This window comes from Diorhabda carinulata, chromosome X (genome assembly GCF_026250575.1).
Source record: "Diorhabda carinulata isolate Delta chromosome X, icDioCari1.1, whole genome shotgun sequence".
Taxonomy (NCBI): Eukaryota; Metazoa; Arthropoda; class Insecta; order Coleoptera; family Chrysomelidae; genus Diorhabda; species Diorhabda carinulata.
In genome coordinates, this window is record NC_079472.1 from 37271126 (window position 1) to 37758712 (window position 487587).

At 31.9% G+C, this 487587-nt stretch overlaps 7 protein-coding genes across 23 annotated transcripts; 2 read left to right on the forward strand and 5 right to left on the reverse strand.

The window, feature by feature from the left end:
* Positions 1-2553: 2553 nt before the first annotated feature.
* On the reverse strand, positions 2554-154829 carry LOC130902186 (mannosyl-oligosaccharide alpha-1,2-mannosidase IA). Of its 3 annotated transcripts, none has more exons than XM_057814084.1 (7): positions 154070-154829; positions 27283-27501; positions 18474-18653; positions 18169-18382; positions 14153-14377; positions 7982-8382; positions 2554-7873 (listed from the first exon to the last, which is right to left on the reverse strand). In XM_057814084.1, exons 1-7 carry the CDS (start codon positions 154637-154639, stop codon positions 7751-7753), a joined length of 1932 nt encoding a protein of 643 aa, XP_057670067.1. In that variant the 5' UTR covers positions 154640-154829; the 3' UTR covers positions 2554-7750. The 3 variants fall into 3 exon arrangements, with proteins under 3 accessions (XP_057670067.1, XP_057670069.1, XP_057670068.1); XM_057814086.1 differs by lacking the exon at positions 154070-154829 and adding an exon at positions 57379-57550; XM_057814085.1 differs by lacking the exon at positions 154070-154829 and adding an exon at positions 45897-46145.
* LOC130902187 (catalase-like) lies at positions 87157-112016 on the forward strand. The gene is made up of 7 exons (XM_057814088.1): positions 87157-87289; positions 90768-90962; positions 91434-91566; positions 93984-94313; positions 94809-95123; positions 110487-110605; positions 111567-112016. The coding sequence occupies exons 1-7, from the start codon at positions 87206-87208 to the stop codon at positions 111939-111941; spliced, it is 1551 nt and encodes a 516-aa protein (XP_057670071.1). The 5' UTR covers positions 87157-87205; the 3' UTR covers positions 111942-112016.
* A 13891-nt stretch (positions 154830-168720) lies between the features above and the next one.
* LOC130901290 (uncharacterized) lies at positions 168721-332905 on the forward strand. Of its 5 annotated transcripts, XM_057812517.1 has the most exons (9): positions 168742-169058; positions 202845-203069; positions 263570-263662; positions 325944-326243; positions 326863-326991; positions 328005-328357; positions 328439-330072; positions 330232-330481; positions 330572-332905. In XM_057812517.1, the coding sequence occupies exons 2-9, from the start codon at positions 202896-202898 to the stop codon at positions 332682-332684; spliced, it is 5046 nt and encodes a 1681-aa protein (XP_057668500.1). In that variant the 5' UTR covers positions 168742-169058; positions 202845-202895; the 3' UTR covers positions 332685-332905. The 5 variants fall into 5 exon arrangements, with proteins under 5 accessions (XP_057668498.1, XP_057668500.1, XP_057668502.1 ...); XM_057812515.1 differs by having other exon boundaries at positions 168721-169058; positions 330232-332905; XM_057812519.1 differs by lacking the exons at positions 168742-169058; positions 202845-203069 and adding an exon at positions 236205-236233 and having other exon boundaries at positions 330232-332905.
* Positions 332906-337745: 4840 nt separating this feature from the next.
* LOC130900830 (cysteine and histidine-rich domain-containing protein morgana) lies at positions 337746-342103 on the reverse strand. Its single transcript, XM_057811724.1, has 6 exons — positions 341877-342103; positions 341486-341736; positions 341245-341392; positions 340930-341090; positions 338691-338885; positions 337746-338171 (listed from the first exon to the last, which is right to left on the reverse strand). Exons 1-6 carry the CDS (start codon positions 341953-341955, stop codon positions 337983-337985), a joined length of 1023 nt encoding a protein of 340 aa, XP_057667707.1. The 5' UTR covers positions 341956-342103; the 3' UTR covers positions 337746-337982.
* A 7431-nt stretch (positions 342104-349534) lies between these two features.
* On the reverse strand, positions 349535-383652 carry LOC130901365 (molybdenum cofactor sulfurase 3). Of its 4 annotated transcripts, XM_057812691.1 has the most exons (10): positions 383322-383652; positions 375394-375550; positions 371420-372046; positions 368051-368327; positions 363398-363514; positions 363014-363248; positions 362672-362965; positions 358205-358393; positions 352614-352831; positions 349535-349756 (listed from the first exon to the last, which is right to left on the reverse strand). In XM_057812691.1, exons 1-10 carry the CDS (start codon positions 383401-383403, stop codon positions 349556-349558), a joined length of 2397 nt encoding a protein of 798 aa, XP_057668674.1. In that variant the 5' UTR covers positions 383404-383652; the 3' UTR covers positions 349535-349555. The 4 variants fall into 4 exon arrangements, with proteins under 4 accessions (XP_057668674.1, XP_057668678.1, XP_057668677.1 ...); XM_057812695.1 differs by lacking the exon at positions 383322-383652 and having other exon boundaries at positions 371420-371963; positions 375394-375545; XM_057812694.1 differs by lacking the exon at positions 383322-383652 and having other exon boundaries at positions 371420-372036; positions 375394-375529.
* A 13054-nt stretch (positions 383653-396706) lies between these two features.
* On the reverse strand, positions 396707-439378 carry LOC130902468 (ATP-binding cassette sub-family C member 4-like). Of its 4 annotated transcripts, none has more exons than XM_057814641.1 (18): positions 439227-439378; positions 426307-426495; positions 424893-425003; positions 422610-422952; positions 421056-421278; positions 418376-418671; positions 417123-417465; positions 414682-415127; positions 412535-412684; positions 410634-410705; positions 409676-409756; positions 408561-408641; positions 406660-407400; positions 404531-404681; positions 403833-404063; positions 399284-399582; positions 397551-397966; positions 396707-397038 (listed from the first exon to the last, which is right to left on the reverse strand). In XM_057814641.1, exons 2-18 carry the CDS (start codon positions 426378-426380, stop codon positions 396765-396767), a joined length of 4332 nt encoding a protein of 1443 aa, XP_057670624.1. In that variant the 5' UTR covers positions 426381-426495; positions 439227-439378; the 3' UTR covers positions 396707-396764. The 4 variants fall into 4 exon arrangements, with proteins under 4 accessions (XP_057670624.1, XP_057670625.1, XP_057670626.1 ...); XM_057814642.1 differs by lacking the exon at positions 439227-439378 and adding an exon at positions 430085-430355; XM_057814643.1 differs by lacking the exon at positions 439227-439378 and adding an exon at positions 427438-427719.
* Positions 439379-445208: 5830 nt separating this feature from the next.
* LOC130901025 (ATP-binding cassette sub-family C member 4-like) lies at positions 445209-486911 on the reverse strand. Of its 5 annotated transcripts, none has more exons than XM_057812080.1 (16): positions 486770-486911; positions 486407-486590; positions 471402-471591; positions 471230-471340; positions 467521-467866; positions 464735-464957; positions 464243-464538; positions 459992-460334; positions 458000-458445; positions 456475-456624; positions 455081-455770; positions 454875-455025; positions 450626-450856; positions 449142-449440; positions 448590-449005; positions 445209-445572 (listed from the first exon to the last, which is right to left on the reverse strand). In XM_057812080.1, the coding sequence occupies exons 3-16, from the start codon at positions 471473-471475 to the stop codon at positions 445293-445295; spliced, it is 4056 nt and encodes a 1351-aa protein (XP_057668063.1). In that variant the 5' UTR covers positions 471476-471591; positions 486407-486590; positions 486770-486911; the 3' UTR covers positions 445209-445292. The 5 variants fall into 5 exon arrangements, with proteins under 5 accessions (XP_057668063.1, XP_057668062.1, XP_057668061.1 ...); XM_057812079.1 differs by having other exon boundaries at positions 486689-486910; XM_057812078.1 differs by lacking the exon at positions 486407-486590.
* Positions 486912-487587: the final 676 nt, after the last annotated feature.

Consider the following 487587-nt stretch of genomic DNA (forward strand, 5'->3'; position numbering starts at 1 on the left):
GTAAGTTTTCAGTTATGTTTATGGATTTCCTTCAGTTTTAAGCAAATTTTGTGTGATAATTTCCATATAAATTCGTATTTTTATACATTTGAGCAACGAAACTAATAGATTCCTGTTTGGTTATATTTTAAAAAATAAAAGTTCAGTTTTTTTATATATTAGAGCATAAGCTTTTATTTAAATCTGTTCTTTCTACCCGTTCCTTCTTCAGTAATTTCCGTCTGTGTTCCCGTTTCCTTCCTCATTTTATTTTTTTTCCCGCAGTTCTACAGCTGCCAGGTTGGAGTTTCAACAACACCCAAAGGACTCAACCTATACACCCCAAACAAACAAATTCAACTGAACTCCAACAAGTGGGAATTCAGTTGAGGGCAGCAACCATCCCGGATTTCCATTAATAAGTCCCAGACTTATCTTTACTATAAATATAAATCTGGGTTGTTTTTATTTTATAACTGCTTTTATTCTTTGTGTTCTTTTGGATAAGCTGTTAATGCGAATTTATTATTTTTCCAATAAATTTATTTGTTGCTGAACTTTTTTTTATTGTGGTGGCATTCAATTTAATTTTAATTGTTTGCTCTATTTGAGTACCAGTTATTTAAATACTTTAATTGAGACCTTCATGAGAAAGAGTCTCCTGTCGGGGAATTTAAGGTTATAAAGTGTTAATTAATATTACACATTGGAGTTAAAAAATTTTAATAATAAATTCATTCATTCGAATTTCTATAAACCAAAACATTAATAAATTGCCAAAAACAAACAATACTTTAAATATTAATATGAATTAAAAAAAAATTAGTGCACTTTTATAACTCTATTACTCAAAAAATTGAGCGATTCTATAATTTCCACATGTTTTCTACCTACTTTTTTGTTTTGTGAAAATAATTGTTTTAAAAATTAACAGAAGACTTTGAGTCTCCTTGGAATATTATTTATATTCAAAAAATTCTGTAACGACCGAAATATTCACACAAAAACGAATGTTTTGAAATGCAACTACTGTGTAAGGCCTTAGGAATTCATAAGACATGAATTGCTTGGTCCAAAATTATGTACTTAACGAGACGTTACTTTATTTTTTGATATTAATAAAGAGTAAAAAGTAAAAATACTAACAACCCAAACAACAATAATATTTACAAACACAATAAAAATGTTTTGAAAATTATAATTTTAAAAATGGTTGTCACGTAAACACTAATGATGAAAACCTTTATTTTACAGCATTGTATATAAGATAATTTTTTTATTTAAAAATAGCCAACCAAACGCTGTCATCATTTTGAATCTTCTTAAATTCTCTATCTGGTTTTATGTGTCTTTAACCTTCTGAAGCTAACATGTCGTCTTAGAGACTGACAGTTTACAATTTTTTCGAATATTTACGATTGTCCCACGCTATAGCCAGACGGCTTCCAGAACCTTTCTACCCCAAACATCTCTCTTCATTACAAAATTGTGGGTTGCATGTGTCAAACGTGTCAGTGGTTTTGAGGGAAACGTTAGCTTCAGTGTAGTTTTATAACACTGAAAAAAAAATTGGTCAAAAATTTTTAAATATATTTACTAATCCAATTACATATCCCATTATTTATTTAGAATTGTTTGAAGAAAATGGCTTCAGGAAGTTATGAAGACGAACATAAAAGACTCCAGCGTCTTTGGGATGCGGCAGTCTTGAAGAAGATAATGTCTAAATTCGAGATGAGAATTCTGGCACAGATATTTGAATTGAGAAGACATCGTGAGCCTTGCTTCATATCAAAAGATAGCACCAAATGGAAGAAATATTTAGGAAAATGTTCAAACATCAGAACTCGTGCTGACAATATTATAACTCAGCTGCCGAGAGTAAAAGGAGAAGCTAAACAGAAGACAGTAGCAGCTGAAATATGGTCGTTATTTATCACAGAGGGCATGATAGAAAATATGGAGATTGAAAGGAACAAAACGGCAAGACCAACAGACAAAGATGAAATGAAAGCTCTGCTTGGATTACTGGTAAAATGTAAAGCAATCATCACAACATTCTCGATCTCTATAGTAGTCTGCATTTTTTATTTACTATTTTAAGCAACTTTGTAATGTTCTTATAAAAGGACAGTAGTAGTAAGAAACCTTCCACATTTTTTTTAGTAGACCCTTGAAGTTACACGAGTTAATTGAAGAATTTGAGAGAGATGACATTCCAATAGCTCCTGTTGGCATTATTTTGTTTCCTCAGTAACTGACTGCAACTCAGGAGGCGAGGATAATACTACAATAAATCACTTACCAGGAAGTCAGCTCAGAAACTATGTTGAGTAATATTTGACAGGTAAGTAGAACAAGAAAACGACCCTTATTTCAACGAAGAGGAAGATTTACCCCTTACAGTCTTACAACAACAGTAGCAGCAGCCGTTTCAAGAACAAATATCGTCAGAGCCCGCTATGGAAATACTAACATCTGCAAATTGGCTAAAAGCTGATCTCGATCAGCACTCGAAAAAACTATATTGGAAACTGTAAATCGGACCTGGGCAAAAAAGTACTCCAATACAGCTTTTTCTTTTTTGATGGCGATGTCATTGATATGATCACGAAATTTACAAACAGATATGTGGCACAGAAAAATATAATAACCGATTAACTGCAAATGAAATAAGGTATTTTATAGGTGTGCTTATCCTAAGTGGACAAGAAGATATATGTAATGGGAAAATCATGAGGATACCCATAATGACAAAGAATGACAAAGTTGCAAATGCAATTTCCAAGAGACAGGTTTTTGCATATAATGAAAATGATTCACTCAAGTCATTAATGACTTAGACAAATTAGATCAGTTTTCTAAAGTACGGCTCTATAACGATTTAAACTCAAGGTTTTTAAAAATTTCTCCTTTGAACACGAACATTGCATAGATGCGATGGTACCTTATTTTGGCAGGCATCTCACCAAATAAACCGATTACTTGGGGTTGCAAATTGAGCGTGGGAACTCTATTTTACTTTACACCCTATCAAGGAACTTCATAAGTGATAACGAAACCGTACAAAGATCCTGGACTAGGTGCAACCGTTGTTTTATAGTACGTGGATGTGGTGCAGACAAATTAGCTGAACACCTGATTACATTTCTTTTTTGATATTTTTTTACTTCGATGCATTTACTTCACGAATCGAAAAATAGAGTCATTGTTACTACTAATACCATAAGAGACAACAATATTTAAATATGTCCTCTACTTAGTGCTCCAACTATGAAAAAAACTGAAAGAGGCAAAATTATGAATACCAGTTGGATAAGACACAGGAATAGTGATTTGTCGCTGGCATGACAATAGTATTGTGACAATTGCGGCCAATTTTTGTTCAATCGAACCCTACCATTTAGTAAAACGTTTTTCTCAGAAAAAAAAAATATAAAGGTTTATAATTCTTTCATGGGCGGAGTTGATCACAACGATTAGAATATAAGTTATAAGAGTACTTTCCTTTGTTGGCTCACAGTATTGACATGGCTATTCAGAACGCATGGCAATCTGCCAGAACAGAAGATAAGCAAGTGGATCAACTTGAATTTAGGAAAAATTCCAACGTTTTGGAATCGTTCCAGGAGACAAAACGGGGTCCAAAAATTCAAAATCCCAGTGAAGTTCTACATTCAAGATATAATTGTATAAATAATCAGTTTTTGTGTGAAAGTGCAATATTTCATTATAACCAAAAATATGCTTTAAATTATCATACAATGTTATAATTGAAATTTTTTCTTACAATACTTTTGTCACTTATCTATAGTATTGCATTTTACTACTGTCCATTTAAAAGAACATATATATATACAGACAGCTAATCAGAAAAAATATTTTTTTATGTTAAAATAAAGTGAAACTACCAATTTTCTTAAAAAAAGATAGGTAAAATAAAAAGTTTCCGTAATATGTGGGTTAATCAAGAACAATAATTGGTTGAAATATATTCAAATTTGAGACAGAAAAAATTGAAGAAAGAGGACTTTCAGTTAAATAACTAAATACTGTTATAAGTTATTCTTATGATCGTTAAATTTAATGATTGAAACAAATACTTTGAAACCTCCTCAAAGTTTTATATACATTGTCTGAATAAAGATTATATTTAAAACTATTTTCAAAGCAGCAAAATTGTATCTTATTATATTTTAAGGGTTTTCACCATCAAATAAGTTATTTTTTTTTACGTAGCATCGAACCACATTGTATTTAGGAACCGTTTGAACAATTACTACTTACTGTTAAAAATATATATACCTTACAAGATTGTACAATTCATAAGACTTATTCTATTAATATAGCTAAGGTACAATCTAACATCAGTTGCTTGAATATTAAGTTGAACCATTTGGCAAACAAGATTATTGTAATTTAAAATTAACACTAACTACTTTAATTTGAAAATATTTTATCTTTTAAATTTTTAGATAAGTAAAATTAGTATCATTGTGCAGCTAGGATGAGAATTTTAGTGTCAGAATAGTAAGTATTCATTTATGAATAAGTTTATTCGAGTTTTCAGTTGCTGTCAATATCTTTCAAAATTTTTATGAAGAAATCATTAAAAATTTTCAATATCTCAGAAAAGGATAAAGTAAAAAATATGATTGGATGACTGTTCCCTACAAAACTAATCAATTTTCTTAATACTGTTTAACATACAAATTGTATAGGAAATAAAAAAAGATATAGTGGAATGTTATTTAGATATATATTTTCTTTGACCTAGTGAGCTTCATAATTAATACTGACCACAGCATTTGTTGACACTGTATCAGTACTCAGTTCAGTTCTTGTTCTTCTATAGCTCGCTGACAAATCTGATTCGAAAACCAGAGGGGTTTGTGAGTGTTGTGTAGTGGTAGTAAACAATGTGTTTAGTATGAATATCACCAGAACTTCTTTGTTTAAAATTGTATAGAATGGAAAGTGGAAAATACGAAGGTTGAAAAAATGTTAATGGGATAGTAAAAAATTTATGGGGCTAAGCAATTTTTCCTTGTGGACGGTTTATAGTATATATGTATATGTTTGAATTCATTTAATTTATTATTTCTTAGACCTTTCATATATGATTATGTTTCTAAAACGTCTTCATTTTAGGTCTCTTCTGTTTCGACTACTTTCAGTCTATCAAAATATTTTGATAAATATTGAAGTAGTCGAGGAGACAAATTTTTATGTCTTTCAAAAATTAAAAAAAAACTACTTTTTTAACAGAAGAGACCTGAAATCAAGAGGATTTAGAAGCATAATTGTATAAATTTATTGAAACTATTAAAAAAATGAGGGAGATGCCTTGTAAGCAATGACCAATTACAAATTAATACCAAAGCAACAAAACTAATCTAATTATTGGTCTAATAGCACAAAAAACTGTTTCTTCTATAAAAATATATATATACGATGTAATTGCAGTTTGTATAAAATATTCATAGAAAAAGGAAACATGGAAAGTGTTATTGAAAACATTATTCATATTTCATATGAAACAAATATATAACAAAAACAAGGCAATATTAATTAATATTTGTAGGTTTACAACGAAGAAAAAAATTTTAAATTTACTTTTCTCCCATGTCCCCACCAAGAATTCCTTTAATCTTTTATTACTGGATTTCTAGGGCTCAGTTATTAAATAATCAGAAACCCTAGGCATTTGTGCTGAAATTAAGATAGATATTCAATGAGAATGGTTGAGAACCTGCAAAATGAATAATACTACTGATATTTATTCCTTTAACCCTAGATCACTAACCATTCGTCTCTCAGGCTACGCATACCCCCCGTTTCGTAGATCGGTTAGGTTCCCCTCATCCATGTCCACTGCTCGATACCTTCCTGATTGGCCTTTTTGTGATTGCACGCTTCGGTCTGATTAGAACTTCTAATTGTTAACGAAGCTATGTAGAAGAGAAGCTTTCTGCAGTATTGGTGAACTGAAGAATATCAAAGGTAAGTAAATCTCTATTTGATACCGGCTTTGTTTTATATTCAAAGTTGATTTGGCATCTTATTAACTGAAACCCGAAACATATTTAACGGTAAATTGTTTAATTCCAAAAACACAATCAAAACTCAGAAAGAAAGTCGATCGTTGACTTTTAACGGACCAACTAAAGAGCAATTGACCTTTTCATAAAAATAAAAATATAGCAACATAAACAAAGTTCTAAAGAAAATTCAGGAAGATGAAGATTGACCGCAAGTAGGTAAAATGGAAATTTCAATCTAAGATGTTTATTCTAAAAATATCTATAGATAAAGATGAAATTGACTGTTGGAAAATAAATTAATATCAATTCAAAAGAGGAACCATTTATTATCTGGTTTTAGAAAGAATATTACCATGCTAGGAATACCAGCTTTTCTAATTGTTTCTTTTTCTTCCTTTAATCGGCGTTACAAGTCCTTTGAGAACTAGGGCCTTGCTTCAACTGTTCACTCGAATTCCTCAACTGCTCCTGAAAGAGCCGAAGTGGTTTGTGCCATGATGTTCACATCATCCGCATAGGCAAGGCGAGGTGCTGTGTGAGCTTATTGTAAATAGTTCCTTCGGGATTCGTTCTGATTGAATGATGTAAATTGGCTTTTCTCAACATCGAATGACAAGCGACAATTAGGAAAAAAATATATTAATGTATTAATAGAAAATGCGTAGCTTGTAAATTAATTAGATATATTTATTTTTATCACTATTTGTAAATGAATCTTTGTAAGTTAAATTCCAAAATACAAAGCATAGGAAGCAGACATCAATAATCAAAGAATTCTAATTTTTTATTTAAAATTTAACATTTTTATAAAGAAACTTTTATAAATAAAATAATTTACCTAACCTGAAAGTGTTTTCACCATTGATGCTTTGTAATAGTTTTATAACAAAACTCCCAAACATACAGGGAAATTTGAAATAACATTTTGGAGACTTAACCCTACAACAGGACCTCTAGTGGTTATTGCAATGATTTATGGATATATAAAAAAATATAACCTAGAAATAATTTAAACTAGTGAAGATTGTGGAAAATGCATATTTCTCTATGTAAAGTATAGTAAAGCAGATCGGTCTTGTTTTCGACTTTTTATACTAATAATAATTACATAAATTGTTTCTAATTTGTGCTATCAGACAGAGCTGTTCTAAAAACGTTGGTACATCTCTAATATTATTTACAAAGTGTCCAACTTGTGTTTCTTTTTTATTTATTAAATCAAGATAATAGAAATACTCACAGGCAACAATCACACACACCAACAATCAAACACACGACAAATTCATTTTAATATACAAATATTTTTACCTTTTTTACAATATCCCAATCATTTCCCATTAATTAGCTAATACATTGTGTCCCAAATTTAACGTACTGGCAGTGAAAGTACCTACTCATTATTTGGCAACATTGTATACCGACAAAAACATCAGTATACATTACATATTTCAATAATTTCCTATAAAACGCAATTCATTGAGTAAAAGTATAAAAATAAATCGCGTAAAAAGTTTTGATCAGATATAAGAGGAAAAACAGTATCCGCAGTCAAATTCTCAGTTTCAATTGGGAAATTGAAAATTTGAGTCTTATCACTAGCGAAAAATTTTAGACACATTGTATATACACATTTATAAATCTAAATATATTATTTCTCTCATCTGTTCAAATAAATTAGTTAATTGTTTCTATATATCAGTCGTTTAATTGAATTGAAATTTCAGGTGTTAATGTGTGGACTCCCTGTAAAATGGGTTGACGCCTTTTATTGGCAACGGATGGGCTTCTGTGTTGAATACCCATTCGTCAAGCGATAGTAGACTGTCGTCTGAATAAATTAAGTAAAGATACTGAAACAAAAATTAAAATCAAATTATTCCGTAAAGATATTTTTTACAAATTGAATGACAATCAAGAATTATACAGCCAGTTTAATAAAAAAGATACGGATAACTTACCTTCAAAGTTTCGGCCAAAAAGAAACTTTGTTGTACATCATCTTGTTGTGGCTCTTCCGAATAAACGTTTTTAAGTCCTGTGTACCCACCGGGTGTCCTACAATGTTTCTCTAATGCTTGTACTGCTTCCCAAGCCCATTCTCTATATTTGTTATCTTTAGTTAACCTATACATATAGAAATAACTTTCTATAACTTCTGGTCTGAGTATGTAATATTTTTCTGATGTTTTCAAAGCACGGGCTTCAGATCCTTCGGTGAATCTAAACGATTCTGGACCAAGTTTGGTTGGCGTACGATCATAAGATTCGTGACAAGTGCGTGTGATTTCTTCTGCTACTTTCATATATTTATTCGACTGTTCATTGCTTAACGTTTTGGAAGCAAGTCCTAGTAATCCACCTGTATCAAAAAATTGTTAAGTAATATAGGAATGAAAACATTAGCATAATTCGAAAAATTTCAACAAATTATTATAGTTCTGGTTTGTAAGGATTGTATTACATGCAACTTAGTGAATACGAACTAGATTTGGTATCTACGAGGATGGTCCCAAAAGTACCTAGCCTGACCTAGAGATGGCGGTAGTAGCTTGAAAATTACCGTATTAGAAACTATACAATCTCTACGGCCATCAATAGTGAACGTTTTCAGTGAGATGTTATGTAGGTCCATCACTTCACACCCGAAACAAAAGAACAATCCAAATAATGGACTAAAAAGGAAGAACCGGCTCCACAGAAGGTAAAGACCGTTCCATCTGTAAGCAAGGTCATGGCGTCTGTTTTTTGGAATGCGGGTGGAATTATTTTCATTGACTATCGTGAAAAAAGAAAAACTATCAATGGCCAATATTATGCGAACTTATTGCCACATTTTAACAAAGACATCAATGAATTGCTACCTCATGCAGCCTATTTACCAGATTTAGCCCTCTCGGATCATTTTCTGTTCCCAGACATGAACAAATAGCTCAGTAGTCATATAACTTATATAAATAATTACCATTCAATTATTGATGACACAATTACGCAGATATGTTAGTAGTTATGGAAAGTCAATAATAATATGCCAGAAAATATAAATTTATAATTTTGGTGTTTGTTTTTCATATCAGGTATGTTTTTGGTTGCCTTGAGCACCACACTTGAATTATCTAATTTTTGTCTGATATTAATGTGACTGTAGAGAACCATACATTTATCTACACTGACCGCTCCAAATGGGAACCAACGTCATAGTTAAATGATTCCAAGTGTCCCTTAGACACATGAAGTTCCATTAACGTATGAAATCACCTACTTTTACTTTATATTGATGTGACTCGCTGACCAAAAAAATAATTAATTATAGCTTTTGTATACTATAAGATTAGTATTTAAGTCAACATATACACGGTCACAGGGTTCTTAGAAGTTTGACATTCGTCGAGTACAGTAGTGATATTATTGAAACAACTTTATTTATAGAAATATATATAAATATATATATATATATATATATATATATATATATATATATATATATATATATATATATATATATATATATATATATATATATTGCTTAATAAATGTTTTTGTTGATAAATTGTCTTGATTGACAGTCTCTTGATATGATTTTGAATTTTTTATAATTATTTTGATATTTCATGGTTTGTTGATGTAGCTTAACATGGTGCAAGAAATATTTCAAATTAATATTGCACGAGCTTGACATGTAAATCTCTTGCCATTGCATTATGGCTACCGATAGCAAAAATCGTCAACGTCAAATTTGATTTAATATTTTGAGACTGGTTTAAAAATGAGGTAATAAAACTAAGTAAGTAACGAAGTGAAAAAGTGGTCAGTGGATCACTGTCAATCAATATCTGCTGCTGCCTTGGTTTTGGAGCCTCATGGACAGGTTCGTTGTCATGCCAAAAGTAACTAGATTTCGTTAATGTTGCAAATGTGACATCTTGGATGAAACAATCAGCTTAACTTCATCTGCGCATGCTTTTAATCAAGAAATATTGCGTCTTGCATTGCACTGGACGTTGTTTTAAACCATGTCAAGCGACCTTTAATGCGGTTTCAGTTTTTATCTTATTGATGACCTCTCAATCTATTTTCCAAATACTGAGATGTCTGCCTTATGTAATTTCAAATAGAACAGACATCTAAGTATTTCTAATCTATTTTATAAATTTCAAAGCAACTATAGATAATTTAATTCATGGCTACTACTAATTTTTGAGGTATGAGAACTAAAAATTAAGAAAAATTATTAATTGTAGTTACAACAATTTTTTGTTTTGGTAATCAAGTTCTAGAGCAGGGGTTCTCAAACTGGGGGGCGTGGAGAAAGTCCAGGGGGGGCGTGACACCCAAATAAATAAATAAAAAAGTTACAAAAATAATTTCCTCAAATCTTTGAAATAAAGTCTTTCTAAGTTTTCGTAATTGTTTTTGTAAAGTTTTAATAAAGTTGTAAACTTTATCAAAGAAGGCTACAGTTTTTAAAACTACAAAACACACAAGAGTTCAAGGTTCAAGGTTACTGTCAGACGCAATGGCCGTGTGTACCGATACCTCCGTATGGCCTTGGTGTGACTGCGAGTGCACAGAGCGTTTTTTGCTATCCAGCTTGACGAGAGTACAGACGTAGCACAATGTTCTAATTTGAATGTATATATTCGTTACATTGAAAATGAAAGAATGAAGGATGAATTAGTCAACTACGTAAAGAACAGTGCATTAAATACTCGATTGTTTAAAAGTCTTTGTGAAGATTTAGGAAGTGACCACAAAACGCTGCTATTTCATACAGAAGTACGATGGCTATCAAAAGGCAATATGTTGGGAAGACTATTTGAGCTCCGTGATGAAGTGATTACGTTTTTGGCACTGCTGAAACAAAACGAGCTTAGTGCAGAGTTCAAAAAACCCAGTAACCAAGTGATTTTGGCCTATGTATCGGACTTTTTGACACGTTAAACAATCTAAACTTGAGACTGCAAGGTGCAGACTCAAATATAGTAACACATCGGGATGCCATCAAAATGTACGTTGAGAAACTACAACTAGAACTACAACAAGAACCCCAAGGAGGAGCTCAGTAGATACTTTCCTAACTTGTGAGAGGAGTTTTACAAACTATCAACCGACCCGTTCAACATGGACATACAGTTGCTGCCAGAAGAGTTGCAAGACAAGGGAATAGAAATAAAAAATGACTCTGCTGTAAGATACGATTTTGAAAAAATGGACAAGCCCTCATTTTGGTTAAAGTACTTAAAAGTTTACCCCAGTGTTTCAGAGAAAGCTGTTAGGATGGACTTGCCTTTTTCAACAACATACATGTGCGAAAAAGCGTTTTCAACTCTTGTGGCGATCAAAACCAAGTACCGCAACAAACTTGATGTCGAAAGTGACCTGCGCTGTGCTTTGTCTGAAACTCAACCCAGGATCTGTCAACTTATCCAGAACATGCGAGGGCACCCATCTCATTAAATTACATTTTATGTTTTGTTTTGGTAAGTAGGTAGGCCTACCTTCATTAAATTGAAAATGTATCTGTCGTACAATGTTAAATTTTGTATCAGTAATTATATTCGTTTTTCATGTAATACTTGTTTTAATTTTCATCATATGAACAATTTTCATTTCCATTCTGCGTTACCACATTAAACAGTGAACAAAAAAATCTACCTACTCACCGTATCAAGTAAGCATATACTGGGCAGTTGGTATGTATGGCACCGTGGAAATAGGGTATTGCAAAATGGAAAGCTGATATGTGTAGGGGGCCTGGGGGGTCTTCAAATAACCAGAAAGGGGCGTGGTACAAATCATATATTGATAAAGATCTAATAAATCGAAACGTCAATATTTTTACTTGTTTCAAAAAGTTTACAACAAAAAAAATTTTATATTATGTGTTAGTAGAGAATGATTAATTTAAAGGAAAATGCAATTTATAAATATATAACTTCTCCAATTGATTTTTTATATAAAATATTTTTTAGAATTGTTCTAGTATGAACTTTAAACTATCGAAAAATTTTTACTCCATTGACTCAACGTTAAAAATGTTGTGTTGATAACATTCTTTTTTAATAGATTTCGTTGAAGGAAGAATGAATGAGAATTATAGATTAACATACTTTAGGAAAAAAATGTTTACAAACTGAGAAAATTATTGTTAATATTATTTAAAAATTCTAGTAATGGAATGTCTGCATACTTTAAATATTTTACACCATAACAATATGTGAACTAATTTATTTAATGCCACAATATAATTAACCTTGGCAGCATTTATCGCAGTCAACTAACTTCCGATTTTCATTAAAAAAGATACTACAGCCTAGAGTTAAATGCAATGAAAACTACTCACATCACCAAAAATCTTGCCCCCTCCTTGGTTATTTAATAAAATAATATTTTTAAATTTATAAAATTTGCTCAATCTTATACTTTAGTGTGATAACAATATATGTGAAGCAAATAAATTTGAATTTAGGTAACCAAGAATATACAGTAAACCAAGTAATTTTTATTTTGAGAAAAAAGATATAATATAATGAAAAAATTCATAGTTCGTATGACCGCTTCTTCTCACAATCAATTGGCCAACGCGTCTCGGCAATCGCGAATCAAGTTATCGATAATATGGTCAGCCATATTGTCCCACTCTTCTTGAACCGCAGCAGTCAGATCTTGAAGGATTTTTTTCGATTGGATATTGCTCTGCCAGTATAATCCCACATATTTTCAATGGGATTCATGTCTGGTGAATTTGCTGGCAAATTTATTCTTTGGATATCTCCTTCCTCTAGGATATTTTGTACCATTTCCATACGAGGTGGTCTGGTATCATTATCTTGAAGAATTAAATTTGCTCCAAATTCATTGCGCAAGGGCCGAACTATCGGTCTTATAATGTTTTTAACGTTTATGGTACCTGTCATTTGTTCGCTCAATGACAATAAGAGGTGTACAGCGACCATACATTATACCCCCCAAAACATAACGGATCCGCCATGATAGATAACAACATCTCTGGAAAAAGTGAGTCGTTCCTGGGAATCTCCAGACCCCTTCCCGCCAAATATCGCTGTGGAAACCAAATCGGGAATCGTCGGAAAAAATAACGTTTCGCCATTGTTGTAAAACGGGCAGCTATGTGTCGTCGTGAAAGTCTAGACACCCTTAAAGGTCTTTTTACCCTCTTTTTAATGATACTTCTCTAAACTGCCCTTCGGTATGGTAGCAAAAAGTGACTTCGAACGATCGTTACCGTTTTAAATCGGTTTCTTAGGTTGAAATTAACTATGTAACGGTCTTTCCTATCTGAAAAAGGCACCTATCCGCCTACCCGAAGTCCGTGACGTATTCAGACGAAGTGCAATGTGGTGATTAGATAAATCTTCTTGATGTAAGGCCACTATTCTTGCTCGATTAAACTCAGATACCATATTATCCGGCATTTTCAACAAAATTTAAATTGACTCGCTATCAAGTTAAATCGTTAGATCTGATTTCTTCTACAAAAATTCATATATTTACGGACGAAAATAAGTTTTTGTTTTTATTTTTATAAGATGCCACAAAATTTAAAAACAAAAAATATACTCTATACATAGACAAAATTAAAAGTTTACAAAGGGGGCGAAATTAGAGCAAACAATTTCTTGTTTTTTCTACTGATTTTTGAAATTAATCCTTTCCCTGCGGCTATCTGTATAAACAGCTCCATACCTGCTTGAGTATATATGTTATTTTAATTTTTATTTATTTATTTTTTGCTTGAAACTTTCAGGAACGTAACAGTCGTGATTAAAAACTATTTTATCAAGTGCATCTTAGGAAAAAAATTTTTAAATAATGAATAAAAAAACAACAAATATATACGTTCCTCAAATGAAATGAAATAAATTCCATTTCTACCAATAAATAGATGAAATAAAAAATAAAACTGGGAAAAAGTGAAAAATAATTTTTAGATTTTTATCGTTCGTGTCACTGTCGTTGTCAGAAACCATATTATATTCAACAAACTCATTTTCGCTATCACTTCTGGTAAGAATTTCATATTATTCCTGATCTGTATAATAAGACCCATTTTTAGTCACTGGCAGAGCCCTAGAGAAACCTGGCTTGAGGTTTAATCTGGATAATTTTACCTGAAAAACATGCTAGATGGTCCATTTTATGTTCGGGTCGATCGAATTTCAATTCAGCAAAATACATAAGTCCATTCGTTGAAGTCTTCAACATGTGTTGGAAAATAGCTGCCATCGAATCATCAAACATTTGTCTGGCTTCGTTATCTTCTTTGTTAGATTGCAGCCATGCTTTTAATAAATATTCGTAAAAACTATCACCCAATGCTCCTATTGACATATGATCTGAGAACAAAAATTATAAATTTCATTATACATATACATTACGCTGGAGGCTCAGGTGACAAAAATCGTGGGCAAGAATGCCCAACTTTTCTGGTGGTGGTGTGTATATTAATTTTTCTCTCGCATGGATGAAAAATTCCTCTTTAACGTATTCTAATTCACTATCACTAGAATTTTCTAAATTCTTTTTTTTTTTTAATTTTCACACGATAATAGATATTAAATGTTGTGTAAAGCAATCTGTCATCCAGAGTAAACACTTCGGTAAACAAGTCATTGCTATGATACCGGGGGTAAACCCAAAATTTCTTCCCGGCAGAGAACAGGCCATATGTGTTCCGCAGGGACGAAAAGCGAACTTTTCATCTCGGCAACTTTTTGCTACGCCCCCTAAAAAGCTTGTTTTTTATGGAAAAACACTGGTAAAATTTTTTATCTTATTCAAAACAATACGTGCCTCTACACGATCTAAGTTAAATCATTTTTTCTCTGAAAGTATCTTATTAAATTTGAAATAATTTTTTTTGAGATTTGAAAATAGTTAACAATGAAACACCCCGGTGTTATCATTTTATGTTATGAATTTTATCTTCATAACAAGCTTAGTATACTTTGTCATGCTTCAACTTTTCTTCTATTTTTGGGCTTTTTATACGTCTATGAAAAGTTAATGACCGAATTTCTAGGAAGACTGTATTATCTCGTGCAGATATACCAAGAATATTTGATAAAAGGTTATGACAGTGTGTTGTCGTATATATAGGTTTATATGCAGAACATTTAGGTCCATAGCCACTTCTTTCGGTCCCTTGCTTTTTCTCTTCAGCTTTGGATGTTTCTATTTCTAAGGTCTTCTTTTACCGCTTTCTTCCGCCGTTTTTTTTGGTTCACCTCTTTTCATCTTGTCCTAAGATATCTTTCATGAAATTTGTTTCAAGAATCTGTCTTCGTCCATTCGTTCTTAGTGACTTAGCCATTGTAATATTTTTATCCTTTTAAACGCGCTGATTGGTGCCTCATTGAAAAGTTGATATTCTCTCCCATCCTAGCTCTGTCTGCTTTCCTCCAAGAATTCTTCTTAATATTTTTTTCTCCCAGATATCCAATTTCTGTTTCACAGGCGTATGTCAGGGTGGGTCTCAAAATTGTCTTGTAAATTCGAACTTTCGTAGATCTCGATATCTTTTTCAATGTTAATATTCTTCTAAGACTGCACAGCTGTTAGTTGATGTAACTCCCATTAATTCTTTCCATAAACTTGGACTAAATGCAAGCTGATTATATGAAAATTGTGACAACTGGCTAATTATCAAGACTGTTTTGCTGAAAATTTGTCAATAGTGGACGATGTTGCAGAGCGAGGCGTTAAACTAATGCAAGAGTACAACGATTTGTTTAAAAAATATGAAGATCAGAAACAATTCCTTATTCAAATCTTAGATGATTAGAGAAGAAAAGGCATTGAAAATACGAAAGAAAGCTTATTTGATGCTTTAACTGAAGGAATCTAAATATTAAACTAATGTTTGTACCAATGTAATTTCGAAATCTTCAATTTTTTTATTCAATAGATTAAATCAACTGGAAAAATTTGTGAATTTAGATTTTTGTTTAATGTTATTGAGATCAAATATTGTTATTTTTATTGATTTGAGTTCTATAATATAATAAAAAAGTTAACTTAGATCGCGTAGAGGCACGAGTTTTGAATTTTAAAAAATCCAAATATTTTTTCATTCAAAAGAAGCTTTTTAAGGGGTGTCGCTAAATATTTAATTCTTAACGACAACATATTAAGAACAAAAACGAATTTTAGAGCAGAATAAATTTTTACCCTTTCTCACATTTAAAAATAGATAAATATTTGAAGGCGTAATATAAACATTGTTCATAATAGAAAAAGGATGAATTAGTAGGTGATGAAGAAATAAGATATTTTTCTGAAGTCATAGCTCACAGAGCATTCAATTGCAATCTTAAGTCCCCAGTGGGAAACTCTTCCTCGGGAAGTATTGGGACCTTTAAAGTATATATAATGTTAAATTTGACACCAACAGATTTTTACCGGAACGAGATTTATGAAGAAAAAGTAACAGGGGAAAAGCTGGAAACACTTTAAACAAAGGTATAATATTCTGAAGACATAGTTTATGGAGCTTTCAATTGCATTCTTAAGTCAACGGCTGGAAACTTTTCCCCATAAAATGCCATTCGGCTCGTTCAAGTATATAAGACTGATACGTGGATGGGGTGAATAAATAATATTAAATTTTAGCGAAACGACATTTAAAAAAAAGATAGAAGAAAAAATTGGAAATACCTTTACAGAATTAACGATGAATCTAATTATAATAGTTGTTAGAAATACAAATTGCTGGATATAATGAAGTTTCGGGAATAGCATACGATGTTTATCCATAAAATAAGGTTCCCAATGTAAAACATGTTTATTGGATTTGGATATTACATGTTTAGAAAGCCCTTTATTTTTAGACATAATCGCCTTTTAGATCAATGCTTTTTTGCATGCGGTGTACAATCTTCTTTGGTAATCACTGGGGCTTAAGTCTGAGATGTAAGGTGTGTAACAGTATTTCATCCAAATCTGTACATTCCTGCACGATTTACGCACATATTGCACACTCATACTTTTTCCCCATACACCCCACACAGTTGGGAAGGAAAAACGAACAGAGCGTAATTCACACCTGGCGTGAGAATACAATAGAAGCTCCATCTTTTACCAACATAAGAATGAACGTTGTAGACAGCTCGCCGGGGTGGGAACTGGGAGAAGAGGAGCCAAGCTACACGCCAGTCTAGTCAAATCCCGGCTAAAAGCATTCCTAACGCTCACAGATCCCTGGGAACATTATTTTATGGGCAACTTTCATATTTAGAGAAAAAAATCGAGGCTAAATAGGTTGTTCAAGTCTTTATTCTTTTTTTTTCCTACTGCAAACGAATACTACCAAATTGAAGATTCTCGCAGAATAAAACTGCTAAAATGACAGGATTCAATGAATATACCTTCTTTACCAGTATTTCAAGGTCTAGCTTCACAGCATGATCACCAAATCATGATTTTGAAATGCTACAAGGTATAGCTGCGCGGGATTCCTGGACCTAAAAGACTCGGGACCTTGAAATTGCCAACGAGCTGGTTGGGCTTAGATCTACTCGACTACTATAAAGGCACGAATCTTCAGAGGAAATTCCTCATTTGCAGATTAAGGTAAGGGAAACGGGGAAAACAAAGGGGAATGGTTATAGTCATAAGGTTGCAGACAAGTAAAAACCTTTTTAGGTAAGACAAACAGCTCAGACTGGGCGATGGATATAATCGGCTATCACAGATACAACATTGACGGGGCCAGTGACCAAAACTATCGCTTCCGTGGAATTAAGGAAAATCTAAGATATATTAACATAGTGGAAGAGCCTTACATTGAAGCTAGTAACGCACATAGAAGATTCCAATCTTTTGGGAGTCTCCATAGGCTAGGGCGTATACGACAAAGAAGCACGCGAATCAATTTTCCAGACAATTAGAACCAACATGACGTTCCAATTTTGATTTTAGTACTATTTTCCTGGAACCTAGATTTTTATAATTTTTGATTTGTACCAATAAACAAGATTAAATATTAAAATGTGGAAATTACATTGCAAATTAATTTTTTTTCAACTTGTTGATTAAAATATAAATTTTCGGAGTTCGGTAGGTCTTTGGTTATAGGAAATAAGACAGATTTAATCACATAAACTGATTTATAAACAAAAAAACTTACGTTGTCCCCATTTTCCTGTTTTAGGATTTAAATAGTTGGGATAGAGGCCATTGGGTTTGTCCAAATCTTGTAATACTTTCCTGATGTGATCTACTTTATTCCTATAAATCTGCTTGCCAGTGACGTCGCTGAGGTAGGTCATTTCTAGATGGAGAGTACCAAATTCAGATAGTATGCTTGAACCACCGTTAACCCAGCCGTAGTTTTTGCTTGTCTATGGATATAATTTAGGTATTAATTAAGTTTAATAGCAACTGTGTAGATTTTATGTTAAAAAGTAATTCTATAGTTGTATAATAACATACCCCAGACTTGAAATTGACCAAAGCGCTAGGTATGCCTGTGGGGGTGTTGAAAGCTGGCAATAATTTGTCGGCGATTTGCTGGGCTTTGTCACGGAAAACGGTATCACCGGTAAGTGCAAAGCACGCCAACATTCCACCCACAAATCTGATGTTTACTTCGAAAACAGACACGTCTGAAACCTACAAAAACAATAGATTGAAATGTGAAGTTAGTTTGGATTATTACATGGAGAAAACAGTATGTTACGTATAACGAAGACGACATGACTAGAAAATTAAACAAAGTATGTACACAAAACGAGGGCTGGATATAAATGTGGTAAATACCCAATAAATATACGGGCTGAATGATTTGATTAATATAATGTAATCTGAAAGGTTACATTTTGGGCTCATCATTAATGTGTGTTGTCAGGGAGAAAGTATAGAAAGAGGTTGAGGTATCTTTAGGAATAAAGCTACTCGTTAAAAAAAACCCAGGTAAAAACAAAAATTACCCGCAAAACTCATGAGTTTGTCGGTTTACAGGAAATAATGGAGTAAAGTTTACGACAAAAAACTAATATGAGTTGATCTGACCTTTAAAACATAAGGCTCCCCCTATAAGGACCATATCCGTGGAATGCGGTTACGAATTAAAGAAGTTCATTCAGTAAGTTGTCCTGGACTAGGTAGTTCCACGAGTCGAAGTTTGACGTTAAATCCAAATTAAAGCCGTCTAAGTTTTAAGCCCCAATAGAGGTCCTATGTCCAAAACTAGGTCCTTTCTTTTCTAATGAAGGGAACCTATTTCTACTTCTTATTAGAAGTCAATTAACAATTTTATATTCCAGAATTTTTGAAATCGGCGAAAGGCTTCTTTAGGCCGGTAAAATTCCGCTTTTAAAAAATCTCTGGAGAAATTAATCTTCACGCTATTACGGTCGCTGACCCAAAAGAACAAGGTTACTAACTCTCCAATTGTCAAATTCTCAGTCGGAAATATCACGACTTCCGCCAATATAAAATTGGAGCCAAATTTAAAAATTTATAATCAAATCCATAATGAAAAATTTCACATCAGCTGACAGTCAAAAAGAAAATATGAATGAACTTAGCAGCAGACTTCTTGAGCAAAATCGGGTCACACGCCAATAGAACAATCTAGCCAGGTGCAACAATAGCTCAATTCCAAAAACACCAGCTAACAAATCACTCATCAAAACAACCTTTAACAGACAAGTTAAACTGTGCTAAATAACTTAAATTCCAGGAACCCAGTATGCCACCAACAAGTATATATAAAACTACAAAAGAGATATAATATGTAAATATTTGTACTCAAAGATAATATGACAAAATATCTTATAAAGAAAATTATTTACAAAAGGAAGTTGGTATGTTTATATCGTATAATGTTTATAACAACAAAAGTAACGCAAGCTGTGAGCAGTGAAAACGTTACAATAAAATTTGATTAACATTGCACGTTTTTCTGGAAGGCTCTACTCTATTGCTATTTACAATATCAGGAATAGTGTTGAAACCCATTTAGCAGATTTCTTATTTTCGGGGTTAGTTAAGTAGACAGACGAAAAGACTTTTAGTGACAGGAAAACTCGTGACATCTAGTACGGCGCGCTACGCAAGATCATGATACAAAAAACACTGTTGGCCCATATTCGAATATATTTCTCCATCTCACGGACCCGTACAAGATCGTAAGTTCTTTATTAAGCTCTCGAATAGTCAATCGCCTCTTGAACGAAAGTTTTGCACATAATCTGTATTTGAGGTCAATACACTGATCCTTGTCGTTAATTGACTCATTTCTACTTTTAGTTCGATTAAAATATTTGTAACCAAAATGAAGAGTTACAACGCCGTAAACAGATTTTAATGTTACGTGCGCTTCTTTGGAACTTTATTTTGACTTGAAAGAAAACTTAATGTATTGTAAAATCCAGGTTTTGAGACAGATCCTCAAAAGTATAACTAAAGCGGTTCTAGTGGCACTGTATGTATGAGATAGACAAAACGTAAGTAATTGCTGCTATAAAAATGCACTTACTATATTTGACTATCAAACAGATATGTTTTTAATTTATTTCTTATAATTGCATCCTATTATTACAATATTTGCTTTGTATTATTTCAATTCTCAGTAGTGTTGCTGACTTTAGATGGTACGGTAAACGATGTGTAACAATTAAGTGATGACACTGATGCTGTAAAAGTTATTTATTATAAAATTATACGATAACAAATTCCATTTCGAACTAAAACCACGACTACAGCGATTTCTCCATTCGTATTTTTTAGACCTAGACCCGGCTAATGGGGTGAATGTAATCACACTGCCTGGATGAAACGAACTCCTTATGGACCACCTCGCGACTGTCAAAGAAGCATATGAGCATAGCTTTCACTTTTTACTTGCTCATACAAGCTTTTTTTGGTCTTGGATCATTTGATGATAAGGACTGTTGACTATGGCGCTCGGTACCGAAGTCATATTGGAAAAACCAAATTTCATCACCTGTAATAATGCAATCAAGAATCGTGGGATCAATTTTCACTAGTTCCAACCAGTATTCAGTGATTGATATTCAATGGTTTTCTTCTGTGTTAGGTTTTACCGAACCATTTCCGCACAGAGCTTTCTCATCGCGAAATCTTGCAATAAAACCTCTCTGATGACTCGCAATTGATATTTATTTCGTTTGCTATCATTCGAACCGTTAAGCAATGATCTTAGTGGAATATGGCAGGTACACGCTATTATTGCCACCGGTTTCCGTCTTCTTCGTTTTCACGGCTCTCCTTGAATTCCTTATGTTAACGGAACACATACTCACAGCTCATAAAATCATTACATAACACTTTTAATACTTTATCGTAAATTTTAGTAGCCGAATCGCCAAAAATTTTATCGTGACGCGTTGTTTGAAATAGATTCGTGAAAGAAAGTCGGCTGATATGGATCCCATTCATGTTACCTCAAGCGTATTACTTAATTATCAAACCTCGTACATTTACTTCATCTTTTTTGTTAACAAAACTTATATTCAAAAATATCCTTAAATAATTCTAAAATTGCAAGTTTTGCTAATCTAAATATAATGAATTGTATTTTAAACTATCTTACAAAGATTTTTTTGAGCAGCGATGAAGAACTATTTTTGAGGTTGTAATTGTCATAACGAAAAATATTTGTTATTACAAACCGTTGTTTCTCGAAAGAGAATGGTCGAAAAACTAATTTCTATGGTTCGAACAGTTATTTTTTAAGAATATACAATAGTTAAAAATATTTAGTATGTCTTTGTGATCTGTAATTTACATTCACGTACTATAAAAGATATATCTTCTTTGGAACACGCTTTCATATTAGTGGATTTAGTTTTCTTAGTGTAAATAGAAGTATGTAAATAAGGATGGTAACGATTTGCAAACGAAAATTTATGCTCCGGCTCGTTTTATTTTCTGCATCCATGCGAATGTTTGTTGGTACGAAATGCGAATTCTTGAACATACCGGTTTTTTGACGTAGAATGAAAATTTAGATTTGAATACCGTTAATATATAAAAAGATGTACAGTGAGGTGTACAACTACTACCGTCTACATTTAGGATTAACTGTTAAATACCAAGCAAATTCTGGTCTACTCAGTTTAATTCAAACCAGCGATAATTCTAGCCTGTCGAAGAGTTCCCTAAAACTCTTTAAATTTCGAAAAACAATGCATACATTTCTAAGCCTTTGGTTATTCGACAATTCAAAGCATTAGATATAAGAGGTGCATTTTGAGAAACATTCAAACTTTGCACGATCAAGTGTTACTGTAATGAATACTTTGAAACACCCTTCCATTTGTTTGGTTAGCTTAGATTCAGTTACTCAATACTCAATAATTCCTTGTTTCTTATTTTTTCTCCCGCAGATTTCTAACCATTTCAAGCACTCTATAATATTCAAGGTTTTTTATTTTTCTATCGAAAATTTTTAACCATATGATATTTCATTTTTTGGAGAATTCTTAATATTTTTAATCCTTTTTAGTCCTTTAAATTTATATTTAACAAGAATCGTGTATATATAATCAGAAATATATTTATTTCCGTCTTCAACTAAGGAATTCCGAAATACAATTATAAAATATTCTAATTTCAAAATTCTAATATTATCTAGCCCAATGATATTATACTTTTACTGGAAATAACTTGTTTCCTACCCTATTAATAAGTTTTTCACGGTAATCCAGGTGGAATTAGGTATCACTCTTTTTGTGCACGTTCACATAGAATGTGAAGTTCGATAATTTATATTTATTTTATTTTTACTACTGACGATGTTAAGTGCTTCTAATAATTATCCTATACAGACTCAAGTGAAAAATTAGAGAGCTAACTTTGTTTTTTTTCTTGGTAGACGGTTCTTCTGTTGGGGATAGAGTTGATTAAATTTTCAAATATATAAATCTCTAAATGTACACCCCAACGAAAACTATGAAAGGAATAAAGTAATGAGGACCTGAAAGCACTGAGTGTAATTGGTAGGCTTCTGAGAGAAGAGAGAGAAAATTATCAAAACAACAATTTTGAATTATGTAGCTAGTAAAGATTTTACCAGGCAAGTCGATGAAACTGGTACAAATTGCAAAGCTTCCTAGCTGCCCGCCGTGAGCTTCAGGGTTTCAGGTTACAAAGAAGGGTGTTATAGGCATAGTCTGTACAAATACCAAATACTCTACTCTATTGATTATCGGTGGAAGAACTATTTCAAAAAGATTTTTCAGCTTCGAGTCACGTACATAGTACAGTTTTTAACTAAACTGATAGCAACATTTTTTTATACCAAACCATACGTGGAGAAGTTTCACAAAGAAAGAATCTGCAGATGTTGATAATGGAAAATCTGATTTATAAGAGATTTGAGGTGATGTTTCTTCAATTCAATGTTATTAATAGAGTCAATGAACCAGGATGTCATTGAATGAGTCAATAATAGGAAACAATTGCTACGCAGGTTTTTTTTAGTAGAAGACAATGAAGAAAGTATTCTTCATTTTTCTAAAACACATGTTAGCCGATAACTGGTATATCCTGACTAAAGAAAATTTAGAGCTTGGAATAGAAGAAAAACCTCCATAAAATCACATGTGAAAATGAAACTAAAAATGTTGGAGTTGAAATCATGTAATGGTTTGAAAATGGATAAAAACGATATGGACTCTGGAATTATTGACGGTAACGACATTACAACCTCTTTACAAGATCCAGAAAATCAAGGTAGCAGTGACAATGAAGAATAACTTGCAGACAAAACCACATTTTCCCATTCTGGAACTTTTACAACTATAGATACTTCAATGTCTTTATATGGAATATGACATACAGCCAGAAACAATTGAGCTCCTGCTTTTAAGCTGGTGATTGATTTGGTCGGTAGAATTTAGAAGCTGAAGTAATCGTACATTGGCCATAAGATGTCAGTGGTTAGATTCTTAGTGAATGGATGTAAATCGTAATTTTTATAATGCAATTCTATGCATATTTCTTGACATATAATGATATACAAATAAGAAAGTACAAAGAAATTGATTATTTTAATTTAAACTTTTCACAAAACGTATAGGCCTGTTAATTTATATGGTACAAAATTTCAAAGGTAATTTCGAAACTCTGAACTACATCCGGTCCTAATTGGTTCGGATTTTTGACTCCACTGTATAAATATGTAATAATTATTTCCGCAGGAATAACAAACAGTGCGAATAACCCTATTAAATTTTATTATTTAGTTTAAACTTACGATTAAGTTTTATTTTTCTCACATGCATTACGAAGATGGTCCCTGAAGCAACTGGCCTGACCTAGAGATGGCGTTAGTTGCTTGGATAATACCACTGTATTAGAAAGTACACAATGTATACAGCATATATTTCAAGTTTGAAGACGCCACGTTATTTAGTATATGTTTGGCAGCCATCAATAGTGAACTTTTAGTTGAAAGGTCTTAGCCCGACCAATATAAAAGCCGAACCAGATTCTACTCTGGGTGAGATTACTTCTTCCTTATCAACAGTAAAATATTGGATAGAAGAACGAGGCCTTACGACCTGCGAAGACCAGCATCGCAGTGGTCGACCAAATGAGGTGATGACTCCAGAAATGTTGAACAAAATCCACAAAGTGGTACTACCGCAAGCTAGCAGACATAGTAGACATTTCAAAAAGTGCGGTACATTGCATATTAACTGAAAATTTGGACATGAGGAAGCTGTGCGCAAGACAGGTGCCGCGTTTGCTCACAATAGAACAAAAACATCGTGAAAATGTTTCCATCGAGTGTTTGCAATGTATAACAAAAATAGATCCGTTTCATAACCATGGATGAAACGTAGGTCCATCACTTTACACCCGAAACAAAAAAACAATGGACTGAAAAGGGAAAACCGGCTCCAAAGAAGGCCGTTTCATCTGCAGGCAAGGTTATGGAGTCGGTTTTGTGGGATGCGCATGGGATAATTTTCGCTATCAACGGTGAGTATTATAGGAACTTATTGTAATGTTTGAGCGAAGAAATCAAGCAAAAACGGCCGCATGTGACTAAGATGTATTGTTTCATCAAGACAATGCACCAGCTCACACATTTGCCAGATTCAGCCCCCTCGGATTATTTTTTGTTCCCAGACTTGAAAAAATGGCTCGGTGGTCAAAGATTTTCCAACAATAAAGTGATGTCGGCAGTTAATAGCTATTTTGAGGAACTTGACTATTCTTATTATAAAAAGGGTATCCAAATTTTTGTGTTTTCTTTGTCGGGCCAGGTACTTCTGCGATCATCCTCGTAATATAAATACTTACTACTGCTCAAAACTATTAAATCTTTTTTTCTTTATATACCAAATAAAACAAATTTAATTAGTTTCCATCGTTTGTATCTCACCGTAAAATAGATGTTTGCAGTACAAAGGTAAACAAACATCTTATTCTTAGTTTACCAGCACCTGGTCATAAAATAAAATAGTGTTATAGTCGGCATTTTATAATAGACAAGCGAAGTTATTCTGGAAAAAATATAAATGGAATCTTGAAATATTTCACCAATAGTTATCTAAAGTGATTTTTTATATTCAAAATATGAGAAAATCCCGTTTTACACACAAATGAAAAAAATATTTAATTATGTGTAATACGGACGTTTAATTGTACTAAGAGATAAATATCGTTGGATATTTTTTATAGAATTTAGTTTTATAGTCCTGATATAGGAATATTCTCCTCTGCAGAGCATGAATTGTGACGCTTTTTCAGTTATATTCGCATGCAGGTATATATAGCGCGTGAAAAAATAGAAATTCATTTAAAAACAGCTCGCTGAAGCAAAGCACTATTGAGTGGGATAGAGTAAGCAGAAGAGCACATACAGCTTTGCCTGAATATTTCCTATCGGCCCAAAATACACCCCATCAGGGTATACTAGTCATATTTTAGACCAAAGCAAGCCTTACTGAGGTCCAACTCTCCAAAACTAAGACAATCCAAACGATTCATAACCATATCAGCTAAAAAGTCTTCTTGAGATGTGCAGAAACGACATTAAACTGGTCTTCAGACTGGTCACTCCCCGTCAACAACCACTTTAAGACGGCGGAGGACGACAACTGCAGATTCTACGAACAAGCCATAGAGACATCAGAGCATCTACTCTGCGAGTGGTATGACCATTCTAGCAAAAGACCTGGAAGGATAATTGCTAGCACCTTGGGAAGTGAGACAAAAAAACCTAGATAGGCATTTTTGAATTTGAACAATGAGATGTACAGGTTGCGCATAAAATATCTTATCAAATATAGATGAAGAGCGGCTGGAAACAATCTACAATCTATGATAGTATTTTTTTAAAAAAATCGTGTTTGAGTTTATACAAGTGCACAGTAATGATGATATTATATTTTTCTCATTGTTTTATGTGCATTTCGGATGGACGAATTAGTGAAAAGGAAAATTTTCGATGTTGCCGAAAAAAATTCGGTTGAAATTCCAGATTCCAAAACACATACAAGTAGATCATTTTGCATTATTGATCCAGTATGGGTGAAGATCATTCGACACTACATGAATTTGAGAAAGAAACATAGAAAACAAAAAATTGCTATTGAATTTAGAGGACTCGAAAGCCTTTACAGGCCACGCTCTAAAAAGAACCGCCGCTACGTTACTTGTTAACAGCGGTGCAAATGTACTTCAATTGAAAAGGCTTGGAGGATGGAAATCTAGAACTGTAGCAGAAGGTTATGTGGATAGCTTATTGGAGAATAAAACCAAAACATGCTGTCCCAATGTGCCATGTTTTCTGAAGCAGTTGCAAGTAGTTCACAAACCTTAGTCATTCGACAGCAAAGATATAAGAGATAACTGTTGGAGACGCCAACGCTGGTACTGGCCTAAATATTTCTATGAACGCTTATAATAGTAGAGTAGGTGTAATATGACACTTTCTAACCTCCAAAGACATTGGTTATGATAGCATTGCATATATGGTTGTAAATAAAATGTATTAGATACTGCCGTAACTGGAATACAAAATTATAAACAACGAAGATTATAAATAAAATGAATTACCGTATTATTAGTAATATTTCAATATCACTAAACCTATTTCATTTTCAAACATCATATAATTATACACTACACTTAGTTAACATAGTATCAAAATGAAGACTTCCAAGACGACTGTAAATTAATTCTGTTCAATTTAGAATATAAAATCTTACTTGGGAAGGAATTAATAATATATTTTTATGGACGACAAATAACTTACCACTTGTTCAACATCCAGTTCATTTGCGATCCAATCTCTGGCTTGTTTGAATTCCTCTTCCATACCCATAATGTAAAGAGTATCTAAGCCATCGAGAATTGTAGCTCCCAAAGGCATTGCACCGAAGATACTAGCACTATGACCACTCTTACTGATAGGTTTAAGTTCATTTTTGCCCCAAGCGTATCTGACGTAATTGTCCCATGCGTGTTTCATCATCTGAAAAAAAAAAATAATAAATTAATACATTAATCAACTAGTTACCGTACGAGAGGAAGTTATGAAATACGAAGACAATAAGATGAAACATTATCACTTTGATGAAAAAAGTTATCTGGTGTAAGGATGTAAACATCCTCTTATCCTTTTGATGCCAAACAGTGTTTAATGGGATTCATTTGTGGCAGATAAATTAGGGCCCGCGGTAATAGTCATTCTAATAAGGTATCTCAACAGTCTTCATTAAAGGAGATAAAGAAGGCCCTTGAAGTTAGAATTATTAGTAAGAAATGTGTTTCTATTAACCGGTGAGCCAGTGTACTAAAAATGTTTCTTAGACACTGTACAGATTTGCCGCCTGTAGGCTATTCATATTTAACCGCCTCTATTAACGTCTGAAACTAGATAACTAGATTTAAATTACATTTTTTATCAAAAAATTTCAACTTAATACCAAGTGCTATATCAAAGTTTGGATAAAAAATCCCCGCATCCTATAATTATACACTGCACAATCCTAATGGTAATTGGGTTTATGTCAAATTTTTATGATATTGACACAATGATAATTCAAATCTAGTTGATTAAAAGTCTCGATGGACAAGAAACCCCACAAATTCGTCAAAAATATCCCTAAAGAGTCCAAGGGTACAATAAGAGGAGAGGTTTCGGCCAGTGAATCTGAAACTCCCCTCCAATTCTCCTCCTTTCATAGTGCTCTCGGACGGTTCAGGACTAGTTTTGAGAGGCTGGAGGTTTGTGGGATTCGAGGCAATGGAGACTTTCAATCAGCTTGCTTGGTTCAACAACTGACCGAAACTCCTCTTCTTATTGTACCCTTGGACTCTTCAGGGATAGTTTTGATGACAGGGTTGGGGAGGTTAGGGGTTTTGGGACATAGAGACTTTTAATCAGCTTGCTTCAAACTATCATTGTGCCAAGATAGTTAGTTACACGACTTATTGAGTGATGAGTTACCAAGCAATTTGTAGTACAATGTGGCTATTAATTTATATAAATTTTATAAATTTAAGTTATCGTCTTCAGAGACTGAAATTAAACGCGCGTCAGACAGTGTAATCGTGAGTGTTGGTGTAGTGGTAGTGTAAAATTAGCTTGATCGTAATAAATGTTGAAACTGAGTACATGGATTCTGAAATATTTTTGTAAACTATATATTGAAAAAATATAAATGTAATAAACAACTTACCCCATAACAACATTTAAATAATTAAATATATTACATTTACATTTAATTTATTTTTTATTCTTATCAATATCGGAAATTACATAAGAATCATTGTTTCAACTTTTGATACATTCTGTGAATAAGTTAATCACGTGGAAACGACGCGTAATTAATAATAATCAACAATTAACACCATTCAATAAGTGCTGTCTAATATACGTCAATATAATTGCTACTTGTTCATCGAAAGTTAATATTCATTGTTTCATGCGATACGAATCGTGGAATAATTTAAAAATAATAGCTGTCTGATTCCGAAACAGTTTAGGGAGCAATCGCACTTTCGCGGTTAGCTCAGTTCTGAATGTTTAGTAACAGTTCCGTATTCGCGGTTCAAATCGATTCCGTAAATTATTGATCACGAATCAGTTATAGCAGTGCTCGAATTCCTATCTTCTTCTTCTTCTTGTTGTTGTTGTGTAATTTCCAATTGTCATTCTTGAGATGTTGAGATGTCTCTGGTCATCCTGTCCACGTGTTCGTTCCAAACTCTTCTACGTTTACCCCATCTGACTATGTCTTCCACCTCACATTCGTGTCTTATGTCTATCGAATTCCTATCGTTCGCGGTAAGTCAACATTCTTAATAAGTTCGTAATCAAGCATATGCATTACAGCGATCCTAAATTGATCCTGAATTGAATCATTATGTAACGGATGTCCGGTGGCAGAATTAGGATTTGAATTTAGAATTTCTCCGAAACCATTGAGGGGTGGGGCGGGGAGGGTTCAGCGTTGTCATTCATGCGAGTTTTTTAGACGCGATGTCACAGTGTACGGGTGAACCAGGCGCGTTTGCAAACGAAGCGTATTTCAAAACCAATGATTAGTATGCAATTGCTCGTCGAAGATTTTGTTCACGTTACAATATTCGACGGTTACGTGACGCCTTAAGTGAAGATTTGATTCGATTATGGGTGCGAAGTTCCAAGCAATAAGCTCAGCAAAAAATAACCCACGACTGGGACCCAGCAGGAAGTCGAGAACGAGAGAAAACATTGAACTCATCGCGACAAGTTTGCGCGATAATCCGCGTCAGTCCGTTTGCAAAAGAGAGGCTGCCTTGGGGCTTCCAAAAGCTATAGTTGCCGAAATTTTGAGGAGGGATCTTAAATTTTATCCATTTAAAATTCGAATTGTGCAAGCGCTTAAGCCTAATGATCACAATATGCGTAAAAATTTCTGTGAGACGATGTTGGAGCGATTTCGCAAAGTGAACACTATCTTTTGGAGTGATGAAGCCCATTTTCATTTGGATGGAAGTATAAATGAGCAAAATTTTCGTTATTGGTCCCCTAAAAGACAAAAAATCCGCCTAAAACATTAACAGTCACTTCATAATCCTAAAGTGATAGTTTGGTGTGCGTTGTCAAGCAGAGGAATAATTGGACCCTATTTCTTCGAAAATCATTAAAAGCAAGCAATTTCTATAAACAGTGTTACTTATAGGCGAATACTTAACGATTATTTATTTCCAATATTGAGAGAGCATCCTGTCTTCACTTCACAGGCATGGTTTCAGCAAGATGGCGCCACGCCACACATTGCTAGGGAGACCAAGGCGATGCTTCGTGATTTCTTCTCTAGCAAATTGATAAGACATTTCGTTGACATACCTTGGCCACCACCTGGGTGGTGACCTTCCCGGATATTACCCCAATGGAGTTTTATCTGTGCTGTTATCTCAAAAATTAAGTATACGAAATAAGCCCGGTGACAATCTCTGAACTGAAAGAAAATATCGTTCGCGATGTCAATGGCATCTCGGCGGCACTTCTCCAGCGAGTGGCAAAAAATACTGAGGCCAGTTTCCAAGAATGCGTCCGATGTAACGGACAACATTTGGTCGATGTAATTTTGAAAAAATAAAATCCACATTTGTCTACCTTATATTGATTAAAACTAGAAATGTTCTATGGTTTTTTTTATATATAGATTTTAAATCCTAATTTTGTCACCGGACACCCTTTATTTGCGATTAAGTAAAAGAATCCTTTGTTAGTTTAAAGTTTTTGAATAACATTGAGTTCTTTTAGTCAAATGCCTGATGTATCGGCAAAACCCGGTAAATCTTTAAAATGGATTGTGCTGGCGATATCAGACTCGTCGTCGGCCGCGGCGCTTGAATCTGAAAGGGCCTTTGAGTAATGATAATTTTGAAAGCAAACAAGTCACATCAGTTTGAAGAACTAATTATACCATACTTTGTTCGACCGGTTGTTTGTGTGGAATTAATATTACAGTAACTTCCCTTCAATATTTTGGTTTGGAATTTTACATGTTTACTTACTTTAAACTAGGGGATCCAATACCGACAGTGGCATTCATCTATTGTTTTAAAGAATTGTACGAGATAGCAGCGGAGTTTGAATTTAATATTTTATTACACAGCTAATATACCACAATTTTCGGTTAATTCTCCGATGATGGATACATATTTATTCGAAATCTCGGAATAAAAAACATAAATCAATTTAACTAAGTTAAAAGTGGAAAAATTTGATTAATATATAGATAAAGCAGTTCACCGAGATATAGATGCATTATTTGGATTTATTGATAAGGAACAAACTTTTGCATAATGCAATCATGAGCCTATATAAATGAAATGTCAACCTCGTTATTAGTAAAAACTTAATTTCAGAGGTTTTTCTAGCCACAGAAGGACTAAGACAAGGAGGTGGCTAGAATCTATTGCTTTCAACATATTTTTAAATAAATATGTGCTCATCCAACTTAAAAGAAGTTTACGTTGGATATAAAAACCTGCAAATAGCTGATAAGCTGGCTGAAGCGGGAACAGACAAGCCCTTCATGGGATCTGAACCCTTTTGTGACATCAGCTACAGAACAATAGAAAAAGTATTGGAAAAGAAGTTTGATAGGAGCAAAATCAAATAATGCGATGTGCAGATTTTGTTGCACAGAGGACGAAACTTCTAACCACATTCTCTTGAAGTGTGAATTACTACAGAACTCCAGAGCACTAAAACTAAAACCGTATGCAATAGAAGACGAAAATTTCTGGCAGCTACAGATCTTCCACATTCTTGAATTTCTAGTGGGATGAACAGATCAGCTGTAAGCACTGGGTTCCCCAGTATCGCAGCAAGAAAGAGGCACACAATAGCAGTCTATATGACATCCCAATATCTACTTACATACATACATAGTCTTTGCAGAAAAAATCCAAGATCTACAGAAAAACTTTGGAATACACTGAAGCAGCTCGGTATGAGAATAAATGTAGAAAAGATGGCAGTTATGGCACTGGAACAATAAACATAGAAATAGAAGGACCTAGGATTCAAACGGTAACTACATTTAAATACCTTGGAATAGAGATAGAACATAGACAATGAAGAGGCAGAGGCAATTTATAGACCAATATTGACTGTGAAACATGGACAAAAAAGCGGATTGCATTAATGACCAAATACGACAAAATCTGGAAATTATGTCACTCATGGATTTAATTGAGCAAAGATAGTTGAGTTGGTAGGTTCACTTACAAAGAATGGAAAACTCAAGTGAGTATGGGAAGTAAATTTAGGCAAAAACAAAAAAAAACAAGAAAACCTAAAGCGACATGGAACAAAGTAATTGGTACTATACTTGAGAAAAGGTTCACTGCATGGAGAGTGAATTAAAATGACTGGACAAATTTGTATATAATACATAAATGTAAGCAAGCTTAGACCACACACACCTATGTGATATGTGAGGATTTGATGATGAGAAAAAACACATTCTTTATATTTACAGGTATCAAATCATAAACAACTTGTATTCAATTAAGAATTAAATAATCTAATCTTCCAGGTTTCTTAAATTGATTTCAGTATCAGCGTACTAAAACTAACTATGAAAGTTTAAATAGTTTCAGGCAACCTTAACTAACCGTTAACAGTTTTACGGCGTGTTTACTTCGTTTCTGCATTAATCACGGAAAAGTTTTCGAATTCTGGGTTGATTACCGTTACGGGGAGGATAAAGCAAAGTGTATTCCAATGAGATTAAAATGATTTAGTTGGAATACAGACAGGCTTATACGTTTCGAAATTATTAAAGCGCTGTTTAATTGGAAATTAATATATAAGTTCCTTCTCCTTCTCCATCTCCATATTAGCTATGCGGTGGAAAATCATATTTTCATTATAATATTCGCAACGATTGCTATCGTATAAATAAGCATCTACACTTTAGAGCAAAAACATTACGCATAAATGAGTGCAAGTAGAGCCTATAGTTTATATTAATCATTTAATAAATAAATTAATGGCCGAAGATAGAAAATAAAAAAAAACCTCAAACCGAGAAGAATCCCCACAACCCCAGCCCTGCAGAGGAGGAATTCCTATATCATTGCCCACTACAAGAAACTCTCCTCTTATAAAAATTTTCCTTATACCAGCAAATTCTATACAAAGAATCTCTCCCTATCTCTCTACAAATACCATACAAAACCCTAAACATCTAAAATCAAATTAAGAAACTGTATTTCTAAAGAGACAATGTTCGGCAATCTTAGGTTCCAGCCAGCTTGTAGTAACAAGGGTTCATTATAAATTGTATTAAAGTTTTTACTCAAGGGAGCCATCTACTTTTTGCTCAAGCCTAATTTTGTCTTTATTTTTTCATGTAAATCGTAAAATAAGGAAAAAATCTATATTTAATGATCAAAAAAATAAAATTTTACAAAGAAAATATAATAATGATCTAAAAATGTCGATAAAGTATTAAAAACAAAAAAAATAACTGTCTTACAGAGATAATATATATTTAAGATACAAATGTAACTCGCTACGCTTATGGAAAAAATGGTAATCGGCAAGAAAAAAACCATCCAATACTAAACTCCTCATGATTTTGTGAGTCTCGCCTCACCTGTATGACATTTCTTTCTTAGCTGTTTTCGTATAGAATATTCCATAGACACTCTCTTAGGTCTATATGCAGAATGAAAATTTTTTTGTTAATCCGTAACAACCAAATTCGGGTAGTGACTATCGATAGATGCTAACATGATCGCCGTTCGAAAGAAAGTTCATTCTTTAAATAAATGAAGAGATACTAAGATAGACAAAGCTCTACAGTCAATTTAGCGAGAAGACGATTTATCACAAGTAGGCAGAACAAAATTATGGAAACTTTTACGCGAGATAAGAGAAAAGCTTGATAGACAATTTCTCTATATAATTAATTAAAGACGATCAAGATGTATTGATCTGAAGGAAAAACAATTTATTATTTGGAGATAAAAAATGATATACGTTACTAAAAAATTCACTAGTAGTAAATTGGATGATATAAGTTTCTTCTAACATGTTTTTCAATCCAAGTTACAAACGACAGTTAGAAAAATACTGTATATAGTGTAAATTATGTACATGTGCGCACGCTTTGAGAGATTATCACAAACATTTTCTGACGCTTAGATTCTAACGAAACTGAGTATTAACTGTCATTAAACATCGGTTTTTTAATGTTACTTTCACAATCGTAACATTTTGGGCATCTGAATTCAAACGTTGCCGTATCAGTTTAACTGTCCGGACGGCCGAAACTGCGACAACTAGCGATACTATCTAAAAAGTTTATCAATGGTACATGACGGCCATTGGATAAGGTTAGAAAGATAGAAAACGCTGAGTGAAGAATTATGAATACGAAAGCTATCGCGGTTTAAGCTGCTAAATGAAAAAACAGTCAAGACAGTGGATCGTCATTGTCGTATCTGAGAGGCAAACGGCGATGACAGTTTCAAAGTGATGGCGTCCGTTTTGTGGCATAATCATGACATTGTGTATAACAAGAGAGAAAGTGCTTTTCCATCTAGGCAAGGCACCTTCGCACACTTCGGTGATCGCCATGGTTAAAATATACGAATGGAAATTCGAATTCGCCCTCAAGCTATTTTCTCCTATTTCCAACAAAGTTTCACTTGCAGGAGAATGCGATGTCTACCGTATCTGTAAACAAACCAGTGTAGCCGTGGCCTCCGTTTGAATGGAGGTTGTTTTTTAGTGGTTTGAACGTTTTCAAGATGGCCGACGTGTTAAAGATGATTCACGTCCTTCCACGTCAAAAACGGAGGAAAATATCGAAAAAGTAGGTAATTCTATTCGATTGCTAAATTTTAAATGGAAATTTTAACATGCGAAAATTGTGTACAAAACTGTTGTCTAATGCCGCACTGTCCGTTAAGAGGTTCCTAGCCAAGTACAACATCCCAGTGTTAGACTACCCATCTTATTCGCCAGATTTTATACCGTACCAGTCCCATAATTTTCCTAAGGTCAATCTGCATTAAAAGGAACAAGATTGGAGTCTGTTGAAACTGTGAAGGAAAAAACTTCGCGCAACCTTAAGAAACTGAAGAAAAAAACTTCCTGCACTATTTCGAACAATGAAATATTCACATAATTAAATATACATAATATAAAAATATTTTGTCAGTCTCGTTATTTAATAGCCATACCTCGTATTCAGTTTTCGACGTAGGTATTTATGAATGGAATGTTTTGGCTATATATCACACCTTCGCTCATTAGTATCCTAAGTCAAAACAACAAACTACCTAATAATGAACGTATGAAATTAATTCTAACTTTTTTTTTCATTTTTCGGACGATAACTCAAAAACTGACAAAGTTAACGCAAAAGTAACTATTTGTATGATATTATTTAAGATAAGAATTTGGAGTTTTCTCAAGTTTAAGTGAATAATATAAATGTATAGGAAAAAACGGTATTATATACAAAGTACCCAAGAATGTAATGAGAAATATAGAAGATTAGACAGCCGCAGTCCATCTACTAGCGCCGGGCATAACTTGATGTAGTAAGTATGATGGGCACATACACAGAACATACCCAATATAAGGACGACTAATTTAGTTCTTCCACACATCGTGGCGCTTGTGTAATAAAAATGTGTCATTACTGTCAATGTAAATTGTTAATTCAATTGTAATTGATAACATAGACTTCAGTGAATATTGTAAATTTGAATGGACCGCGAACATAAATTAGTTCTGGAACGTACCATCGAGGGCACTGGCGTGGAAAATCTGCCATGTTGTTTCCACTGAATTACAACTAAGTTTGTATTTCTTCTTAGGGTATGTTCTGTGTGTACATATCTGCACGCTCTCTAACGGCGCCTGTCTTTATTTAATATAATTTAATTATTATTAATAATTAAAAGATGGCAGACGGATATTTTAGAAATTCCTAGAATATTGAAAGAGTATGAGTTGAATATTGAAGATTCGCGACAAACAAAAAATAAAATTTTAGTGTAGTGTAGTATGTATCAAAGTTTCAAGTATAAAATTAAATTTTATCCATGAATCTTTACGCTAGAAACATCATTTTTCAATCAAACCTTGTTTATAAACCTCCAAAATTTCGAAATAAATACTTAAATATTTAGTCGTAACTATACAACAACAAAACTTTAATGGTTAACTTCATACATCCATGTGGTGTGTTTGATGGTATAAATGAATACATACACAGAAGTTCAGAGACGGCTTGTATCCAGTAATTAACAATCTATAATAATCTGAAAATGTACTCGTATTTTAAGTCGTTAAAATGAACGGTTTAGGAAAAATGTATGCGTAGAGCAACTTTTATAACTTAACAGCTTGAAACCATCCAGTCAACTCTAGAAATGTTGGTAATACGAGTGGCCCTCGTACATAAATACAGATATTGTTAAAAAATCATCAAACAATCATATTGCAGATCTTGACTCTTCTTAAAATAAATGCTCAAAACCTAATAGATTAAGAAACTGTAATGGGTTTATCAAAAAGGTTACTACTAAATAATAATTAATTCATCCGAAAATACGTATGTATTCTTTATTTCTGTATAACCTGTATAGAACAAAAATAAATAAACAAACAATGATTCATCACTAGTTCAATACTCATTTTCAGAAAAACGTATAGCTTTATGCGAAAATATAAATTTGCGAGAAAAAAAAACATACGAACAATAGCCACTTTGATTAGGAGAAAAAAATTTTTTGTTTGTTCTAGGCTCTCTTTAATCAAGTTTGAACTTTTAATTTCTACACAAACACAAACAAGAAACCTTTGTCAACACAATTCAGACATTTCTACAAGGCAATGAACTTAATCTACAGCATCGAGAGAATTTGGAATACATCAAAATAAAAAAATAAAAGAAAGTTAGTATAAAAATTATTTTGAAACTGTTAACAATTAATTTCAATAAAACGTCCAATAAAAGTAACACTAGGATCAGTGTACCTACCTTACCAATTTAAAATATAATGATATACAAAGTATGATCTTTTGACAATGCTCTTGGTAATGAGGGCAATGTCAAAAAGATAAAAAAAAAAATAAAAAAATTCAAATTAAAAATATATCAATATAAGACCTCAAGAAATTCTATAGAAAAATATATCCAAAAGGTTGATGAAAACAAAGTATTTCTTTAATTACAGTTCAATTTGTATTAGGGGATGTAAGCTCAATACTGTACATTAAAATTTATAACAAACTTTGACTAAGCTATTGAACTAAACATATATTCGGATGGTATTTTACCATTAACTCTTTCTGCCCGAGCTAACATTTTACGTACGTTTTCATACTTATATACCAACGAACGTACGCTGTACGTCATAATAATAAAACTACACTTTAATAACTTATACAAAAAAAAATGATATTTTATTAAAACTCGTTATAAGTAATTTATTTTACATAAAATTTAAACAAAATGATTATAACGTTTGAAGCAGTTTGGCATACTCAATGCAGGTCTTGTAGGGCACGAATTACAAAAGTATCGCGTCTGATGTTATTTGACGGACACATAACACGTGTGTGGACGCCGAAGACAACGAGTAGGTGGAAATGTTGAAAAAGTATGAAAAACAGGTTCAACTCGAACCTCAATTGTTATAATGTTATAATATAATATAATGTTTGTTATAATGTCATATTTTGGTAACTCAATTATTTGTAAACATGTGCATTCAATATTGCAAATTGAACAAAATGTATTTATAATTGCCAGGTGTATGATTTACGGCAACAATTATAGGCATGCCATAATTGATCGATTTTTTCGACGCCTCGCATACACTGAGTGCAATGTTGAATTACTGCGGGATTCATAAAAAATTCTCGCTGACCACCTACAACATATCTCTCTTTCAGCAATAGAATCTGTCGAAAGAACTTACACGTCTCTTTTGTCAAAATATCTAAGTATCTATTAAGTTGAGAATTTTTTAATACATTTGAAACCCCTCTATCTGATCGTATCGTACCAATAGGTAGCGTTTCACTTTGTAATAAATATTCAGCAAGTGGAGTGCTACTGTACCAATTATCTGTATAGAAAGAATAATCCAAGTTCAGTATTCTTTCTGATAGCTCATTCATTCATTCATCTGGCAAAAAGGCATCTACAAACCTTGTAAAAAATACGTATTCATCAAGAAACATCAGGATTTGGACCTGCAATTCCAAGGAATTCTGGCACATTATCAGGTCGAGTATCTCCAAATGGATCAAATTCCATGCAAGGGGATCGTCATCAACAGATGAAGTGTTACTAAAGTCTGATAAAATTTCATCGTCACTACTAGTAAAATTTTCACTTTCACTGTCGGATGTAATATTGTTGAACAAAACATCAGAGTTTGAATCACTGTCACCCAAGATTAGAGGAGAATTTATTGCAGATATTTGCATAAATAATTTAATGAAGGCTGTACTTCAAATCAAAATTTTAAACTAGAATACTTGCAAATCCGAACTTTAATTATAAATAAAATTAAAAACTATTGCCTTTGCCAGCTAGGCTGAAACCGGCCACTTATCGGACCAACAAGACAGAGGAGGAGGAGAACTATTATACTGGAAATTATACAAAAAATCCAAGTTAAAATCATAACTACGTATATTTGACGTAGGGCCTACGTTCTGAAGTAAAGCAAGTAGACGTACGTCGTATGTCAACTGGTGCTAAAAGGGTTAAGTTCGGCACAGATATTTTCAAGGCCGTGGCCCATGAGAGAATGCACATAGTCTACACACATTCAACCTCTCTTCATTGGAGACAATTATCATTTTTTTAGCTCATACCTCCTTTAACCTTTTCGATCTGTAGGAACATATTCTCAGAAAATTTTTAATAATCACTAAAATAATTTAAATGCTTAAAAATATATTGGGATCTTGGATTTTAGTACTGTAGTCATAGGCTCTTATACAAGTCCAAACCTGTATGCATTGTTGCGGTTTGCATTTATTCTTCTAGTCTTGATGTTGCTAGCAAATAGTAGACACGTGTCACGCTTATTACTAACTGTGTTTGTACATGTGCTGTGCTCGGAGTTTCCCAGTAAATTATTTATAATTTTATTGAACTTATTTATTGTGCAGCAATATTTTTTATGGGTTTTTTATTTCCGAAAATAAAAATGGAATGTCCCAATAAAGTTAACTATTCGGATATTATGTCCAATCAGTATTGAATAACCTATATATTCAAAATATTCGTTTTAGAATGGATAAACCTTTGTTAGACAAAAAGCTCCAAGATATTGTGGATAACATTGATTTTGAAGAAGAATTAGACCTATTTCAAGTCAGTGATGAAAGTGATATAGATAAAAACTATATACAACCATCGATGATTCTTCAAGTAAAGTTGAAGATACTGCATTGACATAAATTTTGGCCGATACTTCTTAAGATGAAGAAATTAACGGCGAACATAAAGACGAAAACGAAGTTCCGAATAGTAATTTAGGAGTTGCGTTTGATTGTATTAGGAAAACTGTAAATTTTATACCGAAACATAATATTCTACAAAAAAAAAAGGTTTGTACTGTGTAATATAACAAACAAGATGCTGCGTTCAAATTATTGCCTAAAAGCTTATTTGTATGGATAGTAAATCTTAAGGTAATGATAAAATTAAAAGTGCCATAGGAATAGATGTCACTTACTTCTATCAGATTGTACTTCAATAACCCCGAAAACCCAAAAGACGCTTCCAATGAGTATTACATAGAAGAAGTATTAACCTGTCTAGAAAACCTTTTTGTCTGCCCAAAGTGATAACATGCATCAATCAATTAACGAGATGATGACAAAATTCAAGGCAGATCATAAATGAAACAATAAAACCAATCGAACGAGGTATAAAGCTATGGACAAGAAGTGATTACAAAACTGGGTACAATACAAATATTTACTTCGAAAAAGAAAGTTTCACACAAAGGGAGAACCTAACCCTATTAATTCGAGATATGAACATAGAATATTGCGAAGTTGTGATATAAAATTAAACGTACGTTTTATTATCACAAAGGTTTTTACTTAATTTGAAAAACGTGGCTACAACCTGACAGTTCAAAACGTAAAACGCCATACACGCGCACTTAGGACACTAATTTGGTTGCGTTACATTTCACTAACAGTTTTGACCGATTTTTCACTCCAATCTATCTTTTACATACCATATACTGCCGATGGAACGTGCATAAATACTAGAAAAAATGTTCCAAAATTTGAAGGTAAACTTCAGAGAGAAGACAATGAAATGATGGCATGTGAGGAAAGTATAATTTGCACTCGAGATTTTTTGGTAGTAAGCAACTGTCACAGTGGCAGTATCGGGACTGTAGAAAGAAAAGCAAAAAATGATAGTAAAAAGAATGAATGTATGGACGGCGTCGATCATGCCGATAAAATGATATCAAAGTATAATTCGGGTAAAAAAATCTTTAATGGTGGCTAAAAGTTTTCTATCAGCTATTTACGACTACAATATAATGTATAGATAATATACAATACAAGATGTTCATAACTGCCTTTTTTATAAACTTCATTACACCAATAACAGAAAATATAATAGTCATTAGTTGGACAAGAAGAAAATAATGAAGATTGGACGTCCCTCAGATAGAACCAAATTCATGGATAATATTGGGCATAATCTGCCTATTCCGGGACATTCAAGAAAACGATGTGTTTTAAAAAAGAAAAGAGGACAAAGATCACTTGGTAAATGTGCACAGTAGCGCTCTACAATGATTATTCTGCTAAGAACAATTTTTGATTACCTTGATATATTCAATAAAAAAGAAATATTGAATCACTATGATGTTTTTCTTTTGTTTGTTTTACTTTTTTGTGCAACATTCATCATTTTACCATAATAAAATACTGTTGGAACCCATACGACCCACTCATAAATACAATGTGTCAATTATCATCATCAAACTAAATTTGCAACAAACAATAAATATTTTGTGCTATGAATATTATATGAATTATTAAAATAAAATAAAATGGTATTGAAATGGTTAAAAGATCTATATATGATGTATCTCGTATAACTAAACCTGCATAATCAAATAAATCGATAATTTCACCGTACATTAGCAACTCGAGGATGTATGTCAAAGGATATCATTGTATATTGATGCTATAGTTCAACAATCGGTCAATATTGAATAAGTATGTAAACTCTACTTATTACGAGAGACTGATTTTAGAAAATGACAAATTAATGATATAGTTTATTTAGCAAGTAATATTAAATGAAATATATTATCATTATCAAAAAACGACAAAACATAATTCCCGTGGTCTTGATGGTAACCTTTGTCATAGTTTATCGACATATATTCACATGTTATCAAATTCTAGAGCACAAATTTTTTAATATGCGTTAAGACTCGCGTACATTAGAGCGGTACCGTCGACGGTGGCGATCAGTTACAACAAGATGTGCTCACACAACGCGGCGCATCGGGATGGCCGTCCGCTATAAGTATTCAAATAAACATTACCCAAAACTTTCTGTTTACATTATTTTTTTTTTCTTCGAGAATGACTGCGATGTTTATCCAACAGCATTAGACGTTCGTAAATGCCAAAGATGGTTCTTTAAATTCAGATCGATAATTTTGATATATTTGATTCCTATCAATCACAAAGACTAACGACATGCTGAGGGTAGAAGTGGAAAGAAATGAGCCGTTCAGTGCACCATAAAACGTATATTGTTTTTAAAAAATCCTCTGATAATATGATTTCAAATATATAATGTAGAATGCATAATCGCAGATATAGCTTTCATCTAACGGTATATAAAATTAATAAGAAAGAATAGCCAACAAACAATCATCAGTAATGTTACAGTTTTTATGTGACTTGTGGAGTTAATCGATTTGGCAACTGAAAAAAGTAATAAAGTTAAATTTAATCTTCACATTTTTAAGTTTTTTATTACAGAAAAAGTTTGTTGTTACACATTTTTATCATAGCTTTTCCATAGAAATGAATGTTGGCAGTTCGGTTATAATATAATTTTTATAATTAATTCATAGCAGCTTTATGTTAGCTGCATTATTCTTTGGGATGATTCAGCAATATTTTAAATAATGTCTTCTTCATCAGCTGTATGTCATTTCGATTTGTTGACAAGTTCTTATAGTCATCGTGTTTAACAGGAGGAATGAATTTTACCAGGTCCATCATATCTCTCCATTTTTCCTTTGTCATAGTTCTACCTTCTACCTACTATAATAAAAGCTGATCTATATTTTTCAAACTTTGCGGTCTACCCACTAAAGATTTTCTTATATTAATGGTTTGAAATTCTGTATCTTCATTATAGTCACATTTGAATTGTATGAGATAGGGTTTGAACCTTTCTAACTTTATCCAGCGTATTTTAAGCCAATTTACTGGATGACCTGTGACGGTTAACTTTGATACAACCTCTTAAGAAAATATTTGGTCAAGTTGACTATGTAAACTATAAAATTCTTTCATAGCAGCCTCTCTCTCATAGGTATTAATTTTCCTCCCCTATTCCAAACCTTTTATCCTGTTATGCTTTTGTGAATTTCGTATCCATTTAACAGGATTACGACTTCTTTTCCTCCCAATCAATGTGTTTGTTAGGTTTGTACTGTTGCAATTCGATGAATCCGAGGAAAGCGACAAACGTCTTCTTGGACCAGACTTTCTGTTGATGAATCGTATTGAAGAATCATCACTGCTTTCCTCACTCATCTTGATTATAACGGTATAATATTGATTTCTTTAAAAACAATCTGGAATTAATGTTGAAAAGACTAAGAAGTACACAGTAACATTCAACGTGTGAGATTACTGCTATACTAACTACCGTTTGCATTGTGCTTCTTTTTATCTGTTTACCTATGCGATTTTGTTACGAATATTATTGAGAGGGAGAGAGCAACTTCGGCTGTTTAAAAACAAATAAGCGTCGATACACGGCCAGAATAGATACAGTGTTACTGAAACGATTTACATTAGAGTATGGAGTTAATCGAAATGGCTTCTGAAATAAATTACTTATTATTCAATGGCCAAAAAAATTTGCCATTTAACGGTGCTAATCTTTATTATCCAGGAAAGTTATTATAAATATAAAAAGTTATGACTATACCAAAGGTTTTGACACTTAAATTTAAGATTTTTCAAAAAGTGGAGTTAATCGATGTGTGCATTGAAAGGCTCAAATATATGTCGGAAAATCCCAGAGTATTTGCGGTAGATTAGAAAAATAAGAAGAGCAGTTGTTTGAATATCTCATAATCTATCGGATTAAAATAAACCTAACCGATTCATCACATGCAACGTATTGCTTGAACGGCTCCATACAAAACCGTTTTTTGATCGCTTGATCTTATTTGATAATCCAAAATGCAAACGGCAGTGGATTTCTCCAAATGAACCACGATAAAGTCTTGGCGACAATTTTAGAACTCTACAATGGATGTTTTTTTGTTTTCTTTTTTGCTTACATCAGAATTGGAACATTCAAAATGTTCTATTAGATAGGGGACGCTTAGTGATTCACAAGTGTGATTTCGAAATGGTTCATTGTCATTATTACCAACTGTCCAAATAAAAGACATGTATGGTTTTTGAGTAAATTTTGTTAATATACTATTAAATGCTGTAAATAACTCTCTCACTCTCCTATTTAACTTTTCTCAATAGGTTTATCATATCCTTATCGAGTATTACCCTTTTCTTTTGTGAAAACGTCTAAAAAGCTTACTATATACAGATTGAGTTAACTGTATTTACACATCTTTAGTGTGGAACCACGGCTATCTTCTAAATTATTTCCAGCCATTAAGAATGTTCCAAAATTAGTTGAATAAATTAAACACACGACTTTTTAAATGAATCGACTTATATTCTGAACTATTAATTGTAATATTTGTTGTTCCATTATTTTATAATATGGAATTCGAATATTAAAGACCACACTGGCCAAATTCAAACATCACTTATTTTATTACTTTAATTGGAACACCCTGTATAGTTCAATACATTGAATAGTACTTTCAGTTTTTTATTATAGTACATAAGTGTTTCCAAGACCTAGATTTAAGTCGCCTGGTGTCTATTTTGGACAGATTTGCTAAAGCCCGTTTTCCTATTTTCTCTGTTCTTATTTTACCAACAATACTTTATAGTGACATTTTAAAACATCAGATAATATTCTCTTTGAATGAAGAATTGACCTGATTTTAACAAAGACGAAAGGCAGGAACGCATCACTCTTGCGTAAACGCTTTATACATAAACATATCCTAAAGTAGACTATCCGCTAAAGGTAAGAGGCGCTGGCTAGATTTGGTACTACAGATAGCTCGCTTACATGAAGCAAAGGAAGACGCGTACAGTTACCACCGACGAAGAAAATGGATTATTGGTGTTAGTAGAAATAGTTAATCAAAAGCACTAGAAAAATCGCTAGACATACAGATATAAGGCAATCCAGAGTTTCTAGGATTCTTAGAAACTATAAAAAAATTCCTTTAAATATGAAAGCAAAGATGTGGCTCAAGTTAGATGGTGCATTTTCAGTTGGATATAAGAAATCATCTAAATAGGAAATTTCCAAATAGATGTTCCATTTGAAGTGATAAAGTAACTCATATTTGATTTGACCAAATCGAACTCCAATAATTAAACACCTTATCATGAAATAATAGAATAACAAATATCACGATTGATAGTTGTAAACTTGTCTAAATTGAATGGATGCGTCGGAATTACAATTCTTCCCAATTCTTCCTTCGCACAAAAAATATCTGGAGAATGGCATAACATAACAAAAGTTGACCTAATTTTCAATGCTGCAATTTAGCAACATAACTTCTGGACCAAAGGGACCACATTTATAGTGATTACTCATGGCCTCAAGTGTTTTTGTGTATAAAATAGCGAATTTAATATCTTATTCCAGGCACCTTCGGAGCAAAACCCATCTAACTAATTTTGATAAATTGTTAATCTAACTTAACCCTAGATTGATAAAAAGGGGATATCGCTACTTTCATTGTAGTCCTTCCATCGTGTCCTTTTACACTGTCTCTATGTCCTGCCATAGCTGTTCGAATGAGTTGACTCCTCTTGATGTTACGTCTTAATGCCACAGATACGCACACATTTGCATACTCAAGTTATCCTATTTGTAGCCCCAATCAGTCATTTCATGTTTCAGATGCTTCCAGTTGCCTTCAGTGGCTTGGGTATGAGCACCTGTCCCAGTCTTCTGTACATAGTTCATTCCCAGAGACTTGTCTAGTTCAAACTATGCAGCCCACTTATCGGTGTAGATTTCAGTACCTGAAGCCACGTGTTTGGTGATCAGAGTCACTATAACGCTTATTGTCTGGGCTAACTTCAGGTCGATAGCGTTCAATTACCTCATACCCCACGACCTCAGCCTCAAGCCTAACCTAGTCGACCACTATAATTACTTACACACAACTGAGTCCATCAATAACTAACTGGGTACAACTTATATTTTTTTAGTGGTGGATTAAATTTGGTGTGTATTCGAATTATGCTTGGGGTCCAAGAGAGCCTATATAGTTCCATATCATGACCATAATATGGACTCCTTAGAGGTCAAGGGTCATCAATAAATAGGTGGCACCTCTGGGTGTAGAGGTTACGTTGCTAAAGTAAGTTCTAAATAATCGAATTAAAAAATTTGATCTACTATTTGAGATTGTGGTGAATCGCTCTGTATATCTCAATCTAAGCTCGAAATTAGAATATTATACAAAATATACCTCTCTGATTTTACTCCGTCTAAGTTCGTCATTTCCAGTACCATTCACGTTAATATTTACCGAATTATTAGTATACACTTGATAACTTTCATTGAACGTATACACGTTCCGATGAGTCATCCAAGTTTCTTCTGGTAACGCTCTTGGTTGTCTCGAAAAATAAATCCCACTCCAAGCCATCACTATTATAGATCCGCCGAAAACGGAAGCGGATACTTTGGTGTTCACGACCATTGTTCTTTATAACTTTCTAAAATATTAACAATTAGGAACGGAATAAGAGAGACGAATATAATTGAAAAGCCATTATAACGGTTTTATGTATTCATCAATTTTTGTGTTAGTTTGGTGAACAAAAAATATCTGAACTGACTTATGCACACAATAAAATATTTTATTACATATATGTATTTAAAAATATTGTTGTGCTTCGTGCATTTATTACCGAAAAAATGCTTATCAAGAACGATTTTATTATTTATAGTACCGAAATACGAATTAAAAATAATTGCTATAAGCGATATGCATTTTTTTTATTTTGACATGAACTACAGCATAATCGGAAACATTAAGTAAACGGAACACGCAAATATGAAATATTCATTATACGCAACTTTAAGTCACAACGTTTGAAAAATATTTTTACACGAATATACAACATGTCCTTGCCTTTGTTCTTAGCACCACACACGAATATTAACCCGGCCTATGGAAATCCAGAGACCCCTTCTCTGAATTTAAATAGGCAATTCTCCTCGAAGTAGGTGGCTAAGTTCTGCTAGGGACCCAGTATTGCGGGGTATAACGCAACCCCCTTGCTCAGGGATACGAGCAAAGACCACACCAGCAGGGAAGGCAGAGAAGAATGACTTCGGTACGGCAGACCTGGCGCATGTGGCAACTACACTTTACGCTAATGTAAAGCAAGGGCACCCTTTTGTCCTCAAGGCGGATAAATCAAACATTGGAGAACGGCATAGGATCAGGCAGGCAACGTGAAACCACCTAATTATTTTCCCATGAGTACAACATTAATATGAATATAAGTACAAGCAAAAAAGACTTGTTAGTATCACCACTCGACCCGACTTGTGGTCGGCGCTTGGATGGGTCCGGGCTATCTAGTGTGAAATGAGCATGCTACTGTGGATGTCCAGGCAGCACTGGCTAAATCAGATACTGGAATAATTCCTAAAATCCAACTAAGTTAATCTATTGACTGGACCACATGAAACGTACAAGGTTTGCTGCAGACTGGAAAGACATTTGTTTTGGAAAGATAATTAAACAGAACAAAATACAAATATGCGGAATATCTGATACTGACTGGAATAGCATGGGTCACTTCTCGACAGAGGACCACACGTTTTACGTCGCTGAGCGGAACAAACTGGTCGAAGAGGTGTAGCATTGGTTGTATATAGAAGCATCTCCAAATCTGTGATAGAGTATAATCATGTCAGAGACCGAATAATCAGAATTACACTCAACGCAATTCCAACTAGACTTCACATAAGTCAAGTACACATGCCCATAACCGACACACCAGATCAAGAAGTAGAAGAGATCTACAGTGTTCTGGAACGCGAAATCTCAAAAGTTTCAAGTACAGATCAACTGGTTGTCATGGGCGATTTGAATGCAAAAATTGGCTTCCCAACCCTTATCCCACACTTTTCTTCTCAATATCTCCAAACCTCTTCAATAGAGCGAGCCTGGGGAACATTTGGGGGATTATCTTCTTCCGGTACAAATGATATGTCGTGACCTTCTAACCATATATCTGGTTATTGTGATGTAGTGACAAAAGGTAGATTCGGTATTATTTCGTCAATGAGATGATGCGTATAAATAAAACCAACAAATTTTGGAAGACATCTCCCTGTAGAAATATGTGCGTCCAACGAATTTATATTTCACGTAAATCTTTCATTATTGTTGTTGATTCAGTTGATTGAGTACTTTTATCTTTATCAAATTGGCAACACCTTGCTATTCTGTGTATGTTGTCAACTGTCGTTTTGGGTGTAACCAAGTACACGTGTTCTTGTTTTATAAATAAAATATATGCAAAAAGAAAACGTGTTTCTGTAATGCTTCAAGAAACCTAATATATCAACAGAGTTTTTATTACAATTGTCTTTAATTTCTGAATACAGTGAAATATTTTTCGACATTAATGACCAAAACTCTATTCTCTCTGCGTATCGGAATTCTGCGCAACTGATCTTCAGTATATTTTGGATATTTCTTCCTTTTCCGATGTTTAACACCCTTTCTTTTTAGTTCGCCACTGAGGTCCATGTGGGAAACCTGAAGTCAACAAGTCTTCTAGTTAATGTTCCTAATTTTGTCTTCTGCACATTCCACCAATCTATTTGACTGGGCATTAGTCAAAGCTTTAGGCCACTCACTTTTTGGAAGGTTCAAACATGGTATTCCTTGATTAGTTCGAATAGACTAGAGCATTGTAATGAATTGAGGAATTGTAATGGATTGAGGATAGCGAAGGTGCAGTACAATAATATAGTTACAATGGGGCGAAGGACGTCGTAAAGATAAAGATAAAGATACAGTGAAAATTAAACTCCCGCGCGTGTCAAACTTTGATTTAGGAGGCGTTCGCGATGTGTCCACCACAATGTCGAATGGACGATTGATTGGATCAAAGCTCTGATCGAAAAGTCCCCGTTGGGTTCTAGTAAGTATTTAGGAGAGGGTTTCACGAAGTGCGGTAGGCAAAAGGACGTGATCACGTCGTTTTTTCCTGAAATGATCCATAAGGTATATTGGAGAGGATTAGGTTAATTGTATGCAGTTAAAAAATTGAGCTTATGAAAACAAGATGATTTGGAATTCCCAAAAAAAGGCACTTTATATAAATAGTGAAGCTATATTAATTCGAAATTCATAGTAATTTGATATTATTATAATTATAGTTTCACAAGTAACCGTATTTTTTAGTGTTTACTAAATGTTTAGTATGCAACTATCCCTCTTTAAGATGAGATAAAAACTGGTTCTATTATATTAGTTCACAACGTATTTATATTAGACATAATATAATAAACGCTTTTTTAAATTCTAATTTGGTTTACAATTCAAATTAACTAGAATTTCATGCTTGGCAGAAGATAACCATTGACGGTTTTGAATACGAAGCGTATTTAACAGTATTTATAATCTGTGAATCATCTGAATAACGATTAGGTATATGTATAATTAGGGATACATATCGACTGCCGAAACGACCAATAAATTGGATTTTTGTGATGAGCATTTAATTCCACTTCCCGTGAAATGAGGTCATGGGAAATAAAGTTTTTACAAAAAAACCAAATAACAGGAATATCATTGGAAGTATAGCTATAAAAGTTAATTATTGAATAGAATATAGGGATAGTGATTTAGTAAAAATTCTTAGAGATATTATTTATTAGAATATTTTCGTGATATTACAGACAACATAAATGCTGTGCGTAAACTGATATTGCAAGATTCGTTATATGACATACGGTGAGTTTGTGGCGTACTTGGGCATTAGTTCCACTCGTATACATTCTATATTGCATGAATATTTGGCTGTCGTTGGATACCGCATAATTTGACAATCGCTCAAAGACAGCTAGTGTCGAATGGTGCAAAGATATCCTGAAAAAATTCAAAAGACGTCTATGAGATCGTGAAAGGCCACGAATAATAAATCTATGGTTAAGAATTCGAAACTAAACGACAATAAGTGTATGGATCTTTCAAGACGAATCAAATCCAAAAATAAAAATCAGGGAAACCAATCGCAGAAGACGATTCATTCTCCAACACGACAATGGAAGATCTCACACATCTCTTTACACAAAAACGTTTCTGAAAAGTCAAAACATCGAATGTTTTGACGTACAGTCCTCCTTATTTGGCGCCCAATGATTTCTTTTTATTCCCCCTGATCAAAGAGAAATTGCCATATCCAATTATGAATATTGTCACGAAGAACGTGATTTGAATTGGCTAAAGTTGGCAGATTGTCCACAAAAGCGATTTGCCAAAACTTTCAAAAGGAAAGCACCTGGTAAGAGACATGTTTCTTGGTTTCTACAAGGTCTCGGTTTTAGAGGAAATATTTTTAAAATTATTATTATTGCATGACATAAAGCTGAAAAGTATACAGTAAGTTCAAAAGAAATCCTTACTAAAGTTTTTACTAAAATTTTCGTCTGGAAAGTTGGTATTCGGAGAGCTGGTCGCCACTTTTTTCAGCCTTGTGAAATTACCTTAGTCGAAGTGGCGACCAGCTTTTAGACTATTGATATCTTCTTCTTATGGCTTTTCAGGCGTCGACATCTCTCATTTCCTATTCCAACTATTTCCCATGTTTTTTGTTCCTGATGAGAAATTTCAATTTCTGAAAGTTTTCCATTTATTGCGTCCTATTTTCTCTATCTAGTCAATCCAATTGGTTACTCGTAGCTTTCTTCTTGGTATATCTACATCCGTTTTTTATTCAGACTTTCTTTTGTTGAATCATTCCCATTGTATGGGCGTAACAACTTAACTTTTATTTAATTTAATTGATAATTGATGTTTGCCTCGTCATTTCTCTAATGTGATCGTTTCTGAACTTGCCCTATTTCCTTTTTCTCACTATTGCTCTGAAATTTTATATTTCTCTTTTGCTTTTGATACTTATAAACAATATTCTTATTTATGTTTCACTATTGATTTTTTATTATTTTTCATATAGTGTTGTTCTATTTAAAATGTTTCTTTAGTTTTTGATTTCTTTACTTTTTACTATTTTATTATCAAATATTTAGTTTATTTCCATTTTCTTGAATGAAATCTAATAGTTAAAGTCATTATAACAAGTTTTATAGGTGTTGAAGAGATAGATGAATAAATTGTGGATGAGATAGTTTCCATTCAAATGCTGTGTATAATTAAAATTATTTAAATACAAATTGAATCTTGAATCATCTGCTTATCTTAATTCGAAAGGAATTCTAAAAATATGAAATTCAAACAATAAAACTACTTCGTCATTGAGAGATTGATAAGTTATTAACCACAAAACATAATATCGTTGTTACCAAGGAAAAGAGAAGCTGTTTTATCATAATTAGACATTCCTGCAAATTTTATTGGTTGAACGTAAAAAAAACTTCCACAAAAACGTCAATCTTAATTTATTTATAGTTCTGAGAATTCCTGCAAACTTTTTAATTGAAAGCTATATAAGTATTTGAACAAAACACGAAGGAAAGTTATTGATTTTAGGATATTTGAATGAAATGAATGAGTTATATATTATACGTGGGTTACAGCATACATTTGTACGAAAACGTAAACGTTGTTTCTATAAATAATTTCCACTGCTCTTAATAATTAAAACGATGTTCCTTTATAATGAAATCACACGTTTCCCATGTTGTGATTAACTCCTCCGTCAAAGCAAATTTGCCTCCTTTTAGTTGTGATTTAACAACCATGATTATAGGGTGGATATTTCAATATTCAGATTCCAGATTCAAGAATCTGGAATCTATTGCGTTAGCTGGAAAGCGTTAGATGAATCTTGGTTTTAGATTTTTCAACGCTCTGAATAACTATGGCAAACAATATATCAGCGAGTTGTAACCGTTTTTTTGGTTAATCTAGCACAAAATTTACCACTATACCTATTTTTATAAAAAAAGATACTTTAAAAAATCTGAAAATCTTTCAATATATTTTCTACCAATTTCTGTTCTGGTCCTGTTCTGTGTCGGTTAACTCGTAGGGGATCCACAAGTTTTCTTACATATAAATAAAAAAACTATAGAAGAATAAGGAGAGATGTACCTTTGTTTCATAGATCTCGATTTCAAAAAGATAGACAGGAATATATGGAGATTCCTAAATAAGAGAGATCGAATAAAAGAATTCAACTAATGCGATAAGTGCAAGACACTAAATGTCAAAAACATTCAGGACAACTCGAGGAGTGAGACAAGGATGTATACTAGGTCCACTATTCTTCTCGGTTGGTTTTGTTAAAAGTAGAAGAAAGAAGCGAATGTAACATACTATAAGGTAGGACATTGTAATATGTAAGCTAAAGTCGAAATAAATATACACAAAAACTTATGCCTATATAATGTAAGCTTTGAATACATCAACATGAAGATAAATGAGAAGAAAAAATAATACCTAAATGAAACAAAACTTGAACACGTGGAAAGCATTGAATATCTAGAATTAAAAATAACAAAAAAAGAAGAAGAACGAAGTATAAAATGAAGTAGTCACTCCAATATTCAGTTCGAGATTTGACCAAATCATAAGAATAACAGAAGACAAAATGGTTACAATAGTATACGAAGCAAGATCAGCAAGGAACAAAAAGGAAAACAAAGAAAAACATGAAATGAAGGAGATAACGACAAAAAAAGGAATATGAGTGGAATGGCATAAGATGGGAAGTGATGGATAGAAAGAAAGAAGAACTTATAAGTTCGTGGTTTGTAGTGACTGCGCAACCGACACCGGATTCAGTTTTGGAGGCATCCGTATAGAGAATTAGGTCCAATGATTTTTTATGCAGGATTTCTAGAAATGCTTTCTCTAGTACAAGGACGCTGGGAGATTTATGATTATTATAACTGTAAGTGAGGTGTCTACTATGGGAATATTTTTGGTCCAAATGGGAGAAGAAGGCAAAAGAAGTGGGCAGGTCAAAAAAAGGTTGGTATTTTGGAGTAGAGGTGCGAGCAATTGAAGGATAGAATTTGCAAATGTTCGTGAGTTAGTAGGTGGGGACGTGGTGGTAAGTAGCGAATGAACAGGATTAGAAGGAGTGGAAGATATTTTAGCAGTTTATGACAGAGGCGAAGGGCAGTATTGTGTACAGAGGTCTATAAGTCAGTTTTAGATTTGGGACGATATTTAAAACCATTATTTACAACTATTCTACTTTTTATTCTAAAAACATTTTTCAAAACACTCGGTCTCTTGCACTATACTGAAAACAAGCTTTCAAATAATTTAATTAAAAAAGTTTTATATCGAGAATATTTCGATATCTTCTCACATTTACCAATCACAAGTATCGGTCTACATTTTAGTGGAAATGCTAATGGAAATGCACGTTTTTACTTTGAAAAAATATTTTCGTTTGAAAAGCACGAAAGTAATGGATATGACGCTATACGTGCAGCTTGTGCTAATGAAAACATTGAAATAACAAATCGAACCCTTTTCAAACTAATACAAACACAGTAAAGCAAAGTTAGATGGGGAAGAAGTAGCCAGAAAAGAGCAAATATTGGAATAAACAGAAGGATATAATTAAGAATTCAATTTGAAATTTTGTTTGTTGAACATATACTGGACAAAAGGAAAAAGTTCAAACTTTATTTCGAAAATTAGGAAAAGAAATATATAATGCTTCAATAATTCATATAACAATATATTTAAATGAAACATTATTTGGAAATGTTGATTCTTCATTCATTGCAGTATGTAGCAAACACCGCAATTTTAAATGTTTCACAATATGATGCCTCACGTAACTCTTCTTATGTGGCCAAATACGTTTCCTTTTCCTTGTAACTATGAAAGAAATGTCTTAGTTGATGCCTTTGCTCACTTCCCAGAGGTATGTAAATAGAAATAATTTCGTATTTGACATATCGTTTTTTAAATAACTAATTCAGTGTAAACGTATATTCAAAAAATAATTATTTCTTTCACAGTTTTTGAAAAGTAGTTGTGAAATGATTCGGTTAACGAAGGATTTCCATAAAAATGGCTCTACGCAAAAATTAAGAAATTTTTTTGATTTTTCATCGCAAAATGAATTTTGTCATTCGAAAATGATGAAAAAAATGCCATTCCATAACTACTAACTATTAGCTGTTCATAAAGCAGATAAGGGCGTTTTGGAAATATGCTTGAATGCATTTCTTTTTTCACTTGGTTTCACACAAACAGGAAAAATAAATTTCAAATACCGAGTCTCAAGAAACATAAAGACAAATATTTATAACACGCCACTTGAGATTGTGGCTGAAGTACGTAAATTATAGCTAAGACGTTTTTAGAGGATTTTACTTATGGAATTATGGAGGAGATTTCCGGTGATCTAATACACTGAGTGATTCATAAATAAAATATCTATCTCAGAAAAACATATGAAATGTTTATTATATACATTTGTCACATGTTTTTATTTTGTACAGTTTTAACTTCAGTCTCTGAAGGCGATAACTTGGTTATCGAAATAGTGTGTTCAGTATGAATATCACCAACGGTTCTATAAATTTCAACTTATCAGTTCTTTAGGGTTAATTTTTGCATATGTCTGTCATAATATTGAACAAATATCATTTTTGTCCCAGTTATGTGAATTTTTTGTGTGGTGATTAGTCCCCAGAAAGAGAAATCTGCATTTATTGGAACTGAACATTTGGATGGTCAATGTATCTAAGAGCTGCATCATATTCTTCGATGTGGATAATATTTGTTCAGCCATTACCGCATACATTTGGCTTTATGCAATGATTACTTATGTAAATGGGGAGTAAATTTAATCTCAGTTTCTTCATTTGCCACAAAATTCTAATTATATATGTTTACCGTGTCTCCTCCTTACTTGGTTTGAATCCTGAATGATAAATGCATATTTGTAATTTTGTACTTAACAAATGTTCTACTTGTGATACAAAGAAAAGATGCTACTTATCATGTTACTCAAATTAAGCAGGAAGCATTTGTGACTGGAGATGACGTGCTCTTAAGAGTAAATTTTACAGAAAGTCCTTAAAGGTTTCAGGAAGAGTTTGATGAAGGTATGGTATAGAACTTTCAATAAATAAAAGTGTATTTTTCATCAATAAACTGATCTTAATAAATGTTAACATTTCCATGAAATGTGCTTTAGTTTGATTGTATTCAACCTGTGAATGTATTCAACCTGTAAATGGATATGAAATATATTTTATTTGATACATATGAAATACATTGCAAACGGAGGAGAATATGGTGAAAACAAAAGAAAAATAATTTACGAGTGATCTTAGGTCGGGAAGGGAAAGGGGGTGAGTTTTTAACGGTAAAAAACAGTTGTAGATAATAAGAAGAACTCCAACTTTTGTAGTCACAATTTTTTCACATAACTTCAATATGAAAAATTAGAAAAATCAAGTTTTTCGTTTTTAATCTTTATCTTTTTCAAAAAACTTTTTTTCTTACTAAATACTGTGAAAAGTTACCTTTTTATGTCCCATATACACTGTAATTTATTTGATTATAAATATTTATTTTTTCACGTTACTTTGATATAATATCGAAAAAGCACCCTAATTTTCGAACGAAAATTCTCACATCAAAATATCCGCTTTTTTTGAAAGTCGATGAGATTTTTGTTCGTTGAAATCTCTATTTACCGATGGTGTAAAAAATATTACCACTACCGTGATAAATTTTTTCAGAAAAGACAAAAAATAAGACGATTAAAAACTAGCATCCAAACTTTTTTTTCATTACTTACAATTTTTAGTTGTTTATTGAATTTTTCCGCTCTAATTACATAGAAAAAAGCCGTGAGCAGCAGAGCTCCATCACGAAAGTCGAATTTTTCGTCGAATGAAGAATTTAACTAATACACAAACAAATCTTTCCATAAAATGAATTTCTTGGAAATGATATCAATTCTCAATCTTATTTCTTTATATGGAAAATTTGCTATTCCTCATTTTTCATTTCACAAGTTAACTCTCTCTCTCTCTCTCTCGAATGAAAATTCATAATTTCAATAGATCCAGTGATCTCGCGAACCCTCTTGTTCAATTCCAATTGACAACAAAGAAAAAATTGTCATAATGACAAGAAATTTCGAAAATGGGAAGTAAAAGAAATCACCCTAGCAACGATCATACTCGTATTATTCATTAAATAGGAGGCGGTCCAGTTCAACAATTACAACGATCAAAATGATTTCGGGCGTTTTGTGCTAGAAGAACTGAAGAAGAAAACTTTGAACTTGAGAAATACAATTCTTCAACATCACCCCTACTTGCATGCGAAGTTCGAATCCTCTAGTTAAACTTTTTCTGGCCAAAAAATAAGAAAATATAACAAAAATTACTATAAAATGGAGAGGGGTGGAGATGGAAAGTTTCGACCTTAGACAGGAAATCATCTCGCTTTCAGTCGCTTTTCGTTTGACCTGCAGAGGTGAGCAAAGGTCAAAAACCACTTTTTTTGCACTGCGACCCCTCGAAATATTCATTTGTTTTCAACCAAACTCTAATAACATCAATCCGCCGCCAAAAAAGCCATGTATGTTAATTTTGAACCAAATCGGACCCATAGCAATTGCTCGAGAGACGAAAATAAGAATTGTAGCTTAAACAGATATATATATATATATATATATATATATATATATATATATATATAACATGGGAAAAATTATGTGCCCCCCATTTTTCTTCTAGTCATGCCTACTGTAATAGTCTAATTTTTCCTTGAAAAATTCGACTAAAAATTTGAGATTCATGTTACATTGATGGACAAAAGCAATAAGAATCTAGAATTTTGATAAATATCTATGAATTGTACATAATAATTTAAAAAAAAAAATTCGGATGAGAATTTTTTCGTCTTACTTTTTGTCTTTTCTGAGAAAGTTTACCATGGTAATGGTAATATTTTTTTACATCATGAAGAAGTAGAGATTTGAACGAATAAAAATCTCACCAACTTTTTAAAAAAAGCCGATATTTTGACGGGAGAATTTTCGTTCAAAATTTAGGTCGCTTTTTCGATATTATGTCAAAATAACGTGAAAAAATAAATATTTAAAATCAAATAAATTACAGTGTATATGGGATGTAAAAAGGTAACTTTTCACAAAATTTCGTGAAACAAAAATATTTTTTGTACAACATAACAGTTTAAAACGAAAAACTTGATTTTGTTTTTCAAATAAATTTTGAGGTTATGTGAAAAAAGTTTGAATATAAAAGTTGGAGATCTTCTTATTACCTATTACTTTGCTTTTGACTTTTTTCCATAGTTTTGCCAGAGTTTTTTACCCTTAAAAAATCACGCCCTTTCCCTTCCCGACCTCAGATCGCCCGTAAATTATTTTTCCTTTCATTTTTATAATATCCTTCTCCTTTTCCAATTGTTTTTATCCTACTATAATTTTTTTACTTTTTATTATTTTTAAAGGTTTCTACTCTGGTCTACTTAGTATTTTTTATAGGTTACCAATAGCGACATTCACATGTGTTTTTCAAAAATAATTTTCAAACAATTTTCTAAAAAATCGTTGAAAATAAGCTCAACATTACCTTTGAAGTAAAAAGATGAATTATTAAGAGCGACAGGATCATTAATATGAAAAAAAATTCTAATCTTTATTTATATGTATTAAATTTTTTTTAACAGAAATTTCAACCGTAAATAGCTTTTCAATTAAATTATTTCAAACAATAAATACCTGTGTGCGTTTACTCGAATAAAATCCCGTTCCTTCACAAATCAGCATGCAACACGGTTAAAAATTCATTAGCGGACAATAGCACCGACAAGAACTATTGAATCAAGTAAGACTGATCAGAGAGATGATCCGCGAATACCACAATCTCGGTGTTAACGGACTGTTCAGAGTGAAACAGTATGAATTTTTACTGAAACAGAGAAAGAACGATCACCACGACATAGCTCCTTATCAAAAAGAACTCGTGTTTTTGTTTTCAAAATAAAACTGGTAATCGGCATTTGCTGAATAATTATCGCGTGGGTTATGGTGGCCAATCAATGGCCGAGTAGAAGACCAAAGGGAGATAAACGGTTTCTTTGTATTTGTATGAATATTAAGAAATGGCACGCGATACATTTATAAATTGTAAAGATACAAACATCTAGAAAATAAAAATAATGATGTTTAACTAATTTGATACGATCTGTTGAAATTTATATAATCACGTCGGTTACTCATGATTCATGATGAACTTGTTGTTTTATAAGAAAGTTTATTGATGGTAGGAGAGCCATAGGGGGCGTTTTGGGATTCACACGAGCGCGGCAGATTAACATTAGGGGACATCCTTGTACCCTGTTAAGTACGTCCAGCAAGTCTTAGCACTATATCCTGGAACGTGCGTTCAAAATATTGGATCAGATAAAAAAAAAAATCGATCGGTTGAAATAGTCGAGCGTGTCATATTAAGGTAAAGTAGGTTTATTATAATACAAAAAATCTATATTTCCTTAATCTGACGATTTGAGGTTAGGGGGTTACAATGTTGTTAAAAAAATTCACGACATTGATTTACTCGAGCGCGTTCGTATTTTTTGTTCAATTTAAAGGAAATAACGCCGATTATTTAAAAATTTTTATTTAAGCTGTGCACGTGTTACTGCAGTTAAATATACATATACTCCGCACTTCGTGTCTCTCTTTTCAAAGTCTTTTAGTACGATAAAATTTTGCCATTTATATGGATTGAAAAAAACTGGTGATGTCAGCAGAACAAGAAATGATTTTTTCAATAAAATATATGAGGTTACAGATAGTTCACAACTTTTCTTGTTAATTGTATCGTTCTTCCAATATCAATTGCAAAACCCTTGCCAACAATTTTATTTGATCTACCATAGGCGTAGATTCCTCATTTCATTATTTATAAAAATAATTTAAAAAATATGTATATTCTATGTTTTCGAATACTTGATTTGCAAGATAACAATAACTCCATGGATCAAGAATAAAATAAAAATTATTTTTACCATGTAATTTATATAAATAAAATAAAAATAGAAATTCTATCGGTTTTTTGTTAATTGCATATATCTTTAATAAGAAACTATTGTTAACTGATTGATTTATTCAGAACATTTTTCAAATCGTCTGATCAAAGAAATCCTTCCATGAAATCATTAGATTAGTAGTCAGCACTTCTTACGTATCAAGCTGAACCTACTGTATCAAAATCTAATGCGTTCGAGTTTTCAAAATTTCGTTTTTCTAACATTTTTAGACGTGCCAAAAGCTGTCATCAAGTCCAAATGGTCAATATACTTAATTTGAGGTTCCTTTGGTTTTACTTAACATCCCCTCCCAAAATCTGATGCTCTCGAATACCCCATTACCTACCCCACCACGAAAACCGGCAGATTAATATGATTTTTCATTCATGGACACAAGGAAATTATATAGTATCAATATAGAATGATTACTTCAATGTTATTAATTTTTTTTACACTTTTAAAAACCTGTAGACGCTTGCCCCACCGCGAAAATTATCATTTCACCTAATATTAACAATCTACTAGGTCCCCACGACGCTCGAGTAAATACCTATTTAGCTGGAAGTCTAAACGTCGAGAATTTTCAAAATTTCAACGCGGTTCAACCCTTGAATATGGTTCTTTTCTTCATAACGCGGAGGCGTCTACTTATTCAAAAAAAAAGAGAAAAAACATAAACGTTAGGCGCCAATCGAGTCGTACACGGAATAAAATAACACATTTCATAAAAGTGATTATAATGTCTGTATTGTTAAAAATTTGATTTTTCCTGTACTCTAACATATTTATTTAGTATCTATCAACAAGGTAGCGATACTTGAAATATTAAATGAAGAGCAGTTTTTCTCTCCATGGGTTTTTATAATAATTCATAAAACTTTATAATGAGATTTTGATTAATTATCCTAAATGGTTATATTGATTCTAAATAATGATCCAGATCAAATATCAAAGAAATTATTATAAATTGTCGTTATTCGTGATCTTTCTTCAAAGACAGATGTTAAAAAATAGCATTAAATTTTGACATATATATGAATATTTTTTAATTGGTAATAGAAAATGGTTTACAATAAATAACGACAATTTGTGAAACTAAATTGAAGAAAAAATTATATCATATCTATGTCTAATTACACTATTCTAACTATCCTTCATCATCAAAAATAACGTTTTTGATGATGTTTTATTTACGATTCAGTAATTTTCTGTTATTATTATTTCTTTTATTAAATTAACCGTTTAGAATCCTCCAAGCAATTTATACATTTCGGGTTTTCTTTATTCGTTTTCTGTAACCCCCCGTTTAGGTTTTCCGGTCACTTTGTACTACAGAATCTGTTTGACTTTGATGACTCGTACTGTAACTTTAACTTTGAGTCCTGTGCACACTTCAAGAATTATCTGTTATTATTTTTTTTCTATTTAATTAACCGTTTTGAATTCTTCAAGCATAATATACACTTTGGGTTTTCTTTATTTATTTTTGGTAACTTACTCCTCAACTCAAATAATTTAAGTAAAACCCTTACAAAATTGGGAAAAAATACAATGGCGTTTCAAGAAATGTTATAAGATGTCTATTGCTTTTTCATTCTCTCACCTCGCTCTAAAAAAAGCCCATCGAAGTCGAAAATCTCCATAGTTACTGCTTTCTTCGATTATGAAGCATATTTGGAATGGAGTTGGTTTAAAGGAAAACAATTTTAAGTTAAATTCTAAAAGGGGTACTGATATATAAGACGCCTGATAAATGAGAGAACATTTTTTTTAATCACAACTTTTTTTCGCGATTTTCTGTTGGTTCAAAAGTCTGTTTGTTAATACCCCCGGCTTTAGCACCTTGTGACTTTCAGAAATGCTTCATGGATGCTTTACTAGGTAAGAAAAGTACTCTAAAGGTCTAAATAACTGAAATTATAAGTTACCTTTTTACTTTGTTTTTAATAGATTAATTCACAGTCTTTTTCATCATATCTCGTATATTTTTTCTAATTTATAGGTAGATATTAGCTAAAAGAATGAAGCGAAATTGTACACCATTAATAATTTTAGCAAAATAAATATTAGTTTACCAATTACATACTTAGTTAATGATAATTGCTATAATTGACCTAATCATATCATTTAATCAATATCCATAAATTTCTAGCTAGGAATTAACTTCAAGGAGAATGCCGGGTGTTCGTTCGATAAAATATTTCATAAATGTCGCGATTAATACGCAGATGAAATATAGTCTTCAAACATTATATTTTCATATCAATAAATGTCTAAAAATATAAACTGTCGGTCTATTTTAGACCATATTTTTTCATGCCGCATTTGATTGTTTAAGTACTTGGTTTGGTATCCTTGTTTCTTTGATTACCTTCGTGGCAAACACTTCCTTCCCACCTTTTTTTTAAATGTGAGTAATTGTTCTCGAAGAACAGAATCATATGCACAAAAAGAATGTCTTTTTGATACCATGTTCCTCAGGTCTAAGTTAGGGATCGATAATCGGTCATTGGGAATATTTACTTCAAACGTCTGATGTTATGATGATTGTTGTATTATTTATCTACTAATTTAATCATTTGTTCATTTATTGAAATTTAATTTTGGTGCAAATTCCTCAATTATGTTAATTGTAATTTTCATTTCACATGTTTTGATTAAGGTCACTGTAATACAGAGCCGACACAGAGTAGGGGAGTATAGGAGAGCCCAAAATATGACGACAAAATTGTCAAATTTGATGTATAAATTCATAGCTAACTCTTGATTTTTTGGTAACTTTTTAATTAACATTGTTGAAAATGAAAGTGTACATGAATGGAAAGTTTTAGAAAAAAATTATCCATAGTATAATTTTTTTTTTAATTCAACTGACAACTAAAAAACCTTTATGGAATTGTGGAATTTCAAGGTTATGTCACCCCTGATTAATCCTTTAGAATGGTTTCTACTTACCATTACTTAATGCACTTAACAATCTCATAGTGTACCAAATTTGGTATTTTTGAATTAAAGATTTGCAAAGAAATTAATTATTGTTTGAAATTTTGGGCTCTACTTTTATGCCCTATAATTCATCTGGGATGCTTCTCTATACTGTGAGTCGGTTCTTGTGTGATACCCTTATTAAAAAGTCACTTTCTACTATCTTATTCCTTAGCCAGTTCATTTTTTTCGTTTATAAAAGTTTAACTAATCGGTTCCAGGAAACTGAAACGCAGAATTGATAGATCCAGAGTAACAGCTGCATTTGATGATCGTTACCTAGGATTCACGGCTCATAGAAACCCTTATAATACCTGCAGAAGTAAACTTGTGGAGAATAAAAGTTAATGAAATAAAATCGGTACATATAAAATTAACAAATAGGAGAGGGAATTGTCCACCCGTGAGTCTAAACTTCAAGGAAATACCACAACGGGAAGACGTAAAATATATCGGAATTCACTTGGACCGAAGACTAACGTGGAAAACACACATCTTCACTAAAAGGAAACAACTTGGCCTCAAGCAGCATAAACTCTACAGGATTATCCGAGGAAAATCCAAGCTACCTCTTGTGAGCAAGGGCTTGATATACAAAGTTATTCTCAAACCAATCTGGTTATACGGAGTGCAGCTTTGAGGCTCGGCATCAAACTCGAATATAGAAATCATCCAAAGGTTTCAAGTAAAAACTTTTACAGTAATCACCGATGCTCCTTGGTTTGTGCCTAATAGTGTTATCGCTCGTGATTTGAACGTTAACTCTATTATGAGATATAGACTAACGATTTACTCCAAACGACTTAATTAATGGGTTTTAAAATAGTGATTTTAACTTTTAGAATTTTAGACCTCATGCCTTTCTCTTATAGAGATTTTATCAATACTTATATTCTTTTAGCCGATCAAAACTTGTCTTGTCCCTAGTTCTTAAGTAGTTGCGTTGTAACTATAGCTCAATAGGAAATAACCACTGGGTTATTATTCCTACACGTCTATTGAACAAGTATTCAAAATATTTACTTATTGCTATTGTGAAGAGATTGTAAATTAAACTGGAATATTTAATGAAAAAGTCAATATTGTTCAATAATTATTATCAAGCCAAATTGTTATTTATTATCATCTTTTATAAAATTGTCTATTTCTCTATCAGGATCCAGTAGTGAGCAACATACTATCACAATTTTATGTCGCTATAAACCTCCAGTACATTTTTTTGACACTGAATTTATATGGCGTATTGTAAGTTAATGAAGCCGTATTTTGAAACGCTAACAATTTGTTGCTTATAATGGCTTCTTCTTAGATTAACAGTGCCCCAGGGATTGGAACCAGTACCATTACTCTTCCAATGTTCGTTAATGATCTGTTTAATAACATATCTTGTGAGAAATTGGGTTATATTCTACGATAAGTAGATCAATACAAATACAAATTATATATAAAAAATAATTGGATTAAAATAAAACGTAAATAATGAAAAATGTGAATCGATCAGTAATAATAGGATTACTTTTCTGATGTGAAGATTACATTTATCGGTAGTATGATAGTATTTTTAGTTTCCTAAAAAAATGTGTTGTCTGGGTTATTTGTAATATTATAAATGACTCGGATTCATAATTGAATTCAAATCTAATTGAAAATATGTAAACTACCTCCGATAATGTGATCTGTGTACTGTAGTTTAAAATTTAAAAAACACAAACACAAATTTAAACAACAAAATCAAATCAAAGATACCAGAATACAAGCTTATATACTTATATATTTCAATTAATCAATATTTCTATCAACGTCAATTTGAATATTTAATTTTGAATTCTATGAGTTTTAAAATTTATACAAGCATTGATACTATCAAAAATCACCGGAAATCTTAATTAATTATTTCCCAGACGAGGAATAGATAAGTATTCGAAACCTCGGACAATATATTAAAATTAGTCCACTTGGGTGTTTCCTTGTCACATTCCCAATAAGAAACCGCTCATAATATAGCTGGCAAAGATTTCTTTCGGTCTCTTGCTATTAGTGCTATATCAGCATATGCCATTAATTGTATTGATTTATTAATAATACTTCCATCGACATTACATTCTCTTATTATGCCTTCAACTGCAATGTTAAACAATACCGCTAAGAGTCTGTCACTCTGCATTCACCAACATTTATTTCAAATTCTTCAGCTGGTCAGTTTTTTGTTATTACCCTTGCATTAGAATTAAGCATAGTCATTTTCCCCAATCGTATTAACTTTTGTACTTTTACTTTTAGTTTTTCCATATCCTTTATAATCGTCCTCCTTTTCAGACTGTCAAATGCTTGTTTGAGGTCGATGAATAGCATTTGCATATTAATGTTATGCTCTTAGCTTTTTTCGATCACTTGTTTTATAGTATGTATGGCATCTATTGTTGATTTTCCTTTTCTAAAACCTTTTAAACCTTTTTGATATTCCCTTATTTCTGATTCCACTACCTTTTTCAGTCTATCATTTATTAATATTGTTAGTATTTTGTATACGGTATTAAGCAAACTAATACCTCTATAATTACTACATATGTTGGGATTTTCACTCTTAAGTATTAATATAATCATTCCAGTAGACCACTCTCTTAGCATCGCTTCTGTTTCGCATAATCTTTCTATGATCTTGAATATTTTGTACCTTAGGTTATCCCCCCGTATTATATTAGTTTATTCACTATTTCGTCTGATCCTCTTGTTTTATTGTGTTTCAGTTTGTTTATTTGTCATTACATTCAGCTTCCGTCGTTTTTTCTTTATTTTCTAGTATGGTACCATTGTCACTTATATCTACGTATCACTATATCACTGTCTTCTTCCGTTAACAATTTTTTGAAATAATTTCTCCATTCTCTTTCATTAATATTTGTTGTATTTTATTTTCTATTTTGTTTTTTGATATGTTGGTATGATTTCACATTATTTTTATTGTCATTTTCAAAGTTGTCCATACTATCGTTAATAAAACCGTAATAATAACAGATAAAGAGAAATAAAAAACTATGTTAAGAAAAAACAGACGAAAATTATTGATGTAGCTAAATGTGGATTAGAGGTTATGCACAGAATTTATTAGGCACTCTATGAGAGTTGTTTTAAACATTTACAGCTCGCCTTCCAGTTCCACGATACCCCAGTATCTGTTCTGGCTTCAAGGAAGTTAAATATTTACTTTCACTGGTTTCTTGTTCGAAACATCAATTACGTATGCTTACAATTATGATGCATTCAAGATCTGGAGTTTCTTTCTCTTCCCCACAGAATGTAAACTCGTTAGTTTCTGCTAGATTTACTACCTTTTTCTTCCTTCTTCCAAAACTCTTTTCAAAATTATGTTAATAAAACTCAAACGAAAATAATTGAACATGAAAATAGTGATGAAGATGTGAATTAAGGGTTATGCACGGAATTTTCAGCTCGCCTTTTAGTTCATTGTACCCCAGCATCTGTTCTGACTGAGTTATTCAAGATCTGGAGTTTCTTTCTCCTCCACAATGACATCTCCAGGTTGCTTTTTCTTCGGTTGTGAATGTGAAAATTTCTACACCTCGAATTAAATACGATGTAACTTATTAAGAATAGTGTCTAATTTTGTGAAGAGTACAATTGCATCACTTTCTTTCAATCATTCTCTTTTTTTATTGACGACGCAGTTTTTATAATAATACACAGTATAGAATGCGATATATTTGAAATATGTGAATTGTTAAGACATTATAGGAAACAAAAGTTCAAAGCAGTCGTGGCAGGAAAAAAATATATGAAATTGAAAGGGGAAGACACGGCGAAGGACATGGTGCGGCGTAGGTTTAACCATTTTAATACTGGAAAAGTCGTTCATCTGCGTGGGATATTGAGGTTACAAAGGAAACAATAGAAAACCAACCTAGTACTAGCACTAGTCGATTATCGGACTCCTTTGGACCTTCTAAAGATACCATACATCGTCATTTAAAATCATTAGGTAAGATCTTTAAATAGAGTCACACTAATTAATCGAGATTCAAGCGATACGTCGAGTAGAAATGTGTAAACTGCTACTTGCCATGCCAAAATAATATAACCTTTTTATTAGACATATTGTGATGAAAAATGGATTCAACTAAGCAACCCGAACATATAAGATGAATGGTTAGACAAAGGACAATTACCAGAAACCGTTGCAAAGACAGATCGCTTCGAGCAGAAAGTCTTGTTGTATATGATGGAATTGTTGTACTTCGAAATCATTTTAGATAGTTGAGCTATGAAGGTATATAGTGAACAACTGATGCGAATATATGAGGTTCTACCACTTACAACAGGAGACTGTTAAACTGGAAACTAGGAAAGTTGTGCGGAATAAAAACTAAGAACTTAATTGTATTCAACTCCTACCATTTAGTCCGGACCTCGCATCGTCTAATTTATATTTATTCTAATGCATGGTGTGGGAAAAATTTTGAATTTTTTGTTGCTCAACGTTGGGTTAAAACCATGGAATATGATGGGTTCAACTTTGAATATTAAGACTTTCTTTTTTTATTTAATACACAAAGTGAACATTATTATAAGACCCTATCTATAAATTGAGATTTTTGAATTATGCCTCAATATTGTGATATTACATGACTATTTAATCATCATCAACGCATGAAATATTATTGTTTGTTAATCTTTCTCAAAATCAGTTTGTCTATTTTTGTTAATGATGAATAAAATATTGAGAAAATTAATAAGCGACATTTAATTTAATTTTTCGTTAACTTTTACGTGTTTATCACAAGTTACTTTGTTACTTTATAGAGGCGCACTCGAAAAATATTTTTTTATTTTATCTATATTTTAATCTAGCTGCAAGAAAACACTAACTAGTTCCGTTCAACTGTATAATCATGATAATATATAAACTTTACAACCAATTATATCCTGTAGCTATCCGTAACGGCATATTTAGCGATGAGAAAATTTCAGACATGTTCTTGTATAAATAAAATTCAAGAATTATAATGGTATTTCCAACAATAATTTCAATGAAACCAACCTTGACTTTACGAATTTTAGTAACAGCGGTTTTTAGAACGTCGGTGTTTATAAAATAGACATCAATTCTTAAAAATTCACAATAGCTAGACGATTATTACAATGTACTATTAATATTAATGTTTTTCCTCTTTGTTTTTATTTGACATAAAATCATAATATTCGATTCTCCGAAAGCGGAATGTGACATAATAATAAACACACAGTTTACGTATATTTGAAAAAAAGCAATTAAAAAACTGTTATTATAGTAAAACCGATTCCACACGATGCGTCCAATGCTTCCCACGTTGAACGCATCGTGTGGTCTTGTTTTGTATCTACGTTGGCAATGAAACAATGTCTTATTTTAAAGAATTTATATCCGTTCACATTTTTCGCCACGTTTTAAGTTCTCTAGGTAAGTTTAGGTAAAGTTCTAGTCTTCTTCCAATGTTCTGCCAACATTGGAAGGTGAATGCTAACAAAAGCTTTGGACGCATCGTATAGTTGCAGCACTGCATCCAGCCTTCCTTCTAATGTTCAGCTGTAAATTTTCCAGTCCTGCTTGCTTGGAGACTAATTTCCAATTTTTTTTCTTGACCCTTAAGGGCGACAAAAAGTTAATGAGATATCAAATATTTTCAACAAAGACTGATATGTAAAAAGTTATATTCATAATATTGGTCTATTAAAATGAACTTTCAAACACTACTTTGTTGGAGGAAAAAATGGAAAATGGAAATGAAACCGACGAAAACGATAATACAACCATTATAATAAGAGAGATCCAAAAGTTTATAACGAAAGTGATACAGGTATTTTAATTGCTTTAAACACGATATAAGCAAATCCCCAAATGAATAACAAACATAAATAAAATACATTTACTGAGTAGTGATGGGGTAAATAGAATTTATCCTTACAAAATCTAAATTTAAAGCGACGAAACAACGCGATTGCAATTCTGATTGTCTAGGTAATTTTAGACAAGAGAAATTTTCATAAATTAATAATTTTCAAAAAAGTACTTTTACCACAAATGGTTTCCTATCTTTCCAAAACGTAGTTAAAGCAAGGTATTTCAAAAACGTTTGATGTGCTAAACAAGCTAGGAATCATTGAACCACTCTTTATTGAGAGAGCATTGAACCAGCATCCTAACTTACAAATTTCGCAAAAACTTATTGATTAACTTTCTTTAAATATTGAACAAACTTTTGGTGAAGCAGGGCTAAACTTCAAAAAATAAAAATGAGAATTGAGAATTTTTTATCACACATTGTACAGTTCAAGTTATTTTGTGGCTTTTTTTCATTTCCATGGTTCCAGTCAGAGTTGAATCGATTAACAGAATCCAGAATCCACTTTCCATTGTAGCGTTTTTCAATGTTTAATATATCCTAGTCAAACCTCCACTATATATGTATGAGGTTCAGGGTTTCAAATACTCTACGACCCAAATAATCTATTCTTTCCTTTTCTTACTTACTGGTACTGGTACTTCGTACTTACTGGTATAACTTTAGCTACCAGGGATTGTCATCTTCTATTCCGTATACCTCCAAATATAATGCTGTAGAATTCCGTAATCTTTGAGAAAATGAGTATGCATCTTCTACTAAACCTTGCATCTTCAGGTTTGCAATGTTTCGACAAGACTGCTGTTAGTAGTCCTAGATTGTTTTTACTTAGGTTGACACCTTCAATTGATCTTATTTGGTTAATGTTACCCAGGAGTACGTTTGCCTGTCGATTATTCCATTTCTTTCTATCTACCTCTGAGTCTATCTGCGTTTTCATTATCCTCCAATCCACTGTGTCCCGGAACCCATTTCCCTCCAAATTATTATTTTTACATATCTCATTTAATTCTAATCAGACATGCCCAAACTAGCTTGGATCTTATGCCATTTTAGGTTAGATCTTAAATGGCTGCTCAGTTATCGGATTAGATGATAACTGGTTCGTTACCAAGCTTCAGAGTGTTTACTTCTGGGTCTACAGGTCTACATACGCCCTAGGTCTATTTGTTGTTTTTCTACAATCTGATTGCATTTTTATTTATTTCTAATATGGTGTTTAGATCCCATATACTTTTATAACTTAGTTTTGAGGTACATTATTTTTGCAGGCTAATCTCTATTGTTATTTATATATTGAGACATCTCCTAAACTTTTCTCATGCTCAACTAATATCACCATTTTCGGGGAAGAAGTCAAAATTAATTTAAAAAAACATATTGTATTGAAGAATTTTGTAAACAGAAAGCATTCTCTTATATACAATGCCTAACCTAACCACCTAAGCAGTATTCAGGAGTAATGAGAGGATCTATACGAGGGTTGACGCTTAAATTGTGGCAACTATTCTTTTCTTGAAGATTTGTGAACGGATCTCTAACGTATATGTGTCGAGTGATATGCAGAATAACAGATAGCTTTGTGATAGCTAGCAGTTGTCCGAAGCAAAAATATCAATCAATAATGGCTTCGCATACCGTACAGTATCAAGTGTTTAGGAAAGTTTGTTAATCCGTGATAAGCAACGGTTAATGTGCGAACCGACGTGGCACTTGTCATCATCAGGCAACTCGACAGAGAAAGGACGCTTCTGGAGTTAGAGATTCAGGTGGCATCGAGAAACGCATCCCGATCACACATTATTGAGTAACGAACTAAGAATTAGTAAGACATTTACCTCGGGGGCTTCCTTTAAAGTACTGTGACTATTTTCTGTGCACTACCAGTTATCACAAAGCTATATGTTGTTCTGCATATACACTATGCCTGCAGAAATTTCACACGATACAAATACGTTTGTTATCCATTTACATATTTACAAGAAAAAAAGGTGCCATGACTTAGGAACCAACCCTCGTAGTCTGCAGAGAAGCCTGGTAGGTAATTCAAATCAAAACAATTATTATTGTCTTTCTAATATTTATTAGTATTTTACTAATGAATTTGACGGTTGAAACAATAATAATGGTTAGGTTGTAAATAGAACTAAATAATACGCCCTATTTAACGAGATACCCTACAATTTATTGACGAAAACTGTCTGCCGAATTAAAACTAATCCAATTTCGTAATAAATAAATGGATTGCTGTGCCCGACGCGTTCAAATGGGACAATTGGGAAATCCATTTCGAGTCCTTGTTAGCGTTTATGGGTGTCGACGTAATTTTGACAAAATAAACAAAGCAAATTACTTAGGAACATTATAAATTCTTTTTGATAAATAGATGGTGTGAATAAATTATTTTATTAATCGTTTGAAAGTTATTTTTAAATTTCAATATTGGACTCTCAATTTAATAGAACTAACAAGAAACAAATGCTTCAAATTCCCTATATTTTTATTCCACGCGTTTCAGTGCCAGTGCGGAACATAACTATCAATGTTAAGCCTCTCTTTTTCTACTGCAACAATAAGCTCTGGGATAGAGTTTGGGAAAGGAAGTCTAGCTCGAGTTCTTCTTTTTAGTTCATTCCAAAAATGTTCTATCGGATTTAGGTCAGGACTGTATGCGGCCTTGCATACAGCTCAGCGAATTGCAAGAATCTCCCCGATATATGTATCAGCCGTCAAGCCTCTTCTTCCGTGAACACAGTCGCCCCTACGAATGAACACAGGATCGATTCGTGCTCCTATAGAAATTGCACCCCAGATCATACAGAAACCACCTCCGTAAGCAATCCGCTCTTCAAAGCAGCAATCTCCAAATCGCTCTCTTGGTCTTTCGCACTCTTTTCTTCTTCGGTCGCTACCATGGAGGCATATTCAGAGCACATTCCAAGTTTCAATTCAGGTGATACTGTACAAAACGCAGATGTTTTTGTCGAGGAGGTGGAGTAAGTTTTGCAGCAATCGTAGTCACTCCTCGCACTTCACGGAGCTGTCGTTGCACTTAAACGACATTAAAGTGACGAGCGGTTGTAAATTATCTTCTGCTTGTTCCAGGTCGTCTATGAACGGACCCACTGCGCGGGTCATTACCAATTATTTAGCAACGGCTCGTTGATCAAGTCCATTTTCGATGAAAGCTGCACTAACACACTTGAACAAAATTGAGATTAAAAATAACGAATAATATGAAAATTTCTGGTGTAAACGCAATAATTTTAATATTTGGCAAAGTTGTTATTTTTGTTACAATTACCACATAAACACATTTCATTTCTTTACCGATTGCTACGCATATAAACGATAAGCCTTGCTGATAAATTTATGCTCACATTAAATTGCCTTTCAAACAGCATATTTCTTTTCTTGATCTGATGAAACATTAAAAAAATATATATAGTTAAGTTATACTTGAGTTAAAAGTTTACAGTTGTATATGTACTAAGCTGTATAAACAGATGGGATCCCAATACCTTACTAGAAACGACCAGAAATGCAATCAAATTGTGCAATAATGGCTCCAAAACAACAGGCAGAATTAGAGAAGGGCCGTACGGCTCAGTATTAAATCTCAAGTAGAAATATAATTTACGCAGTTGGAAAAGTGGATTTGGAAAGGAATTATCGTAAACGAGATTATCATCTTGTTCAATGGCCAAGTAGCCATTACAGCTCTAAGTCCATGAGATCCAAGATAGTTTGTGAATGTCTGGACAGGTTAAATGAGCTAGGTGAAAAAGATAATTTGCGGGCCACTCCAATGGGACCTGAAATATATTAAAGTGGAAGAAAATTAAACAGCAGGCAGACTTGCTAAAGTACGACCTGAAACCTTTAGCGAATCGGCTACAGGACAATGGAGAAGATACTAGAAAAGGAAACAGACAGGACGAAAATCAGTTACTGGAGTAATTTACTGGGTCTGAGACAGGCAAAGATGTCCTTTCTGTTTAAATAAACTTTATTTGTACACCCATAAAGGACTGGAGGACAAGGATTAAGTATGATTATTTCCTTATATACTCACGTCTAAGCGTTTTCCACTGGATATTTACCTGTAACAAAAAAATACTATTAGATATAATTTTTATATTATAATTACAGAAACTATATTTATAAAAACCAATCAAAAATCACGCTTATTATGTAAAGTAGTAATATATATATATACGCAGATTTGTGAAAAATCTTGTCTGGGGTGATTGCTGTCATTTCCTGGCGGATATTTTCCTTTAGATGACTGATGTCCCTCGGTTTGTTCATGTACACTTTATGTTTAAGGTGTCCCCACAAAAAAATTTAGAGGTATCAAGTTAGGACTACGTCTTGCAGGATCTCATCTGTCTTACAGCCGCCATAGAGTCATTTCATGTGTGACAGGGCGCTTCGTCTTGTTAGAACCAAGTTCTCGTATTCGCTATTCTTGATCTCGCAAGTTCTGGTGTCAAATATACCTTCGCCTTGTCAAGACGTATGAACGACCGTTGATACAATATGCACGTTCTATTGCGCTACCCTGTAGTTTGATAAAAAAATTGAAAGACTGTCGTTCATATTGTCGCGTATTATAACTTAAAGAAACAAAGTTTAAAAATAAAAAGAATAATCAAACTAGGATTTGTTCTTGAGTACTTCACAGCAAAAGGATGCATTGACGCGACAGAAATATTTCTGTGAAAGTTCAAGTACTTGAGAAAGAAACAAACTGGAGACGAAAGAAATAAAATAAATTGTTATTCCGATCAAAAATAAGAAAAACAAAGATGAAGGAACAAACTTTCTAAATAATATTTTGTATAAATAATTTCTGATAGACTGATAACTATAATTATTATAAAATTTATCCGACACGAACCTGCCGGCAGTACGAGAAATTAAGCTGCGTCTCCATTATTACAAGCTATAAACATCCAAGACGCTTTGGCTCTTTAATACGGGACGTTTCGTCTAAATTTAAAACTTCATACCCCCGAGACGACCATAAAGCGTAACAAGTAATGATAAGAAATGGGTATTCACATTTACATCTACCATCTGGTAGGTTTTTTATTTTACCTGAATTCGATTCGGCTATAAAGAATGAACCATGTAATTTAAATGTAATAACTTCCATCGGTTTTCTCAAATTTATAAATTAATGATCTTTTACAACCTAACCAATTAAAAATTCCTATCAATAATGGAATACCGGTTAATACTACTACATCAACTCTCTACTGACGCCCGTTTCGATATCCAAGTTGTCGTCTTCAGTGACCGATGGTAAACTAAAGTTCGCTTAATTTGTCCTATATATCTCGCGCAGGAAAGATTTCCAGAGGGAAAACTTACTCCAGCGGGAAATTTTCTCATTTAATTTCTATCTAATTTAAATATATAAAAGAACATGTCCGAAATTGAGTTAGAGATTCATCATCGTAAAGCACTAACAATTATTAAATTTGAACAGTACAGTTTTCGAACGTAATCTACTACTAAAAAATAAATTGGGATTATAATCCCTATTTAGGATTAACAATAAGTTATTTTAGTGTTTTTGAAAATTTTATCTTTGAATTTGTATGAAAATTCGTTATTTTAAAAGTTAATCTTTCAATCTTCTTCTTCCATCTTTCAATTTATGGATTTTGGCTGAAAATTGAAGAATAATGAATGAATGAAAAAACTTTATTGCCATCGTACACAATAACATAATAATACATACATATTACCAAAAAGGACAGGATTTATTCTTGTTGCAAATTCAAAAGATGACATTTGTTTTAAATATACAATAAATATACCAAAGCACCAAGCGAGGAAGGCATTATGTAGAGGGGTAGGTAATGCAAATGAAAATAAAATAGAAACAGAACTGTAACGCAAGCAAATCTAGCAGGATAAAATTTCCCATTTCATCCTCATTTGGCAAAAGATTCAAATAAGAGGTTTTTCTAGTTTTCTGATAACCTATTCCACATTTGTGGTACTCTATAAAGGTATTTCTAGTATTGTGAGGAGGGTTAAGGATATAAAATGAATTAAATAAGTATTTTTATTATTTTATAGATAAAACTTATCGTGTGTCGCTCCTTATGATTCTTCATAGAATAGAATAGAATTTCGTTTAATTGGGAAGGTATGTGATCTTGATAAGGTAAATTTAACGGAAAATGCATGCAGGTGTTTTGCACTTTTTTAATGGAGTTGGAAACTGCAACAGTTATCCAATTAGAATAAACTATATCTCCGTAATCAAGTAGTGGAGAGTGTTACGAATAAAATACTTTTTTTTAGAAAGCAAGATATTGAACGCGTATAGTAGGAGTTTTGATAATTTTACCATCTAAAGGGTTAAAGGGAGATGAAGATGTTATTGAAAAGTATTTCAATTTGAAAATCACACACGAGAGATTAAGCTATCCAAAATGCTTCTTTCAGAATATCGTTGGGATGCAACATGCACCGTTGTACCGACCCTTTGAAGCCACACATTTTCCAGTTCCAATTTTTTTAATTGAGGATGAAAAAATTCATAATAATGGCTCCGTAGCACGTGCCATCTACAGTCCTAGATTGACCTTCGGCGATTTAAACAGCATAACCGGCATACCACGCAGTAACTTTCAAGTTCGTGACAATTTTCGATGGAAATCTCCACCTCTTCGTCGAGGTTTAGGATGGTGGTTACAGCCAACAACTAATGCACTGTCTGTACTTTGTAGGGAATTAGTACAATATTTTCAGCAGAACAGCTGCTTCAATGCCGTCCAGTGTTGCCTCAGTCTCTTTAAGACGAGGAACATCAAACGCCACATAAATTGTCCAATTGATTTCAGATGGTCTGGAAATCTGCGACGAAATTGACGATACGCCAACAGAATTTACGAATTAGTGCGCTAAAAATTAGAAACAATTATTCCGCGTTCTCGCAAAGTAAACCGATTTTGAATAAATGGGAATTTGGTGGCACTTAACTCCTTTCACAAGCAATTATTAACCAACGCACAGTGAAAAATAATATTAAGTAAGGCGACAATATTGAAAAGGGTTAAGTTGCATCATTCCATATGAAATACAGAAACTGTGAAACATCGAAGAAGTAGATATTGAGGATAATGTCTTGCGAAGAATTATCCAATAGTGATATGTGCAAAAATAATAGAACCTACTCGAAGATACTTAAACCAAAATATTGGCAAAACGAAGCCTCTGCCAACTCATATCCTTCTTATTTTTTGAAACGATTTCAGTATAATAAATTGATATGATAATACAATGACTTTGACATATATAAAATCAGTAACTTTCCAAGTTTCCAGAATTTTTAAACAACATGGAAGATATCTAAATTATAACTCATGCCATCCCACATCACAAAAAAACAGAGTCGTTATAGGAATAATAGATAAAAAAACAAAATAATCGATATCCATAAAATCAGATTAATAAAATTATTCGACAACATACGTACATATAAATTACATAATAAAATAAATATAAATCCAACTACACAAATAAATCCAAGCCAAGAAAAAGATACGTATATAGCACTCCATTATACAAACCAACTATCAGAAAAGCTAAAATATATTTTATCGAAACATAACATAAATGTAAGTCATAAATCACACAACACATTATTATCTCTATTCACTAAACTTGAAAAAAAACTAAAGACACTAAAAAATCAAATATTATATACTCCATACCAATTATATAGGAATGACTACACAATACTAGGGAACAGAACAAAATAAATGGCCACAAATGCACCAAGAATTAAAATAACAAAAATTTTAGCAAACAGACAGAAACTATCAAAAATTATTAATCAGAGAATTGATACGCATAAAACAAGATAAGTTTTTTGTGAATGATGGACAAGATATAAAAAAGCCAAAGTTACCATAAACTAATCAATTAATTAATTTCAATTTACCTGCTATAATATCGTTTTGTTGAAATTCTAAGGTAAATAGGTCATGGATTTTGATACTATGTCTTTGATAATGTTTTCGAAAAATCTGTTATATGTTTTTATCTACCTACAAATATTTTAATCATTCTATATGAATTACTCATTCGAAAATGCTTCCAAAGAAGGAGCGAAACGTTAAGTTACATATAAATTTAGTAAAAGTGTGAAATTTAATCGATGTTTGATCATTTCATCCAAACAACCTAGGATCTCTAGAAATTAAGAAAAAAATTAATATTATACTCAAGTGGTTGAAAAATTTTGTGAATGGCCTCTCACAAAAGTGAGAGCAAAGTATACCCTGACAGATATATATATATATCTATACCACAGAGTGGTCGATGTATTAATAAAAGACTGATTTCGTAAACCTCATCTATGCATATCTTTTGAAAAAACAAATTCAACGACCTATACTAACATGGATGGAATTCCATTTTTAGGAAAAATGTGTTATACCGCGATTCTCATTTAATTAATATAAGTAATTTTCAATTTTTCATTATACATACATACACTGTTTATAGTTCTACATTATATTTCAAGCATAATTTCAGTCCCTGATGATGAATTCGGAACTTAAACTATGTATTGAAAATAGTACACTATGGTGTTGATTACTATAGTCCAACAACAAAAGAATTTATATACAGAGTAAGTTTATGTATGGAAACGACTTGAATGATTTTTTTAAATTTGTGCGCACAAGTGTCGTGTACTTTGTTATTTCGAATGGACCTGTATAATTCTCGTATTTCGAAATCCTTATTATTTTTCATCTAATGTTTCCTATAATTTTCATAATTTCTGAGTTATAGCTACATTTGCGTTATCTCCGCCGAAGTTAAAATATAATACATTTAGGTGGCTATGACTGCTACAATAACAAATTTGATGTTTCAATTAATTCTGTATTGTTGAATTTTATTGAAAGTCGCCATGGATCGTTTATATGAAAAAGAACGAATTGATATTTTCTTGATAAGAAAGAATAAAGATAATATCTTTAATAATTTATATCCTAACAGAAATCCCCTAACAAGATTCACTGTCAGTAAATTAGTAACGGTTCGGTAAAAGATTTATCCAAATTACGGCACAGAAAAACTGCATCAACTAAAAACAGATCTTTGTGTCCTGTTAGAAGACTATCCACACTTGAGTACTAGACAAATATCCAGGGAACTTGATATTTTGCAAACATCCGTAATGAAAATTTTACGTGATAATAAATTCCATCCAAAGTTACGTTGGTTCAAGAGTTGTCAAATGACGATTTTGATAGACGAGAAGAGTTTGCAGACCTAATAAAGGAAAAATGTTATATAGAAAAAACAATCAAAACGATCAAAATTTTTTAAGTAATGTTATATTTTGCGATGAGGCCACTTTTTGTATTAATTGTCACGTAACAATTCCCGTTGGATGCATGAATCCCACACCCAATATCCAAAAAACTGGAATAATAGGCGACAAAATAATTGATCCCTTTTCATTGAGGTAACTTAAATGGTCTGGCGCATTTAAATTTATGGAAAATGGGAAATAGTATTATACCTGAGTTGGATTGGATAAGATAAGAAAAACTTCATTATTAGAAATTTTCAGACAATAACAATATCCCAAACGAGAATATTTGGCTACAAGATGGTGCTCCACTTCTTTATGCGTGTGTGGTGAGGCCAAATCTGAATAATGTGTTTCCCAGAAGATGGATTGGAAGGTGTGGTTTTATCGAATGGCTCCCGCGATCACCCGACATTAATCCTTTAGACTATTTTCGGTGGGGTCACTTAAAAAATATTGTTTATAAAACAAAACCTGCCAATCTTCAGGAATTGAACGATAGGATTTTTGCAAAATTTTAAAAATCGACTTGTAACAATGTTAGATTGAAGTAAATGGACAACATTTTGAGCATCTGCAGTAATTGCCTTTACTGTATGTTTCCTAAAATTCGTAATTTTTCTACTTCGCAAATGTGGATCTAGTTCTAACTTGACACAAACATTTAAAGATTTGTCTTCAGTTGTTGTAGGTAGTATTATCAAAAAATATTCAAATTAAACGAGTTTAATGAACCGTAGCCATGTTAATGTACAATATTTATTGTAACTTTGGTGGAGATACTGTAAATGGAGCTATAAATCCTGGCATTTAGTATTTCTTATGGATTTCTAAAAGCACAAAATATATAGCGTGATCTATTTGAAATAACAAGGTTCATCATTTTTGTATGTATGAAATGTATGAAAAAGGAAAGATCTGACAACAATGTAGATGCCATCATAATACCGGCCGTATCACAAGACCCTTGAGCACTAAAATTTATGGAAATCGTACAAGCCGTTTCCGAGATAATTGAGGCGTTACAAACATAAAACTCACTCTGTATATACTTTGAAAGACTTATTCTCAAGATTTTACATTTAAAATCTTTCTCTTCCGAGTGTACATACGAATCTACAATAGCGCCATCACCGTTTTTTGTATGCGCATCTCATCTTTAAAATGAAATAAATAAAATGTATGAAAAGTTATCTGGAATGAATCAACACATAAAGATCGATTAAAAACAAATGTTTCGATTTTATCCATCTGTAACACAAATTAAATCCGATAAGAAAAATTTGTTGTAAACGACCTTGCCAGGAATATTTTTCAATAACAATATAAACTCTAAAACACATGTGGGTTAGATCATTTTTATATGATAAAAATACAGTACGTTTCATCTGAATGTGATTTTTATATTTTCCACCACACTCGAGCTTCTAAATGTAACTGACTTTTATTTATACATTATGAAACAGTTCTCCAATCGAATTTATGTTGTATTTATGTAAAGCCGAAAGATATATATTGCCAGTAGGAATGTCCTTAAACGGACAACATTTACAATGACAATTTGTTCAATATTTAGGTGCGATTCAATCTACAAAGTCAAATATTGCAACGCTCTGTCAGATATTCAATTTGATCTTAAATTTATTTCTTATCCGTCCGAATCGATTAGGTAAATTTGATTTGTTGTACTAACAATTAGCTATAATTGTTTCAAACACCTTTAGGTTTATTCAATACAATCCCATATCTCTAGAACGTAATTATAAGTGGAGAGTATTGAGGGAACATGACTTAGAGGTCAGTATAGATCTCATAAACAATATATGATATATAAACTGGAGCTACATTAGATCCCGCAGATGAAGACATATTAATTCCTCAAGACTCCACATTACGCTAAATCAGTATTTTAGCCACGAAGAACTGAATATATATCAACAGAACAAACCATCGTTGAGGCCAAAGTCGGTTATAGTATTAAAGAATCTCTCAATAATGAAACTTTGTACATGGATTATTCTCAAATCAAAGCAAATGACAGAACTTTTGCTGATTCAAAAGTTCCAATTAAAAAACATGGTAAACCTAAGGTTGTGCCAGTACATATTCTACTTGTTCCAAGTTATTTTTGATTCGGATCCCGCTCCTATTGGTAAAAAAGTACCAGCTTAATTAGAAAGGAATATTAATACTTATACGTTCATTTTCATATAATTGTGGTGAATTATGTTCTGTTATTTATAATTGACCTTTCGAAAAAAAGAATGATCGTAGTTAAGAGACAAATGGAATAAATCATGGCAGACTCTTTTTAAAAAAATCTAAGCAATCGCTACCAATAGCATTTTATTTTAATTTCTATAACATATACATCAACATATAGATCCATTAACTCTAGAAAAAGTGCTTTAATGGTTGTGAAGTTCTCTACTGGTGATGTGTTTGTCAAAGGTTACGTTACCACATTCAAACTGATCAGAATTTGGAATCTAAAGAAATATCGTATTTTGCAACTCTAGTGATACTTTTTCAACAGTGTTAGCAGAAATAGCTCTAGATTCTTCAACAATACGTTGATTTTAATACGTCAATATTACCAGGTTCAGTGTTGTAAATCTTTTATATATGATACCCCCACAGAAAAAAAAACCATACCAGATTTAACGATGTAGTTTACCGAGATGCATATCCAAACGTCCACTTCTCAAGAAACTAAGTATGTGAGGAAAATCACAACATTACCTACCATTCAATGTATTTACTATCCAAAGACGAAGCTTGGATTTCAAATTCTAGTATTATTTGATTCAATTCATCACAGATTCGCTTTTTTAATGCCAGTTGCCAAAACAGTCATAAATACAAACAAAATTAGTATCACACAATACCTTCTGAAAAGAGTCGTTGCTTGCCATAGTTTCATTTAAAATTGGCCGCAGTAGTAGGAAACTTACAACCCTTTAATTTACGTATAATCGTTCAAAAGTTGGAAGGAAGGAAAGTTCTTTTAAATAGTACTGTCTACTAACTCTACTAAACATTATGTTTCCCATACAGACTTAAAGTATGTAGACCGTTATAGCATGGCGCAGTCACAAGGACCAAACAAAGTAAACGTTTACGTACTTACTTATCATACTCGTAGAACGCCTCGTTAGCAAAATAGATTTGACAGAAAAATAATTTTTCAGTTATGAAAAGTATAGAGGGCGATTCAAATATGATCGAGACAAAAAATGTAGTTGGCGCGCCCATATGTTTTGAAGGTTATTTGTTAGCTGGGTTCCTTATTAACAATGGCATAGTTTTCGCCGCGAATGCACGCGCGTACTAAGACCATGAGTGAACGTCAAGTACCAACCACCGTTGTCTAACGTATTGCCATCCGTTTTTTGGTGTGGGATGATAGTAAAAACATGGAAATTTTTACGACGTTTACAAATTCAGTTTGGTAATGAGTGCCTGAGTAGATCTGCTGTATTCACACCATCAACATCAATCGTATAGAAGATCACATTTTGGAGGACCGTAGGATGAATGTTCGAAAAATTTCGGCTAAAATCGGCATTAATATAGCGGAAAATAACGTGATGGGTTCCCAAACTGTTGAACTTCGAGCAAAAATTGAGGCGGTTGAAAGTTTGTCGCCGCTTGTAGACAAAATACGAGTAAGAGGACTGTTTTTAACGCGAACCTTCATTACAGATGAAACATAGGTAAATTATAACATCTCCAAAAGCAAGATATCATCTAGAGAATGGAAGAAGAAGGAGGAAAGGGTGCCAGTGAAAGTGAAGACAGTGTACAGTATTCTGGGATCGATAGGGAGTTCTGTACGTTAACTAACCTTCTGAAAACATACGTGAAACCCGGTTATTGCTCTAAATGGAGGAGCATTCCAGTGCGAAGTGCGATTCTTCTTTAGGATAACGCGCGTTATCAGAACTAGAAAGGGAGATACTATAACATGCGCACATGTCTATCCGAGTTGCCCAAGGAATTCCTCGATACCAGCATCAAAAAGCTTCCGGAGAGATGGCAAAAATGTGTAACTTATGATGGGGATTAGCTAGAAAAACTTTTGTAAATATTATCGATAATAAATAAATGTGCCAGTGCGTTTATCTCGATCATATTTGATCCGCCCTCGTTTAAAAATCTTCATAAAATTTATTATTGACGTTTCTCATCTTCATCATTCAAAATAATAATGAACACATCTTATTTACAACCTGTTCAGTGTTAATCTGAAGCATCAAGTATCTGGAATGTTCTGATTTTGGGAAGATGAACTATAAAAAAACATGTCTTACGCATATTGTTTCTGGAAGAAGGTATTTTTGACCGTGTTATTTTTATGTTAGATATCGACGAACGCGAACTAAACGCTGTGATGTACTCGTAAGTGCGAGTTCTCGTACTAATACTTTATACTAAATTTCTGATTAACAGCGTAGTTAATTTCCTTCTTGTTTATTTTATATAATGTAATAGATACGAGATGTTTTTTTCTGCATTTTATTTCTTGTCTAATCATACTTGATTGTTTTTGCTTCAATTTCCAATTTCCCCTTCACAATCAGATTTCAATCAATTCACCGTATCGTTCACGCTAATTGTTAATTATAGAAAACTGTTAGAGAGTGACTGTATCAATTAATTTCAACTTTAAAGGATCGATACCGAGTTTTAGGAAGTTCATCAGTGAGCCATCGATCGTGATTTACTATTTCTGATATTGATAGGTACTTAATTATCTGCCTGAATACCTGCGATGAGCCATTGAAGTATAGGTAAACAAAAGGGAGAAGAATTTTACATTTAATCAAAATTCGAATTTAAAAAAATAACAGTAATACATCAAGCAATTTGTATAAGAAATATGTAATAACAAAAGTTTGTCATTTAACGTACAAGGTCAATTATATTTTTGCTATAAAAGAATTTCTTATTATGTTACAGAGCTGAAATTTTTAATAGTTTTTCTGGATAGTCTCCGTTATACTCTACATACTGTTGAAATTTCGCGGGAAGTTTTTCGTAAAAATTTCTCGGCTCGTCACGTAACCCTTCGCGCCCGAAGGATCCTTCTTTCGCATTGCTTTAGAATCGCAGTCTTCAAAGTGCCTCTTTCAATGGAACAAATAAATAAAAATCGCATGGCGACAAATTAGGACTATAAGGAGGGTGTTCTAGAGTTTAGCAATCCAATTCGCTGAGACGCGAGCAAACTTCTCAGTGTGTGAATTTCTAATCAAAACTCTTGGCTGAAATTCTACGGTAACCGAGCCATTCCTGAATTATTTTCTTAATACTACGTGCGCTGATAACCAATTATTCAGACATATCGCGTCGATACTGCGCAGGTCTTCCAAAATGAGTTTTTCTATAGCTTACGATAACACTTGTTCTTGGATGCTGAACACCAGGGCCTGTGCATTGGAATAGGAGAAGTTCAGGACGATTTTCAACGCCATCTCTGTTACTGGCTCACATCTAAAAGCTTACTTTTTGGTGTTTTTATTTTTGAATGTTTGTCAATCTGGATTCTGAAACTAAGTTGCAATTATGCATCGAGAAACAACCAAGATTATTGAATGAACAAGTCCATCTTGCAAAGGTGTTTGATATTGTTTGTTTATTAGCTGTTTGCATTTTTGTGCATTTAAAAGTTATTATTTGTTGCGAATTGTGCTGTCGTGTTTACTTAGTCAATATGAGTAAACGAGTAAAGGCCTACCTGTCTACCAGGATGCACGAATAAGCAAGCGAAAAGGTGAGAGTAATATTTACTATTTATCAACATAAAAATATTTAAATTGAAATCAAGTTTATATCTATAAGAGAATAACTCTTTTCTTCCTAACTTAATTAATTTGTATTTAGGAAATCATTTTGTTGAATGGTTAAATATGTTGAATGATTTTATCCTTATTTTACTTTTTTATAGACATTCCATTCCTACGAATGAAGACGTTTGCAGAATTTGGTTGCAAAGAATAAATAACCCCAAGTTAATGCTTGCAGATACAGTATTATCATCACATAGAATATGTGATATTCATTTTGAACCCATAGAAACCCGAATGGCAGGTTAAAAAAACTTTCACTGTCAACTCTACATTTACCTGGTAAGTACTTATATGTACTGTGACAATAAACCTCTTATGAATCCTAGTGAAAAGTTATGCAGAGGAAAAGAATTGCTATTTCCTCCAATAGTCAATGTCCTAATTTATAAACCATTCAATAGAAGCTCAAAATATACAGGATTAGATCTTGTTACTCCTTATGTGGTAGGTTAAGTAGCGAAGAAATTATTTAAAAGTCTCAAATGCCACTTGTGTAAAAATATAATATTGTCAAACGAATTAATTAAGGCAAATTCATTAATAAATTCTAGGGAATATAAAAAAATGTTTTATGTGAGCTTTCAGCAAAATTCTGTGGTATTTTTAAAAGTTTTTCTTTTAATCAATTCGTTAGACATAAAGAAACAAATATTCCGTTCGGAGGATTTGACAGGCATTTCCTCAATATTTTGTTCAGATCATAAGGATTATGTAAATATGTTTGTAAATATTAGTTTTAGCATATGCATCTTTCATTACATAGGTATTATTAATAAAATTTTGAAGGGCAAAGATCAACAATATAAAGACTATGATGTGATGAATATGGCATATGTTAAATATAGGGAAAGCTGCAAGAAAGACAACGAAAATCATTAATTAACCATGGTTATAAAATCAGTTTTTTATATACCATGTACAAACAGAAACATTTTTTAAACACGCCAACATCTCACTGTTGACATTCCTAAGCCTGCTAAAGTGTGAAAGAAAATTTTTTGTTTGTGGATATAGTTATAAAATGTCAAAAACAAAATAAAAATTATAATAATCATCCTGTGTTCCAATATTCCATCTACCTATATCTTATATAAACCATTTAATTGTGAAATTTAAATGGTCGGACCTGGTTATCGCATAAATTGTAAATGAAACCAAAATATTTTACAAAATACTTCATTTAAACAGCATTTTAATTTCAGGTATTTATATTTTCTTGTAAACAACAATATTTGAATTTGAAATGTTAGCAAAATGAAAGTATTTTGCATAATACTTTTTTTTCATTCACAATTTGATGCGACAACTAGATTCAAAATTACTAGTTATTTTAAATTTTCCGTCGAAATTAGCATGGATATGAACCTTAGATCAAAACATCTTTTTTCTTGGTACGGAGCCAGTCCAAGAGATGTCGCTAGGATCGTACGTTGTCGTTAAATTTTTATACAGAGTGACAGATCTATCGAGCATATATAACCTTTGCTGAACACCATTTATACACTTGAGCCTTAAAGAGACACTCATCCCCGAATTGCTGGAGTAATTTTCGATGAATTTCCGTGGATTTTATATTATATTTGATAAAAAACAACAATCCCTACTGTTCGTAACAGACAAGTCTAATATCCAGTGCAGCAACTTTTATGACACTAAATTTTTCGCGCGGTATACAAAAATTCCGGTTCATATTTGAACCACTCATCATTCGATTTACAATCATAGATGTATTGAAGAAAGTGTTTCAAGGATCGAAAGAAACCCTTAGATTTAAGGGTACGTGCACTGCGACTTTATATATGCTACAGCTTCTTCGTATAGCGTTGAGGGGTTAGTTCTTTATTTTCGACCTTCGTCAAAGCGAATATCCGGAGACGGGTGCCTGCTGTCTCGTTGCATGAAGAAATTATGAGTCCCACTTCTCTATAAAATCTACAGTGAGCTTTTTATTTTTATTCTATCAAGGTGTTAATTTCAGAAATATATCAGAAAAATGTGGCAATACAAAAAGTTATTTCTGATTAGATACATGTATTTATTCGATCTTTCACAGGCGTAGTTTCCGAGGAACAGTATGATCATAAAAGACGCACGATCAAGGTAAAGGCATGTACTTCTATATCAAATTGACAATTATCTGTCTTTCGCTCATTACCAAAAACTGTTTTTTCACTCACTTCTTGAGAATAATGATAATGAAAGAGGAATTGTGAGAATAATTAGTCTAGTGTACCAGCCAAGGAAGTAAATCTTCCATAAAACTTCACCTAAGTCAGTTTGATGGATCAACCTCTACGGACAAATCATGCAATGGAAATCTATAGTTTGGAGTGAATTGAATAATTTCCCACTCTGCTATAACAGAAAATCTATAGAGACATTATTACAATTTATTTTCGTCTATGAATATTTGTGGAGTCCTAATGAAAGGAGTTTTTTCACACAATTTGCTTCAAATGAAAGTGAAGCTAGTTGATATTTTGGTTTTGTCTTATCTTCATTATGCAAGATATTATTATGAAAAATAAGTAAATACCGCAAATAAACAAGTGAAATTCGATTTAGACCTCAAGGGTGGCCTTCAATAAAAAAAACAACACAATATGCTTTGGATTCAAGTATTAACCATATTTTGTCTTGTTAACTAAAAACATAGACGGGGAATTGAAGGGTGTCAGCGAAAAAATATGATTTTGTATGAGTTTTTACGATTTTGGTCAAACTTTTCTACATCTCGACCAAGACAGAATTCTAGAAACCAATTGCAGTCTTCTCTGATAGGGCTTCTTTACCAAAAGTAGAACCGAGTCGTTACATTGTTGTTGAGAAGGCCTTCTTAAAATCATAAAAAATCATCCAAGGTAAACCTTCACTGGTGATTTCCATTTTTTGCACATACTTGGTTCTTCTGAACTTTCACTATCAATAACTTACTAAGCCAATTTCTAAATTGCCACTGGCTTCGCAATAACAAACGTCAATGTTCACAAATGCAGTGATGCCACAACTCATTAACGCCAACTACTGTTTAACTGTGCAAACTTGGAAGGCAATCCTCGTATAACATAATCTATAGATGACTCAAAGAATATCGACAAGTAATGACAGTTCTTACCCATGATAATTGAATAATATTAACGATTCGATAGTATAATTTTATTAAGTCAAGTTAAAAGTATGGAAAATAATATGGAGCTACAATCGTAAAACGCTAGGCCGTTAATCAAACTTCTGCACCAAAGAAACTGGATAAATTTCTTAAAAAAGTACCAATCCATCTCTTCTACACCAAAGTAAGATATAAATAACCAAATTTTAGAATATTCCACCAGAATTTTGCACAGGTTGGATCAATCATAGTACATAGAGTTTAGGGTTGGTAACTTTTCCAAGTATTCTGTTTGTCGATCGGAAACTTGGACTGCGTCTTCTCGAATTACTTGTTAGTTGCTGATTTATTTTGTCGAGAATAAATCTTATCTACGTTTTATTAATTTGTTCCTCAAACCAGCCATAACATAATACACTTCAAATCAATCCTCATACCTGTCGCATTCCACTTCATATTAACATCGCAAAAATTTAAAATAAACAGTTCTGCTCTTCATAATCTCACAAGAAAACTAAAATCATGACGTGACAGAGAGATATATAGAGATATATAGACAGCTCATATATTCAATATACCAATTTAGATTGTTTTATATGTGAGATGAATATTTGTAGAAAATATCTTTCTTTGCGATCATCAAACTCTTCAAATTAGCAGCATCGGTTATACAAAAAGTTAGCATAAATAAGTTGGCTGCTCAGAGGGAACAAAGTGGTACAACTGAAAAACCGAGAACTTTATATTCATTCATTTCTTTGATCTTGGACAACAATTTGTGTAAGCGGGGCTGGTGACATAAAAACTGTGAAAAAAACTAGGAGAGTGGAAATCAACCGTAGTCGACGAAGACTACATCGACGACAACATAAATAACTAGAAAGAAAAATTTTGGTTATTAACAAAAATATCCGTATCTTACTAAAACTACTAAAGAAAATAATATGCCAGGTAAATAAAATCTACCTGTAACTTCTAATAACATAATAAAGTTTAACTTAACGCGAAGGAGACAATTTTTGATATTACAATATGATTTTAACACATGTTTTTAATTCGGGTTAATGAACGGTGAATAATATCCAATACGATAAAAGATATTTATTGTATTACTAGATAAAAGAACAAATATTCAATGTTTGTTTAATAATGATGTGATGCCGAAAAAAAATTTTTTTTTCCAAATTAAATTATCATTTTATTATTTACTCAACTACGCCTCTGCATACATTTATAAATGCAGCGTGATATAAAATAAATAAAAACCGCCCAAATTGTGTTCAGTTGATGTTGCCTTCGTCGCTTATTGTGTCAAAATGGCAGATTCATCGAAATCTAAAGAAAATTATCAAAGAGATGAGGCGGCCGAACAACTTTCAAATTGGTCGGAGAAAAATAAGGTACAATAAATATATTCCGTTTTAATAGTCGTCTAGCAAATTTAATTGGATATTTCTGTAGTTAAATATTGATCTTTGAGTGAATAAAATCTGTTGAATGGCAGAAAGCATAAAATCTTGAATTTCAAGTTCTACCTTTTATGTTGTTCGTCTTGAATGTAGATAATGTTTATTAAATGACTTCAATTTATGAAATTTACTGGTTTTGAAAAAAATATTTGCGTTAACTTAGTCGATATGTCGAGTAGAGCTCAACTAAATATTTTTTTATCAACTTAATATATAAATAAATATATAAATTATAAATTATTATTACAAATATATAGAATGTAAACGTGAAGTTTGGAATAGATACAAAGTGAACGGCCAAAATATGGAACACATTCATTTAAAAATGTAATAATATATGTATTGAAACATAAATATAAAATCTTCATTTTTCACCTCAATTAACCTCAAAACACATTTTCTCATTACTTTGTAGCTTACTGCTTACTGCTTGCGTTACTTTTGTTGTTATAAACATTATAGGTCAGATCAACTCTTGTTAGTTCTTTGTAAAATTTATTTCATTTCCCTGTAAACCAAAATTCATGAGTTTTGCGGGTAACTTTTTTTAAACTGTTTTTTTATAATTTCAAATATAAATCATTGTATTTTATTTTCAACAAGTAGCTTTATTCCTATAAATACCTCCTACCTATTTTTATACTTTTTCAGTTTAGGTTAAAAAACTGAGTGGAGCCGCATTTGGAGCTTGAAAGCATATCAAATTTCTGTACATATTAAACACAGCAAAATCTTGCAACGAACCCCGACAACACACATTAACATGAGGAGCTTAGTCGGAGCCCAAAATGTGACCTTTTAGGTTACAACCTATCAGATGACATTGAGCTTCCACTGTCGTCAACATATATAATAAGGGGCTCAACTTCAAAGTCTATATTCCGCATTTTTGTTTCAAACTTTCCTGGACATGCTGAATACACTTTTTCCACTTATCAAGTGTAAGTCTCTGAATAGCTTCGTGAAAAGTATTTTTAACCTCCGAAAATCTAAATGTTTTATTTTCTGCTGTAATATTTTGTTTAACATTTACCCAGATCAATTCAATGGGCTTGAGTTTATAGTGGTAGGGTGGTAATGGTAAAATGGTTTTATTGAATTGAAAATTTCTGAGCCCTGCCTTAATCATTGTTCCATCAACATCGTTATGATTAGAAGTCAGCTATTCTTGAATACCTGCTTTCCTTGTTGCATGACTATTTGTATTTAATTCACAGCTGCTCTAAGCAATTGGTTTGATATGCAGTTAAGCCACTCCCTTAACTTTCGCAGTCATGATATTCTTCGTCGTCTTAAACCTCTCTTTCCCTCTATCTTTCCCTGCATAATCAATGTCTAGAATTCGTATTGTTTGTTACCTTTGTTGGAAGTTTCCTCGTGTAATACGACAACTCAATTCTGTTCAAGCTTCAAACTGACGAAGATCTAGGCAAAAAAGATCTGTGAAAAAAGCAATGTCAAAAAATAGTACTGGAAGATAAATTTGTATTACATTTTGCATTAACGATCAGATAAGCTCTGCAGATAAATGTTTCAAAATATGTCCTCTAATCCAGAAGGTCGGCAAATCCTTTGAACTGAATTTCTTACCGGTGAGATCAACGAATAGTCACTGAGAGGCAGATCTGGACTATACGATGGACGAGAAAGCAATTCGAAGTGCAATTCGTTCAATTTAACCATCTTTGCCATCGATGGTTGATTGTATTGGTGAAACAGTGGTCTTTTCTGCGAAATATGAGGCCGTCGATAAACAATATTCCTTGCGCATCCCAAAATACTTTACATTCACCGGTGAAATTCTATCGATTGTTTTTATAAGGTCACGCTTTTTAAAAAATTAAAAATACGCAGAACTTCTATATATTCTGAAACTTTCATTACTCAGAACCTCTATGATTGAACTTACATTAAATTACCAGTTTTCTAAGAATATCAGATACTACACTATAAGCAACAGGAGAAAAATCACTCTGTATAGATAAATACTACATGTGTAATCCTAATTTCATTCAAAATGTAAACAGACTTCAATGTAAAGGTTAAGAACATGGGACCGTATCGTATTATTGTTTCACATAAAAGGCATTGTAATTTTCCGTCTCACGACAATTTAGGTATTATAAAATGTCAAAAGTTTACAAATTGATCATAATATCCATAGTTATCGATGTAAAATTAAATAATTAGCTCTTACAAAAACTTATTTTAACAATTAATACACGTTCAAATCAAAAATTCGCTAAAAACAACACAGTAAACAAATCTCACGTCAAATTAAACTTTTAGTACGGTCAATTATTCACGTTACATCAATTATTTAAAGGAACTATCACGTATTTCTGTAGTTGGTTTTTTGAAGAAGACAATTTCTATCAATAGAAGATAATATGTAGAAAATATCTATTCGATAAATTGTAGATTGAGTTACGCGATATACTCTACTATAACGTATCTAGTGTTAACAAATTCCACTGTTGGTCCAGCCAGATTCAAAAGCCTGATCCAAAAAGTTCTGCTGTAGATCTTGTTAATTATAAATCTCTAATGAGATAATTTAATTTAGTTTGATTAATTGATTATTTTCTTGACTAGATAAATCGATTAACTAGAAATAGATCTATCAACATCACTTTCATTGTTATCTTCTAATATATTTTGAATTACCGGGACAAATTGGATATGGAAGATGTTTCGATAATAAAATTGGCTTAGTAACAAACGGGACATGGGCATACACAATACTTACCATTTTATAAGGCTAGGTTCCCTCCATAATATTGGCAAACCAAGTAGAAGTTACACGTTATCTCCGGTTCGCCATTTTAGGGAAACTATTCTCTTTTTATTTAATTCTTACCATCGTTCACAATAGGAAATCCAAAACAAGAATGTACGATGAGTGTACATTTTTTTGAAACTATAAAATGTCCACAAATGTAACAAGAACAATCAAAACATTATTTGTATTTTCTACTCGACGTTAAGTGAGAATTGACGGATGCCATGTAGGATAATTTAAAAAAATTGACTGAAGAAAAAATTGTTTCATATTCAAAAAAGATAGGTTCACACATTTGTTAACATTTGATATATTGATGTATTGAAAAAGTTAAAACATGAAAACTAGTATAACTACGTTAAAATTATACGAGGAAGTTATGACGGAATTGGGACTTTTAAGATAATGACATATGGTTAGTTTATGCCATGTTTCTTATGCTTTGTATCAAAATTTCGCAAAAATTGAACAGATAGTTAAGTTTTTTAACATTCATATAAATAAAGCAATTTCAATAGTTGGTTGAATATGGAGAAAAAATAATATCGAATGTAAATGTTACAGTATTTTCTCCGTTATTATAATAATTTGCACAATATTTAAGAATCATTTTCATGTTTTTTATAGAGTAAAATCGGTTTTTCTGACAGCGCCGCTGCAATCGACTTGATTAATAAAGACGTTAGTTTAACTGCAGGACGTTATGGACCGATAGTACTGAGGGATTATGATCTACTACAACAACTTCAAAGTTTTCACAGAGAAAGAATTCCAGAGAGAGTTGTACACGCAAAAGGTTCTGGAGCATTTGGCTATTTCGAGGTAACTATAATTTTATTTTATATCTTTTGAGAAGTTTACTTTCGTTTGATTCATTAAGAATATTCAAGAACTCTACAGGGTTTTTTATTATGAGTAACTCGTTTATAAACATTTCCCAATCCTTCTGTCAACTTTTATCTTTAGCTTTAATCGCTAAGGCGACTTTAGAGAATATTCTCACATATTCTTTAGAAATATCAGTTTGAAGCTACCTTTGTATAATGGTACTATTTCTAATTTATAATTAACAATCCAGTACATTCTATATTCCAAACTTTAGTGAGTAAATACCGACTATAAATACGGCAGGTTTATGTCTGAAGTTTCGTTTTAATTAAATAAAAAATGTGTGTTTTTTTTGGCACGAAGATTACGAATTTGGTTTTTTATTCATTTCTGTTAGAGCGTCAGTTATTATTTCATCAAAAATTATTTTGAACGATTGAAATTTTCATGTTTCATATTTTTCAGTGCACCAAGGCCCTCACAGATCTTACTGTATCCAAAGTTTTTGAATCCGTTGGAAAGAAAACACCGATAGCTGTACGATTTTCACAGGTTGCTGGTAATCTGGGAACTGCTGATACAGTGAGAGATCCTAGAGGTAAGAACATCAACACATTTTGAGATATTACTCCCATAGGTCCATTTGTCTCCATGCTATTATGTATTCCAATCATATCTATTTAGTTTGGGAAAACCATAAAAATAAAATTCGATTATCGAACTAAAAATAATGAAAGTGTTAAAAAAGTTTGAATATATAGATGAATATAACCAAGATCGCTAGATTGATTGTATTAAAAATGTTATTGCTTCATAATTGTATATGATTTCATCAATATTCAATTGACTGCTGTGGGACTATAACCATTACGTTCTAAAATTGCCTGTGATAATTTATTTTCGATTAAAAAGAAATAAAATGTCAACGACACATTACTTCTTTCTAATTACAGTCAAATTGTATGTATGCATGATATCGGTTACTTACTGGAAGATTACACAAAACACGATGCTTGATGCTTATTGTCACCAACAAAGAATTAAAAAGTACAAAGAAAATTTAAAACCACTTCTCTATAATTTGAATTTTAAAACTATTGCAAAAGTTACTAGCAGTTAGTAAACTTTTCTCAGATTTAAATAGATTCCATCATAAAAAGTTTATTTAGAAAATGGCGGAGTTTTTTGGAATTCAAAACAAACAAAAAACATGAAAAAACATTAATTATCTATCTTGTAATGTTTTTTTTATTTATATATATATATATATATATATATATATATATATATATATTTATATATAATTATATATAACTTATAATAATCCACTATCACTATCACATAAACTCATATACCACACATATAATTTTCCAAATTTCTAGAACATAAATAAACAAAACAAATAAATAACTAGACCTTCCTGGGAAATTACCTTAAAGAAACAGTGTAAATAAACCGCTTGCTATAAAAAAGGATATAAAAAACAAACATCAAACGGATTCCGCGGTTTATAAAAAATAAGTCAAAGGCGGCGGTGCCTTCTCCGAATTTTAGAATTTCAATATATCTAGGTAGGATCGGCTCTAAGGCGGAAACACGTTCTTAACAATATCTAAACAAGCGAATAATGTTCTACTTTTCTATATAGTCACATAAAGGTGCACAAAGTTTGATATGGCTTCATCATAGATGTTCGCCGTCTGCTATCGCAACCAATCAAAGCTCTATGCTAAGTAATTTGTCATTCTTGAGAAAAAGTGGAAATCACTAAACGCAAGATCAGGACTATATGAAGGATGAGGGAAAACTTCATATTTGAACGAACTGAGGAGTTCTTGAATGCAGTTTACCCTAAGAGGTCCTGCAAAGTCAAGCCATTATCTATAATCTACTTATTTATGTTTGTTAATTCAAACAATGATGATGATAAACAGCTTGTTTGAAAAGCGACAGACTCGTAGACCTTCTTGCTATAGTCTGCCAGAAGTAAAGACTAAAGCTAAATAGAAAGAATACTAAATATATGGCCATAACTGTACTAAAAGGAATAATAGATCAAATAGAAAAATTAACGTACCTGAGAGCCATAATGAACAATAAATGGGATTATAACGCTGTGATATGATCAAGAATAGCAAAAGAGGGAGAAAGTTTAATGAAACTAAAAAAAATCGTTTGTAACTATGATCTCAACCTTGATTTGGGTATGAAGATGGTACGATGTTATGTCTTGGATGGACGCTCTCAGAAAATCTGCTCAAATATTTGGGAGCGTTTGAAATGTGGGTTGATGTCAAGTGTTGGCAACCCTGTAAAGTACGATGGTCTTAGGGAAATCAACTCAGGTATTCCGCGCAGCAGTAAACAAAGCATTGATAGTTAATATGAACATTGTAGCCAAAGATCGATACGAATTCTATCGAAAAGATAGTGCAGGAGCTTGGGCAAATTATTTTGTGCAGCTTCCAGTTTATCTAGATAAACATATTCTCTATAAATCATCTTATTAGGGCATTTCTATTGTTTCATGAGGTTCAATATTATGAAAAAAAATTATAAGACATGTTTTCTCCAGCAAATTGCAATTAAGTAACAGTAAAGACCGGAAATGTTTACCTATTCATCTGCTAATCTTTTACATAATCTTACAATCAGTCTCTTTCAATCAAAAATGCGTTACAACCTGACCTAATTTGCAAGATATTTTATACACAATCACTCTAAGATCATAATTCAACTGCTTCTTTAATGGTCTATGAAACTTTAATGCTTGAAGTCATAAAACCAGAAATAAAACAATACAAACGGATTTAGATCACTACCAACATTATCACCCAATAATGTAGCAAAGGTAATAGTCGTTGACAGAGTGAAATGTCAAATCATTTTCTGATAACATCAGCTTTAACATCAACTTACGTTCGAAAATTTGTATCCATTTTTATGATACTTTATGATTATAACGAATAAAAATGTTTGGATTAGATATTTGTATCTATTTTTATAATTTTGCAGGCTTCGCAATAAAATTTTATACCGAGGAAGGCAACTGGGATCTGGTAGGAAATAACACGCCCATCTTCTTTATGAGAGATCCTATACTATTCCCGATGTTCATCCACTCCCAAAAGAACAACCCGGTTACTAATCTCCGAGATTGGGATATGTTCTGGGATTATTTGAGTTTAAACCACGAGAGTGTTCACCAAGTACTGTTCCTGTTTGGCGACAGAGGAATACCCGATGGGTACAGGCATCAACATGGTTTTGGATCGCATACATTTTCATTTATCGGTGAAAAACGTAAATTGACGTGGGTTAAGTTTATCTACAAAACTGATCAAGGTAATATATTTTTTACTTAACGTTTTTAAAAGAATTGATAGAATATACTTTCTGATTGAGTTTCATAGATTTTGTATACTTTACTACTCTCTAAGAAATATCTTAAGAAAATATTTTAATACTAAATTTGTGTACGATATATTCAAAAAGTGATAAATTATTATTAGTGAAAAACAAAAAACTATCAATTGTATTTGGGCATCTTCTGGGGAACTTGAGTTTTCATATGGTTTACATTGAATGTTAAAACAATTTGGCTCATATATCAACAAGAAAAGCAAGAAATAAAAGTCTTATAAGAAGCGCCTAAGAATAATAGAAGAAGAAAAAAAATTGAATGGAAAAATTCCAAATAATCACAAGAAACTTGAAATCTACACCAATAAATTAACCAAAGCTGTACAATCTTTTTTTGAGATTTCAATATATTTTCTAAACTATAATAATGTCCTTGAGATACTTGATGACCTTATTCTGTTTTATTTTTTTTTTCAGGAATAAAGAACTTGGATCCTAAAACTGCCGATATAATCGCTGGTAAAGATCCGAATTATGCCCGAAGAGATTTATACAACGCAATAGAAGAGGGCAAAAAGACAGGAAAGTATCCAAGTTGGACTTTCTACATCCAAACCATGACGCAGGATCAAGCTGAGAAATTGAAATTCAATCCATTTGATATCACCAAAGTTTGGCCTCACGGCGACTTTCCATTACAGAAAGTCGGTAGATTCGTATTAAATCGCAACCCTTCAAACTTTTTCGCCGAGATTGAACAACTCTCCTTCAGTCCCAGCAATTTCACGCCAGGTAACTTAAATGTCGACTTAATTTACTCGAGTTGTTGTTGTTTTCCGTTCCTAGAAGTTTATTTTTAAATAATTAGGTATGCAGCGAAAATAATAATTGTTTCTGAAAATAAACTAATTAAAACAATCGTTTTAAAATTCCTACTACGAGGGTTGCTATATAAGTTTTGTGATCGACAAATAAAAACAAATATTTATAATTGGATATGGCTTTATTGTTTTTCAAAATATTCCCAATAACTTTTGCATGCGTTTGAGCCAATTGCCGAAGAATTTCTTCCATTTCGATTGAGGTACCAAAACATGTGATTTGAACGCATCAACCACTTCTTCGGGTGTAAAAAAATGTTGACCCCGCAATTTATCTTTGATCTGCGGGAATTTGAGGAAATCATTGGGTGTGAAGCAAGGACTGTATGGTGGATGACCCATCAATTCGATGTTTCGACTATTCAAAATCGTTTTGGTTTGAAAGATTCGTATTTTCGTGTTAGCGAATGATTCGTCTTCTGCGTTTGGTTTTCCTGTGTATTCGAACACTTCTGGGAAAAAATGCTGGTGTACTATTCAGTTGACAGTTCTATGTTGCTCTAATGGAACAGTGACGACATGTCCACTTATTTTGAAAAAGCAGGCAACCATTTGTTTCGACGTGTTTCATGCGCGAACAACTTTTATTGGTTTTGGCTCGTCTTGAACGACCCATACAGTCGATTGTCTTTTGAAGCACTACATATGCCTCAATCTCACTATATGTCACAAGACGATCTTGCTATTCACGAACAGCATCGATGTTTCCTGGCACAACATCCTATTTTGTTCAACCTTAACGAAAGTCGAAGCGAGTTGATCGGCACACTGCTGTTGGTTTATCCACGTCGAAAGTCATAGAAAATCATCGCACGAGAATGTTCGCGATTTAGTTCCACTTTTTACCAAAATGAATGTTCCAAGTATCTGTAAACAACTCAAATAGAACTCGTATGACAACACGTTCTGTGTACGTTCACCATTGATAATGTCAAACTTCATTATGTAAATGGCAGATTTGACATATTTACATCAGTGTTGCCATATCTCAAAACTAAAATAACAACTCTCGTATTCTCTAATAAAACGATCACTTTAATTTCCGTCAAAATAGTTGTAAATATACAAATTTCGGAAGTTTCATTAATTTCCCTAATTACTGCAATTGCTGCTAAATTTAGTGGTTACTTTTAAATATGTATATTTGAATCTAAAATTATTTTCTCGGGAATGTTCTTAAGTAAATACGAGATATAGAAGTTTAGGTAAAGAGCATCGCAACGTAGCAATCGATACGTCATTATTGGAAGTACACGACTTGGAAGGGCACTAGTAGTAGTAGTGGTGTTAAATCGTATTTCGTAGTGCGTTCAATCAAAATTACGAGTATACGAGTATCAACCATTTTCAATAATTAGATTAAGTACCTAGTATTTTGATCCTTTTTGTGAAAATTTATTGCATAGGCGAGACAGATAATCAGTTCGATTTTGGCTGTACGAGTATAACAGTAGATTATAGAAATCGAATGAAGTGAATTGAAAATTATTAAGTTTTCTTTTGTTCTTGTTGAAAAGTTTCAGTTTCAGCTTTATACTTTCATAGTCATGGAAGCTATTCCAAGTGGTAAGTACACAATATAGTATAAGAGACTTTGTCAAATTATCTAGTACTTTGGCAATTAAAAGTATCCTTAATACATAAATACAAATTTTTTTTTCAACGAAAGTATAAGTTCAGTTGCCACCACTTGCCACTATGTAAACATATCTATAGAGTCTTATTGTACCTCTTTCAATGCTATTTCAGAAAAATGTTTGTCGATTAATATTCAAGGACATATTTTCGACTATTCGTGATGGTTGAATAACATTCCAACAGGGGTTCAGACAAAGCAGATGAACGATCTTCACAATACGTCATTAATAGAAAAATCAATATTGTTGATTTGTATATTTTCTTGTTAACCTCACTTAAGCTTTGGATAAAGTACGATCAAATCATGAGTATGAAAATCTTAAAGATCTGAGCATCAGATGTGAAAAAAATACGGATTTTGACTGGAACACGACAGGCTTATACTAGTCAATATTATCATGAACAAAATCATAGAAAGCGTTAACAAGGTCACCGCGCGCCGGTTACAAAATAAGGGATCGATCTGACACTGATTGTGTATCAGTGACAGAGAATGAAGTTGGACTACAGCTTCTACTATTATACAGAATTAAGACTGTAACTGATAAATATAATATACAATTAGATTTAAACTAGCTGTCGACATTAACATAATTCAACAAATAATAAAATTCAATCACCTTGAATTAGCAAGATCAAGTGAGAAGCAATTGACAGAGAAAATACGAACGGAAACAAAAGCCGAAACAACATCAATAAAAAGAATAATGGAGGAAGACTGAAATAAAAGTATTGAGAACAGTTAAGGGACTCAGATATAGAAAGAGAAATGAAGATTTTAGGTAAGAGTTGGGAGTTCAGGATATGGTGAAAACGTAAACGAGAAGAGATCTTGTCGAAAGAATGCCAGAAAGCAGAAGGGCTAAATCCAGAAACCAAAAAGACTAGTAGGCAGACCATCAAAAAGGTAGTATAAGAGCTGGAGCTCAGGGTCTAAAGATGATTTCAAAAGTAGATAGAAAAGGGTTCTATCGAAAGAAAGACCTTATCAAAAGTACAGTTACATAATTTCATGACTCTTTACATCGTTGTCTTCCATTGCAGTAAATATTTTGATAATAGTCGAACTTACTTGAAATAAAAATTATGTATGCTTCAATATCTTAACCCTATTGTAGTTTTAGTTCTTACAAATGTGTCTCTAGTACGATCTTTTTTTCGACATCATGCAGCTATAAATGAGTTCATGACAATTCGGAACATGAATAATTTCTTACGGTGGCGCTACCGGGTTTTTCAGTATACACACTTTTCCGACACAAATAAATATTATAAATCGTTATCAGTAGATAAGATTGATTAGTTCCGTTCAGTAGAATCAGAATAATTAGGGAATCTTAAAATAAACGCTGTTATTATTGGGAGACCGGTAGATTAACTTCAAGGAATAATGTATACCCATTTCGCTATAGACCGTAGAAAAGGAAATGATGATTCGGTAATAAGTTTGCCGGATGTGAAAAGTAGAATATGAAATTCAACTGCCGGAAAGCTATAATTATTTGATACTCTCAAAACATTGTTTTCAAATTTAAAAATTCTTTACATCATTAGAAATCCTGCTAAGATAGAAACTATTTACATTAATTAAACGATATGGAATGGGTGTGTTACAAACTTTGGAATCATGAAGAATCATCCGTCGTCAAGGTATAGAAATATGAAGATATTTGAATGAGTTATACCTAGGGGACTAAAAGGGACCTTCAGAAGCGCATAAGAGAAAGTATTACACAAAAGAATGAGAGTGCGACAATGAGGACGGTGCTGTTTCTCGTCGATTTCCCGGTGCGGAATCTCCTCGTGTTTTCTTGGTTCGCTGCGAATAAAAAAAAGCGAGGTGAGACAATCAACTCGGTCACTTTGTTGACTTTTGCGTAGTAAGAAGAATTTTTTTTCATAGTAGTGTGGACTAACGAGTTGTGCCTTATTTTTGTGGAATTGTACCAAATCGAATTAATCATTTCACTGAAATCACTGGAGTAAAGGATACAATTAATGCTTGTGGAGTGCAATCTAGCACCTTCTCCACTTTCTTTTTTTAGTTAAGTGATATAAAACAGACCAACGTATCGGGTAACTGTATAAATGACGCAAAAGAAACTATGAATGAGAAAGTAAGGAGTTTATCGAAAGAATGTTAAATATTTGAATAACTTGCTTAGGAATTTATTTTTGACGGCTCGGTAGGTATTCTTCGTGATGGATTCGAGACGAATATTTTTTATCTCTGCTAGTTTGTTAGCGTAAAATGTAGATTTGATATAACCCTACAGGAAAAGTCCGTAATTGTTAAATTAGGTCTGCGTTGAGGCCAATTTATGTCACTTCTCCTGGAGATCAATTTGTCAGGAAAAATTTCCCGAATTCGTGGCAGAGATCCATGACAACATGTATGTAGCTGCTACGTCCTGTCACAACCATGTTTGGTTACAGCCTTTAAAGTTTTCATCTTCAAAAAAGTAATTGATTGCACTCGAGTAGCGGCAATTTTGCTTGTATACGTGTCAATACAAATGAAAATTATCTCATCCGCATAGAAAATGTTGGTAAACGTTGAATAGCGTATCTGGTTTACGAAGTCAAGCCTACGACTTGCACCAAATAAATTTTGTAAGTGTGCAATCCCGAATCTTCTAAATACACAAGTCAGGCTCGTCACGAACAGACGTAGTACCACTGTCTATGTTTTCAACTGTTCTTGAAGACCGTATTTTAGGTTAATCCAGTGTTGATCTGGTCTCTTAAAACTTCTCGATTTATTTTTCAATCAATCTAGCTCCTGACTTATAATTAAAGTGAGAAAATTGGAAATATCGCAGAATTTTATACGCTCTACGGTCGCCGAATTGCCGTTTCTGTAAAAATCACGCACACACAACGCCATGGTCTGCTCTCGAGAAACGCTCCATAGCGATTAAATTCCCAAGAGTCAGGCTATCGATTGACATACCTTTCTTTTAAGGCTGCTTGTGTTATTAGTTTTCGAAAGTTGTGGAACATTAGTTCTTACCAATAATTAGAATTATTGACTTTTGGTTCAGCTTTAGAAATGACATGTTTTATTTTGGGGGGCCTATTTTTAGGAGATGGAAGGTTGGCCGAACAGGGGAAACATGTAAAATTTTTAGTCAAATTTGGAACTGTCTCTTGAAGTTGCTGAGCAGACCGAGTGAAGGATTTAGTTTCTAGTTAGTTTAGGTTTACTTTAGCTTCGGTTAGATTAGATTTAAATTGGTGCATCGACCGTTAACTCGGCGAAAAAATATTTTTCTATGAAACGCAATCCAATTATTGGTACAAATGAAAAAAAAAAACAAATTAGCGTGTTTTTATTATGATTCTAAACTGGACAGATACGGAAGTATTTTCTTGATTCCTATACAAAGAAAACTGTTTTCGTTGTTGGGTAAATATTTAACAGAATTTTTAGTGTTGATTAAAAATAATTTTTTACATGATAAACGTATTAAAGAAACTAGGGTAAAGTTACGTAAATGACATTTTGAAAATATTTTTAATTATCTGCTTTTAAAAGTTACCATGTTGATGCCAAACGACCGGAACGTCACTTATCTTAATTATTTCAAAAATGTTTAATAAAATTCGTGCTCTTGTACCATTGTGAAATAGCCAAGGAAGTAAATATCTCAACCGAATGGATATTTAATATTTTTCATGAAAGGTTTCATTCGAAAACGCTATCTGGAGAGTGACTGCTTTGATTGTTTAATGCTGATCAAAAGCTCGCTCGCATAAAAATCAAACGATGGTATTCAACCTTATAACGTAATCTAAGTGCATTTTCTTCGATATGAGATTAAATGATAATGACATTAAATCATAATGACAAGAAAAGCGATGGGAACAGGAAATGATAAAAGAAAAATTCAATATGAAATGAAGAGAATAGCAAGATACAGGGAGAATGGGTACAAGGAAAATAAGAATCCTCGTCCAATAACTGGGAATGTTGTAGGAGAAGAAAAGAAAAAGAGTTTGTGGGAGTCTGAATTAAACTATTATATTTCTTGTATTGGTTGAGATAGCTTCAATAATCAAGATCACCATTTCATGACGCTGCAGTCTAGTACTAGAACTCATGTTCTACAATTAAAGACAAATATAATTTAAAAATATAAACTGCCTCATGAAATAACTATTATAAGTTTTGGTAGTCTTCTATCTATCATCAGTTTACGTTTTCATTATCCATAAAAGTTATTTTCATTTCAATTTTATGTCTTATTCCAAAATTGTATACATTATTTTCATTCCAATAACAAAATATCGATTACACACATTCAAATTTAGTTGTGCTGATACAATGTTTCGAAACATCTGATTCCGATTTGATTTGAGCAATTGCAATAAAATATAATAACATTCCCGTAATTTCCAAATTTTAAATTTGACCATTTTTGTCAATGTCGAAATGTCTGTTGACCGTAAATGATAATCAAGGACCATCAAAGAATTAGCCGGCATCTTTTTATTACTATTAAAGTGATTCCTTGATTTTGTTTCTTTTTCAATTTAGTTATAGCTATAACAATTAATATTGTTATCTAGATATAGAGGGTGTCTCATAAGTAATATCGGTTTTCATATGTTAAAATTTAATTTAAACATGTCGTAATTTGTCGGAACTAGTCTCTAATTCTATGGAGAGTAAGTATCATTTCCTCTTTGCTTATTGACGACGTATATAATTCGTACGAGGCAAAGTACCGTTTTGCGATTCCTCCGCCGCAACCCTAAGGTCGGCGTTCCGTATATGCGCGCTGGTTACCTACATCTCTTGTCTACGCACTGATGCCATTACAAGCCGATTATTCACAGTTGTTTACTGAGTGTTTAAGATGCCTCCGACAATCGTGAGTCCCGCCGATTGTGAAGTACAGGCTGTTATACGATTTCTTAGTGCTAAAGGCGTAAATCCGATCGATATTCATCGTGAGAACTGTGAAGTTACGGACAAAACATTATGAGTGATCATCACTCAAAAAAGTGAAGTTTAAGCAAACAATTTCTGCCCGGAAAATCATGTGCAGTTTTTTGAGACAGAAAAGAAGTATTGCCAGTGGAGTTTAGGACTCGTAATGAGACAATCAATGCAGCGTCTTATTGTGAGACATTGAACAATCTGAGTCGTGCAATCCAGAACAAAAGGGGTGGCAAGTTGAGTAAGGGTATCGTTTTGCTGCATGACAATGCCCGTCCACATGTGGCTAATCGGACCAAAGATCTCATCAAATCTTTTCAATGGGAAACTCTAGATCATCCTCCTTACAGCGCTGATCTGGCGCCCAGCGACTACCATTTGTTCCTGCACTTGAAGAAAAACCTGGACGGTCAGCGTCTTCAAGACGATAACAAAACAGTTGTGATACAGTGGTTAACAAGTCAGGCGGCAGAATTTTATGAGGAGGGTATTCAAAAACTAGTGCTACGTTATGACAAGTGCCTCAATATTCACGGAAATGATGTAGATAAGTAGATTAAGGTACCGGCTTTCCTGTAAAAATGAAATTATTGCGATATCTTTGGACTTCTTTTTTTAATTCCAACAGTACTTACTTAAAAAATATGCCTCGTATATTGTTAAGACGTCAAAAAAATTAAATCCAAACGAAATTTTTTGCAGTCCAATGAACGGTTTCACCAAGATCTCAATGAGGTTATGAACGTTGGGTTAAAGTCATAGTATACGAATATTAAGGTCGACATTATGATAAAATTAATATAAAAATTCAATTTACATCTTTTCAAAAGACTCATTTCAACTGGAAATAAATGTCGATTCGCTCAGATGAATTAGTTCCCAACTGCATGATTCAAACTGCGTTTTACTGTATGTTCTCTTTATGTATTCACGGATAATTTACATTTTCTGTATCAAGAAGTTTCAAGATGTCGTTCGATTTCTCTCAAAAGAACGGTTGAAACAACATAATATGCTTGATGATTGCAGGTATTATACGGAGTATGATCACAAATGCGGTATCGTAAAATTTGAATTTACCTTCAAAATACTACACGAACTTATCCAAACGTTGAATTTAATACTGGAAAACAGAAGTCGCATGATAAATCTAATGGGAAAAGCAGCGAATTTATTATGTTGAAAATTTGTGCTCCACATCATGATTTGGGGATGCGACGAGGCAGGAAAAGAAACGTTCTACCATTCCAGGATACCAATAGCCTATTTGAACAAACAACTTTGTCCACTTTTAACATATCTTCATTTGTTTTTGTCTCAAGCCTATTTTAGAACGCTTGAAACACTTGTGTACAAAAAGTTACTACATTATCTATTGTATTAGGTACTTCGTTAACTTCTTTGGTACCTTTTAAAGCACCTCCATAAAATCGGTAGTACTAAATGGACATAAATTAGAAAAAGGTTCACAATTTGTTGGTAATTTGTTACCAAATAATCTTTTTAGTTATCCAATTCGATCCAAAAAGAAGAGAACAATGCTAGTTTTACGTTGAACTAGCTATAACAATAGCTAAACATCAATGAACCTATACTAAAAATTTTACGAAATAGACCGATATGCCGATTGTTTGAAAAGTTTTCGACCTAACTAAAGTTCATTTTTTAATGTAGTCTCCTTAATCCAACGGGCTCTTACCTTTTCAAACCATCGAAAAAATAATTGCCGTTTTTCTCCTCAAGATGCGGTAGTTGCGATAACGTCCTCGTCTGCAAGTCAAAAGTTGGCAAACAAGTAATGGCGCTGGGGACAGATTTGGTAATTACAGTGGGTGGTCTAAAAATCAATATAGCAAAGACCAAAATTTATTGTATTCAGCACGCAACCTTACAATGGCACTACCCTAGAACTTATGCGTCAAAATTTATTACAAAGAATCTAAATCCGGGCTATGAAACAAAATGACGAATAAAGATTGCTTGTACACTTTTAATAATACGAGATCCTGTCTTTACAACCATAACTTGTATGCTATGTATGTGGTCGATGATGTACGGAGTAGGGACGTGGACATCAAAGGCCAGGACGATGAAACAACTGAAGGCATTCGAAGTGTGGCTTCACAGAAGAACAAACTTCGAAAGGCAAGTCTGTTAAGACATCATATCAATCATATTTTGAGATGTGATAAATATGGTTTATTGCAGCTCATACTCCAGAGCAAAATCGATATGCGCCGTGGAGTGGGAAGAAAGCAACAGTCATCGCTTAGTTTCATTCGAGATTGGACCGTAATAAGAAGGGCTGGTAAAATTTTTCGTTTGGCAAAGGATCTCCGGTGATCGCTAGTCAGTCAGGACAAGTTACATGAAAGAAAAAGAAGAAGAAAAGGGTTGTCAAGTGTGCATTGTCCTGTCTTCGTAATTTCTACATTTACCAAACAAAGGAATAATGCGTAACATTCTCGTATTATAGTTTTATCTTTTTGAAGATGATTACAATTATATGAAATTCCAAATCAACTAGTTTTTCATTTACTCAAAAGTCATCACGTATACGATTGTCAAATAGAAACCAAGCATCAGAAATGGCTAAAGTTGGAAGCTTTTCAGAAAAACCTCGTACTTAATTAAAGATTGATATACTTACTCGTATATACTTAGAAGAGAAGTGGATATAATTGGTAAAAAATATGTGCAAAAACAGTTTTACTATCATCAAGGATTTCCATGAATTGTAGTTAAAATGAGTTTGGTATAGTATTTAAAAGTTATGACATGAGGTACAATGTTTCTCTTATCACGGAAACCTTTTAAATTACGCAGTTCAATGTCAAATTTAATATATTATCTTGTTATACGGAAGTATCGCGCATACCAGGTTGTTATTTTTATATATTTTTTATCATAACTAATTCACTTCCACCCAAGGTAATTAACACCGACATAATAAAAACAATTTATAATAAAAAATTTTCTCCAGTAAAGTAATGTCCTCTGAAACACTATCTTCAATAGCAGTTTCATTATGTTTAACTTGAATGAATTTTCATTAATTGCATAAAGATATGTTTTCCTTGTTGATCTACAGGATACTTATCACGCAATCCAGTTTAATTTCCATATTAACACCAACAATAGCGTACAAATATTAATCATTCCAATGTTGAATTGATGACTGGAAGCATTTCTGGAAGGCTTCATAATGAATTTTTTTTCATATGCTTTGTCGTGTTTTTTTCAATGCTGTTATGATATTGAAACCCTCTTGTACATTTTTTTATTTTGTAAAGCCAGAAGTCGCATAGTGAAAAAAGAAATCTACGCGTTGTCATGATGAAGAATGTTTTTTTATTTAGGTTTACGGTTTTTCCGCTTTCTTATTGTGTCCGATAACTTGTTGTTCTGCCGTAAAGATGCTGCTTGTGTTAGGAAAAAACTGTCTGTGAATCATGGAAGTACAAGAATCTACACAGACAGCGTTAAGAATATTAGCATCAAAAACGACAAAATCAAGTGGTCATAAGCTGTCGCGAGACACTGGATTTATAACACTGGAGTAAGCCTCTTTTGGGTACCTGGACACTATTAAGTGGAAAGGAGCTCCAAGATAGATAGGCTTTATAAAGTGCTACTGCTATTGACACAGGAATCAGAGTCAAACATCAGGATATAAGATCAAACATAAAAGGTTGCACGATATTCGGAGCGATTTGGTCAAGAATTAATGAAGGTAATAAGATTCACAACACACTTAATCCAAAAGACTATTGGAATGATTACCGTACATTTGTAACGGTAGTTAGAAGGTCGTTAAGAAATACTAAAGTTAATTGTGGGTCACGATAAATCAAAACGTGTAATTCGAATCGATTAACAGACATGGTCAGTTAGAAATGCAACCCAAAATATAACAAACCTTGTAACATTATTATATCTTGTAAAGCATACGTACTACGGTCACTGACATGTTGTCGGAGGCCAGTACCGGTATGTTATATAGTTATTAATTGTGTAAATATGGTTTTATTAAATTAAATATAATGTACCATTGGCACAAGATTCCGGAAATGGAGAGTGACAACGCACCACTATTGCACAAAGTATAATGGAGAAAAAGAGAAGATCGAGCATCATATCTGCCGGTGCCGTGCCTTGATGGAGAAACGACGTCAAATGCTGATGAGCGATACAATAGATTGCTTAAAAAAGTAGAATTGGACATAAAGAGTAACACAATTGGCTTCAGGCCTTTGAGTGTACCACGACCAATTTAGATCGAGATTGTCCGTACTAACCAAACCTAACCTATGGAAATACTACATGCCGTATATTCCTACAAAAACTGGTGAACTTTTTCGATGTCGCTAGTTGTCGCAGTTTTTTTTGACCTCGAAGCTACCTAAAATTGTATAGTCTCTATACACAATGTGTAGCTCCTTTTTTTCGATATCCAATTTTTGACATTTCCAGAAAAATCTTCACAACGACTCCTTATCCGATTTTCAAACACAAACTAAGCGTCCATAATGGCTGAAAGTAGGAATCTATTTTAAACTTATGTTGATAAGTGCTGACATCTTTTGATTCTTACGATATGTTTTTTGGGCTTTTGCCAACTTGTATTTGCATAAAGTACGATTTTCTCCCCATGTTGGTCAATGTAAACTGCTCGCTATCACAAAACTTTTATATTATTTTTTTTTTGGTTTCTCGGCTAAAAGTAGTGATTGTACAAAAACTTTTTTCTCTTGTAGCTTATTCTTTATTCGGAATACTTAAAATTTGTAAATTCGTGTAGGTGCCCGCATAATATTATATTATAAATGATAGTGTCAACCTACTTCAGAAATGTTACACGAGAAAAATCTCTTACATTATATTCATTCATAATGGAAAAAAAAACACTTTCAATAGGTGGTGTGAATTTTCTCAGCATCAATCAACGTTAAGGAGCTGTGCAAAGTTTTCGAAAATGATTGACAAGCTCGCATTTTGTGAAAATCTTACAATCGCCTTTTTCTTGGTAATTGAACGCAAACAAATCGTTTGTTTTTATTTTCATTCCATAGGGTATCATTTAAAAATTACATTATTGACAGATATAAGAGAGATAGAGATAGATTTGAGTTTTTCATTAGAAATTTAAATGTGGAATTTGGTTGGTTTTTGATGGCGCCTATATAAGATCCTTTTCCTCTGCAGCGATCGAGTTGGGATATTTTTCAAATGCTGTTGTTTTGCGTGTGGAGTCCCGTGGGAAACAAGCTTTATCAATTGAAACAACAGATACAGCTGCATTATTCCCAAATGACAGTTTGGTCGACATTCTAATAACACGCCCAGTACACATTTTTTTGTTCATTTAAATTATAATAGTACAGAATGTCTTGTGAAATGCACTTGTAAATACAATAACCTCAACGTAGTACACTAAACAAAAAATATACTTAGTATTATGAAGCTTAATATTTTACATTGCAAAAAAATGCACAATCACTTGCCAATTGAAATCAAATCGATATCATCTTTTCTCGCATTTCACAATCATTTGAGGGTATCTTTACTGGAAAATGTCTTATATTCTGTAAACGACTTCTATTTTAATAATAATATTTAATTACGGACATGCTGCATACTGGTTTAATTTTTGCTATTGACTTATATACGACTTATATACTAATTATTACCTATTACTGCTACCTTTAATTTAGATACTCATTGTGATTTTTTTCTGTATATTGAAATTTTATTTTATTCATATCTTTATTTATTTTCATGTTTTTACAAGCTTTTGTCAATAAATTGTAACAATTTTTGACAATAAAGCATTTCTCTCTCTCCCTCTTAACAATATTGAAATTTTTTAAAAAAACGTTTGGTGAAGTATGCTGAAGTATCATCAGTGTTAATGCCGCTACAACATTTACCAGACATTCTACTACCGAAAAGATTTTTATTTCATCAAGTTATATGAAAGAAGAAGATGAAGTTGGCTCTTCTAATAGCGAAATGAACCCTATGGAACCCCATTTGATGAGTCAATTAGAAGTAAATTAACTTGTGAGTGATTTAGATTTGATCAGAGAAAAATCTGATATTCTTGAGCCGTTTTTTTCAAATAAGATGGATTGCAGTTCTGCAATAATATTGGTGGATTGATGTCAGTAAAGATTCAAGATAGCTTCATTCCATAACGATTAAAATTCCATCTTTACACGCAGCATTTGGTGCTGGCTTGGAATAAGCTTCTGATATTAATTATCGAGAGCATGGGTGGCGGTTTTAGAGGTAACAGCCTTAATTGGTGTCGCAAATTGGCTATGGTTTTGCTGCCATCACACTTGTTTTGTAGAGTTTTGTAAAAGCTATCCTAAAATACGGAACTGTATTTTTGTTTCTTAAGACAATATTTCCATAGGAGAATTAACCAAAGATACTGCTTTCTATCTAGCCTCGATCTCAACGCATGGTTGGTTGTTGACGACGTCTCAAAAAATTTCTCTGACAATTAAAAATCACCAGATATATCGAAGGCTTTTGACAGGGTTTGGCATGACAACCTTCTAAATATATTAGGGTCGTACGGTTTGTGGTCCTCACTTATCGGCTGGCTCAGTAGCTTTCTCAAAGACCGATCCATCCAGGTCGTTATTGATGGACATATTTCAGAAAGGTTTGAGATTAACGTTGGTGTTTGATCCCCAGGGATACATCTTGTCACCTACTCTCTTCCTTCTGAACATCAACGATCTATTCCACAAAACTACAAATCCGATCTATAGCTTCACCGTCCCTGGCAATTACAAAACACCGGATTTCCATCAAGTTAAAGTTCCATTTTTTACACTCTTATAGAAATTTCAATCCGGATACATGGGTACAGCAAGTGATGAATACGGTGAAAGATTTTGTCAAGAAATTGTAGAGCGAGAAGTGTTATCCAAGTAGATGAGATTCAACCATGCTTGAAGCTTCGGCCTTGGAGCCTCCAAATGGTAACTGCCACCAGTAACTATAAGAGAAAAGCTCATCGTTGCAAAAAAATGAAAGAATGAAAATTTCATATGACCCAAAAGCATTTTGAGTAAAATTAATTTATACGTTTCACTGATAAACAATTTTATTTCAATAAATCAAATAGTTTTAAGGTGACGAATCATAGTAGACCCAGCAAAAAAGAGAAAAATATACAAGTTCTTGACCTATTCCAAATGCTGAGATTTATGTATAATATTAGCGTATTACAAGGTTTTAACTAAACTAATGATCGAGACATGTTGGTTATAGCCTTATCTCTACCGTGGCAGTGATTACATTCTGTTAAAAAAGGAGATAAATATAAAACAAAACCAAACGACATATATATATATATATATATATATATATATATATATATATATATATATATATATATATAGACTTAATGATTACAATGATAAGATAAAGAAAATTTGTGGTGCTTAGATGGCGTGAACGGTTTTATATTCAAATTTTTCTGATTATTTTGCTTCGCATACCCTCAATTTAAATATTTTATCATTCCGTAATAATTCAAATGCGCTATGTAGATACTGATTATTAATAATACCTCTATATTTTTCATTATATCACAAAAACCATGCTCATTGATCGAAAGTAACTTACTACTTTTTAGACTATATAATAAATCTGCTATCATCATCATCGACCATCGATACGGCTTCCGTAAACATAGATCCACCGGAGACCTCCTAGCTTATGTTACCAACGTATGGACTGAAGCTGTAGAGATTTATGGGGAATCCAGAGAAATCTCAATGGACATATCGAATGCTTTTGATAGGGTTTGGCTTGACAACCTTCTAAATAAATTAGGATCGAACGATTTGTCGTCCTTACTTATCGGCTGGTTTAGTAGCTTTCTCAAGGAGCGATCCATCCAGGTCGTTATCGATGGACACACTTCAGAAAGGTTTGAGATCAACGCTGGTGTTTCCCAGGGATTCATTTTGTCACCTATTCTCACTCTTCTGTACATCAACGATCTACTCGACGAAACTGCAAATCCGATCTATAACCGCCACAATAAATTCGGCTAACACCCAAATCCGTAGACAGAAATCGATCACAACCATTAATAACGATATTGAAAAAATTTTGGAGTGGAGTGGAAGCAATCTGATTGAGTTTGGTGCAGCAAAGACCCAGGCTGCTATTTTTACAAAAAAGGCTGGCACTACAGATCGTTCTGTAGAGTATACGATTATATAGGGTTTAACAAAGTATAATTTACTACTGATGGTGGGAAAAACGATACGCAGAAGAAGAATGGAAATTTATAATTCGTAACATATGTATTCAATGCGATGTTATAAGCTGTGATAAATATAAACTTTGATTCTTGTATGTGATTGTTCTACAAATAGAAACATTTATTATTTATTAACTTAATGTTATTTTTTATGAATTTAAATATTTGACACAAGTTTTCAGAAAATATTCCTATTTTTTCACAACAAGTGTCTAATTTCAATGGATAATAAATATTAATATAAAAAATCCAATACTTGAAAAAATTCGTCCTTGGAGGGTTCCGAATTATTTATACAGTAGATGATTATAGGTTTTTAGATAGAAAAATTATTTGAGATTCATGCAAAACGAGAAAAAATCTACAATTTCTAATCTTTTTACGAATCTCTTTTGCAGGTATTGGACCTTCACCAGACAGATTACTTCAAGGACGTTTATTCTCTTATCCCGATTCCCATTTGTACCGCCTTGGTACTAACTATCAACAGCTTCCAGTCAATCGTCCAATTAAAAAGGTGGGAATTTCAATAATATTTATGAAAAATAATTAACCAACGAAAGTTTGATAATATACTAATCGCTATTATCCCCTACCATCATATGTACATGTTATTTCCGGAAAATAGTGAGTAAAAATTTTTGCCCAAGCGAATGTATGTCACAGCGAGCGTTTGGGCGTTGGGCTGGGGTCTGGGTAACACAGCAGTAGACTACGAGCTTCTGAAGCTACAGCACACTTGGTTCAATGCACGTCCCATTCGGAGCTCGGTTAAAGTCAGAATGGAAAAAGGGCCGAGCAGCGGTATGCGATTAAGTTTTGCGTTGAGACTCAAGAAAACACCAACAAAAACTTTCGCGAAGGCTTTTGGGGATAATTTTCTTCCGAAATCCCATTCGAACAGTTGGTATAAGATGTTTTGGGATGGGAGGGAAAGGCCAAGACACTTCGAAAGATTAGAACAAAGTATCAACCGCGTCAAGTCGAATAACATTTGCCTGACAAAAAACGACATCAGGTCTACAGACTACAGGTGTCCTACAGACCCGACTTCACTCCACCTGACTTTTTTGTTCCCTTAACTAAAGAGATCGCTAAAAGGACAAAATTTGGACACCCAGAGCAACATTAGAGCCGACACTTTATGACCCTCAGCATTCTAAAAAGCCTCTACAGCATGGAAACTCGAAGGCAAAAGTGTGTTGAAGCAGGAGGGGCGTATGTCGAAGAATATGGATAAATTATACTATTTCGATCAACAAATTTTCAAATTTAGGTGTTGACACATTAATTCCCAGATATACCCTGTATCATGGAAGTCAAATTAGTCGAATAATACAAAAGAAGAAATCAACTATAATGAAAACAATCTAAAAAATAAATTAATTGATAACCAAATATTTTGGAATCAAATTGTTTATGACTTTATTTTGACATGTTCTATTTACTAAGATTCATTTGTTTTTTTAACGTTATAGGTGCAAAACTTTGAGCGTGATGGTGAATCAGTATTGTACAATCAAAATGGAGCACCCAACTATCACCCAAACAGTTTCGGTGGTCCTAATGTCAACCCGATAGCCGAAGAATGGGTTAATCCACCAGAAGCTGTCAACGCCAATGTGGACTATTACAATTTGGGTAAAGATGATAATTTCTCTCAGCCTAGGGTATTCTGGAACAAAGTTTTGGATAGCGCAGCAAAACAGAGAATGGTTGATACATTAGCGGATTCCATACAAAAAGCTAGAGCTGATATCAGAAATAGATCGGTGGAGATGTTTAGAAATGTCGATTCGGATCTTGGAGACAGATTAGCTAAAGCTTTAGGTCAATTACAAGTTCATTTGTAAAGGTTATTGTTATTATAAACTCAGATGTTAATACAATATGATGATGTTCTAAAAATAATAAAGTTGTATCGAATATTATGTTTGTTCAATCATCCTCATCTGAAATTTTGTATTCAAAACTCCAATAAGAATATTGCAGATAACCAAATAATACCATTTGAAACTTGATATGGTACAATATTGCAGAGACTGTGTAAACCGAGTAGACAATTGAATTTATAGGTTAAATTAGGTTAGTACAAAAATCGTTCAAAAATACAAACATTCAAACAAAAATTAAAAAAAACAACAAATGATAAAAATATAGAAAAAAAAACGAAAAAAAAGATCCTAAGACTCGAGTCTATCCATAAGAGAGATACGGTTCGCACTCCATAAGCAAGTGCCAAGTATACATCAGGAGCAACTATAAAATAGATGAGAAGATCTGCCGGGATCTCTCACAAAACTAGAGGGTGGTGAAATGTCCTATTTTGCATCCACCCTTGGATTTTGCTAGGAGGTCGATGCCTAACGGGAGTTGCTCCTGCGCGTTTGTATGTAGACATAATTTTAAATAATAAACAATCTTCCAATAATTGTATTCTCCAATTATTTATTTAATTATACCACTCTACATCCCGAGGGGCCAATTAAAAGGTAGGAAAGGCATATATAAGAGTTAACAATTGAACAATTAAAGTTGTTAAGTACAAATAAACAATGGTATATTTAGATGAATTGTAAATATACACAAAAATACGAAAAAAATAAGCAGTTCTAGAATTCCACTCTGCCAAATACGAATAATGAGAAAGTTAAAGAACTTATGACCGTGATATTGATTCATCGATATAAAGGAGAAAATTTGAGAACATTATTTCTGGGACCTGGAAAATGGAATAAAGAGTGGGACTGGGTGGCAATTCGATGAGTATGTACTCTTAAAATACCTAGCAATTCTGAACAGTCAATTTTATTCGTCCCAATATGAACAAATACTCTTGGACACCCTGTACATATATATATATATATATATATATATATATATATATATATATATATATATATATATATATAATTTATATGTAATTCATGTAATCTATAATACTTAAGTGTTTCAATATTTAAAGAGATAACATTATCGAGATAGATAGAGGTCAAGTATATTCTTAAAGGTAATGTTCAGCTAATTTTTGGCCAGATAAGCATTGTAACTATAATTATTGTTGTTAAATTTATCTGATACTAACCTGCCGGCAGTACTAAGGATTAAGCCTTTCGCAAGTCGTGATATTATAAGCTATAAACATGTTTTGTTCTTTAATACAAGACGCTTCGTCTAATTTTAAAACATTATAGCCGGGAGATCATCATAAAGTGTACTGGAAATGATCTGAAATGACTATACACCTTCACACGTTCCAGATGGAAAATATTTTTATTGCTTTTAATTTCCATTCGTCAATACGGGATGGACTGACTGACTATAGCGTATTATTTTATGTAGGTCATAACGCAAGCAGATGTATTATTAATAAACGAAATTGAAAATGGTAACTTTCAACTTAATACAAAAAATAATATTTCTCTTGTATTGTTCACTCATCCATTGATACATCATCTCTGTTACATTTTGAAACGTTGATAAAATAATTGAATGATTATATTCCTCTTGAAGATACAAGAGGATCTGTGTAGATAGCAAAATTTTTTTCTGAACAATCTGAGCTAAATGCCGGTCTCTACGATCAATATCAAATTAAAATTACTTTTGGCGATGTTTGTCTAGACAATTTTTGATTCAATATAAAGAAGAATTATAGACCAAAGTAGCGTTGAAACTTTTGAAACCTTCTTCTATTTTTACATTTGTGGAAAAGGATTTTCCACAACGATAAATTTTAAAATATTTAAAAAAATTGGCACTGGAAATTGATATTGATATTGTATTTGACAGAAATCAACCCAGTTAATTCCAAGCAAGCTCAAGTTTTTAACTCATAGTTTTCATAGCCGGTCTCAAGCCCGGGTAAAAGAGGAGGGTTCCAAGTGAGGCTGCTTGGGTAAAAAAAAAAACAAAGTTCTCAGAGATCCAACGATTTAGCCTCGGATGTGACTGGATTAAATAATGACAACCTGGCGAGAAAAAGACCAAGAAATTTTACTCGAAATAAAAAGACACAAATTAGATATATGCGCCCTTTCGGAGACTAAAAAGAAGGGCAAAGGCAACAGCAAATATGGAAACTACATTCTAATATACAGCAACAAAAATAAAAATGAAAGAGCAACATCAGGAGTTGGCTTACTGCTACACGAAAGCTACGAGAACCAAATCAGCAATATAATATACGTTAACGACAGAATACTTCAAGCGACGATCAACCTACAAAAATCAAGACCAACGCATATAATAAGTATCTACGCACCCGACAGCAGCAAAACAGACGGATATAGACATATTCTATCAGACATTACCAACAGTCTTAGACGGTATACCCAATCATGTCGAAATAATAATCTTAGGGGATTTCAATGCAAGAATTGGCGATGAAATTAATCCTGGTATCAAAAATCGATTTAACGAAGAAACAATCAATGAGAGTGGTGAAAAAATGATACAGCTATGCATACACAATGAACTAAGAATTAATAACACCTTCTACTCACATAAACCACAACATAAATATACATTCGAAAATACACGAGGACTTAATCAACTATAGATTACGTAATTACAAATAAAAATATCCATCCGACAAGAATACAGGATACTAGATCTCTAACTTCTGTAAATGCAGGAACAAACCACCAACTTGTAATGGCAAAAATGCGAACAACCATTCAACGTTCTTGTAACAAACCTATCGAAGAAGTAAGCAAATTGAATATAGAATCCCTATCAGACGAGTCGACAAAATACCTTTATCAACAAAGCCTCAGAGAGAAAATTGCTGCTAATAATATCCAAGAGACAGATGACATCGAAACAGCATGGACAAAACTAAGAACTAATATACTACAAGCAGCAGAGGAAGCCTGTGGAAGAAGGACTATAAAAAAAGGGGGAAGAACAAATACAAAACCGTGGTTTAGACAAGAAGTCAAGATCCTAGGCGAAGAGAAAAGAAAATCGTACCTGCAATACAGATCCAATGCAACAACGTATAATAAAGCTGTAAGAAATAGAGTCAACGAAAATATTCGAAAAATTAAAAGAGATCACTGGGAGAAGTTTTCGAATGATATGGAACATGACTTATATGGGGGACAGAAAAAAATGTGGAATCTTCTGAGGGATAGGAGAAAACCAATAAACGAATACATACAAAATACAAAAATCACGGCAGACGAATGGGAAAGACATTTTGAAAAACTTTATAGTTCAACACAAGCTAACGTATCAGCACAGGAATTACCGTACGAAGATGAAAACATCAATGGAATACAAAATAGGATTTTCACCCTGCATAAAATACAACAAATGATAGCCAAGATAAAGAACAGAAAAGCCCCAGGCATCGACGAAATAACAAACGAAATGATCAAATATGGAGGCGACAAACTGTATGATGAACTACAATCCCTCTTCAATAAAATACTAGAGGTCAAAAATGTACCATCTGAATGGAAAGAAAGTTTTCTGATACCGATTTTCAAAAAGGGAGAAAAAACCGATCCCCAAAACTATCGAGGCATTAGCCTGATGAGTACGGTTCTGAAACTATTCACTAAAATCTTAGCAGAAGAAGTAATGTCTACCGGGATATGTGAAGAAGAGCAAGATTTCAGAAACAACAGATCTGCTATAGATGCTATATTTATAACGCGCCAAATAACTGAAAAAGCCATAGAGTTTAATAAGACAGCCTTTATGTGCTTCATTGATCTCACCCAAGCGTTTGATAGGATACGCTTAACTGATGTTATAACTCTACTAAAAAAAAAGGAACGTTCACCCCAATATAATAAGAGTTATCGAAAAACTTAACACCGATAATTATACCTTTGTGAGAACGGCAAACAAATTAGTTAATAAAATACCTGTGGCAACTGGTATCAGACAAGAGGACAGCTTAAGCCCAATACTGTTCAATATTATAATGGACGAAATCATCAACGAAGTATAGCAAGCCGGGAGAGGATACCGAATGGGAGACAAAGAGATAAAAATAATATGCTATGCTGATGACGCAGTAATCATCTCGGAAGACGAAGATAACCTACAGAATCTCCTATATAAATTCCAACAAATAGCGAACACGTACAACATGCAAATATCCTCTAAAAAATAAAAACAAAATCTCTGACAATATCTAAAGAACCGAGAAGATGTAAACTAGCGATCTACGATCAGAGTGTAGAACAAGTGATGTCCTTCAAATATCTAAGGACAAACATAACAAGCGATAGAAATCTAAAGAAAGAAGTAAAAACACAAACAACGAAGGCAGCATTAATATCAGGATACCTTAGAGATTTAATTTGGCGAAATAAATACATGAGCACAAAATGTAAAATTAGAATATATAAAACTTGCGTAAGGCCGGTCATGACATATGGAATAGAAACTAGGGCGGAGAACACAGCCACTAAACGGCTCCTAAGAACAACAGAAATGCGGACTCTGAGTTGAATAACAGGACATACGTTACTCGATAGGAAGAAAAATGAAGAAATAAGGGACATGTGCGATATTAAGGATGTAGTAAGATGGGCAAGGAGCCGCAGAAGAGAATGGAGAGACCATGTTGACATAATGCCAAATGAACGGTTAGCAAAAATTGCAAAGGAAAAGAAACCAGACACAGCTCGACCTCCTGGACGACCACCTATAAGGTGGTATGGAAGTTGGCAAATCCTTGATGAAAATACAGGACCTAGTCCTAACGTAAGAAGAAGAAGAAGAAGCTCAAGTTTCTCAATAATTCATTCTGCTGGATTTCATGAAAAATAGTTATTTATGCAAAAAGTGAGTAAAGTAATCCTTTTCTCACGAGTAGGACGGTTTGATCTACTCACGAGTCTTATACAAAAATTTTTCTACGTCCGTCCTACTTGAAAAAATTCGACAAAATTTCTATAAATTTTTATTTTGTAATAGTAATATTAAAAGTATTGCTGTGAGCATTATTCTTTTGAAGTAAAGAAGAAGTTAAATTACTATTGGTACTTGAATTGGTAACATTTATAGAGTTCAAAGAAATAACATCGTCAATAGTTGTATTAGTACTTATTGGATTGTTGGTAGGATCGTAGGAACATTTACAATGTTGCTTGAAGTTGTTCCCGTTAAAATTTTCACTGCGTAATCCATTTAGTTTTTTATAGTCTTCTACGTAACCCTCCGCAGCTATATTGGTTTTCCACCCACCGTAATTCTTTAGTCTCCCTTGCTTATTAAGATGTTATTTGTTGTATTTCAAGTAAAAGGGCGCTTTGCGAGGACGGTTCGAACGCCTGATATTAATAGTGGGAAGCACTGGAACGGCTCCTGCTGGTGGTGGAATCTGACTCAGGCCGGAACTTGAAGGTATCCCCCGTTAAGTACGGTCAGAATCTGGATCGTGAATAGGTTGAAAGTTATGTAGGTCATGTACACATGTCGACGGGCTAATTGTTTCATTTTGGTTGTGCCTAAATGAGTCCGATGAATTTCGTCCAAGATTGCCGGAATCCACTAATAGAGACACCGAGGAGCGTCGAAACGTATGCCCAGTGTAGTTTTTTGGACTAGATAAATTCAAATATGTTGCGATATACGAAAAAATTTTTGAGAAGGTACTGATACCTACAACTTGGGTTTTGCATTTTCCATTTCTATATTGCAAAAAGAAATTATCTGTTTTGACATTTGTGGGTCGTTGATTTTTATATTTTTTATAAATGTTTACCAAGTTTAATCTATTGTCCGATATTTCACCAATAAAAGTAAATCGACGTTGAACATGAGTTTTTGTATCAGTTACTGTGATAATTAAAACATGTCCGGTATTATTAATATCATTACACTTCATTTTATATATTTCCTCCCTACGCAGAGCTCTTGCGATTTCGAATATTAAAGCAACCTGAAAGATGTTACAAATAACATCTAAGTTTACATTAAAAATTTTTGCTGTTATACCTCATGCAAGAGATAATGATCGTCTGGAGCTTACAACAGAAACTTATTATTTTCTCCACGGGCAAATGTTTTAGATTTTTTCGGTCTATAGTCAATTGATTTATTTTTCAAATATGCAATGAGTTTCGAGTATTTACTGACGTCTACGTCGTTATTTACCATTAGGTTGCCTTTCAGTTTTGAATAAGTCGACCAAAGTGTTGAAGACGCTAGTAACACTCTTTCTGTGAAGCTGTTTATGCTTTTATAGTACGCCACTGCATAAAAGAATTATATTCCTTTGAATATTGTTCCCTGGATTTTTCAAGGAGAATATTCATAGTCGCTGAAGTTGCCGATTCAACAACATCTTCTGGTGAACAGTTTAAACTTTCTTCACTATTACTCTCCATCACTAATAATGATACTACACTCCTTTTAATTAGACACAAAACGGGTTTTCTTGAACGAATATCAAGAATTAAAAGTGTGACAGTTTATCGGAGAAACTAATTGACATGAGAAAGAAAGCGTTCACAGTTCACTATTTTGATAAAACAATTTTATAATTGCGGTAAAAAATGACACGTTACGGCACTTTTTTAAACACAAAAGCGAGAAAAATGAACCGCTACGGTACTTTTATTCGCGCTTTTTGACCGATTCAAAAATTACATTTTTTATGAATGCAAATGAATGAAAAAAAACGTGAATATTATAACGGACGTAGAAAATAGTATTTTTGCAATTTCCGAATGTATTTTGTGTAGTGGGTCTTTTCTGAGTGAAGAGCTTTTGTCTTACATCAATAAGGTTTAAGTAACAATAAAAGCGACGTGGCGGGCATCATCATTTTTAGCAGCTTCAGCAGGTTCATGGTCACGGTCGCTCCATTTATGATCCGCCACTCGTGTGGTTTCTGTGGCCTCAATGCTTGTTATTTTTATTTGTCAATTTCCTACGTGACCTTCTCAGGCACATTCCGTGACCTCTCTGCTAAAGAACTTTTGAGTTCATGATTTATTTGTTATTGCCATTGCATCACTCTTTATGTAGTAGTAGACTAGGTAGGTGCCAAGACTTCAGAATTTTGAGCAGAAATTCACACGTTGGGAAGTTTGCATGCGTCTCCGCGAATTGAGTTAAGAAGCAATGCCACCCTCTCCATAGCCCCAATTTGTCGACATGCGACTATTATTTATTTGGTTCATTAAAAGAGGCACTTAGCAGACTGTGATTCGAAAGCAATGCGAAAGAAGAATTCTTCGTGCGCAAATGGTTACGTGACAAGCCGAGACATTTTTACGAAAAAGGTATACGAAAGCTTCCGGAGAGGTGGGAAAAGTATGTAGAGTGTGAAGATGGCTATCTAGAAAAACTGTAAAAAATTTTAGCTCTATAACTTAATCCATTAGCAACTGAATTTGAGTTACCGAATTTTTCTTTTGCAAGTTGTCTACTTGACTACATTGTGGAAAATGAAAGGTCTTTCTAACATAGGTACTATTTTCATTTTCATGAATCCTTTATTTTACTATCATCAAAAAATGGAATTGAGAGAGAGATTCGACGAATAATTTTTGGGCGGGATAAGGGAAATTTATTATGAGAAGATTTGTTGGAGTCGGTCTCATATAAGAGTTGCTCCTCTGAAGGGCTGGGATTGTGGTTGTGTTGTCCTGGCAGAATACGAGGAAAAACGGACGACCAATAGCCAGAAGATGAAAATAGAGCCCGAATCTAAGTAAGAACGGATCCCCTCATTTTAGGGATATTGTTTTTTCTTTTGTTTCGTTTCTCTTTGATTTAAATGGGGGACGAGCGGTTACAGCTATGCCGGTCATTTCGCTGGTGAATAAGTTCACCACGTTTCAAGAAAACCGCAGAAAACCTGTAACACCGATGATAACAATTGAGAGAAAAATTAAGTTTAGATGCAACTGAAGTTGTTTGATATCATTATCCTAATTTAAATCCTGAATTGCTTGGTAGAATTACTATTCAAGTGATCAGAAGTAACTTAAGTTGACTGGGCGTAACTCCATTGATGATTATTTATTTATTCATGACCATTTTGAAACAATTTCAATGAAACAACATTTGAAAAAAGTTTTGGGTACTAATGGGTTAATAATAAAACTTTTTATAATAAAATTCCGGTTTATATTTGAGCCTCGTCTGTCGCAAATTATAATTGGGTTTACAATTCCCTTGCCAGGTAAACATTTTTTTTGTGAAAATCATTTTATATAGGCGACACATCGGAATTACATTTTTAGTATCGGCTGAATAACTAGATGGACTGCATCGAGTAATTGAGGTTAATACCGGATATGCTGGTATATAATTGAAGGTTTTTTACCTCTACTGCGTTAGGATAGAATCAGTAGCTCGTCCGAGTGATGAGAAACCAAGATACCGGAACTTGTTCTGAATGTCTGAAAAGTACATTTGCTACAATGTATATGAGCATAATCGCATATATACGTTTTTTATTATTTTGTAATTTATTGACGGAATTCATTTAAGATATATATAAATATATATGTATAGAGGTGTTAAACTGTTCTGATGAGACGTAATAACATCGAAACTAGTCAGTAGTTACACCCTCTCCTTGCAATTGCGAGCCATTGGGGATGTTAATATCGACAAAAAGGTCGATTTACATCACGCTCTTCAGAGGGGTTGTAATTCAAGATTCGTCGTCGTAGATTTTCGAAATTTAGATCTTTATACGAAGATAGAATTGATAAGTGCATCATGTAATGTTTGGTAATATTTTTGTTTTTTACTTTATGTAATTAATGAGTATATATTCATTAGTTAGGGAAATTATTATTTAAAACTTTGAGATGTGAATCTAACGTTCTAATTAAGGATTGATTTGCGGCACAATATTTTTTAAAAGTTTGTATTCTAAACAGCTAATGTGTATTTACAATGTGAATTCTGGTTGACGATGAGTTTTTCTGCATTTTATTAGAAAGCATCTTCTGTTGTTTCCTTTGCTAGCTTCATCTTAACTGTGTTGTCTCTGTATTTAGATCTTATATTTTCAATAAACCCCATTTCTGTAAACGTAGCAAGACGGATAGTATTTGCTAACTAGTTTGAACAAGAACCAATATATTGGGAGCTTGCAGCAAATTTTGGAAATCATCATCATCAGGGAAAGTTCAATTTGAGGTAATTCCTAGTTTTTATCTTAACGAAGTAAGCCATAGTAGAAGATTAAGTAGTTACGGTTCTCATTGAATATGTATGTAATCAAAATTAGATTAAAAATTCTTGAATGTTTAAAAATATTTAAAAAGATGTAGTAGTAATATAAGTAAAATTGATTTAACTATCCAATAATGCACATATTTTCATAAAATACCATGTGACGTCTATGATTAAAATTTTAATTTGAGTTTTTTTGAGGTATTTGCAATTTAAATTTATTGCATAGAAATCAATGAAATAGTGAACTATTGAAAAATATTATTGAAACCTTTGGCGATATATAACAAATTAGACCAAATCTGCAAAATTATACTTCCACTGAAATATATTTTAAAACTGCAACGTCAGTTGTTTTGATATTCGTTATATAATTCCAATTAAATCAAAAGTAGGTTGATTTAAGTAATGCGACTTAATGCATGTTACAAAATCAGTACTTGAATTATTTAACTTAGCCATCCAATTTCATAGACTCAAAATAGATTTTAAGCTTGAAAATAGTTTATAGTCGCTTGGAACAAAATATAAAGAATAGAATGGCTGAAGAAACAATTCGAAATTCACTTCATTGAATTTTGATATCGTTTTTCTGAATTATCGAAAAGTTTCTTAGTTATATCTCTCGTAAATCGATCTAATAATGTACAGTAGTTGTCAAACATATTTTGACCACCCTTTTTGACACCATCTATGATACAGGAAAGTTTCCTAAAGACTAACTACAGTCAACCTTTATCGCTACCGTCTAATAAGCTTCATAAATCACATAACGAAATTTTCTACCAAAATTTCACAAATTGAATACACTCTAAATGTAAAACAAACATCTCTGAACCGCAATTTGGTTTTCGTAGCGCACCAGATATAAGTGAAGCCATCTTCAGCCTATTGGTTCTCATCTAGAGATATGAACAAAGACATACAAATTTGCTTTATTTATTTATTTCTCCAAGGCTTGCGATAACGTCAAACACGAACAACACATCAACTTTCTGGCACTGGCATTGACAGAAAAGATCCTTATTATCGCTAATATGTACTGGTGTCAAACTGCAAAAATGAAAGTAGGTGATTAATTCAGCGGAAAAATTGCTGTCAAGAGGGGAGTGTGACAGAGTTGCATTCTGTCACCTCTTCTAATAAACATTTACTCCGAAGAAATATTTAGAAAAGCACTGACAGATCTACCAGATGGTATCAAATCAACGGAGAAGCAATCAACAACATTAAATATGCCGACAAAACGTAATTATAGCAAATAACAATGAAGCGCTACAAAATATGCAAAAATATATATAGCAAGTAAAGAAAATGGACTATCTTTGAATATATCAAAAACAAAACACATTATTATTAGCAAAAGTCAACATCCTGCAGTGCGTTTAACGATAAACAATCAAGACCTAGAACGGGTAGAGAAACGTACATATATCTCGGAACCACAGTAAACGTGAAATGGGACCAAGCATCAGAAATACGATTACGAATAAAAAGAGCTCGACAGCTGCGTTTGACTACTATATACAAGCTAAGAAAATTCTTTATAACTAAAATTAAGACTAGTCAGGTGTTACATATTTTCTGTTTTGTTCTATGGTGTAGAGGCTTGAACCACAACCATATCGGCGTATTTTGAAAATATCCTGGAAGGAGCACATCAACAAAATACTAAGACATAACAAATACCGTCTTTTGCAGTTGTCCAAGGCAAAATGGATAGTAAGAAGAGACCAGAGACAAGACGGCATTCATGGTTGGATAACCTACGCCAGTTGTTTGGAGTGTCATCTATTGATCTGTTTATAAACGCACTAAACAAGATAATAATACCTTGTTAATAGTCAATGTTCACAACGGATATGGCCTTTTTCTAAAAGAGCGTCGAATAACCTGTATTTTTGCTCTTCTCTAGATTCTGTCTACTCAGATGACACCCGTTTCGATTTTCACATATCTACTATGCAAAACACTATTTTCATCATCAGCTCTACACATCGCTCAAGGTACTCAATTCGTTGTTGTTTTGGTGGGTAAATGTAGCACACATTTGGTGTAATGGTGTAAACACACATGAATTCGCTATTTATATTTCTTTCGATCAAAGTAATATTACAATATTATTATGACATATTTTTTTGTGTATTTCTATTTAGCTTCACCACGTAGGTATCACGAATTTAGTATTTTTTCTATTGTTGAGCAGATTAAAAAATAAATTTACGTGGCGTGACGTGGGCTGAGAATTTTTAAAAGTTTTCAATAATTCTGAATTGCATAATTTAAATTTCTTCATTGTTTAAACGATGTATTTTCTACGCAACTGCCGTTTTTATTCAATTCAATGGGATTTAGTTTACAGTGGTACGGAGTAAGTCGTAGTTTTGGTATACCACATAAAGCTGCCATGTCACCCACAAGATCACTTATATCTTCATGCATCAACGCAATTGAATAAACTTCAGATTTTAGTGGAAATATTCTAACCTATCTTATGATACCATAAGACATACTTTGTCTTCAGTAATGTTGTTGGTGGAACAAAGCGACCAGAGAGTGATTGGTATCATGTGATTTTAGGTTGTATAGATTGATTGTGGTAATTGCCGAACATTGAATGAATGTCGCAAAAAGCCAGTTGGTCAGAGCAGTAACTGGTGAGTCTTATGTACGCACAACAATTTACCTTTGAGCATCGCAGTGGTCGCCCAAATGATGTGACGAATCCAGAATAGTTGAAAAAAATTCTACAAAGCGGTACTGGATGATAGTCGACTTAATGTGCGCGAGCTAGCAGACAAGGAAGAAACGGCTCCAAAGAAGGCAAAGACCGTTCCATCTGCAAGGAAGGTCATGGAGTCCGTATTTTGGGATGCGCGTGGGATAATTTTCATTGACTATCTTGAAAAAACGCGAGTATTATGCGATCTTATTCAACCGTTTGAGTGAAGAGTTCAAGCAAAAACGGCCGCATTTGGCTAAGAAAACAGTTATTTCATCAAGACAATGCACCAGCTCGCACATCCGTTATTGCAATGGCCAAAATTAATGAAGTAAAGTTTGAATCTCTACCTCTTGCCGGGATTTACCTCATCAGATAATTTTCTTTTTCTAGACTCGAAAAAATTGCTCGTTGGACGAAGACTTCCAGAAAGATGTTGGCAGTTAATGGCTATTTTGAGGAACTTGACGATTCTTATTATAAAAACGGAATCGAACTTATTGAACGTCGCTGGGAAAAGTGTATGGAAGTAAAAGGAGATTACGTTGAAAAAATACAAAATTTTTGTGTTTTATATGTTGAGCCAGGTACTTCTGAGACCATCCCCGTACAGAAACAGTACAAACAACTGTCGAATAAAATTGCTAATTGATCATTGAAATGTCAGAAGCCAAAACAAATGTGAGAACTCTCTATCGATTCGATTCGAAGAAAAAGGATTTTATTCAGAGTGTTCTAAAATTGATGTAGCCGAACGCGAATCGAACAGTGAGATTAAAATAAAGTGGATTATCGAACGATATCGAACAGTAACAGTCATCAGATATACATAGCCAAACGTAGTAAAATAATATCAATGCAAAGGTAATATATTGGGCGCGATGATAACGACATCTGATTGATTCATATAATCATGCTGGACAATAGAATGATATTTCTAACATCCGTATAAAAATAATAGCCTCAAAAGAACAATGTAAATATCGATATGCATTACAAAATACTATAATTATGTTTTCAAGTTGAAAAACCGTTATTTTGGAAACTTATGGAATTTCCATAAACAAAACAGTAATGGTGAATCTGCGGTTTTGTTCAACCATTTTGTCAACTCGTTGAAACAGATCATCTGAAACGACAGATTTGCGTCCTTGGCCCCCTGCATCATGCATCACTACGGTCATCTTTAAACTTTCGACGCAATTCACGCACAACATCATCATTCATGAAGTTTTTCCCATACACACAAGTATCATTCTCCGATGGATTTCTGCAGCACTATGGCCTTCGGCTTGTAGAAAACGAATCACACTTCGCAATTCACACTTGGCGGGAGCATGTACAGCTGTAGCCAAACGCCTACTGACGCCTGAATGTAAACAATGGTGGAGAGTGTAGTGCGAGAGCTTCGCAGTCGCCTACACCACACGCATGCAAAACGGCTCTCGTATTAATTTTAGTGTAAAACATACACAACTAAAGCGGCACGCTACAGATTAAGATTATACACTTCTCACTTTTTTCTCCTCACTGCATGTATCCATGTTTTTCATTAATCCACTTTCCACTTAGCTATTGGAAATATGTTAAATTTACACTTCTTTTTCTGCCTGTATTTTGTACTCAAAAACACACCTATATTGTTCATTTAATTTCCACCTGTTTTTTATCTTAAGAGCATGATTTGACGACAATTTGACCGCATCGAGCGCTATAATCGATTCTGTTGTCCCCTCTATATACTTTGCTCCCTGACATGTCAAAAATTGAATAAACAGTGGGAGAAATGTAATATGCATTATCTCTTTTTATTTGTAGAAAGTCTGGTTTTTATGTTTTTGCTTCGTCGATTCGTTTAATTTCAATTCTCGGTTTCGACCATTTTAATTTCATTTCAAATCTCTTGACGTTCAACCGTGACGGGATCCCACAGAGACATAAAAAAACAGGAAAAATAAAGTCGTATCCAAACAAAACGCCGTCAATACGACTCACAGAACAACACCAGCAAGAAATTATCGAACACAGATAGGCGACGGACCGGTTGATTTGCATTCGCATACATTCGTATCCCTTCCCTGTCCTCTTTTGTAAAGTCATGAATCCTATATTTGTTTTTGTACATTCCAATTGATTCTGCGATATACGTTAAATTTTTTTTGCTTTATTAATTCTACTTTCTTAGATAAATATCTTGGCGCGTCAAGACTTTTCAATAGATTCTTGAAGTTGTAATATCAAACCGGTGCAGCTGTCAGTCCTTGATTTATATAAATGTGTTTGGTTGAGTTCATAAAAATATTTTAATCGATTGCTTTTAGAAGCTACTAAAATGTTTCCGGTAATCTTTATATAGGGTGTTTGATTAATAATTGAAAATATTTTTACTCATGAAATGTGAATACAAAATTTCAAAATTCAACCCGAATACTCTAAGGCAAAAGTTTATGCATATTTATGTGCAATCCAACTAAAATAAATTACATTACATACAAGGTGTCCAAAAAGAATATCGGGTATTTGTTTCCGCGCCACACTCGAAAAGGAGTGACGAAAGGGAGCGGGAAGGGGTTCGTGGCTTCTGCCATTTTGTGGAGTTTTAGTCACGATGGAACAGTACTCGGGGACGCATCGCGCATTTTGCGTGCGAGCGTATTATCCTATAGTCAATAGTGACTGCTCATTGTCTGGATTGTGCGGAATATCGTACACGCCACGCGCCAAGTGACAATAGCATTAGGAAATGGATCAGGATATTCGAGAATACAGGTGTGACAGCAAATTTTCACCTGAATGGTCATGTTAATAAGCAGAATTGTCAGTACTGGGCAGTCAAAAATCCGAGATGAAAGCATGAACGACCCCTGCACAGCCAAAAGGACGTTGTTTGGGCCGCTATGTCTGCTAAAGGAATTATTGATCCTTATTTTCATGAAGATCAACGAGGCCGAGCAATCAATGTGAATAGTGACAGTTTATGCGATATGTTGCGAAATTTTTTGGTCCCAGAGTTGCAGAAATTTGCAGGTTTCAACTCAAGAACGTGGTTCCAGCAAGATGGGGCCACTTGCCATACCTCGAATGACTCGATGGAAGTTGTAAATGAACTATTCCCTAATAAAGTCATTTCGTGAAGGGGTAACATCAACTGGCCTCCCAGAAGCCCCGACCTTAGCCTGCTTGACTATTTTGTATGGGTAGACTTTAAAAGTAAGGTTTATCAAAATAATCCAACGAACCTAACCCAATTGAAGGAAAATATCAGGTCAGAAATGGCAGCAATATCAAGAGCTTTGTGTCGACGTGTTATCGCCAATCTTCGGTCCCGTTTAGAAGAGTGCCAGCAACGTAACGGTCATCATTTGGATAACATCATCTTTTCCAAATAATTTTCCAATTCATATGGTATCAAAAAACAATTAAAGTTTTTATTGCTTATAAATATTTTTTGTTTACTTGAACTTACAAATACCCGATACCCTTTCTGGACACCTTGTATAACCAAAATCGTACGACACGGGCATGTGACTACTAACCAAATTAAGAGCTACAACTTGTCTCTCCCTAAATAAAAAAAGCGAGTTATTCAATAGGAAAGGGACTAATCAATAACTAACTACAGATAACGACGACGAGGACGAAGTAGAAAATGAATTTCACATCGATAAACTGATTCAACACTAATCAATCACGCATCGAGAAGAGGATTCAGTCTTATAAAGTTGAAAAATTTCAAAATATGGTAATAAAACTTCGAGTTTGCCACCATATCACCTCAATCATAATGCCGTTGACCTTGTTTGGTCGTCTATAGAACAATACGCTGCAATTGAAAATACCACGTTTAGATTATTTACCTTTGTACCTAATGATATAATTCGAAGCGAGCATAATAAATAAGTTCCTCAATATTAAATAAAGGTGTCAACTGGTACTCCCATAGCGTAAATGGCTTGACCAGAGCAAGCTTATGCAGAGGACAGCCGAATATAAATGAATTTTTGGGAACGTGGGGATACTTAATCGACGCAATAGAAACACAGTAATTTCAATCTACTCAAACAGCTGCTATGACAATTGTGCTTAGAACCCAATTATAGTTATAACATCTCAAAGTAGTAGTGTAGTAGCACGACATACTTTGCGGAGACGGATGGAACCATCTGCCTGTTTTCCAATCAACTGCTTCATTTAAAGAGATGCGAAGTTCATTTGGTCTTTTAACGGGACACAGTCATCTGAGATGCTATCTCCGAACGATCCAGAATGTCACTTGTGAGTTTAGTAAAAAGAAACTGCAGACCATGTTATTGGTGAGTGTTCAGCACTCCTCTAAGCGAGATTCAAGTATTTGTACAAGCTTTACAGTTTGCCTACTGGCTTTGAAAGGTTAGATCAAAGGATATAGGTCTTTGGCAGACATATGTTCGCAATGATTCCTGGCCACACACCAATAGCCAATTTTGATGTATGTCTTCACATAATCGTTTACAGTATTCGTCACTTCTATTTCGACGTTATATTTTTCTAAATACCTATTCCAATGTTATTCAAAACAACTATTTCTTTTGCGTCCTTTGTTTCATGTACTGGTATATTTCTTTTGGGGTTCTTATAATTCTAGTACATAATGCTTCAATAACAATATTTTGTCTTGTTTCAATTTTCCAACATAATATCATAAAATTCCATCTGTCTGATATTGTCCTCAGGAAATAATTCCGCAGTTGTTTGTACTTTAAAGCTTACTGCGAACATATTTATGCATGAGTGCACGACTGACGTTAGGTCGACAAAACCTATTGACAAAACATTTACTTATTTACCGTATATTTACGGGACATATACCCTAACGGCAGTTTAAAAAATCATGAATCAACCATGATATCAAAAGTACTGTTACTAATATAAAAATACATTTTGATGAACTGTTTTATTCCGTTATTCAAGTGAAAGTTCTGGTTTTAATCGAGATAAACATCGTATTTGACTGCGAGATTGCGTAGCCACATAAAATTCCACTCATCAATTGTTTATAATAACGATAAACTACGTAACAATCAAAGTTGTCGTCTCAAACGTTAAAAGACTCTTGGTACAGGGTATGTACCATTACGATTCATTCAGGATTGTAGTTGAATTCCACAATTGTATAAAGTGACTCATATTGTAGAGCGATTTTGTGGGCCATCAAATTAGACTAATACTTTTAAAAATATATATATCCCATACGAGGAAGTATTCGTTAAAAGGCAATCGATTCATTATAAATTGGACGGTAGTATACGCCGTTATTTAGACAGATGCACTTAATTGTAGTCCTACTTGGAACTTTGAAAGAAATCATTATTATACCTTACGAACTTGCTACAACTGGATATTAAATTATAAAACGTAAATAAACGAGTAAAATGTAAGGGAGTTCGATTTAAACAGGGTACCAGACGTGAGTTGAGCCCTTTTTGTACCCCATTCATTTTTTTTCTGGAAAAAGAAATTTCAAAGCAAAAACCATAAAGCAAAATTAATTCTTTGCAAATAAAACAAAAGAAAAAAAAACATTTCAATTCCGAAGTATCTTTATAAATAAAAATGGTACTCAGAATCGTCTTTAGAGTCATCATTTGATTGAATTATGAAGGGTTGTTTCATCTAGCTAAATTATGTGTCTATTAGAATTTCGGTAGTCTTTTATCTGACGGAAATAATCTTGTCGCCATCGACCTATCCTTGACGTTTCGGTTATTGCCGTTCGTTTATTCAGTTTTTTGTGTTTAAAATCACATGATGACAAAATGCAATGTTTTGAAACTAGTATAATTCTGGATAATTTGCTATTGAATTAATCTTACCAAGGCACGCCAATGCTTATCGCAGACTTTCTGGCAGGAATATTACAAAGAAATTGTTGACCGACAGCTTCGGTTAATAGAAATGCTTTTCGATTCGATGTTTTCATTGGTAAACAGTGAAAATAATGACTTCACGTGGACTGACGGTTTGTTAAATGTTTACCGAATTTTATACGGGGAGTAAACATTATTTTTCATTTCTTAATTTGGTATAAGTGCCGTGCGTACTTATGAAATATTGATTGTTCCTCGCATAACGGTCTTCTGCATTTGATATTGGAAGAACCTTGATAAAAAAGTAAGTACTTGTTTCATACACTGTGAGAATACTGCTGAAAAATGATGCTTTGGATAAAACTTATACTTCAGTTTTACCCAAAGGTTTGCACGGTAAGAAAATCGAATTGAAACATGTCTTGCTTTGGAAGAACAGTTTTTCTGTGAAAGGTTATTATCGATGGTGTTATAGACTACTTTTCATCGTCAAAAATGCAAAATATATAATTACAATTAAATTTTTTGGATCGTTTTTTTTTGACGTAAAAATTACCTCTTGGTAAAAAAATTTATTTTAAAATACAATTGATGATAACTCAATAATTACTACAACACCTAAATTTATTACACAAATGAATAAAAACGAATAAAAACTCAAAAATTAAGACATGAAAATGAATTTAAAAAAAAAAGGTTTTTGTACATTCAGTTTTAAATTCGAAATTTCTTCCTAAAACAGAAAGTGACGTTTAAAATCTTTTGTTTTAAGCTATATTCCACAATAAGCTGCCTCATCATAATTTCCGAAGTTTGATAAAAGTAAAAGTCTCATGAGCTTTTTATGTCTTATTGGTGAAGTACCTAATAATACAGATAATCAGAAAATCTCCTAATTAGCATATATCATTAGTTGCTTTCATTTTTGTTGTAGATTAGATATAATCTACAAAAATATTATTTATGATTACATACTCACGCAATTACACGTATTCATTCAACATTTACCTGTAACAAAAAAATATGAATTACAAACAAATTGGATCTGTTTTTCATTGTGGTTTTGTTGTTAAACAATAATGTAAATTAATAAATACATCACTATTCCTACGTGAAACGTACTGTTTTAAATTCCGATAGTGGTGGTTAGAATGGTTTATTGCAATTACTTCAATATTGAGTTCAGTGGACTTTGATGTTCACCCACTTAAAATAATATGAATGTTTCACAATAACATGTGGTATGAATATCAATTCTTAAAATCATCGTTGATTTCACTTATCGAATCGCGGTCTTGAACTAGAATATGCACATAGTTGCAAAACTTTCCATCACTTGAGTTTTGACTAGAAAGATTATATATAATACTAGATTATTTAATGTTTGAAAGAAATGAGATTTCAACTATTCAAAATTAACCTAATAAATTATAGTCCGGTTAATTTAGACTAAAACTACTGGTCAAATAACAATAATTCCTGGAAAGCCAAATATTTCCACCCAGATGGGGTTTACCATTACAAATAAAGTTTTGAAAATCCCCTCGATCCTATTTATGCTACAAAAGTTATTCGGAGTCAAAATTTGAAGTTTTTTGTATTCTCGTCGAAAACTGTAAGTTTTATAAGAAAAAACATCAAACCAAACTTGGACATCTTAAAATTCTTTACAAAAATGGTCTATATGATTTTTTCCCCGTTACCATTCCTAAGATATCGCGTTTCTAAGAGTCACTTTTTACATAATCTGCACATATAAGCCACGTAAATACATATAAGGCACTTAAAACAAGTATAAATACGTGTCTCGAGTATACCATCAATTTTAAACATGGATAGGCAATCAACTGAACCCAGGAGACTGGGGTTGGAAATTGATGATAATACTCTGGAACCGATTAAAACTTGGTTGTAGTGCCAAATGCAGCCGTAAAAAAGTCGCGTTGGTGTGTTCTCCAGAGTATACCAATTGCCAAGAACAGTCTTGCTCAAATATCCATTTGGGTACAATAGAGGAAGATTCCTCATTGTAATGAAGAAACTAATGACTCAGCTACATATGAATAATTTATGAACATCCAGCAAGAGAAAGAGGAAGAAGAAGAAATCGAAATAGACATGACAGGGTATTGTTCCCTTAAATTATCCTAAAATTGTCATGATAGTTAGTTGAGTAGGCCTCCAGGGTAAAAAAAACGCGCCGACTACACTACCTCACAGGTGGTGTGGAAATGTGTGCATATCATGTATAATGTAAAGGTTTTTTCTGATAACTCTTCGTTTTTGACGAAAATCCAAAAAAGATCAAATTTTGATCTTTGACTCCGAATAACTTTAGTAGCACACATAGAATCGACGGGAATTCGAAAAACGTTATTTGTAATGGTAAACCCCAGCTCTCCACCAATATTTGGCTTTCCGGGAATTTTAAATGTCTATATTGACTGGACTATTAATTGCAAAGTTATGATGGAGCAACGGCGATAAGCTGAAAACATGTAGACTGGTCAACAGTTTCGCCCACCCTATAGCTTGAAACTGAGCTTTTTAGTTTTTTAAACTATATTTTTCACTTTTTAGTTTCATTTCTTATGAAAGTGTATTTTTGATTTTTTTTAACTGTATTTATTTTCCACTTTTTAGTTCGATTTATTATCGATAATGGAATTGTTTTAATCATAAGTATTGTAAATTTCCAACAGAGGTTGCACGGTTGTAAAATTCTTCTCGAACAACATAATAAAATTCAAGGTGTTAAATTGTAAATACGAAATTCGATGTAAAGATAAAATTTGCAGTGATGATTGCTAATAAAAATTTGCAGAAAAACATTTTTTTACACTGTGAATGAGTTTTGAACCCACGACCGATGAATCCGGAGGTACAGACCAATCCTCTAACGAACTCAATTAAAGTGGTGGGATATACTAACAATAATAAGCCACGAAGGAGAGTGGCAAACAAGCTCACAAACAAGTGAAGCTAATGAAAGCACTATTTATATTTTGAAGAATGTATACAGATAAGAATATGGTAATATTAAAAGTACAGTCTGTAATGATCACATATTTAATTTTTTGATTTTTCCATGAAACCTCTTTTTGCTGTTCTTTTTTCAGTGCATAATTTTGGAATCCGAATTTTTTCAATTATTAAATAATTTTTTTATATTCATAAAAATTTTACACTCTAATTACTAATGTTTATTAATGTAGCTCGAAATCTCTTCAAAAATTGTACATAATAATTAAAAAAAAAATTTTTATTGCCTTTTCTGAGAAAATTTACCAGGATGATGATAATTTTTGTTCACACCATCAGAAAGTAGAGATTTTGACGAACAAAAAACTCACCGATTTTTGATAAAAAGCTGATATTTTGACAGCAGAATTTGCGATTGAAAATAAATATTTTAAATCCAATAAATAAAGTATGTTTGGGATATAAAAAGGTAAGTTTTAACTCAATTTCGTGAAAAAAAATGTTTTCTGTGAAAGATAGAAATAAAAGCTAAAAACTTGATTAGTTTTAAATTTCTTTATTACCCACAACTTTGTGATTTAACTTCTTTCCATAGGACTTGTAGTTTTTTTTCCCTAAAAATTGAGTCGCTTTCCCTTTCGGACTTCAGATGCCCTTAAATTATTTTCTGTTTCATTTTTATTATATACTCCTCTTTTTCGAGTCGGTTTCATCTTTCTATAATTTTTTTTTTGGTTTCAAAAATGATTGACCCTGATCTATTTAATGAAGAATGCTGTTCATTTTTAGCACAGAAAAAAATAAGAAAGACTACACATAGTACTAAATTATACGAACATTCCTTCTTTATTTTAAACAAGAACAAAACTAGATGCATTATCTACTATTGATCTGAAAAATTTAGCTAAATAATATACTGGCACTTAATTCGTCCTTCTTTTTTAATCATAAACAAAATTATTCAGAGATTTAATTGATACACCATGTTTTAGTTACGCCCTTCGGGCCAATTTTGTGGATCATTATCTGCGTCAACGGGCGTTCCATTGCGATCCTGCGAAGTTAATTTCATATTAAATCAGATCAGTCCGATATATTTTTATAAAAGAAAATATCTTAGTCATGTACCTCTGCCAAAAATTGAAGTTATGCTCGATTAAGATACCAGTCTGTTGTAGTCGAAAAAAAGATCTTGGGAAAAAAACCAGATCACGATGCAATGATATAAGCCTTATTTACGGCCTTCGGGACTATTTTGTGCATCGTTATCAGTTGCATTTCCTTTATTGGTCGAACATTTACACTCAGATTGGTATCTTAATGGTCGGTTACGATCATCGCGAAAATTTATTTTTTATTGTTGCTCTTGGTATATTTTATCTTGTGTGATCTCATAGTTTCCATTTTTTAATTCACCATAAACGCAATTATGGACCCATATAAGAAGGTTATTCTCACATTTTCATTTCGTTTAGAACGACATCAAAAAATTTATAAATCCGACAACTTTTTCTATCAACAGTGACATTCTTATTCGAGTTACTTCGGGTAATGATTATTTATTTGGGATGGAAATGTTAGGTCGAGTTAAAATCGATTTACGGTGAATTGCCAAATTAACAGGGACGTTTATCAAAAATGTCTTTTTCAGATACACTTGACTACACTTTTGAATGGTGTATTTCTTTTTCAGGTACACTCATCACAAATGATTTATTTCTGGAAAATATTTTACGTCCACAGGATTTCAACAACTCAAAGTTCAAGTACGGAGTTTAATTTTTCGTTAGAAGAAACTATAACTATAATCTTTACAAAATATTAATATTTTGAACGTTTTAATCCAGATTAGAACAAATCAACAAAACAATAGATGAATTTGCGCAGTTATTGAACTGTTCTTTTCGACATGCATAGAAGCCACCTAAAAATAATTAGGTAATTATCTAAAAATCATTTTCCACCCCCTATCGACTTGGGGTTAGAGTGAGGTAATTACAATATATGGAAGGTGGAATTAGCCGTCGGTCATTGTTTTTAAATTAGGTTAGGTTCTGCTCAAGAACACTATTTATACATCTTTCCGTGTTCTTTTAACTCCCCTCTCTCCCACAACAAATCTTGATCCTTTTTTACCCTATTTTACCATAAATACCACTGAAATATTTTACCCCAAGTCGATAGGGGGTGGGTGATGATTTTCTAGATAATTACCAATAATTATTACTACTAAGTAGAAAAATAAAAAATAAAAAATAGAATGAGAGCGACTTGAGCCTGGGACTTCCTGCATGTGAGCTTCGTACTTTAGCCACAACACTACGGACACCTTGTATGTATAGATTTCTGGTCTCGTATACAATGCGACCCAAAGGATCTATTGTGTCCCCCTTTCTTGTTGCGATACTGGAGAACCTAGTGTTTACAGATGATCCATCAATCCTACTCCTTTTAAACAGTCTAGAATATGGGATGGCTTTAATTACCAGAGATCTTGGTCTTCTATTTCATATATACCCAGGTGTTCCTGGATTTCCTTAGTGTTTCACACTTCGAGATAATGTGGATAGATGTTTCGACTTCTATGCAACAAAATCTGCACGCCGCATTATCTGCTAGGTTTAAAGTTTTCAGGTGTTACTTGAGGCGACAGTGCCCTGATAGAACTACTGTCTTTGCCTGTCTCAGCCCCTGTAGGTTATCCAATAATTGCTTTTATCTACCTTCTTTTCTAGTTTTTTTCCATTGTTCTGTAGCTTATTAGCTATTTCATTTCCCTTTTTCATGTTTGTTCCAGAGAAATTCACTATCTAATGTGAGTCCTAGATATTTTCCCTCTGTTTAGGTAGGTAGGTCTTGTTAGGATTGACGTTTAGCTCCAACGATCGACACCACCTTTTTGTATTGTTGAGTCCTTTTTGAACTGTTACAAGAGTGTATTCTCAAAGCATTATTTTGCATAGTTGATTAAGTCTGCATATCCTTAACATGGTATGCCGATCTGTCTGCCCGCATAAGAGTTCGTCTACTTCTAAGCTCCACATAAGTGGGGATGCGACTCTCCTTTGTGGGCATTCCCTGTTTGCAGTGATTGAAATGGTGTCTTGAACTACTTTCATTACTCCTGTTCTAGTAGATAGTAGCTGAGTCATCGATCTCGAGGTTGTCTTATCTACTCCTCTCCCATCTGATGCTCTTTTAACAGCGTTGTGTGGAGTATTGTTAAAGGCGCCTTCTATGCCTAAGAAAGCATCCGGAGACCTTAATAATGACTTTCTTTACGCATTAACGCGTAAAGTGAAGTTTTACGTTCTCGAAAGTGTGTAATTTAAGCAGAAGAAAATAGTATTATAATCTCAAATATAAATAAACAATAATGTGATTGATGGAAATCTATGTGAATATAGAATCAAAGTCTCTTTTTTATAATTTCATTGGATTTACCGTACTTCCGTGACGAAAAAAGCCATCCTGTTTATTCGCCGTCAATGTTTTCCGCTGTCGTTCATCTGTAAAATTTTCAGACACGTTTAGAGTAATTGTATAGTTAACAATGTAAAATTCCCGATTTGACCTTTTAGACTTATCGTTGATCGTGCCATGGCCCCATATAAGGTTCTTCATCGGTTCTCAAGTCGCGGGTCGTGGATGCAAAGGGCAATGTCCATTCTTTGCGGACAAAAGAAACGGATTCTTGCTTATCCTCCAAGAGAATCCAAACAAAAAATAATACCTTTTCTAAGATATAAGTATACGGGACATTTGATATATATTTAGATTATTGGTAAAGAATAAACTAATTGAATGTTTGGAAGAGATAAAAATGATAGAAACTTCATTTTTTCCTGTTTGAATACAAAATTTATACAAAATTTTGAACAAAACTTTTTATCTTATGTTGTTTAATACAATTCTATCCATTAAAAGTTTGATCCTTTTCTCATAGACCTCAAAAATACAAGTATACCAATATCATCTTTAATACGTTCTACGAAGTTGCTGACCTCAACCTAAAGACATCAGCACTTATCAAAGTAGGTTTTGGAGGCTTAGTTTTTGTTTGTCAATTGTATATATGGGTATTTGTGAAGATTTTTCTGAAAATATTTGTTTTTGAAAGGCAATACGCTACGCAAATCAAAAAGAAGTTTGACATTGTGTACAAAGATTCCGCACTATCATTTACGACTACTTTTGTCAGCTGATTTAGAACGTGGTCATATCAGCTCTTTTTTTTTCTTCTCAATTGCAATGTTGAGACTATAGTAAATTTTAACCTCGAGCTACAAGATCTATCCCCATGAGGCAAGACAAAGCAATAAGTGTTCTGGGCAATGCCGCGATAAAAATTAAGTTACATCTTCTTCGATTAACGTAACGAAGATAGACCTTTTTGTGAAAATTAACATCTAATGGTATGCACTGCGTTCGATGTTGTTGCACCTCTAGAAACTCTCTGATGAGATACGATAACATTGAAGCCAGTCAGTAGATTGCGCCTCTTCGGCAGCATTCAATACAGTTTAGTATTGGTATATGGGAAAATGGAAACGTAAAAGAAAAAATAATCAAGTAAATTTCTGAGTGGTGATAATTAACGACACAATTATTTATCCTCATTTTTTGAGGGGATCGTTATCTGCAATTATATCAGTCCTTGCCAGTTTTGACACCAGTGTTCTTCTAGATTTTCCTCTAAGGGGTTATTCAAAATCAAAGATTTATGCAAAATCTACAGTTCCCAAACCGGATTAGATTCGAAGTTAATGAAATTATCCTTTAAGTTATTCATAAAGTGCAAGACGAATGTGTTGGTAGAAAAGTTTATTGTTAAGAGACCTTTCGAGAAATAGGTATTTAAGGCACAAGTCATATACCACCTAGTCTCATAACATCAGTTTTCTTCAGTTTCTTTTTTTTTTGGTGTATGATTTATAACTTTAGGTCATGTTCAAACTCTGATTTTTCATTTTTCACTATTCGACACTATATCGTCGCCAGAAAGTCATAACCATAAGTGAAATCAACTATTTAGTAAAAGGAATTATTTTATTTAATGGCAAATAATGGCACGACTTCTTTGAAATAATCAGTCGGCGACACTTAGATTTCTTACCGGAGTACTAGTAAAATTCTTTACTGTTATCGTGGGAATGGGTATTATAAACGCTCCTTTAAAACTTGCCTCGGTAAATCAGTTTACGGTTGTACTTTTTTTATACTGTTTACAAACTGATAAAATATATCTCCCATTTTCCCTGTGTAAGAGTTAGTTAAGTTTGAGATTACTCAATACTGTTACAAACTCATCTCTGCCCTGGAGCCGATCCTGCTTGGGACGAAGGTGAAATACCTAGAATTTGTTTGAAATTTGTTTTTATGTAACTTTTAGAAAGCGGTTTATTTACATTGTTTCTTCTAAATAATTTTCTAGATCTAAAGATCCATTTATTTACTTGTTTTGTTTCTTTATATTTCTAGATCTTTGGAGAATTATTTTGGATATATAAGGATTTTATGTAGCGCAATCAAGTTCAGTTTATGATAAATAGTCGCAGTGAACAGACCGAAATAGAAAGTAAACGAAGAATTTAAATAAATTATTGAGTGATAGTGATAAGTGAATTACTATAAGTTAGTGTAGTGTATAGTGTTTCTGAAATAAACTATAATTCATTCTACGAATAGAAAGAGTGTGAATAAATACGAAAAACATTACAATACATCGATAACATCATTGTCATTTCCAAATACAATTAAACAACATCGGCATTTAAAATGAAAAATAGTATAATTGTGGAAAAAATATCGAATTTAGCATGGTCTACTTAATGAATTAGTAGTACCCAAACGTATACACTGATAAGTATGACCTTTAGATATTTTTAAAATGAGTTTTGGTTAAATACCTATACGATAAGTGGAAATTAACATGCCGTCAACTATTTTAACCAAATAAAATTTGTTTCGACTGATAATACTAGAAAGGTTAACGGCAACATGTAAAACATGTAGAACAGCATTAATTGAACACGTTTATAAGATAAGCCGGATATTTTTTTCAGATAAACTAATTTTTTCTTATCTCACAACACAAGTGTGGTATGAGAGCACGTTCATACGATACGGAAACTGCATTTGCGGGTATTTATACACGAACAAACGGTAAACAGTACGCGGTAAAATAACCGGTTCCGTTGCTATTGACATTCGGTGTTTTAATCTAAAAGCGATTCGTCAATATAATCAAATCCAATTAGCGTCTAGGCTTTTGATAATTTCTTTTAAATTTTATATTATTCAAAATCGGAAACCCGATATGTTTTGTTACAAACTCGTCAACGACATGGACCGAGCAGCCGGTCCTGTTGGATTGTTATAGAAATTTAGCAAATAAGCCTGTTAGTTTCATGTTTGTTTTTACACATATTTTTTTATAAACAACAGAGAGTTGTTTAATTATTTTTTCATTTGATCTAATTACTAGGAAGGTCTTTTAATAATTTATTTGTATGTTTTCTAGAATGATTGAGAAATTATTTTTTGGTACATATATTAGTTTATTTATGAGCTAAGATGTCCGATTATAATGTGAATCAAAGTGAAAAAACATTACAGTATGTTATTTATAGAAAGAAACAAGTTTTTGCGTAGTTGTTTAAAGTACAGTTGCCAGTAATAAGCCAATACTTATATCATAGAAATTTGCTAATTGTTTTTTATGCTGCTACAACTCGTTTCTCGACAGAACAATGTTTCTCGATATATTTTTCTAGCATAAAATATCGAAAAGGGATTAAAATATAAAACGCTATTACATCGATATTAATCTAGCATTTCAAAACTACGAGGAAATATGTGACAATGAATGAAACTTGGATCCATCACTCTGAAATCTAAACGATCTAAACGAGTGGACTGCAGCCGGTAAACCACATCCGAAGTGTCCAAAGGCACAACAGTGAACTGAGAAGATTATGGCTTCGGTATTTTGGGATATTCATCGACTATCATCAAAAAGGAGAGACAATCAATAGCGAATGCTACATAGAGTTTTGTGCCGTTTGAATACAAAAATCAAGGAAAAACCGCCTCATATCGTCGAAGACTGTTTCACTACATAGACACAGACAATGCACCGATTTACAAGTCGATGGCAACGATAGTTAAATTGAACGAATTATACTTCAAATTCCTTCCTCATCCACCATACAGTCAAGATCTGGCATCCAGTGATTACTACCTATTCGCTGATCTCAGAAAAATGCTCGTCGCTAAGAAATTTAACTTAAATTTAAATTTAATTAAATAAATCCTTCTACAAGCACGGCATCGAGAAGTTAGAGAATCGTTGGAATGTTGTATTGCTCTTGAAGGAGATTAAATTGACGAATAAAATCGATTTTTGGACAAAAAAATGTGTTTTTCTTAGTAAGTTCCACGACTTATTGAGTGATGTGTTATGTAATATTTGATTTACCCTTACTTCCGTAACAATACATTCATCCAAATTATTCGCCGTCAATGTCTTCCACTGTTGTTCATCTGTAAAATTTTCAGATATGTTTAGATTAATTATATGTTTAACAATGTGAAATTCCCTTTCTGACCTTTTAGATTTATCGTTGATAGTGCCATGGCCCCATATAAGGCTCTTCTTTGGATCTCACGTCGCGGGTCAAGTTGATTATTATTATAACTTTGAACGATTTTTTTAGATTTGTTGTTCCAAGACTACTGTGTGTGGAAATTTTTCTTTATGATTGATTCGCAAATAAGGACCAACAAATAAAAATAAATAGCGTTGAAAAAGCGTATTTTCACAAATTAGTACTATAAAAATAAAGATGTTTGAATTATATTTTCACTACCTCATTTAATATGATAGATAATCACTTATAAACTTCGAGCTACTTCTCATTCCCGGTACAGAATCTGCGAGTTACATCCTAGAGCTATTAGCTATTTTATTTCCCTACCAATATTTTAATAATTTCTTGTGTTTATATTACCCATTAATAAAAAGGAGTCAAAACGGAGAAGGTGGTGGATGCTATCAAAATACTAAAGCAAGACGATGTATCTACCCATATTAAAGGTTTATTTATACGATCCCACGCATCGTCCACTTTATTTGAATTCCAAATAATTGGTTTAATTCCATAACAGCACAAATCTTTATTCCACTTTACAATGATAAAAAAATGTTCTTGTCGTTACATTCAATCAACAGAAAAGTGAGCGTTCTCGAGGGTTCGGTTGATTTGCATAAAAAGATGTATATTTATTTTTGCTTGCTTTAGACGCTTTCAGTAATTTTATTGAATCATTTTGTTTTCCTTTACTCCTAGCAATTTTTTTTCTTGAAGCGAGTCTGCTAGTACTTGACAATACTGGGAGAAATTTAATCGCTCGTTCGGGAATATGCAGTGAAGATTTTACTTATAACATATTTTAAAAATGCCGCTTATTCTTTTTCATCTATTTATATTGTTTGGTTCGTCTCCTCCATTCTTTTTTTTTGTTCTTTGGGCTATTCGACTAAATATATTATACCTATTACCAATCCTTTTTCTTTCTGTATCTTTCCATTTTTTATTTTTCCATACTTCTCTTTTGCTCTCACATGTTTCTCAAGTTTTTTCTGTTCTCAGCTTTTCCCTAAGTTTTCCATTTGTATTTTAATCGGTAATTTAAATACACCGAATGACTTTCTGCACAACTAAAAAATATACTATTGGTTCAAAAACTATTTTCGTAGACCGGTATCACTTCCGTAGACACAGAGGCTCTACAGAAATGATGTCCAAAGAATATTTGAGCACCAATATTTATTTATCCATTGGAAATGTTGAGTTACACCTGCAGACGTTTTCATTTAAGTCGATCAACAATAATGCGATGGATGATGGAAGTTCACAAGAAATCAGGCAGCTTCAGAGCTAGATCATCATAGAGAATTCGACTCTTGACTGGTGCTCAATTACAAACAGCGACTTGGCTATGTCCGTGTCGTGATTGTGAGTAGACGAAAACTCGCTAATGGTCCAAAGATAAAGAAGTATTGTACTTCAGATAAATTTAGAACTTATTTGAAATTATGAATGCAGAAAATTGGACTAAAACAGGCAAAAGCGTGGCAAAAATTTGTATTAAACGAAAAATGGAGTAGGTTGATTACTGTTTGGAAGAAAAACCTGGTATTCAGTTCGTATCTTATTCTCGTCTAGGCGATTTGATCTAGGAGATACATGAAGTGTTATATACTGGCTTCGTAAGGGACTGTTCACACTGTTAAAGGACAACGTCCAACCAACCTCATCAATCTTCCAATAAGAAATTCTATCTTCTATTAAATAGTTTTAAGAGTTGAGACTAGCCGCAATACGTGTGAATGCTGAATTTGTGGCTCAAGTCATTCAATTATTCTGTACGCCCACTTCCCTTTTTTAAAAAATATGGTATGTTCTACTATATAATATACTATTCTGAAAGGATTGAAAAATATCTAAGCAACAATATATAACAAACTGCCTTAGTATCAAACTACTAATTTTTTACAAAACTTGTTAGCAAACCCTAGAGGTTGCGTTTTATTTGTAAAAGTGATCCACATAAAATGTTTTCACAAAAACGATGTAAATATCAAAAAAATTAAATGACGATCATTATGTGATAAAGTCTTCATCTAAATAACGTCTCCAATAGATTCTCTATTTCGTAATAAAAGACTCGGGAAGTGGAAGGAAAATTAAAAATATAAATACACTTGTATGTATATAAAATCATTTAGTATAAACCTGTGTAAGGCTAAAGCTATCATACTCAAACGGTTTTGTTCGAGAAAAGAAAAGTTACCCTACAAGTATAGCGTAGCGGCATCTCGTGACATCAGTATAACAAATGTATAACTTCTTAAAAAAAATACATGATGTCTAACATTATTTTTAACTTTTTTTATAGGAGGCACAATCGATAAATTGCCACTTCATCGACCGGGTTCTACAGCTGAAACATTACGTCTCGAAATAAAAGACCAATTTAGCAGCGAGATTTACAATTTTGTACAATAATAAATTTGTAAGTTTCGAATTACTTTGTACGGTTAAAAAAGAAGCACAAGGAAATTCTGGACACATAAATAAATTCGTGCAGAGTTGTAAAGAAGTTGGGATTTGCTATATAAAAACAAGACAACGGGAGAGTGTGTGTAATGAAAATAAAAAATAAAATAAAATAAATTTTAAGTAGGCATTTTGAAAATGCGACTAATATTAAACCTAATATATTTGTATTTATGGAAAAAACGTTGAAAAACCGGCAGTTACTACTAATAACACGAATAAAGTTTAAACATCGTATGACATAGTAGAAAGGTGATTTCTGCAGGTGGTGCACCCGTAAACGCTAATACACATGAAAATGTTTAAAAAAGTCAATGATCACGTGACTTAACGGGGTGCTATCCTTGAAGATAAGACTGGACGGCAGTGGCAGAGCATCCTCAATCTATAAAAAAAACGCACAACTTTTTGTCGGTCGTTAAGGGCTACAAGTTTTTTCGGTAGTCCTTTGGTAGAACATTTCTAAGAGAGTGATACTCTCCTAACATGTCAAAGAAGCAATTAATGTTTTTATTATTTGGTTAAGCTTTATTTTTCAGTATGTTATTTTATGCACTACCTCAAGAGAATATAACCATTGGCGGAATGAAAATCGGAAAACGAAGGAAGGCAATTATAGAAGATATGGAATAACTGACAGTACCACAGAAATTGATACGACTGGTGAAAATAACTATAATATCCGAAGAATTTGAACTAAATATTAGGGTGAAACAAAGTGATGATAATATTTTCCAATCTCTTTTCGGTCACTTTAGTGCACAGCACTACTTTGCATTCTTATCTGACCACCTGGTATATTGAGGTCGGTGTAAGTCAGGCATCGCTTTCGAAAAATCGCATAGGTATCCATGCAGAAGGTTTCTTGAGTCCGTACTTTTTTTAGAGTCACGTGACTGGTCGATCTTATCGATCCAACACTCGCGAACATCCGTCATTACGATTCGCTGCACTACACCTTAATGTTCATTTTGGAGAATGGGTAAGCAGGCGAGGATTCGCTGAGTGCCCCGCATGGTCATGTGACCTGACACCTTATGATTTCTTGCCATGGGGAACTTCTAAAGGACCACGTTTTTGCAAGAGGACCACGCACCCTTCCCGACGTTCGAACTGCAATTGAAGAAGAATTCCCCATTGATCAATTTTAACACTTACAGTAATCCTTTTTCGAATTCCTTTTGTAATTTATTTTAACGCAGCATTTTTTTCTCGTAATGGAAATTTCCGGCTTGACTTATACCGACCTCTGTATACAATGACGTTGAATATAAGCTTGAAATCGATCAAAATTTTCTCAATATCGGTAATGAAAAACTGATTACTGCTAAATTATGATCGGAAAACGATTAATAAAATGAAATATGATATTTTCTCGTTCAAATGTAATAAAGTCAATAAAATGGACATTTATCGCTACCTACTCTTTATTTTATGATTTCCAAATGGCAACAGATCTTTTCATATGATCGGCGAGGCCGTAAGATATAAATAAACCGCAACGGACATGAAGGATGTCTAAATTCCTACCAAGTGATAATGGCACTACTAAATTCAAACAATATTTCCCAGATTTTTCTGTTTAAAAATCAAATATTTCATCCTTAAAACATAATAAAAGAGAAAACTATATAAATTTGCTTAGTTCAAGTCTACACTTGGATAAGTCTAAGTAGCCTGGTACCAAAGTTTGTATTATACATAAGGGTTTTGTTTAGTTGCTGTAGCAGCTAGTACCCAAGAAAGATGGAAAAGCAACCTGAGAAAGCCTCCTAGACATCGAGTCTGTATCTCAAAATGACGCTGTTTCAATTCAGAAAGTGTACAATTGAATACAAATCAAATCAGATCAAACCTAGAACAAAACTTTACAAAGTACAGATTATGACAGGGAGATAACTTTAGCCCTGTGCTATTAATATTATCATAGAAATCGTCACCAATGTAAACGCATTTTATAGAAAGGGAGATTGTAGTTACGTTCATTCGTCAGTTTTTATCGACAAATAGCCAGATGACATCATGTTTTTGGAAGAGGATGTAATTAAATATTAAACACTCTGAACAAGAAGAAATCGTGTGTGATAACGAGACCCAAAATTTAAAACCGCTCAGCAACTCGAAATGCTTGAATAGTGGAATAGAATACTAGATAGAGAGTCTCCTTGATAGGGTACTTTAAAATCTTTCAATATTTTTCTTTCTATTGTTACTTTAGTGGTAAAATAGTAAAAGATTCGTGGCAAAGAATGATGATCTACGCGCCTATTATACAGGCCCATTAATAGGAGTGGACAAAAATTATTGAATTTAGCCCAAAATATGTACATATGGTTTTTGCTAATAGTTTTATATCATTGCTTTCCCTTCTTCTTGTTAGTGGTTGTTTTGTGCCTTTATACAGGGTGTTTCCAAACGTTCGCAGTTATATCGATCGCAATTAAAATAAATAAGAAGCATTTTACCCTCTCAAAACGCCAAAAAATTCAACGATCGATAATAATATGCGCCGGAAACATTCAAGTACGTTGTAGAAACAAAAGTAAATTCAAAAATGCGGCAGCAGCTAAATAATTTTATGGCTCTCTTGATCGCTCGATAGGGAGGAACTTAAACGTTCTACAAGATTTGATTGGCTAAACCTTATTATTAATTTGCGATTAATCTATGCGTTATAGACATGTGATTGTTTGGTGATTTTTAAACGATTTTTTTCGCTTAATGCAATGATATAGCTCGCATGCCAGCGTTTTGAAACACCCTGTATATTTACAATGAAGATAATAAAAGTTAGTCGATGTTTAGGAACCGAAACGTGTGTTTAACTGTTACAATAAGAATAAAGTCTCTTATTGCTAAAGCTAAATTGAGTTTCATCTTGTAATAAATTATTCAATGAGTTTAATAAATGATTATTTTATAGATTTTGTGTAATCCAATTTCTATTTGAACAGTAAATATCTACTATTTCTATAACTACCTCTCATTATCTGCACGAAAATTTACAACACATTTATAAACTGATGCTGCTATTGACTTAACTTTGAACTCAAACAAATAAATACAAATTTGTGTAGAGGCAATTAATTCTATTTTGAATATTATTCATTATTATGTTATAATTATTTTAAATGCAATACTAATTAAAATAACCTAATATATATTTATCAAAATTGCACAAAACATACAAGGTTACGTCAGTATAACTTAATAACAATTTATTGAAATAAGGTAAGAGGACCAGAGGTAGACAGTTTACCTACAGCCTATACTTTCTAGTTTCAAAATTAAGAAAATTATAATTGTCTTCATCTAGTTATTAATAGGTAAATTGGAAAGAAAATCCTCTTCATGTATTTAAACTCGTTTGGGTTTATGTCACATGATAATTCTGTGATTCTAATAAAATTTTGCTATAGTAAGTACTGTTAAATACCGATTCTCAAAATTGAAATTGAGAGTGTATTTTCAGTTTTCTGGGCCTTTGGGGTAATAACTATTTAACTGCAGGATTTGAAATCAAAGTTACCTTATTTTCAAAATGAGGAGTATATCGACATTGGGTACACATATTTTTGATTCATATCAGTAGTTGACATGTTATAGCGACTATAGGTACAATGCAGAATATGTTTTATCAGAAAGTCGACAAAAAATAAATACGGGCATAGAGCAAAAAGCAAAAAAATGGTTTCAACTCTATCTGCCTGTAGAAATGAAATACCTCTGGCAACTGATAAAAAACATGTACCAGGAACCACCCTTTGGGGAAAACTTCATGGAAAATTTCCTGGGACGTTTCCCAATGTTTCCTCCAGAACAAGAAACTAGTAGCAAGATCGGATGTAAATGGTTTCATGTGTCGCTATCCAAATATATCCCAGCGAATTAGCAAAAAATTAAACTAAAAGTTTTTGAAAAATAATTTTTACCCAAGTACCAGTTTACTTAGTACTAACTACCCAATAGCTCCGCATTAAAATGGAAAATATTCTTAATTTTTTCATTTGAAATTGTTTTTTTAACGAAATATCCTCATTAAAGTGTCTACCACTGGTGCTCTTATCTTACACATTTTACCCACGATGTAGATCAGCGATTTTCAAAGTGATTAATATCGATCCATTGGGGTGAAAATCGGGTTCCTTAAACCCGTATAAATTTATTACTTGACAAAATTTAAATAGAATAGAATATTCACTCTTTACGCATGTGTCAAAATTACCAATGCTTCAAGATAATGTTATTCATTTGTCTTTCTCTTGGGTGCATTAGATGGGTATACCAAAAAGTGATTTTAGAATTAATTCCCAAAAAGATACTAAATCCATATATTATCATGGTGAAAGAAGAAGCCAATGGGATAATGCAAAAATAATACAGACAAGGAGCTAACATTTTACTTCAACTAAAGCTATGACAACTTATGGTTATTGCACAACATTGAAACACTGCTGAAAATACCCTATAGCTTTTCCATTATCATACGTGATGTTTCCTTGGAAATTATAGTTTCACCATAAGAGGATGTCTTATTGATCCATTAATCATGGAGGATGAGTCCGTCAGTCTTTTCCTGTTCATCTAAATGTTTAAGTGTTACTTAGTTCTTTCTACTATTTCTCTCCACAATTTTCCTTCTTTTATTTTTGGTCTTCCCCCTTTCATGTCTCTACAATTGGCATCTACCTTGTTATTATCCAGTCTGCATGCTTTCATGAATGCTTAATTTAGTCTTGTTTCCGTTAGGTTTGCTATCTCACCATAGGTCACCACTAGGTTTTTTTGGATCTAAAGAGAGCTGTATTCTTGGGGATCACGGGTTGAATTTTTTGCCCTCTTTAACTCGAGCGCCATCTAGAGGTCAGATACGACAACTGGGCGTCGTCCATATATTGATGCGTTTATATATATCATAGCACCATACCTTTGTCTCTCAATTCTTTTGAAGATGGTGAACTGTATAGGACAGATTAAAAATAACCCGGGGGGCGCGTGATATTTCTATCAACAATCCGACCGCTCATATATGTAAACTGCTATTCAACATTACGCGAAATTTCGTTTTTTAGTCTTTTCAAAAGCCTAGTTTGATGGAAAGAAGTGTGAAGGATAGTACCAATGACTAATTACCCATATTGCATTTTTTACATCTAATCTACACGGATCATCAATCCGTAATCCTGATGAAAACGTTCAACATGAATATAAAAGGGAAACTTTTGGATTTTTCGCACAGGATATAATGAGACTGATCAAGACCCTGTAGAAGAATGGAAATATGAAAATGTCAAAGATGATCTGAGATACTGAATTTATTAGTTTGATATCTAAATATCTGAAAAAAATCTCAATCACTCCTAGGGACGTAAGATAGAAATTTCAGCAGGGAAATTGAAATCAAGTGAAAAGAAACACTATTAAGGTGTATATTGTTTCATCGAATGGAGAGATATAGCGACACACATAAAATAAGAGTTATTCGGGCAAGAAGACAAAATGTGATGTGAGGTAAATCCTGATTCCAGACGAACGCGAGGAAATAAGAATACTATGGTGCCGCTTGCACGACAAGTGGAATATAAACCTTGCCAAGCACGATCACACGTTGCCCTGGCAGCACTTTCATACGAGAAGGAAATACAAGATTATAGGTGAGGAAATTGTCAGCTTCTAAACTCTTGTAATTCTTCATAATTTCTTTGGAAAGTTCGTGCGAAAAACTAGATATTCTAGTCTGTTTAATTACGTCCCGCGTGGACACTGGTACTTATCTTTCTCCTTATCTTCGTACTGAAGCTCAAATGGGTCACAACAACCACACTCAAGAACTTTCTTCACTTAGCGCTCACGATCGTGAGCAGTCAATTCCCTCGAAACTCATCAACAACATAGCCGACGCCTTGTTGTCATGACTACTCAATAAGTAGCGCTCGCGTCGCGTCGCCATGCTGGGGCCTCGTGCACCTCAAGGATATCCTGATTGTATTCTCTGATCAATTTGTAAAACTCTGTTGTTGTGTATTCTTAAGTTGAGACTTGAATACTTGAGTATGTTTTTCGTTTTCTTCCTATTTCTGGATACGAACATTGCTAGTTTTTCCTTACCTTTAGTCGTCTATTTTCAGCCTCAGTATGTTATATAATGTTATGAATTTGTTGTACCTAATTAAAGAAGGCTTTAATGCGGACACACTAAACGAAGAAATCATTTGTAAATCAATGAACTAATATTGAATCACATTTAGCTAGATTAGTAGAAAAGTCACCAGGTTCATTCATCACACAGAATTTTTCATTTTTTTTCTACTTCACTATTTTTTTAAATAATTACCTCCTTATCTATTTTTACATAATTTGTTATAATTACTAATTAAACTTCATATTTACTGAATTTCATGTCTATTTAAATAGTATGTTAAATTTTGATGACAAAATGATGTCACTCGATATTTACTCAATCAACTGCAATATTTTTAAATCGTTTTATGTATCAATAGGAACAAAAACTGAGGGTAGGTTTTTTAAGATATTAGTTCAGTTGAAAGAAGGGTTATCTTGAATAAGAGTTTGTTTAAAAAAAATACAAAAGAACAAATATACATTGTGCTCTAAATAGGAGATATTTCTATTTTCATTTCAAGACAAAATCATTATGCTTGGTGCTTATTTTAATTAAAATAAAATTCCTCCAAGACGTATCACATACCTATAACACATTATTGTTAAGTGTCAAAGCTACTTAGATGATAAAAAAAATTTAAATTTTCGTTCTTTTCCAAAACTTCACCACTTCCAAAACTTCAAAAGATTATCTTTTATAAAGTGCTTGAATATCTATGCAAATGTCCAGAAATATCACTATATTGCAAAAATGTAATGAGAGATATGGAAAATATTAATTTGAATTCGTTTAGTTTCAGAAAAATTATTTCATACCAAACTTGTAAACATTGGATTCATGAAAATATTTATTACAGAACCCTCTATGATACTAAAACATAATTGTGAATAGGATACTTGCATATTTTAAAAATATTTATGTCCTTGATATGAAGTAATGTCAGAAAGTAAAATATTTAATTGAAAATCGCAAAAATTTCAAATTTTCAACTACATAAGAGAACGATTCTCATTGTATCTCTGTTGTAACGTCATAGGTTTAATAAAAACATTGAGCAGTTGTTTACTTGAGGATCACGAGGTTATCGTTCCCGGCAACGTAGCGTGAGCTGTTATAATACAGTTTTTAATTATTAGTTGCGTATAAATAAAACATTTTTCAATATATAAGAATAAAGTGAATAAACCTTTTATAACATAATCGCGTTAAACATTAATAGCATAATAAACTTAATTACTATAAAATATCAAAATAAATTGAATTTTAATCTTACTTACATTAAAATCCTGGCAACAAAAATATTGGGTTGGCGACAAAGTAATTTCGATTTTGTAGTATAAAATAAAACAAAGTATAGTTTTTAATTTAATCTTCCATTTTGCTCAATGACAGTTTGCCATCTTTCATGATTCTGTGCTCATAAAATATCTGATCCTTATCAGCAAAAAACTGAACTAGGTGCGATTGAAGGTCATCGTTATTTGTAAAAGTTTGACCATTCAAAGAATTCTGCAAACCTCGAAATGAATGGTAATCAGATGGTGCCAGATCAGGGCTGTATGGGGGATATGGCATCACTTTCCAGTCAAGCTCCAAAAGTTTTCCACGAGTTGCCAAAGATGTTTGAGGCCTTACATTATTATGGTGAAACAATAAATCTTTCCGACAATTCTGGCCGTTTCTCTTTGATTGCTTCATATCCAGTTTCATTAATTGCTGACAGTAAACATCAGAATTGATCGTTTGGTTCCTTGGAAGCAGCTCAAATAACACAACATCTTTGTAATTCCAACAAACTGACAACATGAGTTTTTTTTGTTGTTTTTAAGCTTTCGATGTGGATGGTCCTGGTTCATGATAGTTTTCGAACTATGTTACTGTACAGGACCCATTTTTCATCACCACTGAATATTCTTTTAAAGAAAGGGTAGGTTTCATTTCGTTTAAGGAGCACATGACAAATGTTGATTCTTTGTGTTAAATGAATTTCTCTCAATTCGTGAGGTATCCAAATATCAAGTTTTCAATTAGCCCAAGCCCATTTTTTTCAATTATTGTATGCGATCATATGTAGCCTCTTCGCAACCTCTCGAACAGTCATATGACGATCATCTTCAATTATGAGTTTGATTTGGTCATTATCAACTTCAATAGGCCGACCAGAACGTTGCTCAACTTTGAAGGATAAATCTCCAGAACAGAATTTTTTATACCAATTCTGACACGTTTGCTGTGTTAAGCAATCAGTACTATAAACTTCATATATTTCTTTGTGAGCAGCTGCAGTTTTCGTTCCTTTACGGAAATAAAAAAGTAAAATATGCCGAAAATGTTCGTCTATCTAAAATTAACACAAAACTAATAGATTTACTAAAAATCACAATTACTACTTGCTTCTAAAGTTTGGCCAATGTGAACAGTATCACGTGACGAACGGTAAAGTACAACACTAACATAAGTTATTCAAAAAGTAAAGCAACGCTCTCTATCAGTGAAAAGCGAAAGAGCTATGTTGCCAACCTAATAATTACATCTTGCAGGATCGTTAAAACGTTTACAACCGTTTTTGTATATTCAAATGTCTTGGCATCATAAACAAACTTTATTAGGTGTTTTTCAGATTAATCAAAGTAAATAAATAACGCTTATTTTAGAATAGCCGAGAGAATAACTGTCGTATTTACTCTGTGTCATATGTTCAGTGTTTTATACCCATGACGACACGCAATAAGGCGGGTCTTACTGAAATGTTTAAACTAGCTACAAAATTTTTTAATTTTCAATAATTCTTTTCTCTATAAATATTGATCAAAGAATTAAAAAAAAATCTTATATATAAACTATCCAAAAGCATTTTACATATTGACCAATTTCCTTGTATTTTCTATGAAATATATCAGATATATGTCTATTTATAAATATAAGATATTTTTTTATACCTTCAATTCTAAAATAGATTTCAGAGGTCCAAAATATTATTACCCGCATTGCACTTTATATAAATTCATCAAGATTTTACATGAAATGAAAAATGTTATGAAAAACTTTAATGTTATATTGATTATTAGATTTTGGGATATAAAACCTTTTATTCCCAAACATGTATTGATATTAGTAAATATAAGTCATTGGTAATAGCATAGCTTTATTCGATGGATTTGTTGGTTAAAAAATAAAAATTTGAAAACTGCAGAACAGCATCAGGTGTATAAATAATTAATTTGTAACAAATTCAAGTAGGTATTTCTTCTATGTCATACATAAGAAATTCATAGTTTTTATAATCCCATAATTTTGCTTCCAACATGTAACTTAGTTCTCCTTATATCAGTGTTCCTAACTCTCAATAATTTATCTACCTAAAGCCCCAATATAAACCCCTAAAATCGCCATAATTACTAGTGATTCTCCCTAAAAAATTTTATTATTTATAAAGCAAATATTTTTAAGTAAATAACATTGAAAATAATAAAATTTCATTAAGCAAATAATAAATTACAAACAATCAATAAATAATTTCTTTCAGCAACATCATTTTTTTTAAATTCTTTATTCATAAATTGTCGAAAACTTCAAGTAGCAAATCATTTTCTTCAGATTCTGATTTTCTAAATTCATACATGTTGAATGATTTCAACATTTTTGTGGATGGTTGAAATGTTGTGCATGATCCACCATTCTGTTGCAGTGTAGATCTAACCATAATCATATTTTGTAACATTTCATTCGATATTCTCTTATTGTTCACAATGTTATATATCGATATTTAAAGTTATAAAAATCCCTAAAAATATAATACCCCTAAAAACATCCCATTCCAAATTTTTTCTCTTAAAATATATGTTGGGAGACTTCCTTACATGATTATGAGCCCATAAAACAATCATGGTCAGCAAAATTTGTAAATGTATTGAGCTGCATTCTCAAACATATTGTGATTGATTCATAAACAGATATAATCTAAAATTAACTATTCTGAGAATAATGGAAACATTGTGTTATACCATTGCGGGCAATAAAATTTTTAGTAATATACTGTGAAAATTTAGAAAGACATTTTTTTTTAGCATTATGTGGTTACATTTGATAAAACTTATTTAACAATTAAGGACAAATTTGTTACCAATTAATAGATAGAATATGATTTTATAAGATACTGTTTTTGGTGTTTTATTTACCCAAATTTGTAATAAACAGATATTTTTTGTCATTTCAAACTGGATCTTACTTGAAATATTGATAGAATCTATAAATATCTATCTAGGATCAAAGGAAACATTTAATATACAAATTAGGTCAGTATTTTTAAAGTTTGCGCCTATTTTCAACTCTATTCAAGTTATCTGTTATATCTATTTTGGCTGGGACAATTCCCTTCACACAATAATGTATATATCAAAGTACATATTTATATATACCTTGGCAGCTAAATGAAATATTTCTATATACAAGATGGTATTCATAATCATTCCCTTTAAAATTGTTCTGTAGTTAAAATATTTTTAAATCAATGTATTTTTTTTTGTATTAAATATGAAGGAGCCAGAATTTGTTTAAATTATTTGAATTAACAGGTTATATGATACACTATAACTATTATGTTGTATACATTGCAAGTAACTAGATATTTGAAAAAAGGTAATTGGCATAAAACAAATATATGAATTATCTATCTTAAAATGCTGATATGTTTACAAACAAAATCATACAAAACTTGAATTTGATATAGGTAACAGAGTAGGCAAATTGATATGTGAAGCATTATGAAAATTACAATGAAGTAAGCATAATAGAAGGTTAATAACATTCAAGGTATTTTTAACAAAAATTAAACTATTATTCAAAATTGTAATTTGTGTAGTTAATAATTCCCAAACATATTAAAAAAAGTTTTTGGTAAACAATTATTTTGCAACATTACTGAACTAGTTAATTTGAATTTGCAATAGCTGGACAAAAGTTGTTTTTGCCTAAATCTTCCAACTTGACAATATTTAATTTATTTCAACAAACTTACCTCTTTAACTTTATCCCTGCGTTCTCTGGCAACAATATCGTCATCGTCACCCCCTGTTATTAGAGGATAATGATTGCTTTGTGCCGCGGGAACAATAATACGATTCACAAAATTTTCAGCAAGGGATTGCTCTAAATTGGAATGTTTAGCTGTAGACGAAGTCTTGATTTTACCTACATCAGGCCTTTCAAGCACTTTTAATTCACCGTCTTGTTCTATTTTGGCTCTAAGCTTAGCTCTATCACCTATTATATGGGGATCTTCCTTAACATCTTCCTCATGTCGAAGAAGCTTAGGTGCTTCTCCTATGTTTTCTAAAGGTGGTGGAGGAATAAGAAGATCTGGTCCAGCTCTTTTTATTTGGTCATACACTTTATAAACACTTTCAGCTGTGCCGCCGGTCCTGAATTCTGGTAAGAAAAAAAAGGTGCCAAAACATACAATACCGAATGTTACGAACACTAAGAAGACAACGTATTTTTCTCTAGGTCGAAAAGATCGTCTAGAAAACGGCACTGGAACACCATTTATGAATCGTTGATATGTTGGTAAAATTCCCGTTACCGTCATGTTTTTTGTTTACACTAATTTTTTAATCGCAAAAAAATTTTAGCTAACATTCGCGACGTTACGCCATTTACTGATTCACTGACAGCAGCTCGCAGATTTCTATTATGTGAGACAGGAGTACAGGTGAAATTAGAAAAACACTTCACCACACTATTTTGACGTCCATTTTGGATTAGGGCCGCTCTCTTTCGGAAAATGTATAAACTTTCTGTCAGGACTTCTGTAAAGAGGAATCTAGAACAGTTACTTTCATCATTACTAACATCTACTAGATGACGCCCAATTTATATAATAATTATTTCAAAGTAAATTTATTTCTATCATTTGAATCAACAATTTTAGGAATAATTATTGAAGATTAAACTTCAAATATCATTTGAACTCTTAAAATATGTGAATAAAATTGTTATTGCTGATTATATAGAAAACTACATGAAATGTAGACCTTTTACGAAAAAATATGTAATGAGCTATTGATGGAGAGGTGGCGCCACAATTGATACATTAATGTTGTTCAGAAAGAATCTTTTATACAGATATTACACTCTTTTATATATGTATAACTTAATTGCAAACTAATCAAGTGTGATTGCAGTTATTCAACACATTCTTTTATCATAGTAGATAAAACAGGAAACTACATAATGTAATAATTCCATATTAAAATCTAGTTTTCTTTCAGTAATTAGATAGCGTTGAATTGATACTATTGAATGATAGATGATGCTACGGTGCAAAGTGAACTTGTGAATCAGTTGTTGAAAAATAGCCGTACATACAATATCAATATATGCATTACATTACTTTACTTATAATAGAAAATTAAGGAAGCTGATACCTATTTAAGCTAACTACACACAATATGCATTTATTATCAGCTCATTTTGTTTTTGTCAGTAATAAATCCTAATTTCTGCTAGGTATTCGTTATTTTGAATAGAATAATATTAATGACGAATTGAAATTTTGTAACTTTCGTAGAAGGTATAGAGAAATTGTCAACTACAAGGAAATTCGAGAATATATTTTTTTTAAGTCTACACTTTGTTTATTTTTTATAATTCATAAATTAATTACTTTTTTCTGTTAATGTTCTAAATTGTTTCGCTCTCTCTCTCTCCCTCTTTCTATCTCTCTCTCTCAAAGTTATAAAATTGGTCACAATTATTTAATGACTGAAAACAACGAGTTACTTTCATTATAATTTTGATAATTATTTAACGATTGGAATTATTGATTGGGAAATATATTCTTACTATAAATGCTAGTTCCTGATAGGATAAAACTGAAGAGGTATATTAAAATTTTACAGAATTTACTGTTATTATCAAAGATTGTTTTATCACGAAAAAAAAACACTATTTCTCCTACATTCTGTATAAAATACGTCATATTTCTTACAAGATAATTTATACATTTGTGGGAGTACCGAAAATATCAGTAAAAAAATACAGCCTCCTATTGACATATTTTTCTTACATATTTGTAGCATTTAAAAATGAATAGTTTAAATTTTTATAATCCATATTTGCATGGTATATAGCAGCATTTTCTATATTGGGAATAAATGTTAAATAAGCTCAACTTGAAATAATTAAAGTTTATCGGATTAAACTACAAAAATTGGGTGATTATATTATGAAAGCGAAAATGTTTGAAGAATACGTTATTATTAATGACGTACATAATGTCATAATGTATACTACAATGTATTTTGAATTTGAATTAAATCTTGCGTATCATGTTTTACTTTCAATTCTCAATGATATATTAATATTTTGAAGGAGGGAAAATGTAAAGCACGGTCCTGTTTCCGGTAATTAGATTTCTGCCGGTCACGGTCTGAACTCCATAATTTTGTGTCGTGTGTCTGGTCACGATTTTTTCAGACATTAAGAGTTTCATTATAGCAATAAAAGCAAAATAAAAGCAAATGTGGTCATAGAGCTGGATTGCCACATCATTTACTTTAATCTTTTCGCTTACTGATACTTTTTGATATAATTTTCCTTTGTCTTAAGCGACAACTACACATTTTACGATTGAAATTGAGCAAACGTGATAACAATATTATTAATTATGTATACGGTTATAGAAAAAAGTTTGTTACATTGACGTCTCGAAGTAATTTTCAACCAGGAATAAAGTGAAAAATAATGCGATTAAGTTTTTTAAAGAAAATGATTTTATTTATATTCAAAATAAACGCCCCACGTTTCAATGCACTTTTGTAGCGAAGCTTCCACGGACTTAGAAGCTAAAAACCAATCAAATTTTCGAATTTTCTCAAAAAATATATGAATTGTTCCATTTATTTCATTCTCCATCGTGAAATGACCATCTAAATGTTTCTATAACTTGAAGAATAACCTGAAATCACACACGGCTAAATCAGGCGAATAGGGTGGATGTTAAATGAGTGTTATATTACTCTCACGTAAAAATTGTTCGCTGTTTAGTATGTGACGATGCATAATCGCGATGCAACATTAACCAGCGAATATCGACTGAATCAAGAAAACTGTGATGAAAATTCTGTGATTTACCAGTTTGCTGTAACTATTCGAAAATTTTCAAGCTTAATCACTTTCATAAATCCTGTACTACGAAAGCTATGCTCATAAAGTTCTTGAAAGATGTTTTTCGCTATAACCCTATATACACTGCAGTCCTTGATCTCCCTAAGTTTTTTTCTCCAGTTGCTCCTGTCTAGATCTGCCCTCTTCCAGCTACGCAGCTTCAGAAGACTGATTGGGATTGTGTAGTTCCTATTATTTTTGACATAGCCCATGAATAATCTGTTATTGTTCGAGTTTACAACTGTGACTTATTATATGTCATATAATGCTCCCTTTTTATTTATTTATACGTTTCTATAGCTAAATATGTGTAAAGTGTGCTTTATTTTCCTGGTTTCATCTTCTGATCTCTGCATTTCCATTTCCATCTTTGGTAAGCTGTACACCCATGTATGTAAAATCTGTTAATCTCTCTAGATCTCTAAGATTATTTGTTATGAAAGCTGTATAAATAATTTGGTTATTGATCTAATTCACATTCACACACAAATTTTTCATTTTATAGCGGCTATTAGCAATCCCTAACTACTTGCGTTCAGCCATCATCTTCACATTCATTCTTAAAATGCAGCAGTATGCATATTATTTGCCAGGTTGATTCTCCTTCTGATTTCTGCGTTATCGTTTCCATTCTTGGTATGCTGTACACCCAGGTATTAAAATCTGTCATCTTCTATTGTAACGTTCTGAAACATTTTGTTTGTATGGGCTTATGTTAACACTTTCGTTTTTTCTGTGTTAAATCCTGGTCCTACCTTCTCAGCTTTATTGTGCAGCTCTATATACATGTCTTTAACTGGTGGTAGTAACCTCCCCATTAAATTGATGTCATTTGCGTATGCTTTATATATGTATGTTTCATCACCCGTTACTAATTTAGAAATAATACGACGTCCACTATTATCTATCAATTCTAATGTTTCGTATTCGTTCCAACAGCAATTTTTTTCAAATGAAGATAAATTTGTAAAATTGAATCTACTGTCGCGAATCCAACACCAAGAGTTGCCTCAATCACTTGGTAGGTGCATCTTAGATCTTCTTCGATCATATACCTCACTCTCTCAATGTTTCCAACGGTAACTGAAGTTCAAGGCGTATCAGCAATTACTTCATCACCAAGCGATATACACACTCTTCCAAATTTGCTATGAAAGCAAATTGCAATTGCTCGTGAAGGATTCTCAATAACAAAGCACATCGCAGCCCTTCAAGACTTTGTTGTTCACTTGATATGACATTATGACATATGACATTAGATCACAGACCGGATAAGTTCTCCGGACCAATTCATATTTCTTTGGCAAATCGTATGTACCACTATTTACTCCGTGACAGCAGCGATTTGACGGCAGTCACAGCTTGTGGTATTCGAAAATACAGTGCTGCCACCTCTAACTCCTTTAGTTTCATGGCATTTCAAAATATACAGGGGCTTTCGTACTATAACATTAAAAATGTATGGAAGCTGCAAGTCTTTTGAGGTAGCAGAAGAATCCATGTGAAAAATCTATACAAACCAGAATGAATACTGAAATTAAATAAGTTTTTATGCGACAAAATTCAGGAGGTTATTGCTTGTATTCTATTTCGGTTTTGAGTCAATTTTGAGACACTAAAAAAGAATAAATTATAAATTTTGGTTACTTAACAGTGTTGCTTCTATGAGTCGTAATGAAGCTGGCCCTCGTATATACAACGAGATGGCGGATTCAATTTTTTCAATTAAAAACAAGGTTAATGATCACATTCAACGGACATAAAAATGTCTCTAAAAATATTTTATAAACCGAAAAAACATTGAACCCATTTAAAAATAGAGGTGAGTATAGCTTTTAACAAGTTTTAAGGATTATTCGCAATCTTATAACATACACTCATTGCCAATAGCACCAAAATTCAACTAAAGAGAAAATATCACATCAATCTAAATTTCATTCCTATTATCAAATTTGATCTGTACCAAATATTGGAGGCTTCCTATTTATAAAGGCATTATTTCTATGGGATGCTCCATACATCCGACAACGTTGCATTTAATACCAATAAAACTATTTACTGCAGATAAACCTAACCTAACCTAAATGTTTTAATGAATAACATCAATTTTGACGATTTCTATTTTGATAATAAAAAACTTGTTTCGTAAAGTGAAAAATACTTTTTAATTGGATGCTTATGAATAGAAACAAGAAAAGGTATACTAATTTTACTCTATACTTAAGGGTAGAATAAGTGTTCACCATCCACGACTTGGTGTAAATTAAATGCAACACTTGAGGTCTTCATACCTGTAAAGGAGCTCTCACTCCATCAAAGCTGTCCATTATGCATCCCTCAAATGAATCAGCGCTCTTCTTTGTTGTTCACTCTTTTTCCTACTTTCAAGGATTGAATGGCTATCCGTGGCTATCCTCTTCTTTTCTTCAGGGTATTACAATACACATTACCTTCTTCATCTGTTCTTTGAACGTTGGGTTTGTGTTTTCCACACCAATTAAGATTAACATGATTGAATGGGGTCCTTTCACTAAAGCTATCCCTAATAGAGATCTCCTTGTTTTTCTTCGTGCACTTACTGCTGTTGGTAATGCAGTTTTCTCGGTCTTGGGTACCTGGCATAGTCCTTCCTGTTGTAATCTGCCACCTGCTTCATTGGGATGTTGAGGAGGGTCCTCAGCTTTTCAAATTTTGTCCTTTTGATGATGTCCATAATGTTTTCAATTTTATTCTAGACCAAATCTCGGTAGATCATCTTGGTCTTTGTGGATTTGGTTTGGATTTGGAGCTCCTTTCAACTATTCTGGGAAGTGTATCCTCACGTTGTAGATACGTGTAACATGATGATGCTGAAGATAGCTTTTATGACGTTGAGTTTAGTCTTCAGTTGCAACGAATAGAAACACACACATTCCAATAAAGTATTGCTCATCTACAATGTAAAAAAGTTGAAATAAAAAGTCAGTTTCAGTCGTTTCCGTTACGAATTTTGATGTCATCTATTGAAGTTTTGATCTTCTAGAAATCCCAAAGCATCTGCGTTCAACGCATTTTCCTCAAGTTTATTCTTAAAATGCAATAGTTAAGTAGTTTATCTCTAAGGACCCGTTTCAAGGCATCAAACGTGAAATAACATAATCAGGAATCTGTTTGTGTGTGTTTGGTGAAATTGCTTTCTTTCTTTCTAAGTAAATAATAGCAACAACAATTATAGCTTCTGCGCTTGAACTAACATGCAATAATGCCCTAGAGCAAGCGGATAATTGCAGCATTTGTCAATGCTTTCTCATAATATCTGGAATGAACTTCATTCTAAGTATAACTTCAGAATATTATATTAAATTTTTCGATTTTCCTCAAATATTTGTTTTTTATTTTAAGTTATCTTCATCTATATGCACGACTATTCAGATAGTGAGTATCTACATCTATATCTATATCTACATCTAGATGGACTAAAATTCTACTTTCTAACATATTTATCCATTAAATTGAAGTATGTATAAAAGCTGTAGATAAGCTTTGATATTTATTTGGTATAGAATTCTACTGTATCTATTTGTGATAATTACAGTGCTGTGCTGCTAAATAGTCTTGAAAACAAGTCTGGGAATCACCAGGTGCAAGATCGGGGCTAAAGGAAGGATGAAGGAAAAACTACTGATTAAGGTATCTTTGACTGTGGTTTGCTGTGCGACGTCGGCCCGAAAAATATCAACTTTCTTCGAACCTTTTTGGTGAACTGCTAATGTTAATCAAAAGTTGTTGTTATCTCTCAGAGTTTACTGAAGGCAACAAATTCGAGACAATCAAGCAGAAGTACACATCGATTATTCCAAAAGATAGTTGTATTGGTGACCAAGTTTGCAAATATTTGTTGGTTTTTTAAAAAAAATTGTGTGCCTTTACTTCATAAACTGTAATCCCTTCTCGAAATTCAAATGTTTCATAAAGACCTTGAAATCCGTTACGATTCGAGCAAGTATGCATCACCATGTCAAATACTCGCAATTTTGGTAAACATTTTCAACTAAAATTGGTGTTAGCTTAGCTTTCATTCTACAATTTCAATCAACCAAATTCGTCAAACTATCCGAATCCACCGATGAATTTCTTTAGATTTTAGGTTTTTTACCATCAAAAACAGTCTAAAATCTAGCGGTTTTTTTAATTGCAGTGCTAATTTTAAATGACCAGTGTGGAAATGTCCTCGTTGAGATTGTGGCTGCCGAGTTGCCGCGCACATTGACACCAAAATAAAATTGATGAAGCTATGCAATGAGATGGCAGGCACGCCAATGGTTATCGTTATAAACTAGATTTGTTATATATATATATATATATATATATATATATATATATATATATATATATATATATATATATATGAGATATGCGACTAGGTAGAAAAAACTAAGACAAAGGGACGCCTATTGATACGTTTCACATATGCGGGTGTACGCACCTCAACAAGAATTCTATCTAAACTACATAGACAATGGACTCAATATCCGCAGCAGCAACGTTGCCAAATGAAAAATTTCACGAACAATAAATTCCGTTTCTTCGAGTGTAGAAAAACGTTTACTTCGCTATTTATTTATGATTTTCGGGTATAAGAAAAAATCAGTAAGTGCTAAATAGGGACTATATGGTAGATGACTCATTGATTCGATGTTTCGACTGTTCAAATACGTTTGAACTGATAAGTGATAGCTCGTATTATCGTCGTAGAGTATGATTCGTCTTCTGCGATTGGTTTCAACATCTTTTATTGAATTTGGCTCATCTTAAAAGACCCATACAGTAAATGGTGTTAAGTTTCTGGTTCTATGCATAAATTTATGATTCGTCGCATATCTTGCAATAACAGTTTACGCACAGTACCGATGTTTTCTAGCACAACAAACGATTTGAGATGACCTTCAAGAAATTCATCCTGTAGTGAAGAGCGACAACGATTGAATTCTGAAAACCAGCGGTTCACGGTGGTCGAGATAGTGCTTCATCACCCAAAGGTGAAGCGAGTTGATCCGCACACTGCTGTTAGTTTAATCCACGTCAAAAGTCATATTCCCATCAGTGTTGCCATTTATCAAAACTTAAGTAGCAACCCTCGTATCTGTGTGAAGAATCCATATCAGGACGATGCTTACATTCATCAATTTTTGACAAATCTCTATAGAAACTTTTCCTCTATATATCGATTAAAAAATAGACACTCGATAGGGTTCACCGAAGGTCGTCTTGAGTAGGAATGTCTGCGCGGGTAGATCAGAACATCTGTGAGAATACACCTGCGTATGCAAATGGCATGAGATCAAAATCAAATCTTTCAAGCGACACCTGAATACACTGGAACGTGTTCATATACGCTCGTTCAGTTAACCTGCTCAGGCAAACCTGTACAGGTAAACTCTCAGGTAGATCGTAGCTTACTTTACACGTCTCGGTCTTAATCTTGTGGACCTAAAGATGGTTTTGATTTGGTCCTGCTGTAGGACAGTAAAGGGTATCAGCGCTACTCGTCAAGTCTGTCCTCTCCAAAACAGACCGGTACATACATTAAGTAAAAATATAAAATTGTCACCAGAGTTATAGATTTTTTGTAAATAAAAATGGCATTTATTATTTAATCCTTTAATTTTATTTTAATTGATACACAAAAACTTATTGTGTATTCGATATATTGAATAAATAAATTTTTAAATTTCAATGTCTCTCAAACAGAATTATTTTATTATTTAACTTTTGCAATAAAATAAAATAAAATTTCTATATAATTAAGCGAAATCAACTATAGGACTGGCTGCATTCTGGTTCTTCATTAGGCGCTGACTCTTAAAATTTTTTATTGATACTGAATTTGAAGAAGCTCTTTGACATAGAAAATTTACACTGAAACCTTATCGACATCAAATACCACAGACATAAAATTAAGAAAGGTAAGGTTAATCTAGCCTAAAAAAACAAGTGTCTTTAAAGTAAATAGAGCAGATGACATCTTTAGGTGGAGCCCAAACAACACTTCTTGTAGCCTCAATCTAATTAAAAACTTAATATCTAAAATCGAGAATTTTATGAATGTTCATAGATATTTTGTTGGGTAGTTTGGATTATTAAAGTTTCTTTGATACTACCTAGGAACTCAAATATTGGTTCTTGGTTCGATTTAAATTTTTGGACAAAAAAATTGAGATTAAATTATAAATAGTTATAATTTTTGATGGTGTATTTTGCTCACCTTAAAATGAAATGAGAAAATTAAAGTCAAATAATACTCTTTTGAGTATAACACTACGATTATTATTATAACTAAATCTTATGCTCTTAACAAAAAAACTTCGAACAAACACGGCTTATACTAATCGGTAATTTTCATAGGTTTTGAATTTAAACGTTTACTGATGGTATGTTATATTAAATGAAGCTATATTCATTTTTGCACTATGACTAAAACTGAAAATCGCCAAAACCTAAATGTGAAATGTCTTTTGCCAAAAACTAAACGTGGAATGTCTTTTTCCAAGATGTTATCTGTACGAACACTTGATCAAGACTAATTCGTTCTGTTATATGGTAAGTTAACCATACTTCAGGCTCCTCTATGGTTTAAAAGCTACTGATTATGGGAGTATATTTTTTGGCCGAGGATGGTAATGAGATAGCACAATATCCTCGATACAAAACGTGTCGCTTGGATTTGTGTGAGTATGTTGGTTTTTCATAAAATGTGTACAAAGTTTATCGGAGAGGATTAAGTAAATTGCATACTATTAGAACATTAAGGAGGTTATCAAAAGAAGTTGCCTTGGAATTCCAAAAAGAAGGAATATTGTTTAATAGAGGAAGTTGTTTGGGGACAAATGTAGACACCTGTATTGTGTATTTTCAAATGCTAAGGCACATGGCGTGGTCGCTACATGAGTAAGACCCTAATAAAGAAATTTATAGTAATTAGGGATTTGATAAAACTTTGGTAATGCTGTTGAACAGAATAACCTTGACCTACAAATTTTGAAAAATTTTAAGGAAACCCTCAAGGTTTTTTCAAAATTTAACCCTATATATTATTTATATTATTAGTTAATGCCTTTCAATTATAGAACAAAAATACCCTTAAATTCACCATATTAATATAGTATCTAAAATAATATGTGTGTTTATCTGATAATAAAAAAGAAATAATTGGATGATTATATTTTTCAGTAGTAAGAATTTAAATGACACTTCAGAGGAATTTCACTACCTCTATGAAAGGTAAGTGAAACAAAGATTGGTTCGCATTCAATCAGCTCAATTATTTAGTTAGTATTAAGTGAAAGGAGAATCAGAATCACGATTTCTATTCTACTACATCAATCAATGAACCTTCTAGTATTATGTTACGTATTTTCATTCATTATACTAAAATTGTGTAACATAAATAAATTAATTGTGGTATTGACATCACGAAGTGTTAATAAAATTGATACTAAAGTTTTGAACAACTCGTTTTCATAAGTGATATGAGGACAGTAGTACATCATTTTTACAAGATACACAGTTTACATCCATTGTATCAACAATCATACTTATAATTAAACAAGATAAATATGTATTACCAAGTACAACTTTACATCTTCACCGAGGTCTTCACTATACTTTACTACTTCACTTTTATTGTCTTTAAAGAAAATTCGCAATGTTCCTAATTTCAAAAATGTACTGAACAACTTAAATGGTTTTGATTTGAAAAATTTTCAAAAAACATGCCTCGATTATTGAAATGCTATTTCGTACAAATATATTTATATGTATATTAATGCACTGATTTTAGGTCTCTTCTGTTTTAAAATTAGTTTTTTTTTGATAGTTTTTAAAAGAAAGATAAATTCTGACGTTTCGACTTTTCTTTAAGTCTTTATCAAAATATGATATTGACACTGACAATTTGCTTATTCATATTGATCTATAGATCACCTTAATCATCAAGATATTTGAACTTCATTTCATGTCATCTTATGTCACAAACAAGTGATGATCAGTTTGACGGATAGACTATCACTTCCTCAATTTAAATGCTTAGCTATTCAAAAAGCAGAAACTACATTGAAAAAAAATAATTATTGGGCAAAAAGATAAACAACATATTCAAGAAAAGGATAAACAGACACTACAATCAATTAAAAAATAGAACAGAAACGAGAACCTTGTACCATGTGTACAAGGACTTTCCCAACAACTATCAAATTATTTCAATAAATATGATATTAGTTATAAAGGACATAATACATTATCCAAATATTTCAGTAAATTAATTTAAAACACCAAAAAAACAAAAGAAGTATTGTTATATATCAAGTGCCTTGTTCTCATTGTGACGCTGTCTGCATAGGGCAGACATCTCATTATTTAGAAAATAGACTAAAAGGTCATCAATTCGATAAAAACAATAAAACTGGGTTAACGAACCATGAAATATCAAATTACATACGGAATCTAATGCACGAAAAAGAGAATTATTAGAAATGGTTCACATTCATAAAAACAAAAAAGCTATAAATGATGAAAAAGATCTAAATACTTTGAGTAAAATTTGTAGCTCTGTATTGTAAATTCTAATAAAACTACAAATGATTTGATTGATTAAGACTGCTACATATTAAAGATGTAAGGACTAAGGAAAAATTAATTTTTCTTATTAGAACATTTCCTATTTTACTTTTAGTTTTAAAACAAAACAGACCTAATATCAAGAACATTTAGATGCATTAATATATCAAAAGGTCTAAGAAGTAAGAAATTAAAGAAATTTATCTGTATATTTAATCAATAAGTAGAATCTAATGGATCCATCCAAACCTAACTGCCCTATATCGGCGACTAAGCTTCAATTTAACCAAATAATAAAAAAGGAAAACAATATAATTAACTTTTTTGGTAACAACCATAAATCCAATCAGTTTTGGCTGAAATATGTTGAGTATATTTTTTTGTTAAGCTTAATATTTGGTAATGGCTTACCTTTCATTTTGAATTCCAACTTTCCTTCGTATGAACATTTACGATTCATTCATTCATCAATCAATCATTAATTATTAATTATTAATAATTAAGAGGCTAATTCTAGAAATTTTCACACATTAAACTTGTTTTAGAATCTTATACCCTTCCTGATAAAACCATCTCATCTATTTTTACTTGAAGGACTATAAAAATAAGCCAAGATTTTCGATCGCCAAACTTATATACCGGGGAAAGGTTTAAAGAAACGATTAAAAATATAAGACAAAATTAGACCAATATAGCGATTTTCACTAGTATACGACGCTAAAAAACGTGCTAGCTTTTATTGTTATTAATTATTTAAATTAATTCAGGGTGTTAGTACGGAAGTCAGTCGAGAGTTTGAACATTAAGTTTTACATGTCCAATGTCAATGTTTGAGTACCTAAGACTAAATAAATTTAACCCAAGTTAGAAAAGTTGACGATGCAACAAAAGATGTACATGATTTACCACGAACCGCGTCCGTATCCTTTTGAATGATTATTATGGAAGCATGTCATATTGTTAAATTTCGATAAGAATATTTACAAACCATAAAGGCAAACGGAGATCCAAAAAGAAATAAAGTGTATTTGGACACAACCTGGTTTGATACACACGACGTACTTCAATATGGATGGGTTGATGATACTATAAATAATGTCTTAAGTACTCGTGGCTCAGGGAAAAAACGAGTAATTATTCTTATTGTTGACAGTAAAGATGGTTTGCTCATCAGCTCCTACTGAACATTACGCTAAATTAATTAACTTTTCTGGATAAATCATCTTATCATTTCCGAACATTAATTAACATTCACAATAGTTTTAGAAGAAGATGATCTATTAATATTTATGGGAATTATAGGCACAAATATTTCTAAAGAGATACCCACTAAAATGAAATTGCTTAAGATTATATAAAGTCATAATTTGAAAAATACACCTCATTCAGACTGCCTCCGTATTATTTTTAGCCTAATTCTATGGAAAGTATTTGGAGTACATTTTAGAAAAAATACAAGAATATAATATTTTACATACTTCCAGTGCAATAATATTTAAAAAATGTAATAAGCAAGCATAAGAATGTAAATCCTATTACATTCGAGTAGTTCAAGTGGTGCCTGCCGTATGGAGATGGCTGTGGATATTAATCTTATACATCTGTAGGTTGTAGTACTCGGGAAAAACATGACTTGGTAACTGATTCCACAGGTTTCCATTTCTCGAGTAGGTTTTACAAGTACTGCTCTAGGTAGGATTATCTTAGACAGCTCGGAAGAGTATCTACTAACTCAGGTCAGCGATCTTTCTTCTATGCTCTAAGCTGTCCAAATTTCTGGTAAACTTTAGGTCACCTATAAGTCGAATTATTCTCTTCTTTATTATGTCGAGCATCCTAAGAGTATGCTTGGGAGCCGAGTCTTGTAGAAGATTAGAAGCTTTTTACACTTAAAGAGGGCTTTGAGTTTTTTAGAAGCTAATTCGGCCACGTGAAAATGTCAGGACATATTGCTCCCAATCTCTATATCCAACAAGCTAATATGCGGTGATGGTGACATGTTATGTCCAGACAGGACCAAGTCCTGAGCTGCAGGGCTTTGCTGTATTAAACAACTCAATCAGATTGCTTCCACCCCACTCCAGAATGTTTTCAAGATCGGTATTGATGGTGGTGATCGGTTGCCGCCTACGGATTTTGGTGTAAGACTAGTTTATTGGGGCGGCTGATTTGAACAACGACACCAGTGTGCTATCGTCGGCGAAGCTATATATTTTTGCAGTTTATCGAGTAAATAGTTGATATAAAAGAGAAAGAAAGGAAGTGATAATATGCATCCCCGGAGAACATTAGCGTTGACCTCAAGCAACCTGGAAGAATCGGCCTTTGAAAAAGCTACTAAGCCAGATAACGAGTGAAGACAACAAACTGTACAATCTTAATTTATTTAGAAGGTTGGCATGCCAAACCCTGTCAAAATCCTTTGATAATTCCAGTGCGGTTACTTTAAATTCCGTATATATTTCCATAGCTTCATTTTATTTTCTTTGCAAAGTAATTTTTGAGAAGCTTTAATAATTTTATTATAATACAGCTTTATTTTTTCAATAATGCGACGCTGGTCCAAGTGGCAGAATCCTTCATTATTTATTATTTTTGCCATATCTTTTACTACTTCTAATAAGAATAGCTTATCAAATTTTGTTCAAATAAAGCTTAAAGTTTGGAATAGATGTCCATTTTTTTTAGAGTGAGAAATGATATTTATACATTTTCACATCAAATCTCAGTAATTTACCTTAACTACACGTCTTCGACATGCATTAAGAAATGTTGAGCGTAACACTTTTTATTATATTCTTTATGATTATTTTAAATAACTACAATAATACATCTCTATAGTACGTTCAAAAATAACGATTATTATACCAACCCAATACCTCTACATTTTCTTGGAAACTGTCGCTCAGATTGGAAAAGAAACCACATATCACGTTGCGTTGTATCGTGGAGTTGTTCTACTCGGTTAGTTTAAACGGACGAACTGACGCCTGTTTATTTATTTACATCCGTTGTTTGCCGGTTTTTAAGGAATATTTGAATAAGGTTGTTAGATTTTCACCTGTGATTGTTCAGTTTTTTTGTGTTATAATTGACGAAGTTTTGTTTTTTTGTAATTAGATTGACCTTCTGTTTCGAACCTGTTGATTCGAATTTATATTATTTAAACTTAATTTAGTGTGCGAGTGTTAAAAGTGATTAGAACTAGGATTATATATATATATTGTCTATGGGAGTAGAATTATGTAGGTATTTGAATATTAATATTTCGAATATTGTACACTTAAATTAGATGTATAATGGAACACTTATATATTTTGATAATATATTAAGACACAATGGTTTTCCTCAAATTGATAAACAGAAGTTCGAAGATCTTCTGAATACCTTTGTTGACCTTAAAAGAATCTAAGGTTAGCAAACAGTTTCTGGTCTTCAATTGCTACTCAATTTGCATAGTAAATCTTCAGATGCATGGTAAAATGTAGAGTAGAACTACAATAAAACGATAGAAGGAAGCAACACTGTCCCTAAAATAATTCACCTATTGAGGCATACTAACTTTTACTGATGGTTTTATCCTTTTCCAGTGGGACAATTCATTAAAATGATTTTGCAGTATTTTTAATTTTATGAGACTATCTCCTTGACTTTTTTTATGGTCAGAAGAAAGCTAATAACCTTTCATTGTGTCCCTGATAAACCTACTTGCTAACAGATTATACAAATACTTTATTCAGATTTATTGCCAATATTCATCCAAATATTTAATTTCATATTAGCGAGTTAAATTTCTAGATATAATTTGGTTTCCTGCATTTATCCCATGTAATTAAAAAAGGGATTTCTTTTTATAAGATTCATCAGTTTCATTGGTCGACTTTAACTACCAAAAATCTCCCGCAGGTTTACTGTCCCTACAGATAAATCTATCTTGTAAAGATGAAAAGCGATTTTTGAATTTAATTTTCATAATATGTATTTTTAATTGATTCATTTTTGAATTAATTCAATTTTTTTTTTATATAAACAACAGCTTATCGATTATTGTTTTCAATGTTTTGGTTAATTCAAAATAATTTTATTTTGAAATTGACTGATTGAAAAATACGTATACATATACTAGAAATTAGTATTGAACGCCTTTTTTATACTGTAATATTAACCTTTTACAAATTTTGAGAATGATACTTTCAACGCGTCGAGCACCAGTGCGGTTCCTAGGCCAGTAACTGAGTTTTCCCACAGCCCAGAGCGGTGCTTTGAACCGCACGACGTATTTTATTTCCAATCTGTATATAAATGTGTTTTACAGTTTGGTTGGACCGTCCTGGGCTCTTGAAACATCACCCTACACTCTCACTGTACCCTATACAATCTCTTTTCACCTTCTTTCTTCCCTAGACAATGGTATTTTTGGTCTTGGCGTTTCTTGATCAGTCACTTCCGTAGTTTATTCTTTCAGTAACTTCTTTGTTACACTGAAAGTACAATCAGTACTTACTTAATTGCTATATTGCTGTGCCAAATAATAGTTCAATAACCATTTTCCTATACCACATCTCGTTCTTCTCAAAGAAGTGTTGTAATTTGCCATTGAATCAGACAGATCTATAGAAAATTTCCCTTTGTTATAGTCTACCTCGGCTTGAAGTTCCACAATCGCTCCTGATCGTCTGTTAACGCTTACTGTCTTAGCAGCATGTTTTAGCGGTAAACTTTCCCTCAGTCCCAGAGTGGGCCAATAGACAGCATTCAAAAACCGTCATTTTTTCGGAATATTCATTTCAAATAAAATTTTTCTTTATTTTTCCTTGAATCCGCGCCCCAATTGAAGTGTAAAAATTTTTTGGACCCAGGGGAAGATTTATCAATTTTGGTTAGTGCTCAAAGTGTTAAATATGAAGACTACAGTCAATTATGTCAATTCTCTGTACCCTGTACAGATCAAAAACCGCATTAAACACACTTATTAAATTGTGGTTAACTTTTCGCAAATGGTGAATACTAGTAGTACAACCTGTAAAAGATTTCCTTTAATGCGCAGACAGTTTAATTTATTTCTCATAGTGAGTACAAGAGTATATATAATAGGTTTGTAGATGTGACTGAAAGGAGACCGGATGTTTCGGAGAAACTCGGCGTGTGAAACAAGAATCTTTAAATTGTTGATATTGTTTTATTCTTATAATGAAATTATAGCTTAAGCAACTATTGAATTTACTAATAATTATCAAGATTAAAATAATAAGTAAGAGGAATATATACTCCGTAAAAACTTCTAATCCTCTATAAGGCTCAGTTTCTATATCTATATCTAGAATTCGACTCCCAAGCATACCCTGAGTATGTATTATCTTTGGACGACTCAAAGCATTAAAGAAAGGTCTCTGAACTGACTCTGTTTTAACGAAAGTTCCACGGTAGATGCTCATCCGAGCTTTCCAACATAATCACAACTAGAGCAGTATATGCAGGTTTATGAACACCAAGTTTGCTTACAGACGCCCAAAACGTCAATTTATCGGGAGTCTTTTTTTTTGGAGAAGTGCAAACTTGTATTATCAGTTACCAAGGCACATCGTTCTCAGAAACTACAACGTACAGAAGGCATCTTCACACTGCAGGCACCATTCGAGCGACTCGAATGTAATAGGGTTTACCCGTTTGTGCTTGCTTTTTACATATTCAGTTCAGTTTAAGCGTGAAGTCACCAATAGGTATCCAGTCTTACGTATATGTTTCAAAATTATTTTATGGTCGACGTTTAGTTCAGTAGCGATGTTTTTAAAATAAATTTCTTCGACATTTATTACGGACGGCCGACCAGGGAAAGGTTTATATTTAAGATCGAAGTTTTCGGAATTAAAGTCTAATACTGATGGTCACTTAAGCTCTTTTTACTATAAATACTACATAATATGAAGGACAAATATAACATGACAGAAGTATTACCTTCTGGAATTTTTTTTATCAAAGTAGAGTAATTTTAGAAATAGTACTCGTACATTGCATGCAATTTCTTGGAAGATCAAAATATTGCATTCTGCTTAACATTACGCGACCTTAAGAATATGAAGTAACAATTAGAGATGTAAATCAATATTCTTGAAAAATCGTTGCTTTCTTCGTTATTCTCAACCTTTAATCTTGAAATATTTTACATAAAAATCATAAAAAGATTAACATAAACGAAGGATTTCTCTTATTACGAACTGAAAATGGGATACTAATAAAAACTAAAATTTTACTAAACTTTACTAAAACTAAATATTTTAGACAGTAAGGCCTCTTAACGTAATGCTAGACAACGTGCATGCAATTTCTTGCAAAATCAAAAAATTGCATAGACGAATATAGCACGTTGCTTGACATCAAGCAAGTCTCTTACTGTTGCCTCATGGTTGCCACTAATCAAAATTCTACAAGAAAAAGTAAACAATTTCCTAACCTCAAATTTTATTTTATATTTTGTGGGAGGTTGAAGAAAGAATAACAAAGGTAGTTAAAGTGAATAAGAAAAAGTGGTCTGTTGCCTTGCTTTTGGAGTTGAGATGGAGATGAGTTGAAAAGAGCACCCAGGCGATAGTGGCCATGCTCTGGCTAGATAGAACAAGGTCAAAAATGAATTTAGCTATAGAATTAGACTAGAAAACCAACAAAATTATATTTGAGAATGGATGAAGAAACATTTGAAAAACTCCTAAGGAAAAACGTAGGATAACTAAGAAATCTTTGGCGAGGGACGTAGTATCAGCAGATTAGAAACTCATTTCTCCCTAGAATTGCATGCAATAAAAATGGCACCTAATCGATAATGCTGCAACTGCGAGAGAGAATTATCAGCATTGCATTACACGTTGTCTTGCATCATGTCAATCGGCCCTAAGATTCTTCTAGTTGCAATATTTTACATTTTATATTATAAATATTTCATTGTTTAATGATTGTGAGATAATTTACAGAAATAATTTGGAAAAATGGTTTCTTTTGCATACAATGTATCACAAATCGTATAGAAATTCTCAGGCGATGGTCCAGACTGAATATTTTAATTTTGTGAAAATTTGATATACTTGAATTTTGTGAATGTTGTTCCCATAACTACGGAAATATTTCCATATCTGCCCGGTTTAGACACTCATTTAGCGTTTCATTTATGAGTAAAAAGACCACGTGTTCAAACAGAATAGCCAGTTTGCTTTTTCTTGCGTTGGAGAATCTCAAAGGTATAGACCATTAATCTATAAAATTTTGATGTTTTAAGACAACTTATTATAATTTAGGAATACTTGCGTAAAAGGAATGAGAGAGATAATTTTTTGATTTAATAAGCTATGTGGTTTAGTTTGGAATTGCTCTGATATAGCAATATTTTCCTCTGCAATGCTGGGAGGCTTTTTGCAGGTTATATTTGCGTCCGCTTCCACTGTTTATTGCGCGTTGATAAAAGTAGAAATTAGATGGCTCGTTGTAACAAAACGTAATTAGGTCAGTTAGAGTGAGTGGAAGGGAATGAAAAAGAACGACAAGTTTTTAAACAGAACTGTATTTTACTATTATAAGTGAGTATTTATTGTTTCTTGCAAGTCATTAGAACAACATTGTTTATATTGGATGAGTTTTTCTATTCCTTTTAAAAGAGGAGTCGCTTGCTGTAGAGTTATAAAATTATTACTATGTGTCACTTTTTGGAGCTCTTTGATTCTTATCTTCCGGTTGATCAAACCGCATGTCTTCTATGTTCTTGTTTACTTATCTATTTATACATTTTTATGGTTTTTATATTCTTATGTTATTCTAGTCGATTCTACTCTGTTGATCTATAGTCTAACTTCCTTTTAACTTGGTCTTCTCGCCTTATTCCTGGTCATCTTCTTAGCCTAAATTCCATAGGCTTCCAATTTTTTTTACGGAATCCGGCTGCCGTTTCTCTACGTGTTTCTATTATTTAATTATTTCTTGTTTTATCATTATCTTTTTAAGTCCTCATTTAAAGTGTTCATTATTCATTTTGTTTTGCTCTAATATTCGTTTGATTATTTTCCTATCGCACATTCTTAGGTTTTCTTCTTCTTCCTTCGTTAGACACAAAGTTCTAATCAATTCTTTATAAATTTTTAACTTGATTTATAGTATGTCCTGTTTTCAGTTTGTGCTCAGTCTTTCTTATCTGTCAGTTCTTTTATTTTATATTTTATATTTATTAACTATATTTCAGTACAATAACAAAACTATATGTTATTGATAAAAAATATTGACTAATGATTTTTTACAAAACGTAAAGGTCATGGTACTTTTGTTGAGTTCATAATAACAAACGGTTTTGAAGAAATATCCATTGTTTGTATTTAATTTGCGAATAACACTTTTTCATGTGACTATATATAACAACGTTCCCAGAAACTACTTAGTCACTTAGTCTGGGATCTAACTAACATGAGAGTATCTTTTACTTTTTATAAGGTATATGTTTCAATTCCATATCAATTATTATAAATATTTATGTGTACTGCGAAGAAGAAATAGGGAACGCGATGTTTCATGGAATTGCTAAATGGACTTCAACCTGTGTGAATCGTAGCTGCATGCTGTTTGTTACAAGACATTCTTGTCAGTTGTGAGTAGCCAAAAATTTTGCAGCACTTTAACGTAAAGTATGAAATTCAAATGATTACGCCTTTCTCTTCAAAAAAGAACGAGTCTATCCCACAAAATTATAATACCCGTCTTTTTCAATCACTTTTGAGGTTATTTTCTGCTTAGAAAAAAATTTATTTTGAATCACGTATCTGCTTAAGTGAAAATTATAGATTTTGACTGTTTGCATAATCTTCTGGATACAATAATTTTTGAGAAATCATTATTTTGGAAAAATGGACCTTTAAATATAACTGCAGACTTATTTTCAAACTGGTATTAAATATTCTATGTATCAGCAATGGATTTTGGTGTTTTTATGAATCTACGCACATTCTACGTGAAATATTTTTTCGCGGAAAATTCATTACGTAGCAATCACAGATTTGTTTTACCTCAATACGCACACTTGGTCTTCAACAGAACAAAAGCAGATAAGAGATGTAAAATTTATCCAAAATTGGTATTTCAAAGGGTATTTATAGTTTTTTGTCAGGTTAATCTGTATATTTACACGTATCACAATTCACAACATATGATTTCAAAACTGATTATATGAAGGATATTGAAATGAAGTTGATAGACATCAAAACTCGGTACTTCAATATGATTAACTCTATAGTTCATTCAGGACTTCTATTTTAATGATGGGATTTACAGCTAGAGGAAATCGTAGAAAGATTAAAAGATTTAAATGGACATTCATAAATGTCGTTTATTTTTTAATGATAGGAAGCAATTGTTTTTTATGGAATCGGCTTTGGTTTTTGATTGTTTTTAATCGACAGATATTTACATACCAAAAAAGGAAAATGATGCGTTTCCTCTAATAGATATCAATTTTCCTCTTGAAGTATATGAATAGTTTTTTACTTACTTTAACAAGAAATTTGTGTAACATATGCAACCGCCAAATAAATAATTAAGTATGTCATATCTAATAATGACTTCTGGTTTTGCTTGGTATCATATTTTTCGTATAACAAAATATCAAGGAATAATTGCATGGATTGTCCGTAATCTTGTAACAAGTTCGTGGTTATTATGAATTTTGACATAGTATAAACAAAATTTTATGTAGTAATAGGCATTTTCAAAATTGCGTACAAAAAACTTTAGAAATTCACTAAAGCCTAGATGAAGATGACGTTTTAAAGGATGCAGAGCCAAACTTTGGGGCGAAGAATCTTATTCTTCTTAAGAAGAAGGATATGATGCTTTTAAGATATGGTTCTATAGTACCAAAAAATAATTTTCCTTGCCGGGAGAAGAATGGTAATTTCCCACCTTGGCTTAAAGGTTGGAAATTTTCTACTAATGTAGTAGAAAAATATTTTACTTTACTCATAAATTTAATATATTAAGAATATATTTCCTATTCTGATCATCCAAATCTAAAACCGATTAAGATTCTTCACAGTCAGAATCATCTTCATAGTCTATTTCGAAATCTACTTTTGTATTTTTCTCCTCGCCTTCCTTCATCATCTGGTTTTTTTCTTCTTCTGATCTGGAAACGTTATAAATATGGTATGTTTTATTGGATTCACATTCATTTCGATTGAGAAAAGTTTTTTGATTTAATAATTTCTAATTCTTTTTTCCACGCTCTGTATCTCAACTTGATATGTGTATCTCAGACGCTTTAATATAATTCCATTTTTAGAGCACCTTGTACAGTAGGATGTTAATTAAGTTGACAATAATAATATACCATGAACTCCAAGTATAAATACAGACGTGGGAAAGATTATCGTTTGGCTAATTTCTGTTCAGAATATTTTATTTAGTTTGGTTACTTGGTATATTTGGTTTTGCTATGTAGGCACACGCCTTCTTTACCTTACAACCGAAAGTATGGGTAGGTAGATGTTAACCAACAAAAAGTAAATAAAAAGTATATCTCAGAATCACTCTTCAACGGTCAATATCTTCTTAAAGCCATTGTGTGGGTGTTAAGTAATAGATCATATCCATTAAAAACTTCGTCACGTTTATTTGAGTCACTATATTCAAATTTAAATTGAGATATATATTGTTGGTATACCCCATTTAGGTTACAGGTATATGTGATCATTTATGTGTCTTAGTATTCCTTCATTATCAAAGTTTAATATGTCAACGTTTGTCGTCTGAATATTTATGAGGATTCATTCAAACCTAAGAAATCAAGAAACGTTTGAGTCAAAACAGTTGTTATTTTATAAAATTAGGGGTCGCTAAAAGAACTTCATTTCATTTAAAAAAAAATAACTTCTGCCTGAGTCTACTGTGTAGACAAATTCCACTCTAATCCTAGGAAAAAGAAGACATAAAGTTACAAATAACGAAGAAAGTGCAAGTTATGAGATAAGAGTCATAAACAATATCAGTATAGAAAAAACTAATGAACAAGACAAAACAGCACCAAAATTTATGAAGTGTAGTAGTACGCAAATAATAGAAAAAATAGTAAGCGGAGCAATATGTTTAGCGCAAACTTAAGATAAAAATTTCGGAAAGAGAAAATATTGAAGAATAGACCTATAAACAAGTTCAACCAACTAAGAGAAATATGAATATAGACGGAGGAAATGGAAATAATTGGATAGTTAATGCAGTAAGAACAAGTAAAAATTACTGCTTTCAATTTTATTTAAATTGATTTGATGTGAGGATGCAAGTCCAACAAGAGCTTGAAAAATATTAACTCTGTAATAAAAGAGAAAGAATATTAACTCTGTACAAAAAGAGAAGTTTATTGGATTTGGTGTTATTTTGGTTAGAAATCCTTCTAATATTGCTTTAGGTTCATTTTAGATGGCCCTGATATAGGATTCGTTTTCTTTGCAGTGTTAGGCCGGGATGTATTTAAATGAAGTTGTTTCACATATATATGCGGGTGTGTTAGCTACGGTGGCATTATCATCTATCATCGAGTGCCAAAGCGTGATGAGGAGGGTTTGGGAAGCTCTGGATTACCTTATAGCAGAAGTAACCCTGGTCGAAGGCAACTTCCACTTGGGCTTTTCGGAAAAGGGGCATTTACGAGACTAGAGGGTGAGGAGATGAACCTGCTGCCCGATTTCTATATTGCCATAAAGCGGGATTGGTATTGACAGAAGAGAATTACTTAATCATCAAGATCCTTTTTAGAAAAAAATATAGATTAGGATAAAGTAGACGTTTGTAGTATACTTCATTGTGGATCGGATGTATGCATTCATTTATGTAATTATTAAGTTGTTCTGGGGTGAAAATTTTTATGTTTTTCTGATTGACGCTTAAGAAAGATATAATTTTAAAAAATCATCTGTATTGATTCTATTCATGTTGAGGCTGCTTTTCACCACGAAGTAGAAAATCAATAGTAACGATGCTTTGTATTTAGTGCTAAGTTTACTATAATATGCCAAAAGTACGTTTTTTTTTAAACGATGATTTTATATTTTTACTGCTACACCAAGTTTACAACATTTTTTCATAAACCTATTTTTCGAGCAATAAATTCTGTATGGTATCTTTAGCTACTTAATATGAAAACGTCAAAAAGAGACTACTTTTTTCACCTTGATGTTCGATTAGTAATTTAATGTAAGTTATTATAAATAATGTTGTTTGTTTGTTGATAATGTTAATTTATGAAAAAGAATTGTATAATTATTATACTTGATAGATGATAATTAAATATGATTACAGAATATATTTATTTTAAACAGTTTAGTCCCGCGTCTTCATTAATCTTCTGTTTTGTATGTGGAATTATCTAAATATTTGGCTAAACTAGAGTTTTGACCGAGATAAATTTAGTAATTGGGCACCGTGACAAATTATATGCAAGAACCCGTCCATCTATGGTATATTTCAACAACATAATATAGAGCTAGTTGTTCAATTATGTAATTTTCTAACAACTAAAACAGAATTGTTGTGGACCGTCAAAAATTTTAATTTAATTCAGTGTAAGGAATGTTTAGTCTATTTCAATATTTTCATAGATTAATTTCCCTGATATGACGTATCGTTAGTCTTTAAGCACGATTTCAGGAGCTAACTTTGTTTTCGATGTTCTAATTTTGCCTTGTTTATCTTATATTTATATTTACATTTTGTTTGGAACTGTCTGCACAATTGCGAATCTCGTTTAGCATAAGGACTCGACTAATTATTTAATATTAGTATATTAGTAGAACTGAAATTACTTAATATATATCAAGTGAAATTTTGTTGGCATACATTCCAACTATTTGGTTGCCAAATGATATTTTGAGTTATCGAAACTTACGACCTTCCAGAGGTTATTTAAAAATAATCTTACATATTTAATGATTATTTTTTTCGTCAAATTTTTAACCAATCATAACATCCAATAAAGGTTAATTACCTTGTATAATACACGAAAACTTTGTGTCAAAAAAACAAAAAATATTATTTTATTAGTATTTGTTTTTCGATTTCGAAACATATAGAATATATTGGACAAAAATATACAATACTGAAGCTCAAAATATAGTGAAATAAACACTCGTAGGAAACACACTGTCGTTTTGTAGTGAAAAAATCTAGAGCGAATCAATTTACAATATAATAATAATCAAAGTTATAAAAAAATTTTTATTGAAGTAATGTGAAATGTTTCCATATTTAAAAAAAATTGAAAAGAAGTAAACGGACAAAAGAAAGATTAGTGCATTAGCATTTAAATATACTAAGAACGTGAAATGAAAATGCACTAAATACACAAACGGGGTGCATGTACTAAAAAGTCTGCAAATTCGGCTGATTCAAATAAGAAAACTAAAATATTTTCAAATCATTCACGCTGAGCTACTGTTGTTTCACTGTTTCTAAAGCTCGTGTGTTGTTAGATGAAGAACATAAATACGATGGGAATTAAATTTAAGAAATCTGCAATTTTGGGTATTCTTTGGTATTTCCTCCAGGTCTGCCTCTTTGTCTTTTACCTCTGTATTATATATTGCTGGTCTGGTTACGTTACGCGGATTTTCGTAATGGATAATCCATCCATCACCATTTTCGCTTTGTCATCGTTATAATTTTGCAGCTAACTCCTACGCACCTGTTGATAAACGTTTGAATTTTTCTATTGTATGTCCAAGCTTTGGCCTATATAAGAAAACAAACTTCGCATTAGTTTGAAACAGTTTTAGTTTTGTTGTTCTAGAGATACTTGTTGAAGATCACATTTTATGCAAGGACTATTCTTCTTTGGATATAATTTCCAATACCTCCTTGTTTAGTTATTATGCTGCCTAAATAGCAAAATTTTCCGACTTGCTCATTTCCTTTCCTCCTAAGTACGGGGATGTATTGATATCTAGTTAGCCTAGACCAGTCCCATGCATAAACAAAATATTGCGTTACCATAGCAAAAAACTATAACTTATTAGAAGCGTCAGTGAAAAGTTTGACGTCAAAAAAAGTAGACCAAAATTGGAGTATCGAGCCATCATCAAGTACCTGTATTTAAAAGGGTTAAAAGGTAAGCAGATTTACAAGATATGCTTAATACCCTTGGTGATCAATGTCCTTCGTATGCGACCGTGAAAAATTGGACTGAAAGCCTCGAAGGAGGTAAATTTTCCATTGAAGATGATGACCGATCGGGAAGGCTAGTTTCTGTGTCAGTCCCCGAAAATATCGATGCAGTTCATGACATGATTTTATCAGACCGTCGAATTGGACTAAAACGGATATCTGAAGCACTGAATATTTCATACGAACGCTTTCATCATATAGTTCACTTCAATTTGGACAATTTTGCTGCAAATTGGATACCCAAATGTTTGAGTGTTGGCCAAAAGCGTGCAAGGGTAGAAGCATCGCGTTCGATCTGTGCTCGATTTGAAAACGGTGTAGACTTCTTAAACCAAATTGTTACTATGGATGAGACTACATGGCGACACTCTGGTTCTCCAAGACCTATGAAGTTTCGTGTCCAAAAATCTGCTGGAAAAGTTCTTGCTTCAGTTTTTTGGGATTGCTATGAAGTAATCATGAGTGATTTTGTGGATAAAGATAGAACAATAACTGGAGATTACTATTCGACATTACTGACCACTCCAAGGGAAAAAATTTAAGAGAAAAGACGCGGAAAGCTATCCAAAGGTGTTTTGTTTTTGCAGGACAACGCTCCTGCACACAAATCTCATGTTGCCATGCAAAAAATTCGTGATTTAGGGTTTGAATCACTAGAAAACCCCCTTATTCACCAGATTTGGCTCCATCCGACAATCATCTCTTTCCTCAACTGAAAAAAAGTTTAAAAGGTAGTAATAAAAGGTAATAAAAGCTGTGGAGGTCTGTTTTGCAGAGCAAAAACAAACGTCGCAGGTTCGCTGTAATAAATGTATCCAATTACGAGGAGAATATGTTGAGTAATAAAATATTTTGACATTGAAATTTTGTTTGATTCTATAGTAGGCTAAGAATATATCCTCGTATATGACGCTTTCGGCTTTTTTGTGTCTTAATATTTTTCACTGTTTGAGAGTCCAGTTTTTCGGATGAGTTCCAGTTGATTCCTCATCTTTCAGCCACTGTTTTCCCCATTATTCAATCAGACCATTGAACAGGGTCAACAAGGTCAATAGAACACATCCCTGTCTTACTCTTTTCTCTATTTTGATTCGCTGGAATAATTATCCTGCATCCTGTATCCTAGCTGTGCAATTATTATAGAAAATTTGTTTATATGTACGCTTTTAAGATTTTCAATTACTTCTCTGTTTATCAAGTCAGTTAAATTCTATTTAATTTCCAGCTCTTAAAATATCCTGTTTCGCGATTGGTATATTTAAATTGTGCACTCTTTATTTGCGTTATAGTTACAAATTATTATTTTAAAGTACATATCGTTTACTAAAAAATATATTGATTGTAACAAAAGTGAACGTAACTACATATTTATGTATTTATTGAATTAAACACAAAGTTACTTGAAAGATTGATAGGACAAGCTGTAGGAATTTAAATTTTCGTGATTTTCATGTCTCGATACTTTTTATGCGCCAATAATAATTAATTATAAAAAGTTGATTTTTTTTGCTAGAAAATGTTCAAATTAATGGGGGAATCATGCATTAAGATGATGTGTAGAGAAGAAAAATATCTTCAAAATGACAGGTTGAATGTTTAAATCGCATAATTGGTCTTGAAAAAATTGGGGAATTGTTGAAATTATCTGGTTTTTCGAAGCTTAAGCCCTAAATATTCTAAGAAAAAGGCAGAATTATAACGTTCTTGAAGAGCAAAAGGCTAGTGCCGTTGGATTGTAAGTTTCCTTAAACTTGCGATTTAAGTTTGCATTGTGTCTTTTTTCCAACAAGCCTATATGCGCTACCATACAATTATAATTTAAAAAAAAAATGGAATATTTGATACTGCAATACTACAAAACGTAAATTCAATTTTTCAACCAGTTGCTATTATAGACGTAGAGAAATGTAGATATAAAAGTAAATCTGTGCAACCCGATTTTTGCTGCATTTACGAGAGTTTTTATCATTTTTTCAGGTATTTTAGCAAAAAATTGTGTTTATCTTGTATTCGAAACAAATAAAATTAAAGAAAGAAATTCATAAAATGCGCCAAATGACACAATTGATGTTTGTTTAAACCAATATCATCACTGCACTTTCTATTTGCGCCAAAATAATGCAATATGATTAAATTTTGAGGTTAATCTTAACATGAAAATATTTCATCGATTTGTTTTTATTCAATTGGCAAAAGTAAGAACTGTTATTACTTGTCAAGTATTTTAGAAATTGTGATGGTGGGAATTACTACCTGGTTTACCTTTGGTTTTTGTCCTTCTCCGAAATATAAAAGTAACCAATCTATCAATAATTGCAAAGCTTAATAACTTGTTGAATAACTAAAACGTGATCTTTGAACAGGTGATATTGCTGTTGTGTGCAGGTACCAAAATAATTTGAAAGTTTTAGCAAAAATACTATTCTTATAATTGTATTTTTTAATAGTAAAACGGTACAAAAACGAACTTTAACGGATTTATTTTGGTTTTTCAATGACTTCACACAATTTATTATGGACACCACCTAACTATTATATCTTTTAATTCCCTTTTCTTCTTAAATCCCTAGTGCAAAATATCTTCTCTTAAAAACCCTAGATGTAATAAATTAGGTCTCTTGTCTTTTCCAAAATTTGTACTCAAAAGTCTATGCATCTGCTCTATTAAGAATTCGTAGTTGCTTCGTCGTACCCTTTCTAAATAGCATGCTCATAAAGTAAGTATCTTCCTAGACTTTTTGACTAATTTTTCGACGTTTTCAAAATTTATTTTCTATTATATAATAAAGAAATTACATTAACTTTTCCAGGAGATCTTTTGTTTTGTTTATAAGAAAAAATCTTAATTTGAATCGATTTCCTTTTAAATCATTGGAGACTTGTTAGTCCATTGAAATGTTACAATGGATCTTGCGTTTTTCTGAGCAAGCAATTTTATTTTATCCATGTATGGGTGGGTCAAAGAAATCTTAACATCAAGTTTGTGGGGTTCCACCCCGGTCGCCATCTTAAATAAAGGGGTGAAAAGCTATTTTTGACGATATCTCGCGAACTATTTTCTCTACAAAAAATTCGTAAAGAGATAAATTGTAGCAAATCGCTTTGCCTACAATTTTTTTATGCTACGTTCACCATTAACCGCGAATTTAAAAAGTTATGGATAAAAAAGTGCAAACATTTTGTCATTTTGTCCACAATTTTATTTTTTGATTTTTCAATAAATTCACCTCAGAACAATCTTTTAGATCGTTCTTTGAGGATTTATTTTATATGTGGATCACCTCTCATTCTTGTTGCTCATAGAGCGCTCTAAAAGTTTCGGGGCGCATCTATTTTCACCACATTGTGCCAAAAACAAAATATTTGTTATCATTTCAGTTTTTTTTTTGATTTTTCCATTCTTTACAGATTTTTCTGAACATTTATATATAATTTCTTATTTTTAATCAACTCTTTTCCCCGCCACCTATGAGGTAGACTCCGTAGGCGCGTTGTATTTACGTGGTATCCTCAGTAGGCCTAATCCTCAGATAAGTTGTAGGTAAGAGAGATTTGATCAATGATTAAATTTACCTAGAACTTTGTACTACCTAGTCTATTTTAGTTCTTTTTAATGATCCAGGCTGTGTTTCAGGGTCAGTATCTACATCTGTGTCAGAAGTAAAGGCTTGGGGAATGACGGGAGCTAAAATTTGAGTCATAGTTGGAAGTTCATCTTCTAATTCTTTTTCTTCTATTAACTCGTGATATTTCCATGATGTTGCTGCAAGTTTCATTAGAAAAATGAAGACATACTGCAGACAACAACAATAGTACTAGCTGACAGATGTTCGTTTGTTCCCAAACGGACCTTTTCTACCTACTTAGAATTCCCATAAATGTATACTCCTCTCAGAAATTATTAGAGGAAGAACAATTATGATTAAAATCACAGTCGATTAAAAATAATAAATTATATATGAATGTTCAGAAAAATCTGTAAAGAAAAGAAAAATTGAAAAAATGGAAATGATAACAAATATTTTGTTTTTGGCACTTTTGGAGCGCTCTATGAGCCACAAGAATGAGTGGAATTCAAAAAATCCAAATATAAATAGAATCCCCACAGAACGATTTGAAAGATTGTTCTGAAGTAATTTCATTGAAAAATCAAAAAATAACAAGTTAGTGAACGAAAAATAAAATTGTTGACAAAATTTTTGCACTTTTTTAGTCATAACTTTTTAAATTGGCGGTTAATGGCAAAAAATGTCAAAAATAAAATTGTAGGCAAAGCGATTTGCCACAATTTATGTCTTTACGAATTTTTTGTCGAGAAAATAGTTTCGAGATATCGTCAAAAATAGCTTTTCACCCCTTTATTTAAGATGGCAGCCGGGGGACAAGACGTGGAACACCACAATCTTGTGGTTAAGCTTTTCTTGACCCCCCACATATCGGTAAAATAAAATTGCGTCCTCAGAAAAACTAAAATTGTAACATTTTAATGGACTATGTATGTTATTTCAATGAACAAAAGTGTAGTTTACTCCTTCATTTGCTTATTACGGCACTTCACTAATATGTTTATTATTTATTTGTACAGAACCAATTTACAGGCATCTCTAGGGTGTTACTTCTCGCCAATCGTGTTTCGTGAGTTTGCCTATAAAAAAAATTTAACAAAAAAACGAATATCTAATCTCCACAGATTCAAGAACCGTAATCGATTTGTGTAATTATTAACCGTTAACATATGTAAAATGCCTCACCTATGAAGCGGAACGAATAACGTATAACATACCTAAAATTTTATTTTTAGCGAAAGTATTTAGCATTTCCCAAACTGATCTCCATTTTTTGATCAACCGTTAATCTTATTGAACTTAATTTGATACGTTTTGTTTATTAATAATAAAATATAAATGTATGTAATTTTTAAGCTTAAGCGATTCAAAACTTCTGTTTGAAATTTTGTGGTGTACTGTACCTTAGCGTCTACTTACAGGTGAGCAGGTGGGTACCATTAGTAAGGTAAGATATTAGGGCTACTTTCATCAGGGGCGCATCAACTTTCAACATTTCGACCTTTATAAAATATAACGTTCAAAAGTTAAATTGGCGTTGTTCGTGTAGAGATTCTTGATAATTATAGGAAATCAAGCGCCTAATAACAGATAAACCCAGTCGCCTATCAGCTAATTTTTGAATAGCGTGAATAGGGACTATGTCTTTTACTGATAGAGTGAGAGAGCTACAGAAAAACATTCACGGTATATTTGACATTATTTATCAAGTGACGTGTATATGTCAAAGTTTTTTTTTAAAAAAGTGTACTCTCTTGTTTGCCAAACAATGTAAATGTTTGACGTGTTTGGTGGAAATTTTGATGGACAGTGTGTTTGACAAATCTGTTTGAACACAACTATGGAGAACGAAAATGGAAAGAGCGCCAACATTTATCTCCGTACATCGTGATATGCCGGTGCTGTGAATAATAAAATCAACATTGATATAAACAAAAGTATCTTCAAAATCGGCACCATTTGCCAAGTACCTCAAAGTTGTAGAGAATCTTTGAGAAGCTGGTATAAATTTACGTTTAAAGGCGCGTTTACACTATTTATATGAGTTGTCATGTCAAATAAAGAGTCACGGGTACGAATTGAACATGTAAACCCATATATTCAGCTCATTTAATCTACTGAATTGAATGTGTTATTAGTTTTAACGAGTGCAACTTTTATATTTAAGAATTGAGGATATGTCCTTTGAATATTCACAAGAAATACGAGTATCTTAAACTTTTCAATGAATCAGCCGATGCTAAATATTTTAATATTATTTCTAGTTATATTCGAAGTAAAAGTGCGTCACGTATTAAAGTATTTTGCTTACCTATTTCAAATTTAACTTGTGCTAGTAAGTAGTGAAACTGTTTTTTAATATGAAGAACATTTTTGTAATTTACTGGATGTTCCATATTAGAGAAAGTTGTTTGAAGTCCCTAGACGAGTAATCTACTCTGTAAATGTTATTCCACTTTATTGTTTTTTATATATAATTTTTGATAATTCTTTAGCTAGAACTAATCTTATTCTAACTATAAATTCAATTACAACTACTGTCGCCATTAAATGTATGTCTATTGAATTAACTCAATTCAAATGGACAGTGTGAACGCCCCTCAACATTAATAAATATTTTGTGGTCCAAGAGGAAAAACATTGTGTAGTCATTTGATTATGTGCCCACTATTTCCTGTAACAAATTTCGGGCATATATTCATCCTTTAATTTCAACCAAGGAGTTGGCATCGTGCGGTTTGCTCGCCACAAGCAACTTCATCAGCCTCAGTTTACAATCTGGATAAACCCCCCAAATTGAGGAGGGGACGATAATAGCTGCCAAAATGGTTGATACCAATGAAAAATATATAAAACTTTAAGCAAAAGACAATGCATTTTACGACTTCCCCGAAGAACTAACTTCAAAAATATGGATTCGGTACGAGCTTAAACAATTTAAAACAAACTACTCTCTTGTTCATAGTTCTAACATAGATGTAATCAACATTGCGTCATTTGAAATTTTAATAACTGCAACTCGTAAATTTTTCAAATTTCAACTTTTCATTCAATTGTGCCAATGCCAAAAACTTCTATATGTATTAATACACACTATTATAGAACGAGTGAAGTTGAGTACAATACACGAACGCGCTAAGGAGGATGTTGACTAGTTTATTTGATTTATTGGCTATCCGCTTTTGTCTGATAAAAAACGTAAGAGTTTCACAAATAAATTTGACTTTGTATCAAGCTCCTTCGACTTTTCTACTTTTCTAAAAAATCTCTTGAGTCTTTCACACCAAAGATAACCGTATCACTCACACATTCATTCTATTTGTGTTTATTAGTTAGCTCAGTAAATAAAATCGTAATTGCTTATGGCGACATCCATATTATGTTGGAAAGCATGCTTCTGCTGTTGCATGTATGAGCTATTCAAGTACAGTTGCAAAGATTTGAGAGTGAGGCAGAGGAGTACATAAAACCAGAACAACAAAGACACACGCCTCGTCAGTGTACAGGTTTTCTGCGATTTTTCTGTAACCTGATGAACTCGTTCATGAGTCATATAAGGAAAACTACATCCATAGCTGTAATCGTCGTTGTACGAAAACACTACTGTCCAAAAATCTGTTTACTTCATCGAGCTCTTCCCCTCATTTCCAGAATTGAATTCAAATTTCTTCCAATATCTCTACAATCACAGCTTTTCAAAAGAAATTCTTTTCCATATGACGAAACTTGAAATACATTTTACCCAAATGAAAATTTCCACATTCCACCCAAAAAAGAATCCAATGACTCTCTTTCTTCCTCTATGTCGCATGCTGGATATCTCGTGTATGAAAAACAACGTAATAACATTTTACGCAGACTACACCGCAATTGCAACAAGATTTTTGAGGGAAAATAACGACACGATAATGCACTTTAATTCCACAATGAAATCGAAATGGTATAACATATGGAAAATCTAAAAAAATTAGTGATAAAATTCTATCCGTCGTATATAAGAAAAGTCATCGATCCCGGAAAAAAATACAAAACACACGGCAAAGAAATCAAGTGGATCATAACAATTATTTTGTTTTCATGTATCATGACATGGACGAATTTGGTGGAAAATTTTTGTATAAAGTTTTCATTGAAACTTATTGTAATTTTCTCTAATTTGATTTTAAACTAAATTTCTAATTCTCGATTTATTGTATTTGGATACGCCTATGACTTTTTGGTCGAAGGTTAAAATCCCCTAGCTTAATGCTTGACAAGTGAGAAAGAACACGTCCTCTTCTTTCACGTCCTTTTCTTGATTACACGCACCTGCGCTACTTGTTTTCTTCTTCATTTTCTGATACAATTCAATCACGTGTTATAGACGGTATTAGTAACTTGGGGGATATTGAATTTTTTGAGGATTTAGAAGCAAAACTGAATCGAAACTTAGGAAGCTTTAATTTTTTCGATTTGGAGTGTTGAACAAAAATAATATGAATATATTGGCAACTATTAGTTGAGTACATTACAAGTTTGTAAATGAATGTAGTAATAAATTCTTGTAGTTGCAATTCAAAGCATTCAACACTTTGTAAATGCATTATACGAGGCCGTTTTATTCTCAACCTCCGATAGGCTATAAATAGGCTATAAATAAGAAACAAGTTCATATATAACAATAATTTTATTACCAAAAGACTGGTACACTTAGGGTTACTTTTCGTCATAATCACCGAAGAGATTGAGACATTTATCATATCTGTGGACAAGCTTTTCAACGCCCTCTTCAAAGACAGTTGCCGCCAATAAATTCAAGTAGTCCTTGAAGTTGGTTTGAAGGTTTTCATTGGTTTGAAAGCGCTTCCTACCAAGCCACGTCTTCAGTTCAGGAAAAAGATGAAAGCAGTAATGGTGAATCTGCGGTTTTCTTTAATTATTATTTCAACCAGGTCGTCTGAAACAACAGATTTGCGTCCTTAGTCCCCTTCATCAGGCACATCATTACAGCCATCTTCAAATTTTCGACACCATTCACGCACAACACCATTACTGATGAAGTTTTCCCCATACACACGACTCATTCTCCGATGGATTTCTGCAGTACTTTGGCCTTCAGTCAGATTTAATTTCACTTCAAAGGAATTAGAAATTGGTAATATGCAATGAAATCTTCTATGTTACCTAAGAATGTTAAAATTTTTGTACCTTTTTTAACTGATTGCTTGAAAATAACTAACTGTTCTTTTTCTAGTCCAAAAGCTGAATCAAAATTTGATTATTTATTTCTTTTTCAATGATTGATCGTAAAACACATTATTACAAAGCCTTGTGAACTTCAGCTGCGACTCCGTTGATTAATTGTATTATTATATTAACAATAAGCTTACTATATTTTTCTGAGAATTGCGTATCTCATTTCTTTCGGCATCACGATGCGATTTGCAGGTTTCTATTGAATGTTCTATTCAATTCAATAATTGAAATATTTGGATTAGTAGATTTACCAATTGATCGTTTATTATTACTTAATTATTCGAGAAAGAACAATGTGATTCATCTATTTAACACATAATTTTAAGTAATGACAATATGAAATACTACGACTAGTACGAGTCCTTTCGATAAAGTCGAAATACATAGCAGTACAACAATCATAGAAACATTATATCGTTTAACATCTCAAGTGAATTTGTAGAAAATATTTTTCATTTTGTCCATCTCATGACCCATCAAACTCTTTGATTTCAAATGATAAGAATGGTTAATGCACCATGCAACAAGTAGGCATAAATAAGTTGGCTGCTATGGGAAAACAAGTTGGTATGTTTTTAAAACTGAAAAATCCTAAATTAAACATGAGTCATTCATTTCGCCTGTAATTGGCGACAACGTAAACAACAACTTAGAATGAGGAAGAAAATTTCTGCGATTAAGAATAACTGTATTATACAAATTGTTAGCTCTATTACAAGAACCACTACCAAAGGAAGTACTACTTATAATGCGTGTAAAGAAAATTCACCCGTTCCTTTTAATAACGGTAGTAATATTGCTTTTAAATACGATTATTACGTTGACAAAAATTAATATATTGTGTACCTACTAAGTGCATCTATTCGCAAAAAAGAAATTAATTTTTTAAATTTTAATAATAATGAAAATATGATGGTTAAAGTTAATTTGATTTTTATGACCGAATTCTTTATTATTCGAAAAGGTTCTCAAAAATTGATATATGAATATGGTCTTAGAAGTACCTGGCTTGACCTAGAGATGGCTTGAAAAATACTACATTACTAGAAAATACACAATCTACACAGCATATGTTTCAAGTTTATTTAGTATTTGTTTGGCAGCCATCAATAAGTTTTCAGAGAATTTGTAAACATTGAAAAAGTTGGTCATCGTTATGTAATACAATAGTTTTATTTGAATTACCCCAACCAATATAAACGCTGAGCTAGATTCTAGTTTGGGTGAAACTGCTCCTTAGTGGTGGTCGACCAAATTAGGAACGACTCCAGAAATGTTGAAGAAAATCCACAAAGCGGTACTGGATGCTTGTCGACTTAAAGAGCGAGAGTTAGCAGACCGAAGGCATTTCAAAAAGTGCGATACATCGCAGATTAACTGAAAATTTGGACATGAGAAAGCTGTGCGCAAGATGGATGCCGCGTTTGCTCACAATGGAACAAAAAGATGTTTCCGAGTGTTTCACAAGAATAAAGAACAATCAACGAATTTTTCATCTCAATCGTTCCACTGAAGCACTCCTCATGTGTTGTTTTGTGGATTCTCTTCATTTTTGATATCAAGAGTTCTGTATTTCTTCCTGTTTTTTTTTGCCTGTCATACTATAATTTAATGTTTTTCTGTCTGTTATGTTGACCTTTAGAAGCTTCATCATACATCTTTCTAATGCATTTCACTAATTATGGCTTTAGAGACACTTAGTCATGTAAATCTTTCATTGGCTCCTAGACTATTAACGATACCGTACGGTATCGAGATATACGCAATTTTACAATATAATAATTATGTTCAGAGAGACAATGAGCATTAAAGTACCAAGTTCTTCAATGCCGCAAAAAGTATTTCCCATTTGTGCCATTAAAACCAATTAGGCGTATCCAATAAAAAAGAAATATATCAGTGACATAGAAATGATAACACCCAGTACAAATTTCAAATCGAAATTATTTAATCACAAAAGATTAGAATTCAAGTACTTCTAATTGCATACAATTATTTTTCGATTCAATTAATTGACTAACCTATACATTCCTTTATCAAAATACAGAATATATTCAATCATAATGTTTTCAATGACCTTACCATAATTTACGATTGTTTATCATGCCTAAAAGAAATGAGAATATTCAAGAGCGATTGAAATGTTCGAATTTGAACAAGAGAGCAGATCCTTTTGTCGTACCAACGAGGTACGGCACCAAAAAGGCCTAATGCGAACATTTTTAAGCACAGGACAAGTGAGTAAGTCAAAGTTTATTAATTCTAAGAAATTGTTTTTCATCAACAAGAGCTGTAGCACCTCAGTGGTTTTTTGAACATGAAAACAATAAGTGCAAGCCTGTAGAATAGCGACCAGGCAAGTCTTTCCCGAACACAACAATCTACAGAAGTTCAAGATCAATATCCCCAAGCATCTCCAGACGCTCAGAATGTTAATTTATCGGGACTCCTTTCTTTGGAGAAGTGCAAGCCTGTAGAATAGCTACCAGGCAAGTCTTTCCCGAACATTACAATCTACAGAAGTTCAAGGTCAATATCCCCAAGCATCTCCAGACGCCCAGAACGTTAATTTATCGGAATTCGTTTCTTTGGAGAAGTGCAAGCCTGTAGAATAGCTACCAGGCAAGTTTTTCCCGAACATCCCCAAGCATCTCCACGCGTGTAGGCACCACTAGAACTATTCGATTGCATTACTTGCTTTTTACATAGAAAAAGTAGAGATTATGAAATATCTTTTGGCAGTATATTGCCAGTTTTAGAAAACCCGCCATTGAAGTGATATAGAAATAGATTAATATTTTTCGCAATATTCTTATTTTAAAAAAGATCTCAAAAGTGCCGATCTTAAACTTACGTGCGTGACTAATTGCGTCGATTATATAATAAAGATCTGCTTTGTGCTTTTTATAAATGACACGTCAAGAATATTCGAAGTTGCTTTTAATAAAATTCTATATTACAGCTGACACCGACTTTTGATACGATTTTTTAAAATTCATTACACGTGTCCAGTTCGCTTAATTATCATACAAAACTTGGAAAATTTATCTTTTAAATAAGTTAAATGTCAAATTCAATGGACCAAAATATTAAACAGTTTTATTTATTGCACTGTTTTTACTTGACTGTTGTCTTACAAATCATTAAGAGGTATATACCAGGTAATTTTATTGTAAAGAGAGCCACATTATGACACTTTATTGTTATTGCTCTCAGTCAGGTATTTGCCTCGCCCCTTAATAAATGGACTAAAGTTGACCATAATTTGATCCGTGAAGTAGATGTCGAGTTTTGATAGTTATCTCTGATTAAAAACGGCGTAGAAATGTAGAATTAAGATTCAGTGACTTTCTCATTATTTAGGAAGAGGTAGCCTGTACCATTTCAAGCTTTTTTTGTAATATTTTTAATAAAGGTTAAAAAATAAATATTCTACCATTTCGATATCTGCCTCGTCATGAAACCGTGAATACCACGTTTCATACATTTGTTCAGAAAAATAGTATCGAGGATCTAGTAAAACTCTTGATATCCAAATGTCAAGAATTTTTGATTCAATGCACTTTCAAACCTAGATATTATTAAATATTTTTTCTTTTTTAAAAATTCTACGTAGAATCTAGCTAATCTCGCAAATGTTTTTCGAGTGATTTATGTATGTAAATAGACTAATAACCAGTTCCAAACTTAATTATTAATTCCATCATGGCGAACAGTAATAATTTTAGAAGATGAAATTAGCATACAAAAGACGACAGGCTTGCCCTGAGACCAAAATCTAAATTGCTAATTTTTGAATCTCGAATAGCGACACCAACAATATTTCAACGCAATTTATTTTCAAAGATGTGAAGTAGAAGAGAGGATGATATAATAGAAAATACAAAAATAATATTTTTAAGTACTTAGTGATATATTATCTTTCTATGTTCGAGTCTGGTGTTTTTCTAAGATATTTCTGCCCACATAATTTGTTATTCTGCTTTTGTGTTAGCGTTTAGGATTCACATCCATTAATTAAACCTGGTCGATAAATGGTGTCACTTTGAAGAGATATTTTCAATCCCGTTGATAATAACTGGCGTAAATAATACTTTTGCATAGCACAGGGTGCAGATTGAAATCGCATAACATAACAAAAACAGTAAGTTGTATGAAAAATTCACGAAGACGTTTGTTTACGAAGACGAAATTGTGCTATTTTTGAGTTACACATCACGTGGTGTGCAAACTTCTGTACTAGGAATTTTCCAATATGTAAAGCATGGACTTTAAAAGACGCTAAAAACTAACTAAAAGACTCCAAAAACCAATTTCAGACTGGTACTCACATTTTGGAAATGCTGGCCTCAAATGTTGTGATAATGAAGTGTTTTTATTGGAACTGTTTATTATTTTTATCATAGTAAGTAGCTAATAGTGTGATGGAATTTAATTTCATTGCAATCAATTTTATACGATCTGTGTAGATTGTAGATCGTGATGTTTTGATACTATAAATGATAAGTTCATTGATTTCACCTTGCCGCACATAAAAATGTAAATGCCTCACATTTTCTAAGTTATAATTATCTTCGTTTATACTATAGATATCAGTTTCATTCTAGGACAAGCAGTATTCATTTAAAAAAAGTCCTTGGCATGCGTTCTATTAGGAATTAATTCCTTATTCCATCTACGTTTGCATTCAATCGCGGTCATTATAAATTTCTTATAAACGGCCTGTAACATAAATTTACAAGTCTTACACATACAAGGTAGACGATTGAAAGTATGCAATGCCAAACAAAAATAATTAAAAAAGCTTTCATGAAATACCATGCTGTGAGGTTAAAACGGACCTCCTAATGTTTTTTTTTCTTAAAAAACTAATTTCGAATCTTTACGGTTGAACATGTAATGAAATTTTCTTCTAAATAAATAATTTTTTTGTTAATTCAATTTGGAAGTTTTGATGATGAATACTTCAAAATAACAAACCATATAACAGAAGAACAAACTATTCTAAATAACTAATTAGCAGCATCAATGGGAATATCTAGAGTAAGGAATTCACATCAACCGGCCTGCTAAATGATTACTATAGTAAATAAGAAGATTAATTATCTTAAGATTGTAAAACAAGAAACCAGCAGAAATTTCATGGTAAAGAGTGAGAGTTTGGTGTAAACAATTCCAGCAAAACCGTGACGTATTCCGAATCAAGCACTTCTCCGTCGTCCTCGCTCTAGTGTACTAGTTTTTTAGCTCATCGAATAGGATCGACGCTTCACAGTGCTTCAAATTTCGAATTAACTTGGTGACAGCTATGGAAGTGACCAACCAATCATCCTAAAACATTTGGGTTCCTCAAGAAAACTGCAAGGTTGTTGAATAATTATCATTAATTCGAACAGGTTCTCATTTCTCTATTAACCTCAAACTCGTTTCGAACAAGCTTTTTTGCATGAAATCAACACGTGCACATATGAATTGCAAAAAGTCGAAGGAAACTCTGTGATAGCCAAATCTCGATTGTCTACGGGGGAAGTGTTGGTCACGGATTTTTAGAATTTGAGAGATGTTCTATCGCTAGATTTCTTATGCGAACGTCGAACCAACGCATTCTACTACTTCCGAGCACCTTAGCTACCCGTCTAAATTCATTCAAAGAGAACAGAATGGAAAAATTACCTAAAAGTTGAAAAAATGCTTAATAGTATAAGCTAATAATATAGAAAAATAATTTGCATAAATGTAAATACATTTTGTTTATACAACAAGTCCCATTATATTTGATTGGAGAGAAGAAACAGAACAGAATTCTGAGACACATTCTTATTAGGCGGAACAACAGTAACGGAACTTTTTTAAAATTTAATGGAAAAGACTAGAATGGAAAATGTGGTATAGTCGATTTGTCTCTGTTCTTTCTTATTATAGAGTTTTATACGATATCTGTGTCTCGCCTAAGACAAACAAAATTAAATCTGTGATACAAATTTTTATTATGACATAAAAGTCAAGAAACAGAAAATGAACTAAACATATACTTCTTGTGTAAACGTTAAGAGTATAAACCTAGCCAGGGGAGACTAAATTACTGTAGAGTTCTCAAAAAAATAAGGAATGAAAAAATTAAAATTCCATAATGTAAATAACAATAATCTGAAATAATATATTATCTACTACTCACTCACTTTTTTAACCGAAGCTATCACAAGTTAGAAAGTTAATTTTTGGAATGCCCACAAAAAATTGCATCCTACCGACTTTTTCCCGTTGTTTCAATATTAAGATTCATGATTTCCATGATCTAGGATGCTGCATTCATTGAATCCAGCGCGATGCGTATGCCAGGCAAATAGCTTTTTCTCGCTTTAACATAATAAAATTTATAAATATTATTAGGAATAATATATAGACATAATTGAAAAAGAATAGGAAACCATTATCAACTTTTATAAAAGAAGAAAACTGTATATATGTTAAAAATGATTGGATATATGGTTATTACCAAAAAAATTAATCAAATTGTTTTCCCTGCATATTTTTTGTGGCAATAAAGTTTGGACGGGAATTAGGGCTAGCGTTCTCGAGCACTTAAAGGGAAGATAAAAAACACGAGAACTCCAGAGGCCATCTATATAATTGGTTAGAATGTGCGTTATTAGGATCAACCAATATAACGGCTCAGTTAGATACTATTTGTTACATAATGAGAATGAGTCGAGCAATAGATACAAATTGTCAAAAATCATTAATTGCATTAAATTTTGTGGGGCATTTGAATTGGCTAGTCGTGGATATGATGAATCCGATAATGGTGGCATATTTCTTGAACAATATTTCTCGGCTGAATTAAATACGAGGAGAGTTCCGATGCGATTTAGTCAACAATTTCGCACCCTGGTCAAGTTACAGGTAATATTGAATCTATTCAGAACAATTTTGAGTATCGCGAATTTGAATGTCTTCAAAGACAATGAAAGTGTTTTTATAAAGTATAGTTAAAATAGAGAGAGAAATGCTTTATTTTCAAAGAATTGTATACAATTTGTAGATAAAAGCTTGTGAAAAACTAAGAACCAAACACACAAATAACTAAATAAAGACACAAATAAAACAAAATTTAAAGTATACACAAAAAAATTTCAATGAATAACCCAAATACCTTTTAAAATTGAAATGTACATGTAAAAATTTTAATATGTGATATACATTACATGTATACATTGTCAAAATAAAAATCTTTTATGGAGTAGAAAACACTTTCCAGTGAGTGGAGAGCTGTGCAATTTTTTTTTTAATTGGAGAAGCGTGCTTACGAATTGGTCAAACAGATTTAAAGATGAATCAGGGATGAAGAGTCAATATTTTGTAGCTTTTGAAGAAGTCTCGATGTTTTGCCACACCACACATACTCCAGCGATTCAATAAGGGAAAATAAACTATTGCGGAGGTGGATAAGTTTAGTTCCTCGGAAACTGATCTTAGCGCAAAATAGGCAGAACTAAATTTTTTATATAAAGTGGCAATATATAACTCTCATTTCAAAAAATTGTCAATAACAGGCCCTAAGAATTTTATAGATTTCAGGACGTCAATGGAGGTATTATTCAGTATAAAAGGCTGCAATGTATTTTTATATAATGATACTTGAGTTTTAGAAACGTTAAGACACAGAAGATTAGAACTGCACCATGATTTAAGGGTGATTACTTTAATAAATATGCTCTTATGAAGTGCCGTGAGATCAGGGTTCTCCAAGAGAAACTAGTGTTGTCTATATATTTTATCACTGATGTTTAGATAGGCAATGCAACAGAAGAAACAAAAATATTGTCTAGTACCGAGCATTGAGGCATTGAGCATTGAAGAAGACATCGTTATATCAACTCTTACAAGTTAAAGAAGTAAATTATGGCTTTTTTGTATTTTTTATTGTAGGGCAACCGCTTCAAGTATCTATTATTTAACAATGGAAGCTGATAAAATCAATAAAAATTTGGCAAAGACGACAAAACAAAAGTTAATATTTCCACTGACTTCACTTTTTTTGTTAAGATAAATATTTTACTTTTTGTTGTTATTATTGTTCTTTCAACGATATCATCATAACCCCTTAATTCAAAGTCTCTAGAATTTAACATTGAAATCTATTTTGACTATAAACTATAAAACAAAATAAATTGAAGGAACTCAAAAGCCGTTACTAGTAGTATATAAACTCCAGCAAATTGTTGTTTTTAGAAAATTAACTCGCTAATGTTTATACAAATTTCCATTAGCATTTTATTACAGTAAAGGTCGTAAAAATAAATTAGTTTCATTTAAAATAGGTAGAAATGAAAATTAATAAATACCATGGTAATTGTACTTAATAATTATCAATATTGATTATGGAACAAGATTTCTCAAATATGATCTATAATATTATATAGCATTTTTTCCTCTATTTCTGGTCACCATTTGCAAGTTTATAAAGTTTATGAATAAAAACATTACTTTTATTCAAATATGGTCGCTCGACGTTGTTAACTAACTATCGCTATGAGTAATGGTTTACTATAAACATTTTTGGACCGCATTGTACCAAAAAAAAAAAAATAAATCACAGAAACGTTCTTATCAACTGATGAGGAATTCGTTTAAGGTGTCAACGAAGAAATATGACCTGCTGAAAATCTTGTTGGCATTCCTCGTGTCAAGAGATAAATAGTTTACCAATAAAGCTTTGTCTACAATGTATAAAAAATGAAGTAGGTGTAAATTCGATAATATATAGTCTGTTTTAATTTTATTTATAATCCAGTATAGTTTTTTCCTGGAATGCAAATTTCTATAATACAAATGGCATGGACATTTTACATTATAACATTGAACATTATAATTAACCATTCATTTTTGGTCACTACACGCAAGTTCTTTGCACTAGGTACCTAAAAATGTGAATACTGGAATGATTTGAATTTAAAAATCTTAAATTAGAAGTCGACTATGAAGTAATTGGAACCAGTCAATAAAATAAAGAATAACATGTTTGTCTCATCGATAAAGTTAGGAAGGATGGAAAGGCGGTCGCTTTAAAATCTATTTCAAATGTAAATAAAACAACATAAGGCCCAGATTTTATTAAACATTTCTGGAATACTAACATCAATAATATTCATGTGGTCACTTCTACAAGAAAATATTATTCTATGGTACGAAGCACTTTCAGGAAGATATTTATTTTTGCTTGATTTTTCCACGTAAAAAATAATCTTTAATATGTGCAACGCTTGTTTGGTGGTTGAAAACTGAACAAACAACTGCTCAGAAAAACTAGCCAAAGCTGGCTAATATGTCTAAGTATTACAGGGGCAATGTCAACCTGCCCTACTATAGCCTAAGAAATGCTACTGAACCTACATCATTTTCACCTCATGGTGAAGAAAGAGGCATTTAGCGACGCCCTCGGGCTAATCAAGACAGTAAAACTGAAGTAAAACTTAACGATTGTAGAGCTAATAAAGCTAGAAAGCCGTGTCAAACCAATGGACCAAATGCTAGCATATTGGCCAAGCATGTTGAACAAAGATACCTCACTCGATCATCATAGGTCATCCACAAGCTTGAAATGTATCTCTCTGGTATAAAGACAGTTCGAGGCTAGGCAAGAAGCTTGACTGGGCATTTTTGGACCAAAATGCAAGCTCTCCATACCTCTAGGAAAATCACACCAATTTTCAGGTGGTGTTGTATGTAATAAACAAATGTGCTTAGGAGTGTTTGTATAGAAACCTGTCTAAAAAAGCACATAAACATTCTCTCAGATAACCAAGCGACCTTAAAGGTCCTGAAAGCTATTGAGTGCACATCCAAACTACTGTAGGAGTATAAACTCTGGAAGTACTAGCTAACAAAAACGAAGTAACTCTAATATGGCTTACAGACCACTAGGATATACCAGGAAATAAGAAAATAGGCAGCCTTGCCTCACGGATGCCACAATAACGAACTGAACGAATAACTAAAGAATCCAAAAGATTCACAACCATATCAGCTAAGAAGTATGAGGAACTTCTCGTGATGACTAGAAACTGTGTCGTCAAATACCACCTTAAAACGATGGGTATGGCAGACGACTGTAGATTCTGCGAACAATCTATGAAAACAGCTTAGTATCTACTCTGCGAATGTTTTTCTCATTTCACTAAAAGACTTAAGTACCTTGAAGGTAAGTACCTTGAAGGAGTAGCACTAGCACCTAGGGAAATGAAACACAAGACCTCCAAAAATAGCCTCCTTTGTGAGGAGTCTTAAGTATTTTGGAAGCAAAACAATAAGATGTAGAGTCTTGTATAAAATATCTTTAGGTATGGGTATAATAACATGCAAATTGCCTACAAATTGTAATACCATTAATTTTGCTTTCTGTTGGTCCAGACAACAACCTTTCGCCTAATTTCGGTTACAGTAAACAAGAATTGAAATTGTTTTTGAATAAACAGTGATTCCAAGTTATATTTTAATTTAAGAAAATTTAATCTCGAACGTAAGATTTGTCATTAAATGCAATAATAGATATTAAATTCAATTCATTAGAATGTACGAGGGTTGTAAAGAAAAGACGGGTGAATATACAAAAAAGATTTCATTTGTCATATCAGTGAACAAGCTCAGCAATACCCTCTTCATAAAATTTTTGTATTTAGAAATACGACCAATTTACATGTCGGATTGATGGAGTAAGTAATCTTAGGGTAGAGTTTACTACTGCCTAAAATAACTAGAAATTTCATAAGTTATGAAAATATTACCACATAAATTTTATACTTAATATTTCCAAAAGCACTCCTCGTTTCGATCCAGAACACATACATTGTAAATAACTGTTATTTGAAGCATTGATGAAATATAAAATATCTTTATTTTTAGAAATATGATGCCTTTATATACCATCATGTATGCACATGTATGTATTTTTAGAAGGGTTATATAAATACACAAATTTAGATTGATTTATTAAAGGAAGTTATGATTCGATTGGAAAAAATGTAAGTGCATATTCTAATAAAATATTTTATGAATATTGAAAAGTTGTAAATGTACACATATGTTGTGATCGACATACCTAACCATTAAACACTTCAAATTGGAACAATTGATTAAGCAAATTGCACATGAGAAAACATTTCAAATATTCTAGTTGGTATTTGTTAGAGAGCAGCAACATCTTATTATCTTACATTGAAAAGATTGAAATGAAATAAAAAAAAGAAAACATGAATCGAATTAAATGTTAATAATTACTCATAATATAATAATAAAATACCTTTGTTGAGAGTTTAGAGACACATCCGTAAAGTCGGCTGAACTAATCGACTACTAGGTATTTTATACTGTTTTGTAAGTATTCTTAACTTAATAAAACATGAAAATTGATGTTTTCTTTTATACTATTGAAGGCAGCTTTTGAGTTCAATTTTACGGTATTCATACAGTGTTCGTACTGTTTTTTCGGAAAGTGTAACGAAAATAATGAAAGCCGAAAACATAATTTCTGAGAAAGTACAAATAATAATATAAGCCCACAACATAACTGCGATATCAATTTTCCTCATATTTTTTTCTGATTATTATTATTTTGTTGAAGGACCTTAGTGGGTTCTACCACTTGTTGGCGTTGTCGAAATTTCAATAATTCATTTATTATCTAGTTCGGATTCTATTTTATAATCAATCTTTTTGTCTGTTGTATAGATATTTCTTCAGTTAATTTCAGAAGTTCTTTAGTATATTCGTTTTCTTCTTCATTCTTGTTTTCCTCGCACTTTTGAGTTATATTTGCTTATAATTCGATATAGATAATGTTTGTTTTCTCCTAGTTTTTTCTATTTGTGTATTCCCTTTATTCTTTTTGTGTTCCGTATAATGGAGGTAAACCTTAGTGGTGTTTTTTCTCTTTATAGTGTGATTTGTCATTGAATGTTTGAATAGGAATATTTACGAAACGTTATTCGTGATACTGAAGTCTTAACGGCTTGATGTGACTATAAAGTAGATAGTCATTGAAAAAACTGTAATTAGAATAGAAATAACAAAGTTGATAGCAAAAGATTAAACTTTATAGTTCAAAATCCATGAATCAGTGCCAAGGTATTTATAATGGGGATTTACAACATAATTAGAAACTAATTTTAATCTTTGTTCACATTGGAATTTTTCTAATTAGTAAGAGCGTTAATTTTGTGGACTAAAATATTACCCAGTAGAGTAAGGAATATATTAATTTTCAACTTAAAGAATCATTTTGAGTATTTTACTCAAGAATCTAACACTCAAATAATCATTTGTAATATAATTAAAATACGTCTCTTGTAAAGGAATGAAAAAAAAACTATAAATTAATGAGAAAGTTTAGGTGAAAGTGGAAAAAATATTAATTAAATAGTTCAAGATTTAAATCACCGATTTCTTATGTCTTGAATTTCAGGAGAAATATTACTTTCTAGTAATTCTAAACTTATAATTCTTACGATTTGAGGAATTAATTTCAAAATGCTTATTTAAAAGATGATTAGGTATCACGTATGACTTATTAATTTCCTATACTTTTGAATACGTCAAATTTCATTTGGTAGTTTCGTTTTTTATATCAGAGTACACTTTCAAAAGTCTTGTAACACCCTGATATTTTTAATTTTCAAGAAAATTTTATCAAACCCCTCATCTAATGAAATTAGTAGCATTTATTAAGTAAACCCCAAAAACATTAACATCGGTACATGAAATTCGGATTGAAATTTGATAGAGGTAAGAAGAGCTCTCACGTTTCTAAATCACTACTCGGTTAGATAAGATACGGAGTGGAGTCAGTAGAACAATTAATAGCTTAGTAGTGGCCAGCAGGCATTAAAGTGGCCGCCGACCAGTAACTGCAGACAATATCGATAAATCAACTCACATAATGAACAAATATCCTTTTTGCATATAGGACAAGAAATTAGTGAGCGATGGCTACCGCCAGGATATGAACATGATATTCAAATCGCAGTCTTTTGAGATGGGACAGATATATTCCAATTCAATTAATTCTATTCTTTAATATATCAGATACAAGAAAACCTCAACAATATCTTCAAAAATGTCGAAGACATTATAATTATTTCTTAGCGAAATAAAATAAATGAAAAATTTGTATTTATATGTGACGCATGTTCGTATCGAACGAAGTATTGAACGCATGGAAATGTCACAAGATCGACAATATCACCCGATATGAATCCCATTCAACATCCGTAGAATTATATGACTAGAGCAATTTTTAGGCAAAATAATCCAGTCATTGCCCAATTGGCTCGAGAATATAGCTATTTAAAATATAAAAATAAATATAGCATCAAAAGTATCCAACAATCTTGAGAATAGCAGTCCAAAAATGAGTCAAAAACCAAAAATCCTTATTGAGTCGTTCGAAGCTCAAAGTCGTCGGTTTCTGTGATTATTAAGGTGTGGTTCACTATAAATTAATTCCAGAAGGTCAAACAGTCAATAAGAAGTACTACTTGGCCGGTTAAAGGCATTTACGTGGAGTAATTCGTCGTCGAAAAAATTTTTGAGCCGACAATTCATCACCAAAAAACTATTTCGACGTATGCGCCACGAGTCCATTGAAGCTATAAAAAGTAATTCGCTTACCATATCAACCGAGGCTTACAACAAGTATGTGGAGAAATGGATTAAGCATTGGCACACTCTTATTAGCTTGAGATAAACTTATTTTGAAAGCGATTATAAAGATTTGATTCAAATTGTGTTAAACTCAATTTGATAACAGGGTATTATTATTTTAAATATAGCTACTTCTAATGAAACGAATAGAAGCCATTATGATGAAATAACTATTATTTATGAGCTTCGATATCTTATAAGTTAAATTCAAAAGACTAATTAGCTTGTTTATATCGAAAACTTATTATTTCAGGCTAGGTATAATGGCCTAAATTGGTCTAAAGATTATATTTACTTCGCATTATTTGTTTTTCATAAAAAATATTGGAGATTTGATCCTCATTTTTTTTCCAGGTGAAAATGTGGCATTATATAAATTTATATAATATTTGATAACGATCGACAATGGCGTCATCATCGGTAACACTTCATCATTCGATGCATCCGCATCATCAGCTTACGACAACTTTGCCAATTTCGATAGCGACACCCTCCCGTGATTCGATGACTTTTACGAGCACAAAAGGTCTGCTTAATGGACCTGGACAAAATAATTGCTTTCTGAATAGCGCCGTACAGGTGAGTGTTTTTAATTGTTGATATTTAGGCGTCGAGATCCATTCAAAGGTTAATATTATGTTAATGCCACTGAAAAGGTATTGTTAGTGGAAATTAAAATCAATATACATTATTTTTGTCTTCTACTCAATTTAGTAATCTTCTTTTAGTTTCTTACATTTTTCCCAGCGACGTTCAATAAGTTCGATACCCTTTTTATAATAAAAATCGTCAAGCTCCCCAAAATAGCCATCACCTCGTCATTGTTGGAAAATTGCTGACTACCGAGCCATTTTTTCAAGTCTAGGAACAGAAAATAATCCGAGGGGGCTAAATCTGGCGAATAGAGTGCATGAGGTTGCAATAACGGATGTGTGAGCTGGTGCATTGTCATGATGAAACAACACTTTATTCTTGGCCAAATGCAGCCGTTTTTGCTTGATTTCTAAGCTCAAACGTTGCAACAACGTCGCATAATACTCGCTGATACTGATAGTTTTTCTTCTTTCAAGATAGCCAATAAAAATTATCTCACCTAAAAAACCGACGCCATGACCTTGCTAGCATATGGAAAGGTCTTTGTCTTCTTTGGAGCCGGTTCTACCTTTTCAGTCCATTCTTTTGATTGTTCTTTTGTTTCGGGTGTGTAGTGTTGGACCCAAGATTCATCTATGGTTATGAAACGGCGCCAAAATTCGGCTTTATTTCTGTGAAATATTGCCAACCAACCAACCTTGCGATGTATCGCACTTTTTGAAATGCCTAAGGTCTACTAACAAACACGCTTTCAGTCGACGATCATCCAGTACCGCTTTGTAGCTTTTCTTCAACGTTTCTGGAGTCGTCAGCTCATTTGGTCGACCACTGCGATGCTGGTCTTAGTAGGTCGTACGGCCCAATATTTTATTGTTCATAATGAAGGAGAAATCTCATCCAGAGTAGAATCTAGTGCATATTTTATATTGGTTGGCTAAGGCCTTTCAAATACTAAACAACGTAGTGTCTTCAAACTTGAAACAATGTTGTATATATTGTGTACTTTCTAATATAGTGGTATTTTTCAAGCAACTGCCACTTTCTCTAGGTCAGGTCAGGTACTTCTGGGACCATCCTCGTACTTATACCAAAATTTGATTGTTAGAGTTAATAAAAATTAATTATATCTACATGAGTCTACTTGTTAAGAGAAAATGTTTCAGTCTTTCAATTTTTTTGTTTCTTCCGAAGAGATAAAAACTTTTTTTATACTTTAATGGTTACTCTATGTACCGGGTGTCCCAATAAAAATGGCTCTCGGCCATATTTTGGGAACTGTTTATAGTACAGCTTCGGAAAAAAAAAGAATTATAACAAAAGTGACCTCGAGAAAAACCTGGAAATTATAGTTGTAGGTCCACCGCTAAAGGGCGTAATTAAATACCAAAAATTATAAAATGAATAATTTACAAATTTTGCCTAATTAATTTGCATTTAAACTATGATTTTAGTCTATATCTATCTCTTCAAAAAAGAGGTGGGGGGAAGCGAGAACTTTATTATGAAAAATCGCCTGTAAGTCCAGTTCTACTTAACCTATCTATTCAAACTTAGTCTTTTTGAAGAGAGCTCCTTTTTACCAATGTAAGAGTTATAATTTCGAAACAACCTAATGAGTAACGTATACGTTAGAGGGCGCAATCTATTTATTTTTTTAAATCTAGTTATCCTTGAAAAATGTTAAATGGAAACATGTAGCTTTAATTAAGGAATATAAAAGTAGATCAAATTAGCAACAGAATAGCGAAAACCGCATGTCGATATGTTTTTCGTATTACGAGATATTCTAAGAAATTTGTAAATTTTAACCATTTTCCTTTTAACATAAATTACTCTGGGTTGACTGAAAGGATTTTAACATTTTTTGACTCAAAATTTTCTTTCCTTTTATTAATAATAGTTCTAATAAGTATGTCAATATTACTTATGCTGTCACCGGGAAACTGCGTGATGGTTCCCGAGGTAAGGCCGATAGACATTTTTATTCGAATACCCGGTATTATAATCCTTTCTGAACCCAACTTTTATATTCAGAAAGGTACGTAAACCAAACAAACTAACGGTATGACAACTATGGTGAGCTTTATTGGTATGCTTGGTGAAGTTGTAGAACTAAAGTAATATTGTTTATATAAGCCAAACTCATAAAATCTTTTTATAAGAAATAATGTACATAAAAGTGTAATTTATCTAAGGCTGGGTGTAAGGGCATAAAGATGCGGCTTCTTTAATCCTATTAATGTTATATGCTGCTTAATGGGGTGCATAAAACTCGGTTTGTTTCACGGTTTTAACAGATTTCATTTCACAATGCTGTTACATTAAAACGGAACCCATTGTCGTTTTATTAGGACCGAAATTTAAAAAAGGCATTCAGATTGAAGTTCCAGGCTAGCGTTTTTATGATGAAAGAAACGATTTTACTACATAAACTGTAAGTTTGAACTCAAATGTGCTTCCAGTCTGGTCAGTGTTTCTCTATATCTTATCATATATTATCTTATCTTATATTTATTTCTAGTGAATTAACAGCGTAATAATTTCTTGTCCTTTTCTATTATATTACGTAATAAATATAAAACGTAATAAAAACTACATTCCATACCAATAGTTCGGATAAAACTCATTTTTATCTCTAAATGTTAGATATTAAGCGAGGAAAGACAAGCTTATAAGAAATAAAAGTTCTGTAATGTGGTCATTATTTTAAGACATCTTGTAATTATTGTTTCATAAATTTTTTAGAACTCTCTAAGTCTAATAACAAACTTATGAAATTACATTAGGACTTTTCGCGCTCAGATACGTTTACTGGGGGCTCTTGAAAATTAAATATTCTCTTAAATTGTCTTACGATGCTGCTACTACCATCCATCATTTTGATGGGCATTCGATTCTTATTGAACATGGACGTTTTTTGTTGAACAGTTTACGGAAAATATCGCTTTAGACTCACAGAAGAAATAAAGAATTGCCTGCATCATCCATGATATTATCGACATTTTAATAGCATTTGTTTGTAGACTCAACCTTATTTCTCTTTAGGAGAAAGGAATCAAAATTCGCCACTTCAACAAATAACTAATTTTTTTTTTGTTAAAATATAAAAATCACAATGTACAAAACACTAAAACGTCACTGGACAACCACGTGGTACACGACAAGTGCTTCTTCAAACTTCCCTTAATTTTATATTAGACTAATGTAATGCGCCAACTGTTCCTAAATTCTTTCTTTCATTACTCCTTATACTTTACGAATTAATTACATTCAAATGAGAAAATTAATTAAATCACTTTTGTATACATCTTTTAAATCACGGCTAAATGGAAAACTATGCTAATGCTAACTACCTTAAGATATTGCAAAAACTATGGACTGTAATTTTTGTTATTACTGACATTTACAAATACGGTTCATAATTTCGAACAGAAAAATGTAGTACTTAACGCAGGAATGTCTTCATTATGATAAATTGAACGAATAGTCTCTTTCTTTACAAGAACATTTTTCCGATTTTTTTTCAACATTTAAATATATATTTGATGGCAATTCAAGTCGCCGGCAACATGTTTTTTCTTTGAAAGTTATTCCAGATATTAATTTATTTTATTGTATTTTTCAGTGCAACTATTTTAAAATAACAACTGACTATTTCAAGGTGTAGGAATAAAAAATATTGCGGGCAATAACAAAGAAGATATTCTAATATTTCCCCATTAAATATTAAATTACTTTTAGTTTATCGTTTTGGTATATAAAATTTTAAATAAATTTTTTGTGCAAAATTCGTTCTCATCTTCACTTGGAAATTTCTCGTAACCAAAACCGCATAAAATAATGTGTGTAATGATAATCCTAGATTGTTTTAAAGAGATAACTTCTGTAATAAATCTATAGGTTTTTTGTATAACTGTCATAAAAGTAACTGGTAAAAGTGCAAACGATGACGTGAGAATCTAGAGGATGTCTCGTAAATAATGTTCGTTTTCAATTTTCATTTTTTTTATTAAATAATGATACAAAAAGAAAGTCTTGATATTCAAAGTATAGGCCATCGTATTCTATGGTTCCAACCAAACTCTTTTAGATGTTGATAAAATCATTGGAATAAATTCTGGATGTGGTAGAAGTTCAATACCACCAAGTTTTTTGATCTTGTTCCGCGTAACTTTCGCAATATGTGTCTTGTTGTAAGAGAATCCACTTTTCGTTAGCTAAACCTGGATATTTCCCCGATAAAACCTAATTAATTCACATCAGCTGCCAACTAACCAATCTTCATAATTATATCAAACACACAACAAGACTTTCCATTCGACTCGACCTTTATTTGCGACGGGTTATGGTAATTATCCTTTGTTTAGCCACTGATTTTCCTTGTTCCAGTTGCTTGAATAAATCCATTTAACACCGCAACTAACAATAAGACTGATAAAATGATCATTTCACTTGAAGTGATTTTAAATGCAGCTCCGCGATCTTAGTACTCCGTTTGAGGAGTTCCATTAAAAAATTATACCATCTAAAAAGTCAGAAATTGGTCATATAAGGTCAGTGGGTGCTATTAATTGGTCAACGCTAGAATATTTTTTATTAAGGGTTGAAGTTTATCAAGGTCATTGAAAAATTTAAGCACCTCATTCGCGAAAAAAATTAAAAATGCGTGATCGAGAAGCATTAAGTGAACCAGAGGGACTGGTATAATTTTTTTCTGAGAAAACAACCTTAGAAATGTACTACAATCGAATATATAACAGTAGAGGAAGAACTAGGAACGGAAAGTCGAAGTACATACATAGGATTTGGGAGATGATGATTAACTAGATTATTTTATAAAAACGTCCATTTTTTAAATTGGAAATATGTTATATAATTCAAGTATCACATCTCTAATATTATATTTATTCTTCAATACAATTTGAAAACATAAACATGTACAAAAAGTCTAAGAAATTAAAGAAATTTATTCTTCAATATAGAACTTAATCATGTATTGGCAAATATCCAAGCAACCACTACAACATCAGTGTAAAAGAACGGTATTTAAATGTAAACCGTGTATATAATCATGATGTTTATGTTGTAAAGTAATCAAGAAAAAAATTTAAAAGTCATTTAATAACCTACCTATTGTTAAAATTCGAAAAAAGTATCAAAGTTTCAAATAATAATACATTCAGTTGATTGTGTAACCTTTTAATGCTATATATAACTTATTTTTCACAAAATTATGAATTGAAATTGAATATTTACAGATGTTTTTATCTGTAAAAGAAATTATCTATGAAAAATATTTCCTGTAATCCTTTAACGTCAAAGACGCTATATACACAACTGCTGATTCATGGGAGGAACTGAAACCTTACACTTTGCGAAAATCTTGGCGGAAGTTAGGACTGAAAGTGACCAGATCGTAGATGAGCAAAACAACGACACACAAGAAATCATTAAGGACCTACAAACCGTACAACCGAATGTCCTTGCCAGTGAAGTTGAGGAATGGATTTCCCAATGTGACAAAGACTGTGAAACTAGTAAAGAGCTCAATGGTGACCAGATTATTACCGCTGTTTTAGATAATAATGGTGAAGAAACTGTGAACGGGGATTCAGTGGGTGATAGTGACGAATCCTCTACTCGGATTTCACATACTGACGCGTTTGATATTGCCCCTTAGGACCTGGGGCAACATTCATCTTCAATACCTATGAACATTTTGTGGATCAATAAATAGAGGAATATTGCAGCTCAGTTTAGAATGTCATTTGCTAAACAAAAATCTGTAACTGATTTTTTCCTAAGTAATTTAAAATATAATATATTTCTAATATAATGTTAGTATTTAATATGTGTGTAAAAAAAATGTTCCGACCACATCTCCAGCCCTGAAGGTGACGGATTGGAAAGTTTCTACTGTATTTCATTATTGTTAATATTAAATTTAGCTGACCAAATATTTATATAAGCTGACCAATAATCAGCTATGGCTTTTCGATCGCGCACAGATGGAATTTTTTATTTTTTTCTCGGATGAGGTGCTTAAAGTTTTCAATGACCTTGAAATACTTCAACCCTCAATAAAAATTTTTTATCGCTGACTAATTAATAAGACCAACTGACCTTTTATGACCAATTTTTGACCTTTCAGAAGGTCAATCGAAATTGCGCTCGTGAGGTGCTAAGATCGAGGAGCTTCAAATGGAGACGTGTGATATCTTTAGAATGTCCAAGGACGTGCTGGTACTAAATTGGTTTACTACTGCTTCCCTTGTTACCTCAATCTTTGAGCGTCAAATCTCTACTATTGGAAAGTCATTTCTTGTCAATAATCCATAGATTATATGATAGTTGTAAATAACTATTTAGATTCCAAAGGAAAATGTGATCCTTCAGTAAATACGTTGATATCCGGAGAAGGAAGAAACGCACTTTCCTGTTGAAGTATGTACATATATAATTTCCTCTCCTATACCTTAACAAGAAATTTTTCAAACTTTGTAGCCATATATTTAAAACTAATTTCAAAAACATTCATTATTCAAATAAAATATCAGTGGGCTGACACAATCATTCTATTTTTAATGGAACTTTTGAGTTTCAATAAAAACAGTATCAAAATCCTATATTAAGTATTATAATTTATGTACATTAATATTATTAGTACAATTAGAACAATTGCTAATTTGAATACCTTGCGATTTAGTGGTTATTCTATGAAATAAGGTGGATATTTCGGTGAAGCTTGTAGTAGGTATAATTCTCTGATCAATTGTCTATAAATAATAGATTGATGAATGTAACACTCGCCTATTCTTGTAGGCGCTTTCTTTTGTTGTGTGCTATGAGTTTGCCAACCAAGAACAAGAAGATTTCTCAAAATATTGTATATTCCTTTGGTTCACCAATCACCAACTAAGAAGTACGTTTTCTCGAACGTATTTATACCAACTGGGTTCGCATTGCATTTATAATTTCAATATTTTAGATAAGAATATGGATGAATAATACAGAATGGAGAAATATAGCGTATGTATTACGATAGTTAACATTTTTTCCAGTAATGCAAAATTACAATTCATGGCACACGCCTTGGGCACGTACCAAATTCTGCTGTCTGAAGAAATATGTAATTTTTCGTACTTGGTGTATAGTTTAAACTATTGTCATAGTAACAGCAATATATTTCACACATTCTTCTCGGAATTTACATTTTGGATTTGTCTGCTAACTTTTCTATTTATAAAATATCAGTTTCCTTTAATTAAAAAACAAATCGCGTAGGGCAATATTTACCTTCTTTTTCCTTCTTCTTTTCACTAAAGCAAATGGATGGAACAAGACGGTTCAAGGTCTATTAGGTCAGATGTGAAGTTGGACCCATTGTTCGGTACCTTTCATGGGTCAGCGCATGTACCGGAAAGTCTAATTGTAGATAAAAGAGTTAGTTCTGCACAATCGAACTCCTTCCGGTAGTAGGTAACGTCTTGATGATATTAATGAATTGAAAAACAGGTTGGTTATACACTTTTAAGGTACAAAAAGTCAAATGTTTAGATTTGAGATAGATAAGTGTTAAACGTTGAAGGATGTAGAAGATTGACCGAAAAATATATTTAGCATTACATTTTGATTTTTTTAAATCTCAAAACCTAACGGTTTATGTGGCATACATCTTTCTCAATGAGATTTCTTATTTTTGATTTGAAATCGAGTGCTAGTTGGATGGTTGGATGTGTTTAAATTTTTAATAATGAAAAGGAAAGTGGTAAAAGGCAATTTATAAGTCAAAAATAGATATATGAGATAATTTCCAATGATTTTTTCTGTAAGAAAAGAAGAAAAGTTTTATGGTTTATTCTAAATGTGCTTACACTACAATTCATATAAAATGAATGTGTGTATTTACAAAATTTACATGCCTGTAACAAGGGAAACGACAATTAAAACTATTATTATCAAGGTCAGTTCCTAAATCATAATAAGTATTCTCACCAGTTATAATTTCTTGTAACTATGAGAAAAATGTACAGAAGTTGTTTAGTTACTTGCAGCCGTATAGCTTATTTTGGTTCCATATGATGGATCAATTAAATTACAAGGACCAGTCGTAAATTAAGTGTGGTTGTTCTCACAAGTTAGTTAATACTTCCGTGATTATAAATTTATGCTTGAAATATTGGAGCAAATCCGTTGATTAACTGAAAGCAACGAGATATCCGCGTGATAAAAACACCTTATCAATTTTTTTGTTATTATTAGATATCGAACGCAACAAGATGCATATCTTATGATCAAGCGGTAATCCATGCATAATAGACACGCACGGGTTGCACTGTGAAAAAAGTCAATAGTTGAAAGAAAACATCAGTTCTCAAGAAAACAGTGCCGTCCGAGTCAGAAGAACTAATTTACTTTTATAGATATCCGATTAACGTGAATTATAAATAAATAATGTTTTGTTTGAAGAAATATATATTTTTATATCCTCTTGTGCAGAAATATCTGAAACCGTTCAATCTACTGCCTACACTCAAAATTACACCGTATGTTTCTGAAGCCGATTTGGTTATCGAAACGCACGTCAGTCGTTGGTTTTTTCCTTGTTAATGGAACTAAAAACTGACGAGAACATTAATTTCACTTTTCTATTTTTCAAAAGCTAATTCTGCATTTCGGAATAAAACTAGTAAGAAATTATAACGATTGATATTGAGCACCCAACGTTTCAAGAACAATGTTAGTAATCCATCAGTCCGTTAGGCGAGCCGTTAGTTTTTCATTGGTATACCGTCTAAGACTAAGTGCCACAATATAACTTATCCTGCAGCAAATTGCTGAAGCCTTGTAGACTTCATTTATGCACATTCTCAAATCGCGTCTCCGAAACAAAATAGTTGAACCTGATAGGGGCAATGGAACAAAATTATTAAATTAGTATTGTCATCGTTCCTTAATAGGTATGCAACATTATGAATCAATCTCATGATGAGTGAAAAAATTGAGTCCAAAGATTACATGCTATCCTAGCAATCCTTGCATAGACAATGTTACTAATTTATGACATTATTGTATTGTCATCGGTCTCTAATAAGTGTACAAAATTTTAAATAAAATCCAACGTTTCTAAGTGCACGAAAATTGAGTTCAAAGTTTGCGTTACGTAGATACCAAGCTATTAACAATCAAATTACTTTGATTTATGACATGCTAAGGGTTGCTTTTTCAATGTTTACAATTTCTCAGCGATTAGTTGACCTATTTTCCTGTTGTTCGTTGATGGCGTTTTACGTATATGTACCTTATCTTCAACAACTTCGATATTCTGTAGTCACATCACTTATTTATGCGTTATTTCTTCTACCATAGGTGAAGATGTGATATTTCTTCTTCATTTAGTTCTATGCTTTGCTTCCTGATTATCCCGTCTCAATTGAGTCCTTTTTTTCCAGTTTGTTCGCTATTTCCATGTTACATTTTCTTCTAGGACTTCTTTTTCTTTGTTTCACCTTAACTATTCTAGTTTCCTCATTCTCGCTATGTGTTCAAGCTATCTCAACTGTAGCTTAATTCGTGTCTCATTGTGTCGTTCCTTATTTTATCTAGTTTCTTCATCTCCACTATTTTTCTCAGTATCTTGGAGCTCTGAGTAGCTGGAGAACTAAAATTACGAGAATGGGAATTGGGACAGAGGATAAATGCCTAACAAATATATTTTTCGCAGACGACCAAGTTGTTATAGGTGGTGAAGATTGGACGACGAATATGCAAAATGGGGTTTGAATATGTTAAAAATAGACGATGTAGGGAATCCAAATACCTAGAAAGCATAATTTCGGAATGTAAATGAATACAGAACGAACAGGATATTGCAGGATATCCAGAACTGAGCATATACGATGAAGAACAGGTCGAGTATACACGACTTCAGAGAGAATACAGACGAAACTGCTCTGGTAGGGACAAGTTATGAGGATGGAACATAACAGATGGCCGAAGAGAGCGGTTGATGTATCAACCGCAGAATAGAAGAAGACGAGAAGACCTTCGAGGACTTGGAAGGAAAGGATTGAACAGACCAGTATACACAGAGCAATCGATATCTCTTGAATTAATGGATATTTAAAATTTGTTATACATCACGTCAGGAATTTTTTCAAAAACTCGAATATAGGCGCAAATTATGAAGGTATGACAAAAATAATTAGATATCATGTATTTTTCGCTGATATTCCGAAAATCATATCAGTTTTTAAATCGCAAGCATGGTTTTCCTGAAAATCCAACTCTAATGAGTTTTCTCGGAATTTCCTTTTTTTTTGAAAACTGACTTTTTGGAATCCTCATATCAAAAAACACCTTTTTGTGAAATTTGATCGAAATCAGAAATTTGTTTTTTCCCAGGTTTACCCTTTGAAATGTGGAATTTTGTTTCAAAAGTTCAAATTTGAAGCTTCATAACTTGCCTTGTATAATTACGAAAAAACCTATATATATATATATATATATATATATATATATATATATATATATATATATATATATATATATATAATTATATCGTTACCATTTTAAAACTGTAGATTCGGAACCAAAAATCAGCATTGGAAGCAGTGCTTGTAGATTTTTGTTTTTCTAGTTTCAAATTTCAAACTTCTAACAAATTGTTTGTTAGACATCAATTTGTTTCGTAAATTTGGTAACATTACTTTCATTTAGTACCCTTCTATTATTTATTAATATCTTCTTTGTTAATATTGTGTAGTTCCGCTTTTGTTTAATAACTAAAAACGATCATCGGGAGTTCTCAAGGAATTTACACAAGCTTGAAGGTATTAGTGGGGTAGATACGCTTTAGTAAACATTCCCACACGTCTATCTTCATTTGTCTTTTACGCTCACTTTGATCCTAAGTAATGACAAAAAGGGCAAATCGGTTGATGTTAATTGTTGTTAATGATAATCTATGAGTATTGAGCAATATTTTGATATAATTTATAGCTTTTCGAGGGTATATAGACACTAATATACTCAAAAGGTTAGATAAGTATGAGTCATGAATCTAAACATCTTATTCTGTTATTTTCCAAGTAAATATTTTGAAAACAAGGATGTATACTCAATTTAATTTAGTTAAGTGTTATCTAGGTTATATGATTTAAAAACGTCTTGCTTTTAAGTGTTGGCTATATTAAACTAGAAAAAAACAAGCGTTTTTTTGCAACAAGCAAGTAGAATTTGTTCACGTAAAAAACATACCGTTTTCTTCTAATGTTTAAAATTTAGAAAAATTCACAATTATTAACATTCTTGACCACTTTCCAAATATGATAAGTACCATATTCCGCTAATGACTTTATTTTTTCAACTGGTTTATAATAACTAGAACGAATACTTTATTTATGGTAACGAAAAAATAATTAAAATGTATATTGAAGGCGTATGTAATCTCTTTTTCGTTTTTTGTAAGATATGTTAGTATACAAGGTGTGAATTGGAAAACGTACGTGTCTTAGTAAGCATGTTAACCTTCTATCAACCGCAATGAACGAACTCTCAAGATCGGGCGCAATGTGCCTATCCGGCAAGGCTCAAAAATGATTATAACCAGTAATTCGCACGACAGTAATGGGTTATTAAAAAACAAGATTGTTGTACTTTGGAGATGAAGATAGACCCATTAATAACTACTAGTTTTAGTTTGATTCGCCATGTGCCATGGAATTTAAAAATCCTAAACACAGGTACACATTTCTCTAAATAAACTTCTTTAATGCAAAGATAATCCTTCCATCCCTGACTGATCGATATCTGACCTAGGAAATTAATGTTCTAATAGAATACAATTAAACTAACCCTCTCCCCAGTGGAGGCGTTTGGAATTAAGGAGAAATTGTTTATGTCTCGATACAGCGAACGCTGACATCTCGGCGAAGCTGCGCCGTTCCAAAGACTTACGTTGCGTTACGTGGTTTCAACTCATTCGTTTATATAGTTTTGTTGATATTTCATAGTAAGTTTAAGTTATCGAACCTTGTTTAATGTGCTACCTCTCCACTACCCTCCACACTAAGACTGAATGCGTGCATCGAGCGGACGTGTGTCGAGCGCACAGATTACATAGGAGGGTGCATCGAGTGCACATTTGCAGCGATATCTTCAATCCCTGTACTTAGCTTGGAATGTTTATTACCGTAAATAAAAGAAGAAAAATTATAAAAGAGTTAACAACAGAGTAACAGAGAGTTGATACTTACTCATCAATAATCATATTCTCCTAACCTAACCTAACCTAAACATTCTTAAATTAAAAAGCTTTTCTGTGGAAAATTCAAAATTCGCAATTTTTAATTATTTTGAACCTAATACCAAAAATGCACTCATTCTTAGAAAAAATAGTTAGTTTGTTTGTCCATCTATAGGACTCACTTCGGCAGATCAAATTTTCTTGTGCGCTCGTCGAACAAACTTTCGGATTCGACATAGGTAGTGTGTGCTAGATGCAAGAAATGTTTTCTAAATGTGCCAGTGCGCTCAATGCACGTGCGCTCCTCGCACCCCACCCCAAGAATAGCACCTATAGGCTGAAAACATGATTTTGCAAGATCTTATTTATTTTCAACAAGATGGAGCTACTTTACTTTACTTCACTTCAGATAGATAGTGGATATATAATTGATTTGCTAGAACATGGACTGGTTCAATAAGAACGGTACAAAATCATCATTATTGCTCGATTTTATTTTTTGAGTAGACTTCAGACTATAGAAAATTATGGATAACATAGATACTAAAACAAGCAATCATTTGCTTTATAAAACTGTCTTTATTAATAACAAACTTTATACCTTTACAACTTTCCACCTTGTATATTATAAGAGAATTATTTAAAAAATGTTTTCAACCTTGTAGAGCTATTTAAGTTTCTTAAATTTATTAATGGATATTTATACCTTATATAGTTACTTTTTATTTGACTATTTTAAAATTTATTTATATAAGTTTCCTATATACTTGTATGAAGAAATTAATGATCTTTTAACTTTAAAATATTCCAGCAAGTTTTGATTCGAAATATACAAAAATATTGGTCGTAAAAGATGTTGCAACATGCATATACAATTTGTTATCCAAAGGTAACCGTAAACTTAAGAAGATTAACATAATGATATTTATTGTAATAGACTTATTCTAATCCTAAAAATTTTTATTTATGATATACAGAAATATTCAGGGATTATAAAATCAACATTTCAAAGAATCATCTGTTTTAAAGGCGTATATACACATTACTCAAGTAAGCACCAAATGAGTTCAAAATTATTTTGCATATCAAAGTTGGCGTATCAGCTGAATCCAAACTCATACAATACCCAGCCAAGAAATATTCATTGGAACAAACAATTTGCTCAATATCGTCATTTATTAATTTCTGTTATTGTTATAACAATTATTTTATTATCAAATTCACAAAAAAATCCTACTAATTAGTGAAGCATTCAATGGGAAAACTAATTAAATTTTTTTTATGATTTGCTAAACCCAGATTTCGATTCACTGATAAATTTGGGATTTGAAAATGAAAAAACGATCTCGATAGTTATTCTGACATCGATAAGTGACATCATGATCGAAAGTCGAAAAGGACATAATGAATTAATAAAGGATTTGATACCTAAAGCGAATGTAATTTAATAATCGTTACGACAAATGGTCAAGAAACGCGTTCATTTTCCTTTTGGAATTTAGTCAATATTTGGGATGAATGTTTTGCTGAATGTTTTGATACTTGGAATGGAAGAGTGGAATTTTTAAAATTAGAAACAAATATTGAAAAATACAAAGAATTTTTTTTCATTTCATTCACATGTTTTTAATAAGCTGGAATCTCTGGAATCGTTGGTAATAATCATACTGAACACACTGTTTAAACCAATTCTCACAATTACACTGTCTGACGCGCGTTTCGATAACCAAGTTATCGTCTTCAGAGACTAATATTAAAAAAATGTATCTAATAATGAATTGTTGGATGTATTTGAGAGCATTGAAATTGCTAAATGTAAGAGTAACTTAAATAGGAGCAAAGGGCCAATTCCTTCCAACCCACTCTATAGCTTAGTAGTCAAGAAATAAATATTAGGATTTCCGCCAAAGAGATTTTCCCGCTGGAATCAATTTTCGCGGAATAAATAGTATAAATAGGTAAGTAAGGTTAATAGGTTTTAGTTTACCTGCGTCAGACAGTGTAATTGTGAGTGTTGGAGTAGTGGTGGTGTAAACAGTGGGTTCAGCACATGTGTTTAGTGAAATATTGCAAAGTCTTATTCAGTTATTTTACAGTTATTTATAAACAAAAATCAAATTGAAAATCTTGGAAATTCACTTTAAGATAGTTTATTTTTCTCAATTACTGAATTTTTATATGTTTCTATAACATTTCTACAATAACTTGCCTTGGTACTTAGTTTTATTTAATAATAAAGGTATTTCTCGTGAAAAAATATTTTCACCATTTCAGCACAACCTTGTGCTTTTTAATTTGACGCCATTTTTTATAAGGATAACAGACAACCGAGGGGTATGGTTCATCACTCTCAATATTTCAATACACCTTGTATAATACATAGTTTTGCTCGAATGCTCAATTTTTTTTCTAATTATATGTATATGAACATACTTTTTAAAATTTGGATGTTTGAAAGGATTTTCAAATGGTCGATTTCTTAACATCCAGATGTATGTCCAAAGTAAACACTATCACAATTAATACAAATAACCTCATATATGACAATGAAACTTCATTTTCTCTGTTTTAGATTTTAGAGTACTGAAATATTTGGATAAAATATATATAGTGTTTGACATTTTGTTGTTTAAGATTTGTTTTGTTTGTTTAATGATTGTAATATTTCGTCGTCTTTCTTTTGAATTTGTTATATATCACTTTTCTAGAATAATTTGTTTATTTTTATGCAGTTGTTGCTTTTCCAATAGCTGTGCATTAAAATAAAGGATCCGGTAAGTCCGTAGCTCTAAATGTCAAACTAATATGGACTGACCTTTTCTAAGATATAGGATGACATTAGTTCAAACATCTTTAAAAAGTTAGTCATATATATCATTCTGTTTCTATGTATTATAGTACGAATTGAACTGTTTTGTCGTAAGAATCGTATTCTTAAGCTCTCCCATTATTGATTTAAATAATATTTCATATGGATGCTCTCACCACACAACCATAAATTTTTGCAAACGTTTTATCATCGAAAAAGTATGTTGAATTGATATCATAATATAATTTTAATAGATGTGTCTCCCTAAAATCTTTTAAATAGATAAAGTCAATCAACCAGTCAAAGAAATACCGTTCAATTAAAATATTATTTTAAACTTATTCATCTCCAGTTGAGATTATAATTACTGCCTTCCTCGAAAATACCATCAAGGTTGTCTTGATGTAAGAAGACACGCTCTGGTCTACATGATACCTCCTAGTGATTATTCCGAGTAAGATTTGGTTTTATTTTAGTTATTTATAGCTTTAATGAGGATAAGCGCCTTTCAATAGATATGGTATGCAATAAATTACTCAAGACGAGCTCTAAATAGACAACTTAAAGAAAAATTTTTAATATTCAGTACTTGTTTTCATAAATTTATTTGCAAGTTGTGATCATGAATCCAATGATTAATCGATTTTGTTATTTAGCTTTATTGTGTAGAAAATCTTTGAATACATCGAATTGCTTCCTTTGCGAACATCGGTTGGTGGTTTATACACAGTGATGCTCATCATCATTGGTAACCATGAGGGTTAAGATATATTCTGATCGATTTAATGAATATTCAAGCTCAACAAATCATGGATTTCTGGTACGGTGGTTTGTCTGACATCCCTATCCCTAACATACTCAACTTGTTCTAAGAATTAAAAAATGTTTCTAAATTAGTTTTAATGATCCAGTAACTAACTTAGAAAGACGAAAATGAAAAATGAATATCAACCTTATATCAGCTAGAGTAAAATCATCTTAATTCTTTAAATATAATCACGTTCCAATTCACTATACCTCACCTTTGTTCTAAAAAACCGTCTCCTTCTAATCTCGTTTCTTCCTCGTATATTAAGTCATCGTTCGTTAAGACTTTATCCAAGAGCTGATGAGTCGACGCTGCTTACCGTGCAGTCTATGCTGATGTACCCTCTGAGAATTTTTGGTAGTTGCTTTTTAACTGTTTTTGAGTTCTCTTCGCCGTATTTGAAGGAAGACATCTTATTACAAAAATCAGTTATAGCAAGTTGTACTGGATAAAAAATAGAATAGTCACAATACATTCTATGAAAGAATAAATTTTGTTTCTTTAATCAAGCGGATGAGTATGGGAACTCACACATTCAGAATAGGTGTGATTGATAAGTTTTTTTCTACATCACCTTAATTAATTCTATAAAGAGATTGAATATTGATTTTTAAGCGATAACCTCATCTTGGCGACTGTCGTAAAAGTTATAATTCAGTTCAGGATTTGGTGGAAGATCTCTCATTGAAAAATGTCACAAAATTGGGTAATTGAACATCTTTCTTCATTTTACCGAATGGCGTAAATGTCATAACCTTGAAGATGAGCATTTCGAGAGAATAATGCTTCTTGAGCAAATGCCTCTAAAACAAGAATTTCTAATTCTTTCTTCTAGAACAGATTGAACTGTTGATTGCTTTCTTTGAAAATGTTAGTTTTATACGGAATTTGAATTTTTATCTCCGATGCATTTTTATTACATGGAAGAAGAATTTTCCACAAAAACTCCATCGTAATTCCCTTCTTTGTTTGTTTTCTCATTGGTCCTACATTTTTCATTACTTTTCAGGTATGCAATTTTTTCCGTCAAAATCTATTATACGAACGTCCCACTTAAATTTATTACCAAAAAAAAAATAAAAACTCACTACTTGAGAACATAAACTTGGTATCAACTACAGTACTATTGTAGATTGGAACAATTATTTGCACTATTCGCCAAACATTGTTGGTAGGGTACCAAAACAACGGGAGGTGTTTTGTGACACTTTCAGAAAATCATATAAATGTTTCTTGTACGCTGTGAAGGACAGATCAGCAGCTTCACCTATTTTAATAGATGTTTCTGAGACACTTATCACGTCCGAAAATAAAACGGAATTAGACATTATTAGCACAAAAGCTGTCAACTACAGCCAAAACCTCATAGATTCATTCTCAATTGATGGACAGTTACTTGTGTGAATATATGTCATTTTAATTTATGTTTTCTTGTGATCAAATTTTGTCTTCATGCAGCACCATTATGTATCAATTGATATATATGTATATATAAGTTTATTGGAAGAAAATAGAGACATATTTTGTTTTTTTTATTTCTACTTTTAATATTTATTCTCCAACAATATCCAAGTGCGATAATCTAGTGCCGGACATGGTGTAGCAGGCCCAGGGGCTGTACTCCGTTATGATCATACGATTTAACTTTATAATAATGTTTAAGCACAAACATGGTGTGGCAATTATGCATCTGCAGGATTGACAAACCACAAAATAGCAGAAACAACCCAATAAGATTTTTTTAGAATAATAACATGGATATAAATTTGAGCGATATTTATAATTCTAATGATACATTTCAATGTAGTGGTTTGGCAACTAATCCGGATACTAATAAAACAAAATAAAAGTAAAATAAAATGAGATCTTAAAACTGAATAAGAAGAAGAAATGGTAGTCTTTGAAAAAATAAAAAAAATAATAGAAGATAAGACCGTATTAGGAACGGGGCAGCACGTGACATCAAGATAAATCCCTCCATAACTGGCGCTGGATAGGCTATGAACATAGAATTCACGAAAATATTATGTCAAAGAAAGTCTATGAGGTTATAATAAACGGAAAGAGCTGAACAGAAGAAATTTATTAAAACTGGAGTGTTGAAGATATTGCTTAAAGGCCGCTTGGCATAATGCAATACAACGTGCAAGAAAGTTCATGCAAGTCTCTATAAACAGTATAAGTAAACAAATTCCTAACCTCAAATTTTATCCAATATTTTGTACTACCTAGTTTAATAATGAAAATACCAAAAGTAACTAGATTGCAACTTGCACGCAATAAAAATGGCACAAAACCGATAATGTCAAGATCTTGCATGAAACAATTAGATGAACTTCATCTGCGCATGCTTTTGATCAATAAATATTGCGTCTTGCATTACATTGCACGTTGTATTGCATCAAGTCAAGCGGCTTAAAGGAAATAAACCGAGTTCGATACTATATTAGCTGTACATTGCTAAACGCACAAAAACATGATACATTAAAAAAATATTCATTGCAAAAAACCGAACGTTCAGACTGCAGGTGCGCTTCATAACAATTGATCTAATAAAGACGTTATTCGAAAATTATCAGTAGTGTAAATGTATGTTATGTAGAACAAATGAGTGGACAGTTTTTTACTGAGTTTTCACTAACCTCAAAAAAATAAAACCAAACTTTTTATTTTGTCCTGACAGTTTTACTACTGTGCATATGCAAAACCATTGTAATATCTATTTAATCTCTCGTGGTAGTTTTCTGATGATATGGAAAACTGGATGGGTTTTTCCGTTTTTCGAAAGACTATCGCCTCATCATAATTATATCAAGCTTCTCTAAAACATTTGGAACTTTAGTTTACGACGTTGTTTTCCATGACATGAATCCATCCATATATAATGATCAGTATGATTTAATCCTGGTTAAACTTCTAATTTAATATAAGTTACCACAGTCATGTTGATGTCATCTATACATGATCGCTTAGGTCATGGCATTCTCCTCACACGCTGTCCAGCATTGGTTTAACTGATTCATTGACCAATTTTTTCATGGATAGAAAGCTTACAATTACTTACCTTGGTTTTAAATCCATAGAAATTAACACATCTATGCGCCTCGAGGATGAGTTCTTGGGCTGTTATTATTTCTAATATTTATAAATGACATTGGTTGAGGCTACATTCAAATATTCTCGTTTATGTAGAAAATTTAAAACTTTCGCTATTAAACATTGGTGATTGTCACTTACATCAATCTGACATAGATACAATTTGTGTGGGGTGCGTAAAAATGAACATTTCAAAATTTAATTCCTTTTCTTTCACGAAAAAACTTAAATTCATTTTGATTATCGCATTTCTAATAATGAGCTTAATAGATCTGCAGCATTTAAAGATCTTGGTATTACTGAAGTCTGTCGAGCATATTAATATTTATTTTGTTTTCCAATTGCAACAAGGAATGTACTTAGTTTGCACTTTTATATAGAATGAATAAATATCATTGTCATATTGAAAACTTTTCGCAATACTATTTCCAACATAAGAAATTTCTTACTGTTTTATAATTTTAATAAAGTTGTACATAGAAAATAAACAAAAATCCAGAACATTTAATCGAATAAATTAGTTATTATTATTTTATTGAATTATTTTAGCATAAATCAAAACATTGAAAAATTGTGTGCTGTATATATAAATCTTTGTTTTGGAAACTATTTTGGTAAATTTCTATTTTTATTTACTGATACTATTATTCTCTATACATTCGACGGTTTTCGTACAATATTACATCTAGGATCTTTTTGAAGCCGCTATTTATAATCTAAAAATAATATCGATCGAGGTCAATACAAAATTTCAATCAGATTGCGATTTTAAAATTATTCCCAGAAAGCTTTAGTTTATTTTCACAACGTACCGGATATGAAATATGAACACAAATCATACAAGATGTCATTATTAAAATAAAAATTTATTTATAACACACCAAGTGAAATAAACATATTCACGTTCGAGCTATAAAAGCTATAGTTATAACAAAAATATAAGTATAATTGTTATTTCTAATATTATTTCAGATTGATTTATTTCTTAAATTATAAATAAATTTGAAAACCAAATTAGATCCTGTAGGTTTTTTGTTTTAATTTTCACAACTTTTTCATACAAATGACTAAACTACTAAATTTAGATAGAAATAAACGTCCAAGAAAAAGAATCTGTTATCTTTCTACCTAAGAAAATATCTATCTATCTTTCGACATAGTCATCAAAGAAATTGAAATACCTCCATCATATAATTCTGCCGCATGTGATCTCAGCTATGGAGTGACACGTATCTGCAGATCCCCATCATCGTCCTTAAATCGAATATTGCCTGGTTCTTGCAAATAAGTAAAAATACCTACGTGCAAGATTGAGACTATAGGAAATTGAAAGCTGAGGTAAAGACAAATAATGTGGTACATGAATAAAATTTTGAACGAATGTTTAGCGCTATTCTTAAATGGTTGCGCAATGTTTCAACGTACTACTCATAATTTATTACTACGGCATGTTCATGAAATCAATCAGAAGCATACCTTAACCATTCCAGTAGGCAAGTGTTACTCTATACAACGAATTTTTTTAGTTAAAATTTTTAGTTAGTACCTCTACATATGAATTTTTGTCGATCCTAGTAACAAAATCATCTTGATGTAACGATTTTCTTATTCAAAACCTGAATATAGTGAAATTAACTGCTAATTTATTAAACAGTCCGCGTCTTTCCTTTCATATAATGAAAGCAAAAAACATAAAATGATCTCAACACGTGTCCAGATATCGTATTATGGAAAATAGAATGTGAATTTTATTCTATTTTTATATATTTCATAATGCAGTATCAGCAGATTAAACATTGACCAACGTTGTCTTTGTACCTTGATATAACGAACTCACTATAACGTACGAGGTGTGGCTATTAAATAACAAGACTGCGCGCCTAGAGGGTGCTCTAGACGGGTAGGGTAAAAAACGAGTAGTAAGCGCTTTTGTGAAACCCCAACAGTGACCAAAATCAACCAAATTGTACGTGCAGATCGTCGAAGGAGCATTCGGATGATTGCCGAAGCTGTAAACGCCGATAAAGAAACGGTTAGAAAAATTTTACACGAGGAATCACACATGACAAAAGTCTGTGCGAAGTTGGTGCCAAAAAATCAGACTCCTGAGCACAAGATCTTGTGTCAACGGGTCTGCCCAGATTTCCTTGAAAGGTTAGAAAAATATCTGCTTTGAAAAGGACCCGATTTGAGTCGTTGGAATCGGTAAAGCAAAAAACGGCAGAGCTTCTAAAGGTACTCATTAAAGAAGACTTCCAGCATTCATTCAATCAATGGAAAAAACGTACGGAAATGTGTATAGCGAGGGGAGGGGAGTATATTGAAGGGGAGCATTCGAATGTGGAATAATTTTTATAATAAAACCCTTTTTCGTTACGAGTCTAGTTATTTAATAGCCAGACCTCGTAATCCTTGATGTAATAAATTTTTTGTTCAATCCCTCGTTATATTAAAGTTTTTTTCTTTCCCTTTTTTTCCTTTTAAGGGAAAGTATACATAGCTGAGCCTAAGAAGATATCACTCTACAAGTTATTGAGTTTGTAGTTTTAATAAAGCACAAAGTTTAATTTTGAGATTCTAAACAAATATTCATGCTACTAATTATAAGATTTATCCAAAAAAATTCCAACAATTCCACAGATCGATTTTAACATTTTACAAAAAATCAAATATCTAGTTAAAAAATTATATTGTTGTAGGATATTATCTCGTAGAATGACCTCAATTTGCAGTATAATTTCAAAGTCGTCAAATAGCCCATTTGAATTTTGAAGAAATCGTCTTCTCCTTATAAATATAATTAATGTACGCCTGAAGCCATTTACACAGGTGTTTAAATGTGATACAGGTGTATTTAATTATACATCAAACAATGTCATTAACGTTTCCAATTTTTCCGAATAATGATAAAAAATTTCATATCTTCATTCTTGAGTTATAAAGCATCATCAAGGAAATATTTTTTATATATAACAGAAGCAAGATTACCAAAGAAACTAATGAGATGAATAACACCAATAAACCGAAAAAAAGGAAGACCAATAGCATTAATTTTTCAATGTAAATTTGATTCAGAATATATGATCAAAGAGAACGTCTGATGAAGAAAAGACTAAACCAGAAGACACCCAATATTTTTAAGAACAAAAAACAGTCTTAAAGGTCTAAAGAAACTTTACATGGACTATTAATTTAATATATTACCAATGCAAGTTTCAATTAAACTTTGAGATTTGAGACAACGCGCATTTTTAGTACCATTATCTTGTACGAAACATATTTCGATCTAAATGGATGTATTATTATCAATATTGTCTGTAAGTGCAGTATATTTCTTACGTTCATTTTCAGCCCCCATTTTCGGTATTCTTTCGTTAGCGCGTGTGCGATGTATTCTAAGTCACCTCTATCGTTTGCACATATTATCTGATCATCTGCAAACTGGAGGGTGTATAACAAGGTGCCATCCTCGATTCATATCCCCATTTCTTTGCATTTCTTCATCCAAGCTGTTAAAGCTTGTGAAACATGTATTTTGAGAAGTGTTTAGTAGATGCAGCACCTTTACTTAGTGTAGACTTCCTATTTTTAATACTTTCGGATTGCCTTTGTGAGGGTATGAATGATGTTGGTATTCTCAAGAGCTTCCCACGAGTTAAATAGTATGGCACAAATAATTGCATATGCTTGATTGAAATACAAAGTCTTATAAACGGTTAACAATTTTGTAGCTATGTTGGATGGATCTTTAAAAATGTTCACAAACTATTACCAAAGCATAACCTCGATGTAGTAGCTCCTACTAAAAAAATATATTAGTAAATGTTCTGGAAAATCTTCCGGCGTTGCAAGTTGTGTCTTCCAATATGATCAAGAATTCTAGCGACAGAGTAAGCAGTGGGTTGAATAGGTCAGTCAAAAGTCAGAATTCCGCGATAGCAAATAAAGACTATTCTTCTTTGATATCCAGGGTTTAATCCACAAAGAGTGGGTACCTCAATGCCAAATAGTGACTGAGGCCTTCTCAAGCGTATGCGTATGTGTTTGGCTAGAGCTGAGACACGGGTGAATTCTTCACCATGACCATGCCCCAGCGATATGAATTAAGCAGTTTCTAGCCAATAGATACGTTGCAACGCTACCATACCTCCGTATAGCCCCGGATGTATGTATGTGTATATCCCACTCTTTTTGGAAAGTTAAGATTGTGGGTTGGTTGCAGCTGCCAGAGATCTTTGTCTTCTATTTAATACGCTCCCAGGTGTAGTACCATGGAGTTCCGTAGTGCCTCACACCTTGTGAGAGAATGTGGATAGAGGTTTCGTGCTTTGCGTAACAGAATCTTCACGCTACAGTATCTGCTAAGTCTAACATGTCTAAGAAGATTCCTTTTAGTATACGTAGGCTTCTCTTACTTAGATTAATACATTCAGGAGATATTCTATGGTTATAGTTTCCCAGGAGAGTCTTTATTTGCCTAAGCCCCTGTAGATTATTCCAGTAACTGGTTTCGCCCATATCTACCTTTTTTCCAATGCTTTCTGATTTGTAGCTGATATCAAAAAATGTGTTCAGGTCCTATGTCTTGCTTCCATTGCTCCCGTACTTGTGGCTATTTCCTAAAATAAAATGCCGATTAAAGGGAATAGTATGAGTTGAAATGACTGTTTAATAAGTACTACTTTATCTAGATAGAACTTTATAATCAAATTCTATTTACTTAATTACAACGCGACGTTTCTTTGAATGGTATTAAATTTGTATACGATAACTAAAAAATAAACTATCATCGTGATGAATTTCAGCTTCCAACTGGTTACGAACTTCCATTAAAAACTTACACGATGTAATAATAAAAGCCGAAACGTACATTATTTTTAAAAAGAGACTAGAGCACGAGCTTCAATATATGCCGCGGGCCTCATACTTGGGGCCACTGCGGTCTGAGTTCATTCAACTCCTGAAGATCCTTATTTAAGACATACATGGAAAATCATCATTGCCTAACGTTATCCTATTAAACTTGTTTGTTGATGGTAAATTAATATTCATGAAATTAACATTCTAATCTTAGTGAAAGAGTAGTGAAAAAAATTTTTATCAAAATGTTTATAGAATTACCTTCATTAATTGCGTTTCTTAGTTGGAAATTTATATTTTTCAATAAAACTCTGTATACAGATAGATCATTATAATTGGGGGATTGTTAATTCATAAAAGATCTTTTTTTTCTAATGACCACTTATTCCATTAATTTTTGAATTTTGTTTAATAAACCAACATTTACGAAACCGGTTTCACAAAGTGGTTTTTTGTCGTCTTAAACATATTGTGTTTAGCCAAGTATTATTTAAATAAAAAAGTACTGAATATTATTACAATACCTATATTCTTACTAGTCGCTACTCTACAATCCATAGAGGACTTTTTCCTCCTTTATCACACAACTTTATTTAGCCCGATTCCCGGCCTTGTTTTTTCCAATTTTCAACTGTCATTTATTCTCTTTAATTCTGCTCTAACTCTTTTCTGAGGGAGGTGTCCCATCCATTTTTTTACTTCTAATATTTTTCTATATATCTTTGTTGCTGTTTCTTCATTTAATTGCTACATATGTCCGAGCCTCTGTATTTGCTTAGTTTCTATAACGTATTATTTTTTCGTTTGTAAATATTACTCAACTTCAACTTTCTTTTAACTATCCAAATGAATTCATACTTCATTGGTCCATTTATTTTTCTCAAAATTCGTCCAAATTTCAGCTGCATAAATGAAAATAGATCTAGTTATTTTTTATTTATTAAATCTTGGTGATTTTAGATCTCTTTTAATAGAAACTTAGTTTGTAAAAACAAATAAAAATTTATCAATTTATATTTCGGTTTTTATCAAAATAGGACTTTGACAATTTACATAATTATATTATGTTAATTAACAGATATATTTTATAACTTTCTTAACTGTAGTGAGGATTAAACAACCTAATCATTGAAAAATAATATCGACTGCTAGCTGCCACCCTAACTTTTATTTCCAGATTTAATTCAATTCTTTTAGTAACTACCACATATCAGCAATCATCAAGGGACTATTAAAGAAACACTCAACGTTTCAGAGTTTTGGCGTTAATCAAAGCTACCAACTGTTTCACAAAACGTAATCCAATATAATTTATGTATTGTTAAACGAGGTATATCCACGAAGTAATTTCTTTTGAGTTATATGTATAAAAAACAGATATAAAGAAATGTTAATTTATTTGTCTATGCAGCGTTTTTGTATGTCTTCATAGAAGGTTGCCGCTCTTCTTTTCAACCATGTGTAACATGCTCTTTCTGCCTGTTATCTTCGTGGAAACCTTGATCACCAAGGAAATATTTCCCAAGTGTTTTAGAAGCGATAAAATTCGCTGGAAGCGAGGTCTGCGCTGTACACAGGATAACAGCACGGAGGTTAATCAAACACGTTCCACTCAAATTCCTGTATAAGTATTGTTGTGACGTTCGAAGTGTGAGGAAGACAACACCTTTAGACAGTAATTCTGGACGCTTGTTCTGTATTACTCCTCGCAATTTCTTAATGGTCTCGCACTGAACATGTGAATTGATTGTTTGACTCCGTGGAAAGAAATCAAGCAGTAAAATGCTTTTCTATCCCAAAAAGCCTGCGTTTTGTGGGGTTAAGATTTGCTTAGGCTTAAGTTTCGTTGGTGCCTCCATTCCATTGATTGCCGTAAAGTTTCTGGGGTGTCGTAAGATAAGTTTCAACCCCTGTGACTACTAAGTTTTTTTGTCGATTTCTGTTGATTCCTTATATAAATATATGTGTGTGTGAGAAATGATATTCTCACAGTTTGAACAATATGAAGTTTTTAAACCCTATGAGAAATACGTTAAAAGTTTTCCTTTTCAAATTTTTCCAATTACTGTTTAATAATATTCTGTTTTGAAATATTGAGATTTTTAAAATTTTTAACAACAAATTTTCAAGCAACAAAAAATGCAATTTATGATATATTCTGAGTAAAATCACAAGTATGATTTTATTAGATTCGTGTTTAAAATAAGGTAAAAAATATTAACAGTAAATTTCTAAGCATATTGTGAAAACTAGCTTCTTAGCATTCACTTTACTTAGCATAAACTGAAAATGATTTTTAATTCTATTTAGTCTATTACCTATAAATAAAAAATTTTATAATTGTATCAAAGCACAAGTGTCCAAATAAAAAAAAATATTATACGTCTCTCGACGTAATATGTATTGCATGTTCTCTGTGTTTTGAAATTTGCTTGTATTGATACGCATAATACTATTCTCCAGTCATGTTGTGTAAATAACCATTTATATTTAATTTGTATTATACTGATAATTGAATAATTACTTTCATTCTTAGGCATTAGGTAATTTAATTTAATTATTGCGTTTTCGAAAATCTTATCATAGGAGATTCGTGAATCTCCTTAGGAAACATGAAAACATTGCATAATTATTAATTATTTCTATTTAGTTTTTGGAAAAAATACGTTGACATCGATGAAGTTGCAAAATGTTTACGTTTTGCAATATAAAATATAGCGTATACGTGCATAAAAAGAAAAACATATTTCGAAAAGAATTCGCTTACCATAATGATCTTATTGTTTTATATAATAAAGAAACACAACCAAGGAAATGAAAATTATTCCAATTATTTATATGTACATAAAAAAATGTGCTAATAAATAAAAATAAGGGTAAAACCCCCAACCTTTGGCACTTTAAGGTGATACAGCCAAATAAAACCATTTATTTATTAATATACCGTTTTAAACAATAATTGTAAGAGTTTATCACAATCAGAAATGTTAGTTCTTCATGGTTCTACTGAATTTTTTCCTTAATTAAATTTTTGTTTCAACTTTTACTCTACTTCTTCCAGTTATTGGCACACATTTACCAATACTGTATCATTTTAAACGAGCGGAAAATCCCCAAAAAGACTATTTTGTAAAGTATCAAAAGCAAAGCATTATCTGGGAAATTTTGGGAGAAAATTTTCATGGTATTATGACTTCGCACATTGAAATGAAAAAGTTGAGTGACCAAGTTTTTAATTATCCATCACTACATATACAGTCTAAAAGTACATAGTTTAAGGAAGTTTTTCACAAAAATCCAGCCCCTAATATCTATTAGAAAAAAATATATTTTTATAAAAAATGTAACGCTTGCCTCTTATTATTATCATTTGGCAAAAATTTTACAAAATTTCCCGATTCGAACAGCTTTTGATACTTTACGAAATAGTTGAGGAATATTTTATTAAATTTTCATAAGAAATATGGATTTTTCGCTGACTTGTCGCGAGTTGGACCCAAAAAATGATGACTCTATGTTTATCGAAAATACTTAAATAATACTTAAAATTCTATTTTGACAAGGTTCCCCCAAATTTAATTAAAAGCAAATTTCATATTCGGCGTAACATGCTATTCGATTTGTTACGTTTTTCTTCAAACATTTTGAATATTCCTTTGTTCACGTGACACACTTCGGATTTATTAATTTTCTAACTTTATACTTTTTGAAGAAATTAATTTATCGACCTCCCACTCTATTCGAAAAATTTAATAAAACCTCGAAATTGATTCGAATTCTTCCTCTACCCATCTAAACTTCAAGCAAAAGGAAATTTTTTATAAATTTGTGGTAATTTTATTCTTTATATTCGTTGTTCTACAGCTGCCAGGTTGGGAGTTTCCACAAAAATCACCAGGCTACAAACTCAACCTCAGCTCTAATATCTGGGAACCCAGTTGAGAGCTGCAACCATCCCGGATTTCCATAGATAACTCCCAGGTTTATCTTTAATATTAAGACGACGAGTTGTTTCCAATTTATAACTGCTTCTATTCGTTGTGCTCTTTTGGATACGCAGTTAATGCGAATTTATTATTTTTTCAATAAATTTATTTATTGCTGAAACTTTTTTTATTATTCTTAGCAATAAATATTAATTTGTATAATCGTGTCTGGGAATAGTTTTAGATTGTTTAATTTTTTTTTTAATTTAATTCATAAGACGTTTCCAGCTTTTCCGCCTTTTTTATTAATTTTTGACGTTGTTTGTTAAGAAGCTGGTGGCGTCCAATTTAATATTAATTATTCACCTCATGTGAGTACCAGTTTTACATACTTTAACTGAGGCCGAATACCACTTCCTGAGGAAGAGTCTCCTGTCGGGGATTTAAGGTTTCAAAATTGCCGTCCAACGATTCAGACACCTTCAGAAAACATGTAGTTCGATCATTATTAGCTATTAGTACGAATCTGGACACTAGTATGCATTCTTGGGGGTGGTTGCCGCTCGCCTATTTTGAGGCGATTAGCAAGTGAGTAGGCACCTATCTAAGATTTTTCTATCAAAATAGAAACTAATCTTATTTAAAAACATGTTAAGATATAAAAAGAGTTTATTGAATTTAAATACTATCGAAATTACGGTACTTGAGTTAAATTATGTAAAATACACTTATAAAAAGTAGAAACTATAAAAATTATGTAATTTTGTATTATGTATCTTGCATGTTCGACTTGAAATGAAATTTTCTTTGTTTGTCTTATTTTCCTTAAGGTATATCACGTGGTGAGTTCTTTGGTATTTTTTGCATCCCATCCCTATTTTTGATAAGTAGATTTTTTTGTACATGTACAACAAAGTCCTCTGCGTTTAATGATGTTATATTTGGGTAAATATTAATCATTCTCGTCATCACAAACTTCTAACATGCTGCTCAACAGTCCAGTTGGGGCAGTCTTCAATACATTGTTCCTCCATTTCTTCAACCTCTCGATTTCTAATTAAATGACGGAATGTTTCACGATTAAGATTTAATATCATTACTAATTCTTTTGCATCTACATACTTCATACCAAGGCATTTTGTATAATCAATCGCACTCAACATCTAACGGATATACTCCATACATCCAAGAACAATAGTTTCAATCTTTAGTTGAGCACTAGCCTCCCTGTATTTCAGTCAATACACAAAATGAATTTTTAAGGCGCCATCAAGTACTCCTCTCCAAATATTCTTTAGTGGATGAAAACTCTAGACATGTGCTGGTTGAAGAATTCTAGTGGAATTTGGTATATATAATATCCAAATCAGTGCAAAGTTGCTTTGTTAGTAGGTCAAATGTATCTTACGTTCGTTTACTTTTTAAACCTACTCAATAAAAATTTCAGATTTCATCCATCCATTATCGCTCATTTCTATACTTCAGTCATCAGTAACACTTTCTAACATTGTCTTGGGTAACCTTTTGTTTGGGAATATTACTAAAAGCGGAATAATAATTCCTGAAACCGAAAAAGTAAATATGACTGTTAAATTCTGTTTAACTTCACACATTTCAACCTCGTACGCATTTTTTTCCTTTGGCTGCAACACCTTTGCCCAACTTGGGATAAAAATTAACACAGGTTTCGCCCTCGTTAAAATGGGATCTTCAAGATTTGAACTGTAACCCTTTGTATCGAAACTGTACCAATGGTCCCAAGGGCAGTTATCCTTGAAAGGGTTATGTCTTTAGTTCATATACATGGAAGTTTTAACAAACATATAGATATCTATTTTTCTTGTAGGAAAACCTTTCCTGTGGCATTCTAGTATCCATTCTACAAATTAGTTTTATTCGTATTTTGTTAAGTAGGTACGCCTTCCAAGCTCAGTTTTTGAAAATTTTGATTCCATTCTAAAATGAAGAGTGGATTGCAGAATCTCAAACTTGTTTGCTACAGTTTTCTTAGGAATTCCAGAATTTATTTCAAGTAAAGCTCTTTGAAGCGTAACTTCGGAATAGGTCTTAACAAAGTTTTTGTTTGATTTGTCTTTGGCATCTGGAAATAAATACGCATAATATATCTTACATCCCAAGGTTGGTATAGAAAATTGCCAAAAAATTATATATTTTTTGGCAATATATTTTTCTTAATTTTTGGTTAGTGCCGATATTTGGAAGAATTTAGCAAGTTTGTACCCTGAAATGGAAATGTTTTGAATATGAAATATGAATATGAAGTAGCCCCAAACTACTATATACTAAATACGTACTATGTACTAAATAAATATTAATGGTCTTTGAAAAAAGATCTTACTTTCCGCTCCAGTCCTTCATAATGAGAAACACAACAAATTTACATTTACTGACAAATCAACATTCACTAATTAATTCTATTCGGCCATTTGTCAAGGAAGGTCATGGTATTAAGTTTAAGATTAAAGATCATTCGAGTAGCGGAATGACGATAGAAACTCGTAATTCTAGAAAAATATTGAAGAAGTGCCAATCATTGGCAGATTGAGAGATTTTGGGGGTTTTACCCTATGTATTAATGATAACAATATAAGAATAGTAAATTATTAGATATAATTTTCCAGCTGTTTTTTGTGAATATAATTGTGTCTTGACGGCGCTTATTTATATAAAAAATCTTCCATTAGCAATAAACTCCAAGAGATAGATTAATAGCTTACCTTCTTTTTAATATCAATGACCCACTTAAATAACAATTGAGGACTCCGCAGCAAGAATGACGCAGCTCCATAAAAGTCGATTTTGAGAAAATAAAAAAAAACTTTTATACGCCATAGTTTATTAGATACCACTTTTACGTTTTAAACTGCCAAAAGCACATACCTTAACAATTACAAATACCGAAAATCTTCTAACAATATAATATTTTAAAGCAAATAAAAAGTTGTTTTTTAATGGATCTACGTCATTCTTGCACCAAAACTTCAAAAAGTGTGCGTGTCTGCAATAATGAAAGAGCTAAAATTACATTTGAACGCAAAATTTGTATATATTTATTACATAAACTTTATTCAATGTTACTCATTAAACAAAAACAATAATAATAAGTCATAGAATCTAATACTATTCAATAGTTTCTTCGTCGTTGGTCATTTCGACGTCACTACGTATGTTCCCCTGAGCAAAAGTTAATTTTTCATAGTAAGATAGGTCGTTTTTTGGCACGTATTGATTTGCTAGCACCATCACGTTGTCATATTTTACTTTTTTCAATGGCAATTTTTCTTTATACAGTTGATTTGGTGCCGTATTGGTATCTAACGGAGAACGTTGAATATTGAATGTACTATAGATAGGTACATTACAAGACTCGCTGCACTGGATTCCACTGTTTGCTTCATATAAAATCAGTTTGTATTTGCTTATCGCAAATTTCTGTCTATGCTGGTTGATGACTGTTTTCTTAAAATGTGGCTTTAAATAATTTACGAAAATAATAACGAAATATTAAAATTAGCCTTGAAATATCTAAAGTAGAAGTCGTAAGTCACTTTCGGACGGAAAAGATGTTTTTTATCTTTTAGGCCATATATATCAAACATATCTTTTTCATATTTTTCTAGATATAATTCATACAGCTTCTTGACATTTAATTCCGGTGAAAGATACATTTTATTATTATTTTTTTGACGACTGTAATGAGACGATCTCTTGGGAAAACTGCGAATATGGCTATCTACTCGCTCAACGATTTCTGGGAGGATCATGTTGGGTCTAGTATGATGCTTTCCTCGACCATCCTTAGGAGATGTGATAGCGTCGTTAGATTTTAAGAAAGCTGACAAGCGATCAATTCTTTTAGATGATATACCATGAACCGCACCAAATGCTTTTTTGCATACTCGGTGGGATTTTGAACCAATACGAATCTGGAATTTAAAAAAATGGATTATTTCAGAAAATAAATTGAAAGGTGAGTAAGTACTTACCATGTATTTATGGGAAACGTTTCGTTGCCGACCATTTCCTGTCTTAGGACGTTTTCTGGTTACTTCTGACGTACTTATTAGGCCTACAAGGTAAGTATCCTGCATTACTTTCTCGCCAATTTCATTAAATTTATTTGAGATCTGCGTTCTCTCCTGTTCATTAAAGTTTTCGAAACATTTAAATTTGCATTTACAGTCTTCGCCAACCACTCTAGGACCGACCATTTTGTTCACACTATTAAGATGTCTTGCTCCAGTAGCCAAAAGTTTCTTTTTCTTATTTCGAACCCACTGCGATTCATTTACAGACTTCCTGTTTGTTTTTCTAACCTCCAAACTATCACTATCACTACTTGATGTGCTACTGTCGGCTGTATCTGCCACATATTCATCACTGGAACCACCACTAAAAGGTTCAGGTTCACTGTCCAATTCCTCTAACATATTACACTTGTTATAAACTCAAAAATAACAACTAAGAATATTATAGCAAAGGTAGAAAACTAACGCAAACTACTAAAATATCTAATAAACGTCAACACAAAATGCGATGCGCGTTTGGGGCAAGAGCGACGTAGCTCCGGAGCTACGTTTTTCTTGCTCCAAACACAGTATGACGCATCTCCATTATTACATGCTTTAGTATACCCAATCACCATAGCTGCGTCAATCTTGCACCAAACGATAGCTAATATTTTGATCATTGTAAACAGCGCATAACCCCGATTTTCGTTAAAACTGGAGCTGCGTCGTTCTTGCTGCAAAGTCCTCAATTGTCGTAATTTAGTGCATCATGACCATGTTTCGTCGAGAAATAGAATGATCTAATGGAATATTTGAATCATGATTCGGTATGTCCGCACTCCAATAACTAATCTGCTAATTTTTGCTGTATAGCATTCAATGTTGCTTTTTATGAATATTTTAAACTTATCCCTTCCCCTATGTTTTCATTATCAGATTGCTGATTATTTTCATTTTGTAAACAAAATATAATGAAAATAAATTGTTGTAGGTCCAAGTCTTAAATTCATATCTGATTATATTCTCACTTGCATATACTATTATTAATTATACAGGAGGGACTGGATAAGAAATTAGAGAATACGGGAGGTAATAAAAGTCGGACACACATTAATCGAAAACAACAAAGCTAAAGAACTAATCCTGTATGGTCATGTACAAAGAATACCTAAACAGGTCCTAAAGTAGACAGTACAAGGAAAAAGGAGAAGAGGAAAACTACGGAGAAGCTAGAGAAACTACAGCGGAAGGAAATGCAGGAGACAGAACAAACAGAAAACATATGGCAGTATAGAAATAGATGACGGATAGAAATGGGAAGATGTTGAAGAGTATATAGAATAATTCTTGATGTTATTGTCCTTCCTAGTATGTAAGTCCGAATAGTATTGTAGATTGAGGACTCAAAACAAAATGGTTTTTTAAAATGTCAACGTTTCGATCTTTTATTTGATTTTTATCTAGGTTAAAAATATATGGTACATTATAAATCAAACGTTGAGGAAGATAAACAAGTAGTAAGAAGGCGACCGAAAAGTGAATAATCATCAAATTAGTTTTCCAAATCTTCAGCATTAGGCCGTCTACTCAACTTTTATTCGAGCCATCCTTGGAGACATAAATAAAAGGACTTATACACAGGGTTCCACGTCTAAGAAGTCCTGACTTCTATAGTGATAATATTAATAAAAGTTATAAATGCGTGCAATCACATCAGACTCGTAATACAGGTACTTTAAAACGAAAGTTGAATGTATTATAAAGTTCCTTACATTAGATGATTGTCGGAAAAACTTGGAAACTGTGACAATTATGAGCTGATATTCTACCCAATAAACAAAGTAGGCAACTTATTCATACATATCAAAGACAAAACGCCTAAACTCCGGAATTCCAATGTGATTTATAAAATAAATTGTTTAGACTGCAATAAGAGTTACATCGGTATGACTAAACAGTACTTGAAATTCAGAATATACTAGCATTAATATGTTTATCTTTCTCAACGTTTCAGTTATAATGTACCATATATATAAGCCTTGATAAAGATTGAATAAAAGTTTGAAACATTGGCATTTAAAAAACATTTAGACATTTTTATATTGAGTCCTCAACCCACAACACAATTCGAAAGTATATAGTATCATTATGATAAGAATATAACGACTATGATTTATGATTATTTCGTACCTAATCCCTCAAAATCGCGATGCCAACGATAAAAGGACATATTTTATTATTCATCTGGTTGTAACCATGACAAAGGAATGACACTGTTTCTTACAGTGTAGTGAAACGTCTTATGAGACCAGGAAAAAAATACACGTGAATATATATTCATCGACCTACCAGAACATATTATCATCACTCTTGAATAAACTCTTAAAATGGAATACAAGACACAACCAGATTGTATAAATCACTCGATACTTACAAAATATCATATCACGAACATCATTTCGATGTTTAGCGACTGTGAGTAAATTAAAGTGGACTACATTATTTTGAAACAAGTTTGTGTCAAAGTCTGTGAGAACGATCATTTACAACTACTTCGGTCGCATACAGGGTGTGTTGTGAACGAGTTTCCGAGTTTCACCTATGTATGCGTAACGAAGAATATCACTGGGTCCGTTAAGTGACTTCGAGGCCTAAATTAGTACATGATATCAAGAAAAACTTGATTATCCTGACTTTGGAAACAACATAGTGGTAAATATTTCGAAAATTTTTGTTGAGAATTTCTCTTGAAAAAGTTTTGTATGGAAATAAAACCATTTACCTCCAATGTATATTTTTATTATTTAAAATTTTATATAACAATATATGAAACACCGTATACATACAGGTGTTTAAGACTGCTAAAACATCAAAGAAAAATAAGTTATTAGAAAAAAAACACACATGTACAGCCAATTATCGTTTTTTTTTTAATTTGTGCAAGATTAATTTTTTAGCAATTTTTCAATTTTAAACCATGATAAAAATATCTCGCATTTTTACAAAGTGAGCGACCACGAGAGTGTGATTGATTGCCTCGTTCTCTTACCTTCTTTGACTTGCATTCGAGGCAAGAAGATACGAGCGCACTGACCACACTCTTGCAGTCGTCTTTCCTAGTGTTGCTTCGTGAAGAGTCCGAGCTGGACTTTATCTCCAACGTTTATTCTTGTATCGTCTAAATAGCAGACTGTTTCGATTTGTTTATGAAACTTTACCATTTTATGGACGTAGTTTCATTGTAAAGGTAAAGTTTGTGTCTAATTTCATTCTTTTTATATAAATTTGTAGTTTCTGGATTCGATATTTCATCTGTTTTAGATGCAAACTCCTTGCACAAACGAAAAACACAGCGGCTGAAAACTGCACGTTGTAATATACTTTGAAGAATTATTTTCTTTTATAAATGTTTTAATAGTAAATTAAAAAAGATTGTTTCGTATAATAAGTGGTTTGATAATTCGATATTAATGAATTGATATGGATTTTAAAAATTCCCAAACAGAAATTTGTGTAAGGTATTTTCTTATTTTGAATTGAATCGTAACAGGTGGGCCAGAAAGGTGTACGATTTAACACTCTTGCGTTTGAACGTTATGACAGGAAGTTGCGCGAGTGGTGGGGATGAGTAGCTCGGATCTCGGAAATTTAGTCGCGATGGATCAACAAGAACAGAAGCACAATTCAACAAGTTACAGATTAAGTTCAACGTAATACTGGTCTAACAACTCGCAATCGATCAGCCGAGTTTGTGGTATCCAGAATATCTTTGCATCGCATTTTGTCGAAATTACACCCATATAAAATTCAACTTGTGCAGAAATTACAGCCAAATATTTAATTTTAAGACGAGTTTTTGTTGGAATATTCTATTCTCCGACGAAGCACATTTTCACCTATATGGGCATGTCAATAGACAGAATTGCCGTTACTGGGCTGCAGAAAATCCACGTGCAAACATCAAAAGCCTCTGCATTCGCCGATAGTAACCGTTTGGGCGGCCATATCAGCGCACGGAATTATCGGACCCTATTTCTTTCAAAATCAACAGGGACAATTACTGTCACTGTAAATTCTGAACGATACATAGCTATTTTAAGGGCAACTGCAACAATTTGAAGCCTATAATCGTATAACATGGTTTCAATAAGATGGCGCGACATGACATACTTCTAATGCCTCTTTGGCGGTTTTAAACCAGATGTTTGCTGGGAAACTGATATCTCGCCTAGGTGACATTACATGGCCGCCTAAAAGTCCGGACCTAATACCACCGGATTTTTTTATGTGGGGATACCTGAAAAGTAGTCTACTCCAATAACCCAGCCACGCTTAATCAGTTGAAGACCAACATCCGAGAACAAATAGAAATGGTATTCCCCGCGCAAAGTGCGAGTTTTTATCAATTTGAGATCTAGATTCGAGGAATGTTTGCTGCGCGATGGTGCACACCTGGGTGATGTCCTTTTTAAGAAATGAATTTTCCAGATTTATATTTCAAATAAAATAAAAAATTGTATGTGGATTATATTTAGTTTTTTTATTATTTTTTTAAATTTGTATAACTTTCTGGTCCACCCATATCAATATGACCAATATTAATGAACTAATAAGTACATTTTAATAAAATGGAAATCTACGATCTTATCATTGTAGGAAAATTTCAAATAATAAGTGGTATAAAAGGAACTATCTAATACCTGACATCTTATCAATTGTATTAACCTGTAATTTGTTGATTAACGTTCCTCTAAGTTATGTCAAGATCGAGAGCAAGTAAAAATCCTGCTTCTATTAATGAGATTACAACTATTCAATTTATTACTCATACGAGTACTTTTTACCCAAGATTTTTTCTAGGTTATGTAACATTTATCATGCTATTTTATACATATAATTAGATACCGATTATAGTATACACACTGGAAGGAAGTTCCAGTACCTATCAAGGAATTACGAGTTTTATGATTTCCAAATTAAGAATTTTTTAATTACTTCATAATATTGGATAATATTGTAAAGTGTAAGTCACACCAAAACCACATTACGTTTTTGAACCTAATGATTTAGCAACATCAGGTTCCCTAGATAAACATCGCAGGAACTATGTTTGATCCCTAATTTACTGATAGGATTCTCGCATCGCCAAGCAGCTCAAGGTTAAGTTCCCAAACTCCCCGTAGTGGATTATGGAAATCGACTGAAATTTTAATAGATAGTTTGGAATATCTTTTCCGGAAAACAGCAGGGGATCGGCAGTTGTTATTAACATTTGGAGCAAGAAATTAACAAAATCGTCATGCTTTTGAAACATGATAGATGTCCTCCAATCTGAGCAGATTTGTCCAAATATTTTTTAGAAGCATCAGAAGACTTAAACGGATTGGTAATACATTGTCATCTAATTTTTTTGTCCAGAACTTGTAAGCAATATTTAAGGCCCTATAAGAGTGGAAGATTATTACTATAGGTTAAAAAATCAAGTTTAAATCATATTCTAGATTACGACAAAACAATTTGATAAAAGTATTCGATAAGATATAATATGGGAATATATGGGGCGACATATAAGGGAATCTAAGGTTGTGCTTAGAAACGATAACTTTCAAGGGAAAGTTACAGATAAAATGAAAATTTACGAGACTGCTGATGTAGCATCATCGCAGATTGGTAAATAATTTGTCCATGTTATGATGTGAGGAGTAAAACTATCCTTGGTTCTGCAGAAAAGACGAAGAGTAACACCAGCAGACTAACACGTCTGAAACCGAGCAGTGCAAGTGTTCCGCAAGACCAAACCGAGCATGCAAGACTCTTCAGGTCTTGCAATTTTTTCGTAATTTTTTTTTGTTATGTTTTTGGACTCAAAGCTTTCTATCACATTATAAGATTGAACTTTCTCTTCTTTACAGTTCCCCGATGGAGGTTTATATCATTCAAAAAGTCGACTCAAAACATGGAAATTAATCCTACAAGCACTCAAACTATCTTACTATTAGAATAATTTCTAAAATACATGAAAATGTTACTGATAATATTATTCCAGACAGTATTTTGCATCAACTTCGATTATTGGCACTTAATATTTATAAAAACTTTTCATAATATTTATTCCAATAATATTCCGTTCCTATTTCTCAACTTTCATTTACTTTGGATCACTTTAAAAACCATTTATTTAGACTTCTTGGATTAATAAGATCAGGATTGGAACCAGCAATAGTAAAACACTAAGTACACTACAAGAACAAGACTAAGACCACAAACACAAGACCAAGACTAACCTGGTCTTGGCCTTGGTCGTGCATGATTAATCTCTACAATCATCCCAAATTTTGACTGAAAAATTAGTCAATCACTTACAGCGTCACTAAAATTTTATATACAAATTCAAGATGTTCATTCTTCGTGAAACTTCACGGAGTAGAACAAAGGCCTAAATCCATTGGATTATAGTTAAATAATAACTATTTTTGAAAAAGCAACACTTTTCTGTAAACTATGAACAGTAACAAACATCAGTCTCTAGTTCTGATGCGAACATGGCTTTTCTGCAATGAACTTGATTATGATGCTACTGGGGCACGATCTTATTTTGATTAATTCTTTAGTTTACTAATAAATCCTCCGATTCAAAATATTTTTATAATTATTTATTCTAGTTACGTTGTAAAAAAATATCAAATTAGTTTAGAGTAATATTTAAGATGGTTGGTAAGGTTTTTGACGGTGGACTCTTAACATTTGTCTCAAATGGTATAGAAAACTAAAACTAGGATATTAAATTTTATTCAACTTTCCATTATAGTAATGGAAAATATAAGTCAGTTTTATCTTGTGAATGAAATGGTAACTTTACGTGGCATATCGGTACTTCGACTACCATCGTACCAATCTGAAGGAAATCTCATTGAAATGGAGCAGTTGCGCAAAAGAATATATTTGAAGTGAGCTACACAAAAATAGAAGTTAACGATTTTCGAATATTATATGGATGGTTCATCTTGCAAGTTTTATTACCTCGTCATATTAATAAATAAATTATTATCGAAAGGTATCTAAAATGATTGGAAAGAAAACTAGATGATAAACAACAATCTAAATTTATCCTTAAGCGTACTCAGTGAGGAATGGCCAATTTTCATTTTCTATTTTGTTCCCAAAATAGCAGATCTTCGTACTTATTAATAGTCAAAAAGCACACTTCTTTTCTTCCTTTTATATGATACAAGCGCCAACCCGTTTGGAAGTTCGTCGATTATCCATGATGAGAACTTTAAAATATGTTTCTCCATTAATCGAGAGAATAATTTATTTCTGGAAAATTTTCAATACCATTCATTAAAGGATCAGGTTGGGTTTCCTCTTTCTAATATTGAAAAAAATTGAAGATATCAACGTTGGTTTAAAATTACAAACTTTCCTATATTGGCAAGATTTATTTGACACTTTTCTTTTTCACTCTTTTCAGCAGATCCAACTATCACTTGACAAATACTCTTGCCATTATGATCGCAATCTTCAAGAAATATGAGTAGCAATTAAGAGATAAAAGAATGGTTTAATCGCTTGTAATCAAGTGTAAATTATAAGTTATCTGAGCATTTCCTCTTTCAGACCTTTTTATTGCATACTATAGCTACGCCACACGTGTGCAAATGTTTTTTCCTGTAAAAGGATGTTAACTTGAAGAATTTTTCTGAATGTATGAAAATAAATGCGTTATATCCATCTTATTCGATTGCTATCTTAACGACAATTGATGAAACTTCAAGTTAAGCTCAAACTTTTTCATTATATAATTAGATTTAATAGTAATATCACTGCTTTTTCTTATTTTTCTGATTGTGATTGTTTTTAATCATTAGCTTTATGGAAGCATGGAATTCGACAAATTTCTCAGTTTATCAACGTGTTTCAAATACAAATATAACATATTTAAATTCTTATTGTTCGTATATCTGAATTATTCATCTACAAAATGTACAACGTTTTTTGAAAGAAAACAAACTTTATCTGATCTATCAATAATATACCAATTGGCGAGAAACAATAGCTCCAATTACATAATCCTTGTTGTGCTACCTTAGTTCTACTTTTTATGGCTATTGTTTATTGTTATTATCAGTCCTAGGCTATTACTGACTTTTTAAATAGCGCATTGCTACACAACATAATCAACTAGCTACAGTCTACCTATAAATTGGTTCTTTTTAACTTGTTCATGCCAGTAAAATGTTTATAGTAAACATTCATTTCTTTAGCTAGTTAAACTAGAAACTAATGACAGAAAATCGAAAATACAATCATGATATTTTCGAATCTCTAACTTACATACCTGAGTTTGAAGTTGAAACAATTAACTCCGCTATTTTTTTAAATTTTGGTTGTGCGACAATGAGAAATCAAAGAAATGTTGACTAATAGCTATCACTTAAGCTATAAAATGGTGGTCCTCTATATTTCATCATTTATTCGCCCCAATTCATCATCTTTTTCCCGATCTATCGTTTTTCTCTTCCATCTTGTAACTTTTACCCTACCTCTTTCACCTCTATTAACCATTAAGGTCTAGATCATCTACTTCTGTATATACCTTTTTTGAGGTTTAATTTTGTTCACTATCTCTTACTATTTAAATAATTCTTCATTGGTGTTCTTTTTATCATGGAGAGCATTCGCTTTTCTATCAGATTTCCACTCCATTCAGTGATTCAACTTTATTTAATTTTACTCTCAATGTTTAGTGCTCAATATGTTTTTAATTGGTTCATTTTTTACTGAATATCGTTTTCATATCTTTTATCTTTCGAAAATCCGAAATGTTTATAAAATTTTCATATACATTGCGATTTCTACTTCCCATCCTCTTGGTTTGTACATTTTTGTTATCATTAAATTTTTTTAGAAAAATTTTTTCAATTTGTGTCCATTTGTTTGGAATTATGAAGAATTATAAAGTTGAATAATGCTGATAATATGTGAGAAAAGTTCCCAAATAGCATTTTGATTTTATTTAGAATAATAACTTATAACGGCTATACCAATTTCTGTTTTATGTTATATTTATTTAGGTAGATCTCAGTATACCATCGTAACCTGGGTAACACAATATTTTTTCAAAGGCACGCGACAGGCACACAACCAGAGGCGCTGATTTCAGTCTTTGTTCTCTTCTAACCGGCTGTGTTGAAACAGCGTTGTCGTTTTTCAACTAAACGACTGAAAGTTGAGGAAAGTAGTAATTTTACACAGGATCGTACTAAGAGATATTTAGTCAAATATGTTTGTGAAACTTTAAATGTATACTTGTTCAAATTAAAAGTTGTGGGTTGACCGGTTTAGAAATTTTATTTATTATTAGTAAGAAATATAATTGATCTTACAGAGATTTTCCAAATAATAATGTTGGGAAAACAGAAAATCCTCATCAGGAAAATGGTAATTGGGTCAAGGTTAATCTACTAACTTGATGTGTTTATTTAATCAAGAGACAGAGGGCAACATATATATCTTAACATGATGTTCGAAATATTATTTTCTTTATAAGGAAGCAATAGAAAATAACGCATATTAAATTTAAAAAAATAATGTATAAAACATTTATAGAACATCACTAAATCAAGAATTGGGTTACAAATATTCATCAGATAATACAATGGTAGTCCCGGAAAATATCTAACTAATTCTAACTAATGTTCTTTATCATAATTAGTTTCTTCACCCAAAAAAAATTGTTGTCATATTTGTTTATTTATATATTGAAATTGAATTAGTAAAAATCCCTCTCATACGGAGGTCGATATTAGTCAACATTTGCATTAAGAGAAAATAATGCAGTGTCAAAATGAAATTACAAAAGGGATTTGAAAAAGGTTACTGAAAGTGCTCAAATTGATCCGTCTAGATCAATGTATTTACGACAACATTACTATGCGGTCCACACAATGAATCCTCGTCTGCCTATCCATTCTCCAAAATGAACATTAAGGTACATAACACGTAGTGCGGCGAAGCTCCATCCTGTATGAAATGTCGGATGTTCGCTAGTATTAGATCGTTATCCATTTGCCCACGTAAATCTTCGAGCATTTCCAGATAACTTCGGCCCCCTTCAAAAAGTACTGACTCACGAGACCTCCCGCATGGGTTCCTGCCCACACACACACACACACCCAAGCATGTTCAATTCTTCTTCAATGAACGAGACAGTTTTGGATGTTCCAATACACGAAGTTATGCCGATTGACCGTGCAGCTTGCAGGATGCTTTATCAGACCACAAAATGGAATGCAGGAATTGCGGATTATCCTGACTGCATCCGAGGAACCACTCGCAAACTTCCAATCGGCGATCGAAATCATCCTCGAGAAGTGCGTGGAAAAGACGCGGGCGGCAAACTCGATAGTGCATTCGTTTCAGCGTTTGTCTTAAAGAACGATCGGATGTTGAAGATCGGTACGGCTGCTGAACCAACTTTTTCCATATTTTTATTAGTTGTTACAGATATCGGTCGTCCTGGAGGCGGTGCGTCGGCAGTAGAGCCCGTTTTTAAGAATTTTTGGTACATCTTCCACACTGTTGAATGATTTGGTAGCGGCGAGTTCGGAGATTGTTGTTGAAATTTCGAGATTTTTGTTGTTATTTACTGATTGCTATCTGTAAAAAATGCGCTATAATCTCTCGCGCGAGAGTCCGACGACTTTTTCACTTGTTTATATATTTGTATCTCAAAACATTTAACACAATTATCCCTTATTGTTTTCACATCAAAACAACAATCCCAGAAATAAACAACAACAACGTAAATTGAAAGTAGAAATTTCAAAGTACGTCCTTAACGTTATTTTTAACGGTCAAATAAAATTTTGGTTTAAATAAAGCTGGCAACATCTACTAAACCAATCCTACTAGCAAGACCGGTTCTACATGGTACTTCAGTGGTTTTTCTTTACCTTTTAGAGTACCAATAGTACAGACTAAGCGAGCCAAGCATCTTCTTATGGTTGAATCCACTTTATGAAAAAGGCACTCAAATTGACTCGCTGCTTTCACTTACGTTACTAGTTGTACCGGTGGTACGGGAGGAAAGGGGGTTAAACTAGTATTTAGACGCGGGAAAAATCACTCCAAGAGTTGATGTTGTATACTTTGTAGTGGTCGTAGTAAAATAACAGATAATCGAATATACGGTCCCGTACTGAGAATATGATACAACGTTGTCGAGTTTACATATTAATATTTAGACAATATATTTACTATAAAAAATACAAGTTTTCTATACGTTTTTAAGGGAAAATTTGATCAAAATCTATTTCTTTATACATTAAGGAGAAACCTTGTACATTATAGAAAATGTAGATTATCTGGATAGCATATAAATTGTTTAATAATTACATAGCGTTTTTATTTACACACGATCAAATTGTCATTGACTTTTATATCTTTTGTGCACTTTTCTTTCTTATATTTATAAAAAGATCTTAACACAAATCATTTCAGGACGCCATTCTTTCCTGAGGTTTTTTTATTCTTCAGACATCTACTTTTCCTCTCACTAAAACAACATTCGTTTTAATTTCGAATCTAAACAAACACCTTATTTGCATGACATCTTATTCTTTGGACTCCACAAATATATTCACATCTTCAAGTTGAATAAATAGTCTACCTAAAGGGTAAATAACGCATAAATGTTTGAACGGGTTGCACTAAAGTTTTGAGGCCAGTTTACGCGTTGGTATATTATTTAAAACTTAAATCAAGAACATTTAGATCCATTAATATATCAAAAGGTCTAAAAAATAATAAATTAAAGAAACTTTTTTTTTATATAACATTATACTTTTGGTATCTGGAATATATCTACAAAACGAAATAGCAAAAGCGAGCAATCATTATGAAAATGAACCAAGACAGAATTTTACTTGAAAGAGCGCGCAGTCGTGTATTCCAGATGAATAATAATACTACTACAGAGTGAATCAGAATATAGGTGGATGAGTATTCAACGGGTCGACTATATTGAATTGTTTATCAAGATATTACAAGGGGACTGTGAAATATTCTCTTTTGTATGAGTAATAAAAAATTGTGTGTACTGTGCATTCCATGTCTCTAAAACATGGAAAAATTAGAAATCCTTTAGTCCATGTAATAACCAAGTATTGCTCAAAGTACAGAAAATATGTCTTGCTTTTTGCTTCAAATCCGTTAATTATAATTAGTGATTTCAACAAAAAAATTTAGGGCCTTATACAATATATAAAGACTTTCTTACAAACATTTTCAGGTAATCGAATTGGAAAAAGCAGCTTTCGTATTATATAAAATTCGCAAATCAGAAGTAGTAGTATACGGTCATTAGGAACAATGAGAGCGAAATGTTTGCGTGGGAGAATGTTACACAAAGAAAAGAATAGAAAACAAGAAAAAGGTTATGAATATACAGAAAACATCATGGTTGACTTGATGTTGTTTGAATTTACATTTAAATTGTATAGAGTGGGTTGATTCATATCCTTATTCTTAAAAATTGAATTTTATTTCTTAAACGTGGTTTTGGAATTAACTAAAATATATACAGAGATATTCTCGATAACTTTGGAAAATTATTTGTTGAAATGAAAAATACATATAGTGGATTAAGAAGTTTGTTAATACTAATCCTATCGACATTATTCTTCTTAAATTGAGTTGTATTCATTTTAGTTCAAAAATATATTTTGTTTGAAAATTTTCAAGCCGTTTTTCATCAATAATGTAATATTTTTCTTATTTATTTATACTATTTCTTTTTGTGGGGTGAATTGATAAACGCTGTCTCATACTTTCTCAATTTATTTGAACATTACACTTAACTAACTTATAATAATTCACTTATCACTAACACTTAACTAACTTGAATAATTTACTTAAATTCTTCGACTGTTTTCTATTTAGGTCTGTTCACTATGACAAATTATTATAGACTAAACTAAACTACGCAACACAAACTCCTTATATATTCCAAAAGCAACTCTCAAAAGTTCTAGGAAATAAAGAAACAAAACAAATAAATAAATAGACCTTAGTTGAAAAGAAACAATGTAAATAAACCGCCTGTACATCCAGGCAGGACCGGCTCCAGGGCGGAGACTAGTTCGTAACAATAATATAGGGAGACCGGCCGTTCCAAACTGGCTAGTCTCTCAGCATATAAGCGTTGGACAACCCTACATTCCTAAATACTTTGGCAGGTTTTTAAGTTATTATACAGTTATCAAGTTTTTCTTTGTAGTAATTTATATTTCAAAAATTCATTATATTCTACTATGGAAATTACCGCCATTTGTAAACCAATGATTCCTTTCTCTTTAAATATTTCGGTGCACTAAACTGATCTTAAGCTTGGTTTATGCAACCAAAATTAAAACTAAATTGAAATTAACATTAAACTAGGTTTTCTTGTTGTTAATTTTTTAGTTTAGGCAGTAAATTAAGGATAATTATACATTACTGGTAAACCAATAGAAATTCCCTGTATGGGTCCTTTTTCTTGTCAGTGTTCCGTCGTCTAAAGGACATTGCTACGGGATTATACTAACAAGTTGAAAATTGGCGAATTCTTAGTTTAATTTCAATTTAAATTCACTGTTAATTTTCTGCATGAACTACAAGTTCAGTGTCTTTTAACAAGTAATTTAATTTGGTAGTTTAAGATTCCATTTATATAAAACTATATATATATAAAGGATTTCAACCATTCACCTCTGAAATAATTTCGAAAATGTTTTCCGCCGTTCTTCAAAGGGGAAAACAACTACTTTCTTGGCTAATGCCTCGACGAATATTGAATTATAACCCCTTTGAAGAACGTGGTGTAAATTGACCTTTTTGTCGATATTAACATCTCCAATGGCTCGCAATTACAAGGAGGGGGTGTAACTACTGACTAGTTTCGACTTTTTTCGTCTCCTCAGAGCAGTTTAAAACCCCTCGTTCGGGCTTGAGACCCGAACTGAAGTCAACGTCAAAGAGCGTCGCATTTGGTACATATAGTTAAACACTTCTCAGCGAACGGTAAGTGGCGCCATCCTAATTTCCAACTGCGAACCAATGGTAAGGTAGAAATCTAGTGTAGTCGCCGATAATATAGATTTCCATGGCAAATGGGGTGTACAAAATGTATCAAAATAAAGGAATTCTATTATTCACCTCTGAAATAATTTCGAAAATCAATTTTTCGAAAATATATTCCGCCGTTCTTCAAAGGGGAAAACAACTATTTTCTTGGCTAATGCCTCGACGAATATTGAATTATAACCTTTTTGAAGAACGTGATATAAATTGACCTTTTTGTCGATATTAACATCCCCAATGGATGGCAATTTCAAGGAGAGGGTGTAACTACTGACTAGTTTCGACGTTATTACGTCTCATCAGATCATATTTATTTACACTCGTTTTTCTACATTTATATACATTGTTTCCTATTTCGTATTATTTGGAAATATTTTGTAACAATTAATCAGATCTGTCAAATGTATAAACATAGTTACAAAACGCGGGAAAATTAACACATAGAGTGCAACCATGCGCGACTAGTAAACTTAAGCCGCTATTATAGTAAACTACGTAAATGGGAGGTTAAATCACAATTTTTTCTTTCCAACTTACGATCTGGTTAATACCCCGAGGCGGGACGGGTTCTCGAAGCGACGTTACAAACAACATATCCGTTCTCTTGATTGTTATTCCTTCTGGGTACTTTCTTACTTACGTTATGTTTGTCCAGAAGTCATTTATTGAATAAAAAAAACATCAAAATGTTTGACGGTATAACGATTCTAATCAAAATTTGTTTAATATCCAAACAAATATATTAAAACTGAACTTTATATTTATATATATATATATATATATATATATATATATATATATATATATATATATATATATATATATATATTTTATATATTTATATTTAAATATATTTTAGTCTCCATTGTGGTTCGCATATTTTTCCATTAATGCGTCTTGAAAAAAAGCTCTCTTAATAACCCCATATTTGATTCATTATCCGAAGAAAACCGTTTAACAAGCAAGTTTTGGAACCAGCTGATGGCCAAATTTGAACATTACGATGGTTGATCAACTTTTTCGAAATCTGTCAACTTTCTCCGGAGTTTTCTATCGCACCAAAAAATTTTGATACTAAATTTAGTCAATGAACATCTGTAATTGAGGCTTAATTATAACTTCACCTTGGATAATTAATAATATTTTAATAACCTCTTGGATTGTTCGAGAATTCTCTGTTTCAAATAACTTCTGATAGAAATGGATTAAAATCCATAAACACAGCTGAGAAATGTCCTGATAAGTCAGTTACTCTCCTAACCTAACCAAACCGATTTTCAAGATAATCTTATGAATATCATATATTATTTTATAAAGAAACCTATTTTTGTAGTAATACATTGTCAATAAAGTTTTCAATTAGTTTTAATTAATTCTTTGAATTGACACAATCTCAAATTGACCCTTCTGTACTTCCCCAATACCCATGAAACAAGTAAATCACAGATTTATACGTACAAAATTAAAGAATCAAAATACTTCACACCAAATTCAACTTCGGCCTCCAAACTCTTTCATTATATTAAGGAAACTGACCTATAAGATAATCAATTCTGAACAATACATTATATACGGTTAGATATGATGAACATGACCTTAATTAAGAAACACCTTTCTCCCTTAACATTTTTTTCCAACTTTTTTCTCTTCAAGTAATGTGTAAGTTTAAGGTAAACAGTTTATCATCGGTCTTTGAAGACGATAACTTGGTTATCGAAACGCGCATCTGACAGTGTAATCGTGAGTATTGGTGTAGTGGTAGTGTAAATAGTGTGTTGCCTATGAACGGTTTAAAAAATTCTACTTAAGTAGTATAACGATTTTGAACGTAGAGATCTTTGACGAAATTAGCGAAGCCATCCAAAAACTGAAGTTGTGCCTAAAAACGTCCAAGATCTGCATGTACAATATCTTCATCTGACATACTTGGAGACTGAGTTATCTTTGGACATTATTATTACTAAGCAATTGAATTACCAATTCCAATTGTTCCTCTTGGATACGTTTAACCTGATGAATGCTCAAAAGAAGGCTAGAGCTAAGTGAATTCAAAGTTGCCCTTATCACAGTGGCGCACCAATATAAATAACTTATTTATTACTATGAACTCCAACTTCATTAAGTTTATCATCACAATAAATTGAAGAAGTTGTAAACTAATACTTTGTTCTTAATAGTTTGATATTCGTCGAGTATGCCAGTCAGTGTATTGAAACCAAATTCTACCTTAAATTTATTAAATTCTCAGTTTGCTAAATAAATTATTTTTTAAAAAAAGCTTGTGATTTAAGTTATTTAATTTTAGCGTTGACTAATGTATAGGAATATTGCAAAAAATGCATCGAAAGTTATGTACAGCATCTACATAGGCAACGAATCAGTCCAATTCGAATGGTACATAGTCAATCGTTTGTCAGAAGTCAATGAAAAAAATTCCAAATAAGAAAGTGGAAAGCCGAATCATTGAAGACTTATTTTCATTCCTTCAAATAAAAAAATCCTGGATTAACCATTATCGACAATAAATGGAGAAGTATACAAAGTGATTTAAATCTTGATCATAAATATATAGGTTTCTTCAGTAATAGACCAGATTTATAACTAGTAACCCTGGTATGTCTTGAAATAATTAGTTGAAATTGTAAAAAAATCTCGGGTGCAACGGTGTCTAATAACCGATTATCTCAAATTGATTCAGCAATTAAACGTCCAAGTGAATAGTATAATTGCGTCTGGGGTCTGTCTGGTGTTTATCCAGGTGCATAATGTGTTTCAAATTATCACCTGCGCTCCATTCAGTAGTGAGTCATCGTTTAATAAATGTAAAAACATGTGATCATACGGTTCTAATGATACTACAGATCGTTTGTTGTAATTATTAATCGGCAGGTTGAAAGTGGCAGATGTTCAAAATTGACCCCTAATAGATTCATTCCTATTGCTAAAAAAAAGTTAGATAACTATATAATTCCAAATTCATGTCCATAATCATCAGTCTGAATGCGTAGTTAGATTCTCACACATGTTTTCACTATCAGTATGCAGATGGAGTAGTTCAACATACATTTGTTAATATAACGGTTTAAGTTATAAATCTAGTTTAGTAGTCAATTTCATTTTATAGCCAATATCCACAAAACAATCAACGTTTTTATGTTAGTTCTTCCAACTTGTTTGTGACAATTAAGTTGTTAGTTAATTAGTTTGTGTGATGAGAATATCTTTCTTCCATAAGAATGTTCAATATATTTTTAAAAATATTTGTCCCGATCATAGTCTATGGCTTGAGCTTATGATATTATGAGTAAGGCAGCACAATGAAGCTGGAGTTTTTTAGGAACTTCAAAAATACCAACACACTCAGTCTTGTTAATGTTGTTGTATTTGACATATTTATCTACTCCCAGTTTCATCATAGCCCTAATCTCCGCCTCACAATAGATTTATCGCATAGGTTGTTTGTGTGTTTGTGTTGTACGTTTCAATAAACTTTATTTAAACTTACAATGTGCAACTCGAAAATGAGCTGTAAACTGCAAATGGTAAAGTAAACAGTAACAGGGTTGGATTAACAATTGCTATGTAAAGAATCTTTTGAAACTAGAACACAAGTGAACACGTTTTGGTGCTTTAGTTTACTTAATCAATCTTTATACATACATGTCAAATCTGGCATTTCCATCTAAAGTTTGAAATTTTATTAATTTATTTAATAGTTTACGTATTCAGAACGTATTGCCATACAAGTTATTTACAGATACTTGAAACATTCATCGTAATCAAAAAATGGAATTAAATCGCGAACATTTTAGTGCGATGATTTTCGATCTGGATTAAACTAACAACAGTGTGACGATCGATTCGCTTCGAATTTTGGTGATGAAGGACCATCTCGAGCAACCGCGTTTCACTAGTTCGCGCACCAAGCACATTGAAGCAACTGGTCGCCTGTTTTTTCGGAATAAATGGACATGTCGCCGTCGTTCGGAGCAACATAGAAAGCCCAATTCTGAATAGTACATCAGCAATTCTTTGCCGGAAGTCTAGAATCATTTAAAAAAAGTTTTTAAACAGTGAAAACATCGAGTTAGTGAGTCATCCGCGGTACAGTCATTTGGCATCCAAAGATACGTTCTTATTCCCTCAGATCAAAAATAGTCAGTCTGTTTCTACATCAAGCGATTGATGCCTTCAAATCACATGAGGTACCTCAATTGGAATGGAAAGAATGATTCGACAGTTGGTTCAAACGCATTCAAAAGTGTACTGATCCTAATGGAGAATAATTTTAAATACAATAAAGCCATATCTAATTATGAATATTTTTTTTTATTTGTCTATCTTAAAACTTAAGTACAACTCTTTTCTAATAAAGACTATAAATACCTAAGAATCCGAAATAAAAAAAATCCTTTAAATTATGTTTTCAATCATTTTTCCCAGACTTGTAGCCCAGGAATTATGTTAGGTATTGATTTGAAGGTTATTTAAAACACTATCTCTTATTTAAGATGAATTTCAAAAACAAAAACTACTAGGGTAAACTAAAAAAGGGAACAATTCAAACACACCTATACAAATATGTCACTGTTTAATTTCGCAAACATATGCATAAATCAAAATCAGAAAAAATATTTCAGGTTTTATTTATTTTACATTTAGCTTTAACAAGAAATATTTCCAGACTTTCTTGAATTAATATACTTTGTTGTAGTAAAATATTTTGAACATCTTTTATACTATAAAACTGGTAAAAAATTTCAAAAGTGGTTTTGTTAAATCAATCGAATATCTAACTTTTGCTATTGCGAATCATGTGATGCGGTAATCAAATTGGCTATGAAACGTTAGACCACCAACATAATTATTTCGTACCCGTACCAGTCTTTTGAGATTTCCAACTGTTAACTACTTATGACATATAAGTACCCAATGTACGAAATATCTTGGTAAAGATCACTATACTCAATAATTTTCCACATCATTATTTTCTCTAACATCTCTTATTTTCATTTTATCTCTTAATTTCTGAGGTTTATCCTTTTTACACACCTAGCATTTCTTCTTTTGCTCAATCAATCTATATTTGTTCCCACCGGCTCTCTTCAGCAACTCACCTATGGTTAAAGAGTTATTTGGATTATTTCTAATATATTAGGTACTAGATGAAAGGTGAAAATTAATCGAGGGATTCGAGGGATTGATTAACAAATCACAATCAAAAACTGTGCTCTAATGCAAAGTATTTTTTCTCGAGACACAACTATTGATTCATAGGAAAAGCTCATTGAATTATTTCTCAATTGAAATCTGAAGGTAATTGTTAAAAGTGTTGGAAAAATTCGCTATATCGTATGTCTATTTATTTAGAATTCTTATCAACTTAACCACGTTATTTGCCTCAAGATTTAATGCAAATCATTTTGATCAATTCAATTATATTGAGTAAATTGGGATCTATTGCAAAAAATTAACGTACGCGAAAATCAATTTTTAACGTCTTTCTTACACCGATTACGGGAAGCTTGTTGTGTTCTACACAATACATTTTTCAAGTATATAATGGAATACATCAGTATTCATAAAGTTTAATAGACGTTATATTATCAATATACACATTTGACGCATGAAGCTGATGATTTTTTAGTCGTGCGAAGCCTAAGCTGCTCGCTAGTTTTTATAAAGAGACCAACTTATTAGTTCTTGTATATTTTTGATATTTTCAAAAATAGTTTGCATAGGAAGGTCGCTTTTCCTAATACTTATATCAGCTTTTGTGCTGAAATATAATTTTTTAAATAAAATTTCTATTTGCTTTACCGAAAAATATGTTTCCGAAGTGTTATGGTACAACTGACTACCAAAAAAACCATTCCGTGCCTACCGTCTGTAGACCCGCAAAGCCTCGAAGAATAGGGCCACTCACCGTGCCATAACATAAGGAACAGAATATAAAGTAACGAATAAAGATAGCGAATGAAAGTTATCTTTGTTATAACTGAAGGAAGGGAAGTTTATTGGTTCGTTAAAAAAACGTAACAATATTTTGTAAGAATTATATTCCTGAGCTTTTTTTAGTATCATTAATGACATAAAACGTAAATTTTCGTATTACAATATATCACCATTTTTCTTTGTCGGTAGTAAAATCCAACGTAGACCATAAATTTTATATCATAAAAGTTGATGTGGAAAGAAATTGCATATTGAAGAATATTAGCATTTGAAATGTTTAAACCTTTAAAACACTAAAAGTTGAGAATAACTTTCGATTCACTCAAATAAAATTTGTTAACTAACTCTATTATCTAAAATACTTAGTACCCATCAATTAGCATTTTTAAGTAACAAATGCACAAATTATGCTATTTTCTCCCTTCTAAATAATGTCTACTCTAGCCTAAACAGCCATCACTCCACTACAACAACTTTTTGTGATTTTTCTAAGGCTTTCGATTGTGTTAATCAAAATATTTTTATTAACAAATTGCAGTACAACGGTTTCAGGGGAATACCTCTCGCATGGTTTAAGTCATACCTTACCAACAAAAGTCAGCTTGTATGTCTTCTTGCAAGTCAATAGAATGTAGATTGCCCCAAGGTTCAGTACTAGGCGTTATTTTGTTTCTTCTGTTTATAAACGACATCTCCTATCTAGGTATCAGTATTAAAATATGTCTTTTTGCAGACGGTACTAGTTTCTCTTGGAGCAACCCCGATCACACGGCACTTCATAGGACCATATCTAGTGAACTAATCATTCTTAAATCATGGTGCGATTCTAATATTCTCTGTCTTAACATTTCTAAAACTGAAGTTTTATCGTATAAAAATACATGCCGTCTTTTATTAAATAACACCACCATTGACGTCGTTAAATCTGTAAAATTCTTAGTACTTGAAATGGGAGGTACATATTGCCGCCTTATCTAAAAACTTCCTCCTGTTTTGCGCTGAGATCAGTTTCCAAAGAATTAAACTTATCCACTCAACAGTTTATTATCTCCAAACTACAAAAGAGAACTGTTATATATTTACTCAGACTAAACAGCAGGACTGCCGGGACTTCTTTAAGGGATAAAAAATTTTCACTCTTCACCTACCATTTCACGTTCAAAATTTGTTAAGGGCTCAATATTTTACTATGCAAAAAAATGCACAATCACTTGCCAATTGAAATCAAATCGATATCATCTTTTCCCGCATTTCGCAATAATTTGGGACATACTTACTGGAAAGTGCCTTCTACTCTGTAAACGACTTCTATTCTGATAATAATATTTAATTCCGGGCATGCTGCATATTGGTTTAATTTTGCTATGGACTTATATACTAATTATTACTTATATATATATATATATATATATATATATATATATATATATATATATATATATATAATTTTGTTATTCATTTCGGTTTTCTTCTGTATTTTAAATTTTAAAGCTTCTGTCTACAAATTGTAATAATTTTTTATCAATAAAGCATTTTCATCTCTCTCTTTCTATTCATAAGTATGTTACACTCTAAACTGGGAATTACCTACCTAATCCTTTTTAACTGTTCAACCGAAATAGTGCCTTAATAGTTATTTATGGAATGAGTGTTAAAAGTAATGTTTTATTATGTGAGTGAAAAGCTTGTGAAATGAGCGAAGGGAATCGAAAAATTTCATGAGTTTTTTTCTAATTGCTGTGGATGAATTATTAGTGTCTGATGAAACTAAACGGTCAGTTTTTTTCAATATTTCAACCTTCCTAAGGTTAAAAAAACAGCAATAGTTTCATTGCCACTCAATTAGTATTAAAAGTTCTCATTCTCAGTTTTTTCTTAAATCAAATTGAAGAGTGTAATTAGAATTTCCATGTAATGTTTCATAATAAAAGTAAGCATTATTTCAATAAGCGATTACTAGGTCCTTTGACTATTTCCTAGTTAGAGCATTCAAGATCTTGATTTCTTTGGTATACAAAGAATGATTTTCTAATATACTATAATAACACAACAATCAAATTCTGTTTCCGAATATAATAAAAATTTTTTTAATAATTAATAAATTCATTTTGACGCTGCATTTTTTCTATTGTGTGAGTGCAAATTTTTTTTCCTGGCTTATGCCGATCTATGTATAGTGAAATGGACTGTTCCACTGAAATCCTATGTCAATATTTCAATACCCTGCTATTAGAATCTAAATCTATAGATATCAAAACAAAAACAAGAAGATGTACGTAGAGAGATGCTTGGAGTATTTTAGAAATAAATGGTGAGAGTCGCTTTAAAGGAGACATGAAATATTTCCAAGGGACAATATCGAACAGATCAGATTTAATAAGCTCATTGAAACTCCTTTGCTCCGTAAAATATTTTCCAGTACCATAGAAAAATTCCTAATTAAGTTTATTAATATAAAAAGAAATTATCCATTTGAATTATCTATAGATACAAGATTCCTCAGTTTTTCGTATATAGACAATATCGAAAATTCTGTTTTTTCTGTTTCATGAATAGCTCTAAATTTCATTTCTTGTTATCTTATGATTTAGTTGTTTATTTTTCTCTCAAGATAATTGATTTGGTCTATTTCCCCAATATTGATATATTTCCATGTTAATAGTATCCAAATTACTTGATGATGTCACTTGATTTATTTTTTAAAAAAGCAATATTCAAATGAAAAAAAAGCTATCCTCGAATTTCATTTAGAGCAGCATAATCAGATTCCGAGGCCATATACCATCCTCCTTCTCATCTGTTTTGCTTTGGTCTGAGTTGTTTTTTCATCTGCAACATTATGCATTGATCTTTGGGAATTTTCCAGCGCTGTATGAGTATCTTCGTATTTAGAAGTGACATTTTACAATGTCCATTCCACTGAAGATACTCTTGGAAACTGGTTTCATTTGTTATAACATTATCCAAAACCTTGATACACCTCTCAGTACTTACCAAGCCCTTGTGTGAATAGTAAAACCTACTATCCCTTCAAGCCATCTTGGTCTAAATTATAGCTATGAAGTATATTACTTCTGGAGCTGCTCCTTCTATAGTTAGATTACTTTTTGTTTGATTATATGATGCTACTTTCAATTTGCCGTGTGATGTTTCCATGGTTTTGCCACAATTGAGGTTTCCCTTGAATGATAAATCGTTGATATTTTCTCTTTTCAGCGAATGTTGGTTGTGTTGAATATTCGTAATAATCTGATCATTTTCTTCCGCGTGGAGATCTTTTCTGCTTGTAGTTACTATCGATTTTGGCCAATTTCTTCCCTTTGTTTTTTAACCATATTTTTTTTGCTTCAGTCCTTTGTCGAAAATCTTGGGATTTATGCCTCATTTTCCAGTCGGCAGTTTAGTCTGTTTCTTGGGCATCCTATATTAATTATAATAATTTTCACCATGAAGGGTATTAATATTCATTGGCCGCTAAAAATAAGTGTTTATGTAACAAATGTAAATAAAACATCTGCATAAATCAAAAGCAAATAACCGGGAACCAAACGGCGTTCTTTCTGTCACGAACGATGCCCCTCTTCACGTCTCGTTCCTCTTCAGCGACCGGCTACACCTGTGCACAGGTAAGACCAACAGCCATTGAAACTGACTTAGCCAACTTTTACATTAGAACGCAACACATATTGCGCGCGCTGTTCGGTTTTTACAGTTTTGTCGGTAAAAGTGCAGTTAAAAATCGAAATTTTTGGTTGGTTATTATGAATATTCATAAGTGAAGAGATGACAAAAGGGAGGACACATCGAGCAAAAGCTCTTTATCAAGTTTCTAAGGTAAATTTTGTTTGTTTATGTCAGGTGGCCCGCCATCTTGACTTTTAAAACTTTAAATTAGTAAAGGAGATAGTGCAATAAGTATTTATATAACTATATAAAGTGTGTTGTATTTAAAATGAAACACCTCTATACTTTCGTTTTTGTCACGAATTTAGATTTGAATTTGTACACAGTAGACATCATTCCAAAATTAAAATCAGCATATTAATTTTTGCAAAATAAACATTTTTTATTTTTTGTTTCCTTCTATACAAATTATTTTTATTTTTAACTGGATAATAGCAATTATATTTTGACAGAAGTCTTAAAAATTCATAAGTTCTAGTTAATACCTATCTGAACATAACAATGCCTACGACTATAAGAAAAAAAATTAAAAAATACGATTGATTGATTACTATGCTCGTAACAGGAAGGAATAGTATGTTCACAACGTAATCCCATTATGCTCTTATTAATGTAACTGTCATAAAGTGATAAAAAAATCAATGATAAACATTAAACATCCTATATTAGTCCTGGAACTATCAATCAAAAATGCCCCCTCATACTGTATATGTGATTTTTCATGAAAATTAATGGTTCAAAACTATCGGAATTGAAAATGCGAGGTTCGATTGGCTTTAAAAAGTAGGAGAAAAGTTTTGAAGAATTGATTATTTGAAAAATGGATTGATGCTTCTTTTCGATATTATGAAATGATTGGCCTGAAATGTATTTCATTCTTTTCCAGACAAAATTTAAGCCAGAAAATTTCTCCCTTATACGTGACATGGTTTGTTTATTTTGTTCCTTCCACTATCCTTTTCAAAATTATTGATTTTCCGGCTTAAAAACAACCGGAAATATCTGTCAAACCAGGTTAGCATGCTTTGATTCCGAATTCATTTGTCTAACTCTCTCTCTCGTACATAAAATTTTTCTGCGTAATTTTTTCCTAATATAAAATGAAATTTCCCTTCAAATATTCTTTACACAAAACCTTTTTCGTAAAACATTACATGTATGAAATGAGAGGGCTTTTTGGATTGACATTTCTGGACTTATATATGAACACATCGAGAAAATCCATACATGAGCTTTAGTTAGCTATTTACCGTGTTAGTTTAAAATGGGTTAGGATTAAATTAGAACAAGTTCAACATATATTGCAAGAAGATTATATTGATATGAAATGTTTCTACTAAGCCCAAGGTATTCTCTTCCGGACAAAATTAATGCAAACCAATTTTAGCCAGGAAATTTCTCCTTCATACGTGACATGATTTTTTTTATTTTGTTTTTTTTTTACTATCTTCTTCAAAAATATCTGTCAAACCAGGTTAACATGCTTTGATTCCGAACTTATTTGTCTAACTCTCTCTTGACTAATAAAGTTTTTTTGCGTAAATTTTTGCTGAAATAAAATGAAATTTTTCTTCAAATATACTTTAGACAAAACCTTTTTCGTAAAAATATGATAAAAATTGATATGGAATGTTTCTATTAAGGGCAATGTAATAAAACATGGTTTAATAAAAAAATTACGTTTACTAATCAGACTACATTCTCTACAAATGAGGTTGTATCGTCTTTTGAACTATAAAGACTGGAACATAGATAACACTCATTGAGTTATAAATTATAAATAAAATAAACTTGATTTTAATGTTTGGTGCATGGTGAAAATTAATTTTCATCACACAAGAATGTCAAGAAATTAACATCCTTGAACATAGACGAGAAACTAAACAGGAACAAAAAATTATTAAAAATGGATTCAAACAGAATAAGAACTAGATTGAACTACAACGTCATCCATAATTCTTTTCTAGATTTATAACGAATTTCGGTTAGTTACTCTAATTGACATATAAATTCAAAATTTCCTACAAATACCCCAAAAAGAGATATCTTCATCTTCAATGAGACGCACTGTGTATAAATTATATTTGCTTAGTAAATATTGTTTAAAAAAATGGAGAATGTTGAACTGCGTGACGTTGTACTTTAAATATCTGGTTATAAAATAATTTTAGTAAAAGTCCGTGAGATAAAAGTAACTATTCCACTCCAAAAAAGAAATCGTATACAAATATACGATAAATTAATAGATAGTAATATAAAAAATTAAGCTTGCGATCATAGTTTTTATTATATGGGAAACCGAACAGTAATTATATTGGAATTTTTGGAACCGTTGGTGATATTTATATTGTTTACACTACCACTGTTTACCTTCAGTGTCTGAAGACGATAGCTTGGTTATCGAAACGTCAGACAGTGTAATTGTGAGTATTGGTATACTGGTAGAGTAAACAGTGAGTAAATCAGTAATGTAATATGTGAAATTACAAAAAAAGTCCAGCGTTACATACTTTTTGGGTTTCGCAAAGGTAGTTGCGAGCTGTTCAAAATATTTGCGATGTTTATCCAAGTGCATTAGACGCTTTTAAATTCAAAGATAGCATCTCTCTGACTTCTATCAATAACAACATTTAGACAACGAGAAGCTGTTGCCAGAAATTGAAGCAAATCTATGTCTGACAACTCTTAATAATCGGTCATTACAAATTGAAAGAAAAAAGTTAAGCTGATGTTTGTGTTTGTCATAATAAAGTCAACCCTTTCATTACACGCAACGTGTTATTAAAACGGAATATATAGAATCGTTTTTTAATCGTAGACGAAATTGTGTTCTATATGATAATCTAAAACGCAAAAGGCAGTGGCTCTCTTCAAACCAACCAAGACCTCAGCCACCATACTTGCCAGATACCGCAGTTTCTTAGTGATAAAAAATTAGTCCTGCATAAATAATTCACTCACTAGATGGCAAAATATTGATTTTAACATTACTAGTTAAAAATAAAAACATTTTATTCGTTTGAATTTAATTCATTGAAACCATATTATTTTTGGTCCGTCTTTGTATTTCGACCAATCTGCTCATCCTTAAATACCCAGATTCACTTTGAGTACATATAAAAAACCTTTATTTGATATTTCTATTGCAGGTAATAGTTTCCGGTATAAATGTATCCTGTGTTACATATTTTCAGTCACGTAATTGCATTTTTTGATAAAATATTTTCTCTTATGTAATTTATTGTTATTGAATAATGTAATAATGCCAGTCAAGCTTTTTTGTTTCGCTTATCCTGCCCCTATTTGAACTGACACACTTTACTATTCATTAAATTCAATTCTACAGGCATATTTATACAGGTCTGTAAAATATATATATATATATATATATATATACATATATATTTTTTAAAATTATTTTTTTTATAATTATATATAAAATATATAAATAGGTTGTACCCTGTTCCTTTTCTGTTGTCTTCTTGTCTTGAATTGTCCACCAACCAGCTCAACTGCCTTCTTCCAATTAATTCGGTGACTAGTATTACTTGCAGTTCTTCTCTATTACTACAATTTCTAATTCCATCATTTCCTGTCACTCAAATATTTCATCATTGTAGCTTTGTATTCTACTTTTTGGATGCAGTTTTATCAACCATGATTCGCAGTCATATGTTAGTATGGGCCTAAATATAGTTCGAAATACTTCCATTTTGGTTTAATCTCTTTACCTTCGTTTTCTTTCTATTCAGTTTCATTCCATTTTCGTTCCATATAATTAAGTTTCGTTGTAGTTCTTTACGTACATTCTGAAATTTCTAGTCTTTCTAAATATTTATGCCCCACATACATGCTTTCTGTTTTTTCTTAGCACCGCTTAAATATATTGTCCATAAATATGACAAACACCAAAGGGCGGCTTAATCCTCCCCCACTTGTCTTAAACTCCCCTTTGTTGTGAATGTGTCTGACCTTCTGGTTTTACTTATTAAACAATTTCATATATTACTCTTATTAATTTGTTATTTCGTCGCCTTACACTGTTCCAAATCTTTGCACTTGGAACCCTATAGAACGCCTTCTCCATATCGATAAATAAAAAATACTCTTTCCTTTTTACTGTCAAATCTTTGTTTATTATTTTCTTTAGTGTCAAAAATGTGTCTTGTATATTGCCGCCTTTTTAAACTCAAAATTTTATACTATTATTTAATATTGGAATGTCACTAATTTACATTAGGTATCTGAAGACGATAACTTTTAACTTGATTTGGATCTATTGAAATGAAATTTAAATCATTTGTTGTAGACATTTTAATGTTTTGTAATAAATTTAATGAACATAATATAGTTGTATGATTAAACTTACGAATTCACAAAGTTATTTGGATTGAATATGAATTTTATATGGTTAAATACTCATTAATTTATATTTAAAAATACTTAAAAAAGTTCTAGATATCCAAACCAAATTTTAATGTTAAATTATGCTGGAGAATGGACTCCAAAATCCCTATAACAAATCCGTTCTCAAGATTGACAACCAATTTTACAAATGTATCGAAAACTTCGGTCACAACTAGCCTTGCATCATGGAATCTTTGATTTAAAAGATTAAATAATATCAAATTTTAAACTTATGGTAGGAATTAGAACAATGTATATTAAAAAATGTTGGAAAATATATAAAAATTTTCAAGTATAATGTTTTCATCAGCTTTATTGATATGCGAAAATTCAAAAAAAAATTGGAAGCCGTTTTCAAGGTATATCACGATAATTCAATCACACAAAAGCACAATTTAGGAACGCACACTGTGAATAACTGTGCCACGTGCACCCATACGTATTATTAGCCATCAACAGTATGTCATTTAATATGAATATAAGAAAATGTTTTAGGATATTGATAAAGCAACATGTGTTTAACGCGTGACTTTTTTTGCAGGTGTTGTGGCATCTGGATATCTTTAGGAGGAGTTTCCGGGACCTATCTGGCCATGCTTGTATGTCGGAATCTTGTATCTTCTGTGCCCTCAAGGTAAGTGCTGTTGGGATAGGCGTATGCTAGGGGAAAGTGGTGTTATTTATATCAATATTTATTCCAATATATCCAAAGTTACTTTGTTTGATTTCGTTAATAGTTATACATTCATCATTTGTATTTTATCCTTAGGATTGCCCAACAATTGTTTGAATGTGTTGTTTGATTTATAAACCAATTTTAAACCCACTCTACTAAATATTCTTTCCAATCCTCTCGTGTAAATAGGATTGAAAGGTATCAAAGCAAATTTTTCTTGTATTTTACTTTGGGTTTGGAAATACCAAATTTGGAAAAGAGAGGTATATATGAAATAAATTGTGGTGATTGTGACCGAAAGTATATTGGGCAGACTAAGAGATCCGTTATTGTCCGGTTTAAAGAACACAGAGCTCATTCGAATTATAGACGGACCGGAAAATCAGGTATTGCCGATCACGCTGCTAGTCACTATCATTGCATAAATATTAATAATGTAAAATTTATAAATAATAGTATCCAATAATAAATTATTGGATGCATTTGAGAGCATTGAAATTGCTAGATGTAAGAGTAGCTTAAATAGGGACAAAGGGCCAATTCCTTACAGCTCACTCTTTAGTTTAGTAGTCAAAGAATAAACATGAATATTCCCGCCAAGGAGTTTTCCCGCTGGAATTAATTATTCGCGTGAGGTGGCTTATTGCTGGGGTGGGAAAATTTAGTATAAAACAGGTAAGTCAAGTTTTAGATTTTATTTTACCTTCAGTCTCTGAAGACGATAACGTGGTTATCGAAACGTGCGTCAGACAGTATAATTGTTAATGTTGGGGTAGTGGTAGTGTAAACAGTGTATTCAGTATCCCTTCTCTTTGTTTTATAAGCACGATACAACTTTTACTACGCATATACTGCTTTTTTTTTCCAAGATAGCTGACTTAACATGAATATAGTTGCAATATCACGTGCGTTTTTTTAAATTATTTTGCTTTTTCATTGCTCCAAAGACGAATTTCACTTTTATAAGGGATTATTACAAATTTTAGCGCTCTTTTTGTTTTTCATTTGCGATGAAAATGATACTATATATTTCTTAATTACATCCTAGAGAGCGAAGTAAGCTTATGTTCATAAAAACATATGTATTTATGGTTAATTTAACGGTATTCAATAATACATTCATTTCTTGAGTGAAGCCAATGATTCAAGATCTTTTAGAGGAGCTGTTGGGGAATCCTAATTAATTTTGTTATAATTATTTTTCCTCTTAATCGTTTTTAATCATTTTATCTTTTGCAAAAAATGCAAAAATTCTTATCTTGCCTTGGAGTTCATGGACTTCGATTGGGAAATTGGTTCAAAATACAATATTCAGTTTAAGTCCTTTTGTAGTCTAATTTCCAAAATACCTATAAAAAAACTGTATTACTCGAAGGCATTAATTCAAATTATAATAGAAAAAGTCTCGTATTTTAGTGTAAAATAAATCATGATAGAATTTTTGATATTATGCAAAAACTTTTCGAAAAACATATCTATGTTGATTCTTGTAATCACCCGACTAGAATATTTTTGATGACCTGATAAGAACCTTATTAGGTAATTCAGCAACCTGGTGAGGTATAGATCAGGTTAAACCTACAAAAATTTGAAGAGATTTAACAGAGCTCTAATGAGGCCCTCATCAGATTTACCTTATTTGGTCTTGATCAGGTTTTCCTCTGATTAGATTTTCACTGTAGGTATAGTTTACATCATGATTGCCTCATCTACTTTATGACCAAGGTCTTCTTGCGTGGTACAAATCAGATAATCCTTATTTGCATGAAGAATAATTAATGTATTTTAAATAGGTTTATCCTGATATTTTTCTAGTATATATCTTGGCAGGATAACCTAATGAAAAACATTCTTCTTTCTGTAGAACTCATCAGGATTGCTCTAACAAGGTTAACTTTGTTCTAACCCGTCTTTAAGATGATGATATAAAGGAAATCAGAAAAAAATCTGGTCAGGCACGTTATACCCATCTCCCCTATTCGTTGAATTTTTCCTTAAGTATTAAGCGAAATAAATACTTGATAGTTGGAGTTAATTTCGAAATGACTAGACTTTTTTGAGATCACATAAACCGATGAAACCCTTGAACCCATTATATTAGTTTCGGCTAACATCAAATAATGTAGTTGACACTAGACATAACACTTCTAAAATTCCAACAACTCGATTTCTGAATAAATGCGGAATTCATACAATAGTTTAAATGAATTACCAACTGGTGGACGTTTCACAGGTGGCAATTGAGCTAAAATTTTTCTTAGTAGTATTTTTTTAATCAGTTCGAAACGTTTGCAAATAAGTGAAAATTGTTATCAAATACTATGGAACTTACTATAGAATACGAAACCTGGTCAAACTGTCGATTGAGTACTATACTGTCAAGAATTAACCATATTACAGAAGAAGAGCCTGGAGTTGGTCAAAAGAAGGAGCTACACACATCGTAAATTACTTTGAAAGAAGTTTGTTGGGAATTTTCAATACAAAACTCGCGGAGAACATCTGGTCAAGTGAAATATAATCACCTACTCCTCGCATCGAAGTAGCTCGGCGTAGTACTTGCTCGAGCTACTCGGTAGGAGTAAATTGGACATAAGGATTATGATAAGAGTTTTGTCATAAAATTAAGGGTAAAAAAAGTAGTCTCCTGAAAATTTAAGTTTAAAAGTAGTTCGAGGCATATTTCTAATACAGTCAAATTAGTTATTCATAATTCAGTTATCATCTTCAGGGACGTGAACTAAGATGCTTTGTTGAGCGTGAAAATTTCACATTTCAATCATTTTTATGAACCACTAAGTGAACTTTATGGAATAAGTAATTTCTCTATTCTTCGTCACTTCAAAATCCATAAAAAAATCTATTTTTGACTACATTTTTTAATAATTTTATAATGATTTTCCTCTCCATTCATATTGTAAAGAATATAATTGATTTTTATATCGTTGATTGATATATTTACTGATCTTCACAACATACTTTCAGTACAAGCACTACAAGTTCATAAGCGCACCACTTCTATTTCAAAATCGTATTTTATCAGGATTAGGATTACCTACAATTGTCTGAAAGTATCAATGAATATGTAAATCAACATTAAAACTACTCAGTTGAAAATATTTTACAATCTGTTTGTATAAGCAAGTTTGCAGCAGTTGAAAAAAGTCGTCCATAGAGTGAATGCAATCATAAAATAAAATAAATATCAATATAGTTAATGATGATTTAGAAAATGGTGATGCCGTATATGATGAGGATATATATTTGACTTATCCATTGTACAGTCAAATATAAATAGGATAATCCTTTTATGGTTGTTGGCAGAGCACGCTGCAGATATGAACTCCATGATGGGTATGAATGTGACAATAATGAGATTAAGCTTGGTTGTAAATTCGATACATGTTTCTTTGTGTTTTTATCACCGGCTGAGTGATCATTTGGCAATGTCATCTGCGTAGAAATATTACAGATGCCCGCCTTATAGATTTAGTGCATCAGGGAAAGAGCGGCTTCTAGTTAAACTTCTGTCTCCATCTATTCTAGTTTGGATCTAGAGCTTGCTCAGGAATATTCTATATTAGATAGTCGTGCGGCAGCTCTGTGAGGAAATACGGTTACTCTCATCTTGAATATCAGCCTTTCGCGCTAGATAAAGACAAAGCTTTTGCTAACATCTAAGAAGATGGCATCAGTGGATTGGCTCCAGTTGATTTCGTGAGTGATATTCTACTACTCTTCAAACTTAGTATGTGATGTTTCATTGCCACCTGAATTCGAACTTCTCTGAGAACATCGTGATGGCATCTGTTTCTTCTATAGTTTTATAAGGACAATTCTCTCGACTATTTTAATCAAGGTTCTGCGAAAACTTCGGGTACTTCTTCACTCCTTTTGGTTGTTCTTCAGTATTCCGTCAATGATAATTCATTCATCTTATTGATTGATGTTTCAGAGCGTTTTAGGACTACAATAAGTATGTTTAGAAAATAATGTGTCATTTGAAGATATCGAATGAATTAATATGAAATTCATTGGGTTGAAAATAAATGTAGACTCATAACTAGTCAAGTAGGTTTAGTTCTTTGGAATTTTTCTGATGAGGTCAATTATTTTCGAAATAATCGCTTCGTTCTTATATCCGGGTGTATAATATTTAACAAAGAATTTTTTTCTCCAATTGCAAGTGTACAATAAAATTAGATGTTATTATATAAGAATATTCAAATATAATTAGATAAAATTTGTGAATGTCGAAATGTAAGCAGTGATACTATGTGGGAGTATATATGAGATAAACGTGAGATCATTAAGAATATAGAAATCAAGAACAATATGAGAGAATTTCATCGTTCTTGTTATGAATAAACATGTCTAACCTTTCTCATGTGGAATTAATTGATAATTAAAAATGTGACAATGTACTCAACGTACTTATTTTCATTTTTCTGTATTTTATACAAGTCACAACTAAAAAATTAATTATCGGTTTATAAAGTAAATGTTACTATTCTTATTTGTCGATATCGATTATTGCGCATATCTTTTCTTGATGTTTATATGTGACAACAGTAAATTGAGAGTGCTAAACTATTTACAAACAGAAGTTGACTGAATCTGAACTGATCGTCATTGTGGTTACATGTGCTGCTAACCAATAATTAATTCAATAAACTTGATAGAATATCTGGACTAGCAACATAGTGTGTAGTACATTCCAAATTTCCTTGTAATTTAATGTTCTAACATGTTTCTTTCTAGCATTTTCTTTTAAAAGTTGTTGGAATCTCATCAAATCTTTCTTCGAAGGAGTTGACGTATAAGTAATTTTATTTTTATTATCTAGTAACTAACCTCCTTCGAACAGAATTTGGATGAATCTGGACTAATATGTATTTTGTTAATATGGTGATAGAATAAATACGATAGTTGGAGTTAATTAAAATTTAATAAGATATGAAAAGATATATAGAAGACTTGTGAAAAGGAACTAAAAGAGAAAATGCAAGGGCAAGGCATTAGTTCAACAAAAAAACACGTAGAAAGACGGAATATGGATTGGTAGACCAAGAAGAGGACTAGCAATAATGTATAAATAAGGGAATACATCAAAAAATTGATTATTAGAGACGTTGGATACAAGATCAATCATAATAGGAATGAAATTTAATATGCAGATTGGGAAGCTCAAAGGAACAGCCTAATTCCCACCGTAATATATGAAGATACAACTCATCTATATCCATATATATTGATCTTTTTACAATCTGCCGGATAATACATTTTTTGTATTATCCGTATTGTATTTGTATTTTGTATAATTGCCGTTTTCGAAACCTACATTTTAATGTTTATGTAGATAGTTATATTTTAATCTCAAACAATGATTATTAGTTTTTTCTCATTTATATCATATCTAAAATGAATTGTGGTAAAATATTGTTATTCATGGCTTTGCATAAAAATATGAATGTTGTTTGTAGAATGTTGATTTTATAGGGCGTGTTCAGTATTTCTACTGCGTATTTCTATAAACGGTATTTATCAGCTCAAGAATTTAGTTGTAATCAATAATTGATGTTTACTAGAACAAATCATAATTTCAGTAAACGGAGATATTTTTATTGTGTAAAATTAGTACGAAGCACATTTAGAAACTCGATGTACCAGTGAATTTTAACAACTATATTTATCTATGAAGGATTAGCAACATATTGTATGATTTCTGTCGGCGTTGAAATAATAACATGGAATGCAAAAAGTGTTAATGATTACTGTAACACAGTAACACTTGTAAAAGATTTGGTAATTTTATACTTTCGCGGTCCCCTCGTTTTTTGACTTTAGAAAATCGAAAAATCATCCGATTTCGATAAAATTTTTTTATATTTTCATATAGTTTTATGACTTTAAATTTAAATAATTATTCATAACTTTTTTACAAAGCAACAAACGCAGTTCATATATTTTGTTTTGTTAATCTACACAAAAAATCGAACATTTTGGAAAAAAAAATTTTGTTTTGTGTTAACTTTCAATATACAATAAGTGATTTTAAAAATGTTTTTGTTCATATAACTTTAATGATTACTTATGATACAAACGATTATATGTGAGAAAAGATCAATTTTAAGAGAAATTATTATTTTTAATTGTAAAAACATGATGAATCAACATTTTGTATAAATCTTTTTTTGTGTAGATTATGAAAAAGAATATAACAACTTCATTTGATTATTTGGAAAAAAGTTTTCAACAATTATACGTGATTGAGTGTATTTCATTAATATTTAAAGCCCTGAAACCAAAGTTTTAATTTTTCTTATTCAAATATTTTTTTGCGTAAATCCTCCGTAAAAACGAAGATTTAAAAAAAATCATAGAAATCGGATGATTTTTCTAGAGCCAAAAAACGAGGGGACCGCAAAAGTTACAAATACTATATATAAGATAACTGAAAAAGATAACACATTATATTCAAACAAATATATCATTTAATAGTGTATAAAAATATTTGAGAAATATTGAAAAATGCATAAAATTAATATTTTCTACGTACATTCCGTTATCAAATCTGAATCCACAAGTCACTTCTTGACATTAGGAATCTTCACATTTTTCATAACCTTCATGAATCAGTTATAAAAAGTAGTTATGTAAAAACTTTACGTGAAGAATAATTTATCAATTACTTTAGAAGCTAACAATTATTTAAACTGACAATCAACTCATTATTCTTATTCAATAATATTTTAAGATTTAACATTGAAGACAACATTATTAAAGACACAATTATTTAAAGTAAGTACATTTTCTGAATGAATATTCTCTTGAATTTCTTGTCTAATGTTAATTGCATCTGAAGCTGTGATATCTACATGTATGCTAAGGGCTTGGCACTTAATGTTTTTGTGAAATTTTTCTCTTATTATCTATTGAACTGCAACATAGCCTTCGACTACACTGTTGGATTTCCATCATCCGTCTTGCTTTATTTTCAGAATGTCGGCTCCTGAATCTGCCAAGAGAGACGCTGACTATCATCTGAAACAATGTCCTGTGTATCCTTTGCCGTTAGGTAGACCCAGGTACTGAGCAATATTTGCTGGTAATTTTCCAATGGTATTCATACCCACGGGTTGTATTTAATATTTTACATTATAATATCTCACAAAACATCAGTCGTGCTTTACAGCAGGAGGTTTAATATTTCTATACTTTTTGAGGAGGAAAACAAATTTGACACCAGTAATATTTCTAGCAGTGACCACAAATTCGTGAGTAACGTGTGTTTTGCTTTCTGGAATTGTAATTTTAAAAAAGGTGCTTTCATCAAATACTACGTCTCCTTCTCGTTGGAACTTTAGTTTAGCCTTCCTGCAAGCTTTCGCAATCCCTATTATCATTGCGACCTAAGAAACAGATTTATATAATAATAAATTAGAGACATATCGTAAATTAAGTCGTACTATTGCAAGTAGAAATATTTCGTCTTCAGTTTCTTTTATAAATCTTTCTACATTCTCGTTCGTCGAAATCTCCATATCGGGCATTATTGGGCACGGTGAGTTCAGATCTCAACATTGAATATGTTGATACCTTTAACGTTTTCAAATTTTCAAAATAAGCAAATAGTACCTTTTCGTTGATGTTCTTTATATTTTTCAAATCGCACCATTTTTCAAATTTTTGGTAGGCCGGATGTATCTTCTTCTTGATGTTGCAAGTATTAAACTACCCACTGCAGCATTTGCAGACTCTCTTACTACAAATGGAATATCTGAAGACATTTGAAGTAATTACTTATTTTGAAAAATCTTTGTTTGCTTCAATAGTAAGAATAATTCAAGACTTGCTTCCATTTTATCAATACTTCTAACACCATTTGTTTTTAGATTAATTTTTTCATTGTAATAAAAGATTCAATTAAATATTATAAAAGCGCAGGATTAGATAAAAGGTTGTACGTAAACACCTTATGAAAAAATCGATTTTGTTCAACATGTGTAATTTGCAAAACACGCTGGCAGTCGTTTTGACAAATACTACGCTTGTCGCAATATCGCTCTTTTCATAACTATTTACGTAAATAACCATTAAAATTAACTTCATTTATTATACAAATTAGTCTATCTTCTCATAAAATTCAAAAACAATGCTTGATCAACAAACCAATTCGTATACAATTTTCCTTTCTGATGTATTCCTCAATCAAATAATTCTATTAGATTTCCATATAGGGTAACCCAATAATAATTGCTAGCAGTGCTGCTATGCATTTAAAATATCTGTGCAGCATGGACGGAGATCCTCAATTTTAATCGAGCGAACAATTTTTATAAACTGAAAACGTATGCTAAAAGTGAGAAAGTTTGATTTTATTATTAGACAATGGAGTAATTGAACTACGTTATACATTAGTAGATAAATTTTTTTTAAAAATGAATTATTTTCGTTTAAAATACTCACTATCTATCCTACTAATATTTTTTCACATAATTTGATATTAAATAAAAGGCTTTATCCTGTCGACAAATACAATGCGTTTAACCTCATTATTCATTGTTTAAATTGATAATATGATAGTTAACACTGAATTCTGAATCCTTTTCCTTTTGATTTACACGAACAGCAAAATGTGTCAGTTAAAATCCGTGTTTCCTTTTCTCTAGATAAAACTAGTTTTTATCCTAATCAAAACTGCCCCTGATTTATTTGATTTTCAGATGAAAACAGTAGTTACTCCGAGCTTCACTTAAATGTAGTGCTAGGAAATTTAATTTGGGATTTGAAACAAGATATACTTTTAAAGATATTTATTACAAAGATCTATATCATTTTTTCTAGAAAATGATAGTAAAAATGATAATTATAAAATCATTTATTAACAAACAATAAAAAACTATCTTAAAACTGATGAAATGATGAGTTTCTACTTGTTATTGCAAGACAAATTTTATATTATATATATTTTGACTCATAAAAGTAACCATTTTCCTTGCAGAGACACATTTTTGACATATATCATTTTTCGCTTACGCAGCGCAGCGCATAATTCCTTGTCCTGTTTCTATAACTGCCTCATTAGCCACAATTCTTGATGGGAAATACATCGGTACATACCTGCAATATAATTTGTTGATCATTCCATATTTCGTTCCAATCTTGTGAAAATCATGATCATGCTTATGAAGATCCTCACCGACTATATGACGTAGATCTGCTTTTCCTTTGTAAATACATTATCACCAATTTCTACTAAAACCTGCCGATTTCATTTTATTGGCCTGTTATTTAAGTTTTGGATGCCAGTATTTCTTGTTTCACATTCGAACTTTGAAGTCTTTGTCATTTGGTTGTATTATAATAGGATCTAGGTTCCCGAATTCTTCAGCTTCAATGTCATATTCATTGTCTGACGGTGCGATTGGCAATTGAAAACTTGTTTTGGGAAACTTTTACGTCTTTGTGTTTGGCTCTGCTGCCTCATTAGCAATAGTTCTTGAAAGTACATTTATAGTTATAACATCTTCTGAATGCAAAAAAATTTCTTTACATTTGCTGATTTCTGGCCTGATAAGCACATACTAATAGCGATATAGTTTTATGGTAAATGATAAAACAGGCACAGTTTCTCCATTATCTGTACTATTATTTGATTCAGGTGACGATTAATTTTTAATAATTGCAATAATTACATTAAGTAAAAACTAGTTTTAACTGTAATATATATATATACTCATTATCGATGCATTTGAAATCGTCTTTGAAATAAAACTCTGTCTCAAGGACTACTTCCCTCTCGTTACTGATTTACAAAATTGGTACCTTCGCCAAAATTTTAACTTCTTGGCGCATCCATCAAATTAATTGAAATGTAGTCGGGACTTTTGGTGTTATTTCTTGTAATTAACGGATAAAGCTAATTGCGAATTAAGTATGATTACATTCTCAGCTCATTTTATGTATACAGGGTCTCACATAAATAATGTCGGTTTGATTATTAAATAATCTCAAAAAGAAAGCCGTTATATTCGAAGTATAGCCCACCATATTCCATGGTTTTAATTCAAGCTCTTTAAGACATTAGTAAAACTAATATTGTTGTACTGCGTTTTCAATATTTTTTTCACTTTTTTTGCCATACCAGAATTTCGCCATGGATCTAAATAAATAGTAATCTGACGGTGCAAGGTCCAAACTCTTTCGGTTAACCAAACCTGGATATTTCTCCGATAAAACCTCATATATTCACATCAGCTGTCCTCGGCATTGATAGCTCGACATGATTTCCTTCAAAAGTCCTTCAGAGATACAACAAGACTTTTCGCTCGAATCGACCTCTCTTTGCTCCGTATTCTGGTCATTAGCCCTTCTCTAACAACTTATTTCCCATGTTCGGGTTGTTTAGATGAATTCATTATTCATAGAAGGTAAAAATGAGTCTTATGAAATGATCATCTTACAGTAAGGAAATGAGCTGTTTATACACACTACTAGACGATTTTAAATGACGATATATGGTATCTTTAGAAGGTCCAAAGAAGTCCAATAATCCGCGAGTCCTCATAGAATTAGATATTAATCTTAACAAGTTACGACATGTTTAAATTGAGGCGTAGGAATGTTCACATATAAAAACTGACATTAATTATGTAATACCCTCTGTATAATCTCCTATCAGGTTTATGTATTATGGTTGATGAGATTCAACTTGAGATTGTTTAGAGCTACAAAAGAATGTAACTACGATTAGATAAATCTTCTTTGTCATTAGTTAAATTCAAAATTAAAATGTTATATCGACAAATAAGTACAGATATAGAGATATAAATGTGGATTATATGATGAAAATGAAATTCGAGCATCACAACCAATTAAAAGATCAAATTGTTCTTGAATTTCCAAAACTCGGTGCGGAGATTATTTACTCCAATTATTCAGCAGAAAACAGGTGCTTTCGAAACTGAGCTGCTTCTCTTATTATCATTTCTAAATACTTTAATATAGAAAAATCCTTCTATTTGATTACAATTAAATCTTCCCTAATGACTTTTCGTTACGATTTTTGTTATCCCATGAATATATATTATTTCTTATACCCTTCTACTGTAGAAAATGATACATCCACATATTAAAATTAAACAAATTGGGATATTCATCCAGATTTCGCGAAATATTGCTGAATTCAAGTTTCAACATTTATTATAGTAACATATCCTTCAAAATACATCACCATGACGAGGTTTCTGATTCTCATTCCTTAAGAATCGATTTCTTCACTTAAAATTCCTCACAAGATTGTATATGGGTGATTCCATTATAACTGTGATATTCAATGTCCTGTATTGTTTTTTTGTACTAGTCATTAATTAATAATCAATTAATAAAAATTTTGTGTTAATTGAATAATTCTTAAGATATTTAAACATTATTTTTATACAATATAACTTGCCACTTAAAGAAAACTTATACTACATCACTTGAATGTCAGTACCGTGTCATGTCCATTCCTAGAATTTACCGATAAATTATTAATTTTTTTTGTCGTAACAAATGATTTAAACTAATTACCTTATAAATTCTAATGTTTATGATCAAACTGAGGAAAATTGATGCACTTGTTGTTTAATATCTTAAGTTACCATGTCAGTACCGTGGATAAATGAGTCAGTACCGTGGAACTCAAAATCCGACATTTGTGTCTTGCTCGTGATACTTTGAAGTTGTAGTAAATTCCTCTTAGAGTTTTATTTTTACAGTAAAATAGATGAATAATATGCATAAAAAAGTTAGAAAAGTTAAATTTTAAAATCTTGAAATTTTGAATACAAAAAATCACAGTTAGAACGGAATCACCCATATACAGTAAAGCATGAATTTTTGCTTGGAAGAAGACTTTCTGGATACAATACCATATATTTCCCTCTTGCAGCTTTTTTGTTTTTATTATTACACAAAAAGTAGAAATATTTTTATTTTTTTCAGCAACTGTATAATACAAATTTGAATCCAATCAATGTCAAACGGGCATCACTAATGAAATTGTATTTAATATGTCGTTCACTCTTTATATATTTCATTTTGTAAAATCAAGTTGTTGATTTTACTTGAGTACGAAAAAGCCTATGGACTAAAAAGAACTATTTTCGAATTTTCCAATGAAAACTTGAGGCAAAGGGTATCACATTTATATTCAATTAATAATATAAAAATGAAAAATCATAGAACTGTTTTTTATATATAAATTTACATTAAATAAATCAGATTATTTATCTGCCCCTTCAATTCCCTAGGGATAAGAACTACACCTATACAAATTTTAAATTACAAAAGTAGGGTTATACCGCATTGAAAGATTTTAAAATCTGTAATTCCCGAAAAATGGGATTTGTGTTTATACAAATAAACGACTAACTAATAAAATTAAATCCGAAATTTTTGTGACATTCATATATTTTTTATATCATTACACGATATTTGTTTTTTTTTTGACGTTGATAAACGTTTATTCACACAATTAGTCACACGTTTTTTTTAATCATGAAACCGGCGCATCCACCATAATTTGCAATGCTCAAACACTTTGTATAAACTCGTTATTATTTACACAATTTCGCTTTGACTAGCGTTATCTATGTTAATGACATTTTTATTTACAACATAAAGTTCACACCTTGTTCATTTAAATAACCAAGCCATTTCGAGTTTCTTAAACGTATTCAAAGTTGACCGTGAAACGACTTAGGCGCTTTAAACCAGTCAACCAAACAAAGTGCATGTATGCATTGATGCCGTTGTTTAAAACAAATCTTTATTTCAAATTATTATATAAAACAAGATATATAAGTAATATAAATCGAATATTTGTAAATAAATAATGTGGAGTAGAATAATAGGTAATTGTGAACAAATATTTGAAATTAAGTATGCAGATATCACGTAAAAATACAAAGTTTTTATAATCAAAACCTATTAACCAGTACATTCCAATTTTATTTAGCAATGGCGTGGTACAAAGGATGCGTTATCTTTCATTTAGAAGGTTATAACTATCGCTTACTTTATTCATCCAAAAGATTGTCCATTTTTTTATTCACTACTTGAGCTCAGACATTTTGTTAGAATCTTATTTGGAAAATCGACAGCAGTACGTAAGCTGTAACAACAGTAAATTTAATCTGGCATTGGCGAGCGAGGGGTCCCTCAGGTTTTAGTGTTGGGACCACTATTGTTTCTGCTATATAGCGGCGTCAAATGTCGATCAGTTTTATTCGCTGACGATGCTACATTTCTAACAAAAAGGGATGAAAATGTCAGCATCGAGAATTTAAAGAGAGCCAAACCTTGGTTTGATCCAAACAACTTAAAATTAAACAAATCAAAAACTGAAAAAATAACAGCTTCTCAAAACCAGAGAGGAATCTGTTAAATTGTTGGGAATCACATTAAATTCCGCTATCAATGTGCTCAAAATGTTTGCTTTTTGCAATAAGACAATTGAGCTTCTCTATTGGCAGTAATCGCGTTATGAGCACGATTTAGTTTGTGCTGATCCACAGTCATCTGGCTTATGGTATCCCTCTATGGGGCAACTCTAGTAGAATTCAAAGGCTTTTTACTTTCACAATGCAAGGAGTAGAGTACATTGCCGCGAACTCTTTACGGGATATGGGATCCTGCAGTTGCCTTGCATGTATATATGGGTGATTCCGTTCTAACTGTGATATTCAATGTCCTGTATTGTTTTTTTGTACTAGTCATTAATTAATAATCAATTAATAAAAATTTTGTGTTAATTGAATAATTCTTAAGATATTTAAACATTATTTTTATACAATATAACTTGCCACTTAAAGAAAACTTATACTACATCACTTGAATGTCAGTACCGTGTCATGTCCATTCCTAGAATTTACCGATAAATTATTAATTTTTTTTGTCGTAACAAATGATTTAAACTAATTACCTTATAAATTCTAATGTTTATGATCAAACTGAGGAAAATTGATGCACTTGTTGTTTAATATCTTAAGTTACCATGTCAGTACCGTGGATAAATGAGTCAGTACCGTGGAACTCAAAATCCGACATTTGTGTCTTGCTCGTGATACTTTGAAGTTGTAGTAAATTCCTCTTAGAGTTTTATTTTTACAGTAAAATAGATGAATAATATGCATAAAAAAGTTAGAAAAGTTAAATTTTAAAATCTTGAAATTTTGAATACAAAAAATCACAGTTAAAACGGAATCACCCATATTTGAAACACGGGTGTAAGAGATAAAGTAACTGATGTTCACAGTAGTACCACCAAGGCTGCCGTTACACTAATTTTACCAATTTCTAGACTACATCAAACACAATATAACAAACTTGACGTAAGACTGTATAAAACTTTTCTAGATTTGAAAACTGATAGAACGTAAAAAATATAAACCAACTTCGGTTCTACGAAGTTTCAAAACAATTTTTATTTCAAAATTACAATTAGAGACCACATTCCATTCAATATTCAGCTTTATATTACGTCAGAAATCTAATTTTGTGAATATATTGATTTCACTTTGTTTAAATTTTCTACTTCGTTATATCATGTTATTGATAACCGCTTAGAGATTCAATATTGGGACTACACAAAAGCTATTTTATTTATACTAGTAAATAAATCGTATCGTATCATATTTCAACGAAAAATTATTTTGTCAATATTTGGAATTTTTTCATTTAATTTCGTGACTTATGGTTAATAAGCAAAAAAAACAATCCAATTAAGTTCTTATATAAAACAATACATTATTTCATGAGTATATAGACTATATTCTTTTACATTATTCCGATTCGCGTATTTTCTTAAAATTTGAGAATGTTTAGTGACTTGGCAACGTGGTGAATGTTTATTATTTGACTGGTCGACTGTAAAGCGATTTGTATGCCTTCTTAGGTAATATTTCAACCAATAGCGATGGAGGTCAACCGGTCATAGCCTTAGGTTGAAACTAAGATGCTGAAGTTGAAGTAACGAAAACAATATTAATTCTTATACGATCGTAGAAGATGGCATTAACGTAAACTAAACTAAAAGACATCGTCTGCGGATGGTGAAAGGAATAACACCATTATGTACGTGTTTTTTAATAAAGGTTATTTGATTAATTGTATTAAGAGTATTATTTAATTGTTAAATTGTTTTTCTTCCAAATTTTATGAGAAATAAAACGAATTTATAATATCCCTTTAAATAATACTCAGTATGTTATATATTATATTTAGTCCTGCATTTTACCTCTAATGTTGCTAGATCAGGGTAGAAGCCTTTCAAAGTGATAAAAAGTGAAAAAAACTTATAATAGAATGAAACCTGTTGAGCAAGGAGAATATAATAAAAATAAAAGAAAAAATAATTTACGGTCGATCTGAGGTCGGGAAGGGGAAGGGGGTGGGTTTTTAGAATATAAAACGGTTTATTTCGATTTCTGGCAAAACTACAAGTCTTATTGAAAAAAGTCAAATAGTAAAGTTGTAGGTAATAAAAAGGTTTACAACTCTTGTATTCACACTTTTTTTATATAACCTCAAAATTTATGTGAAAAATTCGAAACCTTTATCACCTTACTTTTTTCATTATGAAATAACTTCTTTCTGATGATTAAAAAAATATTACAATTATCTTGGTTTCACAGAAAAGGTAAAAAAACTCGCATCCGAAAATTTTCTTTCATCATTATGTACGTATTTATCAAAAGTTTTGACTCTAATTACTTATATTTATCAATGTAATATGGAAACTCACGTTTTCCGTGTATTTAGAGTGAAAAATTTTAGTAATTCTAGATTTCAACGAACAAAACTCTCAACGACTTTTGATAAAAGCTGATATTTTGACGGGAGAATTTTCGTTTAAAAATTTTTCGATATCCAGTCAAAATAAGGTTTCTCTTACATAAGTTTGTTAAAAGTCTCTTTAAGTTGTACAACCAGTTGGTTTATCTGATAAAATGTCATTTAGTATTGTTCCACTCTAGATTGGTCAATATATAACTATTATTATCCTAACTTCACGTTTTTCATGTCATATTTTACGAATATATTAATTGAAACTAATGGACAAAAAACTATTACGAAATAATTATTCATTAATATTTTCTATGCAGTGACCTACATTTTTACATATTTAATTACAGATTTGTCTGATTTTCAAAATCTTGATTCGTCCCACAATTAAAACTTTGAATTTATGATAATTACTAAGTTTATTATCAAATTTCAAACTGATGTTTAATACTTAGAAGCATAATTTTTACATATTTAATAACAAATTTGTCTGATTTTTGAAATCTTCATTCGTCCCACAATTAAAACTTTGAATTTATGATAATTATCAAGTTTATTATTAAATTTCAAACTGATTTTTGATACTTAGAAGCATAATTCTCACATTAGTATGTCTAAACTTTCTCGCCTACATTCATCTTTATTTTCGTAGAAATGTTTAAATTCCATTTTTGAGAAGCATAATATGCATTTCTCTTGTAGAGTTATGAAGTACTGTTTATTAGGTATATATCAAATCAACAGACATATTTCTGAAATCCAGTTTCCTGTTTATTATAGTCTAAATAACATTTCCATTTTGAACAAAATGAGACAATCGCTTACCAACAGAAAGAACTGACTCCAGACTGGCGTAGACAGTACTTTTTAGAGACACAAGTACCTGACTAGACACAAGATAATAACTAAGTGAAATAATTCAGGCTCCTAAAGAAATTTCACCACGAATGACCTATCGATATTCGTTTTGTTAGTAAAATATTTTTTTGTATATATAAGAATACACAAGTTATGTGAAATTTTTTATTTTTTTAAATTGTATTATTCAATCACCGACTATTCTTATTTTTCAAATTTGAATAATTTTTACTTTGATAAGCATAAAAATATGGATCTTTCTTTATTTATATTTCAATCTCTTTATATTTCACATAAAAAAATTCTTTCTTTTCACACCTGTCTACCAGTGAGGGATAGAGACAAATTTAACTAGCAGGGAAAAGATAGCGTCAAAACAAAATGAAAATGTGCAAACATTTCTTCTGATAGATCTTTCTGGTTATGGAAACTCTGACCGATCCAAAACTAATAGATTCATAAGATGAATAAAAAGAAACAATCTATAGGATAAGAAAGGTTACTTTTAAAACATATAGTTTTGAGGTAATCTATAATTTTGATAATCTAACAGAAGAAATAAATAGAAGGCTTATTAAAGGAAAAATAGTATTCAGAGCTTCCAGTTTATTAAGGTAGAAAATAATCAGGAGACAAACGAAGTTACCATTTTACAGAAAGATAATTGTACCAACTGTTACGAATCCCACATTCTCACACGAATGTTTTTCTTCTTCTTCTTCCTGCTGTGTATAGGCATCATTGCCTGTTTTTCTTCACATCATTTCATTGCCTCTGCTCAGTCACCTGGGAGGTTGTCACTCCATCTTTTCCTAGGTCTTCCAAAGCTTCTTTGTCCTGCTAGTGATTGTGTGACACGAATGTTGTGGGGCAAAATACAAAGAAAAATAAAAGTTTTTGGAGGTAGAAACTAAAAGATATGTTATGGGGAAGAATAACTAATGATGTTAGATATCTGATGATATACGAAGATGGATGCTACGAGTACATATAGTTCTTTCAATACCAATTGCAGATTATAAAAACTTATATAAAAACCCTTGCCGACAATTTTGTTTGATCTGCCATAGGCGTAGATACCTTTTTATGCGAAAAAGTATTTGTTAAAAGGCAATCCAATCATTATAAATTAGACGGAATTATACGCTGTTATTCAGACAGTTGCACTTAATTATATGCCTACTTGAAACTTAGAAAAAACTCATTATTATATCTTATTAATTTGCCACAACTGAATATTAAATTATAAAACGTAAATAGACGAGTAAAATGTACCTGCCTGTAAAGGAGTTTGGTTTAAACAGGGTACCAGACGTGAGTTGAGGCCTTTTTGTACCCCATTCGTCTATTAGAACTTCGGTAGTCTTTTATTTGACGCAAATAATCTTGTTGCTATTGAATTATCTTTGACGATTCGGTTATTGCCATCCGTTTATTCAGTTTTTTGTGTTTAATACGCAATGTTTCTTTTTGTTTTATACTAATAATTATTGATAATTACTAAATTTCACTAAAATAACTGTCAACCTTGTCTTATAAGTTGAATTAGCTTATGAGGTAAAATGAGGTGAAACCAAAATCAGACCAATGAGATGGAGACCGTGTCAAAAATTAGCCAGTGTATATAAGCTCTGTATTAATATATGCTTTTCAATCCATCCATTTGTAACTTATGTTCCTTCTATTTTTGTTTAAAGTTCTTTCAAATCTGTTATTTGCTTTTGGAAATATAAGAAAATGTAAATTAAAAGGAATGTCGTATGTTAATGATTCATTGCAAAAAATTATAGAAGTCAAATCGACATTTAAAAATTGGTTTGCCAAGTTTGAACGAGGCGAAATGGGCACCTATGACGATGTTCGTCCCAATGAGGCGAACACAACAAAAAAGTTCTCAAAATAATTTCGAATCAATCAACAGTAAAGCTTTTGGGTTATCTAAGATCCTAAAGATATCAAAAAAAATGTATTGATTATATCTTGAAATCAATGAAAAAATATAGTAGATGCAACAATATATTGGATTGAAATGAAACCTTGTAAGAAACTATAATTAATAAAATTCTATAAATACTCCAGGTTATGTACAAAACTATTATTAGTAGGAATTTTTTCTCGATTAAAACGGTTTTTGTCCTCATCCATCAGAATCTCCCATATTAGTGTGTTTCAAATTTAAAAACGGATATTACATAGCTGTAATGTGCTGTTCCATAGCACGTCCAATGTAAACTAGGGTTAAAATTACCATATGAAAATGGCACGTCGACTTCATTCACGTTCGATCACCCATATGTGTAATAAAGTGTTGTGCATATTAATTGTACAAATAAATGTGTAACATCGAGTAGGCGACTTAAAAGGTTATGATTCGAGAGTAAATAATAAATTGTTATGTTAAGTGACTAATCAGTATGTCAGAATACTTCAATGTCTTTAAAAAGAAAACGGAAATCGTCACGTGGATATCTGAAAATAGAATTTCAGTAATAAATTGAATGAGATAATTTGTTAAATTTCAAGTAATTTGATGGAAGACAACCAATCAGTACAACATTATACTGAAAACAGATCCAATGGACTGTTTTCGCTTTATCACATTGACGTGGATACATATTGTTTTATCACGATTTTCACGTTTCAAATATTCAATATTTCAAAATGTCATGTTTTGGTTGTGGTACTGACGAGAATATTAATGAAATTTTAGAATCAAACATACCAAAAAATACTGTTTACAGCATTTGAGGACATTTATGGCCCGCAATTCTTCACTTCGAAAACTGCAATCAGTTCCCTGTAAAAAGAAACAAATTCGACAGCCTACGGTGTCGGTCTGTGTCCTAGCAACAAAAAAGTTTTTTGAACAATTATCAATATCCTCAGGTTATTACTAGTGATACTTAGTTTCCCGAATTTCCATAGTTTAAACAACTACAAATGAAATTTGGCAGCTATATTTACGGTACATAAAAACTACAGAGCAATATGCTTATGGTCGAGTTATTTTCACAGAAGACGGTAAAATAGATATAGAAATAGGGAACAGATTGAGACAAGACAAACAAATTAGACAAGACAAAAAAGTATAGATACAGTGTCGGAAATCCACAGTGTCTTTTTTCATTTCTAAAAATTCTCCTTGACTTCATCAATGAGTTCGAAGCCATCCAAATATAAATGAAAAAGATTAGTTACAAATTTATCCTCTCAAAGCAATAACAATTCCTATTCGTTAGTCTTCAATTTTAGTGCATATATTTTCCAACAAATCGCAAATTTGTGAATTTGAATCGAAAGCCTATATACTGAGAAAGCGGAAAAACATCAACAAGATTAACGCCAAACGTCTTGAGTAAATAATCACGATTCTATTTTTAGTTGACTGGTTTTGACTCCAAAATCTAGAACTACAAAACAAACAATATCTTTTTTTTCATCCATATATACTTTAGATTTTACTTTCCACAACTTTGGATGATCGTGATCAAACTATTGTCAATCGCTCTATTAGACGAGCGTCAATCGGATCCCTCAATGTGCTTCAATCAAGTATTCTTCAAACGCCATCAATCGATTGATCAATCGCTTCCACTGTTTCCGATACGATCATTTAATTTTTTATTTAATAACAAATTCCAATGCTTTTGGAGATAATAGTGTATAGACGATTCTGATTTTGATTGAATGTATTGTATTGCACACATTTAGCAACTGTATTTTTCTACTTTTCTACTCAAAGATAATCAAAACTCTCCATTGGAAGTTATTATAACAAGGTACTGGTAAATATGGGCGTTAAGAATCAGATTTATACAAAACTAATATGTTTATACCTAAGTTAAATCTTCATAAACAGTTGAGAAGCCTAATTACAATTAAAATACTAATTTGTGATTCTAATCATTCCCATTTTCTCTGCTTTCCCACGAGTTTGTGTGTGATTTTATTTTCTTCGCGAATACAATTACGTTTAATTATTGAAAATTATGTGCATAATTCTATTATTTCGAAAAATATGGGTATAAAATTATGAAATTAATTAGAATGTAATAACTTGTTATCAAATGTAAATTTAATTGAAAATCACATACATCGCAAGTTAATTTTAGAAAATTTTTTTAAAAAAATTATCTAATTCTATCTCATTAGTATATGACTGCCAAAAAGTCGATCGCGAGCCACCGGTGGTTCGCGGGGTAATTTTGGGTAGCCGCGATGACGCTCAGCGAGTTGGCAACACTGAGTGCCTGGGAGCGATACAGCCGATTAGTCATTGCCGGGGTTACAAGTTTTTGTTTCGCAGACTGTTATTGTCAAGCATGTAGGCAGAGTGAGGTTATGTCTATGCCATATGTATTTAATTCACGTGTACACGTTTAAGCTTTTTCCTTGTTTGTTTTTACTATGGCTAGTTCAAGTAAAAAGCCGAAAATCTGTCACTATCATGCATAGTGGGAAACCGATTACATTTTTACGCAAGTTAAAGAGAAATGTGTTAACTTTGTAATGTGAGTATCTATGTTGGAAACAAAGGAAATGTTGAGCATCATTTCAAGACAGTCCTCAGTGGAATTGAAAAAGATTATTTGCTGAATTCAGCTCTGAGAAGAGAGAAAGTAATGCAGTTAAAATCACAGCTAAATGCACAACAGTCAACTTTTTTTAAAACACTAGACAAGGCAGCTACTGAAGCTTCATTCCAAGTTTCCAGAGTCATCGCTCAACATAGGAAACCGTACGAAGATGTTGAGTTGATTAAAACTACATTCTTAGAACTGTAGATACATTATTTGATAACTGCGAAAACAAAGCTGAGATCATGTCTGCTATTAAATCTATTCAGCTTTTTGCTAATACAATGATGCGAAGAGTTGAAGCTATGAGTTCTGATTTAGTTTCACAGCTTACAACTGATTTTGATCTTTGTAGTTATTTTTCCTTGACTTTATAAGAATGGTATTGGAAGATTTTGAAACTATAGAAGAGCTTGTAAAGCTGTGCCGCGTTCTGGGTATACAACTGGAACTGATATATTTTTAGCATTTCAAAAGCTCATTGAATCTGGAAACATTCCTGTGAAGAAGTTGGTGGCTCTAGCTACTAATGAAGCTCCTGCAATGGTTGGCGTGGAGAAAGTTTTTATTTCCTTCATCATACCCCAGCAGTCACTGCTAAGTGACTGCTGGAGTAACAGTTAACAGTTGTCAAAATGGAAATAAAATAAGAGCACATGCACCTCAAAGACGACTGTTCAGAGAACTAATTGTAGAGGCAGAGTTATGCAACGTTTCAAAGACTTGCTACGTGCACTGGTGAAATTCTTGAAAGATCGGGGTGAGCATCTCACCGAACTGGAAGGTCCCACATAGCTGCAAGATTCTTCCTTTCATACTGATATGATTGGAAAGTTGAATGGCTTAAACTTGCAGCTTCAAGGCAAAGATAAGAACATCGGTGGAATGATTTCTGATATAACATCATTTTCAAAAAAGCTAGAGCTGTGGGGAAAGAATATAACCTAGTCTGAAGCAGATCGTTGACAAACAAAATCCTCCACAACACCCCAGCAATAACCAAGAAAACGTGGAAATTCTTTAAAGCCTAAGACAACAATTTGATCAACGATTCCAAGATTTTAAAAGCATATTGATTGTAGTTAGTCAACTCTTCCTTTGTAGAGATCAATGCAGAAGATTTTTCAGCTTGTGTTGTAAAACATTTTGGTGGAGATCAGGTTGCCGTTGAAATAGAAGTTGTTGATTTTCAGAATCTAAAATTCCTCTCTACCACTGAAAATGTCTGGCCTCTAATCCCCAAAGAAAAGTATCTAATTGTGGTTCCAGTTGCATTGAAATTAAAAGCTATGTTCAGTTCTACATACTTTCTACATCTTTTTCAAGTATGAAATTCATAAAAAACAAATATAGACTGACTGATGAATATTTGGACAACTGCATCAGTCTACCGGCTACAACTTACTCTCCAAACTTCAAGAAAATACTTAATGGCCAAAAAGAGTTCCACTCCTCTCATTGAAATGAACATTTAAACTTTTTTGTAACTCTTCCTATATATTTTGATTAATACTAGAAATAAATGTTCGTTTGTAATAAACTGGTTTACATTTCATTTTGTATACTTTGGCCAAATATTCCTAGGTAGCTGACTAAAAGGATTATAATAAATGCTAGGATAGCTCACTAACTCAAAAGTTTGGGGACCACTGGTATATAACATAACGAGAGAAGAAAGTGACAAAATTCACACAAGTGTGGATGAATGCCTTAGTCGAGTGAAATACACGCTAGTATAAGAAAATTACTATCTATTCAGCTATGTACGCTATGTGTTCTACACAGTAAAGAATTGCATTTATATACATTTCTTTCTTCACTTTGTTCCGTTGTTTATTGGTTTGTAAGTGAATACGGAATCTCGCGACACAGTTTTAATTCTGAGGTACTCCTGAAATCACTTTCAAACTTGAAACACTTAAAATGGATGTATTTAATACTGCACTATTTCCGCACATTTGTCACTGTTCTAGATCTTGACCTGGGCGATGATTGTTTACACTTGTGACACTATTGCTTAATAGATTGTTTATATTGTGACTTCTGTTTGCCAAGTGTTGTACTCTTGCGTGGCTTAACTCTTGCTGTCATTCTACTGGATCATCTGGTTCATTTCTATTGATTCTACGTCTGGTTTCTTGTTTCTATGATGTGGATGTATAATCTATTCCGTTATGGATCTTCCTCGTGCTGCTTGTTTTTATTGCCTTAATTAAGTTGGTATGGCTCGGCGGTTGGTAATCCTATCTCTTATTCTGGCGGCAAGTCTTAACATTGGCCAGTTTTTGGACCCTGTTTTATTTAGTAATACTTTCAAGATTCGATATAAAACCTTTTATATTTGAAACTTAATTTTTAACGTATGTTCAATGACTAACTTTTAACTTTTCTTTTTCACTAAACTTATGTTATTTGCTTTTTTTTGATACGATAAAAATATTGTCGCAAAAAACAATATTAGCATACAACGAAACATTTTTATGTTTTACTGTCAAAAATGCCCTCAACTTTTGCTTTTTATAATGCAAATATACAGGGTTTGTTATTAAATTTGAATTTTTTTCCTAGTAATTTAGTTCTAAGTTCAAATAATTATGTTTAAACGCAAAAGTCCATCTTACATAAACATCCAATTTATAGTTTAATCAACGAGTAGAGGTAAATATCAGTAAAAATTAATGAAAATTTATATAATTTTGATAATCTTCAATAAATTTCCTAACAATGTAAAAGGTGAATTTAATTTATTTATCTGACGTATTTGAAAGAAGAAATGTTTTAACACACAGTTTCGTCAAATACAAATGAATACCGTGAACGTGGATTAAAACATGCCGTATTATAAATTACATAAAATTATACACATATTGTCATAAGAAATTTTTAATAAATAATTTCTGTTGTTGCTATCACCATAATTAGTCGATGTCATTACAAATGCCATCTAATATGTTAAAGACATCTTCACTAAAGTGGAATAGAATTAAGAGATATCCAAAAAAATGTAATTCTAAATAATTGTTCATAGTTTCTTACACATGGATTAAATTTAGTATTTAATAATGAAATGAATCATGTGAAATTCATTATTTTCGTAGGATTAGAAACTGAACGATTTTATACAACTCTCCCTTTATTGATAATTACAAAACTGAAAAGAAATGAACATGGCTTTTAATGGTATTGATATCTTGAAGTTTTCACTCCAGTAATTTGATATTTTTACTCTCGTTAGTTTTTTGTATGTATTATATATGAACAATATATGAAGTTTAAGTATTAATATTGTATTATTCCAATATATTCCTAATTTTCGCTTGGTATTTTTCAATTTTTTGGAAAAAAGAATAAACTACCTTCAAAATATAACTATATTTCCAATATACCCAATATATTTCCAATATATCCAATGCTTTATTGTCAAAAAGTTGTTACAATTTCTAGACAAAAGCATGTGAAAACTAAGAAACAGACATAAAAATAACTAAATAAAGATGCAAATAAAATACAATTTCAATATAAAGAAGAAAACCACAATGAGTAACAAAAGTATCAGTAATAGTATTAGGAATAATTAGTACATAAGTCGTATATAAGTCCATAGCAAAAATTAAACCAGTATGCAGTGTGTCGGAAATTAAATATTATTATTAGAATACAAGTCATTTACGGAGTAGAAGGCACTTTCCAGTAAATATGCGCTCAATGCGGGAAAAGATGATATCGATTTGATTTCAATTGGCAAGTGACTGTGCATTTTTTTGCATTGTGAAATATTGAGCCCTTAACTAATTCTAAACGTGGAGTAGGTTGAAGTAGGTAGGTAAAGGTCGTGGTCTGCGTTCCCAAGGGGATAGCCGTGCAACGATCTTTCTGAAATTGGATAAGCTTGCTTACGAATTAGGCAAACGGATTCAAAATGAATAAGGAAGGAAGAGTCAAAATTTTTAATATTTTAAAGAAGTCCTTTCAGTGATCCCTGCTGGTTAGTACGAGCAAATATCTTAACAGCTCTCTTTTGTAGTTTGAAGGGCATGTCGGAGATGCGACTCAATAAGGCCATAATAGACTGTTAAGGAGGTGGATGAGTTCAATTATTTGAAACTGATCTCAGCTCAAAGTAGGAAGAACTAGACTTTTTAGATAATTCCTATTTCAAGGAATTGTCCACAACAAGCCAAAAAATTTAAAGGATTCAACGACGTCATTGGTGGTTTAATTTAATACAAAAGGCTACAATGTATTTTTACATGATAAAACTTTGATTCTAGAAATGTTGAGACAGAGAAGATTAGAATAGCACCATGATTTGAGAAATATTTTACCACTGATGTCTAGATAGGCGATGTCATTTATAAACAGAAGAAACAAAATAGAGCCTAGTACTGAGCCTTGGGGCACTTCTCATTCTATTGGCTTGCAAGATGAGATCGTTTTATCAACCCTTACAAGCTGACTTATATTGGTAAGGTATGACTTACCATGCGAGAGGTGTGATTAATGAAAATCTCACGAAAGTAGATTTTGAGTTTAGCGGACAGACAGACAACGTGGCGGAGGAAAAATGAAAAATTAAGTTTACTTTCAATTACTAGTTATCAAAATACTTTCTCATAGTAATAACTTTTAGAGAACAAATATGTCATAGAAAAGATAAGAGGAAAAATATAAGTCTAATATGGCAAAAACAACTAAACTTGTACAGGAATGAAATTTTCCAACTAATATAGCTTTGTCTTCGAATAAACATTGTTTTCTATTCAATATAATTCAAACAAGTTTTTGTAAATGTTCGAGAGCAATTTTCTTTGTGTACATCATCACTCGTAATCTTCTAGTCACGAATAGTAGAAATGAAACACGATGGTGAGTCAGCGCCATCTTATATTCAACCTTGACCGCAGAAGAAGCTTTCTTCTTCAAAACGTGAGTTATTATCATTCGAATGGGGCCGGTTGCACACAACAGAATACTGTAGAATCCAATGGTTTGTATGATTCTTCTTAAGCACGAGCCAGCTTTTTTTTCAATTTAATTATTTCTTACGTGTTTAGATCTTTTTAATAGTGTCATTAGTGAACGTTCGTATTACAAAAATGTATACAGACTGTCTCTAATCAGAAATCTTGGAATTTATTATAGGTATTTTAACAAAATATATCATATAAGAAGATACACTAAACATTTAGAACTATTAAACTTAAACGAACTAGAAAATTCAAAAATATCCTTGAAAATCTTTTATTGGTTTTTTCCGTACTCAACTCTGCATTTAAATTTAAACAAATGTGAGTACAGCTGAAATTACAAATTCTTGAGTTCCGTGGGTTTTTTTGAGCTTTATGTCCAAAATTTCCTGGTCATCCAATATTAATTTTAATTTTAACTCAAAACGACCTCAATAATTTAGAGGCTTAGAGATGTTTGTAGTTTTTTCACTCCTCCATGTGAATGACACATTCTGAGCTATTATTTTTCCCTGTGATCCTATTAAATTGGAATTTCTGGAACCGTTGGTGATATTCATACTGAACACTCTGTTTACACCAACATTCACAATTACACCGTGTGACGCACGTTTCTATAACCAAGTTATCGTCTTCAGAGATGAACGTAAAGTGTTCACCTACCTACCCTATGAAAAAGTGTCTATATTTATTCAATCTAATAGCTACGATTTCTAATCTACGGCGTTAACACGTTGACTGTCAAGGCAATTTTCACAAGTTTATGTAATCGTATTATATTATTAAAAACACTAATTTGAATACAAATTTGTTACCAAATAACATAAAAGATGTGAGATATTTGAAAAAAAAGTTTCACAAATTATTTCGTAGTTGACCTATGTAAAATAAACTCTTCAAGGCAGTTAATTACGAGTTATTGGCAGTCAACGTGTTAATTCCTAAATCATATATAAATTAAAAGATAACGCACTACTTATTAGGATGGGCCCTGTCCCAACAAAATAAAAATTTTGTAAAAAAATATATGTGTTCAATAAGTTTGATAGGCTTTTTATAATAAGAATCGTCAAGCTCCTCAAAATAGTCATTAACTACGAATATCACCTCTTCATTGTTGGAAACTCTTTGATAACCAAGCCATTTTTTCAAGTCTGGGAACAGAAAATAATCCGAGTGGGCTGAATTTGGCGAATAGGTTGCATGAGGTAGCAATTCAAACTTTTTGACCATTGCAATAATGGATGTGGGAGCTAGTGCATTCTCTTGATTTCTTGGCTCAGACGTTGCAGTAAGTTCGCATAATACTCGCCGTCTATAGTTTTTTCTTTTTCAAGATAGTCAATGGAAATTATCCCACGCTCATCCCAAAAAAACCAACGTCATGACCTTTCCTGCAGATGGAATAGTCTTTGCCTTCTTTGGAGCCGGTTCTCTCTTCTCAGTCCATTGTTTTGATTGTTCTTTTGTTTCGGGTGGAAGTGATGGACCCTCGTTTCATCCATGGTTATGAAACAGCACAAAAATTCGGCTTTATTTCTGTGAAACATTGTCAAACACTCGATGGAAATATCCTCACGACGCTATTTTTTTTTTCCATTGTGAACAAACGCACCACCCAGCTTGCGCATAGCTTCCTCATGTCCAAATTTTCAGTTAATATGCGATGTACCGTACTTTTTGAATTGCTTACAATGTCTGCTAGCTTGCGCACTTTCAATCGAGAATCATCCAGTCCCGCTTTGGTGATTTTCTACAAAATTTCTGGAGTCGTCACCTCATGTGGTCGACCACTGCGATGCTAATCCTCGCAGTTCGTACGGCCTCGTTTAAACTATGCTACACAATATTTTACTATTGAACTAAAAGGCAGTCTCACTCAGAGTAGGATTTAGTTGGGCCTGTCAAATAAAAGTATTGTATCACATAACAATGACCAATTTTTCCCACGGTTACAAATTCACTGAAAACGTTCACTAATGATGGCTGCCAAATAAATACTAAATAACGGGGTATTTTTCAAGCAACTACCGCCATCTCTGGGTCAGACACGGGAACTTCTAGGACCATATTCGTAGAGTTATTTAGCAATTTACATACGATTAACTGTAGAGCTGTAGATTGAAAAAAGCTATCAAATCTATTATAATAAGTTAGTAAAAGGGCGAAAACAAAATAATATGAAATAAATTGTTAATTTGAAAGTATATAAAACAGAAAAAGCATCGTTTCTTTTACCAATGGACTAATGCAAAAATATTCTTAAAGCATAATGAAGCAATTGGGTGTAGGAATATACGAACAGGAGCCATGAAATTGTTCATTGAACAAACCTTTGACTCTATTGGTTTATAGTTGTCACATTGACGTACGAAGATACGAATAACTATTTTGAAAAATGTCTAATCACGACTTGAATCACACACACAGATATCAAGAATACGATTTCATTGTCAATAAGTCCGATAACAATCGAATATTGTTATGTTATTTTGTTGCTTTAATAGGATATTCTTTGTTGAACGAGCACAAACTTCTATACAATATAGTTCATAGTAATAGTGGACAGCCAAGGATCATTAAGCACATAGACCTTCTAATAGGCACCACCGGAAATTGCCAAAAGCCGACCAGGCACTTAGCTTGAAACCATTGACGTCACTAAGCAAACTTCTCCATAGGAATGTTTCTATCCTTCTCTGCAGATACATATTAAAACTTCTTGCTTCAAAGAATGGGTTCTGAACCCATTGGTGGATTGGCGATACCAATCTCACATACATTTTATTTGCCTTAAGTTAAATATATCGCAATTTAAATTTCTTCTAAATAATTTAAGTAAAATCTTCAGTCAAATGACATTTTTAATTCCAATCTCGTCTATTAAATCTACAATTATATGTTATCTCTTTTCAATCAATCGAAATAAATTGTACTACTTTAATGTCTCAATTTGAATAATTGACTTCTAATTTAATATTGTCTCTACATCTTTAAATAATTATTAATCAAGGCGGCATCACCTTTTTAAGAATCTGTATTGTTGATAAATGTATGTATAACAGATTATAGTAGGAGTCACTAGAATTTTTAAACAGTCTATAGGCGCCAAAGTTATAGATTTATGGCACACTTATAATATAAATATTTGTAGGTGTTTTCTCTGCCTAACATCGCATTAAATCATTGTTATACTTTCCGTGTTAGCAAAAGTTTCGGTTAAATTGTTACATAATTACTGCTATATTGAGCAATTAGGGTTAGTATTTGGGTAATTAGCGAAGTTCTATTTCAATATTAGTTTAGTTTTACTACGACAAAATGATTTCGAATTTGTTAAATTGAATCGTTCAAATGTAAACGACAGAAAGCATGAAAACATTTTGACACCTGGAATGTGGTATCCTTTTATTGCATCAACCAGCCAGTAGGTAGTCATGTGTTATACAAGTGTGACCGATTCATAGACGGGTTACTCTAACAATAGAAAGCCTACCTCAATAATAAAGTTTTACTTACTGATTTCTTTAATGGTCAAGTCATATTTGAGATCTGGATATCTGGATCTCATACATAACCAGTAAATCAAGAGACGGTTTATCAAAATGGAGCTCTTATGGCTGCTACTGAACCTCAATACCTAACAATTCTTTTGGACTAATTTTAGTTCTGGAAACATATTTTGATAAAAAAAAAGATTTTTGAAGCAAGATCTAATATGTTAATGATTATATTAAGCAAAAACAGCGCTGGAAATCCTAATAATTTTCAACTATCAGCCATAAAAGAAACCTAAGAGGACCACGTATCTGTGAAGTGATAAAAATTTTCACTTGTGATGCTACGCTGCTATAGCGATGTTATTTTTTTTTATAAACATCAATTTTGCCATATTATGCATTAAGTGAATTTTTATTTTGAGTTTTGTTTGTTTCGAATCTAATAAATACTAAGACTAAAAAAACTGTTTTTGACGAAGATAAAATGCGTAGTAATGCTCCTAACATATTGGAGTTAGCCGCAAACACAACAGTGAATCTCTTACTCGAGGGAAAATAAAATGCCGCATACATGTATCTTATGGTTCGATATGTACCATGAATATTCAATATGAATCGCTCTATGAATAATATTTGTATTTCTATTTCAATTTGAATTTAATTCCTAGTTATTTCTAAGAGTACAAATATTTAACAGTATGCATCAAAACAGATGCTCCTGGAATAGTTCATCTTCTCAAAGACAGAAAACTCGCGTTGGGATTTGTGTGATCCACAAACACACATACTACGATACCTAATAACCTGCAATTATTATATTGCAATTTAATATATGATTCTTACTATTCACCAGCGAACGCTAACTGGCGCTGGGGAATATTTAACTACGTGAACCAAATAGCGACGCTCTTTGACGTTATCTTCAGGTCGGGTCTCAAGCCTTGATCGAAGGTTGTTGAACCACTCTGATGAGACGTAATAACCTCGAAACTAGTCAGTGGTTACAAACCCCTCCTTGCAACTGCGAGCTATTGGGGACATTAATATCGACAAAAAGGTCAATTGACATCACGCTCTTCAGGGGAGATGTAATTCAATATTCGTCGAGCCAGGAGAGTAGTTGTTTTCTCCTTTGAAGAACTGCAGAATATATGTATCAGAGGTGAATAGTAGGAATCATTATTTTGATATATTTTACACACCTCATTTTAAACACCATTCACCTAATATATTTACAAGCTTTCGTTAAACGTTAGTATACTTTGGTATTTGATTTTGCCACAATCCCACTACGATAACGCTTGGGCTCATAGGTTGTTTTGAATGGAATGAAATAATCAAAAATCGATTATATTTCACATTTTTCCATGACTATACATAAATCAACGTTTCGCTCCTTCTTTTGGAGCATTTTAAAGTAATAATTACTATATGATTATTAAAGTATTTGTAGGTAGATGAAAATATAGTAGTGGATTGTTTAAAAACTTTATTAGAAACGCCATTTAATATCAATGCATTTACTAAGAACTTCAACAAAACGATATTGTGCTTAAGTTTTGATTTTATTTTGAATTTGACTTTTGACAAGGAACAACAAATATGATATATATTTATATAAATTAGTTCTCAATATTTACCAGGTTTTTAATTTCTTCGCGATAGAGACTAAAGAAAAACATCTTTCTTTAGGCTCTCTTGTTTTTTAAATTTTCTTAATGAGATTTGATTCTCAATTGAATGTTTAATGGCATCTTTAACCAATATTTTTGATTGAACTTTTTTCTTCAATATTATATTGACACCCATATTTTCCATTAATACTGTGAGTAGAAAGATTCAGACAAGATATATTTTTTTAACAACATAAACAAAGTTGAAAATAATACATTTGAGTTATATCTAAAACATTGTATTCTTTGTTGTACCTATATCTGATAGGATAGCGATAGTTACAAGTACAGTATTATCAATATTTCTACAATCCAAGATTGGAATTATACCGAATATATATTTCCACCAACGAAGGAAAAAATACTAGAAATAACTCGAGAGTCTTAAAAACGGCAAGTCCCCGGGAGAGGACGAAATAGAGCCAAAATTAATCCAGTTTTGTGGAACTGCACTGAAGACGAGAATATATTATTTAATAAACAGTATAGGGGAGACAATACCGTGGAAAATGACAATAATTGTACCAATACACAAGAGAGAAAGAATTGGGTATGAATACAATCTGCCCATTTACTATTTCCAGACTAACACAGGACTAAAACAAAGAGATCCTAAGCTGTTCAATATAGTATTAGAATGGATAGTATGTGAAATCTGAAACAGGGACCCGAAAAACAAGAACAACGCAACTACTAGACTACGCAGACGATGTAGTAATCTTTTAAACATCGGAAAACGAGCTTAAGGAAACCTGCAGAGCTTTCATAGAAACTGCAGTGACAGTGAATCTACAAGTCAACGAAGATAAATTGAAGTTCGTGATAATGACAACACCACAAATGAAAAAAGCAATGAGAAGTTTGTCAATACAACGAAGAAAAGCTCAGAACAAGTTCAAAATTCCAAAGGAGGAAGGAGATTTATGACTTAGGAGAACAAATAATGAAATAAGGAATCGATTTAGAGAAGGAAAAGATAGAGAAATTCAACACTGGAAAACGAAAGCAAAAAATAGGAAAGAGTAGAAGGTGCTATGGGCCTAGGAACCCTGCGTGAAGCATATTATTAATATTTCTTTGTAAACAATTTTTCGCTTATTTAGGTGAGTATCCACAAGCCAATGAAATATTCTTTGAATAATGAAATAACTTTCCCGCTAGAGCGTATCAAATCCTTCTCGAGATCAAGGAAGACACAGAGTATGGGTTTACCCTTTTTGAGCGAGTTATAAATTTTGTATAGCAGCATATTGAGTAATTATTTGTATTTGGAACATTCAAATTATTTTGGATATTAATAAGAATTTAAGCAACTAGTACAAAAACTAAGTTTATTTTACTCGACGTGGGAACGACGTGATTGGAAAAAAATTTAGGAAACAATTAAGTATTAGTTTTCAGTCATAATTATGTATCGATTAAGAAGAGGATATTCCAATAACAATGCTTTTAAAACAAGATTTGTTTATGAAAAATGCAAAACGACAAGTTGAAGAGGGATTTTTAAGTAATGATGTCATTGTTGTTTCTTAGCTTGATTTACTAGTGTCTGTTGTTTACAGATATTACTATCCTCGACCGGTGTTTTGCTTACATTCAAATTGTTTATAAATCGAACACCTTGTGAATAATAAAATAAAGAATTAATCAGTATTACAGAGGTATGTTACAATGGTTATGTAACTACTACAAATAAATGGTAGGCATTTATCGCTACGTTTTGATTCTTAGAAAACTATCAATTTAATAGATTAATCAATATGTATTATACGGGGAGCGCTAATGCAAAAATACTAATATTATACACCAATGTTTTAGCAATTACCTTTTTAAGGATGTATAAATATTCAGTATGGATAAAGACCAACGGTAAACAATGTGTTTTCAAGAAAAGGAACATGCTTTCAATGAATGTAATATTAAGTACTTGTAGATTGTTTTTTTATTGTGTAAAATTATGTTTATATATTATATATATTTCATTTTATTCAGTATTTTGAATCCAAGTGAGGGTAAGTAGTGGGATAACCATTAATAATGAAATTATACAGGGTGTTTCGGAATAGCACACCAATCTCTCGGGAAATGATTCTATAGGTAAATATAAGGAAAAAAGTTGGTATAACAAAACTTACAAAAACGCTGACGTAAAATACAAAAAACTCAACTCCAAAATACACTTTTTTTACGTTTGGAGTAAAATAACTTCGTTAAATGCCAAATAAATGCATTAAACTTTCAAATAAAACTTAAAGAAAGAAAAAAAAGGGAATGCTGCGTACAACCTCAATCAAAAGTGAATGCAAGTTGAAAATATATTTATTTTACTGAATGAAAATCAAAACAAAAATGATGTAGGTGTTACATTCTGGATAACATTAAGAAAATTATTTGTTTCCATTTCATGAATTGTAATAATACTTTAAGTTGTAATTTTAATTGTTTAATGAATAACAATAATAAAATTCAATATAATTTGTTTACATTAAAACATAGTTCTGATTAATAAAATCGAAAAAATGAGTCATAAATTGTGGAAGAGATTACACTTATTCAATTATTACAGTTACAGATCTGAGATCTATTCTATTCAATATTTCAGGTCAAAATACTTACACATCAAACAAATTTTGTATGACAATTTCAGAGACATTCAATATGGCTTTCTATTATTGGTGGATCAGGAATCCGGCCGAAATCTATCGCTCACTATAACTCGTTTACGAAGCGTTTTTGGAAGTTTTGTTATATGAACATTTTTCCTTATATGTACCTATAGAATCATTTCCTGAGAAAGGGGTATTATTCTAATGACTTGAAAGTATCTCTGGAATCTTTGGAATGTATAGTTACATAACAAAAAGAAATATAATTCTAAAAATATAAGCATGAAAAAAATATTTTGGAAAATTCTCATTGCCCAATTGTGCCCCAACGGATATAATCGTACATGTGGTGGGGCAGAACTGGGCAAACACGTTTAATCTGAATCTGTGCAGGTGAATATTTCTAAATTTTTGTCTTTTGATAAAGTACTTATCTCAAATTAAAAACACATACGCTACAATCCGTTTTTATGGTTCCACAAAGAATATATTTTGTAATAAATGCATTGATAATATTCTTAATCACTAACTCCATTTGCATCATCATCAAAGCATGAGCTTATATTTATTTCTCTTAGTTAAGCTCTATTGCGTGTTAGCTGATATTGTCTCTGGGCTCCTTAAACTTAGATCTTGGTGTCGTTTCAAAAACCCTTTCAGACAATTTACATCAGCATTTTTGTTCTTTACTCCACTACCTATCTGATCTCCGAACAGAACACCCTACAGTAGGTTCGTAGAATAGTACACAGCAGCAATACGGTAATGAAAAACAAAAAGTATTGCATAGTTGCTTTCTTAGATGTTAGCAAAGCTTTTGACAAGGGTTGGCACACAACATTGGTTTTCAAAATGAAGGAATATCGTCCCATTACCTACCTTAAATTATTTAGGTCTGAGAATTTCTGAACAACAGTGAATAAAAGTGTTTTTAATAACTTCTATTAATAAAATCTGGTGTCCCTCAAAGCTTCGTTTGAAACTGCTACTGTATGTGCTACATACAGCAGACTTACCAATTAAGAATGAAACCAATACTGTTATCGACTATCTTGCAGCTCCACGAAAATCCAGTAGCAGCGTCTAACATTCTTCAGATACCACTTAATGACAAGTGGAAATAAAAACGAACGAATCGAAATCTGTCCGAGTGACCTTCACCTAGAGCAAAAACAAGTTTCACTTAACAATATTCATTTTCCGCATTCCCCTAGTACCAAATGTCTAGGAATTCACTCAAAACTCAACACATACTTGAAGCGATAACAAATTGACCTGAGGATAAAAGACGTGTTTTGGTTAATCAGTAGAAAATTGAAATGGACCCTACTCCAAACATTTTTAGAAGTTTTTATTTGTGTCGTCCGCAAATGTGGCGATAGTGTGGTTTCTATTTGAGGGATGTAACTGGTGTATTAGAGGTAAAAGACCGGCCCAAGAACACTACCTTGTGGTACAGACTCGTTGATTTCCTTTAAGTCTGAGTAAGCATATTTTTGCTTTATTCTGAAGGCCCGTTCTTTTATATAGGACACTAACAGTTTCGCATATTGGTTAGGCAAGAGTTTATATTTGAGCCCCTCATGCCAAACTTTGTCAAATGCATGGACTACGTCTAAAAAAACAAACGAGCAGACTTTTTTTCATTTCTAATGATTTTTCTATGACTTCGGTTATCCTGTGTACTTTTTCCATGGTGGAGTGGTTTGTCCTTAAGCCGAACTGATGTGAAAGTATTAGTTTTCTTTCTTCAAGTATAGGGCTTAATCTTTTTAGTAGTATTTTCTCGAATAGCTTCTATGTCATTGGTATGAAGATACTACGTTTGGTGGTTTTTCTGACTTGGGAATCATTATTACTTCAGCTACTTTCCACAAGGTAGGTACATAATCAAGGCGGAAGGCTGCGTTTACAATATTCGTTAATTTGATTATAGCTTTTTTTGGTAAATGTTTTAGTATTTTCTCTGTGATTAAGTCGAAGCCAGCAGCTTTCTTCGGTTTTATATTCACTTTAATCATTGTGGATCTTTTGGAGTAGTATAAGTTATTTTCAAACTGTCTTGATTTTGTATTAATTGTTCTTGTCGTTCTTCTCCTTCGGTAGCTGTAAAAGTGTGTGCTAAATATTTTGCAAATCTATTTGCTTTTTGTTGATTGTTTCTAACTCAACTACCATATTAGTTTTTGATTGGAGGATTTTGGGTGATTGGTCTCTTTAATCTTTTGGTAGCTTTATATAGTGAGTTATCCGTAGACTTGTCGTTTATCAATTCGTAATAAGTACTCACTTATAGTCTTGTTTCTGATATTTTGGATTTTCCTTTTCAGTTGTTGAGTAACATTATTCAGTCTGGTTTTATCTTCTGGAGCTCTAGTTTTTTGTTACCTGTGTCTCAGTTTGCGCTTTTCAGTTGTTTTATTTCTATTTCGTTTGGGTAGCTATTGCCCTTCGTCCTTGAGATCAATTTGGGGGTACTATCCCATGCAACTTGTTGGATACAGTTGACTAGTATTTCAACATCCTTGTCTCTCTTTTCTGTTTTTGAGACTTACTGAGGGATAGATTTTTTTTTTCTAATGACGCTTGAGAATTCTGTCAATCTGTTTGACTGGAAGGTTTTGTTTTTGAATGATAGAGTCACCAAGCGCAAGGAGAAAGACAATACGTTTAGAATTATTAAAAATTGATGAAATTTTTGGTTAAATCCTTCCAATACAAAAAATGTAGCTCCTTAAGGTGAAGAATTGTTGAGATAATGCACATCTTTCTGCTCCTATCTCTATGTTTCAAATTAGATGTAAATAATATGCATATGTTCGAGGTTGGTGAAGAATATTTATATGAATAGAAATGGCGTGATGGTATTACTGTTGTTTCATTATGTATAGAAGTAATAGAAGTAAATAGATAACGGGAATCCTTACAAGAATGGAGCTAAATATTGCTTAATAAAATTATTTAAAAGTCGAAATTTATATACTCGTAATAACTATTTCAAACGTGGCCGTTGACGAACAGCTTTGATGTCTCTAAAACAGTAGGACCGTTTTCGCGCTAAAATTAGTTCATAATTCATAATTGTGTGCAACTATCTGAGTTACTTCAAAATTCCAATATTTTCTATCGTCACTCAGGTACTCTTAAGGCAGTTTTATTACGACTATATATCTACTTCCTTCATTTGGGTAGATATAAGTGTTTTGCAGACTTTAAATTTCTTACCTGACTCTACCTGTGGGTTTTTGAATTCGTTTTTAGAAGAAAATAAAGCTTTCAAACATCAAGGTATAGATAAATCAGTAAATTTAAAGGATCCAAAATAGCGTGAGATAACGTAAAGTTCTTGGAAACTACTAAAAAGGAGTATATACTAAGAAATCAGTTAAACAGTTTAATAGCTGTTTAAGATAATAAAAATATTGTAGCGCGTTTTTACCAAGGTTAACTTTGCATAAAAGCCGTTTTATTTCAAATGCCAAATAACGAGAATCAAAACTACGAAATAATAAATGTGAAGTTGATTTATGATATATCACAACTCCTCTCAAATAATGTCATAAGTCAAAAAAACAAACTATCGAGTAATAAGCGTTTGAAATTAATTATAACTTTATTATATACTGTTCGCATGATAACTCAAAAACTGACAGAGTTACTGCACTGGCGACTATTTACGTGACATAATTTGAGATAAGGTTTCAAGTTTTCTAGCAACAACAGTAAAATAAAAGAGATTTTTTCAATTATGACATTATTTGAACGGTGGTGCGATATTCGAACATTTTGACTGACTTCACTTATCGTGAATATACATTTATTATACCTATAAAATGTATAAAACGCAGTAGTGAACAAAACAGTGTATTTTATCATTTTTCACAATGTATTTTAAGGAATTACAAAACCAACAAAATGCGTGGTATAGATGTTTCCAGTGATAGGTATATAACTCCCTCCCTCAAGTAATGAAACCTAACAGAAAAATGGTTTGTACAATAAAAAACGCTTTGTTTATATAAACCGCACATGTTTATATAAACATGAAAATTTTCGAAACCACACTACTATTTTTACCTGCAAACAAAACTTACGTTTGACAAATGGCAAATAGGTAGCTTTGATGAAAGCAACGTTGCCACATTACAAACTCAGTGTTCACCAATTGAAATTAAACAGTACTTTAATAGTGTAATAAGAAATTTTTTTGCAATGAAATAGAAATATCAATCCGCCATTTTTCTTTAATACCCCAATATACGTCTTTTTTATGTTCTTTAATAGCACGCTTTCTTCCATCTTCTCACTCTCTTTAGTCCATAATTAGTTATTTAAAAACCTAATGAAAATTATAAATTCACTGCCAGGTACTAGATAGAAACGTTTTGTCACCTTCATATTTATTGTTCATCATTCTGGCTGAGTTAGGTACTATCCTTATTGTTATTTGTTCTTTTTTGTAAATAATTTCACTTGAGGAGAGAAAATTTCATTTCTGGCAATTTTCCTAGTTTCTTTCGAATTTCAACCTATTTTAGTGAATGTATTCGACAATCTTACTTATATGGATAGAAATCTTGAAGAAAAGAATCCTCAAGCAGTGGATAGCGATGAAGTCAAAGAGGTGTATTATTCTAATGATTTTGGTAATTTTTTTTTTTAGAAATCATTTCATATTTCAATAAATATAAACTTATTGAGTTGAAACAAATTAACTATAAAAAACTATCGGCTTTATCTGATTAGTTATGGTTTGAATTTTCTAGACCAGATCCTCCGAGTATAGTATTTTGCTGTGTTGATATTTAGTAAAGAACTCTAGAATATTTTTCAATCTTTGTTTTAAATGGTTCAATAACGTCTATAGAATAAAACGAAAATTTTTTCGCCGAATTGGTACTAATTACCAAACGTTAATGTTCCTTGTTTAATCGTTTGAAATATAATAGTTGTTATAAATTATTACAATTTAACAACTATTAAATGAGTTCTCATAACACATCACAGATATTATTCCATTATTAAATAAAGATTCCAAGAAAACTTTTACCTTTCAAAATAACTCAGAGTTTGCTTTGTTATTTACCTGGCAACGCTGTAACACCTTTCTCTCTTTAGCCACTCTTCTGCAGCGTTCAGTTGTTTTAGTCTCTCCGTGCTTCTGGCTGAGGAGGTTATCAATCGTGTAATGCGCACCATTTTCTTTTTCTTTTTTATTAACTTCTTCCGTACGGTACGCGTAATTAAAAATGATCAACAAGTTTCGGTATAAGAAACCTGCAAATAAGGGTAACGCGTGTTACAATGCTGTTAGTGATAATGATACGCTGAAAAGGATTAAGAGTGGCATAAAGGATATTAAAGTGAAAGATAAGGATAATGACACTGCGATGAGGGTTAATACAAATAGTTTAACAAGAAATGGAAAAATTAAGGAGGATAACGAGGAGTTTTTAGATGAAAAAACAAAAAAAGAATTATACGTATGTATAAAAGACTGTCTTGGTATAAATTTAAATTTTAAATTGCTTTTGTAATAACTTATTTGATGAAGTATTTGGAAAATTGAAGGTTGAGAGTATGTTTAGGGTAATTGTTTTGATAAACAATACTAATTGAACTACTATCTGATCATTATTTCTGTTTATGTTTATAAAGTTTTTAAAGGATGCAACAAAGGAGAGTTAACACCATATGGTCGATATGTTTACAAAACAGGTTAATAAATTAAGTAGGTAGTTAACAAGTGTTCTTTTTAATCCGATTCTTTATATGACAGTTTTGGAACAACTGTAAAAGGAATACTAATAATATTGATCAATTAGTATAAATTATAATGTTTTTACATAGTTGAATTAAAGGTTTATTGATAAAAATGTTCATAATGAATTTGGTCTGATTGTTCCATTGGGAGAATAATAATTTGAATTTATTAAGTTTTCATTGTTTCACGTATATGAATGAATTCCTCAAATATTACTAGGATCATAATAATTTGAAATTGTGCTAGGTATTTCGGGTATTGTCACAAAATTAACGGTTTTATAGCTGCCCATACACTTTTTTAGAGTTTTCATATGTAAGGTGAATATTAAAAACAAAATTATCTTTGAATAATTAAGAGAAACCTTTTTAATACCAACTGCCTAACATTACCTACATGTTTAGTCTTTGATTATTTCCAAATATGTGAAACAACAAAAGTTAAACAATATTCCTTATATTTTCATTGTTTAATTCTGTCTTAAAGATATCTGTTCAAGGTTTTATGCTCTATTCATATATTTTTTCACCTTGATGCCTTTTCCATACAAATTAGCGACTAGGAATTGAATACACTCCTAAAAGAAATTAGCAAAAACCAATATTCATACATCTAATTGATATTCCTGATATTGATATTGTTGTATTTCTACGGTCATTGCAGAAAATTTAAGGGATATGAAACAAATTGATTTGTCGATAGAAATTGCTAGAAAGAGGTATGCAAACAGGACTTTCTCTTTGAAAAATTAAACAAAAAACTTTATGAAACATATGCTTCGTATCCCAGGAAAATTCCTCATTTTCTAATTATGTCTACGACAAGCAATTAACAATTACATATCCCAAATATCATTGTTCTACAATAATTAACCCGCATTCGTTTTGTTTCCATAAAAAGAAAAATTTTAAAACATAATTAAGTTTTGTGAGAATAATAGACAATTGATTATAAAGTTAATTGAATAATACGATGTTGCTATCTCTGTAACTCCATCTGTACACGTTTTAATAGGTAATAGTTCGTTGACCAAGCTTATACTATATCTCACAGTAAAAAAACTTTAGGATACAACAAAGGAAGCCAAAATAGAATCGTAAATATATATAATTTATATAAAAATCACGTAAGTAAAATAGTACAATTATTTTGGCAATCAAAAATATGGAAAAATTATAAACATATAAAATTCTTGGTTGTTTGGTATATGAAGCACTATTTTCAGCAGTCGTTTTATTTATAAGAAAATTAGGCAGTGAAAAATAAATTCTTCAATAATTTTTGCAATTTTTTGTTATAAAAAAAGCTTTAAACAAAAACCACGAGTAGTAACCTTTTAGTTAAAACGTGATTATTAAATATAGGTAAATATATTAGAGATTACCTGTGATAAATTGTTACAAACAAGCTCGCGAAATTCGCGCGGCGCCTTTAATCTGTTTTAAGTAATTGGTCTAACTAAGACGTCTTGCCGTCGAACGTTGGGGCCTTTACTCCTGTAGGTTTGCCGATCTCTTCTGTGGTGCTGAAGGTGCCCACTTCGAAAATTTATTATAGTTTTTATTTTGTTTTCATTTGAAAAGTTGCAACCGACTAAATTTTTCTTTCTTACAATTTTTTTCTCATGTAACTAACACGTTGTTCGAGAGTATACAGTTCAATTAGAAATGTTTGATTGTGTTTTAATACCTCCTGTGAGTATTTTCAATAAATAATTACAATTTATGATAATTTCCTTAAGAATATCTATGGCGAACGGTTTCCTTGGCATGTACTTACAACGATCTAAAAATCTATATATTTTTTAAACCATAACATTTATTGAGTTGAACAAAGAGTACCTTGTTAAAATATCAATCGAAAAATTCGGTTTTGCTATCTTCAGATTGTACAGTTCCCTGTAAAAGATACGGATATTAACCATTGGGCATGAGCCGCCCCCGGCCTTCAGATAGTTGTGTAGAATTTTTTATTCCTTCAAACACACCACATGATCATACGTAATCATCCATTAAAAATTCATATAACTGGAATTTGTAATTTAGCAGACATACTTTAATATAAGTTCTGATTTCGCCACTTTAAACGCCTATAACTTGGAAACTAGGGGTCGTATTAGAACATTTTTTTATGTCATAGCATAACGTCATCTACTCACTCTCGAATTTTTGCATCAATTCCCAGACCACCCTGTATAAAATGTCAGCAGAGGAGACAGTGACTGTAGCTTAATCTCTTATCAAAAATTTGTTTCTTTCACAAAGAAGTCGTGAATGTTCCTGATTATTTTCCTCTCATCATTTCTCAAATGTTTCTAAACTCTCTTTTTGAAACATTATAATTTTACTTTAGTAAAATGATATGTGTTTAATACTTTTAGAGAATTTGTGAAATCAAAGCTATGGTTTACTTACTGACACGGATTTTGTACTAAAGCTCAGAACCAATAAGCTATTTTTTTTTTGAAATGCCAAAAAGTATAAAAACCGCAAGCCTTAGTTACCTATCAATTTTGTTGTTTATGAGAATTAGTCTTAGACAGTCATATAGGGGAATTCATAATTTTCAATCTTCAAAAAAATACCACAAACAATACTGAACGCGTCCACACTATTATTATTTAGCAAACTGAGTATTTAATAATTTAAGTTACAATTAGTTACAATAATCTGATTAATGTACTAGACGAATATCAAATTAAATGAACTAAGAATTTAAAGTTATAAATGGTTACACCAAACTGACTAGCGAAGTAGACGAATATCAGTTGAATGAATAAAATATTAGTTTCACAGGGTTCTTTATATATTAGTTCTTATCTTGTACCATAATAATTATAAAATTAGATAAATATATTTAAACATATCCAAAATTTATAGCAAGATAACTTAAAGAGGTTAGAGTTTATAATAATAAATAAGTAATTGATGATGATGCGCCGCTGTAAAGAGGGTTGTTTTGGATAACTTAACTGTAGCGTAAACAAAGTGTTCAGTATGAATATGAGCATTCCAGAAATTCCAACCTAGTAATAAACAAATGAAACACCCGTCAGCTGATTACATTTATCTATTTACATACTAGGGTAGAAAAAATCCAGTCATATGGTTAGGACAAGATTATATTCCGAATGTCCAGATCATGTTCAGAGAAAGAACATCGGTATACCATTCTCTATCTCTCTATGCACTATTCTGATTGAATTGCCATGACGTTGAAGTTTCGAGTGGTAGGAACGGCGAAGAAGGAAATTAACAAGTTTTGATTTTATTGGCGAGAGTGGTAAATCGATGCTCTTTCTTTCTTTTCCAATACTACAATTCCATTTACATGTTGCACTCTCTGTTTTCAATTTAACTCGAGAAGTTCAATTGGTATAAATGCCACTACTTTATATAAGTAAAAAATTAGCAGCTACGAGGATGGTCCCAGAAGTACCTGACCAACAACCCAATAAGTTAAATACCCTTTTTATAATAAGAATCGTCAAGCTCCTCAAAATATCTTCTCATATATCTCTCAAATATCTCTTCAAAATATCACTTCTTAATTCTTGGAAAATCTTTAACCACCGAGCCATTTTTTCAAGTCTGTGAACAGAAAATAATCCGAGGACGGTAAATCTGGCGAATAGGATGCATGAGTTCGTAATTATAACTTTAAATTATTAATTTTTACCATAAAATAACTGATGTGTGAGCTGGTACATTTTCTTGATGAAACAACAGTTTTTTCGCTCAAACATTGCAATAAGTTCGCATAAAACTCGCCGTGGATGGTTTTTCCTTTTTCAAGACATTCAATAAAAATTATCTCACGCGCATTCCAAAAAACCAACACCATGACCATTGCCAGTTTTTGCCTTCTTTGGAGCCGGTTCTTCCTTATCAGTCAATTGTTTTGATTGTTCTTTTGTTCCGGGTTTGAAGTGATGGATCCAACATTGCCAAACACTCGATGGAAACATCTCCATGACGCTATTTTTGTTCCATTGTGAACAAAGCGGCACCTATCTTGCGCACAGCTTTCTAATGTCCAAATGTTTAGTTGATATGCGATGAAATTTTTAGAAAATCAATCAAAAACAAAATGGAATTCATGAATTCCATGTTGTTTCTCATTTAAATTATAAAAAATGGTTACTCTCTAATTTCTTAGGAATGATTAGTGGATTTCTTGTAAAAGTGTCGAAAGAAAAGAATCGTCTATAAGTTTTGCTATATTCTGGAAGTATCAATATTCTCTATGTTATAAACATTATATATGTCAACTTTAAATTTTTTTTATATTCTTTTATTCTATAATCTAAACCCTACTTAAGTTGCTTGTTTGATAAAATATGAATTTATTTATCTTTTGAAAAATCCTTATTTTAAAACAATTACAGAACAGTTGCATTTTTGATAAATGTTCATTTATCATCGAATATATAAAACAACGAAATTCTTTTAACTATGTATCTCTTCCTACGGCCCCAGGCAAAAAGATAAATTTTCATGACGTAAACCATCAGAGACATAATAATTTCCGTTCCATGTGATAAAAAATCTTATACCGTTAACTTCCGTCGTTAGAAACGAAAAAACTGTCAATAGGGATGTTTGTTATTCAATATTAGATGTTTTTCTTATCTATTTGAATAATTTTAATCCATGGTAAATTAATGTCTGCTATTTAATGAAAATTTTTAATTTGAGAATCAATTTCGATCATATAAATTATGGAACAAGCTGAAAAAGCCTATTTTCCACACGTTTCTTTGATATACAAATAACGTGTGATAAAACACTAGCGGGCCAGCTGGTTACGATATAGACAAAAAAGAGATGGGATCTACTTCAAGGTGTATACAGTATCCTAACAGGAAATCAACAAAATTTCATACGCTGTAAATAAAATCATGAAAAGCTTCCATTTATTTTCAGATTATAAAAAAATTACAAACTGCTAAATTACCTCATTTTTAGATCTTCTACCACTTGCATACCTTTTAAATTTCATCCTCATCGTCATATAGCTCCCACTGGAGCAAAGGACACCTGTCGGTGTTTCAGGGTCGGTGAGTTTTTCGTCTCATTTTGTTGAGGGCTCTCCATTTACTTAAGTTTTTGGTTATTTCTGTAACCTCTTTCCATGTTAAGTTTATCTGTTTATCTTTCTCGATAATTCTTCTCCATGTTCGTCCAGGTCCACCTTTTCTCCTTCTGCCTATTGTATCATGGCAGATATTATGGTTGTTTGGTATGTTTGTTGCTGGTGTATGACCTATACATCTCCATTTTCGCTTCGTAATCTTACGTCTCTTCTTCTGTTATGCTCCAACCTTTTAAATTTACTGGAGAAATTTTGTTCTAACGGTCTTACAGGGGGCGAAGGCGGTAAATTTCCTCTAATTCTTGGAAAATCGTTAACCACCGAGCCATTTTTTCAAGTCTGTGAACAGAAAATAATCCGAGGACAGTAAATCTGGCAAATAGGATGCATGAGTTGGTAATTGTAACTTGTGTGAGCTGGTGCATTGTCTTGATGAAACAACACTTTCTTCTTAACCGAATGCTTGATTTCTTTGTTCAAACTTTGCAATAAGTTCGCATAAAACTGGTGGTTGATAGTTTTTCCTTTTTCAAGATATTCAATGAAAGTGATCTTTTTTCATTTTTCATATCTTCGAAAACTGTTTGAGGGTTCAAATAGTGATTCTGAAGAGTCGAGTGACAGTGCCAGACAACCAAGTAAATTGCAATCGCGGGTTACCTAGCAAAAAATAAGAAAAATTAGGAATGTATTTGGATTATTGACTCGGTTTAAATATTCAAAATTTCTATCACCAGACTATTAGGCTCATATTGCATGGTGGATCTCAATTTAGGACAATGTCAAAATATTTAGCGACAATTTTTTCTATATTATTGCTTATGAAACTAACAGAGTTTGAAAGCGAAAGCTCGTAACCAAACCTGTTATATTTGGCTTGTATCTACAGATTTTTACGATCTGTATAATCCAAATTCAAATGAAAAATAATAGATCGAGGTCATATAGAAGTGAACGAAAATTGACAGACTCCTTTTTTGGAACAATAATGCCTTTGAAGGTAAAGTTTTCATCTCTAAATTCCTTCACTGTTTCGAAATAATTTCATGAATAAACAGTCGTAAAAAAAGAACTAGAAATCAAAATAAATTTATATTCAATAACATATCAAATAAGAACATCAAACGTAAAGTTTTCTTGGTAAAAACTTTTTGAACGAAACCGCTCTGTCGCGGTTATAACACGAGGTATAATCGTGCCGTCACATACGCCAGGAAAGACAAGCTTGACCTCCGGCTGTAAAATCGTACTATACCTAAATGAAAGTAGTTTTCAAGAACCGAGTAGTTGGAGTTCAAACTCGTGCAGCGTTGCACAAAGCCTATTGTCAACAATAATAGATCCAATTCGATTCTAACATAAGTTGCGAGTTAACAGTTTACTTAGCATTGTTGCAAAGTTAATTCCTTATTCGGTAATAACGGGTTTGAACGTTTAGTCAAAGAAGAAATTAATACGGCAACGCTGTTTATTAATATTAATGAAAATTATAAATTGCTTAAATTATCAGTCACATATTTATTAAATTATATATCTATTTTTATACTAATTAATTAATTAATTAAAAGTGTTATCCGGACTCTGCTTCATTTGTTATTGTTTTGCTGACTTTAAACGTGGTCGTACAAACACCGATGATGGTGAACGTTCTGGTTATCCAATTGAGTTGTTACTCCAGAAAATATTAAAAAAATTCACAAATTGGTTATATCCAATCGTAAAGTGAAATTGTTTCGAGATATCTGAGGCCGTAAAGATATCAGAAGGCAGGCAGAATATTTACAATTAATACATTTGACCACGAGAAAGCTTTTTAGAAAGAAGGTGACGCCTTTACTCACAGTCGATCAAATCAACAATTGATGATTGATGATTCAGGGCAGTGTTTGGCCATGTTTACATGTAATGAATCAGATTTTACTATACTATACGTGCCAATGGATGAAAAATGGATCCATTACCTCACTCACTTCACTTCTCAATCAATAGAGAATACTACATAGAGTTGTTGGATCGTTTGAATGCAGAAATCAAGAAAAAAACGGCCTCATACGACGAATAAAAAAATTCAGTTCAAATGAAGAAGTAATTGATGACACGGAAGCCTGTTTTGAAACAAAAGAGTTAGAGAAGTATTGGAATGATTATATTGCTGTCTAAGGAGATTACATTAATGAATAAAATCAATTTTTGGGAAAAAAATGTGATTTTCTTAGTTAGTCACATGACTCATTGAGTAATAAAAAGTTTATCGAAAAAGCAATTTTAACTAAGAAAATGAGATTACTGACACATTTCTTTAGATGTTAGATTCTACTGTAAACCAACTATTATCGGCTTATACTTTAAAACAAACAATGATTAAAAATAGAAATGTAAAGCGTAATCTCGAAACACCTCCATTTTCTGTTTCATAAGAATTACCGGAGTGTTAACAAACAAAAACCTGTCTATTTGTTCATTGCGATATCACAAAGATATTCTGTTCAAGATAGAGTTACAAACACATTTTTGGTATATTAAAGTAGAACAAAATAATTAAACAAAATTGAAACTATCAATTATATCTGTCAACTGAAATCATCCAAAATAAAATTATATCAGTTTAGAAACATTGCATCAAGTTTTGTCAGCATGTGGTTTTAAAGACAAAAAACTGAACGAATTGCGTTAACCGAATCATCAAAGATCGTTCGATGACGACAAGATTATTTGCGTCACGTAAAAGACTACCGAAGTTCTAATAGACGAATGGGGTACAAAAAGGGCTCAATTCACGTCTGGTATCCTATTTAAACCAAACTTTAATATTCAGTTGTAGCAAGTTAACGAGGTACAATAAAGATTTTTTTGCAAATTCCAAGTAGGACTACTCGATTGGCTTTTAATGAATACTTTCAGAGCATAAGTAACAATAAGGTTACGAACACAATGATTTGGAATTCCTTATTGATAATTGATGAAAAAAAGGGAAGCGTTAACTGGTCAATGTTAAGCTGACTTTTTGCTACATTTTAAGGTAGAATTTAGGAAAAACGGTCGCAATTATTGAAAAAGACAGTTTTGTTACATAATGGTGATAAGCTTACCTATTAGTCCCCTATTGTTGCAGGAAAATTAGTCTAACTGCGCTACGATTTATGATTTATCGCCTTATTCGCCATATTCACCTGGTCTAATTCCCCCAAGTACCTACTTTCCGTTCTCAAACCTAAAAAGGGTTGGTAGTCAATGATTTCTGACAAAAGTAGTTAGGCAGATAACTTCCGACAGTTTGACAAAACTAAGTCACCGTCCCGTGAGGCAAGCCTCGTACAAGATTCTCTGCAATGATTTGTTTTGTAGAAAAATGAAGGAGATGAAGCCTGGATGAAGTTTTTGATGTTCTATATTTTCTCAATGAATTGACTCTCTCTGTTACAAATAAATAAACAACATATTATCACTTTTCAAATGATAGTTTTTTACATTAAATTTCAAGAACTACTTGGCAAAGTGAATAATCAATTGTGATAGTGATAGGCCGTGATGAATTTACAAATATACTTTTATATTACTGTATAAGGCTAATGAACTTGAATGCATGAGTAGTTTCAGATGTAAATTTTTAATTGTTATACTATTTGTTTGATCATTGTTAACAGGAGACCAGTTCTAATGAACAGACGGGCGGTTATTCGCATTTAATGGTTAATTAAGACATCTTCTAGTACTAAATTAGTTACACACAAGAAAAGACGCGTCAATAAACTTTGTATGAATCAAATGAATAGATATTTGTTTATTGACATTTCAAAAACGTGTTCTCCAGTCAAAATAACCTTCGACTGGTTTTGGAAATATCCTTTCTAATTAGTGTTTCTTATAATATACGTTCAACATTAAATTTGGAAACCTCGCATCGTTTTCATCCTTTTACGATAATTTTTTTTACGAAATATATTGGTAAATACTTTATTTACTTATAAATTGCTTACAGATACAATGTATTCATTCAGTTGAATATTTCACAATTAGTTTTATTCATAACTGTTACTCATCTGATCTTACTCCCAATTTTTCTAGCATTCATTTGTTTCTATGTGGTTTATACTCTAAAGTTTTTCGACTCTTATTTCATAGTACCTATACATTTCATTGGTTTTGCTGTCGCATTGATCCGAGACACTATCTTTGGAATGCGATAAATCTCTAGCTTTGTTTTTATAAATTCTACGTAATGAGACTGATATTTCATCTACAAAACTTTTGTTTTTATTTTAGAGGCAATGTTATATCCTTCAAAATATCTATTTTGGCAGCGCACGAGCTTTCATATAATCGCACCAGAACTTTCAAACCACCTTTGTAAGGTATAGAGAGAGAGAGAGAGATTCGTTGGATGGTTTTTCGGTAGGATAAGGGAAATTTTTTATAGGAAAAAGGTTTTTTGAAGTTCGCTCTGATATAGGAGCTGCTCCTCTGCAGGGCTGGGGTTGTGGTGACTGTGAGGGGTTGTGCTGAACAGGAGGAAAAGTGAACGATAATTGGCCAAAACGGTTCTTCTTGGTTTGTGGATATGTTTTGTTTTTTCATTGTTTATTTCTAATTTAAATGGGGAGAGAGCTGGTACAGCTGCGGTTGCATTATTTATATGCTCGGTTGATGTGTGCTACTACCGATTGGACGTGTTAGTTCGTGAATTTCGTTAGTTTGTTCACAATTTCTTTTTTTCGATCGTGCCATTTTGTTATTGTAAAAATAATTAGAAACATTAGATTAAGATCAAATTCTGACACGACAGACAAAAAAGCGAATCAAAATAGTCAAAATGTGATCATTAAATTGAAATTGGATTGAAGTATTGAAAAGATCGCGTGCTGCTATCAGAAGAAAACAGCAATAGCTTTGGAAAAGGAGTGATTGGCTCCTCACCTCAATAATTCACTAGCGCATTAATCGAATCTTGTGTAGCAATACCTGTAAGTTTTAACTCTTCAACAGAATAAAAATTCTGCTCAATTGACATCGGTTCGATGATAAAAAGACGGTTACAAATAATGCGCTGATTTCACTTCTGAAAGCTGTCTACCAGGACTGCTTAATGAAGTATGACATCACTAATCCTTCCAACAAGATAGACGCACGTGTTTTTTCGTATATCTTCTTATTAAGTTGTTTTATGCAGCTTTTCAGCACGAATTACATGTACAAATCGTCTGTTACAAATTGCTGTGCGCTGAAAGTGCTCAAACTCAACTGTCATTTTCCAACGCATCTTTATTATTAAACGACGCGACGGTCTAATCTCAGAAGTGAATTTTTAACGTTTTCGTTAGTTGAAGTTCGTCATTTGTGAAGCTGACCTTTAACGTCTTCTCTGCTTTCCAAAATGTCTACCAACGAAAAACTTTTGTTCCTAATAAGCCATTTTCCCTATTCCAATTTCTCAAAATTCATACTCGTGGCTTTACCGAGAACACACCACAAAACTTCGCTGTTGGTACTGAAAAAGTAGAAGAGATAAATAAATTGGACAAACACAACGTTGCCAGATCGTATGCAGTGTTACCGAATAATTACGTATACTATTTGGATAGGACACAAAAACAGCCAAATATGCAATAAAAATAATGTCATCCTAAGGCTAGGCTAGGCAAAGATAGTAAATAATTTAACAAAAATGGGATGAGATTACCAACATCGTTTCCAGGGATCCTTAAAAGCAAAACTGTAGAAAATAGGAAACTTTAGCCAAAGGAATCTATATCTAGTCTCAGACAATTTTTTGGCTCCTCATTTTGTAATAATGTGAGGTATATAATAATGCGGGCTTGACACGAATTTATTTTTCGAATTTCAACTAGTTTCCCGACTTTTGAAATTGTTTTGTCCCAAGTGAATTGAAATTTCTGAAACAGTAGGTGATACTCAACTTGTTTAGTACCACTACGACAACACCCACAATTACACTGACTGGCGCGCTTTTCGATAACCAAGTTATCGTCTTCAGAGACCGATGATAAACTGTTTACTTGTTGTAGTAGTAGTGCGCTTAATTCCAATTTTTGCTTATTATTTGGGTTTAGATACCATTAAAACAATTATGTCATTTGTTTTACATCTTAGACAATTCTACTTAAGACATCTTATACTCTGGTTGGTATGATTCAACAATCACTTATTTTTTGATTGTGTAAGAAGTCTGTTTTCATTTTTCAGGTTAAGTTTCTTGCTTTCAGTCTGGCTTTCGTGAATTCGTTGGATATTGACTTTTTTGTGTGTATCTAACTGAAGTTTACAAACGACTGAATATACTCTTGAAGTGGAGTTGATGTATAGAGATTTATTATTAGCAACGCATGTTTTTTGTGTGCACTAAATGCATATTCTGGTGTTGAATGTTCGAAGTAAATTTGATTAAATATTAAGCCTGCATTATGTGATATTTGAATTTTCTTATAGTCTATTTTGATGTACGATAGAGTAAGAAAACGAATCCAAAACCAAAATAAATGTACCTGTTTTCGGGATTTTATTGGTCTATTATAACCATACGCTGTACAGAACAATAGAAAAAGGTTTTGACCTGCAAAATCACGAATGCTTCATAATTTTATTACTCTTTCATAGATAAAAGTAGATTATAACATTTTATTTCGAGTTTTTTCAACGCTTCAAATATGTTCTTATTTTCAGATAATGTATTTATTATCTATATTTAATATTGAAAATATTTTTGACTTTTACTATAATTACTATTCATTGTATGAAAATCCAAAATACATAATAGTATTTAAGTAATATAACGGAATATAAAACTTCAATTTAAATTTCATCTTTCAAGGTTTCCGATAAATCGGTATCATTTTAAAAATAAATTATGATGAGTATTTAAATATTACAAACCACCTTAAGAAAGCATTTTTACTGCATAAATAGCGATAACTTTTTCTAAGAAATCTCGAACCGGAAATTTTTGAGTGATTCAACTTATAACCAGGTTCTTTCATTTTGCCTGTAGCAGGTTCTTAGAATTTATGCGATAACTATGTGTGTGTTCTACGAAGCTTGGTCAATATTTTTTTGAAATATGATATTTTCATTTGATTTAAAAAAATTGTATTTATACAATATTCTATACAATATCTATTCGTAATCAATGTTATTAGGCATTTTTGAGAACTTAATTATATTATAACTGTTTTTTCTTCATATAATAATCAGTATTTTTTTCTATTTTAATTTGATAGTCTAATTATAAGTTTCACTCTATTTTCAGCAAGTACATAGTATGTTATTTTGATTCGCCTAGTCGTGCCCGTCTTGTTCAAATACAGTAGGAAGATTTTAGATTTAACAAATAACCTCAAATAATGGAGAAAAGATGTCAAAAGATTTATTGAACAATAAAATTGTGAATCAATTTCTAACTAACTTCTAACAAAGTATTGAAAATAGAGAAGGGGGTGTGTTTGTTTCATAGACCTCGACATACGAGGTCTGGCTATTAAATAACGAGACTGCGCGCCTAAAGGGCGCCCTAGACGGATGAGGTAAAAAACGAGTAGTGCGTTGGGTATCTAGACATCTTGTCTATTTACGTCCCAAAACACGTTTCCGTCACTATTATAGTATTTGTGCAGTAGCGGTTTGAAACAAAGGTGTTTTTTTTCTAGTGCCGAAAACCATGTGTGCCATGCAAACAAGAGCAACGTATCAATCTAAAATTTCTCGTTAGATTGGAAAAACCTCTGACGGAGTGCTATAAATTGTTGCAAGAGGCCTATGGGGGATCGTTTTTTTCGATATTAACGGTATCGTGATTACTGAACGGGTTCCAGAGGGTCAGACTGTCAACCAGACTTACTATTCATCAGTTTTGAAAACACTGCTAGAACGAGTTCGTAAAAAACAGCCCGATTTTGCATCAGGACAATGCACTTGCCCATAACGCGCTATCTGTGAAGCAATATTTTCCAGTAAGCAAACTCCAGTGCTCGAACACCCGCTGTACTCATTAGATTTGACACTGTGCTACTTTTTTGCTTCCGAAGTTGAAAGGGACCCGATTTAAGTCGATGGAAGCGGCAAAGCAAAAAACGTCAGAGCTCCTAAAGGCATTCACCAAGACTTGCAGCACTGCTTCAATCAATGGAAAAAACGTATGGAAAGGTTTATAGCGATGGGAGGGGAGTATATTGAAGGGGAGCATTCGAATGTAGAATACTTTCTATAATTTTTGGTAACCAGCCTCGTTATTTAATAGCCAGACCTCGTATGATGAAAATTTTAAAACATTGGGAACTAGTCTTCAAATGCAGAATAGATTTAATATTTTTTCTTTTTAGTAATACCTTTTATATAATATTTTTTCTTATTACTAGTATCGTATAAAGAGCATCATCATTTAGGCCTTGTATAGTACCATATATCAATCTCCGGTCCATTAGATACCCTAATTTATTTTATTACAAAATGAAGAATTGAATGCTTCGAAGATGATTATGTTTAAAGGTATGCCACGAATGTTATGACTAACATTCATTTATTATACAATACGGACATTCCTAATAAATCTTTTGATAGCATTTCATAAGATGGATTCAATTTGACGAGATGTTATATAATTTGTTATAAATATATGTCACTCAAACTAATGTTTATAATGCACTGGAATGAATTTATAAATATTAGTGATAGTTAAAGGTATCAATCAATGAAATTGCAAGATTGAAAGTAAAATTTCTATATACCCCTTGTAGAGTTGAGCAGCGTAATGCTTTCTAGACCCTTTTTGCAGGGCAAATAAATTCACACGCTCTTTTTATTATTCTCTTTCGCTAATTATTTTCCAAACGGATCTGTTTTTAGTATTCATTCGTTCAATTCTCCTTCCTTTACTTCTTTTAACCATTTTAATCTCAACCTTCTTCTGCCATCTGTATTGCCCTACTTCTGCGTTTTCGTATGCTCTCTCTAAATGCTAGTTGATTTTGTGTGTTTTATCAATTTATCTTGATTTCACCAAGTATTATCTTCCTTTTCGCTATTCTTAATTGATCTTCTTCTATTTTCGTCATTGTTTCTGCGCCATCTATTAATACGAGTATGCTTTATCATTGCTTTGTAAATATTCATTTTGGCTTTCTTAGTTAGTATTTTGCTTTGTAATATTATCTTTTTTATCAAAACAATTAACTTTGTCCTAAGTTCAACAGCATCCTTAAGTTTCTGATACCTATAATTCTGATCATATTTCCCCATTGCTGTCAATAATTATCTCCCATTGTTATTGCTGGCCACATGCTCATTATTTTCGTTTATTTTCATCTATTATTATTTACATTTCTTCTCTTTCTGTTGTCATTTTTTAACATAGTTTCCGTTATGTTTGTCTTCTTTCTTATTAAGACTATGGTGTCGGCGTATGCAATTATTCAACCTCCGCTGTTTCTTTAATTTTCTTTATTCACATTTATTATGTGATGTAATATTTACGTCTTCTACGCAAATTCTTAAAGATTTGGTGGAATATGCAGCTGTAGCATACATTTTGATTATTCTGAATACATTTTAACGCAATAATTAATAATTATTATATTATATGAAACACTATTTTTGCTATAGAGTGTAACTAATTGAATGAATGTCAATTTGGTTACCTTAAGACATTTCTCTTCTTTAGAATATCATAAACTAATCAACTCGATATTAATAAAATTGAGATTAGGGTCAAATAAGTGAGTTTTCTCGGCGAATGTGGGTCTAGATGATCTTCAGACGTTGCCCTAGGCTGTATCGAACAGGTACATGTCGTTGTAGTGGCCAAGAATCTTCGCATCTTCGAAAACTTTCTATCGACAAAGAGAGTCGGTAAATTTCAAGATTAACTCACTTTGAAGACAATTATTAATAGTGGTAAAAGCTGTATCTTCATATTGATCATTTACTTTAATTTATTATCTATATTTTAAATTACTGTATGCTTTTCTAGTACAGGTTGTAATATATCTATATATATTTCAATTAATCAATATTTCTACCAGCGTCAATTTGAATATTGAATTTTGAGTTCTATAAGTTGGAAAATTTATACAAACATTAATACAATTTAAAGCCACCGCAAATCTTAATTGTTTCCCAGTCGATGAATACATAAGTATTCGAATGTTCGGAAAATATATTAAAGATAGTCCACTTTGGTGTTTCGTTGCCACGTTCCCAATAAGAAACCGCTTTTATATATATTTAATAATAATAATATATTTAATAATTCTTGAGCGTCGTTCCGACTTGTTTCAGTCTTTATCAGAATATGAAAAAATGTAATTTTAAATCAGAAGAGACCTAAAATCATGAACATTTAGAAGCATAAACATATGGAAAGGTCTAAGAAATAAGAATTTTGAGAAATTTATCTATAAATAATTGACGTCACATGGTATTTTGTGAAAATATGTGCATTACTTGATGATTAAAGCAATATCAATTACATATTTTAAATATTTCTACGTATTCAAGAATTTTTAACCCAAAAGCTTGGATTTTTAGTTTAAATTCACAATTTCCATAATTTGCTGCAAGCAATATATTTTTTCTTGGTTAAACTAGTTTCTGTTTCTTAAATATATAGACATCTTCTAGGGTGGATGGGTCATGTTGGAACACTGGGAAATTCAGTATGATCCGATGTACAAACTTTATATGGGGCAAGACGGTGGGAAAGTTTTGAAAGCGGTGCTATATCTGTAAGAACTCTGACTCCAAAAATGATCAAAAGTCTTTCTAAATATCCAGTAAAGAAAAGAGTTTTTCCAAATAGAAAAATGATAGAATTCTAACTTGACACATTCTGTTTTGATTAATTTTATATTGTTAAAAATTGTGTGTTTTTTTAAACTTGAAGAAATTGGCTATTATTCACAAGCATTCTAAAACACTAAGACAAAGAAAGCAAGTTTAAGTTATAAAGTAAATATAGTACGTTGAAATGGCCACAGCTTTGAACAAGCAATGCTTCACCACTACAAAGTGCCAGTGCATCAAAATTTAATCAAACACTAAGTACAGATTCACCAACATCACTAGACCCGACGTAACTCCGCAAGTTATTTCCTAGATTGATTAGACTATTTTTGAAAATGTTGTATTTAATCAAATTGGGTCTACTTAGAAACTACACGTGGAACAAAACTATACTTCGACCTTTGACTGACACACTCTCCTCGGTAAATGTCAGTTCACTTGGAATTGATCCTTAGACAGTTCGGAAAGTAAAAAAGCTAATAATGAAAAGAGAGACACGTTCTTGTATTCCACCATTTCTTACTGCAAATGGGTGTAATAGAAGATATGTGGATTATTCAACTGATCGACTTCATCGTATTACAGGCGACTGCGAATTCGTAATTATATGAAGTGTTATATTATTTCCAATTATTATCATTAAAATGATGTATTTAGTATCATTTTTTAGTTCTATTTCTATTTTTGAGAGCTCTGCAGTACTGCAAGCACAGAACTAGCCGCTCCCGACTGTGTATGATGAAAAGACAATCAAAGTTCATTTTATAACAAACCCTTAATACAATGAATCTTCTTAACTTTGAACAACAGCTATATGAATAAATCGGCAACGCTGTGCTGTGGAATATAGTACGGAAGTAGGTTGAAATATAACGGAGACTCATCTCGTGAATATGTTAAAATCTGTTCGATTTATGAACCTTTTTACGACAAAAAAAGAAAGTTTTAATAGCTACTACCTATTACGTGTAAAAAGCTTTAAAGGTAATTTAATTATTTTTACGCTAGTGCAATTGGTTTTAAATTAAATAACTGATGGATGCAAAATTTTGTATTAGATTCATAATTGCATCATGATGGTATCATGATTTTACGATCGGTGAGTAAACATCCAACAGTATTTATCCACTTGAGTAACTCGAGAATTGTACACTTGAAAATACGTAAATATGTAAATTAGACAATTATACTTAATAAATAAGTATTTGTTGTATTAACTATAATTATTAATTGAAAAATAGGTAATTACGAATACTTTAAAAACAGAATATCCAACATTCCAAAACGTAACGAAACTCTGTGGAGCGATACCCTCAAATTCACGATATGTAATATAATACGAGGACTATTCAAAAAGTAAGGCACAATCAAAACTATTTGAATAATTTTTTTTAATTATTTCCAAACATTATATTTTTAGCAAAACGGTCATTTTTTATTATTTTTTCTCAAAGATAACTCCAAGATTACTGTGCTGTTTTTGCATAAAAGAATTTATATATGCCGTAAAAATATGTATAAAAGTGTGTGTAGCAAGCATATGTTAATTTTTTTACTTTTGACTACCACGTTATATTTTTGGACCACTAAATTTTCATTGCTGGTGTGAACCCTATATATATATGGGGTATTTTATTCAAAATAAGACTATCAATCGATTTCATATATGACTTAATTCTATATAAAGATTGGGCAGTACAATATATACTTATTAATACCACATAACGGTTAAATATCGTACAAGGTCATTTTCAAAATTATATTAGACTCATTTCTTTTTCTCATAAATATCGTTGATATACTCAAGGTTTAAGAGCAAATTGATGGAAGGTGGATTTGGGAAACAAGAAAAAGTTGGGGTCAGATTCTGTGAATACGGTGAGTGGCCAACCAATTCGAAGTGAAATTTAGCCATGGCGGTCACCGAAATGTGAGAGAGTGCGTTGTCCTGATGGAAAAGCATTTTCTTTTTCTTGTAGTGTAATGGTGGAGCGGATGAACCATCCACAGTTATAAATCGACGCTAAAATCCGACTTATTTTGCTTAAACCGCTTCTATAAAGGCTGGGAAATATATATTCGAATCCGCTTTATATTCAAAGAGAGCATGAAACGCATGGATAGCTTACGCTTGCAAAATTCTTCGGTCAGTGTACGTTTTCTAGCAGTTTTGGCCATCCCAAACGCTCGTCGTCAGTCAAGCGGATACGGCCATTTTCGAATTCGAATTTTACGGACATAAATTATGGTACTGAGTCTTCGTTCACGGCTTGATACTAAATTTTTTTATTTATAGTGCTGAAAAAAGTATCCCAATACTTTTCTCGAGTGTATTAGTTCGAGAAACTGAAAAATAGAATAAAAAATGGGACCGTATGGCAACTCGAGGAGTTCGTATTCTGGAAAGACTAGATATTCTGGACAGATGATTTTTATTTTAACTAGGGTTCCATGTAAGAGGGGTATACTCTAGTTTTGATTCAATTGAAGCATTTTAAAAGATTGAAATTGTTCTATGTGATATTGAAATAAGCGACAATCACTTAATGTGTACTATAGAAGGATATAGTTTTAGATCATCTGCATAAAGAAGAACATAAAATTTAATCTCACGGAAATGTCGTTCATAAAATTAGAAATAATGTCGGCCCCAGAACTGAGCCTTGAAGCCCTCCAGGATTTACGTAATTTCTTTAGAATTGAAACATGTTCGAATTTTAGACACCTCTATCAAATAATTTAAATTTTTCTGATATTTGTCCGAAAAACAAACACAAATTTTGTTTTTAGCAGAATTTAAATATTCCTACGTGTATTTCTCAGGAGTGAACAAGTTCAAAGGTATGGGAACTTTTTACACCGTATGATTATACAGGTAATTAAAATTAACCGTAACAAAGACTTCTTATTCATTCATAATATCGGTTCGCTTCCTTCCTTCCACGACCATTTTTAACCATGAATTAGAAACACACACATCCTCTAGAAATGTTAAAAGTTCACAAGACGATTTTTTAGACTTAACACAGAATTTATAATAAAATTTGTGATTGATTTATATAGTCATTGTTATTTTATTCCAGATTAATTTTCCACCACATTTGTTTTTAGCATTTCTTGAAGCATCCCTTTGTATATTCGTCTGTTTTTGTTTTATTTTAATTACTTCATCAGCTTGTCTTATTTTTTTAACGGTCTATTTCAATCCATTTTACGAAGGTATTTGTTTCATCTAAGATGTTATTACTGATATGTTTGGCAATACAGATTCTAGGATATTCATATTTAAACAATTTGGAAATTTTTATTTTTGCGCCTTTGAAATTTTCATCATTTACATTGCCAACTTTGTATGTATACGCCAGAATATTTGAAATTGTATACAAATGTATTTTATCTGATTCTATCAATATTTTCTTCTTATTTCACAAATAATTATTCAATCGGAGTCGAATAAAACAAATTGTTTACAATTATATACTTTTAAGAATATTTTATGCAAAGACAATCTGTTACTACGGATTTTTAAAAAATATTTGAAATCAAAAAGTTATCCAAACATTCATGGAATATCTCAATCGATTATATATAATTGATATTTTTCATTTCGTAATCAATATGAGTTAGTATTACGAGATATTACTTAATTCTGCACCCTTACGCATTTGGCTTGTTTAGTGAAGTTGAGTATGTTCATTTTCTTCTTCAGATCTCTTTTCACTAATTCCTGTCTCCTTAAACTTTGTATTTTTCATATTTTAAGTTTCTTTCCCTTTCCTTTATATGGTATACGAGTATTCTAGTTTCAAATACCTGTATTACCATTCTGTCTTTCCTCATTCATTTTATGTGACCAAAGCATCTCATATCCTCCATTGAACTTATATTTAGATTTTGCCTATGTGATGCATTCCTAATTTTATCTCTTCTGATCTTATTTTGTATTTTTCCTTCCAAATCGCAACTTTGCCCTACTTAATATTTGTTTTACATGGTTTATTTGCGATTGTTGCAGTTTTTGCGCCGTATATAATTATTGTATAATTACTTATCATCAAATTGTTTTTCTTTGGGTACTTCTCTTTTTTTATGCTATTAGACAGTCTCCCGCCATCTATTTCCTTCTCTCATATTCGATTATTATTGAACACAAACATTGGAACTTTTTTTCCATATCTATTGTGTGATCTTGTGATTTCTTCCCTATTATTATGGCTTTGTTTTTTATTTATCCGCAAACTTTATTGCTTTTGGTAACACCAACGTGAGCAATACTGGATTCAAGATACCTCTAACAAGGTTTCCAATGGTTCTGGACTTTCTTGCTCAACTCTTACTTAATTACATGTATTTTTATAAAAACCTTGTATTCCTTTCTTTTGTAGCGTCTTATCCAAATTTTATTGCATACTTTTTTTACTTTATTACTTCTAGTAATAATAACGTGAGCAATACTGGATTCAAGATACCCCTAACAAGATTTTCAATGGACTATCTCGCTTAACTCTCACTAAATTACGTGTATTTTTATAGAAACCTCGTATTCCTATCTTTTGTAGCGTCTTCTCCAGATTTTATTGCAAACTTTCTTTGCTTTATTGATTCTGGTAGTACCAAAGTGAGCAATACTGTATTCAAAATACTTCTAACAAGGTTTCCAATGGTTCTGGACTCTCTTGCTTAACTCTCACTTAATTACGTGTATTTTTATAAAAACCTTGTATTTCTCTCTTTTGTAGCATCTTCTCCAGATCTTATTGCAAACTTTCTTTGCTTTATTGATTCTGGTAGTACCAACTTGAACAATACTAGATTCAAGATACCCCTAACAAGGTTTCCAATGGTTCTGGTCTGTATTGCTTAACTCTCACTCAATTACGTGTATTTTTATTTCTTGTATCCCTGTTTGAGCTGATTTTAAATCATGAGAAGTACGAAGCATTCTAGATCTGAACCATTCACAAAAACAAGTAATAATTTTAATCCCCATTCTCTTTTTACAGATATCGCTATCTGCATTAAATATTATTAGTTTTCAATGACATGTAAATATTTTAGAAGGGATTGGAGATCAAAATTATTTATTGACTGATGCTATAATATACATATACATTATTTTGATAGGAGATAATATACAAAAAAATTAGAGACAATAAATAATCATCCACAAAATCACGCTTAGAGGAAATATTAAAATTATTTTTGTCGTGTACTTATATATATATTTCTCTGATATAAGATATGAAGACTACCAGACTACCTTTATCAGTTGAACTTGATTGTTTTTTACGATTTTTACAACACATCGAATATATATCGGTCTTGAAGCTTGCACAAGAGCTACAAGTGTTACATTAAGTTTATGTTAATATATCATACGGTCTATGTGTTTGGAAGATCAATACCATTTTTAACGATTTTTTGAGCTTCAGAATATCAATACTAATTGTGAAAGAATTACACATGAAACCGTATCTCGACCTAGTTTCATCTTACGACCCTGCATTGTTTTAATCAATTTCAAAATCTTGTGCTTGAATCGTGATAAAATAATCATCTCAGCTTATCAGAAAATACCGACGATGAACAAAACTTATAATTATACCCAAATGATGCCAATGTTAATAATACAAAGTCTTCAATTACTCAGAACTCGATAGTTTGTATTTGTGACAAACCTCTTAAAATTGACCTGGTTATGAATAGGTGCGTTGTGTATAGAACCAACAATGGTTCTTGATTATCAATGACGTAACAAAATTTAAAACCCAGAAAGCATTCGACTAGAAATGAGACGACGACGAGCAAGAAATCGTTTTCTTAATTGAAATCGTGAGTCACCAATATTTTTAGGATGTTGTTTCGAGTTTTTGGGTGGAATACACATTAATTAAAAAAGATAATAATGGCTGGCTTGTCATAGTTATATTCAATTATGAATATTAACTGCAGTATATAAAATATGAAGTAGACGAAAATCATGTCACAATCAAGAATAAATCTGACCAGATGCATTTATGAAAAAAGGCTCTTATATAGCTGTCTATCTCTATCAAGTTATCAAAAATATATCATTTTAATTAATACTAATAATTGTATTATTATTAAAACAAAATCGTTAATACGTTTGATCATTTATACGTTAAAAGTAACAGTGACACGCATTTCATGGTCAAAACGATTATTTTTGTATATAATATATCCAATTCTCTCAAGTTGTCAGACGTGTGACGCCTTACAATCTCTTAAATCACCATTATTTAGACACGACATTATCTTTCGCAACACACCTTCTATGTTTTCTTTTAGCTTGTATATCTTGCATGATGCAAATTGGGGCACATTGAGAGACCTACACATACAGAAATAATAATAATTTAAATGTTTGCCTCCGTTAGTAGTCATAGTTAGCAATTTTATGCTCTACTTTGATTAACCAACTATTACCATTTAAATATATGGATTGAGTAAGACTTTAAACTTAGTTACTTACTCACTACAATTACCAATAATTTGTAATAAAAACGCAATAACAAAAATTCTTATCAAATTGAATAACATTATTTTGTTTTTTTTTTCAGGAGTTGTTTTCTCAACTTCAATTCTCGACCGAAACAGCTTTGCCTCCTGATACGTTACGCAGGGCGTTAGCGGAAAGTTTCTTCGATCAAAATAGATTTCAGTTGGGGTTTATGGACGATGCAGCTGAGTGCTTCGAAAATATGCTTTTACGCATCCATATGCACATAGCACAAGGCGAAGCCGAGGATATGTGTAATGCAAGACATTGTATCCCACATCAGAAGTTTGCCATGACTTTAGTGGAACAAAGCGTTTGTGCAGCTTGCGGTGCCACCTCAGAACCACTATCTTACACACAAGTAAGTTATACTTCAATTATTTAGAATGGAAATATATCTTAGTTAGAATTATAGAAAAACTATTAACATTTTATATATTTGTTAAATCTCCTATTCTGAAAAGAAACTTAACACATTACTTAATAAGTCGTGTGGCTAACTATGACATTTTTTCCAAAAATCAATTGTAATCTCCTTCAAGAGCAACACAATATTTCTAACGCTTCTCTAACTGATCGAAGTCGTGATTGTAGAAGGATTTATATTTTTCCTCAAAATAGGCTTTAGTTTCAGCAATTGTATCTTCATTTGAGCTGAATTCCTTATCGGCTAGGATTTTTTAAGAACAGTGAATAGTCAGTAGTCACTGGGGGCCAGATCTTGACTATACGACGGATGAGGTAGCAATTCGAAGTGTAATCGGTGGTTATTTATTAGACATATGAGGCCGTTTTTTGATTTTTGCAATGCATTGCATCCAACAACTCTATGTAGTATTCGCTATTGATTATATCTCCCTTTTGGTGGATGAACAATATTAAAGCCATAACCTTCCCAGCTTTTGGTTTGATTTCAATGTCAATTACGTCAAGTGTTAATGTTTTTCAATGTACAATTAATATTATTTCATTTATTTCAGATGGTTCATTATGTCTCGACGTCAACCTTAGTGTACCAGGTACGTGCAAATGGAGGAAGGGGTAATTCTGAGCCATTTGGACAACTTTTAAGAAAAGCAGGCAATATGGGAGATGTCAGAACTTGTCCAGTAAGTTCTATATTTCTCTTCAATTACAATTCGTTGTCTCATTGATTGAAAACTCTTTAAATACATAGCGTTAAAGAGCATTTTTTGTTAAATACATGATCTAAAGGAAAATAATAAAACCACAGATGGCACCATAATGCAAATACTTTATGAAGTTTCAAATCAGTTTGTTGTTTATTTGTAATGTTTCACTTTAGAATGTTGTCTATTTGTATCAGTAACCTTTCTATTTATTCTTTCTGATACCATTTTTTCTATATTTTTGAATATATTGTTCATTGCCTGAATTAACAAAAAATAAAGAATGATTCATCAGATTCTTACCCAACTGACACATTAAATATTTATTGGTCAAACTAGATCTATTAGCTACTGTAGGGAAACTTATTTTTAAATAAAACGTCACTAACAGCCAACATCTAATAATAACTAATATGAAACTCATCCAAAATTGATATTTGGCAACCACGCTTCTATACCCCGAATACCAAGCAAGAGAATTAGAAACAGATCGAGGATGTTGCATAGAAGATGGCCGAAATTTCGAGTCCCATTAGCTAAAATTAAATTCTTGTACGTGTGAAGTAATTTCATCATTACAATATTGAGACAACTTTTATGCCATAATTTACTTCATTGCTAATGGCAAAGGGTACAGAGTGTCAAACATAAGGTGACCCATATAGTTTTTTCAAAACCTGTAAGAGTTATCAAAAAACTTCAGATTATTGACTTTTGGATTATAAACGGTGTCCCAATTCTTCAGTATAGACATCAACTTTGGAATTTTAAATGGAACACCCTATATGTACACCTGATACATGGTAAAGCCCATATAATTATTCTTAAATTTGTATTGTGACACCTTTGTGGTAAATTCCACTCAATCATCATGATTTTTTTAAATATTCAACTTCATAGCAGTGGACACAATTTTATCCTACCTCGCGTTTAACTATTCAAAATAAAAGTTTTTCCTATTTTCTTCTTTACATCTTTACTTTTATTTACAGAGTGCTTGTGGAGCCGTCATCCAAATAGGTCGTACATTAATGAATCGCCCCGAAATAGTATCAATTGGTCTAGTATGGAACTCCGAAAGACCAACGCTAGAACATATAATGGAAGTATTTTCAACAATTGGAACCTCCTTAAGACTTGGAGACGTTTTTAATACAGTAGTCGATAGTCGATGGGCGGACGTATCAGTTCATAATTTAGTTGGTGTCGTAACGTATTATGGTAAACATTACTCGACATTTTTCTTCCACACCAAACTCAGAGTATGGATTTATTTCGACGATGCAACTGTCCGAGAAGTTGGACCAAGATGGGAGCAGGTTGTTGAGAAATGCCGAAAAGGAAGGTAAGAAACTAGTTTAAATATTCATAATTATTTTTTATTCTTATTAAATTTATATTTTTAAAAATATAATCTTTTTTTTAGGTATCAACCCCTCCTGCTTCTTTATGCCCTACCGGATGGAACGCCAGTTAATACAGAAAACGCTCCAAAGCAAATAACTCCAATGCAAAACGATAAAGTGAATAAGAAACCACCACAATCTCTGATTCGCAGATCAGTTACACCAAGTCCTGAGAAACCGGTGATAGGAACAACTAGACGTGCCATAACACCTAATCCAGACGGTTCATCTATAAATCAGAAACCTCCATTACCTAGACCATATAATGACTATCAAAATTTGGCTGTTATTCAGAATAATATTTCCCAACATCAAGATGTTGATGTAGTTGATGGATGTATAAACAAAAAAGATCCTGAATATGTTAGTAGGAAAACCTTGGATTTTGGAAAACCTCAGATACATAGAACATTGAGTAATGGATCTTCATCTGGCATGGAAGGTATCAACATTCCAGACCATTTGAATGTACCAAGAAGACGTGACAGTGGTAATTGGAGTGGAGATAGAAACAGTGCTTCATCATCTTCTTCAACTACAATGGAAAATCCTTATCTATATCTTGTTGGTAAAGTTCCCAGTAATGGAGGCAGCGTTCCAGGAAGCCCTACTAGAACTAAAACTGATTACTCCAGTAGTAGTAGCGGAATATATGATGCTGGATACGATTCATATTCTCTATCGTCAAACGACAGTTCAACTGTGACTACATTACAACATCTAATGAAAATGGGACATTTAGCTAAAATTCCTGAAGATTACAACAATATGAGTTTAAATCAAAACTCTCCCAGTTGCGATGTTCTTTGCGACGAAGCCGATGAACTTTTAATAAAATCCCGACAATTAGAAGATGAACACGATCTTGTTTTAGCTTTAGCTCTTTGCAACGCTGCCGCTACAAAAGCTAGAGCCGCTATGAATGCTCCGTACAATAATCCCCAAACGTTAACATTAGCTAGAATGAAGCATAATACTTGTATAATGAGAGCCAGGAGTCTTCACAGAAGAATGACACAAGTGCCTAACCCCACTAGCAAAGATGCACAACCAGAAATAAGACACACTAGAGAGGGCAGCAGCAGTAGTGGAAGACATTCAAGACAAAATTCTAGAGATAAAAGTAATCATTCTAGACAAAACAGCAAAGAAATATTGATTCCTGAAAAGGAAAAAACTCAATCAACAAAGAGTATTGAAATATACGCTACTTTACCCAAAAAGAAAGATGCTTTAAAAGCTAAGTTATCTAACACAAGTGTGGAGGATGAAGAGTATATGCTATATGATAAACCACCTGTAAGGGAGTCCAGATTCATATTTTCAAGAAATAAAAATAAAGATCAAAAAGGGAAAGAAAAAAGATCACGCAGTGAAGATAGAAATAAGCTTTCTAGAGGAGATTTTTCTATTGCTCCAGAAATCGTCACTGGAAAGGATACATTGAAGAAAGCCAAGGAAAAGGAAGAAAAAGAGAAAGATAAAGATGGTAAATCTAAGAAGCAACATAAAATTCGACGAAAATTATTAATGGGTGGATTGATCAAACGCAAAAACAGAAGTATGCCAGACCTGACTGATACAAATTCTGTAGAAGACAATTCTGTCAAACCTGCAACTGTCACAGTAGATGATAGTAGTCTATGTTTAAAAGGTGAATATTTTTTCTATATTTTATTCTTTTTTTTAGACACAAACAAAAATTACTTCAATTCCAAAATTATCTGCTCAATCTAATACAAGTTTAATGTTATTTATCAAAAGTTGTACTAATAAAAATCATATATCAACAAGAAAATGTATTTTGTTTCAGGTTCGCTAGAAAATCCTCCTAGTATAAATGGTTACTTGTCTGAAGGTCATTTAGAATTTACTGGAAATAATCCAAATCCTAATTTAGAAAGAAGCAAGTTGATGAGAAAGAGTTTTCATGGAAGTGCCGGTAAAATTCTAACAATGGCAAAAGTACCACCTCCTCCTCCTCTCAGAACTACTTCACAGCTTAGTACATCTAAGTTGAACGGATCAGAAGTTGGTGAAGAGAATCAACAACCTCAAAACAGGTACTACCAACAAGACTATAGATATCAAGCTCCCGTATCATTACCATATTATAAAGATGAATCGTTTAGTGATGAAAGCTTTTCTACTAGTTGCAACACGGTTATTACCACTGCCGACGTTCACCACGAAGGAAACTCGATGAATTCCAGTGGCATAGACGAAGTCGACTGTCTCCCAGCCACTCATACTACAGTACAAACTTTTGATCTACCACCTTATCCAAGTCCAATGGGTTCTGTGGTTCATTCTAGACAGGCAAGTGAAGAATTTCCACCACCACCTTCTCCTCTCGATTTATCAGCATTAGATGAACATCTACAGCAAATTGCACAACCGAGTACTTTACTAATGCAACTGCAAAATAAACGGCAACAGATTCTCTCACAGGAATCTGATATACACAAAATAAGTATTGCTCCAAAATCTTCAGGTGAAACGTGGTTAAAAGAATTACAAGCTAAACAAGCAGCTCTAAGAAATAAAAGAAATCAAGCAGATACTATTAATGAAGGCACAGATGTAGTTAATACTCAGAGATATCCTCAAGGGGATAACAAACAATCTGTAAAAGATTTAGCATCTCGATTTGAAGTCCAAGAGTTGAAGCAAACTTTGAAACATGACCCTGTTAAAAACGACAACAATGGCGTTCTTTCAATGAAAAAAAGGGAAGAATTAGAAACTATAGCACCTGAACAAATAGCAGAAGAATTGAGGGAAGTAGAAATGCTAAATGCAGTTGTCCACAAGACATTAAATCAGACTTCTGATATTAGTATAAATGATGATAGTAGAAGAAGATTGCCGAAGAAAAAGAGTGTGTCATTCTGTGATCAAGTAATACTTGTAGCAACAGCTGATGAACAAGAAGATGACAGTTTTATTCCGAACCCTATTTTAGAGAGAGTTTTAAGAACAGCAATGAATAAACCAGAAACTGCTGCCATAAGACAAGAAATAATGTCACTAAAAGAAAACGAAACTAAAAAAGAAGAAGCTGCATCACAAAATCAACCAATGTATGTTAAAAGAGCAGATGTCGCGAAGCAAGTACCTGAAGTACTTGGATATAGACAATCTCCCCAACCACTATACAATAATCAACAAAATGGTTATGCACAACACTACGCCATGCAACACTCACCACAACTACATAGACAAAATATTCCAAATGATGTTCCACAACATGTAAGACAAAATATTCCAGGTACACACCCGCCACTTCACAGACAAAGTTCTGCAAATGATTCGCAATACTATAGACAGCATCCTCAACCTATTAGACAAAACTCACAAGAAGATAATCCTCAAATCAACAGATCAAATTCACAAGCTGATCAGCCACAGCTTAATAGGCAAAATGATTCCCATAATAGACCCGTCTATCCTGTGGAAATGTATCAAGATACTTCTCACAATCAGTATCATTATCAAAATGGACTTGATGAACAACAATATGTTACTAACGCCACTCAGTATTCAAATCCTACTTCAAAACAATCGCCATATCAAACCATCCCGCCAAATTCCGCTGCTTATGCTGCTTATTACAGCTACAATAACAATAAATCTCCACAGTATGCTCACGCTGTTCGTCAAGGTCAATCTAGAGTAACAAATCCTAGTCCTATGAATTGTCATACTCCTTATCAGTCTCCTCCCGTGCCTCAAAACTACAGTCAACTTCCATACCGAAACGGCTACGACCAATATTATCAAAGAGTACCTCCAGAAAATTACTCCCGATATCCTAATGATTCGTATCCCCAAAGTTCACCCTATCAAAGAGTTCCTCAACCTGCAGAACAAAGGATGTCTCAACCCTCAGATCAATTAAATATTTATCAGAGGGTTTCAAATGATTACGACGCACAAAACTCTACATATCAAAGGGTACCAATGGATGTTTACCAAAGGATACCACCTTATCATCCCGAAGATGTACATAAGATGTCGCCATATCAGCCTGTGCCGCAAGCTAAAAATTTAAAGAAAACTGTTAGTTTCGAAGCTGGCACTAAAGGAGCAGAATCTCCAACACCTTGGGCAGTCGTTACTCCAATTATAGTGAATAATGCGAACAATAGTGTACCTACGGACAAAACTAAGTGTAATTTATGCAGAAAAAAGAATGTAGTAGCATCGAATTTGTATTGTCAGGATTGTGAGTTTTACATGTCGAGGTTTAAACCGAAAAGTTAACATTTATTTATGAATTGTACATAGGCCTGTGAATTTTGTTGTAAAATGTGATATTCTGTTCAAATGTTACAAAGTTTTATATAAGTTTTTTTTATAAATGTTTAATGCATATAAACAGATCTCAAATTTTAGCTCACAATTGAAATTTTTATGCATTATATGACATAATTTTAGTACATATCTACCTTTTATTCTTTGTATTAGTAAATATCTTCAATGAATTATGTGTTTTTATTATAAAAAACTGCCACTTTCATTCTTTAACCATAAGGCAAGACGAAAATTGGGACACGTATAGCACGCGTGAGTTGACGCAGCACAGCACGTAGTTTTATAATCTACAAGATTGAAAACATCTACGCAAATTGATAACGCAGTGCGTCAGTTCACAGACGTGTCTGGCTGTAGTTCACACACAATTTTCTGTGCACACAGGTGGGTTACTAGCAAATGTTTATAAACCTTGCTTCACACATCATAAAATATAAAATACGGTGTGGTGATTGCAGTGATTCGCCGTTTGAGAAAACAAAGTACTTTATTCAACTTAACTCAAACTTAAATTAAAAAAAGTCAATGTCTCTTCTTATGCGTTTTCGTTCTTGTATTCACGCATTCTTCGCTCCTGCCATCTCACGAGTGTACAGAGATTCTTCAGTAGCATTGAAATCATAGGTCGCCTACTATTAGGCAACCAAAAGTGGACTGTATCTGTGTAAACTACTACGACGGCGAATCACTAAGTACGGACATGCCAGCACCCTTGGAAGGCCATAGACTTTCAAAATACACAAATAATAAATCCTTCGTTTAACGATCAAACAGTACTTTAACAAAATTAGTATTCATAAATTGGGAGAACACAAAGTCGTTGTACAGCGCGCATCGAGAGTCCTAACTGCGTACACACTGTCACAGTTCGAACTAAATCATCACTGTTCTTGTGAAGCTCGACGACCATACCAAGTTTCCATTATAATGGAGGGCATTTGTCATCAAAAAGTAGAACCAAGCTGTTTTGCTGGATGGTATCGCGGGACCTGGTCTGCCATCTTGACCGCTGTTGAGGTAGTCTTTGGATCATTGTTTCCAGAATAACTGCACTGTTTTTTGTAAGACCTGAAGCTGCTTAAAACGGTGGAGTCCCACCACACGTACCCCAAAAGGGAAGTGCATATCGGAGATTCGACTAAGGGAATAATAGACTGTTAACGAGTTAAGTTAAGTTAAGTTCAGTTCTTTTGAAACTGATCTCAGAGCAAAGCAGGCGAAACTTAATTTTTTAGATGAGGCGGCAATATGTAACTCCCATTCCAAGGACTTGTCCTCAACAAGCCCTAAGAATTTTACAGATTCAACGACATCAATTGTGGTGTTATTTAATAAATAAAGCTATAATATATTTTTGTATGATAAACCTTTGGTTTGAGATATGTTGAGACAGAGATTAGAATATTTTACCACTGATGTCTACATAAGCGATGTCGTTTATAAACAGAAGAAAAACAATAGGGCCTAGTACTGAGCTTTTAGGCACTCCACATTCTATTGGCTTGCAAGATGACATCGTTGTATCAACCCTTACAAGCTAACTTATATTGGTAAGGTTTGACTCAAACCATGCGAGAGGTGATCCCTTGAAACTGTAGTGATGCAATTTGCTGATTAAAATATTATGATTAACATAATCGAAAGCCTTAGAAAAATCACAAAAAGCTATTGCAGTGGAGTGATGGCTGTTTAGGCTAAGGTAGACATTATTTAGGAGGGAGAATTTAGCATCACTTGTGCATTTGCTACTTAAAAACCCAAATTTATGGGTAGTATTTTATATTTAAACAGAAATGATGAAAACCTCTTTTTGACCAATCTTTCTATGATCTTAGATAACGTGGGAAGGAGTGCAATTGGGCGATAATTCGATGCTTGATTATTGTCTCCTCCTTTTTGCAGAAGTATAATTATAGGTCTTAAGGCAACATATTCTTCATGATATCGATATGTATGATGTCGAATACAGGAGTTGAAAATTACAATACGAACGAATCAGTCCAGATTTTAGATATTCCGCGTTATAGAAGTCCGGATTTACGATGTTCAACTGTACAATGAAATTGAATCAGAAAATGTGAAACATTTTGCTTAAGATGATAAATAAATCCAATGTTTTTCCCTACCATACAAGGTGCATAGTCTGTTACACAAACTATTTTTTGTAAGTCAATATTAATTTCATTAAATACAGTATCAAATTCTTTAAAAATATCAAGACCGGTAAACTTCCCTTTCAACGTTATTAGTTTCATTAACTCTTCTTTCATCATATTTCCTGACTTATATAGAGCAGAAACTGCTAAAAATTGTGCATAACTATTTAGATCATTGATATCATCTAAAGCAGTTGAATACATTTAAGTCGCTATGTATTTGCGAAGAAATATTTTTTTCTAATCCTATTAGTCGATCCTTAATTGTATTGCAACTTATAGGTAACTCATTTATACGCTTTGTGATCAAGTTTTTTTCTTTTAAATCAGCAAAGAGGGAGCGCTACATTCTAAGAGCGTCTTTTATAAATTCTCCTTCTGAAAGAGGTTTCCCATGACTAGCAATGTAATTCGGAATTTGAAAACCAGCAGCCAAAACACTGCTTTGGTAAATATTCTCATTTTTCTTTTGCAAAAAATAAGCTTTTCTTTCTTCATCTGTTAACATGCTGAGATAAGAATGCAACTTCTCAAAGTGTATTTTTACATTATATGTACGTGAAGTTATTTTTTCATTACAAATTACGTCATAGTGCAGGGGTAAATATAAATATTTATTTTTAGAATAATAAATAATTTGAGAAAGACTTTTCTCATAAACTTACTTGATGTACATATTACATATAATACACATCAATTTTGACAAAATTCTTGTTAGTTCAGCACTGGTACATCCCCCGCTCTGCGATGCAACGAACATGCATGCGCAGGTGGGTGATTCCGTTCTAACTGTGATTTTTTGTATTCAAAATTTCAAGATTTTGAAATTTAACTTTTCTAACTTTTTTATGCATATTATTCATCTATTTTACTGTAAAAATAAAACTCTAAGAGGAATTTACTACAACTTCAAAGTATCACGAGCAAGACACAAATGTCGGATTTTGAGTTCCACGGTACTGACTCATTTATCCACGGTACTGACATGGTAACTTAAGATATTAAACAACAAGTGCATCAATTTTCCTCAGTTTGATCATAAACATTAGAATTTATAAGGTAATTAGTTTAAATCATTTGTTACGACAAAAAAAATTAATAATTTATCGGTAAATTCTAGGAATGGACATGACACGGTACTGACATGGTAACTTAAGATATTAAACAACAAGTGCATCAATTTTCCTCAGTTTGATCATAAACATTAGAATTTATAAGGTAATTAGTTTAAATCATTTGTTACGACAAAAAAAATTAATAATTTATCGGTAAATTCTAGGAATGGACATGACACGGTACTGACATGGTAACTTAAGATATTAAACAACAAGTGCATCAATTTTCCTCAGTTTGATCATAAACATTAGAATTTATAAGGTAATTAGTTTAAATCATTTGTTACGACAAAAAAAATTAATAATTTATCGGTAAATTCTAGGAATGGACATGACACGGTACTGACATGGTAACTTAAGATATTAAACAACAAGTGCATCAATTTTCCTCAGTTTGATCATAAACATTAGAATTTATAAGGTAATTAGTTTAAACCATTTGTTACGACAAAAAAAATTAATAATTTATCGGTAAATTCTAGGAATGGACATGACACGGTACTGACATTCAAGTGATGTAGTATAAGTTTTCTTTAAGTGGCAAGTTATATTGTATAAAAATAATGTTTAAATATCTTAATTATTCAATTAACACAAAATTTTTATAAATTGATTATTAATTAATGACTAGTACAAAAAAACAATACAGGACATTGAATATCACAGTTAGAACGGAATCACCCAGGTAGAGTAATACGATAGAAATAAAAAATCAGGTAGCCAATGTCCAGTTGGAAATATTCTTGTATAAATTCGATTATAGATATAAATATTCCAGAGGTAATTGGGCCGGGACCACCTCGGATACCGGAAAAATCGAAGGTTAAGTTCATTTATGGTAAAAAATACGTGAAACCCCGTGAAAGGTTACCAAACTGGTTTATTGGAAGCAAAAACATATAATAATCACAATTACAGATCTGTAAGTAAGTGATAACAGATTATTTCTTAAAAAAGTCTTTGATCTTCTTCTGAAATAACTTCTTCCCTCGCTTAGACGATGCAATGTTGCGCCAAGGCTGTATAGACAGGATGTCGTGTGGCGTACACTCTTCTTGTTGCTCTATGAAAGCGAGTGCAGCGTCGATCGCACGTCGGTACATGATGTTTTGTGAGTTATATCGTCATCTTCTTTACTGTCCTTAGCACCGGTTACTATCTACTAATCTCCATCTAAACATCTTGATTGCACCAATCACGAATGTATTCGCTGTTAATTTGATCTTCAACGAGTAACGCTTTTAAATAGTAAAATTGTATTGTACAAAAGGCTATTCATAATTATATGTATGGTCGTTAGAGTCACATCGATATAAAATACGCGCAAATGGAATTAAGTGTCTAAGGAACACTTGGAGTCAATTAACTATGATGTGGGTCCCCATTAGGATAGTGTACCATAAATCTTAATGAATACAATAATCCTTAAGTAAGATAGCTAAGTATCACCCAATCAGATGATTAACAGATCTTAATGGTTCCCATCAGGAGTTACACACAAGAGGTTGTATTTCTGGTTGGGATACATTTCTACAATATTTTTACAATTAAATAATTTCAAATAGGAAATTATTATGTCAAAAAAGGGCTTGGTTTAGATATTTATATTTTTCTCAACTTTGAGAAATATACGATTCAAGTATTGGTCAATACTTGATTTTAATTTCCTAAACAAAATTTTTTGGCCCACCCTACTATGGAGTAATTTATACACATTATTAAATATAAGTAATAAAACATTTATTTTCATGAAAATATATTTTTGTATATAAAATATTTATACATTCTGTTAAAAAATAACTAAATAAAAATTGTTGATCAAGTATATCTTCCACAATACTAATACAGAATTTAAACAAAAGTCTGTCATCAAACATAATTTCTTTGCATATGATCATAAACATAATGATGTTGATTCAGAAAAATTATCAACTTATTCCTATTTTGAAAACTTATACTATATGCAATATTATTTTTTATAAGTCGTCTAAGCTCACAGCTTCGACAGCCGGTATGATTTTTTCTGTTCCCATATTCACCTGTTGTGCTTTTTCTTGTGTTACTTCAGTTCCTAATTTACTCCAGCTTCCAGGTTGAGCTTTCTTCATTTTAATTTCTACTTTTGTTCCATACATCGTAACTTGACTAGCTTCCACATTTACAATCTAGAAATATGTTTTATTCTGAATGGTTTCCAAAAACAATTTATGTACACAGTAAAATTTATCGATTCTGTTAGAACATTGATAAAGTTTACTCTTAAATAAATAAAATTGTTATTTTGAATTCCAATTTATATTGTTGGTAAATGTATGTGAAACATAGTAATAACAATGACATACCATGCAAGGTTCTAACATTAGAGTAATAGACACTTTATATCATCCTGTATAAAATTAAGAACGCCCATTTTCTTAAAATTATAAATACTAGGTTTCTTATGAATTAATCTATGATATAAGACAAAAATTAATGAAATCAAATTAAAAAAAAATAAATTTATGAGAAAACTTCATAAACTTTTGAATAGATAAATTATTTTAAGGGCGAGTATATTTTATTTATTATGAATAAAAATGTACAAGATAATTTTGAAATGCTTTTTATCTTGATTGGCTCAATTACACATTTTACACAAGAATCTATATGTGACTGTAGTAATATTATTTATTTATATTACTTACTCCTTTTAGTTCAACATCTAACAGGAACATAGCATTCGACTGTAGGGGAAAAACTAATTTAGCATACATTCTTATTGGATTCAACTTCACTACACTTTCTGCGGGATTGTATTCTTTGGCATATATGGAAACCACCACATGAGAACCAGTTTGGTGGAAATCCCATCGACACTGAACTGTTGTATTGTCTCCTGTCTGAAAATAATAATTAATAAACAACTAGAATTAATAAATAAAATAATAGATTCATAGAATATAATCAGAAAAGACAAAGCAATAATAAGTAGTAGTAATAGTAACCTGCAGAAGCAAAACATTGATAGTCAATAAAGCAGGGGAAGATAAACTGGACATATGAAGAAACGAAAATACTCTGAAATATATTAGGGGAGAAAGGAAGTATTATGTTTAAGGGACTAGTACAGGTTATAGTTTTTAAAATTTTTTTTTTATTTTTCGAATCCTTTTACTTTCAAAAAACATCTCCTAAAATTTCATTGCAAAATTCGAAATATGAAAATTTTGATAGTTAAAGTGCACACGTATTTTTGGTGCTCTACAAGCAGTTTGGAGTGATTGACAGCTGCTCTTTAAACTTAAAACCCATTTTGCTCAAAATGAAATTTTTTAATCTGCACTTAGTTATTCTTTGTAACCAATTGACAGATTTTGTTGTGTTTTATTTGATTTGTTGTATTTCACTGTAATTTGCCAGAAAAATGTAAAAAAATTCGCCATGGGAAAAAAAGCGAAAAAAACGTTAATTTTACATATTGCTTTTTACAGCCGCCATTTTGTTTTTTTTTCCGTTTTTTTATTCAAAGCTGGTAAATCAAGAAACCTTCTTTAAAAAGATTTTTGAATTTTTTGTTCCAAATTCGAGTTTATCTCGAGGCTATAATGCAGTCTCAACTTGGGGTCCTCCAAAAAATAAAATGGAAAAAAAAAGAAACTTTTAACATTTTATCAAAAAATAATAAACAAAAAGTTTTATACGGAATTATAATAAAGAAAATATTTACTTATGACCCATTTTTTACCCTTATAACCTGTACTAGTTCCTTAAGATTAATAAACTGGCATTTATTTCTATAAGCAAAATTTAGGCACATATAAGATTAAAAAGAATCAGGGGCTGAAGCACAAATAGAAAAAAAAAGAAATAATTGACACAAACAAAAAAATAGAGACCAACTATGAGTCCTTCCAAAATAGTTATATACACAAAAATGAGTTTATTTTTTTTTTGTAGGAAACTTTGACTTTCAACATTTTCGACATTAATGGATCATAAATATCTTCTAATATTTGTGTAACATGGATATATGAATTTTGTATACAAATTATCTTGATGTGAAAACATTTATTAAGTTCTCAAGGAGTCACTGTACTGTTTCATCTAACAGTCATGTTAACATTCCAATAGAATAACATGTGTATTATTAGATATTTGATTCTATTCATACCAGACAGTAGTTCATAGTAAATGGCTATAGCTTGAACCTTTCAACAAATTGGTGTATTATTCCTAACCAGCTGAAAAGGGAGAAATTGCAGTGCTTGGTTCCATTGCCGAATGGAGACCTCATGATGGCCCTAGTTACAGTGTCAATGAAACTCAGCAGCTGTTTTACCCTGGAGCCGACATTGGGCAGATGAAGATTGGATCGTTCTAGCAGAGGTGCCATTCATCCCTCTGCAAGATTGCTTCAGGCTTGGATTAAGTCCTAAAAATGAGTCTTGCAACGTCCTCCTTGGAGCCTTCAATGCCAACATATATGCGCACCCGAGGAGGACAACAACTGGGATCCCTCACCAAAGGCTCCTTGAGGGGGTCTAAACAATAGGTTATGCTTATATTTATCATCTGCCAACTCATTTTTTGTCAGAATTACAACTAGCAATGGAGAAACCTTGAAAAGAATTTTTTCAATTGTAATATTGGAGGAAAGTCAAAAAAACAAGTTCCTATTATTCAATTTGAACCAAAAGTGTAGTTGCAGATTAGTGAAACATGATCAAATAAAAATAGTTCCATATCCAGTGGAAACACAACATAATCCAATCACTGAAACAACTTGTAAATTTCATATTTTAGCAACTTGTCACATATTCTATCCTTTATTAACAACTAAGCACATGTTTTGTAATTTAAATAGAACATCATGAGTCACTAAGGTTTATTATTTAATATTTTCATTTTAACAGTGTAGTAGTCAATGTAAAAATAGAAACTTACATCTTTTTTCCACAAGTGTGCACCTGTTTCACAGCCTATTTGACCCAAAAAGGCAGTGAAATCTGTAGTTCTCTTCTGACAACATGACCAATATTTCAATCCTTCGTGAAATATTGGAACACCAGGATGATAAGTGCAAACAGTTTCATTGGTATGTGGACCTTCAAAAATATCAAATTTATAGATAATTATCATTTAGTTCATTTAAAAAAAAATGAATAGTTACCAAGTTTTCATATTGAGCTTCAAGCACATCTTCCCAGCATCGTTAGCTATATCCTATATTAAAATTGAATGAAAAATTTCCAAACTTACCCTCATAAGTTACTGCACAACCCCCATTTTTGCAAGTTGTACCTGCAGGTATTTCTCCAGTGTTTTCAGTTGAATTTATTTGTTGTTTGGTTTCAAGTGTTTTGAGTTGCTGTTGAAGGGATGGTGCTATTTCTGGTTTCATTATAACCTATAATAAAATTTTTAACAGAAAATTGTAATATTCATAGTTAATAAAATATAGCAATATTGCTCTTATTCACGTGAGAAATAAATTACTTACTAAAGGCGTGCTAAAAGGTGGCCTTTCTAAAGCAGTTGGAATAATTGGTTTAACTTCAATAACTTTGCTCTCATCCTCCTCTCTTATTTTAGGCTTTTCTGGTTCTATTGGTTTTATATTTGAGTGTTTAGATAAAGTACAACCTTTTATATTCAGGAACTCCGTAAAATCAGTACATTTTTTATTACAGCAACCCCATCCTTTATAAGCATCATGAAAAACTGGCTGGCCCGGGTGATGTCTGCAAGAATCTATGTAATTATAGATTTATATGAGTTTTTTACAAATAATTAGGCGAAGAGTATCTCTCTATTAATATTTGTTAATTTAATTTGAAGTAGATATTCCAAGGTATATACCAGCTTTTTCTAGAAAACCTAACCTCACTTACCATCTTTATTATTATTTGGATCATACTTTTGACCGCATCCTCTATTATAGCATTGTAGTAAAATTGTTTCGTCTGCCATTTTAAATTACTTATGATATGATTGAAGCAAACTTATAAAGGAGTTATTTTTAATCTCAAAATTCAAAAAAACTTTTAATTCCAAGAAAATTTACTTTATATGGTTATGCGTCACAATTTTCACGCACTGACAGTTAAGAGTATATGACAAAAGAGATGACACGAAATCAGCTTAGGGTACAGTTACATGAAGAGGATACCGTGTTCGGTGTGACAAGCGTAATTCAAATGGCCAATTAACGCTATTTTCTAAATTCCATCCTTTATGTTGAAACAAACTATAAATAGTTAGACAAGATAGATACTAAATATATTATTGCCGTAATTCCCTCTTTTCAACAAAAAAAACTTCAAATTGAATATATAAATGCAAATTAGCAGATTTTGAATATCGATGGCACAATGTATGTTAAACCAGTTGTGGTATATATTTTTGAAAACATATAGGTAAAATGGGCTTTTGGAGAATAGAGCTCATTGGCTGTTTCTATTGCGGTCAGCTTCACTCGCCACCTTTAAGTTTCTTGTGTAGTTGTGGCCTTTTGAATTTGAGTGGGGTATTAAAGAGAAGGAAATATCTCACATTTTTCGATAATTGGTTAAAAGGATCTATTTTTAAGTTTAGTCCAAAAAAACATAAAATCAGATGATGAAGGTAGTTAGGGTAAAAATTCGATTGTCAACTTTTGGTCATTAAAGCTCAAAAGAAAACTGAAAAAACAAAATTTCCAGTGTATAGATTGTAACTCTGGCTATTCATATAGAATATTAAATTTAGTGCTAGTAAAATAGGTAAGCTGGTTAAAATTGAAAACAAATTTTGACTCGGCCTTCAGATCTGATTTATGAATATAATGCGCATCGTAAAAGTTGAACTTCATTGATATAATGAAATTTTGTTCTATTGTGATTTATACAACCAATATTACATCTTTTATAGTGTGTGCTGCCGTTGTACTGCATCCATTATCTATTTCTTTTTAACAACTGTTGAAAAGAGAGCTGAGCAGGAAGGACGGTAATCCGCAACTAGAGATAAACACAAGACTGTTTAAAAAATCGAAGATTTTTGTTTTCTTATACCGAAAATGTTATTGGAAAAATAGCATGGAAATCAGAACTCTTTAAATTAATTTCCTATTTCAATGAACAACTTTCTTTTGGAATTTGAAATTTTGTAACACACGATGGGCAGGAGATTTTGGAATTGTCAAGATGTATACAAAAAATATTCCTAAAAATTTTTTTATTTATTCAATCCCTCAAGAGTTATCAAAGATTAAATTGGATTCATATTAAATTTCGACATTCTTCAATTTTCCAGACACTTTGTCACTCGAAAATGAAATTGCTGAAAGCGTCTACTTTGATAACTTAATAAAAAATCTCGACCAGGCTAACAAAGTCAAATTTTATTGATTTTTTTTTAAATAAATGGATATAAAAATGGTTATCTTCGTAAATGTTTTGTCCTTTTTTCGTATAGATTTGAACAGCAGTTGAGTGGTGCCGTAGAATTTTCGTCTAGGGTGCTAATAGTGCTAAAACCGGTACTGGCAGTAATAATGAGCAGTTGATTAGAGAGCATATTCTCTATTTCCCGCCGTTTTCTAGCATTAATGCAAAAGCTTTTCACAAAAAAAGTACCTTGATCCCTCTTTAAATATTTCCGTTGTGTGCAATGTATAAAGAAATATGCGAGCAGAAAAAATTATAAGTTTAGTTTCTTTAGAAAAATAAAGAGTTTTAAGAGAATATAATTTAGACCGAAAAAAGATCTGTGCAAAAAGTGTTTTTAGAGCAAAAGAAAATGACTGAAACTGAAAGAATAAAAATTGAAAAACATTTCAAGGATATTTACGAAGAAAAGAATTAGCTCGCAAGTCCAGGGATGACAAAAAAAATTGCAAAGGAAAATATAGAAGGTCTAACTTTTAATTCAGACCTTACAACATCGAAAGACCCAGCAGGTCAAATTGTTTATTTGAGAAAATACGTGTAAGCCATTTATAATGCGACAGTTTACAACTTAGGCAACCAAAATGTTCGTTGTTATGTTTGGGAGGAAACTCGAGGAAAAAGAGGATCAGTTGAAATCTCTTATTGCATTCACAATTACATTCTCGCACACCAAAATAATATTAGAGTATAAATAGATAGATAATAGATAATATAATAGACCATAAATTTTTTAAAACTGGTCACAAAAAATTCAAAAATAGAAGTACAAGCCAAATAGGTTTCAGTGTATTCTGCAGAAGGTTGGACACAAATTATTAGTAGTGCAAGGACAAGGCCATGGTCTTTTGTAGTGAAAAATCTGTCGTACGAAGATTATTTTGTTTTTAAGACATTCATCACACAGTCATTTAATATGCATCAAATTTCATGGCGCAAAGTTTATGGCTTCGCTATGTGAACGATGAACCAACAAATTTTTTTTTTAAACCAATTACATAGATAAAGATTTTAAGGAAGTATATTTTTCCAAAAATAAACGTCCCAGAAAAGTTACAATAAACAAGTCCTACAATGATCAGCTGCCTATTTCTAATGCAAAGTTTTAAGAATTTCAAAAAATGTGTATAATACCTAAGACTTACTATAACTACTACAAATCTTTGAAATGTAGTGAAAAAATCCGGGACTGTTTACCAGAGCCGAATGTGTCGGAGAGAGTGATTAGTTGATTATTAGGTTACAAATGATTTTTTTGCTTTTAATTAGCTTAGTATTAAAGTTTATCTTCTTGTTTTATTTTCATCCAAAATTTATTTAGACAACTTAAATTGGTCGTTACGAATTATACTTATAGCAGAAAATTTTTCCCTGGCATTACAAACATAAAAGTAATAATCTTGAAACTACAAGGTCTGGCTATTAAATAACGAGACTGGTTACGAAAAAGGGTTATATTATAAAAATTTCCATAGGTTTTTTCTATTGATCGAAGCAGTGCTGGAAGTCTTCTTTGGTGAGGGTCTTTAGGAGTTCTACCGTTTTTTGCTTTACCGCTTTCATCGACTCAAATCGTGTCCCTTTCAAAGCAGATCTTTTTCTAACTTCTCTAAGTCACAGGGCGACCTGGACGCTGGTCATCTTCAGTGCTCTTTTGGCCCTCACTAAAGCGCTTACACCACTTAAAAACACGCGCACGAGATAGACATATGTCTCTCGCAACAATTTATAGCACTCAATCGAAGAAAAAAAACTCCACTTCAATATTTAATATACTTAAAATTTGATTACTCAAAGATTATCACTAGTCTATGGATTAAGGTGTATACTTTCAGTTTCCACTCGTATTATGAATATATATTTGTTTCATTTTCTTTGGCATAAATATATTTGAAAATATCTAATCATTGTACCTCTAGGAGTTCTCTCGACTTGTAAACAAATTACCTTCCAGGTAGTAATGGTTCTTAGTTTTCAAGAATAAATTGCCTTGTTAACTTTCTTGATAAGTTTGATTATAATTGAGTTGACTTTTGTTGATATCTAAAGATTAGATTTTATCTTCAGTGTCCTGAATCAAGGTTTCAAAAATTACCAAAGTAAATATACAATAAGTAAGAAGTACTATAATTTTCATAAATGAAAAAAAAAACATCGAGAGGAACTAAAATAGATTTAAGAAAAATTAAAAGTGGGACAGTATAGAAAAATAAATATGAAGAAAAAACAAAAATTTTGAGGATATAATTTAAATTCTTCAAAATTTCAACCTTTTTATTCACATTTCTGTGAATAAATTGTCTTGATTTTAAGTCTAATTGAAACGAAAAACTTTTTTTAGAAACAACTATTTGTTTGTTTGCAATATAATTTTTAGTACTAGAGAATTACAGAATTGGTATCGATATTTCATGTTTATTTTCTAATTTTGTCTTTTTAATGAAGGAATGAGCCCAACCATTGTTAGAAATAGATACATTGATATATTGTTTACCATTTTCAGTTTCTTTATTTGCAGCAACAGGTTCTGTTTTAACTGCTTCATTATAAATTACATTTTCTTGCAGTAACATGCTATTTGCATACGTTTACTTCATCGATGCTGGACTTTGTTTCTTTGGCGTTTTTATCTTTACCTATTCTATGTTGTGCTTTTAGGAAATCTTTGGAAGTTAGGTATTTCCACTTATTAATTTTGAATAAATGTTTTTCTTAATTCTATTCTGATGAGATATATATATATATATATATATATATATATATATATATATATATAACGTTTTCTAGGGGGCCATATATTAAATTTTGAATTCGTAGGTGGGCCAGGTCGAAAATATATTTATTATAATATTTTATTTATTAAATTATATAAGTATATAATATACGGTTGTTAAAAATCATATCAAAGTTATAAAATATGGTAGGTAATTACGTTGAGCTCGAGGATCCAGATACCTGACTTCTCTTGTTTTTGAATAGCTCATTGATGTCAGGTATCATATTCGTTGTAGTTATTTTAAGAATTGATTGGAGATGTTTATTCGCCAATCTTGTGCGATATTTGTTCTTATTTATTTTCATGACGGAAAACGGAGAATGCGTGCTGCATGCTTTTTTAATTCCGGATAATTATCTCAACTATTGAAATATTGTGTATAAAATGTAAGAGCGTTAATTGAATGTATGAATACATTTGAGTGACAAACAGATTTTTATCTTAACTTTGTATTCAGATCGGTCAAGTATTTATTCATATCTACCAAAAAGGCACAATCAATCTACCAGTCATTATCATAATCAATTGGTTTGCCTTTTTCTAACATGAAAGTTTGAGGTCACGTCATGCAAAAAATCTTTCTAAAACTATTCTTCGACTGAGCCAATGAACTTCGGTGAAATAAGGGACATCAGAAAACTTTTTTCAGTTATTTCAAAGTTACTGGTTAATGCCTCGTATAAAAACAGCATGTTGAAGTGTATCAACAGTATTAGTATTATTATTATTAGTATTAGTGCAGTGAAAAGTTTGTAAATTCCTTAATTTTCTCTTTCAGTTGAAGAACCACATTTTGAGATAAATCATTTATTCTTGAAGCAACTGTGTAAAAATTTTGATTTATTGCTTTACTAAACATCGATTGTTGACCTTGAAGTTTAGGTTTTAAAGATGACAATGTCTTGATTTTTATTTTTTCATTGTAACAATCAAATTTTGACTTATCATTCGTATAATAGTGTCTCTTCAAATTAAACTCCTTACAAACAGCAAAAGTTCAATTACAAATCAAAAACAGTGGTTTACCTTTCTATTACATCAAAAAATATGCAATTTCTCATTTAGACTGAAAAACTCTGCACTCACTATCAACTTTAAGTTTTTGTGACATTATGCCAAAATCGTAATAATTATGGAACTCGACACAACAATTATGGATATCGCACGCGCACGACACAAACAAATGCTCAATTCCTTCACAATCACTACTTCGCAGTACAATTAAAATCCTTTTCCAACCGTAGCGCTTCGATTACTCTACTCAATTGACTCACGTCGCGCCGACGCACTTGTTTAATATGGTTAAAGTAGGTTCTAGTTTAGACTCGAAGCGCGTGGAAGATTCTATCGTTCTCGACAAAAATAATAGGATATTTCTGCTTGCTACTGAGAGATGGCGATACTGTCTTTCTCTGTCGCTTGTCTAAGCACGCGCTGCCCTTGAATTAGATGGAAATCGGATTAGCATTGATTTCAAAGAATTGTGCCGTGAAGATGAGAAGAAAAGATTCTAAACGATGAAAACTGCAATTAGATCCCTGTAAAAGAAAACAAAGTGCGACAGCATTATTTTTTAATAGATAACAATGAATCGAATCGATTCATAAATATTCGGTTTATACATATTTAATTCATTTATCATAAATTCGTTTTTTTTCACAATCGATTCAAATAGATTGCGTTAATATTAGCTTCGAATCTATTGTTGCGAACGTACCAACTGATGCAATGAACATGAAGCCGGTCCTGATCTAATATGGTATCGAAGCTTATTGTGGCTTAGTAGTCATTTCTGTTTTAATTATAACGTTCAAGTTTTTGAAGAAATGTTTTTTTTTTCGATCTCCCATTCTATTAGAAAAATTCAATAAAATTTCCTTATCAACACTACAACGTTTGTCCTGTCAGATTATTTGAAAAATGGATGTCAAAAAAAGGGCCCAAATATTAAAATGAATAGATTCCTAGGAATAAATCGTCACTGGAAATAAGAAAATGTTCACTGGAATGGTAATTTGTCCATTGCAAGGAATACGAATCAAAATTGGACAAAATCGTCTGCCGAAGCGATAGGTTTTAATACCAACGAAAAAAATTACTAATCACTCCAATAGATCGATCGCGGTTAGTCGATTGATCAAAAGTGATGTAGCTTATGAAAATTATGGGTCACAAAAATGCCATTTAATAAAACCCTACTTGAATATTGACCAAAAACATCATAATCAAATTATTAACAGCATGTGTATTGGGAATATATCTTCATCAGCTATGGAAACTAAGACGTTTGGATCTTCACTTAACTTTTCTAATTGCTATTTGCACATTTGAACAAATTGTTTTTGCTCTGTATTTTTTCTATAATAAGCGAACATTAATAAATGTTAAAAAATTTTATAACAAATTTCTTAAGCTTGTTATTTATAGGATGTTTCCAAGCAACAAGCTGTTATAAAATTTTTTCAAACAATGTCTTCAATGTCTTGGGTTATTACTACTGAGTTTTACACGCTCGTGCAGCCTCAAATTTTTTCCGAATAATTACAAGTTCTTTTTTTAGATTTTAGATAAACTATTTTTATCCGAATCATTGAAAATATGCAGTAAAGTTGATGAATTGTTACACTTATAGCAATTACTTCAAGCTTAGGTCTGTCTTTAGGTGAAGCATAAAAAGTAGAACAATGGTTGACTAAGAGCTTTTAGTTATTTTTATTCTATTTAATCGTTTTCTTCAAAGGCTGGATTATTCTTTGCAGTCAAAATTATTTCCAGCAATTCATTCCTTATTTTCGCTTAAATCACTGGCATTTGTAATGAAAAGCATTTAATCTAACGCCTTACTGATAACTTCACATAATTGTAATAGCACTTTTCAATTAATTTGAAAGTTTGAATTTATACAGGAAATTATTACAGTTTCATTTTAATTTCTATTGCCGCTTTTATTTGTTTTTATTCATTGTAACAATTTACCTATTATTTTATGTACATGATGTCAATAATCATTGTCCAGCTTTTAAATAAACAGTATTATGTTTTTTTATAAATGCTTTGTATCCATTGTACTGTAAAAGTAAATTGTAATAACATAACATTCGTATGTATTATTATGATTCATATTATGAAGTCAATATTTGTGACCGAATGTTACTACCAATTAAATGGAATATTAAATTATTCCATCATTGCTCTACGAATAATTAATTATTTATGAGCGATTAGACATGATTGGTTCCTAATCTAATATTAGTTATGTGTATACATTGACTCACTAAAGCGGCTACCTCTATTGTTGCTTCAGGAGAGATTTAATTTGTTCCAGGATATTGAAAAATAATAACTCCAATTTAACAATAAACTTTTATTAACCATTGATAGATTTCTGTATAAATATCTTACAACCAACTTGTATAATACGTTCTACATTACTATCTTGGTTTAAGTAAACTCCAAAATTAATTTTTCCTTTGAAGTTTTTGGATAGTGTTAGCAAAGGTTCTTTTGATATGTTGCCTGTAGTTTGGTCTATGCAAATCATTTGACATCTGGTGCATTTCCCAGCGAACTAGAACAGTTTAAATGTACAAGGACTTTCCCAACAACTATCGAATTATTTCAATAAATATGATATTAGTATGAGTCATAACTATAATTTCACTAAATTAAAATCTAAAACACCAAAAAAACAAAAGAAGTAATAATATATATACATAGGGCAGACATCTCAGTATTCAGAAAATAGACTAAAAGATCATCAATATGATAAAAAAAAATAAAACTGCATTAAACAACCATGACATATCCAAAAAAATGAATTTAATTATAAAGATTCAAAAATTCTTGAAACGGAATTTAATATACGAAAAAAGAATTTTTAGAAATGGTGCACATTCATAAGAACGAAAAAGCTATAAATGATAAAAAAGACTTAAATAGTTTAAGTAAAATTTATAGCTCTATTATGTAAATTCTAATAAAAAAATAATCTAATTAGATATTGCTACATATTTGATATTTAAGAACTGAGGAAAAATTAATTTTTCTTATTAAAACAAATTTTGATGTTCATGATTTAGGTGATCTATAGATCAATATAAATAAGCAAATTGTCAGTGTCAATATCATATATAATATAAAGACTTAAAGAAAAGTCGAAACGTCAAAATTTATCTTTCTTTTAAACACTAGGTATCAAAAAAAAAACTAATTTTGAAATAGAAGAGACCTAAAATCAAGAACATTTAGAAGAATAAAAACATATATAAAATGTGTAAGAAATAAGAAATTAAAGAAATTTATCACTATAAATATCGAGCTAAGCTATATTGAACAATTTATTCACTGTCAAATTAAAGTTATGATCTCAATTGCAACAGGATCATTGCGAGACTCTGGAAAGAAAAACAACTATGGCTATCTAGGCATTCTATTGACAATTTATGAAAGGACAGAAACAGAAATAACAAATATTTATTTAAATAGAATTTTTTTATTTGACGGGAATTTCAATATAATCGGCTCTCCGCCTATAAATGAGAGAAGACCGGGATATAGATCTGCTGACATGACAGTGAGAAATATCTACAATACACACAATCAATAATAACCTTTGTAAATGGAAATCGGGCACTGAAAAACTGGCCCATCTGAACACAATTGAAACTCCAAAAAAGAATAACGAATGCACCAAAGTAAGACAACCGTTAAAGTAGTAAATTACGATAAACAATGAAACAAAAACCAATAAAAAAACTTGAGAAATTGAGAAGAAACAGAAGGGAAGTAGGATTGCACCAAGAAGTAAGGGGATATCGATCCAATAAGAGAGATACGGGATTAGAAAGGATAAAACCTTAGATGAAATGAAAAGTTTAGTAAGTTATTGGAATGGAAATATTTATCATGCGTATGAAAGGATTTAGAGTCCGACATCCGAATTTAATTGAACAACAGAAAATTGCCTAAAAATTTGAATGTAATTATAGTGTGCTCCCTCCATTCTTTCCATTAAACACACTTATGGACAATATTTATCAACTTCTAAATATACTAGAAGATGGTATTCTACATCTGCATGTAATTGTAATTGTCTCCATTAACATTTTGATAGTTGCAAATTTTTTTTGGAAACTGATTAACAATTTCCTTCTCCATTACCAGATCATATATGAAATTTGATAACACAATTAGATTTAGAAAATATTTCGTGAAAAACTTTAATCGATATAGAATTAGTTTGCATGATACTGTTGAATATTTTGGACAGAAAGATTGGATTGATTCAATTTTCATTCCAGCTATAATCCATACTAGCTAATATCATGATTTCTTAATAAATCACAATAAAAATTTTCGATTTCATATGTATTATTGATAAATAATACATAAATAATACATATGAAAAGTCTTAATTAATTCTTTGAATGTCTGTGGTTCTTGAACAATATTCCGTCCAGAATTTTCCAGGAAAAATATGTTGATACAACGATTACTATAGATATATTTAGAACAAAGACCAAAACATATTTATATTAAAATACGAAGGTTGCTACTCAAGTTTTAAGATAGACAAATAAAAACAAATATTTACGTTTTTCACAAAATTTCCATTAAGATCAATACACTTTTACATGCGTTTGAACCAATTTTCTAAGCATTTCTTTTCATTTCGATTGAAGTGACTTGTGACACCTGATTTGGATATATTAACCGCTTCTTCAGGTATAGAAAAACGTTGACCTCGCATTATGTTTGATTTGTGGAAATAAGAAGAAATCATTAGGTGGACTGTACAACGGATGACCCAGCAATATTTGACTAGTCAAAAATGTTTTTGTTTGAACTGATGTGTGAGAGCTCGCATTTTCGTTGTGAAGAATAATTCGTCTTCTGCGATGTACATATAGTCGATTGCACTTTAAGTGTTTACGAGTAGTTTCGGGTTCATATGCATAGATCTATAATAATTCGTTGCATGTCACAATCTTATAGACGTCTTTTGAAGCACCACAATCAAATTTTTTCAGTATTTATTCGCACCGATTTTTTTAGCGATTGTCAAATTATACGGTATCCAACGCGAACAATTCATTTTGACAGCCAAATGTTCATACAGTAGCCGACTTTGGACGACCTTCATCACCAAAATTTGAAGCGAGTTGATTAGCATACTGCAGTTGATTTAATCCACTTTTTGGCCAAGATGAGCCCACTATACTCCCAGTTTGTATTCTTTTTTCACAATCGGAAATATTTTATTGGGATTTTCCTTTATCGATAAAGTATATTATGATTAGGAGGGTTATCGAGATAGTTTAAAGTTAAATTAGTTAAAATTGGTGAAAGATTGAAAATTCTGCAGAATACTTAAGTAAAATTAATATTAATAAGTAAAATTTAACGTGTATTATTTAATCACTTACTTTGAAACATACATCACTAATAGTTATATTGTCTATTTCATTTTCTTCGAATGGCTTTTCCAATTTCACGACAATATTAGGTCTGAATCTGAGTATAGTTGTATGAAGATCCTCTGTAAGATCCCCATCAGGAACTTGATTTCTTAACCATTCTACGCTGCTCGAATTTGTTAATAAATACTGAGCTTGATTTGCGAAAGATAACTGGTTTCGACATTCTGAAATTTCATTGTTACGTGTTTATTAATAGAATGTATACCAACTATATGGTTGAAAAACATTTAAGCTTCTATAATAGACTGATAAAGTGTATTATCAATACAAAATGGATTTGAAAATGGGGATAAATTCAATATTTTAAATAATATTACTGCTTGTTTTCAGAAAAATTTAGTAATTATTGTATACAAATAGATTATTGAAAACAGGAGAAACAGCTTTAGAGTTTACTACACAGAAAGCACCAAAATAAATTAAATGTAAATTATATTATAAATAAATAATGAAACAATAATTGTTAAAGGAAGATATCTTCCAACTTTAAGAGCAAATAGTGTCATGAAAGTAAACAAAGACAACGAGAATAAAATAGATACGAAGCGAAACAGACATTTAATTCTATAAGACTAATTATAAACAGGTATTCCAATGGGATTCTAGAACTTAGCATTTATAAGTTAAGAAAGATCATTGACTCTTTTGGATAAGACAGAATGGGTGATGAAACTTTTTAATGAAAAGAGAGAGAAAACGGGTGCATCTCCAATTTGTGAATAAGTAAAAACAATCTAAATCCAAAAACTAAGAAAAGGGGGGCCTTATCGAGATCAGTTAATAGGTCAATCCATTTGCACTCCCCTTGCTTCGCCTCATAGAAATTCTCTGGAGATGGAGAATCCTCTGGGCTGGAACTCTAGGATTTTCCTCTGTGGGTTTATAAAAGTTTGACAGTTGCACAGGATGTGTAACGTGCGTAGTTTCTTTCTATTCCACATAACCTGCAGCCCAGATCATGCCTGTATTGTATATGTTATAACCGCGTGCCTTGTGATTAAAACCATCAAGATTTTTACCATCGTCAGCACAGCTGAAGTATGTTCGCCACCCACTTTACAGGGTTTGTCTCATTAATAAAAGTTGTGGCTTATCTATAGCCATAAGACTGGACCTATGCTTCATTTTTTCTCCACTTTTTTGCAGCTCAATGGATTCCTAAATCAAGGGGGACTCCCAGTGTAGAGTTGGGCCCAGACAACAATTGGGAGACTTTTGTCAATATTTTCATCGGTTTTTGCAGTTGAATGTTTCGGCGTGATTAACTTCCATTGACTCTCATTTTTCTGACTGTTTTAAATTCCATAAACTCTTGAGCTCTTGATACGATTTCTTCGTAGGTGTAATGATGTTATGAAAATCTAAAGCAAAATCTGATAGCACAGCGATACTCGAAGGTAAGTAAGTGAAGTTTTAGAAAGCACTTCAAAATATGGTTTCACAAAACAATGACTACACCAAGTTTACTGACTCGAACAAGTACAAACTCGTACTAAACGTCTATCGCAAGTCTAACTGTCGACCCTTCAAGTTGTCTGCTTCCAATATTGCCGTGATAAATGCTATAAATTCCACACATTGTATTATTATTATGAACTTCAAATTGTCTTTGTGATGTTAATAGAGGGCATCTATTTAAATTTCATCCACCGATGATGAAATTTATTCATTCGAATTTACCTTGGCACTCTAGCATTTCAATTAATAAAAATAACATCTGTCAACTGTAATATTGCTGTCTACAAAGGAAAATTCCTTTAACAAACTTTCTTCCGCTTCTGCATAAATGTTTCCTGGTTATTATTACTATGTTTATGGAATAAATAAAGTACAAAACCGCTTAATTAAGTTCATCCTGTTTGCAGCTAAATTTTCCTTACAAAAGTTTAACGATGAAGTACAAAAGGCTTACAAACAGAAAAGAGCAACATCAGATCATTTACAATAGGGAGTTATTGCTTCGAATCAACTTTTCCGTTTCATCTAGAGATTCGAGAACTTCAAAATTGGTTTATATTTCCTTCGGAAATACAAATTGTTCTCAAAACTTACCTAATAAAATTGAACTCGTAACGATGATAAATGTGTTCTAGTTCTGAAAAATAAATCAAATGTTACGTTCATTATCCTTTTTTCTTTTTGATTTGATCACTTCCTGGGTTGCATCAGATTATACCTAGAGCTTATAATAGTATCGACGTTTGTCATCGATTCATACAGATCGAATTTTCCTATTAGGTGTATAGTGTTTATACACCTAATCCAAATTTTATGAATAACGTTAATTGGAAAATATTCCTAGTCCTGGAGATAAAATTTGTGATTGTGAAATAACTGTCAAATTAGAAGTTTCCATACATAATCTGAACAGGAGTTGATACTCGATGACATAGAAACACGAACATCCAGTAAAAATTATTTTATTTCAGTAATTTTTGTCATACATATCAAGCAGTTAGTGTTGAATAGGGTTGAGAAAATGAAAGTTTCTGCTCACCATCTTTATAATCTAACCCGTAAATTGACTTTCTACTGATTACCTAATATCTAATAGATGCATTTGAGACTGGTGGAAGTTGTCTGCCTGGCTATATATTGCCGAGTAATATCTTGCTGAAAAGTTGGATTTTGAAATTGCATTAAGTAAGGCATGGCTTTTGAATATGTTCATATTGTCCCTGCAACGGTATACCATAACTGTAACAGTGCAATATCTGCGTCGTTTCATTGGTTATCTCATCCGTTACTCACCTTAGCTCAACCATGATGCACATATAGACAAAGCCTGGTTTGACCACTGAAGACAACAGATTTCCAGCCATGATTCCACGTTATTCGTATTTGGTATACCTGAAGTATATTTCCTTGATAACTACAGGTAAAGCTAACACCATGTGAGGATGGTACGAAAAAGGTACAGAATCTTTTTAGATAATTATAAATCTTGTTTTTCCGAGCATGAAACGTATCACCTGCAAATCTGTTGTTTTAACTCTTGTAGAAGTAAAAACGATTTTTTTGTGCCAGTAGTACAGGTTGTCATGTTGTTTGCTATTATTTTAATGAACGATATTTACTTTAGGTAAGTATCAGTACAAGAGAAAAGATGTGCTCTAAACAAGGACACAGCACTGTTTCAGCTTTTGTTATTTGGGCTTTTGTTACTTTTGCTTATCTTTTAATCTCTTTGTTTTTTGCCTTCTTTGTATCCTTTCCTTCTGATACATCTTTAAAATATTGCTTCCATCTTTCTATGACATTGTTAATTTATCCAAAAGAATCCTCTTCACAGCGGCGCATCATCATCAATTATTTATTTATTATTATGAACTCTAACCTTTTTACCTTTTCTTGCTATAAATCTTGAATATGTTTAGTCTCTCTGTAAGTTTTATAGATTCCACTTCAACCCCATTGAAGTATCATCTTCAGTTAATTATTATTAATGTGACAATTTTGAACCATAAAGATATTCATCTAATTTTATAATTATTATGGTACAAGATAAGAACTAAAATATAAAAAAGCCTGTGAAACTAATATTTTCTTCATTCAACTGATATTCGTCTAGTACGCCAGTCAGATTGGTGTAACCATTTGTAACATTAAATTATTAAATTCAAAATTGCTGAATAATTTGTTTTTAAAAAAGCAAGTTGGTGAATTGAGTCATTTAATTATATAATATCTTGGTTTGTAGTTATTACTTCTTAAGCGCTTTTAAAGCGATACACAGAACACGACTCGCTGTAAAAAATACACCCTGAATAGAGCTATCTAAAGTAACTAAAACATAATTATATTAAAATGAAAGGAATAGCTCCAGACGAATTTTTTAAATATACAAGAATTAATCAGAGTTTATATGATCAATTGTTGAACTTTTTTAGTGTCGATTAGCTTTAACTCTGTCGTAAATACCATTCTGTCTTCGAAGCAAAAATGCCGTTAGTTCTAGCAAATGATTTCAGATATTTCTCTTAAGGAGTTAGTCACCAGCTCTTGTCATGGAGTGTTCGGATGGGTTGGTTTCTTTATAATTTTCTTGTATCTAGCCGACTGTTTATTATATGAAAACTTATGAGTACGAACAAATTCTGTTTTACAATGATTTTGACATTCTGTGACGTTCAACGCGTCATGTTCGCCTTCATTCTGTCTACCACATTAATAGCTCCAAAGGATAGCTTTTGATTTGCCTAGTTTGCGTTTGCTATTTTGTCTTCAAATTCTCGTTATGACTTTTGGTTCGGATCCTTAACTAGTCCTCTAACTTCTGCCCCCTCTTTTATATACTTTTCGCAGTCTGCATTTGCTTTAGTTGGGAGGTATTTGTCCAATTTTTGTTTTTTCTTTTTAATTGCCTCTTTTATGGATCCGACCATAAAATTTATTTTGTTGTGTTACTGACTATTCATGTTATGTTGTTCCACATATGTTTGCTGGTGCCTTTTTAATTAATTTTGACGTAGTTGACAAAGATTGCTCGTATTGCTATGATAAAAGAATGATATCTTCTTTTGATTTTTAAAAAATTCCTAGACCGTATACTATTCAGAACGAACCGATCTAAGTACTCCAGTACCTCTTTTTTTTCATGGTCGACTTTGTCAAAGACAAATTATGCATTTTGTAACTTACAGATTAGAGTGGTGGCTTTTTGATTACTTTATCGCCTGTGCAGATATCACATTCAACATTGAATGTACTATGAACGAATTTTCAACGTTTATTTGTACGATTTTTTTAGTCTTCACCACAACAAAATTTTTAAGCTTATTCTTATCTTATTGTAGCTCAAAGATACGTTGATGGATATTTCCTTATACAATCGGCAACATTTGTCATACTTCAAAGTTGAATCCGGTTTTAACAATATTTATTAGTATCACCTTTGGATATGATGTATCTATGTATCAGAATCTTTGAATTCAATTTTCCTCATCAAATGTTTAATCAATTTGGCATTTTGCAGACTTATTAATGACCAATTACATTACAATATTTTTCAAAATTCATACCAACACCGCCGGTACGAGGCTCATTATGCTGTCATTAATCTAGTATGTAAGATGTATACATAGAAGAACTTGAATGCTAAAACTCAACTGGCAAGGTTACATATAACAATAAAACATGATGACATGATCAAACAAGAAAGTAAAAATCAATTTCTAATATAAGAATGAAGAAACTTAATTCCTGGAATGGTGGAGTGCTGATTACAAATCGGTATTCCAGAATAAAACTGGAAAGATATTATAACGATTCTTATTGACCTTTCCACGCTTATACATTAAGTATTTTTTAGTTTTTTGAAAACATAATTCATTGAAATCTCTGTATGACTCGTTATATATTGTCTGTTGATTTTATGATGTGCAAGGACAAATCTCAAGAACGTTAGTATCCCTTTCTTACTAAGAATTACTCAACATCGAGATTGTTCGCAAATATCAAATTATCGAAATTCAATTACAGGAATTGCTTTACCGTACATTTACTACAATTTATGTGAAAATAAGATTTAGACAAACCTTCATCTTCTGCTTCGTATTGTCGTAATAATCTTAACCCAGGTATGTCTAGATTTTCAGATAACCAATCAGACACTTCATCTCCACAATCCCAGCCGATAACCCGATCTCCACAAACCTTACTATGGCAAAGATATGCATTTGATTCATTCTTTGCTGCGTCAATATCGAGCTCCATGTCCGGTTTATCTAGAAATGTGAATAAACATCAAATATAATTACTCTTTTGAAACGCAATGAAAACTGTATATCCATTGTGAAACTTTTGTAGACTTCATATTCTGGTGAACAATGTCAGTACGTTCCAAAACTTTGAAACAGATTTTATTATTGTATTTCACCATTACAAACTAAGTCAAGAGTGAACAGTCCTGGATCCTGAATTTTCTCGAGGGGAAACGAAAATTCCTCCGCTTGCCTATGGAAATAGACAACGCCACAACTACTGCAACCGTCACTTTTCTAAGTTGAATTTATCTTTTTGCAAATATGCTTACGCGGGGAGTAAATACTCTTAGGAATAAATAAGTGTGTATATATTACATATCTATCACTTTGAATTTGGTTCGGACAACGTTTACAATTTGAAAATTTTTTAATATTCCAAAATACGAGGATATATTAAAAATTCTTAGCCTACTATAGAACCAAACAAAATTTCAATGTCAAAATATTTTATTACTCAACATATTCTCCTCTTAATTGGATACATTTATTACAGCGATCCTGCAACGTCTCCAGACCTTTGAAAAAAATTTTTTTCTTCTTACTCTGCAAACCAGACCTCTACAGCTTTTATAACCTCCTTGTTGGAAGAAAATTTACGACCTTTCAACTTTTTTTCAGTTGAGGAGAGAGATGATAGTCGAACGGAGCCAAATCTGGTGAATAAGGGGGGTGTTCTAGTAATTCAAACCCCAACACACGAATTTTTTACATAGCAGCATGAGATTTGTGTGCAGGGGCGTTGTCCTGCAAAAACAAAACACCTTTGGATAGCTTTCCGTGTCTTTTCCCTTTAATTTTTTCTCGTAGAGTGGTCGAATAGTAATATTGTTTTACCCTTATCCACAAAATCAATGATGATTATTCCATGGCAATCCCAAAAAACTGAAACAAGAACTTTTCCAGCAAATTTTTGGACACGAAACTTTTTAGATCTTGGAGAACCAGAGTGTCGCCATTCTATCGATTGTTGCTTTTTTTCTGGATTAAACGCGATGATTCCACCCTTGTTTCTGACACACAAACTGGTCATCCCGATCGGTCATCATCTTCTATGGAAGATTTACCTCTTTTGAAGCTTGCAGTCCAATTTTTCACGGTCGTATACGAAGGCCATGGATCACCAAGGGTATTAAACATATCTTCGTAAATCTGCTTACCTCTTAACCCTTTTAAACCCAGGCACTTGATGATGGCTCGATACTCCAGTTTTTCGATTTTCGCAATTTCGGTGAACATCTTTTTTCTTTTAATTTATTGCGTAACTCTGGTTTACTTTTTTGACGTCAAACATCACACTGACACTTCTATTAACTTATTGTTCGTTGCTATGGTAACGCAATATTTTGTTTATACATGGAACTGGTCTAGGCTAACTAGATATCAATACATCCTCGTATTAGGTGGCCGAAGTTATACCGACTCATAAATCAGGAAACAAAAAGCTACCAAAAAACTACAGACCAATATCTTTAATATCAAATTTGGCAAAAATTTTTGAAAAAATAATTTATAAACGACTAGTATCCAAGAAATAGTTAGGTTAGCGTTTATAATCAAATTCATTATAAAAAATTTTAATTTTAACAACACTCATAGAATTAGCGAAGACTTTCATGAAAAACCTTTTCTTAAACTAGGAAGATATGGCATTAGGGGAGTTCAGATCTCATTTAATTCAGTACAATATTTATGAAAGAGCTGAAAAGCAAATAACAATGGGAGTTCCACAAGGCACCATTTTGGGTCCATTATTTTTTATCCTTTATATAAATGATCTCCTTGGCGATCTACCTGAAGACGGCATTACATCATATGCAGATGATAGAGTTGTATTAAGTACATGGTGAACATGAACAGAAGCTGTGAACAATATGGATAACTACCAATAATTTATCGCTTGATGTAGATAAGACTGAGTTTGTGGCTTTTGATAGCTATTGTGAAAGTGTACCAATAAACTTATTCATTAATATAGATGGTAGATGGATTGCAAGAGTTAATTCAACTAAATACCTTGGAGTAAAAATAGATTCTAATATGAAATGGCATATCTGCTTTTCATATTTAAAAAACTATCAAATATTATGAATACTTAAACACTAATAAAAACCTACTATGCCTTTTTTCATAGCGTTGCTACATATGGTATCATTGAATGGGGAGGTGCATATGATAATACACTTAAATTGCTGGAGTCAATCCAAAAGAGAATTTTTGAAATAATAAAGATATCAGACGTATTTTATTCTCAGCCTTTGCTTATTAAAAAAGCATTTATAGTGAATTCACTAATATATCATTATGAAATCGAAGTGTCTATTGGCACCCTCCACGGAAAAATCCGTGACTCTAATTTCAACCATAGAGACACGGACATTTTTAAAGAAATGAGCCGAATGAAGCTTTATACGTGTTTCCAACTTCAGCCCTGAATATTACAATAAAAGCTTTAACTCACGGATGAATACTGTCCATGGATGAATACTGTCCATGGATAAACACCATCCACGGACAAATATCATCCACGGATAAATACCACCTACAGATGAAATCTGATATGTATGCCATTTCTAATCCCAATATATTTTATTCATTCATTTAGAACAAATTATACAAAAAATTTATTAATAAATAATTTGATTGTAAGAATAACCTTAGTAATAATTAATTGATGATAGTGCTATTTATTCTCTGACTTTTATTCTAAGCTTGCTAATAGTGCAGAACGTTACACGAGTGACTAATATCCGTGGCAATTGGATACGGATAATTAGGTTAGGTTAGTTTAGTTTTAAAATTTCCGAGTTTTTAAGATTGAAACTAGACCACGGTTTTTTTTCCGTGGAGAGTGATGATTTTGGATCATATGGTAAGAATTAGAGACATGGAAAGAAGCTTCACTATGATCCGTTTCTATAAAAATTTTCGGGCTTATAAGGTTAAAATTATGGCCATGGATTTTTCTGTGGAGGGTGGCGATTTCCGTGTCTCTAAGACCCACTGAAATTTTCGTAGAGGGTGCCAATAGCAGCTCTGTTATGAAATATTGTAGGGTAAATATCTGGTAACAAACAATAGAACTAGGAAAAAAAACTTAATACTACCAAAAATTAAGAAGAATATTAGATGAGAAAATTAATTTTTAAGAAGTAAAATTCAAACTCAAAATCAGGTTTGTGAAATTTTTAATAATAAATACTCTGGTCAATTGATTTCGCAGTCTACTGTCAGCAAAATTGAACAAAAGTTTCGTTAAATGGACATGTATAAATATTGAAAAACCAGGTTCAATTTACTGAAAAAAAGTTAGATGTACTTCTAGAAATTGAGGAAAATCCGCATAAGATAACTCGAGAACTTGCCGTCGACACAAATGTAAATAAATCATCTATTTTGAGAGTTTTACATAAAGAAAAATACCACCCTTACAAAGTTAAGGTGATTCAGGAGTTATAAATGAAGATAATCCTAATATTAGGCAAGAATTCTGTGAATTGATGATGGACAGAATGTACGCACAATTGCAGTTTATAAACAAAATAGTTTTTTTCTGATGAAGCGACGTTTCATTTAAACGGAACGGTTAACAAACAGAACTGTAGATATTGGAGTAGAGGAAATCATCACTGGATGTGTGAGGCTCACACTCAATATCGTAAAAAAGTGAACGTTTGGGTTGGTATCACTTACAATAAAATTATTGGCCCTGATTTTTTTGAGGGCACGGTTCATGGTGAAGTTGATTTAGATATAGCACTTCTTAGTGCTTACATCACAAAGACTTTTTCCTGATATTAATCATTCAAATGAGATAGATCGACCTATTTACTATCAACAAGACGGAGCTCCACCGCATTTTACACATACGGTAATTAGAAATTATTTAAACGAGGTTTTTTCCAATCGCTAAATCCCATGATTTGACTCCTCTTGATTCCATCTTATGGGGTTATTCAAAATGTAAAGTAAATTTTAATAAACCAGACAATATTGATGATTTAAAGGTTAGGATAACGGAAAAAATTAACAAAATAAACCATGAGGTCATGCAAAATAGAAAATATATAAACAAATACAAAAATGGTATTGTCATTGTATATTGTTTTGCAATTTGCGAATAATGCTGGAAATATTGGTGGAGTATGTTAACTTTGCAGCTTATGAACTAAAGTGTTGCGAAAAATTTTGGCGAACGGTGTTCTAAAATTTAGTATTTCAATTAATTTCCAAACAACTAACCTGTATAACTCAGTCTTAGTCTGTTCTGTTTCAAATTAATACTAGGTTTGATGAGGCACATCTTTTTATTATGTTTCTGTGTGAGACTAACACCTGCAGCATTTACAATCATCCACTCTCTATCGAATTTAAATCCTTTTTTAGTTACTATCCAATTATCTGATATCACGAATGCTCCACAAGATTTTAGAGGATAAATTATTATTTGTTCTAAAATACCTTCTGTGTCTACATTTTTGGGATAATTTTCTTGATTTCCATTTTGTTTTTCTATCGACGAATTTTTCTTTATTTCTGAAAATAATCAATTATTTTCGACGTAGTTTTGGATGTTTAACTAACCTGGTTGTTCTTCTGAAAATTCTTCGCCATAAAATAGCTTTGAATAATTTTGTTGTCTTCGTTTGAAGTCGGATGGGAATTTTCTCAATATTGGTTTATCAACAAAACAATCTTCAATGAATGTTATAAACTTATCTGCATCTTTCTTCGTTGACATATAACCGAATGATATTCTTATCGTTCCTGTGGGATACCCATCAATTAGATCAGTTTGGTCTCCACAAACATGTCCGGACTGGAAAATTATATTTATTACCCAGATAGTTTCAGGAAATTCATGAAAATTATAACAATGTAAAAAATAGTAACTACATAAACAAAAATATTCTTAAAACACAGCATTAAAAAATTTTTTTGTCAACATTTTTTAAATAGTATACATACTTTGAAATTTCTTATTACATCGTTGCACGATAATTTTAAAAATCTTTGACATCCACCAGGATTGCAATGACAACCAGTTCGTAAATGTATCCCACGTAGGTTCGCAATGTGAAGGACCTTGGTGGAAACAAAAATTCCGATTAATTTAATACTTCAAAAGTCTAATAGCTGTGTAAAAACAGCATAAGTTACACTTCTAGAGCTTATAATGTTTGTTTAATTTTATTATCAATATCATAAAGGATGTACCAATCTTAAGAGATATCAAAATATGTTATAGAAAAATAGTAGATGTGTTTGAGGTCCATATTTTAAAATTATCTCAAACTTCGTTACGAATACTAACAGGAGTCCTATTGGGCACGTCGCCTCAATGGACATCTGGAAGACTCTAGACTTAGAAGATAATGCAGTTTCTGCTGCGCAAAGGACGAAAAATCTATCCACATTCTTTCGTAGTCTGAGACATTACGGAATTCCAGGGCACTACACTCTCTGGCAGCTATAGCTATACCAAATTCTGAACTTTCTAAAAGGAGTGGAATTAACAGATCAGCTGTAAACCAGGGATCCCCAGTACCGCTGTAAGAAAGGGGGATACAATAGATCCTTTGAGTTATGGTGTATATGATAACCCAATACATACATACATACATCATTAGAAATCAAAGATTTTATTTAGTAATATTAATTGTGAACGATAATCAATTCCAATATATTATTTTCTATATTTTCCCAGTAAGCCTTGTTCTTAAAAATAGTAGTGATTGTGCCTGCATTTAATAAAGTATTTACAAAAACGAATAGTGAACGATGATACATATTGTCACACAGAAACTAGACAGCGAAATTTCGATAATAACGTCTGGTATCGAAACCAAGGAATCGAGCTTTTGCTTATTAATGTAACCTTCTAATAGATTTTCATGCAACATTGCTAAACATTGTATGCACGATCCTAGAATTCAAATCTTTGTTTTTCATTCTGTGATCAATTTTGAATTCGGCACAGAAAAGTAACTACGTGTTTGACCAAATGCCAAATCGAATTTTTGCACATAATCATAATTGAAGGGCACAGGGGAAAAACAGTGGCAGTCCATTCGGACGAATTTGGAGAATATCGAAAATATGGGTTTACTAACTCGTTAGAAGGTAAAATTTAAGGAAAAAGTCGCAAAAAATATGTTTGGTGAATAATCTGTTTATTATTAGAAAAAATAAAAAAAAATAAACATTAATTCAAAACTGGTAACGTAACAGAAAAGAAAGAAAGTTTTATCCTGGACTCATGCCACTTTTCCCCAGCATCAAACTAATCTGTTGGTGGGTCATCCACAAATTCGTCGTCGCTCTGTTCTTGAGGTTGTTCAGCAAATGGTAATTGTTGATAAAACAACCTGGCTTCTGATCTCTCAAGGAATAATGTCAGATCTTGCAAATCCTTCCATTTGGGCATTTTAACAGAGATGGGACCCTGATAAAGTTCTCTCAGCGTTTTCTGGTTTCCTTCTTGTTTCTTTCTTGGGTTCTTCTTAAACGGTTTCTGGTGGAACTTAGAGCTACTATATAGGCCCATATAAGCGGATTTGTGGTGTAGGTTTCACATGGCAATTTCTTAATTCGTCTCTCCAGTCAGCTGGTAACTCAGTATAAGCTTTTAGGTTTACAAGACTCATGTCTCGATCGCATTCGAGATATGAATGCCCTCTGATCGGAAATATTACTTTAACAGTATTAAAACGGTTTTTTTGGTAACCAAGTAATGCAGGAATCGAATAACCGTAATACATACTGAAACATCAAGAGTTTTTCCATCTTCAATCAGTCGGACCCGATAACTAAATGAGGCATTATTAAGCCTTGATTCAGCTTCATTTTTCCGAGGACGCCTACGAATGACAGGAAGAACAGTGATAAGACCACCAAGGTAAGTGTTTTGTTTTTCAGTGTTACCTAGAACAAAAAAAACTGATTAGATCTGTAAGGTAAGTTGTTTGCTATTGTTACCTAGCTCGTTAAATTTCCGAAGGATTCTACGGCGTTCAGGTTCAAGAACAACAGTAAAACAGCGAAAAAGTTAACACAAACAGTCAGATCTAAGTTCATGGGTAGTGGCACGCAAAATTTTCATTACATCACGCCCTCTACCTGTTTTTTTGCGTTTCTTCGTTTCTCTGTTTGATGGACCGGCTTCATTTTCACTTGACACTGAATAGTCACTATCCATTGTGTACAAAACTGTAAATACTATACCAAATAAACTGGCCTAGCTAATAATATTTTCAAAATGTACGCATTTAATGCAATAACCCATGCAAACTAACGGCTGATGCAATAAAAACTAGCAGTGAACAGGGCCGCGTCGTCATACGAATTATTACCGTTATATGGACTGATGCCGTTTTCCAATACACGCGCAGACTCATGTTATTCTTCCCAAGTTTAGCCTATGTTCTTTTGTGGACTCAAGCTGTTTTTACCACTTAACGATTTCATTATCTGATAGTAACCACAAAATGGCATGAAATAATACTGCGTGCGGAGTTTCGTATAAAAATGGACTACTGACGGTTTCCCTCTGGACCCTTCAATTGTATATACTGTAGATTTTAATTCGGTGATTGCAAAAAATGATTGAGGACACATTCATGGTTCTCGTTTGCTTTCACAGTTACTGACCAATCAAACCTTCCCTTTTGTTGGCACAATACACTAGCAAAATTACAAAATTTCTAAATAGTAGAAAACTTAATTATTACGTTAGTTGATGCCTCTTTATGAAATTGTTATTTTTCCATTACTAAACACTATTTTTGTACGAATGATTGAACAAACACTTTTTTCTAAGTGGTAATACTCATTCCTAACTATAACATCACTATGATCATAAGTTAAAAAAGTATAGTAATATTCTTCTTATACATTTAAACGGTGAGGTGAATTTATACATCTAAAACATTTATTGAAACACTAATACTTACACACTAAAACTATTCACTATTCAACGTATGTAACATAAGTTGTCGGAAAAAATTTGTAGCCTTCAAACAACTTAGAATCTAGATGCTATAGGTTTTGTAATGTTTCAATTTTCATATGTCTTTTCAATTTTTGTAAAATTTTACCTTAGTTATGGTTGTCAAAACTGTCATATGACTATATTTACAGAGCAGAATATTGCACTTTCTACCATTTATGAAATAATAAGTGGATGTGCACAAGGAATACCATGTTAAAACCTTCTAATAAGTGGGCGGCCTGAAGCTTTGACTAATACCCAGTCAAATAGATTGGTGGAATGTGCGAAAGACAAATTAAAAACATCAACTCGAAGATTGGTTCGCCGATTTTGTGTTTTCCACATGTCCGTCAATCGAGAACTAAAGAGAAATGGAGTTAAAAATCGGAAAAGGTAAGTAAGTAATATCCAAAAATACTGATCCGTTGCGCAGAATTGATGACTTTATCACATTCAGAAATTGAAGGCATTGATGGATTTTATACGGATGATGTAAAAAATTGTCCCAGTGGCGTGAAATATAAACCCAAAAAGAAATATTTGTAGTTACAGTTTTGGACTGGAGTGCCATATCCGAAGAAGTCACTTATGTCGGACATGTGAGGTGTGAGACGTTCCAAAATTGGTTGATTTTATTAATATAGATCATATTAATGACGAAATAATATTTTGACCGGATCTAGTCTTTGTCATTACGCAAAAATAACCGGAGTTAGAAGAGCATGGCCCTTCAAAATTGTACTACAAATGTTTTCCGAAAACTTTTGTTATATACGTTCTTCAATTTCCGTTCGGTTCTCTACATTTCCGTTCGGTTCTCTACACTATTCCAACGTGTTCACTATGACATCAAATTGTTTACTGACTTTACTGCTAGAGACTTGTTTTATATAAACTATCATCACATTCTAGATTTCTTCGATTTCATAGAAATTTCTAATTTGTAAAAGTTCCGCTAAATTTTTTACTAATTTACTGACACTAAACCTTGTTACGATATTTGTATTAGCATATAAATTATTAAAGAATTTCCAAATTAAACGAATTTATTCAATCGTAGCCATCTAAATTTATATACATTTATATATTTATTGTAACTTTGGTATAGATACTGTAAATGGGGCTATAACTCCGAAATTATGGTGTGTATTTAAGTTAAGAGAATATTTCATAAGAAATAATCAATATTTCTTAAGGATTTCTAAAAAAAAGTATATAGGGTGATGTATTTAAAATAAAAAAGTTCATTATTTTTCCGGAAAAAGGGAAGATCTGGCAACAATGTAGTTACCACAATAATACCGATCATATCGCACAAAAATTTATAAAAATCGTTTTCGAGATAATTGAGGCGTTCCATACATAAAACTCTCTCTGTATCTAACGCTAGGTCCAAATGGGTTGAATAAATATGCCCCTTCAAAACATTACAGATACAGAATATAGTACATTTTCCACGAATGGTCAAAAGAATATGACTTCATACTTGGACTACACAGTTTTATTTAATTTACCTGAGTAATGAATTTTAGGAAAATATTAGAATTAAAACCATAAAGAACGAATTATTCAGGATGTTTTGTATTTACGTATACTTACTTACGCAACAAACTTCCAACAATATTAATTACCTCTGAATATCCAACAAAATCTCCGTTAGCTCTAAGCAGATTAAAGTTCACTATAGCACCTTGGTGTGTTAAATTTTCAAAAGTGGTATCGTGATAAAGCGTCGCCACTGGTTGGCCATTAAAATGATGTAAGGTTGAAATATGTCTGTAGACATACTGCGCCAATGAAAACGTGTGCTTCGAAATCGAATTAAACGTTAATTTAAGTCTCTTGATAGTGTCAAAACCATGCGTTAGAGATATTATTGAAAGAAAGGGCAAGGTGCCATCCTCAAATCTAAAATGCATCGATATTTATTACTTATTGATAAAATTTTACTATAATATATTCAACGTATAACCTTTTAACAGAAAAATATTCTGTAACAGGGTTATATGATATACAGAATGTTCCACATAAGAAACGACATAGAACAGAGGCGTATTGGAAAGTTTCATCTGTGAGCAGTATTTTGGAGAAACTAAATAAGTTTTGCCAGTTAGCGGGTGTATAAAATAACTTGACCGATCGAATAATCTCAAACTATTGTCTGGGGTTACTAAATAATGATTTTCATCTGAATACTCAAGATAGTTTTACATATTTATAATATCGCTACGGGTGAAGCAGAAAAGACTTACTGTTGAAAGTAGACTAGAGTATATTTTCGAAAGTGTCTGTTGGATTACATTCGATGATAACTTCCTTTCTTCTGGCGGTTCTTCTTAGTTTATTTGCGAAGTATTTTGCATTGTCATTAATTCTTCATCGCTCAAAGGCACTTTTTCGGTTGCTACGATTTCTTCAAGCTCCTCGACTACGATACTTTCAAGCTCAGAACTCTCCGTCACAACGACAACATCTACAACCACCTGTTATAGTATTTTGAAACGTATGCTTGGTGCCTCTAACAGACCAAAGGGTTTTACAAACTCCGTCAGTGAAGCTGAGCTGTATCAGCTTCACTTTATTCGAAGCTGCAGCAATGTTTTGTAAAATATTCATAATGTTATAGGCGTTCCACCAATCAAGCATTGATTGTTGTCCTTCTCCATATATTTCTCGAATCAGTTGACCAAATTTGCGGCGGTGATAGTAAGCCTTGGAGTTTGCTTTATACCCCTAGTTCATAAGCTGTGAAATTAAGTTCCAAACCCCGCGGTTACTTCAATATTGGTGGACCAGGTTTATTGTCAAGAAGTACGATATGTAATAAAACTTTCGGAGGCAGTCTATTACAATTTTTATACGCTTTGATATCTGGACAAAAGCTGTTTGTATATCAGTCGGTAAACCTCTCTTGTTACCCAGGCTTTTCGATTGGATCGCCAAACAATTGGTAAGCTCATAGGGTGAGGTGTTCTCGACTGAAATACCAGCAAAGGTTCCAATTTGAAGTCTCCAGTGGCATTTCCACCCAAAATAAGAGTCAGCCTATCTTTGGCTGCTTCAAAACCATTTTCCTGTCTCTCTTTTTTGGATATAAAAGTTCGGGATGGCATATTTTTCCAATACCAGTTTCATCTACATTGTAGACGAGGGCAGCAGGAATTTTCTTACGCAGTATATATAATTGTATGGCTGGGTAGGAAATTCGAACGTAGCTGCTGTATCTGCGCTTGCTGCTTCACCAGTTATACAAATATTATGGAAATTCAATCGTCTATTAAATTTTTCAAACCAGCCATAGCTGGCAATGGAAGATGGAGTAGAAAAGTATGCAACTTCTAGCTGTTTAAGGTTGCCATATAAAGAAATCGCTTTTGTACATATGATATATTTACTCATTCGAGAATCTTTCTCATATCTTCAATCCAAACAGCAAACATTTGCTCTATTTTTACTAAAGTATCAGGTCTCGTATGACTAATTTTCTTTTCACGCTAGTAGACGTTCCATATTCAGGATTTTTCACAATCGTACACACAGTAGACTATGAGAGACCAAACTGTCGTCTATTCTATCTTTTTTAAAATTTCTATCTTCATCTCCAAACTTACTTCTTACGTTTTTTTACTAGCCGGCGTAGATATTTAGAGTACAAGTAATCTTATTCAGTAATTATGGCAAAATATTGATATTTTAATAAAAAACCGCTATATTTTACGTTTATCAACCGAGAAACAACTGAAATATGTAAACGTCTTCAAAGATACGAGGTACTTATTTGCTAATGCGATGCCACGCGCGAATTATCTCACCAATCCTGATGGGAACCATTTAAGATCTGTTAACCATAAATAAGTTATAGAATATGTCCCTTATTTTATGCTCCATTAACGAATCGTCCCGGATTACCCAATTTCAGATATAATAGTAACATCCAACGAGAACGGTAGTTAAATTATTTGAAACCACTTTATTCATTTATATTTTATGTTAATAAATAGTTTTTCAAAGTTGTGAATTAAGTTTTTTAACTCTCGTTAATGACCAATCAATTGTTACTGTACTGGTTGAATGCAATTATAAAGCACCTTTGCTAAATAATCAATCAATGCGTTTGCGTAAAGCGAGGTCGGTTAGCGCGAATTTTAAAAACCGTGTTATAACGAAACAGAGCAAAGTGAAGTTACGTAAATCGAAGTATTACTGTATATCTATACAAATGTTATTTCATTCGAAAATTCTCGAAAAATAACTTAAAGTGATAGGCCTATGGATTATGAATGCTTCATTATTTCAATACTCTCTTGAATCATATAAATAGACTATAAAAAGTTTGCTGTATAACAAAGGAAAGTAGAATTCATTGTTAGAGAATTATATATCTTTTTTGCAATAAATTTAGTTATAGAAAATGTTTAAGATTGTGTAGAATATCTGACAGTCTTTATGCTCTAAATTAACTTGTATGCATTTAAAAAAAAATTCATTCAAAAATTCAGATTTTTCTTTTTAAATCCCCCCCCTCAAGTAAGTCACTTTGCTGGACCCGCCATGGTAAACTAGAATATATTGGATGCATTGCTGCATCCAGTGACATGAAAATATTTAAAGGAACTTTTTCATCAAAATAAGAAAATAATTTTCTTTAGTGAAACTGGATGAATTATCGGTATCTTTGATTCAAATAGAAAAACAAGTGACGTAAATGATACAAATTTAGATTTCAATCTTGTGACATTCAATCAAAAATTAAACCGTCAAAATTCTGTTTTAATCCATTCCAAATAGATAAAAATCATTTTGTTTGTCCTAAGACGTTCTTTAAATAGTTATTAATAGTTTATTAGCAGAACATTTAAGCGCCTACAGTTATCACAACTCAATTATATTATGACATATATAGATCTGTATTAAGACCACAGGTTCTTAACTTTTTTAATATCAATCTCTTTTTATTATAAATGTTTGAATGAAGCAATGATTACAGTTAAGTAACTCACCTTTCAGATACATTTCTTCTTGGTACAAATAAATTCCGCTCACTCAATACCATCTCAATAGTACCTCCACCGTAATATTTCTTGCGAAGGACGTTTTCACTGTCTTTTTTTACTAATAATCCTCCTAATCCAGTGGGATAGCCAAAAATTTTATAAAACGATATCGTTACAAAGTCGGGTTTATATAATGATAAATCTATCGTATCACAAGCTAGAAAACTGGCTGCATCTAGCAGAACAAACCAATTTACACTTTTGGTGTCAACAATTGTATTAAGTGCACCTTTTTTAACGTTATCTATCCATTTTAATGGATACTTAGTACCAGAAAAGTTACATTGCGCCGGATACACGAAAAGATTGTTGTAGCTGCAACAATCCGTGTTAGGTGAGATGATTTTTTTTGTTAAATTTGTAAATGCGTCTACTGTTTTCAATTCTTTCGAATTTTTAGTATAATTTCTCATCCCGAGAACTGATGTATGATTATTTTCGAGATATACTAACGTCCCATCATCTTTCTGTCCATAGTTGAAGGTCTCTGCTACAATTTTCAAAGATTGAGTTGCTCCAGATGTGAATACGAAGGAGTAATCATCGTTTGTTATGTTGAAATGCTGCAAAATTCTATACATCTATTAGCAGTACATTTTATTAACATATGAAATTTTTATTTGTTATTGTGTGGAAAAGCTAAATGCAATAAATTCATTATTTTGTCTACTTCACTGTCGAAATTGATACATAAATCTGTGATCCTGAACTTTGTTATTTTGAATGGATCACTCTGTACATTTTTTGATTTTCGAAATCCTTAAAAAATACTTATTATTGTTCCCTATACCTAAATACCACAAATTTGGAGTTATAGCTACATTTACGTTATCTCCGCCGAAGTTAAAATATAATACATTTAGGTGGCTGTGACTGCTACAATAACAAATTTGATCTTTCAATTAATTCTGTATTGTTGAATTTTATTGAAAGTCGCAATGGATCGTTTATCTGAAAAAGAACGAATGAATATTTTGATGATATAGTATATGGTGATAGGCGTAGAAGTCAACAAGAAAAGTGTATTATCTTTAATAATTTATATCCTAACTGAAATCCATATCAAGATCTACTGCATTAACTGAAAACAAATCTTTTGATATTTTGCAAACATTCGTAATAAAAATTTTACGTGATAATAAATTCCATTCATACAAAGTAACGTTAGTTCAAGAGTTGTCAGATGACGATTTTGCGATGTTTTGCGATGAGTCCACTTTTTGTATTAATTGAAACGTAAATTGACATAATTGTAGTTACTGACCACGTAACAATCCTCGTTGGATGCGTGAATTCCACACCTCACTTAAAAAACATCGATTATAAAACAAAACCTGCCAATATTCAGGAATTTAACGATAGGAATATCATAGAGATATGAAGAATTGAGCAAAGTTTTTAAAATCGCATAGCTTTTTGTATTGAAGTAAATACTTTACAAATGTGGATCTACTTCTAACATGACTCCAACAATTAAATATTTGTCTTCAGTTTTTATAAGATTGCTGGGCCATCATTTGGATGTATATTTTACTGCACCAGTTTCGTTAAACTTTTTACTAACTTACTAACACTAAACCTTGTTACGAAATTTGTATTAGCGCTTAAATTATTGAGGAATATTCAAATTGAACGAGTTTATTCAATCGTAGCTATCTAACTGTACAATATTCATTGTAACTTTGGAGGATATACTGTCAAAATAGTTATAACTCCGAAATAATGGCATTTAGGTATAGAGAATATCATATGGAAAATAATCAGTATTTTTTAAGGATTTCTGAAAACACAAAATATATAGGGTGATCTATTTGAAATAACAAAGTTCATTATTTTTCCGTAAAAAAAAAGAAAATCGTACAAGCCGTTTCCGAGATAATTGTACTCTGTATATCTACACAATATGATTGTCGCAGTGGTCTTAACAATTTCCTAATTAGAAATAAGAATTAATTAAGCTGGTTTCTGTGGAAATCTTTCGTCCGCTTTCATATTTTCGGTTAGTCTAACAAGCTCACATAAAAGCCCCTTTGAATATGTCAATGCTGAGCTCGTTTTTGAGCATATATTTTAATAAAATTACCGATGAAAAATATGTATAGTGTTCTATTCACGAGTAATGGCTGTTACTCATTGGGATGAATTAAATCACTGCCTACACTAGTGTCGCAAAAATCATCGTCAAGGGTAATAGCCATCATTACTTGCGCGTTAAATGATATACTATTTTCGGACACTACGTTTATCCTCAATCATTTCATAGTTTGATCCATATTTTGTCTTATAATATTTGTAATTAGTAAATAATAACAGAGTTGTACTTCATTAAGTTTGTGGTATTTCAAATGAAATGGATGTAGTTAATACAAAATTTTCTAATCTTATTAATTATTCCAACAATAAATATTTAAAATAAATTATACAATGAGTATAATAAATAAATAGAATAGTAGTTAGTTAGTATTGATGTCTTGGAACGAACTATACAACCATTTTAGTTTAGTTAGTTTTATATACGATCAAAAACATGTATTTCTTAACATGCTTTTGACGCATTTTTTTTAAATTTCTGTAGAGTGAATAATTACCAATGAAATAATCCGGCGAATTTATACTTTTGCGGTCTCTCGTTTTTTGGTTCTAGACAATCGAAAAATCATCCGATTTCGATGATTTTTTTTAAATCTACGTTTTTACGACGGATTAACGAAAACAATTCTGGGAATAAAAAAATATTGTTTTCAGGGCTTTAAATGTTCATGGAAATGCACTCATTCACGTATAATTGTTATAGCTTTCTTCCAAGTAAACAAATGAAGTTCTTATATTTTTTTCATAATTTACACAAAAAAGGAACAAACTGAGAAAAATGATGATAATTTCTCTTAAAATTGTATGCGAGTCAGTATTCCAAGATTCGGATGCAGGGAGGAGAATATGCTAGGTTTAGATTAATATATAGCAATCACTGTCAAAGATTGCATAATTTTTTTATTTTGTTACAAGATAATATGAATAATTGATTAATTTTTTACATATTACACAGTTAGTTTCCTTTATTTTTGTTATTTTAAAATCATTCATTGAAAATTTTATCTATTTTTTTGCCATTAAACATCAAATTTTGAAGTCATAAATACTATTTTAAGTTACTTAACATTCAAGAATCATCAGTTGTACATAATTTTTTTGTAAATATTAATTTATTTGTGTAGACCAAAGAAATAAGTATAATTTGACTATGTACATAATTTTTAGGCACCATTATTAATGATAAAATAAAAATAAATAAACATTATTACGTGATTTCTATTTTTCAAAATATTCGTTTTTTGTTGATTAATAAAAACAAAAAAAAAACAAAGTTATGAACGATTATATCTCAAGAAGTGCATTTATGACACATTTAAAGTCATAAAACCATATAAAATCTTCAAGTGAGATATTTCCTATATTTTTTTACATAAATTCATCGTAAAAAGAATATTTACAAAAAATCATCGAAATCGGATGATTTTTCGATTTTCTAGAGCGTTTATGATAACATTTAAAGTCAAAAAAACATATGAAATCCTTGAGTGAGATAAAAAATGAATGAACAAACATTTTTCAATTTTTTTCCCAAAATGTTCGTTTTTTTGTGTAGATTAACAAAAAAAATATATGAATTGCGTTTGATGCTTTGTAAAAAAGTTATGAACGATTATATGGGAAGAAGAGCGTTTATGATCACATTTAAAGTCATGAAAAAATCGGATGATTTTTTGATTTTCTAAAAAAAAACGAGAGAATGTGAAAGTTAAAATTACCAATAATCCATATGATAAACTATATCAATTGTAGTGAAGTGTACATTCCAATTACTTGGCTACATTCTGTTTTTATATCCCTCCAATGTTCACAATATTCAATAAACATACCTGAAGCGAATAATGTCAATATGATCCTCCGTCAGTTTACTAGATAGATGCAATGAATGGGGATTGGCGTAGATATTATCGCTTAAATTGAATAATATTAGCTGCATCTGTTTTTCAGAATAAAGTGATGCCCCTGCATGATCCAGATAACAGGAATCTGCACAGAATGGACATATATATTAAAAATTATTATTTTTTGATAAAAGATTTAACGTTAAATTATTTTCAGGTCATAAAAGAGTTATGTACGTCGGCATTTATATGTAAATGCAGTGTGTATTGAACATTAATAATAGTATCATGAATTTTATCCACACAATGGACTTTTGAAGTGAAAAAAAGGATATAATACATCATAATTATTATCCTACGTTGAAATAAACTACTGATAATCCCATGCTGGATGCGACCAATCAAATTTTCGTATGAAAAAGGAATTTGTTTTCGAAAAAGAATTTGAAAACTCGACCGACTAAAAATGATTCTACCAATGAGTATTGGGAAATGTGAACATTAACCATTTTTTGAAGTTAACTATACGCCTTTTCGGGCAGTTTATCATAGTGCACAGTGGGCCCGATGACATAAAAACGTGGTCAAAACTATATGTAAAGTGTTTATTGTTGAAACAAACATTATTTCATTATAATTTGTATGTTTCTCATATAAACATTATAAACTATCGTCCCTATCACTCGTTGTGAATTCAGTTGAACTTTCTCCTTCCGAGGAGAACATAATTGAATCACAGACGTTTTCTACCTTATCAATTGGCGCTAATAATTCTGAAATTTCCGGTAATACTTTCCTTCGTTTCTGTGGCATTTCTTCAATGAAAAAATTTGCCTTTTTGGATTACCTTGACGATTGTCTAGTGTAGCTTCTCCTATATACTTATACCAAATATTTTTTACTATTCTTCTTCGGATAATTGCTCTATAGAAAGAATTTAACAGGAATTCACACGGGATCAATGAATTAAGATTTGGTTCATTTACATTCAGATAACATTTTTCTTTTGCAACAACGTCGCTTTTATTCTCATTTATTGATACTGACTTTTTGTCAATTTTGGTCTGTCAATGCATCTGGCGTATAAACTATTTTTTCATTTTTGTCACGATTCTTCCAAGCTTCTTTTATCCTGAAGGCCCTCGTGTGTGTAGTATTCATTATTTCTGAAATCAGTTTCGACGCATCCAATTTTCCCTTTGTTCCTAAACCCATTTGAGCTGCGTAAGCCAACAGATAAATTTTTTTCTTGTAGTTTTTTCGCTACTGACTTCAAAAGTTACTTTGGACTGTCCCAAGCGAGAAGTTGATAGTCTCTCATCAGACAAATACGCAATAGGTAATGAAAACAGTGTTTTAAGCCAAGCAGCATTTTGTTCCAGAAATCTTTTCATTCTTTTAGCGATTTGCTATTTTATCGAAAATACGAAACATAACTATAATCCATTTTAACATTTCTTTAACATGCCATTCAGATATTAAATGATTGCCAAGAATGTTCTGAACATTTTTCCGTATTATTGTTACACTTAATTTCTTGTCAAATGATTTACAAATTCTTACGTTTCAAAGGGAAAGTTGTGAAGTGGAATAACCGCATATAAATATAAAATTTACGATATTTTCCAAGGGGGCAAATAAAAGCAGCTCTTTGTTTCGAAGATTCTATATACTAGGCTGTTTCATTTGAATAAAAATTAAAACGTAACTAGGCGTGACTAATTTTGTGTCTCTACAATAAGTTTACTATTTATTGTTTTATCTTTGACTCGGATTTTTCAATAAAAATAATTTATATATTAATATTAAACTACTTAGCCAGATTCCTTCCACGCAAAACTAGATTATATCCAAAACACAAATAAATAATTCAGAATTTTCTTTAGATTAACACACTTAGACACTGCATAAACACGCGTCTGATTTGTACATTCAAGTAAACAAAAATGAGGAAAACGAAAGTTTCACTTACATTTTATTGCACCCCGTTATAGACCCAACATACCTTTTATATAATTAGCAAGGTTTGTAGCATAGTGAATTAAACGGATACAATATATAAAAAGAACTTATAAAAAATTTGTCAAATATGTCAAATTTTGGGCTATAGAATTTTCGATTGACAGGTTGCTAAACCTTTTTCGTTTCAAAGAATTTCTTAAATAAAGTTGTTTTTAATTTCAGGTTTAGAAATAATCGCTCATCATGGAAATGGTGAGAAACACAGTGAACACTTTAGGAAAGCTTGAATATATCAATGATTATTATCACTAAGTCTGTAAGTTCTTTTAAAGAAGATGAAGTTTCTATTTTATATCTAGAAAAGGATAGAAATCGTCTTTCTGATATACAAACTTGAATCGGCGATTCCCAACACCAACAAGTATTATCAATCCATCTGCATGCCGGCAGTATAATCTCGAGGTGTATGTATGTATGTATGTTTCTCCACGCTTATAATCGATTGATTCGATTTTTTTCTAAAACTTTTTTCATAAATACCTCGGAATTTCAATAGATATATTTACTTGAATACGCAACTACGTCGGTAACGTACATAAATTGAAGACGAAACTATATTTTTACTAAATGTATAATAATAAATGTTGGGATCTGGGATTCTCCTCTGACCGAGGGCTCATGGCATTTTGCCGACTTGCCACCCTCGACTTATGCCACTGGTCGACCTTGATTTGAATGTTTGGAAACTAATCCAGATCACGTTCACTGTCGTTCGGAAACTAAAGTTATCGTGTCATATCCACAGTATGCAAGTGGTTAATTGCGATCAGCTTATAGACTGTTTTGTTCGATATTTGCATTATAAAACTTTAAAAATGATCAGTTCTTTTTATATCGTTATCTGGGTGATTCCGTTCTAACTGTGATTTTTTGTATTCAAAATTTCAAGATTTTAAAATTTAACTTTTCTAACTTTTTTATGCATATTATTCATCTATTTTACTGTAAAAATAAAACTCTAAGAGGAATTTACTACAACTTCAAAGTATCACGAGCAAGACACAAATGTCGGATTTTGAGTTCCACGGTACTGACTCATTTATCCACGGTACTGACATGGTAACTTAAGATATTAAACAACAAGTGCATCAATTTTCCTCAGTTTGATCATAAACATTAGAATTTATAAGGTAATTAGTTTAAATCATTTGTTACGACAAAAAAAATTAATAATTTATCGGTAAATTCTAGGAATGGACATGACACGGTACTGACATGGTAACTTAAGATATTAAACAACAAGTGCATCAATTTTCCTCAGTTTGATCATAAACATTAGAATTTATAAGGTAATTAGTTTAAATCATTTGTTACGACAAAAAAAATTAATAATTTATGGGTAAATTCTAGGATTGGACATGACACGGTACTGACATTCAAGTGATGTAGTATAAGTTTTCTTTAAGTGGCAAGTTATATTGTATAAAAATAATGTTTAAATATCTTAAGAATTATTCAATTAACACAAAATTTTTATTAATTGATTATTAATTAATGACTAGTACAAAAAAACAATACAGGACATTGAATATCACAGTTAGAACGGAATCACCCATCTATACTTAATTTTTATGAGCTAAGGAATTCACAGGTTACAGAAGTTTACAGCCTTTGTACTTTTTGGCCTTTTATTATAAAAATAGCTTGTTGGTATTAAAATTTAGTGTTAAATCAGGTAAACTGCTCGATATCAATGATTAATGTTTGGAATTTGTTATAAAACTACAGTCAAACCTCGATATAACGAATCTCAAGGGACCGCACAAAGCAAACCTTATATCGAGGTTCGTTCTCTCATAATACGATATCTGGACACATGTTGACATGATGTTACTTATTTCGCTTTCAATATATGGAAGGCAAGACGGACAGTTCAATAAACTAACAGTTAAATTCGCTATAATGAGGTTCTGAATAAGAAAATCATTATATCAAGGTTTGATAATGCTATACACTTCAACTCTCATGCTACTTTTGAGTGCCACTCAGCTATGTGGCGTTATATTTACCGAAGCTGATATTTCAACTATGACGCAAGTACCCAATGGCGGTTCTGATTGGAGCTACAGTTAATTCCATGTTTTCCTGTATATGGCACGTGTTTTTAAATTTTTTCTAAAGATTATTTCTATTTGATATATTTTGTAGTTACGTCATTGTTCTTTCGAAACAAGTATCACTTGGTATGAGAAGTTTATCCTGTACAAAAGAGAGCTTTCATACAATATCTTTCTCTTATCAATTAATTGGAGTATATTCCAAATATCGTTATTAAGAATATTGAACATAAAACTAATATCGGGTGATTTTTGAATGAACCGAAACTGATATTGTTTAAAAAAGGATAATATGTATTTAATAATTCTTTCATATGATATCGAATTTAACATTTTATGTAATCTTTTTGGCAAAATTCGGATAATACCACGATGAATTAAATCATTTTTGAGCTCAGGAATTAGTACTATAAAATTTAATGAAAAATAAATGCGATAATCCGCAAATAATGATTAGAGTTTGTTGAACTGCATGTTTGTAGAAAAAGAAATCTGGGAAGCCCACCGTTCTCGAACTTTTGATTGATGCTTTATTAATTTTTAATCATTAATCACATAATAGTTTTAGATGATTTCAACAAATAAATATGTATTCATTATTGTACTTAAAGAATTATGCAATACATAACTCCTTACATTTCAAAATAGATCTTGTTTCAATAGAATCACAAAAATATTTAGTTATTGGATACATTTTGTAGAATATCAGCTTATTCATTATAGTTACAGTAAGATTATAAAAGAATTGATTGATAATATTGCAGCAATAAGAATGCTGAGGCAGGCCAACGAAGCTAAACAAAATTATGGGCTTCATCTGGACCAAGAGCAGCAATTCCTCGAGCTGTTCATTTCAACATGCATCAAATTACACTTCAATAGAAGACATGACAAGAAGAAAAATATATTTCTTCAATTCGTAATAAGAATATGATGTCGCTAAGCCCTATCATTTATTATATAATTACACTCACGTATATTTTATTAAAAAATTGTTAACGTAACAAAACTACTAAAATAAAAGAAAACTTCAATCTAGCTATGCGTTCGTGGAGCGTTTGCTACGTATCGAAATTATAAAGATATTCACACATCTCTTTAAAAAGAAAGAACTAAAAGCTTTTGGTACAAAAGTTCGTATTGATAAAGTCTTTGGAAGAATAAATCAAGTGAATGCAGAGAAATTAGTTTTTAGAGACAAACCAGTAGTTGATAGTCCTGTTCTTTTTTTCTACCGTTTTATTAATAATTGTGTGACAATATTAATTGAAGGTAACGAATATGTGGCCTCTGGAATGTGCGTGCAGTCATCAATACCAATAGGGAAATTGAATCCTGGACAACATGATTGGATATACTTTGTTTGTAATATTAATACATCTACTGCCCTGTTTGGTCATCCGCTTAAGCTGCGGATTATTTCTATAATATTATGGAGCATATTCACTAATTGTGCTAGACACATTATATTTCAACTCAGGAAAGGTCTAAGAATTAGAATTGGAATGAGGAAGGCACTATCCTGTAGTTGTCATCATCAAGTAGCACAACATTGCATTCACTTCGTAAATTTGAATTGGTCGCTTTGAGGAAGTGGGTTCAGTTCAGACCAACCGTGTTGGAAGAGGAAGCCAATGAAATATTCCTACTGGAAAGTGGAAAATGCTTGACATAATGTTGCTTATCCATATTTCTCAGCGTTCTCTCGTTTCAGCCAATCAGGCATTATCAAAATAATATCGTGTAGCATTTTCAAAGTTAGATCTTGATCCAAATTGTATTGCTACCGCAAGAGCATCAACAATTAATGCAATACGCATTCTTTGATTTTTTAATGATCTTCTGATGTCGAATGAGGTACATTTCCATTTAATAGGGTTCTAAATATCCAAGGAAATACACCAGCATCAACAAGATGAAGGAACTTCGCACAGTAGTTGCTATACTCTGGACTGGATGGAGAAAGTGTCTTCGATTTCTTCAAAAAATTCAGATTTTCTTTGATGGCTTCGACATAAATGATAATTACAAAAGTTATCTGTGTTTAATATACGGTCTTATTAAGCCTATCCTGTATTAACCATCGTGTTAGAACTCAGATAAAACAACGCATCTTTTCATCGTCAAATATTGAACGAAATTCACAATACCAGTTTAAAAAAAGATGAGATATGAAAGTTGAAAAAATGTTAATGATAGATTGACGCAAAAAAGTTGCTTCATAAGTAACGTGGCAGAACACCAGCCACTCCTCGTTGATTATCTGACTCCCTTAGACATTCTAAAGATACCATACGTTTAAAATAATTAGATAGATAAGGTCTATAATAGTTGTCGAATAGTGCTGTACGAATTAAAAGGAATATAGACGAAACGTCGAGTAGAGGGGTGTAAACATCTCTTTGCCCTGCCGAAAGATGATCGGTTTATTAAATGCATTGTTATTATTTGCTATGAATCTAAACAACCTCAACATAGAAAATCAGTAGTTAGACAATGGAAAATTAGAAGAACTTGTTCCAAGGAGAGGTTTTATCGGGGAAATATATAGGTTTAATTAACCGAAAGAGGCTTACAACAAAACAATGCTAAATCACATACGGCGAAAGTTACATGAAATAAGATCGAATAACTTGGTGATATTGACCTCCTACAACAGCCAGCATTTAGTCCGGAACTTGCACTGTCAGATTACTATTTATGCATATCCATGGCGCAATTCTTGCGTGAGAAAAATTTTGATCCAAAGATGTTGAAAATGTAGTATATAAGAGTTTTATGAACGTTGAGTTAAACTCATAGAATACGATGAGCCAAATTATTTTTATATGATTATTTAATAAACGAACTAAACATTGGAAATTGATCCTGTGTAGAAAGTTATACTCATAGCTTGAGAATCGAGTATTTTCTTGATAGCTTTACCAAGACTCCTGGACAAATCTTATTTAGACTACTTTAGTATTATTGTGTGTTTAATTATATAGAAATGGTTTTCAGTAAATTAAAATGTAAACTACGCAAATATAATCGTCTACCTAGTTTCAAGTTACTCAGTGATTGAAAACATACATTAAATTCTATCGGAATATGACATGTATGAAAAAATTGTGTTGAATACGTAATAAAGAAGGAATTAAATAATGTCTTTCACCACCCCTTACGATAATAATATTTAATCTTAACGATTCCAGTTCCGAAGAAACTTAATTTTAATATTAATACATTATTAATAATAATAATTTTTTTAATGTATAATACAAAGTATATTCAGGAAACTAATTCGTGATAAGTACAAATTAATCACACCTGTGAAGTGGATCTAAAGCAATGAAATAATTATCTACAGTTCTTTTATTTATTAGATGCAAGAAGCCAAGTGAAATGTGAATGAAATGATTTGTAATCTATATCTTATTCTATATTTCCTCTTCAACAAAGGTTGTTTAAGCCAAAAAAAAAACAACATTTGAATTAAAATAGGAGCTATTCAACCTATGAAAAATCTAAATCTTTAAATTTCTTTATAAATAAAGCAAGTTGTAGGCAAAAACATTTCATACGCAAAGTAATTTTTGAAAAGCTTCAATAATATATTTCCATAAAATTTCAATATGAAAATGTCTATTATCATACAACTTAGTTATTTGAACAATGGGATTCCGCAGCAAACTGCAGCACCCTTTGTTATTTTTTGCTTCTTCAAAGAAGGAAAAGTAAAATATTAATCTTTGTTTTATTGAATACGACTCACTATTTCAAATAAAACATTTCATGCAATTGTTATGTAATTATTAATTTCTTAACGCATGATAATTGATTTGAGTTTGCCCTTACCTTTGGTTCTTTTGAATTCCGCAGCAATATTTTCTTCTTGATCAGTGTTATAAACTGATTTATATTTTAAAAATTCTTCCATTTTAATACTTTTTACCTGGTAGTATCATTTTATTAAGATGCACTTTTAAATGTTGTTACACAATAACGATTTTATATATTTATATATTGTTTGCTTATTAAATCTCCCACATACAATCTACATTGTTATTCTATAAAACTCTGTTTATGATGAGGCCATGAAAGTCAAAGTTGTTTAATCATTTCGTTTAAATGAAAAACGTTGTGAAATTTAAGATGTCGACAAACAGATAATAATGTAAGAAATATCACAGAAATATAATATGAGATTCCTTGATAACGGCTAATTTGTGAGGTTAAAGGTTAATATTCAACATTTTTAACTAATTTTTGATTGAATTACAGTATAATTGTGTGCTCTACTGTTTCAAATACCAATTATTATATCTAGAGATTGATAGAATATACACATCCTGTTTCTTTTTGTGTTCCTGAAGCATTTTTAGATTATGATTATTCTTCTGGCATTCATGATAACTGCATATTTTACATTTAATGGCTGAAGTGAAAGGAGTCAAAGCATTGAAATGATCTTTATTCAAAACAAGCCAAATTTTACCGATACTTTAAATATTATTTAAAAAATTATTTGGACTTTCATGACAGAAAATATAGTTTTTATGGAGTTATAGCTATGTAAAGAGTGATTCAATAATATAAAAAAATACATGGATATTATCTATTGTGTATACATTAAAGTGCAATTTTTCAAAATTATATTTTCAAAACTTACTAAAAGATATCAAAATCGTTCTTTAGTAGGCAATTATTTAAAATAAGTTAATGAAGTTAAAGATGTGCATCCTTAAATTAATAATTCAATGGATCATTCCATTTATTCACTTTTTTTATATTTTGTCTGAATATCTCTGTAATATTTCCACTCATTATTTTAATTATAAATATAAAAATACAGTAAACAAAACACAAGCTGATTTCGCGCTAGTATGTTTATAGAATACTATGCTAATTACGTATTAATTTAAGAAACAATAATAATTATTTACAAGATAAGTTTCGTATAGGAATATAGTTTATAATTCAGCAAATATGAATTTGCGACATGAATTTTGTACGAGGTTAACTCATTAGTAATTTCAGTTTTTTTATGTGACAATTCGTTCGCCTCAATTTAGAGGCTGGAGTTCCGTAAACAAGTTAGCTTCAAATTTATTCCAAATACTCAATCACAAACTGTATGATTGTACCTAAAATAATCTTTGGCATCTCGCATGAAAAGGAAATGGAAAAAAGTTTTTCCTAACCTAACCTAATCATGTAGTTTCAGCTACTGATTTTTCGAGCCTATATTCAGATTTTTTATGTCACAAAAACACTTCGCAAATTCTTCCATCCAGCACCGTTATATTCTTTCTATTTTTTTATTCATAAAAGTTATGTTAAAGCTTTAAAAAATGTACACAAGTAATATTTTCTGTTATATATAAATATTGAACTTAAAAAGTCAGAAAAAAGTGACAGCCATTTAAGTGCAGTACTTTTGTTATTTTGAAATCAATGGATTCAAAACAATTTTGTGCGTTAAGTTATCATTGCTTCTTGATGAAAAAAATACTGTACAAACTCAGTTATGGCTTCAAAAGTGCCATCCGGACTCTGATCCATATCTGAATTTGCACGTTGTCGTACACGCACCGATGATATTTAATGTTCTGGTCGTCCAATTGAGGTGATTATTCCAGAAAACATCAAAAAGTCCACAAATTTGTTAATCAATCATAAATTGAAATTGCATCAGATAGCTGAGGCTGTAAAAATATCAGATAATTACGCGCATAAAAATTTGACTGTGAGAACGCTTTTTTCAAAGTGGGTGCCGCGTTTACTCACAGTCGATGAAAAACAGTGACGTATTGATGATTTAGAGCAGAGTTTGGCCATGTTTCCACGTAATAAATAAGATTTTTTGCATCGATATGTGATAATGGATGAAACATGGATAAATTCTTCACTCCAGAATCAAAACGATGTAAGTGGACTGCAGCCGGTGAACCACGTTCGAAGCATCCAAAGGCACAACAGTCAGCTGGGAAGGTTATGGCTTCAGTATTTCGGGATGCGCATGGAATATTGTTTATAGGCTATCTCCAAAAAAGAGAGATAATTAATAGCTAATACTACATAGAGTTGCTGGATCGTTTGAATAAAAAATCGAGGAAAAATAACCCCATATGTTGAAAATAAAAAATTTTGTTTATCTAAACAAACCGAATATAGAAAATCAGTGGCTGCTTCAAATATAACTGTCGCAGAAGGTCGATTCATGCGAAAGTCTTGTTGTGTCTGGTAGTTTAGTGTACTTTTTAATCATTCGGATGGTAGGGCTATCAATACCAGGGTATATAGTGGACACCCAGTACATTGTCTCTTACAAGACAATGCCAAACCACGTACTGCAAAAGTTACACGAATGATATACAATATCTTGGTGGTATATTTATATCCATTTCAGATCCATGGAGAGATCTAAAGAAATCTAAATATGCAGTGTGGTAATTTTTTTGCATCAAAACCCAAAGAATAGTTTTATAAATGTTTCAAAGAACTTGCTGAACATTGTGGTAAAACGATGGCCTCCTTTTTTATGATTATTTAATAAAAAAAGTTAACATTGGAAATTTACATTATTCAACACCTTCTATATATATTTCTACTTACTATCAAAATGTATAATTTAACAAAAGAAAATGATAACTCGTTAAATAATTAAATATTACAAATATCATTATGGAAAAATAATGCAAATGAATATTTTATATCTGAACGCTTTTATTTGGCGGCTCATTGACTTTTTCCTAGAACTCCTAATAATTCGTTAGCCAAAAAAATTTATTTACTTTTGTGTATGGGTACTATAAGATTCTCTTCAATACCCCTCCTCAATATATAAATCTTCCATAGTCCTTTGAGTGAAAATGGATATACTTCAACAGAACAATTTTTTTGTCACAAAAATTATTAATGACCGTTCATTTAACCTATGACACATCGATAAACATCTAATTAATGTTCCAGAAGTCTATTTGATATTTCAGTTAAAAAAATGAAATATTTTCGGGTAGACTGTGGAAATACATTCGAACAAATTTCCACATTTATTATTGACAAAGGGAATTAACGATTTTTCGAGTATGTTGGCCTCGATCCGCTTTTTACTATTGATATCAGTTATTTTAAACCGAGAAGTAAACACTTCTAATAGCAATATTAAAACCTATTGATTCTGATTCCAATCAACTGTTTAAAACAAAATTTAAATGATAAATTTTCTTTATTTCAATATAGCCTGAATATAAAGCAAAATTAACAAACCCCAGGCCGTTGATGCAGTTTATATCTGATTGAAACAAAAACTAAAAGAAATGAATGAAAAATCTGAATATGTTCAATCAATGGAGGCAAGTCCTGATTTAACATTGAAATAGGGGAAGCTGGGGCTAGAGCAAATTTTGTTGGAAATTAATCGAATTTGTTTTAAATTACAAAGCTAAATTTGTGAAAGTTAGAAATATGAAATATAATTTTGAAGTATCACAACCGTTAGAAACCCGAGAAGATGATGGGAAAGGCGTGAAACAGGTCGGTGATTAAAGTTACTACCGGCAATACCATAACCTGTGTGTTTGTTTCACAAACAGCTCAGTTTAATCGTGTTGTTTTCCTCGCCGATACAAAAAAAAAAGAATACTTTGGAAGAATTATTTGATATAGAACAGCTGGAAAAAGGCAAATAGAAAGAACCTTAACAAAACAGAGTGAAGGCAAGTGGGAGCGAGGTACAAAAATAAGATTAAAATTAAAAGGAAGAAAAAATTTTGGAAAAGATATTCTCGTATTGTTTGAGGTATATCCATAAGAGGATAATTGGATCCAATGTATCTCTTGCAAAATTAGGTCGAAGCTGGGTGCATCATACTTTTGTCTGAATTGTAATGCAGATTATGATTAGTATGAATAAATATTTTTTGTTATGTTTGATATATATCCCACTCGTAATTTTTTAAATATTTAATGATTGTAGGAAAAATAAAGATTGACCAAGATTCATTTGCTAGATACTTGGATAAAACTGTGCGTTTTTCTTATCTATGATGACTTATGGGTTGTGTTTTAAGTCGAAACTAATTACTTATGTAATGGAAAATAATATTAAGAGCAAATGACCATATACTATCAATTTTTCAAAATAGAATGGAAAAAAGTAGTTTTTGGTTACGTTTAAATGTTTCATCGTGTAAATCAAAGAATATGGGTTCTATACAAGTTTATTTTTATAGCACATCTATTGATAAAAACTAAAAACACATATTTTGTAAAATAGGGAAATGCCTTTAAGAACCACATGTGAATGCAAGTCAGTAGCTTCAAAATGATAGTTTCCAACTGTATTTAACAACTATTTGAACAACAACAAAAATTTAAATGAAAAATTCAACAGTTTTTGAACAAAATAATGGAAGAAAGGAGCTTACACCAATTCAGTGATAGGCCGAATAATAATCTATTGTTTGCGTTATGAGGAATATTTCGTGTGTAGAATGTGTTGATCCGAGAGCCCTCATGGAAATGGGTGTTATAAAACTGGCACTCAATATACACACTCCATAAGACAATATTGAGAGTTTGGAACGAACCTAAGAAAACAATGACGCCATAGAGTAACAAATAATGATTAATATCTACTTCTGAAAATGCAAGTACTACCAAATTGATTCACTATAACAAGAATTCATCAATCGATATAATTACTAGTAACTGGTCTTCTTCTGACCGTAAATTAGTAAATCATCGCGATCGCATCAAGTTTGCCTGAGATCATCGAAATTGAGGAAAACGTGAATGGAGCAATTTACGGACGACACACTATTTTATTTATTTACTGATGATCATTGTAGAAGATAAAAAAGTCCTGGTAAGCGACACATAGCTGAAGAGTAGATAATATGTATTTGGCAGAATCATCTTAATTCAAAAGAAACCTTCAAGTATGTCAAGAAAATTTGCAACAATAATGCAAAAAGGGGCTGTAATTCCTGTTTTTAGTTTTAAGTTTGTTAAAAAATTATCAGATCAAATTTCATTTTCTTTTTCGTCCATCCAGTAGTTCTATAGTTTATTTTATGTAAGCGTAGTTCGATGTAGTCACAAGTCATCATACTACATATAAAATAGGCGTTAATTATGCGGTTCAGTGTATTTGTTAACTATCATATTAGTTGGTATAACAAGATATCAATTCCTACCCCTACCGAGAGCTCTTGATGAAACAATAATCATACTGATTCATACTGGTTCTCCAATCCGGCCGGTCAAATTTTGTTAACGAGAAAACTGATAGTAATTGTGTTTTGGAATGTTCAAGGAATTTTGCTCATTGAACTACTATCAATTTAAATTAAGTATTGCGTATTGCAGAGACTGGAAGAAATCATACAGAATAAAACCTAAACCAATACAATAAAATTAAATTCACTATCGCGTATTGCAGAGAATAAGCCAGAATAAGCCCCACTGTCTATGGGGAGCTCACTGTACGATATCACGAGTCCTCACACATCTCAAATAAGAAATAATTAGTGATTTTTCATCCTTCCTATACCTAACACATCGCTCTTTTTAATGACATCTATTCACTACAGTGATTCAGTAGTTTGTTGGACGCTTCAATGATGAGGAAGGTTGAAAAAATTGAGATTCATGTTTTATAAAAAGGAGTCTTTATTTAAATTACAGTACGAAATAAAAAAAATAGAATTTTTGGCGTACATATTTTTACAATTGTTTTTCAAAAATTTAAATAATATATACTGATGTTAACAAAGTTGACAAAGTAGGTATATTGTATGTATATGAGTTCACAAATGTGAAAATCTCATTTAGTAACTTTTTAGAAAAGTTTCCAATTTGCTTGCTTCTTTAATTATCTTTTTGTGGTCAATTCAGTGATTTAAATAAGAACAATAAATATTAACAGTATACGAACATCTGAATTTTTAGGATCTAATTCTGAATAATGAAGGATCAAAAATTAATTTTTTCTATATTGGTATATTCTCAGCAGTTCCGTATCTAAGTTTCGTGATAGTCGACGTTATAAAGGAGACATTTCACGGTAAACTGAATCTGTGTCATGTGTAATATAACAGGGTGCCTGGACAAAAGAGGTCGAAAGATGAGGGTATGATTCAAGTATATCGCTCGTAGATCATCCTTCACCATTTATTGTTGCTCCTTAGGAGTCACGAAACGCATTCTTGTTAGTAAAGGATAATACAAATCACTGATTAAAATCTGTTCAATTATCTAATTGTGAATATGGCTTTGTGTTAGTATGAAGCATGTAGATGATCATTTAAGTGTTGGTAAGTTAATTCGAGTACGATAATTTCTTTGATTTATATTATCATCATTATAGAATTACAAAAATATTCAGCTAGCCCTGATATCATATGATGAAAAAAATCACGTCCCGGTGAAGTAAAAATCACGTGAGCATGACACAGTCCAGCGACGTTATTTTTCAACGCCCTATTGACGTTTTTCTTAGACTATTCACGTTAGTTTTGCCAGTAAAAATACCTACTACTTGTATATATGGGTAAATAGAAACATTTAGGTATGTTTGTGTGAGCAATTCGATTCTGTGCTATGTACTTCGATATTTTTGTTTTTTGCCGGAATTAGGACTTTTGTCATAATTGTCCAATAAAATATTGTACTCACAATAACTTCAGAGAATAATATTGATACTCGTATATTCAATGGTTGTGCTATTCAATAATTGAACTGAGCCCTTATATATAATAAAGTCATCAAAATATGTTATTTTGTGAGCTTCTCGGTTATTATCGATCAAATAGTACAGAGTAATAGTATTTTCATTAAATGCAAATTTCAGTAATACAGTAAAGTGAAACGTTTATTTTGGATAAAATCCTATCATAATTGATTTGTATGAATGCGATAATTGAGAGCCCTTGATGAGCCTCAGAATCAATTTAATCTAGCAAAGATACTCTAGGAATGTAATATAATTAGTCCAGTCCATTTTTGTTAAAAAAAAAAAAAAATAGTCGATATAAATTAAAAAGCATATCTAATACTCCACCTGATATTTTCACAAATAATAATCTATTATTTTTTCAAAGATAAAGCTCTGTTATATAAATTAAAACCAAAGTAGAGAGATACATCGATTGGGAAGTGACTATAAAAGATTTACATAAGTTATTGTACGGAAACATAAATTAATAGCGAGTAGGTCCTCCATTTTAACTCAAAAATATGGTTATAAATTGATCCAGATATTTTGTATTGCATTATCCAACTGATCCATATCCGGGGAGCTCGAGATCCACTCCAATGGTTCGGTAGTTTTTGCTATGCACCAGGGGAAGGATTGTTATTAAAAAATGGAATAAAACGTACTCTTTGTTTTAGTAATACTACCCAAACCATTAGAGTTCCATTTTAAAAAATTCTTCCTGAAAACTACTGGAGATCTTTTCTTAAATCGCGCCATTAGCAGACTATTTAATTCGATTTGTTTTCATCGGAAAATATGATTTTCAAGTAGGTTTTGAAATAAAGTGTTTAAAAACTACACGGCATTCATGATCTTCTCATTGTTCACCGCTAAACATTCAAACATTCCGCAGATGTTTTCTTTCACAATTTTTTAAATTGAAATCCATCCATTGAAAGTTATTTTAGGTTGTTACAAATTTTTATAGGTTATGATGTTACGAATGCTATTGAGTGTTTATGAAATTTAGTTTTTTAAAATCTAAAACATATGCATAGATTACACTAAGGTTATTGAAATCAGATTTTTTATTAATAAATATGTTCAGCAATATATGTTGTTTCTAAAAACAAGCGGTTTTTGTGGTTATTTTCAATTGTTTAAACTTTAGCAGATTCAAAACCCCTTCATAGAAAACATTTTCTGCCAACGAACATCTATCCGGATATAATTTGCTGTCACTTTTGTGAGAGGTTATGCGATTGGTAAGTGACCTCTTAGACTGACCAATGTAATTTTATAAATTGTAAAGGTGTATAAATACTGTTACTATCATATGTATTACATATATAGAATACGTTTCAAAAAATATGAAGTATAGTTTCTTTTTATGAAATATTGGATTAGAAATTTTAAGCACTCTATTTTTCATATGTTTGATTAAATTAATCATAGTTCTACGTGGGCGATACGAATGATGATTGATATATCATCCAAAACTTATTGGTTTCCTATACTTATTAATATTTTATTGTCTTCGTTTCTAATAAATTTAGGGTCAAGAAAAAGTAATGTTTGTTCAACATTCTGTCTTTCTATAGTAAATTGTATACGAGTATCGAATCTATTGAAGTAAAATAATTAATAATCAATTTTATGAAAGGGATAATATCTACATACTTTTTGAAGAAAAATAGCTTGAACAGTAAAACAGATACAACTAACAGAGTCCAAGATAACGTAAATCTGTGGTAATACCATATCATTGATTGTAAATAAGTAATAATAATAACGTTTATTCATAAATTTAACAAATACAGTAATAAAATACAATTAAAATTGAATAAACATCTAGACATCCACAGAAGTATTGTACATAGTTGTATGTGGTGAATATAGGCTGGTGTGCCAAAATTAAAACATTATAAATACATTTTTACATGATTGTGTTTCAGACATACATTTCGTATATGAGTTTACTCTTCTCTGTTTTTGTTTCAGCATTCTATCATTTTGTGTATTTTTGTTTTGTCTGTTTCTTTAACAAATGTTACTAGTTGGGTTTTGAAGCGTTGAAAAGAAGTTTCATCGATAATTCTTTGTGGTAGTTGCTCGAATAATTTAGGTGTCAAGTAGGAGTAACCTTTTTGACCTATTGTTTTAAGTGCTGTTGGTATACAGTATTGATTATTCGATCTTGTCGCGTATCTATGATTGTGAGTGGTAAGTTCGTATTTATTTTTATATTGATGGCATCCTATCTGAATAATGTATAGTTGTCTAACATCCAATATTTGCGTTTCAGTATAGAGTAGTGAGCTTGAATACCTTGTTGGTTTGTTGAGAATCATTCGGAGGAATCGCTTTTGAGTCACTTCGAGGGCATTTAGATAGCTCCTTGAAACTCCTCCCCAGCCAATAATGCCATAATTGAGGTGTGACTCAACCAAACTGTGATACAGTATTTTTTTACATTTAAAGCTCAAAAATTGGCTTACTTGCTTAAATCGGAATAGGATACTCCGAAGTTTTTTAGTTAAATATTCCATATGATGGTTCCATCGTAAGTGATTGTCAATGTAAATGCCCAAATATTTAATTTTTTTTGCAGGTTTTATTTTAAAATCTTGTTGGATATTAAGATTGTATTTTGGCAGAGACGTTTCATGACTACTGAAGGGTAAATATACAGTTTTGTCAAAGTTTATTGAGAGTAATCTGCTGTCGAACCAGTCTTTGAGTTTTCCAAGATCACTCTCAATATTTATTTTGAGATTATACCAGTCATCATGTTTGTAGTAAATCACAGTATCGTCCGCGAAGCTGATTATTTTTCCAATTGTTTCCTGTTCAAATAGATTATTTAAGTAAATTACGAAAAGCACCGGCCCCAATACTGTTCCTTGAGGTACACCACATTTAATGTTGATCTCTTCACTCACATGATTTTTGAATTTAGTTTTTTGTGTTCTGTTTGTTAGATAACTTTTGAATAAATTATGAGCTAAACCCCTTACACCCATATCTTCTAGTGTATCTAAAAGCATGGAGTGGTCGACAGTATCGAAGGCCTTTTTTAGATCCAAAAAAACCCCAATAGATGGAGTGCTTGAATCCAAGGCTTCGTAGATGGTTTTTGTCAAGGAATGGATTGCATCATTGGTAGATTTTTTTTCTCTAAAGCCATACTGGGATGTCGACAGCAGATTAAAATTTGATAGGTATGTCGTAAGTCTTGTTTTTATAATTTTTTCAAAGACTTTGCTTATTGAAGATAGAAGTTAAATAGGCCTATAGTTTGATATATTTTCTGTATCCCCATTTTTGAAAATTGGAGTTATAAGAGATTTCTTTAGAATCGAAGGAAATATGCCTGATTCGAAGGATTTATTTATGATGTCCGTCAAAGGTTCACATATGAATTTTGTAATAATCTTTAGAGTTTCAGCTTTCATTCCATCAAGCCCGGGAGCCTTTTTGTTTTTCAAGCTAATTATTGTATTTTCAACCTCAGTAGTATTCGTCGGTGTAAGAAAAAGTGAATTTTTATTTATATATTTTTTACTATTGTAATTGGGATTTTGTCGTATGTTCTTTGCCAAAGTTTCCCCCACATTCGCGAAGAAATTGTTAAATATATCAGCAGCATCTTTTGGATCTGTGACGATCTCATTTTTTTCATTCCTAATATTATTTATTATTTTTCCTGTCTTGATATTCAAAATTTCATTAACAGTATTCCAGAGTTTTTTACTTGCATTTTGTTCTTTTTCAACTAATTTTTTATAATAATTTTCTTTGGCAGTCTTTATTTTCTTTCCCGTTTCTTTTTTCTTCGTTAGATAATCATTTTTCAAGTTTACATTATTTGGATTTTTTTTCCATAATAAAAATGAATGATTTTTTTGGTTGATGTGTTTTATCAATGATTTTGTTATCCAATTTTTTCTTTTACGTTGACTATTTTTTAACCGGAAGTATTGAGTTGATTTTTCTACACATGTGTTTATGATGTTGATGAATTTTTCTGTTGTCGATTCGATATCATGCATTGGGCACAATTCATTTTTCAACTTAAACTATTAATTGTTTTTTGTAATAATTGTTCGTCTACTTTTTGAAAATATTTTTTGGTTATTGAATTGTTTTCAGTTTCATTCAGTACAATTTGTAACAACGTTATGTAGTGGTCCGTAATTGATGTTGATATAGTGAGAGGTAAGATGTTATTGTAGTTTTGTTGTTTGGTTTTAATGAATATATGGTCAAGACATGATTCAGATCCATTTCTTGCTCTTGTTGTAGTATTAATAGTTGATTGAAAGCCATGCTCACTCATCATATCAAGATAATTTCTTGAATCTTCAGTTATTTTCATCAAGCCGATATTTATGTCACCTACAAATAAGCTATAATAATGTTGATTACTTTCTTTATTTAGAATATCAAGCTGGTCAAGAAAGTCGTCAATTCGACTTGCTGGAGATCTATAGCATGCTAAAATGCAAAAAAAGTGTTTTATATAATCTTGTTTTAATTATAAAATTTTGTCAAAATTTCAGTTAATTAGAATAATGGAACAAGGATAGCAAAAATATCGGGATCAAATAAATGTTAGAATGGTTAAATTATATGAAGATTTCTTACTAACCACTGGTAGAAAATTATTCAGATTGAATGGAAAGATCATTCAGAGGAAATATTAAAACTTAAAATGATCGATTTAAGTCTAAAAACTTTTCAAAGCTAAATTATCGCGCTGTGCTTTTCATTCACATGTCTGCCTTTTACGAGTTATAATTAAAATTTCCTTAAGCTGCATCTATTTCAAATAGTACGTCTCATACCCTCATGTGCCGAGAAAGTTTAAACCCTTTCCAGTTCATTAATCTCATACCATACCTGTTTTGCCATGAAATATAGATTTTCAACAACACATTAACATTATTACCAATTAAAAAAATTTTAAATTGATTTTTGGTGATAATATACTAATTCGAAGACTGTATGTAGTAATGAGCCAGGTAAAGACGAGACACTGTCTGTTGACGTATTTTGAGGTGCATCTACAAAAATTGAAACAATTTTTTGTTAAATTTTTGTATCGCTAATAATATTTTGTTATACCATGATGAACTGTCCCACGTCAATCCTTTGGATTATGGTTATCGCTTATAGTGCTTTAAAATCCTTTTTTAAGGTGAATTACTCCTCGTTTTCTAATTTTGTTTTCTTATACTTTATCGTTTGTCTAGGGTGCTTTTATTATTATTTTCAAATCCATTCAGCTCCCGCAATTTGCCTTTCAGTTCTCAAGATTAAGTGCTCTTATCTCCTCCTTGTTTCGTTTCTTCAAGTCTCTCATTTGTCGGCCTGCCTTTTATCCTTGGCCACAATTGGGTCCATTGCGTACTTCTTTTGACAAGTTCAGTGGTTCTGTTTGCTTTTCATTATATGCCCAGCTCAGTTGAGTCTTTACGATTTTATGTATCTCGCTATATTTTCCTTCTCCAGATCTTTCTTGTTTTCTTCGTTCTTCTTTACTTTGTCGCTACTGTGTTGTGTTTGGATCTGTTCTCATTATCTTTCTTTCGGTTCTTCTATCTTCTTATTTTGTTGATTACTGTTGTTTCCTTTGTATACGTGATTACTGGCCTTATTAGGGTTTTGTACATTTTTATTTTGTTTTATTCGGTTAGGTTTTAGTTTTTAGTTTCTTCCATAGGCTTGAAACCCTTTTTGTATTCTCTTCTTCATCCTGTCTCGGATTGTTTGTTCCAACGTTATTCCTAGATAGTTAAAGGTCGATACTGTTTCATAATTGGATTTGTTAATTTTTAGTTGGTTTGCTTTTTTTCTGGTTTTCCCTCTATTTTCATAAGTTTTTCCCAGTTCGTGATTGCCTGCTCCTTCTTCTAATTTGTTGATCGCCTTTATTAATTCCCTCTGTCCATTTGCTATGATGTCACATTATCTGCGTATGCTACTATCTGTTGTATTACGCCTGTTATAAATGCTCATAACAGTAGAGCTAAAAATTGTTGTGAAACCTGGAACTTTACCAAAAAACAAAAAATTCCAAAGCAGTGAATGACTCGAGCATGTGGTATTGAGTGATTTGATTATGGCTGAAAAGACATTCTAAATGATTCATCCATTCACTTCAGAAAAGAATGACAAAATCGAATAGAAACTATTTATATGGGTGCCGTTGATGAAACTATAGAAGTTGATGAAGAATCCGAAATTTAACGGACCAGCTTTAGGTTCTCCACTGAAATTCTGCGTGGTCTGCCATAATGTTTCTAGCCCAGTGCTCCGTACCAGATATGGCGGCACGTTTTTTCCAAAATTGAAAAGAACAAAATTTGAATCCATTGTAGCAATGAATAGAAAAGCGACACGAAGTTTGTAGCATTTGATATAAGACTTCCAGCGCTGTTTCACATAATGAAAGGTTCCCATATAGCGTTTTAGTGATAGAGGAGGGGTATATATTGAAGTGATGATAAGTCGGAATGGGAATAATACAAACAGATTTCGTAAAAATATTTATTAAGTTTGCCTTATAATCTATATATTATCAATTATAAAAATCAACTTTGCTGTGATATACTATTGTCGTAACTCGTTTTTGCCACCTTTTTCAACATTTCAGACTCTGATTTTCCTGTGTCGTTTACCATCTTACTGAATAAACTATTTTCATCTTGGAGTAATATATGTGGATGATCAAACTCTGCGGCTTTTCCATTTACCATTACTAGTACTTTGTCAGAATCCATAATTGTATTCAATCTATGGGCTACAGTTAATACTGTACACTTATCGAATTTGGTTCGTATTGTTTTTTGAATGAGAGCGTCGGTTCTACAAATAAACAAATATATTGAAAATAAGTTGGAATAGATAATTTGTAATTCGGTTTGGTTATTTGAGAGGTAAAATAGAAGTGATTGTAAGAAAATTGTGTGTGATTATATGTGAGTATCAATAGTTGGTTATAATATTCTTTTATGTAACACGTGTCACTTTTGATTGTTCAAAGATGGATATTTCTCTTAAGAAGTTAAATAAAAGAATTGTCTTGATGAACATATGTCTATGACTGTTAAATATATATCTGTCGGTAGTTGTGTGGGACTATAAAGTATTTTACAAAATTCAAGAAGCATTTCAAGGTTATTGACACCAAATGAAAAGGAAAATGTGAGCGTGAATATAAATGTAAATACAACAGCATTGGTGAACTCCTGAAGTAATATTTAGTATTCCAGAAAACAGGCAAAAAAGAGTGCACAATTTGGATACACTAGGTTATTGAACTATTCTAATAAACGAACACATCATTGGAAGGGTAAATTATTACGAAAAATACTTACTGTGGGTCTACATTTGCGGTCGCTTCGTCCAGCATAAGAATTTTATTGTTTCTAATAATAGCTCTAGCTAAACAGATCAGCTGTCTTTGTCCAACACTGTAATTCGATCCACGATCCATAACTCTGTTCTCCAATCTGTTTATAATATTATTCGGATCCTTCAGTTCTACTTCTTGCAAGGCTCTGTATAATTTTTCATCAGGATAATCATTGAAGGGGTCTAAATTATACCTTAGTGTACCAGAAAATAGGACTGGGTCTTGTGGTATAATGGAAATCTTTGATCTAAGATCCATCAAGTTAACATCTTTTGTATCTACACCGTCAATGATAATTTTACCTTCTACATTGGCCAATCGGAAAAGAGCTCCTATCAAAGATGATTTACCGGCACCAGTTCTGCCTACGATTCCAACCTGAAAATTTGGAGAATCGTTAATATTAAAGAATAGAACTGCGTAATTTTTTTCAACTTATCACAATTGGCAAATTGTCTAGATTGGAATAAATACTATGTCATGAATATATTGTTTAGTTTATTATTCTCAACAGATATAGTACAATATTAATTTAATTATTTTTAATGAATTAGATCATGTTAATTGATTAAAATATAATAATTAGGCTCTTTGATTTTGGTTTGGATATAAGTTTCAACCTATATAACTTAAAGACATATAAAGCTAGCTAGGTACCAACTATCTAATGGAACTGAAATAGTTGCTAGTTCTTCCTCATGGAAGAACTGCTGTTTAATCTCAATTGTATGATGAATATATATATATATATATATATATATATATATATATATATATATATATATATGTATGTATTTCCTTTAGGTTAAGAGCTTGTTTTAAAACTCATCCATTAGTCATGTGACTCACATATGAAGTCCTAATTATACTCAGTTCAAAATTGAAATTCTTCAACTTGTTTTCTGACTCATAGACGTGAGGCTTATATAGTTGTATAGTTTATATAGTGCTTCGAAAAAAATCATGGTGTGTTAAAATTTCATTTGGTAGGTCAGCGATACCAGACCAGTCTTTGTGAAACAGAGCTAATGTTTAAAAGTGTTTTTTGAGTATAAATAAAGAGATAACAGTCTTGAATGTAGAAATGAAAGACCCAAATTTTCTAATATGCATAATTTCAGTCTTTCTTGTTCGCTCTTTATCATTGAGTATATCATTATTTCGAAGCAGAGTATTTGTTTCAATCAGAATTGCATAGATCAGAATATTCATTTGAAACTAGGCTAATAGTTTTTTTTTAAATAATCAACTTCATTGGTTTAAAATTCATTATCCTTCCAATCCATTCCATAGTATTGATTGGGAACTTTCTCGGTAATTCAAAATAGAAATATGTCTATAATTTTTGATTTGTACCAAAATAATTTTCATGTATAAATATTCTAAACATTTAAGCAATTTAGGAAGACTGGTATATATACTAATTTAATACAATAATACCATTATACATTTTGAAGTGTACCGTCACCAAAATGAGTAAAACACTATTGGAAGTTTCCCTTTTGCTATGACGTGAAGTAAATATAGAAAGTACTGACTCGTGAATCAAATTTTTGTACAATGAGCCAAGTAATACAAATTTCGTGAATCATAGATTCAACTTTATACTGTTTATGTTTCATTTCCAAAATTTAGAACAATAGTATCGGTACTATCATTCGAATGAAGTAAAAATTCGCAATGATAAGCGCTTACCTTTTGTCCAGCATTAATTGTCAATGTCAAATCTTTAATAATAGTTGGACCTGTTTCCCAGTATTTGAATTTCATTTCATGGAATTCAATTTTTCCGGAATCTGGCCAATTCTTTGGCAAAGGTTTCGGGTTGTTCGGTTGAGGCTCTGGTGGTAGTCGTTCGTATTCCAGTACTCTTTCTACAGATAACAACTGATTGGCAATATCAGCTGTAACTCTCATAGCCATTTGAATCATATTGGTGAGTGTATTGGCTTGAGATATTGCTAAACCCACTGTTCCTCCCATTAAACCCAATTCTGAGAAAATAAATTACAGTTAGTGACATGAAAAATAATTTCTTGCCAGAATTATGTGATGCTACAAACCTATCAAATGAATAGAAATATTGGCATTGTGATTTTGTTTAATAGGTAATAGGCTAAAAAAATTATATCCGTTTGTTCAATCGAATGGAGAATTAGAAATATTCACACTTTTCGCATCTACGATATTGAACTAGGCTATAACTTAATTAGAAACCCCATCTCGCACCTTCCGAGCAGAATTTCTATGCACATACGATTTAGACCAGGAAAACAGACACGGCTATATACGCCAATTATACCGGACCAGAATTTTTCTGTTCCACAAGAGCTCTAATGAATGTATCAAACCAGTTCCTCACTTTCAGAGTGTTTCTAGATGGGCACTTTTACTTGATAATAATCCTCAATGGAACTGTTACAGAACCAACATTCATCAATGCTTTGAGACTCTATAATGAGATCAACTCTAGCAAAAGAGGGTGCAATAGATTTTATTAGAACAAAGAATATGTAAAGACCTCTTTTATTTATAATATAAACTAATTAATTACTATGATTTGAAAAAAAACACTTAATATTATGTATAATAGATCTTTTTTCAAGATATTTACAAATACGACTGTGAGATATCTTGTATTGAGACATTGTAATTTCAATTATATTATTTACTTGAATCTGTGGAATGGCACATTACCTGTAAGTTTTCGGTTATTAAAATTTTTATTGTTCTTACTGCAACCCCTTTGTGTGATATAAAATTAGATATGCAAAAAGCACACTATTTTTTTCATATAAACTTTGGCAAATACAATCCTATTATTTAATTATACCTGCTACGTACTTATAAAGACACCAATTTTTTTCAATTCAACATAATTTGTTTAATGTCTAATATGCAGCAAGTTGTTTGATGTTCTCTCCGTATGATTAGCTCTTACATTTAGATATTAGATTCCGAATTCCGAATCAGTTTAGGACCGATCGCAAGCGCACTTTCAAAAATTGTCATTCGCGGATCGATGACTTCACCCTCATAGTAAACTGCCTACATACGTTTAATATTTGAAACTACATTTCGTTGACCAAAATATTTCACTACTGGGAAAATTATAAGCGAAAATCGTATGAATTATTCAATTAAGAAAAGTATAAAGTTATTATAATCGCTTTAAGAATCGAACTACTGATTTAAATCAGCTTGAAATTGCTCGTTTATAATTCATAATACGAGTTAATAATTGATATAAGTTTGTACCTATACTAGATTGTTGGAGCTGGGAAATTAATATTTTGTTCAATTGTTCATTAAGACGATGGAAATTGAATTTTGTTGAGTAGATATTTAGTAGATGATAATATTGACTACTGAATAAATGGTGCGTGAATATTGGTGACTACAAGAATTATAATATATTTGTTTTTCTTAAGTTATTTAAACTTCAATACATGTCATCACATCTGACAAAAAAGATAAGTTATTGTTAGTTTGGCTGATACAGCTACTCAACTATCAGATTTTAAATTCAGACGGATAGATTAGATGCAATATTTGCATTAGGGGAAAATGAATAATGAACAAATACTATGATCAATTATGAGATAGAGATTGAGAAAGGTGTTTCTCTTGCGCCACGCAACATATTCGTTTTTTGGTCAAAGATAATGTAAAATCAGCGGAAAGTTATGGAAAATAACAATAGCAATTTGAGGATGATTGCCTTTCCACTACGAAAAGTGGTGGTAAATTTGACATATGCGCGACGCCCCAGAACAAGTGTTATCGATGAGAATATCAGCACTATAGAAAAACTAATTTTGGAATACCAGGTCTATACGCGATTTAGCTGAAGAATTGGCCATCAGCGTAGGTTATATTGAACAAATATTGCATGGACGGCTCGCTTACCGCAACATTTCAACCAGATGGGTGCCAAGACTTCTAAATTTTTAGCAGAAATTCTCACGCGGGGAAGTTTGCACGTGTCTCCTGCAGCGGTATGAAGAGGAAGAAGAAAATTTATTGCATCGAATATTCACCACCAACGAGACAGTTAAGCGAAGGTTACACTCTTAGCGAGGAAGATGTTGTCTACCGTATTTTGGGGCATAAGAGGACTAATTGCGGCGGATGTTCTCACTGAACAATGAAATGTGTAACCTCATAAAAAATACGGCGAAACCGCTTTACAGATTAAAATGACGCGATATTCCAATCCTTAGTGCGATATTGCTACAAGAGAACACTAAACTGCATACAGCTCGGCTTACGATGGAAACGCTGAATGGATTAATGAGTTGGATTGGACTACACTCGATCGCCCACCTTATAGTCCCGGTTTGTCGCCATGCGATTGTTATTTATTAGAGGCACTTGGTGGACCGCGATTCGAGAAGATTGCATGACAAACCGAGAAAGGCATTCGAAAGCTTTCGGACGGGTGGCAAAAGTGTGTGATTTTGACGGAGACTAGAGAAACTGTAAAATATTTAGCTCTGTTTTTTATAGAAAAATTTAGGTTTATAGTTGAAATACTCTCGTATTTCTGTATTATTCCCTATTAGCATTTGATAAACTTAAATTTGGGCTATTCATTGGTGATGATTTTCGTGTAATGCATGATAATGCTAGATCACACGTTGTGGCAGATGTTCTGAATTACCTAAACGAAGTAGGAATTCATGAAGTCAAGATAGGAATTCTATCGAGCATGCCGCAGACGTCGTCGAAATACATCTTCTCAAAATTTAAATGAGCTTGAGCAAGCGGCATTAAAGGAATGGGAGAATATACCTCAAGAAGTTATGCAGCACCTAATTGAAAGCATGCTCAGGAGAATGTTGGTAACAAGTTTTATTTTTAAGAAAATAATAAAAAAAAATCACTCAAAATTACTACACATTTCTTATTAATGCGTTAAAACGATTGAAAAGGAGTTAAACAATAGCAATATTAATTTATTAAACAAAAAGAATATTTTCAGAAATCGGGGTGGTGCATTATTTTTGACTACGAGTGTATATGGTGGAAGATGGACGATTTGATTTATTTCAGGTTTCCACTAAACGTTGTGTTACGAAACGACATTTCACTGGATGGTTCAATAATTGCTTAGACTCAATAACAAGGGTATTCCTTCCAATATCATCTTAACATGGATACTGTTGTAATTTTTCTTTTCTTCAATCCAAATCAGCATTTCTTCGTCTGAAGAGTTAGAAGTTTAAACATAACGTATGCCCCAAAAGTTTTAGCACAATATATTTAAGCATATATTGCAACTTTTTGCATTTACGATAATTTTTGAATTAGTAACCAATAAAGTAAAGTACTGCTTCCCTCATTAGGTCGTGGATGGCTTCTATTTCGCGTATTTTAGAGCTGTACTGATTAAAAGTGCTAAAAAATTTTCAATTGGGGGGACCTCGGGTAAATTATAGGTTTTTTTTATACAAAAGGTAAGTTATTTCGATGTACCCAATTTAAAGTTGCTATCCATCGTGATTATGACGTACAAAATCAACTAATTTAATGAGGCCGTTGTTAATATATCTTTCAGAATCTACAACTTTCCCCATTTTTCGATCCACATAAAGTCTGGATATCCCTATTTTCAAAATCACACACCAAACTAGAACTTTAGCAGCGAATTTTGCTTTTCATGTATATTGTATATTTTTGGGGCACTCTATATTGTCCGTATAAAAAACATCGTTCCTTTTGATTCACGAATTGGCAAGTATTTTTCCTCATTCATAACAATGACCTCGACTTCTCAGTCGCAAAATGTTTCCGCTCTAGTTGATGATACCATCTTGGTATCCATGCTAATTGGTTTGAGGTATATTTGGGACATTTCTATCTTTCTGATCATTTCTTGATAATTTGCGCGAAACTTAAAGTTTTGAAGTATGGTATTTAAGCCTTAATTTCTTCTGCTTTTCTTAGCAGTCTTTCTGCTCTTTCTTGGGAAAAAATTTTGGTTTTCAACTTTTTGGGAGGTTACAGCACAGTACATGTTTCTGCGTGAAATATTTGGATTTTGAAAAATGAGGAATTATGTCAGTTTTAAGGATCGGTCCAAAAAATTATAAATGTTTTTCTCATTTCCAACTGATAAAGAATTATCTGGAAATTTCGAGAAACTAAACTAAACTCTTAAATTTTATAATCGAATGATTCCGTTTTCATGAGAATATTTGGTTACGAGCTCCCCCTATGAAATAAAACTTTGGTTTCTTACCTTCATCAAAAGTGAGAATAGAGAAGACAAGTATAGTGATAAATAAGCTGGTTAATAAATTCAAACTCAATCCAAAAGCCGATGCAGCTGTAATATTCATAAACCATGCACTGATATGGTAGTTCTGAATCTTGTCAAATTCTGATTCTAGAATTGGTTCAGCTCTAAGCGCCCTTATTGTTGTCAGTCCTTGTAAAGTTGCATTTAAGTGAGTGAATATGGGACTTCTCACTAAAAAAATTGAATATATAAGTATTTTAAACTATTTAGTGGCTGGCAATTAAAACTGTGGAGTATACTTTTAACAGGTAGTTTACCAATTTTCTACCACCATACATAATTTATGAAACGTCATAAGAAAGATAACGGGATCTTTTCAGGCTAGATTCCATTTGCGTTCTAGTTCTGATGTAATTAATTACAGCATGTGCTGAGAAAAAAATTCTGATGAATTAATATAATAATGATCAACACCGTAAATTTTTTTAGTAAGTATTAAGGTATTCTATTCTATATAAGACTTCTTTGGAAAATCTGAATCATTAGGCGTTTTCTCATTAAATAAGACATCTTTTAATTGATAAGTTTTGCTATATTAGGATATAATTGTGAAAAAATACGAAACCACCAATCACAGTAACTACTACTTAAAACTTATCGAAGTTTATAATATATTTTTGAAAATTTTAACCACTTACACATTCCTTCAACTCTCTTCAAATTTTTTGAAGTCTTCAAGTATACCTTTCTCAAAAGTCCTGATACAATAGCAAGACCTACTGCTAAAATGATGCAATATGGGTTAGCTGAACTGACTAATACTAAGGATCCAACTATTTGGAGCATCATCTGGAAAAGAGTTTGTTATCAAGGTATAAGTTTCTTTGATTTTTCGAAACCAAAAAATGTAATTGAAATATTCGTTTTTTTCCAATGTGTAAATTACAAAAGGTAGTTAAAGCAACTTCTCTTGCTTATTCTAACTAATTAAATATAATTTTCAGCACATTAATTTTTATGAATTTAGAGAAAATACTGTAGAAGTTAAAGAAATTTTTGATGATCGCAAAATTGTTACAAATAAAGTGTAGTACAAAATAATCAGTAATTGAATCCCATGATTGATACTGTTGTTTTTCAGATTTTGTCTTTCTTATGAGTTTCTTAATAATAATAATAATAATTTAATTATTATTTCAGTTCGCAATTTGTGGAAATATTTTGAATTATTTCACATATTAAACAAGAATTCACAGATGTGTTAACTCAAGTAATGATTAATAGAGAAAAAAATAGCTACTCTCCCACTTTTTCCAAATAAGTTTCTATTTTCTGTTCTTCAAAAATTCAAATTAAGCGTTAAAGAAGAGTTGAAAATGTAAACGTTTGCTAATATTTGAATTCGTCCTCATTCGTTAAGTCAAATGGCAATAATTTGTTTCAGGGTTATTGCATATGATGAATGATTTAGAAATAAGAATTGAAATTAAGCTCAAACAGTTTGAATATTTGGTATAAAATAATGATCTCACCATGTGTTATTAGTATTTCAAAATTGGATTAAATGGTGAATCAGAGCTATTAATACGAAAGTAATTTGGAATATAAATGTAACGCGTGAGATTGTCCAGGAACATCTATTTGTAAACTCAAAAAGTTCTCCGACTATATGAGTCTAATGGTCACTAAATCTAATTGGCTTATGAAATAAATAAACGAGAAACTACAAATGAGAAATAAACCTTGTGGATTGAGATATATGAAATTTATAATCAACAAAATAAATTTCAGTTGAGACACTGGAGCATCGTCTTGTGCCACATAGCCCGTATTAAACAAAATGTATAGAGTATATAGAATTCGTACCATCTAAGTTGAGAGTTCGGTTGACAGACGAAAGCTGTAGTGCAATGGATTGTTATATTCCAATATACTTCATAACTGGTCATGAGGAAGTCTGTTATCATAGAGAGGGATGATGCAATGCACCGTTATAATTTTTGATTTATCAGAATAATTTTCAACATAGTTATTAAGCTTATAAATTATTAACATAGCTATTAAGTATTAAATATTTATTCTGTACTATATAGTAATATCGCCTTAGCTCCATTTTGTTTTAACACTAAAATTGTTGTCGTTACTAATTAGTAGTTGGAACGAAAGCACAGCAAAAATAACAACAAATATTTATTCTGTCTAACATACAAAAAGAGATATTCTATAGAGAGACATTGCGTGGCAACCCTGTGATGACACGGTGATCCTGCCAACACAAGCCTGAACTCTTAGAGTAAGAGATTCTACACGTTCATCAAGCGACCATAGAATGATAAGATTGTCGTTTGAGGCTATAGCAAATTATAGGTTCGAAGAGCATGGAAGGATGATTGATATTTGTACAGTAAAGGAATTAGGTCATCTTCAGCGATGATTACTGCGTTTGTATGGTAGGACAAGAGTGAGGAAGCCCAATTATTGTCCAGTAGAACATATGTATGAATTAATTGATAAAAGACTATCAATTTTGCAGCATATTTGAGGATTTAATTGGTTGTGTTATCAGAACCTAAGCTAGATGCATAAGAAATCAAGCTCTCTCAATACGTTGTGCTCACCTTTTTTGCCAGTATTTACTGAAAGAAAATCATTACATGTAGTTTAACTAATCACGGCAATTATTCTAGTAGTATTGATGAATATGGGTCAAGCTGATGATTATTTTTCATTTTCCAGCTGTTTAGTAATGTGTTCGGTGATATTAATAGTAGCAAATAATCGAAAAACATAAGTATTAACTTTCATTAATTGAATGGTTATAACTTACTTGACCACCATCTAATAATACTCTTGGAATTACTTCGTCGATACTACCAATATCATGAGCAAATCTGTTAAGTATTCTTCCGCTTGGATTAGTTTCAAAAAATCTCATCTTTGCATTTATAATTCCTTTGAATAATGACCTATGTAAATTTCTTGAGCATCTCATAGCTAGAGTATAGAATGAAAACGATCTTCCTAAGGTTAACGATATCACGACCAACAATAGACCACCATAAATGAACAAACATGTTTCTGTACTCCATTCTGGATATTCGAACCAGGAATTAGCCATGATAGTTTCAAGTTCACTTAAGTGGACAGGATCACTTATATTTGCAGTGGAGTTACTAGCAGCAGGCATAATTGTAGTGCTAACAATATCTTCGGTTGAATTGGCAATATCTATACTAGTTGTTGATGTTAATAATTGTTGATTTTTCAAAGTTTGAATGTACTCAATATTGGTCCAAAAACTGATGAAATAGTCTACCAAGCTTCCAGCACCTTGTACCGAAACGTATAATATCAAAATTAAAGCTACGCTGATACAGTTGGCACCAGTTCTAAAGTATTGAAGTAGAAGGGATCCTAGGACTTTGCCTTTGGATGATTCCTCTTGCATATCTCTCATTCGAGGTCTCTTCATTTGATATTCTTCCTCGCTATCGGAATCACTTTCTTCTAAAATACTTTCCACAAGACTTTTGGAACTTATCACGCTGACAATTGAAGATTTTCGACTCTAAAATAACAAAAAAAAAGTGATAACAGTGATAAGAGTTCTAAGCTATTCTTATGCTTTAGAGTGATTCATTAAAAATGCTCTAGCTCTAAGCTACATTAAAATAGTGTAATACATATAATAAAATTTCATATTTATAAATGAGCTTGATCCAAATTAGTTTCACCAGTCTTCAATAAATATCTATATAATTTTTTTTAAACGTTTGAATCGATTTCTGAAAAGGATGTTTTTTATTCTGGCTAAAGTATACTAGTAGATAAGTAATAGTTGACGTTCACTTATTATTACTATTATTGCTTTTTTATTATTGTGCTCACAAAAATTTTGGGGAACAGAACGAATAGGATAGTATAGATTCTTGTTTAGTTATATGTTAAAAGAATATAGAATCAGTTTTTTCATGTTAGAGCATAAGCTCCTTTTTATTCAAGTTTGTTCTTTTTACTCGTTCTCTCTTTAGTAATTTCCATTTGTGTTCTCGTTTCTTTCCTACTTATATTTTGTTCCCGCAGTTCTACAGCTGCCAGGCAGGGAGCTCAATCAAGGATTAAGCCGATACACCATAAAAAAAGAAACCAACCAATCAAATCCAACGTATTGGAATCCAGTTGTTTGTAATTTATAATTGATTTTATTCCTCGTACTCTTTTGGATCCGCAGTTAACGTGAATTTATTATTTTTTCAATAAATTCGTCGGCAGTTTAGTGGCAAAGATTTGTAGCTGCTTTACGATCAATTTGCAACTTTGAAATTTTAGGAACGTTAAAGTGGACTGTGATTATACCGTCGTTGCTCTTAACACCAAGAAAGACAACAATACAGTCATTTATACTTTGAAGTTGTACATTTAGTCGAAGTTACTGAAAAATTACTTATTCTGAGCTCCGGTTTCAACTCTGCTGACTTTGGTGATAGTTCGATTCCCTCTCCTATACAACAACTATGTACAAAGCAACTTCTCATGGGGAGTACAAAAAGGATTATCATTCATTAGCTATTATAGTTAATCCCCCATAAACATTTCTTGCAAACAGTTTATTGTGAGGAGTTGCTTTAAAAAGCATTTTTCTCAATTTCTTCTGATATAAAGAACTTCTTATGATAAATAATGAAACTAAACATCAATTACATATATGTAAAATGTATGGTAACTAACCTTTCTGGATTGTTTTGATACTTGACGATCATATTCGATTTGGTTTGGTCTGTCTCCTTCAGTGTCTGGTCTCGGTCCAAGCTGCAATTAGAGTGCCTCATTAATATAGTGTTTATAGTATTTAAAAAATTTCATTTTTCAGAAATTGTGAAAAAAATCTGTTGATCTTGAATTTTTTGTTCTGGCTAAAGTATAGTAGTAGATTTTGTGGAAAATTAGTCACACAGTTAGCTAATATGTACGAGTTGACAGTCACTAAGTATTTCTATTCATCAGAAGTTGGATAGGACATAAGATTAGGGTGCGCAGTAGCAAAAGGAAGTGGGGTTTCTATACATATTTTATATATGCTAGAATTAATTAATAAATATGCTAGAATTTTCTATTAAATATATTTTTATGGTGAGGTTGAATTTGCTTTACGAAATACATTTGTATCGTTGGAATTTTTTATTATTGCGAATAAATTATATATGTTGTTTCATAATTATTATCAATTTATAAATCCTTTTATTTTGGTCGACTTGTACAATGTCGATTTTGGAAGTGTCTGATTCTATTTAGGGTCCCAGCAACTCTCATATCTGTTCCACAATCCATATCTTTCCAAACTAGCAAATCAGTTCCGGAATGTAGCAACTTACTAGTGATGATTTAGCAGTACCCACAACGTATCGATCACCTTCCTGAAATTCCTTTTCAAACTAGCCATTTTAATGTAGTAGTAAACTTCAACAAATTCTAGTGAATTTGTAGTGATTTTATACTTTATATTCGCTGGTAAGTTGTATCTTGCGGTAGGCGCATTGCGTAAAATTCCATTTTACAAGTGATTGGGTGGTTTCTTGTACTAATGAAAAATATTGTTTATAATCTCCACCAATTTGAAGAAACGTTAAGGGTTCCTAATTAGTGTCGTTATTAACAGCACCCCTTACAAGTCAATAGAACTGTTAGCTGTTATAGTTAATCCCCCATAAATATTTCTTGCAAACAGTTGATTGTAAGGAGTTGCTTTGAAAAGCATTTTTCTCATTTTCTTGTGATATAAATAACTTTATATGATAAATAATAAAACTAAATATCAATTACATAAATGTAATTATATTACAAACCTTCCTGAATGGTTTTGATGCTTGATCACCATATTCGAATCGTTTTGGTCTGTCTCCTCCAGTGTCTGGTCTAGGTCCAAACTGCAATCAGAGTGTCTCATTAATATAGTGTTTATAGTATTTAACAAATTTCATTTTTCAGAAATTATGAAAAAAATCTGTTGATCTTGAATGAATATCTATATAATTTTTGTTATGAATTTGACTCGATTTCTGAACAAGATGTTTTTTGTTCTGGCTAAAGTATAGTAGTAGATTTTGTGGAAAATTAGCCATATAGTTAGCTAATATGTACGACTTGACATTCACTTAGTATTTCTATTTATCAGAACTTGGGTAGGTCATAAGATTAGGGTGCGCATATATTTTTATGGTAAGTTTGAATTTGCTTCACGAAATACATTTGTATCGTTGGAATTTTTTATTATTGCGAATAAATTATATATGTTGTTTCATAATTATTATCAATTTATAAACCCTTTTATTTTGGTCGACTTGTACAATGTCGATTTTGGAAGTGTCTGATTCTATTTAGGGTCCCAGCTACTCTCATATCTGTTCCACAATCCATATCTTTCCAAACTAGCTAATCAGTTCCGAAATGTAGCAACTTACTAGTGTTGATTTAGCAGTACCCCCAACGTATCGATCACCTTCCTGAAATTCCTTTTCAAACTAGCCATTTTAATGTAGTAGTAAACTTCAACATATTTTAGTGAATTCGTTGTGATTTTATACATTATATTCGCTGGTAAGTTGTATCTTGCAGTAGACGCGTTCAGTAAAATTCCATTTTAATCCCCCATAAATCCCCCATAAATATTTCTTGCAAACAGTTGATTGTAAGGAGTTGCTTTGAAAAGCATCTTTCTCATTTTCTTGTGATATAAATAACTTTATATGATAAATAATAAAACTGAATATCAATTACATAAATGTAATATGTATGGTTACAAACCTTCCCGAATGGTTTTGATGCTTGATCGAATCGTTTTGGCCTGTCTCCTTCAGTGTCTGGTCTAGGTCCAAACTGCAATATTAATCCAAATTAGTTTGACCAGTTTTCAATGAATATCTATATAATTTTTGTTATTATATATTATTTGTTCTGGCTAAAGTATAGTAATAGATTTTGTGGAAAATTAGTCACACAGTTAGCTAATATGTAAGAGTTGACGTTCACTAATTATTTCTAATCATCAGAAGTTGGATAGGACATATGATTAGGGTGCGCAGTAGCAAAAGAAAGTGGGGTTTCTATACATATTTTATCTTGTTAAATACCACCTGGAAATATATTGGAAAGTTCTATTTTATATACATTTTTGAATATATTTTTATAATAAGGTTGAATTTGCTTTGCGAAATACATTTGTATCGTTTGCATTTTTTATTACTGTAGTAGTGTTGATTTAGCGGTACCCCCAACGTATCGATCACCTTCCTGAAATTCCTTTTCAAAATAGTCATTTTAATGTACCAGCAAAGTAAAATAATCAAATGAGCCAGTGATAAAAGGGAATCTAAACTTTTTTGCAGTAAATAATTAGAAAGTTGTAACATGCCATTCAGTTTGTTTCGTTTTTCTTGAAACATAATGAATATTCCTTTTTTTTATATATATCGTGGCAAAGTAGTAACTACTGTTTAATTTATTCTAACTTTCGAATTTTTGAATAAATTGATTGGTTATCAACCTCCAACTTCATTTAAAAATTCAATAAAATCTCGGAATGTATTCAAATTCTTCCTCTACCAATGTACACATTAAATCAAAGTAAATTATAGTGAATTTGTGGTGATTTTATTCTTTATATTCGCTGGTGAACTCTTTGTTTTTTTTTCATTATTGTGCTCACAAAAATTCTTTGGATTCTCTATGGATTTCCTTTTGTTTTGAGCAAATTTTGTATAATAGTTTCCGCGTAAATTCGTATTTCCTGTTTATTTGGGGAACAGAACGAATAGAATATAACAGATTCAATTTTGGTTATATTTTAAAAAAATTAAGATTCAGTTTTTTTATATGTTAGAGCATATGTTCTTTTTACTCGTTTTTTCTTTAGTAATTTCCATTTGTGTTCTCGTTTCGTTCCTCATTTTATTTTTTTTTCCCGCAGTTCTACAGCTGCTAGGCTGTGAGCTCATTCAAGGATTATTGTTCTTAACAATAAATACTAATTTGGATAATCGCGTCCGGGAATAGTTTTATATTGCTTAATTCTTATTTTTAATTTAATTCAAGAGGTGTTTTCAGCTTTTCCGTCTTTTTTATTAATGTTTAACGGCGTTCGTTTAAAAACTCCACCCAATTCAATATTAATTGTTCACCTCATCTTAGTAACAGTTATTCAAATAATTTAACTGAGGCCGAATACCAATTCCTGAGGAAGAGTCTCCTGCCGAGGAATTAAGGTTACAACGTTAAGCAGTTTACTGTTGAAAATAATCATGCCATGATCAAATATTTATATTTTTTTTCTGCGAAATTATATTTCACTAGAATTATATTTTAGACTGTTTGTATTTTCCAAATAGTTGTCATGTTTTTATTTGTCATATTTGTAAATATATATAATGTTTTTTTAATAATAAGTTGAATCAAATTTGTCGAAATGGCATAAGAATAATTATCAATAAATATGGTATCTTAAAGAGAGAAAAATTATGTAATTTCTGATGGAGAGTACATTATCATCCCTTAGCTACTAGAGTTAAGCCCCCTTAAATATTTCTGCAAACAGTAGGTTGTAAGGAGCTGCTTTAAAAAGCATTTTCCTCATTTCATTCAGATATAAAGAGCTTTATATGATAAATAATAAAACTAAACATCAATTAAATAAATTTAAAATGACTAACCTTCCTGGATTGTTTTGATTCTTGACGATCATATTCGATTTGGTTTGTTTTGTCTGCGTCAGTTATTTCAGGTTCTGAGGTGAGTAACTGCGCATACAAATTATCACTATTAGCTAGTTCATCAAAAGTACCTTCTTTTTCTATTTTACCCTGAAAAGTAGAAAAACAATTTTAGAATTTCTAATTAATTTTAGACAAATTTCAATCAATTTCAAAGCTTGATCTTAATTTTCTTGTATCACTTTTACTAGTTTTTCAAAGAAAGAATCAATTGTATAGATGGAAAGAAAATATTTTAATATGTATATAAAAAAAGTGATAAGGTTTTTTTGAGCCCAAGAAACAAATTTTGAAATGAAAAAATTTTGTGGATTCGGAGTAAAAAGAGAGGAGTCAAGTATATGATAGAAACATCAAAACGAAAAACCGCAGAGCTTAGGATGTAAGTCGAACATAACTTGGCTTGACTGAATTATTGAAATATACTCAGAAGTATCTAACAACAAAGAATGAAATTGTCATAGGAACATTTGCAGACGTCACTGTTATACTAGCGAGTCACGGAAGTCCAGCTACAACGTGTAAAATGCTACAAAGGCACTGAAACGATATCCAAACATGTCTACAAACAACATAAAATTACTATATGCGACAACTACAAAATACTTCTGGAAAATAAACTTCTACTGTACAAAACAATTATTAAACACATTTGGATGTATGGTACAGAGCTAGGAGTTTATGTCAACAAATCAAACGTAGTTATAATCCAGACAAGTCAATCCAATTATACTTCGTATAATAATTGATGGCTCATGGTATGTGACAAATCATACACTGATCTCAAAATTCCATATATACCAAAAATCCTATACCAAATAATGAAATACCACAATAGTCTTGAAAATCCCACGTTAATGTGTTACTTAATCTTCTCGGAGAATCCCAAAACATTAGAAGACTGGACGGGAATTATCCAGCCGACATAAGTACCTAATGGTTGAGGACTCTGATGGAAAAAACGCCATATAAAACTGCTAAATCCTTCATTTTAGCTTATAGAACTATGATGTTTTGATTGCTTCTAAAGGATAAGTCAATTGAAATATTATGTATATCCATCTATTCAAATAAATTAACTTGAAGATTTTTTTTGTTGAGTTCAGGATGTTTACATGTAAGAGATAAGAACCTCATAGCCACGATTTTTTTTTAGTCAAATATAATAAATTTTGAAATAACAAGCTTCTAGGTATATACAGGGTGTTTTGTATAAGAACCAACTCAGAGCAGAGAGGTATAGGAGAGTTCAAATTATGACGATTTGAGGTGTTTGACTCTATACCAAGTTGCATCCCTGAGGAGTTATAAGGCTTCAAAGTTGGGCCAAACATTTAGAAAAACATTAATTTATTTGCAGCCCTTTAACTCCAAAATACCACATTTGGTACTCTGTATGATACTGTTTTGAGTAATGGTAATTTTTTAACGAAACTTTCAAGGAAAAGACGAATAACCAAAACAATAATAATATTTAAGAAGTTATCGTTTTATTTTCTACCCTATACCCCTATGCCCTGAATCGGTTATTATGCGGAACATCCTGTATATCTACTTCGATTAATAGGCTTACAGAATTGCAACGTTGTATGCTATTTTTTTCGATAATATTATGTATTACTACTAGTAGCTGCTAGTTCTCATTTTTTAATATTTGGGATCAATACTAGGTTATCTAAAATCGAAGTATTGCTAATACAACAGCAAACTAAAAATCGTGAACATTTACTCTGTTTTTTGCTTTTATCTAGAAAAAACTTTAAACTATGTTATTTTTTCCTTAATATTGACCATACGATTATTAAATAGTCAATTGCTTTGCAACGCCATAGAGCTCTAGCTGGTAAATTTCCTGCCAAAAGTTGAATTTGTTATGGGGAAAAACTATAAAAAAAATTTAGAAAATATAAGCTTGAATATTATTTCAAATTTAAGTGAAGAGTGACATTTATAGGAGGAACTTCATTTTTTGGACAGTTGCTCTATTTTTTAGCTTGCGTGTTTAATTGGTTTGGGAGTAATTTGAAAAAACATAGGTACATTAAGTTTTAGTTTTTTGATGAAAATTGTGCAGATTTATAACTTACATTATTTAGTATGATGATCTTATCAGCATTTTTCAAATAATGTACTTGATGAGTAACTAAAATTCTCGTTTTATTGGCCAGAAAACCATTTATGCACTCCTCATAAAGTACTTTGGAGACATGTATGTCTACAGCAGATAATGGATCATCTAATAAATATATATCTCTCTCTCTATAAACAGCTCTAGCTAGAGTAATTCTAGCTTTTTGGCCACCACTTAAAGAAGCCCCTTTATCCCCTACTATGGTCAAATCACGTTTTGGAAATGCATCTAAATCTTTCTCCAATGCACAAACACGAATGACTTCTTTGTAACGTTTCTTGTTATACTCGGCTCCAAAGACAATATTTTGACGAATCGTATTAGCAAATATCCAAGGTTCTTGAGAACAGTAGGAATATTTCCCATTTGCACTTATATCACCTTGCACAATATCCAATTCACCTGAAAAAATAAATACGATATTAATATTATTCAAATAAGTGACATGATAATATTAAGGTGAGATGTGTTTACGGGATAGTTAGTATGACAAAAATTTTAATTCTCCTTTAATTCTTAATAACCACATTATCGTCTTCAAAGACTGAAGGTGAGGTGTGTGAATCTAGATGAATAATGGATAAAATGTGAAATGAATTTTTCAATGCGAATAATTTCTGTTGATTGTAGGTACAGTGATTTTTATCTATCCTTTCTTTCTAATTGTTGTTTCTATAGAAACAAAATAAATAAGTTCAGCTCTAGCCCACGAGATAAACTTGTGAGAATATTATTTATTCTTCATTTTTTACTGAATTTTCAAATTTTATAAAACTTAAGTTGGGTATCCAAATAGCTTCGAATTGATTATGGATGGTAGAGGTAAGAAATATTTCTGTGTTTGAATGTGTCTATTGAAAGGCATTGAATCAAGGGGCAATCACAATAGGAATCAGTTGTAAAGGAAAGCGAATGAGTGAGATTGAGACATGAGCATGAAAACAAGGAATGACATAAAGTTTTCACATTACGCTGTTACTACTATTGTCGCCAAATATTCTCTTCCCCCCCTATCTACCATAAAATTAAACTATTCTCCATGTTACCACTATTTTAGTAAGGTAATTTTCTGAATCTTCGACTATGACGATTTGTTTTAACGAGCCTATTGACGAGCGTATGTTCCGCTGGACGTCAAGATGGATAGTCGGGAATAGTCATTCGCATTGCAATTATTGCAAGAGAAAGTTTACATTTTCAATTGCACTCTATGCATCGAGAAGTTGGAAAACTACAAATCTTGAGAAATTACCAACGCAATTGTATAAAAATAAAAATGATATATCAAATGAAGAACAAAATTCGGAAAAAAATTATGGAAATTTCATATTGAACGAATATTATTCTACGCTGCAGCAAGAAGATTTCTTGGTTTCGAGAACTGAACCTAAATAATGTGTTGAAATCGAAGCACATAAAGGTAAAATCGATACTCTTAGAGTTGTACATACCCCACAAATTACCTTCATTGTGTCCAGATACTAATAGGTAATAATTATACCAGTCTATTGATTTATAAAGTACAATTATATCCAGAGAAAGATATTTTTTGTGTTCATTGGGATGGGTGGATCCGAAAAGAGAGAAACAAAAACTAACCAGGACCTTCTGGTGCAATTAGTATTTCAAACGTTTCGAAAACTCTATTAACTATATATTTTTTTTAGAAACAAATAAAACAAAATGTATATTTTCAAAAATATCTGGTTAATATGGAATAAAAATAGTGTGGAAGATTCTAAAGCTCATTATTTTACATTGGCCAAAAAGTGATGGGTAAACGACATAGAAATCAAAATTTTCAAAAATCGACCCAAGCTGAAAATCGAAATAAGAAATTGCAGCTGATGATTTTTCTTAGTTTTGTTATAATTGGTTTTAGTATTGATCTATGTTTGTTTGACATTCAGTAAGTAAAAACAAGACCCAAGACCTAAAATTCAGGAATGATGGGTAGATTTTTGAAAGAGCCCAGTCACATTAATATCGCATATTTGATAGAAAAGGTAAAATTTTAGATTAGAGGAACATTTAATCGTTGCTATTTTGAAAAACAGTGACCTATATAATCTGTTCAATAAAATTACATGTGATGTGTGTGTTCTACTTGAAAAGTTCGAATCGTGATTTGTCTAAAAAAGTGTATAAGAACTACATTTGATAGACTTGCTTTTGCCAAAGTATGTTTGAGGCTTGGCTGTTAAGAAAATAGATTCAAGTGAGTATAGTCGGATTCATTCATTAGAATGTTGACAAAATATTAACTGAAGTAGTATGTGAGAATGCAACTCACGTTTAGCGTTATCTCAAATAACCTCACTGGTTTAGGTTTATAACATGGCTTACACCTCGTTTTATATATGAATATATCTATGTTTTATGACGTTATACACTTACCCAATAATGTTTGAAGAAGAGAACTTTTTCCAGATCCCACTGGTCCGATAATACCAATAAATTTACCTCTTCCAACTTCCAAGTTGATGTCAGTAAGACTGCATTCGCTCATCGAAGCATTCCATTTAGCAGTTACATTGTTAACAGTCAACGCTGCTTTCGTCTTGTCCACTTCTTCTAACGTAATATTATTGAACTGCTCATATTTATATTCTTCATTGGCTAGGAATTGTTGTAAACGTTTCAATGAAACGAACATTTCAGCTATTTCTGTTAAACCTCGAGTGAAGATTCCAGTTAATGTTTGTGACAGCATGTTGAAATACGACATAAGGACGAAGACCTAAAAATTGATTGTTTTTGTAAATTTTTTTATGTATCTCTTCAATTGTAATAAATAACTTTGCATTAATAGCAACTGCAATAATCCAAAATCTTATTTTATAGGTACCTGCTACAACTCCAAAGTATGCTTGACGATAGACAAAACAAAAATTGTAGATGGTAAATGACAGATACCAGAAATCCACTCTTAACTACTTCACCAAAACATAACTCTAGACGGATATACTGTTGCCACTATCGACCTTTTAATTTTAGGAGATGGTCTTGTTCAGACAATCATTTATTCGAAATTGAAAATATGTATCTTATAAAGTCGAAAAATGTACCCATAGCAAGCCTATGCTCTTTAATCCTTCAGAGGAGTACCTATCTTTTTTATCCAGATTTTAGGATTAGGTCCTCTGTTTTCTCCAAACGCTCCAAAGAATAATTGCCATTATCTCATCAGATTGATTTGTAAACCTTCCATCTATCGTTTATATCATCATTATAATGAGTGTTCTATGCAAAGGGAGATTTGTATGAAATAACAATTCTCTCCTTTGCATTTTCTCTTTCTTATTCTGCCTCTTCCTATGTTAAGTAGTTATCTGGACTTCTTTTTCTTGCTTATTTTACTTCTTCCTGCAGAAGTATAAATATAGCACATTCTAGTCCTCAAGTTTCATTTTTCATAGCGAACGCCGAAATAAAACTAAATCTATGTTTTAACATCTTAACCCACGGACTCCATAAATTCCCTATGACGAGGATTTCTCTCCTAGCTACATCTATGCGAAAATAAGTTTTTGTTACCTATGAATTGGATACAGATTCTAAATGATTACAACTTTCTATGAATAACCTAAGTTTAGCTATAAATTGGAAAAAAGAAATTTTATAGATATAAATTCACATGCAATATATACCTTAGCAGCAGTTATATCTCCACCGGTCAAAGCAATTGTTAACAGCGTCGAAAAAAGTGCCATTCTTGTTGTAACCATACCTAAAGTCATGAAGAGTGCTCTTATATAAGCGTTCCTCTGAATGATTCTTATTTCAGCTTTTCTGGCTATTGCTATGACCTTCTCGAATGGTTTTTCCCATGCGTACATTTTTATCACTTGCATACCAAGAATAACTTCATCCATCAATCTTATTCTCTCGTCTGTTTTCATGGCTGTCATTTTTCGATACCTCGCAGCCAGTTTTCCAGAATAAGCTAAAATAAAGATATAGAATCATAGTAATACGTTCAGTGGAATGAATGATAATCGAGGAAATGTTAATTAATATTAGTTCTTATTAATCCTTTTAAGGTAAAATTAGAAATTTTCTATTCAAAATTTGAATATAATCTAGTTTATATGGAACTATAGCCGAATCAGCTTTTTATACCAGTTTAACAAGCTAATTATAAATTACTAGGAGGAATTGTCTTGTCAGTTCAGATTCCCTTTATAGTCTCTTTGGTTAATATCGCACAAGCTAATGGAGGCTTTCCAGAATAAAAGAATCCTCCACTGGTTTAAAACAAGGTTCTCCCATTACGTCTGCCTTAAATATTTCATTATAATCTTCCAACAAAAAAATATTCAACGATCTCATTAACGACCTGAACCTTTCGAAGGGGTCTACTATAATTCTTGCAGTACGATGAAAATAGCTTATTTTATTCAGGTACTAATATCACATTTTTTGAAAAAAGACTTAAAGATCTGCTGCAATTTTGCTCAGGAAAATAATCTGGTGACAGCAATATAAGTGGACTCTTTCCTATCAGTCATTCTATGTATAAGGAATATGAAAAAATAAATGAAATAATAAGAATATCTATGGGCAGTTTGTGATGATTTGAGAAGGTTGAACTTAGCGAAGCTTCGGTTGCGACAGAAAAACATAACCTCCACCTTTACGTACTAAATTAATGAAGCAATGTGTGAAAGCCTCAAATCTAGATGTAAATTGTTGTTTCTGGGTTGTTTTGATAGCGACACTCCGCTATTTGTAGCTTCTTTATAGACCGGTCTAGATATAATCCTTTTTGTAGTTGATAATTTTCTTGGGAACAATGAAGCATTTTGATACTCTAGATAGTAAAATGATTATTAAAATGCAACCCTTCAAAAACTAACTAGATCGTTTTCTATAAATCTTTGGTGACTGTAGTAAGAGGAACTACTATTGGAGACTACCCAAGTGCATTATATACTAGAAATTTGTATAAAATAAAATGTTAAAATGATAAGTGATTACTGTAAATGAATTTCTAATAATATATACTATCTGTTTTAAGTGATAATAAAAATAAATAGTGTACACAAGTAGCATACGCAGAGAATATGTCTTATAGAAAATATCTTAGGGAAATTCTTTATCCAAAAATTGATCAGTTGACAATTTGTTATGTGATTTCCTTAGTAATTTATATCCGAACTCAAGATTACTTTATGCACGTATCTGACCTTTTCTATGAATTAATGTTAGGTAGAATTGGTTAGCAAATAATATTGAACTTATCGAAAATAAATTAAAATGATTAGAAACAAAAACATTATTATAACCATGTAGAAAGCTAATTATATTGACAATATAAAAAAACTACAAGGACGTTGTTTATATAACAGTAATGATAATTAATAATTCGAGAGTGCAATACTGATAAAAATTGATATTCATGTAAATTTAAAAATAATTTCTTATTAAGATTAAAATTAATAGAATTATAATATTTCATAATTTCAAGCGGCTATGGAATTTGCCACTACATTTTTCAGAGAAATAATATGATGATAATTCGAAGATGGTGTCTAGTGATGGGTCATCTATGTCAATACTGACTAAGAAGCAACAATTGTATTCAAAAATTCAACACAATAAAATAATGAACAATACACGAAAAATTGTATATACTATGTTTACAGAGAGTGTTTGTAAATTGGAATAAATTTAAAATTGTTTTTCTTAATGGTCAGTTAGAATTATCAATGATTTTTTTAATGCAATAATAATGTATATGGAGTATTTTATTTTGAAAATAAGTCATTTTGATGACTATTTTTATAGGATTTATAAAGTTGTATATATAAATATGCTTTACGCAAGCCCATAGAATGAAAGTGATTCCCTTCCACTCTTTCCTATTTTTTTGCTTTCTTTTTCCAGTCTTTTAGGTCTTCAATCACCTCTGCATACCATCTTTTCCTTGGTTTTCCTTATTTTAAGTCTATCATTTTTATGTTGCTTCAAAATCTGGCATTCTCTTTATGTGACCCACCCACTCTATTCTATTAGATCTTATAATTTTGCTGAGTTCTGCTTTTTCAAATGTATTCCTTATTTCATTATTTGTTCTCTCCATCCTTTTTACCTGCTTTATCCTCTCGAGTATTTTTCTTTCCCATATATCTAGCTTCTCTTCCTTCTGCTTTATTAAGAATTCACTTTTCCCCTCTGACTAAATGTTGGTCTTATTGTTTTGTTTAGATTGTTTTTCACACGACTTATTGAGTGATGTGTTATTCAGGATTCAGGATGAATACGTACACTAAGCAAAAGAATGGTTTTTTTCACACTACATAATAATAAATATTACATTGTACTTACCTTGCAAAGGAGACATGACAAAAATTAATATTATTCCCGCGATTCCTGGAAGTCCAGCTCTCTGGTACAACATTATGATGACGATTATTGAGGAAACAGGTCCTATCCACAACTGCTGAATTATCATTGAAGCGAAATTGAATCTTGATACGTCATTTGATAAAAGATTTACCACTTTCCCTGGTGGAGTATCTCCTAATGCCGTTCTACTCAATCTTGTAGCCTAAATGAAAATATCAGCACTTAATAGGTGATGTTATATCAAAAAAAGTATAATTTGATTCCCATAAAACAAAGCACAATATGTTAAATCAGTAAAGACTTAAAACTCATCCCCATTATGAATGATATATAATTTCTTTAAAAATTAAACTATGAATATTTTCCAACGAGGTTCCTTAACTTTGAATATTGATTTTTCCCTGCAATTTCTGTTATTGAATACATTATCTCACAGTAATCTAATATTCTGGATCATTCGAGAAATTTTGGAGACAAACGTCAAAATTTATGTGTTCAATCACATTTTATGATATATAACAGTGATTTATTTAATTTATTACATTTTTTATTAAAGTAACATGAAACATATACGCCAGAAATTTAATTTCCAATAAAAGGTTTCAAGTTCAAATGTTGGAATAGAAATTGTACGCATTGTGAGACCAACTGGTGGCGATATTCGAAATTTTACTGAAACCTTATGTAGGGGAAATATTTAAAATGGTAGTTTAATTTTTTTTAATCCAGCTCCAAGAGATTTTTTACCACCAAAAATCTCGTCTTTGCATCAATGCAGTGTGTTTCAACAATTTTTGGAGTGAAAACATTCAAAAATGCACGATTAAGACACATGCAACAAATATTGTGTAGGGAATTTATAAGGATGTAGCCACTAGATCAACGGCTACAGGTATAGGCCGTGTAATAAGTCATAGTCTTTTGAGAGAAAGGACATATTTGAAAATACTTTTAAAGGAAAAGTGATACAGATATATTCAAAGCTTTGGATATATTGCCAGATTCTACTCCGTATTTCTTTGGAGATTCTTGGAAATAAGGGTAGTTTACAAACACCTTACGAAGAAGTATTACAACATTCATTTAGAATAAAAAACCCAACAATATTAGAATTATATGAAAAGAATTTTGTTTTAGAACGGTAACTTGTATTGAAGGATAATGATAGTACCACGAAGCATTAGTAATTTGATAGATATAATTTTTTTATAATTTTCGTTTAAAACTCATGGTATTATTTATATATATTTAGTACTTTATTCATATTTAATTATAATTGTAAATTTTATTGATAACAATTTTCGATTTTATAAAAAGTAAATGTACTTCAAACTTTTAACGTATATAACTAGAAATGTCTAAATATGAGAATTGCATTTAAGATTTACACTATTCAAAACTATATGGAATGATTTTTATTAATATTGAAAAAGATAATGCATATACTATGAACTTGAGTGGCCAAACTATATATGCGAAAGCGTTATTCTAAATATAGATAAAAACAATCTTCTCACGAATTATAAAACTAACCTTTCTGTATAATAAAGCACACACGGAAGCTCTCACTCTCATACCAGCGTGTCCCGCGTTGACCATATATTGAGACGAAACGAGAGAGTTTGCAAGTGTGAATGATATCATTCCAACAGCATAGAAGTACGCAGAAAATTTTGTGTATCCTTCTTCATTAGCATAGTACTTTAGTACTCCTTCTAACATAGTTGGTTGAAAAGTTCTGAGTACAAGATCCCCAAATCCAGTTAATAATCCTAATAGAGCATATTCCACCCAAAAAGTTTTCATGACTGCTTTTAAGAGACTAGGTTTTTTTTTAGGATTTTTAGCTGCCGCATTGAGTTGTGCTTTCCAATTTCTGAAAATTTGTTTATATTATTCTTTGTATATTTCTTTAGATAATACACTACTTGATAATATTTTATAACAAATGACATGAAGTTTTTATAAATATGAGAAATTAATGAGCTGTGACACGTTGACTTTTTTCTGAAAAACCAGATTTGACTATAAAGGAAATCTATTTCTAGTGCATTACTTTTAAAGGGTTGCTTTTTATCATAAAAAATAATGGAATAGAACATATTTATTTGAGGCGATCGTCGGCTATGTTGACAATAACGTAAAGTATCAGAAAAAAAATCATTATATTAATTTTGATGTTGATTCAGTTTTGTATTCAATTAGTAACAATTGTGAAATATTGAACAATCCTAATTTTACTACTACTGTAGTTCTCCATTTACTGATAAATCCAACTTCTCAAGATTTGATATCAAAAATTCCCATAATAATCACATAACGACTGATTTAATCAACATGCAACGAGTCTAGCACGTGTACAGCAAATATTTTGAGTTTATGTTCCAATTGGTATTATGTATGCACTAAAGAAAACCAACTCCCAGTTATTTTGAAGAGAGTTTCCCTAAAAATTCGATTTTCTCTATAGAACATCTCACAATTTAAAGGTAGGTTAGAAAGGTTCTATACACAACCATCACAATGGATTTTTGAGTGAATATTAAAAAGTTGCATCGTACAAATCCGCAATATTATTAATAACAGCTCTTCTTAATGTAGTCAATCGTAAGCTTCTATTTTATATTCATGCAAGTAGTATATTCGATAGGGATCCGATTAGTTGAGACCTCAAAGATCTATTGTCCCCTCTTCCAATCAAATTCATAGAGCTGCCTCTGAAACTAAGTGTTTATTTATTCCTGATTCTTTGGTATATTTTAGGCCATTTTCAGTTTAGGTTAACTTTCCTGTTGTATTGTACATCTTTAGCATTCAAACTTAGATACTCTGTGATATTATGCATTCAATATCCTTTTTAAAAATTGCTTTGGCTCTCTGGCCGTTGATTGGTCTTCGTCACTCTTCACTACGAACTTTTTCTATTATAAGGGTTTTTGAGAACTTTTTTAATTATTCCCACTCCTGTGAATCCTAGTTCCCAAAATAGGGAAACTATGTTTTTTAGTTTAGTTCGTTAAGTATGCCTAAGCACTTCCAAACTATTTTGGAACTGCTTCCAAAATAGCTCGTCGTTTTAATGACTACTAGACGGTTTTAATTCAAATACCAGAATATTGACTGTCTTCAAGATGATTTAATTTTCTTTATTAAATCCTGTCGTATTTTACACAAGTTCTGCTTACTAACTTGCAAGGGAGAGGATGTCTATACTTAGTTTGTGTTATATTGTTTCTAATAGACATCTTTGAGATCTCTAAGTTTTGAAATTAAATTGCCAACAGTTTTAAAAATATTTCACTGTGGAAGGACTCGGTATAGTTATCATAAACATAATCAATTACAAGCAGAACAAATACTTAATTGATATTAGATAGTAGCAATCAGAATATCTACTTGATTTCAGAACAATGTGAATTCAAAATATTTGGAGATAAGAGTATTATTAAAATTGAATAAGTTAAAAATAAGGTGAAGACTCCAGTAATACCAGGCTATAAAAGTCCCTGTATAACACTCCGCACTTGTTTTGATACTGATTGGAAGTAAGTTGATAAGTGTTGACATTGGAATTCGTAAAACACCAATGAACTTATAATATGATATGTGATCAATTGAATAGTGGAATGCTTTGAAAACTATTCAATTATAAACAGTTTCTACTTTTAATAGTCATATTAATCAAATTATATTGATTTACATTTTAGTAATGTACGATAATCTAATGTAGAGTGAGTCTAATAACGGCACTAATTAGATCCACTAGTGAGTTGAACTACAATATTTCTTCCATAAAACTTGTTTCACGATACTCACCTTTCTAATCTCTCTACTAAACGCTCACTTCTATCATTAGATAATGTATTGTAAACATCGTCAACATCTATGTCCTTTTTCAAACCGGTTCGAAATGTTGGCAGTGTAAACCTAAAAATTTGAAATGAATTTAAGACATTAATAAATACTATCAATATCTATAAGAAACAATCGATCAATCAGGGTAATTAAAAATGTGTTGATATATCAAATAATTCTCTCTTAAAATCAAGGATGACATAGCAACCATAGAATTTTGGGCTTTTAATGCTTTCTCGAAGTATTATGGGAGCATCTATAGACAACGAATTTTCAAAAAAAAAGACTTGAGCTTCCACGAAAACTACAAGTTCAATTTGAAAATTGCGGATCGCTATTCAAAATGAATGAACGCTTTGAAATTATTCACATATCAACTGTACACCTTCATTGGAGTAAACAGCTGATAATTAGAAAGAGTCAAGGACGGGCAAGGGGATGTTGAAATATATCTCATTTTAATTTACACAAAACCTCTCGAGGCGCAAACATTCAAACAGAAGGAAAATTTGAAATCTCAGTAGACCATGACATTTGTTTTAGAAAGCATTTAAAAATGTCTCCTACAAGTTAGAATAAACTTCTTAATTGCTTTTTGTTCCACATGACATCGATAGGTAAACAAGATTCCTTGGGAATCCCAGAAGATGACAACTACCTCAATGAGAAAGTTTTACAAATCTTCCTTAGCTGGGCTATAGACCTGATATGACCCCATCCCATACTATTGTTTCGTCTCCACCTATTTCGATTTTGTTTAAAAAGTTCTCTAAATTCGTGAGGTACTAATAAGGAAATTCGAAGGCAGCACCTTTTCGACTGGTTCTGTGAATATCCTTAAGTATTTTCGGTACTCACTGACCACAAAACAATCAATAATCTAATTTTTCTGAGTTCGTTTCATACAATACTCCTTAAAAAATGTCTTGAAATTTGAGAGATTGTGAAATTACGGAGTACTCAGTGCTTAGATGAGTACTACACACTACATATTTACGGTTTGGTAAATATGAGCCTCACAATTCGTCAAAAAAATCCGCTGATGGTAATTTATCGGCTAAAAAAAATCTTATCAGTATTTACACTTCAGGATTCGCGAGATTTTCTATGGAGGTATATAATTTTTCATAATACGATAGGTAAAATTTGGCTCTACGACTAAATATTTGAAATAGGGTCATGTTGCATTCTTAAATAGCTAAATATTTTCTCTAATGTTCAAATTACAATTAAGAGAAAGAGTAGAAAAATGATGGTCTGGAAATAGTAAAAATAGCCGAATAACATTTATTTGCAGTACTTTATTGAATTATATATTTCTATCCAAAATCTCCGAATGTTCATTCGGTATAAATGATAAATCTCATTTTCTTACCCAAAAAATATTATTGAGAATATGTTTGCCTTTTCTCTAGGATTTGGATTATATTTCACTTCTGTCGAATCCATTTCAAATCGGATTCCGCGATTTTTCTATTCGAAGTCTTCTGATACTCGATTTCCTTTTAGATCTGTTGCATTCAAATTTACACATTGAAGGGAAATATTTGATAAATAGATTGTGCTGAAACAAAAAAAATTAGATAGACCAAAAGAAATACACGCGATACTAGTTAATTTACGATTTTATTGTGAGATATTATTACACTTAGATCGGTTTGAAATGTATACAAGAATAAATTTATATTAAGTCTACCTCAATAGCGTTGTAATTCACACTATATTTCACGCTACAAACCACACTCACGTATGAAGATTGATGCCCTTCATTTTTTTAAATAAATATTTCATTTACTTGTAATTGTAGAAAAACAATCACATGAAATTTGAGCAGCAAAACGTAGTTAGATAATAATTGAAGGCTGCATAATAAACAACTTGTTAAATGATTGGAGGAGATATGAATTTTTATCAACATATGCTGGAAATCAACTATAAATTACGGTCTTCTCTTGAACTATGGCGCAGTTTTTGATATAGGTCTATGTCGTCGATAATTTGATATTAGCTTAATGTGTAACCGAAGGCCGATTGTGCTATATACACTGTGTCACAATAAAAAGTACCCCTTCTAAATAACAGCTAATGTAATAAATTTTTAAACAAGTAATAAAATACTGATGTAAATATTCTAGAGATTAGAGTTGTTTCCAAATGACCCCAGACCAATTGATAAGTTCTCTTCTTCCAATTCATCGACCCGGAAAGCGATTATTAAAATAATGACAGGTACTATCTTGATGAGAAATAGTTCGTTGTAATTTTCCAACAGATGTAATAACTTCCGCCGTCTAGGTTACCAAAAATGAAGAATGATTTCACCATGTCGCTCAAACTAATGAATACTGCCGCCTTTTTAACAAATAAATAAGGTTTAGTTTCACTTCAGTACCTGCAATTGTGTCTATATAAATGAAATTTGAAAATTTCATGATTACTACTTCATAGTAGATTAGAAGCCTGAGTTATTAGGTACTATTCATAGAAGTAAATCCAAAAATATCACCTTGACTCTTTTATTTATGATTATTGACTGAGGTTCGTGCCGTCTCTTTTCCATAAATGTATCCATCAATTTGGAAATTCACTGATGATTTGTTTTCATTTGGATGAGATTTGTTAAATATGTACGTAGTGGCATTATCACATTTCTTATTTCTATAATAATTTCCTACAATTTCTTCTCTCCTAAACCGTATAGTATAGACTATTTTAAAAATGCATAGTGAGTAAACGTACGATAAATTTGACTCGATTGACCCAGTGAAATCATAATGTATTCTATTGATCAACAATCAACCGAAAAAACTTTTTGTCAAAAAACTCTTCAACTTGATAAAACTTAGTTGTTTTGCTATCCATTGTCGTGTATTTCGGTAATTTCAACTGATATATTGAGGAAACAGAAATTCCACAAATCATTTAAATTTTGAAAGTTACAATATTGATGGCACCTATATATTTTAAAATCAAAAGAACGAAACAATATATGCGATTAACGAAGCTTTTACGATGTTGGAAAGACGGTGTGATAGAATAGATTTCATGTTCTAGCCATAATATACCAAAAACAATAAAAACAACACAAGAATATTAAAAATATTGGAATTTTCATGAATTATATCAATTCAAAATCTCCAATAATCTTAGAGAGATCATATATCACAGGATCTATACACAATCTTTCACCCTTAACTCAGCCTTCAGCTTTTCAAACAAAAAATAGTCCGACGGGGTCAGATCTGCACTTTATGGTGTATTCATGTACAGTAGCCTTGAAAATCGAAGCAGTGTGGACCGAAGCATTGTCATGAAGAAAGCGCATCTCGGCTGATTTTGCTCAGTCTTTTTTCAATAATTTTTTTCAACTAGTAAGTCAGTGTAATATGTTACGCCCATTATATTTGATTCCTTAAAGCCAATCAAAATATTTAGCCATTACTTTTTTGGTGCTTTTGTGCTGTACTTTTTGTGATATTTAAATACCCATGTAGGATCCTTAGAATACTTATTTTGGATATTTTGGTCTATGGAGCAATTTCTTTTCTTTTTAGCCCTCTGAAAATTTCTTCCGCTAATTTAATGTGTTCTGGAATAGTCACCGTCACAGGACCTCCCGCACGTGGGTCATCTTTTAATGAAACTTGTTTCCAGCGAAAAAGCTTAAACAAAGTTTTAATTGTTGAAATTGGTGGACCCAAGTCACTGTAAATAGCCTCCATTTTGTTTCACATTTGTGTTTGTATTAATTCTTCTTTAATCAATAATTTTATAACAGCGCGATACTCAATTAGAGATATTTTTCAAAATAACTTGAAGGAGTGGTGGTTCCAGCTCTACTATAATAAAAAGGATCGAAGCAGCAAGTTGAAATTTTGTGTAAAGCTTGTTGAGACTCACTAATAAAAGTTTTTACGAGCGCACTCTATTTAGACATGAGGCCAAGAGCTCATTGACCGCACAAAGTATATGAGCCAAAGGCATAAGTACTGGACAATATTACTATATAAAACATTAGAAAAGAAGATGAAATTTGAGATAAAAGTTAGCAATTTCCCCATAAAAATACAAGAAATTGATAAAGTAAATATTTTTTAGTAGTAACATCTGATTTGTACGAGATACTAGGGATGTTAAAAACGGAAAAGAGGTAATATCAGATTAAAGGAAAGTTTGAGACTACTGTGAATTAAAAGTTGCAGAGGAAACTATACAACGTAGAAGATTGAGAAAAGATTCTGTAGTTGTGAGAGAAAACGAGTTCATTTTAATTTTTGAAATGGTCAAAAACAATCTAGAAATTTGCCCATGGACCTTAAATTTCAAACAAAATGAAACCAGCGTTAGATGAAGTACCGAAGAGGAGTATTTAGAACCACAAAAATAGATGAAGATAATTCGAAATGCATTCAGGATTGAACGAAGAATGCTGCAATTGTCAGTACGAAAGGAGAACACAAACAAAATAAATATGGGAGGAAAAAATAAAATATTGAGGATAAACTGAACTTCAACAAGATGATGGCAACACATTAAATAGAAGAGAAAAAAATGTATAAATATATAATAGAAATAGTGAGAATATTTCTAATCAACTGAGATACATGTTTAAAATGTTGAACTGGAAGAATTTATCAATTTCGAACTCTCTAAAATCCAATATTTTTTGACATATAAGCCATTATTATTCAGGAGAAAACCATGTGAGTGTATTACAATCGTACAAGACTAATATACATAGTTCAAATCTGATACATCAGATTGTGCTAAGAGATTGTTGAAAGAGACCTCGGATTAACGCGAGGTTGTTCGAAGACCACATGTTTCCAAGAATTAGTAACTATCGTAAATTAAGCTCAATTTCCTTTCGTACGTTCAGTCATTACAGAGGTTGTATAATCTCCGATCGATATGAATACTGAACAGCTGTCTTTGCGGAACCAAAAAGAGAAAATCCTAGTTATTTAGTTATATGAATGAAAGTAATATTAAACATATAAGTATTTATTTATATTCGTATAGAGATATTAATTGAAGAAAATTTAAATATTTCATTATATTTTAAACATTTCCAAGGTTGTATTTACACGAGGGATTTGAAATTCAAATAATTATAATAATACTGAATATTAAGTGAAAATTTTGAACAATACCTCAAATACTTGGATCTTATCCTTGTCTGATCTTTGATATAATTGTTTAATTGTTATCTGAAATAACTGGAATGGTGATAACAATCATATCCATCCATAAATCAGTAATGCATTCATAAATTGGTTCAATTGCCACGTTATTTCGTCATATTTATTAATGACGCGAAACATTTAGTATGAAACGTGTATTAAATTACACATTAGATAATTCACACACTACGCTATATCTATGGAACTGGTTTATTTAATATCGAGAAAATAAAAATAGAAAAAAGTAGGGGCAAACGTTGAAACTGCTGAAATAAATGAATCATCGATGACCTTGTAGAGCTGATGAACAAGCGAAGGAAATAATATCAACAAACGATTCAATATTTAGTTAACACAGAGTACAGTGATGATGGTATTTTGAAATAATTTGTCGTGAGAATAATCAAATCTTTGCAGAATATTATAGAGGAATGATTCTACTACGTAGAAAAATATTGCATTATTGTTTTGGTTTGTAGAGTTTGAGTGTAATGAAATTAAAAAATACAATGAAAGAATCTAAACGGAACAATTTATTCAAAATAATCAATTCTTTCATAGCAGCTTCTCACTTTTCTAAATGTTCGCTTTTTCTTTCACACCAGGCATATCTTGTTACTCGTTACAATCAAGTTATTTCCTTAGCTTTATGGCGAAATTTACTTATTTGATAGTTATTGAGTACTTAAAAATCAAACGAATATTTGGTAACTTGGATTAGTTGCTTTCCAATTCATTAAGCATTGCCTATGGGCAATTGAAACTTCGGTAAGTTTTGTGTCAAATATGAGAACTTACCGTGTCCGAAATACAAGATACTTGATTAATTTAATTTAAATTACGAATACTATAGAAGCACTTCTTTGAAACTATAGGTACTTGTTACTATATATACCTTCCTAGGCCCTTTTTATACTTTTCTTCATTAAGTAATGATGCCTATTCCCAATTTGTCTCCGAATCCCATAATATAAGAAAATTTTGTTTTAATCCAACACAAATGTAAATCTAAATAAATCGAAATGAATTTATAATAAATGCCCACAATTGTGCAGCTTGTGTTTAAACCACAAGTTTGAAGCTCATGGAGCCCAAACATTTATCTTAAAAACGACAATTTAGACATGATATATGTAAAAAGGCAGAAACGATCCATATCCGAAGTTGTGTTTATTTGGTGATGTTATGAAACATCACTAAATCGAATCCTCATATTTTTTTCTACCGTCGTCACACCAGGTTTATTTGATGTTATTTTGATCTGTATAAAATCTTCTTCCGCTTTTTATCTTGAAATAAGCCGTTGATTGAAATTATACTATTGGTATTCTTGAGTAAAAATCATCTATATTCAGATAGATCGTTGATATGTATGAAATGATCGGTAACTTTTTTTGCAATTAGTGTTTTGCATTTAAACCTAACTCTAGCTTTCTATTCAGTTTTCAGAATTTTTTATGTTTCTGGCGTATCGCGACTCGCTAATAGAACATACCGTTCAACGTCCAACATCTCGCATACCGCCACTCATTAATAGAACATACCGTCTAACATCTCGCATACCGCAACTCATCAATAGAACATACAGTTCAACATCTCGCAAACCGCGATTTGTTACTGGAACATAGTAATCATCATTAAACTACTGTCCGAGTTAGTAAGCATTTTATCATTATATTTGAAATTTAAAAACTAAAATATAAAAATAATAAATAACGGAATAATTCACTAACATAATTTTATTCACTTCATTATTTGAAGACTGTTGTTCATTAAAACGAGCAGAAACTGGTTGGTTGTATAAATTTTAGTACGTTTTGCTGGTTTTAAAAACAATCCATTGAATTGCTAATAAGCATACATCTAAATGACAATCGACTTTTACTGTGACTCAAACTTGCGACTATATAAATCAGAAAATAATGGAAAATAGAGTGGAAAATTTTTGTTATGATGACGGGAAATGAGTATAATATTGGTTTAAAAATTTGGAAAGTATGTATCAAATAATATTACTGAGAAGCGTTGCTATCAATTTAAAAAAAAATTAATTCCATATGAGTATGAAAAGTATAAAGGAGATTTGATGACTAATTTTTTTATTTTCAATGTAGTGATCACAACAACAATGATTTGATAAACGCCTAAGAAAGTATGAAAATGAAGAATGTCTTCAATTTGCTTAAAATTACTTTTATTATTGATAGTAATTTACTCAGTACTAAAATAATCTTATCAGATTATTATTATTACCAAATTATTTTCGGGAGAAACTATTAAACAAGATGCTATTTATTGACATCCTAATTGGATTCAAATCTCTATTAGTTAATGAGAATACCCAAGGAACGGTATTGAGTCCGATATTCTATATAAATAGAATAGGGCTTTTCGGATAAGGTAAATCAACTATCAGCTGATTGCAGATCTCAACGGATCCCAGAAGGATAACGAGAGATGTCGAATGTGTGGTTTTTGGTGGAAATTTCAAATTGAAGACTCAACCAACGGAAACATTTATTCTTATCACATGTTATAAATTTTTATAAATATTATTAAGCAATTATCACTAATTTATTAACAAGTACGTCTTATACAACAAATTTTTATACCAATGAGTAGATTTTTTTTGAAACGGCAAAAATAGTTCACCGTAGTAACCCGCGATATTGTAAGGTTCTGTAATTTTTTTACTTCCAAATAAGGTAATTTTATAATTTCGCGGTACCCTCATATTTTGGCTCTAGAAAATCCGATTTCGATGAATTTTTTTTAAAACTTTATATTGTTTTATGACTTTAAATGTGATCATAAACGCACTTCTTCGTATATAATCGTTCATAACTTTTTTACAAAGCATCAGACGCAGTTTATATATTTTTTTATTAATCTACATTTTGGAAAAAAAAAATTGAAAAATGTTTGTTTATTCATTTTTTATCGCCAACAGTCAACTCATTTTTTATCTCTAACCCAATAAGAATGTTTTTATTGATATAACTTAATAAAAAAGATACAAACGATTATATATGAGAAAAGGTCTGTGTGTTAAAAAACAATTCATCGAAATCGGATGATTTTTCGATTTTCTAGAGCCAAGAAATGAGGGGACCGAGAAAGTATAAAATTACCCTAAATAATTAAATATTTTTTGCGTTTTGATGTGAAATAGGCAGAAGAGCAAATGCGGCTCTTTGAGATTCACAAGATCATTTAGTACACAAGGAACATTATTAACTATCCTTTATCAACTATCAAAGCACAGTTGAAACAGATTTGGAAAATTTCAGAGCAGTTGTTTGAGTCTCCTATAATCTGTCTGAATAGAGCAAAGCCAATCGATCATTCAAATGCGACATATTGCTTTAATGGCGCAATACTGAGCCGATTGATTGATCATTGGAGACGAAAATTAGGTCCTATATGATGAACCAAAGCGAAAAAGGCAGTGACTTTCTATTTGGTGGACTATATCCGGAATTGTTTATTTTGAAGTACTAAACCTTAACCTGGATAAATTGTGATGGTTCACTAAAGAATTAATTGCTTTATGCATTGAAAATTTGCACAATAGATGTTAAATTTTTTTATATATACAGAACTAACAATAAATAAGTTGACAACAATTCATTGAAGGTTACATCAAAATTATTTTGTTACTAATAAATATATTGGAATATACCAAGAAGATTAAACAATATAGATTTTCAAATATTTCATATTAAAATATTTATTTTTTTTATCATTTACTACTGTTGCACAATGAATATTTCTTTGTATTTTACTTGGAACATAAAAATACCTGTTGATGACGTTGATTTGCAGTACCTTAACGTAATGCACTCTTTATTTATATTAGGGAACAATAGATAAGTTAATTAACGAAAATACATAAAATAATATTTGAACAGATTATTAACAATGGAATTGAAAATATGCTGATTTGCAAGATTTGGAAACAAAAAAATTTCGTAACACATTGAAAGCTGTACTTTATATTCCTTCGGCTAGTTATACAAATTGGAATTGATTAGATTCAATTGCCGGTTTAAAAATCGATGAAATTTCACTATTTTATTAAACGATAACTATATTTTTTATTAATTTTCAGAAATTCTCTTATTTAATAATTATCAATAAATTACAATAATTATCAATAAATTACAATTGTCGTTGCCATACGGACTCTACTACTCAGTTCCCTTGAAACACGTGAAATAATTTTACGTTGAAGGTATTTGGGTGATTCCGTTCTAACTGTGATTTTTTGTATTCAAAATTTCAAGATTTTAAAATTTAACTTTTCTAACTTTTTTATGCATATTATTCATCTATTTTACTGTAAAAATAAAACTCTAAGAGGAATTTACTACAACTTCAAAGTATCACGAGCAAGACACAAATGTCGGATTTTGAGTTCCACGGTACTGACTCATTTATCCACGGTACTGACATGGTAACTTAAGATATTAAACAACAAGTGCATCAATTTTCCTCAGTTTGATCATAAACATTAGAATTTATAAGGTAATTAGTTTAAATCATTTGTTACGACAAAAAAAATTAATAATTTATCGGTAAATTCTAGGAATGGACATGACACGGTACTGACATGGTAACTTAAGATATTAAACAACAAGTGCATCAATTTTCCTCAGTTTGATCATAAACATTAGAATTTATAAGGTAATTAGTTTAAATCATTTGTTACGACAAAAAAAATTAATAATTTATCGGTAAATTCTAGGAATGGACATGACACGGTACTGACATTCAAGTGATGTAGTATAAGTTTTCTTTAAGTGGCAAGTTATATTGTATAAAAATAATGTTTAAATATCTTAAGAATTATTCAATTAACACAAAATTTTTATTAATTGATTATTAATTAATGACTAGTACAAAAAAACAATACAGGACATTGAATATCACAGTTATAATGGAATCACCCATTTGCCAATAATATGAAATTTTCATACAACCGCTCGGGCACAGCCATACCCTACATTTTTTTAAATATAAACGTATGAAGCGCATAGGGTTATTGGAAACCACATGAAAAATTATAAACTCTTCTGCGTTTTTGCATACTAAGTCAGATATACAAAGAACACGTGGAAAGCTTCTCCTCTGGTGAGAATTAAATTTCTTATGGAAATATTAGCGATACAGAACGGCTATTTTTGTATAAATAAGATTTTACTTTCTTTATCGTTATAGATAAGTTAGACAAATTTTATTTTGATCGTTTATTGAGTTGTGTAGATATCTCCTATTCGTTTTTCAATAATCGAATCCCAATTAGAATCCAAAATAAACGCTAAATTTATAACTAATGACTGCCAAAATTACATAGAACATTACGTGAGTCAGAGAGAGAAATAAAGAAGAAAAAAAGCAATAACATTTATGTCACCATGGTCTAATGTCTTTAATCTCCTTCTTACCTCTGGGATTTGAGGATTGTCCATACCTGTCCATGACATTTGTAACTATATATTGCACTAACTATTTATGTACAACCAAGAATTTTTTGACTATTTTCTTGCGCCTTAAGAATTTTTTAACCATTGCCTGTCCTTTTTATGATATTTTGGAATATTTTGCTGCATTTATGAGCCCAGTTAAACATTTTTTTGCATCCAGGATTTTTTGATTATTCCCTTGCTGCCACATTTTTTTCACTATTTCCTGCCTCTCAATATTTTATTGACAACTTCCTTGCCTCTTTATGATATTTCTTCACTATTTCTTGCTATCTGAGATTTTATTGACCGATTCCTCCCCTTCTATAATAATTTTTATTACTTTTTTTTGTGTTCATGGACGATTTCCTTCCTTCCAAATTTGTTTGATTGTTTCCTTGCTTTTTCATATTTTTTTACTATTTGTTTACTATGTCCTTGTCTGAGAAAGATATTATCCTCATCCTCATCTTCGCTTTTTATATTTCTATTTCCTTTCCACTAACATTTTATGACTATTTCCTCCTCTCATATGTTCTTGACTTTTACCTTATCTTAGATTTTTTTGAATATTATATTGCTTTTACAGATTTTAAGATTTTTTTTTGACCTTTTCTGATCTAGCTTCCAGAATTTTTTGACTATTTCCTTATGATATTTTTCAGCTATAATTTTGATTCCAATATTTTGTGACCATTTCCTTGTCTATTTTCAAATTTATTGACTATATCCTTGCTTCTAAGATTTATTTCCTTGCCTTTTTGTGATATTTGTTGACTATATCCTAGCTTCCCAAGATTTACTCGAACATTTTATTCGCTTCCCAAATTTTTTGAATCAATTCTTTGTCTCGAAAATATGTTATCGACCTCATTTTTGACTTTTATATTTCTATTTTCATTTTTATGTTTTTACTACTTCCTCGCCTCTAATAAATATTTGATTTTTTCCATATCCATAATATTTTTTTGACTATTTTATATCTTTCCTAGATTTGAATTATTTTCCTGCCTTTTTGGACTACTCATGATCCTTTACGACTAGCCTCGTTAAGATTTTTTGAATAACTGATTTGCTTCCTAGATTTTATTGACTATTTTCTAGCCATTTTCGCAAAATGAAAAAATAAATTTATTCAATTAGGTAAAAGAAATGGTTTATATGATCCTAGTGACACATATTATAAAAACGTCCATTCAGGAAAATAATAGTGATTCTCTTGAAACCTACTTTTTAATACGTTGGCCCTCGACCGTCCACAAGATGCAATGCTATGAGGTTTATCATAATGTCGATTATCTAGGTTCTCTACTACTACTGGGCAAGCTTATCTAGTAGCATTTAGCTGTATGCGCTTCTTATATGAGACAAATAGAATAACTTTCTCAAAATAAAAGGACATAGTCTTAGGTAACGGAAAAGAATTGTAAGAAATGATTACATTTTAAACATTTATGATTATCGCACTAGAAAATGAATGTTGGTCAGTTTCAAGTTTGATTAACTAAAAATTTGTGTTGTTAAGTATTTATTTTAAAGCTGGAATGCAGCATTCTTGACTGGTACCTATGGGTGTAGACCTCAACTTTTATGCGATGGGTGTATATCTATCGCTTTAACGTCTGCGCGGAATTGAAATAAATAAAGAAATAGAGACATCAGTTACTCTTATTTTGTCATGTAGAGGGTTGCTTGAGTTAAGCAGTACTGAAAACGGAAGTAAAATGTTCAATTTCAGTTGAAGTGAAATTTAGAACAACATAACATTAATTTAATTATTGTAACATTACATAAGATCAACATGAAGTCTTAACAAAAAACAAACTTAGTCTTCATAATACCATAACAATGATTGTATTATTAATGTAGTAATTTATTCTCAAGAATCGATGAACAAAATGTTGAAAAAAATTATATTTGTTCCACAGATGAATTCATTTTGAAATATTCACGTCGGTTTGTTATTGGTTGAAATTCCGTATCAGTGAATGGTCATTAAAATAATTTTCGTTTATTTTCAACTGTTATGTTGGTCGTTGATTTGAATATTGAATAGAATTTCTAATTATTATCCTTTTTGATGTATTATAGTAAAAAATATAAAATTATATAATAGAATGAGCCTTCATGACCAAACATTAATTCGATTATGGACTTAGTCATTTATGCTCGGTTAGTTTATTTCACCAGATTTTTTACAGATTTGCTTATTATTAAATAACATGGTTCATTTTTAATGTTTGAATAGGATTTGTGTTGATGCTGCAATGAAATTAATATTATTCATTTTCTTTGAGTTATTGACTGCTTAAGCGCATTGAGGAATATATTGAATTGAAATTTCATTTCATTTGTCACTAGTACCTTCATCGTTTTAGTTTTCCTAAGGTGATGGTATGTCTATATTAACAAGTGTGTAGTTTCATGTAGATTGGTCAACTAATTAGTATACCAGCAGTTGTTCAAATTTAAAGTATTATAGTATTTGTATAACTGATCATTCAAGTTTCAACTACAATATGAGTGAAGAAATGTTGAGTAATATTTTGGCCTTAGGTTACAGAAAGATATTCACCAAATGGGTGACGTTTTCTCTAACATAGATACAATGACACATTTTTATGCGTTTTCTCAGAACATTTGAAGGAGATAAGGAGGATTGCGTGCATTGTTTCAAAACCGTTGTTAAACTTGGGACTACTACCATGATCCAGAATAAAAACAATAGGCTAAGAGGTAGGATGAAGTCTTCAAGCTTCAAATCGAATGGAAGTCCAGCAACCAGGAAAAAAGTGTTGATAGTTTTTGAGATGCAAAAGGAATTTTTAATGTAAAATTTCGTGACAAACCACTTGATTCATAGATATTTTTTTTGCATAATAACTCAGATTATTACTTTGGAGCATACATTTTCGGTATATAGAAGATGGGAAAGAGAATACAGGACTAATTCTAAAACGGATACTCAAAAAAAGCGTTTGAAAAGTGATGCGAAGAATGGAACATCAACCTATTAACTACTATTCGATTTTTTGGATATTTTTAGATCGTAGTACTCGCCACGAATTATCTTTTGTATTGATGGATGTCCAGAGTAAAAAATCTTCTACTGGCATTTGACCTTTTAGACAAATGTTTTTTTTAATTAGTTGATTTTGAGCTATATGTAACATTATTGGCTCTTTCTAACTTATAATGAAAAATGTGAGACGAATTCTATAGAGCAGTGAAAACATATTGATAGATGACGGAACTTGACATTCATTTCTCTTCGATGCATTTTTTCCGATTTTTTCGCTGGTCGATATAAAATACAACAATTAGAACAAAAAATAATTAGCATATGATTATCATAAATTATTAATTCTTAATAGGAATAGTGCGCTGCTCCCATTTTGCTTAATCAATTCTCAACGCAATTTACAATAATCATAACCGGTTAAGTTTGTAATATATAATATAGTAAAATAATTTTTTAGTACTGGTATTAATCACAAAATTCTCCTTTATCTGAACTTTCTTTTTGTCTAAAAATGTTTCATTTATTTCTAGAAATAATTTTAAAAAATTACGAAAAAGGGAATAGATTATATTTAAACTCTTTTTTCAATAAGTGAAGATATATAATATGTTTTACTGTAACTTACCCATTCAATAGAGCACACTGTAATGATTTAAGATAACTAACTCGTAAGGGACTATCTATATATGAAGATAAAGAGGTATTTAATCAGCATTTGCAAAAAATGTGTGATATTTATCAAGAGAGTAATTATTTTAGATAGTCATGTTTATTATGGATTTCAAGTGATAATGACATACCAGAATTTGATTCTGCAAATAAATTAAAGATTATTAGGATTTTTTAAACCGCTACTAAAATCTACAATTTCGGTTCTAGGAATGCGGTAACTTTCATAGAGATTTTGTTCAATTAAAATACAAAAAGTAAGCCTGTATTTTTAAATACCGAGTGAGTTTTGTATGTATGGAACGTCTCTCGGAAATGGCTTGTACGATTTTTATAAATTTTTGTGCGCAAGGGTCTTGGGATATGGCCGGTATTATAGTGGTACAAGAACGAGAACGAGAACGAGAACGAGAACGAGAACGAGAACGAGAACGAGAACGAGAACGAGAACGAGAACGAGAACGAGAACGAGAACGAGAACGAGAACGAGAACGAGAACGAGAACGAGAACGAGAACGAGAACGAGAACGAGAACGAGAACGAGAACGAGAACGAGAACGAGAACGAGAACGAGAACGAGAACGAGAACGAGAACGAGAACGAGAACGAGAACGAGAACGAGAACGAGAACGAGAACGAGAACGAGAACGAGAACGAGAACGAGAACGAGAACGAGAACGAGAACGAGAACGAGAACGAGAACGAGAACGAGAACGAGAACGAGAACGAGAACGAAAGTTTATCGAAACTGGTTCAGTAAAATATTTATCATGGCCCAAAAAGCTTATAACAACTGAAGACAAATATTTAAATGTTTGCAATACATTATGCAATATCCCAGACTGCTCAATTCTTCTTATCTCTGTGGTAATCCTGAATATTGGCAGGTTTTGTTTTATAAACGATGTTTTTTAAATGACCCCATAGGAAATAGTCTAAAGGATTCATGTCGGGTGATCGCGGGGGCTATTCGATAAAACCACCCCTTCCAATCTATTTTCTATTAAGCACATACATAAAAGTCGCTCTGTATATTTATTTTAGCATACATTTGAAGGATAATTTGTACCAAAATGTTGAATTCAATTTAGGAAAAAGGAAAAAATTAAAAACTCATCCAAAAATTACTTTTTAAAATATTTCTTGGAAACGCGAGAAGATAGGGTATAGAGATGTATGTATAAACTATAAAATAGATACTAAAATTTTCTGACGTATTTGCACAAGAAACCGAGATTTTTCCAATAAATCATTAAAATTTATTATTCATCTGTGTAGCAAATTTTAAATAACATCTTTTGGAAATTCATTCAAATGTTATAAAAAATTGTGAATTTCAACGTAATTTTTCCTACAAATATATTTTGATATATTTTCTAAATATTTCCCCTCCTTTGTATAGATAAAAAAGTACATCCTTTGGACCATTCGTTAGACTTAGTAGATTTTAGATTTTGTTTTAAACATTGTTAATTATCCCGCACAGACGAGCAATAAATTTATTCATTTTCTGATACGAATAAGGAAAAATTATTCAAGATGATTTTGTCCCATGCAGTGGCGTGTCCAGAATTTTGCTCGGGGAGGGGTCAGGACAGACATAAGTAATACCCTTCGTGTAATGGAAGGTCCATTTTTTTATAAAATAGCATTTGACAATATAATATTCTAATTATATCCTACAATAAATTAATTATTTGATTTTTTTTATATAGAACATTTTTGGCTTGGAGGGGGGGGGAGTTATGGTCCCGCTCCCACCCTCCGACGATACGCCACTAGTCTCATATCTTTTCAAAAAACTGATTCTCTGAGTAGTTGTCATATTTTTCCTCTTCCCAAATGATATTATTCAACTGATATAAATGTATGTTAATATCAAGATATTAAAAATAGAAGGATTGCTGTTCTCAATCCTCATTTCATCGGAACAAACGTTCCACCTCAATCTTTTTTAATAAGCTACCACTTATCTCGTTTCTTAACTACATATTATGTGTAGAAAGTATATATTTTAGGAAAATGCTTAGTTCTTAACACTACTCTAAATTAGTTTCATTTTCTTTTTGGTCCTATTCACTCATGACATAACTTCATTTTAAAAGAGTCTTAGAATACCGTGAGAAACTTTTCATTTATCAAAGCGTACTTGTTATAGCATTACATTCTGGTATAGAGTAAATAATGATTATAAAACTGGAGAGGTGACGAGAATATTCAGAGAATCAATGATTAGCGGTAGATATGTATCGTGATTGATATAAAGCACAAAAGAAAATATTCAACAATACATAACAAGTATAGAGAAAAAATGTATAGCTTGTCAGAAATCAATTCTCTAAACACGCCAAATACATAAAAAATTCGAAAACTTTAACTAATCGTCCAATCCACTTTTGTGGAGAAAATACAGAATCTGTGAAATTGGAAACTAGAGAATGTCTAGGTTATTATGAAAGAAAATATCTAATGAAAAAGTGATGTATCAATCGTTAATTATGAGATACTTAGAAGTAATTTTGATGGAAATTTTTGAAAAATAGAGAGAAATCAGAATTATCCAATATATTCTCCAATAAATTCTCTAGTTTAACTCTACAGCATCTAAATGTCATGAGCAACACAAATCAGTAAATGAATTATCCGAGGAAATCTCCCAAATCTAATACAAACATGATAAAGCATGAAATTATAAACGAACTGGAGTAGGTTTGGATATCTATTAGGAGACAGAAGCAAGCAGAATTTATTGACGATGTAGTTGAAATACCTGTAGACAATTTTGATTTGCCAAGGCTTTTTCATAAATTAACTCGTTATTTATCTAGGAACCAATGAGCGAAGGCCAGTCTTACTGGATAATCCTCTGCTTCCATGGCATGCACTATCAGGATGTGAAAGGAGTAAAGAAAATGCTACTGGAGAATTTTATGAATAGTTGTCGTTGATAAGTTAAATTGTAGTGACATTTTGCGTACGCTAGTTGTGGGATCATCAAGACCTCCTATAAGTATTTTCAAATAATAATTACTTACAATTTATGATAATTTTCCTGAGAATGTCTCTTTATCGAGAATGGTTTCCTGTACAATGATCTCAAAATCTAAATATCTCCTAAGCCGTAAATTTTATAGAGTTAAACAAAGAGTACTTTATTAAAAAATAGATTGCTATCTTCAAATTGTAAAGGTTGTTCCTTTAAAAGGATTGTTAACCATTAGACATGAGCCACCCCTGGCCTTCGGATAGTAGTGTAGAATTATTTATTCCGTCAAACACACTAAACATCCTTCCTTAACCATATAAAACGAGTGCAATGGCGCGACGTGAGTCAGTTGAGTAGAGTAATCGAAGCGCTACGGTTGGAAAAGGATTTTAATTGTACTGCGAAGTAGTGATTGTGAAGGTATTGTGCATTTGTTTGTGTCGTGCGCGTGCCATATCCATAATTGTTGTGTCGAGTTCCATAATTGTCAAAAGCAAGAGAAGTCAGGTATCCTCGAGCTCAACATAATTACCTATCATGGTTTATAACTTTTTTTGTTTTCAATCTGGCCCACTTACGAATTAAAAATTCAATATTTGGCCCTCTGCAAAATTGAGTTTGACAACTATGGACTATACTGTTTGATGTGTTGGTTTATTAAGAGAACATCGAAGTAGGTCCTTACATTCTATAGTATAGGGAAAGGGATAGAAGTTATATTTAGTGTGGACCAGGATAATTTTTATCATAAGACACATAGTTCATCGTTCTTTAGCGTCTCTTTACCACATATTCAGAAGTCATAAAAATTCCGTCCCTTATTACTATATTATTCACAAGTATATAATGAAAGTTATTATCTACGAGGTAAAGCTTACTGCTAAAAGCACTATCGAGTGGAATTAGTTATCTACTGAATAATAACTTATTATATGAGAGTAGAATACTATACTTCATCCATGATTACTAAATTTTTTTAGTTTTTTGTTGAAAATTTTGTTACATTATCAGAAACACAATTTAATGTAAAATATCAAAATACTAAGACACAAATAATAATGTTGATAGGTTTGAATCAAATTAATTTTGTTTCAAAATTTATAAATTGTTTTGAAAAATATAATATGCTGAGAAATAGATATACGATATGAACATGCCCAGTCGCTGATGGCTCAGTTTAAATGCTCCTGTGCCTTTCAAGTCCCGGGTACGAATCTAGTCTAGGATAATGTTTTGTATAGATTTGAAAATATTCAATGGTTTACATGATACAGTTGAAAACAATTTCTGGTAAGAGTATGATAGGCCATCCCACGATGATTATCCTGAAACTCTATACATAGACTATTGATGATACGAGAAATCGATTTATCATATCTATTTTATGCGGAAACATTTACTTCCGGAGGTACCGGAGTGACCATTATCCTAGGCTAACAGATATCGAACCATGGATAACATTGTTGGATAGATCTTATCAAGATTTATACATATCTATGTGAAAAAACATGATGATTGACCCATGGACAGAAGAGTTTCTGTGAAAAAAGTATGCAAATGCATCATTTTTATCAAAAAAAGCATGTCGCTCCAGGAAGCACAGATGGCTGACTAGCCTATCGATGCCTCAGCAATGAAGGCTACACTCATGAGTGGGTCAATCACGAGGAAAGATTTGTTTCTGATAGCGGGGCTCATACCCGAAGAATTGAGGTCAACTGGAGACCTCTGAGAGGATTCTTCTACATGTACCTTTAGAAGATTGGGAGAAGAGAATCATAGAATATACCGATCTGAACCAAAAATAGACCCATTCATTTCATTAATAGAAAAAATCAAAAAAGATTTTCAAATGTAAAATGTAAATTTTTTTTACCTTTATTTCAGTCTCTAACACAACCTAACCTAACTTAATTAACCTAACCTATCTTAACCTAACCCCACCTAACCTAAAACTTCATTTTATCTATTGATTTTTCGGGAAAATAATGCATTTGCATAATTTTTCCATAGAAACTCTTCTGCACATGCGTCAATCATCATGACTTGTCACACACAGATAGATCTTGATGAGATCTATCGAAAAAAGTTATCCATGGTTCAATATCTGTTAGCCTTCCCGAGATAATGGCCACTTCCGGTATCGATTTCTCGTAATATCAATAGTCTATGTATAGAGCTTCATGATGATCGTTATGGGGTGACTTATCAGACTTATCATACTTGTGTCCAAATTTTTTGTAACAAAACACTATATCTCAATCAGAACTATTCTGATAGTAGTAATTAATAACTTCTGTGATTAATGGATATTATATATATATATATATATATATATATATATATATATATATATATATATATATATATATATATGTATATATAGACAACAGTGATGGATTTTTTTTCGTAAAATAAATTTCGTATCATATCTTGATACACATCGCTTCCAGCTGAGCTTAAAAAACGAAATAAGATTTTTTCATGTTCCAAAAATAATAATTTAAACAGTGTCAGATTCATTGTAGTAAAGTTTCAAAAGCGGATATTTCTTATCGATAATTATCGAATTATCGTTAGCAAGAAGCAACCCATACCTTCCTTAATGAGGTTTTACTAACCATAAGAGGAATTTTTTTTGGGTTGAAGACTTTCTGTAATACATTTTTCAATTTCGACATGGGCGCACAGCATATCATATTCGCAAAATGTCGTGGGGAGACCACAATATAAATCATGAAATATTATCAACTGAGGGCAAAATTTTCTCAATTAACGTGATGGTAGATTGCAAGCATTTGATGTGATGGTAAAAAAATTTGAAAATTATGATTAGAAGAATCTAGCATTCATTTGCTTCCTTTCTGTATACAAATAGAGGTAATTTCTCTGGAAATGTGGTATGAACAAAGTAATTAGGGAAATTATTGATGGTTAAGTAAAACAATAGTATGTGTAAAAAATTCTATGTTTATATTACAAATGCGAACAAAAACATTAATCATAACAATATCATTTTGACTATTAAAATTTTGTTTAAATTGACTCTGACAAATTATTCATATTTTGATATCTATCTTTGGCTATTTTTCTCAATTGAGCGGAGACTCCTTTTCCAGTATCTTCTACCATTTTAGTGAATATTCCATTTGGGTCTTGAAGAAGTATATGTGGATGGTCGAATTCCGCTACTTTACCTTGATCCATTACTAACACTTTATCGGAATCCATAATTGTATTAAGTCTATGTGCTACAGTCAATACTGTACAGTCTGAAAATTTCGTTCTGATAGTCTTTTGGATTAGAGCGTCAGTTCTAGAACAGAAAAATAGTATAGAATATTCATAATATCGATATTTGTTACCGTTAGAATGCAGAAAGTTAATGTGCACATCAACTAAGTAATCTTTCATTAAAAAAGCTTTTATTTGCACTTTACATAGTTGGTTTTCGTGGTAACGAATAATAATTTGATAAATTGCGTAAGATAGTGAATGAAACACTTTTACTATAGCCGAAGATCAATTTAAGCTGTATTTCTTGAAAGACCTAATGGTGGACTCTACAAACTGGGCACTAAAAGTGAAAGCGACAAAGTAGTCAATATTTCATAGCCAGGGTTTCAAGTAATGTGACTGCAAATCTAAATGTGCAACTAATAGATTTGCTTGCCGTGAAAACAATTTTTTGTGTAATTCGAAATGTAATTCTGTGACATGGAATTTTGCAGCTTTATCGCATGTCAACGACATTGCCTATCTAGACATCAGTGGTAAAATATGTCTATTTGCAGACGACACTAGTTTCTCTTGGAGCAACACTGATCTCATAGCAATTCAGTGAACCATATCTAGTTAACTAATCATCCTTAAATCCTAAATGCGATTCTAATTTCAAAAACCAAAGCCTTATCATATAAAAATACATTGCAGCCTTTTTTATTAGTTATCAGTTTCCAAAGAAGTGAACTTATTCACCTCCTTAAAACAGTTTAATATGCCCTTATTGAGTCGCATCCCCGATATGCCTTTTTTTTGGGTTATGTGTGGTACGACTCAATTTGAGCGAGTCTTTAAACTACAAAAGCTGTTACATATTCACTCGGACTTAATAACAGGGCTCACTGCAGGGACTTCTTTAAAAGGTTAAAAATTCTGACCCTTCATTCCTTATTTATCTTTGAATACGTTTGCCTAATTCGTAAACACACTTCTCCAATTTCGGAAAGGTCGTTGCACGGCTATCTACGTTCAGTATTAGTTAAGGGCTCAATATTTTGCAATGCCAAAAAATGCACAATCACTTGCCAATTGAAATCAAATCGATATCATATTTTCCCACATTCCGCAATAATTTGAGGGCATCTTTAGTGGAAAATGCCTTCTACTCTGTAAACGACTTCTATTTTAATAATAATATTTAATTCCGGGCATGCTGCATACTGGTTTAATTTTTGCTGAGAACTTATATACTAATTATTATCCACAATTTTGTCTTTTCTGTTTTCTTCTGTATATTGGAATTTTATTGTATTTGTATCTTTATTTAGTTATTTTTATGTTTGTTTTTTAGTTTTTAGTAGCTTTTGTCTACAAATTGTAACAATTTTTTGATATTAAAGCATTTCTCTCTCTCTCTCTCTCTCTCTCTCTCTCTCTTCAGACTTTTTTTATTGATTTTTTTCCAGTTGATTGAATTGATATTTATTATTTATTTGCTCACAGATCTCAAAAATTATATTGAATACTACAACTACAACTAATTAAGATGTTTCATTCAAACAAGAACCTGTTTTATGGAATTTATTTTATGCATGTTCGTCTGCAAATTATGTAGGTATTCTGCAGATTACCTAGTTGATGCAAGATTGTTAATCTGTACACTAACTAGTCTATGCTAATTATCTGTAACATACCCACCGAGTAAAAATAATTATTTGTCCCCAATTGCCTGGCAATATAATGACCATATTTCCAGCAGGCTATGATAATGATATCAATCTTTCACCATTGATCATATTTGCAAAACCAAGAAGCACGTATCCGTAACCGGAATTGAATAGATATTCTTAGTTATTTTAAGTTCATCTTTTAGTGGTGACCGTGATAATATAAATCAATGACAAAATTATCAACATACTAGCGATTCAGACAAGATGTTGGTTTATGCTTCTTCTTTAATAACGGTCTTGCGTGTGAGTGCAGAAGAGCAACTGTTACTATGCTTACACTTTATAGCCCAAGTCTAGCATTTGATCGGTTTTCATCTCTTCAATGATTAGCACTTCCTTTGACTCCTGGTGCAGAGAATGGCAGCACTGGGAGGCAGAATGGCAATCGCCCATGACAGCCTTTAAAGGGTGAGATGGATCATGAAAAACGACGTATATTGGGTTTGTTGTTGAGAGGTATATGCGCAGGGTGTTTGAGAACGATTTTTACATATTGTGCCACACGCGTTTATTGGGGGCATCATGGCAAATATCTTGATAATGTCCTACAAACCACTTTATTGCTTTATCTAAATGGAAGTCATTATCTACCAAGATAACAAACGTCCAAATAATGCACATGTTTTGTTATCGAGCACATTCAGGATATGATTAATAGGATACTGTCCACCTTCTACAGACTAGTTGTCACGGTAGGCACCGATCACCACCTTTAGTCGATGACTGGACGTGTAGTCAGTTAAATCACCGTCAAATGCATTATTAATTTTTTACAAATATTTTCATTTTAAGAACAAAATGGAAATCATGAAGTTAGTAAAGATCGTCTAATTGAATGGTTGTTTGTTATCTGTTTGGTTATTATTATTGTTAAAGTTCGAATAGAAACAATTTAATTTTAAGTCAGTTAATTTTTATAATTAATATGGTACATGTTGTCTTTAATGACCCATAAACTTTTAAGACGGAAAATTAATCTAGCACCAACAGTTTTCTCGAATGGAAATGTAGGTCGCCTGGAGATTGATATTGAATAAAGTAAGATGGATTCCTCTGTTAGCCATTGACACACGGAAAAAAATAACTTCAAAAGTAATTTAATCTGATTATTTCAATATATTCTTGAGTATGAGCAGTAAATAGACGAATACGCCTAACCTAACTAACCTAACCTAACGCCAAACAAAATATGAAATATGAGCATCGGACCAAGGAGCATGAATTATGAGAAATACTGATTGAGATAGGTTGGACTCATACAATGATTCATGAAACTAATTACATCATTTTAAACGTTTTTGTTGATAAATATATTAACAACAGATGCTTATTGTTCTGTTGATAATTTCATCATAAAGAGATTGACGGGGACTATACTTACTGGGGATCAACGTTGGCCGTTGCTTCATCTAACATAAGAATCTTATTATTTCGTACTATAGCTCTAGCTAAACAAATAAGTTGTCTCTGTCCGACACTATAATTTGCTCCTCTGTCCATCACCCTATTTTCCAATCTGTTTATGACGTTATTGGGATCTTTTAGTTCTACTTCTAGGAGAGCTTTATATAATTGTTCGTCAGTATAATCATCAAATGGATCTAAATTGTATCTTAAAGTACCAGAAAAGAGAACAGGATCTTGTGGGATAATTGATATTTTCGATCTTAGGCTTTTCAACGTTAAATCTTTTGTATCTATACCATCAATTTCTATTTTACCGTCTACAACTGCCAATCTAAAGAGAGCAGCTATTAAAGACGATTTACCTGCACCAGTTCTTCCAACTATTCCAACCTAAAATATTGTAATATTATAGAAAAAAATAATGATTTATGAACGATATTGCTTAAGTTATATGATATAAAAACATTTCATAATTTTTTTATACACTGGACAGTTTGATAGATGAAATTTCAAACTATATTCTAACCTTCTCTTTTGGATTGATTTGTAATGTCAAATTTTTAATAATCAGTGGTCCCTCTTCATAATATTTCAGCTTCAAATCTTCAAACCTAATCTTTCCAAGACTGGGCCAACTGATTGGTAACGGTTTTGGATTTTCAGGTTGAGGCTCTCGTGGTAGTTGTTTATATTCGAGAACTCTTTCAACCGACATTAATTGGTTAGAAATATCTGCTGTGATTCTCATAGCGAATTGAACCATTCCAGATAGCATTGTCGCTTGAGATATCGCCAAGCCTACTGCTCCACCAGTAATACCCATAGCTAAAAATATATTATTCTGATTATGTTCATATAAGTTTTCAATAAGATAACTGAGTAAGATTTTTAGTTTTAAATTTCTTTAAAAGCAAAATATTTGAATTTGGTAGAAGCTAAAACAACTGTGGTAGCAATATTTATTATTTGTTATCTACGTTTCTTGTTATTTTTCTTTTGAATTAGGCGATTTGCTAGTTTTTGCTACAGGCTAAATTGAGCCTCGTTTTCGGGGGCTTCCTAAGCTTCTACGTCATAATAGTGATTTGTCGCATATATTTCTCCATATGGTACGTTATTTTTTTACAGTTAATCTATGGAGGACTCTTATTTCAGTTCTTCCTAGTAACTGTTTCTTCTTCTGACGTGTGAGTTTATGTTATAGATTGTCTTGCTGGTTTTTATTTTTTTGTCTCAGATTGTGGAATTTTAACAAGCTACCATTGTTGTTGGCTTAGTTGGCCTCTTGTATCCTTATAATTCTATTCCTAATTTTATCTTCTGCTGATTAACTTCAAGTTTACATCTTAATATTGTTTTTCTGTCATGCATTTTGGTTTTTCTGGCAATACATTTGTATTGATTTTATAATCGCTGTATATCATTTTTATTCGTGATTATCAGTACGGTACAGCGTCGTTAGTTTAACAAATGATGTTAATTCAAGGTCTCCCAAGTTGTATACTTCTATACTTCTATACACGTGGCCTTACACCTTTTCATTATTTCGTCCTTAATGATGTTCGGAAGAAGAAGGAGCAGAAAATGTTAACTACTACACCCCAAAGCTATTAGAATGATCGGGGACTCCATTATTGAATCTGATGTATTTCCAACATATTTTCAATGGTTTAAATAAGATTATGTGGAAGTTATCTGTTTCAAAGAAGGTGCTTTTCAACTGTTCAAGATCAAAGGCTTCTTCTAAATTAATAAAAACATGTATATGTGTCTGCTATAATCGATTGATATATACATATTTATATTTTACTAAGTTAACTTGGAGCTGCAGGTTCGCAGCTTGAATGAAACAAAATAATATATTACTAGAAATGTTTCAAGATATTTTTTCATAATTTCGGATGTGAAGAATGAAAGTGACCTACTTTTAATTTTTGGATAATGAAGAATGTGAGTTAACATACTCAAATACTATAACTAACAATATATTTGCTTTTATTAAAACTGTACCTTCATCAAAAGTAAGTATGGTGAATACTAAAACTGTAATGAAAATACAAGAAAATAAATCCAAACTAAATCCAAAAGCTGAGCCACATGAAATGTTCATGAAATAGGAGCTAATATGATAATTTTGTATTTTATCAAATTCGTCTTGTAATATTTTTTCTGTTTTGAGAGCTCGAATTGTTGTTAGTCCTTGCAAAGTTGCGTTGAGATGCGTAAATACAGGACTTCGCACTGAAAAAAAAATAAACATTAAAAAACTAACATAAAATATATAGTTCAGTATCCGTGTGAGTGAAGTGAAATAAAGTAACATACTACTGTATTTAAACAGTCGTACAGAAATCGATGATGATGAACGTTCTAGTCGTCGAATTGAGCTGGTTACTCCACAAAACATAATAAAAGTCCACAAATTGGTTATATCTAATCGTAAATTGAAATTGCGTGAGATAGTTGCATACATTTGTTTCCAACGTGAATGCAGCATTTACTCACAGTAATAAATCAGATTTTTTGCGTCGATATGTGACAATTGATGAAACATGTATCCATCACTTCATTCTGGAATTAAAACGATCATCTGAGTGGAATGTAGCCCGTGAACCACGTCCGAAGCGTACAAAGACACAACAGTCAACTGGGAAGATTATCGCTACAGATTTTGGGATGCGCATGGATTATTGTTCATCCACTATTTCCAAAAGGGAGAGACAATTAATAGCAAATATTATATAGAGCCACCAAGAAAATGCACCGATTCACAAGTCGATGACAACGATGGTTAAATTGAACGAATTACGCTTCGAGCTGCTTCCTCATCTACTGTATCATTCAGATTTGGTCACCAGTATCTACTGGCTATTCGCTGATCTCAAAAAAATGGTCACTGGTAAGAGCAATTACTGAAACTGAATCCTACTTTGAGGTAAAAGACAAACCCTTTTACAAGACCGGTATCGAGAAGTTAGAGAAGCATTGGAATGATTGTATTGTTCTTGAAGGAGATAACATTAATGAATAACAGAACAACAGAAAAAACAGCACGCTAGTAAACATTTTCCATGACCTCTATGCTATCTCTATTAGCTCCAATAATACTGAACACATTGTTAACACTACCACTACACCAACACACACAATTATACTGTCTGACGCGCGTTTCGATAACCAAGTTATTAACTTTAGAGACTGAAAGTAAACAAGTAAGCGCGCGTAAGACTGTGTAATTGTGAGAGTTGGTGTAGTGGTAGTGTAAAATTAGCTTGATCGTAATAAATGTTAAAATTGGGTATACCGATAATGGATTATCATTGTAAACTATATATCGACTTGAGTAATAGCTAGACGATATCAATTGCAAAACAGTCTTTTGTAGATGAGTTAAAATGCTAGTGAAACGATCAGAAACTTTTGCAGATGTCAATTTCAGTTAGATGTATATATGAATTACAGTGAATAAAATTTATTTTGAGTGAACGGTCGTTAGTTTTGTAATACGCCTTGTATAATAAAATATGCATGTCTGAATCGATAGCAGACGTATTTTTCCCCTACATTTCGTTTGGAATTGAAATAATGACAGAATTTATACATATTCATAGCTTTTTTCAACTGGAACATATGGAAATAGAGGTAAACATTTCGATTCTGAATTTCCATAAATTCTCAAAGAGCAGCAAAAATTTCACGAATGGTCAAAACATCGATTTTAATTAGGTAGATATGTTAGAAAATATATTCTTTTCACAAGAGAAACAATGGAAAAAATATCAAACGCTTTCTCAATGCTTCATAGGATGAACGGTAGTCACTCCTCGAGATTTCTTTTAGCGAATAGGTACAATTGAAAAAACAGCTTATCTATTATTGAACTTGTAATAGTAATTATGGTCGCATGAAAATCACATAATTTTTGATTTTAAAACGTTTACTTCTTAATAGGAACGATAGTTGAAATCTATTCAGCGCTCTTTTCAAGTCGAAAAAATGTCAATCAATCAATTATTGAAATTATCAATATTGTTCAGAAACTGTTTGTCGGCAGTTAGTATTCTCAAAGCAGACAATATTTCTCAAGAAACTTTTTTCTTATTTTCTTAATATTAAGAGGAAAACTGACCTTGCCAGAAGATGGAACGGTCTTTGCGTCATTTAGAGCCAGTCTATTGTTTCCATCGTTCTTTTGTTTCGGGCGTGGAGTGATGAACCCACGGTTATGAAACGACGCAAACATACAGCTTCATTTCTATGAAAAATTTCCAAGCATTCGATGGAAACATCCTAGCAACGCTGTTTTTGTTCCATTTTGAGCACCGGGTTTGCCCATCTTCAACAATTCTGCAGTCATTATCTCAGTTAGTCGATCACTGCGAAACTGATCTTCGCAGGTCGTACGGCCTAGTTTAAACTCTGCTACCTAATATTTTATTGTTGTTAAAAATGAGCAGTCTCACTTGGAATAGAATCTAGTTTAGTTTTTATATTGATCGGACTAATGCCTTTCATATAAAAGTATTGTATCACATTACGATAATCAGTTTTTTCTATGTTTACAAATTCACTGAGAACGTTCACAATTGATGGCTGACAAATAAATATTAAACAACGTGGCGTCTTCAAACTTGAAACATATGCTGTATAAATTGTGTACTTTCTAATACTGTGGAATTTTTCAAGCAGCTACCGCCATCCCTAGGTCAGGCCAGGTACTTCTGGGACCATCCTCGTAATGTCATCGCAGTTTTCAATAGTTATCATAACGTTAATCAGTTTTTTTCTATTGTGAACTATTTCATCTGGTTTCTAATAGGATGTTGAAAATTAAGAATAAATTACTCTTAAGTGTGCGCGCAAAACCGGATTTGTTGACTGTTGATGCTATAGATATCATCAAAATCACTTGGTATGCCTAACAGTGTATCTAGTTGGCATCAGGGTATTTAACTTATTCAATTCTTTGAAATCCATTCAGAACACTACTCATGATTAAAGCAGTGGCATAACTTTCAACTATTCTTTCAAGGGGTGTTTTAATAATCAGTATTTAATTTTTTCTAAAATGTAATCAGTTATTTAATTATTAATACGATAAACTGGATTTATTAAGTTCCAAAATCTCTCTACAGACCTTCCGGTATGCAGGGCGTAACAATAACAAATTGTAGTTTGTTACTTAGCATCTGTAGTTTCGTTAGCAATAACAGCAATATCTATAATAACCTTTTCTGTTAAATTCTAAACTTCTCTATAAACTCTAGAAGGTTATTTTGGATTTCTTTAGATGTTCTTTATTAGTTGATAGATTTTAGCTAAGAACTAGGTAGGGAACAGTATTCCTAGTATTTAGCTAGCTAGTACTTAGCTATAATCCATTAATTATCAAACAATTCCTGTGTTTCAACTCCTAAGTTTGGTCATGACTTCTTAAAGCTAATTCAAATGCAACACCTAGCCACAAACCTTTATGTCAGTTTTTGTCCTTTATCAAACAAGACAAATCTCGTACCGTTCCACACTCACAAACTGGGGTTGAACATTGTTGTTCTATTTCGCTGTTCTTGTATATTTAAATTTTTTGCATTAAACTGAATATTTCATTAATGATGGGTGCACAGAGAAATAAAGTCACAATTCAAAATTAAACTCTTGCTCCAATAATTATTAATCGATATGCGCGACGCAGTTTCTGATATTAAATTGAATTCGTGCTAGACCAAAGTCTAACTGGCACCGATAAGAACCTTTCGAAGTTACCTTCGTTATCTGTAGGAGATGGATTGAACGTAATTTATTTTCACTGCTCATAGCAGAATACGAAGTATATTTGTATAATATATAAGTAGAAATGTTTTAAATCATTGATGCAAAGAACATAGTGATAGTTTCTTACTTAATAACTTACATAATTGTAAGTAAGCCTTTTGATCATTAAAATGATATTTTCACAATATGTTTGGAAATATTTCATTTTTTGGGATAATACTATTAGCACATATTGACAAGCCGCCACTGATGAGCAGTATATATTTTTGAATTAAATTTTGTGTGATAGTGAAGAAAAAAAGATATCGTTGTTGCCGTTAGTATTACATCTAGAATATATTCATAAGTATATTAGGTGTCAGTACAAAACAGTTCAAATGAGCACCAAACGCCCATATTGGAGACTATGATTTTGCACTAGCAAAAATTTGTATCTAACACTGATAAATGATCATAATCACTCAGAATTAGCAAATGTCATACTCACATATTCCCTCGATTCTCTTCAAGTTTTTGGACGTTTTTAAGTATATAGTTCTCAAAACCCCAGTCATAACTGCAAGTGCGATTGCAAGAATAATCGCATACGGATTAGCTACGCCCACTAATATTAGAGATCCGCACATTTGAAGAATCATCTGAAACATATCAAGCTGTAGGAGGGAAAAATAAAGTTTAATTTACATTTCTTACCTGACCACCATCTAGCAAAACTCTTGGTATAACTTCATCGATACTACCAACGTCTTTAGCAAATCTATTCAGTACCCTACCACTGGGATTTGTATCAAAAAATCTCATCTTGGCATAGATGATTCCATTGAATAATGACTTGTGTAGATTTTGTGAACATGACATAGCTAGTGAATAGAATGAAAACGATCTTCCCAAAGTGAGAAATATTACCGTTAAAAGGAGACCTGCATAAATGAATAAACAAGTTTCAGTACTCCAATCTGGATATTCGAACAATGCCCGAGAAGCAATTTTTTCAGTAAAGTTATTCGCGGAAGACGAGTTTAAAATATTTTCAGTAACATATGATATAGTAGTAGCAGGTAAAACAGTGGTAGAGTTTGTTATAACTCGAGAGTCTTCGATCGTAGTCCAAAAACTAACAAAATAGTCTACTAAACTTCCACAAATTTGTACTGACACATAAAGAATCAGAATTAGAATTACGTTGCAACAATTGGCACCTGTTTTGAAATATTGAATCATGAGAGATCCTAACACTTTTCCTTTGGTAGTTTCCTCTTGCATATCTTTCATTTGCGGATTTTTATTTTCCATCTCATCGTCACTATCGTCCCTGTCATCCTCTAAAATACTCTCTACTATACTCTTGGCACTAAGTAAACTTGTAGTAGAAGATTTTCTACTCTAGAAAAAATATTGTTTATAAAAAATTTTTGAAATTTGAAAGGAACTTTCTTTCGACAAACAAAAAACAAATTTTAATAATTACTTTCTCGCTCGAGAGTTGTGCAAAATAAAGTTTAAGAAAAGGTAATTTGTTTCTCTTTCAATTAGGTACAAAACAAATAAGTACTCGTCTTTATAAAGGACGCATAGATTTATGATTTCTGACAAAAGACACTGAAGAGAACAATCCTACAAATACAGTAGCCGAGGCATATAGAGATGTGAAGATACCAAATAGAGGAATTAGTAATATCATAATTGAATTTATTAATATGGAATTAGCAGCTATGAACTAGAATTGAAGCGCATTGATTAAAGTAGTGAATCAAAAATTGTTAGCGGGAAAATTGTCTATAGGAGACGTCAAAAATATATCATGACTTTTTCTTTGTGAGTACAGGTTCAAATTAATTTAAACAATGTTAAATTTAAGTTAATTAGAAAAAAATGATTCGGATTCTTCGCTATGTAATTTCGAAATAAAAGTATAAGATTATTCGATGATAATTGGAAGTAAAAGCGAGAAACTGACAAAATTTTAAGCAATCAACTTTGTAATTCATTGAATATTCTTACAAAAGTTTAGAACGACTTCTAGATTTGCTGTTCAAAAAATATAATTACCTCCATCTTTGTATTTATTATATAAATAATAAACTTACTTTCCTAGATTGTCTAGATATTTGACGAACGATTTCCACATGTTTTTTTCTCTCTTCTTCAGTCATTTCAGGTTCTGATGTTAACAGTTTAGCATATAAATTGTCACTATTCACTAATTCATTGAAAGTACCCTCATTTTCAATTCTTCCCTATAAGTATAATTTGATTAATTACATGAAAGTGCCAAAGTATTTAGTTATAGTGAGGCTTTTTCGTATAGATACTTCCCAATCTGGATCTGACAAAAATTTATGTATTTATTCTTCACTTCAAAATATTCCAGTTAAATTTAGGAAGCGAAATTCCATTATTATAACATAATTAAAAATGTGTTCAAAACAAACTGTTTTGTTTAAATGATTCTGTGGATTTATGTTTTATTCTCTAGTAAGCTTGGTTTTTCTAGTATAGTTTTTTCCTTTGGTTTATTTTCATAGTTCTTGTTGAAAGCAGAGTTTCATTTGTTCTCTTTTGTCTCTATTGTTTTGTAAAATTTTCTATTGTTTCCAAAAATATGGATTCGTTTTTTATATGGGCTAGAGAATAAGTTCCTTTTTACACAGTTATGTTCACTATATACCTTCCTTATTCAATTGTGTCCATTTTTGCGCTTTCTGTAGCCCAGCAGCTACTAGGTCATGGTTAGAGCCCCACACCAGATTACCGCCTTCTCCAAATAAGTGCTCTTATCTTATTTTTATAGAATTCAAATTGCTTGTTAATAGTTTTATTTTTATACGAATTTATGCCAATTTTTATCGGCGGATATATTATTATTAATTCAGAAGATCGTGTTCGGAGATATTGATTGATTCTCTATAAAGTTTTTCCAGCTTTAATTTCTTTTTTATTTGAATTTGAAGATCTGGTGGCATCCAATTCAATACTAATGGTTACATCATATCTGACTATAAATATTAAGGTCAACTTAGGTCGATAATTATTTTTTGAGGAGGAGTCATATGACAGGTTAAAAGGTCGAAACCAATCTAAAATTCATTAATTTGTTCTTCGACTGCAAACCGAAAGGAGTTGATATAATGAGTTGATTAGTTTTTATTTTTAGAATTATCAGATTAGAACTAGGGCGTCAAGCAACGACATAGGAAGGTGAACTACCTATCTGGGGACTAAGAGGCTTACATCTTCGTGGAAGCATAGCCTTTATCGATTGAAAGCTTTGCATCCACAGAACAGGTGTCGGATGTTTCCTTTGATTCCTTGTATAAACGATAAAATGTGTCGGGTGTTTCTCCAATATTCTTCAGGTGTCTTGTGACTATAACAGTAGCTCTGCTTAGCTCATCTTTGTTTAATGAAAGGACCTTTTGGAATCGCGTTCCCGTTTGGAGAAAGAAGGTTTTGATCTCGTTGAGATAGAGGTTTAGGTAGCGGGCTTCAAGTTCTGTTTCTTGTATGCTTTTATTGTCTATTTCATTGCTTCACTTTCTATAAATTCTTTCATAGGTGGCAAATCTAAGTGTTATAGTTAAAAGAATATTTCCATTCATATGAGCTACTTACATTGTTGAGTATAATAATGTTATCGGCGTTTTTCAAATAATGAACTTGATGTGTTACCAAAATTCTAGTTTTGTTAGCTAAAAATCCGTTGATACAGTCTTCATAAAGGACCTTAGAAACATGTATATCGACAGCTGACAAAGGATCGTCTAACAAATATATATCCTTTTCTCTGTATACCGCTCTGGCTAAATTTATTCTAGCTTTTTGACCACCACTTAAAGAGGCACCCTTATCTCCAACAATGGTGAAATCACGTTGTGGAAATTGTTCCAAATCTTTTTCTAATGCACAAACTCTTATAACTTCTTTGTAACGTTTTTTGTTGTAGTCTGCTCCAAAGAGGATATTCTGCCGTATGGTTGCAGCGAATATCCAAGGTTCTTGTGATGCGTATGAATATTCGCCATTTGCGCTTATGCTTCCATTTTCAATATCCAATTCACCTGAAAATTAAAAAGTTTAGCGTGATCAATGTTCGGGAATAATTAGTCGTAATTATTTATTCCACAAATTTTCACATAATTTCAATAAATAACAACCTTGTGTATATTTTACTAAATCAATTTTATTAGTTTGTCTGTATATTTAGTTGGTATTTTTTAATAAAATTTAGTAGGTTTTTGAACAAAGACTTCCTTCTTTCCTGCTTCTCGCAAAGTTACAATTATGTGATTATTTCGCAATTTTTGTCTTGCTGTTATTAATGTTTTAATGTGGAGGATAATTTTTCGTCCGGAAAGCGAAGCTTCTAATAGCGAATATCCTTTGCTTAAGATAGAATAGGACTTCGATCTAGATTAGTAGTAGATCACTTCTAGGTCTGAGGCCTATTGTGTTACCTTTATTTTTCCAATATTTGGAAACTTAGTTAACTAGCTTATATTTTCAAGAATTTCCAACCCCGAATAAAAATTTTTCCTTTTTGTATTTCTAATTCTACTATTTTGTCGAGGGAATCTATTGTAGAGTCGCCCAATATTTGACGTAGTTTGTCCATCAAGGCAGAGCAGATGCTAAATTGTCTCTCCTTCTCCATTATACTTTTTGCAATAGCTATCCGTTGTCACTCCTAATGTCTGGAGTCTTGTGGCAACAGTATAATGTCCTGTGATAACTCTAATGCTCTTCTGGATTGACTGTTTTACAAATTATATTCATTGATCCTTGACTCAATTTCTGTTGATATAGCGCAATCACTTCTGTTTGACCATATATCCAGATTATGGCTTCTGATTTCATCGGTGGTAGCACTGTTATTTCCTTCTACCGTGCCACCAAACCTTCCACTTCCACATAGAGTCTAGGTATCCAACATAGGATCACTTCAGTCTCACGAGCCCAGGAGATTGCCACGCGATAGCTCATTACCCCTTTGGATTTGATCGGTTTTGATACAATTGTTTTTAAGGCTGTGTAGATTTTTTGTGTTTATTTTTAATCCACTACTTTCCCCTCTCAGTTTAACAGCTTTATCGATTGCTTAGATTTCCGCTCAAAGTATATTACATTCAGTTTCTAGTTGAATTACTTTCAAATCACAACAGCTCCTGTTTCATATCTTTTTACCGAGCTTTAGATTCCATTATCCTTTAAAATGGATTTTTCATTCCATTCTTCTCTTCTAGGAATGTTTATTCTTATTCTTGCTTTGAAGTCTGTTTTTGTTCAAAACATTATAACGTGTTTTAAAATTTGTTAATCATTTTATTATTTCGAAGAAAGTAAATAATTAAGTTTAAAGTAACCTAACCGAACCTCATAATGACCTGTTTCTAAACTATTTGTATATTCAGTTCACCCAGCTCAACTTCACATCAAAATGTCGGTTTTAAGAAAAATAAAGTAAATTTCGCAGCAAATATTAGTATTTTTCAGTACTCTCCAAACTGTCACGATCCCTCACGTCTTGAGATCTGCTTGCATCGATCTGCAGAACACTATTTTTTGATCTTGTGTCTACTTCTTCAAGTAATAAATGAAATAATTTACCTAAGAATGTTTGCAGAAGGGAGCTTTTTCCACATCCTACAGGTCCAATAATACCAATCAGTTGGCCTCTCTTCACTTCCATATTGATAGTTTCCAGTACACAGTCGGATAATGAGGAATTCCATTTGGCACTTAGTTTATCCACACTGAGAATTATTTCAGATTTTTCATCAATACTCTTAGCAATGTTATTCAGCTGATCATACTTAAATTCATCATTGACCAAAAATTGTTGTAAGCGACTTATTGAAGTGAACAGCTCAGCAATCTCTGTAATTCCTCTAATAAAGATTCCACTCAATGTATTTGAAAGTAAATTAAAATATGACATAAGAACGAATACCTAAAAGAAAGATTATTATTATTCATATTAGTTCAAAATTAGTGTATATAATCACAAACAAATTCAGGGGGAGGGGGAATAAATACAAATGTCTAGTTAAAATCAAACTATGGAATTGTATGGTACAAACAACAGCTAATTTTTTGAACATAACATCATCTAAATGTTGACCGTCTTAACGACGTCACTCCTCTAACCGCGAACAGAAATTATTGTGTACTTCCTTCAGTTATGCTGATGTACTGGCTGTAATTTCATCAGGGGTATTCTCCTTAACTTGATTATGGATTATTACGAAGTGTCTTCACAAAAAATGTCAAGGGGCGTCAAATCTGGACTATGAGGAGGATCTGCCTAGAAATATCTGTTTCAAAACCAACATGGAATTATTTGCCATGTGACTGGTAGTTCTGTCTTGTTGAAATCAAGTCCTATAATTCTTAGTTTGAAGTTCTGGAATCAAGAAACCCTCCAACTTATTATTAAATATGAGCTTTTGTCTGAAGTCACATTCTTACAAATATTGGGTTAAATGCAGCTTATATGGATGCAGATGAAGATCAAAGTTTGAAATTCGTTGCAACTTTTGTTGCAATAATAATAAGAAAAATCTCTTGTGAGTATACAATCGTGGATTTCTCGTACAGACTGCATTGTCTTCGGTCCTAGATGAAATATTTTGCTTGTGTTTCAAACGTTTTGGCAGTCTCTTCAAAAAGTTTTACCCGTAGTTAAATTTAATTAGTACTCGGAGCTACTAATTCGTAATATTAAGAACGTAATAAACGCCTCATAACAATAAACGTTTATTTTTAAGTTAGTCAGGTTTCTGTCACAAATCTGCTGAATGTGCAGAGACATGTACTAATAAGTGGGCAACCAGTTGGTGACTTTAGTCACTTTTGAGTTGAGCTTCTCTTCAGTTGCTCCAAGTGTATTAGGAGTAATCAACGAAGTTATTTCGATAAAAGTTTCGTGAATTTTGAGTGTTTGATGTTACCCATTGCGGCTCCCTTATTTTTTCTTTAGATACCGATCTTATGCTATTATTATCAGATAATAGTATAGAAAAAAGTTTCTTCTTAGTCCAATATCCACTTACTAATCACGTTCAGTTTATAATCCTGCATCTCACTGAAGAGAAGATCAGTATTTCGCACATAAACATAACGCAATTTTGACCTAAAAGTACACGTGTGTGCAATGATGAATTGGATTTTTTGTGTTGTTCATCGCCTTTTATAACAGGTGATGTAGTAAATTTATATCTATTTATATATAAAATCTGGAAAATTCAAGAATGTATTTGCTTCTCAGAGATCAACAGAGGCTATGGAGATGGAGCTCTTATTGGGATTATCACTGTATCAATTAAGAATAACCATTTGCCATCAAAGGAGATATTTGATACTAGTTCAAACTAGTTCAGACCATTCGATGCAACAAAATTTTGAAGTAGAGTTTGTCACTTGAGACTAAAGAAGCTACAGGTTGCTCTATCTCAAAAAAGAAAAACTTGTACACTACGCGGGGAATACACGGTTCGTTCGAATGCTAGATCATGGTTTTGCTGGATCCGGGAAAAGTAAAAGTACATTGAGGAGCATGAGCCATGCAATGTCCGGTCGGGTGAATTCCTAGACCAGGTGCAAAGTTGTCTGAGTGGACTCCCGGGCATTCTTTACTCGCTCGGACCGGTCTTTTCTCGGAAGTGGACCATTGTATCTCTTCAAGTCTCATACAGTGTTTTTCAAAATTTGTAGTATTTGGTGTCATTTGAGTAGCATTATCCGCGTATCTGTGAACTTAATCATGACGTTTACAGAAATATATGTAAATTTATTAGTTAGTCTTGTACCTACAAGAAAGACCTGAACCTGAGAACATGACATTTATAACAACAAAAACAAAACGAAGAGTAGTTGAAGAATTGTATACAAAATAGTTTCCTATGCTGGTATCTTGTCCTGGAATGTGTACACTCATCTCTCTAGAAGTTAGTCACACATGTCTTGATGATTCCATATTTGCAAAAAGATTGACGAACTATTGATGTAAAATTAGAACTTAGCACAATCCGGGCGTCTGTTCAACATTGAAACCTCTCCCGGTTTCGGGATAATCTCGGATCGTCTGTCCGTGCCTTGTGATCATCATTATGTTTGCGTGGCAAACATAAATGTATCACAAATGTCTTGGCTCATAGTTTGTCATCAAACTTTTTTAATGATTCTTTGTGTGAAGTTTTTCGAAAGTATTTTGTTCTAGTTCATAATAAGTAAACAATTATCTTTAATTAGAGTGAAAAATATGTATTCAGTGAAAAAAACTTTGAAACAGATGATTATGTAATAAACATATGACTGATGAGAATGTATATATTAAGAAACGCATATTAAATTCAATAAAAAAACTTATAAATCTACTTATTTGACAGCCTAGTCATAGTGGTAAATCTTAGCAATAACCATTGTAAAATGAGATTAGTGCTCTAGAGTTGACAGCAAGTTCGATATCGAGTATCTATATCAACAGCGTGGTAACACTGTGGGAGAGAGTATCGAATGGAGTTGTGGAAAATCAACTCATAGTTTGACATCATGACTTCTGTCCATAATGCGCTGTGAACCAAGAAGACTAAGGAAACATTTTTAACACGTGTCGTGTTAATACGTGTCAACACGATTATCATAATGAGACACATCAGATAGGCCTGGGCACATAACTCCGGAGCTTATAATATAATGGAGTACCTACAAGAAGAGATGGATTGGTTGGATGAAGAAGAGGAAATGGTTGCGGTTACTACAGCATTGTTTGTGCTACAGTATGAATCCAGGGAATACTGACTTCATCCAATAAACCAACGTAGGTACGAATGTGGTGAATATCATGTTCTATGGCCCGAAATTAGCAATGATTATGACAGGTGTAAAATGTATATTAGGATGACCAAGACGGAATTTGACATAGCTTACAAAAAGTAAATTAAAGAATATTAATTAATTAATATTAATACGCGGGATGTTTGCTTCGCTAATGACCCAATTATAATAAAAATGAGCAAAGATAACATTATGAAGAGCGTGTTCATATTTTCAAAACTAATGATCATATGGACATGAGGTTACTTTTATATTGAAAAATAATTAATAGAGTTGCATTTACAGGTGCTAAATATCCCCTTATATCCTATACTTAAATTCGATTCACATCTTAAATAGCATATCTTGAGAGACAGGTTCGATGAGTGCTCAATACTTCAGTTTAACTAGGGAAGGAATATAAACATTATTTTTCACAAAGTTCGGCGACCTTGAAGGGATGTGATGAAGCGCAAAATCGTTAGGTTCAGTACGGCCATTCCTCTTTGAGGAGTCCTACAATTTTAAAACTTCTGACATACAAAGTTATATATAACGGTATATAGTCTCCATTATGATTAACACATTTTTCCTATATATGTCCTAGTACTTCTGTATCTGGGTATGTTATCCTGATGCAACCTTCACGCAACTTCCAGTGATAAGTTTTTTTTTTTCATGTTATTTTTGAACTATTAATGTACGAAACTTGTGCTTTCGGATATCCCACAAAACTGTTAACATAACCTCCACCGTAGAATGTTGCTTTTTAATGGTTTAATGTGATCTACTTTTTTTAACGCAATCATCTCGTGTTGCTTAACACGATCCGTTTGGATACTGAGATATAACTCTCTCTAGTTAGGCTTTTATTGTAGGTACGATGAAAAAGGTTCGGTCTGTCAGTTTATATAATGAGTCTATACATAATAGGTTACAATGTGACGTGATGTAAAGAATCGTTTTGATTGTTAAATGAGCCAGGGGCAGAGAAAAATGATCAGTTCTCGTATATAGTAAATTAGTGAAACTATCCAATCTTACCTTCGCAGCAGTTATTCTTTCTCCAGTCAATGTAATTGTTATAAGTGTAGCAAAAAGTGCGAGACGAGTTGTAACCATTCCCAATGTCATAAAAAGAGCACGAATATAAGCGTTTTTTCGTATGATTTTAATTTCAGCTTTTCTTGCTAACGCAATAACTTTTTGGAATGGTATTTCCCATGCGTACATTTTTATCACTTGTATACCAAGAATAATTTCGTCCATTAGTCTGATTCTTTCGTCAGTCTTTAAAGCTGTCATCTTTCTATATTTTGATGCAAGTCTTCCAGAGTAAGCTGCAGATATACAAATCTTTCAACGTTTCGAAACATCATCAATCATCATCATCAGTATGTTGATTACAATAATAAATTCGCAACATAATATTTGGACCATTCAAATATGAAACATCTATTTTCAATGACATGTTTTATTTGTATAATATTTTAATAGAAGAATCGGATTTTAATACTTATATTTACTAAATATTACCTTGTAAAGGAGCCATAACTATAACAACTAGAATTCCTGCAATTCCTGGGAGTCCAGATCTTTGAAATAGTAAATACATTACTATTATACCCGAAGTAGGACCAATCCACATTTGATGAATCATCATTGACGCAAAATCAAATCTGGCTACATCATTTGATAGAAGATTAACAACCTTTCCTGCCGGAGTATCCCCTAACGCTGTTCTGCTTAATCTAGTAGCCTAAATGATATATGAAGTAGATGAATTTGGAACAAAGTTAAAATTTGTGAAATTTTTCAAAAATATTCATTTCAATTATGAATTTGAGTTTGCCTGAAGCTTATTTGAAGATATTTTTAGGAGATAAATCTAATTTGTTAATATACAAATGAAAAAAATAGGTTTAAACGTATTTAATTAATAAATATGGAAAAAAGCTTCATTATTTCAAGGAATATATTTTCCTATATATAAATACAAAGAATACTCGATCTCTGGAATCCATCAAATTTTTATTTAATTCAAACTCTGTGAAAGAGAATAATCACAAAAATCGATGGATACTGATTAGTGCTCATCGATGGCGAGATAAATACTTTAGTATTCACTCTATATAAAATTTAAAACTTTGCAATTTGTTACAAACTTCACCTGAATGGCGACCACGCCATTTGACCTTGCATTTGGAAATACTTAACACAGGTACATATTTCTCCGTACAGACTACCTCAATAAAATGATAATCCGTCCACACCTGACTGACCAATACCTGATATTGCAAATAACATACAATAAAATCAATCCTACCCGACATACCTGACTTGGGAAACCCAATACCGGCTATCTGCTCATTGTTCCAGGAGAAATTAATTATGCATCGAGACAGATTTCGAACGCCGAGGTCTCAGCGAGGCTGCGCCGTTTTCCAGAGACGTAGCTCGCGCGACGTAATCTTACATTGTATATAGTTTGGTTAAGGTTTCATAATAAGTCACTAATACAAGCGCCCATAAGTAAAATATCCGTTCCGAGTTGATTTCTGCACATTTTGGAAATTCACAATATATTAGTTTTAATTTGAGTTAATTTCAAACTACAAACCAACCCTGTTAAAATATAAAAAAATAAAACGGAGCAGTAATCTCTATTTATTCCATAAGAAAGTCCTCACAGTGCTATTTATGGCATACTAACTATTTTACGAACCATCAAGTTTTACTTTTTCACTGCGACGCCCTTCTTTAGTCGGGTAAGGGAAGCTTTCCCGGTTTTGCCCATTTTAGTAGGTCTAGACAAATGCTCTGTGCTTGCGGACCATCCCTAAAGTCGGGCGCAAGGTTTTCAACATACGACTGTTGCAACTAACTAAAATAGTCTCATAATCACATTCTAATGGATTTCAGAAATTATTGATAAAGTAATACTAACAGTGAAAAAATTAATGGTTGATCAAGTGAACTTCTCCGTGTATGATTTCCCTCAATTATGAGAAATTGCTCTGGATTATTCCTAGTAGTATGTTCAAATATCAAAAGAATCTTGATGTTACTTTTCTTCAAGGGTCAATTGGTTATTAGAAATCGACCTCAATTTACTAATTTCAATAATGAATGGATTTTTTCTTTTTTCACAGAAGTTTACCTTCTGTGAAACTTCACTTTCAATAGTCCTGAATTTTAACTTCTTTACTAGAATAATCCCAATACTATTCTATTGAGAAGAATTTGTGGTTTCCTGATATTAGTAGACCTCATTATCCTTGAATCGTTTAATGTATATCTTAGTTTGTAAGATCGATAATCAATTATTTATTACAATAATAACTGCATTATTGCGCTAGGGCAATAAATTAATGTGATTAGCATATTGCATGGAGGCATATTTTTCAAAAATCCTCTAATTATCAATTGAAAAAACAACAAAGGGGAAGAGATGCTTCATTAGAAGCTAAATATAGTGGTATGACTAAGAAAACTTTAATAGTTAATTGCTCTCAGATCTACAGTCTTTAAAGGCGACAATGACGAGAGGAGTGTACCATTCCAACAGAAGGTGAAGGACTGTTATGCGATTCGAGCTGATGAAAATAGTTACTTCTCTGGATACTTGGATACAGGGGCAATGAAAGTGTTGGCGACCTATCTAAGCTAGTCATCTGCAGTCCCATTTGATTCCTCGCGAATTAAGTGAGCCATAAGCCCTAGAAAAAGGAGAATACAAAGAGGTACAAATTCAGATGTGCCAAAACCATCATAGGGGCTAATAACCCCTCATACTAGGTTGTACAAATACTACAGCTAAGTTAGGGAGAAACAATGACCCTAAAAAGGCTAATCCTAGATCATTAGAAAGCTGATTATCACAGATACAACAAAGACAAGACCGCAGGTTCTGTATGATAGATGAGAAGACTACGATCATCTTCTATTACTGTCAAGCGCTGATTGGTGACAATTCCCAAATTTTGAAGTCTCCATGGGCTATGTCCAGAACACCAACGGGACTGCAAAGAGATTACCTTTGCCATTAGGACCAATAAATGTAATACTAGGTGTAAAGACTAAAAGAGATACACTAATAAAAGATCGTAATAAACTCTATGAAGGACTTGTTGAAAACTTTTGATTTTCAACTCATATTTATTACATGTATATTTCAAGATCTAATAAATTTCCATCTTAATATAAAGACTCTAGAGAAACGTTTGTACGGAACATTCCAAGTACAACTTGAACTTAAAGAAATAATAATGGATCAAGCGATGATAGTTATCTGTTACCATATTTATCTAATGAATACTTACTTTTCTGTACACTAAAGCACATACGGCTGATCTTACTCTCATTCCACAATGACCAGCATTTATGAGAAATTGATTCATGATTAAAGATATACCCAGTGTGAATGAAACTAATCCTATAGCGTACATATATGCTTCAAACTTTGTTTTCGTGATTTTCTCAGGACTGTAATAATCCAATATGCCTCCCAACATAGTAGGCTGGAATGTTCTAAGTCCTAAATCGCTTATACCTATTAAGATTCCCAGAAGGGCGTATTCGACCCAAAAGGTTTTAACTATAGCTTTTAGTAAACTCGGTTTCTTTTTTGGGTTCTTTTTAACCATTTGCATTTGTTCATTCCAATGTCTATCGAGAGAAAAAATAATGTAAGTAAAGTACTAAACTAAAATCGAAAAAAAAAAAAAAAATTTGACAATGTGGACACATCGACAATAAAATTCTATCGATGGCTAATAATTAATAAATATTTGACTAGCGCTTGGAATTAGCGCACTGTTTAGGATTCTAGGATCTAAGCTATTGTAGAGAAGTGTTGTTGTTTAATCACAGATTTGATGAAAAGTCTCAATTGCTTCATTAGTATGGAAAGTATGGATGCCAACCTAATAGCTTGGAAATGTATCTAGAGGTCTAGGCATTATAAAAACATATTCAAAACTGAATATATTGTTTATGCTCCATCTGCAGTTATTAAAAAAATATCATAATCAAGGTGATAACACAAGTCAAATACCAAACAAAAGATGGTAATAAAGCGTTGATTACGAATTTACCTTTATTTTTCATCCAGTTTTTTCATAAAGTAACGTAATTTGCTAATATTTCGATTTCTGTTTACAAAAAGAATTTTAAATAGCAAAATACACCCCTACAATATTCCGAATTACAGGTTTTGTAATTTGATTGCGATTTAGATCATCTACATTACCTACACTGCGTCTCAAACTGAAATATGATAAATTTTCATATATGTGTGGAAATTTCAGGAAAAAACTATTATCAAGATGAAAAAAAAATTTCTTGGAAATCTTATATCATAAATTAATATCCCCTATTCAATCTTTATAACATTGTTTCCGACTATTAACCTTCTTAAATATATTCTAATGAGCGTTGTAATATTCATGGTTCCAAGCGCCTACTCAACTGGAAAAATTTAAGTTTAAAATAAATTACAAAGCCCTTGAGGGTTGCTGCCAAGAAATAAAAAATGACCAATTCCATCATCTAATTTTTAATTTATTTTGTGGGTAATGTTCCAGATTTTATTATATAAACTAATCATTCGTTTTTAGATTTCTCTTTTAATGGGTAGTATGAAAACCAAAATAATAAAATGTAGCAAAAAAGTAGTTATGGCATGAATATTCATTAATGCCTAATAAAAATTGATATTCATAGTGGGAAGTGGAAATGATGATATTATTTACATCTTTTAAATGAGCTTTTAATGGTCAAAACGACTTGCAAGCTTCAGATATTGATCATTTCGGTTACGTTTGATACTACAATTTACACGAAATAGATGGAAAACATCTATTTTATTGTGATGATTTTACTTGAAGAAAATAAACAATAATTAATTCTTGTTATACTAAAGTATAGAATAGTCAGTAGATATAGAGTTTCATATAACAGGTGCGAAGTTCTTCCTGAATACGGTGTCTAGTTTTTCAGCCGTTATTAAGGAATATACCACAAACATCTTGATAACACGGAGGTGTTCAGTTTTTGCAGCTAGTCAATGCAATATGAAGTAAAGGATTGTTTTGCTCCGTTCTAGAACTACTTCAACTAAAAATTGGGAAAATATCATTTTCACTTTTTAATACTCCACCATCGATGCTTTAACATGCAACTCTGCAAACCACTGATTCACAGCAAATGCAAGTTATCTTTATGTTTTTGAAACTGCCAGTAACCGCTGGGCGCCAAATCTAGAGAATGTGTTGGATACACAATCAATTTGATGCCTTTTTGAGTTATAGCGGCTAGTACAAAGAGGGACATGTGACTAGGTGTGTTATTCTGACGCAGGTATCTATGAGTCGTCCATTGTTACTAACCTTGCAATAAAATTTCTTTGACTATGTTTAGACACAATTTCCTTTCTAGTTTGCTTGTTTGCATCTGCATTCATGGTACTCATCCTATAGACACCATGTACCACAATTCTATAACAATGTAATGTGTGGTAACTTTTTAAGTACTCCATCTCCTTGTTAGTCAGTATACCTTTCTTTACCATATTTGAATTCATTCTTTCCACTGTCATATCATACTACATTGTTCTGGAATACGTTCAACTCAACTCTTTTAAATGCGAGTATTTAAGCACAACGCAGGGTCAATTTTGATATTGATATGTAACTCTTTCGAATTTGGACTTTTACCTTAGACACGTTCCAAAAGTATCAGACTCACATACATAATAAAGTAAAGTTTGTTGTGATTTTTAATTAGATTGAGGATATATGGTCAACCATGGATTATTCAGTGATATCTGCACTCCCCTTTTCAGCAGCTGGCAGCTTCTGGATTGCGACAACAGTTGTTGTTTCGATGTGAGAGGGTGTGTATCTTAGTAACGTGCAGTAAAAGATCTGCGTTGGTTATAATAATCAACCATTGTCACCCCACCACACTGAGTATAATTTAGTTCTTAACAAGGTAATTATTTGCCATTTTGTTATTCTTCTTCCATCATTTACATTTCTCAATTACTTCTCCATTTTTATTATTGCTTAGATAAAAATGTACAGCTACGAAAATTAGAAGAAAAGGATTTAAGCTTTGTGAGATGAGTTACAAATTGATGAAAAACCTATTGGCTCCAATGATGTTGGAGCTACGGCTGAAGAACGTGATCCATCAGGTAAGATAGAAAACAAGAAGGCAGTTGTGACACTGGAAGTGACGAAACTCCATAATAATATTTAGGAAAGGTTAAAATAACTAAGTTGGAGAAATATTGTTCAACTCTTTCTGTAAGAATAAGAGCTGAAAATATAATTAGAATACATCTATCTGGTGTTAAAGTCATTGCGAGACACTCTGGAACTTCTGAAATACATAGCAAAGTCAGTAGGCAGTGGATTAAATTGATGAGCAATTGCCTGCAACGCCAGGGTAATTTGTCAAATTAATTCAGATCATATGTATCAAAAAAGGCGTTCGTTTGTACATGTTCTTCGAATGTCTTTAGTACAAGGCAATCTACCAACTCGACGAGATAATATAATAATAAGTGTTGAGTTCAGAACGGGAGTCAAGAACTCCCTTGGTGAATCTTAAGAAAATGGAAATAATGTACGAAAAAGAAACAAACTAATTGGGTGATACACATTAAAAGCTAATGCCTAGTTTGCTTCGAAAATAAGCAGTCATAACTTTTTTAATAAGTATAGAGTGTTTCCAAATTTTTATCTGATTATATTTTTGATGCATCTATTTTTAGTGAAATGTCTTTTTGTGCTCTAGAGATAATAGTTCTAAAATTATTTTTCGTTGTTTTGTTATTTCTGTTTATTGAAAAATGAATAATAATTTTTTTCTGCCTAGAACTGTATTTTTACTTGAGGGATCATTCTAACCCCAGCACATACCCGTACATGAAGTTGCAAAAATTCACCACACACGCTCCGGTTTAATGTTAGTATCTTATTGAGAAACTCAGATAATTCTAAATCTATTTAGCAGTAAACTTACTTTTCCAATCTGTCTCCAAGGTAATCACTTTTATCACCTGACAATGTATTATAAACATCGTCAACATCTAATTCCCTTTTCCACCCTGCCCTAAACGTTGGAACTGCATACCTGAAAATGAGGAAATGTTAATATGAGAATCGATTTTGTCGTATTAAAAGTAGTTTCTCACCAAAAAAATAACACCGAAAATATATTCGCTTTTTCCCTTGGGTTTGGATTATATTTAACTTCCGTGGAGTCCATAGTAGTTGAAATGAAAAATAGTTGATGGTGAGTAGAAACTTTATCAATAATTATAATTTGAAAAGTAGAATAATGATACTAATACATATTTTGGAACAGCTGTATTGGTATGCGGTCTGTAATCAAATGAGGAAGTATTAATTTAATATGTCCATTCAAATTCTGTGATTTATATAAATATAATCATAAATATTAGTATTTCCAATACACCAAAATCTATTAGAACATAAAGAGGTTGAATAATGTTTATATTTATTTTCCTTTTGTATCTATCTCTTTTAAAACATTTATTCAGATTTAGTATATATTTGATGGAAATCGAACATATTCAATATCAGATATTTTAGTTATAAGATGAACAGAGATAATGTGGGACCGGATATTGGAACAAAAATTCGTGGCGAGCAATGTTAATATATAGAACATCAGAAAAAAATATAAATAAATACAAGACGTCTATTATTCCACTTATCACGTTTGAAATGGAGACTTAAGACGAAACAAATGGTGGAACAATATAATGTAAAGGTATTATAGAAATAGAGGATGAATTGGGCAGCGAAAAAATTATAAATTCATAATTATTCTGATAGGTTCCATGGTGAGAAGAAAACATCGAAAAAATATCATGGAAATATCAAAATGGATCCTTATATAACCCGAACAAAGCGGAACACTCAGATAAATATAGAAATATAGAAAAGAAATATTTCTATCTACGTCAATTTGAATATTGAATTTTGAAACCTATGAATTTAAAAATTTTTACAAGAATTAATACAATTAAAAGCCACCGAAAATCTTAATTATTTCCCAGACGATGATTACATAAGTATTCGAAAGCTCGGAAAATATATTAAAGTTAATTTACTTTAGAGTTTCATTGCCACGTTCCCAATAAGAAATCGCTCATAATAATCTTTTTTCCCTCTACTTTTTTCTCCATTTAGCATATATGTGTATATGACTTTTCCGTTTTCTTCTGTCCTTCTATTCCAAGCTTCTAATATGCAATTAATATATTGAAAGCGGTCTTTTTGATTTTCTTTTTCATCCCGTGGTTCCAATCATTTTATTCTTTTGTTGTTAACCTAGCTTCTTCGTTATTACGACGTGTCCAGCTCTTTCATTAAAGTTATCCCAATTTTTGTTTGGTTTTACATGAATTTATTCATTTTTATATCTATTATATGTATTGATCTTCCTATTCTACGTTTTTTTTTAAATTTTTGTGGATCATGCTTTTCTCATATGTACATGTTTATCGAGTATTGAGACAACTTGATCAAATTTGTATAAATTGTTTCGTAGAATGTTTTGCTTTTGGTTATGGTAAATAAAAAAATGAAAAAAATAAAGATTTTTGTGACACAGGACTGAATTATTGTTTTGAAAAATCCTAAGTATTTATTAAACTCAAATTTTATTATCAGCACCAAAAATACATATTTTTTAGACCATTTCACATGTCTGCTATATTCTGAGTCCGGTCAAATTAAAGACCAACAGTAGTCAGCAAGCATTGCTGGTTCCCATTTTCATTGATAGCGCTTTTAAATTGCGACGATATCTTGATGAAAGTGTCCTCCGTGCTCGTCACTTGAAGCGCCCACATTTTCCGGAAAAACTGCTAGGTGGGAATGTAAAAAGTTTATTTTCAAGGAAATATTACATCACAATGCATAATATGCGTTAAGCATTTATTGGATGAGATCAGAATACCTAGAGTAGTATTGAAGTTACCAAAATGTTTTCAGTAACTTTGATAAACGCCAACAAAGCTTTTCTATCTTTTTCATTTGAGGTGATAATGAATGCCGGATCTTTCATTAATTTTTTGCCGCCGGGTCCAACAAATATACCTTCTTTTTAAATTTGAAACCAGTTCCATCTTTATCAATGGTTTCTACAGAATTTTTTTGTTTACTCCTAATTTGGTAAGCAAAGGTGGTAATAGGATCTTTTCGAGATTAAATAAGGGTTCATTTTCCACATCTTTCTTCAGACTTAACTTTAAGAAATCAATGAGAATCAATCAATATATGAACTGTGACGTTTACGATATAAAGTAACTTCAACGCCTTGAAATTGACATTTTAGCTATTTTTGTGAGCAAATCCAAATATTTTATGGGATCATTAAGCTCTAATTTGTTAATCAAATGCGGTGCTTGAGGACTGATAGGAGCTGTGAATTGTGTTTACATTTTTTTTCAGAACTGCTTGAACTTATTTTTCTCGAAAAGCCTTTCAGATTAGCAAATGAAAAATAAAAGTCGCTTATGTGATTGGTGGATTCAAGTTATATCACTGGTTTACCAGAAGTCATTGTTGAATATTGTCCATAAAACCAAACGATAAAATTTCTGTGATACAGCAGATGTGTGGCATCCATCATTTATCCTAGTTGCGAATATACAGGTTGACATATGCACGGTAGCACTTCTGAAATAAAGGTGTAATAGCCTATTTTTAGCTTTTAGATATGTATTCACCGCAAATATAACAAAATAATTCGGGAAAATTAATTTACACGATATTTTACAAGTTGCAGCTTTTAACTAACTTCCAAAGGTTATTTGGCGAAAATAATTGATAACTCTGAGCTACATACATAATAGGTATAACAGAAAAGTAACAATTTGGTAAAAAAATATTGAACGGATTTTAGATGTGAATGACAACAACTGATATTTTGCTGTAACTTTTGAGGCGCTGCAAAAAAATGCACAACAGATTTAGTTCGAGTAAGTTTAAGTGTTACCTTTTGTTATTTATGTACCACTTTTTATATTTTGAATAATTTATATCAAATGTGGGAGCTTGTCTTTTTTAAGAATTGCAATTGTATCTTTTCATAACATATAATATTGTGCTCAAATCCTTGAAACAAATAAATTGTGTTGTTATCTATGTCATTGTGAAATATAGATATCTGTATACCGTGTATATTTACAGGAAGCTGAAGATATTTTTATAAATATACTTAGTACAATAAAACTGTGTTTACTTGCAAGTGATAGCGTTCCTTTGTAATGAAATAATGTTTCGAAACATTTGATACATTATGGAAAATGAATAAGAATTATTCTCTTCACATTGAAAAAAAAAATCAATTTTACATATACTAAATAATTTTATTCAACTCTTAGAGGCGACAAAATTGTTATATTAAAGATGAAACGTTGCTGAGATATGATCTACGCGTAAAAATGTTCAATAAAACCCGCTGTTATAGGTTGATAGAATGATAATTATTCACGTAGGTGTCAGAAATGGATTTTATAGACCTTTATAATAAGTAGTGAAAAATCAGGAAAATATTTTATGTAAAAATTAATTGAAAACAATAGGGTACTCTAGTAGAATTTATCTATTCTTACTTGGAGGACTATAAAAAGTATCAAAGATTTCCGACGGTAAAACTAATATACAAGGGCGAGTTTAAAAGAAGTGTTTATTATACCCATTTGTTTGACAACAGTAGTGGATTCTACTAGTTTTCGTTTTCTCAGTACCTCTGTGTCGCCAAAGAACACATGTTCCTGAAAGCATTTATATTAAAAATATCAAAGAAGACTTTACACTTTATTACAAATATTTATTTGTAATAAATATATAATAGGGGTAATGATTTGAGTAAAAAATAGTTTTGAATAATTTATACAGGGTGAGTCGGGAGGAGCGCACCAAACTCTAGGAGTGTATTATACACGTGAAAATAATGTAAAAAAACTCTACGTTCTTATCCGATTTTTATTTGTTTTCAAGTTATAGCATATCAACAAATAAACAAATTATCACTCAAGAACATTGACTCCTAACATTTTCTGCTTCGTCTACGAAGAGCATTTGTTGTTCTCCCAATTGATTCATTTTTTTCTTCTTTAATATGGGCTGCAGTATTCTCAATTCGTCTAATTAGTGCATCCCGTGTGTCCACTTCATTTCTCATCCAGCCCCATAAACAAAAATCTAGTGGTGTGAGGTCTCGAGATCTTGCAGGCCAATTAATGGGACCTCCACGACCAATTCAACGCCCTGAAAAAACGTTCGTCCAAATGTTGCTTGACCTGACGAGCGACATGTGTAGGAGCTCCATCGTGCTGATAGTACATCTGCGATCTAATATATACAGGAACATCCTCTAGTAAGCCTTGTAATTCATTTTGAAAAAAATTTAGGTAGTTGTCTCCTATGAGACGATTCTCCAAAATGAGAGGGCCAATTAAATAACTGTCAAACATACCACACCACAAGTTTACAGAAAACCGATGTTGAAAATTGCTGTCGACTGTTGTGTGGGGATTTTTGTCCGACCATACATGATAGTTACGAGTATTATTAATGCCATCACGGGTGAATGTAGCTTCATCGGTAAAGATACAACAATACAACACGATGATTATTATATATCCACCGACAAAACTCCATACGGTTAGCGTAATCCTCTGGTTGTAGGAGAAGCTTACCAGTCTCGCACAATTTGTTAAAAACTCTAATAAATACGTTTTTATCATGATATCTTTAATGTGTAAAACGTTGACGATATTCTTCAGTAGTAGCTGTAGCATTTTCATTACAGAAACCATAAACAAACACCATATTTGCATATTCTAAATTTGAATTAGTATCTGGCATTTTGCAACACTAGCAATCACATAATTCGAAATTAAACGTTCTGTTACTGTTCACTGTACACTGACAGTTCATCAAAACGTCAGAATTATCATATACCTTTGAGCCTCGAACATGGCATACTTTGATAATGTTAAAATTCAGATATAGTGGAAAGCTAGATGAACATTTTTAATTACTCCATAACTTGAAAACAAATGAAAATCGGATAAGGACATATGAGTTTTTTTACATTATTTTCACGGGTATAATACACTCCTAGAGTTTGATCGCTCCTCCTGACTCACCCTGTATAAAACTTTTATAATATTATTTTTCAATTAAATCATCAATATTTATAGAGAAAAAAATTACTGAAAAATCAAAAATGTTGTAGGTGGTTTGAACATTTCAATAATAGGCACCAAGAAAATACGATAGTTATTCTCTCGGTTATTCCAAAATAATCGTTATTATTAAACTTTGATAAATTTAAAAGATGGTATATAAATCGTGTTTTGTACGAGGATGTAAAAATACCACAACTAAAACACCTGAAAAGTTTTTTACGTTACAAAGAAATTAGAATTTACAAGAAAAATAGTTTGAAAGTGTTGGTCGTTATGACAATCCTGAGAGTTATAATTATTTTTGTTCCCAGGATCACTTTAACTTAAGTAAGATTCAAATTGAACTCATTTTAATATTAAGTTTTTTATGAGTTTATTTTTAACGTGACTATGTAATAAAGTGAGAACTCAAACTATAAAAGGTTTATTCACTTTACTTCTATAGTTCTATATATAGAAAAATGTTTTATTTATACGTAACTAATAAATAAAAACTGTATTTTAACAGCACACGCTATGTTGCCGGCAACGATAACTTTCTGATCATCAAGCAGAAAACAGCCCAATGTTTTTATTAAACCTATAACAACTGAAAACAAATGAGAATCGTTATCTTATGTAGTTAAAAATTTGAAATTTTTGCGATTTTTAATTGAATGTTTAGATATTATTATGTATTATTTTAATATGTTTTTTTGGATCTTACTTTAGTTTGCGATTGTCGTATTCAAACTTAGTGTTATGTTAGTATTATTATTGAATAGTTAATTATATTGACAGTGATGGCGATGGCGACTAATTGAGGCAGACGATACAGCAGCAAATAGTTAAAAAGGTGTTGTTACGGAAGTGAGTTAAGAGTTGAGATATTATAAATTATACACTAAAAGTATAGACAATTTACAAAAATCTGATTATAATCGACGATGACACCAAAAACGTTACTCGACAACATTTCTAAAGTGAATTTAATGCATTGGCCAAATGAGAATTTGAATATTCCTAAAAAAGGAGTATCACTCCATTTACAAGATGGATATACCTTATTAAGATTGTTCCCGTAATATTTTGTGTTCCTATATCCTATAGAAATATTGAGGTACATTAAAAATAAAACTATGCAAATATAATCGTTTACCTTTTTTATCTGTGATAGTGATTCAAAATATACGTCAAGTTATATGACGTACTTATAGAAAAATTTTATCGATCATATAACATAGAAAGAGATGAATATTTTATTTCACCAACCGTATAATACCAATAATCTCATTGCCTTCAGTTCTGAAGAGTCTATCCATATTAATAAGTTGCTAGGTATTTCTTTAATTACAAATTGTGTCCTGGGTTGAATAAAACTGTCTAAGAGTTTTTTGAAAATGTAAACTTTTCGATCCTGTATTTGATCTTTATAAAGGCTCTGTACAATATGTATTGTCGATACATTAGTAAAACTCGAAAGGCGGCCGAGAGGAAAGTATCTTTAAGCTGCTTAATGGCAAATATTAGCAGACCATGGCCTATTGTAACAACTTACTCAATTCTTCTGTATAGGGCAGAGGTCTGTCCAGACGCCCTGAAAATAAAGAAATACTGCAAAGCGATGACGATGATACAGAGACAAGGTGCACTGAGAATCGCCAGCTCCTACCGGACTGTCTCTGCATAGGCTGTCCTAGTGGTGGCGGGTATAATCCCCGTGGACCCCCTGAATTTCAAGAATTTCCAAAAGCCGCTGAGATATAAGACGACAGGATGCAGCAACCATCGAACACGACGACTAATAAAAAGGCTTAGACCCAAAGGAAGTTCGGAGACGTGAACTTTTACATTACCCAGCTTTTGACCAGACAAGGCCTACTTCCAAAGGAATATCCACAAAATGAAGAAAGTACAAATACTTGAGTGTACATGTTGTGAACAAGACTCAAATGATGATGTGTAACCACTTGAGAGGTTTGAGAGAGGAAGTAGAGAAGACTGTCGGCAGCATAAACCCTCTTAATATAGTCCAGGTGATGCTGCACGAGGCAGGTAGCAACTGGTTGCTACCTACGCAGAAACAATTCTAAGGCAACAGAATGTAGAAAGTATGACGATATAATAGAAATGTAACAAACGGAACAACATACAAGGACAGACTCACCAACCAGAAATAATATCACAATAGTTCCTGATTAAACGGAGATGAAGGAAGATAGCAATTTAGACTACGAGCGTCCCTCATACCCATCAGCTTTCCTGGGGGAATCCGTTACTTGGAAGTTACATCTACTTAAAAAAAATATAGAAGAGTACATCATTTAGAGATAATAACAGAGTTAAAAAAGTGGGCAATTGAAAATATGAATAAATATCGGTAGTTACTAATTTTTAATCAATGTATCAATGTGAAAATTGTTGTTGTATAGCACATTAAATTTTTATTTTGCAGAATTTTCTGATTTATATTGAGTTGGGTTATAAATATTGGAGTATTGGCGCTTCTCGGAAACTATGATCAGGTTAACACGATCATGATTCGTAGAGTTATCCGGATCTTGTTAACTGTTGTTTGGAAACTTGAAGAGATTAGTTGTATGATATCATCCTTTCTATTTTAATATATCGTTAGTAAATCCAAGTTCTACTGCATTTATACGATAGTTGATGGCCTTCATTATAGGTCATTATGGGATGGCGTCACAACCATACGACATATTGTCTTGAGGGACAAATATTGCGCTATTTACAATAAAATTATTATTAGTAGTGGTGTTTTATTTCCATTGTTTTCGCCACAGTTATTCATTTTAATAAGAAAGTTCTCGAAACAATCAATTCTTGAATGAAATAAAATCTTTGTCCACCACGTTAATATGGCCGACGGTTTAAAACACGTGACTCGACATAAACTATTGAATGAATTTGCCTCTTTGTGATATGTGTGTGTGTGAGTGTATCATGTCGGCAAATAATTCACGTTACGATTTAAGTCAATTCTTTTAATAATAAATTGTTATCACAAGTAAATATCTGGTAGTTGTTTAATAGTCGATTATTATCGCTTGTGATATTTGAACATACCATTTTTGGGGTATACTTATGTCGTCTGGCGGAAATGACGTTACGGGATACGTTATCTTAAGTATTTTCATATTTGATCAGATAAAAAAATAGTTCATAGTCATGATTGCATAATTCTGTTGCAAATTATATATACTTTTGGATTCAAAAATTTTATAATTTCATGTTTGTCAGATCAGATAATCGAAAATGTGTCAATATAAATTGTTGAATTATGTAAAACCTAAATACTCAAGTAAGATATATATTATGAGGATAAATAACAAGAATAAAAATTGCAAAAAAATCATTCCTCGGAACAAATATAAGAAACCGCCAATGTCTTCTGGGTCGTAGCCTGGACTTCTAACTGGTTTACCTCAGGGTCAGTTACGGAGGGAATATTTGAGACCATACAGGGTTATACCTCGGATGAAAAGCTTCGATCAAAAAGGACATTTTAAAAATATTCTATTCAATAGTGATTAGATTCTTCTCAAAAATCATCATAAAAATTGATTAAATTGGCCTACCGTAGTCGGGGCATGACAATAACAATATTCTAATTTTAGAAAATATTTCAATCTATTTGTTGTTGGTTGAAATGACTTAGATAATGCTTTAACTTTGAATTCACTGTCTACTTCTACTACACCATCAAAAGAGTTTGCGACGAATCGCATTCTATCGTAAAATATTTCCTTGCATTTAACCTTTGTTTGAACCCGATCGCAAAAATGTGTCCTCCAGTGTTAGCTTGAAGCACACATCTAACTATTGATTTTACACATTTCATGTGCGTCGCAAACTGTTTTGGTGGTGTCTTATTCTATCGCAAAATATCTCATTTTATTTAACCTTTGTTAGAGCCCGGTCGTAAAAAGTGTATGCTCCAGAATTACCTTGGAGCACTGATTCAACTATTGATTTGAGACACATTTTTGGTGCGTCGCAAACAGTTTTGATGGTGTCACATTCTATCGCAAAATGTCTCCTTTTATTTAACCTTTGTTTGAACCCGATTGCAAAAAGTGTGTGCTCCAGCGTTACCTTGGAGCACACCATCGTTATCGTAAATAACGCTGCCACGGCATATTCATTAAAGCAAGTAATATCGGGCGACAGTTTTAATTAACCCACGTGCGAAAATAACATAAGTATGAGTGGAGGATTTAAGTTCCTAATGCAGAAGTATTCGTAAACTCATGAATTTATTGATAGAATAATTTTTAAACTTAAACATGATTCTATAATTTGACTAAATATTGGGCACAGTATTTGATAAGCTTTTATCTTAGAAATGATTGGATTAATTGAAATATCTTGTATACTATTGATTTCAATTAACATTCACGTTTCTCAATTATTCCCTCAGTTATCTCAGTTAAGATTAAAAACTCGATTTTAATATAGTAAATCGAATAATTTTCCTACAATTTTCATGCCTAAAATCCAAAAAAAAAGTTCACTTCTATCGTGGTTTCAACACACCACACAAAAAATACCATAACATTGTCTATCATAATAGAATTTCTAAACCGAAAGATATGATTGAGATAAATTTTGGACGTACTATAGTCCAAGAGCTGGCTGCAAAAAACCTGGCCTATCGAGTTACCGGATGAAGTAGTTTTTAATGGTACTATTCACTGTAACTATTAAAAAAATCATTTAGTGCCAGTGCAAATATGGTGCCCAACATAGCTATATTTTTTCTACGGTACATTTTTGGACATAAACTGTACCTATCGAGTAACCGCTTGAAACTGAGTTTAAAATTTCGTTAAATCTGGTGCTAATCTCCATGGCACAATACTTTTTTACCTTTTTTTTGCGATACCGTACCTATCGAGTAACCGCTTCAAATTATAATCAAATTAAAACTTAAACATTTCTTATTAAGAAAATATATTAACGCCACTTCTTTTTTAGTGACAAATGCCTGGTACGATACTTTATATCCCTTGAAGCCCTATACTGCTCATACAACCTTTAACAGAAACATTGGGAAATCCATAAATAAACATCTGATTAGTAACAATTATAGTAATTTTCAAGTGATTTTTTTATTCCTACGAATATTTTATGAAGTATAAATATAAAATACAATGAAACTTTTCTCATATATTTTACTATAAAATTAATGAAAAACTTAAATATGTAAAAATATACATTAAAACATATATATATATATATATATATATATATATATATATATATATATATATGGAATTATTATTAAATGTTATCATGATCATTATCATCACTATCGTCATGATTATCGACACTAATCGACACTAAGTCAAAGTCTCCGTCACTTTTATCATGATTATAATCATGGTCACCTCTATTTTCGTAATGATTATCATCGTTATTATCGTCATGATCACTATCATTATTTTTGTTGCAATCATCATTATCATAATAATCATCGTCAATTATCAATTTCATCAAGCTCTACTTCATCAAGTTCTACCATAACAATGTCTTCAACAGAGGTGTCGGATCACCTTCTAACCAAAGCGGCTCAATTTTATTGTCATTAATTGTCCATCTGCATTGTTCTGGTGACAAATTGATGCAGTTAGCTTCTGTAGCTATTTGCCACATTGAAGTTACATAAATGGTTCGTAGAATTTTTTGTTTCAGTGATTTCCATCATGATGGAAGTTGAGTTGAATCAAATCTTTTTATATTTTTCATAAAATATTCTGTAGTATCATCTCGTATTTTCCTTTATATTTTCCTTTCAATATCACGAATTTTCCATAACACTAAGGATGATATCCAGCATCATTTATCTTAATATCTTATCTTAATAATAATATTAATATCTTTTTCTAATGTTAAATTTCTCTCTCGGTAGCATGGATGAAGCGTGGTAACGTACTTTTAAAAAGGCCCCAAAAATTATCTGCTCACAGCATACCTAAGAAAGACACTTAAACAGGAGGGCTGGGCGACGCTCATTGCTGTAGCTAATATTACCATAAGACTAGAAGAAAGAGACATTAAGTCTATGAAAAATGTACATGAGTCTTTCTCTTTTTACTCCAAAATACTCCTGGACTAACCTTGATAATATATGAATACTAATAGTATAGGGCTTGAAGGAATATAAAGTATATTGCCAGACATTTGTCACTAGAATAGAGGTGGAACTAATGTATTTATGTATTTTCTTAATAAGAGATGTTTAAAGTTTAATTTTATTATAATTTGTAGCGGTTACTCGATAGATACGGTAAAGAAACAAAAAAAAAATTAAAAAAGTGTAGTGCCATGGGATTAAAACCAGATTTAATAAGGCACTTGTTCATAATTAATTTTTAGTCACTTGAAACTAAATTTTAAAATCAGTTTCAAGCGGTTACTCGATAGGCACAGCAATGCTGTGCACAATATTTGCCCTGGCACTAAATGATTTTTTCATTAGTTACAGTGAGTAGTATCATTCAGAAATATTTCATCCGGTAACTCGATATGCCAGGTTTTTTGCAGCCAGCTCTTGGACTACTACTACAATTAGGAGTCAGCAGACTTATTTGTGGGTATATCGATAGGCTTCCGAACATTTTCAAATGTCACAAGCAATTTTTAACCACCAGTAAAATAAAATTCCATCATAACTCGTTGCATCGGAGAGGGAGCCTACCTAATAAAATCAGTGATTGTAAAAAACTGTCCAAGACTATTCATAATACGTAGTGAACAAAAATAGTAAATGCCACATTATATAGTTCACATATTTATATTTATGATTGTGGGCTATAGTATAGATATATAGTATATTATGCAGTGATTATTATAATAGCACAAATTTTTTCACCGAGTTGAATTTTCCGGAACTATTCATGGTGATATTCATATTGTTCACACCAACACTCCACCAACACTTACAACTTCACTGTCTAACGCGAGTTTCGATAACCCCTGACTGAAGATAAACTGGTTATCTTCTGTCAATGAAGACGATCACTTGGTTATCGAAACGCACGTTAGTGTAATCGTGAGTGTTGGTGTATTGGCGGTGTAAACAGTGCATTTTGTACAGTATTTTTCTATACACAAGACATTTGCAATTTGGTATATTTACCTGATCAGTTGTAGGGTTCTTTCTAATATACAATTAAAAGATTATGTCTTTTTACCACGTTGTCATTCCATAAACTTTATATCAATTTAACTGTCGCTACACTAGGCATTTTAATAATTTAAAAATTATTATTTTGAGTTGAAATCAAATGGAATAATGGCGAGTAGAGAGAAGGAGGAGTATCTTATATGAGGAAATGTCTAGCTGGATACTATAATTAACAGTTCAGAAACCTTCCAGAATAGCGCTGCTGTAGACAAAGCGTATGGAATGAATGAGAAATTGTAGATTCCTCTGAAATTTTCCCTAATGCTAATGTGTGCCACCCTTATTTAATATTACGATGGAGTCTTCTTCATATACAAAGATTTTTCTCCTTCCTTCTACCTTTAATAAATGAAATACTAGAGGTATAAATAAAGAATTATCAAATGCAAATGAATGTTATTGGTTTTATTCGAGAGGGATCACAAAGCAGTTACGTCGCTTTTTCTATGGAATTAACATTTTCATTAGATGACAGGGTTGAAGCGTTGAGAAAATCATTAGTTGCATGGTGGAAATAGTTGCTTTTGAATGATTAAGACGTATCAGTATGGAATCATTGTATTATGAATATCATAACAAAAATAATTGAATATTGATGGGCTTGTGGAATAATGGCTTAATATCTCTAAACTTCGCTTCTGACCTTTACACTCTCACGCATAGGTATTCTAAAACAAGTTCATAATTTTCTGTACGTAGTTTGCTCATTTGAACTCAATTTTATTAGCCTTTTGAAGTCCGAATTTAATTTGCCGTAAGAAAATTTCGATTCGGTTAACCACTATGTAGAATCAAAAATTATGTAGGTATATTTGAAAATTTCATTGAAACACTTGAAACGTATTGGAATAATATTCCACTGGCTCTGTTCTATTGTCAAAATATGATATAGATTTTCCTTGGTGATCCTAATATTATTATAATGACGAAAGTACACCTGATTAATTGAAATGTGAACTCGATGTTTAAACAAGTAATATGGAAATTGTTTGCCTACCGTAAATTGAGGTCTTGAATTATCTGTTCCGATAATATCGCAAGCAAACACTGACTAAAATGACATTTTAAAATATCAACAAAATTTGCAGAAATTAAGGTAATTGGTAAAGGTAATGAATTGGAAATTTTTGATTGTTTTCGAAGTAATTTCTTCAAAACTTGCCGTTTTGAGGAAATTAAGAGGAAGGAAGTTATAAAAAATTACTATTGCCTAAAATCTAGTACGACATTTATTATTTAAAAAATGGACGTACCATATCTACTATTTCTAGAAAAATTTAATTTTAAAGAGAAAATATTCGCATCAAATGTTAAAATTATTTCCTCGGGTTACGAAACAAAGTCAAAAGATTATTTGTTTGGGAGGGATGTCAAATAAACTGATATATAATAGTGTAATCTTTCATTATGACCTATTGTTACTACATGGTCCATCTAACTCGTAGCAAAACATCGTACTGAAATCATTCTCAGCTGAGCAACCTTAATGTTAATATCACTCGCCAATTAATCAATTTGATATTTCTTCCTCATATGTCTGTTTTAGGCACTAAACACCATATTGCCCCAAATTGTATTTCCTTCATTAAACAATGCTTGGTTACTTCTACGTAAAATACTTATATATTACTTCATATTTCAAAGTATCTTCCACATACCAAAGGAAAGACTTCATGAATTTTTCATTATTACCAATTTTTTAATGGAACTTTTCAAAAAATTAGCACTGTCATCTCCGTTCCAATCAAGCTACAACAATTTGGTTACATTTCCCATACAAAAGATACTTGTATTCCTTCCTACTCACAAGATATTCTTTCCTATTATGGAAGGTGAGACAGATATAATATGAAAAATTTCCAAAATCCATGGTATTCGTACAACCTTTGCTTGACTTCCTACTGCTCCTACCTCAAACAAATCAACTAACCTCTGTTTATCATAATTTATCATCAAAGAAACATATTCTCATTTCCTTTCCGATTCCAGCTCACCTTTTTCTAAAGACTAATGCCGATAATAATAATTTTTCCTTTAAAACTTTCTGAAAAGACCACATTTATAATATAGTGTAACAAATAGAAAAACCCCGCCATAGGTTTTTTATATGACTTTTTGGAAACTATGTTGTTCGGCAACCGATTTTATTCGGTTTTACTCATCATATGATCCTTTCCACACTGGTGGACCAGTGGTTATAGAGGTATGCGGTTTTTATACATTTCTGAATTTCAGCATAAGTTTTTGTAGATCATGTTTTAAATTTGAAATTACACCCGCAAATTGAGCGATGTTTCGCTGAATGCTCGGAAACTGTGACCGAAATCTCTTTCTAGGTTAGGATCCGCAATCAGCTGTTAGGTGATCTACCTAAACTCGAGTTGTACTTTCCGAAAAGCAATTTAGTATATACAATGCTCGGAACACATTAATTTTTTATCTTTAACTATAATATATACCGTGCTAAAGACAGCTAACAAATTTAAATGAGAAATGTTTCGGTGAATTACTTCGAGACGTCATTGGCAATAAACGACGTGCGCGGAAAAAATATTCAATGAATATCGGTGATTTTCACAATGTTGCCATTTTTCATGCCGCGACCGATCATTATTACCTGAACTAGACAGAACCGTTGTCGGTGCATTCCTCTGAATATAAATTAGGTTATGCAAAGTTAGTTAACCCTTATTAGACTTTCAAAACGTTCAATTAAAGTAATAACCGTTTAGACTTTATGTAAACAACGAAGTATTTAATATGAAAGTATACCTACATATAAGTACCGCTGGTTTCACAAAGCACTATTTTAATTATCCACGTAATTCACTCGTTTCAAAGAGGATAACATTTGACCCAGTCTATACGCACAATTGCCGTATTCTAAAGAAATATAGTAATTTCATATCTCTTACTGATAGTAGGATTAGTCACAGCGATTTACATAGATATGTGCAGTACTAAAATGTAAAATGCTCAGCATTATTACAAATGCGTAAATTAACAACTCATAGGCGCGTTATTAGCATTTTGAGAAAAATAATAAAAAAGCAATTACTTCAATAATGTGAAGACAGACGAAAGAAAACTATTAAAACTAAATGCAACGTTAACACGTAAATTCTAAGAAGTACATCACCTGTTGTTTGTTATATTAGACAAATATGTATGTTTCTTAATTAGAGAGCTCATAGGCGCACTTAACTAAATTTTTGATGTGATTGAAATCGATCGGAAAAAACAATCGAAACTGAATGAAAATATCAACAACACATATAATGAAATAGTAAGTCATCTGCTGTTAATCATTGGGGATAACTTATCGGCTCTGATTATCTCATAGGTTACTATAAATAAATTTTTAATCGGTTATTTTGGTTCATATTTATATTGTAGATATGTAAGAGAAAGTTGTGATAAAGATTTTTTCAATGTAAGGTACGAAAAATTTTATAGATTACGTCGAGTTACAATTAAAAAAATAATCGATTATTATCGTTTGCTAGAGTAATGTTCGTTGCAATTATATAATGAATCGACCGATAAAAATATTTCGTAATAATATGAAACGTACAATTATTGTAAATAAGTTGAGAAACATTATTGTATGAATGTTGTGATAAAGGATCTATTGTATCTCCTTTTCTTGCCGATAATACTCAGAGTTTACAGCCTATCTATTAATCGGAATCATTTAAGAAAGATCAGGATGTGGAATGGCTCTAGCTGCCAAGAATCTTTATCTTCTAGCATCTTCAGATGTCCATTGAGGCTGCAATGCCCTGATAAGGCTCCTGTTACTATTACCAGGAGTATTTTGCCTTGTTCAGCTCCTGTACATTGTTCCAAAAACAGAAACAGAAAGGGTTCAGGTCCTATGAAAAGTTCATCTGCCCCTACTTAAGCAAATCTTTCTGGTATTTCATTTTCCCAATGTATCCCGAAACCCATTGGAGT

Coding starts and splice junctions, on each gene's coding strand:
- LOC130900830 (XM_057811724.1), bottom strand. CDS start 341,955: ATGGCAGACGAAACAATTTTACTACAATGCTATAATAGAGGATGCGGT. Junction 341,393..341,485: donor CACCTTTTAGCACGCCTTTA/GTAAGTAATTTA, acceptor ATTTTATTATAG/GTTATAATGAAACCAGAAAT. Junction 338,172..338,690: donor TAGATGTTGAACTAAAAGGA/GTAAGTAATATA, acceptor ACATATTTCTAG/ATTGTAAATGTGGAAGCTAG.
- LOC130902187 (XM_057814088.1), top strand. CDS start 87,206: ATGGCAGATTCATCGAAATCTAAAGAAAATTATCAAAGAGATGAGGCG. Junction 90,963..91,433: donor GAGCATTTGGCTATTTCGAG/GTAACTATAATT, acceptor CATATTTTTCAG/TGCACCAAGGCCCTCACAGA. Junction 110,606..111,566: donor TCAATCGTCCAATTAAAAAG/GTGGGAATTTCA, acceptor TTAACGTTATAG/GTGCAAAACTTTGAGCGTGA.
- LOC130901025 (XM_057812078.1), bottom strand. CDS start 471,475: ATGGACTCCACGGAAGTTAAATATAATCCAAACCCAAGGGAAAAAGCG. Junction 467,867..471,229: donor CTTGGAGACAGATTGGAAAA/GTAAGTTTACTG, acceptor TTCTCTCGATAG/ACATTGGAATGAACAAATGC. Junction 460,335..464,242: donor AAAGAATAACTGCTGCGAAG/GTAAGATTGGAT, acceptor TCTTTCTTTTAG/GTATTCGTTCTTATGTCATA.
- LOC130902186 (XM_057814084.1), bottom strand. CDS start 154,639: ATGACGGTAACGGGAATTTTACCAACATATCAACGATTCATAAATGGT. Junction 18,654..27,282: donor AACTGGATGTTGAACAAGTG/GTAAGTTATTTG, acceptor TTGTTTTTGTAG/GTTTCAGACGTGTCTGTTTT. Junction 14,378..18,168: donor AACAGGAAAATGGGGACAAC/GTAAGTTTTTTT, acceptor TTTTGTTCTCAG/ATCATATGTCAATAGGAGCA.
- LOC130902468 (XM_057814641.1), bottom strand. CDS start 426,380: ATGGATTCGACAGAAGTGAAATATAATCCAAATCCTAGAGAAAAGGCA. Junction 408,642..409,675: donor CATCAAAACCATTCAGGAAG/GTTTGTAATATA, acceptor CTCTAATTGCAG/CTTGGACCGAGACCAGACAC. Junction 404,064..404,530: donor GAAGAGAGTTGAAGGAATGT/GTAAGTGGTTAA, acceptor CAATTTTTTTAG/TGAGAAGTCCCATATTCACT.
- LOC130901290 (XM_057812515.1), top strand. CDS start 202,896: ATGGCGTCATCATCGGTAACACTTCATCATTCGATGCATCCGCATCAT. Junction 326,244..326,862: donor AACCACTATCTTACACACAA/GTAAGTTATACT, acceptor CATTTATTTCAG/ATGGTTCATTATGTCTCGAC. Junction 326,992..328,004: donor GAGATGTCAGAACTTGTCCA/GTAAGTTCTATA, acceptor TTTTATTTACAG/AGTGCTTGTGGAGCCGTCAT.
- LOC130901365 (XM_057812691.1), bottom strand. CDS start 383,403: ATGGAAGAATTTTTAAAATATAAATCAGTTTATAACACTGATCAAGAA. Junction 352,832..358,204: donor ATACGAAGCAGAAGATGAAG/GTTTGTCTAAAT, acceptor ATGAAATTTCAG/AATGTCGAAACCAGTTATCT. Junction 349,757..352,613: donor TTAGTGATGTATGTTTCAAA/GTAAGTGATTAA, acceptor AAACTGTTCTAG/TTCGCTGGGAAATGCACCAG.